The sequence below is a fragment of the Lepeophtheirus salmonis genome, chromosome 8, assembly GCF_016086655.4.
Source record: "Lepeophtheirus salmonis chromosome 8, UVic_Lsal_1.4, whole genome shotgun sequence".
Lineage (NCBI taxonomy): Eukaryota > Metazoa > Arthropoda > Copepoda > Siphonostomatoida > Caligidae > Lepeophtheirus > Lepeophtheirus salmonis.
Genome location: NC_052138.2, coordinates 5,528,197 through 6,104,912, shown reverse-complemented (window position 1 = coordinate 6,104,912; position 576,716 = coordinate 5,528,197). Strand labels below are relative to the sequence as shown.

Genomic DNA, 576,716 nt, shown 5'->3' with positions numbered 1-576,716 from the left:
ATTCTGTTTCTAATGAATGTTTGATAATGATAGTAATAAAATTCAATGCAATTTTTGGAAATAAATATAATTTGGCAAATATTTTCTTGGCAAAAACTGATAAAATCCCTTTTTTTTAATGAATGTTCTAAATGGTAATTTATTTAATATTACTATCATTCTTCATAGCAATAAATTATCATTTTAGATATATATTAAATATATACATAGTTCATATAATTGTTTTGGGTTAAAATTTATGAGCAGAAGTCTATGTTATTTTTATATTTTCCCTTTTTGGGAATGTACATATTTATCGTATGGTTATAACCAAATATACGAAAAACAGACTATCAAATACTTTTTCCGTCTTCGGGATCTGAATGCCTAGCAAAAAAAAACAACTCAATATAGCCCATAAAACAATTTTGTTGGAAAATGTACGTACATAAATTAATTACAAAAGAATATATATACCAATTGGAATCTAAAAATGTACACACTCTTACAATTAAAAATTAGAAGGTTATAAATTAAAAATTCCATCGTGACATATTGGGTTGCATGCAAAAGTTTTAAAACAAATTTTCTGACTTAATAGCTCAGCGTATACTTCGTCGATTTTTAAGTTTTTCCCTTCGACAAAGTGCCCAGTGTCTTCTTTTTTTGTTCACTTTTATCTCGTAATGAGCGAAAATGACAACCTGAAGATTTTGCAGGACAAGGTTATCCGCTAGATCAGGAAGATCTCCAGGAGGTCTGAATTTTTCTTTCAACAGGATGGATCCCACCCACACAACCAGAGTTGTCCATGGATGGTTGAGATACAATAACTGTTGGCCTCACCAGATTTGAGTCCCCTGTATTATCGTATCTACTAATTAGTAGAGTGTCCTAGCCCTGCAGAAAACGACATCTAAATATGGATACTTTAAATTACTCTGTCAATTGACACTGGGCTACTAATTCAAAGGTCCCATCAAGACATTATTCAACTCAAAAACTACATAGCTATAAATCCATTTGGATTATTGCATTCATACAAAGGTGCCTGCTAAAAGCCTCACAGGTCTGTGAGATCTTTGAAGTCTTCATCAGGACCACATTGGCTGACTTGTCAGAAGATTACGTCTGTAAGGTTTATGTGGCCATCAAAAAGAGAATTGAGGTCGTCTTTGAGGCTGAGTTAGGTCATATTGAATAAAAATGTAGATTTCAGTTATAATTCACCGCAAATAAACTAAATTTTTTTGTTCACACTGTCTTTATGAACTAGTTTCTAATAAAGTTTAATCTCATTCTCCCTCCAATCACAGCTGTTATCCATTCTTCCTTTGTCCTTATGATACTTACAAACGCTATCAGGAACAGTCTAGTTCATTTACTTCTTTTCAGGTCTTAGATAATGGAATATTTTTAAAACAATCGCTGGTTAGGTAATAAGGCATATTATGTTTCAACACAACACTTTTGACAACATTCTTATTACAGGTATGACATATAACATCTAGAATATGTTATTTCAAACTTATGTTTCCGTCATTTATTTAATATATTTTCCATTGAGATGCTTTAACCGCTCGTTAACAGTAAGGAATTCCTTTGAACATTATCTTTTTTTATATTACTAAATTTTTCGCTCGATTTCAGTTGTTAATTTTTATATGTGATATAGAAATACGAGTGTATAGTGATATAATAACTTTTTTTGAATATATATTAGTGGCTAATACATAATTATAAGAGGTAATAGAATGTCACATTTTTTATCGATAAAAAGGTTAAAGCATTTTTCTTTGTTAATCCCATTTTAATATTTAAAAGTATACTATTTTCCATAAAAATTAATGAAAAAATGATTTTTATTATTATAATATCTGCACAACTTTGATTTATTGATTATTTTACTTATTCATCTATCAGGTAACTATGTACTTGGTCCAAATTTGCAAATAATGCAGTATATGCAATTACTTGAAAATTGTATTATGAGTATTTAAAAAAAAAATGGTATTGGTCTGTTGTCCTCAATAGGTTAGCATTTAGATAAATTACTTATTAATTATTATATTTTTTTAACATAAGATTCTGTGTAGATAAAAGTTGTTAAAAGCTATACTTTTTTACTAACTCATATAAAATAATTAGTATCGTTAATTTGTTATATTTTGATACTTTCTTTAATATAAAAAATACTAACAAGGCAAAGATGTTATTTATAGCTATTCACAAGCACTTACAGGGGAATCTGTAAAAGGTTTTTTTGCAGTACGTGGAGAGAACGAGGAAGAATAACTCATAAATTTTGAGGGTTAACACATTGGCATATATTATAGATTTTGAATATTAAGAAACAAGTAACTTATGGTGGAAGTCTTTCTTTGTCTGTTCACTTTTGGTAATGATGGCGTTAACCTTGCCTCCTACTTCCTATAATAGTATCTTAAAATCCATCTCTATTAGCAATTGCCCCAAAATTCTCAAGCAGGCAAGATCTGCTCAATGTCACTTTTAAAAAGATGTAGTTCTAGAAGAGTTCGTTGGTAGTCTCGCTGGCTTCATAGCATAACAAGAAAATTATAATGTTTTGGTAATGGAATAATTTGGACTCAACCTTCAGCGTTCCCGAAAGTAAGCAATATCTGAATCACTTCTCAAAAGATGTATTATATTAATTTATCAGTAAAAATTGTCTTAAAAGTATATTCAATTTTGTGCAAGTTTTCTTCCCCATCTTGCCAAGAACACATCCTTTTTTCTGTAGTAAAATTGCACTAGCAGAAACATAAATTCCGTATTCTGTAAATTTGGTGTACGTTTTGTATTATGTTTACAATTCTTACATTGACTTTAAGATTCTCCCTGATTTTCGAGTTAAATATTTCTTAGTTCCTTTAACTGGGGTTTTAATATTAGATCATTTGCCCTGTAACGTAATAAGAAGACTTAGTATTTTTTTTGTCCAAAATGAGTAAAAAAGAACCCTACATTTTTGAAAAATGAGCACCCAAAATATGAAAATTGAGCAACTTTTATTGACACAAAAATATAGTTTTATAAGAATATTTTTTTAATAATTGGAGCAGTTTAATATTTTTCATAATTTATTCATAAATTTTGTTATATTATATATATTAATCAAGATTTTAGAAATATTTTTTCAGTTAATTTGGATAAAATTTTACATAGGTCCCTCTTTTGAACCTAGTCAGGCTAGGAGGGGGGGTTGATTTTTGTTTTGTTTTTTTGAGGAGGGGGGACAAATATTATGGTTTATTCAATAATTGTCCTCAAACTTCATCAAGGCAAGCTGTGCTTTTCTTTGTCGCCGTATTGAAGCCCTCATTCAGATTGGAGGGGAACATGTTGATTAAAAAGTGTAGAAAATTGTTATATTACCAACTTTTGATGCAAAAATTTGCTATAAAAATATGCAGAAATGAAAACGTCTTTTAAAATTTACTAATTTTTTGAGTCCCCACACCCAGTTTACAGTGATGTAAATCGTTTGAATTTCTTAGCTGGCGCACTTATTTGGAATTAATAATCTGACGAATTAGTTTTTTTTCCTTCTCAGTTGTCATTATAATTTAACTGCAGTGTACTGAACCTCCTTTCCTAAAGATATTCAATACCTGATTGAACATTCGTGGTGTTCATAAAAGACAGAGAGTAACCTTGAGGATTTGTTGCAGAGTTCTAATTGTAAGTTCTTTATACAGAAAGTACTTTTAGGCTGTATTTACTCCGATGCCAATCTTTAGTTCTACTTTAAGTCCAAAAATGACTTATATCTAAAGGGTGGGCAAAAGTATCCGCACAATATTTTTAAGTAAGTGTTTTAATATTAGTAGCAGGCATTTTAAGACAAAATTTATACCTTATGAAATTCAAATTGAACAATTACCTAATTTATCCCTTAGTTTTAAACAGGGCACAAAGGCTGTATAGGCCTTTATAACAACTTTCTTGTTGAAGTAGGGCATGTTCCTCTAGAAAGGCCACTCATCAGCTTTGATAACGACGTGGACTGACGGTCGAAGTAATGCATTACAGTCTTCCATCCACATGAACCTTGTATCTGGAGGATAAGAGGCTTCCAGCCATCGCATCTAACATTCTTAAGAAGTTTCTAGTACATTGAGGAGGTCTAGTTGATACCATTGTAAAAATGACATTTCCGGTAGTGGAGATCAAGCCAAACACCATTACCTTTGACGAAAACTTAGTCTTCATCCCAGGAGAAACATTAAATCTCTTGTTCCAACCAGCAGTCACTCTTAGGGTTGAAGGCAGCGTCCAAGGTAAAGTTATTACATATCACAGAAAAGTTTTTTGATATTAAAAAAAGATGACGTCTTCTCTTCTATCAAGCCAAGGGCGGCCTTGTTAACTCTGGCTACCTTTGTCCTATTTATAGACCTCCTCGGGCATTGAGTAGTTAATATGATTACAAGATTTTCGTTCATAGATCTCTTGAGCCAACCCAAAAAGTGGTTAGTTCTGAAAATGAACAGATTAAGTATAAAAAATGTGTATAGATTGTACTTTAAGGCGAAGTTAAAGCTTAGCAAGAGAAGGTCCGGATAGTTTTGATGTTAAATATACATCACGTTCTGGAAGGCCAATTTTCGAAAATGTGGATAAAATAATGCAATTCACCCAGTACAACCCTTATGTGGTTTGATATTTAACTTTTTACAAATTTCGATTTCGATTATTACGGAAAAGTTGTCAAATGGTGTGAAAATTACCAATGCAAAACTGCATTGTCCTACAAGGTTATCTTTAGGTGGTACATTTCGATCAATTTATTTGAAAAAAAAGCCAAAACTTTTTATTAGTAAATATAGATACTAAAAAGACGTTTCAAATATATTTTTGATCTACATTTTTTTAACTATAAAAAATTTTTACAAACTAAATTAAAATTTAGAACAAAAAAAAGGGGGAAAAAGTTATGACAATTTGATGATCTGTGTAAAGCAAGCATCTTTTTTTACAATTGCAGAAAAGAAAAATCCTTTTTTTTATCTTGTTTTCTTATTTTTCTCCATTGGGTAGTTTAAGAAAGAAACTATATTAATCTTTTTATATGTGTGAATAATTTCCATCATCATTAATGTTATACTATGGGTTAGTGTTGTATTGTAATCTTCATAGACGAAGTAATGTATCCTTTAAGCATTGTGATATCTAAAGATAATATCGTAGGAAGTTGAAATTTTGTATAGGTTATTATGCTACAAATTCCCAACTTTTCCAAACTAGCTGAAATTGGAAAATAGTTAACGAACAAACTTGCCCAATGTAAGCACTGTTTTGATTGGAAATTGAACATTAATGAAAAAAAGTCAATTATAAATATGATCTCTGTTTACAACAATTACTAGTGTTTCTTGTAAAATTCTATAAATTATCAATATAACTATAATTATCTTGGTATCCCAAACCAATGATTTTCAAATCCCCCTTTGGGTACTTGGAGGTATTTGAGATATTGAAAGAATATTTTACGAGTGGTAAATAACTACGGAGCTTCCGCAGGAGGATGGGCTGGAGGGGCTGTAGCATCCCCCTCCCCAATTAAGAAATTTTTGTGTTCAACTAGAAAATTTGATGTTTGAATTTTGTATATAAAAAATTTTATATATGAAATTTAATTTAATTTTCTGTGAATGCCTATAGATTTTTAAATTTATGTTAAAAATTTTAATAGTTATATTTTTTCTTAAAAAACTTAATTTTTTTCTTTAAAAACTTAATTTTTTTACTATTAATATAGAATTTTGAATTTTTTTGTCGACAAAACTGAATATTTTGGAGTTTTTTCCCAAAAACAAAGCCATCTCTAAAATATAATCTTGCAAAAGCCCCTTTCACCGAATCTAAAAAGCTGTGTGATGGTAAGGGGGTACTTGGGTTAAATAAATATTTTAGAAGCGGTACATCAATAAAAAAAAATGTTAAGGACCCCTGTCCCAAACGATACAAAAAAAATTCTTGACACTCCAATTGATATACAAATAATTTAATGACCATTAATTTATAATGGATGGAAATAATATCAATACATTGAAAACATCTTTATTTATCCAGGAAAACGACTTAATCTGTTTTAAAGATACATTTACCTATTATTCTCTTATTATTTCTCTATAACAACTTTTTTTGGCAAAAAAAAAAGAAGTTATTTTTAACAAGTTGTACATAAAATCTTTTTTGCAATTCTAATTCATGGATTATTCATCTGTTTTGACTTAATAATTTTAATCTGACGTTGAAATTGCATAGTTATTTATAAATTATGTCAACAAGTGATTGTTTAACAAAAAAAGAGGCATAAAATTAATTTTAATGGAAATTTGCATAAAAATCATTTGTGCCAACATAATTTAGTAAATATTTGCGTAAATAAGATTTGAGCCCTTTTGATTGTCATGTTTGACACATAAATTGACATAATTAATATTTTTTATGCGTGGATTTTCTTCTCAATGTCCCTTTTTTAAAAATAGTGAAGGAAATTTCGTTTATGAACTTCTAAGTAAAATATCCGTCTAATAAATGTTTAAATATTACAAATTTGTTTCGGGTAATTTTTTTAGAGCCGAATAGACACGGCTAATTGAACTTTGAAGTCTTAGGTGAAATGGATTATTTACTAGGATATTTTATATCTTGCTTGTAGTTTGAAATTATATATGCGGCCAGTCATCACAAAAGGAAGGTTGAATAATTTTTCTCAAAATTGGTTCCGGATTACAGTTGTATTTTTATACGAATTATTATAAATTTATATCAACAAAATATTGACATTGACCCTTTGGAAAACGCCAATCCCGATAAAAAAAAGATATTTATTGATGGATTTTTTTTTGAATTGGAGTTCAGATCCGGATAGCTAAGTCGCCATTTTACCTTTTCCTGTAACATAAATGTCTTAAAAATCTCGGTTTTCCAGAATGAAACCTGTTCCAATTACTTGATGCGGATAAATTGCACCAATTTAAACAATAACAATGTCCAAATCTATAGACATCAAGGAAAATTTTAGGAGACAGACTCCTTTGCTCAAGACAAGGCAACGCAAATGGGTTGTATAATGTGTTTTAGAGCACGACAATATCCCATAACAAACAGGAAAGTGAAAAAAGAAGTGATTCAAGAAGAATAACATGTAGGTCTTGGACTGGCCTTGCCATTCTCCGGATCTCACTTCCATAGAATATCTTTGTCAATGTGGAAATTATCGAGGGGTCTAAAGTTATTTCCTTCATTGAATGTTACAGTGAGATATGATTAAAGTTTCAACAGTCAAGTTCGCAAAAAACGTTATAAATCCAAAATCGACCATAAATTTGTTACAAACAGAGATAAATATCTTAAATTGAATTGTGAGAGGTCATGGTTACTGAGGAAGGCCACAAAAAACAGTAAAAATTCTAAATCTAATGTTTGTCCAACCAAAGTTAAATTTTCAGTAGTACTATAAATTTCGGTTCCACTTTTTGCTTACAAACTACAAAATGTCAATCCCTACTTAAACCTAATCAGTGCAGCTCTATCTGAACCATAACGAGAAAATAAAATACTCCAAGTGGTAATTGATACAATTAACATTGATCTTGAATATCTTACAAGGATGTATCTTTTTTTAATTATCATAACATGACCAATGAGTTGGGGTGATTCAAACCTATATGGAAAGTATTTATGTTAGCATCTAAAGGTAAAGTAACAAAGATTAATATTGGTTTTTTATATGGTCAAATTTTCATATTTCATGCTGTTCTAATATTGTGAGAGTTGTAACAAAATATAACCTCCTTGATAGTAAAAAAAACCAAACCAAAATGTACTTGTTAAACCTTACTCTTTGGATAATGTTTCGGAGGGGGAAGCGTAAAGGTCATAACGTTATAAATTATTAGCTGAAAGCAGTTATGAGACTTCGAGGAAGGACATTAAGTCCAACCCCACTCTTCCTCGAACAAGGACGTAGGCTTTCATTACTCTGATGTTAATTCAAAATTCTACTCCAAATCAAACAAGAACTTTCATTTAAATATCCCCAACTAATCCGTTCTGTTATTCTCCATTTTTTTATGAGCAATCGTAATAGTGATCACTTTATTATTAGATATGATCTTTTCAAGAGTTAATAAATAATGATAACAGCATCGAAAACCACAAAACACTCATCGGGCTACAACTACAAAAAAAATTGTTCGCGTATAAGGTCATACTTTTTACATCTCCACATATAACACACATATGTTGCTTATGAGTAGAGTTGCCATGTCTGTAATGATAAAACTACCTTTTAAAAGTTAGAAATGGAAAAACGTTGGTTCTTCGGTTTCTCCTTTTTGTTCATTAATTTATAGGTCATCATCATGTTAGGTTCTTCTCTGAAGTTAGCATTCTCGCCAATGCTTTGCTGTAATTTTTTTTTAAATCCATAAAATAAGTCTTCTGAGAAGTAATTTATTTCCCCCCTCCGACATCATACTATAGACAGCTAAAGTGTCTTAATTCAAGAGTACCATATACCTTGCTCCCACCTTCTCCCTGCACTCTTCTTTTCCTTACAAAAATATACACTCTACTATTGAAAAAAAAGAGTGTTTTTTTTTGTTTATATAAGTTTGTGTACACAACCATGACATCTTGAGAATGAATATATAATTTAATACACTTAATAAGTGTAAATTAAAATTCAAAATGTATTTGGGGCGCAAAAGAAATAAATTAAAGTGAAATACCTTTTAAATTTATTAATATTACACGTTCAAACTGCACCTACTATGACTCTACCTTACGGATAATATATGAAATACTTGAAGGATGCTCTACTAGTCAAAATATCTTGAAAAATTTTCTTCTTCCTTTTTCAAATACATATATTCATATATAAATTGATTTACATATTAAATTTTGAATACACACAGAATTGTGTATATGTTATGAAGGGTGTAAATTGTTAAATTTAAAACAATTTTTCATATATAAATAAGGGGGAATGTATAACCGTAAAGCATTTCAATAGATTTATTCTGTCGTATATAATATATACTAGGCTGTTCTGTTTGGGGGTTAATATTGTTTTTCTCTGCTCATAAATCTTTTCTATTGGAGGCAAACAAAAAACCTGACTTTTTTAAAGTTTGAAGCCTCGCAAATTAAATCTGGGGTGGTACAAGACTGTATTGTTCAATGATTTGCTGTATCCCTATTTTACCAAACATGGAAGATAGTAAAATTTAACCTTTTGGTGAAGTACAGGGTGTTCACGATAAATTGGAACTATCTTAAAATTCAACCTGCTTGATAAAAATGGAATTTGGAGTGTATTTGTTAATATGAAAAAGTTAGACATGATATTAAACAATACATTTATTCAACATGTCTTCCCTCAGCAGCCACCATCTTCTCCATCCTTCCTGTAAAGGATTTGCATGCCCTGATGACTTCCATGGAATCGACAGCATTCCACTCCTTCGTAATGGAGCCCTTCAGGGCTGCAATGCTCTTGTGGCTGACCTTGCACACCTCCCTCTCCAACTTCCCCTACCAGTAATAATCACACAGATTGAGGTCGGGTGAGTTGGAGGGCCAGGTGTTGCGATCCCAGAAAGTGATGTCGTGGGACTTGAAGAGGTTAGTGGTCCTCATGGCGATGTGTGCAGGCACTGAGTCTTGTTGGAATATGAACTCCCTCCCAGCGGCCGTATCCTTCATCCAGGGGATGACGAACTCCTCCATGACTTCGCAGTACCTTATTGCGTTTATTCTTTCCTTGGGATTGAAGAAGAAAGGAGGCATCCCCTCACCGGTACTGCAGATGACACCCACGGTCATCATGGAGGCCGGGAACTTTGTTGTGAAGACTGCAGGGACCTCTTCTCTCTCCTTGGCAAGCCACCTGTCATTCTGGACGTTGTAGCTTCTGTCAGCAGTCCAGTTCTTCTCGTTGGAGAAGAAGATGCTTTTTCAGGTCATTGAGGAGACACTTACCGTTGGTGAGCCTGGTGGTCTTCATGGGCGTGAGGATGTGTTGTTTGGCCATTCGGTATGACCTGTACCCAAGGTCCTCATTCACAGCCTTGGAGACCAGCTGCTTGCTCACTCCACGGTTCTTGGCCAACTTGGACAAGGAAGTCCCTGGCGAAGCCTTGATGGACTTCCGGAGGCCTTCAAATAAGTGGAAAGTGCGGATTTGGTCACTTCTCATGTTGTGGGCCTTGCGGCAGACCTTCCCCTCAACCTCCCAGGCATTGAAGACCTGGTATACCGTGGTCTTAGGGTAGTTTAGAAGCTTGTAGATAGCAGAGGGATTGTGTCCCGCGCAAGCCAATTTGAGGATGGCATCTCTCCTTGCTTGTTCCATGATGACTATTGTTTGTTGTCAAAACAATTGTGATGGAAGTTATAGTGTATTGTTCACGCAACCTTTTATATTACTATTATTGTATTTTTGAGTAAATTTTGTTTGGAACGAAAATGAAAAGTTCTAAAGGTTTCTAATTATTTTATTTCATTGATGCTGCTCATAAAATTTTGTGGATGAACAACTCTGTTTGTGACTCAAAATCGACAACCGATATAATACATCAAAATAAGGGATGGATGTATTTCGTTAAAAACCTTAAAAATCCGATAAGCATGAAGAGTAACATTATTATGATTCAAGATGTTATATGTAACGATATTTTCAGCATATGTTGTCCTTTTTGGCGAAGGAAATTTGACTTTTATATTCCCTAGCTTTAGGCATTAATGTTTGGCATACTTAACTCTAAGACCCACATAGCAAAAAAGTGTACTATGTAGGAACAAATGAGTAGCAAAGAGTTAAGAGGCATACTTATTGCGGTTAATCTAAGAAAGGGATTCTCAGCCTTTTTTTGGTGATGTACCGCTTGTAAATAATTTATTTAACCCACGTACCTCTTTACCATTTTTACGTTTTAATTAATATCACTAAATACACTTCAAGCACTTAGAACAGACCGACTCTTTATTTCATGTGCTAATACATATTTACACATACTTCCTATTTACACCTTGATACTTATATCATATTAAATCCCTCCCAAGTTCGATCTTACTCGAATTATTTTCGACCTTCAGACTTCGAGTTCATGTGTATCCACATTGTCTTGTTCACATTACATTTCTTCCCCTTTCTTCAGCCTCAAGAAACGTCTATTTTGCCATATAATTCTTCCTGTATTTAATCGAACTTGGTATTTTCGATTTTTTCCTTTCCAATAATCTGTCCATCATCCCACCATCCATTATTCTTCTAATTTTGCTCTATTGCCTCAATTCCTATTTTCAACTCCGGTAAATCCCTCTTATTATTAATATAACGGATTTTCTCATTCTCCCTTACCTCCTCCGATCTCTTCAAACAGTTTCTTTGTTTATTTTCATATCTTGGGCTATACCTCTTCCAATGAATAGGTAAACACGATCTTACTTGATGACCAAATAAAATCTCATTTGGTGATCTTTCATATGGTTAGGGAAATTTTGGATACTCCAGAATTCCATGTAAGAATTCATCAGAATGTAGTTACATTTTTCTCCTGTTTTGGCCAATAGATTCTTCATACATTTCACCAAACTCTCAGCATGTCCATTATTTTGCAGAAAGTGGGGTGAAAAAGATCCCATGTGACTTCCTACATCTTCAAGAATGTCTGAAATTCCCTAAAACTGAACTGAGGACTTTGATCTCTTCTTACTTTCACTGGAATCCCGGTTTCAGAAAATCTCTTCAAAACTCTTTTGAATTCATCTACATATGGATATCCTGAAAGACAATCTCCATATACAAAGTAATGGTTTCCTCCATACTCGAACAAATCTGCAGACGTGTTCTCAAATGGCATCATTGGTATCGAGCCCCTTATCATCGTTTCTTCTTGTGAACTAGGTAATCTTTCTATACATTTTCTACATGTTCTAATCATTTCTTCAATATCTGAGTTCATTCAAGGCCCATAAATCGTCTGCTTTAACTCTTCTATTCGTTTTCTCGATACCTTGATGTGAACTGTACAATTCCTGAAGAACTTCAACTTGCCCATCTTTTGGAATTACCAGCCTATTACCATATAATATTAATTTCAGTACTTAAATCATTTAGTATCTTGGAAAATTATTGTACTGAATCGTTTATACAATTATCTTCAAATGCATTGACTACATCTCTATATGTTTGATCTTTCATTCCCTCTTTTCTAATACCTTCTGTTAATGGACCAACGAATCTTTCTTCATCTTCTAAATGAGTAGCTCTAATGACAGCAACTCTAATAACTTGGCCTCTGTGATATTCAACATATCTATCCAACTCTTCATCTTCCTGGGGATGAGACACCAGTGATCTCAATAATACATCTGGTACTTCATGTTATTTCCCCTTCATACATTTCGTTTCAAATTGATACACTGATATTTTCAATTTATATCTAATTAGTTTAGCATTATCTAACTTATCTATGGTGTAATTATTAAGAATAGGAACAAGTGGTTTGTGATCCGTAGTTACACTAAATGTAGGTGAGCCTGCTGGATATATGACTGATTTATTCTCGTCGCCTCAGTTTCAAGCTTGGTTTCTATTCTTGGATTGAACACTGCTAATGTTGGTGGTGAAGCTAAAACTTCTTTAATTTCCTTCATTGATATAGAATGATTTTTGTTCCCCACATACTCTGCTTTTGAGAATACAAGCTCTCTGAGTGGACCTACAACTTCACTAATTCTTGGTGAGAAATGTCCCAATTGATTAACTAATCCCAAAAAACTTCTCAATTGCTTTCTGCAAAATCTTTAGAAACATTCAATTTACTTGGATCTACTCCAATACCTGCTTGAATAAAATATAAAAACAATATTTTAATTTAGGTTGTGCAATTTTACTCCCTTTCCATGATTGTTACCTCCGCAATCAGAGTATCTCATGTATTTTTGACTTTCTATCTCCTGAACATTTTGTTGCTTTATACTAGATATTAATACTAATAATTTTCTTGCCAATACCTCTACCTTCACTTTTCCCTTCTCTTCACAGCGGCAGATAAAAATTACTTCTGCAAGAAATAACTCGGGTGATTTAGATAATAAAAACTTCTTTGTATCTTCATTTATTACCCCCCCGTATAATTAAATTCGACATCCAAGCATCAAACGTCATCTCACGTAACCCAGAGTTTTTAGCTTGAACACATAATTATGTGTAGAATAACCCCAATTTTTCATCCTCTTTTTGTTTTTTGTTCCACTAATATTAATCGTTTTAATGCATATTTGTGTGTTTTCTGAGGTAATTTTCTTTAAGTGTTTCAAAATGGCTTTTTTCTTAACTTCTGTTTGGTTATTCATTCCCATCACCATTACATAATTGTCCCAGAGTGCTCTTCAATTTCAAAATTCTTTGAATTCTATATCTTCTGTGATCAGAGATGGTGGGTTTTTGTAAATTTTCACTTCTTTGACATTTGCTGATGACCTTCCTTTTATGACGTTCTCATCATTTTTATTTCCCTTATGATAAATAAAACTTTCAAACATTTTCTCCATGAAATATCGGTTTCATCTCGAGCTTCTATTTGTTCTTCCATCATCATTTTCATGATTGTCACTGTAGATTCTTGATTTGTTAATTCCACACTCTTTTCCAGCTTCTGAATCCACTCCATAAGTGCTTGATTTTCCATTTCTAATTTGCTCTTCGTCGGCATCCTTTTTAATATTTAATTTTCTCACGTAGGTTTTTTTGAAATTTCTACATTACTTAATTACTGGCGACTGCGCCACGTGTTGTTTAAATTAATATCAATAAATACAATTCAAACACTTACAGCAGAATGTTTCCGAATTTAATGTATTAATACATATTTATGCATACTTCCTATTTATACGCTGATACTCATATATCAACCATCACAATTTCATTTTTAACTTCAATGACAGGGGCGTCTACATGATTATATTTTAGAGAGTGACTTGATTTTTGGAATTTACAAACTTGTGGAAAAAAATTTACAATTCCATAGTTTTTCTCAAAAATTAAAATTTCCTAAAAAAATTTCAAAAATTCTTAGCCATTCTCATAAAATTAATTTTTTTTTTTGAAAAAAAATTCACATTTATTCTTTAAAAATTAAAATTTATGGAATAAAGATTTCAAAAATTATTTGCTCCTTGCAAAAATTTCAATTTTTGTGAAAAAATTTCTAAAATTCATAGCTATTTTCAAAAAATTATGTTTTTTAGTAAAAAAAATTAAAACCCACAGCAATTTACAAAAAAATTCAATGTTTTGGCCAAACATTACTAATATTAAATTTTTTAGAGAAAAAATCAATTATTAAAGTTTTTAGAAAGTAAATACAACAATTTAATTTTCTTGAAAATAATAAAAATTCCTTAATTGGAGGGATACATACTTTTCAGTCTACCCCCTGCAGACGCCCTAGACTTATGTAAAAATTGTAAAATATTATTTGGAAATCTCAGGTACCCCTTGGAGTATCTCCAAATACCCCAAGGGGTAAGCTAATAGATCCTCTATGATAAAGCTCACATATTTTTTTTACTGTAATGTATATATCCAGTTTGAATAACTGGATGGTAATATGTATATGAAGGGATAGTAATATTATTAGTACATCGAAATCTAATTGAAATTCTCCAATCTTCATGCCAAACTATACCAGCCCATCAAATTTCAGCATGAAAAGTTCTTCCAAAGCGGATTGATTTCAGGATACACACCAACATTCCAGAGTGGGATATGATTTAGATATCCCGAAAAAAATGCATATGTGAAGAGAGAGACAAAAACCTGAAAACGGGACAATCTAATGCTGCATACATCCATCCTATACATGTATGTTTATATAAATTTATATATATGAATACTAAACAATGATTCAAGTTTTTATTTCAAAAAATATATATTTACAGATATACAAACATTTACTTTCTATTTGGCTTCTTATTCTTACTTTTTATTGCATTGCCTAACCTAGATACATAGATGAATATATTTTAACTTTTACAATATCATACATACATGGGGTTAAGTATAAACATTAGAAACTAAATATACTTATATAACCGTAGATATACCTTAAATATCAATTGAAGAGACTTCAAATACATACTCCACTATGAGTCATATTTAAACTTACTCTTCAAAAAGATGCTCACATTTGAGTTTTGATAAGAAATTTTACAAGAGTGAGGTTGCTGTATAAGCCTGAAAATAAAAAAGTTAAGTTGCAAGAGATAGCTGAAGTTATCAAAAAGTAGTTTTTACACCATCATACTCAACATATGAGTATAAAAAAGTTTTTTTTCCAAATGGGTGCCGTGTTTGCTCACACAGAGCAAAAGCAACAACGAGCAGATGATTCAAGGAGCTGTTTGGAGATGTTCACGTGAAATATGAAAGAGTTTTTGCGTCGGTACATTACAATGGATGAAACGTGGATAGTAAATCTTTAAATAAATAAATGAACTTAAGTTTAACTTTTATTCCAATTATGGAATGAATGAATTATTTATTGATAAAAAAAGTAGCTTCTTTATATAAAAAAACAATAGTTTTGTCATCAAATTTATCATAAACCAATTAAGACTCCCGCATTTTATTTTAGTCTTAAAATATAATTTCACCAATAATATTAACTAAAAGCAGGCTCTAAAATTTGTTAAAAGGTTAAAAATATATATATACTAATTATGTCATAATAAAATGTAATTAATTGAGATAGGTGTAAAATGTGATAAAGTTGTGTCTTTCAACGAAAGAAAAGAAAAACTAATTTATTTTCTCTTCTTCTTCACCCTACCATATGTTGGTAAAAAGGAAAAGAAGGGAGTAATAATCTTCTTGTCCTCACAGACTCAGCACTTCACTCCAGAATGAAAACGGCACTCTGCTAAGTGGTGTGCAGACGGAGAAAGTCGTCCGAAGAATCAAACTTCATCTGCCTTTTGGGATTCGGATGGAACTTTATTCATTTACTACTTGGAACATGGAAAACCAATCATCAACGACAATTTTATCGGTTTGTTGGATCGTTTGAAGGGCGAATTACACAGAAAATACCTTATTTGAAGAAGAAAAGATGATCGTTCACCAAGACAATGCAACGAGTCACAAGTGAATAAAAACAACATCAAACTTGGTCGATTTGGATTTCAAATTACTACTGCACCCACCGTATTCTCCAGGTATGGCCCTCACAGACTACTGGCTCTTCACAGGACCCAAAAAGATAATCCCTGCAAAGAAATTTGATATTGCTATAAAAAAAAGACAGATGAATATTTTTCAATATTTTTGTTTATTTGAAAGCCTTAACATTCCGGTTAATGATGAAACACCATTTTATTCATTTGACCGCAGTGGCTGGCCTTACAGTAGCCCATTATGTCGAACCAATTTTTCAATATATTTTCGATTGTGTGAGCTTTAATAGTTGCAATGGCGACTCTAATTTCGTGTTTCAAATCGTCCATCGTCTCTGGATGGTTCGTGAAACATTTATCCTTTACGGTTCTCTATAAAAAATAGTCTAATGGAGTCAAATCGCAGCTACGAGATGGCCAGTTGACGTTGCCATTTCAGCTTATGAAGCGATTGTCGAAGACAGTGCGCAAAAGATCCACTGTAACGTTGGCTGTGTGGCACGTAGCGCCATCCTGTTGGAACCAAATGTCGTATATGTCTTCTTTTTCCATTTGGCGAAACAAAAAATCTTCCAACATAGTCCGATAGCGCTCACCATTGGCCGTAACGGCAGCTCCTTGTTTGTTTTCGAAGAAAAACGGGCCGATGATGCTGCCGGTCCACATTCCGCCCCAAAACCACCGCTCGTTGAGAATGCATTGGCTTTTCCAAAGTTGCATGCAGATTTTCTGATCCCCAAATTCGGCAGTTTTGTTTATTGACATATCCGGCGAGGTAGAAATGCGCCTCATCCGAAAAGATAATTTTTTGGTAAAAATGTTCATCTTTGATCAAGCGTCTTCGGCCCATTGGGCGAACCGAAAACGCATCGGATGGTCGAGTGGCTTCTTTCGTCAAAATTCGTTGCAGACACGTGTGAGAAATGTCTTAATTCCTGTGAACGGTGTCGAGTTGATGTCGATGGGGTTTCACTTACACTTTTGGCAACAGCAGCAATGTTTTCGATTGAGTACACTGGAGGAACACGGGAACTTGTTGTTTAATTCATTAACGAACCAGTCTTGCGCACACGCTTCACAAATTCATCCACAATCTGCCTGGAAGTTGCTTTATTTCCACCGAATTTCGTGCGTAATTTTCTTGCAGTTTCGTTTGAAGACTCTCCATTTTGGAAGTAAGTCTTCAGTATTTCCTAATTTTCTTCGAGCGTAAACTTAACCATTTCGTAAACCAGATACCTTTTACAAAATATTAGACACAATGAAAATATTAGTACAGTGGTCAAACGTCGAAAAGTGGTAGTCTAAAATGCAACCGCTAGATGTGCTACATCATTCAAGTTTGCCTAGAAAAATAAATTCTAATAACTTCTTGATTTTTTTTAGAGTGTGTAAAATATAATTCACACCCAGTACTATAGTACTCTCTGCTATAATGAAAAATTATACATTTGCTAAGATTTTTTTTTCTTTTCTCCCCTTCTCCTACACAATCCTTCCTACCCCCCAAAAAATGCAGATCATTTAGTTATTTTATATAAAAAAAAACAGAAGAGAACACTGAATAATGAAAAAAAGAATAAATGTCGCAGAGCAAGAATACCGTAAGAATGTTATAATGAGCCAATCCGAAGGACTCAATCTCAAATGAAAGTTTCTCCAGACTTCTTCCATTAACATTCTCAGGATTGGGGTAGTTTTTTTACATTGGTGTATTCATTACCTTGTAAGCAGTCGATATATTTAGACTCACTGATGCACTATTTGATTTTGTAATATTTTTAAAACAAATTGTAAAATCAATGAAAATACAAATAAATAAAAAAATAAAAATTGTTCGAGTTATATTTAACGAATATTGAGTACCTACATAATAATCACTTATCAATTAAAATGAAGTTACAAGTTGTACATATGATAACAAGTTATAAACTACATTTGCAACCATTCGAAATAATGATAAGAAACACCATTATCACAAAAACAACAAATTGAATTTTTGTATCTACTGAATGTACAAAAAAGTGTCATTAAAAAAAGAATTAAAAAGAAGTTTATAAAAAACCATTTCACTTATGAAGGCATAAATATGTCATGTAAACCATATTAGTACAATACATAAACCAATATATGGGAGAAAATCAGTCAAGAGATTGAGACAGTAGAAAATCGGTCTATTTATTCTGAAATAAAACAATTGGTATATTTATTTTGACCTTAAACCCCATTTACATTATGGAACGATTAAATTTGAAAAATGGTCTGAGATCGCAGTCTAAACGGAAAAATTGGTCAAGAAAATATCCCATAAGACTTACACTAAAAAAAAATCGGTCCGGGACAGAGTTTCAATAATAGTATTCACTATAAACTATTTTGCAGGACCGAGGGGTACTGTAAAATCTCAACACTTAGATTTTAAATTTAAACAAGATATTATTTATTTATTAACTATAGAATTTCAACAAAACTAATAAAATAACTAGATGTGCGTTTGAGCTCTCTTAATCATTAAAGTATTCTCCCTTAGCTGTTTTGATGGCTTCCAGGCGGCGAGAGAAAGGAATAACAACGTCTGCTGATGTAAAAGTTGTCATAGAGTCCTAGTGATGGCTGAAATTGGCATTTAGGGGCTCAGTGTTTGGATCTTCACCTAGACATGCACCCAAAATGTGTAGTCCAGGGTGTTTGCATCTGGCCTGTGGGAATGGGGATGGGGGGGGGAGTAAAGTGTTAAAAAATAGTCTTATAAAATGGTTCTGCAATGGAAGAGAAGGTTTTCTTTCATGGCTGGTGTCAAAAGTTTCCTCTCCACTCTCACAAGGCAATTTCCACCTACTCTTTAAATAGCTCTCTGGACAGTCTAATGTGAAACCCCGATATCTCTTGCTTGGGCCCTCATGGACTTGAAGGGATTGGCCTGAATTGTGTTTTGTTTCACTCTTCCAGGTCTAGTTTGGCCTTTTTCACACAACTATTCTTCCTCTTTAACATTTCGGACTGTTTGACGGCCTAAACGATGGTCCTGAAGACGACTAACAGATTGGAGTGTGCAAATGGAAATTCAGTGATCACCTTCAAGCTTCATTTTCTTAACTTATATATAAGATAGAGAGCTTAGGTTGGTTTTGTAACATAATGTTTATCCCTTAATATATCGAAAGATTAAAGTATTTCAATTTTTCCACTTTCACTAATAATTGTATTAGTAAGTAAATTATATTTCAATTGACCACCCAGTATGAGACTTGAATAAACTTTATTCAACTTCAACTATTGAGCTCTTTTCTTTTCTCAGAGATTCACAATATGACAAATGTTATTTGATAAACTACTCCAAACAAAAAAAAAAGGATTTGTTTTCTTGTCTCTATTGGTTCTTTGACGGTCTACTTGTGTATTCTTAAGAATAAATGCGAGGCAATGACATTTTTCTGTGTTAAGTAACACTTTGGATGAAATGACTTACATTAATATAGACACAAATATAAGCATATCGTATATTGGAAAGTGTGGAAATAGTTCGTTAAACATTATTTTTTTCATTTAGTTAATGAGTTACATTTCATTTACTCTTAATATAGTCAATTTTTCCAAAGGAAGTAATCTAAGCTATTGCTTTCGAAAATAGTAAGAATATATAATTATTTTTCTTTTTATAACTTTCACAGAAAGAAAGATTAGGGAAAGATTCATCGGCAGTAGTTCAATTTTAATTATCTAGTGCAGGGTAGGAATAAGTCTTTAACTGTATTTTTAAAAGGTCTAAAGAGTTTCATTCATAAAATTGATGACATTAATAGAGAGCATTTGTTTACATCTTCCAAACAGAATATTGCAAGCAAATATTTCTCGAATTGGACAAAAATGGAAAATAAAGTTGGAAATTGCAATAATGTTTGGTGTCAACTATGACAATTCGGGCATCGTCAAGCCGCTCGGGGATCAATGACCATACCATAACCCACGTTTAAAAGTACCTGGGAAATAGATCCAGTCTAAATGAATAGCTTTTTACAACTCAAACAAAGGAGGTGTTGATAATTTAGATAAACTACTAGCGTGCTACTCAAGTCAAAGAAAATCAGTCTGTTGGCTTATCTTTATATTTTACAATAGACTAGATATATACTAGGCTTATAACTCTTTCTCAATTTAGCGGGGAAAAAATCCAGATTGGAATAAGAAAAAAACTATACATGAGGTGCATATTTCTTAGGCAAAACAATTGCGACTCCTTACGTGAAGAGTATGCAAAATGCTAGAAGAAATGAGGCTTAGCAAAAATGTATGCAGAAAATGCTGTACGTCTCTCCATTTCCAAATCCAAGTCTTGCACAGTATCAACGTCAAAACTCTAAAGTAAATAACCTTTTATATTCTTAAAATCGACCAATAAATATGTTTATTTATATTTCAGGAGACTAAAAGGAAACGTTGCTGGGTTTGTGGACTTTTGAAAGATTTTAAAACACAACATACATGTGTAAGGTCTACTAAATTTATTTACGGATCTATAAATCAAATATGTGCAATAGTTGTGCAAATATAATCCATTAATATGTACCTGTAATATATATATATATATATATATATGTATAAGTAGGTAGTATTTTACATTATTAGAGTTATTTTATATATTTTTGTATTTATTTTTAATTAATGTTATTATTAGAAACTAACAAAGAAAATAAATCAATTTAATATTCGTAAAAAAAGATGTGTCTTTTTTTAATATTTTGCAGGATAAATATACTTATGGGTCAATTTGACAGAAAAAAAAAGTAAAGACAGTATGAGAGTTAAAAAGAATAAATATCGTTTTTTTATTTTCCTTGCCTTTCTTATTGCTGGAACTTATTTAATACTTAATCTTGAAGCTAACAATCATAGTGAAGATTTAGAGATACACTACATAATGGTTTATTTTTTATTTGGAAGAAAAATGATATATTTTAAGGATCATCTCTATTATATATGCCTGTTATAATTTAAAGCTGTTCTTTTCTATTTAAAAAAATCATTATTATTATTATTATTTTTAGTTATTATTTCATACTTGAGAGTTCATCATTTAAATACTATTGTTTAATCAATTAGTCCATAATTTTGTTATTCTCCCCCCCCCCTTTTCCTTTTATATACTTTTGTCTTGTCATAAACTATTGCTGTTCAGTTTATTTACTCGTTAATAATAATTTTGTCTTTATCTCCGTCGGAGAAAATATCAAAATTACCATAGTTTATTTTACATTGGCCATCTACAGTTTGTTGTGAAGCTATTTTGTTTTTTCATTCATTTGAACATTCCAAATCCCTTTTTATCACATTTTTATTCTGTGTATGCCTTACATTACATAGATGTCAAATTAACTTTATGTTGTCAAATAATTGGTAAACCAATCATTTTTTATATACAATTTATATTAAAAGCCAAAGATTACTTCTTTTTTTTTAATAAAAAAGAAGAAATTATAAAGTAACTTTGTTAAACAGGTTTCTTTGAGATCGACCAAACGTGCTGACCGATTGAAATTTGTAATTAATTATTAATAATACTATTTTAAAGAAGTTACCGCCAACTTGTTGAAAATATTGTTTGTTTTGTATTATGTGTTATCTTTCAATGTACTAATGTTCACTATTAATGAATCCTTCTTTCTTTACTCACTTGTTTTTTTATATTTGAGAAACCAAATATACATAATTAATGATGAATAGTAAGTTACGATTTACCCAATTTCTTATATAAGTATTTATTGATATTAAAATCATAGAGAAAATTATTTGCCAGTATGGAATAAGATAATATAAATATGAATTTATTGTATGTAATATGCAATAATGAAACAAGATAAATTAGGCTTTTCATAAAAAAAAAGATATTTATGAAATTGAATTGAAAGTATAGATGAAAACATAAGAAAACGGAGAAAAAATGGTCCCTTAATATATTTACGGCTTGAAGGAGATGCTCTCTTTCCTTGATATTTTTAATTATTATTTTAGCAAAGTCAGTCATAATTTTTATTCTGCTTTCTGTAATACCAAATTATAATGTATATAACTTTTGCTTTTATGTAGTCTTCATTTCCTGACCCTGATGCAACAGACTCTTGAATACAATCTGACCCTATTTTCAGTATGTTTAAAAAAATATGCAATTCCGGACCAATATTAATAATCTAGTTTAGTTTTTTGTCATGATGTCAGATTTTTTAATCGAATTTAATTTAAGGGCCATATTCCTCTTTTGATCCTCATCTAAAACATTTCCGGATAGATCAAACGGAACTAACTAAAGTATCAAATACCACAAGATATTTTGAAGCTTCTCCATACCGATCTCTGCTAAATCATTGTCAATTCTTCTGAATAATAACATGTCCTGGTAAAATTTAAAAGAATGACAGGAGAAACTATCCAGCTTTTTCCTTGTACCTTTATCATATTTGATTTCCTTAACATATAAAAATATCTTTTCGATGCTTATATGTTTTACTATCTATCGTGCTTGATGAGTTGATCCTTGTTTCTTCCATTGAATACATCAAAGAGGAGTAAAATTTTGGTTTACTCTGCCATTTTTAGATGATTGACTCCTGGAGATGTATCTGATTTTAAAATTTTATCAATCTTCTTTGACATTTCTTCATTATAGGTATAATCTTTTCATAGTGCAGCTTTTTGGATGTTATATATTCAAGTTACCCAATTTATTCTGAAAGTGTTTAAACCAGGGATTTTTTGGAGACTGAACTTTCCTAAATAACTTTTATCAAAGTATCCCTACAATTACTTTCAGTATATGATGTCAACATCCTAGAAACAATAAGTTTTTGCTTAATCTGTATTATATTGAACGCTTAGCGGGTCTTTTCTGAATTGCTAGAGGTGGTTTCAAAAACCAGGTAGTAATCCTATCTGTAATTTTGTGTGTCTTTAACTAGCACTCCCAACTCCGTCAGAATATACGGGTTGGATCCATGAAAATCTCTCAACATTTGTATATCCCTGTGTAGTGTAACATATGAAGGAGGAACTCCAATAAATAATAACATGTATGTTTTATTGATTTTATGTCTTGAGATCATCCTGTTTCGATGAGTAGTTGATGTAGATACAATGAAAATATATAAGTCAGCCCTGCCGAATTTTGAACGTGGCACAAACATCGGCTGTTCGTGTGTCATCAGGTAGTCCTAAATGATCAGTATTATTTCACATTCCATATTTTTTTAAAGAAAGTCATTCGGAGTGTAAATCACTTTCGCACAGTTTTTGATTAATCTTTTTTCATCATTAATTACAAAAAAGTTACAAAATTAGTTTTTTAATAACTTAATAAAATAAATTTTTGAATTAATTTTACGTTTTTAATAATAGAAGTACAAAAAAGTAGTAATATAGAAGGCATATAATTCTGATTTTCATATTAACACTAGATTTTTTATGTAAGAAATGGAGTTAAGTGTATATTCTATCGAAAATATATATATATATTTCCCAAAAATGGATCAATATGCGAGAAAATAATACAGATCGATAGGAGTATTCAAATTTTAAGTACTGCCGTTCGAGCACCTAGATGTTTCTTTTTAACTTCATTCTACTGGGCAATCTTAATACTCAGATAAAATAATATATGAAAAAATTATTTCAAAAGGGCTATACTTTAGTTTAATGTTTTCTTTTGCGTTCAACCGTGTGCTTTATCAATACTTTTTGTCCAAAAGTTACTCAAAATCGTCAAAAATTGCATTTCGGAAAAACATTAATACCTTAAAAAAATGATTTTGGAGGTTTCAACATCTTAAAACATAAGACAAAATCTGGGAACATATAAAAAATAAAAAAACAATATTTAAGAATAAATGTAATGCCACAGTCTACATTTAAAAAAAAAATCAAGAAGCAAAATAATAATAATAATATTTGACTTTTATTTCGTCAAATTACTTATTATATATTATTACGATTATTAATGATTACCCTAAGTATATACGATTAGAGAATGCTCTTGAAAAAAAGATTTTTATAAATGGATGGATATAAGAGATAAGATTTTCTTTATTTTCTTTCTCATGATGTAACACATTTTTTACATCCTCTTAACTTTTTTTTATACCTAATCATTCTCTTTCTTTTTTCCCTTATAACGTATCTTGTATAACCTCATTAGTATTGTGTGATCATTCAATTCAACTCATGATGTAAAACCTTTCTTGTAAAAATAAAGATCAAAAAGGCTAATTAATACTACTAAATTCATCTACATATTTTTGTAAAATTAAGAAGTAGAGATGTACCGAGATCAAAATTTCAGTTGGTTCAATTCTTTTCAGTTATGAAAAGAAGACACTTGTTTACACTTGATTTGTTGCGCTACTTTACATTAACGCATTAGTCTGTACCAATAAGCTGTAGTTGTTAGAAAAGTTCAGAAAAAATATCGAACGTAAAATTGCTTCATTCATTGAAAAAAGTAGTTAAAATTGTGTTCAGCAATTGGATTTCTCTAAATATGCTCGTGGGGGTCACGCTAGTGAAATAGATTTTCGCACATAAGTATATGTGTTTATAATTGGTATTGAAAAAATAAATTTGGCAAAATTTTTTACACTTTGTGTTTTATTTGAAAACTAAATATTTAAGCGCTTTTAAGAAAAAAAAACTCTTTATAAAGGAATTAAATCAATAAATAACAAAATGATATAATTTTTTCATTGTTTAACTTTTTTATAATAAGAGTTTGACAAGAAAAGAATAATCATACGTATCTTTAAAAGTAGTTGTAAATAATTGTAAATTTTAATAATTTAAAAAGTTAAATCCTTCTTAGCGAATTTGGAAGAATTTTGGAAAACATAGTTTTAACCGAGGATCCTTCAGATAGTAGTCCCTAGTCTTAACCGTAACTTAGTCTTTACCGTAATCCTCACTTTTTTATATTGGTTGACCATTTGAAATAATACATTTAGATTTTTTTTATTAGTCAACTATATAAACAAGCAAATACATGTTTTAGTTGATTTGACATTATTGAGACGATTCTGATACTTCAAAAAAGGTCAATTTTTGCCCTTTTCAATGCATTGGTTCACCTCTAATAAATAACAATTATAATTTTGTTGAACATTAGAATGATAAATGGTAACAAACCCCATTAAACGACGGTGGATGTCAAAAATGATACCCATTTATTTTTTAATATTTGTATCTTCAAAGATATTACGTTTTGCAAATGGGCAGAATTCTCTCTAATTCTTATTTTTGCCGTATTGTGTTATCTTTGACGACATGCATTGACTCTCCAAATAAGTTGGTTGTTTTATTCTTCTTAGAAGGTGGGGATTGAGTCAATTGATTGCATATTCTAACATTCCTAGAAATGTTAAATATTCCAATTAGTTGTCAATATATACATATAGCATTTTGCAAAACTAATAATGGTATTGAAAAGAATAAAATTCACCGACAAACTTGTCAAAAAATTCAGACTAGTAACTGGAAGGACTTGATTGAGGTGGTTGGACATATTATTCATCTTGTTGCTATTTGAAATCTTTCAGAATTGAATTACGATGTAGACACAAGATAATGTCTTATTTCTTCAAAAAATAATTTTTTCTTGCACATCCTTGTACAATAACAAATTGAATCATAATTGCTTGTTCAGCAAAGTCTATGTTTATATATAAAAGGAAGGTACACAATTTCCTTCTAAATTTATCCATTCATGTTTGATCTTGGGTTGAGCCTTTTCATACATAATTGTAGGAGAAAAAAATTAATTGAAATTAATGGATATCAAATATGTTTTTTGTTCTTAGTGGTTAATAAATGAATTCGGAGAATTCAAAAAATTTTGAGCAAATATAATTGAGAAGTGTCTCATAACATTTTATTAAATCCAAATGGGTATAAAAAATAATACTTTCGTTGTTGCTGTGTTAATTGTTTTCCATAATATTTTTTGTACCGGATGGTAACTAAATATGTACACAGTTTGAATACTTTACTCTCATTACCCTACAACAAAAAATCCTTTTTTTATAATGTGTAGCAAGCAGGTGTATAGAAGTAGTAGCGGATGGACGTGTTCCTTTTTAGAGGTATTTGTGGAAATACAGTCCTGCGTTGGAGTTTTGAAAAGCGTCCGCTTGCCTTTTAACATAGCTTATATATAGCGATGAAAATTGTCTATATAATGGGCATGTTAAAAAAATAGAAACAAAAAATCAACATGTATTTATATCCTGAAAATTGGGAGAATATTTTAGAACAGATCAACTAGAATCATCTGTGACAGGAAAGGAGGGGAAGAAGGATACAAACAATCACATTACCAAGAAGTTCTCCTATATCAATCCCAAATTCTCCTATGAATACAACAAGGACTTACAATTATAACTCCACAACCAATCCTCTGAGTTACTCTCTGTCTTGTATGAGCACACACGAACGTTCAAACAGGTTTTGAATAAAATTGAATCTATCAAGGAAAGGATGTTTACTACTCAGGAATTAAATAATAACGACAACTGATAAGGAAAGAAAATTCATTCTTTATATTTCCAATTAAAAAAAAGGGCTAGCTAAAAATTTCCCCAGATTTAGATAATTGGTCGTAGAGTATTAGAAATCGTTAAGTGATAGGATAATATAAGGTCAAAAGGTTAATTTTTGACCAATTGTCACATTTTTATAGGAAAAAAGTATTTAGTAAATTTAAATAGGCAAATATAAACCGATACCAGGCCTGTGAAATGAATAAATTACAGTTTATAGAAAATTAATTTATTCTAAGATCAAGCATATCACAGATCTCTTTTTAGTAATTTCTCAATTCTTCTAACCCCATTTATAGGGAGTGTGTTTGAGTGGTTTTTAGAATTACATACAAAGATATTCTAAAAACAGAGTTTGACAAAAAATTTTATTAAATTAAACTTATTGAAATTTTCTTTATTTATTTCATACCACACTATAAAAATGATAAATTTTCCCACAAAATAAAGCAAAATGAGCGATTTTTTAAGTGATCATCACAACTTTTAAATTAAGTTATAAATCATATGTATTGACCTTTCTATTAACCTAATTTTCTTTCTTTTCTTCTCTTATTCATCATACTAAGAAACAAAATTCATTTATTTAATGTTTTACATGAAAATTGAGTTAAAGTGTTCTTATTTGAAGTTATTCTTTGTACAAAATCAATTTCAATGTACTTCAAGTGAAGGAAAATCCATTTTAAGCGCAAAATTACAGTTATTTTGTATTATATATGTATGAAGGTAAAAATTTCCAGTCGAAAATCATCCTTATATAGGGAGGTATTCCTCCTTTCGCAAAGTATTAAACGAAAGGCACATACACTTTTTGTCTACTTTAGAAAATGCTTCATTACTCAAACAATGATCACTGCATGCTCGTGTGATTATTGATGGCATGCTTTGCATTTGATGAAAGTATGTTCCACCTTAACAACCCGATGAGGAAATCTCTCTTGGATTATTCTAAGTCTTCAGAGTGCTTTCCAAATAAGGAGAACCTCTCTTTTGACGTCGAAAACGACTCAAATTGGCTCGTATTCCTTACAAAATTCTTTTATTTGAGCTCGTATTACATATTTATGATCCCTCGACTCTCTCAATAACTAATATAAGTAAAGAAAGTTAATGTTCCATTAACTCATTACCGATGATAGGTCCATTAATTTACCCCTACATATAAGTATGGATTTTCAATCTACATGCAACATTTATTAATGTTGCATTTTTATTTATGTGTCGTTGAGAGGACTTACTTAATCAATATTAATAAAGCAAAAATGTTCTTTCCGTCTGTCCGAATGTGTGACAGCAAGTTACTGGGTGGACTGTATATATTGTTCCCTAATGTATATTACAAACATATCTGTATCTAAGAACTAATAATGTAGTCGTATTAATAAATTATTGCAACCATGGGTATATAGCATCCAATCTGTGTACTGGGTGCCCAATATACTCGTTTAGCGCTCTCTTATGTGAATCATATAAATATTTTTTATATAAAAAATGATAATGTAATTGTATTAATGAAATATTGGAGGCGTGGGGATTGCTGGGAAATACTACTAGTATATATATAAAAAACACAAGTATACATTATATACTGGAGTGCCAGATTACTCAAGAGTCTAGCTTTACTCGAGAGGGTTGTTCAATTTCAAAATAATGGATTCAACAAAAAAATGTTGATTATCCTGTAAAATATTAGATCTACATCTTAAATTTCAATCAATTTACTGGGCTTAAGATCATTTTTTTTAATTATTTCCCTACATTTTTATTTCATTTTGAAATTAAGGGGTTAAAAAATGAAGCTTTTGCTGGTAGGGTAAGTATAGTGATTTAATTTTATATACTGTTGTCTCAGAAAATATCTTACTCACAACGAAATTTGTGAGACAATTTGAGAGATATTTAATTTTCTATGGCAAGAGGGTGGAATTGTAGAATTGAGTAGAGAACAAGTTTGTAAACCTGACATTTCTTAATAGCATTTCTTTTTATAACTAGGGCACAAGAGGAGATGATGCTATAATAGCTGTGTATGAAGGAATTATTAAATAAAGAAAACAATGTTTGCCTATATTTAACTGGTCGGGTGTGCTTTTGATGTTCAAGCCTGATGACTCATGAAAGCTTTGAATAAATATATATCGTCTTGTTGATTATTCCTCTGTCATATTTACCGTAGACATAACCTGAGGATAAGATATTAATTTGTAATTTATCTTGAAGATCATAAATATATAGTTCAATGTAATTATCTTGCTAACATAACCGGATAGGATGACCATAATAATCCCCTATAACATTGTGATGGGGACTATTTTCTCTAGATATAAAATATTTTATAATATTAGGGAAATCAAGTTTTTTAAAGCATCCCACTTTCCTATGGCTTGGAATATTTTGTAATACACACCAATAATAGTTTGTTCCATTTATAATAGCAAGGATTTTGAAGTCTGTACTCCCTTCACAAAAATCTCAATAACAAAATTATATTTTCATATCCAAAATAAAAGCAAATTAATCCATAAGACAGAAAAAAATAATGGAGAACTCATATGTAGGGAATTTAAATTTAGAAAAGGATTGATGGCCTAATTATTTTTATTTGTTCAATTAATATTTAAAAAATATCAGTATTATTTGTGTGACATAATTAAACAATTGTCAAAAATCAAACAACTTATAATTAGTTCGTATTGCACACACATATATATATATATATTCATATTTTTGTAAAGATCCTGGATCTTAGAGAAACTAATATTCCAATATGCAACCAAGCAATATAGCTGTTTAGAAAAGGTAACTGAGTCAATAAAGTTGTAAATTGCAACGACATTCAAATATTTTAAAAGAAAACAACAGAAGCTAAGACGTCACTTATTTTTTTAACACATAATAAGAGTTCCCAATAACTGTTGATATGCAATGTCGGAATAGAATAGCTTTGCAGACAAAACTATCAAGAAAACAGTGCCGCATTTCCCTTTGGAGTCCATAATTAATTTGTCACTTTTTTTACAATCCCAAAGGAAACTCAGAAGTAATAAAAAAATCACAAATCAGGGGTAAGGCATTAAATGACTATGTTACATCATTATTTATACAGATTTCATTACGAATTCCACCGTATAAATTATATTGATATCAATGTTATGAAGAGCAGTGCTTTTGGCATTATATGCTTCAAGCACACTTATAAATGAGATAGTTTTCCTAGAGTAGGAGACGAAGCATAGTTGACATAAGTAGAAAATGACTCTAGAACTTCAATGGGGCAGTAGATGGAGTATGAGAATTCGTTATATCTCTATTCCTCACATGATCTTTCAATCGATTATTTTGTGGTTTGATGGAGCTCTAAAGTTCTTATATGTAGAAGTATACGATGATTCCATTGAATATCTGGAGGAATTTACATCTTCTTGAGCATAGAGGCAATAATTCACGAGATCAGAAGTCACGTGGTGTATCTGGGTAAGGAACAGCACTTGGCCAAGCTCCAGGTCTTGGCTGTTGTTGCATCCGATGGTCAGAAATGTGATCTCATCTTCCTGGAGGACCACAAGAGGCTTAACTCGGAGACGTACTGCCAATACTTGAAGTACAAAGTGGTCCCTTGGGAAAGGGCTACTTACGGGGATAGCTGGTGGTGGCAGCAGGACGGTGCCTGCTGCCACACTAGCAACTTTACTCAAGAGTTCCTTAAGATCGAGAATCCAGTCTTCTTTGATCGGAATTCTTGGCCACCTTACTCACTTGATTGTTCGCTGCTTGACTTCGCAGTGTTTGGGGGTTTAAAGGGGATGCTGTTGGGAGTCCAATACAAGTCCAAGGACCAGCTTAAGAATGCCTGAGCCAACTACGACCAGACCTTCATTGCCAAGTCATGCAGCAAGTTCCGGTCCAATGAAGGATTATTTCATTAAAAAACATGATATTCACTGAGGGAGGCACAAAGAGACCAAATCCCTTCAACATGAAGTTTAAGAGAGGATCAGAAGACGTATTGAATATGCAAGTAATTTTTTTTGATTTTATGGGTACAGAAAGGATAGATGCGGATATATTTATCTGAATGCTTCGATCGAAAGATCCATTCAAATTACTATAAACTAAATGTATTTCCAAAATTTTCACAGTTTTTTACTCTCCTCCATTATCAACTATTTCACTATGATTTACACTTATCAGTAGTCAGTAAAACTGATCTTGGGTCCACAGTTACGTCATTAAAAAAGTTGTTAAATAATGTCAACCGGACTCCATTGCATGTCTCATATCGACACTCCTTATATATTAACTGTTGATTTTTATAGTTTTTTCTTTTATTGTTTATTGACTCTAATAGTCCTTAATTTTACTACCTTAAAGTCATCAAGAAAAAGTTTAAAAGTTCATTAAAGTGAAGCCCACGATTTTACCTCGTACAATATAAATTACATATCTAACCTTCTCATAAAAATAATATTGTACATTTTATATATGCATAAGAAAAAGAAAAAAACCATGCCTACAAAAATATATTATATAGAATGGTGCAAATGACATGAAGGATGTTTTTTTTTACAGAAACATATTGTGTGTAGATATGCATTTCCAAATTATACAAGATTTATTTCACAGAAAATTATTTATTATAACTATAATATTTTAGAAAAGACTAGCTTTAAAAGGCACAAAAAAATTTTAAACATGCTAAAAATGGTACCGATTTGCATTAATGATCCTCAACTTTAAAGAGAGAGCTCCTTAGCACATATTCCATCTTACTGTACGTTTTACAATAGCCCCACACTAGTTATTACTATATTCCAAGATTTTCTATCTTCAAGAAATAAATACTAATGACAACAACTTTAGAAAATAAGGAATTCTGTTTTGTTTGTCACGCCACACGATTATACACGTCTGATTTAATATTTTATTATTCATTTTTAAACAAATTTAATTTTAATGTTTTTTCTTTACAAATCAAGAAACTGTCGATTTGTTCTACAAAAAAACAATTTGTAATAGTAAATTTTAAAATATGGTTCATAAATGCTTCATAAATTACATGAAATGAAGGATTAAAAAATAAGTAAATCCCATAAAATTTGTATAAACACTTTTTGCCGAATATTAGTTATCCATTTATTGACGTTACTTTCAAGATAATTTAGTAGGGTCAACGTCATACCCTTGGGCACAATAAACTTTTCACATATCTTGAAGGATAATTGTAAGGATTGCAAAAAAAAGTTGATACCGATTTGAGTTGAAGGAATGTAACTAAAATAACAGTTGGTACGCGTATCGGCTCTGTGGATATTGTTTATTATTTGGCATCGTCAAGAGTTATTAAGGGTCGGCAAACTAACAAAATTTGTTTTCAAAATATAAATTTCCTTGAAATTTCTTCCCAATACGAACGCTGTTCTGGCATTATTATGTCCCTCCATGCCGGGTTCAGCTACGAGGAGATTATTGAGCTTATGAAGCCACTCGAATAAACTGCTTACTGTTTCAATGAGTCTGATGGTTCGGGAACACCTGTAAGCAATCCTCAAGAACGTTTTATGGTAAAACTGATTATAAACTAATGGAATACAGTACTTAAATGATTGAACATGTGGTCTCTTAGCTCGCCAGATCTTAAATCTTTAGACTACTATGTGTTGGGCTTCATGAAAAAAGAGACCAATAAACGTACACATAACACTATTGACACATTGTGGGCTTCCATTCTCAAGATGGTGGACAAATGGACAAGGAGTTCCTCAAAAAGGTCTGTAACAAGTTCAGGACCAGGTTGGATGCTTTGGTTGAAGCTAGAGGGAATTGGTTTGTGTGATTCACTTCACTATGGACAACTAAAAACAGGCAAAGATTTGTGAACTGCTGAATTAATTATGGAAATTTAATTTTACTACATATTATACTTAATTTTTTCTGGATTTAAAAATTAATGAACAATATTTATGGACTTAGAGGGCGTTAGCACCAATGACAGCCTCTAATAGGGGCTGGAAGGCCGTGTAAACATGTGAGATGTAGCTACAGCTATTCATCTTCTGGACATTTTTCACAGAGTACGAGAGATGAGAAATGTTACTGTTAAATAGTCACTTTGTTGTGCATAGAGTAAAGGATTTCAATGTTTTTACATAGGATTTTTGAATTTGTAATCACAAAAATATGTTAATTACTTTTCATGAAACTTTCCTGGAAAATGTTGTTTTCCTTTATTTTTTTTAAAAAGTTACTTAATTAGCAACATGATTCAAACTACATGGAAATGCATTCTAAGAATAATTAATATAATAAACATAGTTCATAAAAAATTACTCATTAATTCACCCATATGAAAAAAGAGTTAGATAATTAAACTTTTTCCGGAAAATTGTCCGCCCACAATACTAAAAATATAACAAATGTCAATTATTTTTTATGTTGATTGACAAAACGTTGAACAATTATTATTTATAAATAACTATGGCTTGCCTTTACATTCTTATCTATCCCCAAATCTTTTATATAAAAGTACTTTTCTAAGGTTTTTTGTACACTTGAGATGAGAATGATTAAAATTCATTCTCATAGACTTTCTCCTAATACTATTTTTTTATAATTACATAATTACTTTATTTTCTATTCATTAATTTTATATCTATAAAAAAAGTCGATAAAATAACACTTGAACGTGATCAACGAATTTCCATTGGTGCACTTCAAGCCGTTGGACCGCCACAGCAAGTCCGAAACGTTAAAGAAGAAGAAGGACTCTGTCAGAAAGGCAAAACTGAACACAAAGAAGTTAAAGAAAACAACCAAGGCCAAAATTGAGTGGATAAATAATTGTGATCATTTTATAAATTCCAATAATTTTAATATTTATCCTTCAAGGTAGTTTGTCACGTCTATCATATGTTTTTTGTTTGTACTTTTTTGGAAAAGTAAATGGTTCAGGTAAAAAAATGGTTCCTTATTGTACAAAAATATTTAAGGAAAGTTTGATCAGTTTCAACAGCTCAACGGCCCAAAAGTTTTGAAGATTTATATTTTTAAAGGAAAAATTGAATATTTTCTTGAATACTGTATATATACTTCAGATTAAAGCTTCTTTTTTTTTTTTGTAAAAACAATCAATTGAGTAAATTTACAATAAAATATATTTTATAATTATTCAAAATAAAAATAAAAATTATTTATTCTCAAAATAACGTCAATTGAAGTTGATTGAAATTTAGTTCATGTCCCTTTTTTTATTTCTTAAGCATATTATAACCCAATTTTAGTACTGATAAATATTAAAATTTGTCATTACGTTAAAATCTTATTAAATCAAGGAAAAAAATTTAAATTATATATTATTAGTTAATATTTACCTTTTCATAACTTTTCATGGAATTTTACAATTTAATTCAAATTTAACACATAAAACAAGAAATAAAAATCTAAGTCATCCTCTTTGAAGTTTATATAAAGTTATTTTCAACCCCCATATTTATATTTTTTTATAATATCATGGATATAAATAATTTGTTATTGTAAGTTGTAAACAAATGCTAATGACTTTAGGTAAGTATTTTCTTATTGGTGTTGGGGTAGATCTTTCCATGGTCTTCCACGACTTGTAGAAGATATTAAAGTTGTGAATCGTCATTTTGTATTAACCCACTATATTCTGTGATTATCACAAATCTTTCAACAAGATCATTGCCACCGTTGAGCGAATCAGTTTTTTCGCGATGCCTCCATTTAGTCTTCTCTACCATTCCAAAGTGCTGAATCAACTTCTAAAAACCATCAAGCATTTCCAAAATTTCCTGAATTTTCTTTGCAACTTCTTTGTAACAAAGTATTTAATATTTTTATGTATAAAATTATAGCTTAAGTTGTTTTGTTCTCCCGTGCATAACTTCGAGGGAGCTAATCATTTTTTCTTTTTGTAGTTAAACTTACTCTATCATCGAAGAAAGTGAGTCGAACGAGTTTTTCCGACAAATGTTAAGCAAATTTGAAAGAGGCGGATTTGTGAATAAGTCTATTAATTGAAGAATATTCGATTCACAAAAAAAACTTGTCAGAGAGTTTTGGGATTGTTTGTCTCAATATTGTTTGAGCGGTGGTCAAAGATGGACACCAGCAAAGAACAAAATAAGACATGTTGTAGAGTTTTTTTTGAGCAAGGTGAAAACTCCAGCCAGCCTGAAGAAAATATTAATAGTGTTTATGGTCCCAACAAATGCAATTTCGGATTCATCGATTCCAATCCGGTAATGTTCATATCAAAGATGCTCCACACTTTGGCCAGCCAGTTGTCGACATTTTGGATAAAACAATGGAATTCGCAGAGTCCAAAAGTCATGTAATCACTGTTTTAATTCCAAGAAGATAAACATTAATGGGAAATTAAATCCATCAAAAATAATGGATTTCATATTACTATACCTTATATATAAATTTATAGTAGCAGGAGAAGACTTACTCTGACCGAGTATTCCTTTACTCTTTAACACACGTTAATATATTTATAAGGTGCACAAGTTATAATGCCGTCACTTTGGTGTGCTTTTTCGGGCCAACACAGGCACCTCGGTGGCTGATTTTTTCCCCCCAAGATAACTAATTCAAACCTGTACTGGTTGATTAAAAAAAATCGAATCCATTGATGAATTTGTTGTCACAAATATTTGGTTTGGGCACGGATCCCTCCTTGGAATATGCATCTGAGCGACGATATAAAAATTGATCCAACTCTGAGACTCAGTTAGACGTTCATTCGTATGTTTAGGAGAAATTTGAGGCACTATCCATGCGGGGCTGTGGTCAAAGGTTGATGTAACGAAGGCCTTAGGTACAACACTGATGCCTAACTGGACGTGGTTGAAACCAAGGTGAAGCCTTGGATCTACATGGTTGCCAAAGATATACCTTATATTTGGGAGCAAGACTCAGATCCCTTCTATTTCCAAGACTTCATCTAACCAGATTTTAGGCCTCCAAACTCGCTTACTCGGAATCTGATTGATTTTTTTGTGGGGTGCAATACCATAAAAAACCAAACAACATCCCAGCAATACCAAAAACTAACTTGTCAATCTTTGGAAGGAGGAAATCAAAGATTTACAAAGGCACCATTAGTCTAAGGCTACTTGCGCGCTCGGCTTCATATAGAGACTGCAATTGAGAATGGAGTTGATTTATTAAATTAAATCAATCAAAGTCACAGAATCTGGTTTAATTTTTTTAATCCGATAACTGGTAGGAAATAAAATTGAAATTAATAAAATCATTTTGTAGCACAGGTAGCATGTGCACTTTGTATTTACACGTAAACATTTGCAGTAACTCATAAATATATGTCTCGCTGCTATAGAAAAATGAAAGAAATAGAAAATTAACGTAGGTATCCTGATAATTTCAAGAATGATTGGGATTGAACAATTTAGCCTTCAAGACGTTTTATTATAACAGGTTAAACCGACACAAGAAGAAGGTAAAATAAACACAAGTCCCACTCCGTATATAGCAAAGACATATTGGATGGAATTACTCTGATGTCAATCTTGAATTTTATTCAGAGTCCAACAAGGACATACACTTATACTGTTGAGCATAACCACATTATTACTCTTAGTCTTTACCGAACACAATAAACTCAAATTACTTTATACTTAGATGTTTTGTCTTCAAAAATTAAATAATAATTACAAAAATAGGGAAAATAAAACAATCCTTTGTTTGTTTCAATTAGAAAACGCAGTTCCCCCTTTTTAGAACATGTTTTATACACCTCTAATTGTGGTTATACACGCAATTTATTTTTGGATTGTAATAAATAGACGGATATTGGAGGAGAAGGTGTTCTCACGAAGACATTTTTTAATCAACTAACGAGAGTTAATAAACATATAAACATGTATACGTGTACTGGCATACTAAATGTGGTAACTTGCTTTTATTCTCTACACAAATGAGATAAATAGGGATTTATTCTTGTGTATTTGGGCATGTTAAAAAAAATAACTGACAATCTCCTAAGTAAGCCTGATAATTCGAAGAATATTTTGGTGAAGAGCAGCCTTGTTGTCATGACGATTCAATATATGATGGGTCATTCCACTTCAAGTGTACACACCCTCACCGCATGACCATTACTGATTTATGTTGAGCTGGCTTTTCTATACGAAATAAGAAATTGTGTGAAATATTAGGGTTCTGTGACTCACCTTGGCCGTTCTAAGTCCACTCAAATTTGGGCCTAATGCCTTGTACATGTGTATATAAAATATATTACTTTTCCACCAAGAGGACTTTCAATTGTCTGCTGAGGGCATTTCTTTGCCACAAGTCACGGCAGGGGACCTTCAGATGGTGTAGGTGGCACTATTCCTAGAGAAGCTACGAAAGAGAGCCTCCAACGTTCTCATAAAAATCATATTACAAAGCCGAATGATTTATTCCAATATACAGGGGACAATATGAAAAATATGAAGATATATTTTTGCACAGAAGAAGGTTATGAAGAAGAATAAACTATATTAAAAGAAAGGTTTGATTTTGCAAAAACCATTTATGGTACACAATAATTTCAATCATTTATTCCCGAATTAGACCAATCACGGCCCAGGTGAGTCATAGAACCCTAATATTTCAGACACTCTCTTATTTTATATAGAAAAGCCCGCTCGCCAAAAATCATCAAAATCCGAGATGATCATTTTGTAAATTGCAAAAAAGTGTCTACACTTGACGTAGAATGACTCAAATAAGTCGTCCCAAGGGAGGAGGTGGGGATAGTATGAATTAACAAGGAGATTGCCAACAATGACTCTGATGTCGATCCTCAATTATACACGGATTTCAACAAGGACTTACAATTATAACTCACCAAAAAAAAAACCCCACTCCGTATTTATCAAGGATATAAACAGGAACTACTACAACGACAATCCTCCATTCTTCTCCGAGTTCACCGAGGACTTCAAAATATAACTCCACTAAAAATCCAGATAGTTTTTGGTGGTCTTTAACGCACTAGTGATTACGTAGATGTTATATCTTCAAGAATAATGATTTGAGCATTAGAAAATATAAGAGGCTGTTCAAATTTTGCGCTTTTCCACCACAACATTTTTGCAACTATAATCATCTTCAAAGTGAAAATCGATGTATTCTTTAGTGATCTTGTTTTTTTAGGAGTTCAAAAGATGAAGAGTAAATTTTGTTTTTCTAAGCTGTAGTCATAATTACTCGTGTTTAACTCTAACTTTATTTTCTACTACATTCAATAAAATTAAAAAACTGATTGAACATTTGTGTGTGCTCATAAAAGAGGGAGAGTTACCTTGAGTATTTGCTGCAAAGTTATAATTATTAGTCTTTATTGGTTTCAGAAAAGAATTGAGTAGTTTTCACATATATTATTGATCATTTCCTTCTCCAACACCCTTCTCCTCCTTTGTCATAGCAAATTGAAGCTTTTTGATGAAAAGTCATTACTACAAAGCTGCTCTCCTTCAAAACATTTTTCAATACTTCAGGGTTCTGACATTGATTGATGTTTCTTTTTTTAAAACATTCCAAAAATACTCCGGATTGACATCACTGTTCATCAACCCCAAAAAGCAGAAGTTTCTTTAAAAACTAATAGGTATTTATTCAAAGAAATGCTGGATTACATCTCGTACAAATTTGTTACCAAAACTGAAGTGGCTCAACTTACTCGCAATTCAACTAACTTAAAACATGGAATGATGCTTTCTTCAGCTTTCTTATTAACTATACATTTAGAATAATTTATTTAGTTAAATATACTTAGAGCAACAGTTTGAGCAACTAATAAATGTAAACAAATTTACATATAATTCATAAAATAATAAATAAAACTGCAATGTTTAGAAATATGAGAAAGTTTACTTTTAGAAAAAACAAAAACGTAAATGTGTTGCTCCTTTTTAAAACTCCTTTCCTTTATGAGCAACTCTTTTTTTTATGTCATGTATATGAAACATTAAATATAACTCTTTTTAGTTAAACAAACATCCATTTGCAGTTGGGCCTCTTTTCTTAAAAAAGTATGCCCTATTTTATTTGTTTGCAGGAGATGAATCAAGATTTATGCATCTGGTGGTTTGAAGGTACTTATGTTAGGGATCACTACTAATGTTGAAGATGGATTTATTTTTGTCCGTTCTATGTCAAATGGCTGAAAAGTTTAACTAAGAAAACACATTTTTTTCCGATCTAAATTTGCTTTTTTGAATTTTTATTTATTACTAAATATTATTACCTTTATGAAGCAGAGTCCCCGTGAATATTTCCAAACCATTGCTTACCTTGGACTGTATTTTTACACATTAAGAAGGGGTTTAAAATTAAGACAATAAATGTGTTTTTGTTTTATTGATTTAGAAATAACAAAAGTACCCTCACAGTTAGCACAATAACTCTCAAACGAAATAAACAATTGTCATGAAAATGTGCCTGCAGTATTTAAAAGGCTGGTACTAAACGAAAATTCAGAATGAAAATTTGCCTTCTTTTATTTAATCCTTCAATGATATTTAAATTTTTTTTGGGACAATACGTCTTGCAATACAATTTTAAGGTTCTAAGTAATAAATTTGCCTGATTTTTCCCTCCTTGGAAGGAACTATTAATTATATTTTTACAACTATTTACAGGAGTGGTCTGAAAAGTTTTGAGACATCAACGTGAAGATGGCTGCATTTGTAAATAACAGTTAGTCACATCTATGGAGCATTGGTTGATTTTACTCACGAAAGTTTTATACAATTTTGACAAGTAGCTGTTATGTAACAGTCTTTTGAGTGAGTTGATTTGATTGATTTTGTAAAAATTGACAAAATTGATTAGAGTATAGAGCTGTCATTGCTATTTAAAGGCATTACACCTATGCAAATCAAATCCGAGTTAGATTCTGTATATGTGGAATATTCACCAACAATTACCATTATCAAAATTTGGGCAACTGGGAGTTCGACCCTCAATTTTGACCATTTTTACAAAAACTCTCAGATTAACTCACTAAAACGACTGTTAAACAACTACTTGTCCAAAATGGCTGAAACTTTGGTGAGTAACTGTTAACAGATGCTAGATAGATGGGATTAGCATTTATTTATGAGTGCTGCCATCTTCATGTTGAAGTTGGAAACTTTTCAGTCCAAAAAGACATTTTTGGGACCAAAAATGTTCAAATAAAGGATTCCAAAATTCATGTGGCAAATTTGTAAGTAATTAATTGGTGATTTGGGTAAAAGTGGGAGGGAGACTTATGGCACTGCTGAACTATTACCCTTATTTACATCAGCTGCCCGTTATAATTTGGGAAAAGAGATTAAATTACTGCTTCAACTCACTGTTAGTGAGCACGCATAAATACCCACGAAATTTATAGTTGGTATTCCTGTAAATATACAACTCATTGCTAATACTTTTGAGTATTCTCCTAAGACCTTAAATCTAATTATATAGTATTATTTATTTATTTATGTAGATAATGGCATGTTTAGGATTTATTAGTATATTTATACTTTCTTCATCAAGGTTTAGTGAATTTAATTAACTGTTTTGTTTAAATAATACGATTTTTTTTTTCATTGGATTTAAAAGTTTTTTTTTAATATTAAGTCTGAGGCAAACATAAGTAGCTACAAAATTACAAAATATATTAGTAATTAATATATATAAGATCTACAACTCACAAAATGACAGGTTGATTGCAAGATACGTTGGAAATGTAGTTTTCGTCTTGAAAATATGGAATTCTACTAATGTTATGTTAAAACATATATTTTTATTTTAAAGAAATACGTTTTGTAAAGGGATCATTATGAGTTTACTAATTCGGACCTTAAAAAAAGAAGTTCGGCTTATAACGGTCTCAAATAAGATTACTTACAAAACATATTTGCAATTTGCATTTGGAAAATTTGCCTCAAAAAAAGCTCGCCATGCAGAGGAATCGCCTTTCTATATTTAACATAAATAATTTTTACTTCAAATGGAGGAAGGCAATTTATTTTATCAGTTGTATTTCTTAGAAATTTATATAAAAATGTTATTTTTATACTATTATTTAAAACATTAAAGAATTGGAATTTGCATCAGGAATTTTTAGTCTAATCGCATGTGTAGCAATTTTTTTTCAATAGTCCCATCACTACAATCCATCCTAATTTTCTAAAAAAAAAAGCATCTTATCTTGTTTTTTGTTGACGAGTAGAGTATGTCAGACATTTTCTACATTAATATCCATTGTTCTTGCGTGTATTCATTAAGCCCTTGGGACATGAGTACTTTTGCGTGATCTCTAACAATGTATCTTAATTTATTCTTTTGATGAAAATAATATGATAATAGAAAAGAGAGCGGCTTTTTGTATGTGACGTTTTTTATTGGCCAAATCTGTTATTCGTATCCTTGAAGAGACAATCTACAAATCTCAAGTAATTATTGAAAGACAAAAAGTAACAATGAGGATTAGTTGTAGAGTTATACGCGGAAAAGTCCGTGTTGAACTCAGAGTAGAATTGATGATCTACATCATAGTAATTCCGGTCTATTGATACGGAATGGTCTCTGTGTATATTCCTTACATCTCTTAGCTGCTTGCAGCTAGTTTAATGAAACATTATAACAGCATTGTCCTAATTTGGAATACATTCTTCAATTATCAGAGTGACACAGATAATTTTCGCTTATTTTTCTTATCAAAGCAAAAGATAATAACATTATTTTATGGGTTTTTATTTATTAATTTATTTTATGAAAATATATATCATCAGAAAATAGGAAATTACATATATAAAAAATATCAATAAGCATTATTTTTTATTATTAGTCTTCAAAGACAAGACTCCTTTAGATTACAAAAATACACTTCAACACGATAGAATAAATAATACTAAAAAAACAACACATTAATTAATAAGAAAATAAAAATTATAAGTGTTTCCGCCTATAAAATTAATATAGTCTAAAAAAAAAAGAAAAAAAAAGTCAGAGTTCTTAATAATTAGATTGCCCTATTCTGATTCATATTGAATACTTTGAAAATATGATTCAACATTTTAAAAACTTTACAAAGTTGTTTGGAAAATAATGAATAATATCTAAATCTAACTTGATCTATATTGAAAGAACCGCAATAGAAGTACCTCTTAAGGGCTTTGATGAGAAGGGCCCAACACAAATAATAGAAAGAAGGTTAAGGATACAAGGGCTCATTATGAAGTTAACACAGTTAGACTCATAAATAATTACGAGGGTTTCGTTCACTATCTCACGCCAAGTATAGTTGTGCTATAGAATTGCTGCATCCTGTATACTAATAAATAGAATACCGGTGTCGAAAATACTTGTGTCATTGAATCAGAACCAGAGTTGTCTTTCTATCATGTTTGTTACGGGCAAAAAATTATTACTTCTTTAGAATGGTTGAGTGTATGAGTCTTGAATCCTATAATGTGGTCTTGAGATCCTCTGGCTAGCTTATTGCAACATGCCAAAATACCCGGATCCTTTTAAAATTGAGCTTCTAAATACGAAAATCCAAGTGAGAGTTGGTGAAAGCAGAATTACATCAGGCCCAGAAGATGTCATGTCCTAGCAAATAAAAGTCCTACAAAATTCGGGGTACCGGTCGAAAAACTAGATTATACCAGACTTGTAAATTAACAAGTATTTATTTCAAGTCAGACTATGTAACTTGCTTATGACCGGTTCGCATTCCCTTCTTTTCGTTTTCTTTTTTACAAAGTACAGACTGTTCTTACGTCAGTATTTATGTGCAGTGGAAGGTGAGAGTAAATGGAATATGTGACATACTTTTTTGATTTACGGGGATTGAAAGAGAGAGAGAAGAAAAATAGGTACAATTAAGTGGTGTCAAAGCTTTTTGTAGAGTGCCCTCATATTTCAATACTGGCTGGTCTCCACTCCTATTTTTTTTTGTATTATTCTTTACGTTTACTATCTATATTAATAAAGCATTTAGATAGTTTTTTCGGTCGTTCTGAACATATAAAAACGAGTCACCGGGTGCAATGTAAATAGAGGTATATGATTTATTTCATAAAAATACTTTCCTAATATTAAATAATAATGAAGTCATATTTATGAAATTTTGTAGGTTTGTGAATATAGCATGGAACTTTTGTACAAGATGCACTGTATACTGTGCTCCCTGATGTGTATCGTATAAATATTTAATATTTCAAATTGGTGGCTTACTCAAAATTATGTGTCTCATAATTCTTGAGCATTTTGAATTTATTTCAATTTTGAATTAAATATAAACACTGGTATGTGTAAATGAATTTCGTTTGTTTTTATTGGTGAACGCTCCAAAAACTGAAGTACTTAGATAATCATCCCATTATATAACTAATATTATCTCTAAACCCTTATTATTACTCTTTCATTCTTGAGGAGAGAACAAATCTTGTAGGAAAGGATACGTGTGCGCGTCTAAAACTGAACACTCCTTTAATTTTTACCCCATGCACATATTCGTGATTTTATGTAGTTGAAACCGGTTTATACTTTGAGGCAAGGGTCTTGACTAGTTATAAACAAAACTCCAGCCAAATATAAATTGCAACAGTGAAACAACACCAGATAATATGGAGAGACGTAAAGTCGCCATTTTGGAACTTTCTACGTGGGGAAAAATTCCCACAGAAATTGCCAAGGTTCTGAACTACTGCCGCTCCACCATTTACAGTATGGTAGCCAAAGAGACTCCGGAGGCAACTGCAATATCTAAGTCAAGGCCTCGAAAGTTGGACAAAATGGTTGCTACCGTGAACAAGTCTGCCGAGGACAAGAGAGGCAAGGTCACTGTCAGCGGCCCCTTCAGGGAGTTCAATGTCAGCAGGAGGCCCATGGACAGGCTAGTTATGAAAGATCTCGCCCTTAAGGTCTACAAGTGAACCCCTCGTCAAGCCCTCAAGCCGTGAAATTTAAAGGAGTGTTCAGTTTTAGACGCACACACCTGTATAAGTAATGATTAGCTACTTGTGAACGTGCTTATTAAAAATGGAGAGTAATCCTAAGATTTTTTCGAGGGTTATTTTCTATATTATTTCAGCAAAATTTGTTAATTAGCCATCACCTAATTACTCCAAGTAATGCCAGGTAATACACCTATTATTTCAATATAAATAAATGTAAACTACTGCATTGTAAAAAGATCTGTTAATGAGGATTGTCCAATTAATAATAATTTATATACACAAAATGATTTATTCAAGGTAAGTTATTTTTGCAATGAACGAGTTTAGATTGGCAAACCCAATTTTGTTTGCCTTCATTATTATTTATGGCACCTCAATGGTGATTTGACAAGGGGTTCTTTCCTTAATTTTGATAATATTAATTATAATTATACGTACAAGTAACCATTTTAATGCCACAATTAATTCATTGGAACTTTGAGATTCAAGGGAATATTCTGACATAAACGTATAAACGTTTATGTATTTCTCTAAGAGAGACTGACAATTGAACTCGTCCAAGCGGATATTCCTTTATGCTATTTGACTTTATTTTTATATTTCCTCTATTTTTGGAGAAAGGTAGATTTTCAGATTATAATATCAAATATATACCATTTAACTTGGATTTTAGTTTAATATTGCTTAATTTTTCTGATGAAATAGAAGGCGGGGAAGATACGTGAGTCGTGAGTTTGGGCGCTTATATTTCAAAAGATAGCATTGAATTTGGACAATAAACGAAACCAGCTGATTAGTATGGAAATTTTGCAGCCTTTTGCCAGTATTTTGGATACATTTTATCTTATTTTAGGAGTGGAAACACCCCACCACGCCCATGATAATATCTGCGGGACATGAGAGCAAAATCATTCCAAACATTTTAAGAATAGCTCAATTTCTTGTCCATAAAGTTACACGTGGACAGATTGAGTTAAATTATGACTTTGAAGCAGTGACAGATATAAAAGAATATTCCAAAAGGATTGAGCTTAAGCGAGATAATGGATTCATTAACAACCTACAGAAGATGGCAGACTACTATCCAGGATAGTCCTGGCCAGGGAGATTAACGTTGTGCATGAAAGAACTTATCAACAGGATATAGCTCTTTTTTTCCAACCTTCCCAATGTTGTCTGCACCAAGACTTCCTGCAGTGTAAACGTCGTATCAAGGCTGTAATTAGTTATATGCCAGTTTATTTTAATATAATTATTTGGTATATATCCAGGTGCAATCTGCGAAAAAACATGTTTGTTAATAAATACATTTTGGCCAATGTAATTATGTTCTTAGTTCACTTATTTTCCACGACGGATTTGCCTTTACCAATGATATTTTCAACATTGTTAATAATATTATACTTGTCAAGACAGCTCAATTTGAAAGACAAATATAATAAATAACCAAAAAAACTTTAAATTGGAAGCGTAAAGTACCATTTTGATAACAAAATATTTTCTTTAAATGTAAAGAACTGGTAGCAGTTACGTCGTAATAGAAAAGTTGTATGAAAATCAAATCGCCAATAAAATATAACAATACTATATAAAAAAGGCACTCTACAAAAAGTGTTATTCCTCCTTTTTGTTAGAATTTGACAAGTTTTAGTGTAATATAAAGAAGAAAACTTGGAGATAAGAAAATCAATTTGTTGACGTTGAAAACTCTACTTTTTCAACTTAAGTGATTTAAGCCTTGCTTGTCCAAGAGTTGTAACTCTTTAACTTGTAAAACTTGTAAGAAAAGTAATGATAGTCACTATATATACAATGTGTAGTAGAGCTGTAATTTATAAAACAAATTGAGCGTTTTTTGTTGTTATTAAATTAAACAGTCTTTTTATTTTATTTAACAAAGTGTCTGTATTGTTATTTCATTTCAGGATAGAAGGTCTTAGTATAAAGTGTAATCCCGAGTGGTTTTGCTCGTTCGTAATCAAGAGTAACGCTTAGGATTTGTCAGGAAAATATAAGCATGGATAGTGATGAAAATGGTTTGTTATTTTCCTTGCCCAGTTTTTTTGAATTGGTAATCTGAAGAATGAAAATTATTTTCTTTAACTATTATTATTATTATTTAATTCTCAAGGAGTGAACTCCCTTTTTCACTACATTCAATACTATTCAAAACCTGATGGAACATTTGTGTGTGCTCATAAAAGATCCATTGTGGAGATATAATTGTAAGTCCTTTTGAACTCAAAATTGAGGATCGACATCAAAGTAATTCTTGCAAATGTCCTTGTTTATGGCCTTCTCCTCCTCCTTGCTTGCCACAGCGGATTATAGCTGATGCAATGAAAGGTCATGACAACTCAGTTGCTCTTCTACAAAACATTTTTCAATTTGTCAAGGCTACAATCTTTATTTTCGGTGTCTGTTTTTTAACATACCCAAAATGCTCTTGATTTATTTCCTTTATTTCATGAAACGTCATGGTAAATAATCTTCTTGACTTTCAAACATTCTTTGAATTGTCTGGATTACCATTTCATTTTCTATTTCTTTCTTTTTTTTTACTTTTTTTTGGCTTGTTGATTTGAGTCTAAAAAACACGTCCAAGCGGACACAAACAATACTTGCAAAATTATGTGAAGTAAACAAAAACTTGGCTCCTGGGCATAAAAAAACCAAGTATTACTCGGACCTCGTCAAAAATTGGGATTCTCCCGTGTTTTTCAAGCGCATAGATCTAATTATTAATAATGATCCATTCACTGATCCATGGGTCTTCAAAGTGTTCATGAGTATTCTCTTGAAGTAGATTGAGAACTCCACCCCTCTCAAAAGATTCAAATATCCACAACTAATATGCTATCTCTCTGCTTAGGAATCAGGGCTACCATATAACTTATATAATATCTTAAGTGTGTTTGTTTTACGAAAAATAAATGTTTTTTTTTCTAAAACATATTAAACCCAAGAAATTGAGATGGATTGGAGAAGTAGATAAATCTGTTTGGGGGATAAATATTCTTTTAATGTTCTTTAAAGTAATTCAAGTTAACTATTATATGAATATTGGTATAAAAAACGTAAAAAATTATCCGATACACCCGCTATTGTATAATAAAAATGACTTTTTTTCTACCTTTTAAAACTAAGAAAGAAATAACCGAAGAGATATTTTTTTTTATTACAAAAGTTCTTTTTTGTTGCGTCGTTTTTTTTTTTTTTTTACATGGCTATCAAATTAAGCTACATCTCCTCTACTTCAATTATAGGTCAGGCAGTAAACAAGTATCCTGTTTATACTTATACTAGAGATCAAATGTTTTTAATAAGAAAAGTTGTTATGGGTTAGAAAATAGTTTCTTCAGCAATTTATTATAATCGAATGGCAATAAAATTAATCTTGTCAAAATAATTTCATTGAAAGAAAAGGTTTTTTATGAGGATATATAGTTTTATTTAAAGAGCTTTTTTATATTCTTAGGTATTTAAAGCTAAAATGTTATTTTTTTAATGTTATTATTGCTATTATTTACAGTATAAATTTTTTTTTATGACAAATGAAATGTCACTCAGATACAAGAAGATTTCTGTTTTTTATTTTCTACTGTAGGAAAATATACAAAACTTTCCGAAGGATATCAAAGGGGTCAAATCAAATATTGACAGGAGCAAAAGTTGCTGGAAATCTGTAGAGCTTTATATTTCTTGTATAAAAAATAGACAAAACAATTTCAATACAAAATAAATTGTTCTCTAAGAGCCTTTTCCTGTTTTTTCTGATATTAAAAATGGAATTTGATTAAACGTCTAATGTCATTCTTAATTCTAAAATTTGGTTTATTAATAAATAACAAAATGTCAGTCTAAGGTCTTCATGGCCTTGTTTCTAGAGGTAGGAGGAGGGTTGGGCACAAATTAAATGTTCTTTGGGTACAATTTAAGTAAACATTTATTGACCGAGAATAACCCATAATTAAACCAGCTTTTCGTATCTAAACTTATGCAGATCATAAAAGATACCTCATATTTACTTGGATATTTAAGTTTAAAGATCCGAACTAATGCAAATCAGAGAAAATGTAGATCCATCCAATATTTACATGTCTTCAGAGACAATCCCAAATAGTGATTCGAACAGGTTTTTTTTTTTTAAAGCTCGCCCGTTTTTTGGAAGTTCGCCACCCAAAGATTGTATTTGCTGTCCGTTAAGCTGTTTTCATTATTATTTAATTTCTGAGGAGTGAACATCCTTTTCTACTACAAGCAAGCCATCATTGGTATATACGAAACCGGAATGAACCATTTCCATTGCTCATAGAAATATATCATTCAAAGTCATTTTTGTTGAAGTTTATTAAACCAAGTAATGTATGATATCATATTATTTGTCTTTATATGTGTTATATAAATATCAACATATTATCCAATAAAATCAAACATAAAAAAAAAAAATTTTTGTGTACAAGTTGTAACTTGTACACAAAAATTGCCACAAAAAAAATGAAATGACTAATTTTAAAAGAATGATTACATTGCAATAATTAAATATTCCATAGATGATCAATAAATTACTTATGTCATTTTTGGGAATTTTAATACAAATAACTAAATTTATTGTAGCGTTGGTAATTAAAATAACTAATGTTGTAATATATTAATGAATTTTAAAATGAATAAATTGTGACTTGTACAATTTTCTTTTACAAGTTGTAACTTGTGCAGACGTCGCAACTTGTACACAACATATATTTAAAAGGCTTTGTGATCAATTTGTGTATAAAATATGTCATAGAAAGCTTTTATACTTGGCAATCTGAACAGATATTCATATTTTCCAAAGCTTTTATCATTATTATTTAATTCTTGAAGGAAGAAGAAACAAGTTTAAAGTAACAACTATTGTGTGACTCATGCAACACGGAGAAACAGCTGCATGCAGCTGATCTAATGAACTGTCATGATAGTTAATCTACTCTCCTTCTAAATTAATTTCCCTTTCATTTGATAGAAAAATAATTGGATTAGATGAATATTTAGATTTCTCGGTTTGTACGTAAATTAATGAGGCAATGTTTGTCTTGTTTTGTAACTAATTTCTTGTATTTTAATATATCAAAATATTAATTATAGAATTAGTCAATGCTCAAATTTCAATAGACGAACCGGTATAAGTTTCCCAAAATGTCATCTGTTATATTCAAGAGACACCATTATCCTTCTAAACTACAAGGTTCATTCTAAGACTGCCTTCAAATAAATGAAATGACAACTTGTCTCCGTTAAAACATATTACGTCTAGAGTCATGACACATGTACACGCTACAGGGAGGGGATTTTAAATAAGGAAAATTTAAGGGAATGTAAATGACTATTTATTTACGAAAATTAATTGAAAAATTCTTCTGCTCTTACATGAAGGGATGCAATGTGAAAAATGTAATTCAAATCCACCACTTCTAGCTTAACCACACTCTCAAACCTGGCCATGAACCTACCACTTGCTTGATGACGTACTCCTTCTCCATATAGTCCACTTTCTCGAGAATGGAAGCCCGAAAGAAGTAGACAGTGATTTGCGCATGTGTATTGGACTCACTCTCCAAGACAACCCACACACAATAGTGCAGGGAGTTCAGATCCAGATAGCTAGGAGCCCACATTTCTTTTACCCGAAACATGAATGACTTCAAAAAGTTGATTTCGACAAACTGCAGCAACATAAAATCCTAGCATGACACTTGATGTGTTTAGATCAATTCAAGCTCTTTAGTATCAGTAGCTAATGAGTTATTTGAGTCCTTGGATTTGCCCCCAGCACGGAGGCACACAATAATGGTCTTACGACGTTCATATTCGGAGAATATCATAAGGATTTTGTATTTTTTCTTATATAGTTTTGTCAGCTAAATATTACGAACATATATTTATAAACATAGACCTTAGGCTTGACAAGGTAATGAGATTTTAAACTGTTCCGGATTTAAAATCCGAATTCTGTATATTTCCTTGTGTTAAGAACAGAAAGTACTTTTCCAACTTGTCTTGCAATCAACCTATCATTTTGAGAGTTGTAGATCCTGATAGCAATGAAGACCTTACTACCACTTTAGAACTGAATGTGGATAAGGGAGGATTTGAGGAAGGAAAGAAGACGCTTAAAGTGATCTAATATTTTGATTTTATGGTCGTGCTAAAGAAGTGAACACTTTTCTGATGGAAAGAGATGCACAAATAAATAGATAAAAATAAAACCATTATCACAAATTGATTGATTGTGCAATAACATGTTTATAATTAGTTTTACATCTCTTAAAGAGGCAGTATTAATTAAACAGTAATATTTTCATCTCGAAAAATTAATCAAGATATTGACATTGCAGAAATTATTAATTTCTGTTTTGGAGACGTTTTGAATTTTATTTTGACCAGGTACAAATTAAGGTGGACATTGGGATTTGAAAATACAATCAATACTATGTGTACATACTATGGTGTACCATACGTGTTACAGATTATTGAAATTGTATAATATTTGATTTTAATTAGTTTTAATTGTAAAAGAAACGAAAGTCTGTATATAATAATAAAATACCCACAGAGTCATATTTATTTTAACATTATTAAATTATGGGTATTGTGTATAAAGATTTCGCTATTCATGTTAGACGTAATGCAACAGCAGGTTAAAGCTTTGATATTACTATTTTGAATACTATTGGAGGAAAATATTTTGGCCTTCTACTTCACCTGATGTTTTTCACTTGTACTGTTTTTGCACATCATTCTGACTGGATATAGTTTTTATTATTAAATTATTTTGCAACCTCAAAATCCATGCTACGTTCATTCTTTTTGTACTCTGCAGCTCGTATTTTGATTATTTGTGGCATTTTATTGTCAAAATTGAGTCAAAAATCTTGAAAATAGCTTTTATCATGAGCCATAAAAACTGGCTATCTGTTTCAATATATCATACTTTTTTTAGGATAATTTAATTGACACAAAACTCGAGAGGTGGCTTGAAAAGTACTAAAATAATTTGTGTGTGGTCCTCGTCTATGAGAATAATGCCCTGGCGTCTTTTTATCCACCTCTTCAGGGTCTTATTATCCACAGAGAAGTCGTTTGCGATGCAAATCATCATTTTGGTGCGTCCTCCTTGATCTTATTCTTCAAGCTGGACAGGAACTCTAGATCACTCTTTAAATTGTTGTCTCCAATTTTTGCTTTCCTGGATAGATTTTCTCCATCATTCTGAAGCATCACAATGTCCACAATCCTCGCCACCTCAATTTCAGCATCTAGGAGATCTGAGACACTTTGCCTTTTGGCTTTTTGTCCCCTCATGATGACAAGATGGTGAATTTTATTATTGTTTCTTTGGACGCAAATGATGGAAGACTTTTAATGTTAAAAAATAATCACAAAACCTTCCTATATAAATGAGAAAATTAACATTAATTAACAAGTCATGTTTTATTGCCCAACACTGTGTTTTTGAATAAATCAAGAGTTATCAAATGATATATCTAATAATTACATCAGATGAGTGGTTTACAAACTAAAATCAAAACGTAAGGGTCTTCAATAAAGTTTTTTATCAAACTTTATCATGAAAAGTAGCCCAGAACTTAGAGCTGGATTGAATTATTGAGTTGTTTTAATTCTCCCAATAATATATAATAATTAGACATATGGAATTTTATTCAAATTGGATGGGGAAAAAATTAAATTTTCCATAGGATGACCAATAAGCAAATTTTAACTTCTTTATACAAATTATACAGGTGTCAAAAAGTGAGATAAATAACTTACAGTATTTAAGATTTAGATAATGCAATATCTAAATATTCCTTTGATGCTTGGTACACTTGAAATGATAATGTTTTGTACTGTATTCAGGTACTTCATAATTAATAGAAAATTAAAATCATTTTTTTGCCGAGTCGAGTCTCGAGTTTTAGCTTTTGAGTCCAATTCAAATTGTGAGTTTTTAATTGTGTTATCAAGTAGAGCTTCTATGGAAGTTGTATCGAGTCCAAATACAATTCCATGTAATACAGTGGAGTCGATAAATAAAATGCCAGACTTTGACTCCAGAATTTTTAATGTAAACGACTTTGACTGCGACACAGAATCTTTTAAAAATATGTTTTATAGACAATATATGCAATATTGAGTCATTTGAGTCTAGAGACTATAAATATAGATTAAATTGACCCTAACTCTAGTTAGTTAGTATTAATGTCAAGTAAATAATTGTGCCACGTATAAATAAATTGTTTAAAATATAAGATATTTAACAAGATGAATAAATTTATGAAATGAATTAAAAGATTGCAGATAAATTCATAAGTTTCTGATCATAATTTCTGCACTCCTAACCAAAGAACAGTAATACAAACAATATATTACTGTCAAGGTACACTTTATATTGACAACATTGACTATTCGCAAAACTAATTATTGAACTAGCATGGCTAGTGACTACACTCTAAGTAGTATAATAATGTAGACTTTTGAGATGTTCGGGAATTGTAATTGTATCGACAATGGCCATTACTCCTTCGACATGTTAGCCTCTTACATCTTCAACATAGGTCATTAAAACTTCAACACTTGCATCATGAGTGCAGCAAGCCTTTATCTCCATATTACCCTCGATCCCACATTCCAAAGCGGAACAATCTGGAAAAGAAGGCGGCCACATTGACCAATGCCAAAAAACGTCCAAATTCACCTCTCACCACTTTTGAGTTTTAGCAGTCTTGCAGGCTGATGCTGAATTTTGTTGCCCACAATAATCTCTCTGAGGATAGTTTGTTCCAGACAAGGCTTTAGAACCTCGTTCATTACCTACAAATATTCCTCTGCGTTGATTTTTTAGACCCTTTGGGAACCAGTACGAAGGCATTGCCTTGGCATCAGATGACGCCACACTCAACATCATGGCCCCGTCTGGGTGCTTTGTCCTATTGATAGGTGGAACCTATTTGGGATTTGTGGCAAAATAAAAGTTGTTTTGTGCATTTCTGGTCTGGATCACAGTCAAAACTTCCCATCAATGAAGATGTGCACAACATTATAATTTTTCTTTATCCATTGCAGAATAATTTTTCCTTTGGCCACTCTCATTGTTCATTATGGCTTTGGTAATGAGCTGTCAATGCCTTTCATTGAAGCTTTTGAGCTTTAGGCCCCTTCCTGCATTAATTATGGACTTTCCCAGGTCGGACATTGATATTTTAGGGTTCTCATGGATTCTGGGTTTGATCTCAGCCAGCTTAGGTTTTGTTTGCTTCCGATTGTGTCTACCACTACCTTTTTATCTATGAAGACCATTTCCAGATTTGACCATAGCATTGAATTTATAATTAAAAGTTATGGAGTACTTCTCCTTGTCCAGGACCGGCAAAATTGACAAATTGGCTCCTGGAAGGGCTGCGACTCTTTCCCTCTTTGCTTCCATATCTCTAAACTGAAGTTCGATATCAATAAAATTATAAAAAACAAAACCAAGGTATTTACCTGTTCGAAAAGTTGAAAGGATGACAAACCTCATAAAAATATTACTCTATAACTCGAAACTTGAGTGTTCTGACTATTTGAACTTGAATGGAGCTGGTGACCATGTCTATTGACCGAATTAGACAAAATAGGGGCAATGTTCAGCTAATTCTTGCTTTCTAGCATATTTAATGAATATTACTATTGTAAACATCATAAAGGAGACAGACTGACAATAGACCATGTTTGAAATTTATAAAATTAATGTATAAATGAGTTCATTTTCAAGTTTCATGAATCAATAGCTGATAATTGAAATGACTGTTGCTAATATTAAATAGGGTATTTTAAGGGAAATAATTTGTAACTGGTATAATTTGCTTATAAAAATTGCAACATGTACAAATTTGAAACTTATATGACACAAATAAATATTTTATGTTAAATATTATATAAGTTTTGTAAATCCTTAGCACTTTTTAGCGTGCAAGTGTTTTTGTTTTTGCAGCAACCTGAACAGTGATTCATATTTTATAAAGGTTTTATAATTATTCATTTATAACTTGAAAGAGAGCATCTATGTTTAAAAAGAGTGTGTGCTCATGAATCACGGAGAAGAGGAACCCTGAGGATTGGTTGTAGAGTTATAAGCATACGTGAAAATAACATTACCCATTGGCATGTTATTAAAAATGAAACAAAACGAACGTGATAACTGTGACTATTTAGAGAAAGGCTGTCATGAACTTTCATCAGATTAGCTCTGAGTATTTATGAGATGAAAGAAATCAACACAACCCCCGCTCCGCATCTTGTAATGATATAGGGAGGAACTACTTCGATATCGATCCTCAACTATACTCTAAGTCCGAGAAGGACTAATACTTATAACTCATAAGCGTATTTGTCTTTCATTAATGACGAAACAAACGAGTGGTTACACTTTATAGATATATATATATTTCTTCCTTCAAGCTTGGACAAAAATATGAGAACAGCTTTGGAAAATTAAAAAAACAAATGTATATTCAGGTAACAATTATAAAAAACCTCTTCCATTAAAAAAATTATTTCACATATAATTATATGTTCCTGTTGGAATGAGAGTAGAATTGAGGATCAAAAATAGAGTAATTAGTGGCTATGCTTATTTCCTTCATCTCACAACTGCTTGCAGTTAATAGGTATAATAAATGAAACTTAATGCCAGCTAACCTGCTCATCTCGCAAACATTCATTTTCTAATTGTCAGAGTTTCCACGTTAATTTTCTGTTTCTTTGTTTTTAATTTTTTTTTAAATGCTTAAGATATACAACAATACTCAAAAAGTCATTATTGTTCTTCAAAACAAACAAAGTATTTTTACTATTATATGAACATTCTCAAATGTTTTCAAACCACAAACCTTGTAACAAAGTTTGATCGATGAAAGGGGTGAAATATTTTTTTTTTTCTAACAGATCAATTAGGTTTGTGTACAGATATGTTTATATATATGTGGAAAATTTGAAAGTATATTGCTCACCTCACATAGCTTGTTTGAAAGGTTGTCAGGAGTATTGTCTATATTCTTCTATCCAAACAGAATGTACAAGTTGCGGATGCAAATTTGTCAAGTAGATTTGTTTAATCATTGCACATGAAGTGTTTTGATAAACTGATCATTTGTTTGCTGATGTAAACTAACGACTCTTAGCTCTTAATTCATTAAATAAAATTTGACCTAGGATGATAAATGAGTGGACAGTAAGGAATAATTCTACTATTTCTTGATTTACTTAGCACGGATGTCAGAAACAAGAAAAATGCAGAGATTCTTCAGTTGTTGCCAGAATCTTAAGCGTTATTTTTCCGGAGATCAAAGTCAACCACCCTTGACCCACCACCAGTATCTGAAGGCACACTAAGGAGCTCAAGGTTGACGAAAAGAACACCATTACTCCTGTCCACAATAACTTAGGTATGAAGTACTTCATCTGCGTCCCCTTTGACCTCCTCACCACAGCTCTGAAGGAGAAGAGACCCACCAGTTGTCAGAAGCTCCTCAACTACACCCAAAAATATGGTTTAATCGTGAAAAGCTTCAATGATCATAAGATAATCTTTCGTGACTACGTCTAAAAATCATTACAATAATGGCAGGCTTGTAGAGTGAATAAAGAAGGTAAGAGTAAGAAGAACAAAGCCACCCCTCATTCTAATGTAGAGTCCCTCAGCACCTGCATCAAAAGGAGTGGACAGCATATCCACAAGAGAGCACCTTCAAGCACCATATCGAAGTTGTGATAGAGGTTAAAGGGAGCCACATTGACTGACAGTATTCTTCCTACATAAATTTACATCTAAATTCTTTAATAAAATAAAAAGTTATAAGACCTAAATTTTAATCATTTTATTTAGGACTAATTGCCTCTGGACAAGGTATTTAATTTAATTTTTCCGATATTTAATTCAATTTGTTATTAATGAAATAAAGATAAAACCCTATTTTTATTTTGTAAGGGAATGAAGCAGTTATTGTTAGTAAGGAAGCTTATTAATTTACCGGGTGGGTAAAGAAATTAAAACACTTTGTGCAACAACTACAACGATATCTAGTTCTTGACTCAGGTCTCTTATGATAAAAAATAGTTACATATTATTACAAATGTCAAATTAATATTAAAAAAATACATTTTTAACCAATATAACCGCCATTGACCACAATGATTCCCCCAAATTTCTTCCTGAAAGTTTAGTTGTCAGATTTTAAATTTGTATATAAAATAAGGTATGCAAAATTTGTGTTTTTTTTTTCTTCATAAAACGACTTTTTTTAATTTTGAAAAAAAGAAAAGCCAAAAAACAATGCATTTTAGACTACAAATTCGAAACCATGAAAGTGTGTTTTCTATTTCTGGAACATTTTTATAATATTTTTTTTCAATATTTGCAAAAATGAAGCATTAATCAATAGTTTTTTTTAAGGATAATATTCTTCATAAATGTTTGGTTTTTTTTAAGTACGAAAATAATATTGTTAACTATATGTTTATATTTAGAATACCAATCAATGTTTTTACTATTTTTTGCAAAAATTAATGCATTACAGTTTTGTTTTTTTAGCAATTTTGGAAAAGAAATAAAAAATGGACTACTCATCTAGATAATTTTTTTCATTCATATATATTGGTATTTTATTTGAAATTAATATCACAATTTTTTTAAAATTCACAATAATACGTTTCATATAATATACATATAGTTGATAATATTGTAGAGAAAAACGCGTGCAAGGAGGAGGGGGAAAAAAAGACATCCGGTATCATTGTTTAAAATACTGATGTGATTATCATCTGCCTGCTTTATTATGATTTTTGAGGGTATAACGAATGTATTTATTAGCAAAATGTTTAATGAAGATATACTACGTATAATTGACTTCGACGTTTTTTATCCGTTATAGTAGATTTGAAAACGTCATACTCCATGAAATTGTAATTCATTATGAACCTTATTCTCAGAATAATAGCTAATGAAACGACAAAGTAGAGTATTTGAAATATATTTGAAGCTCAAAGTTGAAAAAGAAGGCTTTAATTAAATATAATCTACATACTAAAAAATAAACCATTAAACATTTAAGTTAAATATATAAAATTAAACAATTAAAATCATATAACTATTAATAATAATAAATTATAAATACAGAATATTGAAATAATAGATTGATTCAGATAATTTTTTCTTGTTTTAACATCGGAATTCAGTTAAATATGTCATAACTTTAGGTTGCAATACACAAGCGAGACGTGGAGCTTAATCAAAAGATAATCACCCCTCTTCTTCATGTGGAAGTTGCTATATACAATTGTGCACAGGATAGATATATCTCTACCGATGAGATCTAACTAAATATTAATAATAAAGTAAATGTCAAAATCATAAAATTAGACAATAAATATATTAATAAAAAAATGTTAGAAATAAATTAATCGTAAAGATTTAGAGCAAAAGCTAATTATGTAGTAATGTCCGACGATATTACTCCCTATTAAGAGCATCAAAAAAGATTTTTCCCCGTTATTTAGGTATGCTTATATAACAACATACTATTATCATGAAAGATATACACAATTGTTAATTATAATGCAACACCCAATGTAACTACCCTCGTTGTTGTGACCACAACTGTTTAAGTTGTTTTTGCCTTTTATGAGTTTTCTGAACACCACTTCTTGGAGCCCATCAACCATAGCTAAGCCTTAAGTGATAAAAAAGTAATATTTATTGACCAAGTAATATTGGAAAACCTAATTATCATACCCAAGTCTTAAAGTGAAGTAACTAGTCTCAGACAAACTAGTTGCAAACCATCCAAAGCTACTACCCCCATTGTTGTGACCATTTAAACAGTTGTTTTTGCCCTTTACTGAGTTGTGTATCATAATTCTTGATATGTTTAGCTAAAATAGAATCATATTTTATGGTTAGATTAAAAAAAAAATTGAATACTTACTGTTAGATAGTACAAAATTCAGAGTTCCATTTCGAAATTAGTAAATATTTATATTTTTTACTGATAACTTGATCGTCATTTGGTGTGGATGACTCAAAACATTTTTATATGTATTTCTATATATGACATCAGTACCAACATCCTCCATTAATTTAATGATGGTTCCTCGGTAAGGGATATGTTTACCCTTGTATTTCTCCATAATTTTTTTGAACGTAGATGATTAGCAATGGATAAGGTTATATTACATGCAATAAGCATCGTTGTGAGATCAAAGTTAAAGTCTGACTTGATGTAGTCATCGTCAAATTGATTTTATAGTTGAATATCCATACTCTTGTTATGAGATGAGGATAATGAGTGGCGTGTAATTCTAGACAGGGGACTAAAGGCACATTTATATCGACAAATCCGACAAACCATCTGTTTCTCATCCGGTAAGTATTTTCCAAATTCCTGGGCCTCCATTTTCATAAATCCAGACAGAAGGCGACGTCATTTTGGGGATTTTATTCAGTTCTCTATCGACTATCACCATCTCATATTATATTAATATTGAATAATAAAGGCGGAAATGATAACGTTCATGATTGATAGAAGAAGATGTATATTATTTAATCAATGATGCCATAAGTAATTCTTCTTTTCTCCTCGCACGCTTTTCTATTCTTACCAAAATTATCACCCTTAAATATACAGACGCCCTATTTATTGTCTGTAAGAATACCCTAATATAATCTATATTTTAAATTAATGTTAGGCATTATAGATCGAAAAAAATAACACTCAAAAAATTCTTAAATTCCTTTTTGTATCTAAAATCAATACATGGTGGGAAGTATAATTGTATAAAACTAGCTGTTGTATCTGGAATTACCAAAATTATTAGGCGTCTTCAAACAAATATTATTTCCCTAATAATTTAGAAGATAATTCCCCAAGAAGTCCACAGTGTTATTGTACATTTTTCACACGTATTTTCAAACTCAAAACTTTAATATTATCATCTGAAGAATGATAATATAAAAACCATCCTTGAAGTTGCCCACAACTACTAAAACAAACTCGTACCTAAAAAAATGCTTCGGATTTAAAACCAAATATAAATGAGATGTAATTATTTTTTCTTTTCTATTTTAACATGAAGTGATGAGTGTATTCACGTTCGTTGCTAAACCTCATATAAATTCTTATTTAGTATGTTTTTATTATCTGGTTCCTTTTTTAAAATGATACACTAGGTTATAACTACACTCGCTCTCTGTAAGTAATAAATCCATCTGTAGACAAATAAATTAAAAAGAAAGGCTGACAAATTTTACTTTATAATGATACCAGGTGGTCCATTGAAATCTGAACACTTACTAATTAAATAATTGAAAAAGGTTAAGGGATTGAAATAAATGCATAAGGAACCACCATCTACGTTGTCAGTAAGTCCGAAACGTTGGAAAGGAAGAAGGGATTTGCCAAAAAGGCAAAACTGGAGCTTGAGGTGTTAAATAAAATAGGGGAGGCCAATCCCCTCTAGTACATGAGGCCCATGTACTAAAGATCTCAGATTTCATGAAAGGTTGTCCAGAGCTATCAAAAAAGTATGTAGAAAGAGCATTTTGACGGTGGAGAGGCCAATTTTGACACAAATAATGAAAGAAACTCATCTTTTCCGTAATAATACACTTTTGAAAGAGTCTTTTGATCTTTTTGATCACTTTTGGACACCAATCATCCCTCATGCCAACCCTCGACTACGAGTGTCAAGGAGAAGGCATGCTGTCTCCTCAAAACCACTGTCAGCCAGCACTTGGGCGCCATGAAAGAAGACTACATCTGCAGTTGATGCCAGGCCTTCCACCGTATGGAATAGCTACGTTAATGATTAAGAGAGCTCAGACAAACATCTATTTATTGTTTAAATTTTGTAGAAAATCTATTGATAATTAATAAATTAAATCTTGTTGTTTTTTAATATTCAAAGTGTTCTTATATTTTAATGGAAAACTTGGTAGATCCTAATTGTTGAATTGTGATTGAATGGCTCTTGTTTTAAGAAACATATAATTGAATGTTTCTTAAATGTAATTTTTTAATTTTTTTTTCTTGTTATTGTTCAAATAATGAGAAAATTGCGTCAAGAACCATAAATTTCATATCATTTAAATTTATTTCCGTATTTGGTTCAACAAAAATGCATTTATTTTATTTTTTATGCCAAATATAGTATTGATAGAGTGTATTTAAAATAATTTTATCATACACTTTGATTTGAAAGTCCTTTGTGTAAATATTTGGCAAGTATGAAGAATCAAGAAATTATTAATGTTTACATAATTTACGTCATTAAACAGGGTATTATCACACTAACAAACAAACATCAATGTATTTGTGGTCAGCTATTTATGTTTTCAGTGCCTTGAAAGTTAACTGGTTGAATGAGTTCTTCTTTAGCTGTGAAAAATTCCCAACAACTATAGAATATTAATAAGATAGTTTGGAAAAATTGGCTAATTGCTACTGACATTTTATTCTCTTGGGAAGAAAGATTACAAAATACTATAAATTGTAGTCATGTAAGAATAATATTATGTTACAGTTGAAAGTTTATCGGCCCATGTCTTTATTCATTATGAATACTGTAGAGTAAGGACCCAAAACTTGCAGTAGCGTACACTGGGTTAATCTGGACTACCTTTTCCTGCATCTTGGTCAATAAGGGAAGCCAGTTTTAAATGTTATTTACATGTTATAATAATACAATATAAAAAAACCATTGGATGTGTTTCCCATTTTCTCCAAATACTCTATTGATACGAGGCCTAAAGGATTAGTAGGCCTCGACCACGTCTGTGGGGACTTCGTCTAAGACTTGATGACAGAGGCCTTCAAGGAGTGGATGCATTTGCGTGAATGGCTGAAACCTTCCTCTCTAAAGGAAGTATTCTATGGAATGAATATAAGGGAGTAAGAGGTCCAGGAGTGGGGATGCCACCTTCTTTTCTTTCAACAATTTTTTGGCTATTCGGGCCTTATGAGAGGGGGCTAAGTATTGTTGAAACAGAAAATAGACTCCCTTGGCCTTAGCTTTCACCCAAAGTATCAATTTGTCAGAAAGGAGTTTATAGAAGATTAGGGACAATACACTGCCATTTCTCCCAATGGTCCAAAGGATCATAATACACACGGGAAACTGTGTTTTAAAGAGATGGGGACATGAGTTATATTTGTGGTAAACCAGCTGTCATTGTGGATGTTGTAAGATCTGTCGACAACCTATTGTTTCTCATCCAAATAAAATATGACTCTGTTGTCATGAGACTTCAAATCGTTTAGCATTTTTCTTCCGTTGGCAGCCCAGGTTATATTCCTTTTGTTGGTACGGATATGTATTTTATAGAGGCAGTATGATTTCATCATCATGTCAGTGTTTATGTTCCTGAACATTGCTACACGGCTTACTTGGACCTTTGTGGCAACATCATTAATTGAAGTACTAGGAAATGGCTTCAATGAACGCTTCGGGCCTACGAGGAATATTAGAGTTCGTTTTTTATCCCTCCAGGAAATGTGGGCTTTTCTAATAAATGCCCTCTATTCTTTCAATCGGTTGGAAACGTCGTAGACCATGCTTTTTGGACATCTAAGCATCGATATACGTTTGGCTGTGTCCAAGAAAATTCAATGATGCTGTCAACAACATCAATAAGTATATTGCAGCCCTATACTGTCAAGAAGTTTTGTAGCAACAATACAGCTGACTTCTAGTTTGTCTTTATGTGACCCTCTTCCAGCCATGACCTTCACCTCATTGACCTTGGAGTATGTGGTGTCTTGGAGAAGAATGTCTGCCTCATCTCACATCCAATTTTAGATTTGCTCTGAGCTGTGATCATTACATTCTACTAAGCCATAGACAAGACCCTCATCGTCAAGTTCTTCAAAACTGTTCAACGGCATATTGAAGCAGTTATTACTTGTAAAAAAGACATATTAAATAAGAAATATAGCATTTAAACATATGATCAATTAGTTTTTAGTTGTTCTTTCTTGATTTAATAAAAATCAGGGGTTTCGTATTATATTCATGTTACACTCTGTATATTTAGAGTTACATAAAGTATTAAATTAAGTCTTTGTGTAACTTTAAGTACAAGAATATTTGCTCATAATTTCAAGACGAAGTGTTGAATTAAAAAAGGTAAACTAACTTTATATATAAAAATATATTGTTTGACATAGTTTGCAAATACTTTTTGCGTTAAGGTAATTTTTACTCTCATATTGTAGAAATTCCATCCGAGCCAAATTTATAAAAGGAATAAAGTAAACGCTTAGAGAATTGATAAATTGGATATTAACTTACGACTTTTTAAAAATTTAAATTGTTTCCCTTGAATATTGGAAACCGATGTTATGAGACTAAAATAACGTTTTTTGCAACTTTTTTAAATATACTTTTATATGATTTGAGTAAACTCTAGAAATACTTAATCATTAGAATATAATTAATCATAACTTATAACTATCCAGGTTTTGAAGACTCGGTAAAACCTTTAACAAGTACTAACTTGAAGGGCAATCTAGATCAAATGTACAGAGATTATGATACTACACCCCAGACTTATCTGAATTTTCAGTTTCATCATTTTACAAAAATACATTTCTTAAAATTGATTTTCATCTGATCACTGGGATCCCTTTGGTTACATTTTAAACTTAACCCTAAGTGTTTATCATTCAAACTTAACCAATTAAACGTACGTTTTAACAATTTGTAAAAAAAAATACAATGTAACCATTGATGTTATAAACAGTCCAAGTGTTAAAATAAGTTTGTAATGGTTTAATCATTAATCTTATCTTTTGCTGTTTTATTTTCTGGCGATGAACATTCTCAAGTTGAATTTGATTTTTTTATAGTTTGGGTGAAACATACTGCATGAGGACCAAAAACTTACATGACTTAATAACGAAAAATGTTACTTTTATGGAATCAATTTATAACAGATTTAAATACAATCTTTAGATAAATGTTTAATTCAATATGTCCTTCTTCATAAGAAAGCGTTGACACACCAGCCAACATATTTGCGGCTCTTGATGATAGAGGCCATGTAGATTTCTGTCATGAAGGCAGCTTGAAGGTAATCCAAATTTGGATGAGAGTTACGGTAAACTTTCTTCTCCATGATGTTATATACTGCAAAGTCCAGGACGTTAAGGTCAGGGATGGAGACAGGCCAGAATCAGCCATATTGTTGCCGCAAAGGTTTTGGTTCTGTTTGGCTGTATAGGAAAGTGCATTCTTTAATGCACTACTCGATGTTGTAGGCAGTCAGGATGGAGATGCACACTGTATCTGCCACCTTCTTAGCCCTGACACTGGTACGGAGGAATTCGTGGATGCTTTGCCTTTTTTGTAATTGCTATGACATTTTTTACACTTAGAAACGTGGTATAAATACAAAACATGCGTAATGAAACCTCATAATTAAATATATTGGGATTGCGACTAAATCCGACCTCAAGCTTATGGTGCACAGTATGTATCTAAAGATCAACTCCTTCGTTCTTGGTGAAACTTTACACACTTTAAATCTTCACAATCTCTACCCAAATGTTATTTTGTTTCACATATCCAACCTACCAAAAAAAACGCCTTAAGTATAATATTGATTGAATATGTATCAAACTGCAACTTTTTTTGCATCTCCAATAACTCTATCAGTTAGTATGAGTAAATATTAATATGATAATGCACCATCAAACAGGCTAAGTAGGTAATTACTAATTAGAAAAAAAAGTCCAATAATCTTTTTTCCCCTCGTTATTTTATATTTATTAAAAGTTTTTAAATTAATAAAGTTATTTTTAAGCCACAAAACATAATGGAAGAATTAAGGGTTAATATTTATAGATCTTAAGTTCTTGCAGAAACTATTTGATTAACCCCCCTGAAAAGGGGTCAGATCAGGTTTGTGTCGATAGTGGTAGATAAACAAGCCTTAAACTTCACCAATTTGTCCACAAAATCTGTACAAAAATACTTATTTTGTGAAACAAGCATAACTTATAATGATGTTATTGATTCTTACAATTTCCATACAGACATGGCTTTCTCAAAAATTCATTTATTTACCAAATACTTATTGATACAATGAATTAAGATGTTGATTTGAGTTACAGATTATGTAATGGATGAGACTTTTTGACATTCACAGGAAAAAGGATTATTTTTCACAAAGTTTTTTAGAAGACAAAGTGAAAAGAAGTCTTTCAAAACATTTTTGCAAAAAACAATAATAATTCTTTATTGCGAATATTGTTATTAATTTATTATTTTGCAAAGAATATTATGTAAACTTTTATTTCGGGCGATTTATTTTTTGCAATTCTCTCTGTTCCCTTTTTTATTTATTTGAAAGTTATTCAAAGTTAGCAAACATGAAAGGCAATAAATCAAGGGAAATGAAGGTCCACTCTGTAAAACTTTAGCAGAGTTGATGTTGTACAAGAGGATGAAGTTTGCAATATTATTATTTTTTTGCTACATATTGCTAATTTCAAAAGTAAAGTAATATTTTACACTGTTTTTCTTTTTACTCGATATATTTTTTTTTTTGGTTAAACATAAACTATATGTCACTATGTCAAATCGCAATAGTTATTTTGTACAACCTAGAGATAATAATTAGAGACTTAAGACTTGTGTTTTGACTTGTTTTCATAATCAAAAACTGTAATTTTGACTTTTACACGTAAACAGAGCCGTCATAGAGGTGCCAACCCTGCCCAACACGATGCTTTCTCAAACAACTTAAATATAAATATAAACCTTATTTAAGCTTTTGTTGTCCTACACTACGTGGTTCTTTGTAGCCATGATTCTAACCCCAAACCCCGACCCTCTCATGTAGACTTACGCAGTTCGGTTTGTACTTTTTAAATAAACGACTTGATTATAATATTTTCCACTTTCTTAGAAAATAAATTGAAGGAAAGTTTTGATCTTATTTTTAGATGACTTTATCTTTTTTTGAAAAGGACAAGCCCTCTATTGGCCTTTGCCAGTGGTATGTTTTTACAAAAAAAAAATATTTCTTAACTTTCATATAAAGTAAAAATTATTGAATTATTTTTAATTCTGTTTTTATTTTTTTTTCAAATTTTGTCTCATGTTCCCAATGACGCTATTAAAGCAATTTTGGAACATTATTTTGGCGGTAAAGTATAATACCTGTAATTTGAATGGTTGTTATGCAATCTGAGTTCAATCCCTCTCTTCTGATATAAAAAGAGGAACATCAAAGATATTTTATTTGTCAAGATGCATCATTTATGAAGAGCAGTAGTGAGTCTTCATTGTAATGGCAAATCATCCCTTCAAATTTATCAGGATTTGAGACCTTCAATCAGTCTCAGTTCTGTTAAATATTGCGTTAAAAAGATTTGAAAGACTGGAAACTTTGATGATACACAAAGAAGTGAACGCCCAAGTTCCGCTCAGCCCCGAATAACATTTGGAAAGTTAAATTAAAAATATCCAGAAACCACAACAGATCAATGGCAAAAATGGCTAAGGAAATCATCGTTTCAAGGACTTCGATGAATTGAATCTTATATAAGGACTTAGGAATAATTTTTCTGAAATTTTGTTCCATTCATAATCTCACGGAAGATGCACGGATAAAACGAATTCAAAGAAGTAAAACGGTATTAGAACTTTGCACGCGAAGAGGAGATATTGTCCTTTCGGATGAGAAGAAATGGTACCTTCATCAAAAATTCAACTGTCAAATGACCAAATCTTGCCCTCATCATCAAAAGATGTATCTTTAGACCAAAGAACAATTCCGAAACGGGTTAATCGTCGATCCCTTTTGGTTTAAGAAGGGATTTTATATAAAGGATATAAGCTCCCTATGGTTTTTATTCTGGAGGGCCTCTTTATGTAGACGGGTGACTACAATTAAAATGTTTTGGAGTCTGTAGTCCTTCTGAGGTATAAATGTAATTAATCTAAAACGATAAAGGGGACCTTTCAGCAAAATGGATCTCCAATACATACCAACTTTCAATGCCAAGAGTGACTTAAACAAAATATTTCTTTTTTGGGAAAAATCTATGTGGCCCCTTCCACTTCAGATCTTAACCCCCTTTACTACTTCATGAAGAGTTATCTCGAGTCGAAGGTAAAAACTCGTCAATATTTAAATTTGGAAGATCTCCGTGCCTCAATTCCGATGGAATGGGCGAATCTTCCCAAATCTATGGTGCGTACAGCATGTGAAGCATTTCAATCACGTCGAAGGGAGGTAGTCGAGAAAAGAAGCAGCTACGTTGAATAATTTATAAAAATATGGAATAACATTTTATAAATTTATTTAATTCTAATGTTTGTCTCTCCGATCATTCTATCAGTAAATATATAAAAATTAAAAATTATGGTAATTCCTGTTTATATGTTTAACTTGAAAAATAACTCAACTTACCAATAAAAAACTCTGTCACAGTCCTGTCCTTTCCTAGAATGGGAAGTTTCCCTTCTTGTATATAAATCTTGTTAGGGTACTTCTCGACAGTTACGGCTTGTTAAACAATCTGGACTAGAAAGTTAAGACTAAGGATTATACTAGACTTTATACCTTTTTCAAAAAAATTAACACTTACATTTTCTTTTCTAATTGGTAATTACTAGACATAATTACATTTCTGTATCAAAAGCAAAAATGTGATTCGGATACAGAATCATCAGAAATAATGACACGGAAAGACGGTACAGACTAAAGTAAATGGAAGTCCGTATAAAATCTACAAATATAACATTTTATCCATGTATGTGTGAGTCCTTTATGGGTTCCCATACTGTTGAACTTAGGCGACTGAAATTTTGCATAGGCTACACTTTTTAACCTGGCCAAGTTATAAGGCCTCTCAAAGAACAATTATACGAATAACAGTTTTTATAAATTTATTCAAAATTGGTGAAAATTAAAATTTCGTTTTTGTCAGGTGCAAATAAAAAAAATAAACTTCCAATGAAATATTGGATTTGAAAATTATGTCAAGTTTGTTAAAATTTGTCTGCATATTCGTTTGTATATATTTTGTCTGCATATTCGTTTGTATATAAATTAAACTCATATAAATGAGTGGCAAATGACGAAAAAAAAAAAAATTAGGTTTTGTATCTCTTTACAATGCCAATAAATGAATGCTATTTTCTACTTTTTTTTTGAAAAATATATTAAAAAAAAAAAAAAAAAAATCTTCTCTTTCAATTGAGCAATTTTTTCATAAAAATAAAAAAATGGACTTTTTATCCAAACAATTTTTTTGATACATATATGTTTTTATGTTATTATAAATATATAACACATTTAAAAAAAAAAATCATAATAAAACATAAATTATCATAGTTGCTTGCGCCAAAGGAGTAACAACATTAAGAAGAAATATTATTGACCATTGTTAATGCGATTTTGCACTCTCCCTTGTCCCAAGCAACGTTGGGAACACCTTTGTTAATTATAAAATAAAGAGAAGTCTATTACCTTTCAAAAAGACGGCTTTAAGTGTGAGTAACTCGCGTTGTATAAGTGCAAACAGTTTATGGTATATGTTGATAGAAATATAAGTTTTTGTACAAAAAACTTATGATATAGTTTTGTGATTGTTTGACTCAGTCTTGTTTGAGTGTTTGTTAAATATAAAAACCAGCAAGGAGAAAATACGCCATATTTCACAGTTTTTCTTTTAACAAGGCGAAAATGCAAGCCATGCGGCTAAAAATGTGAAAAATGCTTATAAATCTGATACTGTAATAACTAATTGCCGGATATTTTAATGTTGTCGACACTGTTCTGGGAATTTTGATGTCAAAAATGCATGACGCCCGGGAAGGCCAATTGTAGAAAATGTCTATAAATTTTTTTTTAATACACCCTATTATATACAAGGTAACCCATAAGTCTTAGGACAACTTCAACAGCCAGGAAAGTACAAAAATATTTATTTTATATATATATGAAGTTGATTTTGATTGATTATTTCAATGGATTTTTTAATTTTCTTATAGAATATTGAATAAATACGCAATGTAAGATTGCATGATCAAATGTTCCGAAAAAAAAATCAATTTAAATAATGGAAATATGTAATCAATATTTTAAAGGGAAGGAGATTAAATATAACTTATGTATGCTTCATATCCAATGTATTTGATAAGTATTTAATGAATAAATGGAAGTCATTTAGTCGTCTTATTAACAGAAATATGAACACATACTTATTCAATAGTTAATGAAGGCTGAGGAATTTAAATAAATTCATATTTCGATATGTTTAACAATAAACAATTAATTACAAAACAAAACAAACTTTATTTGTCTAGCTCACGTACAAGTCAAAGAAATGACATTGAATCACCCTAGCTCATGGACAACTCGATTGGAAGAAATGAATCTCTTGAACTCAAAGTACATAGGTTTGTCCCAAAGTGATTCATAGCGAAAGAAGCATAACTTATATATATATGGGCCTCACACAAGATTCCTAGATAATTGGAGTCATAGTAATACTATTATTTTTAATTACAATTTATCAGTGCATCTCTATGTAACCAATTAAAGGAACATTAAAAAAATGACACTTAACGTGATCGATAAATTTCAATTCGCACACTCCGAGCAGTTGGGTTTCTCCAGGATCACAGGAAGGCTTTGTAAAAAAGGCCAAAATGGACCTGGTTGAGTTAAAGAAAACAGACTAGGCTAATTACCTCAAGTCCATACGGGTCCATCCCTGAGATTTTGGGTTTTTTGTACCAGACTGTACAGATAAATATAAAAATGTGATTTTGAAAGAGCCTTGTGATGGTGGAGAGGCCACTTTTGACACCAGTAATGAAAGAAGCCCATCTCTTCCATTCCAAGAATATTTTCCATGAGTTTTGAACGAGTTTTTTACCCCCCTACATCTATGATGCCAACCCCCCTTAGTACACTTTTTAAAGTGTATGTCAAGAAGAAGAAAACATATAGTGTCTGTCATTTAAAGAACGAAGCCCTCAAAGCCAATGTCAGTCACCACTGGGCCGCGCTGACATAGGACACAGTGGGTGACAGGTCTTCAACTACCACCTAGAAGCCATCATTGCTGCTTAAGGTGGTTACATTAATGATTAGAAGAGCCCGAACTCACATCTATTTATAGTATTAATTTTGTTGAAATTCTATGGTTAATAAATAAATTGTCTTATTGAAGTTTAAAATTCAAAGTGTTGAGATTCAAATGGACCAATGCTTATTTATTAAGAACTGAAATTGATTGAATAGTCTAAATGTGTATATCTAAGACGATGACATACATACACGTCGAAATTGTACAACTTATGCATAATTACTGAGTATATAAAAATATTTACGTACTTGAATGTATTGATGACAAAGTGGATTTTATATAGCATGAATAATTCATCTACATACTGGGCGTTACAATACCTGGTCTACCTGTCACTTGCTTTATGAAATGCTTATATTACCTGTGGTATAAATGATTATCCCTAACTCAAAATGGATTAGGAATGAAAGGATAGATTGATAGCCTATTACTCATAGTAGTATCCATCTTCATTCATTTAATTAAACAAAACGCTGTCAATATTTACATATAATATAAAATACTATAAGACGGACTTTCATCTTTCATTTTCTCAATTAGTTCTTTTTGTCAAATTAGCTAATTCATTATATTAAATTATAATTTAATATTCAATTTGTTACCCCTCAAAAATTAAACGGAAAAAAGTATGATAAATTGTCAAAAACATAAATCATGCAAATTAATATATTTTAAATTAACAGAATGTTGTTATAATTAAAATAACTATTAGTATGCATTGTTTACTGCTAAAACCATTCAAGGCTTTGAAAATACCTTGGTTTGAGAACTCCCTACCAATAATTCTATTGCTTTTATAAAATTTAAATAATTGGAATAGATTTTTACTGCAGAAACTGATCGTTCAAAGTCGCTCACAGGATGGCCTATGAGTGTTACAAAATCGGTTTTTGGACAGTATAGATTTATTAATTTTTTTAATGAAAATTTGCTGAATGACATTTCGGTTAAGGACAATTTGCCAAAGGACTATTTGGAACATTAAATATAAATATATTTAATTTATTGATTTATTCAATTGTATATTTTCATTCAATTTAAAATGATAGTTATATACATAGGTATTAGACAAATACTATATAGATCATATGCATAAATTATTCAGTGTTCGTTTACAGAAAGATATTTTTTATTGATTGATTATCCTTATATAAACACAAAGTGTATCAAGTTCGAATGCAGTTCGAATATTTACCCATGTAGTACTTTAAAATAAAAATGCTCTTGGTTGATATTAAGTTTTTATGTCAATATATAAGTATTTTCTAATAAAAATTATCCACTATTTCGAAAATTAATTAAATGATTACGGAGTAATGATTTGCACTTCTTCCATAGGAGTTGCTGTTGTGCATGTTTATTAATTATATATTTGAAGCACTACAACTTTAAAGATTCTAAACATTCTAAACACATACTACTGTGTGGTGTTTATACAATGATAATTCAAATGAATTAAAAAAAAACACAATCGCATATATCAATTTATTAAAAATTATTTTTGGGAGGAATGTTCAAAATAGCCCTTTACCGAAATGTTTGCTTGGCAAATTGTACTTTGGCAATATGTACACTTGCTGAATTTTCATTCAACAAAAATGTTTTCAGCCAATTGTCCTAGAACCGCCTATTACAAGGCCTATCATTTCCGTTCGAAAACGTTTGGCCATAATTTCGACTTCATATCTGTGAAAATCTATTCACAAACCAACACTGGCTTGTTTATTTAGAAATAAATATTTGAGTATACATCGTCTACCCAAACTTTTGGATCCAAATACAACACCAAAATTAGGTGGATACTTGTTTCAAATTTTGGATTTGATCCATAGACCAGATTACTGCTACATTTTTATGTTTAGAATATTTTTGGATAATACACGTTAAATTAAACCTTACCGAGATCCACAATCACATGCACCAAGATTTTTCATTTTACCTTGCCTGGCAACTTATAAAAGGTTAAAATGTAAGCATAATTATAAAATGTATAATTCTACATAGTTTTTTGACCTACTTATACAATTTTTCAACTTGTTTACTTTTTATTAATAGAAGATCAAGTAAAGTAAAGTGTTTATTCTAACATCTTTTTTTTTTACAAAATATATTACAAATAACATTTTTCATTTTTCAATTAATGATAAGGGCACAGGAAACAAGATTAACCAAATAGTCCTAATGAACTGTATCATCAAATAACAGGGGATTTTTTTTCTCATTCGTTTGTAACGTTGGATTTTCGAGAAATGTGTGAAAAGGTATATTATGTTCCAATCACCTACAATGAATTGACCCCAAGAGCTCTCATTTTACAACTAACTTTATTCTAGAATAATACATATGTACATCATTTAAAATGTTTTATATTTACAGGAAGATAATACTCTTAGATAAATTAACTCGATACATATCTAATATTACACCATCTCCTTCCTTAATTTGAAACTCTTTCGAATTCTCTCAGCTCTTCTTACTCCAAGCTCACTTTCATTTTTATCTTCACTCCCACATTCCATTACCCCCTTTTTAATTATTAGGAAACGTCTATTTCTCCATAACCTTTGTCCTGAATCCAATTCTACTTGATATTTTCGATTATTTCCTTTACTCAAACAGATCTGCTTACGTATTTTCGAAAGGTCTTATCGGAATTGGATCTCTCATCACTGTCTCCCTCCAATAATTAGTAACTTTTCACTACATTTTTTACATGATTGTACTATTCTTTCAATATCTTTATTCATTCAAGGCGAATATACCGTCTACCTCGCTCCTCTCTTCGTTCTCTCGATTTCTTGATGTGCACAATGTAACCTCTGAAGAACATCCCGCCACTTATTTCTTGGAATTAACAGGCTATCCTTAAAAATAATAAGACCATCTTCTATACTCAATTCATGTAATATTTTCACGAATGATACAATTGGCAAAGTCAAGGGGCCCTTCCTCAAGGATAAAGAAGGTCAACATTAAGGCAACCATATCTTTGCTACAAAAAATTAGGTTGTTTTTTTGTTGTATGGAATTTTATGGGCTGCCATGGACTTTTGGAAGCAGTAGGCAGGTCGGATGGAGATAAAACAGTCTCTGCAGCTTTCTTGCAACTGACAACAGCCCACCTGGGTTTTTTTTTTCGCTCTGACATTTTTACATTTAGACACATGAGATAAAAATATAACTTTTTTATCTTTGCTTAGGTGTCCTGTGGCAATAACGTGAAATTAAAAAAAAAATATACTACTGTAGGTGTTTGTCACTGATTTTGTGGATCGAAGTAATATAATAGAAATCCGAGTTTTTGTTTGAAACAATATGCAATTATTAGCATCAACTTGAATACAGAGCTATTATCAATTTTAATAGCTTGATATAAATGGGGGAATGTTGCTTTGTACTGATTAGAAAGTAAATTTATTTTATGCTTCATTTTAATCTTTGTAGTATTTCAATTATTTAATCTGATTTTTACGAATTTTTAGATTGAATCTTTTGATTATTTTTACCATTTTTATTACTTTGAGTTAAGTCTTGAAAATCAAAAAAATTAATAATTGTACCTATACAAATTTAAAGTATGTTACTCTTTGCAAACATTTATGGTTATTTCAAACATTTGCTAATATTTTATAGGTGGTGATATAATTCTCATAAAATGGGATTTTAAGGATTAAAAACCACTATAGTTTAAAGATTTGGCTTGCATAGGAGTAACATCATACACTTTTCTTTCTAGCTACACATCGAAAATAGGGTCTGTTGCATCGGTCACCAGAACGTAGAGGCCATGAAGGCTTTTGTTGGCGAGTTGTAGCTGCGCCATGTACCCAAACTTAATTTCCAATTCATACAACTTTTGTATTAAAAGACCTGTGGCCATCTTTGAGCCAATGACGACCGAATAAAATAAATAAATGTACTAGAAAAAAATTTATAAATATTTTTGGAAAAATGTATAATAAAAGAATGATTGACAATTTTGTTTTTTCTTTTAAAATGCTTAAGTTTCGATTCGCTATATTAAAACTTTTACTCAACTTTACCTATGAATTGTTTAAAAAGTCCATATGGATTAGTATATTTCCTTCTTTTAGAATTACCCTGGTGCAAATCCACACACATTGAGGTCAAGAGAAAAAATCCTGTTGAGCGGGTTGTGTGTTATGTAAATGTTAAACTAATGAATTTCTTTAAACAGGATATTACCGGCTTTTTATTATTTTTTTTTCCTACTTAAAATATTTGCTTTAGGCTTATTTTAAGAATAATGAGGAAGTCTACAGTAGGATGGTGGAGTTTGGTACATATTGCAATTATATCTTAGTTTTTCAACATTATTATATATAAAAACCAAGGATCTCGTTTAACCGACACTTTTTTTTCGTGAATCTATGAATTTTTCATTCTCACTGAATATTTAGATGATAAATTTATTTTTTCCCGTAATATTTATGTTGTTGTTGTGGAGTTTTTGTCTGTTTGCTTTCCCTTGGATATCATCCAGAATATTGGTTTTCCAGAAAAAGAAAGTAACACCGTTCTGTTTCCTTAAGTCAACAGAGACATATTTAAAAACGCGAGAAGAAAGTGTTTGAATACTCAGCTCAAGTGTAAGTAAAAGCAATATATCTTAACTATTCAAGACAAGATGAAACCATTCTGTGAAACTCAACTTTCATCTTTGACCCAAATTAAAGTTGCTGTGCATTCCTTACAGTAGTTTGCCATATTTTTGCAATGCTCTTTTTTTTTAAATTCAGGTCTGAAGTTATCGTGTGCCATGCCTGGAATCTATTTCAGTAAAATAGTTTCTTTCCTCGTGACTTTATACATGTCACAGTCTACTCTTAGATAACTTGACAGTTTGCCATTCAGATCATTTTTGTTCAAGGTCTTGTTTATTGCGTTGTAAATAGCAACGACGACCAAAAAGAAGTATATCTTGTATAAATATTTCTTGAATGTTTTCTGAGCATCCACCATTTGCTAAAATTGGTAATAAATAGCTGATATCATTTCTTCTTTGAAGATCATTTATTAAATTAGAGTCGATCAAATTGTTAACAGAATTTAGCATTCTCTCAAAAAAGATGCTTCTTATTATGAATGTAATAAGAAGCGAAATTATCAGTCTACGAAATAAATTCTTCCATCTCCTTTCGCATTAGTGTATAGCACATACGAGATTCATATTCAGAAATGTGATGAGTTGTCTCTGGTGTTGCTTGCAGTGTTGAACAACCTTTCTTTTATTTGGAGTAATGTGTTGTAAACAGTTTATTGGTACTTTCAATAAGCAATTTCAACATATCGAAGACCTCTCTTTCTGATGTCCTTCATCGAGAATCCATCCATCCAGGTAGTGTTCAAACACTTCTATTGAATCCTGAAATCTTCTGTCTTAACATTCACATGGTATAGTTCTTTTCGAGTTATTGAAATTAGTTTGAAGGTATCCTTAAGTTGGACAACATCCCCAAGCATGTTGTCGAGGTGAGGCCTGATTATATTCATTGATTTGCTCCGATCAGTAAACATTATGTTTTTTTTCAGAGTATGAGAAAATAAGCAAGGATATGATAATTTAATAACGAAGTTTCGTCACATAAAAAGTTGTCTTTAAAAGCTTAACTAAGTACTTCATAATACTAAAGAATTACTCCAGGGAACCTCGTGACTCCAACTAGCGATATAAATCCATCACATATATAACCAATCCACTAGATTACCGACTGCACCATAAACTATTCCGAGGGTAATGAAATAGATTGAATGAAGAGACGATATGTAACTTTATTATATGAAAGACATGAATGTATGTGAGTTTTAAAATCCGTAACTTTAAAAAAAAAACTAAGCCTGGACTCCTTGAGATAATGATACAATCAAGAACGAAAGAAATATATGTATAAATTTATGCATAAGCATATAATTTATTCTTTCATTTTTAAATATAAAATATTTACTTTAGCTTAATTTAAAATGATATAAAATTACATTAGCATTTAATTTATTTTGACTCTGTTCTTTTATACTTTATGGGCGCATTGATGAAAAGGGATCCTTTTTAGTGTAATTATTATTATTATTATTTTTTTGATTGAATCAAAAAACTTGGTGGATCTCTGTAGAAAATTTCTAAATACGCGCACAAAAAAAATATAATGTATCCATTCATGGACTCAGACAAAAAAAAATGGTTCCTGTATCCACTGTGTCCACGTACTCATTATTTCTAAATGAGTCACTCCCATATCCAACGAAAAGGACATGTTCCCTCAGTGAATGAGAAAACGAAGAAGCAGATACTTATTCTACAGGTACTCAAGGATTCAAGGTAGTAAGGAGGGGCTGGAAAGGAATATTCTCGTGGTGTATGGTGTGAGGCTTGACGTCCAAGACTGTCATATAACGACATGGAGCTCGACTTAACACTGCAGAAAAATTGAGAGTTTGGTTTTGAGCGTCCTCTCAATTCTCAATGCGAACCGGGGTAGGGGAAACGGGATCCAATACGGTTTCAAGAAATTTATGGAGCAATCCATCCGTATTCTAGGATATTTGACGGATGATGGAGCCAGGTTTGAAGTGGAAAAATGGAGGGGCGGAAGTGTAGAGGGATGAAAAGATGGATAGGGGGAAAAATACGTTATGGAAATGTGTTAACTTAACATTTATTGTTGTTTGTTTTATAAATCCATACACCGAGAAAAATGATCAAAATCATTACGTTAGTCAATGATATTATGTTATTTTGTAATTTAATAAAAAAATTTTTTTTTTAATTTGGTATATTTATTTTATTTCAAAATACGTCATGACACAACCATAACAATATAAAAAAATTGAAATTGGTTAACAGGAGTATAAGAAACAAAACAAAAGCTCCAAAGTTACAGCATCCTAACATCTATTACATAATAGCTCGAATAATCTCAAAAGAAATGCATTTAACTACTGGAAAAAACATGAATATAATGTTTTGCAATATTTGCGCTACCATTTGTGTCAATTATCCTCTGTCTGTCAACTCTAATATTCTGCATACAAGGGCTTACCCTCGCTTGTACCTATAAAATTTTACTCGATCTTCAAGTGTTCCATTAATCTATTACTAGTCTTTCGTATGAATAATTAAAGTAAATAAGTGAGGGAGATAGATTTTGTGACCTCCTGTCACTTGAAGAAGGGAGCCCTGAACGATCCGCTTCATCCGTTTGTTTGGATGAAAAGAAAACAGGACCAATTATTCGTAAGGAAGATTGTACATCATCATCTCGAATGTTGAGGATCCGAGTTCTTACTCTATTAGAAGTGCAAGTCATTTATCAAAATAAAATAATTAGAAATGATACCATAGACCAAGAAGACTCTAAAAAGCTACGAAGAGATTAAATATTACATTTAATAAAGTGTTTGTAATTTTTTAAATTGAAATTTTCTTTTGAAGATTATAATTTGTCCTTGAAAATGGTCTTTTTCTAGATTTCGACGTTGCGATATAGCGATTCACAAACTAGGAATAGCTGCGTATGATAAATCACATTTATAGTCCGATATGAGTCCTGAGAAAATAAGCCCTTACATGACCAATGGATGTAAAAAAATCAAAAATCTAGAACTTCTTATATAATATGAAAAACGTACATCAGGGAAATCTTTTTCAATTAAAATCAGAGGCCTTTAAAACGCTAAAATTTTAAGGCTAATTAATACTTTTAAATGGAAAAACTACAAATGTGTAGGAAAAGTAAAGGAAAATGATTTAAATTAATACCCTGAAACTTTATGTGGAGGATGTGAAGAAAGAAGAGTATGTTCGAAACCAAAGTCTTGTGATACAGCCAGCTCTTAAGGGGATATAAAATGTTTTTTTGGGACTAGTTCATTCGCATTTCAAGTGTCGCACGATCCATACCAAATACATATGCCCCTTCCAGTAAAGGGCTAATATAGTTAAATTGAATTTCGATAAGACTAAAAGATCAATGTTACAATTGTTTTAGATGAAGGCACTTTCTGAGAAAATGTACTGGAGAAAACTTTAATATACGGAAATATCAGGAAAACTTGTTTAACTCACTAGTAACAAGGGAAAAGGTTATTTGAGCGGCAAAAACATATTCTCAAGAAGTACAAGTAGAGCTCAAAACGTAAAAATTGGGTGTAAAATTTAAGAGTGATACATACTCTAAAGGTGGGTCATTGACGGTATCGTTAGAAGATATCCAAAAATCTTTCGGTAAACATCATACACCAAGATCGAAGAGTGGTAAAGTATTCATGATTGAAGAGTTTAATTACTCAACACAAAGTAGTTGAGCGTTAGTCTTTGAGAAATTATCCTTGATTGAGACTACTGAAGAGTCAATGTCGAAGATAAAGTCCAGGAATAACCCAGTTTCAAGTTCAGTGATACCACTGGAAACGGGAAATACGTTTGGAGTTGAGGAAGCATGAAAAGCTAAAGTTCTGTATCTGTGGTATGTGTCCAACGTAGAATACTTATAAGATGGTCAAATTCTTAACATCCATTGCAGTAAAGGCTCTCATGAGCGTATGTCAAAAAATATAACTGTTACCTAGAAAGGAACATACAACATATAAAAGATTGTGGTCTCCTTGGTAAATTAAACAAATTAAATAAACCTTCAAAAGTAAATAATTATAGTCTCAAAGATAATGTCACAGAACAATTATAACAGCAATGTGTTGGTGAATATAAGACAGTGGATGCATCGGTAGATTGTTGTTCGAGCCCTCATTAATCAAATCGAGTGAGTCGAGCTGAGACGATACATTCCCTCCCAAGGGATAAAATTAGAGCTGTACATAAGTACATAATTTTTTTAAATCGTAAACTTGTTCGTCCAATAACATCCCTATTGAATTTTAATGTCAATTATATTTTCTATGGTCAAAGGGTCACAAATTAATTAGTAGAATATATTCCGTCGGTTTCCCAGATATAATAAGCCTAATAGATAATAATTTTTAAATAAGACTGATCCATACCGCTTTTTGTACGAGTGCTTCGAATCAAATTTTTCTTTTTGAGACATTTATACCAAATTTTCCTTTGTGATAAGTCCAGATCAAACTTTTTTAAAGAACCAAATAAGTTCGGACAATATAAATCATAACACTTTTACACTGTTCTAGGATTTCCAAACCCTAAACCAAAACTAACATAACCAAAATTTTCTTGAGTTTATATTGTGATCATGTCTTATACATTTTATAAGCTATTCTCTTGTTTAGATATTGTGTAAGATTTTGCACATAATAAAATTTGCGAAGATGAAGATTGTAAATGTGTGAATTAATGACATCAAGATCTTGGAATAGGGAAAAAAGTTTTAAATTAATAGTTTTTTTATTATAACTATGTAACTAAGAGCATGCATATATTTAAATAAAGTATGAACTTAACGTGTGCATGCAGGAATCTGGCTTACTTTAAGCTAATATTTTTGCGTAATATTAATGTAAAGTAGATAATTTGGTTTTTATAATACAATAAATTGAATAGAACTTTATAATAGCGTACTATTCTCGTACAGAACAGATATTTAATATATTTTGCCTATATAAGTTGTTTTTAATTAAATAATTATTCTTTAATTCCAAATTCAATGATTTTGTTATTTGATAAAGCAATTAAAAATGTAGGTTTTTATGGAATAAATCCTGTTCCGATTACTTAATATGAACCAACTAAAACAATTTACAGTTCTCGCAAGAAATTAGATCTGAAGGTACAAATTACAGCTCTCTATCATTATTATCTGTTGTTCTAAAGGGCATTTTTTAGGACCATTTTGCTTATATATTTAAATTTAAATTAAGACATTGAAACCGCAGTATCCCTATTCCATTGAAGAGGAGAGCATATCGATCCCAAACTAAAAATTATAGAATGTCAACAAAATAGAAAAATATATACTGGGGGAAACAACAAAATCTGATGCTGTAGATTTCCGGATTATTCGGCATATTTTAGGTTGGAGAAAGAGTAATTTCGTATTTCTGGCCTTTTATTTTACAAAGTATATCTTGTTTATTATTGTTCATATCGGATCATACAATACAGCATTGTAAAGGTGACAGTGTAGAATAAAAATACTTTTTCGACAGTATTGTGCTTGGACGGTCCAAGCGATCTGAAAAGGAAAAACGTATCGAAAGGAACCATGAAAATTTGAGATGTATACAGGGCCAGCACTCTTTCAGTTCGTGTTGCACAACAGTGGTTCAAGTGATTTTTTTTTCGATTATTCCCTTTACAGTATACAAGTCGACCATTTGAAAATGGCAATCTAACAAAAGCGGCCAGTCTTGATGAATAAGATACCACAACACAACTTCAAGACAACTTCAGGCTACACACACCTTTGATGTCTGGCCAGAAGCTCGGGAGGATAAGATTGGAAGTTTTTGTTCTCCATCTATACTCCTGACCTTGCACCAAGGGACTACCACTTTTTCCTATCCGTAGCCAACATGCTTGGTTATAACAATTTGGCCTATATAAAGACTTTTGAAAATTGGTTATCCGAGGTTTTTGGCAATAGAGACAAGGGCTTCTACGAGAAGGCAAAATTAAGTTGGAGTCTCCTAGGCAACATGTTATTGAACAGAGCAGGGTACATTTGGCTGAAATTAGATGACTATAACACTTTTTATGAATCATTTACATAACCTAAAAATACGAAATTACTTTTTCCTCAACCTGTTATGATGTGTAGACAGACAATTTTTTTTGTAGTGAAATATACATTAAAATTTTCACTTTGTATTCTAAACACCGCCATGGAGTCAACAACAGAATGTTTTAAACGGATTAAATTTGGTGGTGTTGATTTGCTTATATGATGCCTTTGGTGAACAACAGTCTGAAATCTGAATAAAACGGACAGAAGGATTGATAAATTGGGATGGAGATCGGTTATATGAAATCCATTCACCAATTCAAAAGAAAGATGCCTACATTATCGTCTCGCTACATCAACAGTCTTCGCCAACAAGTCCAAAAAGATGAACCAAAGAAGTTTTACTTTTTTTCTCTGCAAAAATCGAACAGAGTCCTCCTTCCATTTTTTCGAGGAAAAGAAAACAATAGATAAATATGGAATAGAGCTAAAATATAAGAAGATTGGTTGATAGCTATGCCACAAACGACTCGGCGGCCTCACCTAAAAGTGAACTTTCATTACAATAGTTATTTGTATATTATAATTCAGCCCGACTATGAACTCCATAATAAATAGATTTAAGGATTTCGTTTTGACAGACAGTTGAGGGTACTTCGACTGTCTATAATATTGACCAACAATTATTTATCAGAATTAGGTCGAGATCTTTCTTTTCAAGCGTGTTCACTACTCACATAGTAACTTGCTTATCAGACTTCTATCCAGGTAAACCAGTTTTTATTGCTTCTCCCTTATTTGTCGTTTCGCTTTGTCCTATTTTTAATTTATTATGATTATTATTACATTCCCTCCAGATACGTTAAACAAATCTAACTCAAATATTTTATAATTTTATAAAATACAAAACTTCCAATTATGAATCATAGCCATTAGTATATCTTTGTCAATGTACTGATTTACATACATTCACACATTTTTACGAAATATATATAAAATAAAAGAAAACGAAAATATAACGAGCACAAAGTTTTTTAATTATTCTCTTCTTCTTTTCTCTGGTCCAAGATTGTACGCAAAAACTTGTTTAGAGCACCTAAAGCCAAGCTCCTCGTGGCATCAACATTATGATATCTTTGCAATTTAAGAACAATCTTCGAGGTCATTCCCTCAAGATCACTAGCTTTCCCAAAACCATACAAGAGATCATGGTTCGATGGCTTCCTAATCAATTTAGATTTAACAGGCTGGCTAATGTCTTGTATTATATACTTAGGGAGCAGCTGTCCCTGAAATTATGCAATATTGGTTTTTTTTTTATTAAATTCCTTTCAGACCTTGTCGGTTGTCCTTGAAGATACCTTTGCGAAAAAGACTGTTTTAGAGTGAGTTTAGGATCCCAAACACACTTGATGAAGTCCTGACCTTATTCTGTTTCCCTCGCAACCTCTTTAAATTTGTCTGTGTGGTATTGCCAAGAGGCATTGTCCCTGATAGTCGATTTGGCAACTGTGAATGGGTCCCAGTCTTTGTTCCTTTTTGGATTGAATGAGTACTACTGGAGTTGATTCTTCAGCATCACCAATAGAGAATGAACCCCTCTTGGATTGATTAAATCGTCCACTGTGACTAACCACAATTTCCCCCCCCCTATTTCAGGTAATCAGCTCATTTCTTTCTATTGAGACCCCTAAGCCTATTTATAGCCAGTATGGTCTTCGTGGAAACGTTATTCATGTCTTTCATCGGTGACCACTGTGGACCATCTGGATTCGTTTTACCAACAGTTTCTAGTATCATCCTCTTCCACGAGAACCCTACTTGTGGCCCCACATTCTCCAAGATAACAAAAAGAGATTCCACTGTAATTTAAGTCAAGTATTCCCAAGCCTCCACAGATCTTGGGAGTGAACAAACGGCTCTACCAAACTGTTTTGAGGTAGCCCAAAAATACCATTTTCTTTCTTCGTCCAAGTATGAACAATGTCTCATCATAAGGGTGTCATCTTAGAATTGTTTTGTATATTGACAATGCTGAGACCTTAAAGATGATAGGGATCGATAGGAGAAGGGTTGCAGAGTTGAAAAGACCATGATGGAGACAAAAAGACTCATGATTGCCTTGAGGAGAACTGCTATGATCGACTTCATTATCATGGAATGCATGTATATGACTCTACCTTCCGGGTCCTATGTGCAGATTAGGATCCGAATCCGGGTTACTATTAAGGACAATGATATGAATGTGATATATTCTCGTCGATGTATCTAATGCTCATTTTTTGTTTTTGGATGTATATTTTTAAAAATGGGCATTTTATAGAAAAGTAATAGATCACAAGCGCCGGATTGTGTTGTATCCTCATTATACGCACACAGTTCAGGTTGCCAACATTTAGAAACACGTAATAGCTAAAAATTGTTTTTAATTTAGAACCCTAAGTATTTTGGTTCTTTTTTAAAAAACATCAAAATATTTTAAATAATAATGGAATAAAATTGTATATATTTTATTATTAGAGCATTTTTTTATAAAGTCTCTTTATGTTATGTATGGTTTTAACTTTATGTCTACAAGAGAGATAAAAAAGATGAAATTGTCAAAAAACATAAGTAATAAAATATTCAAACATTTATTTTGCAAAAAAAAAAAAAATTATATTAATGTCAGTACTTTTATCGAATATAATTTAAATGTAAATATTTAAGTAATTCTTCAGATAAGGGAAAGAAAGAGAAAGGCAGTATAATGGAGAAAAAAACACATTAAATTTCTTTTTGACAGCTAGTATTTACTATTTATCTAAATTATATCTTTACATTTTCTTTATTTTAATATAAAATTTAAAAAAAAGATGAATTATTATACTGACATAAATCAATATTTACAATTTTGTTGGAGAAAATCTTCTTTAACATGTCTCATAATAGTAATTAATTATTATTTTATTAAAATTAAACTCATTCCTTTTCTTAAAGGTCATTTGTTAATTATAGTTGTTGTTTTTTTACTTGAACCCTTTTTTATATATATTACAATAATTTTATAATATAAGACTTAAGGGTAAGTAGACGGGAAAGCCACCTAACCCTCAATCCAGAGAAACCCTAATTAAATTGGGTTATATATTTTCATCTACAATAATCACTTCCTGCTTTCCTGGAGAGGTATTTTATATCATTCTTTATCTTGCCCACCTTAAAAACCAAGCTCCTGGTACCTTCACAGGGTTAATAATCCTCTCTGTCTCAACTTCAGCATCTAGGAGATATGAGATATGCTGCCTTTTGGCTTTTTGCTCACTCATTACGACGAGACGACGAAATGTTTATTTTAGTTTGTTTATGTACAAAATATAGCTGATCCAGTATTTCAAAAAATAATAACGAACATTTTCTTTACTAATTGGAGAAGTACCATTAATTAACAGTCTACCTTTTGCTGACCAACCTCCTACAAAATATAAAGTTCCCCCTACAAAAACATGCCATTAAAGAGGTTTACGAAAAAAACATGGAGACAGTGACGAAGGAACTCAACAAATATACTTCTTTTAATATTACAAAATTAGAAAAACTTTGAGTCTGGGACAAAGTGGTCGTTCCCAAAATTGTCGATCCCTTGAAATACGCACCATTTTCTAAAAATACACGCAAGAAAATACACTGTTTCAAGAAATACCTTGTATGAGGAGATAAACTACAGTTTATCTTCAATGATCGCCTAATTACCTCACTTAATAACTGGGGACAGGATGAAGTCGACACAGAAGTATTTTGGAAAAATCTAAACTTTAATTGGCTAAAAAGACTCATGGAAAGCAAAGATGTGTAGGCAAACGGATCAAATACGCGTTCGAAAGATCAACTGGATATGAATTGTTAGACAGAATATTTTCTGTACAGAACAAGGTTTTTAAAACAATAAAGACCTAGTGTATTTACTGGTATGAAATGGTAGTTTCTTAGAAAAGTTCAGTCGTTGGTGCTCTCATTTTTCTTAGGTCCTGATTAACCACTCAATTTTAACCAACCCCTTAAAACTGTCGATCAGTACTATAAATAACATAAAATTACTTCAACAGCGAGCTGAAAAGATTTTCAGGAAATATTGCAAACTGCATTCTTTACACAGGGATCACTTCCATAACTCATACAACTAATTTCCTACAGCAAGGCCCTTCAATCCTTTTCTTTATAGTAATTTGTTTAGTGAAAGGAAAGAAAACAAAAAAAATCATGACCGATATAAAAATAAAATCACAACCAAGCTTGTTGGTGGCAAAACGCTAGAAGAAACTTAATATGGAAGAATAAGCAATCAATTCAAGAATAATACACTCCAACCCCCTTACAACATGGTCACAGAAGTGGTTTTGGTATAGGCTTGCAACTTCCACAATTTACACCAAGTCAAATAAAACGGAACGTGGATATTTTTATTTGTGAAGACATGGTAGAGTCTTTGTTCCACCTATTTCAATTCTGTGATCGATACCTTTATTGTTGATGGTGGATAATATAATTACCATTAGATTTAATATAACTCTGAAGGTGTCAGACAGGTTCATTGATTCTTAATTGTGAGGAAAGAAGGATTTTAAAGTCGATGTAAAAGTTGCAAAAGACACTGACGATAATTTATCGTTGCAAAACAAAAAGGACTCCTCTTCCTGCAGGTCTAAACAAAACAAGCTCAAGATATATTGAAACAATTGAATTTTAAACTGGACAAATTTTATATTTTAGTTTGAAAAGGGATTATTAACCTATTCTTTTAATAACTTGGGAATCTTAGATGCTCTTTTAAATAACTTGAGAAAACTCTGTTTTTTCTTTTATTTGTTTTTTATAATATAAATTATTGATCTTTAGTAAGAATTTTGTACATATGAAAAAAGATTAGTAATTAACAAAAAAAAAAAAAAAGAAGAAACTAATGGTAGCAAGTCAAGTTAAATTTTCCGGCACCGCTTCCCTGAGCATCACGAAGCCCTCCTAATATACCAAAAATCACCTCGGATCTCAGGTTGTACATGTGAACTGCTTGGCCAAAATATAGTTTAAACTATACCGCCGCCCTGTTTCTATGCACTAAGGAATCCTAATAATATTCTATAATACACCCATCCCCCGGTTTGTGCAGCCTTGTGTAAGCTAAATTTCTCCCCCGCCCTTTCCCTCAAAATGAAGGGAACCCTTCTGGTATCCCAAAAATATAATCCGGCCTGGGTTGTAAAGGTGAAGTACTTGGACTCAAGGAAGATAAATGGGGTGGCATGACCAACCCATTTATAAGCACCAAGAATCCCTTTCAATATACTAGAATATACTCTCTCACACAGGTTGTGTAGGATAACTGCTGGGCCTGACGCTTGTAAAATTTTTCTGCCGCCCTTACTGAGCATCACGGAACCCTCCCAATATCCCAAAATACCCCCCAGCTCTCAGGTTGTACAAGTGAAGTATTGACCCTCAATGGGGTTTAAACCTCACAGCTGCTGCATTTGTAAGAATCAAGAATATGCTATAATACATTGCTGCCTACGGGTTGTAGGCTGTTGGTCCCTTACGACTGTTAAATTCTTTCACCGCTGCTTCCTTGAAGATCGTAAAACACTTTTAGTATCCAAAATACACATTGGACCACAATTTTACAGGTAATGTACTAAAAATGTTATTTAAAGCCACCATGGCACCGAAAACCAAATAAAATAAAAAATATCAGAACCTTCTCTAGAACGTATAAAACCTACATTAAAAATTTCAGCAAAATCCATCCATTGGTTCGCCCATGATTGAAGACATACAAACGCAGACATTCACATTAAGTACATATGTAGATGACTAATAATTGTTTAACTATAATAATACATAGATTATCTGTGCTTATTAAGTAAAATATTTACAATAGGATAACATTTGGTCTTTTTTTATCTCTACACTCGGACTCAACACTGTATATTTTATTTGCCAAGTCTTGACATTGAAAAAAAAGACTCTAAGAAATTAAATAGAAAAATATAGGATCAGCTTTAAACAAAACCCTTATTTAAATTCACTAAACCTCGATCATAAAATGGCTACCTATTCAAAGAAATCTTAAAAACAGATGTAGCGAGATAAATATAGAGTTACATATATTCATATTTAATACTAGAATACAGAAAAGTATTGATTATGTGGATTTAAAGGAATAGGAAGAATTTTTATCGATCTTGGGGTGTAAAATATCCCAGTTCACTAAAAGAGAATGAAAAAAATATTTGCCTTTAATAAAGGATTGTGTAAATGTAATACTGTAGTTTTAAAATAAATTGAAATACCACAATTGTATTCAAGTCTTATAACAAAGAATATTTTTTTTAAGACAAAAAACCAAAAGACTGTTCTATTTTTTATTATTAATTTTTAGAGGAAAAAAAAAAAATTGAGCTAACCACTTCATTGAAAAATAAATGGTGTATATTATACATAAAATTGAAGAATACAATAAGGAAAACATAATTACTTGAAAGTGGGAGTACCCGGCTTTGCTGTGAATGCTTAAGTCTTCACAACTGACCGACAGAGAAACTTTAATATAGATTTTCGTAACCACGGGACATCTGTGTCCAAATCGTAAATTTTTTTAATGTTCCTTTTATTGCTCAGATGCACTTATTAAGTTTAAGTAAACAATATGGGGTTGATCTTATCTGGCGGTACATCATTCATATTTCAATTTTTTTTCTAGAGTGCAATTTAAACAAAAGGTATTCAGAGGTCATTAATTTAGCAAATTCTTCGTGAAATAATGTTTGGGACAAGGTTCATTACATATGTAAGCCCTCAGTTATGATACTTACATAAATACGAGGCATACATCCTTTGAAGACCTTGACTATATAGCCCATATCTAAAATGGTCCAGCCCGTCGTGACGGAAGCCTCTAAAGAATAAATACCCCTGCGAGGAGTAGCACATACCCTCTCCTCTAGAGACGCCTAGATAGAGCAGTCCAAGGGATTCGCCTCTGGAGAAGAAGTTGGACATATATTGATGTCCCAAAAGTTGTCTCTTAGGAAGGCTGGGGCCTTAGCAGTGCAATGACAAGGAGCTGCGTCTTAATAAAAACAAAGATATCTTAGAACTTTTCTCTGGCCAAAGGTAGAGCACTTTCTTATCCAAAATTCGATGTAAGCATCTATATAAAGGCGCTTTGCCCTCTCTACAAAAGTGGGGAGGAAGACTTTGCATGTGCTGGTCACAGCGCCAAGACGATGGAAGGGGTGAATAAGTCCCTGGCACGATAATTAGTGGTTAAGCTGCACCAGAGCTTTTGGATATGGCCATGGGGGAAATCACAAATGAGAAAAGCTCCATGCTTTCACTTTTTTGCTCCTCATTTTACTCATTGTTGCTTGTTTCAATTGAGACAAACTTTAGATAATAAATCTTGAGTCACAACACCATTTAGTCACCGAGTTTGAAGACAATCGATGAATAAATTTATAATTTATATTAACTTAAATTAAGTTTTCTGCTAGTTAAGATAAACCATGTATTGTGTTACATTACTTTATCTTACCAAAGAATTGTTTTCAAGTCCATATACATGTCCCTGCCTAGGAATGACCGAGACACAAACCAAGACACATTGAGTTCAGGATAATAATTTCTCCCGAGCGTGTTGTCCATCTAGCAGAGCTGTTCTTATATATTTATTAATTGTTTTTCAATATAATTTATCTACCTAGTCGCAGTTATGTAGAACTACAAGAAATTCAGGAATATGCAGAAACCTCTTTTGTGTTAACACAACACAAGTACAGAATGGAAAATTTTAGGACAATGAGGTAGGCAGAATAAAATGTATGGGGAACCCATCTCCTATAAGGCCCCAAGATTGAAGCATAACTCAAAAGAGAGCAGACGCTCTGATGCCACGTCAACACAACAATAAATTCATTGTCCCCTTAATTCAATATAGCTCATTGCTTTTATTTTTAAACCAAATGTGTTTCTCTTTTATTATTTGATAGCTGAGAGGTCAAACTATTTCATATTGTAAATGATTCTTTAAAGTCAGTTTCGATTATTTTGTAAGCTTTGACTATAACTTTTTTCCATTTAAAAAAAAAAAAGAAGCACAACTTCAAATTTCTATAACTTTTTTTATTTCTGAAGGAATGGATTTATTAATCAAAATATATATTAATATATAAATTGAGACATTTTAAAAAATTGTTTAGTTCAAATATATACATCAAAAGCTATTCATGTTTGTATTCTTTGGGATATTAGTATTCTTGTGGGTGGGAAAAGACTTTATTTATAAATGTATTAAATGGTATACCAGAGTTTTTTACTAAATAATATACTTTGTTTTGTTGACGATTTATAGATACATACATTTCAATGAAATAATTCTTCATGATGCTTAGGATTAATTTTTAATCCATTTATTTTATTTTTTACATACTTATTCCATTTTCAAATTTGCTTATTCAAAATGTAACCTCTTACCAATAGGGTGACTTATTAAAAATATTGTTTTCATAGGAGGATAAGGATGTTGTTGAAAGTGTTGTATGGAAAAGTAATAACAACTTTTACTTAACCACCAACAGTTTCAAATATATTCCACATTCAGATACAAGTGGATGAATAGAGATTAAAAGAAATAGCTGAACCTGATGTGATGGCGTATCTTATGTTAACAAGATTTAAGGAGGGATTGTTATCTTTGATGCAATAAATGCTGTCTATGGAGAGATAATTATATGAAAGAAAAGAGTGGTGTGTCAATTTAACTGGTCAATAGGGCTTCTGCTGTTCAAACCTGGCAACTTAATTGCTCAATATGACTCCAAAAAGCTCCAAGGTGGCTCAGGCACAGTTTTGAACTGTTTCTTTGTCGTATATCTGACACCAGATAATACCCCTTTTATACATACAAAAATGGCAAAACCGAGTGTGGAGAGGTCAAGGGCGTGAGGAGGCCAAAAGTTTTTGCTGATACAACACTGTGTTTCCCACCTTAAGAACTCCTTGATTTCATTTGTAGAATGACAGATTGTCCCGTTTTGTTGCGACCACAAATGGTTTTCATAGGTCTAAACAGACCGTCCCAAAATTAACAAAATGTCTGTTGGAGATTGACCCTGAACGTAATTGCACTAACCTGTATAATTATCTTATTTTAGTATTAAATAGATACACTCAATTCCCAATTTATACTAATTACCCTAAAGAATTATTGCCTTTAATGGTTTAATGTACTTTAACATACATTGAATAACTTTTTGAATATGATAGGCGGAGCCGTTAGATGCACTTGCAAGATGTTACATTGTTATCTTTTGGAAAAATAGTCACGTAGTTGTTAAAATAGTTAGCGCACTATTAATAAATGATCCTTTTTCAAACATGAAAACAGACACACAAAACTTTGATTTATTACTTTGGAGGTTCATTCATAACTAATGATTTTTAATGTACAACGATTCTGGATTCTACTTTGAAAGGGATTTAATTCGACACTTTTTGAGTTGCTACCCACTCATTTTTCTGTCATAGATAATTAACTATTTCTTATCCGTTTTGAAGCAATCATTATGAATTGAATCAATATATGACATCGAAAAAATAAATTAATCTTTTTTTGAAAAAGAGTTTTTACATTATGAGTTTTGTAGGTACAATAAGATATAATTTGGTATTCTTATAGTAAAAATATTAAGTATTCATTTATAATACAAATTTTAACATGGTTGCTTGTAAATACAAGCTATAATATTTTAATTTTGTAGTCTCATTTCTGACATTGGAGAAAAGAAACATCCCAGAAATCAAAAGGAAAAATAATGAAAGATTTCTAAGGAAAAAAAATTAAACTATCTAAACCTCAATTAAAAAGGTTAAATATACAAATAAATCCTACAAAAGGCATAATGAAGATTTCAATAGAATTTCATATAATTTAATTGAATGTTTCAGGTGCATACTGAATATTACTAAACATAAAATGTCAATCCAGAGGAATAAGAAGAATTTTAATAAATACCAGGGTATATAATATCCTAGTCCACTAAAAAAAGGGCTCAATATATATATCTACTCGTTATGGAAACCATTTTATCCCTGGATAATAGCTGATTATATTTCAAAAGTGGATGTATAAATACTTTTATATAGTTTTATTACTGAACATAAATACGTCAAGAAAATTAGTTATTTTTTATTTTTGTAAGAAAAAACCGTTTCATAAATTGCAAAATAATAGAAGTAATATTATTTTGCAATGCTCAAAGACAAAAATGAATATTACTTAGTAGTTTAATATTCATATGAACATTCTATATTTGTAAGTGGTATTAAAAAATTGTAAAGTATAATATTGAGCTTAATACTAATTCCCTATTTTTAATAAAATGTATGTACTTAAATATTGAATATAATAATTTGTTTACAGTTGAAAATAGAGTTGTGTCGGTCCATATTTAAGACCAAAGACTGCAGTACAGTCTAATGATCGGTTTGGATCTTTACACTGGAATATTCGAGTATATTTTGGGTACATGAACTTTCTGTTCCAGATCCACAAGCCAAATAAAAAGATAACTTATCTCAAATTTTATATGCTTAATAAAATGACAATTATACAAAGATTACCTTTTCAATTATTACATACAACTGTTCATGAAAAGGTCACTCTAAGCATTAATCAAGAAAAATTTGGTGTACGTCTTGTAAAGAAAAAATATTTTTTTAACTAGAGTTAAGTATTAAGCAATATTAAAACCTTTTTTAGAATTCTTCATTTCTTTTTTATTATCCATAATAGCTCGAGCACCAGAAATCGGTTTGGTCTCAGTTGTTTTCGGACAATGCATGTTAACATATAGCATACTAGAATAATTTGGAGGGGAATCCAAGACCCTTCCTACTTTTACATCAGTCAAATTCCACTTATTAGTCCTTAAAAAGAAAACTCGATCCTTATTGACGTCATAATTCCTTATGAATTAATATAATTCATTTGTATTTAAGGACCAGTCTTATACTGAGTTGGACCGAAGAAATAAGGACCTACACAACACTAATTCAACATACTCATATGCAAATAAGTAAAGATAGGTTGTATTTTTTTATGCTTGTTTTTTTCCTACTTAAATCATCCAATAATACTTCAACAAATACAAATGTTTAAAGGATAAATATTTAAAAACCATTACGAAAGAAAATAAGAAATACAACATAAATTTTCCATTCTAATTCTTAACCAGGATTTTGATTATCCTCAAAACTGTCCATCATTAATATTGATCTCTCGACCATCTTCTCCGTCCCTTGAGGTATTGCCTTATATTAGTCCTTGAAGCGTCAATAGAAGATAATACTTTTACCATAAAGGCATCCATTTTGAATTTTTCTGGGCGACTTGACGTGGTTGACACTAGCCAATCACTCTTGGTGATGCTGCAGTTCCATTTTTTCTTTACTATCTCCTCCAATCTGTTAATTAATTCCCACGCGGACAGGCATAGGAAGAAAAGATGTTCTCAATTTTTAATTTGCAAGGCACATAAAGTGCAGTTTTTATTCCCACTGATGATTTATTACTATAGAGTTAGATTATAGTAATTCCATATCCGAACCACTTTTATTGATATGTAGTAAAAGGGTTCCCCAATACTGTTTTGGATACCCATTTTAAACCCAAAGATACCTAGTCCATTGCAACTCCCCCTAACAATTGATGAACCACTGTCCAACCTCAGAGACTGTGCCATTTTGAATTACTCTCTTATTGTTTTTGAAGGGATTATCCGAAATAACAAAAAGAATGGAGTCTGTGGGTAGTTGAGCACTTTGCTTTCCTTTCATTTGTTCTGTCATACCTTCAATTTGAGAATAAACTTTTCCATAAGGGGACACCCACTTAACCAATGATATTCAGCAATTGTCATTAATCCCGTTTGAACAAAAAAGTTAACCTTCAATATGAGGTGGACATTAAAATTCAGGGGTTCGTCCCTAACATGTGTTGTAAGAGGAGAACTAGGACTCTTTGCCATGAGTCCAGCATAAGATTTCCTGAAATATCCCAAGCTTCTGGTCACTTTTAGCTGTTCTCCAGCATCCATTAAGACTCTTTCTTAACAATAATATGTTAAATTCAAGCCAATTTCCAAGTAAATCCCCCGATTTTATCTTCAGACTCTATATTTGCACATTAGAAATAAAAAATATTTCAAACAATGATTACTTTATATATATATATACAAACATTATTTAAAAAACATATAATTTCCTTAAAAGTAAAACAGTAATAAAGATATCTATTTTCTTTTTAAACGTGGAAAAATAAAGATATTCAGTAGCTTTCGAAAAATTTAAAACTTCATTTAATAAATCATTATGAAAAATATGAAAATATGAAATATGACATCTAATCTAGCAAACAAATAAAAAATTTAAAGAATCTTGGATATAAACACAACTGCAGTAATCAATATTGAATTTATGTGATGCGGGTGTCCCCCACCATTTTATTAATATGACTTCATTGTTATTTATATTGAATTAGATATATTTTAAATCAAACAAATAAATTTACATTATTTTTTTACTAGATGGTTTTTCACTTAAATTACTATTATTTTTTAAAGATCTTTTCATGACTATTACCAAACAGAACAAAGTTTTATTCAATTTAGACAAATTGTATCAACTCACTGAATAGTTAAATTATATATCATGGGCATATGATGAAATGTTCTAATTTCCTTAAAAGAACATCTTTTTCGATTGAATCAAGCAAAATGTGCTTTTATTATAAATATCCTGGAGTGACTTATATTTTTTTAATTTAAATTATACTATAAGTAGTTTTTCAACTAATTGTATTGGAATACAATCTGTCATATATTGCAACTGTCCCTATAGTCAAATAAATTTTCAAACGTCAAGAAACCCAAAATGGAGTTAGATATGCGAAAGCATTAATGAAGGAATACAAGACTAAATCTTTCAAGATATTGCTTAATAACTTTCAATATATTAAAGCAGATTAAGATATAGTTGGAAGCCTTTCAATTCCAAATTTTGACGTAAAAGTTGATCTTTTTTTTCCCCAAAAATAATAATATAGTCTCTATCATGCTAAAAAGGGTTTGACAGGCTTGGCAAAAAGTCTGTGTTTTGAATGATCCAAAAGAAAATGTATACGACAAAAAAATAAAATTTTTAGCCGGAAAGCAGAACGGTCGAATGTACATGGTAATAATAAAAATATTTTGTACTTCTTCAAAAATGTTCTAAAATATATTTTTTGGCGTGGGGTTAAAAGTGTTTATTTATTTAATTTGCTAATAAATATTGTAAAAAGTAAGAACGCATTTTTTTGCTTTGTATATTGACAATATGTTTATACTTATGTATTCGGAGAAAAACTTATTTTCTTAACTAATTTTTTGTTGATTGATAAACTAAAAAAAAAAATAATATGTATATTTTCTTAAACAGATAAACAAAAGGGGTATTACATTCATTTTTCCAAAGTTAGGAAGTATCTTTCTACGTTCATATTTTGCATTTTTTGAACAAAACAATGTAAAAGATCCAAATGCTATTAGAAATGTGAATATGATTAGTCCTGTCACTATCTTTATTAATTCGGTCTAGCCGAGTTTTGGACCCATCCTATCAGTTTTTGTACTTTCAACAATAGAACTAATTTAAAAAAAGTAAGAAATATAGTTGATTGACGTTATTAAGGACAAGACTAGACAAGTTTTAGAACTGATGTGAACAGGACCGAGACTAAACTGAATGAGACTTCAATCTATAGTCTAATTTAAAAAAATTACTTTTTTGAAGATTGATATGCTTCTATATTTTTTATCGATATTTTATAGATTTAAATATGTTCTAACCCCTGCCTCATCGCCCTTATTTAGCTTTTAATAATTTATTATTTCATTTATCAATTCGTGTGTGTTTTTATTCTCCGAAGGTACCGCAATGTTTTGAAAAGTTTTTGTAAATTAAAACCTGTAACATCTATTTACGTAGTATCTTTTGACTGTTACTCGGCAAAGTTTCAACAATTTTGGACCTGCTGTTGTTGTGTAACAGTCGTTTCAGTGAGTAAATGTAAGTTTTTTTTGTGAAAATTGACGAAATTGAATATCACTCTGTTGTCACAGTTTAGGGAGTATAAGTTTGAATATTCGTACCGATTAATTACTTCTGATGAAACTTGGATACACTATTATACGTCCTAAACAGAAATATAGTCAAAACAGTGGTTTGCAAAGACTTTTGTTATATAAAGAGGTAATCAACTTCTTGAATAATTATTTAGCATAAAAATGTGGAGTACTATTTGTACAGGCTATAGAGATGGTAGAATTGCTTTGAGAAGTGCAGAGCTAGAAAGAGATTATGTTGAAAAATTATAAAATCAGTAAAATAGGTTTTTATCTGTGTTAGGCCGGAAACTTTTTAGAGCACCCTAAAATATTATTTTATTTATATTTTAATGACACTTACAAGTTTAATTGAAACTAGAGTAAGTTTGCCTGAGACATTAAAAAATTAATTATAAATTTTTTTTTCTTTTTTAAATGGAGATTATAAGGTTTAAATGAGAAAAAATATTCAAGTTTAATTATTTTTCACTCATTTTTTATAATATTGTCCAAAAACTTTTATTATTATTCATCCAAAAGTGTTAGCTATTTTTATAGTACTTTTGTCCTATAAATTTATTCATTTCCTTCCTTAATTCTTATAACGCCCTTTAAAAAACAGTATGCAAAGATACATACCAACTTGCAGCAAAATAAATCTTGATTTTTTTTTTTTTTTTGTTTTATAGGAAATAGTCGTTTTGTAGTCATAACATTGGTTTGATAGAAAAATACTAGTTAAAAACCGCCATGGGCTAGAAGCCCAAAAAAATTGTTACCAGAATAATCTTTTGAGCTTAAGAGTCTACATGAAATATTTCGGAAAAATTGATATATTGGCTTGGCTGTGATTCACATGCACACACATAAACTAGCACATACAATAAGTATCGGGCCTCAATAGGTAAACAGCCTTTTTTTTTTGCCAAAATTCATTTTTATTCATCAATATAATCTGCTTTTAGAACGATAAAATCATTCTAACGTTTTTCTCGCTTTTCCATACCACGAGTGTACAACGATTTATCGAGACTTTCAAAATATGCTTCAGTTACGACAATCACTTCCTCATCTGAGTCAAATCTCTCTCCACGGAAAATCTTTTTGAGCTCTGCAAAAAGCCAGTAGTCTCTGGGAGCCAGATCTGGAGAATACAATGGGTGTGGTAACAATTCGAAACCAAATTCGACCAATTTTGCGGCTCTTTTTGTTTACTTGTAACACTGTGCATTGTCTTGGTGAAAGAGCACCTTTTTCTTCTTCAAATGAGGTCTTTTCTGGGTATTTTTGGTCTTCACACGTAGCAACAAACCCACATAATAGTCGTTGTTGCTTATGCTCTGGTGTTAGCAAACGCAGCACCCATTTGGACAACAGCTTTTTTGTACCCAAATATTCGTGTAGGATGGTGTAAACACTACCTTTTGATAACTTGAGAGTGTCAGCTATCTCTTGCAACTTCACTTTGCAATTGCCCATGATGATTTTGAGGTTTTTTTCAATGTTGTCCGGAATAATCACCTCATTTAGCCTACCAGGGCGTTCAGCATCATCGGTGTCCGGACGACCACGTTAGAAATTGGCAAATCATTGTTTGGTGGTATTTTTCGATGGGGCAGACTCCAAATATTATTTTCCAAGCCAAGTTTGGTCATAAACGGTGTTTTTTCCCATCAAAAAGCAATAATAAATCAACACACGAAATTTTTTTGAACCCATCGTTTTTAAGAATTACAAAATAGCGTCACTTAAACTACTGTAACTCAATAAATAATAGACCAAACGTCATGTAATTTTGATAGTAACCTTTTGAATGTTTGTAATTCCGAATTTTTTTTGTTAGTGGCACCCTCTGGTAATTAGGCCAGGGACTTATTGGCCGATGTGTTATAAGGGTAAAGGCGCTAGAAAAAAAAAGAAGGGTAAATCGGCAGATCTAGAGATCATACGTAAATCATATCAAGAGAGGTTATCTCAAGCCAGTTCTAACAAATAACCTGAGAATAACCTTATGTATTTTGTAATTATATATTATATCGATGGAGAAGGATTTGAAGACGATAATTTCTGGAGAGACGTAATCAGGAATTCTGGGGTCTTGGGCTTCACTGCATATATTATACTTTGTATTTTGGAGATAACAAACTCAATGTTCCACCTATCATATTAGCATGTGAACGTTACAATGAACCAATTTGAGGGACTCATGATTATTTAGATCTGTTCATCCCCCATCTGAAGAATCTGTTTACAAATTCGTAAAATAGATGAAACGAGGTTTTTCAATTCTTCTTGGAAAAATTAATAATTTCTCTCTTTAGGATCTCTCCTGGACTTATATTCTGTACGTCAACAATTTTTGACGTGTGTCAGTGAATGGATTTTTCAAAATGACATTTGCATATGCTATGCCATTTTCAATACAAAGTCTGTCAAAATTTCACCTACTGATAGATGATGGGTCTTTCTCTTCACAAAAAATAATAATACTAGAAGCTTACTTTAACTTTTTGTTTGGAATAACTTCCAAGGCACTGAAAGCTGGAATTGAGGGTCAATTTTTTTTTTTTTTTGAAATATACTCCAGAGAACATGCGCCATGTTCTATAAGATATAAAGATGTCATTGAATGTCTGATACATATGGACAAGCAAAAGTAATCTTTGCATTTCTGAGGAACACACTTCTACTCTACAGTCGAAGATTATTATTCCGTGTTTTTTTTAAATCTAGTAAAGGGATGAAATTCTAAAGGGTGGATCTCCAAACTGAGCTCATCTTCCTCCAATGATGACCCGATCTTTTCGAAGCTCTAACAATTTCAAATGAACCAATAGAGATCCGTTCAGCAAAATGGAATAAAACGTCATAAATAAAGAATAAAACCTACGATTGAATGCCAAAGAAGACATAATATTAAAAGAAATCTTATTTTCAAAATAATGTTAGAAAAATTATGTAAAATAGGAAAATCAGGTAAATGTAAAATCTTTCGAAAATATTAAAAAATATATATTGATAGATTGGAGTAAACAATTCGTTTTTGGCATTCAATTGGGTGTTTTATTAATATTTTTTGTCCAAAAATTATCCAAAATTATCAAAAATGGCATTTTTGAAAAAAACAACAACTTTAAGGACAATTAGGCAGGGTATCGTAAATATTTAGATCTCTAAAAATATGATGTTCGAGCTTCTTACATATTAAAGTAGGATAAAAAATGCAGAAAGATACCAAACTTCAAAAGTATATTTTTGAATAGGTCTAATGCATGATATTAAAAATTGGAGCCTTGTCAAAGAAATTATGTTAGTCATAGATTTTGTTTTTCAACTAGAATATGTATAATGATATTTTTCTGGTTTAATACTATCCCTCAATTTGCCAGTATCTATAAACAGGATTTTTTTTAGAGAAGAAACACAGTGAAGAGATTGGAAAAAAAAAACCGTGTCCACATTTATTTATTGTTTAAATTTAATGTACCAAATTGGTCACATGGAATTTCACTTATTTAGTATAAGTAAATAGTATAGTGTTAAAGTTACGCTGTCTGACCTACTTTTATTATATTTCCTTTTCTAGGAACGACAGAGTATCGAACCTACACATATTGAGTTCAAGAGAATAATTTATCTTGAGGTATGTCGTTCATATATTTTGTTAATTTTGAAATTAATTGTTGTGGTGTGAACATACAGGCTCATCCATTTAAAATACAACATTTTTGAATAATATAAAAATTGTTATATTTAACAAATAACATGAAATTTGGAAGATTTAATTTTTAAATATAATCAAGAGATGCCTAATTAATATTCTGAATCAATTTAGGTGCCTTTAGCCTTAATGACCATTTCCAGTCTGGTGTGGAACTTTACAGAGCGTTTCTTCACAAAACTCAACTCTAGCTTAGCTCAAGCAGGGATTATGATGGTCTTCAGTTGGACATCTGTTCTGTATTGTACTACCCAAAGCTTCCCCTTGAGGTACCCAAAAATACAAAAGTCCAAAGTTCTTTAGGTACTTCTTTTTACTTCTCCATTTGTCCATCTAGTTTCTGTTTCAAAATTTTCATGTTTAAAAGGAAAAGAGCAAACTACTTTTTAGAGCCATAAAGGGATTTACTATCTATATAAATAAAAATAAGTCTAGATATTAAGCACTCAATAAATATATAGTATTTTTTACCAGGTATCTACAAAGGGGTATACCTGATTTCCATTTTGTAAAAAATTCCATGTTGATGATGGAAATTTATGTTAAGAAAATCTTATTTATAATTTTTGAGCTTTCAAACAGATGTATTAACAATGTGGTAGCAAAAAGCCACACAAAATGAAGGAATATTTCATACCTTGGATGAATAATTACTTTCTATGAAAATTATATATTTATTTTTAACTAAATGACAATAAAATAATATAACTTATTGAATCAAAACAGTAATTATAATAGTCATTATATAGGATTCAAATAGGATTCAAAAATTAGAATCCTCTTCGAGGCCGTCTTGTCACAGTTCTAAAAGTCTCTCAATTTTGTACTTAGCGACATTTAAAAGACTGACAAACAGCTACAATTTGATATTGTTTTGATTTTTGTGCAATTCAAAATGTCTGAGCAACAAGCAAAACAGCAGAGGGTGTGCGATCTCCTCCACACACATTTCTATCTCCGACAAAAGGATCTTCACTGTGGATGCTGTTCTGAACAGGAGAAATGATCGCTTCTTGACTGAATAAAGAGCTCAAGTCAAGGGAACCTTCAGGGCCAAAAATCCTGCTCAGGTCATGGTCATTGGCGTCGGGGTGTCCGAAGGGAACAATATGCCTCCCTACTTCTCCAAGGCAAATAAGAAAGTCAACACAGACGTCTACTTCAAGGTCCTCAGGTACCATATCTTGTGATGGTTGAAGAGCACGTTCCCCAGGGGCAACTATGTGTTTACCCAGATAGTGTCTCGGAATGCACGTCTAAAAGCTGAATCCTTCCTGTAGGGAGAACATGCTGTTTTTTTCCGGCAGACTTATTGCCTTCGTCCTCACCCGACGTGAATCTCCTGGGCTTTGCTGTTTGGTGTGTGTCTTGGAGGACAAGCCCAAGAAGAATTCTCATCTGAATGTTGATGTCCTAAAGACTGTGATCATGGTGGAGTGGAACAACTTTTCCTCGGACTTCATCAAGGCTTTTTATGTTTGGTTTGTCCCCGTGTTGAAGCCATCATTAAGAATAAAGGAAGACATATTTTATAAACATTGTTGAATTACCGACTTTTGCTGCAAAAGTTTGCCAAAAAAATGGCACAAAATAGAAATACGCAGAAGTAAAAATGGCTTTCAAAATTTTCTCATTCTTGAGTCCTCACCATGTATATAAACATGCGGCAACATAACATCCTTTTTTATAATACAAGGCAATCAGGCTGTTTAATTATTAGTGGTTTTATTATGATTTTATTCTAAAAACGAGCTTCTAATAATAAAATATTCATTTTCTATCTTGTATTGAAGTATTGAGAGATGTGTATTTTCCATCAAAAAATAGATATTGCCAAAAATGGTCTGATAAAATATTTAAAGAAATACTTGCAATTTAGCTCCTGAATTATGTTTTTTTGTGTTTTTGGTGCGGTATATGAAAATCAGTTCACTGCCTCAATTTTCAAAATACAATAATGATTTTTTCAATTCATTCTCATAATTTGAAATTTGCAATATAATTTGAACTCAAATAACTCCACTGATAACTATGTTGGAGGTATACAATTTATTTAATTAAGTTTGATGTCATACAAGGCTTTTAAATTGATGCATGGTGAATTGGAACCGAATATCTGTAGAAACAAACATTTTAAAGGCTTTTGCAATATTTGCATTACTTGATTATAAATCGAGTACATTTTAAACTTTGAATCTTTTTTATCAATAAAATATTGCTCTAATATTTCTTAATGGAATTTTTTTTTTTAAAGGGACAAAAAAAAAAAATAATAGTAATAATAATGACCGTATATTAAAATACCAAATTTTGTTTTGTTTAGTTTATTGACTATTGGTAACGTCACTTATCTAATATGATTTTCAAAGTTGTGTAAAATAAAACCATAAATGTGTACTATCATAATGTATCAAAAATAAAACTTTTGTTGTTCATGATATAAGGAAGTTATGTTTATGTACTCTTTATTTTTTGGGGGAAATTGAAGAGACCTAGTTATATTTCAATTAAAATGTCATCTTATATGAAAAAGTCGGCAAAAAGAAAATATGGCTTATATATATTAGAAAATAATTATTTCTTTATATACAAAAATCAAAGAAAGATCTGGACAACAGCCTTGCCCATATATATCTAAAAATGATGTAATATTGTTATACGGAAATCAAGAATTAGAAGATAATATTTGAAAGCCCTGATATCTAGTGATGGATTAATTGTACAAACATGTTGTATATTTTAGGATATATCTATAAAGTGGGATTCATAAAAGGGACCATTCAAAAAAACCATGTTTCCTTTTATTATGTCCATGGCTTTGACTCAATACACTTTAAGTTTTATTCATGTGTACATATTTCTCCTGTATGATGATTAAACTGGTTCAAAATTATGTTTGTTTCTGATTTGTTATGCATATATAATCCAATCTTTATATAAATTACACTAAAGATTTTTTTTAAAGCTTTACCAACAACGAGTTTGTGAGAACAAAGTTAAGTTTATTTCCAATGAATTATAATTAAAATCGACAATTTATGGCCTCACTCATCCTGACTGACAACTTCTAACCACTTAATGAAGACCACACAAATCTCACAGATGTATTCTTTTGAGAAATCACACAATGCAGTCTTGATGGTGGATTCTAAAGATATTACAGACCAGAGCTTGTTGCCGGCGGCAGCTCCTTCCACCTGACGAAATTGAATAATCCAAAGGATTAAATCCGGATAACTGGGAGGCCACATGTTCTTAGACACGTTCCAAAGAAGACTGGCACTTGAAAACTTCTTCATCTATGTGCCGTCATTATGAAATTTTTCTTCCTCTTTGGTCTTGATTTTACTCCAAAGTAATTTTCCATGATCTTTCGGAGCGTCATCTTTTTCAAATAAATCTTCTTGGCCATACCACGAATCGTCCTTACTGGATTTTTAGCAAGGTGGTTTTTTTGAATTTTTTCAATGCCATACATGGCGGTCTTGCTAATTTTTAGGTCATTGGCATGTCAGTTGTGGTCTTCTGCTGTGCAATCATTTCTAACACAAGAATTCTTATGGTCTTTATTTTGTCATTTTCGAAGATACAGTCAATATTTATGGATAACAACAATTCTAAACGATTATTAGAATAACGCAACTTACTTTAATAAAAATTCCAATCAAAACGTGAGCCTTGAGCAATTCATTAATTGTAAACTTAAATATGATGCATGGGTATATTTGGACAGTACACTCTGTATACACGTTTGATTATATATGCAAATTACTGCAATTAATCAGTAATATGAATAAATTGTTAAAACTATATTCATATATTATAATATTTTTATAACATATTTTAGATAGTATTATATACAGTGTACCCCGTGCCTGTTTTTCATACAATCCGACATTTATAAATTCATATAGACATACAAACTTTGAGTGCACTATACAAAATACATGATGTATCACTTTTTATTAGAAATAATCACTTGACAGGAGAACCCTCTATCATTATTGAAAGATTAAATATTCATCTAAACTAATTATTAATTAAAACTTCCTTTTAAAATACTTTTTTGAATTATTTTCTGGTATAAACACAGTTTTTTTTATACTAAACAATATGAAATTTTGAAACGTATTAATGCACATACGCTGAACGTTGCTGAATATGGCCCATACATTTCATTTCTTCATTTTATACTAAAAATAATATTTATGATCAATCTCTGAACCATTCTGCAGTAATTTTTGTTCTAGCTTCGAAAATATCATATTTCCTTGGAAAACACTAAAAATATAAAAAGAAAAAAATGAAGATACAAGGGAATAAAAATAAAACTACAAATGTAAAACCAATGTAAAAAAATGAATACAGTTTTTTTAGAACTGTCAATTCATTATAATTATAAAAAAGGTGTAGTAAAAATAAATTTGTTATTTTTAATAACTTTCTTCTTAGCAATCAAAACAGTGCTTTTATGAACTTCCAATTAAACGATTTTCATGATTAAAAAAAAATGCATTTTGCCTTCTAGAGTATGGTGCATCTTTGACTTCAAAATATCCATAACGTAATCAACAAAACCAAAAAGGTACGTGATAGGCTGGTAAAGTATCAGGACCATATAAACTATTTACACTTTTGGACGTATAGCTTGCATTTTTTCTTAGTTCGAAGAAAAACTTAAGAATGTGGCGAATATTCTCAGAGCTAGTGTCCATCTTTGAATTTTGAGGCAAACAATTACAAAACTGTCTCAAAATCTTTTTTAAATTCAAATCCTACCTTTCTAAAACCATCTAGTTTAAACCAATTGCAATTATACAGTGCGATACACATTAATAAAGCCATCAATTAAAAAAATTATTATATATTTTAACGACACCTATTATATGAAGTAGGGTTTCTCACTTGTTGGAAATTTCTCTTTCCAGAGTCCGGTGAATCGGATTACAAGATCCAATGAAAAATTGGAATCCCCTTTGGAAATAATGTATACTTTGGAATTTTTTTATATAAATTATTTTTTAAACCCCAAAAAGCAAAGGAATGACTTTTAAGCAAAACAGTAAAATAAATTTATAAAAACTTGATAAAACTCTAACCAAGGCATTATTACGATACAAAAAATTTGTACATTATCAAATTTAACGATTAAGAACCATATTGAAAAGTATTGGAAATAAAAAGTAGATTCAAAGGAATTGAATCATTTTTATATATTTGGTAGTGTAAAATATACTGAAGGGTAAAAGTAAATTGAATTAATGTACATTTATAAACTGCATGGCTCCTTTTTCATATAATTCAGATGTTCTTTTCCAATGTATACTGACAAAAATTGATAGTGTTAAAGACAAAGAGGTTGAATTGTTGTTTATGACTTATAAATAATAATTTTTATCATTTCTTTTGTGTCACAATAATCATATACTCGTATATATATAAAAAAATTGAAATGAATAAAGTTTATTCATTTATGGTCAATGACCTCTTTAAAGACAGTGAAACCTATTTGTGAGTATTCCATATGTTGTGAGTTCTGTGGATAGTCCATGTATAATAAAATGTCATTTAAAGGTTTAAAAAATCAGACTTTTTAAAGGCTTTTGTATGAAAAGAAAAATGTCTTTCTTTTACATTTATTTTTTAACCTAAAAATTTAATTTGAAGTTGATATATCATGGGTATTTTATTCACGAAAGATTATTGATTCTAGCATGTCTAATTCAGCAGAAATATGAAGTTAATTGTAATTAATTTTATGTAGCAAAATGAGTTTAATTTTTTGTCATTGTGATGCACATACTAAATTAATGAAGGGGAAGTAACTGTTTTCTAATCATTGCCAATAGAAATAATCCACAAATGAACAAATTTATTCCGTTTCATTACAAATTTTAGCATTACTTGACGCCTTCCTGATAACAAATGTATTATTCGTTTTTTGAATTTAAACTTTCGATCAATTTTATACTTTTTATAAAATCAAGTAAACTTTCGAGTAGTATAGGATTGTTTTAAGAAATATTATAAAAACAGCATTTATGTCAATCCTGTTTTTGCTCACGAATTTAATTCAGCACATATTTTCATCGAGTCAAGTTCAAGTCCTTGGAAAGTAAAAAAATACTTTCAATAGTACCTTATATCAAGTGAAAAATTGACTTACGAGTCAATATCCCCACCATTGGAATTGGATGTGGAATTTAAAAAAATATTTTTTATTTTCTCATTAACAAGGTTTAATTAAAAAATATTTGTGATCATATAAAAAAATAATTAAAAATTATGATTTAAAGTTAACATCCTCAATTACAACCTCATTATTCATTGCAAAAATTAATTTAAAATGCTAATAAAAAAATAAAACGATTAAAACTACAGCAATACAATAAAATAAACAAACAAAATATAATTAAACATACTTTTGTACATATCATCTTCATTAATGTTCTTTTTATATTAATAAGTTATAAATTGTATAGCCTTTTTATGTAGCAAAAACATCTATGGGAAGTATTTTATCAAATCAGATGCATAATTCTATTATGCCGAATTAGAAGTTGGGGTCTTTAATGAAAGTGCAGTGTACCTTGTAGCAGCAACAATTTGTGTGGATCTTATATCAATTAGACAATTAACCTGATATTCTGTAGTATTCAGATCTATAAAGGATTTATTGTTACTAAGAGTCGCATTTCTTACCTTTTTTTCTTGTGAGATCTTGGTCCTTAGAGAGAATACACCAAATAAAATGATTCTCCAATTACTTCTTCATGATGCAATTTATCATCTAATGGCTTCTGACATTTTTCTCCATACTGGCCAGAGAATGGAATTCAAGAAGTCCTAAAATTGAGCAATCCTATAGAAGAAATTAAACTATTGATTAATATTATTCTTACGTAATTTCAAAAATTCAAAGGCTCCTTCTTGAGTACTTTCTAGAAATAAAAACATACTTGTCGAACAAATAAGCTGTCAACTAAAGTCCATCTGATTCCGTATAACAAATTTCATTTTTATTGAAAGAACCGAACAATTAATAAAAGCCTTGATACTATCATCATGCATTCGTCCACAGTCTTTGCAAAGACTTTAAAACTGAAAAAGCTTTGTTGTTCTCAAGAACTGTTCCACTAAATTCCTGCCAACAATTACCATGAAAAAGTGTCTAATTTTCCTTTCTCAAGATTTATCAAGCTTGATATTAGATTTTTTTGTTTGCTGACTTGTGTTATTCATGTGTTCATAATAAACCTACTCTATGATATACTTATAGAATCATACAGGATCTAGTTTTCTATGGATTTATCAGAGGTTTTACACTTACAGGAAATTACAAAGAAGTAATTCAATCTAACAAACGTAGTAGTTTTTATAAAATTTTGGTAAAAATTGAGGATCAATTTGATCTTCACTCGTCATAATATGCCATGATTAACCCATTACTTCCATCGTACCCTTTAATTTGAATTTAAGTATCAATACTTTGATTTGTTGTTCCACCATTTTAACAACCATTGTCTGAGTCTTCTTTCTTTGATTTTTTTGTGTTATAAAATGTCCTAAAAACAACTTCATATGAAAAAAATTACATATTTGAGATCTACACGTTAATTAAGGGGAAAATGAGGCTTTATAACACAATTTGATAGTTTGTACATTTCAATTTTCTATATAAATTGGTGTATTTAATTATTATAATTTATAAAAATATCACATTGTAAATAAAGGAAGGTCCTTCAATTTTGTCTTTGCTTTCACATCTTCTGAATGTAAACCCATACCTGGGTGTGTTTCTAGCAAAATTTTCCAAAGAAAATGAAAAAACTACAATTTCACTTTCACAAGCTGAAAAGTTTCTTTCCCCATTTCACCACAAGAATGAGTTACATAAATTAAATATTTCTAATGATACGTTTTTATTTCTTATTAAATTTTGTCATACTTTTTATTTGTGGATAAAATAAAATATCTTATTGATTTCCAAATGTTCTGACATTAAGTCAAATGAATTAATAACTAAGCGTGTATTGATTAAATAATAAATCATACGGAATTGACTTAGACATAGTAGGGTGGCCCTTAAGAATAAATATTTAAGTTGGACTTAGATCACAATTCCCTTTTGTTTCATTCATAATATAGTTTCAACAGGGAAGACATTCATTAAAAATTAATGGTGGCCATCTCTTTTTTTTTTTTAATTTTGTTTTTATTAAATTCAAAAAAACATCAGAAATTAAATCAATATTTATAAGTGTCGAGAATCATGAAAAAAAAATTCTTTGATCCAATACGTTTACTTGTTTACGCCAGTGGGACTCAGAATTAATTATGAAGCCCACTTATGTTTGACTACGATTTAATCCCCCTTATTTCAAGATTTCATTACGCAACCAGACTACAGCTGATACGTAAATAAAGAAGTTTTTTCGTATTCTATGTCTCAATGCGGTATTAGCAACAAACAAACCAACATATGTGAGGTGTCCTTGGCGCTGGTATAAGTGCCAAGAAGGCTGCAAATACCGTGGATATCTCCATCCGGACTGCCTACAACATCAAGAAGTTAATTACACCTACATACAGGGAAGAATAACTGATACTTGTGCAAAAACCATATGCCTGACTTCTTGCCTGCCTTTATATGGCTTTCTCCAGCCTTACCTCATGGAATTTGTAGTTTAAGGTGTTTTGGAGAAGAATTTCTGCCTCACCTCCAAACTTTAGACTTTCTCTGGGATACTTTCATAACAGTTGGGTATGACATAAACACGTAGGTAATCGTCAAAAGCTCCTAATATATTTGCCGCCCTATCCTGGCTGTTATTGCTCGTAAAGAAGGACATATCGAATAAAAAATATAGTTAAATATTTTATTTAGACATATCACAATTCGATTCTTAGTTGTCTTTTCTGGACTCTGTCAAAATCACGGTTTTGTTAATAAAAACTGCACCGTTGTATTTTTTGTAGTAAAAATATTCAATCCTTTTTTAACATCAATTATGCTAGTCAATATCAGTAATATTAATCAGTACTTTGTCTACAGAACGAACATTTATTTGTAGCATACTTACCTTCTTTTCTTGTAAAAAATAGTCCATTATTTTTCCAATAGATGGCTTAAGTATTGTCTTTCTCTTGTAGTATAAGTAAGGTCGGTTAACCCTAGATAGTATTAGAAAGATAGGACTTTGTACTAAAACACTTCTTCGAAACTCAGTATATGGACACTGGGAGAAAAAACCATACTTTACAGTTTTTCTTTAATACAGCATAAAATGAAAGCCAATTCGAACAAAATTTGAAAAATATTTATATGTAGTCCTGATACAGTAATAGCCAATCATGCATTATTTTGGATTCTTCCATTCCGTTCAAGATATTTTGATATCAACAACACATGAGGATCTGGAAATCAAATGTCGAAAATGTGGACAAAATATTAGAAATTCTTAGATTTCAACCGTCATGTAGGCACTGTTTTGATTCAAAAGAGATGATCATTACTGGTTTTTTTAAAAACAATGCATATATTTTAATACATCCATAATTAATTTATTTTACGCTTTCTCAGTGTTTAAAAATGAAAACGCCAGCATATGTTGATAAATTTACAATTTTAGTAAAAAGTTTAAAAACTAAGGCCCATCTCTGAAAGTCATTAGAATAAATATTCAGTATTATAACCGAATGAGAGGGGGAAAAATCGAAAAAAAATAACATTTTCAAGAACCAGCCTAATGTGTACATACATATTTGCCTGGACAACATAGAAGGTTTATTGAAATGTTATTTTACAAGTAAATATATAAAAATGTAAGTAATATGTATCGCCTTGTAAAATATTTCGATTTGATTATTATTGATCAGACATGTCTATAAACAAATTAAATTACTTTTGTTCCAACTTCAAGTATTTTTATATATATTAAATAAAAAGAAACAATGGTTTGTGTCACTCCAAATGTTTTTTTTCCAATTGAAGGATTTGTCATTCATTTTGTTATTTTTTCATTTATAAAATGACACTGATTTTAATTTTTTTGTACAGAATTTGATTTTCTCACTGTTGAATTTTTTTTATATGGACATGTTGAGCTTCTTTGTATACAAGAAGGTGAAAGAAAAATTTCAAGAGGTGAATCTACGGGTCATGAGATTTAAAAGGATATGACAAGAATTTTAATTTTTAGATACTAATATCCCACATTTTGAGTCATTTGTGATTACATAATTTTTTATGATATTTAAAATATTAGAAAGAGTAATAGTTGATCCTATAAATTTATTAAAAGCATTTCATTATAGAACTTTAAGCTATATGAGTCTTCAAACTATGTAATTTTTAAAAATTTGATAAAATAACTTTCTACCTATAATATGCTTTTCATTAATGGATATTATAATTTTTTATTGTTTTGAACATTTATCAAGTATAAGGAATAATTGTTAGACATTTTGCTCTGTTTGTATGAAAAATACAAAAGTTACGGGAGCTTTTTTTTTTTTTTAGTATTTATATTAAAGTACACTTTATTAATAGACAAATTAGCAAGTACATGTACATACAAATATTTTTTATGTTATTGAATATAGAGTTGTTCACAAAAAGAAATAATGGAAAGGAAACAAAGAATAAGATATGTAATAATGTTAGCAGCACAATTAGTGACCAAATTCATATGATTTTTAGACGAGGGAGACAGTGCTGATGAAAAGGACATTGACAATATATTAGATGACTCTGATACTTAATTTATAGCTGATGAAGAGTTTACCACGGAAAAAAATACCCCATTGACTCATGAAGCCAAATTTCACATTGTTATTAAGATAATTCGAAATCTTCACCTTGAAGATAATCTCAAAAATAATAAGAGTGACAAAGCATATTACCACTGATAGTCTATCGGAACGAAAGGCTCACAAAATGATGTAAATCTCTACACAAGAGCACGAGGGATTCGATCTCATCAATCAAATAACTGATATAAACCATTTGGATTGCAAGTTATCAACACGATCTAAGAATCTTTTTTGATTTTCTAGATTTAGCATATATAAATAGTAAATTAAATACGTTCATAATTCCAAAAATAATGATTAAATATTATGAACGGCGTCAATGGCCAATCCAACCGTCTAGATTGTTTCTTTTGCATTTTAAAGACGATTTGATTTGTTAATGTAAGTATATATATTTGGCCTACATTTTTTAAAGTCGAATGGATGTATTTTTTAAAAGCTTGAAAGGAGATTTGAAGGAATAATGGTGATTAAATCATGTCTTTTTTTTTACATTTTCATGTAACTAGGATAAGATACGGGATCATGTAATCTCATTTCGTTAATGAAATTTGTTGTATCTTCTTCGTTTCACTTACTAAAAATACATCTTTTAGATTATGTAGATTTTATTACATCACTGGGTTTATTCGCCGTATGACATTATTTACATTTTCTAAATATATCTACAATCCCTTATATGAAACAATATCATCTTTAGATTGGAGAGAACGGTAGACGAATCACAAAATAACATATTTCGTATAATTACAGGAAATTTTCCGCGGATGGCAATTTTCTTCCCGGCAGTATTCCTTTGAAAGCAATTTTCCAACAGGCAATTTTCCTTGAATCCCTATTACTATTTAAAACTGAAATGGACCAAATCAAATATTAAACTGGTGTGGAAAGTCTCAAAATAAATCTGAATTCTAAATTATATTTTAAAATCGTCGAAAATGTTGTGAGTCCACCGAAATACAATTTAATTGAATTCAATGAGTAATCTTGAGATATAGAAACCATGTTTTTGTATGAAATTTTGAATGGGATCTGAGACATCCTTTCATCATGTACAGTTAACTAATTTAACTCCAAACTTGTAATATATGTACAGTTTTTACATTTATAATCCCTTTTTCTTCTCAAAAAGTTAATTTCCTGTAGTGCCTATAATTGAAACTTTCCCGAACAAAAGTAAAACTAAAAATATAAATATTTACGCATAAACTACTTTAAATATCAATTATATGAATATATTGATAAAATATTAGCTTTTTATTTGAGCGAGAAGTTCTTATATTGAAATCAATCTCCACCACTCCATCTTCTCCCTGATACTCCCCACTGTTAATTTTCAAAGAATCTATCATTTTAGAAAACTCTAATTTAGGTACATTGCCATTAATTATTTTTGCACTCAAAAAAACTAATATACTTATAAATACAACCAATTAACTTCACTGACAATGATGTATAGAAATCAAAATGACATTATAATGTTTAGTTGCATCCTGAACATATGTTTTTTATACTAAAAATTATTTTTTTATTCTTGAATTATATAATTAAATAGAAAACAGTTAGTTTAAAGTAACCACTAATCTGCGAAAATGTACCACTGATGGTTGTAAGTAAATGCCTTGGTATAACTTGATATATAATAGATGATCGACATCGGAATTATTCCTGTATACATCATCTATGTTTACGTAATGAGGTTTGTTTTCTAATTTAAATGGTGAAAAAAAATCGTTAGGCTTGTTTAGACATAGTTTGGGACACAAGGAATAGAAAAAAGAATTTAGAATCAAGTTAATAATTATTAAGTTTTTTTTTTTACTTTCATATATAAAAATAGTTTTTCCATAAAAATAATTCAAATGGTGATTTTATTAATACATTTAAAATAGAATATATGCACAAGATACTCGTTCATAAAAGCTTAATAAAGTACCATTGGACTTATAAACAACGTGGATCATAATGTGATGGATCGATAAGATATATTTGAACATGTTTAAACGTGCTTTTTGAGCAAAATTTACGGACAATAGCTTTTGAACATGTGTGAGACCCATCACCTCCTATTTCACTTGTCTAATATCTTTTTACCATCAATCACCTGTCATCACCGAAGGAAGTCATCTTTCTTTCCTTTAAAACTTTACAGACGATAGGTAAATCAATATATCACTACATATAAGTTTGAGAGTTTTTACATAAAAATAGATGATTTGTATAATGTAAGGAACACTCCATTTTGAAATATATCCATTTAGTTGCTTATGTGTTGACGGGCCACATATCCCTTCTATTGAAAATAATTAATCAGTATTGTTATTTGATTCAGGTTAACATTGAAACACCTCTTAATTATAAGGGACAAATTCATAAAAGCTGATTTTGTTAAATAGAAATAATCAATCATAAGATATAAAAATTTGTCATTGTATTAATTTGACAACAAATTTTGACAACTTTAAAAGTACAATTTGGGACACACGAAAAGGGCTAATAGTAATAATTTGTTAATATAACGCATCAAAGATACAAATATAATCCACACTTAATTTTGAGATAAGGGGATTTTATGTTGAAGGGCCACATAGGTACATAGTTAGAAGGTATTAGATTAATATAATATGATTCTACCTAAGAGTTCGAACTTCAATTACCTGTGTCTCCCAGCTTCTAAAAAAATAATTACTCAAAGCCCATTGTAATATGTATTTAGCTATAATAGGGGTATACGGTATTTAATGAATACTTTACGGAGAAATCCAATAACAGGCTTCCTTCACTCTTTTTATTTTTTAATCAAATACTAGATACCATGAAAAGTTTTGTTAATAAATTGATGTTTAAAAAACTTTTTATTATGAATTTATATATTTGCTTCATTATTATAGTTTATTCACTAAACACACATTTAATGTGTATTTTTGCAACAAGCGCCTTTTGGCCCTTCTGGAAACTAAATTAATTTAAAAATTCATATTAACTTTACAGTAAACATTTGTATTCCCACTCTAAGAGTAAGTCTATTCACAAAAAACAAACAAAAAACAATGTCCTATGTTGTTTGATAATATAGTTAGATCGTTTTTTTTTAAATAATGATAGAACCCTCTAATCTATTTTATTTTGTTTGTAAATCTCTACTTAAATGCCTCTATGTTTTTGGGGAAAGTTAATTAATTAATTGTAAGGGACTTTGTTCCAAATACGACATGGGAAGAAAGGCCTGGAAAAAGTAGTCTATGTTAGAGCCAGTGTTGTTAAGACTTACATTCCAAAAAAACACTGAATCAAAAAATAGAGCAGATCTACTAATTAGGAATTTAGAGACAAACTAAACTCTACAACCAGTCTGCTACCCAATGGCCTTCTGGAACACTTCTTCACGGAGGAGTGCTACTATCTCATTTCTTTTCTCGTATTATGTATTCATGTTCTACAACATTGCTCATCGAAAAATTATAAAAAAATAACTATTAACCTCTCAAAATTTACATAATAGAGATGAGTAAATAACAATGGTTGCCCTGGTATTACCATATTCTTTTTCGTTTTTTATTTATACATACCACAAAGGCTTAGGATTAAGTTGAGACAATTCGTCGCTACAACTTGAACAGGATTGTGTGCTTATAAAAAGACAGAGTGTCGAAATGAGTGTTTGTTGGATTTAGAGTAAAATGGAGGATTGCCAACTAAGTCCTTGCTCTATACGAAGTGGTATTTGTGTATAATTCCTCGCAGCTCATGAATGAAACGTCACGAGAGCTCAACTGGTCTTCTACAAAACATTTTATAAATTGTCAACTATGTTCATTTTCATTTTCCTTTTTCAAACAAACCGATAGGTCATATATTCTACAGCTCTACTCAAAAGTACTACAATTAAAGTTTATGTACAATACAAAAGACTCTACCAAAAATAAAATAGATATTTCTGTATTATTCCTACTTTTTAATACAAAAACCACAAACACATGGTTCCACGTAATTACAACTTATTGATGGCTTATTGACATGGGAATTTTTGTGGGCATATGTCATGCAATCTACATATTTTGTTTTATAACCATACATGAAATGTGCTTTTTTTTTTGCTGTTTAATACAAGGTTGTGTATTCATTTATATGTTTTCCTAATTATTTATTTTTGGCTATCAATGAATCGACATGTATGTCTTATATTACAATAAAGTACAATGAAAATGTCATTATTAAATTTTCCCTTAACTAAAAGATTAATATCTTGTAATCAATATCAACTATGAGCTATCTTATATAAGTATATCCTATATGGTATTATAATAATTTATGTGTTTATGTTATGTAAGGGTCCGCTTAGAAAACAATTATAAAAACGCATTTATTTCAAAATAGAGACTTATACATAGAGTAAAAGTTTTTCATAATTTTTAGTAGGGATATTTTCCATTATGATCAGAACAGATTCCTGGGATCTGGAGGGTACGTTTATTTTTTGCAAATAAGCTGATTTTTTTCATTAGTCGATTCTCCGTGTCTCAAAGTTTTTTCTAAGGTGTAGATTGTCAAATCGAAAAAGCACAAAAAAATGAATTATTCACAAAACTAATTATTGTACAAACGAAAAAAGGGGGAAAATATATGCAATACGATTTAAAAAAGGGAAGGAAGGTTAGAATAAGATTAGCAAGTTATTATTAGTATGTATCTTCATTATGGGCGAAGAAGGAACATCTTATGAAATAGTTATATTGATTGCAAGAATTGCGGTGAATTTCCATTTTCACTTTTAAGAAAAAGTTCCCATTTAAAGTAGTCATGAAAATGACAATGAATAAATCACTAGGTATCAGATTTGAAAAATTTCTTTATTTTTAAAAGAATCAATATAAATGTTCTCAAATGATCAATCATATTTTGTGCTTTCAATTGTCAAAAGGGGGTGCAGGTTTGATTATATTTACAGAAAACAACAAAAAATATTGTAAACAAGGAAGTTTCACAATAGAAACTTACCTATTACATAATTATAGTCTACAGTAAATCGTTTTGGTTCAGAATTGATACATAAACAAAGTAAATATAAATCAAATATATGAGCTTAATATTTTTGTGTTTTTCCAATAAAATTAATCCTTAATGCTTAACTATTATTTAACATCCCTGGGGTATTTGACAATTTATAATTATCCGAGTGATTGCATAATCCATATTTATTAAGCAAAATTTATCTGTTTGATGGACTAGGAGAAACACTTCTTTTTTTAAATACGAAACGTGTGTAGACACAGCTTTACACGTCATATAAATAAATAAGTCATGGTAGATATACGTTAAATCAGGTTTATCAAAAAAATTGCATGTATCTAAAGCACAGTGAGTGATAAAAAAATTGTTATATCCATTTAGAGTTATACATCTCAGTCATATTTCCGTGCGTGTTTCATCAATTTCTTATAAGTTATTTTTGTTATAGTATTCTTTAGAAGAGAACATGTAAAGATTGAGTAACTACGTGAGAGTGTACTCAAGCCGATTCGTTCGGGAGCTATCTTTTTTATTAACAATGCATAAACTATAAGAATGTTTTTATACAAAATACTATCCAGGACGTTCGAGGTTTCTGCCAAATATTTTTATGACGAAGAGGGAATATGCTTCTTCTGTCAATGTTTAAAGGGAACAACCGATTCCATTTTGTGGGAGTGTCAAAACTCATCTAAAACTGTACTAGATCATGTCATTCCCCGTAATTTCATTGCTACTTTGAAGAGGGATATTAAGTGAGGTATTACAGTTTCAATCCAAAGCGTAACTTAAAGTAGGTGAGAGTAAGTGACCTGGAGGATGGAGTGAAAGGACCCACGCAAACTTTCTTGTTGTTTAAGTAGATTGGAACCATGAGAAGAGAAAAAGGTATAATGAAATTGATGAGATGTAGTAGGAGTAATGATAAACAATCGCATGAAAGAGTAATGATGGGATTTAATTGTAATTCCCAAGCTATGAACAATAATTACGGATAAGGATAAATGATGACTACATTTCTAATCCATTAACACTATTAATCCTTGATATCCGTGTCCCATCTATGACTAGTCCTCTCTAGTTCCGAAAGACCAGGCATCCCTACATACACAAAAACTATTAACTTGTTTTGACCGCATGAAATCATTAAATATTAAAGCGGGAATGAAATGTCCTGGGATGAGTTTTACATGAAATGAATTTACTTGGAATGAAAATATATAAAATGAATTAACTGTGAATGAAATTACCGGTAACGATATAAAACTTATGGGGACGTTATTAAAAAGGTTAGTAACTTATTACATCAAAAACTGGGTAAAGAAGATTTCCTCTCTTCATCGAATAATGCAAAAGTTGATGCGATTATGATAAAAATGTAATATATTGTCTATAAATTATGTCCTATAAAAAGAAACAAACTGCATGGAATATTACATACTGTTAATCTTTACGTAAATTGCTTATTGGAAATTTAGATTTATTTTTTTAGCCAATTATTGTTATTTCTATATATTTATTTTAAATATTCCTGATTGTGCTGTTTTGATAATAATCTTTTTTAATTTTTGTTTGTCTAAATGTTTTAACAAAATATTTTTTTTGTATCCATTATTAGCAGAATGTGAATGTTTAAATGCATGGCAATACAAAAAAAGCACAAGTAAATCTATTGTTTAAAAACAAAAGTTTGCCAGTTCTTAGACGCCTAATGACTTTAAACAATAAATTAGCACAGTTACCTATCAATATAAGATATAGAATATCAATGAAAAATTGTATTAAATTAAAATACAAATATTGCTTCTAAGAAAATTTACCTTTAGCACAATTCAGTTTTTGTTTAATACACAGGGGTACACTCTTTTAGTAGAAATGAATTTAAGCCAAAAAAGAAATTTATTTTTTAGTGCTGAATCAAAAATAGTTTTTCTTTCCAATTATCTGAATTCTTGAATATCTGAAACTATAGTAATTCGAGACTATTATAGTTCAGAGTCATATTTTATCCTTAAAAAAATCTCCAAATTAAGAGTTGGAGGATTAAAACTTGTGTAAATGATTAAAATGTGTTTTATTGATTCTATACGTTGTTCTGAATTTGATATATTTCCATTTTTGAGACTGAAAAATGAGGCTCTTCCTTTTAACCTTATGATTCATTCAAAATACATACATATTGATGAGGAATATCATAACTTTATGTGATCACATTTTTAAATATTGAAATTCTTTATTCATCGTGAATAGATCGCTTTATTGTTTCGATACTTGTATCTCATTTTCAAGGAAGAAGTCCACTTTACTACCTTATGAGGTTGAGTTGGTTTCCTTACACTAATTATCCTTCAATCTCATGAGATGGATGATCAAGTTAGAGTTATCTTCCTTCAATTACCATGATCTTCCTTTAACAGGCCATGACATCATAAAGTTACCATTGAAATCGAACATACATGATGATAAGACACGACCCATAAACAAAAATTAGGATCGCTTAAAAAATAAAAATTAGAACAAAAATCCTTGAATTTAATTAGTGTCCTTTTTTTATGGATTTACTTTGGAAAATATATATTACTCAATATTTTATTAGATAATTTTTTTCGAATATGTAATTATCTTGGCAATATATGATTTATAATCCATTTTTTTAAAATCAAAAATGAATAAATTCAATTAATATCAAATGAACTGATTTTCCAATTGTTTCTATTACCTTCAAAAATTCATTTGTGCATATATAAAATGCACAATAAAATAATAAAAAATTGATATAGACAATTTCTATTTAGATATTCAATATCCATAAGAAAAATGCATGCAAACTAAATTGGAATATATGCACATTAGAGTGTACCGTAATGATAAAAGCGTGGAGTTTTTATTGAATCATATCTTTATTTCCTATTTTTTTGTATTTAAAAAAGAAATTATTTTTACTCGTCCTTTTAGACTTAAAAATTTGTAAAATATCGAGAGAAAAAAATTTGTTTCATATTGTACGTTTAAAATTATTGAGTTAAATCGATATGAATGATTTTTATAACCTTCCATTATAGAGCTAGGATATTATATACCCCAAGATGGTGTCATCTGATTTTCAAACAACTAACCTTATTATCCTTCTAATACAGAGTGGTCCAGATAAATACGAAAAAACCTTTAACGGGTTATAACGAACGAACTAGATGGTAGAACCATAAAAATTTATTGTTTAAAGGCTACATTTTATGAAATTACTTTGAGGTCCACCTGTCTTGATATCCTCGGCCACACAGCACTGTAAGCTTTGGCAGTCCCAGGCGAATTCGTACAGATCCAGTTCAAAAAAAGTATAGAACGTCTTGGTCACAAAATGTCCTCAACTTTGGAGTCCTTATTTTTTGCCTAAATACAGGTATCGCCATGTGATATTTATCTCTGAGGAAGGGTCGATCATGACTGAGTATAATTCCTCTGTAGATTCCCTAAAGAAAGAGGGTTCTCTGTGAGTGGTTGATCAATGTAGGGAGTCTAATAATCTGTTGAGTAAACTGAGGGAAAGAAGAAGTTAAAAAGATTTGCAATGCTATGATCATCGGTTATTCGATTACCGTCATCCAATTCAAATTCGTTAAAAGCCTTATTAAGCGGCCCCAATTTGAGTTTAGAAAAGTATATAACAAAGGTATAGGAAGATTTGAGCTCTTGTATACAATGATAGCTGTCGATGAAGAAGTGAGTCGTTGTGTATATTTAACAAGTCAGTAGTACTTTTACTATTCAAGCCTGGCGACTCTTGAAAACTAGAACAAATGTATATTTTTCTTATTAATAATTCATCCGTCATATTGATTCAGTTTCTAGATATTTGTAAAGAAGTGTCTAGCAAAAAATTGAGAAGCGACAGTGTTATTCTCCTTATTAGGTCTACCCTCGGTTAAGAAAGTCCAATGTATAAGAAAAAACACAAAATTGGGTGTTTCAGATGAGGCATTGACGGATATCAACATTGTTTCTACAAATATTACAAATTATTCTAGTTTTTTTTTTTTTTTTTAAGGTTTAGAGAGATTGATGTTAATATAAATATATTTTTCATGGCTTAAGTCAACTAACACATTTAAAAAAAAAAAAAGTAATTCAAGAAATCACAAGGTAAAAAAGAGAGACAACTTTTAATCAAAGAAGTTAATTAAATTACCGAATTTTTTTTTTTAAATTGCTAAATATACGAATAAATTATAAACAGGATAATAATCAAGATAAACAAAAAATTGTATATATCCTAATTCACGAACCTACTGAAGAATTTTGGTGATAAAATGTAGATTAAAAGGAGTAAGAAGCATTTTTATAAAATCTTGGAGTGCATAATATCACAGTTCACTAACAAAGGGTTAAGAGAAAAAAAAAAAGTTTGTATGATTCACTTTTTTGGCTAATTACCAGATGATCTCAGGCCTTTTTATTTGTTTATTTTCCATGAACGGTTGAGTATTACAATAAAGGTAACAACATTATATATATCCTTAATCACACAGCTTATTTTAGCTAAGCTACTGAAACTTGATGACAGCAAAAGCTGTTCCCTTCAACCAATCTTCAAATTGGTTACCATATTTCTTTACATACCACATAGGTTTCGGACTCTTTGCATACGTATCGTATAAGGGTCTTATTGAAATCCATCACATTTTATTGTAAGCTGCAGGCCCCTTATTGATAGTAATTAATGACTAAGAAAAATATATATGGGAAGACAATTAATGATGAATTCGTTAATGATTCACACCATAAGGCTAATGAATAATTTGCTTTGTCATCCATACAGACAATATGGTGGCAATCTATTAATTAGTCATCCCAAAAAATATGAATATTCCCCTCTAATGAAACTACAGAATAATATATTTGGATTATATTTATTGGAGTTAAAAAAAGAAATATACTTAGTAGTAAAAGCCACTATATAAAAGTAATAGTCCTATGTTTGAGCTTCGGTACAAACCAATTGATCCATTTTTTATTCTCAGATATATTTTCTTGCCACATACTTAGTGGAGATATTAAGTGTCGACGAACAGACAAAAACATTTACAAACTTCACTTTTATAAAACAAACTTGCTTGGTTAATACCTATACGAAGGAAACCGAAAACTGCATAAAATATTACTGAGATTCTGTTGCGTCTTGACGAGGGAGAGACACAAGCTTATTTATAATAGGAGAGATCCAGGATGACCAAGACACATGAGGAGAAGAATTCACGTGGAGGAATAATGTAACACTGTTTATAAGATCATGTGTATTCTAGCTATACTCTAATATATTTACAAAAGACGATACTATTTATAACACGTAAAAACACAGTACTTATAATACATAGACGAATTTACAAGAAGATAAAAACATGTAAGGAGATATTAAATACATAACATCACCCCCCAAGCACCAAATCCATGGCGGTGCTTAAACAGGTTCCTCTCCATGAACAGCAGCCTATAGATCCGCTCCATCCATGTCCAGGCGAGGACAAAACATTCTTCCTTGTACTGCAAAATTTTATCTCCATAGACGTGCCGTGCTCTCAGCACGCGCACCGGAGAAAGGAGGACAATACTCCTCATAAAGGTTTTAAGGACCCGAGCACCTTGCTCGTCCCTGGGAGAAATAACATTCACCCTTGTTGAAGTTTTAAGGACCCGAGCACCCTGCTCGTCCCTGGGAGAAATAACATTCACCCTTGTTGAGGTTTTAAGGACACGAGCACCCTGCTCGTCCCTGGGAGACATCTTGCTCGATGTACCCTCATCCAACTCGGGATGATCCAGAAGAGAGACCGTTCCACATCCATTAGCCAATGATGTGAACGGGAGAGTAGGAACAGTAGAGAACCAAAATTGTGTAGGACTAAACCCATTTTTAATTATGTGGTCCCTGATCCGGACACACACTTCACTTCTTGAAAGTGACCAAGGTTGTCTTCCTTCCTCCACGAGGCCCAAACATAGGCACAGTCCATATTGCTCCACCTTCCGCAGACGAACGAGCGTTCTCCCCATCGACGAAAAAGGGCTACTCAACTCCAACAGGGCTAGCTTCGCCGACGATCCCACAGCAGGGAGGTCACGTGATCCTGATCCCATCCTCGTCGCCAATGTTGCGTGAATACATAACAGATTCCGAGCGAGAATATTGATTTTTGCAACCTGAATATGATTTCTTATATTCTAAAGTTTTATTTAGTTTTTGAAGAGAAAAAATCTAAGTATTAAGTAATAACAACTGTGTCTACAAAGACGAAGAGTAAGAAAGAGGTCTTGATCGCTAGCCCCCTAAAAGTCATACTAGACGAAGAGTAACTATAGAAGGTATGCTCGATAATAATAAGAATTATTTCTTTTCAGACTTAGAGGATAATTGAAGATCGACATCGAAGTATTTCCAACTTTTATGTTCTTACTATATATATACCTAGTGGGATTTGAGTATACTTCCTTTCTCTGAAATATGTTTGAGATACAACAGAGACTCCAATTCATTTACGGGTAGAGTGTGATGCCCTGGAGAGTATAAGAAAAGAAACATGGAAGACTCAGCTTAATAAATAGAAAATTACTTTACATAGTAGCCGTTAAAAAGACTGGCTATTTTAATGACGTTTTTTAAAATCGGTGTTGTTATTTTTATAGACTGTTTTATAGGGCCTTGTTTTGGTTTTATGCATTTTTGTTGTAAAAAATGGGATTTTCGTTGATGAAAATATATCTTAGTCTTAGGGGTAAATGTTTCAGAGATTACCGCATTTAATTGGGGTTTCCGTGGCTTTAGGGGGAACTGGTTATCCCGTCTACGTACCTTTAAGGCGTGCAATTGTAAAAAATCTGATCACAGTTATTTTGATAAAACATCATGAAAGCTTAGCTGCTCTTCTTAACAACATTCTTCATATTTTCAGTATTTTTTTGTTTCTTATATTTTTACTTTCTTCTTTTTTTTTATTTTCTATGAGGATGTAGGCTACTTTTGCTTCTTTCTGAAGAATATACCTTGTTAATTTAGTTAATTCGGTGAATTCATGAAAGCTGCGCAGTGAGGTATAGAGTAATATTCAAGTTTGGTTATTGCCCATAGTGGACAAAAACAATTTCACTGCGACCATTACTTTGTAAAAATATTCATTATGTAGTTTTTGTTTTACCGCTTGTTTTTTTTTAAATGATTAGAACAATAATTTAATTAAATTCACGAAGAAAATATTTAATTTAAATTTATATTTATCTACACCAGAAAAACAAACTAAACTAAACGACAAATGAGAGAAAGGGAAAATAAAAACAGGTGGAACCTACTAGTTTTCTGACTAGCAAATTAATATGTGAGTGAACATAGCTGCGAAAGAAGATCTTGAGCCAGTTTTAATAAATAATTATGTATAAACATTATGGTCTAAGTCGGTAGGATAGAAGCGTTTGCCGTATTATATATATATATATATTAGGCTGTACCGTAACAACGAAAGTTGGGAGTTGGTGGAGAAAGATTCGTGGCATACTTATTCTGAAAATGGTCTTCTGCTATATTTACTATCAAGCTGTAACCAAGAATATTAAAAATTCGGCATATCAAAATTATTTTGACTATTGTCAATGTGATGTATGGCTCCCTCCTCGGCCCATCAATAACGGGGTAATCCTTTTCTAGTTTTTTATATTATGAACAAAAAATTGTATTTTAACTGGTGCCTAATTAATTGGTGTAAATCCAGGTACTACTACTTGTACTTAAAATCCTCGTACCGACAAAAATTACTTTACAACTGTTTTTTTATCTCTCATATTATTTAACTTTTTCAATAAAATAAATCCTTTTTAACACAAAAAAATATATTTAAAAGCATATTTGCAAATATGCACTCCTCTTTTATAATTTTATGCAAGCATTAATCTTTTTTTTAGTAATAAAAAAAAATAATAACTTCACAAATAAACGATTTAAATAAATAATATTTATTTTAACTGTAGAAAAAGTTCACTTTTTGTTTGAATGTTCCAACGGTCATTTCACTTGAGGGTGTCATTACACTAAGCAGTCCAATCTAGTTCCCAAGCAAGAATTTAATAACAATACAAACCCCTGATTAAACGTGTCCCTTGCAATCCCCAGCAGCTGTCACACATATTATTATATAAATTTATTGAGGAACCTGGTTTTAAAGATCAATTTATAAATGACCCTCACTTGATGAATTAATCTATATTTATGAATGTATGAAAAAAAAAACATATTTAATATAAGAAATTATAATATATTCATGTTGAGAAAAACTAACGGTAAGATTGTTCCCTTTTGGCGTACCGGTTCAAGCGGTTTCAGTTCTGGAACTGCTTGAAATAGAACCGACAACACCACAATATATTCTTGAGCTTATTTTTGTATCTTGCATTTTTTAGTCTATTTATAACATTTTCATATTGTATCAAAAATTTCGAGAATACTTTGTTACGTACTGTTCCTCTATCCTATTCCATTGTTTCCATACAATTTTTGAAAATGAATAATCATAATTTTAGTTCATTTAATATCCAACAACTAGAGCACACCAAATTCTAATTTGAATTTGTACCACTTAGAATAATATTAATAGCAAAACTACCCACTTTACTCATGTATGAAAATATGTAAATCAGAGGCTACAATACAACCCAAAACAAGGCATACATAGGTCAGGCATTAAATACATTATTTTGTCATTCAGGTTTATTTTTAGGTGTTTCTACAGATTATTCTTATAGTTGAAGAAAGTTAAATGAATTATTATCAATATCTACAAATTTTTATTTGCTGAAATTTGTGTTTTTTTAGTTAATGAAAGGTTGAGTGAATACAAAAATAATTTTTAATCTCTTTGAACAAAGAACATTTCTATTGTAACCAAAAAAAATGACAAACTTTTAAATCCAGAAGTGAAACATATTTGTCAACAGATAGTTATAAAACGATTTCATCTTTAAGATAAATGTTCCACCATAACTACAAAATTCCTCTTCGATCAGGTTAGTTGAACTAAGTTTAAAAATAAATAAAAAATATCGTTCATCTTGTCATATTAACTTCACAATTACATAACAATGCTAGAAAGACAATGGCTAAACAAGAAGCCTTGAGCAATATTAACGTCGATAACGTTTTGGTATCGATACCAGATGAAGAGTAAGAAGGGGAATTCTCTATGTCTTGCATCCTTGACTTTTCATAGAATATGACTTCTTCTAATGTATTTCGAAACAAAATCCAACATTGTCAAGGAGATGTATTCTTTCCACTGCAAACATTACAAGTATGGGTACAGCTCTTCCAGGGCCAATTTGATAAGGAATATTGAAAGAAAACACACTTGATTTGAGTTGGCATTTTCTAAAATAATAGAAAAAGCCTTAAGATTACTAAAGTGTAAAGAGAGATAAAGTAAAGTAAACGACTATGTTTGATTATCTGTTATTGACCAGATGATCCTATATTTCATTCTTTCCTCCGGTCAATCATTCAGAATAATCAAACATTTGGGATTTGTTGATAAGGTCAAGAATTTTCAACCAGGATATGAGGTTATTTCAAGGAAGTCTTTGATGCCCAAACTTAAGAAAATATACGCTGACATGCAGAAGACTGTCATAAAAGACTTATTTAAGTTATCTATATCTGCCTCACTTGCGTTGTATGCTCAAAAACTCGGCGTAGCTAATTAATTGTGACTTGCCACAATCTAACAGACATCCTCAAAAGACAGGCCTTTGCTATTGCATACAATAGGATGAAGGTGATAATTATGTATTAATATTATAAAAATAACAAAAAGATAAATATTAGAACAACATCCATTTTAGGGCTTATATGCATATCATAATTTTGCCGAGTGTTGAACAAGAGTTATGGAATATTTAAAAATATAATTTATGACTTAAGCTATCGTAATTGATAGCGTATTTCTCCAAAAGCTCAGCATTAAACACTACCCACATGGAAACTCAAGTTAGAGAACTGTCAGTGATATCACATAATGAAGATTTTTTCGCAGATTTGGAAGAACAGCGACAATTTGTTAACCCAGAAAACGAAGTTAAGCTTGAAAATATAGAATCCAAACATGTACAATATATTTTAATTACCAACTCAACAGCGTCTAAAGACGATTATACACATCCTAAGAAAACAATATCATTCATCAAGGCCCATCATGAGCAAACAACTGCTTCCTATAAAAAGTGCAATTATCCCAGTCCTCAGAACCAATCCTTATCCCAAAGTTACATATCTAATTTAACAGCTCCCTTAAGCATTATTTGTGTTATGCACACACTAAAAACTTTATAGCTACTAAATCTACATAAATACTATGTTTACTACAGGGAAAACATTTTATAGACTTCATACGATGTAGAACAAATACTCTTGCAGCGTTAAAGTTTCAGACTTTTATCATACTAAATTTAAAATAGGTATTTTGGTCTCTTGTGCTAGAATTCGTTAACGATGCAGTGGTTTAGGTTCAGGGAAATTTCAATAGAACATCCTATTGCAATGAACGATGTTAAGGTTGAAGCTATTTCTGAGAGTCAACCCATAACATCAGATTAAACTATATCTTTGTAAAAGTATATCAAAGTAATGCAACCTGTTGTACAAGCCCAAAAAAACAAGTTTATCGGGTATTTTGCCTGCCATCTTGAACCTTTATGAAAAACTAAGATCCGCTAATGATAAGGTACCTACGGGCGAGTCTCTTGCTGATTCCCCTAAAAAAAGGTCTCGACAATTGGTATGCCCATCTTCTTGAGTATAGGGATTTAATCATCTCCGTTGTCTGTTTTCTAATGTTTAAAAGGGACTGGATTAAAGACGATGAAAAAATATGTCGCCAACAAGTACCTCCTCGATGAATAGAGAACTCAAGATTTGCCAAACACAGACTCTCATAGTGCCATTATAAATAGGTTTTTTATTAAAGTGGCCATGGATGGTTAATTCTTCTGGGAATGGGTTAGTTAGGTATATTAGCGAGGATTCATTTGTGGTAAAATCTGTTAAATCAAACAGGAAGGTAAAAAAGTGTTTATTATATTTAACTCAGCAATTCCAAGCTCTGCCCCATGCGAAAGAAAATTCAGCACCGGAAAAGATTTATTTTGCAAGAATTTTTATAAAATGCAGGATGACAATTTTGAAATGCAACTTTTATTTTTATTTTTAAATAATATATTCATATTTTATTTTTATTGCAATTTTTAATATAATTTTTTCCAAACTTTATCTTTGGAGTTTTGGATATATATAATATTTCTTTTTGTACCTATAAATTTGTAATTTTCATAATATATATTCAGCTTCATTATTTCCCCAAAGGCAAAACTTTAATTATTCAGTTGTTTCTTCCAAGGATAATGTCCTTTACTATTTTTTATCCTATTATAAAAAAATACAGATAAGTGGAAACTATACATTAGGAATATCATCAATCATTACTATCGTCATTATGTATTTTTCGCTTTTCCCACTGGACTAAAGGTGCATTAGATGTCGTAAATATAGAGAATCTTCTCAATATTTGGGATGTGCGTAAATACACTTCTTGATAGATGTATCTCCAATCTGTCTACATATATACTAGTATATCTATATTTAGAGTAATATAATTGTCTTTCTTTGAAAAATCGATTCGTTAGTTCTTTCGTTCGTCGGAGAATGTATTTTATAATAATCAGTATAAGTGGATTATAATTAATTATAAAATTAATGATCTTGTCATGATTATTGTATTCTATCATTTGGTTCTTCTTAAATTCTTCGAACAAAATATTCAAGATGTATGGATAATAGAAATATTCCCCAAGAAAAAGTTCCTACTGTCCATAAATTTGAAAAAATTTCTCGACCAGGAACAAATTCTAAAATCATATACAAATTTGAATTATCCTTGAAATGAAACTCCAGACTGACAAGAAATGGAAATTAAATTTCTTGCAAAATACGATTCTCATTTAATGTATGTTGAACTTGTTTTGATTTGACAACTTTTTGTTTGTCCAATATTTTCATAGTCTAATAATTCTGCATTGTTTGGTTTTGAGCCATTATCACTCGTCCAAAGAAGCCAATACTGATAATTTTTATCTGATTGAACACTTTTAAAGAGATTGTATTTTTTTTTGTTTGTTTAAATTCCAATTTTTAATTTAGCTAAATAAATTATGACTTTTAAGATGTATTCCTCATTTTTAAACTTTACTTATATAGAGATTATATGAATAAAATATACATTAAATAAAATCTATTAGCTTTAATAATAAGTCAATTTTCTGATATTTCTTTCTTTTATGTGTACAATTGCAGCATTTTCCAATGATTTCTTTTCATTTCACGAGGGTGATACAGCAGTACGTTAGTTCCTAATAACTAAAGACTTCTTGTGGATATGGAAAAGTGGTATTATATACCAGACGGTGTAAATATAACAGGGAAGTGATGTGCTATATTATGGCTTCCGAAACATTACTTTGCCAAGTCCCCCTCCACTCATACCTTTTTAGCTGAGGCCCACTTTATACAAGCCATGTGTAATGAGTAAACCATCCTCAATTATCAATTTTCCTCTCACGTCCCCCATTTTGAAAACTATTATCTTGAGTAACCTTAGTTTTTGGGCCCTCTTATGGAACTTGGAGCACTACGTACTCCATCTATAATGTAACTGCTGCTCTGTTTGTATCTAATATCATTTCTTGGAGACGAATTTTCTAGCTATGTCTCTTGTTTTAAGTCCCTGTTACCAAAAACCGAGGTTGTATAAAAAGAACTGGGACTGAAGACGGAAACTGAGAGCCTTAAAGATGAACTGAGACCTACACTGGTGAAATGAAAGAACTGATACCGGTACCAATAGAACTGCTGAACCATAGCCATACATAAACATATTTAGTAGTCCTTTTGCATGCAGCATCTAGTACAAGGTGTACTGTATAAAATGATCATTGGGGTATTTAACATAATCTAACAAATATAATTGTTGTCATATTTTTAAAATATTGCAGACGTTTTCAAGTAGCATCGAGTGTGTTTACAGGGTGCGATGTATATAGTGCTCCTTGATGTATATCATAAACATATGTTGGATCTAAAAAATAATGATGTGTTCCTAATATCGAATTTGCCAGTTTTCTGAATGTCGCATCAAAGTATTTACTGGGAGCATATATTAAATATAAAATACTGAGTGAGACATGAGTAATGTGGTTAAGCAACGAATGTGTGAATGTAAAACACAGGAAGAGAGAGTTTAAGTACTCCTTGACTAATCAAATTATCTTTTTTTTTTTTTACTAAAGCTCTCATAAGTAATTTTTTCATTCTTGAGGAAAGAACATACGTCAATGGTTTGATATAATTATTGGTATATAGGTGAGCTTATGAAAAAGGGGGAGTATTTTTAGCTTTCGTTAGAGAGTTATCTTCTATTTCATTCATGTACAATTTGTCTATTAGCTGAGGCTGAATTTCTACAGAGAATACCTTGACAGCTATAATTTTATATACTTAGTTTTGTATCAGTCCTTATTTATTCTATCCAGTCTAGTCAGCTCTCAGTGAAGCCAAATTGTTGTGATCACGCTTGTTGGACTCCCTCTCCAAGACAAGTGAATACGAAAAAGGTCTTCAAACATAAAAAAGTTGAGCCAAGGGGCATTTGTCGACATAAAACTGCTTCAGTCAACAGTGGGCACTCATTCATAATATAATTCCAGAATACGTCAAGCATTAGAATCAAAATTTGTTCCTAGTGTTTGTCTACATGAAAGCTCGATCGACATATTTTCCACAATAGATGATTAGTTGTGGCGGCAAAAAGGGTGAATCTATTTATTTTGTTAATCACTTTTGTAGTGTATGTACATGTTGGATAAGATAACTTATTCCTCATGAGATGATCAAGATAAAGGGATTAGACCTTATGTCAATGACTAATCACTTTGATGCACTGCTAAGGAAATGTACAGACATGCTTCCGTTTAATATCATTCAATAATAAAGTACATTAATACCTTTAATTGTCGTTGTTCTGATTTCAAATTTTGTATACACATTGTCTTGCTGATTGGACATTCGGGTCTATATGTAGAAGTCGGCGTAGCAACCTACTCATTGCAAGCACTTTACAATGTTACAAAGGGAGTTTCATACTATCAACACAATTGCTCTGACAAAGTATTATTGTCTTTGGGTTAATATTAATATTACAACAATAAATCAAATCTAAAAATATAAACAATATACCAAGAATTATAAAACGTTCCATTTTAAGATCATCATCCTATATAAATAAAAACATTAAACCACTATTGAATTTGAATCTTTATATAAATACAGAATAACTCGTTTTCATTTGTATTTCATCTAATAATGAACTAAAATTACACGACAATAATATTTTACAAATAATTGACTGAGGTAAAAAAATTTTATAATTTATTGAATATATATTTTTAGGGACTAGCTATTAAAACGATCACAAAAACTTATAAATATAATTGTATATTCCTGATGTCTTCCCTCCTTGTTGTTGCAATCTCAATAATTGGGTTATTACTCTATTTTCTTCGAAATACTTTTTAAAATAATCCAGATAGATTGATAAAAAATATAAACATTCATCATTATTTAAGTTACAATACAACAATTTAAATTATTTATGTCCTTTTTGGAAGTCATTTTGCGACCCTTCTGTTGTGTCCTTCGACTTCTAAAGGGGTCGATTCTCTCACTTTAGGAACTACTGATCTATGCTACAAAAGTCTTTAGTTCTTGATTTTTATTTTATTTCTCCAAAATTACTATATTTTATTCAACAGCTTTTTTATATCTTTTATAATGCTAATTGATATTTGAATTTTATACCTAAGAGTTTTACACAGTCTTTGAAATATTTTATCATATATTTTGAATATGTATCGTACATATAGTTAGATACCCAACTATCAATCTACTATTACAAATGCTGAAGGATGTAAGTATGTTAATGTACTAGAAGTGAAAACATTTTGCACCTCCTTGCATGCTATACTTCATTTTATATAAATTATTTCATATAAATTTAGACAGATTTAGAGAGATTAATTCAATATATGTACATTAAGGTGTTCCATAAAATTTAAAAGAGGTTTTTCAAAAATGCATAGTTCCCATTTTTTTTTTCTATTTGATCTCAGCTACTCAAATTTAAAAAAAAATCTTTAAGACAACGATAACATGTACCGACAAGAGTTTAAAGTCCATTGGATGACTGATTGTAGGGTGAACCGAAAAATTTGCATTAAAAAAAAGATTACACCAAAGTTACTCATTATAAATGTATTTTAACTCGTTTCAATATTAGAAAATAGATGTATGTCCGTTGTGTAAAACGTTGGTTTGTGTAACTTGAAGTATCTCCAAGTAATTTAGTAAAACGGTTTTCAAATTCCCCCGGTCCACCCTATCTTTTAAAAAGTGATATTGTTGAGTTTATTTTTCAGAATTGATAAATAATAGGACTTTATTTCATATATCAGGATTATTTTTACATAATAACGCAATAAAATAATGTTATTGAATATATTTTCTTTTCAGTGTTAAATTTGACATTCTTGTGTACATGAACGCAACGTAGTAGAAATTCCTTTTGTTCCTCCTCCGCTGTAATTAGACCATGTAAGTCTTTCCTAAACTTTTGAAGTATATTTCAGCTTCATCCGAAAATGAAAGGGCAGCATCTTCATGAGTCAAATACCATAAATAATGACTAAGTTTCTTTCAGACTGCTTTTGATATTGTTTTGTCTATTTTTTCATAAGCTTTCAATAAAATATAAAAAAAACAAGCATTTATCATTAAATGGTACTTTAAAGGTTAAAATACATTCAATCAAAGGCTTAACGTATATTGTTACAATAAATTTAATTAAATCATTTAACGTTGTTTGATGGTCTTTATTTATCTTAAACTGCGAACTTAATAGGGATATTTTCAGAAAGTATATTGCTCTTACCATCCAACGAGCTAATATTACTTTTTTTTATCATTGTCTCCACCTAAAAATATAATATTTAATTCTATGAGCTCAATATAATCAACTCTCACCAATTATCTTTATAGTTCACTGCAATCATATTCTAATAAATCTTCCATTTCCAAAACTGATAGGTTACTTTGTTCTGATGACTGTAAGGAGTCCATTTTGAGGGAATATATATTCTCCCCATAATTATTTAATTTTTAAAAGAGTTGAATATTTGGATTTCTTCTTACATTTTGTTTTTTCTATTCAAAAATACTCTTTAAAATATATTCAACAAACAAATAAATACACTCTTCTTTCTAATTTTTACTCCAGCAGAATGGCAGTACTATTAATACAACAGAAGAGAACATGCTCATTTTCTTTGAGTTCCCAGTTTCAGATTGTTTTCCATAATTTAAAAAAATTGACAAACTTTCATCTGTCATTGTCCAATTATTTAAAGCAGTCAGTAATTTCCCATCCCAAAGTAAAGCTACAACATCTGGTACTTTGTCTTTAAATCAATTTTTATGGTGTTCGTCCAATCTTTTCTTTGATTACCCTTTGGTTAAAAGGCTTACCAATTGTAAACTAATATATACTCAACCCCAATTAATCAATAGTTGCTACAAGAATAAAGACTGTAACTTTTATACTTAATTGACACCTATTTAATGCAGCAACTAACTTTGAAGTATTCAAATCTTTCTTAATCATTTTTTAAGTTTTTATTTCATGTGAAATTAGTTTGAACTTATTTAGATGTAAATAATAAAAAAAAAAACAGATTATATATTATGTTGAGCTTCTAGTATGTAATTGCCATTGAAGTTAAAATCAAACAGGGCCACAACATTTCTCTAATCTATACAGGTTAATATAAATACAAGGCAATACCATAACGTGTTTACGACTGATGTTTGACTTTCACCACGCTTTTAATAATCACGTCATAGTGTATAAGTTGTTGCGTGTTTTGTTTACATTTTTGATTGTGTTAAAAAAGAAACAATCTACATTCTTGATTTTACAATTTGACAAGGTCTTCATTTTATTAAAATAAAAGATGACCTAGGCAACACCACTTCACCATTTTTATTTCTCTTAATTTGCTTCATTGTTCCAATCACATTTATCAAGCTTTGGAAAATATCCTTTTGTATATCCAAATTTACTCCATAGGCACATCCAAAGTCCTTTTAACAAAATCGTACTCATTCCATTTTCCAAACCTCTTCCCACTAATAATGAGTTTACATTGAGATTTAGAAAAATCTATTTTCTTGTTCTTCTTTCATCGCTTCATTAAAATTAGATTTGGATTTTAATAATATACTTTCCGATTGAAGGATTTTCACTTTTCGTGTAAATCTGCATTATGTTTCCATATTGATCGAGTTCTAGAATCAGTTGATTTTTTCTGGTATTAGAAGCCCTACTAATTTGTATAATCCAGGATACACATGTTTGATTAGATGCGTAACCGTTGGTTTGAGATGATTTGTCTAATGTCTCCCATTTTATTTTATTAGAACCTTCTTCAAAATGGTCCACTATCTTAATTCATTTTGTTTTTCTTTGAGCTTGCTCATATCTTTTTCCAGGTATGATACCTCTGGAAGGGACAGCATCTTCTTTTAATTTTCTTTTTACAAGTAGTCCTAGCAATTCCCCTTTTAAATCCTTTTCATAAGAATTTTCCTCAAAATGATTCTCACAAATTCTATGATATTTTCCTAAAGGGTCCTTTTGATGACAAGCACTTTCCCCTTTCTTCCTCCTTGAGGGATCCTTTGGAAAATTATGATAAATTATGTTGTTAGGAAAATAACAAATGGAAACTACACGTATACATTATACTTTTTCAGAATGGTGAATAGGTATTATCATTTTAATAATAATAATCAATTAGTAATAATATATATATTGTGAAATGTAAATAAGATATAATACCATACTCCAGGGATACCAAACATATCTCTCTTAGGCCACAAGGTAGTTCCAGTTCTTAATTTTGCATTTTTGTGAATTGGTAATCGATACCCTTTCTATTCTCTATGACGTAAAAATATCCCTCTCTTGCACAGCAGTCGGTACGATACATCAATTCTAGCAAGCCCGATTACATGATGGTCTAACCTTGTATTTCTATTAACCTTAATCATCACTTTTTATAAAATAGGGTGGAGTTGAGAAAGTTGCATCATGTTTCACTGAACTACTTGAAGATACTTCAAATTAGACAGAACAAAGTTTTACAGAAATTTACTTTTTGTGTAATCTTTATTTGAATGTAAATTTCTCGGTCCACCCTACAACCAAGTAATCCAATGGAATTTAAGCACTCGTGGGCACCTATTGTCGTTGTCTTCGAGAATTTTTTTGTTTCATATTTGAGTAGCTGAGATCCAATAGAAAAAAAATTGGTCGAGGGTATGCATTTCAAATTTTTGAGTAAAAAAAATTATGTTATATGTCTTGGGACACCCTAATGTACATATACTCTGTATGGCATCAAAACGTAGACTCGAGAGATGGATTTAGAAATAAATCAACATATTAAATTTTCAAAAAATAATGTTAACAAAACATGTAGATAGTTTTTTTGGAAATTCTTCTGGATTATGGCCATCTCTATAATCAATAACGGTCTTTACACGTCACCTGACGGCTATGCAGGAGTTGATGATAAACTCCACTGACAGGTTTTCCCATACAGCCACCATGGACGACTTCAGTGATTCCACATTTGAGTGTTAGGTCCTGATGGTTTTTTTCTCTAAAGTGACCCATATAAAAAAATCCAATGGGTTCAAATCTGTTCACGAAGGGGGCCATATCTCTTTGAACCAGAATCGATCCATGTTATCTGTGCAGAATTTTTGGCACTTGGCGGACGTGTGAATAGGGGCAACATCCTGAGTCCTCACGTAGTTACCCTCCGAGTAGTTGGTCTTCAGCCATGGCAAGATGGTGTACCTAACCACCCCTAGAGTAAGCCTCCTGGCCGATTTTCTGTCCAGCCTTATAAAAGAACGGTGTTATCTTTTTTTCAGAAGGTGGCGTGGGGACTTGTGAAAGAAACTAATCCCAAGTTGTGCTTTATAGCCGTTCTGATGGTCGTAGGGAGCCACAAAGAAGTTGTTGGTGATGAGATTCATCAACTTACTGGGATACTTGTTTATATTTTTCTCCAAACTTAACAAGAACTTCATATCCTTATTTAAATTATACCCTCTACTCCCTGACATTCTGAAGAGGTCTTCTTCATTTTTTTATTTTTTTCCCCTCTTGGTCAACTTAAAAACCATGTTCCTCGAACATTTAACTATGTTTCGTAATCTTCATCACATCAACATCAGCATGTAGGGTATCTGAGATAGGCTAGCTTTTTGCTTATTGCTCGCTCATGATGATTAAATAGCTGAATGATTAGTTTTGTTTGTTTATGTAAAACAAACTGTGTAAACTTAATATTAGAAAAATAATCTCTTCATAATGAACTGTGGATGTCTATGTGTCAAGATTGGCCTTTCCTCAAACTTCTTTTACTTCCCCAAAGACATCGGAATTTTTTTTTGCAATTTCGATCCTGGCTGTATTGCTCTCAAAACCTTCACTCACCAACAACTTTGGGGAAGAACCCATATTACAGGTACCTACAAATTTTGTGGATGGTGTGGCAGTGGACATCAGGATGCTTGACGATGTCTAATGTACCATGGCCAGGGTGGATAAAAGTGACGATTCCAAGCTCTACCTGCTAATCTTTGTCCAGAAGTTAGATATATTTCACTTACAAGATCTTGTTTGATGGATAACATCAACAGATTTTCATTTATGTGAGCAACTTTATCATTTTAACTCTCTATGTACATTTTTCAATAATCTTGTGAAAGAGGTGGAGCAAGACTTATTCACTACCTGGGATTTTTTGAATTTCGAAGTATTTAAGGAGCCGATACTCTTTCAATTCGTGCTGCACAATAGTGGTTCAAGGTATAATTGTTTCTGCTCCATCCTCCAGTGAAAACCTTGATTGTTTAATCCGTGCGATCGAATGGAAGCGGTCAGTATTAGTGAATACATCATCATGACAACCCCAGGTGGCTAACATCTTTGATGAAGTGACAGAAGCTCCGGGAGCCTTGATGGGAAGTTGATATGCACCCATGCTACAGTCAAGAATGTAAAAACGATGATGAAATAAAAAAAAAAATCTTTCAACTATTTTTGACGAAATAAAGACAACATCTCACATAATAACAGGAAAAACTGTTCATAACATATGAAAATTACAGCTGGCACCTATTATACCAAATTTATTTTATAAACTAAGAATATGAGCTGTTCATTCTTCAAACTTTATAACTATGTAGCTCATAGTTCATTCATAAAGTTGTCTTGGGATATATATTACATAAAAGGGAAATTATATTATTGATCTTTGTTTCTATATTTTTGTCCTTTAATTTTTTTCCATGTTAATTTTCTTCTCTTTTAATGTTAAAATTCATTATATTATTTAATATAATATGATTCTCAAGGAAGCATTTCATACTCTGACGGCTTCACTATTGGATTTTAATTTTGAGTAAGAAACCCAACATTAAATCCAATATTTGGAAATATGCTATCGATATTCAATTAACACAAAATAGCTTTTAATATCAGTGAATGACGTGAGAATGGCATTGTAATATGTCATTTGCATTTTGAAAAAATGTAATCGTAATAGAATACACAGTAAATGAAGTTTGTGTAAAAAGTTTTAGTTATCATTTTTCTGTTTTTTTGTTTGTTTTTTGACAGAATTTATTTTCTCTATTAGATTTTTTTTTAGTTTTGTTAGAAATTAATAGCTACGAGTAATTGCAAAGATGTAAGATTAATCTCAACTGCCAAGTATATAAACCCATACTAAAGGTTTTCAATTTGATGCTAAACCATTAATTTATCAATTCAAAAAAAAAAAAAAAATACGTATGGTCGTGTCTTAAAACTTAAGAACGCATCCAAATCAAAGACAAAACAAAGTCATGAAACAATCATTTTTTAAATTGCATCATGAATCATCATATATAGCAGAAAGTGAAGTTGTTATCAAGTATACAATCCTTACAAGATTTTTTTTCGATATTTTTATATGTTCTTCCATTTAAGTTATACATATTAAGATGAGCCTGTTAATATTTCAAACTATCCTGTTTATTATAAAATGGCAATTAGTAATTTTATAACAATATCAAAAATAATCAATTTAGAAAACCCAGATTTTTAATATTCTATTTTTGATTAAAATCTCATGCTAAAAAGAAATATATTTGCTAATAGTACTTCAAAATGTTTTATGAACAAACATCAATTCTTACAGGGATATATGAAATGATAATAATCTTTTGGAATTTAATTTAACCATTGTTAAATGCATGATTAGAAATTGAAAGTTACGACAAAGTGTTTGCATTGATGTGTATTATCTTTTTTAAAAACTTGAGTTGGTCATAATTTTTCCTAAATTCAAGCTATTAACTCAATATTTTGAAAAAGAAAGGTTAAAACCTTAAACAATATAAGCTTTAGCTTGCATCATCAATCATTCCTTTGTACAGACTGGTATATATTGTATTTTCTCTTTTTCAGTTGAAAAACTATCTCTTTTGAAGATAGTGTTAAAGTATAAAATAAGATGGATTAAGTAAATATTAAATGTTCTGATGTATAAAACTACTTTCGGTTGAATCACACACTGCAGTTTTTGCTAAGTAATATTTTAAACTAGCAAGAACGATAAAGTAACCCTTCCTCACTTTGCAATCAAACCCAACCGTTAATACATTCCTGGGAGGATTCAACACACCAATACATATTTGCCGTAAAAAAGGAATTCTATTTTGATCAATATTTCAATTAAACATGTTTACAGCATATTTAATGAATAAGCAGTGTAATGTTGCCTAAAATTGGTTTCCAATTTAAAAAAAAGATAAGGTCAATTATTTGCCTAATTATAATAAGTAATTTATATTTTAGAGTGAGGAAGATTAATTACAGTTTAAATATATTTCAAATCCAATGTATTTGATTAGTATTATCACGGTTTCTTTTAGGAAAATTAAAATTATCCACTTATACAACGTTATTTGAAGTTGCATAAATTTTTGAAATGATCAACCGCTGGGTAACTCGTACAGTATTTAAAGTGACGCAACATGTTAAATTATATTTATTGAAACTTTGTGTATGACTTAATGTATTATTTGAAAAGTCTTTGATGTTATAGTCTCTATTTTTGCATTTTTTTCTCCAATTATAAAAGAAATGAGTCAATCTGACGCCTTGCTAGACATATGTTAAATCTGTTGGCTGATATACTTTCCGAAGTATTAGCAATCTCATCCGATCAGAGTAATAAATTAAGTGGAATGAAGATTTCACAGTTTTTTTGTAGAAAAAAAACATTCAAAGTTATTTTTATTCGACTTTTTGGTGTATATCGAGGATGTTGCCAACCTGTACTGAAACCATTCTGTGAACACAAAGTAAAGGGCCTATTATGAATTATTTTTTAATTGATTTCTTTGTTTTCCATCTATAGATATTTCCAACGCCATGCTACCAACAACCTTGGTGATGTTTTTGTTTTTTTATTTCGACTTAACCAATTTCAATAAAAAGAGGGATGGGTTTTTTTTTCAGGAATTTAGTAGCACTAGTCTAGGAAGTGGCCTTTTCATGAAAAATCCAATCATTAAGGCTTTTCTTTGAATCTTCTCAGCTCGCCCGTAGATGTTAAGTTACTTTAGAAAAATTTTGAACGACATTTCTAACGAGGGTTATACATGAGTGGTTCATTAGTATATAAGGAAATGAAAATACCAACGATCGAACTTTCCCAAGACACAACCAATAATTATACAAATGATGTATTTCTCTAAAAACTTTAGTCGGTTCAAAAAATATTCTGTCTGAGAAACCCATGCGTATTTGAGTCAATTGGTTTAAAAGTCTTCACTTTCCATGAACCCAACCCAGTATCCAGCTATTGAATGAGGTAAAAATTTGATTTTTCGAAATGCAAATATTGTTGTTTATCTCCCAAGACAAAATAATTTTAAGTATTCACTCTATTTTCTTGAATGTGGTTTTGGAAAACAGGAGATATACTATTTTGAGAACAACCAGTTTTTCTAAGATTCGGATTTTTTTCTAATTTTCAGGAAAGTGTATCTGTTAACCTCATTTGTCACTTTATCCATAAGTTTCCCATCACTCTCATTGATGGCATGTTCATAAGTTAGTGAACTTGGATATTACACATCCCGTAATTAATACAATCCTTCCTGTTTCTTTGAATCTAAAACTTATCCACAATATTATTCAATTGTTTCCCGAAATATTAAATCCGATTATATGTAGTTATTTATTTAGTTTTATAATGCCTTGTTCAGCATTTAATTACGTATTTAGTTATATTTAATGGAGGTTTATTAAGTTTAGCTTACTATTTCAACTAAAAGTAATTGATTTGTTTTTACTTTAAATTTCTTCTAGTCTTCGTTTTTAAGAAAAATGAGAAATAAGGAGTACAATCTATTCTTTAAATATATTCAACACATCCTGATCCAAACTGATGAGTACTAATTTGATTCTTCAAAATATGCAACAATTTAATAATTTTCATAGAATTTTTTATAAAAATAAAGATTTAATTTTTGCAATAAAAGAATAACAGATCCAACACCATTTTTTAAGATACTTTTCAAATAAGAATGTATTTTTTCTTCATTTCATATATTTATACAAGTATTTTTAGCATTTTAGTTGCCATTCATGACCCTAAAATGGATGGTATATTTAGAAAAATTAGAAAAAACAAAATTTTAATAACGTATGTAATTATCATGAAAATAATTATTTATTTTTTTTGGTTTCTTTTTTACCTAGTTCACTAATAATGTTCAAAAATCGAGGCTTAGTCAACCATAACTAATTACTCATTTGTAGATTGCCAAGTAAAATATTGTCCAAGTCGCCACAATGAGCACACAATACGCGAAGAGGATTGAGATAGCAGCGATCTTCCGATCAGAATGGTCCCAGAAGGCCATTGGGGAGCAGACTGGGGCCTCGAAGAAGACAATTTACAATATCTTCCATGCATGGAGATAAAATAAATCGCCTTCTTCGAGGAAAAATCTCCATCTTTGTCTTTTTTGCTGTGTGTTCATAGTGGCGACTAAGACAATGTTTTTCTTAGCATTTTGACAGTTAATTATGATTCAACAACATTTTTTAAAGGAAAATTATAAAACATGACTCTTAACCTTTTTAAAATAGCATAATAGCCCTGAATAAATACTAACGGTTTGCCCTGTATAACCTGTGTGGTAAGTTATGTGGTTTAAGCTGGTTACAACATGTCCATAGTCTTTCTTACAGTAAATAATCCTAGAAAAAAAGTTATAAATAATATATTGTTACTTTATATCCTTCAAATTTTCAATATGAATAAACTACTTCAAGTATATTGAACTTTATAATTTCGTAGGAAGCAGAATAAATAAATTGACATTATGAGATTCTCCTAAAAAAAACTACTTTCGGAAATTTAAAAAATTCAATATGTTGTATCATTCCATAAATTTAGATGAAGAAAAAAAAGAAAGCCCTTAGTAACTGGATCCTTCGACGCTATACATTTTCATTTTTTATTAAGTTGTTTAAAAGATTCTTAAAAACTAAATTTTTTTCTTGTTAAAAAATAATTTTATTGTTGAAAAACATTTTATATCAATAAATCTAAAAATGGATAAAGATAAGGGCTGCCGGTGAAAAAATAAAAAAACAAGACTGTAAATAAATTAACATTGTGATATCTTTTTTTTATATATACTGGTAGTTGCATAGATACGCAGACTATTTGTGGCAAATAATTAAATGTGTAATAAAATTTGTATGACGTATTTTTTTTTGAGAATTATATAATATAGAATTTATTCTGGTATAAAATTTAATATAATTACTGAATATATCCGCCATCAGCTGCTATGACACCCTCCAAGCACCTGCAGAAGGCATTGCACACATTTATGATGAAATGGTCTTCAATGAGTCCAAATTCGGGTGGCGGGTAGCACAGGTCTTCTTCTCCATTTGCCACCACACATTGTGGTCAAGGGGATTCAAATCAGGTGATTGAGGTGGCCAAATGTTTTTGTTCCAAAATGGCATGTCGGCATCGACCAAATTCTGAGTCATTCCAGAGGTATAGGCAGGTCTTTTAGATCTTTTTCATCGTTGACAAGCTTTTGGACCTTTAACACAGTAGTCCTGGATAGTCCACTGTCCTTGATTATCTCCTTGACAGACCTACCGGCGTGGAGGAGAGTGGCAACTATATGACGTTTGGCCTCGTAATTCATCGTAAACGACTTTGTTTGATGCGAGTAAGAAGACAAAAACAAAGTCAAAAGATTTACCGAGTTACTTGAGCTGGATTGTTTTTTTTCCGGTCACTGAACCTCGAGATATAAGTGTTTAAAAATTAGTCCGCGTATTTATGCAACTACCGGTATATATATTAGACATTTCTGTAGATATTTGCTGTTGTTCAGATGCAAATAAATGGTAAAGCCTTTATTGTTCATCTAGATAGTTTTTTTTATGTTTCCGTGGAAGTAAATAGAAATAGACAGCTTATGGAATAACAAATGGTACTGAAATCCTTGGGTTTTAGGATACTTTAGAATATACATAGCAATCTGTGCTTTGCAATTTAGCCCAATTTTATAAAAATTCAGGTACTTTAAGCAGTCATATTTAAATTTTCAAGAATTATTCCATCAGGTAAGCTATTTATCAAATGTGATTACGCCTTTTCTCTAAGATAAATATCATTTAAAATTTTATTCTAGCTTCAGATTATTCGGATCAATTTCTGACAGTTAGCCCAACTGCAGTTTTTGATCTTTATTAAAGACTCAAAAAAAAATTTCTACTCAGATTATATCATCATATACAAGACATGTATCCTCAAACTTTTTACAAAACTTTAATATTAAGCTTGTTTACTCTTTACAACATATTCTGTCGTAATTGAAATATAACTTTGGTTCTTCCATTGGTTAAAGTTTTGAAAATTCCACTTTCACCGTAATTAGTTGATTTATTTATTTTTAAAAGGGTATTAAACGTTAACGTAGTAAAAAGGACAAAACTGTATACACTATTATATACGCTTGAATAAAAAATATATATATGCAACCTCGTTCAAGTAATTTTTGAACATCTTTAACTACACCCTAAATAATAAGGAAATCATTTACTCGTTTATTTCAATTTTAAAGTGAGAGTTTAAGTTACTTGCAAAATTTTTTAATTTACAACAAATATTTAGGATGTAAGAGACTCGAAGGAACACCATCATTGAGTTTGCTTTTGTGATACACAGCCTACTGTATATCCAAAACATGCTCATATATCCTACAAGTGTCGGAGTGATAAAAGCCAGACTCCCATATTCCTTGTAGCACTGAAGCGTTCATTTAAGTTATCTCCAGGGGCTCCGACTAACGATTTTACCAAAAAGTGTCAAGTAAGCCATGCAACAGTCTTGAGGGCCATAAATACTGACATGAGGATGAAGTCATACCTCCTCTACATAAGACATTTCCTAATAGACAACATGAAGACCAGTCGGGCTGCCCCGGAAGAAAATTGCCAAACAATTTGAAGTTACATGGTAACTGAATTCAGATGAGAAATAATAGACTCTCGACAGTTCACATAGCATTCAGAATGACAGATGGTTAGGCACTGAGAGAGCTAATGAGCCCACGTCTTTAAAACCAAATTTCCCGACCTGCATCGTAACCCTTGCTAATAAATATATGGAAAAAATCCAAAATGATATACATTTTCTATGCTAAACCCCAAGATGATATGTAAAACACGAGATGTAGACGGGAAAACACTGGTAGCCCATGTAGAGAGTAGTTATCACATACAAGAGACGTTGGAAGTTTGAAGATGCGAGGAGAAGGGATAAGGAAATAAAGTATAAATTTGTCATGAAAAAAAGACACGATCCTCCAATATAAGGAGTAGAGGTTATGTTTATTGCCTTCCTATCCACTTCTTGTAGCTAATCTAATAAAATAATATGATGCTTAAGCTGATATCCTCTCAAACATTCATCAAATTGTCAGGATTACCATGATCATTTTTTTTTTCTTGTTTAGAGGAATAAAATTCAAAATAAAATATATTTGCCAATACCAAATTCCCAAATTTTGCTGTAAGGGTACAGTCTTATATAAATACTTGTATCTATGTGTATATATATATGATCTATAGAACCACAAAAAGAACTATTAATAACAATTTCAGAAATTTTATATATATCTATTTTTGCCTTAAGTCATTTTTGATTAGAAATGTACGTCATTAGTTTTATTTTTTGTTTACCTCAATCTTTTTCTTTCTCCAAAAGAAGAAAAAAGCGCGTGTGTGTGTGTGAATTAATGAGCATCATTCAAGCAACATACCTGACTCTCTGTTTTGCTAAGTATTGTATACACATGTATAGCGGTAAACATAGCTTTTTGTGCTGCTATTCAAAAAGAGAAATTAAAAAAATGTTATTTTTCCAGTAACAACAAAGAAATTATGCCTGAAGATATTTCATTGTTGTATGTATACGATATACAACATCTACAACTTTGTTTAAATAAATGATCCTTACAAAGGTTCCAATGTAACCTATGTAACTTTTTGTTTGAAGTTCTACATGTTTTTTTATGTTTCAATATCTCTCTTTGAATTATGACGTCATCAAAGATAAAAAGGAGGGGGGGGGGAAGGTGCTCAAAAAGTAAACTATTTAAAAAGCCGTTTTCACTTCTTCATACCTTTATTTGTGCCATTTTTATGTCCGACTTTTGAATCAAAAATGTAGTAATTCAACAATATTTGAAACTTTTCAAAACATTTTCAACTAACAATACAAAACTAAATTGTTTATGCAAAAGTTCAAATTTTAAAACGATAGAATAATTGAAATGTAGATAGCTATCTTAATGACATAAATAATATTTAAAGAAAAGAAAAAGAATTGAATACAAATTATAAGAGTTTTTTGAAAATAAAAAGCAGAATTTAAAAAGTAACTCCCACTTGTCTAAGGTCATATTTTCCACAAGGTATAGGACAGTTTCTATAAACTCTCAGCTGATACTACAACCATTTCATTCTTATTCCCTTCAACAGAGAGCCCCAGAGTCTCTTTTTTTTTTTTATTTCAAAACATTAGCGTTTATTATTATGTCGCAAAAATAACAATTGCAACATTGTTTGCCGTCGGAATGTCCCCAAAAAAGTGATTGCTATCAAATATTGCTCAAACGCAAATATCAACTCTGTCAAAAAGCGTTTGGATAAGATTGAGGATCTCAGAGAAGACCCTAAAAGTGGTCGTCCAATTAAAAGTGAAGCTGTATTAACAGCCTTTAAAGAACAGCCAGACATCTAAATGACAAAATTGCATATGGATGTCAATATGTTATGGTATATCATGTTAAGGCCCATCAAAGAGGCTTGTAGCGTCTCTTTATGAGACCAAAAATTACCTTTCCTTACAGCAAAATGATGAAAAGGTAACAATCAGCTCAATTCCTGTTTTTTAGTTAACTTTTAGTCTCCTTAATAACCCCTTGATTACAGTAACTAGTGGTAAGTAGAGTCTTATGCATGGAAAATCCAACACTCAAACGCTGTGTTTCATTTTTCAAAATTTTTGAAAAAAAAATACGGCCTTAAGTACTCTGTCAATAAGCAGTGGGTTACCATGCCCAAGACCTACATCAAAAGCAACAACATCAAATTGCAACACTGATTGGAAGCCACATTAATACTGTTAAAATTGTTTTGGATATTAAAAGTATACAAAATGATACATCATTTTGTAGGTCCTTCATATTAGTCTCAAAACTTTCGTATGACTCAGTATGCAGTGATCAGATATTTTTTATCAAAGATAAAGACTTGTACTCTAGACTTTCAATTGGACTAGATCACAGAATAAAGATTTGCAGCTCGACTTGGACTGAAACGTCATTTGAAATAATTCTCAAAATATAAAACACTATCTCAAGCAGAGGTTATGAAACAATATGCCAGAGTACACTGGTGTGGGGAAGAGACAGGGGAACTTGATAATAAGATATTTTTCGCCAATGGGACTAGGTAAAACCTAAAGGAGATAAGATACCAGCTACGTCAAAACCAAGGTCTTTTTAAAGGCAGTTGAAAATATGTATATTACTTGATATAACCCTGCAGGGCGAGGACTCAAACATTTAAAGCTATTTTTACTCATAGATATTTTTATTTTGTACAATTGCTATGGCAAACTTTTGAAGCAAAAGTCGGTAACACTTGTTATTCATTATGTCTCCCTCCATTCTGAATGAGAACTTTAATATGGGGATGAACAGAAGCACAGCTGGCCTTGATGAAGTCCCAGGACAATTTCTTCCACTCCTCCTTGGTCAAGGCCTTAAAGTCAACAACATTTGGGTAAGAAGTCTTATTTGCCTTGCCCTCCAAGACACACAAACAGCAAAATCCAGGGGGTTCATGCGGTTAAGGACGAAGGCAAGAAGTCTTCCGACCAGAAGATAGCCATGTTTTCCTTGCAAAAATGATTCACCTTCTAAGACGTGTGTGCCAGTGTGCTGCTTAGGTTGAACACATAGTTGTCCATGGTAAGACTTGGTATCAGAGGACCTTGAAGCTGAAGTCCATGTCGACTTTCTTGTTGGTCTTGAAGAAGAAGGGAGGCATCTTGACGGCATCAGACGCTAGGACCATGACTTCATTTTGATAATTGGTTCTGAAGGGTACCTCGACCTGAGCTCTCAAATTCAGCTACGAAACTATCCTATCTCCTATTCAGAACAGTGTCAACTGTGAAGATCATCTTGTTGGAAATCGACTTGCAATTGGAGGAGATCTCACGACCTATGCCGTTTCGCTTCTTGCTCAAACATTTTTGATCTCACAAAAACTAAACAAATATCAAAATGTAGCTGTTTGTCAGCTCTTTCGAATGTCATCAATACAAATTTGTCAGAATTTTGGAATTGAAGCTAGACAGCCTCGAAGATGAATCTATTTTTTGAGTCCTGGTCATAAATGCTATTGAAGTATTCATAAATAGTCTAATTTATACTTTAGTTTTGCTTAAATTTAGAATAATGACAAAAAATTTATACGTATTTAATAAGACCTGACAGTTTTAATTAACTAATTTATTAGTCAACTAAAATACATTAAAGGGCTTTACATTAGTTTTTTTAGCGGTTCAACAATGTGAAAAGTTGTGATGTAGGCATACTCGAATGTTATAAGCAGGAAGTGGCGGTTAAATTTGAAAAATAAACACGAATTTAATTATCATACGATAATACAACTGTGTCAGATGTCAAAACAAACTAAGTTTGAAGTAATCCAGACAATCAGTTCGTTCGGACAGAATATACGAAGGTAGTTTGAAAATTCAATTCAAAGGCCCAGATATGGCAGTATTAAATTTATTTTAGTTTGGAATTCATTTGAATTGAGGAATCAGTAGGAAAGATTATAGAACTGCTTTTGGGATTCACAAAGAATGATCCTCATCTACCATCTGGAAAATGACAATTTTATTTAACACTATTAAAGGTGCATATTGTAGTTGGACCGTTTGAAAACTGAGATGCAAGAAAAACACACACAATAAAACAAAGAAATAGTCATTTTCCATCACAACAATGCACCAGCTAACAGATAAAGCAATTTTGGTCGCAAAATTATTGGAAATAGGGTTTCAACTCGAGAGTCTAATCAACAATTAGTCGAGTGGACTGCGCACAACAAGCGAAATCTTGTGGTGGAAAGACGCAACTGTGGACTAACAAGTCATTGACAAACTCAAGAACCATTAACAGTGATTATTACAAAGCGTTGTAAAAGTGTTTAAAGAATGAAATCACGAAAAAAAACCAGGTAATTGAAGAACAAATGATAAAGTTATGAAGAGGTAATCGCCGAAACTAAGACCTATTTAGAAACAAAAAAGAAATTGTACTATCTTTTAATTTTTTTAAATTTATATCAGCGACTATAAATTTTGGATTGTCATCTTTGTACCCATATAAGTTGAGCGATACAGGTTTATGAAAAAAGTGTTTAAATTAAATTACTCACTTAAACTCAATGTGTGTTGGTTTGATTCACGCTCACTCACAGAGAAGGAATTATACATTAGGTATAGAGATCTTGAAAATATTACCTCCCAGTATGCTAAAAAATAGTGACCCCACATTTTTGTGTTGATTAGTGTTGGTTTTTATATGAAAGTTTAGATCTTTCCGAGACCACTTTCATTTTTTAGGGACTGAACCAATTCAATCCTTATAAAAAGCCCAAAAAAACACATTTTCAATATACAATTCAGTCTGATCGGCTCCTAAGAAAAAATCCTACGGGATGGGCCTAACAAAAAAATTGATCTGTATTGGTCTCTTATAAAATTAAGTTAATACCAATTCGATAGATGAATTGTTGATTACGTCATGTGTGATTAAATACTGGAAATATCGGGAAAAAAATTCTTATGAAGTTAAAAGTATTGCATAAATAATAATTGTAAAACATAATAATCAGAATATGGGAAAATCTCCTTTCACAGACTTAGACAAAAAAAAGGATCTACACTTTTTAAAAAAAGGTGAAATTTTGGTCTACCCTGTGCAATTGCTGTCTGAATCTAAATATTGGTTTAAATTGCTATGGAAAAAAAAAATATATATGCTGCTATCAGGGGAAAAAAATTGGTCTTGGACCAAGGCTCAACACAAGTGGTAGCCCTGACAATTTGTAGAATGTTAGAAAGAGAAAAGAAGCTCACCTGTAACGACGTTTAATAAAGTTAGCTATGAGTAGCCATAAAAGGAAGGGAATACTCTCTTCTCCATATCTAGTAACGATATTCTGAGGAGGAATAACTCCAATGTTGATCATTAATTATACTAGAGTCATTGAATAAGGACCTACACTTGTAACTCTAAAAACCCTTATTTTTACTTTCTGTAATATATGAGATCACGCACGTATTCAGATTTTCTCTCTTCTAGAAAAAAATATTAACTAAAAGAGGTTTGGAAACTAAACTGTCACCATGTTACTTTCCCGTTTCTTTATTTTTAGCATATGGGTAGGTCATATTTTCAACAACTCTAATAATATACAATCATGCACAAAAGTTTCGGAACACCCAGGATATTTTCTTATTTATGGAAAAAAATGAATGTATTTCAGATATGTAACAAAATTGGATAAGTTTAGTCAAACACAAGAAAAATAGTCATGACTTTTACTTAGCACTCTGTTCGAAATAAAGTCGACTCAATTTCGACAAAATATTTACCTGAATTTTGCACTCAGAATAGTCTTCATCGTGTAACCTCACTGTTTTAGTCCTTTGAAAATCAGAAAAGATTGCTTTTTGTCCTATTTTTGAAGAATTTTATATACAGTTAATATGCGAGCGGAACCTTCTCCTGCAAACTTCATTAAACAACATCTTCATCAAAACCCTTGCTAGACCCAGTAAAACATGACACGTACCATACTTGTATTTTATGCATTCATACACGTCAAGAAAACAATCGATATGGAATCAAGTGGAAAAGTATCCGAGAGGTTTATAATTTATTGCAAATTACTGTATATTGATTCAGAGACAATTCATATGTCAAATAGAGAAAAAGAAACACTTTAATGTTTACTTGTATCCAAATGACCAATTTAAGAAAAAATTATAAATAAATAGTACGATTAAAATCAAATGCAATGATTGTATATTATTTTATAAAAAATAAAAAATGATATACAAAATTTAAAAAATGTGATTACAAGGTAGCAGTAATGAATATGTTAAATATTATCAGGTTGACAAGATTGACGTATGTTATATTGAGATTGTACTTCATTATTGGTGCCTTTATTCTTTCATTCTAATATTAATCTCTAATTCAAACAGACTAGTTGGAATAAATACTTATACTTTAGATAAAAATGTGTAATTACAAAAAGTGTGATCCAAATTAAGTACTCTAAAAGATCAAGTAATTACTTAAAGGACGTCCAGTATTTATAAAACTATTTTTTGAAACAATGATCCTTTATTTATTTAACTATTTAAACGAAAAAGTCCCTCCGAGTCATGAAACCTATTTGTCGGCTGCTTCGAAAATGTACAAGGCACAGAAATATGGTTTAAATCAGTTGACAATAATTCACTAACTTTTTGCATACTTCATACAACTAATATTTGCTAACTTCTACATCTGATTAGGCTAACCCGATTGGGTAGTAAGGAAGATTATACACACAGTTTTTCCTAAGTCTAAAGGCCAAATTATGAAGTCTATACCCATCACAAATAACTCAGTTCAAGGAAGAATATTAAATGGCTGAAACATAAAAGATAAATTGTGCAGGTTTTTTTGCTTCAGTATAATTTAGCTTGCAGTTAAGTGAGTCCATTTTACAGGCACATTCCCACAATTCTACACTTTTTTGACAGTTTGGTATTGATAATGATTAACAGTTTTAACTTTTATTCCTACGAATACAAGTTACAAGGCTATCAACAGGAAACTTTCTGCAACTCTGTTATTATTTTTGGGTTTGCGATTATCTAAAAAAACATCAAGGATCAAGGATGGCATTGCTTATTGTTAGATATATCCCTAAAACTCAGTGAAATTAATTTGAAGTAGTATTTTTTTACCGATCCAACACTATTTAAAAGTTGACGGAAGTCAATGAAAATTATACAATTGCTCATAAGTTTAAGTCTAAAAAAACCAATGATCAATTTGTTACCAGCAGCGCGTCAAGTATAACTTAAATTTGTAATAGAACTTTATAAATTTTTGAAGAAGTATATTTTTGTTGACTTTTGTAATTATTTCGATCGAAAAATATTTAAAAACATTTACTTACCCTTCAATAATTTAGTATGTGCATTGGGTGATACAATTGCTCCAAAATTATCAAAATTATTAGACCCTTATTTTGGTACTGCAGCATGGTAAGTAGAACACGATTAAATACTTTTAGTAAATTTTCTATACATTTGTCTATTGCACAATTGCAATTTCTAAACGCGTATGAAGCAAAACCTTTTTGTTATTTGTGGTTTTAAAAACATATGTGAAAGTAAAATATTTATATGGTTAAATAAAAATTAACTTTGTAAAATATTTTTTTATAAATAAAGAAAACTTTATTAAACTTCACTTGAGACAAGAAGAAAAAAAACCAAAATAGTCTTTTCTTTTTTGTTATTTTCTATTTTATTTATTATTATCTTCATAAAATAAAATAAATTTATAATTCTAATTAAATTAGTTACTACTTTACAAATATAAATAAACCATTCGTCAATTTTTAAATACCAACTGCTATTTTCTTGCTATCTGTTTCTATGATTTGAAAAGGAATATTAGTCGTTCTCGACGAACTGAAGCATATTGTGTAGGTTTTCTTCGTTTCTAGCTTGGTGCAATCTTGACCCCTCTTTCTGCACCATCGTTAATCACAGAAAAACTATCAATTTTCACTTTACTTATATAAAAGTCAGGATCTTGTTCCCATTTTTCAATTGTTTTCTGCAAGGAGCTTATGCCCAGCTTCATGATGTAAAAAAGACTAAGAATCTTCACTAGCACGCTGTCCTAAATCCAGGTCATCTACAGTATCTTTTAAAATCTTTGGGAACATCGGTTTCCCATATCTTCAGCCATATATCTTACTGACGAGTCTTTCTTATAAAGTCAGCAAATTTGATACCATCATTGTTTAGATGCAATTTCCAATTTGATCACAAAATATTGCTGATGGTACGAGTTCTTCTATTTGTAACTGATCAAGTAATCAACATGTATGAGATCATAAAAAGATACTGCCCAAGAAAGTAGAACTGTAAACTCCCAGGACACGTAATCAAAAACTAAAACGCATACAATGCGATTTAGTTTTTATTGCTGTCCAGTTGCAAACATAGTCCCATTAATTAGTTCTTTAACTATCTTTTTGCAGAACAGATTGATTTGTATGGCATAAAAAAGCTTAGACATCCACCTTGCATATCTGATGAACAGTCTGAATTTTTTATCATTTCCCTTACTTAGGTATAGAATCACCAGAATTACCAGTTCCTTATATTTCTCTCACAAAAGTTTATGTGGGCAAAGTTTTGAGAAGCTAAAGGATATATACTATCTTCTTTTCTAGTCTATAGTCCAGAGATGGATAACTGACGTCCTTGAAATCATTAAATGTCTGTTGTTCAAATGCAGTTTTGAATTTGATATAATAAAAAAAAATCATTTTGAACATAGAAAATTTAATATTCATTTAGTAACTGAATATATTATGGAATATATACAGATGTAATTATTTCTAAAAAATATCTCATTCTTTTAAAAATACTTGCCTAAAACCAAATAACCACCTATCAAATATTATAATTCCTGGTACATACTCGAAGCAAATAAATAAATACCAACGTATGACGCAGTAGAATTTTACTAATGTACGATCTGTGTATTGAGGAGAACAGGAAACCTCTAAATGTGGGTATTTTCTGTGTTTGTTGGAATATCAATACAATACTTACATTATAAATTTATACTTCTGTATATTGAAAGGATAATAAATGCTTAATTCTTGTGCATGAATACTTTGAAAGTTGATTATTGTTCTCCAATTGGTTTCATCATCTAGATTGGAAAGATTCAGGTATGGAAAAATTTGGATGAAAATCAGAGATTATGTATTCCATCACAAAATAAAAGGGGAAGTGAATGATAAGGTGTTGTTTGGCTACATTTACAGTATTTCGATATAAGTGTAATTAAAGAGATAGGTTTTCCACATTTTGTAAAATGTTCGCTGGGTCTTACTTCTATCTTTTTTACTAATGTGAAATGGTGGAACTTGTGTGAATGTCAGTGGAAAAAATAATGGATTAATTAGGGCTGAATCTTTATAAAGAAGACTTACTTCTTGCTATGTCTCTTAAGACTCGATCTCATTTTGAAGCAGACTCCATTCTTACAAGGATTTAGTGTATAATTTACTAGAACCTAACATTTGGTACAACTCTGAGGATATCTAGTCTGGATGATTTTATAAAATCCCTGTTGTTTATATGCTTTATTTATTTTTTACACTGGGATTAACACACTTGATAAACGAAAGAAAAAAAAGTTTTTCTTTCCAAGTAATTTTTCTGTCTGTTGTAATGTTTTAGGATTAGCTCAGAGCCTTCTTTGTAGTTCTTAAGATGATGGACAAACAACAAATCCACTGGAAAAGTGAAATCAATCTCAAGGAAGACAAATTTACAAAATTGCCAAGGGGTCAAATATCTCCTCCACTGGACATATACATGATTGATGTTATCTAGTGGTACACACTTAATTATTTTTAAATCTAGAATAACATTGGTGCAAAATCACAGAGGAGGACAACACTATATCTTATGTCAGAACAGAGCAAAGAATATTCTGAATTCTCTCAATGCTAGCAAAAAATTCGAGCAAAGTTTTGCTCTTTTCTGTAGAATTTTTTTTTCCTGTTGATCCCATTGTGAATAAGCAGAACAGTTGCAAAATCAAAACCAAACATCCAGATAGTACCTCAGCTTCAGTTCATATATTTTTTCAGAACAAAAAATCTCGTGGCCAGCAGGGGCAAAGTCTACCCTCCCAATTTTATTGAGAGGAAGGAGCAGCTGAATGCAGATGCTTATATCGAAGTTTTTAGATAAGAAAGTGCTACCTTGCACTAGAAAAAAGTTTGCTCATAAATTTGTTTTCACTCAGGACAAAGCTTCATGTCATCATGCAGAGTAAGATCCCGGTTTTCCTGAAAGACAACTTTATCGAATTTTGGTACCCTCCTCTCCCGATGCAAACATCTTGGACTACTCTATCTAGGTATGTCTAGAGGACAGGGTATATGCTACTTCTCCCAGGAGTGTACAGTCTCTAAAGGCTTCTGTCAAGATGGAGTGGATCAAGCTCGTGTCTAAATACATAGTCTTAGTGGGCCAGAAATTTAGGCCTCTTATTGGTACAATTAATGGAGGGCTCATATATATTTTTTACCCTTTACATGGTTCAAACTAACCATGGAATTATAATCCTTGGCGGAAGAGTAGGAGAGAGTTCCTCAGAAATGCAGGGATTAACACTGTATCAGACGGGAACCAAGGTTGAATAATTTATATATATTCTATACAGAACATCTTCTCAGGACGATATTTCAAGAGTAAATATCCAAGTCCTCCAATCTCGGCTTTGATTGTCTTGGAGGTCAATCTAAACAGTATTGATTAAGCAAGCTTTTAGTATTTGTACTGGTAGTGAAGAGAAAGACGCATAATCTATTCCAAGGCAAAAGGTTGACAAACTTCGTCTTAGAAATGGTATGAAACAATAGAGATCGAACTTCATTTTAAAGAATTTATTATGTGATACGTGTCAAAAATGGTTGAGGCACAGAATACAAGTCACAAAATACAAGTCACAGATAGATCTTAAAGAGAAAAATTATCAATTTGGCCATAAAGAATTGGACACCTCGTTTCATCTATTCTAGTAATGTGCCAAAATTATTTACCAAGTATTTGCTTATGAAATGAGACTTCTTTATAAAATTTAACTTTCAATGTATACGCCTTCACTAGCTACACATTTTACCCATCTTTCAAGCGATTTATAGGTGCCTTTCAAAAAAAAATTGTTTGTCTTTGACTGCAAACCAGACATCGATCCATTTTTTGGCTTCAGAGTAAGAATCGAAGCGTAAATCATTGAATGAGTGGTCCATCGATAAGTGATAATCGGAAGGTGACAGGTATTGTAAGTAAGCCGCATGAGCAAAAGGTTCCCAGTTATACGATTCAACAAGCTGGCGGGTGGCTATAGTGCGATGCAGTGTTGCGACGCATCAAGAAAAATCTGATTGTGTTGCCTTGCTTCATACTTTGGGAGTTTTTAGCGCATAGAATGGTTCAAATCCGCCAAATATTGTTGGAAGTGATCACCATCAACGGTTTGATCGGGTTGTAGAAGTAACACAAAGCATTGCCTTCTTTACAAAGCGATCTTCATTTCTCATGTCAAAATCACCACTTTGGAGTTTTTCAAGTCACCTGAAGTACAAAAACCAAGGACTGACTCCCTTCTGGGATTCATGAATACGTCTTTCCAAGCCTTCTCCATCGATATAGTATACAAATTGCTTACCTAAGATTATTTGTTCGAACTTCCACTAAATCCTCTTTCCTCGATCTGATGTACTTCATTGATATTATAGTATATGGGAAACAAAGTAAGCAAGTATTCTACTCGGAAAGAGTGACAGCACTCCCACTAGAAAAACTGCCTGATGATAGAGATGAGGCTGTGTGCTTGAAGAAGGGCAAAGAAGGAACGGAAATAACTATAAATGAAAACATACCAGTGATGGAAAAGAATAATGAAGAATATCAAAAGAGGTATTCAAAGTAGAAGTACCATTCGTGCGGATCCTATTTGGGGGAAAATTTATTTTGATTGGAAAAATTCTGCAAATTAAAGCTTTATAGGATTTCATACATTAATTAAAACACTATACAAATATATTTGAGCAACTATCACTTAGTGAAGATGACCTTAACAGAGTCAATGCCTTGAAAATTAGAGTGGTGTATTTAGTATTCATATTTTTTTAAACCAATAACCATCCTCACCAGACTTTCGGAGATAGTGGCTAGAATAGAGATAGACGATGGAGTCATCCTTAATATTAAAGGAAGTGAAAATCTAAGGAAAGCCAAAAAGACAATTAAAGTTAATGATAAAAATGGTTTAGAGGTTGATTTACCTGGACATAGAGAGTTTATGATATGGCGAAATAATTTGGTGATATAGAGAACGTTCCAAACAATATGTACCCTGAAAGGGATGATGATTTTGTATGTTCAAGAGTATTGAGTAGAATTATGTACAGTAAACTGAGTATAAAGTTGAAGCCCAAAATAATATTCCCAACCATTCTACCTGTTAGAGAAACAAAAGTTTCATTAATATATGACATGCAGCTAGTACAATACTTTTGGTGTCTTAAGCTAGGCATACCCAATCAAAGTAACAAGTAAAACTACTTATACAGGTTTTGAAAAATATTTATAGGACATAATTAGGTCTACTGCTAAGCACTTGGAGAGTGGAAGATAGACTCATGACAGAGAGAGAGAGACAGACACGCCAAGAATAACCAGAGGAATAGGGTTGCAATTTAGATGATCACCTAAATATGGAAAATCGTATTTTGTGTCAAAAAGCAAATACAAAATCTTATTTTGTGTCAGAAAACAAATGCAAAAAAGATGATCAACTAGCAGCGACAATCGACGAATCTAAAAGTTTAAAGACAAATTCAATCAAAATGAACCTCCATTGAGAGAGAATTGGAAACACGTATTGAGGAGAAGACCGGTAGAAAATAAAAAAAGAAAGCCCAATAAAAAAAAAGAAGTAAAATGACTTTGGAGAGCCTAAAAGAGGAATCTCAGAAAGGAACACAGGAGATCAATCACCCACACTTATAAAAAGGAAGCTCCTTAAAAAGAATAATTGAATTTAATAAGTTTAAAATCAATATCAACTATGAACATTTTATCCCTAAATGTGAATTCTATAGCTAGTTATTAGAGAAGAAGAAACATTTTGAAACATGTAGAATCTAGCGTTGACACGGACATAGTGGCACTAGTTGACACTAGGCTCAAGGAAAAAATTAACTTGTTTTTTGTTAGTAACAAAAATAATACAATTTACTCCTACGCTACCCTGAGAGAAAATGTCTTTTTTTTGCGATTTGAAGAGTGAGAGAAACCTGATATGAACAGTGGCTCTTTACAGTCCAATTGAGGGCAACACTTTATTTTTCTAAGAGATTGCCAATAAATATCTGTATGACTTTCCTGAGTGGATGTGTATTATTATGATGGGTGATTTCAACGTTGTGAACGACTATTTTAAGGACACAAACAATTATAAAAATGAATATAATCTTGGCGCCGTAAAGAAAATAAGAGAACTGATTGCAACTTCAGGAATTATGGATGTTACTGATTACTTGAACAGAGTACCACAACATACTTTTGAAGTAAAACGGAATGATAAAGTGATATAATCAGCCAGACTAGACCGATTTCTTGTCTCACAGGATTTGAGATGCAACGTTAGAATATACTCAACACTTTTAAAAATTTACTCAGACCAAAACCAAGTTTCATTAACCTTGAATATTAACAGGATCAATAATTTCAGGGCACAAACATGGAAACTAAATGTAAGTCTGCTGGAAAATAAAGATATGGAAAACAGAGTTTCTTTCATAATAACAGATATATGCTCCAAATTGGAATCAGGATCAATTTCAACCCCTTCACAGACTCTGAAATGAGCGCTGGAGTGTACCAGAAGAGAGTTGATCAAATTGCATGTTAAGAAAAAGCCCCAAAGCTGTCAAATACTTTCAAGCTGTTATTAGAAGAAAGAAACAATGGGAATGAAATTTAGTTGTATATTTATACAAAGAATACAAAAATCCCCTGGCTCTGACGGATTTCCAATGGAATTTTAACAAGAAGTATTGCTCAATATTGTTCAAATTGTTAGAGCAGATCTAAATGGAAGTTTTTTTCAAAAGGGAGTTTTGATGATAACTTTACTATGGAGAGTTTAATTTTGATCTCAAGGAAGGGAAAGAATCATGACATATTGAAAATTTAAGACTACTCACATTGTTGAACACTGTTTTCCATATATACAGTGGAATATTAACAAAAATGATAAAATAAATATTACCTGCTATTATATATAATTCACAAAAAGGTTTTATAGCAGTTTTGTAGGATTGTTTGGGACTTGCATCGCCCAAACTTTTTCCCCAGATTAGAAATGTCTGAGAACAGGGAGGGAAAGGTATAAGGATTACCTGGTTGATAATTACTTGTTCGAGGAAGTATGGAGATTTGGGACTGCTTCCGATCAAATACTTTTGGGAGTCATTGCTTTTTTCGTGGTTGAGGATGCTTTTTTAGAGCATTTCATCCTCCCACTTATGAATTGGCAATAACCTGTGCCGAAAATTTAAAAGAAGCTAGAGCAGTTTGTAAGATCTTCAATAGTGAAATTAATCAATGTCAAAAAATGGAAAGACAAAGAATTATAAAAAACATTGAGTCTTATAGGCGTAAATAAGTGCCAGCCACACCTTTTTTAACTATATAATAGTGATACAAATCATACAGTTCCACTCTGACAAGTTGACAAACCAATCAAAATAAAATATATTCAATAGTTGAATCGCAAGAGAGTCTTGGAGAAAGAAGAAGCATCAACCCACAAAATCCTTAACAGTCTATGAAATTGAAAATTTAAACACTAATACGCTTAGGACGAGAAGTAATGACAGAAATAGCCAAAAAGATAAACTTTGTTTTTACTACTGCAACGCCTGTTTAGTGACATTGGTTGATTTGTTTGTCAGAATGTGAAGGCAAAAAAGATGTAAAAACAAGATATCTCTCATGGTTTTCTATACGTATGGAGTTATTTATAGCAAATAAACTTTTCTTTTATTTACATGGGTCTCCATCAAGATGAAATTAATGTTTTTATTAGGAAAGTTTTCATCATTTTGTACAAACTTAGAAGTACTCCAATTTCAATACCATATAATTTTATTCGACATAAAGAAACAACTTTTACAACAACAAAGTCAAACACAAACGATGATTAAGTCAAGGATGATTTAATGTGCATACTTAATATTTTTAGTGTGGCCTTTATTTTTGTGTAGGTTGATACTGTATTGTGCTGTAGGTTTTTTTAAATTCAAATTGTTCTTATGATGACATGCTTGCAAGTAAAATAGATTGTAAATAATTTTGTACATGTGAAAAAAGAAAAAAAACTATTTAAGTAATAAACAGCCTATAAAAATGAGCAGAGTTCAGGACATATATAAAAATCTTTAAAACAATGATTTTTGAGCTTCTCACATCTCAAAAATACCAAAACCCATCAAAATTCAAAAAAATATATTTTGGAATAGTTATATCATGTATACTGTTTAATAGGTTTTTGTTTAGGACTGAAGACTAAGGTCCCGTCCAGATCAGTGAAAATGTAGTCCAGTAAAAATACATTTACTTTTTAAGTCCTGTTCTTTATGACGTCACTCAACTTTATTTCACTTTAAAAAAAAAACCAGTTCTCCTACTGAAAGTTCCATGGACTGATAGGAAAGGTCTTCAAACCGAATTTGACCGAATAAATTATGGACTGAGATAACACTAATCCTACATACATCCACATTTTAAATAGCCTTAGCACCTTTTGCATTGTTTAGCTCAAAAGATTAAAATATATGAACGTAGAAAGATACTTTCTACTATTGACAAATGGTTATAAAAGTTCATTTTGTTTGTATTTTGAGCAAAATATATATATATATATGTATATTTAGTTTATCAGTCAACAAAAAAAAAAAAGTTGGGAAAAGTTATTTTACTCCGATAACATAAGTATATACATATTGTAAATATACAAAGCAAAAAAAAAAAGTGTACCAATTTTTACCCATATTTACCATCAAATTAAATTAATAAAATCTTTTAACCAAACAAAAAAGTGTTAAGAAGTACAGAATATGTTTATCATGAGTATAGTCAAAAGACAGAATTGGCTAATTTTAAAGCCAATCAAACACTTTTTAGTGTGGCACAGACCATATTAGTTTTGAAAAAATGACCAATTTGTCCTTTTAAGGGACCTGATTTTATCGTAATCTGCTATAAAATATTGAAAGTTCTTAATCAGTAAATTGAAAGATCTAGTTTTCTATTTTTGCATTTCTAACTACAACATGTGTTTTTTAACATTTGAAAACCTCCTTGACTAAGGGGACAGTTGCAAAATATGATTGATCGTATTCAAATGGTAATTATTTGTAAAACCATATATAGCATAATTTTAATTCAAAAACAAAGTGTTACTCCTAGGGATTTTTAATAACAACAACTCTTGCTTCTTTCAATCGAAAAGGATGTTCTATTGATAGAATCTGAGCATTTACAATGTGAACAGGATATATAATTGAAATGATAAATTTGACTAAATTGAATAAAAATTTCATTTTTACCTAGTTAAGTAACTGTGTTATACAGATGATGTTTACTAACGCAGAGTTAACTGGCAGGGTATTAAAACTTCAGAACTTTATAAAAGTAGGTTCTCAAAGATCCATTTTCTTACCATTTTTCACCAAGTGTGTTACATAAATTCAATATTGATTACTGCACAAGTTTTTTTAAATTTTATTTGATAGATTAAATGTCAAACTTTATTTCATTTTTTTCATAATAATTTAAGAAATGGAGTTGTGAATATTTTGTAAGCTAGTGAATATCTTCATTTTTCCACATTTGAAAAGAAACAAAAACAGAAGTTGTATACCTTTATTGCTGTTTTACTTTATAAAAAAATTATATGTTAATCAAATAATATTTGTAAATATAAATAAAGACATCTATGTTTGAAATATTTTTTATTTCTAATATTCGTATACCAGGTGTTATGATCAAATTGGTAGATTTACTTGAAAATTGGCTTGAATTGTACATATGAATGTTGAGAAAGAGTAAATTAGATGCATCCGTCTCCACTATTAATCCGATTTTGGGATACGGGCCCAGAAAGAGGAGCAGGCGTTGACTAAGTAATTCCTTGGTAGGTTTGTCATTGTCTCCTTGATGGAAGCAATCTGAAAGTCTTTGATGGCATAATATATTTTATTTCTTTTAGATTCAACGTATCCCCAGAAAAAATTATACATGAGATTAAGATTGCCATACACAAATGTATTTGTTACCCATATGGGCATAATAATGTTAATTCAGACACTTTAGCGACCTGTCTGAGATCATGAGTCTCCAGAAGAGTCATACGAATATTTATTACAGTTGGGATAGGACCCCAGTCTCATTTGAGACCTCCCGATTTGGAATTTCCTTGATGTTGTGACAAAAAAATCGTCAGGACGAGGTAAATTCAATTTTCTTTATATCTAGAGAAGCTTTTCCCGGGCTGCTCAAAACTTCCTCAAGTTTGTTAATACAACAAATTTTCGACTCACAAAAAAAAGATACACCATCAGGCAGCTGTATCATAACAAAATTACTCACGCACGTAAGTACCGATTTGATCTTAATGTCCTGTATTTTTTAGCTATTCATATTTAACTCTTTGGACTTGGCATTCTAGTATCCCAAAGCGTGTGAAGGGATTTTTTTTCCCAAATGTATCAACTAATATGTATTAGTTTTCTTCAAGCTATTATAATTTGCTGTGCTGTGGATATTTATATAATAAATTCAGTTGAATTAAAAAAAAGGGGACATAAAATAAAATCAATATATAATGTTTTTTTAAATAATTGTTGTCCTCGAAAACTTTAAACTTGTGTATATTGTGCTAGAGAAGAAGAATAAAAAATATCTGTGATCTGGTACAAGAAAAATTGCCCTGGGTGGAAATTTGCACGAGGAAGAAAGCGGACCAAGGGGAAATTGCCTTGGAGGTAAATGATCCATTCAGAAAATTGCATGAGGCGGAACACATAAAAATTTATCTCAATGGGGCTTTTGAACAAGATTACAATTGAGATACAAGAATATTACGGTTAGTTTAATTCATTCTACTTGTTTTTTTTAAGAATCCAATTTATAATGGTTAAATTTGTCTCCTTTATGAATTTTTGAATGAAAATAAAGAAGATATTGGTTTAGTCAAAAGGATAAAAGATAAAAATTAATTTAAACTGTCCTCCTATATTTTTGAAGCTATTCAAAAATGCAAAGAAATAATGAAATAAGATGCTTAATATTGTAGATTAAGCCAGTTAAATGATGAAAGTAAAGGAAGAAAATGTATTTGTCTGACAAAACTTTGTTGATTTCTGGCATTTTCAAAGGTTTCATGGGTTTAGATATAAATAGCTTCGTATGTTCAAAGCTAACAAAAAATTATGCGTTTTGGTGAGAATATTCCACGTTGGTCCATTTTCTTCCAAGAATTGTTCTCGAGTAATTTTTACAAAGACTTATTAAAATTATAAAATTCCAAAAAATATGTAATTTATGTTAAAAATTGTCATTTTTGCAGATACATGGTTTTGACAAACATTGACAAAATTATATAATAATTTTCAAAATAAATTAACTGATTATATGTTGAACAAGGATTAAATATTATGTGTACCTATTTTAAGACGGATAGATGGGCTTTATGGCTAAGAAGTCAGGTTCAAAGATAAAGTGGGGAGCCCTTTTCCATTTAGAGTCTTAATGGGTGCTGGAGCTTGGGATAATTCAGGAAATCTCATGTTGGACTCATGGCAAAGAGCCCTAGTTCTACTCTTACAACACATGTTAGGGACGAACCCCTGAATTTTAATGTCCACCTCATATTGAAGGTTAACTTTTTTGTTCAAACGGGATTAATGATGATTGTTGAATAATATTGGGTAAGTGGGTGTCCCCTTATGGAAAAGTTTATTCTCAAATTGAAGGTATGACAGAACAAATGAAAGGAAAGCAAAGTGCTCAACTACCCACAGACTCCATTCTTTTTGTTATTTCGGGTAATGGCGTCCAAAACAATAAGAGATGCATTCAAAATGGTACAATCTAAGAGGTTGGACAGTGGTTTATCAATTGTTAGGGGGAGTTGCAATGGACTGGGTATCTTAGGATTTAAAATGGGAACCCAAAACAGTATTGCGAAGCCTTTTACTACAAATCAATAAAAGTGGTTCGGATATGGAATGGCTATATTTTAACTCTATACTAATAAATCATCAGTGGGGATAAAAACTGCACTTTATGTGCCTTAACCATTGAAAATTCAGAACACCTCTTCTTCCTATGTCCGTCCGTGTGGCGATTAATTTAAAGAGTCGAGGAGATATTACAGAAAAAATGTAATTACATAATCGTGATGGTGAATGGCTAATCATAATCGTGTCAAGCCACCCAGAAAAACTCAAAATAGATGCCTTTATAGTACAAGTATCGCCTACTATTGCCACTTCAAGGTTTAATAAAAGGCAATATCTCAAGGGACGGAGAAGATGGTCAAGAGATCAATATTAATGATGGACAGTTTTGAGGATAATGAAATCCTGGTTAAGAATTAGAATGGAAAATTTATGTTGTATTTCTTATTTTTTTTTGTAATGGTTTTTAAATATTTATCCTTTAAACATAAGTATTTGTTGAAGTATTATTGGATGATTTAAGTAGGAAATAAACAAGCATAAAAAAATACAGTAAAGATACCTATCTTTACTTATTTGCATATGAGTATGTTGAATTAGTGTTGTGTAGGTCTTTATTTCTTCGTTCCAATTCATTCTAAGACCGGTCTTTCAATACAAATGAATTATATTAATTCATAAAGAAGAAACGTCTTATGACGTCAATAAGGATCAAGTTTTTTTTTTTCAGGACTAATAAGTGGAATTTGACTGATCTAAAAGTAGGAAGGGTCTTGGATTCGCCTCCAAATTATTATAGTATGCCATATGTTAACATGCATTGTCCGAAAACAACTGAGACCAAACAGATTTCAGGTACTCGACCTATTATGGATAATAAAAAAGAAATGAAGAATTCTAAAAAAGGCTTTTAATATTGTTTAATACTTAACTCTAGTTAAAAAAAATATTTTTTCTTTACAAGACGTACACCAAATTTTTCTTGATTAATGCTTAGAGTGACCTTTTCATGAACAGTTGTATGTAATAATTGAAAAGATAACCTTTGTATATTTGCCATTTTATTAAGCTTATAAAATTCGAGATAAGTAATCTTTTTACTTGGCTTTTGGATCTGGATCAGAAAGTTCATGTACCCAAAATATACTCGAATATTCCAGCGTAAAGATCCAAACCGATCATTAGACTGTACTGTAGTCTTTGGTCTTAAATATGGACCGACACAACTCTATTTTCAACTGTAAACAAATTATTATATTCAATATTTAAGTACATACATTTTATTAAAAATAGGGAATTAGTATTAAGCTCAATATTATATTTACAATTTTTTAATACCACTTACAAATATAGAATGTTCATATGAATATTAAACTACTAAGTAATATTCATTTTTGTCTTTGAGCATTAAAAAATAATATTACTTCTATTATTTTGCAATTTATGAAACGGTTTTTTCTTACAAAAATAAAAAATAACTAATTTTCTTGACGTATTTATGTTCAGTAATAAAACTATATAAAAGTATTTATATATCCACTTTTGAAATATAATCAGCTATTATCCAGGGATAAAATGTTTTCCATAACGAGTAGATATATATATTGAGCCCTTTTTTAGTGGACTAGGATATTATATACCCTGGTATTTATTAAAATTCTTCTTATTCCTCTGGATTGACATTTAATGTTTAGTAATATTCAGTATGCACCTGAAACATTCAATTAAATTATATGAAATTCTATTTAAATCTTCATTATGCCTTTTGTAGGATTTATTTGTATATTTAACCTTTTTTAATTGAGGTTTAGATAGTTTAATTTTTTTTCCTTAGAAATCTTTCATTATTTTTCCTTTTGATTTCTGGGATGTTTCTTTTCTCCAATGTCAGAAATGAGACTACAAAATTAAAATATTATAGCTTGTATTTACAAGCAACCATGTTAAAATTTGTATTATAAATGAATACTTAATATTTTTACTATAAGAATACCAAATTATATCTTATTGTACCTACAAAACTCATAATGTAAAAACTCTTTTTCAAAAAAAGATTAATTTATTTTTCGATGTCATATATTGATTCAATTCATAATGATTGCTTCAAAACGGATAAGAAATAGTTAATTATCTATGACAGAAAAATGAGTGGGTAGCAACTCAAAAAGTGTCGAATTAAATCCCTTTCAAAGTGGAATCCAGAATCGTTGTACATTAAAAATCATTAGTTATGAATGAACCTCCAAAGTAATAAATCAAAGTTTTGTGTGTCTGTTTTCATGTTTGAAATGGATCATTTTTTAATAGTGCGCTAACTATTTTAACAACCACGTGACTATTTTTCCAAAAAATAACAATGTAACATCTTGCAAGTGCCTCTAAAGCTCCGCTTATCATATTCAAAAAGTTATTCAATGTATTTTAAAGTACATTAAACCATTAAAGGCAATAATTCTTTAGGGTAATTAGTATGAATTGGGAATTGAGTGTATCTATTTAATACTAAAATAGGATAATTATACAGGTCAGCGCAATTACGTTCAGGGTCAAACTCCAACAGACATTTTGTTAATTTTGGGACGGTCTGTTTAGACCTATGAAAACCATTTGTGGTCGCAACAAAACGGGGCAATCTGTCATTCTGCAAAGGAAATCAAGGAGTTCTTACGGTAGGAAACACACTGTTGTATCAGCAAAAACTTTTGCCCTCCTCACACCCTTGACCTCTCCACACTCGGCATTGCCATTTTTGTATGTATAAAAGGGATATTATTTGGTGTCCGATATACGACAAAGAAACAGTTCAAAACTGGGCCTGAGCCACCTTGGAGCTACCCGTGGAAGTCATATTGAGTAATTAAGATGCCAGGTTTGAACAACAGAATTGACACACCACTCTTTTATTTCATATAATTATCTCTCCATAGACAGCATTTATTGCATTAAAGATAACAATCCCTCCTTTAATCTTGTTAACATAAGAAACGCCATCACATCAGGTTCAGCTATTTCTTTTAATTTCTATTCATCCACTTGTATCTGAATGTGGAATATATTTGAAACGGTTAGTGGTTAGGTAAAAGTTGTTATTACTTTTCCATACAACACTTCCAACAACATTCTTATTACATGGAGGATACAACTATAAAGTTTCGGCTATCGTCATCTGGGTCAGAATATTTTACATTCAGATGTTTTTAAATTTTGTAAATAGTAAGATATTTCCTATGAAAACGATATTTTTAATAAGTCACTAGTCTAACCCTATTGGTAAGAGGTTACATTTTGAATAAGCAAATTTGAAAATGGAATAAGTATGTAAAAAATAAAATAAATGGATTAAAAATTAATCCTAGGCATCATGAAGAATTATTTCATTCAACTGCATGTATCTATAAATCATCAACAAAACAAAGTATATTATCTAGTAGAAAACTCTGGTATACCATTTATTACATTTACAAAAAAAGTCTTTTCCCACTCACAAGAATACTAATATCGCAAAGAATACAAACATGAATAGCTTTTGATATATATATTTGAACTAAACAATTTTTTAAAATGTCTCAATTTATATATATTTTGATTAATAAATCCATTCCTTCAAAAATAAAAAAAGTTAAAGAAATTTGAAGTTGTGCTGTTTTCTTTTGTTTTTTTTTTTTAAATGGAAAAAAGTTATATTCAAAGCTTACAAAATAATCGAAACTGACTTTAAAGAATCATTTACAATATGAAATAGCTTGACGTCTCAGCTATCAAATAATAAAAGAGAAATACATTTGGTTTAAAAATAAAAGCAATGAGCTATATTGAATTAAGGGGACAATGAATTTATTGTTGTGTTGACGTGGCATCAGAGCGTCTGCTCTCTTTTGAGTTATGCTTGAATCTTGGGGCCTTATAGGAGATGGTTTCCCCATACATTTTATTCTGCCTACCTCATTGTCCTAAAATTGTCCATTCTGTACTTGTGTTGTGTTAACACAAAAGAGGGTTCTGTATATTCCTGAATTTCTTGTAGTTCTACATAACTGTGACTAGGTAGATAAATTATATTGAAAAACAATTAATAAATATATAAGAACAGCTCTGCTAGATGGACAACACGCTCGGGAGAAATTATTATCCTGAACTCAATGTGTCTTGGTTTGTGTCTCGGTCATTCCTAGGCAGGGACATTTATATGTTCTTGAAAACAATTCTTTGGTAAGATAGAGTAATGTAATACAATACATGGTTTATCTTAACTAGCAGAAAACTTAATTTAAGTTAATATAAATTATAAATTTATTCATCGATTGTCTTCAAACTCGGTGACTAAATGGTGTTGTGACTCAAGATTTATTATCTAAAGTTTCGTCTCAATTGAAACAAGCAACAATGAGTAAAATGAGGAGCAAAAAAGTGAAAGCATGGAGCTTTTCTCATTTGTGATTTCCCCCATGGCCATATCCAAGAAGCTCTGGTGCAGCTTAACCACTAATTATCGTGCCAGGGACTTATTCACCCCTTCCATCGTCTTGGCGCTGTGACCAGCACATGCAAAGTCTTCCTCCCCACTTTTGTAGAGAGGGCAAAGCGCCTTTATATAGATGCTTACATCGAATTTTGGATAAGAAAGTGCTCTACCTTTGGCCAGAGAAAAGTTCTAAGATATCTTTGTTTTTATTAAGACGGAGCTCCTTGTCATTGCACTGCTAAGGCCCCAGCCTTCCTAAGAGACAACTTTTGGGACATCAATATATGTCCAACTTCTTCTCCAGAGGCGAACCCCTTGGACTACTCTATCTAGGCGTCTCTAGAGGAGAGGGTATGTGCTACTCCTCGCAGGGGTATCTATTCTTTAGAGGCTTCCGTCACGACGGGGTGGACCATTTTAGAAATGGGCTACATAGTCAAAGTCTTCAAAAGATGTATGCCTAGTAATTATGTAAGTATCATAACTTAGGGCTTACATTTGAAATGAATCTTGTCCCAAACATTATTTCACGAAGAATTTGCTAAATTAATGACCTCTGAATACCTTTTGTTTAAACTGCACTCTAGAAAAAAAATTGAAATATGAATGATGTACCGCCAGATAAGATCAACCCCATATTGTTTACTTAGACTTAATAAGTGCATCTGAGCAATAAAAGGAACATTAAAAAAAATTTACGATTTGGACACTGATGTCCCTTGGTTACGAAAATCTATATTAAAGTTTCTCTGCCGGTCAGTTGTGAACACCTAAGTCATTCACAGCAAAGCCGAATACTCCCACTTTCAAGTAATTATGTTTTCCTTATTGTATTCTTCAATTTTATGTATAATATACACCATTTATTTTTCAATGAAGTGGTTAGCTAAAATTTTTTTTTTTCCTCTAAAAATTAATAATAAAAAATAGAACAGTCTTTTGGTTTTTTGTCTTAAAAAAATATTCTTTGTTATAAGACTTGAATACAATTGTGGTATTTCAATTTATTTTAAAACTACAGTATTACATTTAAAAATGACACTTTAGGGTTACAATCCTTTATTAAAGGCAAATTTTTTTCATTCTCTTTAGTGAACTGGGATATTTTACACCCCAAGATCGATAAAAATTCTTCTTATTCCTTTAAATCCACATAATCAATACTTTCCTGTATTCTAGTGTTAAATATGAATACATGTGTCTCTATATTTATCTTGCTACATCTGTTTTTAAGATTTCTTTGAATAGGTAGCCATTTTATGATCGAGGTTTAGGGAATTTAATTAAGAGTTTTGTTTAAAGGTGATCCTATGTTTTTCTATTTAATTTCTTAGACTCTTCTTTTTTCAATGTCAAGACTTGGCAAATAAAATATACAGTGTTGAGTCCGAGTGTACAGATAAAAAAAGAAGAGATGTTATCCTATTGTAAATATTTTACTTTATAAGCACACATAAAAAATAAAAGTATTATGATAGTTAAACAATTATTAGTCATCTATGTATTAAATGTGAATGTCTGTGTTTGTATGTCTTCAATCATGGGCGAACCAATGGATGGATTATGCTGAAATTTTTAATGTAGGTTTTAAACGTTCTAGAAAAGGTTCTGATATTTTTATTTTATTTGGTTTTCGGAGCCATGGCGGCTTTCAATAACATTTTTAGTACATTACCTGTAAAATTGTGGTCCAGGGTGTATTTTGGATACTAAAAGTGTTTTATGATCTTCAAGGAAGCAGCGGTGAAAGAATTTAACAGTCGTAAGGGACCAACAGCCTACAACCCGTAGGCAGCAATGTATTATAGCATATTCTTGATTCTTACAAATGCAGCAGCTGTGAGGTTAAAACCCCATTGAGGGGTCAATACTTCACCTGTACAACCTGAGAGCTGGGGGTATTTTGGGATATTGGGAGGGTTCCGTGATGCTCAGTAAGGGCGGCAGAAAAATTTTACAAGCCTCAGGCCCAGCAGTTCTCCTACACAACCTGTGTGAGAGAGTATATTCTAGTATATTGAAAGGGATTCTTGGTGCTTATAAAGGGGGTGGCGATGCCACCCCCTTTATCTTCCTTGAGTCCAAGTACTTCACCTTTACAACCTGAAGGCCGGGTTATATTTTTGGGATACCAGAAGGGTTCCATTCATTCTGAGGGAAAGGGCGGTGGAGAAATTTAGCTTACACAGGGCTGCACAAACCGGGGGATGGGTGTATTATAGAATATTATTAGGATTCCTTAGTGCATAGAAACAGGGCGGCATTATAGTTTAAACTATATTTTGGCCAAGCAGTTCACATGTACAACTTGAGATCCGTGGTGATTTTTGGTATATTAGGGGGGCTTCGTGATGGTCAGGGAAGCGGCGCCAGAAAATATAACTTGACTTGGTACCATCAGTTTCTTTTTTGTTTTTTACTAATCTTCTTTCATATGTACAAAATTCTTACTAAAGAGCAATAATTTAGATTATAAAAACAAATAATTAAAAAACAGAGTTTTCTCAAGTTATTTAAAAGAGCATCTAAGATTCCCAAGTTATTAAAAGGATTAAAAGGAATCTACATTAATTTATTTGATTTAAAATATATCTAATTCAATATAAATAACAATGAAGTCATATTAATAAAATGGCCGGGGACACCTGTATTACATAAATTCAATATTGATTACTGTAGTTGTGTTTATATCCAAGATTCTTTAAATTTTTAATTTGTTTGATAGATTAGATGTCATATTTTCATATTTTTCATAATGATTTATTAAATGGAGTTTTAAATATTTCGTAAGCTACTGAATATCTTATATAATATATAAAATATACATCTTTATTACTGTTTACTTTTAAGGAAATTATATATTTTTCAAATAATGTTTGTATATATATATATATATAAAGTCATCATTGTTTGAAATATTTTTTATTTCGAATGTGCAAATATAGAGTCTGAAGATAAAATCGGGGGATTTACTTGGAAATTGGCTTGAATTTCACATATTATTGATGAGAAAGAGTCTTAATGGATGCTGGAGAACAGCTGAAAGTGACTAGAAGCTTGGGATATTTCAGAAAATCTTATGGTGGACTCATGGCAAAGAGCCCTATTTCTCCTCTTACAACACATGTTAGGGACGAACCCCTGAATTTTAATGTCCACCTCATATTGGAGGTTAACTTTTTTGTTCAAGCGGGATTAATGACAATTGTTGAATATCATTGGTTAAGTGGGTGTCCCCTTATCGAAAATTTTATCCTCAATTTGAAGGTATGACAGAACAAATGAAAGGAAAGCAAAGTGCTCAACTACCCACAGACTCCATTCTTTTTGTTATTTCGGGTAATGGCGTCCAAAACAATAAGAGATGCATTCAAAATGGTACAATCTAAGAGGTTGGACAGTGGTTTATCAATTGTTAGGGGGAGTTGCAATGGACTGGGTATCTTAGGGTTTAAAATGGGAACCCAAAGCAGTATTGGGGAACCTTTTACTACAAATCCATATAAGTGGTTCGGATATTGAATGGCTATATTCTAACTCTACACTAATAAATTATCAGTGGGAATAACAACTGCATTTTATGTGCCTTAATCATTGGAAATTCAGAACACCTCTTCTTCCTATGTCCGTCCGTGTGTCAATTAATTTAGAGAGTCGAGGAGATATTACAGAAAACATGGAATTACATAATCGCAATGGTGAATGGCTAATCATAATCGTGTCAAGCCACCCAGAAAAACTCAAAATAGATGCATTTATGGTAAAAGTATCGCCTACTATTGACGCTTCAAGGATTAATGAAAGGCAATATCTCAAGGAATGGAAAAGAAGGTCAAGAAATTAATATGAATGATGGACAGTTCTGAGGATAATCAAATCTTGGTTAAGAAGAAGAGGGTAAAATTAATGTTCTATTTCTTATTTTCTTTCGTAATGGTTTTTAAATATTTATCCTATAAACATTTTTATTTGTTGAAGTATTATTGAATGATTTAAGTAGGAAAAAAACAAGCATATAGAAATAAAACCTTATCTTTACTTATTTGCATTGAGTATGTTCAATTAGTGTTGTGTACGTCCTTATTTCTTCGGTCCTATTCAGTCTATGACCGGTCTTTAAATACAAATAAATTACAGTATGTCCAAAAATTGATGGTGGTATTAAAAATATCCATTTTATAGTTTTTAAGAAATTTACTTTTGGTCGGAATAAAATGAAATTTGGCTGATACAATTGTTTGGCAATATTAAATTATCAGTATAAAAAGGCTCAGAAAACGACACAGGATATTAGTTGAAATTCAATATCCGAAATGGTGAGAGAGCACTCTTTGGAGACCAGGGCCAAGGCTGTTGGCATGAAAAAGGGTGGATCAAGCCAGAGATACTTTGCTCAAAGGTTAGAGATTCACCTCGAGACCATTGAGAATTGGCTTAAGAAAAGGAAGAATGGACAACCCCTTGCAGATCAGAAGAATCGAGGAATGGAGACAAAAATTGGCTAAGTTCCCAAACCTGTGATTTCAAAATCTTTGACCAAATATAGGCAATTCACAAGGAAACTTGCAGCAAGATTGACTTCAAGGGGCTATTTATTATCCAAGTCATCTGTCCACAACTATCCGAGACATTTTTTGAATGCTTTGCCATACAATCCTCGTCTGCACCCCGAACTTTCAGAAAACCAAAGGAAGGCCCAGCTTCAAGTATGTCGTGAGTGGAAACACTGGACTGTAGATGACTAGAATTGTATCCTCGTTAGTGATAAAAGTCCATCTAAGCTATTTCATACCCCAAATCCCCAAACAGATTGGGTTTGGGAAAGAGATAATGGGGATCTTGAACCTACTCCAATAGTGAAATTTCCTCTGAAAATTCAGGTTTTGGCCGTTATAAACCACCGGGGAGTGTCAGATCTTCATCTGATTCCACGAAACCAACTGTGACAGCCGAGTACTACGTAACGGAGGTCTTCATCAAGTCCCTGATGTCATCTTTGTCTCGTACTGAAGAAACTGGACATCCTTTAAAGAGAAAAATGTTGTCTGAAACATAAAGAGCCATTTTCCAGCAGGATGGTGCCCCTGTTCGCCAATCCAAAGGCACAAAAGTGGTTTTCAGACAACTTTGATTACTGCCAACACTCCTAATTTGTCTCTCATTGAAAATTTGTGAGCCTTGGTCCTGAGGGAACTCAATGAAAATGCGCCAGCAACTTCAAAGGATGAATTGAAAAAAAAACTGGCAAAAGCTTGGGATTTTTTTTTCCAGACACTTCGAATAATCTGTATGAAGGGATGCCAAAGCGCATAAAAAATGTATTAAGCTTTAAGATCGTCATATTGGGAAGTAAAGAAAGTTTTTCGCAAAAAATATCCCTTGTTTAGGTTATTTCATGATTATTATTTTTTTTAAACCACCATCAATTTTTGGAAATACCGTATATTAACCCAAAACGAAGAAACATCTTATTGGCATCACTAAGGATCGAATTTTCCTTAAAAACTATAAGTGGAACTGGACTAAACCGAATGGAACTGGACTAAAGTAAAATAGAAAGGGTCTTGGATTCGCCTCCAAATTACTCGGATATACCATATCTTAACAGACATCATCTGAAAACACCTGAGACCAAAACCAAACCGATTTTTGGTACTGGAGCTATTATAGATAATGAAAAAGTATAAGGAATTTTTTATATCTAAAAAATACTTTTGTATTGCTTGATACTTAACTTTAGTTAAAAAAAGATGATATTTTCTATATAAAACGTACTACCTATTTATCTTGATTAATGCTTTGAGTAACATTTTCATAAACAGTTGTATGCGTACATGTTCCACAATGTAATAACTATCTCAAAAACACAAAAATATATATTATTTTTGCTTCTCTAATGTCGATGTTTCTTTCATAGATATGAAATTGTGACCAACAAACAACTTTTTTTAAATACTAATTCTATTATTGATTTTGTGTCTTTCTCTGTTTTTTTTAGAGGAAAGGCTCTGAGATACTCTTAAGCTAAAGACGTATCCAATGTTATTGTAACAATAATTCTAATAATAACCAGGGATTAAATTCTAATATTAGTAGCAGTAAGTTCTGTATGGTTTTTACATCAGTAATTATTGAAAAATTAACTTTGATGTAATTGCCATTCTATTAAGCTTATAAAATTTGTGACAAGTAATCCTTTTATTTGGCTTTCGGATCTGAATCAGAAAGGTCAAGTACACAAAATTAACTCAAATATTTTGGCGTAAGGTCCAAACCTATCTTTACACTGTACTTTAATCCTTGTTCTTAAATATGGGGACCAACACAACACTATTTTCAAATGTAAACAAATTATTATATTCAATATAGGTATATACAATTTACTCAAAATAGAGAATTAGTATTAAGCTCAATATTATATTGTCAATTTTTAATACCACTTACAAATAAAAAATGTTCATATGAATATTAAACTACTGGGGGATATTTTTTTTTGTAAATTAGCATACCAAAATAATATTATTTATATTTCTAAGCCATATATAAAATGTTTGTTTTTTACTCAAAAAATAATAACAACTCATTTTCTTAACGTATTTATGATAAGTAATAAAACTATATTAAAGTATTTATATATCCACTTTTGAAATATAAACAGGTATCATCCAGGGATAAAAGGGTTTCCATAACGAGTAGAGTTATATTTTTTACCCTTCGTTCGTAGAATGGGATATTATACACCCAAATATTTATAAACATTCATCCTATTCATTTGAATCTACATTTTATGATCAATAATTTCCAGTATGCACCTGAAACATTCAATCAAATTATATATATATATATATCTTCATAATGCCTTGTTTAGTGTTTATTTGTATAGTTTGAGCAAAAAATAGCTACAGAAAAAATGTCAAGGAAAAAATGGCAGGAGAATAAAAAGGAAAAGTGTGTAAGTGGAAATAATGGCAAGATTCCTTTAAACTGATATAATACCTATCACCAATATGACATATATTATGATAAAAGAAAATAAACAAACTCGACAGCGACTCCAATGGAAAAGGTGCTAATCACATAATTTTCCGTTATTAATTACAATATCATTTGAAATGATGGATTATTAATATTCGACCTGACTCTTGGATTGACAGACAATCATATGCAAAATACTATGCATGAGCAGTGATTTCCCCTTTGTTATGATCCATTTTGTGTCAGAAGAAGAAGTGTTTGGCTTTGGTGGGACAAACTACTTAGAGGATTCGGGCAGGTAGTTAAAGGTCGAGTCGTTGGAGAGTGCAAGGAACACTTTAAAGCTCAGTACAGTTGGAGCAATCTGAAATTGTAATAGAAGGATGGTCTTCGTCTCTTCATAAACCTTCTTTTTTTGTTTTTTTTAATGTCCAAAGAGAACGAAACAGGCTATATTACATGATTACCTAACGGACTTCAATTACCGAAGTTGTTCATATAAGACTGTGAATTCATACTTCCACTGTATCAAGCCAAGTTATGAGAACCATAAAAAGTGACTTATAGGCACTTTCCACGAATTTTTAACTGTATTTTTCTAGTATGGTACAATGGCATTTGAATATGTACCTACGATTGTAATAAGTAATAATGATATTTATTGATATTTATCAAAGAATATGAATATTATGACTCTATATATTTATTCATTTCAATTTAGAATGAGAATTCGGCTCCAACTTCATTAACATGAAAAACAAAGGTTAATGTAAATTACTTTGTCATTGTTTAATTATATAAATTAATTTATTGATTGAAAATATGTAAATACATATTTAATGACGATAGAAAACGGGTGTAAAAAAATGTATTCCAAACTCATGTAATTATTTAATTTGGTTAATTTAGGTAGGTATGGTTGGGGCAAACTCTATGGAAATGTTTCAGCCCCTTAAAGATTTCAGTTCCTTAAATTTCTCTTAACTGTATTGTATTTTGAAAGTTTGGTATTTACGAAGCTATTTTTATCTATTTAGCTCTAGGTTTACCTTTCAATTACAGAGAAATACAATTTTTTTTATTCATTTTGATCATGGTGATTATTAGTCAATTTCTAGTGATCTTAAATAAACTAATAATTTTTCCCAGGCCTTGAAAATGTTCGTTTTATTAATAAAATATAAATAATCAAATGAGTGATTTCGATCGTTATTATCGGCTTTTAGTTTAGATGTGCTTTTCAAATTGAATAACATAAAAGACAGAAATACTTCCATGTTCTCTAAGAATTAGAACAAAGGAAGATATCCCAGATACTTTACCCTCAACAAAAGATGCTCAAATTCCAATATCTACGGGAATTATGGAAGATTGAAACTTTAGCTCAAGAAGCAAACCAAACCAACATAAGCCTCAAAAGAGTATGGTTGACTCCTTCCTTGTGTGGGTAATTTTATCAGTCCAAGCCAAAGCTTATTTTTGTCTTTAATGTCTATGGGAACCATAAAAAAAATCACGTTCAAAATACTAATAGCAACTAAAAATTACAATATTTTATTTTCTCAGAAGTAAAATAGCTATGTATGTTGTGATCAAATCATAATTGCAATAATTAGCTATTTATTAAAGAATAATTGATTCTTTTCATGATGGTAGTGCTTTAAAACTTCCATTATTGGGTCATAATAAATAAAAAGTGAAGGTACAGAATGAAATAAAAATGAGTGGGTAATCATTATTTCGGGTTATTTCCCACAGTATCCGTAGCAATTAGATAAAAGATAGTATTTGACACAATCTTGAAAACATACACGAAAATGTTCAGATACGTTGATTTTGTAGTTACATACGCCAAGGAAATTTCCATACTTTTGCTATATATTCATATCAAAATTTTGATATAAACTGTTTTTTTCTATAGGTGCTGCAGGATTGAATAAGTTTTATTGTACAACATTATGGAAGAATTATAACTAAGGTACTAATAAATTTGGTTTAATCTTTGAACAACATAAAACTAATTACCAGTTAAATAATGACAAAACCTCTTTCTATACACTAATTTTCCCTCTAAAGAAAACTGATATCAGATTAATGAAAACAATTCCTCCTTTACCCTTGTTATATTTAGAAACCTCATCATCAACTATTAGGTACACATACTTATTTTCAATTCTATTCACCCTTTTGCCTTTCGATATCAAATATAAATGAAACTGTTGTTAGTTAATTAATGATGGTTGTTATCTTTCAACAAATCAGTTTCAACAACATTCCAATGACATGGACAATTCAACTCTCAAGTTTTGGTTCTGGTCATCTGGATCAGAATATTTTAACTCAGATGGTTTTAAATTTCATAGATAGTAAAATATAATATTATAAGTCAGAAGGCTAATCCGTTTTGTAAGAGGGTAAATATTTAACGAGCGAATTTGAAAAAACTTCACGAGACATTTCCTTTTTTCTGGAAGCCATAATTTTATATAAAACACCACCCTTGATTTGAGCTGACTCTTGAGTAACGCGGCTCCCAAGGAACTAATTTAGAACTTTATATATATATAATACTAAGAAAATTACTCCCAACGACAGATAAACATAAATTAATTAATTATTGTTGCATGTTGATGGAAAAAATCATATTTTTATAAAGTTCTATAAAAATATATAACTATCGGTGGTAATTGCTTAATAAGAAAATAAATATCTTCCTTAATACCACTTTTAAACTAACAAAATATCAAATTATATTTTTTTATAAATATTATTTTCTAGATCTCTAGGATCATCGTAACATTATATTAATCAATTGTAAAATCTGAATAAGAAACTGATATCCTTGTAAATGTCATGAAAACTTTTGTACCATAATGATAAGCTCAAATTCGTTAGCTTTTCACATTATTCGCGAGCTTGAGGCAATGAAAATCCAAAGGAAATTTGTCCTTTCAATTTCCCTTTCTCCTATTCGATTCTTATGTATTATTACCTATTAGTGATATTTAATACCTTTTCTACATTATGAAATATTTCAGTGTCAAGATACAGGAAACGAACATGTGAATTCAGTACCTTATTGTATAAAAAACTGATTGTATTAAATGAAAATTGCTGAAACGACAAGCTTTGTTAATACAATAAGTTTTTTTTTGTTTTTTAATAATATGTTGCCTCATATTTGAGACCGTGCCAAACATTTCTAATCATTGTATTGTACTGGTTGACTGTTAGACTGGAATGAATTGTTGTAAGATCGTTCGACCTACAGATGGAAAATGGACTGACAAGACATTTTTTTAGTTAAGTATAAATATGACAAGATGTAACCTGTTAGCAGTTTTATTAATAATGTCGAAGTCGACATTGGGATTTTTTTTTTTTTTTTTGATTTGTCCCACCACTAGTAAAAACAACAATTTATTTGATAAATCGTAGTAAGTAATTTGATTCCTACCCTCAATTTGTGAACTGGGATAATATATACCCCGATATTTATAAAAATGCTTCTTATTCCTTTAAATCTACATTTCATTGTCAATACATTTCAGTAGTCTCCTGAAGCATTAAATCTAATTACATAAAATAATTTATTTATCTCGATAAGGTAATGTTCCACATTTATTTTTATAATTAGGTGTTTTTATAGATTTATATTATTAAATTTATTGAACCTTATATAAATTTGTTCCTTTTTTTACCATTTTATTACTTGGATGCTTTACTGTGATGACTGAGGCATACAATGGTAGCTACAAGATTATAATAATTTAAATATTATTTTATATACTGAGCGGTCCATTGAAATCCGACCACATACTAATTCAATAATTAATGATGGTTGAGTGATTGAAATTAATTCATATATCTATATATGAAAGCATAAAAAATTATTTACCAGAAAAAACAAACTCTTTTTACTTACGTACAAGTCAAGAAAGTTGATCTTGAATGTGATCAAAGGATTTCCATTAAATCACTCCAAGCAGTTGTGTGTCTCCTGAACCACCGTCAACGCCGTCAATAAGGTCTGAAATGTTGGAGAGGAAGATGGTTAAGAAAATATGCCAGACCAATCCCCTCAAGTCCATGAGGACCATGCAAGAGAACTTGGGGTTTCACATCAGACTGTCCAGAATGTTATCAGAAAAGTTTTAGGAAAGAGAGTGAGGGTGAAAAGGCCACTTATGACACCAGCAATGAAAGAAACCCATCCCCTCCATCATAAGACTCTTTTGAATGAGTATTTTGAGTTCTTTAGAAGTCTTTTTCGACACTTTTGACCCTATTACAGCCCTAATACCAATTCTCATTCTCCCGAGTACACCTTTTTTGTACATGTCAAGGAGAAGGCCCCAAGTGTCCGTAATCTCAACGCTGAGCTCCTTAAAGCTATTGTCAGCCAGTACTGGAATTCCATAAAAGAGGACGACATCCTCAGCAGTTGCCAGGGCTTCCACTGCCACCTGGAATCCACCGTTGCGCCTATATTAATGATTTAAAGAGCTCAGGCACACATCTATTTATAGTATGTATTTTGTTGCAATTTTAATATCAATAAATAAATCATATCTTCTCTAAGTTCAAAATTCAAAGTGTTTATATTTTAATGTGCCACTCTATTATATACGTAACCTCATCAAAAACTGATTTGATTTTAAAAAATCACTTAGAGAATGAGATATTTTATAAAAAATTTTATCAAAAAAGGTAATATTTAATGTTTTTACAATTATACATAATAGCAAAATATATCATGTTGAGCCCCTTAAACTCATGTTTGTTTGTTTTTTAAATAAGGACTACTTTTTTTTTGTTTTATATTTATGTAAGTATTTAAAACATTTCAATGGATACTTACGCATACAAAAATGAATGAAATAGTAAAAAAATGAAATAATATTCAAATGGCAAAATTGATATAATTGTTCAATTGTTTATCATATAATTAAAAGACGTTTTATTTTCTTGTTTTTCTTTTTAGTCACTTCAATAACTGCGTTATTAAAAAGATATTCACTATCAGAGAGTTATTAATAGAATGCTTAAAAAAATTTATAGTTCATATATGAATATTATTTATGGGCTTTACCCATTATTTTTACCCCTTTGTAGGCTTACTTTTACTTTGGACAAACTAAAAAATCAATAACTAACATATAAATTAATTTATCCTTCGCAAAATTCTTATGTTTATTTTAATATGTGTGTATATTTTACATACTACATACCATCTAGTCTTGAAAAATACAGTTTATAGTAGGAACACCACCATATTTTTCACTATTTTTTCATTTGCGTATGGGTTTTTCATTTGCAAGACAAATCAAATCATTTTTTGTTTTCCCCACTACATGAATATACAAAATATATGGAAAAAAGTTCCTGTATATATCCTTAATCAGTTATATACTTATACTAGTGCAAACATGGTATCTTAAACAAAGCCAATTAAAATATTTTATTTATATTTAGTTTGATTATGTTACAATTCTAAACTAAAACAATCTGCCTTAAACTTATAAATATATAATAGGTAAATTTATATTGTAAATCCTCCTTGTTTACAAATTTTTTTGTTTGTCTATCCATTTAATGTTATAATAGTCGAACCTGCACCCCTTTACAGACTCTTGAAAATCCAACATATAAATGAATAAGGGGGAAAATAGGGAATATATAATGTAATTTTTTCAAATGGTTAAGCTTGTGATTTATATATTGCCTTTGTCATTGCTAATTTGCCATGTTCCTTCTTCAACCATAATGAAGATGCATACTAAGACTAACTCGCTGAATGTCCTTTAGTTTTCTGTTTTTACTAACAGATGTTTATCAGGTACGGCATGTATTGCAGCTAAGAGATTACCTTTAGGATGATGTTGCTCCTCCATGCTTTGGTTTTGTCAAACTTATTGTGGAAAGTGTCGTTTTTCATCCTTTTTCAGCCTATAAATGGAAATTGATTGAGTTCAAAACAAGATACAGAATCAATCAAACCCCTTTTTAATCATAAAAACACCTTTATATAAGTCTTATGAATCCTAATTTTAATTTGGTGATTGTTTTAAGGGTACAAAATTAATAGAACAAAAACTGTCCTGAATAACTATAAACCCAGATATTTCAGAATTCAGATGACTGACAGAAAAACTGAGATCAGTTTTGAAGTCTGCCCTAAAATCTAATTTCCTTTTTTGGCTTATATTCATATACAAAAAATGAATGTTCCCCTTTGTTATTTAAAATAATAACTTTTTCCTGTCTCAATATATTATATTCATATTAAATCTAATTTGATATTTACGGTTGCAAAATGTAGGGAGTAGGGAAAAAAAAGTTTTTATATAATTGTTTGTTTATCAATATATGTAATTAAAAATGTTTTGTTTTGTGGTTTCTTTTTCTTAGTTCATTGACCGGGTTATCATATGAATGGTCAATAACGGAAAAAATTGAATATGGAACATCCAAATAAACTCCAAATAATATGGTATTTGAATCTATTTGCAAAATGACTAATGCACGAACACATCGCCAGACAAAATAATCAATATATTTAATGATAATTCATACTACAATAATTAATAATTATAAAACTTATTTTACGACCATTTTAAAAGAGAAAAAGTTAAATAATTTGTCACAAATTGAAATAATTATTAATTCCCTTAATTCATAAAGAAGATTCTTTAAAGTTTTGCAAATTTGTGGAAAATAAAAAGAAAAATGAAAAAATGTTGATCCATTATTTGGCCATAGGGAGGAATTTTTTTGAAAAAAAAATCGAAAATAAGAAGGGTCGAAATGAAAGATAAATGAATGGGTAGAAACTCAAAAAGTGTCAAATTAAATCTCTTTTCAATGTAAAATCCAGGATTGTTGTATATTAAAATAAATTTCTTTTGAATGAGCATCTAAAATAATAAAGAAAAGTTTGTTTGTCTTTTTATTTTGAAGTTAGAAATCAGTACTTTTTTAACATGCCGGATGAATTATAACTAAAACACAATTAAATTTGTTTTTAACTTTTCATGAGTCGCTAGGATTGAATAGCAGAAGCACTATTGACTAGTGCAGTAGGGACTACACCAATTTCTTTCAATAATTCTCCTTCCATACACAACTGTTATTTCATCAAAGAGAACAAATGCTCCTTTGCCCTTGCTATATTTACAAACATCATCAGTACTTCCTTCATCTCTGTTCTCCCCTTTGTCTTTGCATATGTAATATATTGAAACTGTTGGTGGTTAAGTTATGTATAGTGGTTATTATCGTTCCCCTCATCACTTTCAAAAACATTCTTATTACATGTAGAATCAAATTCTCAAGTTTCAGTTCTCGTCATATGGGGCATAATATTTTAAATTATATGGTTTTAAATTTCGTAAATAATAAGAAGTTTATTTATAAGTCATAAGGCTATCCTTTCTGGTGAGATGTTAAATATTTAACCAAGGAATGTCAAAATTGAATAAAAATGAAAAAAAATATATAAAAATGATTAAAAATTGATAATGATCAAATTAAAGAATCACCAACTCATTTCTCCTTCAAGTTTAATATTATGGCAATAGACTTCACAAGATATTTGTTTTTTCCTAGAAGCCATAATTTTGTAATTGAACAAGACACTTGATTTGAGCTAGACTATTGAGTGATGCAGCCCCTAGTAACTAATTTAGAACTTCATATATATATATATAATACTAAGAAATTACTTATAACGACAGATAAACATAAATTAATTAATTAATATTGCATGTTGTTGGAAAAAATCATATTTTTATATTATGGTAAATTTATAAGCCTATCGCTGGGAACTGCTTTGTAGAAAAATTAACCTATTCTATAATAACCCTTTCAAACTTACAAAAAATCAGAATATATTTTTTGATAAATATAATTTTTTGTAGGTGTATAGGATCCGACTAACATTGTACTAATTTATTAAGAATTCTGAATAGGAAACCAATATCCTACTGGGTGTGAAGAAAGTTTTTTACCCATAAAAATTAAGTTTAATTATTATGATTTATTATTTTTGTAATTATTATATATTTTTATACTTTTATTCCACATCCTATTTGACAAAATGATTATGAATGATACTATTTCATACAATTTGTCATATAAAATAATATTTTTTACTATTTTATCCAATAAATAATTAAACAACTATACAAGTGATATTTTCAGAAGCAATTTCTATCATTTTGTAGGCACCAAGATACATCAATTACAAAAATAAAAATATTTTATTATCTTATTTTGGATCATGCACACATTTTGATCTAGTTTATTGTGTAATTATTGTAACGCCACCATTAATTTAAAAATAATTATTATTTGACTTATTTTCCATCACCAATATTTAATTCAACTGAATGTATTTATACATCATCAGCACAACAATGTATATTATCTAGTAGGAAACTATAATATACCATTTGATACATTGACAAAAAACTCCACACTTAGAGGAATACTAATATCCCAAATAATTCAAAAAAAGAATAACTTTTGATGTATATATTGGAACTAATATTTCTTTTTAAATATGTTTCAATATATACATATATATTTTGATTAACAAATCCATTCATTCAAAAATACAAAAAGTTTTAAAAATTCAAAGTTGTGTTTTTTTAATTGTGGAAAGAGCTTACAAAATATTCAAAAGGAATTTCGATTAGTTATTTTACAATATGAAATAATTATCTATCAGCTATCAAATAATAAAATAAACACATTTTGTTTAAAAATAAGAGCAATAAGCCATATTGAATTTAGGGGATACTGGATTTATGGAAGTGTGGACGTGGGATCTTTGTGTCTGCTGTCTTTTGTGTGATGCTGAAATCTTGTGGATTTATTAGTATCTTTTTTTCTCTATAGAGTATATACTGTCCACATCAATGTCTTTCTATTTTGGGCTTAAAAGATCAGAGGTAACTGTGAACTGGGAATAAAATTATTATATAAAATACAAATTTATATATATATTTGAACAGTGTATTTGGAAAAAATAATTATCTTGAATTGAATGTGTGTAGGTTCATGTCTCTATCGTTCCTAGAGAAGGAAATATAATTAATGTATATGGACTTCAAGGACAATTCTTAGGTCAAACAGAGTAAATTTAATACTATACTGGATGGATGCTTACCTTGAACTTCTGGATAAAAAAGGGATACCTTGAGCTGGGAATAAATCGGGGACAATTTGTTTTCACTCAAGACGGAGCTCTTTGTAATCGCCCCGACCTATGCCTTCCTGAAAAACTAATTACCGGTCTTTTGGGACCTCATCTTCAGATGCCAACCCACATAATTACTCTATCTAGGCGTGTCTGGACGAATGAGTGTCCAAGCTCTAGAGGCTTCCATCTAGTAGGAGTTGACTAAGCTTGAGTTTGACCACATAACAAAGGTATGTAAGGGATTTAAGCCTTGTTTTGAGGCACTTGTTAGTGATGAGGTCTTACATTTTGAAAAAAGTTGTGCCAAGTACTACTCAAATAATTGTTAAATAAACGTCCTCACATAACCTCTCGTTTAAATTTTACTCTTGAAAAATTAAAAATTATTAAATATGTTCGACTAAAGTTGATCATTTTAGTATTTGTTACATAGACTTAATCAGTGCATTTTACCAAATAAATGTAGAAGTGTGTACTGGCTGAAAAGGATAAAGTAAAGTTTTTATCTGCCTATCTATTGTCATCAGCTACTAACTCTCAGCAATGCCGGATACTACCTCTAGTATGTATTACTTTCAAGAAAATGTAATTCATTTGTATGTATAATATGGATCATGTCCCTTTTCATTCCTATGGCTAGCAACCAAAATCATTTTATTATCTTTTTCCCCTTAAGGTAATAATGAAAAATATAATGGTCTTGTATTTTTTATATAATAACACTATTATTTATTATTGACATATATAAAAAATTTGGTATTTAAAAAAAACAAAAAACACCACATCATCATAGTAAAATTTGACACATCCCTAGTGGTAAAATACTGTATTTAATGTTGGCTTTTATTTAACCCTCCATGAGTGAAAAACTAGGATGTTGTACACCCTGATATTTATAGAAATGCTTATTTTTCTTTTAAATATACATTTTATCGGCAATACATTGCAGTATGCTTCAGAGTTATTAGATAAGTTTGTATTAGGGGTGTACTGATACATCAGAATAGGCAGTGGAATCGGGAAGAATCCACCATGTTTGAATTATCGAAATATACTATCAAATAGTCCTTTTACTCCGTCGACGATTGTCTTGCAATCCCCAACGAGTTGTGATATTAGGAATGCAATTCTGTCAATAAAAAAATGTCAAGTTCTTATTCAGATTGTTTTAGAGCAAATGCAAAAACTAAGTTGATCTCCGGGAAAAAATACCCACCCAATACAAATAGCTTGAATACATTCATAGACTTTTGCAAAATATGGTTCCACTTTCGACTGTCCATCTCCTCACTATTTTTAAATAAGTAACTCCCAAATTCAACGAAAAGGACTTGCTCCTTCCGTGGATTAGAAACCGAGATATGCAGATATTTGTTATACAAACGTCTGCTTATCTGGATAAACTTATATCTGAATTAAATTTGATTGTCTTAAAAACCAATTTTAGCACCAGTGATAGTGTAAGATGGAGAAGAGACCAATCAACATCACGAATTGATTTAGCTCTTACGTCAAAATTCATCTATAAAAATATAAAGTATGTGTTTTATCAATCTGACCCATTATCCAATCACAAAATGATAGTGGTAAGTTTTGTACTCGAAACTTCTTCAATGCCCTGGAAACTACTCCCTTTGTGGTTGATAAATGATGAAAACTGCATAAATAAAATAGAAATTAACATCGCAAATGGGATTAATTCTTCATTTTCTTTAAAGTTACAATAGCTAAACACACAATATATACTACTGCTCGAAGCTGGATATATGAAAAAGGAATAGGGATGGGTGATTTTCGCATTAATGAGGAACGTACCTGGAAGATGGGTTCGCTTTTTCTGAGAAGTATAACTTCTGAGTTTTATAACTCCTAGATTGTGGAAATCGCCGAGTTTGAAGCGAATAAAAGAATAGAGAAATAGAAAAAATATAAAATGAAAATAATCCCCTTCGAAGGATTAAAAACCTTACAAACATAAATAATTACTCAGCCTAAGTAATAAAGAGAATAGAGTAGGGTGTGACGGATGGATTAGGGAATTAAATCTATCTTGTAATTGGATGCATAGGATTATTTTTTCGACTTCCCGAATGGCTGATGGAAGAAAATTCACAGCTCAATTTCAGATAGCCACAGGTATGGGTTTTTCTGCACTGCATGTAAAGATTAGGGTACATTATTCAACACTATTAGACACGCTTTTTCATGTCATCAGAAAATAAAGAAAGTACTCTTAAAGCTAGATCGATAGGGAATGCTTTAATAAATGTTAAGAGCTACCTATCAAACAAATAAAGCCATAAGAGAACCTGTGGTTGCAGGGATATTCGTGCTATGTCAACTTTGGTGACAAGATATAGTGTGTTCGAATTGAAGATCCCTAGGACGATTGTGGGTGCTTGGGGCTGGGCCTCGGATAGCATTAGACAAAATCATTCACAAAGCGCATCAAGATTTTTTCGGACTTTGCAGAAAAAACTAAAACTTTTAGAAAGAGCAAAACAAAAAGGAGCCAGTTGTTAGTTGAAAAGCAAATTGGCTCTTAAAATTATTTGTTTTTATTTTATTGATTTGAGATCCTAATGTAATTAGACTAAATAAATGATTATTTTATATTTTAAAGTCCTAATCTAGTGAAAAGAATTTAAGCTATAACGTTTAATCATGTTTTTGTAAATTCATCTTCACAAGAGAATTTTAGATAATTTAATTTTTATAAAATTTTTGCTGTTAAATGAAGTTTGAAAAATTAAAACACTGTTTAGGGTATATACGTATATTGAGCTATTTTTAATTGAGGTTTAATTAATTAAATAAAACATTTGAATAAAAGTCGTAGCATTGTTTTTTCCTTTTAAATTCTAGCATTTTTCTTTTCTTCAATGTGAGGACTCTGAGGAACAAAAATTTAATTGAAATGATGTGGTCAACTCTAAATATTTTTAATAAAATATATTTTATTTTTACGGTTTCTGTTTTTTTTCCCTCTTCACTAACCATGTTCTAAAAATGAATGTTATAATGAGAGTGGAAAAAAAAATGTATAATTGTATAAAAACTATTGATAGAATCAAACTTTTCCTTCATAAAATTCCTTCAACTTTTCACTTCCCCAATTGTTTTCTTTTTAGAGAGCGCTTTCATGTCTTTAAATAAGATAATTACTGGTTTTGTCTTTCCCAAAGCACATTTCCGTCTTTTGTGCCTCCCTTTATGTATGAATTGTTTGTTTGAAGTGCCTTCAATGCAATGAGCCTAAGCCCCAATGTCTTTTGTTTTTCTCATCTTCTAAGTTTTCTTTTTATTATGTTGTGTAAGTTGTCCAATAATATATGCACTATGTTTAAATTATGTTACTGTTGGTTAAGGGATGAATAAATGTGTATAGTGGGTTGGTGAACAAACTAGGATATTGCCGTGGCGGGTCATCTAAACAAATTAAGTGTCTTAATCGACAAACAAAGGGTTTCTAACTTAATAACCTATCCTCTAGTGATGACAAACCTTGTGGATTGTTTGCGCCTTGTGAACAATTTTTAAACCCCCCCATAGCATAGGTTTTGGTATAGTTTGTTCATTAATTTTATTCCGCGCTTGATGAGAGTGAGAAAAAAAAAGTACAATTTTATAAAAACTACTGACAGAAAAATTAATTGGAATCGGTTTCTTACCTCAAGCCCTTCTATATTAAATCAGCTTCTTTCAAGTCCTTGTAGATGGTGAAATTTAGTATCAAAAAAATAATTAAAACAGTCATGCAAAAACATTAACTAATAGTTGAATCACTATTATCACAATCTTGATGTTTTTTATTTTTATAAAATGTATTATTTTTTTAAAGAATGTAAATGTGTGTATAACATATTCAAATGAAAGTTATGAACACAAAATCTAAATCTCCAATTGGATTATCCAATTGCACGGATATATTAAATCACTTTGAACACTTTGCATAGATAAGGAAATCTGAATGCTCAATAATCAAAAACTATAATCAATACCGGATCCTGCAAAATTATTTACCGATTTTTGCTCAGAACATATCCCGGACAATAATGACATTTGAATGACTTGAGAAACAATTTATTCATACATTTTTAGAATAATAAAATAGTTTGTGCTCAAATTTAATCAATGTAGCCACCATTTGACTCAATGACACTGGTCAGGCGACGTCTGAAGCTGCCACAGACTTGCTGGATGTAATCGGCGTCCATAGAGGCCCAGGCCTTGTTGACAGCAGCCTTTAAGGCATTTAGGTTTTTGTGTTGTTTTTTGCAGGCCTTGGTCTCCACGTGCGCCTAGATAGGGAAGTTTAGTGGGTTCAGATCTGGGCTCTGAGGGGCCAGAAGTCATGGCCAAAAGTTCATGTTGTCCTTGAGCCCCTCCTGAGCTTTCCTGGAAGTGTGGGTGGGTGCTCCATCTTGGTGAAAAACCCAAGGAGAAATGCCAACTATGGATTTGATCCACGGAAGGACCTTGGACGCTAGAATCTTCACATAATCCTCCGCTGTTAATCTGAGGCAGTGGGGAGCCATACCGGCTTCATGGCCTTCCTGTTGGATCTCCAAACATTTCCAAAGCTCACAACACAGTCATTTTGCCTGTTGAAAACAGGATCGACCGTAAAAGTTTTCTCATCTGAAAAAATGATGATGCGTCCAGATGAGCTCTTGATATCCTTCAAGATTTTCTTGGCACGCTCAAGTCTGACTTCTCGCTGACGTTCAGTTAGCAGAGGGCGTTCAGTACGCCTCAGGGACTTTCCTCTAGCCCTTTTCAATGCCCTTGAAACAGTTGATGTCGACGATCCCATCTTTCTGGCCATGTCGGCAATGGACCTGTTGGGAGTCCTCTTGAACACTGGCTTTACTTGCCTTGTCGAGACAGTGGGCTTCCTGCCAGCCCCAGGGGAATGCTTGAGATCACCCCCAGCCTCCAAGCGCTTGGAAACGTTGTAAATTGTCTTCAACGAGGCTTCTTTGTTTCCTGATTGGACATGGTCTCACGTGTGGAAGTTGTTACGCTCTTACGCTCTCCCTATTTTTTTTTTTTTAAATGCTTTGGATTTTTTGAATCTACATATAATCGTCCACACTTTTCAGAATTCTTCTAAAGCATTAAATCTAATGATAGTAAATACTTTATTTATCTCGATAAGGCGTTGTTACAGATGTATCTTATAATTAGCTATTTTTATATAGGATAAGTTAGTTAAATTAATTGAGCCTTCTATAAATTTGTTCCTTTTTTCCATTTTATTTCTTGGATTAATCTTTTTATAACTTTGAGGACTGAAACATATAATGATAGCTACAGGATTATAATAATGTAAATATTATTTTATGCACTGGGTTATCCATTGTAATCCGAACACATACTAATTCAATAATTAATGATGGTTGAGTGATTGAAATTAATTCATATTTCAATATATGAGAGCATAAACAATTATTTACCAGAAAAAACAAACTCTTTTTACTTACATACAAGTCGAGAAAATTGATCTTGAATGTGATCAAAGGATTCCCATTAGAGCACTCCAAGCAGTTGTGTGTCTCCAGGACGTCATCGATAAAGTCTGAAATGTTGGAGAGGAAAAAGGTTAAGAAAAGATCCCAGGCCAATCCCCTCAAGTACATGAGACCCATGCAAAAGAACTTCGGGTTTCACATCAGACTGTCCAGAATGATATTCGAAAAGTGATAGGAAAGATAGTGCGGGTGGAAAGGCCACTTATCACACCAGCAATGAAAGAAACCCATCTCCTCCGTCGTAAGACTCTTTTGAATGAGTCTTTTGAGCTCTTTCTTAACACTTTTTACCCCACTACAGACCTAATACTACCTCTCTCGACTACAGCTTTTAGGTGCATGTCAAGGAAAATGCATCCAGTGTCTGTAATCTCAATACTAAAGTCCTCAATGCTTCTGTCAGCCATAACAAAGGACGATATTCTCTGCAGGTGCCAGGCCTTCCACTGCCGTTTGGGAAGCCATCATTGTCACCAAGGGTGTCTACATTAATGACTTGGAGGGCTAAGATACATATCTATTAATAATATTTATTTTGTTGAAAATTTATTGATCGTAAATAAATAATATCTTAGTTCAAAATTCAAAGTCTTCAGATTTTAATGGCCCACTCTGTAATATACACAATCTGCCACATAAAGTTATTAATATTTTCTAGAAATTTTTATCAAAAAGGTAAAATTTAATGTTGAATCCAATAATCATAACAAAATATATCACGTTGGCCTTTTCATTTATTTTTGAGCTCAACGCTTTAAAAACCCCGGGAAGCTTATTCCTTTAAATGATTTAAAATTCATTGAAGTATGTATATCTTATTTTATAATTTGATTGATGTGATTTTTTTTCTCCCTTTATTCATTTCAAGAACCGATTGTTTCTTAAAAATGTACATGCCGTTAAATACAGTGTCAATCGATGTCAGTAGTTATGTACGAGATCCCGTGAGAAGTAATGTCAAGTCATCTGCATATACCAGGTATGCGCCTATGAAATGATACTTTTTTTTTAAAATTTGAACGTATATTGTGAAAAAATGGTTACAAATTTAATTTACAAAGTATGCACCTTCGCTAGCCACACATATCCCCCATATATTAGGCAATTTATGGATGCCTTTCAAAAAAAAAAATATTTATCTTTGGCTGCAAGCCAGCCATCGATCCATTTTTTGGCTTCAGCGTGAGAATCGAAGCGTAAATAATGGATTACGTGGCCCATCCATGCAAACAAATGATAATCAGTGAGTTCGGTGAATAAGCTGCATAAACTAGAAGTTCCCAGCTGTACGATTCAACAAGCTGGCCGGTGGCTATAGAGGGATGCGGTGATGCATTGTCATCAAGGAAAATTACCTTGTGTTGCCTGGCTTCATATTTTGGGAGTTTTTCCGTATAGCATGGTTCAAATAAGCCAATTGTTGTTCGCAGCGATCACCATTAACGGTTGGGTCATCATTTTTATTGAGAAATGCTTGAAATTCGGCGTCCTCAAACTTTTGCACTGGCTGTCCGCGTGCTCTTTTTTATTTCTCTCATCACGTTTCAAACCACCTGAAGCACTGTGTTCTGATTAGAGTATGCCCACCATAAACTTCCCCAAGTATTTGATGGTCTTGAGAAGTGTTTTTCTTCAATTGTTTAGAGAAAATCAATGATGTCCGCACATCGTTGATTGTAGGCACAAAATTAGACATTTTTACCAGCAAAAAAAGTGTGTTGTTGAATGAAACTAGACAAACAATGAAGTAAATATTGCTGACACCTGTCGAAATAAGCATTAAGATTTTTGGACCGGTTTATCATTTCTAGCAAGTGACACCTAGGGACCAAAGGCCAAAAGTCTCATTTCATAGGTCTTAAATAGTTGCTGTATTTTCAGATGTCCTAATTCTGTTTCCATAACTTTCTTGAACTTTGAAGATGTCAGGGCCATTTATGCCACTAAAAAGAGTGTCGGCCTAAGAGGACTTCCCAGCAGGCAGCCTCCTTCCACTTTGAAAGCTTCCTCCCTTTCCCAGGATCCAAATAGCAAGTCGTGTTTCTTAAAACTGAATATAGTATTACAACAAGTCTTACCGGAAATGCGTATTTGAAGAGTTGAGTAAATATGTATTCGACAAAAATTGAGTCTAAGACTCTGTGGAAATCAATAAGGAGAGTTGTCTATAAAAACAATTTTTGGGAAAGAATATCTCTTAGTTTGTTTTTATACAGTCACAGTTTGAGCTTGAACACAGAAAGATCCATCAAATATTAGTATTCCACCATCAAGAACTCTCAAGGAGCGTTCCACTTCAAGTATAAAAATCCACATGATCCGAATTATCAATAAAATTGATTTGATGTATAATTCAAAGAAAAGTAATCGCAAAAGATATTTTGGTAATGCCTTGTTCTTTTTCTTGATCGATAAAGCCTATTAAAGTATTCCCTGTAAGTGATTCTTCTACAGATGGATTAAAGCCCAAATACTATAGGATCCGCTAACTTTTTGTAATTTTGCCAGCATCAATATTTGCAAAAATCCAAACATTACTGAAAATCGAATAAATGAATATATCTTATTATTACAATATCTCTTAGGATAAATAATTTTGTCAAAAATAAAATTGAGGCGTTGAATTAATCCACCATATGAATATGCATTTTTGATTTTACTGAAATAGAAGGTTTATTTAATATCATTGAAATGATGAATTGTTATTAAGACCCTCCAAATTAACAGCTCGACAAATCTGCGTTAGGAATGATTAATACAATCTTTTTTGAATAAATTAAATGAAGCAACTCCCCCAATCGTGTGTACATCCAAAACATTGATTCGAGAAATAAGTAAAAACGTTTTGGACCACTCAATGGGGGATGAGAGCCAAATTTGTTTGTTGAGTCCTTGCGTATTAATGACATCCAAATCAGGAACGGATACTGTGAGTACGTTGTTGGAATATGTTAGGTCGTACTGTCCACTCTGTGACTCCAAAATGTCTTGGAAGTTATCTGTAAATGACTCAAGAGTTTCATCACTATGTTTATCATAAATATAATCTGGAAAGTTAGAACTATAGCATATACAAGTAGAATATTCTTGAAAGATTCATTTTCTAATTTGATTGTTACTTTCGTTATTCTTGATCACGTCAATCACATATTATTTTGTAATTTGTAAATAATTAAGGAGAGGTTAATGTTCATGTTTATTTTTGAATAGTTATATATCGACAAACATATCTTCCGGCCAATAAGGTAAATATTTAACATTTTGCCTATTATTTTTTAACATGTCTTATGTCGAAAAAAATAAATATAATTTTCAGAGGCGTCCACAGGGGGTGGAGAATAAAGGGACTGTAGTTTCCACGTAATATTTTTTTTGCCGTCATTATTATATGAAATTATGCAAGGGCTTCCACAGGATAAAAAAAAAAAATTTTTTGAGGGGAGTCAACTTTTCAGAACAAAAATATTCAGGAGGATATCACATATCATTAGTTTTGGATACATCTAAAAATACTAAAAAGACTCAAGTCAGATCTTAATAAAATTTGTCAGTTCCTGATTGGTCTTTTATGGAAATGATGAAATAACGTAATTACTATTTACTACGTCATTTGAGTCCATGAAGTGTTATTATAGTTCAATGCCTCCTTCAAGGTAAAAACATACCTGGCATTAAAAATAGAAAATGTATGACTAGGACGACGTATTATTATACAAATGGTTATCATTCATGATTTGCTTGCTTATTATATTCTTCAGGCCTAGCTGTAAGTGAAGAAAATAAAAAAAATATAGGACCGTAGGACTGAAAGATGAAGTATTGGATCTCTGGAACTTGAAAGATAAAAAAAGATCGATAGAGAGAAAGAAAAAAAAGAAGAAACTAAAGGGAGGGAGACTGATTACGAAATCAGTTCTAAGACTGTTCAAGCACTACTTATCAGCTATTAGAATATGAATTTTCAGGCAAACAACACCCATAGTTAGATATAAAAGAAAATATTATCTTCAATTAAAAAATGTTTATATCATTTGTGTATGTGCATAGTCTTTTCCTATAGTAAAGGGTTTCAATAGGAATTTAACTTTTAACTTAAGAAATAGAACCTCCTTGTTCTAATGGCTGGCCTATGAATAATGATATATAACTAATTTGACTGACTTTGATCCAATAAATTTCCATTATAAGATTTTCTTTCGATTTTTCAGTCTTTTTTTCAAAAATGGAATGACAAAATATACTCCATTTAGCTATTAGTAGGATATGTTCGGAGCTGAACCAAATTTAATATGTTTAAAAAATCGACTATTAAATCAAAATAATATTATATTTTGATGATTTATAAGAATATTAACAAAATTCATTGGGTGATCATGTCAATCATTGTAGACAAACCAAAAAGCTGAGGAAAATTACAGAGTCTATTTTCATGTTTTGTGTGAAATATCATCATAAACGTCTAAAAATAAAAGAGGTTATAGAATACGTTTTGTATGATCAAATGAGTCAACATTTTACCTGACTATTATTTAGTGAAGCACGCCCAAAGGGAAGAATGGTATTCATTGATTAGTAGACAATAATGAGAGTGTAAATTTTTATGTAGAGAGCGATTGCAGTAAGGCAATGTTAGAAATAATAAAAAATAAATAAGGTTATAGAATACTTTAAGTACGTTAGAATGGTAAACATTTTACAATCTATTATTTAGATAAGCACTCCTAAAATAAATAAAAAATGTATATAGGAATCAATTATTTTATGAGATATACATAAAAAAATATGTGAAAAGTATGGAGCGTAGTAAGTTTATGCACTTCTACGAATTGTGATTATCCCTTTTATGGAACAATCACCGAGATTAATAGCTATCGGTCTTGGAGAGTTGTGAGTACAACCAACACTTAGCTGTGATTCCTATTTTGAACTTACAACATGGATGGATGCCAGAAGAGTGAAGTTGCATGAGGTTGCTTGTGCTGTGGGCATCTCGAGTTGTAACCCTATTTCCATTAATTTTACTACCACAACTGCTGAGGTGGGAACTGGTGCATTGTCGTGATGGAAGATGACTTTTTTGTGGGACAATCAAAGGGATTTTTCTCGATGAGTATTATTCCTTGCGAATCTAAAAGACAGTCTTTCAGGCCAATTCCTCAATTCAAACGAATGCCACACTGAAATAAATAGGACGATCTGACTGAGAGTTGGTGTGTGTTCTTTCAAGAGATGCTAATAATTAAACATAACCTCGATACGGGCAACTATCGGCATTTATCAGACTTTGCAAAGACTTTTCAAACGACCCTCTGATATAAGTAATTATTTTGCGGTGTTGATAATTTTAGGAGCTAAGCCTCTTTTAAAATTATGAAAACTAGTAACGACTCTGTTTAAGAGTTAAATTGAATTATTGAGCTAAGTAGATATAAATTGAAATATTAGTTGAGGGGAACCTTGTGACGCAGAAAAACGGAACAATACTATTTTTTCTAATTTATTCTGTGTAAAGAACAGTACGTGAACATTTCAAAAGTTGGTCAAATTAAATTGTGGTTCAACTACACCCATAAACACACTTATTCTTTATTACTACACATCGCCAATAATTATTACTTTTTTCAACATCTCCCAACATTAAAATTGATATTTAAGCTAAATTTGTATGACGTGTTGTGTGAAATTGGTCCTTAATACCACTTATGGTTTTGAACTGTATCTAAAATATGAAATATTGACTCGATATCAATTCTACAAGCTGAGTTATTGCTAAAAAAGTATATTACCTATCAATTTTGTCTTCTCGCTCGCTCTTCTGTCATTGTAGGGGCCGCTGATTTATTGAAAATAAATTGAAATATTATAAAATATGCTATTAACTACCATAAAAATATTTTTAATTTTTTATACCCTTGAGGAAATTGTTGGTTCTGTGTTTTTTTGTTTTTATGTTATTGTAAATTTACTGTGGTGAAAGTGAAAATTATGATTAATTTATACACAATCATTTCGTTTGTAACCATTTTGCATAAATTATTTATAATGCAGAGGTGGGATGGAGGGAGTATAATTAAGGAATTTTTCTTTTATCTTGAAAATTAAATTTTTGAAATTTTTGAGAAAAGACATGAATTTTTAAAATTTTTAAAAAAAGGCATGAAATTTTTAAAACTTTGAGAAAAGACATGAATTTTAGAATTTTTTTGAGAAAAGACATGAATTTTTGAAATTTTATGAGAAAACACATGATTTTTTGAAATTTTTTTCGAAAAAATTTAACATTTAAAAATTTTTTCAGAGGAAAATAGTATTTGAAATTTATCAAAAATAAATTAATGTTTAAATTAATTAATCAAAAATAAAATATAAAACACAAACCCTCCTTCCAAAAAAAAAAAAAAATACAGAGTGCAACAAGGGAATTTTCTACGCCATAAAATTAATTATTTTTCCCTTATTAAGGTTTCATGTAACATGAGTCAAAATGAGGCATGATGTGGAGGAAATGGTTTGGAAAAGAGATGAAACATTTCTCAATTCCCTGGAGGATAAGATCCAACATCATCAATGCGCGACTTGGCTGACAAGTTCAACACTGGAGAAGATCACCATCAGGAGGGAAATTCATGATGATTTGTCGGGACTCCAAAAAATTTACACCGACAGGATGAAGGCCTTAAAGCTTGAGAGATACAAAAAAAGTCCTTAATCACTTGAAGAGGGATCTGCCAACTGTGAAGATCTTCTTATCTGAGAAGATCTTCATAGTCAACCAGGTTTTGAACCACAGAAACGACGAAATTATAACAGCATCACCTGAGGAAGTCCAGGTCACATTCAAGACAAAACAACCGGCCAAAACAATGTGCTTGGTAGTTGTGGCCCCGGATGGTAAGAATATGGATTCCTCCTTCTGCAAGTATAATGAGACAATCGAGGCGGATGCATACTGTAAGGTCCTGAGGTGGAAAATCTTACACTAGCTGAAGGCTAACTATCCTGAAAACAACTATGTGTGGACCCAAAACAGTTACCCAAGGCATACAGATTTGAAGGCACATAATTTTTGCAAAGATCACATTTCTAGGACAAGACCTTCTGGCCTTCTTCCTCTCCAGATCTCAATCCCCTCGACTTCAGTGTGTAGAACGTCTAAGAGAGTTAGGTTATGAAGACATCACATGGTAATGTGCAGGAGCTCAGGCCAGTATCAAGAAGCAATGTGCCAACATGTTGTCCGATCATACTATGGCAACCTACGCCAAGTTCCGCCCTTGTATGGAGGCTATGGTAGAGGCGGTATTGAATAATTCATTCCAAGATTGATTGCTAAAAGTGTTTTTCATTATACTTTTCGAATAAAAAGTTATTAAGGTTTTGGTTTTGCTTCTTGATCGCAGAAAATGTATCTGGTGCACTCTGTCATCTTAGAGAGGCCCCTATAATATCTTTCTTGTATTTTTAAGACTGCTTGTTTATCCATACTTATAGCAATGTCATTAAGCAATCAAAACAAAGTAAAATCCTATTTGTTTATACTTTATTCAATGTTTGTATCTGTACAATGTAAATACATGATAAAATGGAATGCGGTGAACTTCCAATTGAAGAGATAGCCCCCTATTAAGCGTTAAAAAAACGGGGGGAAAACTGTTTGGAGGAGTCTATGTAGTGAATATTTATACACGCAGATATAGGCATCGCGATTATTCTACCACATAAATATCAAAGGCTTGCGTCTACATTTTCTATGAGTGTGTGATTATTTTCAAAAAATATCAGCAAGAGTATTTTTGTTATCATTACTGTTTTGATATTCAATAAGTCATCATCCTTATTCTTTAATATTAAATCATGCCAAAAGCTTTGTTTGCCTATTGGGATACTCGTGGAGTAAGTATACTACACTTTTAACAATTATTTTTTAAGCTAGGGTGGATATTACAAACTTATCATTTATCCTTATTCACTATTTTCTAGTTGGCCCAACCCATTCGTTTATTACTGGAACACACTGGAGAAGACTATGAAGAAAAGAAATATTCCCTTGGACCCGCTCCACATTTTGACAATTCTTCCTGGTTAACAGTCAAACAAAGTATTGGTCTTGACTTTCCTAATTTGCCGTACTACATTAATGGTTAGTTTCCTTTGATTTTTTTAATGTTCATTCCTTACAAATTCATTTCAACTTATTCGGACATATTTTAGGTGACGTTAAATTGACACAATCTAATGCCATTATACGCCATATTGCGCGGAAAAATGATTTATGCGGAAAAACGGAAAACGAGAAAGTGAAAGTTGATCTCTTGGCAGAGCAAGCGATGGATTTCCGCAATGGCTTTGCTCGTCTTTGTTACAATCCCAATTTTGTAAATGGATTCCATCTCTCGTGTTTTACTTTAAATAATAACATTTACCATATGTATCCCTTAGGAAAGTTTGAAGGATGAATATCTAAAGTCAATTCAAGACAAACTAAAGGAGTTCTCAAACTTTATTGGAAAGAGTTCGTGGTTTACGGGGGAATCTATTACTTTTGCGGACTTTATCATATACGAATTGCTTGATCAACATCGACTCCTATCATCTAAACTTCTTGACCCATTTCAAAACTTGAGAGACTTTTTGGACCGCTTTGAGAAATTGCCCAAGATAGCTAAGTATATGAAGTCTGAGCGCTTCATCCACCGTCCCATCAATAATAAGATGGCTGCATTCAAATGATGGAAAGAAGGAATGAGATCCTCTTCTTATATATATTTATATATATATTTACTTTTTTAATAAACAAATAATGACAAGAAAATTAATTAGAAATGAAAAGTGTTATGTTCATTACATTTACTGGGGAGGATTTTGTTCTTCTTAACGGGGAACTATTTGTTTGATGTTACTATTTTGAATAATAATGATAATGAATTGATGTTGGACCTTGCAGTATAAATCAATCAGCCTCTTTTTAGGGCTCCAATAATGAGATAAAATGAACACCTCAAGAGAGGCTCTTATTTAGAACTCTTTCCTTGAAAAAGAAGATATCCGTGTTGCAACAATGAATAGATTCATTCACGATGAGTAGAGAATTTGAATATTTAAATAATAACTAGTATTTATTTTGTTGATTTTGTACGAGGCGGGGTAATATATTGACGTTGTGACATTAATTATTATGTTTATTATGGCTATTACGTCATTATCTTTACATTGAAATGGTAAATATTATTTATTAAAATAATGTTGCATATTTGGTACTCACATAAAAAATAGAAATATTCAAAAAATACAAAATAGAACCTTAATTCTTGGATTCTTATTCACATAGTGATCACTCATATTTGAAATATTCTACAAGTAGCTATGAACCAGTCGTGGAGAAATATCGTACCATTATTAAAGCCGACTGAAAAGATTTGACTATTTAATATCTGGAATATAAAATATCTGCCAAACTCCCTGACCAGCATCCTTGAGATATCTTCCTTAGCTTGGACTGGGCTATTCAGGAAGTGCTGGATTTGATTCCTCCTTTCAAGCCGGCCAGGAGGTCAATATTGGCGCCTTGTTGGAATAAAAGACTCGAGTCTCTTAAAATCGATGTACACAGGGTAAAGGGGGTCAATGCCTTCGGGATGCTCTGGCAAATAATACCAAGGTATATACAAATCATTAACAAAGTCGAGATGTCTAAGCTAGTGTGAATATTGTAGCTGATATGGTAGTATTGGTTGATGACTCAAGGGGGGTTTGATTGGTAAAGTCTAAAACAACTGCCACTTCAGGATTTCTCTGTGATGTTAATGTAACGATGGCCGATGCCTCTTGAACAAACGTCCAAATACCTTTAATCTCGTCACCTCACTGGGGGTGAACTGGATTCTGATCCTGACCTTGTTCGGGATGCATTTTAAATGACATTGCTAAAGGATAATGATGATTTGGATGATGTTATCAGGTTGGAAAAGCTAAAATCTTCTCTGTATTTCTTTCAATTATTTAGGACGGTGGTCCTGATGGAATTTTCCATTTTGTACTAAAAAATATGCCAATGAAAATGCTGGAATATCTTGCTTTCTCTTTGTATGCTCTGTACGATTGATTGAGATTCCACTGTTTATCAAAAGATGAGAACAATCGTGCACAAACTAGGAAAAAAATTGTTAGCTGATCCAAAGTCTTTTCGACAATAACTTTTTCAAGGTTTATTCTCAAAACCTTCAACAGGTTTTTTTTCCCATTGAATCTTCAACAACAACTGCCTCTATATCTGTACCTCTACAGTTAATCGATCTACGGACTTATCTCTTGCCCATGTGACTGACCTCCTTAAAGAGACTCATAAATAGCCTCGTTTACGGCAAGGAATATACTCTTGCTGTGAGTTTTGACTGTATTGCACGCCTTGATAATATTTCCTTTGGGGTTGCTTTAGCAGAACTCCTAGCTCAGGGTTTGGATCTTTCTATCTACATTTGATAAGACAATATCCTGAAAAAGAGAATTGTGATCACTACTCTTGGAGGAACTACGAAGAAAGTGCACCCAACCAGGGGTAGTTCATAGGGGAGAGTGCTGTCCCCTATTATGTGAAGTTTCAGGATATCTAGGTAAAGGGTTTTCGGCTATGCTGATGATGTACCCCTCATCATTGTTTGACTTGATCTTCAAAGTATGGCTCATACTATTATCAAGCTCTCTTACTATAAATCAATGGGGTATATGAAGGGTAAAACTTTTAACCCCTCCAAAACAATGGTCAAAGTCTTAATACATAAAAGGAAACATTTACTTTAACCTAAGTCATGCCTTTTTATGAAAGGCCAACAAATATAATACTGTCAAGATATACAAGATAGAACCTCTTGTTTAAATTTTACCCTTGAAAAATTAAAAATAATCAAAGGTGTGTGAATAGATAGGATTTACTTCACTTCGACTTAATCAGTGCATTTGAAAAATTAAAGGAAGATGAAAAAAAAAATATATAAATTGGCCCATTGTGTCTCCAGGGTTCGAAGGGATAAGTTAAGTTTATCTGTCTATGTGTTGTCAACCCCTAATAACTCTCAGTAATGTTCCAGCAAGTAAGTAATACTTTGAAGTAAATGCAATTATAGTTTTCTATTCTATTTGCTTCAATTATATGTATAATAAACTACATGTTATTTTTCATTGATGTGGTTAGGAACAAAAATCATTTTATAATCTTTTTTCTCTCTGAGAAATAATGAAAAATAAAACGTTCTTATAGGTTTTTTCTACTAACATTATTCTTTATTATATGATATATATATATATAAAATTTGGTATTTAAAAAACAAAAAAAATACTACATCATTATAGTAAAATTTGACACATCTGGAGTAATTTTTATTTTACCCTCATAGAAATTCTTATTTTTCTTTTGAATCTACATTCAGTATGCTCCAGAGTTAATAGATATGTTGGTATTAAGGGTGTACTTATACATCGGTAAGGACCAGAATCTGCAAGAATCAACCACTTTTGAAGTATCGGAATTGGCTCAATAATAACGATTTCAACGATACTTGTAATTACTTAATTATACGCATTATATGCCTTTTGTAATTTCTGATTTCATTCATATTTCAAAAAATAAAGCAAAAAAAGGAAGTAGGGACCAAAGTATAGAATAGTTAAGTTTAAGACTAAAAAAATTATTTTAACATTTAATAAGTGCAATAACAAAAAGTTGCATAGAAAAACTGAGGTTTGTCCATTAAAAATTAAAGGATATTAAGTAGTGGTGGGAATATATATGAGCCAAGCAGGAATAAATTTTCTCCTGGTTACAAAGAAAAACGAAATTTTTAAATAGTTTTGCTCTTCAATTATTTAAATTAATTAGAATCTTAATTACATTTATGTATTTTCTCGTCAAGACCTCATTAATAAAAAGTAAAATATTAAAAAAAGGATATTATTTTGTTATGTAATTCCTTAATTCATAATATTAATGAGGTATTAGAATTTTCATCAGAACTAACTGAAATTTAGGTATTCTGCATGCTTAGTTAATATACAATTCACTTTTTATCTTGATAATGCCTTTTTTTTTGGCCACTTTTAATTGAGGTTTAGTGAATTTTATGAAACGTTTTGAAACTAGGTCAATTCATTGTTTTTTCTTTGAAATTCCATCCTTTTTTTTTCTTCAATGTGAGTACTGAGGGAAAAAAAAGTAATTCAAATGACGTAATTATTATAATCGTTTAACTCTTTATCATTTAATTAAATACGTTTTTTTTTGTGGTTTCTTTTTTTAGACAGCTCACTCACCGCGTTTTAAAAGTTAATGTTATAATGAGAGTGGAAAAACAAATGTATAATTGTATAAAAACTATTAATAGAACAACTAATTGGAATAGGGAATCGCAGAATCAAATACTCGTTCAGGAATTGGAATTTACATCGGTATAAATGGTGAACTTCCAACTTTTCTACTTCTATGCTTATCTATCAGTGGTATTAAATATTAATTCCCTTTTTACAAGTTGAAAAAAAAATAATATAAAATATTTCTTTCAAGATACAGGAAACAAAAATGTGAATTTATGACTCTAATCTTTTAAGCTTATGAAATATCCTAATAATATAATTTATGTTTAAAAAATGCACAATAACTATGGAGAAACCAATTGAACACCAACTGAACTTAAAAAAACGTATTCTTAGTATTTTTGGTTGTTGCGGCAATTTTCATTTCAAGATATTAAGTTTTGGTAAATACAATGAATGGTGACTCATATCTGAAATCGTACCGAACGTTGCAAAACGTGTAAGATTAATGTACAGTACTGTTGTATCTGTTAGACTGGGAAGGAAGTCCTGTAAGATCATTTGAACTACATGTCGACAATTGAAGTTATGACGTTATAACTAGACATTGTTTTGTTTATTCAAAAATACGATTTGATGTAAACTGTTAGCAGTGGTATAAATAATGTCAGAATCGGTCAGGGGAATTTTTTGGAGAAGTCCCATCACTAGTAAAAACTACAATTTATTACATAAATTATGGTTAGCACTTTGAGTTCAACCCTCCATTAGTGAAATGGGAGATTATATATGTACTCCAAGATTTATAAAAATGCTTCTTCTTTATTCGAATATAAATTCATCGTCAATACTTTTCAGTATGCACTAGATCTATGCAATATAATTATATCAAATACTTTACATATCTCAATAATGCCTTGGTACAGATTTATAAATAAAATTAGCTATTTTTCATCGTGTTTTAGCCAATTGAATCTCCTATAAATTTTTTCCTTTGTTTTTCCTTTTAATTTCTTGGATTGTTCATTTTTTTTAATGTGACGATTAAGGCAAAAAACAGTAGCTACGTCATTATAATAATGTAGCAATTATTTTATATACCAGGTGGTATATTGAAATCTGAACAATTACTAAATTAATAATTAATGAAGTTTGAGTGATTGAAAATATTTCATAATTCGATAAATTACAGTATAAACAATGAATTAAAGAACAAACTTGAGCTCTTTAGCTGACTTACATAACTAGAACATGACATTTGAATGTGATCAAACAATTTACATTTGCGTACTAAAAGAAAATGGGTATTTCTAAAACCACTGTCAATGCCACCAGCAAGTCTAAAACGACAGAGAGAAAGAAGTGCTCCGTCAAAAAGGCCAAACTTGATCAAAAATAGTTAAAGAGAATAGGTCTTTTTTAACACTTTTGATCCCCCTTAAAGCCCTAATGCTAGCCACATTGAATATAACCTTTGGGTGTATGTCGAGGGGAAGGCCTGTAGAGTCTGGCATCCGAACAATGAGGCCAGCAAAGTCATTGTCAGCAAGTACTGGGACGCCATGCAAGAAGACAACATCCTCAACAGGTACTAGGCCTTTCACCACAGCCTACAATCTATCTATTCCACTAAGAGAGGCTACATTAATGATTAAGAGCGATCAGACACACATGTATCCATAGTATAAATTTTGTTAAAATTTTATTGTTAATAAATAACACAATGCAATAATATTTTTACACGCAGACTGAAACCCCCATTTATTATTGTTATTTAAGCCGTAAAACACGAATATGGCCATTAAAACTTTCAATTCATGAAGGTGTGGCCTTTAAAACTTCTAAAAAAAATAAAGTTCTTAAGGTATAACTAAGATTCAGTGCTATATTTCGACATGAAAAAACGATATATACAGGGAGCAGGGATCAAATTGTCCCCAAAAATGTTTCTACAAAAAACAACACAAAATATACATTTCTTAACTTTTTTGATTGAAAATCAAAACTATGACGAGCATATAGGTATAGAGTAGCCATTCATTCGATGTAATCACCGTTGGCATCAATAACAGCCTCAATACGGCCTCTGAACTGGCTGCAGGCTCTTCTGACCATCTCATTGTCCATGTTGCCGTATACCTCCTTGATGAAGTCCATCAGGCTGGCATTGGTGCTATGGGGATGTCTGTTGGTATGTCTCTCGACATAGCCCCAGCCAAAATAGTCCAAAGGATTAAGGTCGGGAGAGTTAGGAGGCCACAAATCCTTGGTTACGACGTCATAAAAGTTCTCGGTTAACCACTGCATGGAGATTTTGGACACATGGCAGGGTGCTGAGTCCTGTTGCCACATCCAGGGTCTGTCTCCGGCCACCCCTTGGATCCAGGGCAGAACCACCTTCTCCATAACATCCCGGTAGACCTCTGTATTGACAAAGTCGGTGTCCCTGACCTTCCTGTTGGCGCTCTCCTCCTTGGGTGCCCTATTTATGGTAGCATCAACATCCCAGGTGTCCTCTAGCTTCTTACGGATACGCTGAACAGTCCGTAAATTCACTCCTAAGGTTGAAGCAATCGTTGAATTGGAGATTTCACCTCCATTATTAACCAATGCCATGACTACGGCGGACCTCGAAAGCTCCTCGTTCCACTTATAGCTCTTTATCTCCTCATATGATGACGGCATGATGCTAACTGAACTACGTATCGTCAGCTGACAAAAATAGTTTTCCTATTTGGTAACCGGTTTTTTATTCGATAATGTCGTCTTCAAATTATCAAGGTTTAAAGTAGGCGACACTTTGATCCCCGCTCCCTGTATACGAAAATCAAAGTAAATAATAAATTTATAAAAACATTTCAGTATAATAGTATTTTGAAAATTTTAATTGATATTTGACACGTGCAAAAATGGATAAAATTGCAAGAATATGATATAAGATTTATATGACATAATTTTTTCATTGTTCATCATGCTAATAAAGACGTTTTATTTTCCTTGTTTCTTTCCTTGTCACTTCAATAACTGCGTTATTAATAGAATGTCCACTAACAGAGGCTTAATTATAGGATATTCACTAACGGAGGGTTAATTATTGGATGCTTCAAATTTTGCTAGTTCATATACGAATATTATTTATGTGCTTTTGATGCCATGGATTTTGTAAATGAGGAATTAAACATTTTCTACATTACATTCTTTATCAAATTTTTATTTTTCAATAATCTTTCGAATTCCATATAAAATACTTATGGTGCTTGATGTACTGATAACGAATTTGTAATTAGTTTTTTCATAAAAATCTGATTTTGAGACTTTTTAAGATTATTTTTACCCTTTTATAGGGTTACGTTTACTTTGGACAATCTAAAAAATTAATAACTTTCATGTAAATTAATTTATTCTTTGTACAAATTGTATGCTTATTAAGATATGTAATTATAATTTATATAGCTTATAGAACCGTATCCTTTTTATGAAATTTTATATCACAAAATCAATTAAATCACAAGCAAAACTGTCGCATCTGCTACTCGGAAACCCCAATATTTATTAATAAAAAGCCTCTCCATCCTCATCATGTAACTGTTTGGTACGGTTTATGGTTTAGCAGGATCGATAGCCCTTACTTTTTAGAAAATGAGGCTTTAGCAACAGTCATGGTGAATAGATGGCACTATTGAGAGATGATTAATGATTTTTATCGCCGGAATTGGATGGTATTGATCCGAACAACATTTACTTTCAACAAGGTGGTGCTACGTGCCACTCAAGCAATGAAACTATTGTTCTTTCATGGCAAAAATTTCAGGACCCTATTACCTCTGGAAGAGGTGATCACAATATGGCACCGAGATCTTGTGATTCAACACCTTGAGTCTTCTTCCTTTGGAGCCACGTGAAAGATAGGATCTAGGCCAACAGCCAAGTGTCACTTTAAGACCTCAAATATAGAATTCGTGGAGTCATTGAGGGCATACAACAGTTACTTAGCGATTTTCTTTTACAATGAAATTAACCTCCAATCTCAAACAATGCAATTTTCTTTGAATATCAAAATCACACCTCTTCTTGGAAGACCCTTACATATAAACTAGTAAGAGGAGCTATGATCATTATTATTTCATTCTTTATGAAGAAAAATATCATAATTGATAATCATTGATCATGTAGAAATAAGTAACCTGTAATTATTTATTGATTATTTTACTAAGTTTTAGAAACGTGTAAAGTTGTATCGTGAAGAAGTTTGAAATAAATTATTATTTATTCATATTAAATCCAGGATCACTGATAATAGTGTTAAAAATGTATTAAGTAACGAAGAGGATTCGAGTTTTTTTGCATGACTTCTTTGTAATTATGGAACTACACCACGCAACAGCATTTTGGCCCTCAGGCTGAAAACCATATTATAATTGTTATTTTAAACCGTAAAACATGAATATGTCCATTAAAATTTTGAACGGATATCGGTTAGGTCTTTAAAGCTTTAAAAAAAATCAAGTTAATAGAAAATAACTATGATTCAGTGCCATATTTCGACATGAAAGAACTAAATAGATGAAAATAAAAGTACATGTAAATTGATACAAACATTTGGGCATTTGAAAAAGGAATTATTCAATACTTTATCTTGATTACTATTTATAAAAAAAAGAGTATAACCACCCAAAAATCAAGTAAAATCAAGGACCTTTCCTTGAAGGTAATCTGTTTTTTATTTTTATCTTTTTCCTGTGCTGTATATCTGAGGTAAAGATATAGAATAGATCTTATAATTCAATTTTAAAGAAGGTTGATTTTGATTATTTTTTGGCCATTTAAGCTTTTAATATTTATTTATAAATTTAAATAAATACATTGGTTAGACTGTGTGAATATAAATTACAATAATATTCTGGAAAAAAAGGCATCCCTAATAAGCTAAGTTAATCAAATATTTTGAATAATTGAAAAAAAAGTTAATTTAATCCCCTTATATCTAAATTACAATTAACTATTGTTGTCAAAATCATAATAAACGATTCATTTTCTTTTTTTGGAATATTATTGTAATAAAAATTTATCAAATTGATCAAAAATCAATCAAAATGGAATTTGGTATTTTATACAAGTCGCATAATTCATTCTTATTCTGAACTTTTTCTAATTTTAATACTGAAATAACCAAGATCCTAATTTTCTACAATATTCAACTCCATATCGTGAAACATCCAAATTTTGTTAAATTTATGGAAATTTACGCTAGAAAATTATTCTGTCTTGCTTTACCATCACCAAGTCAATAGATTATCAAAGTAAAGAAGTGGTATTCAAGATAAAGAAAGAACTTGATTTTTCTTTTATTGGACGATACTACAGACACACGCTATCCATGACTTCAGTGTTAGTTGGTCCTTCGATGGTTAATTTTTGGGTTGTCCTTATCTCATAAATTTGGAAAATGTTACACTCGGGAGTGGTGACAATCTCTCTTTCAATGATTTAATGGTGTTTTGTTGAATAAACTTTATTTTTGACACAAACATGTGGATCATTCTTCATTCTTGTACTGAATTGAAGTGACTGGGGTAATATTCGATTTTTTTTTTCAGATCAAAAATCTAATTTTCTAAAAAAAAATATTCATATCAGAGATGATAGTGTTTGTAATTTAGAAGGAAGCGGGACAAAGGGTTTCTATTTTGTTCAGACTATAAGTGAGACAAGTGATAAGTTACATAATTAGAAAATGTTGTTGAAGGTTTTTGCTGCTTTCATGCAATACCCTTCACCGTTGTTAAAGAAAACTGTCCCTCTCTCGTCTCTGAAATTAAAAGCAACAACGTTGCTTATATTTATCACAGCAACACTTGCTATCATTTTAACGAAATTTGGATTATTCTCGAAATGGAGTGAAATATTGCAGGAGACAAACATCTTATATAAGTAGTAAAATTGGAAATGTCAGAATTTGAATTATTTATGCAACTTGTGTACCGTTCCAAATTCCTCTTGTGAACTCGGCTTATAATGTGTTTTTCTACTTAAAATTTATTCAATGCTTTGATTCCATGATTACAAAAACCTAGAAGAAATGTCTGAACTCAATACATTTTTACATAAATTATAAGCAATCCCAAAATATATTGTCAATTTATTTACCCTTTACAAAAAATTCAATAAATATTAATGATTTTAAAATTTAAATTAATTATTTTTTCATTAATACACTTATACAGTAACTAAAAGCAATTGATACTGTTTTCCATAAATTCATGATTCTGTAACTAAATAAATATGGATTTCCAGATGGATTTAAAAAATATATATATCAGGCACACTGAAGAACTATTCTGTGAAAATCGACATATCGGGCACTGAAAAAACGTTTTACATCCATCGATGAGCACGACAAGGAGATCCTCTTTCTCCAACCTTATTAATAAATACCATAAACGACATTTATGAGAAAATTCATAGTGACTCTAGAATTAAGGGAATAAAATTAGTTAATATGTCAATGAAATGTCTTTTATACGCAGATGACCTGACGCTTTGCTGTAACAGAACTAGAGAGGAAGTGCTACACTCAATTGAAACTTCTATTGAAACAATACAAGGGTTTGGAAAAATATTAGGGTGATCTATAAATATTAGAAAAACACAAATACTTACCGACTGTGAGGACCACCTGAAGCTACACAGACAGAATATTGTATTCGCCAAGTTAATATCACTTCTTGGAATTATAGTATCTACTAAGGTGAGAATCGCTGCAATTATAAACGAAGGCCATATTAAAGAAAAATTTGCAAAGAAGTGTCCAATTTTACAAAAGATCCCACCTCATTCGCTTCGAAAAAATTAAAGATTGGGACATAAATATCCTCAAGTTTTTTACATTATTATATTAGCAGCATATTGTTGTGCAAAAAATTTATTGAATTAGAGAAGAGCTTGTATGAGGAGAGTCTCGTGCATATTTTTAAAGAAACCGCATCAAAATCCCAATCAAAAGTTAGGGACTCGGCTTGACAAACCTAGAAGTCATGTGGAAGACGTTGAATCTATCATGGCCCAAAAGTTTAAGAAAATAGGAAAGTTGCAGGGCTGAGAGAATTAAATATGTTTTCCACTTTACTACAGAATACAATTTTCATGAGAGTATCTTTGCAGACCCACTGGAAGCCTTCAGAGCTGTTAAAAGATGTGAACAGTACTGGAGAGAGATTTGTTCATCGTGGAAATCCATTATGTACTACCTGATGCCACTTTTGGGGCCCAATGAGCCCATCAACTTTAACACTAGTCTGAGAAGTCGTGATGAGTATTTAAAAAAACCATGGTATAACGTCTGTCGGTCAGCAGCACTCAAATGACATTGTTTTGAGGAATTTGATACTTATTCTATGGGCCAAAACACTGCTCCGGCTCCAAAAAGTGGATAAAAAGCGCTGGGATCCTCCAACTCCGGCATAAAAAAAACTGTTTCTATTACATTAATAAGAGAGGCCTTTTGCAACGGCCTTTCTGTGAAACACTCTTATTTTCATATTTTTTTTATATCATTACTTTTTATTATGGATTTCTATTGGGAAACACATATTCAATGATTATAAATAATATGACTGGTTTTTATTATCTTTATTTCGTTTATTTCTTTATAAATTATTGAAGTACATATGTTGTTGTTTTGAGATAAAAAGAAATCTGGTCCTTAGTATTTATGGTTCATTCACAATAAAGTAATTTAAAAAAAAAAAAAATGCAGTAAACAATTTTATTCGTGTTTATATCAAACTCTTGTGAATATAAATTTAAATAACTCTTCTTTTGCCTATCTTCAAAGGATGACCATTATAGGACAAAACACTAATGATTCACGCTGGGTCGTTTTCATCTTATTTAAACAAACTGTAAGCTGTTCATCCTTGATAACCACAAAAGTTAATACTGAATAGTTAATACCTCAGTGAAACCATTCATACCTTTACACCATTGATAGACACGCTGTCGGATTGAACATGTCCCTGTGCGTATGAAAGAATTTAAGTAATACTGTGGTTCAGTTATATTGTTGTATTTGTTTATACTCTTTCTACTTAGATTTAAATCAACGATATACATCAGAGTAATTTTTGCCTATTTTCTTCATATATACAGAGATGAATTTGTGTTTACTTCCTTCTCAACTCCCTCAGGGCTGATCACAGATAATTAAAAACGTCATGACAGCTAAAATTCTCTCTTCCAAACCATTCTTCAAATTATCAAGGTTTCCACGTTAATTTTTGCTTGCTTTTTCTTTTTAACATACCTAGGGGACATATAGTATTGATCACAGGTAATCACTAATAATAAAATATATTTTAATTTAATCTCCTCCCCAAAAAAAAAAAAAAAAAGGAGAGAGTTTGTAAGTGAGCTCTGATCCCTCCCTTTAAGAATTCCGGTTGATCGTAGAGATACAATGTAAACAAAAGAAAAACTAATCAAAAAACCAACAATCTAGGTAAAGTGTACATAAAATATTTGATAATTGTTTTTTTCCCCTTAACCATCCTTTCTTCTATATATACCTCCGTCCATCCATTTTTCCGTTCCAAGCAAGGGTTTATCATCTTTGAAATATCCTAGAAAGATGAGCAATTGCTTTATATATTTTTCGAAACCATCCGTGATCCCCTTTCCCTTACATCAGAGTGCGTAGAGGATTGAGAGGAAGTTCACAACCATATTCTCTTTTTTTCTACAGTTTAAATGCCGGATCGATAACTTTATGAGTCAGTCAAGTACGTCCAGCTTCACCCCGTACGACCCAGAAATATTAATTTCCATGGCCACCGTAATACCTTAAATCCTTGAGCCCTTGTATAACATGTGACTACTGGTTTCAGTTTTTTATCCTTAGATGGAGCAGGTGACCTTCATTGGATCTGGGAGTGACTTATTTAAAAATAATGAGGAGGTGGAAAGTCCATACCCTAATCATTTTTTGACAGATTCTTTGAATAGATTCATCATCCAGTTTTTTGATTCACTTCGCAACTATCGTGTGATATCTTAAAGTTTTTGTCTATAGTATAATTGTATTCCTAATATCACGATTCGTAAGAGATTCCAAAACAATGGTCGACAGAATAAATGGACCATATGGATATGAATGTTTTGTTTTAGTCTTTGATAATGTTAATGATATTTGGACGAGTTTTTCTCTTGTACCTTTTGTTTTTGGGGCTACAAAAAAATTTCAATTAATTTTCACGTTATGATCCGAAGACAAAGAAAAAAATCAAAATTTGAACAACAATAGACTTATTTTGTTTAAAATGTAATGCTGTAATATAATATGAGATGATTCAATCTATTGAAAAACTAATGTTAAAAGAAAAAAAAAAAGGCATCTCTTTTTATGGTTTGCTTGTAGATTTATAATAGTGCTTTGGATTTTCATTATTTCTTTATAAAAAATGGTCTTATTTAAAACTAAATGGTTTTAATTCCAAAAGGGTCTGATTTACTTATTTTTTCTTTTTATACTACATAATATATTTTTGCAGAACTTTAATGTTTTCAAGACTTAACATTGTTTATTATATCGGGAAATTAAATAGCAGTGATGAACTTTAAGCAAGCACAGGTCTGACTTGCAACTGGGCAGCTACTATCCAGAGAAAAAGAACATGTAAGATACAGTATTGCCAGGCTAACTAATTTCCGGGTATATCAAGCTGATTTTTGACTTGTATAGCCGGAAAATATATCATTTAGATGATAACTCAAAAGCTTAGCTGATCTAAATAATTAATAAGCTAATTTTTGGTCCATTTTTTCAAATGTTAGGGAGAAGTATAGTTTCTATATTGGAAGTTGGTTACTTTCAAATTAAAAGTTTTCAATTAGTTAGCTTACAATAAAACCAGGATCAATAAACCTCTAAGCTGCATACTAAAACGTGGATTAGCAAAAACAATTGCTTAATAAATGTCTTAAGATTTTTTTGGGTGGATCTAAATTATTCATCACAAGTATCCCAGATTTGAATTTATTTGTGTTAGTTGTGAAAGTATTATTAAAGAAATGAGTTATTCATCATACACTGCTGATAAAAAATATTACCTTAACATAATGTCTTAAAACTGTGTATCATATGACATTCTGAATAAATTACTTGATCTTATGGTATTAAATGTTCAATACAACCAATCATAAGGAGAAAGACCTTCCAAAAAAATATCAAAAATCAAGGTATATTTAGATCAACATTTCTCCAAAAATTAACGTAAAAAAATCCAACCTTCACTATAAAAGAAACTGATCTTACGGGTTTAAAGGTAATTTTTATTTTGAAAGACAGAATCACGGCATTTTTAATATTGTTATGCGATATTATATTTCTTGGAGTAGCTTCAATTGACCCGCTAAAACTTTGAAAAATTAAGAAACCCCACAAAAATTATACCCCTTTTCTATAAATTAGTAACTTCACTAAACATCCACAATAATCATTACTTTCTCAATATCTCCCGAAAATTAAAATTGATATTGAAGCTAAATTTGTATGAACTATTCTATAAAATTGGTACTTAACGTTGCAAATGGTTTTGAGCATTATACAAAAAAGGAATTCATGACTCGATATCACTTTGATAAACTGAGTAGTTGTTGAAAAAGTATTCTTCGTCCAAACTAATTCCCTGTCATCCAAGGGGCCGCTTATTTTATTGAAAATGAATTGAAACATTATATAATATGCTATTAACTTCTTATAGGTTGTTATATTTTTAATGATATATGTGATTTTAACTATTAAATTTACTGTGTTCAAAGTGAAAATGATTATAACTTTATACATAATCATTTCCTTTCTAATGATTTTGCTTGTTATTTATACTATCTTACTTATATTATAAAGACTGCTTGTTTGCCCATACCTATATCCAATGTCATCAAACAATCAAATGCAATATGTAATAAAATATAATATAATAAAGAAGAAACTTTTTATTTCTGACTATTTATATTATAATTATTTATGTTGAACGTATTACAAAACGAAATAACTTATTTTCATTAGATGGAGTCCATGATATACGGTCTACACGGTCAATTATAGAAGCTGGACTCTTTTCTCACTCAAAGACAAGTAGAAGATGATTTTAGAATCTTAAAGATAGTGTGCCTCTTTATTCTCTATAGTTTGGACTATAAAACCTATGATATTCTGCTGTTACATATAAATAGTTATTGTATCCAGTATGAAATCATCCTATACATATATTAAAAAACGAAAGAATTTCATTAAGAAAAAAATGATCATTTAATTCAAAGAATTGGGAGTCCTGGGTTCCCCTCCTCCAAGTTTGTCAATAAAATCTACGCAGAAGACTGTCTGATTTCACTCAAACCCATATTCTGTGTTAACTGCTCTTTATCCTTGTCATCATCCATTCTATCATTCAATCCAATGCCACATATAGACCATCCATATGTATTACTACTACTAATTTGTATAGAATATCACTCCTTGACGATTTCAATATCGCGTTACTTCGTCACTCCCAGCATGAAAGAACAAGTTGTTGTGATAAAGTGAAACAGAATTACATATAGTCAGCGATCAGAGATAATTAATTGTACAAACTCTTTCCGTTTCATTCCACATTTAACATATAGTTAGCGTTTTAACTGATAAGAAGACATGAATAAATTCAAAGACCGATTATGTATGGTTGCTTTTAGCAAACAATCTTTGGGATTAAATGTAGTACACAACTTTAATAGTATGTTATTTGATGTAATTATTTAATTAAACTCAAGTATCTTCAAATTAATACCTTATTGAAATAGAATCGACAACGAATTTAAGATTCTCTATTTTTTGTTGGAACATTATCTTCTTCATTTTCAATGGTATTTATAATTTTTATACAGTATAAATGTATATAGTAATCATCATTTTCCCTTTGAACACAATAAATTTAATACTTAAAATCACATATATCATTAGAAATATAATTACCTATAAGAATTTATTAGCATATTATATGTTTCAATTCATTTTCAATAAAATAAGTGGCCCCTCGGATCACGGGGAACTAGTTGAGACGAAAAATACTTTTTGATCAACTACTCAGTTTGTCAAAATGATATCGAGTCATGAATTCCTTTTTGTATAATGCTCAAAACCATTTGCAACGTTAAGTACCAATTTTATACAATCGTTCATACAAATTTAGCATGAATATCAATTTTAATTTTCGGGAGATATTGAGAAAGTAATGATTATTGTGGATGTTTAGTAAAGTTACTAATTTGTAGAAGAGGGGTATAATTTTTGTGGGGTTTCTTAATTTTTCAAAGTTTTAGCGGGTCAATTGAAGCTACTCCAAGAAATATAATATCGGATAACAATATTAAAAATGCCGTGATTCTGTCTTTCAAAATAAAAATTACCTTTAAACCCATAAGATAAGTTTCTTTTACAGCGAGGGGTGAATTTTTTAATGTAAATTTTTGGAGAAATGTTTATTTAAATATTCCTTAATTTTTCATATTTTTTTGGAAGGTATTTCTCCTTATGATTGATTGTATTGAACATTTAATACCATAAGATCAAGTAATTTATTAAGAATGTCATATGTTACACAATTTTAAAACATAATGTTAAGGTCATATTTTTTATCAGCAGTGTATGATGTATAATTCATTTCTTTAATTATACATTCAAAACTAACATAAATAAATTCAAATCTGGGATACTTGTGATAAATAATTTAGATCCACCCAAAAAATCTTAAGACATTTATTAAACGATTGTTGTCGCTTTACAACTATTCTACTCTTAAAAAAAAAACGTAGTTGTTCATAAAAGAAAGAAAAAAATGAATCATTGTTTCATATATGAAATCATCCTTTTTTTAGTATGCAGCTTAAGTATTGAAAACATTAAAAATTCTTCAAAATAAATGGTATATTATAAAAAGAAAAAATAAGTAAATTAGACCTTTTTGGAATTAAAACCTTTTAGTTTTAAATAAGACCAATTTTATAAAGAATTAATGAAAATCCAAAGCACTATTATAAATCTAAAAGCAAAACCATAAAAAAAGACGACTTTTTTTTTACTTTAACATTAGTTTTTCAATAGATTGAATCATCTCACATTATATTACAGCATTACATTTTAAAGAAAATAAGTCTATTGTTGTGCAAATTTTGATTTTTTTCTTTGTTTTGGGATCCTAATGTGAAAATTAATTGAAATTGACAAAACTCTTCCAGATATTATTTTCTTAAAAAAACAACTAATGAACAACAAATGACTCTTATTGGAGTTACGTATCTCAATTTTTTAATGTGAATTTGAACTGGAACTGTTAAATTTTATTTAGATATATCAATTTGTTTAAAATCAATATAATTTTTTTAAGATTTTTTGTGACCTTTGAGCCTGACTTTTTATTGTTAGAATATATAACCTGCTCATAAATTTAATAGAATTGATTTGTGAACATATCCATCATAATCCTGCTTTGTGATTTTTTTTTTGACCTCTCAATATTTGATTGCCCTTATTAGAATATAAAAAACTGTCCAACAATGTTTCACCAAAAACCCTGCTTTCAAATATAAGCAAATGATGTTTTGTTTGACCTGTACTTTTCAAAATTGAATGGGACAATACTGTTAATATATGTTTATAACCTTCCTACAATGTTTTATCAAAATTGATTTATAAATTTGATCCTTTGAGACCTCCGTACTCGATGCACAATCATTCATGATTGAACCGGCCAATCGCAATACTTTCCAAAAAGCGTTGATAATATACACTCACAACATTAAAACGCCTTATTGTATGATCCGTTGTCCCCAATAATGAACAAGATGTATTTTTTTTTTTTTTAAAGAGGGCGAAAAAAATTATTTTTATCGTAACCTTATCAAATTTTCTAATAAAAGGTCCATTTATCGTCGGTTTATGTACTTACAAGACGTTTTCCCGATTCATATAAAGATAAAAATCATCTTAAAAAAATGAATCTGGAAACATGTACCAGGCTCTGCAAAGCAATTTTAATGATAATTTGAACTAGAGTAAATATCCCAGCGTTGTCCAGGACATTAAAAAGTTAATTGAGCTCTTTTTCTTAAATTTTGTTTCAATTAATACTGTAGGTATGTTATGATTAATAATCGTTTGTCTTATTCTTTCTTCTTTTTTCATCTTGTATAGACCTTATAATCTCCATTTTTTTAAAGTGTACAAAACTACACATCAAAATGAAGCGAAAATAATTCTTAAAATTTTGTTTTTCTGTTTAATATGATGTAGTCACTTGTTTTTAGAAAAGTTTTTTAATATTTTTGTTTCTTGCTAATGAAATAAATATATATTATAAAACTCTTTAACTTTCATTTTCAAAAGAAAGAAAAACAACTAGATAAACACATTTAATAATTTTTGAATATATATATATTTATAATAATTATTAATAGAAATTGTGTTTATTATTTGAGCTTCCGTCTTTATTATTTTCATGGTAGCTATACCAAACACTTATTTATTTTTTAAAGTAATTGGTGATGTAAGTGACGAAGAGGAACAAAAAGTTCATTCAGATTTAATTGTAATTGAAAAATGTATTGGAGGAAAATGGGATGTGAATATGATGACAGACAATTGCTGGAGCATAAAAAAAGATTGTATTGAATTAAAACATACAAAAATATGTAATAAAATCAAAATTTTACAATAAACTATTGGTTAAAAATATATAAGCATAGTTGTACTCTTTTCAAAATTAAATGTTTCTGTTAGTGTATCTAAGATATTTTTGTTTTCATAAGATTATCATCAAAATATTGTTGCTTAGAGGATTTAAAAAGTGATGAATCTTATATCTATTAATAAGTATTAATGTACATAGATTAAATTAGTCAACGACAAGTCATACGTCCTCTTCCATCCACTATAATTATAATTGAATGAAATAAAAGACTGGATTTGACATGTGTTAAGATAATAAAATAAGGTATTAACAGTGCATAAATAACTTACAAAAAACATTTGAGTAAATGAAGAAATAAATTATAATTTTTTTAAGTGTTTTCCAATTGATTAGATCGATCTTCATTATAAATACAGAGGTAATCTCAGATTTTTCAGCAACTAAGTCATCCAAATAAAAATGGAGATCAGTTTTTGATTCTTTGCTCCAAAATAAATTCTGTTCTTGGCTTCATTTTAATTGTAGAAATTTTGTTTTCCCCTGTGATATTCATTTTTGAATTTAAGGAATGAAATGTACAACAGGAGCCACAAAATGTACTATTTTTGCTATTAATTTATAATATAACCACAACCTCATGAAATATTAATGGGTATTAATTTGGTTTCCAAACTTCTCATAAAGAAATGTAATGAAATTGAAAAAATGCAGTTTTTGTCAGAAGTGGCGATCTTCGGTCCAGGTATGGAACACTCAAAACTTAGGGCATCTGAATACTCCCGAAAATGTTAGAAAATAATTTGAAGTAATCTATGAAAATATCACTGGAATTTTTTTTGACTATATCAAGTCTTATAAAAATAATTTAAGTCTCCTTGCATCTTTGCTTTACCTTTTGAATTTTACAAAATTTTATATAGTGCATATACTAAAAGCAGTATATTGGGAAGCTTTTAGTAAGGGTTATATCCCAAACTTTATAGGCAAGGGCATCGTCACTCTTATTTCGAAAAAAGGGAAGGATCCCCCCTAAAATAGGTCACACAGGCCTATTACATTGTTAAATACGTCATACTAAATACTGCTTCGAATATTGAACAATATAATTGTAAAATTCCTCTCTTCTATTATCAGTGTGGATCAGAAAGGTCTTATCAAGGACTGTTTGTCAGAAGACATCCCTTGATCAATTTAGGATGCGATCAACCAAATCTAAAGCAGTGGGAAAAATAAAGGCTCATCTATATTCAGACGACTTAACCATCATTCTCACAGGTACCCAAACCAAAAAATCGAAAGGAGTAAATTGACGCCCTACTAGAAGTAATGGATAATTTCAAAAACAACTCCGGTCTTGAAATAAATAAAGAAAAAACAAAAGTCGTTACATCGTTCACATCTTATATTTTAAAGAAAATTTTCCTTGTTTTGAAGTTGTAAATGTAGCAAAATTATTGGGGATCTCGATCACTGATAAAATTACGTTCTTGTTTGAACAGAATAAATAATCTTTATAACAACATTTGTAAACTTATCCAAATTATTAGCGAACTTTATTGATAATAGAAACATAAACTTAAAGCATTTAATGTTTCATACTTCCTAGGGGTATCCAGTTATTGAGATAATTGCCATACTCTATATAAACCTGTGAAAATATCGATGGAATCAAAAAGCAATTAATTTGGGATCATACAAAACTTCAAATAACATATCTGTAATCAGACAAAATTCTACTATTGATAACAAGGGGGGGGGGTACCCCTGTAGAGGTGATGTGGAAGTCGTTGAACCTGATGTGGTTGAAACGATTGCAATTGAGTCAAGACTTATCGGTACCCCAAATAAGAAGCTGGTTATACAAACGAAACACTCATTTTATGATAGAATATGTATGGGTCCAGGTGAAGTCATGAAATTTTGAAAAAACTAAGTAGTCATTTGGCTGCTATGAGTAGATCCTGGAACAAATATTTTTTACCACATTTTGACTATTTTATTATTTCTAAAAAAAAAAAAAAATTAAATTTGTATCATAAATCCAAATTTAATGTTTTTATTATAAGAATAAAAAGTTATATTTTTCAAAACACCAAACTCAATTTAGTAATATTATTTAAGAGAAGGTGTTATTTTTTCTACAAATCTTATATTTATACGTGTATTTTTGGCATATTAATTCATATTTACGCAAGGAAAATGGATAAAAATGTTATTATAATACTAAAATTAATTGAAATAATTTTTAATATGGTCCAACTTTTTATTATGTAATTAAATTTATTATATTTTTAGGGCTTTGTTTTAGTCTACATACTTTTGGTGGATAAATATTAACAGACTGAAAAATATATTTACAGTTCAACATCTATTAGTCTTGATCTACATACAATATTATATATAATACTAGCTAAGGATTACCCGGCGTTGCTCGGGCTAAGGAGGGAGAGAGAAAGGACATTGAAAATGGGCAAATTAATTAAGAAAATTAAATAAATGTTCAGAAAATACTTCTATATACTAATAATTATAATATAAATGTTGCGTGGTTGTCGAAAAAGATCTTGATAACTCTAATTATGTTTCTGTTGGATTTTTCAGACTATATCAATCCGTTTAAGTAAGGTAATTTACGTCTCATCATAGCAACTATCTCCCCCCCCCCTTCCTTCCCCCCAAAAAAAAAAAAGAAATCTCTTATTATTGGCTCTAGTAACCTTTGTATTATTATTATGAATATAAAAATTTATTATGTGGTATAAACTTCAAATAACATACAATCATCTAAAAAATTGTCTACATTTTCTACTTACTTCAAAAAATCCAAAAAAATTCGAAAAATTAAATATTAAAAATTTTTTGCACTAATTTTGCAACAAAAATAGTTGATAGCATTTATTGGAATTTAAAAAAAATGTCTTTTAAACTTCAAAAACCTACCAATATTTTTTCGGTACTTACAAAAACAAAAAAGTTATGAAGAATAATGTTGTCGAAAAAATACCCCTTGATACTGATTCATTTTTGCAAATATTGAAAAAATTATTTAGCAAAATGTTCTGGAAAGTGAAAATATTTCATGAAAAAATTTAATTTTCAAATTATATGTCCAAAATGTATTGTTTTGTTGCATTTCTTTTAAAAATATTGAAAATTGGCGTTTGATGAAAAAATGGGGGAAAAAAGAAAGATAAAATTATAAAATTGTACAGAAAATCACAGATATTTCAGTTAAACATCAATTTTTATTTGTCAAATTTATATGCAAACCAATCTCCAGACAATTTCTACAAACTTTATTTGATTTACTAATCCCATATTTCATTGGAAGTTCTTTTTTTTGCACCTGAAATAAACTAAATTGCAATTTTCACCGATTTCTTTTTTTGCCCATAACTTTTTTGATTTTGAATGAATGTAAAAAACGTAGTTATTCGTATAGTTGTTGTTTGAAACTCCAATCTCTTTTTGAATAATAACTCAAACCCCAATCTAGTCTCCATGAACTGCAAAAAACGGTTTTTGTGTTTTGGGCATAGGATAAGTCCCCCTCATATGAAAAAAAAAAACGACACCCCCGTTTTAGCACGTCCGAGCTAAAAGTGGGATCCATACAAAATCTCAACCCCTAGGTCCAAAGGTGTTGGAACCTATATAGGACATCTACACACACACACACAATCTCTCTTTTATATATATAGATATGTAGAGTTGTATAAAATATCGTAATTTGAATATGGTAACCCTGTTACTTTGAATAATGTTAGATAACAAAACAGCTTTGCTGACATGATGTTATATTACAAATCTTACTCCTTATCCATAGAGTGGGGACATACACTTTGCTGTAGCATATAGAAAGGTAATCCGCACTGGTGTCAGTGCTGAGATGACTGCAGATAGCGTTGACATCTCCATCCTGACGACTTCTGATAACATTAAGAAGTCAATTAGATCCTCTTACAGCCAGGAAGAACCTTACTCTTCTGCAGCAATAATATAAGTGACTTTTAATCTGCATCCATGTAGCCCTCCTTCATCTCTGACAGTAACTCCCTGGAGTTTGAAGCTTAGATTGTTTGGAAAAAAATGACTACTTTACCTCTCATCTTCCATATTTGAAAACAGTTGGTGTTGCCATTACAGAAGGGTAGTACTACGCGTATGGACACATCGTCAATAGCTGCCATTTATTTCACCCTGTGTTGAGGCTGTTGTTGCGTATGAATAATGGCTCACGACATTTAAAAAGTCAATGCAAAGTTCGATAGATGTCACTAGTGGCACGGTTCGAAGTTATGTTTAGTATCCTATCCAAAAAGAGTCCATAGTTTGCTTTGATAATAACTTAATCTACCCTGTTCTACTATATCTTTTTTTTAAGAGTAACCATTTGATTACTTAGTACTAAGGTATTATGTTCTTAATAATTAAATAGAACTCTTTTTATTTGAATAAAATATGAACTAGAAAGCATTGAAAACTTCTTGTTACTCAACTTTACAATAATATTTTTAAATTTTCTAATGTTGTTGTCATTATTTTTAAATTATTAAGAAGGGAACATTTAAGTGTAAAGTAATATTTTTTGCATGTACTCATGAAAAACTGATTGTGACAACGATGGTTTGCTCAGGAGTAATAAGTGAAATTCCTTGTTGGACTTAGAGTAGAATCTAGGATCGATATTTGAGTAATGACGGCCTATATATCCACACTCAAGGATGGAAATATTAATATTCATATTAATTTGAATAAATCTTAACTCCAAAGCATTAGGATATATAGATCAGCATCCGTCCATCCATCATTTCCTTTCCAACAAATTCATATTTTGCCATTCGGAGGATATTTAATCCAAACGAATTCTGATCCTCTCTTTTACTTTATTGATCTCCTCCCTGTGTGCCACACTCGGTTGATCTCAGTTTCTTTAATGGAAGGATGGTTCATTTAGAAGAGGCCCCTTCATATCAATGTCAAAGATAGTGACTTCAGAACTTGTCAATCATCGTTTCTGATCCCAAAATACATCAATTCTTCCAGGTCTTCTAATGTGTGGAACAAATTAATATTTTTCTAAAGTAATTTATCTGTTGAGGGTATTTGGGTTTTCTGAACGATTAAGAAAGATAGTGGATACAATATACCAAAATATTTTATCACTTAATGGACCCAACGAGCTAATTTCGTGAAAATATGGGACTTGAGATATTTTTAAAAGATTTTTTTATTCCCTTTGATAGAAAGAACCTATCAGGTGGGCTAAGTATGGTTAGAGTTACTCAAGATGAAACTGGAGGAAAATACTTGAATAAAATGAACTGTAAAGGCATATTTAAGTTCTTCCCAATCACAAAAGGACATGGCTATCTTTTGGTATTGATACAAAATGGAATTAATAGTGAAATATAAAAATAAAAACTATGAACAATGAAGCGCCAAGAACCTGTGGATGGGAATGCAAGACTTGATGAAATGACGAATTCATCAATTAGAAGATGACTAGATTTTATAAGCGATATTTTTAATAAAAATATTTTTCATGGTATTAGTAAGAATTTTTATAGAATTACTGATTGCAGAAAACGATACAAAACATTTCTAAAGGTTAATTGACAGAAACACAGAACGACTACAATTAAAACCCAAGCCAAAAGATGTGATGAGGACCCTCCAGAATGCAGGGTTTGATTTTTCCTTATACTGATTAAAATATCCAATTATTACGAGCAATTTCTTTTTTGGTAGTACTGAGGCAATGTCTATAGAAAAAAGGATTTGCTTCTTTTGTGAGAAGAATATAGAAACATCCCCTTGAGTGTAAAAGAATGAGTAATATATTGGGCCGCTTAACCCAGTATTTTTTTAAAAAAATCATTTTGATTATAAGATAATATATAAAAAGAACCGAAATTTTTCCAAACTCTCAAGGTTATTGTGTTCATTTTCGATTATGTTATTTTTAAATACTGGCAGGTCATAGTTTATAAAAATATTATATTGGATAGAAGCATTGGGAATTAAAAACACGTGTCCGTTGCCAACTATAAAAAACTCGAAAATAATTAATAATGAATCACTTCTTAATTACTAAATTGATTATCATTGATTTATATCTACAAATAAATAAATAAATCGTTTTTTTAGAAGAAAATAATTAAAAATAAAACAAAATCATATGATTGTTTTAGTATTTTTTGGACAATACATATTATGAATTTAGAACATTAAATATATTATGTATAATATTAATGCATTTGAAGCTCATAGAGACGGATAACAACCATTCAGATTTGTTGCAAAGTTATGATTGTATGTTATTGTTGTACGTATTGTGAAATTGAGGATTGACATAGGAACCATTTTTGTCTATATCCTTGTTTATTTCCACCTCATCCTACCCCCTTTCTACAGCTCATTGTAGCTCATCTAATAAAACGTCATGACAGATAAGAGGCGTTCCTTCAAAACATTTTTCAAATTGAAAGGGTACCTAGATTTGAATTTTCGTTTATATTTATTTAAGATACCTAAAATTCTCTTGATTAGAATCATTAATAATAAATGTAAGGTTTTCTTTGACTTAGACTAGCATTGAGGATTTACATCTGATAAACTTCACTCCATATGTCCTTACTATATAAAAAGTAGGATCTGGGATAATTTCCTTTCTCTCATAGTTCCTATTAAAAACTACAGCATTCAAAAAAGCTACATTACAAGATATAAACATCAAACTATTTATAAAAGACATTAAAATGTATCATAAATAATGTGATATCAAAAATTTGTATTTAAAAATAATGAAAATTAAATCATCCAGACATGGAAAGCAATGGAAAAAATATGATGTTAATTTACGAATCAGTAATATTTTTTAAAACTTTTGAATACTTTATTTTATTTCTTTGACTTTTATATGTTGAAAATCATAAGTAGTAAATAGACGATGTCTGTTTTTTCAAAAGTTTACTAAAATATCGAGCTCTCTTTCAAAGACTTTTTTTAAATATATTGGTATCTTAATCTAATTGTAACTGGCAGGGTAAATTATGTATTAAGGTTTTCTTGGTTTCTGCTGGCTTTCATGGTTTTCTCAGCTGTGCAACATGATAGTTGTACTACTGGGGTTACTTTAGCCAGGGATACAGTAAGTGGGCCACAGTTTCAATGATGCATTGGTAGAGGCAGCAAGTTTTGCTGCTTCCTTCAGTGCACCACACTTATAAAATATATATGATGTTTGATTTCGATAACATAGCCTTCTTTATTTTGATGCAGTAAATTGATTTTGAGGGATATTGTTAGCACTGATTGTATTTTTGGAGAGACTTAGTCTAGTGAACCGAGAATGGCTATTTTAGGATGTTCTTAGTATATTTACTGTAAAATAAATTTAAGACATCATTTAGGAAATAAGGTTTCCTGCCTCCAGTTTTTTTACTCATTCAATCCCGTTATTTGGTACGCTTTATAGAACTACAACACAAGTCATATTACAAACAACTCCAAAACAAGGCCAACTGCTTTGTCACATACATCTCATATACCAGCTATATAAAATATATTGACGCGACTAAGTAAAGATATCTTGGCATCAAAATTTAAGAATACTATTGCAAGGTTCACTAAACATAAATTAACAAAAGACTCTTTATAGGATTACAAGAATGGTTTAAGACCACTGTGAAGTGTGTGAACTTCTGGAGGACTCCTTCATAGAGTTTTTCTATTTGATTAGTCCTCACTCTCTTTACTACGGACGAACCGGTGAACAAAAATGCCAGGTTTTATAAAAAGAAAGTCATATTTGACAACCTACTTATGTTCGGAAAATACATGAAGATTCCGTGAAGATGTGCTTCAAGAGGGTTCTCCAAGTTAATAGAATTATTAAGAATATAAAAAGATTTGATCCTTCTTTTTTTTTTTTGTCTTCCACCTACGTTTAATATTGCTTTGAAAACAGTGCCGTAAAATCCAGATTTTAATTTTATCAATGGAAGCATTATAAAAAAAAACCCGAGGAATCTTTTTCAAGAGGAGGATCCAACGTTTCTGATCCATTGAGAATGAACATGTTGTCGAGAGCTAGGGAAGCTCTTCCAAAACCCCTTCACAAGTTAAAAGGAGAAATTATTCCGCTACAGGATGGTGAATTCTTCATTATTCACCAGTAAATCTTTGAAAGACAAAAAGTTGAAAAATTGCCCTCTCTCTCTGTAGCTTGGAAGAGAAAACCTCTATCTGATAATTTTACGAATGTACGAAGGTAAGGTAGGTGGTAATCATGACTGTGGAGCTCTTGGAGGCTTCGTTTCAAACGTTGTTCGCCAAAACTGATTGGTTGGTGATGCCATGCCCTTCTTTGAAAAATCGAACTCATCACTTCAAAAGTCCTATTTATTCTCAATTTGGCATATTCAAGTAAGTTCATGATGCCTGCAAGCCTCGATAAGTTAGTCAAAAAATAAGATTATCTATAGAAGAACTTTGGAGTAAAGGGAACCCTTGTTTTATCTACAAAAAATCAAGCTATAATTATATAGTTTTGTTTTTTTAAAGAAATAGTATTCAGTTGTGTGTTTTTAGTTATATTTCTTCTCGTATGTTTGAAAGTGTTTCATTTTTGAAGTTATGAAATAAATTATTGTTGATTGAAAAAAAAAAAAAACTTTAAAATTTATCACGCCTTTATCTTAATATTTTCAAACTACCTTCATCATATACATATATATATATATATATATAACCCCAGCATTGAATCCCCCTTTCTTACCATCTCTTCATCCCCTCTACTCGTCCTCTCCTTCTCATATGGAATATTTCCCCCCTTCGTTTTCTCCTTTCAACCTTCTCTCTCATTTTTATCCAACGACGGATATATTTTTTTTGTTTTCCCTCTTTTCAAGCGGAAATATTTTTTATATACTTAGTTCCTTAAGAAAAGGCTCCGTTTTGGTGTTTGTCTCTAAATATAAATAATATATGCGATTATTAATCGGATATTCATGTGATTGACTCCTTTGCAGTTTTTTTTCGTTTTTTCTTTTTTTTCTTTCATTTTTTGCATCTTTTGTATGTCATATTTTATATTGACATAATATGTGCCTATGAAAATACAGAAGTCAATTTTCCATAACACATGTTGACTCCTCATTTGTGACTATACCTTCACTACAGCATGGATGGAGACCAAGAAAGCTTCCCAATCTTCATGGAATAGACTACAAGGGATTTGATGGGCAACGAGTAAATTCTAAATGGTCAATTTTACTCCAGAATCAGTCATGAGTTGGAGAATAACCTTGTAAAGGTTATATGTAACTGTTTTACGTATACAAACCAACAGCCAGAATGCAAAGGAATTTAGTTTTTAGTTACTTTGTGCTCCTGCAGTTTGTCAACTCCTACTACACAGGAGGAGGTGTTGGAAGTCATCATCGGAGCAAAAAGAAGGACATTTATCTTGCAGGATTCTTTCCAATGACGCAAGGGACGGCAGAAGGTGCCATTGGGATTGGTGTTAAGCCTGCTGTTGAATTAGCTATTCAGCATATTAACGAATCTCCAGATGTATTAAGGGGATATCGACTCCACATGTACTATAATGATACCAAGGTAGGGCACAGCTTTTAATTTTAATTTTACATAGATAGTAATTGTGGCCAGTCAACAAAAAAACAATCTTGAGTTTATATCAAAAATTATTTATAAATTTTTACTCAATTATCGTCTTTAAATTTAAATTTCTAAGAGAAGTTGAAATATACAAAAATATTAGTTACAGTTTAAAGCATTTATTCGACTTAATTTGGCCTCGTTAAGTCCCTTCAAATATAATCTATAATTTTATTAAATTAAAACAAATAACTTTTGCAAACTGTATGAGTAATTTATGTTATCTTTAAGGAGTTAATTTATTAATATATTGACACCAAGACAGGAAAATAATATATCATCAACACAAAGACATGCTAGAATGACTTTTCTTAATGTTTTAGTCTCGGTTACATTCGTATATTCACATTTTGATTATTTAATATAGTTCATTTGCATCAACAAGTATTTATAATTATTTCTATAGAGACTCTTCTTATTGAATTTAAAAAAGAAAAAATGCATTATCGAAATTATAGGATAATAAATTGATATATTATTTTATTTGAAAGGATTAATATTTGGCCGAACTAACCTTTTCCTAAGTTAAATGTCAGACTGTGGGTAATGTCCAGCCTATCAAAATTATTTAATAACAGTAATCAAATATAAAAGCTTAAAAAATCACAATTTTTTTTTTATTTGCTTGAAGTTACACATTAGATGTTTGTATAATTAGCCTATTTTAATAGCCAGACAGACTTGCACTACCGAGTAATATAGGAAAGGGTGAATCAATCGATTCTAATTGTTTCTACCGTTGCTAGGTAATAGCCTTCTCTTTAAAACTCTTTTAATTTGCAACGCTAAGCAAACATCGAATCGATAGAAACTTTGAAATAGGTACTTTTGATGACCAAATAGATTTGATCAAAAACTTGATCAAAGTGTTGTATACTTTAGGCAGATTAATTTATTTTTAAATAATGCTCATGTTGCTGGACTACAAAATTGAGTTGATTCACCTATAATTTAATGATGAATTGAAGAACATGTCCAAGCTTTTAACTCACCTTCTGTTCAAGAATTCTGGATTGGATTGCTTCCTAATTTTGAGCTTCTACAACAAGAGGGTCTTGGGTATTGTGAAATGCTTGATTCAGCATGGCTGCACGAGTCTGTTTAATGAATTAAATACAATTAAAATTAAAGTCGATGTTTTATTAGTGTGTCACACGTGCTGACATCTTCAACTCATTTTGGCTAATATCCAAAAACCATTGACAACCCTTCCCAAACTATAGTTAACATTCATGTCTATCTCAACTTATATCCAAAATTTGAATACAAGGTATATAATTGAACTGCCTATAAAATATTGGATTGTATGTATATATTGATAAAGTATGTAATTTCAATTATAAATAATTATATTTCCAATCCCACGTGTGATCTACATCTTCATAAATACATATTATTTTTCTAATAATGACTAAATATGTTTTATTTGAACTGACAGATTAATTATTATTGCTTCATCATTCAAATCTGACTATTTTTTTTTTTAATTGAATATTCAAGTAGTAGTCTTTCTAAATGTAATCTATCAGATCTGTGGATATTAAACTTAATGTTTGGGATAATTTAAGGTGTAATAAACATAAATCCATTATTTTTAATGGATTTATTCTTTTTCTATTAATTTATATTGCCTTAGCAATGAAAACAGTACTCACATGACGGTCGGACTCAGAAATTTATACTATTTTATTCACATTTTCGAGAATTGGCTTTTCGGAGCGTCGTATATCTTTGATATCAAAATTATCGGAATAGAATCCACGAACCCAAAATTATGCAGGATTGGTTGAATAGTATCAGGACAATAAACACTATTCATATTTTTAGCCGGCTGGCTCGGGTTTTCCTTGGTTTAAAAAAACAAACAAACAACAAAAAACCCCTGTAAAATATGGTGTACTTATTCTGGGTTCCATCTTTGACGACCGCTAAAAAAACTGGCTCGAGCAATCACAAAACTGCCCCCAAAGTTTTTTTAAGTACAAAATCTTTTTTAACTCCATCCAATGTAAGCCTATTGCAATTACACAGCGTGAGATACACATTACTAAAGCCATTTATTTGAAAAATTAAGAATTTGGTATACAACACATATGAATCTAACTTATTTATTTGAAAAAATGAGCAACTATCTTTTCTAAAAAAAGTATAAGATGAATAATAAAAAAGTTACAAATGACATTTACATAAGAAAGTTAACAAAATACTATTTTTCCTAAAATAGGTCATTTGAAGTCGATTATCGTTTGATAAAACTTGAAAATATACGATATTCAATTTGTTTTCGGAAAATTAAATATCTTTATTATTTACTGGAAATACATTACTCGTTTTGGATTTAAACATGAGATGCCCTTTTCCTTCAACATAGTTGTATATACCAGCACCTGAAAATAATTAATTTTATATGAAATTAATGTCTTTCTTATGGCATTTATATATTTTATAGTCATGCTTCAGATAAATGTTATTATTCTGATAATCTTTATGTAACAAGTCAAAATAATTCAAACTATATAATCAGTAATTATTTAACTCCTCACTATTTAAACAATTGGTCAGATAGCAAATATTTAACTCTTCATTACTTACTCATTAAATCCTAATGTGAGTGCTCTTCTGGATTGTATACCACCTGACATAAAGATGGATATAAATTATGTAACTTTAATTGCCCTCAGTGACTGTAACATAAAATACTTCATGATTGCAGAAAATGCATACTTTTGATCCGTTATATTTATCCTAGCAAATTAATAATCAAGGATTGTAATTGCTATGACAACTTCTTTTGAATAACCAACAGGATTTTTTAATATGGATTTTCTTTTAAACTAATCATCCGATTTTAATCAAAACTAATGCTTAATGAAAGCTAAATCAAGAAAACAATATTACTATCGTTCTCCTCCTGATGCGTAAATAGCTGACTCGGGATGACCAACAAAACTGTGGTAGATTTTGATGACAGTCTCCTCAAGCACGATCCTTGACATCAGCTTGGATTTTGTGTTGCAGTAGGATCTGTTGGTTTATCGCTAAACTAAGCCCCACATAAAGAAATCCATGGGGTCAAGTTACAAGTAGCTTTGAAAACCAGGTCAACGTTCCTTTTATAGTTTGGCCTCTTAACTGCAATATCTCAATCCACAGCTTAACATGATCCTGAAGAACATTGATGTACTCATTGGCATTGAACTTGAGACCAATGAGGGAAAAAATATGGCCATATATTTTTTCACCTCACGCCGTTCTTGCAGTCTGACCACATCTTGTGAACAGCACGTGTTGCTGTTGATTCATAATCCCCTCAAAATGTTTCCAGTTCCATTTACTGACTCTCCTAACAAAAGTCCTGAACTAGTTGAAGAAATTTGTAATCTCAACATTCTCTTGTCCGTTGTGGAGTGCAACGGAACTTCCCACGATTGTGGAATTAATATTTTGTTGATCGATGCCACTTTTTAAATTGACTTAAAACACTTCTGGCTATCCGCAAAAACTGTAAACAACGTCCTTCATGCGTATGCGCTCCAAGTTAGTTGTTAAACAACGGTCTATAGCTGCAAAGAGAATAATTTTGTTGATAATAACATGTATAATGTTAATAAATTTACAAACGATTTCCTTAGGAGCACCACTTTAGAAATTTGTCTTTATTATCAAAAAAAGATTACCTGCAAGAATTATCGCATTAATATGTGTTTAAGGATAAAAATTAATGCATTTCAGCATCGAAAACACAGGAGTTAAACTGTTTCACGATTGTTTTAAGCCTTTCAGTTTCAATAATCTTTGTATAGTTCTGTCTAGGAAATTGTTTTATACTAGAATAAAAATTGTGTTTTATGGAATAAAATTTCATATTCTATAAATAGAATGATGATTACAAAACGTGAAAATAAAATAATTTTATTTTTGTAGTAATTATGGACCTTAACGTCATAATGTTACTTGAGAGCACAATTTCGTAATTTTATTCGTTTCTTGGGGAATATTTCTTATAGATAAAATATTGCAAAAAGCAAAGTAATTGTTTTTATTTCTCCTATTATTAATTAATGAGAGAAAGAGTTAAGACGTGAAACTTTTGCCCTTAATTTTATATGACATTTTTATATTTGGTAATACAAAGAAAATGTCTATCTTCAGAACACAAACTTAATGCTTATTTGATTTTGAACTGCATTTACATCAGTTTCCCGCCACATAGACAATGGGACCGGTTTGATACGACGGCAATCATTTATTTCATGCATAGGGGGTTGTACTAAATTAGTGAAACATTCGTTTCAATGTACAAATATAAACAAATAAATGATTTGCACATAATTTTGTTTTAATGCACAAAATATAATATTAATCAAAATAAATATATTGAAACAATAGATCTTGAAAGTAATTGTGCATTTTTACCCAAAATAACTTTATCTTCTTTCCTCACCTGATTGAAGTCCCCTGGACTTAGCAATGTTGATGTAAGTAGATTTGTAGAAAGACTTGCGTTGTCTAAAGGTTAATGTTAATGGCTGAACTGAGGCTACTGGGATGATATCTCGGAGGAAATGCTGTGTGTCAGCCTTTGTAGTGCTGTTAAACAATTTGGGGCAGTGGGTCAGGCACATGGAGCCATTTATAATAAAATTTTGCAATGTTTCGCTATTGAAAATATTTGAAATCTTATTATTTTGACAGCCTCAATATAAAATGTAATTTACTAATTTAGAACAATTCTGTTTAGTTTCATTACGGTCGTTAAATGCGTTCTATTGCTTTTTACTCACAACAAATTCGATTTTTTTAAAAATTTCCTCTCCACTTTCCTTCTATATCTTAAGTTGCCTCAGTTAGCGTCTTTTAAGTTGCTTCCTTTCAGACATTCTTTAATTTTGAATACTTATAACTCATTCAATAATTAAGATAATAACCCCATCCAACTCTTCAATTAAATAAAAATAATTGCGTTTTTGTAAAAAAACAAAACACATTTATGATTTTAAGCGAGGATTGAGACGGTATAAGAAATTTACTGAATTTTGGAAAAATTACTCCACGGTTGTAAATTAAGAAAGTATATCACAGCTCATGATTTGATGAGTTCATCATTTTAATACTGATGTAGCTATACCAATACTATTAGATGGTAATTCTAGCAAAGTGTTGAAGGACAATTCTTATAAAATTACAAGAAAAGGAAAGTTGTCGTTTACCAACTTTCCTGATTGTCAATTAGCCTCAATCTTCTTCTATAGCATACAATATAAGACACTCCATCTTTATTTTACAAAATAAAAGCAGCTAAATATTATAAAAATCACCTTGTTACATTATAAAAGTACAAATATACAACAGGATGTAAACATTGTCACCATGACAATTTAAAGGATGTTTGAGAGGTGAGCAACTTAGCTGTCATAACGTGGCATAAAATTATCTGCAAGCAGCACAAGTTTCACTCTCTACCAATGGAGGATATGTGTAAGAATTACTCCGTTTTCGAGTACACACTGGTAGTTACACTTCGATATATTTTGATAATTATTATAAAACATGTCATGTTTGTATGTAAGAATAAAAAAAACCTTAAGGGAGCATGGAAATTGAGACAATTTGATTACTTTTAGAAGGAAAGTAGGTTGGCTGTGATTCGGTTAATTACATCAGCTGCAATTTGCTGTAGGAAGAAAAAAAATCCAACTACTAGAAAGGATATATATAGACATTGATTACTCGGTTGTCGATACAATATTTTCACCGATAACTTCAGAGCAAACCTTCATTCTTACTATCCGTTTTTCATGAGCACACACATACTCTAGATATTATTTTATAGGTTGGAGTTCACTTCTCAAGAGTTTAATAATAATTAATGCAGCTTTGGAAAATAAAATGCCTGTTCTGACTTCAAACTTAAAAAAGACGCTCCAGCCTGTACAGGCATGTATTATACTCAGGAGAGATATATGCTTTCTCCCGAAAAATGAATGTTTATCAATAACTGCTTTCGAAATAGATAAACACTGTTTATGTTGTTAACAAAAAAATTGGACTATAAAATGTGCTTAGAATTAACAATCTTAAATATACAAAAAGGAGACGTGGCCAATTTGACAAATAGTCCCTCTCCCTTTAACATAATTATAGTCGTATAAAATATGACATGCAGGCGTGCCTAACAAAGAGCAATCAAAATTTAACTTGATCATCTGGACAATTCTAAGCATTTTAAAGTGGAGAGCAGCTTAGCTGTCATGACGTTTTATTAGATCAGCTGCAAGCAACTGTGAGACGAAGAAAATAAACACAAATTTCACTCCCTATATAACAAGGACAAATACGTAGGAATTACTCCATTTTGATCCTGAATTCTACTCCGAGTCAAAAAAGGAATCACACATACACATACCCTTTGCAACAAATTCTTATTGTTACTCTAAGTTTTATATACATACCCGTAATAACATTATTCTTAGATACTCTCTTCTCATATATGAAAGAATAATCATAAGAGCTTTCGAAAAAAACACTTTTAAAGTTGTTGTAAGCAACCAAAATAGTGGGTTAAAAAAAGCTTAGGTTTTACAACTGTAAATATTTAATAAGTAGACAAATGCAGTCTGTCAACTATCCTCATCGATCCTCTTCTTAGGTTTATATATCCTTAGATTTAAAAAGACCTTTGAATAAATAATTGTTCCTTCCATCAAAAATTTACATATTTATTGGTATTCTTCAAGAGAATAAGGAACTTTATTCTTTTTTTAACTTCCATCGTCTTTCAATAATAATAATAATAAGGACAAAAACAAAATGAATATTGAAGAAAACGTCAGAATTTTTAATCTTCCCCTTACACACAGAGAGAAAGAGACTGGATGAAAAAGCTAGAGAATATTAAATATGGAATGAATATTTAATTTTAAATAATATGCAAAATCCTCTAAATAGTAATTTTATAAACGGACAAAATTCGAAACGAATTTTTTCTTTTTCTGTTTACACTAAATATATTTAGGTAACTTATTTATTCATATGTATTAAGAACGATATATGAATTGAGAAGTTAGACCGTCAACACAAAGCAAGCAGGAATGATTTTGCACAAAAGACTGACGAGTTATCGTCGATTTACCTATATTAATAAATTATTATAATGAATATTGAAGACGAATATTAAATGATTTACATTTGTTAACGTTTAACTTTTTATTGATTAGAGCTACCCAGGAAAAAATATAATTAATATTACTGTTCAGTACGGGGTTGTACCGTGGTTTGGTTTGTTTTTACCTATTAGATATGTGATATCCAATCCTTCTAAATAGTTTTTATGTTATATCATTGTGTATAAATAGGTTGAAACAAGTTCAGACATGAATGAATAAATCTAGAAAGTTAACGTGTACCTTCCTTGTATAAATATAAGCATAGATTTTACTTAACAAGTCATTCTGATGGACTAATTGTAGGGGCGTTTCCAAGGGATGGGAGGCCCCTCCCCCCCCAAAAAAATATAAATTAAGGCTTTTTACAAGAATTCTTTTTGGTTATTGGGGCAAATTATGTAGTAGACAAAAAATTTAATTTTTGAATTTTTTTCGAAAAAATTTAATTTATAGTACTAGGTATAGATTTTTGAAATTTAAAAAAAAAATAATATTTAAAATATTTTATTTGACGATATGGATTTATTAGTAGATCAGTTTTTTGTTTTTTTTATAATTTTGCAAAAATTTTAAAAGTGGTTTCAATTACCCAATTTGAACAAACTACAAGAATTTGAGATTCTTTTATTACTATGTATTTTATAGCATCAGTTTTATCTCTTTAGCATCCTTATTTGTGAAGTTATATTCTTTAAATCATTTGGAAAATTTCAATTTAAAAGAATGTTTTTTTGTATATTCAAAATATATTATTTACAATTTTTTTAAAAGGTATCATGTGAATCAAATTTTGGAACGTTTATTTTCAACCCGTAAATGCATGGCCGCGAGTGACTATATTTCTAAAAAAACTATGGAAAAGTGTATACAGGGTGTGAAAGCTATTTGTGCTGTGATAAGTTGTTTTTTTTAATCTCAATTTTTTCTCCAGCCAGTCATCAGATCAAAAAGGTAAAATCTTATTCGGAAAGTTTTATTGATATGGATTAATTTTATTTAATAAAGTCACCTCCAACCTCAATAATAGTAAAAAAAGTGGAGGCCACAAAGTGCAGCAGGATTTCACCACTTAGTCCCAAGTCAAATCGTAAAACTTGTTCTTGTTCCGAAAGTTAAGTTCACCTTAGGTGTTTCAAGGGGTTGGGTTGGTTCGTTGTTCGATTGCACCTAACACAAAAAAAAACCCTCAGATTAAGATACAGCAAGTGTGGAGGCCATAAGTGCAAGCAGGCCATCGCCACATGGTCCCTTGGCAAATACAGGAATTATTTCTTGATCCAACTTATTAGTTCGTCCTTGATGTTGCAGGGGGTTCGGTCGGTTCGTTGTTGGAATGTGCCCTAAACAAAAAAATATATCAGATTAAGATTCATCATATTTCAATGCCAAACATCCGGCAAGATTAAGTTGTCAAAATTGTCTTGGAGCCATTTGATACTTTTATTTTGCTATTAAACCAATTTAGAGAGCTCAAATACCACCTTACCACCTTGCAAATGAACGTCTCATTGAGTTCCAGATATCGAGTAATTGTTAGGTTTTCAATCTTGGTTCAGATTCTAAGGAGAGCTCCATTCCTTTTCCAAATATTTAGAACAACGAACTCGTCAAATGATTCAATTTTTATCACACTGGTGCAGGTTAGAGCAAGCTATTTAACATACAAATCCATATTATCCCCACAAATACTTATTATAGGGTACAACCAAGTAATATAAAAAAGGAAGGTGTCATGTCTCACCCTGTACCCTTAAAACAATATTATTTAATATACTTTTATTAAGTTTATACCTACATATCTGTGTCAGGATCTTCTGCCAAAAAAACTAATAGTACAAATAAAATATAAAAGTGTGAGAAAAACAGTACAATAATATTATATTAAATATTATTTTTCGTGCCTACATTGTTATTGTCTGATGACAACAGAGAGATTCTCAAATTCAGAACCCATCCATTTGCTATCTATTCTTCTATTTCAAAGAAAAAGACACAGTAAACTATAACCCCCCTCCCATCCTTTTACTCAAAACAGATGTTTGTTAAGAAGATTGAATCCTTATACTTAAGCAATATATCAGCTATATGTTTGTAAAAAAGAAGCAACTTAAAACGAAACAAAAAATATGTTCTACTAGTTGTATTTTCTTTAGATTTATTGTTACATATATATATATATAAAATTGTTTTTATAGACACCCACGTTCTATGTGAGAAAAATACAATTTAAAGACAACTTTATTGCAAGTTATAAATCTTTAAAAAAAAAAAAAAAAAAAAAAAAAACTTGATTCATTTTTTGTTACCTGGCTCATCTTGTATTTATATATAAATATATATATATATATTTTTTTTTTTTTTTTGGGGGGGTTTATTTGATTTTTCTTTTGACAAAAAAATCCAATAATAAAAAATGTTCGAAAAAAATATTAAAAATCAATAGTTATTCTAAGAAAATCAATGTTTTTTATTGAATTTTCAAATTTTTTTGAACTCTACTAAGGGAATTTTATGATTTTTAGTTTAATTTAAGCCAAGTAATTCTCTAGAGACAACAATACTCCTAGGCTCAATACATCTTTTTAATTTTTTTTTTTCAATCAGTAGTTATTATAACTCCATTCTTGAGGAGAGAAAATCTAAGTTACTATATATGATTCTGCTCATGAAAAACAGAGAGTGTCACTATTGATTTCTTGTGGAATGATCTTCTAAATAATGCACTTCCGCTTGTATTGAATATATACACTGATATAAAACACGAAAGAAAATCACCCTTCCTACAGTTTGAGGATGCGGTGTACACTACTGCCACACTGTGTCTGTGTGAATGTGCAGGCTGTCCAAGTTTTACTACACACTAGTGCAAAAGTTATAAGGAGCAAAAAATGTATGTCAATGTAAATTTGTTAAAATAAAGCAGAATCCTATGACTAACCAAAAAAAAATAACTTGCATTAACTGAGATTCATCGTTCGGGATTCAACCATTAGGTATGAGCCTATGAAATGAGAATTTCGAATATGGGTTCCTAGGTGTCGCCTGTTGGACGCTATAAACCGGTCCAAAAGTCTAAATGCTTATGTGGACATGTGTCAACAATATATAATTCATCGATTGTATAGTTTCATTCAACAGCACACTTTTTTCGCTATTAAAAATGTCTAATTTTGTGCCTACAAACTACGATGTGCGGACATCATTGAGTTTCTGTTACCAATTGAAGTAAAACGCTTCTCAAGCCCATCAAATGCTTGTGGAACCTTACAGTGGACATGTTCTAAGCAGAGCACAGTGTTTCAGGTGGTTTGAAATATGACGTGAGAAATAAAGAGCGCTCAGCGGGAAACCGAAAAAGTTTAAAGACACGGTATTGTAAGTATTGCTTGATGAAGATGATGGCCAAACCGTTAATGGTGATCGCTACCAACAACAATTGGCCAATTTGAGCCATGCTATACGTCAAAAACGTCCAAAATATGAAGCCAGGCAACACAAAGTAATTTTGCTTGATGACAACGTACCACTGCATCAATCTATAGCCCCCACTACCTTGTTGAATCGTACGACTGGGAACCTCTTGCTCATATGGCTTACTCATCAGACCTGGTGCCTTTCGATTACCACTTGTTTGTATCGATGGGGCACACACTTAATGATTTACGCTTGGACTCTCACGTTGAAGCCAAAAAAGGGATCGATGGCTTGTTTGCAGCCAAACACGAACAATTTTTTTGTGGAAAAATATCCATAAATTGCCTGAAAGATGTGAAAAATGTACGGCTGGTGAAGGCAAATACGTTTGAAAATTAAATTTGTAACCATTTTTTTAGAATAAACGTTCAAGTTAATAAAAAAAAAAAAAGGTATCATTTCTTAGGCGCTTACCTGCTATACCTTATTAACCTGTCCGCTAGAAGAATCTATCTGTCCGAGACAGTCGGACTCGAGTTAATGTACAGCGTTGTACGCGATCTTTTTACATCTCTAGAATAAAATCCTTTTTTTAAGGCTTACATTGAAGAAATTAATTATCTCAAAAAAAAAATATATATAATAGATTTGCAAATGTTATTGTTAGTAGGATAATCTTGTAGCATATGTTAATGCTTATATTCACCATAGATACTGCGGGTATGCAATATGTATTTGATTCGCATATACCTTTATTTTATATGTTATACATATACGTATGTTGAAGTTAAAATAAGGGCTCAATTTGTATTTAATTAAGTATACATGAAAATCCTTATATGGTATATTTTCATCCCTGTATGGATTGCACACATACTGACTTCATTTTCATGAAAGCAGAAGGGGGAAATGAGAGTAGGATATACTTTTAGTAATAGATAAGTAAATTGTAAGTATATAAGTGTAACGCCCCAACTTTGTTTACAAAAAGCGTAGGTACTACATTTGAGACATGAAATTGTGGAATAGAAATGGACATGGGACGTATTTAATAGATACTAGAATTGAGGTTCGGTCCAATGTGTATACAAACATAAAGATGTTCCCTTTTTGGAAAGATGGAGTTGCCTTGATTAAGTATAAGTAAACATTATAGTCCTAGGCATATTCTTTAAAGTCCATATAAATAAACTATATTTCCTTCTCTAGGAGCGACCGGGCGCAAATATATGCACATTGACTTCCAGATAATAATTTATCTTGTGTGCGTTGTCCATTCATCTATGAGCTCAATGAGACTAGGGAGTAGAAATCGAAATTCAAAAGTTACTCAGGTCTCAAATACAACAATACGAATTAATACATTTTGTAAATTTATTTAAAGTAAAAAAATAACTCCTTGAAAATTGCAGTTTCGTTTTTTTTTTTTGAAGTACAAAAAAATGGATTTTTAATGGAATATTGGATTCCTAGATAACCTATATTTTGTAGAAATTTGTCTTGAGATTCGTTTCCATATAAATTCGACAAAAAAAAAAAAATGATGTTGAACTAAATTTGTCATTTTCTGAATATTTTTCCTTTTTTTTTCTCTTGTTTTCATCAAAACCTTCAATTTTAGAAACGATACATTTTGGAAGTAAAATTATTCACATATTTTCAATTTACAGATAATTTTATTTCATATTTTATTAAATGTTTGCAAAAATAAAGCAGTAATAGAGGCCTATTTTTTGACGATATTATTCTCTATAACTTTCTTTGGTTTTGCAAGTACAATTTTTTGGTAGGTTTATTTGCCTTTTATGAATGCCAATAAATGTTATTTTCTATTTTTTGCAAATTAAGGGTAAAAAAGTTCTTTGCAATTTTCTTTGCAAATTATGATATAAAAAGATTTATTTCAGTCACTAAATTGAAATTATGAATAAAAAATGGTCATTGGACATTGTATAGGTTTAATGGATATTCGCTCTTTTCCTGGCTCGGTCCATAGTTATTTTTTATATACAATGGACCAATATTTATATGAAAAATGCCATTTCTGACAGTAGACTAGAATTTAATCATTTAAAAATTGTGGACACATTATTTATTTCTAAAATTATTGACCATTTTCTCCCATATCCATCTTATTTATCAGTTGTACATAATGATTCATAAACACATTTAACTTCAAATTGTATACACCGAGTTTTGGTAATGTAATAGTAGGTGATATTTATCATATTTAAATTTCTCTATAATATGATATGTCTTAAAAGATTGTAGAGGGACAGTTATTTTTATACAAAAAGATTTAAAATGTAATTTAGAATACATTATTTTTGATTTTTTAGATTACAAATTATTTAAACCATTAGCAATTGGCGGTTTCAAAAAAGGTACTAAAAATGTTGGTTTATTTCAAAAAGTGGCCATATGGGTACAAGTGACGCTGAACGTTCTGAACGCCCTGCTGAGGTCATCTCGAGTTGGAATCCTATTTCTATTAATTTTTCGACCAAAACTGCTCAGGTATGAGCTGGTTCATTGTTGTGATGTACAATGACTTTTTGAGGCCTATTGGGGATCGTTTCTCTTGCAGCTCTGTTTTCAAACGGTCCAATAACGATGAATAAAATACACATGTAATATTTTTACCCTTTCCCAGATATTCTATGAGGAGTATTCCTTGTGAGTCCAAAAGACAGACGCCATAACCCTTCCATCCAAGTTATTGATTAAAAAAAATGCTAAACAGAAAGAAATAAACCGATTTGGCTAATGGTTAGGGTGTGTTCCTTCAAGAGATGCTACTAACTAAACATAACCTCGATACCACGATTAATGCCATCTGTCGGACTTTCTACGGACTTTTCAAAGAAACCTCGAATATAGTAAAAAACGACAGATACAATCATTTGCTGCGATACTACATAAAAAAGATGCTTTAAGTATATATATATATGCTTGTATATATCCACTCTTTTCAAATGGTTATATATAATTTCTTTTTTTTTATATTGTGTACTTAATTTGGTGCTCAACTCAAATACAATGAGCAGAGTATTTCGTTTCGTTTTTGTTTACTTCCCCTATTTTTGCTGTTGTTGTGTATGTTACAGTATTGTTACTTCGATGCAACATGAAAATATACTTCCTTCTAATGGATTACCCCATTGTCTTAATTGCTTTTAGTATTAAAAAAATGGAGCAACTCATGCATCTCAAAAACTTTAAACAAAGGTTACATTTTGTATGTTATAATGTCGAAAATTTATTGTTAGACTATCCGTAGTGCCCAGCAATGCTCGTATAGAGTAGGCATCGACAAACAGACATGCAATGCTTTAACCTTCGCTTAGTTTCCCCGGGATATTGCACACACAGGGATTTATAAAAGGTTATAGGTCTTTCTTTTTTGTTAAAATTGATATTCCTTTAGAATTTTTGTATTAAAATATGACATGTGTATCACTATAACACGCATTAAATGTTTTGTGTTCTGTTGTAAAAATGATGAAATCATGCCCCTATATTTGAATAAATACACCAATAAAAATTCATTATGTAATGAATTCGAACCCGAGACAAAGTAAGTAATACAATTTAGTATAGTAAGAAAACCAAAAATAAATACAACGTCAAAGATTCGAATAAAAGAAATGATATCTTTGTTAGTAATTATCGTTTGACATGATGGATAATTCATACTAAAAAAGACTCATAGCCTAACAAACAAGCATAATATTAGGCAACCCCATAACTCCATTATTATTTAAACTGAAAATATATATTTAATGAATTTTATGATTTCAAATATTACATATTTAAAATAAAAAAATTAAGGGGAACATCCGTTTTAACGAAAAATAGATAATAACGACGTATCAACGCCGTTCCTTTCCTGAAAATTTAATCTTCTTTATGTCTGGAGCAGCTGTCGCTATGATGCCCAACACTTTAGGAAAGTTTTTTATAAAGCAATATTTCTATTGGCAATAAAAGAGATACCATCAGGTAGCTGCATCATATTAAAGTTGCAGGGGTACGCAAGTGCCGATTTGATTTTAACACAAAAGGAATATAAAAGACGGAAAGTAACACAAAAGATTTGTTCTTGAGTTATAAACTAATGGTAAGTTCTTGTTGGACTTAAAATAATATTAATGATCAACATTGGAGTAATTCTTTGCTATGACCATGTTTTCTTCTTTCCCTCCTTCCGCCCATAGTCACAGCTACGTGTAGAATATCTAATGACTATGTATTTTATACAACTTTATACATTACTAGATACATGAATGATATTTTAAGAAAGTATGTCCAAACGTTTACAAAATAAATTGTCAAAAGCCATTTTATTTGTTAAATAAGTTTGTAGATTGAATATTTCTTGTTTTTTTGTTTGACTTTCTTTTCCTCTGTTTGTAAAAACGTATTTTATTTCTTTATTTCATACTATTTTATTCATTTATGAAAGTACTATAACCTCTAAATAAATATACATTTTTTATTTATTATATGTAAACTGATATTCTTCTTACTTTCCAAGGTCTACACTAAATTTAAATATCAGATATTTGCATTTTGAACTTTGGTTTTGCCTGCTTCACGAGCCATGTAGCTTGATCGATGTTCATGTGTATCAAAAATACGACAAATTAGTAAAAGAAATTTACAAGTATGACTACTAGATTCTTCAAAATTTTATTGCCTTTCATTTGGTACCCCTTTCAATGTTGTAGCAATAACTTCTGGGAAGAATAGGTAAAATTATTGTATAATATCCTAAATATTTAGTTACATTGTATTTTTTAAAATGGGAATAACATTAAGTTTTCTCTAAAAAATTTAATTTGAAGAGTTTTACCGGGTGATCATTGAAATTCGATCGCTTACTAATTTAATAACTACTGAAGGCTGAGAGATTGAAATTAATTCATATTTGGATATATTAATGCATTATCAATTACTTACTAAACAAAACAAATTTGAGCTCTGAAGCTTAGGTACAAGCCTAGAAAATGAAACTTGCATTTCTATTCACGTAATTCAAGTAGTTGGGTGTCTCCAGGACCTTCGTCTACACCGTCAGTAAGTCCGAAACGTTAAAGAGGATGAAGGGTTCTGTCAAGAAGATCAATTTGGAACTGGAGGAGTTAAAGAAAACAGCCGAGATAGTTCCCCTCAAGGCCATGAGGGGCCAAGCAAAAAATATCGGGATTTCACAACAGGCTGTCCAGAGAGCTATAAAAAATGTAGTTGAAATAGCCCACTTTTGACACAAAAAATGAAAAAACCCATCTGCTCCGTTGCAAAAATCTTTTGAATGAAGCTTTTGTATTCTTTTATACTCTTTTTTTACACTTTTGGACCCCCTATAGCCCTTATGCCAACCCCTTCGATTACACCTTTTTGGGTACATATCAAGGCGAAGGCCTGCAGTGTCTGTCATCCAAACACCAAGGCCCTCAAAGCCATTGCCAGCCAGCACTGGGATACCATAACAGAGGACGACATGTTCAGTGGCTATCAAGTCTTCCACCACTTCCTGGAAGCCATCATTGCCGTTAAGGGCGGCTATATTAATAATGAAGAAAGCTTAGATACGTATCTATTTGTAGTATTAACTTTGGCAAAATTCTATTGTTAATTAATAAACTATATCTTGTTGAAGCTTAAAATTAAAAGTGCTCAGATTTTAATGTACTATTTGGTAGTGCTCATGTGGCGTCAGCATGGGTGATTCAGCCATTTGAGAGAAGGTATTTTTTAACAATCATGATAAGTCCCAGTTCCGAAACAGGCTAGGGGTGGCCCATTCCCAACAGAGGCCCTTATTTCTGCAAGTTTCAAGTCTCTGCCTTCCTTATTTAAATATACCCTCATTTTTTGTTTAGATTCAGGCATTTCGTAAATCCCTAGCAAATACACGTACTTTTATTTTCATAATTGATAAGAACGTTGATTATATTTGTGTTTTGATTTGATATCCGTGAAAGGATAGTGAGTCACACAAAAAGCAGCCTTCAAAAAATGTATAATTCTATCTGTTTTACATCAAGAGTGTCATATGACAGGCTATATATATAATCAACAAAATATTTTCCATCAACTAGATTCCTTACAACAGATTTTTTACAGACTTGTGTAGGCAAGACTTTGTTAGTCAAAATTTGGCTCTTATTAGTAGCATTAATTTGTAGATAATAATAGTATTTCATTTCTCTTATGCCCTATCGTTAACAACAAACATGTTGCAAAAAAATATAATTCAACTACCTTTCAAATCATCCTTTTATCATCCTTCTTTCACTCTTGATAAGGAATGTCTCTGTATAATCTTTAACCCCAAAATGCTGTACTGATGAATAACGAAGAGTAACACAGCTGATTATTAGGGAGATATAGGCTTAAGTCCTTGTTGGACTCAGAGTATCATTTAAGATCAAAAATGTTAGGGTGGAGAAGATAATTTTTTTAATTTGCCAATTTTAACAAAGAAAAGTATAGTTTATTTTAAGTAGTGATGGAACAATTCCAAAAAAAAATCCAGATGCCGATTCCAATGCCATTTTAGTAAAATTACCGATGCCAATTCAAATTCTTTAATATTTTAAATTATAGTTAATAAATACAGTTGTGCTGTTAGGGTTGTTCACCCAGAGGGCCTTGGTCTTTGGATTAAAAAAATGAAATTTAAAATATCAAGTTTTTGAAAAAAGTAAAATTTCATTGTTTTTTTTTTTTTTTAAAGTTAGAACTATTTACAAAAAAAAAAAAAAATTGCATAACTATTCTCAAAAAATTTAATTTTTTGAAGGAAACATTCCAAAATCCACAACTGTTGACAAAAAAAATGCAGAAAAGTTTCCAAAATCCACAGCTGTTTAAAAAAAAAATAATGGAAGAAATTTGAAAAGATAAATTTCTAATATAAAATTTATTCAAGTATTACATTTTTCTCCAAAAAATTGAAAAAATACATTGTTTTTGACAGAAAGTTAAGTTTTTTGGGGAAAAAAATTGAAAAATTTAATTAAATTTTAGATATAAATTTTCTTGCTAAAAACATACATTATTTTATTTGCAAAGACCTATTTTTTTCATAACCTAGAAAAGTAATTAAAATCTAAATACCGGTTATACATAAAAATCGGAATCAACATTAAACATTCTTTTCTCAATGCAGATCCCGATTCGAGAAAAACACTCAATTTTCCAATCCCAATTCATCGTCCCATCACTAATTTTGAGGGTAGGTTTATTTTACTTGTGATGATGCTGAGCACAACCTCAAGAATACCATTCCTATCACTATGCATAGGCTCTGAAAGTATTATATGGGCGTTTTTCTCCACTAAGTAGAAAGGATGACTTCCCCGCATCCACGAGAGGATCAACTGTGCCATATGCCCTGCAAGTCTTATACCACAACTTCAATCAAAGATTATGGATCCTAAAATTAGTCTATAAGTACGGCAATGATCCAAAACATAAAGCAAAAGCACGCAAATAGTGGCCTAAGAAGATGTACATAAGCTCATTATGTAGCCTTCTCATCTTCCGGCCCTTGTTATAATAGAAAATTATTATTAGTGGACGACAAACATACAAAATTGTCAATGATTCAAATATTTTTCCTCCAATGTATAAGTTTGTTAGATAGCTAGAAATACACAATGGATAAAGAAGCTTTGATTAATGAATAATAATTTATTAAAAAGGCTGCAAATAATACCAGCCTAATAATAGAAATGCTATAATCCATCTCTAATTTCAAGGATTTATCAAGTAAATAGAGAAACAAAGAATAACCTCTTGTTATATACTTCATTGTTTGTTATTTATACAATATAATTTATGTTCTTTTTTTATGTGGGGTTTCTTCTTTCCTAAAGTACACACACAGAGATAAAAGTATGCCCAAGTCTTAAAACAAGGGAAAATGAAGAAAAAAAGCAAAGATCTAACCCAAGAAAGCAAAGGGTCTGAATTGTCATAAGGATAACTACATACTAAAATAAAAATAACGTGTAGATACAACAACACTTATCATAGACCGAATACAAATAATCCATATATAGAAGTATAAAAATAGCTCAAAGAAAGAGCACATTGTCAACTATGAGATAGAATATTTACAAGTAATTTTAACAGCCACAAACAAAGAGTCAGTTAGTCATTATTTGACCACTTTTAGTACAATTAATTTTGTTATGCTCGGCTAGGAATTAGTTGTGAGTAGTTTTTGCCATCTTTATTTAGGACTGAAGACTGCCGTTCCTTCTATTTCAGTCTCGGTCCGGTCCAGTTCATTCCTTCAAATAAGTCCTAAAACTGATATAGATCGATGCTTGATGACGTATCTCAACTTTTGCTCTCTTTTTTAGTCATTTATACTACTGACAGTCCGAAGGACCGATCTCAAGGACTGATAGAACCGCTCCTAAAACTGGAGCAAATAAATAACGACTGACACAACACTAATTGTGTGCGTTGTTTACATACCAAGATGTTTTTTATTACCTAAACAGATACATTTCAAAAATAATACTCAAATTGGCAAATAATACCTCAACTAAAAAAAATATATTCATAGGATTTAAAATCTGAACTCTTACTAATTCAAACATTAATGAAGATTGAGGGATTGAAATAAATTTCATATTTCGATATATTAAAGCATAAACAATTAGTTACAAAGCAAGATACACTTGAGTTCTCTAACGTACGTATGTAGAAGTCGAGAAAATGACACTTGAACGTGATGCATCACACTTTCTGATTCTGCAATTCCATTTTTTCTGTAGTAACTCCTCCACTCAGTTTATTAATTGCCGAACGGACGGACATAGGAAGTGTTGTAATTTTCAATTGCCATGGCAAAAAATGTGCAGCTGATATATAAATAGAGTGAGGATTTAGAGAGTCGATATCGGAACAACTTTTGTTCATAAGAAGTAAAAGGGCAATACTGTTCCATAATACTGTTTTCGGATCCCCATTGAAACCTCATATCCCCAGTCTACTGCAGTGCTCCCTAACATTTTACACTTGTCAATGCGTCCCTAATTGTTTTTGAGGTTATTAATCCAAAGAAAAAAAAATGGGGTCCTTGGATAGATGAATGCCTTGTTATCCTTCCATGGATTCTGTCCCACCTTGAAGTGGATATTAAAGTTCTTAATGGTGCGACCCTCACACCACAAATGACATTATCCATTGTTGTAGATCCCGTCTCGACAAAAAATTCAAGCTGCAATTTGTGGCCTGGATTGAAATTCAGAGACTCGTCCCTCCTTAGAAAATATTGGCACCATCTTTCTTTTATTATTATTAATAAGTAATTTGTATACTTATTTGTTTATTACAAAGATTTAGTTCATTTGTACCATCAAGTGGAAATTAATTGTTTATTTCTCATGCGCCTTCTTGTGGATAATAATAACATTTTTGTTTCTTCATACCCTATAGTGAAAGCCGGATGAATATTCATCTAAATAGAAGAGTCATTCACAACACAAAATAAAGATGTTAAAGGAAATCGATATGGGCAAGCTTTTTTAGGAGTTTTAAGTTATATCTGAACTGATTCTGATCATAACGTACACTCTATTTATGATTGGAGCAACAATTACATTAAAAGTTTCAGGGGGTGGTTATTTCAAACGGAAAAACCTTACACTTCGTTACCTTTATAGTATTCAGCAACTTTTTCTTCGAGAAAAACTAACAGGAAGAAAGCCCATTTAATCTGGTGATGATTCGCCAATTATTCACAAATATGAAACTATTGTGAACAGATTCAAAGGAGCTAATTATAATTTAATCAATCAATGTTCAGAACATGGATTAGGAGAAAATAATCAAAAACTTCGAGAGTTGATAACAAAATATACTCTATACTTTTGTAGAAGGGAAGTAACACCTTACTCACAAACACAAAATGTACACTTTATTTGGCTGTAAGCTTTTCCTCTAATCAGTGTTATTAACATTGTTATTTCTCATTTTCTTGATTAGCGTATAAGTCTTATTTCATGTTGATGTACAAAATATTAACTAAAAAACAAAAAAATATGTAAAACCATATTTCCCTGATTATATGGAAAATTTATACATATGTGTGTATAATATAATATAATTCACGAATGGATTAATCGATTATGGATATTGGAGAATTCATACTACTCACTCAACAAAGAGAATTAACAGTCGGAGGAGGGAAAATACAGAGTCATGTAGGTCAAATGTTCTCTTATATATAGCATTGCTAACAAACATAGTTGCTTCTAGATTTTTTCATCAATTGTGAAAAAAATATGTTTTTGTCAAAAGCATTCTTAGCAAAAAAGGATTACCGTTGTTCAATAAACTGAAAAACTGACAGAAACAGTTTTATCATGACTTTGGTTTATTTATAATAAATGACAAATAACTGAATAACCATAATGCTATCTCTTGGACTTTGCACGGACTTTTCAAACGACTCTATAAAACGATAATAAATAATCGCTCCAGGAAAAAAATACATTTATGAAAACAGAGAGAGAAATTTTCATCTACGAATTTCCGTTTTTCTTTAAAAGCAGCTAACACAACTTTTCAAAAACTTCAAACATAAAAAAAATCCTGGGGGCGCCCCTGAACAGGGATGCCAGATTGCCCTTTTTAAGAGTTTGGCTTAAAATAAATGTGTATCTGATGATTTTATTTTATAAAGCTATTTTTCGTAAAATTTAATTTATTAGGTTCTGTGGCCATTAAGATATTTCAAATGTCAATGTGGCTCAGTACAGGAAAAGGTTGGATATCCCTGGGCAAGAATCAGTGAAGTAATTAACCAATTAAAATAACAAATACACAAAACGTATGTTACAAATGAAACTCATTCAGAGCAGTTTATGTTATTTTATTTTTGGAATGTCATTTCTTTGAAATGTGACCTTGCAACCATGTTTTGAATTTTGGAATATATATTTTGATCCAATTCTGAACAAAAGAGCCTTGTTGTTAAAACTGAAAAAAAAAAAAAATCTTAGTTTGGACCATGTCAAACATGAAGTAATGGATACTTAAACTAATACAAAGGGAAGGTGTGTGAGAGGAGATATGATATGGGGTATTCGTAAATTTATACTTCAATGATATGTCCATAAATGTAAATCCGGTGTGCTTTTTAGCTGGCCCGTAAATTTGTAATTGGTAGATTAAAGAACAAATTTTATTTTCCTTAGCAGTTGTCATTATTATTTAATTCCTGGATAGTGAATATCCTTTCTTAAATAGATTCAATTATATTCAAAACCTGTTTGAACGTTCGTGTGTACTCATAACAGAGGATGTCATTGCTAATATACTTTTTTCCCTTTCTCTCTTGTCACAACTGATTGAAGCTGATCTAATGAAAGGTCATGATCATTACTCTTTCTCTCCTCAAAAAACTTTTTCAAACTGTTAGCGTTACCATGTTGATTTTCGCTTTTTTTTTACATGACCATTCCACACTGGACTTTCACCTTTGGATATGTCTATCATTGTATAAAATAAGAGTAAATTGTAGTCAATCTATGAATTTATTCAACATTAATAATAGTATTATACAATACAAATAGACAAGTGAAAGTTTTATGCAGGGAGAAGAACATTATTAATAGTCCTTATAAAATGAGTAATCATTTTAATCACCATTACTCAATTTTGAATCCTTTTTTTCTATTTTTTTTTATTTAAAGTTATTTTTAAATATTTTTGAATATTATCACTTACTTCAGAAATTAGCTGTTTGGGGTTGAACTTAAAATTTGACCGAAATGATAAATAATCAAAATGATGCTTTTAATTCTATTTAACGTCAATAACATCCAGGAAGTAAAGGTTATCTGCTTTTCGTTTTTAAGTATTATAATTAGTGAAAATATTATTTTGGATTTTTTTTGTTGAGGATAAAATTTTCCTGAAGATAGACCTTCTGTTTTCAATTTTTAATAATATTTAATATTAAAACGTACACACTAAGAAAAGTAGGCATAATAGTAACTTTTTTGACTTCGATACTTTTTAACTACTTAAACATTTTAAAACAAAATAATTATTCACAATATGAATAGATTTTTTACAAAGCACTTATAAATACACCTTGGACCAATGATAGTAGTCAACAAAAATCTTAGGTTTTTACTGAATACCTAGATATTTACATGTAAATAATTGTAATAAGTGTAAATCGTAATGAATGAATCAATTTAGCCAAATAATATTTAAAGGGGACGAAATTAAACAAAATAAAGCATATATTTTAATCAATGAAGCACATAAATCAATACAAATTCATGTATGTGCATTACACCATTATTTACAATTGATAAATAAAAAAACAACTTTAGTGTTTAAGTCATAGTAATTTGCTTTACAATTATCAATACACTTAATCAATTCTTTAGTGTCAATGAATATTGGAAAAATCGTTTTTTTATATACAATTTTGTCACATCGTAAGCTTTCAGTGTAATAAGTAATTTATTTATTGAATATGATGGAGAGATGATAAATCCTCAAGAGAATGATATTTAAAAATGATGACAAGTGATTTAGTAATTCAGAAAAAGACTCCCGACTCACTAATTTTCAATAAATGTTAAACTGGAAACTTATTTTCCAATAAAAGTCTACTAAAGTTGTAAGATCACGAATGCTTTATTAACTTACATATCCCTTAATAATTTACATATATGCATATATGTAGGTAATAATTGAGTTGAGTATGTTTTGCAGATGAGCTGATTAAATTATCTAGAAAAAAGTACGACATTAAATGTAATAGTCCAGGACAATAACAATAACAGAAGATCCTAAAAGAGTAATAATTGAATTGAAGCCAGAATAAAATGCCTATAACTACAAAAATAGTAGAACAATAATACAGCCTTATAAATGGATTCAGTGTCATAGATCTGAGTTGTTTGTTTGTTATGCACATCAATAACACTTAAGGTCTCAAATCAATGAAAGACTTTTCCAATAATATTAGGAGACAAAATTGAGTAGACATTGGAAGGAGTTTCAATGGAAGAGCTGCAGATGAAGGATGGGATGCCACTTTGTTCCTCACTGCATGTTAGTTCTTACAGAAGTATACAATGATTCCATACAAGATCTATATATTTCAACCAATGTTTGACGAAATCACCCATTGGGTAATTGGTATAAGGACATCTGCACAATGAATGATGGATCCATTAAATGAGATGACATCCACCGACTAAGGCACAAGAAACTTTTCTAAAGAGATAAGATCCCTGAACATTATGGATATCCCAATGGCATAAAAAGATAAGAATTCAATGGAATTATGAGTAAAATCAGATTAATATATTGGGATATTTTGCAAAAAGTTAAATCCAAAACAACCTTATTGTACTGGAAGTAATTAATTTGACGTATAGGTATAACCCTATTCTGACTACAATTTATGACACGAATTGTTTTCATAAAAAGTGCTAAATCATTTTATGTATTGTATGTAAGTAGTTTGAAGGTAAGAAGCTTTATGGCACTTCTTTTTCCCTTTTGCTTCAACGTGATTGCCTTTTTTGTAGTCATTAAAAAATATGGGTGAGCGTTTTCTTTTTGTTGCATGTCTGCCACGCTGTCTTTTTGCATATATAATACACTCCAAAAGCTATCTAGCACAAAAAAAATGTTAATTCCCCCCTCTCTCTCCTCCATTGTCACATCTGTTTGTAGATGCTCTAATGAAACGTCATGACAGCTAAGCTACTTTCCTCCAAAACATTCTTCCAATTGTCAGGGTTACCATATTGATTACTAATTTCTTACTTATTATCATTCCCAAAATACACACAAAAAAAATCATTCCTATATTTTATGCATCATTGTCCATTTCAGCATTTCCTGGATCAACTGAGGTATGCGTGTGCAATGTGCATCTACATAGTTCTTGAACAATCCATTCTACTGATAACTATCTCTTTAACGATAAATGCTTAACACAGCATTTATTTATTTAAACAATGAGCATAACTACTGGTTATAAAGACTATATTTTTTTCTTCTCTTCTAATGAATAATCCATGTGGATCTTTACGGATTTCGATTTTTTTTTTTTTTTTTCAAATGGCCAAATACTTTTTGTTCATCACTTTCTCCAACTTTATTTAAAATAACGTGATTTTTCTTTTTCTTTTTGTTAGAGTCTTTTCCAACTTGATAAAGACACGTCGGAACTGTGTGATATTTTTATATTCAAAAACTTTAATACATAATTTTAAATTGAATTAAAACTGTGGAATCGTGCTTTTTTAAAGGAAAAGAGGAAGTTCAATAAATATTAAAATTATAATCAAATTTATAATTTCATCAAAAGTTCTAAGTTATAAGCTAGAAAAAAGTTTTTATTACTATAATACCATTTTTGTCTCTTTAATTTCTTTTTTTCCTAGATGAAAAATAAAGATAAAATTAATCTGAATAAATGTCTTTATTTTATTGGGGAAAAAAATTATAATATTTTAATTAGTTAAGTGATTTTAGTAGACTAGGGAATGTACTACCTATGATACTAATGAAGAGAAATAGTATTTGTAAGGAAAAGCAAAAACTTTGCACAAAATAATTATAATTATTTATTAAGACTCTGTTACTTCCCTACAAATTAGAACTCAGATACTTCCCTCGGATAAAAATATGAATAATACAATTTAAAATTTTTAGACTGTTGAGGATGTATCAAGGTTATAAATTACACAGGGGAACACTCATTTTGTGCAAATAAATTCAAGCCAAAAAATGAGTTTATTTTTGAGTGCAGAATCCAAAAGGGATCTCAGTTTTTTTCTCCATCATCAAAATTCTGAGATATCTGGGATTATAGTAATTCTGGACAAGATTTACTCAGTGACATTTTTTACTTTTAAAACAACAATTTTAAAAGATTAAAATAAATCTGATGTAAATGTCTTTATGATTATATAATTTTTTTATTTGGTAATTTGTTCTAAAATCGATATATTTCCATTTTTAGGCTGAAAAATGAGTAAAAACAATTCTCATTTGTAGATCCTAATAACTTATTCATAATAGATAGTGATAATGAATATCATAGTTTATATTATAGAAAAATATTCAATGTATAATTTAGAAAAGATCTATTTAAAAAAAAATGCATATCTAGGAACTTTTGAACCATTCTCTCTATTTGTTAAAATGTAGGAGGGACTACAGAGTTTTTAACGATAAAGTCATCTGCGTGTTCACTGCTTAGAGCATCTTTTACATGCCCATACAGCCAAGAAAAACCAAATCTTTCGCATTAACAATATACCTAACTTTTCCTTTGTCTCCATGTACCTTTAGCCCTGACCTCAAACCTCTGGACGTTGCAGTATTGAAGTGTCTTAAAGAAAATTATAGCTGCACACCTAATCCTTATGCGTATTTTCTCCAAGCTAGCATCATGGCAGCGTGGTATAACATGGGTGCGGTTTTCATTGTGAAGTGTTGACAATATGTAGGCCGACGTATCAAGGCTGTTATTGCTTATAAAAGAGAATCTGTTGAACAAAAGTATAGCTAAATATAGTTTTTAAACAAATAGGTTTTGATTTGTCTATTTTTGATTCTATAAAAATTATATATCTTTTATGCCGTCATGCGACTGCAAGTTTCTAATCCTCACTCTCTGAACAGAATAACACATGCCTCACAGGTCTCTAAATTTTCCTTATTGTTTTGTGGAGTGGATAAAAACCGCATATAAAATGTTATTTGAAACCTCAAAAAATAATTCCAGAATTTGTTAACATCTCAAACACTATGGAAATACCATTTTAAGAAAGTATAATAAAGAAATATAAAATAAATTATATATTTACATAAAATGTAGAATAAAAAAGGATATCTCAGTCTCGGGGGTGGATAAACCCCCCAGGGAAATAACATTGTCTTTGTATGTATATGCACGTGCGACTACGGATGTGTGTAGAATAGGGAGTATACCCGAGGGTGTTTATAATCTGCTAATACTACTTTAACATTTTTTTTGTAACAGTCTATGGTTGACACAAACAATAATAGATGGTATTCAGCAAAATATTGAGAGAGCAAAAATGAAATAAATACTGTTTATTGCCAAAAAGTCTAAATGGACCTCATACAATTGTGTTCAAGGCAGTCAAAAAGTTCCATACAATACTGCTATATCTTAAGAAAAGTGTCTCAAATAGCAATAAAGGAATTCAACAATAAGAAAGTACCTACACAAGGCTTAAGAATTGTTTTGTTTTTGCAATTCTGCTTTGGCTCAACTTTGCCATACAGTCTGGAGTGGCCAATGCATTTTCAAATTGTATTTATAAGAATTAACACTTTTTCACTCGGATCGAAAGCTAAGACTTGCAAATCGACTAGGAGTAGAAAAACCCCTTCCAATTACTTCACTGGATATAAAAATAACTCCTCATTTAGTATCTTTCATATTCTGAGGACTTGAACTGGACTCGAAGAAAATATACAGGAGTTTGGAAATATCAGCAAATGCGTTATAAATGTCGTAACCCATTTTCACATCTTCTTATATCCAATATGAACATGCCCCCCTTGAGTGACTTAAAATGTTAAATTTTATGTTCTATAGTTTATGAACATTAGTTTAAACAAATATCAAAACATATTATTTATTTGTATACCCAAATACAACTGAACTTTGACTTAAATTAATATTTATGATACTGATAAATTTTTTTGTATAATTTTTTACCTTATTTAAATAAATTTGTGTGAATGTATAATATTTTAGAAAGAATTATGTGATAAATTTTCATAGTATAGAAAAAAAGAAAAAATATGAAAAAAAACTTTCCCCCTCTAAGATAAACAATGCTTGCTTTCACCTCTTTTAACATCTCTCTTTCCATTCTTTCATTCTTCAAATTGCCACTTTTTAAGGGGTAATTCTCATATTTAATAGCAAAAATAATTTATTAGAGGATTACATCTTTTTAAAACATTTTAGAGCTCTTAAAATATTCAAACCCTAACAAGCTTTTACATTTGCACAGATATGAACGCCTTCTTCTCATAAGTAGAATGTCCATTTGCACTAGGAAATTTTGATTTTATCTTGGTACAATAAAGAAAATCTTGTAGTTATCCTTGACCAACATTCTGGAAGGAAACATGCGGAGTGACCATTATGAATACGCCGATCTAATCCTCATGGAAGGAATAAAAAGCATTCAACAACATCCTTAAGGTGTATTAAGGTCATTGTGGGCAGACGGTCCATTAGTTGGAAATTCAGAGGGGAAAATAGGTCTTTCTGATAAGATCAGAAAGGTGCTGGGTCTTACCGTCACAAATGATGTTATTACTTAGGATACAATTATGTACCTGATTATGCGTATACTACACAATTCCTACCAAAGAGTCTTCTAGCTAACTCGAAAACCACTTCCTCTAAAAATAGCCCTTAATATTAACAACAAAACCACCAAGGAGAGAGTGGGGGAAAAATACCTTCCAGACAACATCTGCAACATAATTTAATCATCAAAAATGGATAAAATGTACTAGAAACCAAATGTGAGGTTTGGTCCATATCTCAATCCTACCTGAGATACTGATTATAATAAAAAAATCAACTGATTTGGCAGACCATTTTTTTTATTATCATGTTTAAAAAAAAAAAAAACCTGATAAAAAAGAGACGGTTATTTTAATTTCTAATTTAATTTTCAAATTAATTTTTTTAAATCTTGCTACACATATCCACAACATTCTCACTGTTTGTTTGTTTTTGACAGATCAAAAGGTTCGAATTCAATTAATGAACTCTATAATTTCCTACTATTGAGGAAAAATGCAAAGGATAAATGAATTTAGTGGAAAAAAAAAAAAAAAAAAAACTTTTGAAGGATTGTTTCTTCTTTCAAATTTGGCATTTTGTATAAATTAACTACTTTAGAAGAATAAACAATATATCAAAAGTTTTCTTCAGACTTTTAAACTTAATTGCTTTTTTCTTTTCATTTATATCAATATTAGAAAATCTGGGAGCGTAAAATACTTTTTTATTTATTCAAAACAAAATAACAATAAAAAATGACTAATATTGTCAACATATGTTATAGACAAGTGTACAAACAATATCAAACAAAATCATTTGAGAATAATTTCAAAATTGAATTTGGAATTAATAAATATCTGTTTATTTTTTTGTCAGAGTATAATGTACACATTAACGTTTGGCATTTTTAGGAAATCCTTGTAAATATCGGGATCCTGTTAAAAATGATAAAAACCATGAAATTTAAGTATGTAATATCTTTTGAGTTATGTAATTTTTTTTAGAGAGTGGATATGTTTATTTTAATAGTATTGAAAAATATTATTTTTCCTCGGACAAATGCCATTTCGAAAGGGAATTTTTATATTGCTGTGATCACAACATTGTGTTAAAATAGTATACCTATTTAGAGTTCAGAATCTGTCCTATTTGCTGGATGTAAACTCTAAATGTACCTAAGGACAACATACACAACCCTAGGTCAAGATCTAATAGAAATAAACCTACTTCTGAAACACGTTTTTGGACTGAAATCTATGGTCAACCTGAAAAACACTGAAAATATTTTTTTAATATCCTTCTTATTCTTAAATTGTAATTTGTTACAGGCTCTGAAAAAAAAAATATACCATGTCAATAGTACAGAGTTTGGCTTTGAAATAAATAGAGGATTGGCTCATGGATTTGGGAGAATAATATTGAAATTAATCAGAAATACATATGATCTAAACCAAAACAAGCCGCCATCTTTTTCAAATCGTTCGTCCTAAATATGTGGGATACGATAATCCATCTTTTACATGTAACCCCTGATCACTAAGATACTTTGGGTCTGTATTTGGGAAGTTGAGAGCTCTGTTTTTAAACATAAAAAGACAAAAAAAAACTTATTTCTATGACGATTTCATAATTCCAGTTGACTTTTTGTCATCGATATTTTGTGTGTATTGAATACCCTTAATATTTTTGGGATCGGACAAATTTGGTCTAGGAGTCATTTATGGATTGATCATCTCAGATAGTTTCCAATGGCTGATCCTTTTTGGATCCTTGTACTAGATTATTCATCGAGAATAAATTTATTTGCAAAGGCTCGAAAGAACACAGCAAAAACTTGAAAAAAAAAGATACCCGTAATAATACCTGTTGTTTGAATAAGTGCGTCTTTTTATATTTTTGGTGGATGGGTTATATGGTGGGGAACCTTCCATCTTTTTATTTCTTCTATCAGTCCTATTTGTTGGGCCATGAAGAAGTCTTCAATTTATTTTATTATAACAGAATAATTTAAAAAAAATTGAAACACCAAAAATGACTTCACGAAGGATTTAATCCCTGTTTTTAAGGCCAACATGTGGGACTGGACTGAACAGGACCTGACTGATCCAAATTGCAGTCATTGGTACTAACTATGGACTGACACAACACTTGAGATGACTAATTACCAAAATCAATTGCAGGCTAAGGGTTCAAGGTAGTGACTGACAATATGTACACACATATTAAATATAATTAGACTTAGTTACCTAAAATTGGATTTGTTTATCTTGCCTAGAACAAACAAATCAATGAAATCTAATACTTTTATAGTATAACTCGTTCAATCACTTTTAAAAAGCACTTATGGGTGTGGAGGTTTGTGTTTGTAGTAGGAGCACGAACATTTTCTTCATCATGAAGTAACAAACTTAATCAACAAAAAATATAACAAACTTTAGAAAGCTTTTTTCATATTTCTGTATGTATACAGTCTATGTTGACTTCTTGAAAACGAACAAATTGGCTAAACATTGTTTAGAAAAAAAATAATTATAACATTGAGTCCTTATCACAGACTTCTTTATTGAAATATCTTTCTATTTTTTCAAATCATTTCCTTTCCCTACCACTATGGTGTCGAATCTAGCCTAATAGGCACTGCAGCACTTCCTTATGAAGGTATTAGAGATAGCCTTTAATTGTTGTTCAACAGAGGCCTTGATGTCCTCCAAATTTCGGTGAGGGGTAGCAGGGGCTCTTTTTTGGAGTACATTTGAATGGAATAGTCCAGGGAAAACAGTCTGTAAACAGATGCAAACAGTTGCCCATCAATGCTTCAACCTAGTCAACCATTTATGGGCTCTCTTGACTAACTAAGCCTTTGTTGCTGTTGAAAGCAGTTGCCGAAGTCGTCGACATAAGAGCCCTTTCACAAATCCTTCTCATGGTCCAATCCATGACATTGAGAGCCTTGGCATGCTTCATAATCAACTTGGCTAGTTTTCTGTTGATTGCGGTGTCTACTCCCTTTATGATCCGTTTACAAACGTCAGGGGACTTCTTAAGGCTCTGACTTTAAGATTCCATGAATTTAATCTTGTAAGCTCGATACCAGGATCACCCTACGCCCTTCAGATATCTTATTCCTTTTTTCTCGCAGATGACAACTGTTAATTTGAACTGGAGTAGTCCCTACTTTTTATAACGCAACTTAGTACTTTAAAATATTCACTCTAAAGTAATCCAGATTGAATTATAATCAAGTTCATGATTTTACCTTGCAGACTGAAGTAGTGTCCATCTTTCTAAAGAATATTTTCTTTCTTTTTTAATTTAAAAATTTAAGAAGTAATCTAATTTTTTTTAAATACTATATATTTTGTTGTTAGCAGTCGATTTTTCTTAATCTTTTTGCCTAATTAGAGTTTTAAACGCTGCTTTTTAAAATTCAATGTAGCTCTTGCTAAGTTATGAACTTAAATTCTAACAAATCTCGAATAATAATTCCCTTAATTTGGTTAGCTAACAACTGATAAAGGGCCTTTCTCAAATTTAATTTTGTATGAAAGCATTAAGAGAAATATTCTTTAATAATTTAAGGAGTTTAAGATGTACTCAATAATTTGGGGTTTCTTGTTGGATGAAACAAAACATAAACAAAAGTTCACTTCCATTTGATATGATAGTTGATGAACAAAATAAAAAACTTTATCCTTTGTTATGTTTGATAAAACAGGGAAAATGAAAATAATCGACCACATTATATTTAAGTCCGTAAATTATTAAAAACAAGGTCTAAAATATTTTAAACTCATAAACCAAATAATAAAAAATTATTAAAAATGTACAATTTCTTACTCAAAACATTATATTTTAAGATACTAAACCTTGTTTATCCTATATAGAAATAATATATATTTATAACTGTTCAAATAAAATTAGTTGATCTATTTATGAATCAAATAAGATTAATTATACTTATACAAAAGTTAAAAAGATTACTGAACCTCTTCATTAAATAACCAAGCACTGGTATCAGTAGTATTTAGATAGAAAATAAATAATAAGTTGGGACAAAAGTAATGTCATACTCTTTGCTGTCTTTCAATACTTTATAATAAGTGTTACAATAATCCAATTTAAGCCAAATATTGCCTGTTCTGTACGATAACTTGTTTGCAACGAGAATCCAACTACATAATGCCCTTCTCGTAAAAACGTTTGTCCCAATTTGCAAAAACTCGGACAAAATAATTTCCCAAGTCTCAATAGAGGCAAAAGTTGTACGCTCAAGTGCGTTGGTCATAGAAAGGAACAGGTAATAAATAGTCACTTGATTCCAGGTCCAGACTTAATGTTGAAATATTGTATGATTGGATATGAAAAATAATGAACGGATACTTTGTTAAAAAAGGGTGTAAAAAATTAAAAGGGTAATGACTTTTTCCCTAGCATAGTAATGATATTTTGACATATTTCTTATTAAATTATTGGATTCAATCTTGTAAAATTATTAAAAGATGCTCAGATAGATTTATTTTGAATTACATTAACAAAATTTTATGAAAAAATATCATAATTACTATTATTTTTGATAATTATAGAATTAATATGAATTTTCCTCAAAGTTATGAACTGTTTTTGTCTATCCCTTTTTGTAAATTTGATTTTCTTTTAAATAAATATATTTACGGCGTTACCTCACAAAAACATAAACTTGATTTTCTTGTCCTCGCTTTATGTTTCTGATTCTTTTCCCCTAATAAGTATGCTGAGTTCTGTTAGTAGAATTCATATTAAATCTTGTTAAGTAGTGCACATCAACTATCAACAATTATTTCATGATAATTCCTATGTTTGGAAGAATGACCTAACTAACATCTGATTTAGGCCCCTTTTCCAATTTATTTTTCTATGATAGGTGATACAAAAAAGGTAACGACATTTTTTTCAAAATTAAATGCAAACCCCTATTTTTTGTAAATAAATTTGCTTTGCTAAATAAGAATAATGTTTTATTTTTTTAAATAGGACATTTTCGTATATATAACTTATTCACATATTTTATTTGTTGACTTTTCTTAGTAATGTTGCTTTATTTATCAATCATAATAGACTTTGAAGCAAATGCTCCCAGTGAATCCCCCCCACACACACAACACACCACCTTAATCGGCCCTGATCATGTTGCCAAATTTTATTAATGGCCAACTCAAATTCAATTTTAAACTGTTGCAACGGTTAAAGTAGTGAGCAAAAACCTAAAGTGTTGTAATTGTGTAAATTGAATAATTTGCTTATACAAGTTACAAATTCTACGCAATATGTCTATATCCATATTAAAAAAGCCACGTTTTTCTGTATGTGGAGACCATATTTTGAAGTGTGCACTTTCTATCATAGAACTGGGGGACTACTTGATCTGAAAAATAATAATGCAGCAACAAGTGTCTGTGAAAAAAGCTTAGCACGTCATATTAAAAAAGGTAAGCTTTCATTAGATTAGTTGCGAGCATTCAGGTGAGGAATGAAATAATAACAAGTCCTTCTCCATATCGAGTAAGGACATAAGCAAGAATTACTTTGTTTTTGATCCTTTGTTCTGCTCTGAGTCTAACGGAGACTTACTCTTATAACTCTTAGCTGTCAGTAATGAGGTTTGATGAACAGACACACTTTGCTCAAATAATACATACTTTCTTTATTATTATAAAATATACCTCCCTAACAAATCCATAAAATTACTCTGCATGATTATGAGAATACACAATCCTATTTAAACTTTATTTAGATTTTCTCTCATGAAGAATTATGGAGGGGTCCATTAAAATATGAATACTGACGATCTTAAACTTAAGATATAATATATTAATTGACAGTAGATTTTCAACAAAATGAGTAATATATGTTTGTCTGAGCTCTCTGAATCATTATTAATGTAGTTGGCCTAAGTTGGAATGATGGTCTCCAGGATCCGTTGGAACGCCTGGCATCCGCTGAGGATGTACTCCTATATTATGGTGTTTCAGTGCTGGCTGACTGTGGCTTTGAGGACCTCGGTGTATGTAGGAGGAATACTTCAGGCCTTGGCATGCACTCGAAAGATTTAGTAGAGGGAGTTGGTATGGTGGCTGTAAGGGGGCTAAAAGTGCCAAAAAAGATATCAAGGGAATCCAAAAGACTCATTCAAAAGAGTCTTGTTACAAAGAAAATGGGGTTCTTTCATTGCCAGAGTCCAAATTTGCCTCTTTACCCTCACAAAGCCCTTCCACCCATTTTTATTTAAAAAAGTTCCTTGTAATGTCTGAAGTGAAACTATGAGATCGTTGCATGGACCGTCATGGACTTGAGAGATTGGGGTGTGCTATTTTTTATTTTTCAACGACCTTTTTGACAGATCCCTTCTATTTATCCAACGTTTGGAACTTGTTTACGGCCTAGACGGTGGTATTAGAGACCCCAAACTCCATGGAGTTCGAGAATGGAAATTCGTCGATCATGTTCAAGTGTATTTTTCTCGATTTGTACATAAGCTAAACAGTTTAGGTTTCTTTGGTTTTGTAACTAATTCTTTATGCTTTAATATATCGATATTATAAATAATTTAAATCAATCAATCTTGATTAATTATTGAATTATTTAGATTTCAGATTTCAATAGACTACCCGGTAAAGAATAATGATAACAGCTTTAGAAACTAAATAATCACTGTTGAAGTTGTAAAATACAAAAACCATGCATCGGATGTACTAATTTATTATTAAAAGAGAAACAGTTATTTTAATGATTGGTTGGTAGATTTATATGTGTAAGTCTTTGGTGGTCTCAGAGTATCATTGAGAATTAGCATTAGAGTAATTCCTGCCTATATTTTTGTTGTATACAGAATCGCCTTTCTTTTTATTTCTTCGAACAATATTGGGTACTCCTGTCAGTATATATTAAGAGTTATTTTCTTGACTTAATTTCTTATTAAATTTAAAATTATTTATGTAGGAATAACAATAAAACTGATCTGTTCATAACAACAACGACAATGCTATTATTTTCAATTATTTTTCGTGTTTTAGAGAAAGCCTAAGAATGTTTTTTCATTGGCTCATAAATAACAAACCAACCAACTATCACATCTATCACCTTAGATGTATATATAAAAGAATTTTCATCTCTAAGGATACACTATGTATTCATACCTTTTACATTAATATGTAGATATTATGTTTCAAACGCGGTGGGGTTCTTTTCATATTTTCCATTAATTTTCTTAGATACGCTGGATCGAAAACTATTTATATGTTACCCGTTAAAACAAAAATGAGATAAAATACCTTGACACAATTGTAATCTTACACAAATTATCCTCAAACTACATCAATAAATTATTCGTATAAACAATTTGGGTGCGTTGCAAACTCCAATTAAGTAGCAAAAATTCATTTTCACAATAAAATAAGAAGAAATCATTTTAAAAGAGCCATATCGGGATAAATATTAAACATTTAAACAAATAAAGGTTCTTAACTCTAGTTATAATTCTTGTATATTTTAACTCATCCCACAAATTTGAATAATATTTATGTCATTGACCAAAATACGTCTATGATTCATGGGGCTCTGTATCTATATAAAAAAATAGTGTATAGTGAAATTTTATGATGCTGTATCACATACAGGTGCGACCTCTTTTAACGTATAATACGATATGTTTTTAGTAAATGTTCTCCTAAACTAATAATCGGACTTTAATAGAAACTGATGCCACATAAAAAACTGAATCAAAACATTTTTTTTATTATTCAATGTAATCGCATTCGGCGTGAATAGCGCCCTATTTTCGACCTGGAAATGGAGTAGTTCTTAACGAAAATATCTTTTGGCATATTCCAGAATTCGTTCCGGACGCTGAACATCAGCTTAGATTTTGTCCTGCGGGAGACTCTATTTGTATGTCGCTCAACTTCCTTCCACACAATCAAGTCCATGGGGTTGAGGTCGGGTAACCTTGAATTCCAAATACTTGGTCCTACAATTTAAAAAAAAAAAAAATATGAAAAAACATGTGAACGGTTTCTTTCAAGTTTGGCATGGAAGAGATTCTTGTTGCCAGATAAATAGCTCCCTAGCTGCAACTTCCTCATTCCGGGGCTTTACACGATCTTCCAGGACCATTATGTACTCATAGATCTTCTGACCATGTGGAAAGAAACCACGTTGTTTTTTATCCTTTTCTGGAGTTTTGATCTTATTTTATGTTGCATCATCTATTTTAAGGCACATCCTCTTCCCCCACCAATAATTTAAAAGTGCTTGTGCTTTTATTTTACTCCTTTTTAAGCATTTCATGGATTATATCGAATATTTAATTAAATACAGATATACATTTTTTTCCACGAAAAGAAATGTGGAGTACTTATATTCTCTATTAATAAAGTAGAGTTGGTATGTTTCTATGTTCTTGAGTCTAATCACACGAGCATCGTCATGTAATCTTGCGTCTTGGTAATGAAATACACCACTTGCAGCATTAAATGAGTTCCTGCAAGCTCTGGGAAGATGTGTCTATCCTGTCAACGTACACTTCAGGCGTATACTACTACTACTAATAATAAAATGAGCTATCATATAAAGAACCTAAAGAAAAAATACTTCAAGTTTGATAAAACTAAACTTTTATCATACTTTTTTTTTTCATTCATTATATTTGTGTAAAACAAGTTCTACATTTTCATATTTTATTTGTATTTGAAGAAAGGAGGAAAATAAACGTTCAAGTAATACTAAAGATAATCCTGAGTTGACCTCATTCTTAAATAAACCTTTTTACAAATAAATTCATACATATAAGTTCTGACATTTTTAAACCCTATTTACGGGTTGGAAGTTAATATTGTTATTTGTTCAAAAGATTTCATCAAAGAAAATCAATGACGGAATCACAAAAGAGAAATTTGAAATATCAAAATTTCGGCATACCCATTGATTAGAGAAGCATTATTTAGTTATGAAATAATGCTTAAATGGGACGTAGGAAAATAAGAGTTCAAGTCCATAAGGTAGTATATTCGTAGAATTGCAAATTTTTAGCATTTGCTCAAGTGTGAAATTATTTATAGTTGGTAATTTGAACCAAATTTATTTCATTTTCCAAAACTGTGTTCATTAATATTTCATTTTTGAAGAGACAACATCTCAGTTCAAATGAAATAACTACCCTTATAATTTACGTTGTTAATCGTAATCATTTTTGATATGTACAAAAAGTTAGATGGAAATTAACACCCTGACAATTTGAAGAATGTTTCATAAATGAAAAGCCATGTTTTCATAAGATTAGTTGCGAGCATTTATGAGATTAAAGAAAAAAAAACAAGTCCCTCTCCATATCAAGCATAGATATTGGCAGGAGTTACTCAATTTTTGACCCTTGATTCTTCATTGAGTCCAACGTGACTTACTTTTATAACTCATAGCGGCATTACCTGGCTTTGTCAAAAACATGCAAAACTATTCTCATGAAAGACGGTGATTAATATTGAGGATTTCTGGGTTTATTTATAAGTGTAAGTCCATAAAGGCCTTGTTGCAGAATTGAGGATTGACATTGTTGTATTTCCTGCCTATGGTCTTGCTTTATACAGAAGTGACATTTTTTTAGACCATCAGAATATGGTCATACATACATTTACAATCTACAATCGAAGTCAGTTTCGAACGATTAAATTATTATTAAAACTGTAAAATAAATATGGAAATAAGATCATAAATAATATGAATTATTAGAAAATAAAATAACCTAGTTTTGATTCAACATTTCGTCACTATTACTTAGTCCTTATGAGAGAATAGATCAAAAGAAAAAGGCAGATTAGATGATCTAGTTTTTTAATCCGACGCTTGGTATATAAATCTAGAACTCTTGTTTTCACACACCACTAATGATAGATTATTTTATTCACTTACTTTAATTTTATCTTCTTGTCTCTCCTAGACCAAATTTGTCCACAAAAACTCATTTACAACAGTAAGAGCAAAACTTCTCATGGGATAAACATTGTTCAATTTGGTTCTAAAGGTCAAACATTGTAACTTAATAATAACTTTTGAGGGCACTCGCTCAAGGTCGCTAACTCCCCAAAATCTATAATTATCAGTGATCTTTGTTCCTTAATCATATTTTTCGGTTGGGCATAATTTATTCATAAGTCTAACCGTATACATTTAAAAATTAGCACTTTACTTGTGAAACAAATTATCCTTTAATCGAAGTTAGTGTAATATAAAAAAATCAATGTATTTTTGCAAACTGGAAGAAAACGATAATTGTGTGGTAATGATTTAAAAAATGCACTTTACCTAAAGCAAAAGCAAAAACACATAACCCATAATGAATTCACCTACTTACCACTATCATAAAGGTTGATACTATCGTTCTATAGAATGTTTTTATATTACTCACATAAATATTTTTTAATTTATGTATCAACTGTGTCAACAGCACGATTTATTTTGCATGAACATTGATTATATTTAATAACAAAATCCTTTTTCATTAGCATTTCAAAATATAAATTAAGTAGAACAGAAAAAAATGGTTTCAAATATAAAGTGACTCAAAGTAATGTAAAATGAATATTCATATAAATTTTTAATGTTTCTATAATTAAAAGACTAAAATTGACCTTTAATTCTGCTAAATCTCATGTCAATGTGTCACATCAAAGGCATTTGACTTCCAAATCACGAGGGGTCAAGGCATGACTGATATTGAACGACACTGAAATGTTTTGTTATTTGTTAAAGTTATTATATACAGTGTGTGGGGGCAAAACAGCGACTGTTAATAAGTGTTATTTTTTTATTAATATTGAAAGGTAATTAGTTTTTGAGGCTCTGCTTCAACTATCTCTTTTGCATTGACAAACTTTAATAAACATTTCGTCTTATCGTCATCATGAGTGAACAAAAAGCAAAAAAAAAGAAGGAAATATCAGATCTTCTTTATGCTAGAGTTCATGTGGCGAGGATTATTTTCAAGTACTCCAGGAAAAGTTAAGTCAATCACTCAAACCAATCACCTCAAGCATCAACCACAGTCTTCAACCTGGCACAGGCCTTGATGAGGAACTCCTAGTAAATGTTGACCACTGTCTAGAGTATGGAAGCCTTCAAGAAGTCTACAGTATTCCATGAAGGTGTATTGGACTATCTCTACAAGACACTCCACACATAGTTGTTCAAGGGATTCAGATCTAGCGAGTTAGGAGGCCACATTTCCTTTGCAGAAAATGCAGAATACATTTCAAGAAGTTTGAAACGCGTTGTCTGCTCCATTTCGATTATGAGCCTTCCTAGCAAGTGTTTTCGACACATCAAACTCCTTGATGGCCTAGGCAACATCGTAAACAGTTGATTTCGGCAACTTCGTCAAATCAATCTTCTTCCTGGATGTGCACCTGGCACGTGGACACACTTAATGGCCGCGTGGCGTTTGTATTCGGAGGACATCTCTAGGATTTTGTATTTTTCTTATAGAACTTTGCGGCCCAAATCTAATGATATTTTGAGATCTAAACTTGTTCCTGATTAAAAACCCTCAGCCTGTATATAACATTTTGAATTCATTTTCTCTACGTCGCCTTTAGCAGATTGTATATCTTTATTTTTCTTCATCTTGACGTGTAAATAAATATTTTCTTTCTTTGATCATAAATATCACTTTGTTAAAAAAAAATGGAAAGAAATATAACAGGATTTTATTTATTATGTATACGTTATTTGATATATTTTCTTATACATAGATTCCAATAGATCTTAGATTTTTCTATAATTCGGCCGAGGAGTTATGTAAATATTTATTGACTGAACTTTGATATTTATAGGCAGATATTATTATAGATAAATTATATTTGTCGTGTATATTGTTGAAATTTAGGTAGAGTAACCTCCCGCGTACAAAAAGTTTGCACCGCCCTTTTCACACCAAGACAAGTTCAGGTTATCAACCACAGACAAAATTGTGCGCTTAAAATTCATTTGGATTTACAACCGTAACTCTCCTTTTCATATTTAATGTCAGAGTAATTCCTGCCATTGACCTTCCGTAAAACGAAGCAGGTATTTTATTTATTTAACAGCTGATTCTAGTGAATTTGATAAAAACATTATGACAGCCATTCTGCTCTCCCTTAAACATTGAATTGTCAAAGTTAAAATTTGAAATTCAGTTTCTCTTTTTTATAAAGAAAAATGCATTCGATTTTCGATTCGAAATTTAGAATTGAGGTTCGACACCGGAGTAAATCTAGCATATGTCATTGTTCATATCCTTCTCTAACTCTTAAATTATAAGAAATGACTCTACCTGATCTAATAAAACGTCACAACAGATAAATTTGGCCTTTTCTAAAACATTCTTCCAGTTGTCAGGTTCCCCAAGTTAATTTCTGGTTTCTTATTTTTTAACCACCACAAATACACTAGATTTTCATTAATGGTTATAAGTGTAAATCCTTGTAGGACTCAGAGTAAACTTAAAGATACAAAACGAAGTTATTCTTGCTTATGGCCTTGTTTATTCCCGTCTCCTAGCCCCCCCCCCCTTTCCCCTCGTTACAGCAACTTGTAGCTGATATAATGAAAGGTCATGACAGCTCTCCTCTCCAATATATGAATCAAATTGATCAATGTTGATTTTTTGATTTTCTTTTTTAACATGGCCAAGAAACACATGGTTTTATCATTGGCTATAAATAGTGTGTTGTGCATGTCCTTATTTATGAGTGAAGACTACTATCCCGTCCATTTTGGTCTTGGTACGGTCCAGATTAGTACTGCATATCAGTTCTAAAACTTAAGTCTGGCCCTTGATGACATCACTCAACTATATTTCTGCTTTTCTTAATACGTTTTAATACTGACAGTCCGAAGGACTGGACCCAAGTACTGATAGGACTGGATTTGACCGAATAAATAGCGACTGACACGAGACTAGTTATGAGTGAAATCTTTCTTAGACTCAGAGTATAATTAAGGAAACAAAACAGAGTTATTCTTCCCTGTTTTTTATTTGTTTTTATACTATATAATGAGTAGGATTTGTTTTTTCTTCCTTCCACTCTGGCATGCTTGCAGCTGATCTAATAAAACATTATCACAGCAAAGCATTCTTCAAATTGTAAGCATTAATATATTACGTTTCTATTTCTTTATTTACATACCAAAAATGCTTAAGATTTACAATATAAAAGTATGTATTTCACTATATCTTTTTATTTTCCCTCAATGTACGTTTTTTTAAAGAATAAGTAAATGATTAAATATATATTTGTATGATTTTTTTTGTAGTCGGCTTTTATTTGTGTACATACATATATATATTTTACAGTGTATGTATTGTGTTGTTCTATTTATATTTATTTAGGTTTTGACGTAAATTAATAGCTTGAAAATTTCATTCATCTGGGTATAAACAGGGTAGAACATAAAGTGAAAGCCGGCATTTTTTTGTGAAAAAGTAACCTTTCTCATACCTAAATCATTGAATAATGCTATAAACCAAATAGCATCTACAACAAAAGTGATAAATTTTATACCAAAAGTGTTTTTATAACTTAGAAATGTGTCTGAGATCCAAACGAGCTTTATTTACTTCAACTTTTACGAATCAGAAGAATTATAATGAAGATTCAAAGGATTTTCCGGATCTTAAAAAAAAGCTAATAATATTACTTAATACTAAATCCTGGTTATTTAACAAAAATATATTTTCTACCGAGTGGTACATACAATTCTTTACACTGACTTTGAAACTTCAACAAGATATACATAATTTATTAATTACCGATAGAATGTCAACAAATTAAACCTATAAAGTAAATGTATGAATGAGCTCTCTTCATTATTAATGTACCTGCCTTAAGCGGTAATCATGGCTTCTAGGCAGTGCCAGAAAGTCTGGTACTCGTTGCATATGTAGTCTCAACATGCATCAAAAAGGGGTAGTCGAGGGGGTCGGCATCAGAGCTTTAGGGGGACAAATGTGTCAAAGAAAGTTCAAAGGAACTCAAAAGACTCATTCAAAACTTATTCAAAAGGGTGTCGCAAAGAAGGAGATGGGTTTTCCGCCATTGCTGTTGTCACAACTGGCCTTTCCACCATCACTAAGCTTTTTCCTTTCACTTTTTGATAGCTGTCATGGTAGTATGATGTGAAACCCTGAGATCTCTCGCATAGCCCCTCATGGACTTGAGTGGATTTTCCTGAGCTGTTTTCTTTAATTCGTTTAGGTCCAGTTTGACCTTTTTCACAGAGCCCTTCTACCTCCCCAACGTTCCGGACTTGCTTACGGTGTAGACGGTGGTCTTGGAGACGCCCAAGAGCTCGGAGTGTGCAAATCGAAATTCCTTGATCCCATTCAAGTGCCATTTTCTCGACTTGTATGTAAGCTAGAGAGCTTAAGTTTATTTTGTTTTATAATTATGTGGTTATGCTTTAATATATCCAAATACAAATTAATTTGAATGACTCAACCTTCGGTCATTATTGAATTAGTTAGTGTTCAGATTTAACAGATACCTGGTACAAATATTGAACATACACTTTAGTTATGTTGATGAGTGGTTGAAGCGACATCTATACTAAAAGTTACATCGTGTGATTATTGATTAGTTGGATACTGTGAACAGTTATTAGTTATAATCAAACAATAATTCCATAATTGTAAGCATTGGCTATCTAAATCCGTACTTTTTTCTATTCTTTTAGGTGTCTAAGGTCGTTTTAGTTTAGCGTTTGTTTATTCGGTCCAGTTCAGTCCAGTCTTAGGACTGTTCCTATTGGTCTTTGGAATTTTCCCTTAGGACTGTCAGTACTAGAACTATTTAACCAATAGCAGACCATTTTTTTAGAAAAGTTAGAAACAGTTTTTGGGCTAAAGTTTATATATATATATGACTCTAATATGATAATTATATTTATTAAAAAATCTCAAAAGATATTTCGGACCGCGATAGGACCCCGTTAACTAATTAACCTATCGCCAGTAACAGTATTATTTAGATGTAATATAAAATATCTATTATTTCTTAGTAAATAATTATATTCAATCTTTAAAAACATATTCAGATATGCTTTTATTTTGTATTTTCATTAACACATTTTCTAGAAAAAAAATTCTAAATTCTAAATATAGTTTCTATTATTTGATATAATTATTGAAAAAATATAGTTGCTGGCCAATATTGGAGCTGAAACACTGAAATTTTGCTTTCCAAATATACATCTTTGGAATGTCTTAACCAATGGGTAGACCCAATAAGGAAGAGATCATTGTCGCTCTTAAGCTTTTGTTAGATCTTTCTCAAAAAAATAAAGAAAAAACTGAATCAACATAACAGAAATTTTTTTGACGAGATAGATTTCCACATTTTGGATTTCACGAATAGCCACCACACTTGAACAGTAGAAGTACTATTGACTTGTTAAATATAGAACACGACTCATTCCTTAATCAAATTCTCCCTCCATCGACTGCTGTTATTGCATACAAGAGATTATCTCTTCCTATACACTTTTCATATTTATAAATGCTATAAGGAATCGTTAGATTCATATATTTTTTCCAACTGTAACCTGCTCTCTTGCCATAACAAATGGAGTATCTTTGAAACTGTCCCTTAAATTTGGTTAACACAAAGATATTTCTATTGAGCATAATATATTCTGATTAATCACAATGATTACACTACTGGCGAGAGCTTAATTTTTTAGCCACTTAACTTTAAGATGAAATAAAACTGTACAAAAAGATCGTAAATGATTAAAAGTTAATTCTGAGCGATATCAAGGATCACAAAAACAATTTTGATTAAATTTTATTATGTCGACCTTATCCCTCACGAGATATGTGCTTTTTCCTTAAAGCCATAGTTTTGAATTGAACAAAAACACTCTTGATTAGAGGTGGACTCTTGAGTAAATAATTTATCCTCTTCTTTTTATAATATTAAATAAAGACTTCAGATGACAGATAAACAAAAATTAACTAATAAATGTTTCATGTAGATTAATAAATTCATACTGATATGTATACCTATCGCCTGAAATTGGCCAAGCAAACAAGAAATAAAATTAAGTTAGGTCATGAAGTACCAAACTATATAATATGGTAAGTTATTATTGAGGGTACTAGGAAAACTGCCCTGTGGAAAATTAGTAGTGGAAGATTGCCCAGGAGAATATTGCCATGCAGGAAAATTGACTTGTAGAAAATCGCATGTATTTTGTTCAATCTTGATGATGAATAATAACACATTATAAATTCACTCAATATTATTTACAATAAACCCTCAAATACACCCCGCTACCGGTGGGCTTGAAACTATTTCTTGATATTAGAGGGATTCCTTGGATGTAATTGATGTTTTGGCGGTGGTTTTTAATAATCCAGTGATACCCTCAAGTATAGTGTACAACCCGAGCGCTTGCAACTAATTTATGGTATTAGAAGGGTTCCTTGAATGTATTGGATGAATTAGCGCTGGTTTTTAACAATTCCAAACTACCCGCCCAGGACACTTGCCAATATGAGGGCGTAGAGTATTCAACCGTACTTTAAGAGGCCATATTCCCCTTACCCTTCTCCTCCTATATTGTAATCATATTACTCATACTTGAAAGTACTCTCTTGGGGGATGGAACATACTAATAGGTTTAGACACTTGTCATAAATAATTTGTAATGTGGTATTATTCATCATGAAGTTTGAACAAAAGACGGGCAATTTTCTTTCTGGTCAATCTTCCACTGGTAAATTTCTCTTGGGCAGTTTTCCACGCACGGTTAATGAGGTATAATCTTGTTCCAGATTTAAAATCCTCACCCTGTATACCAATGTATAATAGGAAAAAAAATATATACATAGATAAAGGGATTTCTGTCACGGCTTGATTCTTCTTTTTTTTATGCCATCAATTCGTGTGTTGCCTTTGTATGTATATTATTTCAGATTCATTCATTCCTTACCAATAGATTTTTTTGTAGATCAAAGAAAAGTAGAGTATATACCTAAGATATTGACTTTGGATGAAGGGAATTTTTCTTTCTTCTTCCCTTTTTTTCCATTTGAATGAGCACACTATCCAAGTTATGAAAAAGAAAAGAAAAAGTTTATCCATTACACATATGAAAAAGACGAAAAAAAGGACAATAAATTCTATTTGCTTTCGAGTTTTTTTATTCTCTTTTTGTTCTTAGCAGTCGACCTCATAAAGACAAAAAAATAATTGAAAAATAATTTATATTTTTTTTTTACAATTAACTTTGTTCATTAATTTTAACAATTTATTTTCTTATTTGACTTCTCCGTCTTTTTAATTTCCTCTCGACTTATTCTTTTTTTTTGTTGGACTTCATTAATAAATCTATATAAATATATGAAAACTATTTCCCTATTATTGATGAAAGAATAAAAATCAAATGAAATATGCCAAGAAACGAGATTTAATACTCTTATAATTATTTATGTACATATATTACTTGGTCCAATCAAATAAAATCACATTATAGATTTATCACCAGTAGATGGCGCTTGCCGAACTCTTTTGCTTAGATTATTAATCAATAAGTATGCTAATATCATTCTTTATTGGACATTGACGAGTATATACAGGGGTGGACCAAACTATCAGGAATTTAAATAAAAGTATTTGGCTTTTTAATAAGAAATTTATTACAATTGAAATTTTAATTGGAAAATTATCCGTTTTATCATACAATATGATCACCCTTAGTATTGATCACCAGCTGTAATTGGGCCACAAAGGCTAAGCAGGCCTATGTTGCATCTTTGTTGTGGAAGCAGAACATGCTCTTCTTCACAAAGAGAATCAGGGATCTCACTCAGCTATGGGATGTCCGCTTGCCATCTTTATCAGCTCTGACCACAACTAGAAATAACACATGTTAAGGTCAGGGCTGATGGAAGGCCACTTATTAGCTTTGATAACGTCGTGAAACTGACTGTCGAGGTAATACATGAAAGCTTTGGCAACATGAAAAGGGGCCTACTCTTGAATCCATATGGACCTTGTATCTGGTGGGCATGTGATTTCTAGTTGAAAAGTTGTCGTTCGATATGAAAATGGGCTATAATACGAAATTGCATTGTTCTATTAAGTCATCTTTAGATTGCATGTCTATATCAATTTATGAATATCGATACTAAGAACACATTTTCAGTTATTTAGTATAAAATAGTTCTGATAGAGATTTTTATAACCTATGAAAAGTATAAAAAATGTGTTTTTTTCTAAAATTGTATCATTGGGGAAAAAAGAGTCCATTCAAAGAATCCTACCAGAGTAATGGTTTATAAGCTATGAACAGCGAAGGTTCCATACTGTAACAACATTACATCGAGGCTGAACTTAAGATTAACACAATTGAGTACCTGAAGATCGAAACGTTTGCCTTAAATTTTGGTACTTCTTCAGGACTCAGCCCGGGCAATGCTTACATGGCAACTCAGTAATTCCTATTGGAGCTGGCCCTGTTTTTCGTGAAAGTTGAAATCTGGCCTTACAATAGTCCATATTTGATCATTCTCGATTACTATATCTTGGGATCAACACCAATAAAAAAAACACACTTATAACACTGTGACCTCCCTTTAGGCTAGAATCACCAAAAAATGAAGATTGATCCCAGCTAATCATATAACCAAGGTTGCAACACGTTTCAAGCTAAAGATCATTAATGTTTTTGAGCCTGGAAGTCACATCGAATGAATCAAAACACAATATTACTTTAAACAACTTCACAAATTTTCGTTAGGTTTCATCAATAAATGACCATACTGTAAACATTATAATTTGTCAAGAAAAAATTCCCAATGTATCTACGAACCCTGTAGAGCTGTCAATATTAATCTCTGTCTGGATGATAAGAAAGGAGGACAAAAAAGAATATTGTAACCCGATAATTAGAAGTATGTTTGGAAGGAGAACAGTTAAGCTGCCATGACTTGCAATACATAAACTGCAACCCGCTATGAGAGAAAAGCAATAATCACAAATCCCACACCATATATAGTAGAATTACTCCGTTGAAGATCCTTAATTCTACTCTGATTCAAACAGGGACTTAACCTAATAACTCCTTCCGAGCAGATCCTCACTATTACCTTCTACCGTCTTTACTTTAAACTGAGATGTTTTTCCTTCAAGAATTAAATAAAAACAATAACAGCTTTACAAAATAAGAAATCATGTTCAGTTTTTAAGTAAAGAATAAGTTTATCACACAGTCAACCTCATATTTCATACATTTATAATACAAGTCCAAACAGATAAATAATTTGTGTTTTCCTCAGTGTGTGTCCCGCATAGACTTCCGTTAAACACTCCCAAACAATCACTCAGTGTTACTTTGTTGAAAACACGTACTCAATATTACTTTATAAATATTTTGATGTTCTGGCTTCAAAAGTTGAAAAATAATGAAAGCAAATTTGGAAACTAAAAAAGCCTGTTCAGATTGCCAAGTAAATAAAAAATCTTCTCCTAAAATAATTTTTTTTACACCTTTTCGTATAGAATGCCCAGGGAAGAATAAAACGTTTCTGGTGCGTGTAGCTATACGGAAAAGGAAATAAACCCACATCGTACTCTGTATCTAGCAAGAATATTGGTCGGAATGACTCACAGCTAATCTAATAAAACGTCAATGCAGATTGTTTGTACATATCTACACTCAACAGATAACATTTTCTACCACTTTAACTATTCGTGTCTACAAAAAAAAAAAAAAAAAAACTGCTTAATCTAAGCCGGTTAAGAATTTTGATATATTTAATAGGGATCTTGTTATTAGAACAGGGGAAATAAATTTTCCTAATTAACTCCTTCTCTAAATGTATAAAACTTGCTTATAAAAGTTACCACTTCTACAAAATGATTGTACGAGTTAATTTTAAGTGACGGCTTTATTTCTAATTATTCCACTCTACAATCTGTTTTTAAAAAATAATTTTTTTAGGAAAATCATAACATGGAAAGGCAAATCGAAGTGAGATAAATAATTAACGTTTTCCTCAGTAAACATTTACGTGTGAACGGTGTGTAAGATATTTTCATGGATCCATGACTTGTTTTTAGAATCCCTCATATACTCTGAACAGGATTGGTGATGTATGTGTCAAGCTTTGAGCATTGTTAGCTTCCTTTTTTCACTTGATTGTGAGCCTTTAGGACTTTGTCCTTTAGAGCGTGGTGAAAAGAAGGACTGATGTTGTACCAAAAGTTTGCAAGGATCTGCTTGTAGTATATATAGAGGATGATTCGAACTATATACGATGTTTACTGAATGAGCGAGTGTGTTTAATTAAAGTAAAAATATTTGTCAAGCTGTTATTATTATCTTGTATTATTGAGGAGAGAAAATCCATGGATTGAGTAACTTTGTATGAGTGTGCTTTTGAAAAACGGAAAGTAACCTTAAGGATTTTTGTAAAAGTTACCTTCAATATTATTAAGCAAAGTTTTTTTCGTTCGTCGACGTCTAAAAACTCAAGGCAATCCGGATTTCTACAACCACTTTTAATTTGTTTCCCTTGGAGAGTTCATCTCACGTAACTCGTACTCCAAAGCAAGAATGAACCAATTTTTATGGGACGTTAATTTATAAACTCCCTGAATAAATCTACTGTGTAAGTGAATCTCAAGTTTTGTTAAATACAATAACATGCATCTTTACCCATTTTTAAACAATTGCATTTTGATGCATTTCATACAATGAATTACAGATTAAGGATATAACTATTGTGTTAAAAGATGTTAGATTGATAAATGTGTATATATGTACTTAAGAAGTGAGATTAAATAATTTATTCTTATATCTTATATCAAGTTACCTATTCGCTCAAAATTATATACTACCTTTAGTTTTTGTATTTGTGACAGCTTTCATATCAAGTATATCACTTTTTTTAAAATCAAAATTATGTTCAATCTATGTATAGTAATAGTACAAAAAAGGGATAGTCAAATTGTACGATATTCAGCTTATCTGGGCCCTGTACTGAGACAGTTTTAAGAGTTGAGAGCTCACTCATAGAATAACAGTTTTGGCCAGCACTATTTTCAGATGATTTTGTAAAATAAATGTCCTCACAAAAACTCTTGTTTAAATTTAACTTTTGGAAAATTGAAAAAAATACAATTTGTATAACTAAATAAAATTAATCGTGATACTCAATATGTAAATTATTTGAAAAAAAGTATCAACTATAAAATTGCCATGATGGATCTGATGAGAAGAGAGAATCAACAGCTGACACAAAAAAAGGAGGTGTTTTTTTTTAGTAAAGTAAGGGCTGACATATTCAAAAACTATTGAAACTATCTAGAGTAAAGAATCAAATAACGACATCTTGATAAAATAAAAATTTTATTTTTGAACAACTGACAGTAGGAACATTGCACGAGTTGTATTTGAACTCAATTTTAGGAAAAATTACGGACTTCTACAATGTAAACCTTCAATTGTGAACAAACTTGCACAATCTTAACTTTATCAAGTTACTCAAAACGTACAAGTAATACGAAAATGAAACTTAATTTATTTTTTCTACTTTATATAATCAAAAAAGACCACTATGACCTCAAACCTAGACCTGAAGGTCTTATATGTAATCTTCCGACATATCAGCTTAAAACTTCTCCATGTCATCCAAAAGGCAATCCATATTATCCTGGGAAGGGGCGCAGGCCTTCTTTTCCATAGTACTCTTGATGCTATAGGCAAGAGGTTTTAGGTTTTTTTTTTTTAAATAAATAAACCGAAATTAAATATGGTAATAAAAATGAAACCAAATCAACAATAACAATAAAAACTTCTAAAAAAAAAGACTATCCATAAGTCAACAGTTTTGGATCTTTTTAACTATTTCAACATTTTAAATGGTAGAGGGTTTTTTGTGCATTTACATGTACATATATAGATTGTAAAAAATTTCGAAGGGAAATAGTTTATTTTGTCGTGGTAGAGACCAATGTAAAGAAAGGCAAAATGACTTGTTATTCTATTTTTTATCTCCATATCTTTTCGTGACTTAAAGTTCTGACAAGAAATGATCGTATGATCCGATGTACCCAATAAAAAATAAAATATGTTTATTTAAAAAGAAGGGAAAATAGAAAATGTCTTTTCTCCAAACTAATATGTTTGGAGAATTCTGACGTAGTTGAGTCCAATTAACTACAAATTTTTAATCTAAAGAAAAAAAATATCGTAATCGATACGATTATCCCCTACACATTAAGTTGTCTTGTTATATAGACATGAACTCAATAAGGAAATTATCTGAGAGTTTTGTTATCCATATAACAAACACCCCATGCATGATCGATAGATTTTTCACATCTGTGCGTGTGTATTTAAGAGACTCTCATGTCAAGAAAAGCAGACATAAGAAAAAGTAAAAAATAGGATCTTTTCTTCTCAAACTCCCATAAATTACATTTTTATTTTGGTTGCTCCTTTTATTCTCTCTTATTCCCAATCCTTCAAAGACTTTTAAAAAATATATATACTTAAAAAAAAGAAAATGAAGAAGCATGCACGCCCTAAATAATGATAAATATAATAATTCTTGAAAAAGGTCTGAAGACAGTGAGATTTACTTTGTTTATATATTCAAAGCTACTAGTGTTTTTTTCGGTTCTTTAAATCAAACACAGGTCTGAGAACATTACGATTTTTGATGGACCGAACTAATTTAGTACTTTATAGAAGTTAGGTCTAGATTGGTCCAAAAGTAAAATTCGATCCAGAACGTTCGAAACGAAAAAAATGGGCTTGACCTATTTTACATATTAATTGTTGATGAAGTCATGTAAACACAGAATAATGACGTCATACAAAGTTTCTAAATGGATAGTTTAGAGTAATTTCCATCCTGTCGTCCATCCTGGAATACAGAACGCCGAATCTGATCAACTCTTGCAAGGGATGATCATTTTAAAAGTATTGTTCTTTGATTCCATGTATCTACCATCGGTTTTAACTCTTGGACAACACCAAATTCCACGTAATTGGGTATCTCATGATATAAATGAACAAAAAAGTTAGCCCATAAAGTGATTGCAAAAAATTAAATAGTAAAAATGGGAAGAAGTAATTTAGTATTTTTCACTATATTTAAATGCTTGATATGAAGTGTTGATCCAAGTAAAGCCAAGTATATTAGTCTTGAATAAATTATTCAAGAATTTACTAGAGAAAAAAAGTCGATGATGGACCATGTATAAACAGTAATATCTTCTGGACAGCGAGTCAGAATTCTTAAATCTATATTACAAATAAATAAATAAACTAATATCATACTCTATTAGACATCAATCAGTAAATAGAGTTGAAAATTTTAAGGCATGTCTGTAAGATAAAAATTAGCCATAAGAGAAAAAAAAATAAACACGAATCCAACTGTTTATTTTTTAAGGACATATAGGCTGGAATTACACTCATTCTACTCTAAGTCCAAGATGAATTTATATTTAAAACTCCTGTGCAAAACCCACATTGTCAGTTAATTTAGATACTATATTTTAGTACAAATTAAAAAATCTTGGTACAGTTTATAAAAAAAGAACTAAATAAAACTAAAATAAAAGTTATATATAGAATGTCTTTTTTAACATCGAAAAAAAGCTAATAAAACGTGAAATATTGACTTATTTGGATATTCAAAATAAAATAAGGAAGTTGCATATAAATATTTTTATTCATTAAGTAAAAAAACATAAAATTAAAAAAAAAAATCTGTTTAATTACTACTTGATTTATTTTGGGTTAAAAAATAAGTTATTAAAATGGAATTATAAAAAATCCATTTCAGTATGTGACGCGGGTTAGATTTTTTTCAAAAGTACAAACTTGATTTGTACCTGGTTGTATTTATTCTCTTTAACAGTGACACTGTACGTGTCAATGGTAAGAAGGGAATTTGGACCAAAATCCATTGCAAAGATTTGTACCGGCGCTGGACCTAACTGTTTGCTCTTTATTGATAAAAGAATAAGGATAACAGTTTAGAAAATAAGAGATAAAATACTCAAGAATGTATTTGATTATTTTTCTTTTTTTTTTACAAGTTTATGGTTATTGGTAAAATGACAAAACAGTATACAAGAAAATATTTGATAAAAATCCTTTCAGCAAAAATTGACCATCATAAAGTAAGAACTATATCAAAAGCGAAAAACATAAACATATAGTTTTTTCATGGAGTATGTTTTCTAGAAGATGGTCAAAATATTAAATTTTTTATTTATGATCATAAAGCATGGATTTAGATTAATAAATGTCAAAAAGCTTGATTGAAGCATTGTGAAATTATTATCTAACTTATCCTTGGGGAAGAGTATCAGTAAAAGACTTAAATGGATGAACGTCCTTTGATATTTTCTTTTACTTGTTGTCTTATTTAGAAGAAGGAGAAAAAAGTACACACGTTATAAAGTGAATGGGTTTTCAATTATGGTCAAAAATGGTTCCATTTAAGAAAGAAGGGAAAAAGATATTATCAGGATAAGAAAAAAAAAGAACGGTCTCTATTAATGTTAGGTTTTCTTATCTTTACTTATAAGCAATGCTTTGATCTAAAAGAAAACATGAAAAAAAAGACAATAGATTGAAAAAAAAAAAGATAAACAAAAATTTTTGAAGCTCGTAAACACTAATGGTGTTTATGCAAATTGTATCCTTGTGACATTTATATTCTTCAACGAATTATCGTCAATTTCAATAAAAATTAGAGTCAATAAAGCCTTGATCAATATGATTCCAGCATCCACTGAAAATAGGACCATTAAACAGAACTATCTGGGTTTTAATTCTCTTTAGCCAGAAAATTTGAATTTAAATTATATAATTGACACAATTATTCAATGAAATATTGAAAAAGTAAAAATTAAACTTGGGTATTCTCTTTTCATTGATTATTGTTCAAGATTTTATAAGCTGACGTTTCACATATGTAGTGTACTAGTTGCTTGTGTCTAGTTATTCTATAATACAGTTTAATATGTCTGATTTGTCGACAGGAATGTAAGCTCCAACATTTACCTTAATATTGAGTGTGAATTATATTTGTGTTTTATGACGAATTATCCTCAATTTTTATAAGCACACTACTCTTATTAACCCTTTACGAAACACCACAAATTGCACTGAAAATAGTCTAAATTTCTCACAATTAAATTATGACAATTAGATCATTTTGTTTAAAAGATCGTATCCGGGTAGTGATCGGTATCTTAAATTATGTGAAGGTTCTTAAATATCAAAATAATATTGGGTGTTATAACTCATTCAAAAAATTTGGATAATAAGTTTATAAATGAATGAAATAGTTGGTTGTATATGTGATGCTCGTATATAGGGTCAGAAAAAAACTGTCAAAGGACAGACCGCCGAATGCACACAATGTAGAACGTACAAAACTTTAAAAGTACAAAACGTAGAACAAACAACTCTTAAGAGGATATTTCGAAACAAAAAAAATGCAAGCAAAGAATATGCAAAACAAAAAATATGTGAATGAAGTTGCAATCAATTAATATATAATTACGTTTTGAAAAGAGTTCTTACTTGCTTTATTATATACTAGGCGTCAAAAAAGTATTTGACCACCTATATGACGAGGATTTAAGGGGTTTTGTAAAGTTTCAACCAAATTTTACTTTTATATCAGCTCAAACTGGATTATTTTGCACAAGAAAAAATGGTATGACATTGATACAAGTATATGTTTATCATTGATACAAATGAAAGCAAAGAGGTTAGAGATTGCCACATTGGTCCACACCCGCCAGATAAACTTTTACATGGTTAATAGGCTAAAGGTTAATTTTCATACAGTGTACTATGTCAGAAAGCTTGTGGAGGATGAAGAAAGCCTCAGGAATTGGCCTAGAATTAGTAGACCAACTAATAAAAAAACATGAATTTCCGGCCCGTATATGTTTGGTCTTCCAGTCCCCTGATCTGAATCCTTTGTATTTTCAGTTCAAAGCCTTTAGAGTCCTCCTCGGAAACATCACATACCTTAAAGCCTCTGTGGAGTTCCAGTGGAGGGGGATTTTCATTGCGAAAGTATGTACTATCTTCCGACCTCCGTTGGTGGCTGTAACTGAAGATGGTGGAAATCAATTGTATCCACGATAATTTTTATAATGTCTTAATAAAAATAATTTTGAATATTTTTCTATACAATATCATTCTGACCTGTTGCGCATGTTTATTTGTAGCAGAATCAAAGTGGTTTTTTTAACACCCGATATTTATATATAATTTTAGGATGTTTTTTAGTCTGTTAATAAACACTGTTACAGTTATCATGTTTATTGTATTGTGACTTCAAACTATCTTGGAAATTATTTAGACTCAAAATGTCGGACAAATACTTTTGCATATTGGGTATGCAAATCTATTCGATAAAGAAAATCGCATATATTGGAATTGTAATAAAAATGAACATGTAGGGACAGAGTCATTGCAAATAATAATTCAATCATCATAACATAAAAAAATTCCATTTTTTTCTCAAAACGGCCTAATAGGATCTACTTCTGTTGAAATTTAGTTTACTACGAAAATACTTTTTTTACTCACGAAAAACACTTTTTAGGTATCAAAGGATGTTGCTCAGACATAAAGTCGAAAGATAAAATGTATATAGACAAAAAGTTGAGCGTACAAATGTAGAACGGACAGAACATCAAAGTACAAAGCTGTGAACAGACAATTTTAATTAGAATATTTTGCAAGAAAAGAAAATACATAACAAAGAAATTTAAGGCCAATAAGAAATTGCAAGCATTTAATGTACAGAATGATCAAGCTATCTATGCTGCCAGTTTGACACACTCTCATGGTCAAACCCAAGACATAGGCATCCAATTTTTATATTAGATAGTGTGTTAATACCTGCATCAGTTGGAAAAAATACAATCAATTGACTAATTTTTTGTTCCAAATATAAAGAAAAGGCACGGAGCCCATCTTGGAATCTGCGTTGGGAGTAACAACATAAAAATTGCTCGAAGTCTGGGACTATGTGAAAGGTTCGTTAGCAAGATTATGAGGGCACATGAAGCCTCTCACTTTGAGGCAACAGCCATGCGGGCTGAGTCTTAAATGTCCCGTAAACAATATTGACGACTTCATCTTGCAGGAACTTTTGCCCTTCAAACTCAATGGATCTTAATCAGATGTTGTTGTTTTTTTGTGAGGCACCGATCAAACGACAAACCAACTAAACCTTCTGCAACACCAAAGACAAACTTATCAGTCAGGTAGAGATGGATTTCCAGAATTAGCCAAGGGACCAAGTGGTATTGGTCTGCTCGTGGTTTTGGCAGATGAGGCTGGAGGTGATTTTATTAAATAAAAATCCATCATGCTTACATAATCTGTTTTTTTTTAAATGTTAAAACTGATTGACGAAAAAATTGTGTCTGAAAAATGTTCATTATTGTGCCAAATATAGCTAATACACTTTGTTTATTTACATTGTTAAAAGTTCGCTGAACTATTTCTTTAGATGTTATTGCAATTTTCTTTCTTAAGTAGTAATGATAACCATTCATCAAAAAAATATTTTTTTCGGCCTTCTAGAGTCTTAATAATATCCATCATAGTTTGAAGTAAAAATACGATAAATATGAAAACTATTGTTACCTCTACCTACGAAGTTGAAGGGGGTGGGGAGGAACAGAGGCTTTGTTTTCTCTCCTGCTTGTTTCTAAGTTACCAAAATTACAGCCAAAGTTACGGATCACTTTTGAGCAAACTTATGAGGAAGATTATAAAAGTCAAATAAAGTCAATAAATTTATTGTGGGATAGGTCAAAAAAGACAACGTAAAAAAATGCATAATCAAAAAGAATTTTGGAAAAAATAAGATACATGACTCAAATTGGTTTTAAAAAGATTTTTTGCATTTTCCATTCCATTTATAAATGTAACATAATCTATTAACTAAATAAAAATATTCTAATAATTGACTACCATTATTATATAATTAAGCGACTATGAGAATTGTCAAAAACGTAAATATACATTAACTGGTATATTTTTATAATCCACTAAAATCTTTTTGTCGTTGATTTTTTTTTGTTCCAAAGTATCATCATAAAAATTGTTTGTTGTAGCTTTTGTCTGTTTGACGTTATGTCGTTTTAGGTTTTGTTCTAGCAACTTTATGTATATTAATGGTAAAAAATATATTCTTCTTTAATATTGGTTTTATATGGACGCACCACATTATAGCTCGATGTCAATGAACAAGTTGACAGTATTATTTATATCAATTTATTGAAAGGGGGAAAAAATGAGGGAATGAAAAGTGGATTCATTCAATCATTAAAACTATAGAAATGAGTAATTATTATATATTATATACATTGACAATTCCAAAAGACAATTTGTCAATGTTCCTTTTTTCCACATCTCCTAGGAGAAGAAGAATGTGAAAGCCCAATAGGAAATGAGTGTATAAAAAAAACCAAAGAATTGAGATTGAACAGAAAAGGAATGTCGTTCATATTTAGTGTTCCTTTTGGAAAAAATCAATTATATTTTATTGCTTTCCAAAGACTTATTCTAACCCAAGACCAAGGATAAGCACGTCATTATATCTTGAAACTTTTTTTCCCAACAAAAAACCAAAAAAATCAATTATTAGTTTGTCAATTTATACAACTATAGAACTACTAATAGAGTAAAGGAGGTAATTATTCACAGCTGAACAACAGCTGTATAATATTCAACTAATTCAACCATGATTAACAGAAAAAAGAACAAATATAGGCAGATGAAAACAAAATTAATTGAAATATTTAATTTTTGTTATACGACACTGTGTCATTCATAAGTTTTAAGCCAATTAACAAAAACGCAACGATTTTTTTGCAATATGTTGCTTTTTATATAACGTAACTTTGTTGTTTTTCTTACTGACTTCGACTGAAAAATAATAAAGAGGGATGATTTATGAAGCAGGCCTCATACTTTAAAATTGCTCAAGGGAAAGTATAAATTATTTTATTCCTTAATTTTTTCTTTTTTGAATATATCACCAAAGGGAAAAGGAGTTTTAACAAATTTGCTATTTATTATAATAAATAATAGTATTATAATAAATGTATAATTTAAGATACAATGGTCAATTATTGTCCGAGATGGGAACTTGAACTCGATGCTTGACTTAGATTGCATTGTTTAAAAATGATAAATATATTTTTACATTAATGATATATGAAAAAATAACGCAGAATAAACAATTTAGTGGATTAACACAACTCCATATTATGAAGATCTTCTCTAGCTAAGGTAATTAAGTCCGTCAGTCGGACCTCGAATGAGTATCTTCTAATAAGTGAAATATATTAGATAACATAATAAATCCTTTTTATATCTGTTAATAAATAAGTAGTAGCTCTAGTGAACAAAAAAAGTTTCTATGCATTCAGACATTTTTCAGTTATTGATCACATGGGGCCTCGTTTCGCCACTTTATGTAATCCAAAGGGCAAAATGATGATTATGTAATCAATTTTTTTAAATTTAGTTGACTATGGGAATACTTTTTTAATCCGAATGGCAAAATGATGACTATACGATCAATTTTTTTCAAATTACGTTGACTATGGGAATACTTTTTTAACCACTAGGGAGCTGACAGTTGTGTAAGTCTCTGTAGACCTAACTACTCAATCACCAAGAGTTTGAAATGTAATTTTTTCATCAAAGGGAATAATATTTCATATTTTACAAGGTAAAATGATAAGTCCAGTCATTTCTTGTACCTCAAAAGTAGCATCTTGCAAGAAAAGACTAGGAAACAGTTTGAACGAGTCCAAGTCTGAAAAAACCCAAATACATTAGGGCAAGGACAGTACGCAATATCAGTTCAAACCGTGGTGTGGAACTGACGGCTTATGATAAGATACGGTACATATTCAGTTTGAATTTTTAAATTGGTGGAGAGCCTTCAAATTGCACATAAAATAATCAGAATGGATCGTTTCAAAAGAATTATAATAAATTGGCAATTTTTTTTTCAGAAAGAGGCTATATTACTATTACCAATGGAGTTGATTTTAAGTGTATTTAAATGACCTATTATTAACAAAAGGTATATTTAAGGCCCGTCAACACAGAAGTAAGCACGAAGAATTTTTCTCAAAATGAAGGGTGTATTGCGTACAATTCTATTCTTTGACAAATTATCTTCAATTTCTATCAACAAATTATTCTGATTAGTTATTTTGGTTCAGGGAAAATTGCTCTTAAAATCACTAAAATTGATAGTTAAAATAAAAGAATAAGAAATTAATTAATGTTATTTGAAAGTAGTCATATCGTGGACAATAAAAGTCTCTTAAATTATGTAAAGATTACAAACTACAGCATAAGCTCGCGGGTATCTTAACTCATCACATTAATTTGAGTAATAAGTTTATAACTCACTTCAATATAAAACATCGGGGAAAAGTCCTGGCCTTAACAAAGAAAACAATTTTTTTTGTACACAATTGGCTTTTTTAAACCTGGAGCAGAGTCCCTCCAACACTTTTTAAGCATTTGCTTAGCTTGAACAATATTTTTGCCCCATAAAAAAAAGTGTAAAATTAAAGGACAAAATTTTTTTGATCCATTGTTTTGGAAATAACAAAAATACTTCTCCATGGCCTTCAGGCAACGTGTAACGATTGTGATTGATAATGAGGGTGGTCATATTGATTTAAAAAAGGTTTGCAAAAACCTTGTTTACATATTTTGTTAACATTATTTTTATGCCTATTCTTGGAAATATAAAATTGTTAATGTATTTCTACATCCCTTTCTTGAGTCCACGTTTTTCTTCCCTACCCTATACATGCTAAGCCCAGGACTTTTTAGCCCATGTGTTATCTATGAAGTATTGGGCAATATGTATATAATTAGATTTTGTTCAAGATTGTCTTAATGTTGACGCACCACATATTAAGAATACACAAATATACCCCTTTTCTTACTTACGATAACTTGTACCTTTACGGGTATACTTTTTACTATGATGTTTATATGAACAAAACAATTTACAGACTTTCTCAGAGCCATAAATAATAATTATTATTAACCTCACATCTCTCTGGATCAACGTGAAAACAGACAAAATTTAATTTTGGATATCTTTATTTAAAATAAAATATCTTCCTTTATGTTTTAGCTTATCTTGTCATAATATATTTATTTTTGAAGGGATAATAGCCTTGATGAAGCAAAACGTGACCTCCTTTACATTCTCTCAATCAAAAAATATATATTTTCAGAGTCGAATAAAAGAAAAAAAAGAGTATAATATTATAAAATATTGATGTTGTTCTAATCTAAAGATTTATGATTTATCTTTTCTGACTCACTCACAAGGACAAGAAAGTTATTTGTCAAATCTTGTACATATATTTCCTTGGAATATATAGAGGGAAACATGTTGAATACTAATAAAAATCCCTTCACACATGATGGAAAAACATATCAAATAGACTCTTTCTACCCCTTCAAGCAGTGGTTCCCAACCTGTGGGCCATGCCTCAACAGGGGTCGTATCGTGTCTTCAAAAAAGTTGTTTTATGATTCGAAATTTCTTCTTTTTATTCTCGTATTAATATCAATATTTTATACTTATAATAGTCAATTAAACTAAAATTTAAAATACTGATTATGAGGTGAGGGATATGTAATAGGAAAGCAAAATAGATTGATTAATTTATTAATGTATGGATTTACTTTTATAGTTGAAGAAGGAACTGATAAACCATCATGTATCATTTGAATAGAAATTATGTCAGTCAAATCAATGAAGTCCAAACAAATGAAACACCATTATTTTGACGCTAAACATCCATTATTTGAAGAAGAAATCTGAGTTTGTCAAAAAAAAAAAATACTGCCTTGATTTATGGTGCAAATATCAACTGCAAAATTTTATACACATTAAAACTTTTAAAATAAGTGTGCAAAGTAAAATGGAGGACTAACATCAATTCGGTTTACTTTACTCTAAATATTTAGAATACTAGGGAGTGATATTAAAGTAGGGACTATTCTGGTTGATGTATAATAAATATAAACTTTCAAAAATCAATAATTGTTAGCATAGAAGCGAAAAGGCTAAGTCTGACCGATTTGCTCCACCCCCAAGTGAGTGTGCAGGAGATCTTTTCAAGTCGTAGAGTGCTACTTGTTCTTGGAATTACAGAGGACTTTGACTTTAGGACCACCAAAAGTGCGACAAAGTAAATTAGTCAGCATGTCAAGGACAGTAATTGCACTGTGAAGAGGTATGAAAAGGACTTGGGGAAGGCATCTTATGTACAAAAACATTGACAAATACAAACAACAGCAACCAAGGTCAACTGGCCCAAGAAAGGACATAAATTGTTGACTTGGTGAAAGTATAATGGGTCAACAGTTCGCATCTGTTCACAGACTATTCCTCCCTCCACTTGTCTATTCTGGGCGTAGTCAAGAGCAGACCCTGAGCTATCCATCACAAAAATTGGGGCTACTTCAAATGGGTGGCCTTCATCAAGAAGTGATGCTCGCCTTTAGCCCATGTTAGGCAATGGTAGCATTCAATATATATAATTTTGAAAGATACATCAATAAAGAAGGTTGTGAATAAGCATTAATATTTTACTAGTTTTCATTCTAAAAGTTTACCTTATTTTTTGCCATCAAAAAGTCCTCGATATTACCTCGCAAACTGTATACATTGTATTTTCGCATAACTTCCATCTAAATTGTAGGACACAAACCACTACCTTTTCCGAACGTTGAAGGTATCTAAATGAAGCCCTGGAACCAGAATTCTTATTGATTCATTCTGAGAAGGCTTTGTTAAATTCATTTGGTAAAGTTGTCCATATAGAAATTGAATTACAAAGGATATCAAGTTAAGGAAGATCTATTTTAAGGCAGAAAAAATAAGTGTAAAGTATTAGGATCTAATTTAAATATATGAGGACAAAACTTCTTGGGGCGAAAATTCCTGGGCCAAATCTTCTGGTCACTCTTTTTAATTTCCCTTGAATATCTTAGATTAGATTTTTCTAGTTCTAAATTAGAGTCTAATTAGATTCTTAAATTTTTTTTTTCTAATTATGTTGGTACACATGTCCAAAAATATAAATTAATAAAAATAAGATGAAAAATACAACAAATGAAATAGAAAGTTTAATGGTGTTTCCATTTTCTCAAAGGGACGTAGTTTAGTTTTCTTTAAAAATCTCCTTTCCCGGAACATACTTCATGGATCTTCTGAGGAGTGTAATATCGTTTAAATTCCGTCATTTTATGTTTTTTATTTTATTCACAATGAGGTATGTGGATAAAATGTATTTCCTAACTTCCTATCTTATATTTTGCCTCTTCTTCGAACGTACAAGTATCAGCTTTTTTAAAATTCAGAGCAGATTCTTCAGTTTTGCCATCTCCAGTGGAACAAATAGGACCATCAATATTTTTTGTTCTAATTCCAATATATCCAAAATCATCGATAATAGCACCCTAACTTGTAGAATTTTGCTGTACTCAGAAAAAAAACATATCTCACCGCCATCCCCAGTGTAAAGAATGTTTGCATTTTTGGTTTTTTTTTATAAATAAAGAGGTAACACTTCCTTTGGTGTGCTCCACAATTTTTTATTATAAAAAAGTATTAAAAAATAACTAAATTTAGTGGAATATTCATAAAAGTATTTAAAATATTGTTAAATCTTTAAAATTGAGGAGACTTCACAAACTATTTTCTCTATCTGCTCGGACTGATCCAATGGACCTTATTAAGTGTGAATAATTTTTGATTTGTACAAACTCAAACATTAATTGATGCTATTATTTCATTTTTATATATTAAAACTTATCCTAGGACACATTGTAAAAAACTTTTTTGACGAAAAACAATTTACACAATACCATTTTGACGAATGGAAACATTACCAAATGAAAATATGGCAGAACAGACACATTGTTGAACGACCAATTTGCCGAATGAACACTTTGGCAACAACACTACCTATTTATTTATGATTCCTAATAATGTTGGACCAATTATAATTAATAAAAGGTTCAATTATTTACCATGAACTGTAACCACTATGTGTTCATTAGTTAAATATTGTCTCCGACTCTATTCAAGATGAGATTGTCATTGAACGAGAAACATATACCACATAAGAAGTGCAAGAACTAAACAAAATTATACACCTAAGAAATCCATATATCGACAGATATACCGAAAAAGACAAAGTATATTTTTGTGTTCGTGAAGTAAAAAAGTGATTTATTAGGGGAGTGTCATGACTTTTGCTTCAACGGCTCTAATAGTAAATACAGTTAAAGCATCCTCATAACGAAATGCATCAATAAATCATTAATTTATAAACAGTGAATGGTTGCATTTCTGACTAATAATTACATTTTATTTTTCTTCTCAGTAAGGTCTTTGTTCCATGTAATATAATAAAATGCAAATCATTAAATAGAAAAAATATTGGAAATTTGTCTAAAAATTAACTTTAAAATCTAAAATTATTTTCTTTATTGTATGAACTCTTTATCCATGTTACAAACACTTATATAAAACAACTATTTGTACATACTAATATAATATTTTTTAAGCTTTTAGTACCTCACTAAAAAACTCAAAAACAACTCAAATAAATAAAAAGAGAAAAGAAAATGACAACTTAATGCGTCGTTTCGTTCTTATACTTTTTATATTGGTGTATAAATATTAGCCTAAGAGTACTTTAATACCGAAGTGATATTAATGGATTTTTTTTTTTACTTCGGAGGTATAACTCCACTATGATTTTTTTCAAGGTCAAGCAGTGTATCTAACAGCAACTGATGTCTATATAGTCATCCGATTACTTCCGTCAATCACCCTATCTTTTGTGAGCTGTTGAGCTATAAATGCTTTACAGTTACAAAAGGCTGCACTAATTGATTTTTCCTTATCTGAACTCTTGGTTTCTGTTAGACGGAATATCAAATAGAACAAACAGTTCCAAATACTGGATGATCCATTGAAATCTGAACATTTACTAATTCAACAATTAATTAAGGTTAATTTTTGGTCTCCCTACAGCCCTGATGCTAACAGTATCCGTCATCCAAACACCAAGTCCCATCCTAAGCAGGGGTCAGGCCTTCTGCCTGCACCTGAAAACCATCATTGCTAAGGGCGACTACATTAATAATTAAGAGAGTTCAGACACACATCTATTTATATTACTAATGCTCTAGAAATTTTACTGTTAATTAATTAATTTTACCTTCTTGAAGTTTAAATTCAAAGTGTTCAATTTTAATAGACCACGCAGCATGTTAGCTCAAAATCTATAATATCTTAGGAATTAAGTAATGTAAAATCTTTTATAATTTTTAGAACTGTGTAGCAAGAAAAAGATGATTGAAATCGTTTTATATACGTTCACAGTGTTTGCAATATAGAGAAAAAGGAATAACAAAGGTCGATATCTGAAACTGGGAAATATACTTCTGACCATCATTGATGCCTTTCAAATAACGCATAATTTTATATTCAACTGTTTTTGGGGTTGAATAATATCCATCATCATTAATGTATTTAAAATAAGTATCAAAACTTGAAAAAGTAGAAAAACAAACTGGTCTAAAGCATAATCGTCCTTTCTCATTTTTAAGGAAAATCTAAGTTCACAATATAGTCCTTAATGACAAGATATGCATCATTATATTTCGAAACTTGAGATATAAATATTATCTTTCAAAGTTTATGAAACATGAAGGACAACCATAATTCCTTAGTATTACAGTATAAATCATCCTTCAATATGTTTGTTTGTTTTTTGGCAATGTGTCTACGCACGATTAAAACTACCTATTTATATATATTTATTTTGCAATGATCAAATCAAGTTACTCTTTAATATGTGTTATATAATGTTTAACAATTAAAAGAGGTGGATTATACAAATTAAAGTAATTAAATCCTCCCTTCAGACGAACATGAACGAATCAAAGAAATCTCGTTAGTTGCAAAAACATATATGTGTTGTCTCCCTCTTAAGGATGAATTCTTATAATTCATGTTAAGAAAGTTAATCAAGATAATGGGTTTCTCATTCATAAGTGTCACATTTTGTATAAATGTATAAATAGATTGTAGCATTAAACTGTTCATAGAGGGTCACCACTTTTATCATGCGTGTACATGTCTAAGTGTATTTAAAGGTATATACACTTAGACGTGTACTAAAACAAACTCGCTAATCATCTCCTTCTTTAATTTGCCTAACTCCCTTTTTTAATTCGTATTCAAAATACATACTCCCTTTTTCAGTTCGTACAATAATTCGTTATTTTTCATTTTTTAAGGCAGTTTCAAATCGACAACCCATACATTAAAGAAAATTTTGAGACATAGGGAATTGACTTTGAAAATTAAAATTTTTTCCAAAAAACAAACTTAGATGTCAGAGCCAAGAAATCTGGTCTGATAAGAAAAAAACATTACTTAACCTACATAATTCGAAATTCTAAACAACTTTTATCTTGTGTCTAAAGTCTGAATCTTTCTTCGTTTTTTTAAATAAATACCCGTTACGTTTTTATCAGGAGACATACATTATAATGTTAGATTATAATAGACTGCAGTTAATTTTTATTTTGTATGTCTACTTAAATCATAAAATAAGCTTAAGATATATATTTAAAATTGACAAAGTTTCCAAAAAAAAGTTACCTAACTTTTAAATCCAACGCTGGATCTATGATTTATGATAAAAAGTGAAAAGGAGTTTTGTATAGTAATTTCCTTACATATGTAAAACATGTTGTCAAATTTATTTTTCTAAAGAGTTTGGCATTTTTTTAATTCTTTATCAAAACTTGCCAAAATCATTCAAATTTTTTTTATGAATCAAAACTGAAGTGACAATAAATTTAATTATTCTGCTGAGACTTCATTTTTGGAATTTTTGCTCTTCATAATAGTCAATAACCAAATTTCAAAAGGAAAACTCTCCTGGTTAAAAAATATACAATAAACAGTAGTGTTCCATAATAAAGCATAACAGCTCCATTCAAAATTAATGTTCAAGAAATGACTGGGGCAAGTATTTATGTCTCATGAAGAACTAAGAATTATTTGCAGAAATATAGGAAACTTGATCTACTTATAAATTTGAGCTTGTGTGCTAAGAAACATACAAATCTGAGAAGAGCAGGTTACATACCTTTTATGATTAGATATGAAACGATCCAATAATGATAAATAAGTATTCTGTTTAGTCCCTGTCCTTTAGGCAAATAAAAAAATCTTACTAAACACCACGTGAAAGTACTCACGTTTTGTATTGAAAGAAAGTAAAGAAAGATTAATCATCCGGATATTTTTTAGAACAAAATAGAAAACAAAGTTTTATAGTTAATATAAGTAATTTTATTTGATAGCAAAGCATACTTGGATACACTTAACATAATTTTTTTAAGAACTACATTATTTTGTCTCAATTTTATTTTCGAACTCTCATCCCAAGGCTCTTTTACCTGGTCTACTTACTAAAAAATAATTTTATGCTTCTCATATAATTTCAAAAACTGGAAGAGGGGAGAAAACACCATACATAAAAATATACTTTTAAGCCTTTGAACAAAATATCTACATATATTATCTACCGGGTGGTCCATTGAAATATGAACTCTTACTAATTCAATAAATAATAGAGACCGAGTAATTTAAATTAATTTTTCTTTTAATATATTAAAGCATTGACAATTAAATACAAAACAAATGAATCTGAGCCCTGTAGCTTAGATACAAATCGAGAAAATAACACTTGAATGTGATTGACGAATTTCCATTTACACACTCTAAGCAGTTGGGTGTCTAAATACTATATTTTACGCCGTCAGCAAGTTCAAACGTTGGGCAGGAAGAATGGATCTGTATAAAAAGTAAAAAGGCCAAACTGGCCCGGAGGAGATAAAGAAAACATCCCAGGTCAATCAACTCAAGTCTTTGTGGCCACATGCATTATGTTGAGGAGAAGACCTGCAGTGTCCGTCATCCAAGAACCGAGGCACACATTACAACTATCAGCCAGCACTGGGACACCATGACTAATTAAAACATACACAGAGGGTGCCAGGCCTTCCACCACCGCCATCATTGCCACAACTGCATTAATAATTAAGAGAGCTCAGGCACACATCTATTAATAATACTAAATTTGTTGAAATTCCATTGTTAATTAATAAATCATATCTTTTTGAATTTACAAATTCTAAATGTTCAGATTTTAATGAACCACTTCGTAATATACATTATCCTTCACCTCAGATTTTAAATCCCCACCCAGTATAAGAAGAAGGTTTTTTTCTCATTTGGGGAAAAAAGGAAAACCAAATTACGTTGATAGACTTCCATCATTCCATATATTTATAATTTTATGAATCAGGCTAAAACCGGTCCTGTGGATGGACAAGGTAATTATCTTAATTGATTCATTTGTAGATTAACCCTATCTTTTTAATAAATCCTATAATTATAATCTTTTAATCGGATTCTATCTTGTTTTTGTTTTTTTCGTTATTTCTCAGTCTTTCTTCCTCGAGTAACATTTTTTGTGTATCAGATTAATTTATAATGAGTCCCTCTTCCAATCCATTAATATAGTATAGGAGCATATTTTTGAATTATAATGAAAATAAACACCCACTTCTCTCTCTTTCTCTGTTCCAAGATATCAACAAATATTTATAATTTTTAACACTAGGCAGCAGCAAATTGCCACTTGATTGAGTGAAGTATGTGCATTTGAAACATGCCAAATTTAATTACTGTAATGATAAGTGGATTAAGTAATTAGTTATTGTCAATTCCACAAATTTCTTAAAACTGTTTGTTTTTTTTCAACAAATTACCTGATTTGAATAAATTACACAAATTTAGAATGTTTTCATTTCAACAGATCTAATTACACAAATTTTACTTTCGTAGAATATTTATTTGTGGTATTATTGGCGTTCAAAAATTGTATTGTAAATTTGAAACATTTATAGATATCTTTCCATTGGCGTCCTTCATCTAAATCTTCAATGCAGCCCTCCATCGGTACTCCAGAAGAAAGGTGATGATAGGCATGTTAATTACAAAGAATATCACAAAGCCAAGACTTATCAATGGCACTGGATGCTTTGTTGTTGTAATGATGTCAGCCTTCCTCGTATTTTCCAAACGTAGTGAAGCGGTCATTTTGGTAATTAAAGACTGGATTTACAAGGCATCAACTTCAAGTTGCGACCATGGGAATGTTCCTGCTATTTTTGAGGGGTGATCCATGTCTTCTCTTTTATCACGAGGATCTTCCTGCACTCCTCCTTGACAGTCTGGTGAGGATGGAGGCCAAATTGGACAGACACATAAATTTGCCGATTATCTTTACTCCACTATTGAGTATTTTTGGCTTTAGTTTCCTCTTAAGGCTATGGTTGTCGTCTATTATTTTTTAATCTTGGTAATCATATCCTTGGAGCAAGGAACAATAGGGAGATCTCGTCATAACTCATTTTTGCATCAAAAAGAGCTGACGCACGAATTCTTTTCGCTTCCATCTCAGTTACTTTTTGGGCTGATAATGAAATTTATTTTACAAGAATTCTTTGATTTTGTTGCTTTACCAGTTGTTGTTATTGTAAAAAAAAAAAAAATAGGTTAATTAGTTTAAGTTAATTAAACATTTTTACAGTTTCAGTCACAATTTGCTGGGACAGACTTTAGTGTTAACCATTAGATTGGTATTTTTTTGCAATATTCCTGGAATAAATAAACATGAAAGTAATTTATATATCTTCATATGTAATATGACAATTTTTTTTAAATTTAACTAATATGATATTATGTGGATACAATCCAATTTAAAAAAATGAAGTACCACACACGTTTCCATGAAACGTCTTGTAGTAATTTAACAGATAAACCCTTCCATTCCCTTTTTCATTAAAATAAAGAAGATTTTATAAATTCTTAGATAAAAATAATATCCTTAGGATAGTTGCATAAAGTACAGTCACCGACACTTTTTCAAAATTACCTCATATATGGTTCACATAAAATCTCATATTTTATATGATTTCATAGATAAGAATAGAGAAAGGCCTTTAAGCAACAATATTATAATGTTACGTGAGTATATTATCAAAAAATTCAAAGCTGCAAGATGTGAAGAGATGCCATAGTCTAGTAAACAAGTATCATTATTTAACAGTGGTGCCTGAACCATTGGAGTCATTGCCCCACCTCTTTTTGCAGATTTTTTATGGTAATCACAATTGAACGGGAAAAAATTATATTTAACGGTTTTTTTTTAAATTTCAACTTTTAAAAGTTTTGTGTCTCTTAAAAAAAAAATTCGAATTTGGCATTCATACAAAAACATTTTGTCAAATCAGTCAAAAAGTTGGGCCCCCACTATCTCTTTATAAGTTAAATCATAAAAAAATCTTGAATAAAGAAAGAAGAAAATCCCAATTTAATGTTTTGCTAGATATATGTATACAAAGTGGCCCAGATAAATTGTGAGAATTTTAAAGGCTTATATCGGAAGAACTGGATAGGTTAGAAAAATATTTTTTAAACTAATTGCAAGCTACATTTCTCAACTATTACTCAACTATTTTGAAGCATATCCTCCTCTCTCGATAACCTCGGCACCACAGCGCTGGAAGCTTTGGAAGGCCCAGATCCAGGCTATACCATTTTACAGGTCATTGATTGATGTCCAGGCTCTTTACAGGCTAAAAAAACCGGCCTCCAAAAGTGAGGACATTTTTTGGGGAAGAGATCCTACACTTTTTTGATATTGTGGGTCGGTGCACATGTCTTGTTGAAAATTGTAATTTCTTACTTTGGCTTCAGGGAATGTTAATTAAAAGTGAAAAATCAAAACCAGTAGCATGAAAAATCTGGATCTGCACAAGGTTGGCAGTGCTTACCAAAGCTTCCAATGCTCAGTTGCCAATGTAGTCAAAAGAATCAGATCTCATTATAAATAATTCAATAACATTAAATTTAGTTTTTAAATAATAACAAAAATATGGTCCTACACCATCTAGTTCCTTCGTTATAACCTTTTAAAGATTTCCCCAATTTATTTGAACCACCCTATAAATTGAACTTAATGTTTTAAAGACCTTTTTGAGTCAGTTGTAGGCATTGTATTCAAATTTGTGGGAAGAGTTAAAATAAACAAAAATTTTAAAAATAGTTTACAACTTTTATTTAATTTAGATGAATTATAATGGCCCTGATATGGCCCCGTCAAGTTAAATCTATAAATTTATCATGCTTTTATTGTGAAGATTAATTTTTCCCTCTCTAATAGTCCAACTTGCAAAGCAGCGAAAGGGTGAATAACAATATTTTTGTTGATATAAATTGAAGATAATTCGTCAAAGAATACAATTGTAATTTGTATCAATTTTGAGAAAAAAAAAACATATTAAATTGACAGATTTTTACTTTTTTTATTAATAGTTATTAATTCTGACACTTTAAGCATTGAATTCTACTATCAAATGCATTCAAAACATTCTAAGTAAGGGACCAAAATATTTAATGAAAGTGTTTTTTTATTTATTAATATAATAATAAAATATTCAGAAAGGCATTTTCATTTCTCTTTTGGCATCTTTGTTATGTATACATATAAGGCTTATTAAATTTTTGGTGGAGTTTATGTCAAATATAAAATGACAAAAATAAATGAAAGTTTTTTTGTTTTTTTTAACAATAAGAGCTACAATCTATGCTCTTATGTACATTATAACATAAAGGAATAAACGTAGCCTTGTTTCTCTTTTACCAATCTTACCTATACATTTAGGGTAGATCAAGGACAGTTTTGTTTGTCAAATGTTAAACACGGTAAACCACATTTGCTTAATATTTCTTTAAAGGTTACAACAGTCCGTAACTTTTTCATAAATTGCATAATTTTAGACATGTGTGGATTTATCGGAAATATGTCGGAGTAACGGATATAAATTTCCAATATCTGCATCGTATCGGTAAAGGAGAAAATTATTAGAAATTTTAATATTTGTATTGATATTTTATATGATTCAGTTCGAGAAAAGCAAGGAACAGAAAAAAAAATTATATACAGGGTACGAACTTCAAATATTCGCCTGACGGAAGCTCTCATAACTGAAAAACAGTATTAGATATCAGCCTTGACAATATACGAAAATCTTTAGCCCATTGAATTGAATGAAAAGGAAAATAGGCGCCCCGTCATCATGCCAATGGTGCACACCAGTGGCAATGCAAGCAGTCATTAGATTGCTAATATGCTTGGAATCAACTTAAAAACTTGCAGATCCGGAGGAAGAGGCTGGAGGAGTAGAAGGATCCAAGAATCATCATTCATGAGGCATCCAAAGCTTTTGACTACAGGAAAAAGTCCATGGACCCCCCTTCATTGCCAAGTTTGAGCAGATGATCAAAGCTGATCCTGGCATGTTAATGTGGGTAACTACGAAGGAGAAGGTTGTGGAATGTCTGAAGGAGCATACCCAATACTTTGTTTGCAAGGACACCTGGCCTACTAACTCATCAGACTTGAACTCCCTGAACTATTTGTTCAGGGGCATGTTGAACGCAAGGACAAACTGACTCCTCCCACTACAAATGCCTACCTGAAGCCTCCATCAAGTAGCAGGTGGGCACCATGGAGAAGGACCTGCTAAAGAGGGTTTGCAGCATATTCAGGAGCAGTGTAGAAAAATGTATTGAGGCAGAGGGCTCCTACAATGAATAAATGGATTTTTTACATGAAAATGTATCAATTTGTTTTTTATTTCAATATTCAATATATTAAAAATTGAAGAATTGATGTTTATTTGTTTTATAAAATGAGTATTGTGAATATTTGAAGTCTGCACCCAGGACTATCCATTTTTTGTAGGAAGAGTACACAAATTAATCTGGCTTAGATGAAGGAATATATATGCATATATTATTATTTATGTGATCTTAAAAAATGTGCGACACACTGCCTCTCTGGTAATTAAATTAGGTAAACGATCCATAATAAAATTGATTGATTTCCAAGGCTAGTCAACTTTGTCTTTCAGTAAAATTGAATTTATTTTATTAAATGATAGATAACGATAGATTTATCAAACGTAACACCCTCCCCACCTTAAAGAAATTTAATTGTCTCTTTATAACCCTTAACCCATTAAGGACGAGAATTAATTCCTTAAAAAAACTACTATACGTTGGGTGGAATAAATTTATATTAGTTGTTTTTGGATATTTGTAGATAAAGTTTTTGTAAAAATTATCAATTACCCGGTTTTTTTAAGGGCAGGATTTTCTGCCACTCGTGCATAAAATCTTCTTATTGTACTTTTATAATATAAAATATTTTTTAATAACAAACCAAATGCAACATAATACAAAATTTATTCTCTCTCTGAATAACTAACAAATATACATATTGAAATATTCTCTATATTTTTTTGTAGCTTTACTTATTTTGTGTGGCAAGGTTCCATACATTTTGGATGTAAAGGTACATTGCACATTTTACAAATATATATTGTTCTGGAGGATCACTGACGACATCTCCAATTCGGTTTATTTTCTTTAGACATCCAATGCTGTCTCCATTGTAGCGAACAGTCAATGTAGCAGGCCCACACGGCTATACTCTTGAACCTGGCTTTTTCTATGAAACTCCAAACTTTTTTAGAATACCAATTGTTATCATTCTTTGAAATTCCAAAAACTATATATTCTTTTCTCCTTGGTATATTCTCCATACAAAAACAGTTTGAGCATTTATACTCAATGCAAAAATTGGCCACCGCCATTTTTTGGATAGAATTTTCACTCTATAAGACGACTCGTTTTGGTCGAAAAGATCTACACCACCCATGAATTTATTGTAAATACTTATTGAGTTTGGCATTTCGATATTTATGTGCTTTCTTTTGACCTTATCCCATCTCATGGCTTTTTGCAGTGGATGTTTATGATATTTATTTGAGGCTACCATGACAGGCCTGTTGTCTTTCCATTTAACAAGTGAAATATTTTCTCTGAAAACTTACTCCATATAGCCTCGTTCCTTTTTCATCATGTTGACTATTGACATCAACTGAGCTTTCTTTTGTCTATCTTCTCTTAGAGTGCCTGTAGCACCAATTCCAATTTTTGTTAATTCTTTGAGCATAGAAATATTGGTAAATAGGTTAACAAAGACTACATGTTGCCCAGGCTGTAATTCCAAGTATTTGATCATTTCCATTACAGTATGGAACCATATACGAGGTTCCTACCAACAATTTTTGTACGGATACACAATATGGTTCATCGTGTAATATAGATCCGTCAGATGTGCAAGCATCCCATACTTTAAATCCAAAACAAACGTATTGGCTTCCCCTGAATGAACTGCTTATCTCCATGCTTTCCATAATAAGTTTTCATAATTTCATCGATACTATAATATCCGGGTACTTTTTTTTCTTTCTTACATTAGGACGGACCTTATAAAATCTATCTTTACTTAGTTTCATATTATCTTCAAAATGCAAGACGCGCATAATTTGCTCAAAAGTGTGGCACTTCATCGATTGAGCGATTAGATTATTCACACAATCGTCTGATGTTTCCCAGTACATGCGTCTAAATGGAAGTTTGTTATATCCTGAGAGCAGTGTTATAGCAAAAAAAAAAATTGTATTGTCAGGTGAAATACATTCAGCTGAGAAACCCTTTTGAGCTGCATATTACCAGCCTCAATTACAGTTTTATACACGACCAAAAGCACGAGCAGGCCTTCGCCACTTGGTCTCTTGGAAAATCCTGGAATTCCTTCTTTATCCAAATTGTCGGATATTTTTACACCGACCCAATTATTTAAGCCTTTTTGAATAATGAAGTTTTGCGGATAGCTACTTGTAATTTTTGATTGGATTTACCCACACAGAGAAGGAGTTCATATATACATCTCTAATTATGACAAAGCAACTATTATGAACACAAACATCACTCATTTCTTTGAATGAACATCTGCTTCTTTCATTCATTAGTACGACCACTTTTATTTGAGGCTCTCTGGCTCTATTATCCCCTTATCATATTATACTGATGATGGATGACGGGGAATGAAGCTAGGTAGTTACATTCATACATATGAAGGAACATCCTTGGGACCTGCAAGGATCTTTATTTATATTTACTTGCAGACATAACCATAACTAACCATACATTATGTATTATAGTGAAATGACAGTTGGGGGAAATTAATTAATGGATGAGGAACTATTTTGATATAATATAAAGTTACATATCAATTATGTAGCTTGTCATTACGTATACCCATTACTTCTGTAGGCTTTGTAGCTCTGTTTCGATTCATTCCCTTATATGTAATGAGCCTTTAAAGAAAATTGGTTCAAATCTATTATACATAGTCTTGAATCAATCCTTGAATTGATTTTCTAATCAGTCTTTTTTACAGTTGTAAAGCAACATCATTGTAGACAATATGATCATGTGCAATTTCGTTGATATTTATATTTTATTCAGGCCATCAAACTATGGAATTATGAGTATCCAGTACTATTTGTAATATTATATAAAGCACCCTGACCAACAGTTACTGCATGTGAAATGCTCCCCTTCGCTGAACATCAAGGAACTCTTCAAATATCCTAAAATAAAGATCGGCCTACGGGTAGCAAAAGTGTAGTGCTACGATTCAATAAGGTTATCCACCAGAGTTTACACCTAAGGAATGTGTGTTAGTCGGAAGTTCTGGGACACATTCTGTATGAGTATGCGTAATTGACGAAAATATGAAGCTCATGCTCCATGGAACTAACTTCAATCAATTGGGTTGAATGGAAAATTCAGAATATAATAATGTTAGACTTCAATCACTCGATGATTTCCTCATTATTCTCCAATGTAATCTTCCCTCTATAGAATGTTGTCTCCGTCAATGTGGAATGTGGGGTGACGAAATTAAAATTAAAAATATATTGACTTAGATTTTGGAGGAAAATATGAGTGATGAAATAACTTACAGAAGATGGACACATACAGATAGGTCACAACTGTAAACATTAGTTCAATCCAGTCAAGATTTCGTCAAACATTTTACAAAAGGTCTTCAAAAATATAAACCCTATGCTTTTATAACCAAAATGCAATCCTCCAACTTTAAAAGAGCGAAGAAAGAGTTAGAAGATGAAGAAATGCTAGCGATTTGTGACTTTTCTAGGAATTCTTCCTTCGTTGTTCAGGACGAGGTGCAAATTTTTCATTGGAACAATTCCATGGTAACACTTCACCCTTTCGTTGGATATTTCAAGCAAAACACCAGCTTAGAACATGTTACCTTTGTAGTAATATCAAAGTATAACACTCACGGTACTGTGAGCGTTCATTTATATATCAAAAAATTTATCCAATTTGTTAAATAATCCTTGCCATACATTAATTACATAAGGATTTAAAAAAATAAATAAATGAGTGTAAGTTCTAAATTAATTATCTTTTCTAATATTGTAACAAAGTTTATTTTCACAACATTTGGAATATGCAAAACTTATATTCTTAATGTTTTCTTCACAAAATTTATAAAATTCGATAGGAGTTAAAATTGGTTCCGAGTTTTTTCCTTCTGAACAACCCTGTAAACTTACTTTCCTCATTAACCGTTTAATTGTACCTCCTAAACCAGCACATGGTCCTTTTCCATTACTTGTTACAAAAAAAATCCATACTTCTGAGATTCCAAAATCTTCTTCCTGGTAGCAAAGGTTTAAGAAGTTCTTACAATTCTTATATTGTCCTACACATCCTTCCAAAAAGTATTTTATGTCGTAAAATGTTTCCCTTTTTTGATTGATTTGGTGTGGAAGGATCCTAGTGTAAGACTCATTGAAAAGAATCTTGCTAACATGAATGTACGCCCATTTATGTCAATAGGTGGTCATAATTTTCTGATATTTTGAATTAAAAATCAATCGTTGTTATAGAACAAAAATGATTTTTGTTTATTTTGCAACTAGTAAAAATCTAAGATTCCGGGGTTTTTGATAATTGGGAATAATTTTAAAATTAAAAAAAAAAAAAAAAAAAAAGTATGTTTTTGTATCTACAAATAACCCCTCTAAAATTAGGAACGTAATTTTTCAAAAACTCTTCGATAAGGTTCTAGTTTTTGCAACACAAGTAGCTTATAAATAGAAATTAACCTTTATATTATGCTAAAGTATCCATTGATCATAAATTTTTAACAGTATACATGAAGTTCTTTAAAGTTTGTTGATATAACAATGTTTCCGCCGGCTAAAAAAGATACTCCATCAGACAGCTGTATCATAATAAAATTGCCGGCGAACGCAATTGCCGATATGATACAGCTGTCTGATGGAGTATATTTTTGCCGGCGGAAACATTGTTATATCAACAAACTTTAAAGAACTTCATGTATACTGTTAAAAATTTATGATCAATGGATACTTTAGCATAAATAGGATAGGAATTTTTCCAACAAACACCAGTCTGCTATAGAGATTGAATAGGTGGTAATCACTTGGTTGGGAGGTTCTTATACCTGGTACCAAGTGATTACCACCTATTCATCTCTATAGCGAATGATTTTGTTGGTGAAAAATTTGCCCCGAAAGAAGCTTGGGAAAATCGACGGACTCTATTAAGAAATTATAAAAGCATAAACAGTGGATATTTTACATAAATCAGATAAATCTTACTATGTAGAATAAAACATTGAAATTAAAGAAAAAATAATGGATTTCTTTTTATTAGTATATATTTGGCTTCTCTCAGTTTTGGATTTTTGTTTAAGATTGTTTTTATGTTGAGGCACCAAATTTAGAATAAACAATGTAAAAAGAAAAAAAAACTGTGGAAATAAAATTAGAATACATTATTGTTAATAACAACAACTGGGTTTACAAACACTCTTAGAAAGTAATGGAAGGTTAAGTCATACTCGCATATGTTACAAAAAAAAAAAATTACTCTCCATTATAAAGATCTCTTAATATCTAATCCTTGACTATTCTCAAGAAAAAAAATGATGAGACTCTATGTTACTTTTAAGTCACGTTAAATTTGAATTATGTCACATTTACTCAAATAATGTAATATAATATTAAATGACATTATTTTTATTTACTGACTGTAGAATAATTTAATGTAAGGCTTTTCTGATCCCTTGTGTTCTTTAACAAACACCCACAAGCCTACAAAGTGAGAGAACAAAACTTGTTAAAACATTTACTTACAATTTTAGGATAAGGGGTTATTACACAACTAAGCAACAGCTTAAAGAAAAAAAAAAGAATTATAATCCTTAAGTCTCTAATTGTATAAGTGTTGGGGCAATACAAAAATGGCAAAGGGTGAGCGATATTCCCCACGCCAGTGTCAGTTCCGAGAAGGCTGAAAAGGTCCTTAACATCCGCAATGCCTATAACATCAAGAAGTTGAATACAATCCCATACAGCCAAGAAGAACCAAAAATTATGCAGCAACAATATGGCTGACATGTGCCCCCATATACCCCTCCACCAAGTCTGATCTCAACCCTCTCGACTTTGCAATTTAGAGCATCTTGGAAGTAGAATATATTATGCACATCTTATCCTAATTTGGATTACCTTTAAAGTCCCATCATGATACCATGGTATGTCGTAGACACGGCCTTCATCATCATGAGCTTCCAATCTGTTCACCGACGTATCAAGCCTGTTATTGCTTCTGAAAGAAGGGCATATGGAATAAAAATGTAGCTAGTTGTAATGTTTCAACATATCAAAAATTAGGTCCTGATTGCATAAAAGTTATATTTTTTGAAAAATAATTATACTATTGCATGTTTTGGGTATTCACTCTGAATGATAAAAATATTTACAATCTCCCTAATGCTTTTCTTTACCAAAGCATACATATATATTTTCTTATTATACGTTATGGGTTAATAAATTTTTGTCAATAAAGTCAGACGTAAATAATGTTTGAAACATATACAGCCCACATAGAAACAACGTGGGGAAAAAAGGTCAAACACATTAAGTTTAATATATGAAATTGATTGGGCATTGCCATAAATATTTACATTTAATGCATAAAATGTCGACCCTTAGCAACCAGAATGTGTTCCAGACGGGATTGGAAACCAAAAAATCTGGTGATAACGTCCTGGTAGCCTTCTAAGCATTAAAATTTTGAATGTAGATACTAAACACCATCCACTGTAGATTGCCCTGAAACCCATAGTCTAAGGGAACAATGTCTGGGGAGGAGGGACTACAACTCCAAAGGCAAAAATGCTACCGCACTGTAAGTTCTCACTTAGTTATCGGTTAATAATACAAAATAACCTTCATCCTGATCTTAAGGCAAAACAAAAGTGTGATCCCAATTAATGTGGCATCATGTAAAAAACCGCATTGAATGCAACAAAAAAAAAATGCGATTGATACAGGGCTTATACTCTTTCGGTTTGTGTTACACAACAGTGGTTGAACCTATTATTTATTTGCTCTATACATCCCCTTTTCTGTCAACAACTTGACTGTTTAAGCTGGGGATAGAACAAAAACGGCCAGCATTGGTGAATAGGGGCCAACAAGACATCATCAGACTGCAAACATGTTTGATGACGCGGCAAAATGAATTTTATTTTCCTTATTATTTAATTCCTGATACGTAAAAATTTTTTTTAAATAAATTATATTAAATTCAAAAGATTATTGAAAGTTATTGTGTGGTCATAAAAGACAGAGCGTACTCCTGAGGATTGGTTGCAGAGCTAAAATTGTAAGTCCTTGTTGGACTCCGAGTAAAATTGGAGATTGAAATTGCAGTAATTCTAGCAAGTGTCCATGGTTATGTCTTTTTCTCCTTCTCGACTAGTCACAACTGATTGTAGCTGATCTAATGGAACGTCACGAACATTATTCTTTCTGTTCTACAAAACATTCTTTAAATTTCAGGGTTGCCATGTTGATTTTTTTTAACATGCCCATTCCACACTGGATTTTCATCATTACATATGTGCATGACTGTAGGAACTGTTGAACTTTTTGAATAATGTTTGAGAGAAACCCCACTTACTATCATCAAGTTTTATTTTACTCGTTGCTAGCTACAGCTAAGAGAAAAAGAAAATGAACACAAATAATACTCCTCATTGTTCGTCCAGTGATGCATGAAACATCAGAAACCATTAACCAACATAATAGTCTTAACAATCTGAATAAAGTTTTGGGATGAGAGAAACTTAGGTGTGATGATGTAGAATTTAATTAGCTGCAAGTAGTCATGGAAGGAAGGAAATAAGCACAAATATTAATCTTTATCTTGTTAAAGCGATGATTACTACAATAACATACTTAATTTTACTATGAAGTCCGACAAAAACTCACACTTATGATCAGAGGAGGAAAAGAGTCTAATTGATTTTCCAATCTTTGCTCCAATGTCCAAGTCCTTAAACATTTTTATCAAGATCAGTTTGAGTCTTCAAATGTATTTCTAACATATTTCAAGCCTTTAATCATAATCATAGGTCCATAAAGTTAAGCTTTTCTGTAGTTTAAAAACAATTACCTCCCGTGTTAATGACGGATTTTAATTTATAGTTATTGAGTCCAGGTCTTCAAATTAGGAACTCAAGGTCGAGTCGTACGTACCGGAGTACGAGTCCCCACCTCATCAGGAAATTATGGAATTAAATCAACTTATTATTGTAGTATTATATAAATTACTTATATTATACCTGTCGTCGATAAAAAACTTTCTTCTACATTTGTAAAACCACTTATAAAAAGTATTTAAAAGTTTTTGAGAATTTTTGACTAAGTTGGCATGAATGAAATGAACAAAGGAATTATTCCATACATTTTCTTTCACTCTAAATTAACATAAAGTTTGTGCAATTCTCAGAGTTAAGACAGGCCTATTTAACTTATGTATGTTTATACCTTTTATTTCAAAGTTATAAGTTTGAAAAAAAAAGAACATACACTTCATGGAATGATGTTTAATTATTTAAAAATAAATTGTTATTTTATTTACAAGATATGATACCCTTTAATATCAGTTGCAATAAGTCAACAAACTACAACAATGCTGGCAAAAAGGCAAGGTATTGCAGATCACTCTATCAACGAGATGACATACATTGTCAACTTCTTTGTAGGTATAGGAGGCTCATTAACAGCGGTGAAAGCCTCTCCTGGAAGACTGGAAGTGGAGGTGAAAACAAGATTATCAATGAAGACATCTTGATCGGTGTGACTCAGAGTGGGTGTAAAGGAGTATCAAGATATGGTGAAAGAGGTTGTGAAGCCGTTTTTGTTTGCCAAATACTCCAAACAGTATGACTGCTAGCAACAAGACTGAGTACCTGACCATAAGGCACTAACAACTCAATCTTGGTCCAAGGAAAACTTCACCGGTTCCTGGCCTCTAAATTTTAAGTCCCCCTCATCATTAGACTGTTCACCATTGGACTATGGAATATGGTACATTGTAGAGATGCTTACATATTCCTCGATATGAATGTTGATTCCATAGGAGCTTGTATTGAGAAGGAGTGGGCTGGCATGTCTAAAGACTACATCATCAAGGTGCGCAATCCATTTAGGTCTAGAATTGAGGCCATGATGCCCGCAGAGAGAACCCAATAAGTCAGAGCAATGCCAGTTACCCTCATAGTAAATAAATAGAGCAAAGTGTGCCTGTCTCTCTTGGTCTCAATTGAGTGTGTGCTTAAAATGTTAGTGCGCGACTCTAGATGTAAAAAATAACAATGTAGAAATGTGCACGTATAAAAAGAATTTCATAAATCTCAAGGTGTTTCACTAGTTCACTAGTTTCACTAATGGAGGGATAAGATTTATCTTGGAAGAGGATAACACTTTAACTTTTTAGCTATACAAAAGCTAAAATAACTCACAAGAAAGAATAAATAATTGATTTTTTGATTTCTCAAATGAGAAAACCTTTTTCTTAAGAGAAAAAAAAATCATTAAAATAACCCATATATGACTTTTGATGGGGTAAAAAAAATAATTAATTGGTATTTCTTTATACATCTATAATAATTTTATATACGTCAGCAAAAAAAAAAAAAAACTCTTACGCTTCATTTCTAATACTTAAGGTAGGTTTCCACATTTATCATACGTGTACACGTTTGCTAGTATTGAAAGTGAAGCAACTTTTTTATTGTTAAAAAAATGACTAATTACACATTTTGTGTATTTATAAAGCATTGCGTTTTAGTGAAAAGAAAAAAACTGTTGAAACCAAGGATTGGCTTAATTAGCGGTTGTCATACTCTGCAGCAGCAAAATCAACCATCAAAAACAGTTTCCTAAATTTGAACAATACTAAATGAGTGCCTGTAAGAGGCAGTTACCTGACGAACATATCAAAAAAGTCAACAAAATAATTTTGAATGATCAGAAAGTGAAATTGATATACATAGCTGAGACTCTACAGATATCAAAAAACGTGTTGGGATATCGTGGATGAATATTTAGAAATGCATAAGCTGTGTGCAATGTGCGTACCGTAGAAGCTCACAACCGATCAAATAACCACAACGTTTTCAAAATACGAAGTATTTTTATAACAAAATTCAACTGTAATAAATTGATAATTGATAAACACCTTAAATCCTTGTGGGACGCTAAGAATAATTTAGGATCGGCATAGGATTCATTCAAGTCGAACTCCTTGCTAGATATTGTTCTGAATAAAAACCCTCATAGCATAGCTACTTGCTGTGCACATAATATAGCAACATGACAGCTAAGCTGCTTTCCAATCTTCAAACTGTCTTGGAACCCAATTATTTTGGGATTCCTTTTTTTCTTATATACCGTTAGTTGTTAAAATTAGCAACTCTAACATTTATTTCTTATTGTTCTGACACACCCATAGCCATCAATGATGTTTTTATTTACAATTACGATATTAGTTTTTATAGTTTTTAATCTAGTTTACGAGAATTACCGTTTATAGGTTTTGTCTAACTTTTGAGTTAGATAAATATAAATAACACTATCCTACAAAATCGCAGTTTTTTATGCACAAGAACAGCATATGCTCCACTTAGAACAATTCGATCTCCTGATTCCAAACATAATCTTATTTTTTCTCTCATATCCTTATGGCCTTCAGAAAAAGGCCATACATTTTTTGTTATTTTTGGCTATTTTTAAGGTTCAACCTCTTTTAAACCCTCGGGTTTGAAGATACAGATAAACTATATTAATATATTTTAAAGCCGAATGTTAAAAAATTATAAAACCATTTTTAAAATGTATGCATCATATTTTTAGCTAGAATTATCTTTGTTTAAAGTGGAAAATAGGTTCTTTTTATTCAGAGGCTCATAGCTTCAAGATGAACAAATTTAAAATGTTTAAAACTATCTCATTGGATAGCTGAAAGTATAAACTTTGATTTGTAAAAAATAATCTCTCCAATAACGCTCTATATCGTTATCAATTAGAGATAAGGGCAACGACAATATTTTAAGGAAAAAACTAATTTTTGAATTGACCTCATAAGTGCATAGGTATTCGTATGCCCAGCTAGAAAAGATAAAAAAAAAGACAAAGAAGAAGAAATGAGATAGAAACAAAGAGAGTTAAATAGAAAAAGAGAAAAAGAAAATATATATAATAAAATTTGTTATAACATTAAGCCTCATGTCTCAAACTGTATAAATAAATTATTTCAAGCTTCATGGACACAAGATGACTCGTGTGCATACTCATAGTGATTGAGGGATTTCAAAAAATGGACATTCAAGAGAGTGCTCGTAACAATACTCTTTGTTCCTATCTCTTATCTTTTTCTCTCTCTTTGTTTATATCTCTTCTAGCTGGGCATACGAATTTATAAATGTATTTAAATTTTGAAAATATATTTAAAATTTAAAACTTTTCTCTAAGAAATTTTAAAAGTCCATGGCTGGTCTCAGGATTAAAAAAAACCCACATGTATTCACAAAAATTAAATTTTTACTCTTAATTTAGCATAAATTTTTTTCATCCTGATCAATAAAAATTCCCATAATCAGCAAAAATTACTATTTTTTATTTACCTCTCCAACCCAAACCCCTGTATTGGTATGTTGTTTATTTCATTTAACACAAGGAAGTGGTAGTTCTAATACCTCCAAAAAAAATTCTACATTTCTACCCCCTTCCTTGAGCACTAGCCTACACTAATCTTGATATTACATACAACTAAAAACCGTTCACTACAATGTATGGTATCCCATCTTTCCTCCATAATGAGATAGATACGTTCAAATATAAAAATATATGTTTATTCACAGATACATACATTTTCAATGGGTTCTTCATTTATAAATATTCATTCATGCGTATATCTCAAGCAATATTCCAAACACTTTATATTATCTATTCGCGTATATTTCTGCTATTCTATATATGTCTATGAATGTACAAGAATAAGAATAAACACATACTTCTTATTTGGATAATTTATTAAATTTTTTATATGCATCATTAATTTTACTCGCTATTTTTTTACTATTGCTTTAAGAGGAGTAAGTTGGATAAAAGGAAAAAGGCAGAGCAGACCTGTTAAAAGTAATTTCTAGCATCTGTTTATAAAATAGCTTCTTAAAAGAAAATAAGACCCACTCTGTATCGTTTAATATTCCTTTATATTATGAGTGATGTATAAAATTTGACCTGCCGGCGTGTAAAAATAAGAGAAACAGAAAATGAGGTAATCCTGCCAATTTAAAGAATATATGGTAGGCGTGCCACTTAGCTGTTATTAGTGTTTTATATGTCCTTATTTATTCGGTCCAGTGCAGTCTTAGGACCAGTCCTTTCGGTCCATAGGACTGTCTAACATTAATTCCTATTGGTCCTTGGGATCGATACATATGACTGTCACTCCTATGAATTTTTCATAACAATATGGATAGTTTATTAAATTAAATAAGATGTATACAATGATTTTAATACATATTCCACATATCTTTGCAAAAAATATTGTGTTGTTCATTATATATCAATAAAATACGAACATATTATAGTGTTAATTATTGAAAAAATTGATTCTATTATATAAAGGAACAATTTAAAAAAAGAAGGACAAAACATCTCATTGACCTCACGAAGGATCAATTTTTCCTTCTTTAAGGACCGAAAAAGGGTCTTGGATGGGACTGTGGTCTGCGGTCCTAAATAAAGACTGACACAACACTGGCTGTCATGTTCCTTTATTAGACTAGCAACAGAGCAGTTTTGAAAGGTAGAAATAGGACGGATCTTGGATCCGGGTAAAATATAAGTAAATGGGAAGTGATCTGAACTCTGAGGCACAAACTGGCTTGTGTACCCGAGCTTTTAGGGATCATAAATAAGGTCCAAAGTATTTTTCGGATAAAAACAGCTATTAGTAGTACATAATCAAAGCTATTAAAAAAAGATGTGATGTATATCTCATGTTGCAAATCTATTGATCTTGAATAGGGCTTAAAGCCAAATATAGATAAACAGTTGATGGAGTAATTATTTCACACGGCGTCACCTCATGCACAAATCCAAACAAATGACAATTTGTTTGGTTTTCAACTGTCGAAGTTTATTTTGCTTATTTTCTAATCAGTGCTGTTAGCATCGTAGAATATGAATTATTTCTTAGCAAGCTGTGAACCATTATCAACTAGTATTGAATTATAATTTCATTGATGGAGGAATTGGGTAACTATCAACTAATTTTCTACCTTATTTGTGTCTTTTCGAAGGAGAAGTTGCAAGATACACAATATGTCCCCAATGTTATATTAACAAGAATGGTAATAATCACTAACAATAAAGATCTTATAGTAATAACGTTGTGGTATTCTTTGTTTTGGCATCAGCAATCATTAAAAATGTAAGCTTAATCCTGATTCGGTTTTCTTTCGGTCTGAACATTAGGGAAATTGCTAATAAAATACGAGCCATATTTTTTTTTTGATCTGGATCTGAAAGTTGGAGTATCCAAAATTTACTTGAATATTTACGTCTAAAGATTCGAACTGACCCGGATTCGAGAAATTGTCTAATCTATATCTTGCAAGGACATTGGCAAGGATGACTCTGATGTCGATCATCAATTTTACTCTGAGTCCAACAAAGACTTAAAATAATAAACAGTGACAACAATAATTAAATCTGCTGGTATTCTATTAAAAAAAAAAGAAGAAAAAAAAATGAGAGTGAATATGCAAACAGTTTGAAGAATGTTTAGAAGAATAGCAATTTACCTGACATTTTAAATTATTTTATACTCACGGACCAGCTATGAAATGAAGGATATGAATACAAACCCTAATATGTATCATTCAAAGACATAGGGAGAAATTACTTGTATGTCAATCTTCAATTCTACTGTGCGTCCAAAAAGGGCTTATGCTAATAACCAATATCAAAATAATAAGATCCTGACAATTTATAGGACATTAGGGAAGAAAGCATTTTTTAACTCATGACGTTTCATTAAATCAGCTCCGATAAGCTAGAAGATGAAGAAAAAAAACACAATGTCCACTCCGTAAATAGCAAGGACATGGTTGATCCACGATTCTACTCTGAGTCCAACCAGGATCTGTTTGCATTGTCAACTAAAAGAGACGCTCTCGATTTCCATGAGGAGTGTTCATTGAGAAGTACAGAATAAAATTATTTTTTTGCAAAACAAGAGCTTAGTCAATATTCAAATCGATCACACGCTTGTAGAATTTATCTACTATAACATAATATTATAGTTTTACTTGGATGTACCTGCATTATTGATTTTATTTCCAATTATTTTATTAATACGTATCAAGACAAACAACTCGCTAATTTTCTTCCTAATTCCGTTTTTTAATTCGTAGTCAATGGATACTTTCTACCTTTTCCCCCGTTAAAACAGTAATTCTTTTATTATTATTATTATTTTGATTCACATAATTCTGAATTTTGTACCTAAGGCTATGTTTCATTCTGCTCAGACCAGATTCCTGGGCTCTGGAGGCAAGTTTGTTTTTTGGCTAATAATTTTTTTTTTATAAAACAAGATCGATTCCCTGTGTCTCAAAGTTTATTTTAAGGTATAGGTTATATTTTCGAAGGTGCACCAAAAAATTAAGAGCCCAAAAAACGAAAAAGGGAGAACGTACATATATTAAATACAAATTAAAATACTGAATTAGAAAGAGGATTAGCGAGGTTGTCTTAGTCTGCATTGATAAAATAATTCGAAATTATATATATATAATGCAAGTACATCTTAGTATTAAATGATATTATAGTGCTTTCTTGTAGACTGTAATTATAAATTGACATTTTATACATGGATTTGTTTCCCCTCCTTGTAAATTTTCTAACTATTAAAATTTGTCGTATTGATGCTAATTCGTTTTTACTAATTAGCAAAAAATCTTAGTGAAAGATTTATATAGCAAAAGAGATTGAATAATATGTATTTTAATTATTATTTATTATGGAGAGATGACATGAAATAAAATACAATCTTTTTTTTTGTTATTATTTAACCTTTAAAGAGACACTTTTAAAACTTCATGTTATAAAGGGTTTCATTTGATTATAAATGAAATTTTATTTTTTTTATAAGTTATTATAACTTAAGTAATATAATATAATTTATTTTCTAAAATAATGTAGTTGAAAATTACACACTGATAAAAAAGAATAATATAAAAAAAACATATGATAATTCCTCCAAATAGCTGACAAACTGAGTGTACTAAGCCCCCCCCCACCCCTCATCCAAATATTTACTCAATCAATCAAAAAATACTTGCATAAGCACATATAAGAATTGATATTCCTGCTCTATTTAATCTTGGAGCACTCACCCACAAAGTTCCAAAGCATGTCCAGGGCTAGTAGACAGACTATTTTAACGTTAAGAATTCGAATACTGACATTATTCGCATCACGACGAGCTTCAAGAAGATAGTGCACGGGCAATCACAGTAAATGTAGGACAGTACTTTTAGGAGAGCAAAATTCCATTCTGGCCGAGAAAAAAAGTAGCCAACATACTCCCCAGATACATACCCACTTGTCTTTTCATTCTAGCTTCATGTTTAGAGCAGGCCTGCTGCAAAAGGTACTAAATTTTGAGGCTCTCAAGGGTTCTGCTGAAGAGAGTTTGAACTCTATGAGCACCAATGACCTGATTATCACTTGTCAGAGCTTCAGGGAGATCATGAAAGACATCATCAGAGTCTATTGAACCTACATTGAATATCAGAAATGGCAACACATGACCCAACATCGATTCAATGTTATGTTAATGTAGCTCCCTTAATTCTCAAAATAAAACTTAGTAAAATTCCTGAGTCAAAATTTGTTCTTTTAAATTACACACCCGGTATTTCTTAATATCATCGATATATCATAAAAGATTGAGAGCAATCAATATGTCCTTTCAATAAAACAACAATAAAAAAAAACATTAAAAAGTTTTTGTGCCGTATAAAGTGTGTCAAAGGCAGGTTTCATGATTTTTTTGTCATTCTATAACTTTTTTTTTTTGATTGTTGCAATTTTTAGGAATTTTTTTTAGGTTTTAGAATGGGTGTTTATATTTAAAAGCTGCAATGCTTATTTATGCTGGCGAAAGAACACCCTTCCCTTTACTTTATATTAAAAAAAAACTAGCATTATCTGGAGCTATTAAGCGTTGACAAACATACAAATTTTGCTTTAATAATATAGAAGCCAAGTCCTTCACAAATCCTTAGTGTTAATCTCCATTTTTTATGAGCACACTCACACATAGCCACTCACTCAATACTAATTCATTTCCTCCTCAAAAATAAAAAAAGTAACAAGAACACCTTTAGTTTTTTTTTAATTAGCCAGGGAGTGTTTAAGCTCGTTGCTAGACCTCATATAAAGTCACATACAAGTACTTCCTTCTTTTGGTTTAAAAAAAATATAAGTTGAACGAAACGCCTATAGAAAATTTCATTTATACCTATACAGTACTCTCTCTGTTTCATAATATTATATTGATATATAAATCAGGGAACACTATATACTCTGGACCCGGTGACGTGTCATCAAAAAGTTATAAATTATTTTTAACTCGCTAGATGACTCTTAAATTAAATCAATGTTACTTTTTATAAAAATTTTAATAATAATTAGCAATTTTTTTTCAAAAAGCAGATGTTTCATTTAATTCAGTCAAATTGTATCAACTCACTCAATACTCTATTTTTTTTATATCAAGGTCGCATAATAAAAGGCCCAAATTTCATAAATGGAATATCCTTATAGATTGAAGAAAGTAAGAGTTAATGTATTTATAAATATTATAGAGTGAAACATTGCTTTACTAAGAAAAATGATTACATTTTTTGTATGTAGAGAGTTAAAATAGAGTTCTCATAGAAAAAAATTATAAAATTCAACGAATACAACAAAATATTTTAAAATTTGACAAAAAAGTTTCCTTTTTTTATATATTGACTGGTCATATTTTAAGCAACTCTGGTAGTTGACCATCTTACTCAAGTAGAACAAGGTATTTCATACTCACAAGTCATTTGTAGTTATATAGAGTTGTTCTAAATTAGTAAAATATTCAGTTTAATACATTCTTACATTCTCAAACTTGGAAAGGTTTGTGATGAAATTCGTGTGTATTTTGGACATACTAAAAAAAAAAGCAAAAAAAAAACTGAAAATCAGCATCCAAACGAATTTAAAAATGTTTTGAAGAAAAGTAGCTCAGCTGTCATGACGTTTAATTCCATGGGATACAATGAACTAGTTTAATAGAGGGGGCCTATTGAAATAATCAAGGTCATTGGCAAGAATTATTTCCATGTCGATTCTACTTGAGTCCAAGAAGGACGTACAACTATGACTCCGCAACAAATCCCCAAGGTTATTCTTCGTCTTTTTTAATATCACACAAATGTTCAATCAGGTTTTGAATATGATTAAATGGAGTATTAAAATAGATCCACTTTTTAGAAATTTAATAATAATAACAAGAACTAACTGGGGGGGGGGGAAAATTATTCTTCAGATTACATATTCTAAAAAAGTAGGCCAGCTAAGAAAAACACACGATTTACATCACTTGATATCCCTCCAGTACCTCTCTAAGGACTAAGAATGTATATCACAGCCAAAAATAAGCCTCAATCATAGTGTGGTGTATAGTTGCATCAAATGAGAAGAAATCCCCCTTTTCCATATTTCAGATGCTGTAAAAACTAAATAGGCCACATATCTGGACTTTTTAAAAGAAAGGTATTTTCTTCCAAGGGTCCAATAAGATTTTCAAAATATCTCTATTTGCTTCACACAAGCCTGTTCTTACTTCCAAAACTCTCCAAGAATGGTGGCCTCTAATTTAAAACAATTTTACCTGAAATAATTTAGGGTTCCTTCTGTTTGAAGGACAAATATGGACCACTGACAATTTTAGATACTTGGAGTGATATCCCGGAGGACATTGTGCGTTCCAGCTGTGAAAGTGCTGTCAGAGGTTTTGGACTATAGTTAATCCAAATGGTGGATATTTCCTATGAAATTTTAATAGGTTCTAATATTAAAAATTGGCAAAATTATACCTTTTATTGAATAAATATATAATTTAAAATGTTGTTTTTTCCCCTAAATTATGTATTTTACTATTTTAGAACAACCTTGTATGGCTTATGTTAGGAAAAACCTTTAGAAATGCAAATATAATAATGCACATTAGTTTCTAATTAGTAGAGAAGTGAAAATGCGTGAATATGTAAGCATGCAAAGATACAGTTGTACGAGCAAATCCCTCTCAACAGATTAGTGATGAGCATAGGCGGTAAAGTACTTTTTAAAAAAATACAAATAAAAAGTTAAATGACTATATTTGTATTTACATTTCTATGAAGCCATCTCCCCACAGTTTTAAACTGTTTCCCCTGATTATGAATTTTTTTATTTATTTACTTACTTACAAACTTAATTTTAAAAATAAAAGGAAAATATTAACAGAAAACTTATTGTTATTTAAACTATTTAAAGTTTGGACATGCTAAGGTATTTTGGAGAAAACTAATGTTAAGTCACTTGCATTAAATAAGAAATTTCTAACTGACAAAAACAACTGAAGAAAAAATAGTATTGTGACGTTCTATAAGTGATCCCTGTTTGCTCTACTTTGTTTGTATTTATAAATTGTTTTTTAAGAACAGCTGTACTTCCTTTTTCTCTTAAAATAATCACTCACTTTTTTCGACTCTTTTAATAAAATCTACAAATATCTCAACAACTTGAGGATTTGAAGAATTTTCATATTTCTAACCTTGTATACGTATCTGCCATTTTATTATTTACATTAGTGCCTTTTTTTTCTAAATACAATGGTTCTTAAGTACTGTATTATTTTTATTATTGAATCTATGAACCTTGAATTTATTTTCGTGTTGAATGTCAGACAATTTATATATTTTTCTCTATTTCTTCCCTTCTCTTTAAAATAGTGTAATCCCGGAGTTGGCCTCAAATCCTTTTTTGACATGGTTCATATGGAGCCCAGAAAGTTGATCATTTTTGGAGGTGCATGCAGTCCTGTCACAGATCAAATAGCTCAAGCTGCCAGACATTGGAATTTAGTTCAAGTAAGTACATTGATATCTGTTAAACTACGTCAAAATTGTAAAATGCTTAAGTATGTATATGCACCATTTTATATTTGTCTATTAATTTATCTCTGATGTTTAATAATTAGATGTCAAATCAGCATAAAACCTGGACTTAAAAGTCACAGGCTGAGAAAAGAAATTAGGTTATTTTCGTTCAAATTGGATTATCTTAGGAGCTGTCCACACGGAAACGTTTTTATTATAAAAACGCAAAGTATTTTTCCGTTTTGGGCGTGTATCCACACAAAGCCGGCGTTTTATCATATTGAAAACAATATTCTTTGAAAACGGGTTTTAAAGTGGAAAAATCGTAACACGCTGTTATTTTTTGGAATAGTGACGTCAGAAATGGTCAATGACGACATTGTCATACCAACAATCTTATTATAGTTACTAATTAGATAAGAGTGCAGTACTGGATGATTTGTACTCCAACGTAAATCGGAGTAGTTGCTCCACATCGTCATCCGTCAACAAAATAGTCCTAGGATTTTTATATGTCTAGGATATTTTCTTCTTCTGAGTATGATATTTCAATAATACTGAAAATAGATGCATCAAGATTCTTAACTGGCTCGGATTAAGCAAATTTTTTCCCTGTGTTGTTGCAAATTTATTTGAATCCGCATAAAAGAAATGCTCTATCGTTTTGAAAACCTTGCCGTGTGGACAGTCCCTTAAATTACTATTATTATTTTTAAATCCCTATATGCAGCTGAGTGCCCATAAACCTTTTTAAGTCACTGCTTAGTTTGAACGGTATTTCTTCCCATTCAAGAAAAATTGTAAAATTAAAATACGAAATTGATTTTAAAGCATTGTTTTGGAAATACAAAAGTAGCGTCAAACTTAGCAAAAACTAAATTTTGACTGCTGTTTTTTCAAGGTAAGTACTTACTGAAAATGAGGTTCATTAAAAAAATATCAGCGCCTTTGTTGTAGGCCTAGGACTTTTCAGCCTATGTGTTATATTAGAATTAAATAGTTATATTTGGACTTTTTGATAAATATAAATTATCTAATAATGTTCATAATAACTGTTGAAGTCGATTATTATTCTGCCCTATATTGAGATTTTAACATATTTACAGTTGAGCAAATAGTGTGAAAATGCTTTCCATAAATGTATATCACATGTAGGATATTTTACGGATATCAAAAGACCGTATCTATGGTCTCATATATGCTGAAGGCAGTCAATACACAGCATATTCTGATGCTGTGTTAACTGCCTATCCCTACTATTGTAATTAGTGTTCAGTTGAATTTCTAATACAACCTACGTACTTATTTTTGTTACTTCAAGTAAAGCCCCAAGTTTATGATGAGGGATCTCTGACTATGGATATTTAAAAAATAAGATAATTTGTGTACAACTTAAATAGCTAACTAGTAATCAAGATCTGCTGTAGTAGCAACAATACCCCCAAATGAGTGGTAATGTTCTTTACCTTGGTATTTTTTTTAATATTCTTTTCACATGCATACCTACGGTAAACAACAATAAATTTTAACAAACTAAGTACATATTTTTTTTTTACATAATTGTGATTAAATCGACCTTTATATATAGACTAAAAATCATTTTACCACTTAAATGCTTTATGTTGCAAAATGTGTCAAATTGCAACTTTTTTTCGATGGGAAACTAACCTGTTGGTAAGTGTGAGTAGATATTAGTAAGATTTTGTTACAGAAAATACGCATAGTAGGTAATTTTTAATAAATAATTTTCAGAAATTAGTTAAAAAAATTAAAAGTTTTCATTTGTAAAATAGTTTTTTAGCCAAAATAAATAAATAATTAATGCATTGAAGGGTTGAAGATGAAATAAAAAGGCTAAAGTCCTATACTTTAAACATTTTTTACGAATTAGTCTTACAAGAAAAGCCCTAACGTTTTATACTATTATAGTAACTAACTAAAATATTAAAGTCAAAAGGCATATTACCAAATGTGGAAATAGCTGAATTAGTATTTAGATCATTATCTATACTACAACTATGTAAATATTGAATTTTATCATTTCATGTTTTCCAATAGTTAACCTACGCGGATACGCATCCCATGTTCACGGAGAAAGTTTTTCCACATTTCTTTCGCGTTGTTCCGAGTGAGAACGAGTTTAATCCTCCCCGTCTCTCAATTCTACGCTACTATAACTGGACCAGAGTTGGAACACTCTATCAAAACGAAGCCAAATTTGCCTTGGTATAATTTTCCATTAATTATTTTCCATTCTCTTTGTTAATCTGCTATGTTTCTAGGCACATAATAACTTAGTCTCAGAACTAGAAAAAAATAATTTCACCATCGTCGAATCCCAAAGTTTCAATGACGAAATCACAAATCAGTTGGATATTTTACTTAAAAAGGATATACGAATCATTCTTGGAAACTTTGACGAAGTATGGGCAAGGTACGTACCCAAATTTTTCTTTCAAATTTGAGAAAGTAAATTTTTTTAGAGAGCTTGAGTATCATATTTTTAGTGCTTTTACTTTCATGAATATTTTAATTGTATTGTAGAAATATATTAATCAAGTATAAGAGCTGATTTTTTACCCAATGTGAAGCAAAATATATATGCAGTTTACAAAAAAGAAAATTTTATGATCCATTGTCCTCCACCATAGCCTTTAAATTGGGTTTTAGAATGTTTTGCAACAAGAGTTTTCACCCCTTATAAAAAGAAAAGTACATTTTGTATTTAAAAAAACAGCAAAAACTCATTGATTGTGGGGAAATTCTTCAAAATTTGAACTCCCCCAATCACAATAAATAGATACATTGTTTTCACACAAACTTTCCCTTTTCTACATTGACGCAAAACTCAAGAAATCAAACTCGAAAAAACTCTAATCCAATACTAATGTTTGAACATACTTATAAACCTTAATAAATATAATACTTAAAAATATATGAACTACTTTCAAAATGTAAAAATATTTAAATAAATATTTTTAGTTGTTTTTACTTTTTTTTGTATTTAAAGTACTATAATGAAGTATATTTCTCATTATGAAGGTTTAACATAGATAAAGGATAAATATATTTGTATATATTTATATTCTAAGATTATTATCGTATGCTCCATGTAGGATTAACTCCATAAATATGAAAGTTGGATTCGGTTTGGAAATCTTTGACCGATCTAAAAGCGTTATAATTTTTGTTGCTGCAAGTAAAGTTAGTTTTGGATTGATCACGCACAAAAAAAATCAATCTTGATATGAATTCTTAATGACGTCATTTGGCTTTTCAAATCAGCAACATTTTTACAATGACGTCATAGGATAATTTTTGTGATATACCGGGTATTGAATAAAACGTACAACATACCTTTAATTGTATTTATGAGAGGTGTAGATGTATTTAGTATTCCAGTGGGACACATTTATAAAATGCAGATGTTGTTATCTTTTAAAAGAGTTATTGCAAACAAATATTAGGTGTAGATAGCAAGTAATGCTTTTCATTCCTTGACAGTCAAAACTGTGCTTACATAACGGTGGGACTCGACATTTTTTATTGTTTTATCAACATTTTCCACAATCGGCCATCCAGAGCATGATGTATCTTTGATATCCAATTCACTGAAACAAGATCAACGAAACCAAAACTGCACCAGATTGGTTGCTACTTTATCAGGACCATAAACACTATTCACATTTTTAGCCACCTGGTATGAATTTCGTAGAAAATCGTAGAAACCCCGCAAAGCTCTTTGTTGATATCTATCTTTGTTTTGATCTCTAACAATACTGTGTCAATAATCACAAATCTGTCACAAGTGATATTTTTAGTACGAAATTCTATCTTTCTAACGCCATCTATTGTAAGCCAATCGCATACATTTCAATTTTAATTGTTCAACTTTTCATTTAACTAATTGTATTTCAAGAAAGTCCGTATTGTGAAATTTTTATTTTTGAGTTTTACAAGAAATAATTTTTCTTAATAAAACTGTTGGGTAGAGATAAAATCTCCCCGAAATCGTACTTCGAGATCCAGGATGTCAGAGGAGGAATAACAAGAGTGATCATTTATAAATTGTAATGCTCCCACGTTCTAAATTTCCACGTTCTAAGTATTCAAACATGTATTGAGTGGTCAGTCAAGGGACACTGAAAACCCAAAAAAAGGACCGATTCGTGTAGATAATCTCTTAATACAGATTTTTATTTTCAACAGTTTTTTTTTTAAATTTTAAAACTGACAATGGCTATTAGTGGGGTTATATGCTACAAGTTGGTTAACCAGGACTAATTGTATATTTAAGATGTAGTTATATTTAATCTATTATTTTAAATGATATCTTCCCTAATAATGTTTATATTCTGGGCAATCAAAATATTGCTTAAATGATGGTTGGATTCGACGATTTACATTATTATATCCACGTTTTCGACAAATCGCCTTCATGAGCACCGTACGTCTTTCACATCAAAACTACCTGAGCATAATTTATAAAAAAAAATACCTATTCACATTTTCAGCTGCCTGAGCTGTGCTTTCACCTTGCTCGTTGAAAACTGTAAATATAGTGTTCTCCATCTTTGTTAGTACCCCATCTTTGACAACCGCTCATACGAATCTCAGTCCAACTATTACAAAACTGTCTTGAAGATTTTGTAGTACAAGATTTTATCTTTCTAACACTTTCTATTGTAATCCAATTGCATGTATACAACGCAAGATATACATTACCAAAGCCATACATTTGAAACTTAGGGCTTTATATTTAATAAACATTTTATATCTCACTTTTGTACAAAGATATAAAGAAAAAGATTGGAGATTACAACTTTTATTCACACCGGCTATGATACCTCATACGTCGTTCAGCTGTTTTGGATCATCCACTACACCATCCACCTTATTTACAATCTCCTGAAGATAGGTGCGGCCTCAATGATAGTCCTAATGAAGCTAACCAGCGAAACTATCAAACACTCTTTTGAGGTAAACCACCCCATGTCCAATTCATAGCAGAAGTCGCACAGACGGAGTCAGCTGACCGATCGGTAAGGTCAAAGGTAATTAAGAATGCTTTGGTAAAGTCAAAGAGATTTAAAAAGAGGTAATTCTTTACTCAAATGCATCAACAATTCCAATATTTTTTTGCAATTTCGGATCACCCAGAGCCCCGAACTCCACTTTGGTATTATTTAATATAATTTCATCGAAATTACTAAAAACATAACATAAATATTTAATAGTTTCACATAAATTTATTTGCAATTTTAAAAAGCTTACATGTTTGAGATAGGATTAGTCTTTTATTAATATTTTTTATCTTATTTCATTTAGTTTTTTTTTAACATAATATAAATTAATTTTAATGACATTTCAATCATCTTTTTACTGTTGTTTGTAAATTATTTGTTTGCTTTATTGCTATAAGCAAATGCACTTTTTTTCGAAAAAAGTAATTTTAAATTAAAATCTTTATTTATATACGAGTACGATACAACTTTTTTAAATAAATAATGTGGGAAAAAGTTTAAATGTTATAAGTTGTGCATATATATCTCTGTTATAATATTATGGTTATCTGAAGTACTTTTGTTCATAATTTCAAGGACTTATTTTGAACACTTGAAGATTAACGAACACGGAAGGACACTTATAAATTAACTATTGATCATGAAGTAGATCCGTTTAGAACCTTTTACCCTAATAAGATAACAAGGCTTACAAGAATGCATTGATTGGAAACACAAATGTTGATCAACAGCATAAAAGAATATTGACGAAAAAACAGTCAGATAAAGAAAATATCATAAAGTCCCGTAACGACAGCTGACATTCTTGTCTCCAGAACCACCGTCAGTAAGTCCAATACGTTTTGGAAAAAGAAGGACTCTGCCAAAAAAAGCCAAATAGAACCCGGAGGAGTTAAATAAAACATCCCAGAATAATAACCTTAATTCCATAAGGGCCCATGCAGGGGATCTTAGAGGGGAACCCCGACAGTTCAAGGAGCTAGCAAAAAGTGGGGAGAAAGAGCCTTGTGAGGGTGGAGATGCAACTTTTGAGAATATCAATGAAATAAAGTCATCTCCTCAGTTACGATACTCTTTTCAATGAATCTTTTGAGTTCTTTGGAACTCTTTTTTTTGTTACACTTATGGCACCCCAACAACTCTGATGTCGTCCCCTTTGACTACGTCTTTAAGTATCCGCGTCAAGGGGAAGTCCTGTAGTGTACGTCATTGAAACACAAAGGCCCACTTTCATCAAGTATTCGGACGCCATAAATGAGGACTTCATCTGCATTAGGTACTCGGTCTGTTGCCACCTGGAAGCCATATTTGCCGCTAAATGCAGGAACATTAATGAGTCAGAGAGCTTTTGTTGAAATTCTATTGTTAATTAATAAATGATATAGTGTTGAAGTTTAAAATTAAGCGTGTTCAGATTTGAATGAACCATTCTCTAAGTAGGAGTATGTTACATCATAATTATAGTTATTTGAGGCAGAAGCAAAGAAGATAATGCAGTCTGAGTAGAGAGAGGGAGAGATAAAAAGAAGTGATACTAGATGAAATTGAATTAATTAAAAAATTTATTACATATTACCATTAATATTAATATTTTCTCTCCTCCCATAAAATGCAGGTATATTTGTTTTAATTAATATATTTCCTCCCTTATTTCATTGTCTTTCACTCCAGCATTTATGTTTTTATAGGATGATAGATATTTGTGCATTAATGATAGTGAAAATACAAAGAATCATCTTCTTTGTTTTGTTTAATTAACTCTTTGTAAGGCAGAAGGATCCTTTCATCTGTGTATTTTAAAACTTATTTTCTTCTTCTTTATAATTGCACTCCTTTGTATAAGAGAGGCATTCCAACTCAAGATTTATCTTGTGTTGTGGTACACATTATATTTTTTTCAACTTTTCAAGAGTAAAATTAAAAGGAGGTTTTTTGAAAGTAACTTATTTTACAAAATCATCTCAAAAACTTGGCACAACTTGTTTCCTTTATGTGAGTTCTTGGCTCATTGACACAAGACGAGGTCTAAATACCTTGGAGACTTTGACTATGTAACCAGACTAGAGCTTGACCCAGTCCTTCTTCATGGAAGCCTGAAAAGACTGGACACTTTTGAAAGGAGTAGCACACACCCTTTCCTTCAGACGCACCTCGATAGATTAGTAAATGGGGCTGGCGTATTTTAGAGGAAGGTCTCAAAAGTAGGAAAAGTTGTTTCTCTGAAAGGCCTAGGTCTTAACAGGCCTATCACATGGAGTTCCATCTTTAGTGAAAGCAAAGTTGATTCTGAACTTTTCTAAGGTATCAATTACTTATCCAATAGTTAGATGTAAGTATCTGAATTGAGCCGTCCCTTCCTTTCCACCAAATGAGAGGTCAGACTTCACTTGTGCTAGCGGCTTGATTTTTGTTCTGATGACATGTCTCACTGATTGTCTGGATCTTCAGATGGGATATAGAGCTGGTCTGCCTATTCACAGTGTCATCAACAGTGAAAATTTATGGTCAGAAAAGAAATAAAAAATTTCTCAAATTTTTGTTGGCCTTCAGAAAATTTAGAATTTTCTTTGCTCATTCCAACCGTCTCAGCTTCCTCAGTTCAAAGATAAGATGTATCATTGTCCTCCTCTGTGATTTTGCAACAATATCATTCCAGATTGAAACTAATAAAAAGTGTACCACTAGATGAGATCCACCCTGTATTTAATACGTTCCAGAGCAATGAGTTCTTACTTGTGATCACCAATGCATCATTTAGGACTCTTAGCAGTTACTAAGGCTATCAATAAATATATTGACTAAAAAAATATATAAAATGTTTTTATAAATATGCAGCTGCTTCAAATTTTTGCCCAACAACTTCTCGGGGATATTAATGGACTAAAATCCTAGTCCAGGGGAAAAGTTGAAAGTCAATGATTGCAACTGTTTCTGAATAAGGAAATACATTCGCTAACTTAAGAGAATAATAGTAGCTGGAGAAGGACATTGATTATTTCTTATTTCTTGTACAATTAACACTTAAATGATATTGTAAGTAGATGGATAGTCTCATTATCTAAAGTCGGAAGTTGTGAGTTCTCATATAGAGTATCAGACGAGGGGTGGGCAAAGGGGCACAGAGTTGATTTCGATTTTCCAACAGTTGTGGACAATTGGCTAATTACCATAAAATTAAGTAAATGCAAGTATTTTTCCTTTCTCTTTTTTGCGTTTAAACTTCGAGAAATGAAATAAAAAAACAATATGTTGCTTTAAACTTAAAGGTGTTCAAATATAGAAACTTAAAAAAAAATTGTTGATCCACATGCCACCTGTGATCTATAGTTTGCCACTTCTGAACTGGAATTTTCCAATTAATGGTTAATGTTAGGAAATTATCAAATGTCATCTTTACTGTTCAAATGTTTTATTTTTACATCCAATCCAGAGCGTCCGGTGACTTTTTATAAATTCATGATGTTTCCAGTTTTTGTTGTTAAGTTGATATTTATCCGACTTAATATAGAACTCATATTAAAAATAAAGAGAACCAAAATTCAGACACTTTCTCCATATTGAATTTATCCGTGTTAAGCTTTGAGAGCTTGTTTGGAATGTTTTTATTTCCCCAGTATACTTGATATAACAACAAAATCCGTCACTTTCATGATTACTAATTGTGCAATATTATTTTGTTGTAAAATAAGCATATAAAGATTTCATTTAGTAGCCAACACACCGCCATGGAGTCAGTGACAGAAGATTTCAAGCCTATTATATTTAAAAAGCAGAACACAGGTGCGCTGTTGTGATGATTTTGGTGAACAGTGTTCTAAATATTAGCAATGGTGAAGTCTCAAAGATAACATGGATAGACAAAAGAAGGCTTTTGTAGTGGAGAAAAACTCCAAAAATAATTATGATTGGCTCCAGGAGCACTACAACGGCTGGGTATCCAAGGATATTCGACCTCCTAGCTCAACCGATCTGAATCTGATGGACTACGTTGTCTAAAACTACCTCGTGTGAAAGATCAATAGAGTCCCTCACATCTCCAAAAATGTCTGATCGACTCCATTGTCCTGGAATACAAGATTTTAGATTGGGCACTAGTTTCCAAGCCCTGAACAAGATTCAGTAGCCAATTCGCCACCATTTTTGATGCTAACGGAGGATACATTGATTGAGATATATTTTCAGTTTTTATGTTCTGTTCTTCAGTTTTGGTTTTTAAATAAATCTTTGATGATGATCATTTTATGTTAATTTAAAGTAGATGAATCAATAGTGCTGGATTTTGCAGCAATTAATTGTCAGAGTGGAGGAGATAGAAAATAAAGAATGGAACTGCAGAATCACAAAGGGTGATTGGTTAGTGTCAACAGCCTCAAGTAATCCCGAAAAATTCAAAATAGAAGGCTTGATATCAAGAATACAGTTATTCATGTACACAGCAAGGATAATAATAAAAAGGCTATGTCTCAAGAGATGGAAAATCATTAGTAGGAAAAAAACTAGGGAAATAACCTTGTTTTGATTTAAACGACTATATAGAGGAATAGTTTTTGTAACAAAAGGAAGACACAATTTTCAAAATATATTTGTTCCTACAGTTGACTTTAATAAGAGCAAAAAGTTGCAGAAGACTACATGGATCGAATAAATGCAAATTGAGGATATATTATACCAGCAAAGACGTTGATAACACTAATTACAGTAAAGAGCTTATAATTTGCTTTCCAGAAGTATGATAATTTTAATAGAGTTGGGAAAAACTAAGTGATGATAGTTATTACTAATTTCAATGTTTCACACTATAGTATACTGTACTAAATTTCGTTATGTAAATTAAATATCTTTGTCAGAATAAAAAAAACCTTCCAAAATGACAATTTAAAGTAGTTAGATTCGTTTTTTATATCATGTATAGTCTTGATTTGGAATCAAATGACTAACATATGCTCTTGTCTATGAATAACGATTTTGCAAGAACAAATTAAACTTAAAAGAAGAATTTGAAAATCGACTATTCAAGTTTTTGGATAGAATTTTTCGTAAAATGATAAAAAAGAATTTTTTTTAAACAATTTACCAAACAAAGCGGTGTACATACATACTTGGCATAAATCTGATAATTATATCGATATTATATATTGGTGGGGATCAATGGAACCATCCGTCTAAAAATAGTTCTATTGAAGAAAAGGGAATCTTATTATCATTTTGAAGCTTTCATTAATGAGTATTTTTCCAAAAGTGGTACTCATTAAGCTGATTAATGAGTAGGATCTAATAGAAAATAAGTTGGCTTATAAAAGAAAATTTAAAAACATGATAATCTAACATTATTTTTTATTTATTATATCCATTATCATGTATTTGACTAAATTATAAAAAAATTTAATAAACGTATTAGAAAACAGACTTTAAATGGAACAGGTAAAATGAAATTAAGGAAATCGTCCAGAAACAGACAACAAATTAAATTGTATCTGCCAAACTTATTTATAAATATAACAATAAAAAACACTAAAACAATAAAAGTTTGAAAAATATCAGGCTTAAAAACTCAAAATTCCCAGATTTTAAACTTCTTTGAGTAGCTGGATACTTTTATAAACATGATTGTTGAATCATTGGTGAAGGAAAGTATCTCTGGATCAAGAGGTGTAAGCGATTTATATATTCATAATCAAATCGAATATAAAAATAATCGTTGCAATATTGCTTAAAGAATAGAAGCCATTTCTAGTAGGTAACTTTTTATATATTTCCTTGTGATATGGAAGCAACGACTTGTATAATTATTCTTTAATATTTATTAAACAAATTTAATTGGACTTCTTCAATTTTCCTATTTTTGTTCTCTCCTTTGAAAATTGGTGGTGAAATTCGATTTTGTCTTTTCTAACAGTAATTGAGGTTTGTTTATACTTCTATTTCGGTATGCTAAAAAAAAAAAGAAACCGAAAATGAATGTTGTCCTCTCACAATTAAATGAATGTTTAGGAAAAGAGAAGCTTAGCTGTCATGATGTTCCATTGAATTAGAGAAATAGAAAATAAACAAAAATATACTCCGTATTAAGCATGACTTACAGCAATTTCAATCCTCAATTCTACTTTGAGCCCAAGAAGAACTTACATTTATAACTCCAGAATAAATCGTCAGAGTTACTCTTTGTCCTTTATATACTAGGGATTATTTTATATTTATAGAATTCTCCCTTTAAGAATAAAAACATAATGATATAAGCTTTGAAAAATAAAAAACACAATTTTAGAATGCACCTAGTAGGTGAATAAAAACTTCCCAAAAACAAGTACATATACCTAGAAAATTTATTTATTTAATTCAATAAATATTTACGAAAAATAAATTATCTTATTTTTTTCCAAGGTTTTTATTCATTACATGTATACATACATGTATATATAAGTAAATATACAAATAAATCAATTAAACAAAAAAGAAATTTGCATTGATATACAGTATAAGCAATTATTATAGCTTACAATTAATTTCTTTGTTCAGACCTCCAATATAAACAGCTTATCAGCGATATGACCTAATAGGAAAAAAGAACATATCAAAACTCCCATATGATTATGACAAAAATCCAGCGGATAAAATATTATGAGGCTAAAAGTTAGTATATAGTTGAGACAACAACTAAAATCGAACACATGCAGTACATATAATTTTAACTATATAGAAACAAAAACAAAACAGGAGCACTAACGAAATTGTTTCAATGAAAATACAGGGTACCTCGATGCATCATATACAATGATCTTCCTCAATTCTCTGCCACAAATGATCAATCCCTCAGCTAGTCTATGGGCTTTGAGAGCTTTAAGTTTTGAAAGCCCCCTCCTCAATGGAGCAACAGTTACGACTGAAGGGAAACCCAAACAACACTGTGGCCTTTAAGCTGCCGTTCTCAGTAATTTTTATATATATCCTTATCAGTTCCCTCGAATATTTCGAAAGCAGGGTACTCTCTTATTGTTTCTTTCAACTTTTTCCCAAAAATTCGACTCTTGGCAGCAATAAAAGCCTAAATACGTGACCTACATTTTTCACATACGTATTTAACTGCGCCCTTGAGCATTCTGTTTCAATTTTTTGCCACAACAGCCTTCAGGGGATCTACATTCAGGCCTTGGACTCTACGGCGCTCCACATAAAGTAATCCAAGGGATTCAGGTTTGACTATTTAGATGTTCATATCTCAGTTTGATGATCATTTGTTGCATCTCTCAATCCTTTTCTCGTGTTGTTGGACTGTCAGTCCTTGAACTTTTCTACGTGCTCTTGATTTGAAGCATAGGTCATGCCTCACAATGTGGATCATAGCATTTGTGTCAATGTTTAACTCCATGTAGTTCTGAGAAAGGAACAGCGTCAATTTTGGTCTTTACGTTGGCTTCTGATACGTCTGAACAACGTGGTCTCCCATATTGAAGACGATCAAACAAGTATTTTTTGACATTGTAATTGTTCTTGAATTTTTACACCAGGCTTGTGCAGGCAGGGACACGTTCGCCAATGTACTTGATGTTGTCACTTTTACATTCATGCAACATATTTTTCTCCATGAGAAATGTGCAATTTTAAACGTCGTCAATTACTTTATTACTCCTTGGAAAAAGAGGCAAAGACTTTTGAAACATACTCTACAAAAAGTATCACCCTCTTCCATAATAATATTTTTTCCATAAATATTTATGTGAGATATTTTTTTTACTCGCTTTCAAATAAATTGTGTTCTATTTTTTTGCAAAGAAAGATAAATTGAAGGTTCAGCAGAGTTATAACTGAATTATTTGTGATTAAATACAATTACTGGCTAATAAAAGTATAAATAGGATCTTATATATATCCGATTGTTTTATAAATAAAACAAAGCCCAAAAAAACGAAAATATGTTGGGAGAAGTGGTTTTTTTTTAGATCATTATGAATGATTTTGAGACATTATAACAAATTGAGTCACTTTGATTGTTTTTTCATTGAAGATAAACCATTACTGATGTAATGAGGCAAAAGATTGAACAAATTGAATTTGATGTAAACATGCATATATTGAGAGTCTTTCAACGTAGCCAAAAGTGGGTTAGCACATAAAGATAATGGTCTCATTAAACCATTGAAACTAGGGATATATATTATTTCTCAATTGCACTATTATATGTAGTTACCACAGGGTTAAAGAGGTAAATGTGTACAATTTTAAAGCTGATTTAAAACTTAATCAAGAGTGTGTAAAGCAATCATTTACAATTTTGAAAATGCCGAATTAAAATAGGTGTTTGAAAACATTACACATGGGCGGAGAAGTTCCGGACTTCACACTAACAAGGTGCACAACCTATATGTGGAGCCACATTGGCGCTTTCCCTTTGGCACACGTGGTTTGTTAAGCAGCAGGCATTTCTTTGTTAGATAGCTTGTTCAAACTTGCACCAATTAAAAAATAGACTCAATGGATGAACTCGTTGTTCCAAATATATGGAAAAGGTACAGAGTCCTTATTGAAATCAACGGCAAGAGCCATTATATTACTTTTGCTCGAACTCTGGGACTCAATAAGACGTTCGTTTGCAAGTGTAATAGGGGATTTGAGGCCTCTATATGTCATCCAGACGAAGTTTCCAGATAGCATCATGTATTTTGAGGTGATTAGCTCCAAAGCCACGTCCTTTCTCCTCATATGTTCCCCCTAGCTTCAGAGTAAGACCATGCCTACTTGGACATGCTAGATACCAAGATGAAGCCTTGGATCGACACGGAAGCATATGGGACGCCAAACATGTGGCAGCAGGACTCGTCTCCCTATCACACCTCCACATTGCTCCAAAACAATTTTAACGACTTCATCTTGCTAGACTTTTGCCCTTCAACTCACAGGATCTAAATTCCATATATTTTTTTTGTGTGGGGCGTGATCGAACAACATGCCATCAAAACACCACGTAACACTCAAGTCGAACTTAATAGTCGGATCAAGAATGAAGTCCAGGTTTTGCTAAGGGACCTTGTGATGAAGGCTGCTCCTGCTTTTGGGCTCGTATAAAGACTTTAATGAAAGCTGAAAATGATTTTATTTTAATGAAATAAATTAGAATCCATTAAGCTTTCAGAATCTGGTTTTATTTATTTAATCGGACAATACCGTTTGAAAAACAAATCATTTTATTGGCCGAGAAAGCTTACACACCATGGAAATGACGCATTTTTTAGTTCACTTCATTTTCAGTTAGCACCAACCTTCAAAAGACAGCTGTTAAAATTAAAAAAACCTGTTCTTTAGTTTCTAAGTTATTGTTCTAAGTGTGATGCTACTATGTTTATTTACAAAACAATGGATCAAAAGCAATTTCGTTTTTTTATTAATTAACTTATCAATAAATTGTCAATATTAGTAGTATTTATATGTAAAAACATATATATATATATATGATTTGAAAACATATTTCTTTTTAATTATTGGATTGTATTTCGAAAAATTGGATTCACCTATTCAAAATATGTTTATTTTGTATTGACTTGAATAAACTTTTAAGGAATAAATATTACATTTAATGAATTAGTTGCTGAATATTGATGAGAGTTATAGAAACACTGAGGATGAGCCCAATATTGCATCAAGAACATTCAAATTTCGGTTTTCCCTTACATGTTGTACCTTTGTAAAATCTGTATTTAGGGGTAGATCTAAAAGGGGGAAGGCCATGGTTGCTTCTTAAGGTTTTTGCTTGTTGCTTCTCTCAAAAAATAAATGTAAACCGGGGCAACATGGGCGATAAATTATATATAATATATATATATATATAAACTATTTATCTTTTAAAAATAGGACACTACACTTTTATTGATCTAATTATCCTTCCGTAGACTTATGTTGTTGCATCCAAGAGATCAGCTCTTTTGATATCGTTATTACATTTAGAAATGCTATCAGGAAATTTCTGGTTCATATAAATCTTTTCAAATCTATTATACTCGCTTGCCTAGAAAAATGGAATATATTTGAAACTGTCTCTCAAATAAGATATTTCCTATGAAAACAATATAAATCACTATGCTTAACCTACTGGGGTGACATTAATTTTTTTAACCACTTGATTTTAAGGTGAAAAAATAAAAACTCTGTAAAACTGATTGGGAATGATTAAAAATTAATTATGATTAACATATAGGATCACAAAAACATTTTAAATTGAAATTGGAAATGTAAGCCTTATATTTTACCAAGATATTTTCAATTTCCTGGAAGCCATAATTTTAATTTTAATAACACTCTCAATCGAGCTAGATTCTTCAAAAATACGGTGCCTTAATAATTAATTTATACTTTTCGTTTTTTTATAATGTAAAGCAAACTCCAGACGACCCATTAACAAAAAATGATTTATAAATGTTGCATATCAATTCATACTTACATGAATTGACAAAATAATAAATTTATACTCTGGTATGGGTTAAAATGGGAAATTATTTGATACCAAAAAATATAAATATAATTTACAAAATATCTTATATGGTAATTGTAGAGGATTAGTTGATTGGCGATTTTGTAAAATCTTAAATATATTGAGTTTTTACAAAATAAATCAAGTTCCAATTAACTGATTTAGACAATCTGTTTTAATTTAAAACTCTTGCATGTCATCAAATCTGATATCACTAATTTCAGTTCACTAGCTTTATTGTTAAATAACTTTTAATTTAGACGCTTTAGAGGGATAGCTATTTAATACAGTAAGATGTAACTTTAAATTAGAGAGTTATCTTTTTTTTTTGTAATTATGGGTTATTAGTCGGGAAACTAATTAGTTATGGACGATTCCGAAACATTCTTAAAAATGTTTATTTTTTTCAGAATAAATATGATTTGATCAAATTCCAATAATCGAAGTTATTGCGTCACACTGAATCTGATGACACAAGTTTTTATCTGGGGCACTTACCAGATTTGGAGAAATCAAGGAGTTATTTGCATTTCAAATTTTGAAAAAAAATTAGTTAAAATGCTTTTGTATATTCAAATTGAAGCAATGGACTGACTGTCATAAATCGCTCCAATTAAAACTTGCAAGCTAAATTCCTACTACATTACTTCTATAAACTATTATGCCAATCAATTTTTTGGGAATATTTATTTTTGGCAGTAAGTGCACTCCAGCCTATAATGGACTGTATTAGCAAGAAAACTTTAAAATATCACCTCTAGAAGAAAACCACCCATACCCAACTACTAATTCTACAGGCTAATTGCCATTCTATTAAAAATAGGGAAATAATTTTCCTGCACACTGTATTTATGAAGTAAAGAAATAAATTGACACATTTTCCCTTTCTTGATTTTGTTCAACATTGTTGATATGTTGACGTTCCACTTGTAAATATATACAGGGTTTGTTAATATCTAATTGTACACATTTTATTATTTTCAATTTTACAAGAGTATAATTAAGACGAGAGGTTTTGTGAGGACAAATATTTTACAAAATCCTCTAAACATAGTGTTCCACACAATTTTTTATCTAATATGTGAGCCCTCCTCTCTAACAATAGTCTCAATATAAGCCCTAAATTCCTGGCAGACCTTGGCTATGTAGGCAAACTTGAGTTTGGTCAACTCTTCCTTGATGGAATCATCTAAAGTCGAGAGGAGTAGTACACAACCTTTCCTCCAGACACTCCTGGATAAAGTAGTCTAAGGGGCTTGTGTCTGGAGAGGAGGATGGTCATATGTTGAGGTACCAAATTTCCAGAAAGTTCATGGTAATATACTAAAAGATATTTCCCAGTACATGGACATGAAACATAGTTAATTTTTTTTACGAAACATAAGAACTTTTATATATATATTCAATTAAGTACACTCTATTAGATCATTCATGGATTTACATAACATATAAAAAATGATTAATAATAGACAACTGGTGTTACATATGATGTAATCAAATCCTAGTAGATCTTTACAATTTCATTAGTTCAAAATCTTTTTTTGTTGTACTATGCACCATATAGGTAAAGAAGGGATAGTTGCATTTGCTTTTTCTTCTTTATTGTTCAACTTTTATTTTATAGGTCGTTGTGGTATAAACTTATCGCTTTAAAGTAAGCATTCACGTCTATCTTTGGTGCAATTTTTTAAAATGCGTATTAAAATAAATATACATGAATTTAAATACAATTATAATACATATCCTTCAATAAAGCTGTTTTAAATGTGGAAGATTATCTTCTTTCAAGCAAAAGTTCATCTTCTCCCCAAAAATCATAAACAGACAGCCGATATTTACAAGGATCTTAATTCAAGAGTATCATATGTCTCTCTTCTGCCTACTCTTCGCCCTCTTACAGAAACCCCAACTCTACTAATCTGTAAATTATTAACTGTTTGGGTGTGTGTCAAATTGCCATAAAAGTATCAGAAATGTATCTCATTTAAAAGGTCATATCGGGGACAATATAACTTCATTATATCACAGTAAGGATCTAAACTATAGCTGGAATTCTTAGATATCTTACACTAAGGAACAAATTCAAATATAAATCATATACTGAGTAATCCATTAAAATCTGACCTCTTTGAATTTTAAATTTCAACATGTTATAAATTGATAATTAAAAATAGAATTTCAAAAAAATTTGATTATGAATAGATGTTTGACTGAGCTCTCTTAATCATTAATGAAGCCCCCTTAGAGGAAAGGATGGCTGACAGGCGACGGTGGAATACCTGGCATCCACTATAGATGTAATACTATGTCATGGCATCCCAGTGCTGGCTGACAGCTGTATTTGGACCTCCGTGTTTGGATGACAAATACTGCAGGCATTCCCTACGACATGCACTCAAAAGGTGTAGTCGAGGAGGTATTGGTCAGGGCTCTAGGGAGCCCAAAAGTGTCTAAAAAGATTTCTAAAGAACTCAAAAAACGCATTCAAAGGAGTTTTGCAAAGAGGGAGAAGGGTATTTTTCATTTCTGGTGACAAAAGGGGCCTCTCCAAACTCACAATGCTCTTTCCATCCACTTTTTTCATAGCTCTCTGGACAGTCTATTGTAAAACCCTGAGATCTCTTGCATGGGCCCTCAAGGACTTGACGGGATTATCCTTGGCGGTTTTCTTTTACTTACTCCTCTCCAACGTTTCAGACTTGCTGGCGGCGTAGATGGTGGTCCTAGAGACAACCAACCGCTTGGAGTGTGCGAATGAAAATTCGTCGATGATGTTTACGTACAATTTTCTTTCATTATACATAAGTTAGAGAGTATACATTTGTTTTGTTTTGTAACTAATTGTTTATACTTTAATATATCGAAATATGAATTAATTTCAATCACTCAACATTCATTAATTACTTTATTAATAATTGTTCAGATTTTAATAGACTACCTGGTAATTGACTCAGATATATTTTCAAATATTGAGCTGTATGTATATATGAAAAAAAGATAAATGGGATATAGCGTAATTCTTGATTATTGCTCAAGATTGTTTTTATGTTGATATACCATATGTTAATGTAAGCACATCTTTACATCCATGGAATCAAAATACTTAATTATGGATAAATAATTATGTCATCTTTCTTTGGTAGAGATAAAAGTCCTTTTTTTCTCAAGACGTACAATGGATTTTAGTATTATCATTAATAAATAAAAAATACTGAGTAAGTTATTAAATGCATCACTGGTCACTTATTTATTTTGCCTTTATCTGATTAATCTTCTTACGGCTTATAACTAATAAATAATCATATAAAAATAAAAATACAGGCCTTTATGATAGACTGAAATAATCTTATGAGTAGGGTTGTAAATTCTTATATTTTTTTTAGCATGGGAGCTTTTTCCAACTTGGCTACTGAAGATTGTCAATTTATTTTCTTAAGTTATTATTCTTAGTCTATAATCCGTGAGGAGAGAACGTTTACAAAGTGGGGACCCCATAATTTGCAGTAGTATAAAGTAATCATCTTATGTCTGTTATTCTTAACCATGAGGTTACATTACGCAACCAAACGGCAGCTGAAACATAAATAAAGAAGTTAGGTTTTTATCCATGCCCTTTAATTGTAAAAATCTTGGAGGAACCAAAAAAAATTCAGCACATCTGCAATCCTCGGATAAAGGAAACTGTCATTTTTCAGTAATTTTTTTAATTATTTTTGAAAGTTATAAAAATATTGACGTATTTGTAAAGGAATTACTAGAGTCCACGTTTAAATCCCCAATCCTGTTCATATATAAATTACTGAGAAGAAAATGATTGATTTTAGTTTCAGAAAAAGCTATAAAAATAATTGAACTTTCTTATAAATAAAAAGTAATTAAAAACTGAATATTATTTTCTATTAAAAACAACTTTGCATTGAATAACTATACCTACAATTTGCTTATTAAAAAAACTATTTAATAAAGTAATAACTATACAAAAGTTCAATTGAAAAATAAAAAGGGACTAGCATTTGATTTGATAAGTTAACTTATTTTTTATTAGAAAAATAAATTGTAGAAAAATACGTAAGAAAAGCTTTTAAATCTTCTTCCTATGTCCTGTACATGGTCAAAATAGCCCTAAGTATTATTGTACTTCTGTGTAGTAGTTTCATTTAAATTTCAAAGCCTCTGAATACTTTTTTTTCGGATATTAAACTATTTTATAAACAATTCCCGGGCAGATCCGGGCAGATCCTAAAAGAAATTGTTTTTATTTGCCACGAAAAATTGAAGACCTCGTTTTATCTACTCTACAAATGTGTAAGAAATATATTAATCCTTAGGATGGTGGGGTTAGATATCTGAATAAACTTTTATAATAGACTAAGCCACTAGGATTGACTTATTGTACCGTTCTCATGGTATAAAGATGGTTGGAAGATTGAGGGGCTTAATTCTAAAGAACAAAGTACGCAATGACGCACACAAAGAAAGAACACATCTCTTTTTTCCATGATTATGTCTCGTACGTAATTATAAACTTAATTCCCTCTCCATCTAAATGAAATAATAATACATAATATGGAATCTTTACCAACAATTATTTGTCAGAAATGGATCATGATCCTTTTTTCTTGATCTGATTTGTCCGGCTTTTATTTTTTTGTTTTCCCCTTTGTGTCTTTATTTCAACTAAAGTAGCAATTGTTGTTTCGTTAATGTTTACTCAAAACAAGTTCATACTTATGTTTTTTTAAGTTAAATTTTTCTGTTGATTAACCAAATATATTATTTCGATTAAATATGGGGTTTTCTTCACTGTACAGAACAAAAGCATTATATATGTCAGATATTTTTATTTATATTAGAAAAGCAAAGTTCATCTGTATAGTGTACAATTTTTTTTTTGAAGCGTCGTGGAAAAAGTGCTCTATCACAGTGATATTAAATTATTCGTGTGTATTTTTTTATATTCTTGCCAACCGAAATTATATCTCTCTAAGTTAAGAAATCTATTTTTATAAACTAATGCATAAAGAAAAAGTAACTTAGGAATGCATTTTTTGAACGAAAATATTCAATGAATGAAAACAAATACAGCTTCCATTATAATTATAAATAGCCTTGCATGACCTTGTTAATGAGTTCTTATTGATAATTAAAAAGATCTAAAATTGATTGTTCATTATTTGCTCGAGATTGCATTGTATACTTTAAGTGGAGTTTCTCAACTAGTTGCATCTAAATTGTTCATTAGTATCTTTAGAAATTTGCAATTACATATGGCCCATTCCACATGAAATTACACAGATATTTTACCCTCAACAACACAGAATTGAAAAAGTTACAAATAATTTAATATATGTAGCCTCTTATTTTTGCATTTTTTTCAATTTATCAGCTTCCTCAGCTCTTATATGATGCACTAAACTGTTCATTTGGGTTCAAAAAGAACAACAATCTGAACATAATATTATAAACTACTTAACATTTAAGATAGAAAATTTTATCAAAATTAGTTTCTTCTGTTTTTTTCTCTCAATAAAATACAGCCCTGATACCAACCAACTTGACTGCAACTTTTGGTTGCATGTTCAGGTGAATGCCTACAGTTTCCATCAGCCAAATACCGAGCTTTTCAATGCTACTGTCAGCCAGCACTGAGACGCCATGACAGACGACTACATCTGCAGCGAGTGACAGGCTTTCCTTCCCCATATGACTATAGGAAAGCCATCATTACTGCTAAAGGCGGCTACGTTAATGATAATAAGAGCTCTATTTATAATAAAATTTTTGTTGAAAGTCTAGTGTTCATTGATAAATTATATCTTAATTTTTATTTAATGCAGCACTCGGTATATCCGATCCAACCCGAATTTTTCTTTAAGAATGATAAAGTACTAAAATTTCTTTCAAAACTGTCCGGACTAAACTTTTTAAAGTACAGAATTAGTTCAGTGCACAAAAGATCATTCTAAAGCTCTAGTTACATGCATATCTTTAAAAAAAATACTAGATAAAAACGCTCATTTTTATTTTTTAACATCGAAGTAAAGATATATTCCATTAAAATAAAATGAGTTGGTGAATGATGTAACGAGTATATTCTTCTGATGTTAGGAATCCTATACTTTTATTAGGAAACTTAAGTTCATACAATGTTAATGAATTCATTTTCTTTGAAGTGTAAGACAGAAGGCTTTTCTTAGCTAATTCTTTATGTCTCATGTCCTTTCAGGGCATTAATTTAGATCTAAAATATTTTCAGGCCTTTTCCTAATAATAATAATAAAAGTTTTCATTAAAACAATGAGATACATAAACAATTTTCATATATTTAAATGCCTCAGGTTTTTTTTTTTTTTTACTTTTGTGTTTCCTTTGAAAATAATTGCTTTCAGACAACCTTTCCCCCCAATTCTCTTTTCTGTCAAAAGAAGAACAATTTCCTTTTTCCCATTCTTAATCCTGCTTTAAAAAAATAAACAGCTATTTCTTTTCCACAAGAACGATAATAAAACTGAAATGATCGCAGAAAAAAAATGAATGATACTTTTTTGTAAAAAGTTGTTTATTTATAAAAACATTCTAAAAAAAATTAAAATTTGAAACATAGTTTGGAAAGTCATTTTTTTTCCTAAATTTGAGGATATACAGGGTGCAGTTTTACAATTAAGTATTTTTGAGACCTGGACATAAACCTTTTTATTTCTTACATTAGTAAAAATATTTACAAATCCGTGTATATAAAAACGTAGGGGCCCTCCATGAAACTAATCATTCAATCCATCCACCCTCAGCCTTAGCCATGGCCTCCAGCCTGGCGCAGAACCTGCTACACATCTTAATCAGGTGATCTTTGTTCATGTTGTTCACAGCCTCAATAATGCAGGCTCTCATAGAAGCCAAATTGTTGTGAGCACGCTTGCTGGACTCCATCTCCAAGACGCCCCACACGAAATAGTCCAAAAGATTGCAGTCCGAGGAGCTAGGGGCCATATTCCCTTGTACCATAACATCTCCAAATTGTTCGTAAGCTAATTTTGTACGCAAATCGATCTGCCTTCTTCCTTGCTGGTGTTCCCATGCCTCCAGACTCCCTGAACTCCTTTGCAACTTTATACACAGTGTTAGAGGACAACTTGAGAAAGTCGATGATCTCTTTGGGTGCACAGCCTGCACAGAGGGTGACAATGATCGCTGCATGACGGGTGTACTCCGAAGACATTATCAACGCATTGTAAACGGAACTTATACAAAATTGTCTGTTAAATCTAATAAACTAGTTTTGAAAACTGTACAACTAAGGGTTTCCTAGAAAAATCGGTTTAAAAAAAATCTTAAATGTAAAACTGCACACTGTACATTATTTTTCCAAGTAATTGATTTATTTTGTGAGGGTGACTAACCTCATTCGCTCCATCGTAAAGAAAGGATTACCAAATTTATTATTATTAGAACTAAATATTTATTAGATATTAATGATGATTTAAAAAGTATTCCTTATCTCTTGAGGCATAACGATGAAAATGATAAATACCGGGTTGTCCATTGAAATCTGAACACTTATTAATTCAATAATTAATGAAGGTTGAGTGATTGAAATTATTTCATATTTATATATAACCATAAACATTTAATTACAAAAAAAAAAAAAAAAAGACCTCAGCTCTCTTGATTACGTACAATTCGAGAAAATGACACTTGAACGTGATCGACGAATTTCCAGTCGTAAATACCACCGTCCTTTCTGTCAGCAAGTCTGAAACGTTGGAGAAGAAGAAGGACTCAATTAAAAAGACCAAATTGGATCCGGAAGATTTAGAGAAAACAGCCTAGACTAATTCCTTCATGTTCATTATGGACAATGCAAGAGATATTGGGGGTTCACAAAAGAATGTCAAGATAATTATACAAAAATGGAGGGGGAAAAGCCTTGTGATAGTGTGAAGGCCACTTTTGACAAAAGTAATGAATGACTTACATCTCATCTACTGCAAGACTCTTTTAAAAGAGTCTTTTGAGTTCTGTAGACCTTTTTTTTTAATATAATTTTGGCCCCATATAAGCTTGATGGCTACCCTCTCGACTACACATTTTGAATGTTTTTCGAAGGAAATGCCTGCAGTGTGCGTCACCCAAAAAACTAAGGCCCTCAATGCCATTGGCAGGCAGGACTGGGATGCCATAGCACAGGACTACATATGCAGTGGGTGCTTTCTCTGCCTGGAAGCCATCATTATCTTAGCGGTAATGATGGACAGTTACATTAATGATTAAGCAAGCTCAATATATTATATTAATTTTGTTGAAATTTTACTTTTATTTAATACATTGTATCTTGTTGATGTTTTCAATCCAAAGTGTTCCCATTTTATTGGACTATTCATTTTCTAGAATAATTTTGTTATCGATTAAGAACAACACTTGTGCGTTTATTTTATATTAATTAACGATTATGTTTAGAAATGAAATGTCTGACAGTAATTGGTAATAAATGGAAAAAATGTTTACACAGTCCACAAAATATATTAGGTTGAGTTATAAATCAATTGTATGTACAAAAAAAACTTGAACTTTTGTATAAAAAAGATTAAATAACTTTTTGTATCTATTAGAGTTCATACGCTGTATAAGGTAAAGTCTCATCTCACAAGATATATGTAGTTTTTAAATCCGTTCATAACTGTTGTATCCTGAGTCAACATGTTTTCCAACAATGGAGCTCCATTCATGCTTTTAAATTCGTTGTAGCCGGGGACTGAGGTACTGAGAACACCAATTTTTGTCAAGCGTCACTTGACAGGTGAATTTGAGAATAAAAAAGTAGCTGCTCTTAGTGTGGAGGTAAATCCCTTGGTTTTCCAATCGAATGAAGGACTCATTCAATTTAATATTGTTACCACAAGGGCCAGGAAAAGTTTGGAAGACTTCGTGAAGGATATTACGTTCAAGGACAATAGGGAATCATTATTTTCGTGTCACCACCAAAATTTTCCCAACTAGAAAGGATATTTAGTCTATGTATTTGAAAATATTCATATCGTTCTTATCCGCAAGAACATTAGTATCAAGAACCAAAAAGTCAACCCCAAGGCTATTATTGTATTCCACAGAAGAAAGAACCCACAATATTTACAACTACTCTTATAAAAAGAATTATAACTTTAAAAAACCATTTCTATGGCGTGGATTATAAATTAATTGGTGAATCTGTAATTCGTGGCATGCCTGCTTTTCATTCTTCAGAAGTGCAGATGGATCCTGTATTTCAACAGAAAATGTATCTAAAGAAAGACAGGAAACTTCTTTACCCGAGAAAGACGAAGATCTCTGCATTATTTGAAATATTTACGATGAAGAGTGTTACTTTCTTTTATTTTTTCTTCTCCATATCCAGTCATTCTATCAAATTTGAACAAGACATCGTTATTAATTTTATTTGTTTTTAAAATAAATAAAGGTTACAAGAAAATGTTATGTACATCTCATTATAAATGAAACAGTTTTAAAGAATTTAGGGTATAGTTCACTAATAAAGGATTAAAAAGAATATGGCTCTGAAAATTTCCTTCAGACGTAATGCTTACACGTTTTGTAAAATACAATTATTTGGGATATATGGGGTTTGAAAATATTGCACAACAAAGTAAGAATTATAGCAATATCTATCCAGTGTTTAAGTATTCACATGATGTACAGCATTAAGAGCCTATATTTTATTTTACTTTTCAGACGGTTTTTCTGTGATGCATACCACAAGGGTGTCTATGGCCGTAAGTACCAATGGCTCATAGTGGGAATGTACTCTGAACAATGGTGGACGCGAGGAGCAAATTCAACGTCCTGCACGGCGGAGGAGATATTGATTGCATTGAAAGGGACCATGGTCATGGAGATACAGCCTCTTTCTTCCGTAGACGACATTACTATATCCAAACTGGTAAGATCCTTATCATATTATTTGCAGTCTCCCTTGTAATATTTAAAATCATATTTTTTACAAAATATTCCCACTTAATTTTAGAATCCGACATGACTCATTTTTGTTTTCAAATATTAGCCTGTTCTGAAATGATTAAGACAGGTTTGTTTCAAGAGAAAGGAGAAGAGTTAGTTACAAAATTCCGCCAGTATCGATATACTCATGAATTATATGGGATAAAAAGATTCCATACTTATTCAGAGATTAAATAGCCAATCCCTACATACCACATGTTTCTCCATTTGTCGCTGAACATGGAGACTGACAATGTGCCTTCGTTATTTTTGAAACTAGGCAAAACAGAGTCTGAGATTCACAACAACCTCACTATCATTTACCCACATGGTTACCCTAGTCGTACAAACATATTTCGGTTGGCTGGTGAGATCTGGGATGACACTTTAAAGCTATAGAAAGGTGTCTCATCAGGATGTCCCCGGGAGACAAGTACACCCAACAATTTTGTCCAAGTCAAGGACCTGGTTAAGAACAAGAACCCTATGTTCAGCAAGTGATGAAGTTAGTGAGCGAAAATAGCTCTCTAGGTAGTTGTGGGAGTTCCAGAACCATTGCCACGACATTATATGACATGATTGAGTACCTTTTTGAAAACTTTTGAATGTCCTTCCTTGTTTTACTGAAGCAGTCTCAATCATTTCCGAACAACATATTATTTATGATTCCTTTATTAGCGATTTAATTAGATCTATATCTTTTGGTTTAGTGAGATTTCTTAATAAGTTGGTTGTAAGACAAAAAAATATATCTAATGTTATAGCTTAAAATTACATCTATGGAAATTATGTTTTGTTGTTTGTAATTAGAAATGAGTATTTCTAATTAAACAAATATTTTGTTGTTAGGCTCAGTTGAATGGAAAAAAAGCATTTATGATTTATTTCATAGCAGAATTAGAGGAAGTACTAGTTGATACTTTTATTGTACAAAGAAAACATTCACTCTGAGACGAAGCTTCCATATGCTTTCATATAATGGAGAAAGTATGGAAACATTTGAGTTTGTATACTAATTTGAGCAAAAGTAAAATCTTGGTTATAAATGATGTAACTAGTGGGCCAAAAAGTCAACGACAGAAGAAGCTTAACTGATATCCACCTTAGATATTCTGACCATTTTTATCCATTTCATTTCTTTCTCAGTTCTTATCTTCAAAAGACTAAAGTTAGTTTATTACATTCTGCCATTTACACGTATAATTTTGGAGCATACCACTATACCCTTTATTAATTAAAAACTTTGTAGACTACAGGATGTCCTCACATAACGCTGTTTCAAACACTGCGGATTTCAAATAACGCAGTATTTGGAATTTTTCTGATTTCCCGAATACGATATTTGGGATATTTTTATGTCATGATAATAAATTAAAAACAAGAATTTTCGTAGTTGTTGATGAGTTTCATCATATTATGCCTATAAATTCATTTAACAAAAGAATTGGGGATAGGAGAAAATGTCCTTAAGTATATAATTTGACAACTAGCTCTACTCAATTTTTTTTTGGTTAATTTATTATAAAAACTTGGCTTTATATATGTTGGTGAATAAATATTGTTTAGGGTCTAATTATTTATTTTCCAAGACGCTCCAAGCCCAAAAGTACAGGGTTTCAAGGTCAGTAGTGAAGGGAGGGGGGTACATGGTTATAAGCCAGAAGTAAGCCATATTGTTGCAACATAAGCTGTGTTTCAACTTGGCTGTATGTTTATTTAATGTAATTTTTAACGTTGTATGTAGCCCAAATAGAGATCCCTGCAGATTTCTCGGCGATGACCCTAGTTGACTTTTTTTTGTTGCCCCGAAATTTTTATGTTTGGAGACATATGATAAAAAAACTGGTTTACTTTTATTTATGCTCTCGTTTGGCGCTTAATGAAACCTCGTAGTTAAAAATATTGTGGATAAATCGTAATTAAATACTACTTTGTCGTAGTCAAGGTGATTCAAGTTTGGTTATGACAAAGAACAATGTTGCTTTTGACCAAAATCCCCCTAATTTTATTTTAAGTGGGATTGAGTTACCTTTGATGTGTTGTATGGATCACCAACAATTGTTCATGTTCAAATATCAACCCGATAGGAGCTGATGAGAACAGGAAAAACATTGTGCGCCAAATACTTTTTAATGTTATACATTTTCAATTTACATAGACTTGAGAAATGGCTTTTCTATCGCCATTATTGCTGATTGAAAATACTTTGAACTTTTCATATATTTATCATATAGATTTCCTAGCTCCTGTAGTTGACAATTTTCCATAGCAAATAATTTGGATGAAAAAGAATCAATAAATAATCAAATGCAAAAATAAAAGAAGTCGACTTGAACTATTCAACACTATTACAATATTTAAACTTGTACTTTTTTTTTAATTTTGTAAAATCAATGAAAATGGTAGAAATAGTTGTACGAACTAGAGGTTTTCCTAAAAATATCTTTCTTTGCTTAGAAAGTTAATCTGATGACTAACAAATTTGCTAAAAAATCTCGGACTTCACACATAGATGGTGCTATTTTTGAATAAATTCACCTCATTTTCAATGTATACCAACCTTTAAAAGACAATCATTTCAAAAATTTATGATAATTTGTTTTTTAGTTTGTGAGTTATTGTGCAATGTTTGACATTACTTTTGTTATTTCCAAATCAATGGATCAAAAACAATTTCTTGTTTTAATTTTATGCTACTTCTTCGTAGGAATAAATACTGTTCCAGCTATAGAATGGATGTTGTAGAGAATAATAATAAATTATTAAAAGCCAAATTGGAAGGAAAAAACTTTTCAGACCATGTGCTAGTTTAGGGTCTCAACAAGATAAACAAGTTATTATTATAAAAGTTACAATATTATTTTTGATAGAAAAGTTTATGAAAGATTTATTATTTTTTTACAATTTTCAATTAAAAAATAAGTACTCGTGATTTTTGACGTGGTTGCGTGTAATTCAAAAAATAATAACGTGTATATTATATTCGCAGGCATTTGAAATAGTTAAAAGAAACATAATCATTATCGCAAAAACAACAAATTTTAATAAATTTTCTTACTGACTTGACGTTACAGGAATATACAAAAAATATTTTACAATGATGAAGTGGTTATCAAATTGAATTAAATATAGGTTAATAAAATTTGTATAGAAAGGGTTAATACTAACTTTGGTGGATTTTGTCAAAGAGTGATAAGAAAAGCAAATAATAACAGCTTTTGAGTCAACTAAACGTCTTAGAATATTAATAAAATGAAGGAATGTAATTGTGGCTTCAACAAGTGTCCAAGCAATATTGAGACATACTGCAGGTTTGGTATGTAAGTTCGTTTACAAAAAGTGCATTCACGACATCATGGACAAATAATGCAAATAATTATTTGTGTTTTTTTTGCAAAAATAAATAAATAACTAGCAAACTTTCCATAGTTTTTCTTTAAATTTGTTTTTAAAAAATCAAAACTTTTTTGTGAGTAAACAAATTTACATTATAATTTTAATTTAATTTTATAATATTTGTTTCTAATTTTTTATCAAAACATTTAATTTTGAGAATATTGTTTTTGAAGATGTCTTAATTAGGGATTCAAACGAATATGAATCTAACCTTTACCTACACACTCTGCACGAACTGTTAATAGGAAGGATTTCAAATGAAAGGATAATCATTGTCAATGTTTGAAACACGAGGGTGGTCTGAAAAGTTTTGAACCAAACAAAGATATAAGACATTTTTTCTAAATTTTTCTTTTTCAACATAGTCTCCTCGTAATTCTACACCCTTTTCCCAGCAATACTCCAATCTTTTCAACTCTTCCAAATAGTAATCAGTATTTCTTTCTGCAAAATAATTGTTCACAAGCCACTTGTTGCTATTAACTCAATTACTCTGAGTTGGAAAACAAACTGTTAAATTTTTATTTTGAATCTAATTCAATGGTTAAATTGTCAAAAACAAATATATTATGACAGCACAATAATTCATTTTGTCTCACACTCACGTCAACTCACACAAACACTGTTATATAGCAACTAGACGCCTGAAATGGCTCAAACTTTGGCGAATAACTGTCCACATAATTGGCTAACTTTTATTTAAGAGTGCTGCCATCTTCACGTTGAGGTCGGAAACTTATCAGACCACCCTCATATATCATATGTGTCATATTAAAATACTTAACTATTGCCCAATCATAAAACTTTATTTTTACAATGATCAATTTATAGATTAGGTATAAATCAAATAGCACAGCCCCAATAGTTTCTTCCTGAACTTTGCAATTTTTGAGCAACTCAAGGGGAAGTTTCCAGGAGTTTCATAATCAACAAAGGACCAACTAAAAGCTGCAAATATCACTACTTGAGCCAATCTAGAGTCGAGCTTCTTTTTTAAACCTGCTGTGATAGGATTTGCACCTGGCTGACACTGGTCATCGAGGCAAAAGGCGGCTATAGAAAATAGTAATGCAAATAAAGTGTCCCTTGATTGTATTATTAAACTTTGCAAACTTGATGATATCTTATACAATACAAGATTTTTTGCAAATTTTCAAAAAGAATTATATTTCGATGGAGGAGCCTTTTTATAAAAATGTGTTTTTTTTAAAGGAATCATATTAATAATTAAATTAAAACTCATGAAAGCCTACGAAATGAAATCAATAAATATTTAATTCTTTTTTTTTTAACTATTTCTTTGTCTGATGCAAAAATTATTTCTTAGATTCTTTCTTCTGCTTTTTCTTTTCTAAGCTGATGCTTTAAATGTACAGTGTATGTAGAGTGTGCATAAGCAAAAATACGTTATGCTATAAAACTCAAATAAATTCCAAACAAGCTAACATAGGTCAATGAGGCATACATTGTTTGAAAGAGCAATCTTGACACCTTTCTTTTTAAATAAACCAATTTTTGTAAATAAAGTGACTTTTGTGAGGTCGTCGAAAATTTGCTCCAAGCAAAATTCCCTGTTTGTGAGGTGGTCAAGATTATGCAGGTGAACAGATCAACTGTTTTGAGGATACGGAAGCCATGTGAGTCTGTTGAAAGCTATCAATGGAAGCCTGGGAGTAGGGCCGCAACATAAAGTGATTAAAGGAATTCAAGAGTACCTAGGAAATAGCACTGAATCAAATCCTCAAATTCATATGACCAAGCCTGCAAAAAACAAAACACACAACGTGTATGTAGAGTCAATCAAGAATGTCATGGGCCTCAAGAGCTACGTTTGCCGATTACACCTGCTTATAACATTAAGGTTAAAGAAACCCCCATCATTGGAAATTGTAGCCTGATTCATCACCAGTTCTGAACAGACCTGACTATGAGATTTGGAGCCTCATTGAGACCAATGCCCATACTTTCCCGGTTTATTGTGTCTGCTATCATGCATTTTTGCTGATCCACACTGTACCTATGCACATTTTGAGGTGAACATATAATTTATAAATGGAGAGAAATATAAAACTTTATTATTTGTGTCGTAATAAACATAATGCCATCCATTTCCTCTTGATTTATAACATTCCTAGTTCATATTATCGATAAAATTTAGTTTTTACGTGTACCCATATATGTATCGATAGAGCTGCATAAAATATGACATCCCAGAATGTGAAAATAGCATTGAATGATGTAGCTCAACGGACAACAGATACATTATGATCATGAACTCAATGTGTGTGGGTTTGCGTCTAGGACGTTACTAAAAAAGAAAATAGATTTAATGTATGTATATGAACTTCAAAGACAATTTGTTGGTCAGATGCAGTAATTCTTATACAATAATGTTTATTTATACTTAATCACGGCAACTCCATCTGACCAATAAAAGGAACATTAAACTATAAATATATATAGATAGCAGATAACCCTATAAATGAAATTAATACATATTTTGATATATTAAAGTATAAATAATTAGTCACAAAACAAAAGGTCTTATGTACAAGGCTAGAAAATGACACTTGAACGTGATTAACGAATTTCCTTTCGCTTACTTTAAAGCAGTTAGGTGTCTCCAAGACCGCTGTTTACGAGGTTCGCAAGTGTAAGGGCTCTGTCAATAAGGCCAAACTGGAGCAGGAGGAGTTAAAGAAAACAGCTCAGACCAATCCCCTCAAGAGCATAAGGGCCCATGTAAGATATCTTGGTGGTTCACACCAGAATGTCCAGAGAGTTATAAAAAAAAGTAAGTGCAAAGAGTCTTTTGAAGGTGGAGACGACATTTTTGACACGAACAATGAAAGAAATCCATGTCCTTCGTTCCAAAATTCTTTTGAATTATCCTTTGGAACTCTTTTTTGACAATTTTATCCCTCCCAGAGCCCTGAAGACAATGCCCTCGACTACATTTTTGGGTACAGAGAGAGGAGAAGACCTGCAGTATCCTTCATCCAAACACCGAGTCCAAAAAACCACAGTCAGCTAGGACAGGGACGCCATGAAGAAAACTATATTTGCAGTGGGTGCCAGGCCTTCCACCACCGCCTGGAAGCCATAACTGCTGCTATTTGCTTGTACATTAATTATTAATAGAACTCAGACACACATATAATTATGGTATTAATTTTGTCAAAATTCGAGTGTTAATCAATAAATTAAATCTTGTTGAAATTTAAAACCCAAAGTGTTTTGATTTCAACGTACTACTCGATAACCACAATCCTAATAAAGATTCTCGAATTGCAGATTATGTTGTTAGGGAAAACAAAATGTCAATTTTTGTCGCACACTTAAACAATACTGAGTCAAACAATTAAAAAACTGTCTAAAAAGTTTTCTTATTATGAAGTATAGGGACTTTTAAAACAGAAAATGCACATTACTAAAGCTGTCTATTAGAAAACTAATGGATTTTTTTTATTTCACCTATTATTATTGCAACCTCATACTAAAATTAACCATAAAACTATCCAACAAAATCACACTTTTTTATGCACATGAACAATATATTATGCTCAATTTAATAGTGTTTGATCCCTTGATTCCAAATATGGCCTTATTTTTTCTCTCAGAGCCTCGTGGCCTACAAAAAAGGCCATATATTTTATTATTATTTTTTAGGTTCAACGCCCTCGGTGTTTAATTATATTAATATATTTTGAAGCAGAATGTTCAAAAATTCAAAAACCGTTTTTAAAATGTCTGCATGATATACTTGAGTTATCTTTGTTTAAAGTGGAAAATTGGTCATTTTTATTCAAAGGCTCATAGCTTCAAGACGAATAAATTCAAAATGTTTAAAAGTATCTCATTGGATAGCAGAAAATATCAACTTTTATTTTTTTTAAAAGAGCTTCCCCAAAAACAATATATTTTGTTGTTAATTTGAGATAAAGTCGCTACAATATTCCAAGGATAAAACTCATTTTTGAAATGATCTCATTTCAAAAGTCCATAAATATTAGCATGCCCCAGCTAGAAGAGATAGAAACAAAGAGACAGAAGAAGAAACGATATAGAAACAAAGAGAGAGAAGAAGAAACAAGAAGAAGAAAAGATATAGAAACAACAATAGGGAAAAAGAAAAAGGAAAAAAGAAAAGATTTATAATAGAATTTGTTATAACATTAAGTCTCATGTCTCAAAATGTATACATAAATTATTTCAGGCTCCATGGACAAAAGATGACTCGTGGCATAGCCGTAATGAGTGAGAGGGATTCCAAAAAACGGACTTTCAAAGGAGTCCTCAGAGCAAATACTTTTTCTTTCTCTCTCTTTCTTTGTTTGTACTATTTCATTTCAAAAATAGGGATCACTCTAATGGACAGAGTATGTATTCGGTCTTATTATATATTACTATCAAAAAGGCTTTTAAGCAAAATCATAAAATCCATTAAAATTGCTACTTACAAAACTATAATTACATGGAGTAATATACATGCTGTGGACATTTGTATCTCATGATAAAACTCTAATGGAAAGTAGATTTATGTTCTTGCACGCTCAAGCTAATAGATAGTATGTTTTACATACTAATTTATACTTAACCAGTCAACACAAAAGCAAGCTTTAATAAATTTTCTACAAAATTAAGTATAAATTACATTTGTTTATGCTATGTGCTATAGAACTAATATCAGCTGCACTGTCAAATAACACCAGACAAGATCATTTCTGCCGGCACGCAGGAATACACATTTATTATTGTTATTTAAGCATTTACAATTAATAAAATGCATACGACCATAGAAAAATCTAGTAAAATGAGAAACCTTAGACCGAAGAAATATCTTTTTTTCTCTTCGAGTACTTTATGTGTTAGCTAAAGTAAAGTTTATACCTTACATTTCAGTTTTAAAAACAAATTCCTATAGAAAAGGTTGTTGATATTGATTTTCTGTCAATTTAGTTTTTTATATTTATTAAGAAATTTTAATAAATTAAGGTGGTTAAGTTGCGTTGAATATAATTCCAAATGATATTCTATGGAATTTTTTTAATTTTCTATGAGGTTTTAACAAATAATATATATAAAAAAACTAACAATTTAGATGTAAGGATATTAAAACTAGTTTAACAGTCCAACCTTTAATGACTTTTTTAATGGTCCTTTTCGTCGTCATACAGATTAAACTACAATAATAAATGTGGCTTTCAATCTGCGGCCTATCTAACACCTTCATTTTGTTGCATAATGTAATACATGCTGATCAAAATATTATCAGTAATAGTTCTATAGAAAAAATATAAACCATTTGTATTACACAGGATAATAATTATACTTTTTGAGAAAAATTGATTAAGCACTAACCATATTTTATAAAATTAAAGTGGAAATTTCCAAAAGTGCTTTCTAATTTGAGGTTGACAAGTACATAAGAAATATATGGAAACAGAAAAGTACTACATATTGATTAACATAAAGTTTGCCGAATATACATTTTTCTGAAGGAAAATATGCTGAATGACAATTGGGACATCTGAAGAAAGGATATTTAATATAATTTGAAATTATAGTAACAATAAATAGGTTTATGTTTATATGCTATATACGTATGTCATAACATGCAAAAGATTACTCGACGTTGCTTGGGCAAAGGAGGGAAAAGGAAATCATATTGACAATAATCAATATTATTTCTTCTTCATCGTTAATTAGACCCTTCGGCGCAAATGACAATTGTAATTCAACATTAAATTCAGTGTAGAATGGACATTTAATAAAAATAAACTGAAAATCAGCATGTTAACCCTGACAATTTGGAGAATATTTTGGAAGACAGATAGAATAAAGACCATTACGTTTAATTAGATCCGCTAGAATCAGTAGTGATAAGGGAGGAAGGAGAAAAGGATATAAACAAGGGAATTTGCCAGAATTACTCCGATGTTGATCCCCAATTCTAGTCTGAGTCCAACAAGGACTAACAATTAAAAATCCAGAAAGAAGCTCTAGGGTTATGCTCCGTCTTTTATGAGCACACACAAATATTCAATCAGGGTTTTAATATAATTGAATATATTTAAAAAAAGATGTTCACGATCCAAAAATTAAATAATAATGACAAAGGCTAAGGAAAGGAAAATTCATTTTTCAAATTTCCAATTAAAAAAAAAAAAACAATAACGGGCCCGATAGAAAATACATCAGATTTTCATTATTACAGATTATAATATATGTATTACTAGCAAAGGATAACCCAGCGTCGCTCAGGCCAAGGAGGCAACAGGAAATCACATTGACAATGGTCCATATTCTTCCTTCTTAATGTTTAGACCATAGATATAAAATACATAGAGTGATGATGTGAAGAATTAGTTGACGTCGTAAAAAAAAAAAAAATAGTTGACAAAAACATTCAAATTGTAATATTTAGACATGTTGAAAAAATAAAGGGCTCTTATAATATCTTTATTTTTTTAAAGTTTTAAATTTAGAGATGTCAATAGGTTAATAAAGTATTTTTCTCTAAATTTAAAAGATTTAAAAAAAATAAAGGCATTATAAGAACCCTTTATTTTTATTTCAATTTTTAAATTTAAATATAATTTTATTAAGCCTTTCCAAATATTTATATAGGATTTGGAAGATTATTTTGACTCTAATACAATTTAAAAATCAATATTTTTTTTATTCTTAAATTGAATACGATTTGTGAGAATGCTCCAAACTTTGGTGCCTTGAATCCTCTCACTTTCACGTTTTCCCAAATGATAAATAATTTATAAACTTATATTAAAATATGAAATTAATACAGTAGACCTGTTCATGCTTACTATTATTATAAGAGTCTAACCTAAATTAATTATCTGTAATAAAGATAATTCAAGAGGTATTAAAGATCTTCTGGATCTATGATACAGATATACAGATTCCTGAATGATCAAAATAATAAAATTGTCCTAATATTAAAATACTTTAGCGAAAAACCTATATTTTCCTGGATGGGGCATTCTTCACTTTCTTTTTAAATTTCATAAACAGCTTCTTAAATCGTTTTTAGCTCTTTGTGACAACCTGAATTATGGATAAGATAAGTGTTCCAATTTTTGGAGTGTTTTGTAAAAGTTGCTGCTCTAGAAGTACAGCTATGGACCACAAAAGTCAGCATATTCCACCTGGGACTATACACATATTCAAATTAAAGATTAAAAACTCCCATAATTCAAGGGGGTTCTTTAAAAAGGAAATATCTCTCGGTTTTTTTTACTTTTCTTGATTATAAAAGAGTTCATTTGAATGGTAAATTGCAGATACAAAAGAAAATTTGGTTTACCAAATTTTAGTTTAGTTAGGATTTTGATTTGTGAACAAGAAGTTTAAAAAAAAAAAATTAATAAAACTCAATAATTGAAATAAGAAGATATTTTTTTTCCTTTTTATAAATAACTTAGATCTTTTATGTAGAGAGAGATTGAAGTGAATAATGAAAAATACAGGTTATCCCTTTTTTCTTATATCCTGTTCTTTGTATTTTATTATTCATGGGGGTTTAGGGATTTATTTTTACTTTCTGTTTCTTTGCTGACCATTTTCTTTTTTGAACATTTCTTATATTCTATCTCTTTTGGTCATTAGAAGGATCAAACTTTTCGATCAAATAATTATAGGTCTTTCACAACATACGTTTTTATTCCAATGTACATATATACTCAACTATCCATAAAAAAAATATATCATGCTGCTATCTAAAGTTGTATAAAATATATTCCAGAGCGCGTGCGATATGTTCCATAGTTGGAATCTGAACCTGATTTTGAATTATAATTTAAATCTTGAGAAATAAATATTTGGTATAAAACATAGCCACTGTTGTATGTGCTCTTGAAAGACAGACATCAAGAATAAGTGTAAGTCCTTGCTTGACAAAGAGTAGAAATGAAGATCAACAGCGGAGTAATTCCAACCTCTATGTCCTTGATATAGAAAGTGTGGGGCTAGTGTTTATTTATTTTCTGACACAGAAACTTGGAGCTCACCTAATAAAACGTCATGACAGCTAAGCTGTGAATCATGTTATGTAAACAGGAAATTTCAGAGATGTTACTCAATCTAACTCTGAGCTCTGATTTCTTTTTCATAATGAAATCAATCAAAATCGTCCTACAAATCATTGCATTTTGATTGTAGTTCGTGAACCACTCATATGATAGATTCGTATAATAAATACATCATTTGATAGGTATTAAATTTAAATATGTGAGTTCATATTTTAAGATACCCTCTACTTCCGTTGATATGGAGTTATAAGTCTTATTTATTGTTTTTTTCTTGTTTTTTACTACCTCCGACAATAAAGTTGAATGGAAGTTAAAGTCTTGCCTCTGTTTGTTACTTAGTTGTTTTATTAGTCACCAGGATTACAACAAAAGTTATATATCAATTTAACAGCAAACTTAAAAAGTGTATATTCAACCATAACTTTGGAGCAAATTGAAATACATTACTCAATTTGATTTTAGGCGGAGTTTTTGCCCTCTACCAGGTGACCATTTTAGTTTTAGATTTTTTTTTGTTGATGTACCAATTTTGTGTTTCTATTGAATTCATTTTTACTCATTTTGTATTCCTGCCTAAATATAACTTTTTCAATTTATATTTGAAATTTACACTCACCAGATAATAAATGATTTTTACACAAAAAAAAGACAGATTAAAAATTTAGAAAAAGTTCTTTCATATTGCCTAGTAATAATTAAGTATACTTATTAGTTATACAAAAACAAAAGCTTTAAGTTCATCATTTTTTAGATTGTACTCCCACTACGGGCGGCTTAAATTGTGTAAAGGTCCTTAAACGACTATATTTTAAAATAAATAGTTACTTTACAAGAGACCTTCCGTGTTTGTTTATATTCAAGTGTTCAACATAATTCTTTGAAATTATGTTCAGATGAACTTCAATTTATCAAAATATTATCAGAGGAAAAAATATTTACAAATTATAACATCTTGACTTTTTTTCTTCCACTTCATTAATTTTTAAAAGTTGCATTTTATAAAAGTATACATTGCAATTTAAATTTGTTGTTTATAGGAGAAAAAAAAAGTATATTTGTTTATAGCATTAACATTCGCAAACAATTCATAATTGTAAAAAGATGAAAAAAATGTCCTTCAAATTAATTTATATAAATGAAATGATATTAAAAAATAGCTAAAAAAAATGTAATTTAAAAAATGCAAACTTAATCATTATCTGTTAGACTATCCTGTACCTAGACTAGACTGTTATATATTTCATGTTTCAAAAAATTATATCAACCGATTGAAATAGAATCAATAGCACAAGTAAACAACTTTAATGTTTTGCCCTTGAGATAGTGTGCCCCTAATTGCTTTTGAGGCCGAAAAACATGAAAATTATTTTTATACCTCTTTTTTTTTGATTTTGTGATCTACAAACTAGGGCTTACCAAAAACTTTCAAGTTACGAAATTGATAATGGATTGGTATATTTTTATGCTATGCATAAATTTATTGCATACATGCCAAATTTCAGATGAATAGAAAAACATTTTTAACTGCTGTCAAAGGATTGTTTTCAGCTGTGTATTTCCTACACAGTGCCATATATTTTTAGTAGGAAATAAACATAATAAATGTAGAAAAGAGATTTTTTTGTTATTTTCATAAGATAGCTTTAATAATATGTATCTAAATCATTATAAGCGTAATTGGCTTAGGCTAGACTTTGTTACAAAAGTCAAGATTTCATACTCAAAAAACTTCTTACATAGTTTTTAATTGTTTGAGTTAGTATTGTTTTAGTGTGTCTCAAAGATGGCCAGAACCAAAAAGAGAAAGTACGAAATAGTTGGATAGAAATTTAAATTTAAATTATGAAACAGCAAATCAAAGTTTCGTCGAATCAGTTCCTGTAATTTTGATGTCAAAGATTGGAAAGCCAATTGTTGAAACTGTGAATAAAATCATAGAAAGTGTCGAGTCTGACTGTCATTTAAGCACTGTTTTGATTGTCAAGGAGATAAAAATTTATGGAATAAAAATATAAAATTAACTTGTAAATTAGATTAAAAATAAAGGATTTATTTTTACTAAACATTATATTTGTGATCTACAAAGTAGGGCGGGCTTTAAACTTTCAAGTAAGTCAATTTTAAATTGAAATGGATATTTTAGTAAACTTTACATACTTCCTGAAGTATTTCCACTCCCCCACATTTGATTACAACTGGTACAGACGGCAAGAGTTGTCTTTAAACATTTGTATACCCCTAAGAATATAACAAGAAGAAAAAAGTAATATGAACATTAGGCAATTTTGAATTAAAATTCTTTGTTAAGATGGTTTTAAATACATTTTATAACGTACTAGAGTCTTTTTACATACTTCTCCAAGTATATCGAAGTTAAGACAATGTCACTCAAAGGAATATTCAAAGTGTCTAAGGGATGTACAAATATGTAAATGAATGAGTTTACTTAGCCAACAATCAAATAATTGGAAAATCGAAATACGTTTAGGATTCGTAACCCTAACTATATTCATTATGAAATTATTTCAAGACTTAATCGTAGATCTTACATAAGATAAACAAGGACATACATAATAATGATTCTTTATAGTCATTTGAAAGTCCTAAATCCTTCATGGGAGATATTACTTTCTTTCATTCCAGAGGATGGGTAATATAAGGTTACGTGAAAAGTTAAGAGCATATTTTGCTAAATGTTTTTAATAAGCTATATTTCAAAATTAATACATTGTTTGAAAAAAAGCTCAAAGTTTCCTTAAAAGTTTAGTGTACATTTAAAAAAAATCGTTTACTGTTTGGTGAAGTCAGTTGTGTGATACAGCGTTACAAAAAGTGGATGTAAAAAAGGGAAAATTCGATACATTCTTCAGTACCAACGACCACGATGAACAAGCACAGCATACGGCACCAAAAAAATTGGTTTTTTTTGGACCCAATACATAAAAGCTGCGGTTCCAACGACTCCATTTCTGTAACATGGATTTTTAAAATGTCTATAATGTATAATGGAAATAGTCAAGTCAGACGGGTTGTGAGCACTTATTTCATTGTGCACTGTGAATTCATTGTATAGAAAGATTAAAACTTGTATATTTATAATATTAGGTTGTAGCTTTGTATAGAATGTTTTTAAATCAGCATCAATAGAATCGTCTATCAGGAGAAACGTCGTAAGTTGATTACTCAACATCTCAGAACTGAAGTTTACCCAGAAGACCGTTTGGAACTATCTTAATAGGATACTCCTAGCTATGTTAATTTCATATTCAAAATAAAGTGAAAAAACACTCAGAACTTTTTACTTCAACCATTCATTATCTTACCCATGAATAAAAATTAAATGGTATTAAAAAGAAAAAACGAAAATGAACATGATCATACTGCCAATTTGAAAAATGTTTATAGGAGAGCAGCTTATCTGTAATGAAGTTTTATTATATGAGCTGTAATCAGTTGTAAATGAAATGAAATAAACACAAATCCAACTCCGTACCAAGATAGGACATATTGAAGATATTATTTGTTTTTTATCCTTAATTCTGATCTAAGTTACGCATGGACTTACACTTATAACTAGCAATGAAGATTGTGTGTATTTTAAGCATGTTTAAAAAAAAAGAACCATAAAACAGCATGGAATTTGAGGAATGGTTTGGAGGAGCTCAGCTACAATCAGCTGTGACAAGGGAGGGAAGGAAATAAACAATGATATGGGCAAGAATCACTCCATTGTCGATCTCCAATTCTACTCCAAGTATAGCAATGATTTACAATAATAGGAATAAATCATCAAGGTTACTCCATGTCTTTTATGAGCAAACACGAATGTGTAATCCGGTTTGAAGTATAGTTTTATAGTATACCAAAAAAATATAGAAGATTATTTATGAAAATATATTTATATATGAATTTTTTGAAGGAAATTTTATGACTAAATTTAACAAAAGGACTTTAAAAAAAAAACCTTTAATGAAATATCAAAGTCCTTCTGATAATATTTTTTTTTTTTTATAATTAAGATTTGGCAAAATTACTGTTTGAATAAAAGGTTTAGGTTTATAAAATAATTAACTCTGGTTTTCAAATCTAAGAAACATATTAATGAAGAAAGTAATAAAAATATTTTTGAAGGATAATTTACTTATATAAAAAAAATTACAAAATAAACTTAATGATATCTGCTTGCGGTTGGAATATATCAAAAGAAGAAGAGAAATTTTTAGAAAAAAAAGCATTGATTTTTAATACTTTAAGGGTGTTGGGAGACCTCTCAAACTTTTTCAAAATTTGTCAGTCATCGTTTTTTATCCAAACGTATATTTCAAGTATATTAAAGCTAAAAAATTCAAACATAAAGTTAGAGATGGACCAGTCTATTTATGTAGTAAAAAAAAAAGTCACGACTAAAAAAATATTTATAACTTCTAAGGAACATAAAATTCATTCTTCAGATTACCAATTACCAAAAAAAGGGTCAATTAAAGAATGGATACGATTTACATCATTACTTATAGTACCCCAACAAATCATCAGTGATATTCTTGGTCATTCAAGAGGGCACACGCCCATTATTAATCCTTAATCGTACTAAAATCTTCTTTCACAAGAATGAAGTAATAATAATAGCATATTGAGAAAATAGCTGACACCAACAAAACTCACATGCCACAAAATGCTAAAAATTTACAACCCTACATGACATAGTATATAAATAATTGTATTCTCAAAATAAACAATGTAATTTTAAATCCTTCAGTAAGTTTTATAAGCTGTCATTATAGGATTTTATATTGATATTTAATTCTCACATGTGTATGTAGTGTACAATTTTCATATATAAAGTTCCTTTTAAAAGCTAGTCAACCATGTTTTGTAACGACAAAATTTATTATGACGTATAAATTTTTTCATTATTAATTTCAGAAATATAAAAAAGCTTTTTTATTTTCTAATTTTTTATTACATATAATAATAATCATTATAAATCATTTCAAACCTTTACCTAACGAAATTTCTTTAACCAATTCATCACTATAATACTCTCTCTGCGGTCTCTCTGACATACACTATTTAAATGCTTAAATGTTAAACTACATTTATACAAGTATTTTTCGACATAACATCATAACCAACAGCAGTTAGTTTTAACATTTTACAAATATATTTATAAAAAATTTATACATTTGAAGTTTTCATAGTAAAAAAAATTAAATTATTTATTAGTGCATAAGTTTTGTACCGCCTATTTAATTGTATTTTTGAGAGATGTAGAGTACCTCAATCATAAAGTTGAGCACATTTATGAAAAGCTGTTGCTGTTACCTTCAATTGAGATATTGCAAATAAACATATCTTCCTTCTGGACAAACAGAAAACCGAAAGAGAAAGCTGTTTTAGGCGAGTTAAAGAGGTTTAAAGAAAGGCAATTTTGACAAATCCAAAAATCCATCCAGATTCCGTATTATACCCCTTGAACTATAGCATCTGATGGCAAGTGATGTGCAATTTATGCCGAGTTAGCCACAGCAACACTGTCGAACAAAAAAATAAGGAGGGGAATAAGATGAGACACATTTACATCTAACTTATGTGGGTGGCCTTCCCGGCTAGCTTGGAGGCTGTCATCATATCTCAGACAGACAAACAAACAAATATATAGTAGAGCCACGAGATTCAATGGACAACTCGTTGTGAAAAAATTATACGCTTGAACTTGTTTCGCGTCTTGGTATTTCCTAAAAAGAAAATATATTTATATACATGGACTTCAAACACAATTCCTAGATAAGATGTAGAAAATAAAAAACCAAAAATGACAGACAAACTTTGCTCACTAATATGCATATATACCAGGTGGTGTATTTAAATCTGAACACTTACATATGCAATAATTAATGAAAGTTTGGGAATTGAATTCGGAATGAAGAAATAACAGTTTGTTTTATATCAAATTTCACATTTATCAATGTTTAGAACAGAAATTCCCAAACAAGGCTGTTCAGTGCATCGTCTAGGGCCCAGTGAAATTATCGAGGTTGTTAATAAATTTCTTTAGAAAATAGGTCAAAGCTTTTCAAATCTTTTAAAAGATAGTTTATTCTTCAAAATTTAGCATTATATAAAAATTAACTACTTAAGCAATCTTTAAAAGTTTTTAAATAATTTATTTTCAAAGGTTATATTTTCTCCCGATATTTTACAGGAGTATTTAATAGCAGATCAAACAAAATACGTTCAACGTTTTAGTTGTCAAAAACTAACTAACTGTGCAAAATGTCTGATACTGTCAACATACGTTGTCGAAATTTTTACTAGGGTGATTTGTCTATCAACCTTTTTCAAATTTTTATTATGGCAAATTCAGAAAAATTGGAATTTGGTAAAGAAATGACATATGCAAAGTTTCAATTTTCTGCAATGTCATCCTTAAATAGCACGTTTAGTTCAAAGTTGAAACGAAGTCAAAAGTGTTTTACTTCGTGAACAAAGATTAAACTACAGCATTTATCATTATTTTACAAAAATTTAGTTATGATAGACATTATTCTTGCTTATAAAACATTGAATTTTGCATTGTTAATTTTAATACCATATGTCAAGGAAAGATTTAATTTTTATTAGGTTATTTTCTCTTTTTGCTTTATAAGGTAGCTTTAGAAAAAAAACTTTTTTTATATTTTTTATAGGTTAGAATAATGTTTATTATAAATAATCAATGTAAAATAATAATTAACATGAATTTTAATCTTTATTGGTGAAAAACAAAAAAAACTTTTATTTCCTTCCAAACCTTGAAAAAGATTTGCTAGCTAAAGATGACATCGTAAAAAAGGAAATTATAGATATGTCATTTCATACCATATGACAAATTTTCTGCACTACACGTAATCAAAATACCTAAAAAGTTAAAAGATCAAACGGACAACGTTTTCCATCATGATATAGTACAACACAGTATTTCATCAACACATTTTAACCAATTACGGGCCTTGTATTCCAATTTCTGGGATGATTCTAGATTTACAGTAATTTGAACTCTAGTATAAAATATTTTTTTGATTTTAGATATTTCTATTAGCCGCAATATGATCCCTTTTATATATAATTTATCAAAGTTTAATTTTAGTATCGTTAATATCAACTTATCTCCCATTAAGTGCAATTTGCGCCTTTATAAAGGATTTTTTAGAATAATTGGCTAATAGAAATTGAATTTTTATTAATAGAAGAATATAAATATAATCCAAACAGGGTGCTTATGTTCTTTGGTGTATCAGTGTTTTATCACACCCATTCCACACATAAATAAGCATATTTTAAAAGGTGTGTATTTTTCCAAAAAACATAATGAAATTTATAATTAAAGTGAATAACAATAATGAAAAAACCCATTCCTAGTGCCCATAAAAAACATTTATATTCCCGCTTAAATGCATATAAATGAATCAAAATGTACATAGATTAGACTATTATAAATGTTTTTATTTTCCGCAAACTTTTGTGATATTAATAAAATCTAACTCTATTGTTCATCTCTCTCTTTCTTTTATTTCATAGACACCCAGTGAATATGAACATCAGTATATCAATCTAACCCGTCATTATTCTCGTTATCATGGTTATGCATATGATGGCATATGGGCCACGGCACTTGCTATTCAAGACGCTGGACATCGAGCTCGTCACCATAATCGGAGCCTCGCTACCTTTAATTACAAGTATGTTTTTAGCAAAGTTATTATACACAGTGACGTAGCGTGCACATTTAATTTGAGAGCATTTCTTGGAGTTTGAGAAAAATATTTATCTTTATGATGTCATCATCTTTCTGCGTTACGTATTTACGTATTTTCTCTCCCTTAGTAGAATACTCATCTAATTCCTAGATACATAAAGAAAATGGCAATTGCGGGGCGTCCCTTTCAACCAACCAGTGGAATAGGTAAAATGACGTCAGAAAACAAGTCTTTAGTTGTAAAAAAATAATTTGGATAGTAAATAAACTAAAACTTATATAGACAACTTTGAAAAAGTTGTCTATAAAAATGAGTTATTATGGGTATTTGTCATTTTTATTAGGTATGTTAAAAAATAAAATATCAATACAGACTGTCAAATCTGATTATAATAATTTTTTTACTTTATAAATTATTACACTTAGAAGAAATATAAAGTAAAAAATACGAACAAAGACATATTTTTCTATACTTTTTTGATATCAACTTCATAGGAATGAATAAGAATAAAGAATGGATACATATCAATCAATTTCGCTTAAAAATTAGCTTAAAATACTTGATGATCTGTCAAAAACAGTACCTAATCAAATATTAATTGCCTTGAAATGGAAGATTCAAAATTAGTTATTATCATATATGTGGTTTTTTTATATACTTTGGATATACGAAAAATCTGGTTATGGAACAATGTAGCTCAATGCTAAGGAAAAATTAGTTTCTTGTTCTCAATGTGCGTAGATTTGTGCACAGGTTGTTTCTATTTGTATATGGACGTCAAAGTATATTCCTAGGTCCGATGGAGTAATTGTAATATTATATTGTTTACTTATTCTTAATCAGTGCCACTCCATCGGACTAATTATAAGAACATTCAAAAACAAAAACTATACATTGTGTATTTGGACTTCAAAGAAGAGCCCTACGTCAGATGATGCAAATGTAATAATACAATGTTTACTCATACTCAATCAGTGCAACTCCATCTGACCAATTAAGGAACATGAGAAAAAATCAGATTATAATCAACTGTTTATTTTAAAAAAAGACAGTTTCCTTTATCTGAATTTGACTGTATTTATAATATCCTCCAGTGTAGGATAATTATTTTTATAAGTTTCAGTTATATCATATACCGATATGTTAAAATATTAACATGGTCACACTGACAATTGGAGGAATGTTTTGGAGGAGAGCAGCTTAGATGTCATGACACTTGATTAAATCAGCTACGAAAAGTTATAAAATGAGAGAAATAATACCAAATCTTACTCCGTACCTAGCAATGATATAGGCAGGAACTACATTGATATCGATCTTCAATTCTACTCCGTGTCCTCTAAAGAGAACTGATACATCTACAAAAATCCTTCGTTGTTATTGTTAATATTTCACCCTCTCGCGATTACTTTATACTTTTTCAGAATAAAAGCTCTATAGGCGCCTTTTTAAGTCTATTCAAAAGGTCGAGCTTATTACACGTCACAGGAAAGCTTTCGTCCTTCAGGTTTTTTTTTTTGGATCTTTAACCATAAGGCAAATAACAGTAAGTACTTTTGGGGACTCCAATAAATTACGAAAAATATCACCCATTTATTTGTTCTTGAGGATTTTCCATTTTTAAATATTTGAGGAATTAATATATGGCTGGGATTCAGGATTTAGCATTCTTTTCAAATTTGTTAAAGAAATCACCCGAATACTGTATACCGAATTGAAATCAATTTTTCTCCAACGAGGATCAGATGGGATTGAAGGGTAAGATGCATTATCAAAACTTGCAAGTTAAAGACGCCGCACATTTTTTAAAAGTTATTTTGAACTTTTGTGGGAAGGACATGAACTTAAATTTAGCCTTCCATCTATTATCATTGACTTTATGACCCCCTTACACAAATGAATTGACAATACTAAAAATTATAGTAATGGATTATGGACAAGATTATCTGGGTGATTTTCTTTGGATATATTTCTCCAGAGTAGGATATTAAATATTAATTGTTATGTAGTTCTTATTAAATAAATAAATAAAATGTATAAAGATGTACTTATAATCTTTATTGTTAATATTTCACCCACTCATGATTACTTTATCCTTATTCTTCTCTCTTTCAGATGTATTTATAATAACTCATTTTTATTTGTAACTATCTAAAGGTATCTATCCAATTATTTAGTTTGTTTATAACTTTTCTTTAAACTAGGACTTCCTTTGTCACGCCATTTTGCTTTTTTCTGTAATGGTAAGTTCAAAGGAACATTTCTCTACTGCCTTGTTTCTATGTATCTTGGTTAGTTCAATTATAAGGATGAATTCATAGATGAAACATAGACTACAGAGTAGTTAGTAAAACTCTCTATGCTCCAATCAGACTAAAAAGTATGCTTGTAGCAAACTAAATTCAGACAAACAATAATTTCCTAACCATCGCTTCGTCACTTGATTTATATCTTTTAAAAATACAGCTGAATAAATGTGCTGGTGAAAAAATATAATAATTTCAGTTGGCAAACTGCAAAACTAAATCATTGCAGTCATTTCGCTTCTTTATATATTTGAACTACGGAAAGCCTACATCTTTTATAATACCGACTTTATCTTGGGAGTATTTTTCATCTTCTTAATGGTTGTAAGCTGGCCAATGATATAGAAATAGAAAATAATAACATTCAAATAGAATGAGCAGGTTGCCAAATGACATACTTCTTATTTGTTCACTCACACCTTTATAAAGTATTTTTTTACAGATTTAATTATATTTTAATCCAAATTGATAGGGATCAAGATTGGGAAAGACTATTGATTGATGCCCTTGATCGGACGTCTTTTGAAGGGGTTACGGTAAGACATTTGTTAATTAGAATGCAAGAATTTTTCATAGTTTTTTCTTGTTAGGGACCCGTTCGGTTTAAGGAAAACAGTCGTAGGGGAAATGTTCTCATCAAGCAAATTGTTGGTAAGTAATAGTGAAATATCATTATCATTATATGTAATAAAGATTCCAACTGTAGTTCCTTGAAGTACGTAGGGTTATAACTATGGATAGAACAATATGTATTTAGCCTTATGGCACACATCAGTTTTCCATTATATCTGATGGCAAATAAGATATCATGTTCCCAAAAAATGTATAGCGGGCCAACCGTATTTTCTATGAAAAATGTTGTAGAACATATAATTAGCTATCGATTGCTTAGAAAGACAATGTCTTAGCTGTCAAGAGGCACGAGAAGAAGATTGAGAGAGCCACGATTGTCTGCATGGAATTGTCGCAAAAGGCCATCGGAGAGCAGACTAAGGCCTCAAGGAAGAGGATTCACAATGTCTCCTATACATGTAAACATGATGTCGACGGCCTTCTGGGACAATTCCATGCATAGTTGCTATATAAATTCAAAATTAAAGGCAACAACAATTAATAAAAAATATTCCAACTTACCAAAGACAAATTTGTTATCAAGTTATGTGAAAAAAGTTCCAACTAAATACGTAAATCGTTCAAAAATTCACTAAAATGAAGAATCATATATGGATGCTAGTATTCTTTTTCAAGTGCTTATATAATAGCAAAAACTAAAGACTAGACATTGTATTACACATTCAAAAGCTTTGCCGCAATTTTTTTTTGTTTTTTTTTCATTTAATTGGTTAGATGGAGTTGCACTGTAAATAATCTTATAAGTATTTAATTTCTGAACTTTTCCTTTTTGTAAAATATTTATTAGTTTTTCTAATTGAGACAACTTTATTTTTGGTAATTTTATATATTTATAAAAATTTAAAAATAATTAAGTTTGTTTAATCCAATTTTTGATTAACTTCGTGTGACATGGTTTCTAAATTATTTCTAAGCGTTTTAATTTATTTTTATTATATATGAGTTAATGGCATTGTTTTTTTTTGTTTTTGCAAATGTAGAAAAATAATACACCTTTCCGTTTCCTTTTATTTTACATACTGGCAGGTAATATTTTATACAACTCTGATACACCCATTGTCACAGCTACTTGCGAATAATATAATAAATGTTATGAAATCTTAGTTTCTTTCCTTCAAAATATTAATCAAATTTTCAGGGATCCCCTGTTGATTTTCAATTTTTTTTTTAACGTCCAAAATGCTCCAGATTGGCAACACTGACCTTTATGTACAATCAAATCGTGTTTCATATAAATGTATGTAAGGTGAAAAAAAAAAATTGAAAACACTGTTCTGACCTTATTTTATACTTGGTTTTATTTAAAGTTTTACAAAAATTAACATTATAACATCAATTTGACATTAAGTCTATAAAATTGTCGTTAGCTTGTACCACGGGTGCACAACGTCTCCAAAAACGTTCCACTGGATAAAGTTCGGAATGCCTTTCCTATCCCAGCTCTAAGGAATCTTATGGTGTTGTAGTGTCACAAAACTTACGTGAATCATCGTCAGTGGGTCCTCAATATCCTGCTTAACGCGTTTTCTGAATGATTTGACGAATCAAGTAGTTTCCCTAACCGCTTTAGCCAACAACGTGTTGTCTATTTTACTATATAAATTTCACAAAATAGACAAAGTTACACAACATTTTGTTTTTTTTGTGATTAGAAGAAGACTGGGCTATATTTTGTAAGAAAGAATAATGAACATTGACGTGGTACGGTCAAATTAGTACCAGACTTACTCTCCATTAGTGTGAGATTGTATTAAAATACAGAGTAGGGAAATGGTATAAGGCCTGAGAAAATTGCGAACGTTTAAAAGAATATTTGCTTTTTGTATATTTTAACAAAGGGAAAATGGTGGAAATTATTTATGAAAATCTCAATTACTCAGAATAAGAAGAATAAAAAAATTAAACGAGCAGCCAAGTCTTATCTAGTAAAAATAAAAATAAATCTGATTTTTTTTTCAACAACTTATTTAATGTTAATGGTACTTTAGATAAAGCATGAAGAAAGCGGGCGGAAAATACAACCATTAAGATCTCTTCCATACATACATATGTATAAGAGTGTACATAATATACCATGATTTTATATACCTCCCTACCTATAAAACAATGAGTAGGTATAAATTGGTATTTAATAATTCCACATCTTTTTACAGAGTGCAGAAGTAAAAACAAAACTTTTTTGTTCAAAAACTCAAAAAAATCTCAACTGATTTGTAAACATATTATTTAAAAAATTTAAGGGCAATATGGCTTCCATTAGAAGAAACAAAACCTCAATATAGTGCCTGAAGCTGGTACAGGCTTTGATATTATTTTCCTCAGGATTTTTGGCCTAGACCTTTGAGATGGTGCACTTCAAGTCATTCACATTTTGGTGCAAAGTTGCATTTCTGATACCTTCATGACACTCCACCAAAAGGAATCAAGGGGTTAGAAGTCGGGAGATGACAGATGCCACATGTTTTTGTGCCAGAAGTCAGTAAATTTTAGGTGAGTTGAACTCCATTTTCTGGATCTTTGGACGTTTATTACCCAATGCTCTTCTCATGCTGGAAATTGTGGCCTTGAAGTTGACAATGATGTTATTTTGGCTTATGCGTGTCGAGCAAGTTGGATACACGACGAATTTTTGTCTGCTGTTTACGTATTTGGCAGCCAATTAAAACAACAACTGCATCAAAACGAAGCTTATTGATGACGCAATCATACGATTTCTACCAAACATCCCACATTTTACGCAACAAATGTATAGAAATGCAATTAGTTCATGTAGCTATTATTTTAGATGATACACATGAAGCCTCATTAACAACTAATGGATTAAATTTTGAATTGCGTAATGGTTATAATTTTTAAACAGTTTATCATCTAAATCGATACATTTTATTTTTTATTCAATTGACTATGCGTGTTATAAAAAGTTAATCACTAACAAAGAGTGAAATATCTTATTTTGGGCAAAATGTCTCAAATCATTCTCCGGCGGAATATACGTTTGAGAAATTGTCCTTTAGTAAAATGTACATTGGACAAAATCTCTGTTCGGTGAAATGACCTTCGGCTTAAATGTTTTTTGGCCAATAGTCCTAAAACCTTTCTAGCTATGTAATAGTTTGTGTGACTGTTGACTGAAGATTTTAAAGAGCTGCAATATTTGTTATATAATTAAGTTAGTACTTGGATTTAGAAATGACTACTTAGTGCTGTGACACGCTTAAATTAGGTGGATATTTTTTACAGGAAACTAACTTGCGGATAAAGTCCTCCAAGTCCTCTTTTGGCAACTCCCTTATGGTCTCATCAGGAGCTTCCAGCTACCTTAAAAATCCTCCTGGTTGACGTTAAAGGATTGGCTTTAATCAGAGCTAGGGCCACCTCAATTGGGCTAGTGACCCTGTTGTTAATAGCCTCCATGATATTCTTAGACTTATCACCTACCAAGATCCCCTACGCAATTTTTGTGCAAAGAGCCACCCTATTTTTATTATTTTGATAGTACTTTTAAAGTAGAAAGATTGGAAATGAATTCAATCAACTTCACTAAAAATGTCAAGGCAGTATCTTTACTCAAAACTCTCATTAGAGTCTGTAAAGTCACATCCGTAGAATTTACAATCACACTGTAGGTTTAACTGTAGTTCTGACAGAAATAAAAATCTATGAGTACTCTAATTCTGTTAATGGGACTCTTGTTCCATGGCTCTTTCTATATTTAGAAAGCATATATGTATAACTATAAAGGTCTCTCACACTGGAGGTGTGAGATACAAAAGGTAGAAAATAAAGAATAACAAATCATCAAAATGAATAGAAAAAAACTAATAATAAATGATGGATATCAAACATAAAATATCTTGAATTAACATATAAATTAACTCATTCTACCGTGTTGAAATAAGTATTAAAAAGTTTTATTTGATTATACTTATGATTATTGCTATGAAGGGTGTAGGATCAGTCGGCATGAATCCTTTAACTCAAATGTACTTTATTAGAGAATAACTTTTGATTAAATTATAAATGTAGGATAGAAAAAGTTAGGGTTCCTTCCTTTAAGAAGGATCAGATTGGTAACAGAAAAATGTATTAAATAATAACGAAAAGGGATGTATTTAAATGCAAAATTGAGATAAGAAAAAAACATGTTCTAATAAATATTTCATTCGACAGACGTTTATATATATATATTTAAACGATACAATGCACTAAATATATATCCCCCCTCCCATGTTCTAAAGCTTTCTGAATGTCACCGTTAAATGGTTTTTAAGGCATAGTATTACATATTTGGATATATTTAATCATATACAAAATACATACAGCAACATAACTTCCTTTATTATAATGCTTGGCAATCAGGCTGTAGATGTAGTAAAAGAAAAGTTTTGCTTCATTCTAGAGGGACGATTCAAAAGTTTTGTTTAGAAATACAGTCAGTTGCTATTTTGTAATGATGTAAAGAAAAAAATCTGTGTTCGGGGAAGCTAGTTGTGTGTTACGGGTTCCAAAATGGAAGTAAAAAAAAAAATCGAAAATTTGATACATTTTTCATTATCACTACAACCAAATTGAAAAAACAGAGTTGGCGGCCAAAAGATATGTGCTGTTTATGGACCTAATACAGTATCGAAGGAAACAGCAAAGCAGTTGTGATCACTTATTCCATTGTAAAAGAAATGAAGATTAGCCAAAATGCCGTTTGGAACAATCAAACCCAGACATTCTAACGATATTAATTTTATTGTCAATATCAAGCCAAAAAATGGTCAGAACTTATTACTTGACCTATTATAGAAAAAAAATATATTTTCAATTTATGTTCTGAGTTTTTATTCGTGCAATTAATGAAAATTAGTTAATTGCTTCAATATCTGATGTACAAAAAAACGGTTTTTTCAATCGATGTTTATTATTTACAAATTCTTTGAACGCAAAGAAATATCGAAATAATAATACAAATTAGTGTATATTGGTACCATGATATCTTATGATATGAAGGACACTAAAATAGTGCAATTTGTTCGAATCGGTTTATTTGAACCGGATTTTTGCTGGAAAATAACTTTTTTTAAGATCTTTGCAAAATTGCCAAAAACTCATGAACTCAGAACTATGAAAAAAAATAAGTTATCAACTAATTTTGATATATTTGTTTATAATAAAACGATCCATGTAATACCTTTAAATGAAAATTAATATAAAGAAGAAAAAATTTGAATGTAACTAAAAAGAAAGGAGACTATGTTGTCGCACCCTGTACTACGTGTGTCTAAATCTATTGTAGTGTTGCCATGGTACCAATATTTTATAACCTGTTGAGACACCAATTTACAGAGTGTCACATATTTATTTTAAAGTTTAAAATAAATACTTATTTATGAACATTTCTAAAAGTCGATGATAACACTGAAATTCTTAGGACCTCAGCTTTCAAATGATATATGTTACTGTAAAAAAGTCAATGTAAATACAACATAGACAACGGATAGTTGATGTTAACGTAGGACAATGGTCAAATTGACAGATTGACAACATAAATGTAAGTGTAAATGTCTGGACCATGCAGCTGATCATCAAACGTATTTGAGTTGAGAAGGAGTATAACGAGGTTCACAGCCATTCGAAAGTGGCTGGTAAACCTCATACAAAATTATAGAGGCCTTCAAAGGAAGATCCTACTATATCACTGAGAAGAATGGAAGTTGCGAGGTCAAAAATTTAACAACGACCCACGGAGCTTGGCTTATGGTCGTATGTTCGGATCTCACAGTATATGTCGAAAAAAAAAACTTTTTTACAGAATATTGCTACACGATGCAAGCCAATTGTAAAGTTTTTTTAAAACCTCTGGTCAAAAATATCTTTACAAATAACCAAGTTCAGAACGATTGGAGAGACAGATATATGACATTATCCACAAGGGATAACACATCTGATTCAAGTAATTGTCTTTTGCCAGTATTACTTCGGTTGGAAAGAGGATTCATAGTTTTCAGGAAACTGTACATCTCATTTTCCGATGTTCGAAATGTTTTCAATTAACCCTGGCACAGTTAATGAGTATCATAGGATGAACCTATAAATACTAAAACAATAAGAAAGAGAAAGCTGACTAGGTTAATTACCCTAAAAAATGCAAGGGAAAACAATAGAAAAATTAAAACTGCTTGTTAATTATACCCTGGTGGTTTGTTCTTTCTGATTTATTGATAATTTAGTGTTTTTGGGGATTTGCAAGGATCTCATCCTATAAAGCATTCCGATATATGTATATTCATCTATATCATTCATATGGCCTCATACATTTTCATTTGCATATCTTAACCTCACATTTCCTACTTCAATATTTATGTACTAAGTACAGGGAGCGGGGATTAAATTGTCGCCAAAATATTTTTCTATAAAAAACAACACAAAATATACATTTTTTACCTTTTTCATTAAAAACAAAACTATGACGAGCATATGTGTAAAAAGTAGCCATTCATTTGATATAATCACCGTTGGCATCCATAACGGCCTCAATACGGCCTCTGAACCGGCCACAGGCTCTTCTGACCATCTCATTGTCCATGTTGCCGAATACCTCCTTGATGGAGTCCATCAGGCGGGCCTTGGTGATATGGGGATGTCTGGGGCTATGTCGAGAGACATAGCCCCAGACAAAATATTCCAAAGGATTAAGGTCGGGAGAGTTAGGAGCCCACAAATTCTTGGTTACGACGTCATAACGGTTCTCGGTTAACCACTGCAAGGAGATTTTGGACACATGGCAGGGTGCTGAGTCCTGTTGCCACACCCAGGGTCTGTCTCTGGCCACCCCTTGGATCCAGGGCAGAACCATTTTTGTCATAACATCCAGGTAGACCTCTGTATTGACCTTTAGACCCACTTCAAGCATGTGGGGAGGCATAACATGACCTTCACTGATGACCACCCCGAACACCATGACCATTGCAGGGAACTTGGTCTTCATTACCTTCCTCACATGGCTGGTGCAGGTGGTTATCCACCTCTTGTTCTGCTTGTTGACCTTCTGATCTTGACATAAATTCTTTTCATCAGAGAAAAAACACAGCATCCCGAGCTGCTTTGGGTGCTTGAGCTTGTTGAGCAACTTTGTTGACTTCATCAGCCTGTTGTCCTTTGCCTTCTGGGTCAAGATCTGGCCACCTGCATCTTGTAGCTCCTGCACCTTATCCCTCGCCATGGCCTTCATGTACCTGGTAGGGTCATCCTCAAGCATCTTCTTCACCTTGCCGACAAAGTCGGTATCCCTGACCTTCCTGTCGAAGCCCTCCTCCTTGGGTGCCCTCTTTATGGTGGCATCAACATCCCAGGTGTCCTCTAGCGTCTTACGGATACGCTGAACAGTCCGTAAATTCACTCCTAAGGTTGAAGCAATCGTTGAATTGGAGATTTCACCTCCATTATTAACCAATAACGGCGTACCCCGAAAGCTCCTCGTTCCACTTATAGCTCTTTATCTCCTCATATGATGACGGCATGATGCTAACTGAACTACGTATCGTCAGCTGGCGAGAATAGCTTTTCTATTTGGTAACTGGTGTTTTATTTGATAATGTTGTCTTCAAGTTATCAAGGTTTAAAGTAGGCGATAATTTGATCCCTACTCCCTGTACAAGGTTCTCAATCTCACTCGATGGATATCATTGACTGGAATAGAGGGGTTATTCATTGTACAGATGCCTCTTAACTTCAAGGTCTTTGGCAGCGATTTTTACGACGTAAATTATAGTCCAGATACTCAAGAATACATTAGTTTCTCTGGATCTTTTCTATATTGATGCTTTAATCTAAATTCTTCTGTAAGAAAAAAACAGTGACATAAAGAGATAGAGTATGCAAAGAAAAGTCCCCTTGAGAAAGTTAACATCATCAATCAGCATTGAAACTCTTAATTCAATTCTTACGAAAGTCAACTACGCTTTGTTTCCTACTCTAAAAAAAATTATTTGATTAATTTTAGTCCTTCTATGTCCTAGATGTAAAAAAACAAATTAATCATATATCTCTATCCCACTGATATACATTCAATTTAAAAAACTTAGTTTGTGGAGTATAGTTTGTAGTCTGTACGAATACCGGGTAGTCCATTGAAATCCGCACATTTACGTAATTGAATCGTAACGTTGGAGAGAAAAAAGGGCTATGTCAAATGGGCCAAACTGGACCCGGAGGAATAAAAAAAAAGCCTTGGACCATCCCCTCAAATCTATGAGGGCCCATACACGCAGACTCTTCAGAAAACTATCAAAAATGTGAGTGAAAAAGCCTTGAGAGGGTGAAGATGCCACTTTTAACACCAGGAATGAAAAAAACCAATCCCCTCCGTTACAAAACTATTTTTTTTTTACATCCCTGATGTCAACCACCTCAACATGAAAAGTCCTGCAGTGTCCGTCATCCAAAAACCAATGCCCTCAAATTCGCTGTCAGCCGCCACTGGGACGCCATGAAAGAGGTCTACATTTACAGCGGGTACTCGACCTTCCACCTCCACATGGAACCATCATTGCCGCTAGAGAGCACACATCTGTTTATAATGTTAATCTTGTTGAAACTCTATTGTTAATTGATAAAGTATATCTTTTCGAAGTTTAAAATTAAAAGTGTTGAGATTTAAATAGACCACTCGGTAATAATGGGTTCTGGACTATACTCTATAAGCCTCAATCCTGACTCCATTATGACTATTGAATATAGTTTTATTCCAAAACATATGAGACGATCTGTGTCCATCAAGAATAATATGAAACTCTTTTTCGTTATATACTAATTTCTTCTCCTGCTATTAAATGAATATAATATAGTTTGTGGAATTGTTACGAAATTATATGAGAGAGAAAATATCAGCTACTTCTAACTCCATTTTAATTCCATTGAAAAATATGAATACCAATGCAATTACAAAAATTAGTGAATTGGGAATCCCTTACTTAACTCTTAATTTGTTGTCACTAATATGGATTATTATATATTTTTTAATGCATTAAAATTTTGATGTATAATATTGATGCATTTTACGTTTAGTTTGATCAATTTGCTAGATTATTTCAACTTTGTTACAAATTTCTGAGTTTGCTTCTGCGTGATTCAAAGAAGAAAGATGCATTAGCCTCCCTATTCTTAGTTATTAAGATAATATTGTATTTGTGTATAATAAAATTAATCGATACTGAAATAAGTACCATTTAAATCGCTAGATTTGTACAATTAACTTTCTTTTAAATCGATTAAAGAAAATAAAAGTAGAGTTATTGTAAAAAAATGCAAATTTATTAGTTGATTCATAGAACTAAATTTTCTAACGATGTTATAGGATATTTTTCGTACATATAATATATTTTTATTTTAATATATGCAAGTGTGTCTGTCCCAATATTTTTTTGCTTTTTTTTTTTTGTTTGAGAGGACTTATTTTTAACAACGAGGGGGGAGGGGCATAAATTATCCCAATAACACTTGAGATGGAGAAGAAAATACTTCTTGTGTTAACGTATTTTTATCGGGGAACGAGCTATGACCAGATGTCCCACATTTTCCCATGCTCGAAGGGTCCCATTACAAAGATTAAAAAGCCTTTGGACGACAACAAGCGACTAGAGAAGCGAAAAAAGGCCAAATAACTAAAAGTGGTGTGAAAAATACTCAGCGAGTTTCTGGGCTTGTTCAATGTGGCCTCTTCCTCACAAGACTACAACCCTCTGGAAGATGGGATCTGGGCACAATCAAGAGGAAGGCCTGTGCCACCTCCTATGTGTATGGCGTCAAAACTACAGTGGAGAATGAGTGGGCCGACAATTCGGAAGAATAATTGAAGAAGATCTGCATGGCCAACATGTCTAAGATCTAGGTCATGGTGGAGGCCAAGAGTGGCTACTTTGAAATTCCAATTGTATATATAGTGTATCTCATTGTCATACATTTTTTTTTTTTTTTTTTTTGAGAATCATGACAAAGTTGATTCTTAGAATAGTTTTTTTCACAATTCTGAGGGGAAAACTGTATGCAGTAAGAAAATTAATTGATTTTTTTCTTTTCTTTTTTCGTGATTGTTTTAATGTTGACACACCACATATATTAATAAAACAGTTTTACAAAATACAACATTGAAATATAATTATATGAGGCTAAACATCAGGTTTATATTCTAACTGGATAATCTTTATTTTTAAAAATAATTTAATAATGAAAGTATTTCAACATATTATATACAGCTGAATTTTGTGTTTATTTTGTTGTAGAAATTCTTTTCTGATTAAGTTTTTATATAAAAGATATATTGTCCTGTTTGAATTAAATAGTTAATTTCATTTTGAATTCTAAAAGTCATTCAACAAATAAAATAAGTAAAAATTGTCGTCCGAAAAAGATAAAATTTGATAACAACTCCTTGTTCTGAAATGATAGTTTTTTAAAGCAAAAAATTGATCTATTAATATACATATTCACTGACTACTCTAACATTAAATATAATTAGCATTAAAAAACTAAGTCCCATGAAGAAAGCTACAAATATCACTTTTAAAGTACTTCATAACAATAGAAGAGAAAAACAAAGTTATAATCTAGATGAGTCATGAGCGTCGTTATCAAAAAAAAAATATTCATGGTGACATTTCATGTTTAACTAATTTGAATACTGAGGGGGTTTAAGACCCTATCAGTATTAATGTGTTTTCTGTTATTTTTTAAATCAATTAAGACTTTTGAGCATTTTTTGGTGGTGAAATTTTAAAATTAAAATTAAAAAAATCGAATCTTCCTAATGATTATAAAAATGACTGATTATTACAGATATAAAAATCTAAAATTAGATTTTTAATTTTCCCAATACACTTTGATTTAGTACTTTTTGTTAAGGCAATACGTTTTTCAATACAACTGGAGGCTGTAAGGAGGGAATTTTTTCTTCTTAATCAATTGATTAAATATTTTCAATTGCTTCCAATTATTGTTTTGAGCCATGAAATTATCAAACTGCTCAAATTAAAGATTTCAAAAGTCTACAAAAAACTCACTCTTCAGTTTGCCAACTCCAAAAAAACACACAAGCTAAAAAATACACGTGATTTACATCACTAATTATTAACAACACATCCTTGTTCAGATTTTGGGTTGAGAAATTAAAGGAGAACCTTCTCTATTAGAACATTATTAGAATGGAGAGACTATTGCAATTATAATTTTTTTTAAATAATAATATATTTTTCTTAAATTACACCAGAGGGAATACTTCTCTCAGGGATAGAGAGAAACGTCACCAAGGACAGCGTTACCTCGCTAACATATAGGACTGTACATCGTTGTCAGTTGTAAATTTTTCTGAGCAACAATGGTTAAATAATAAATATAGAGGTGGGAAGAATAGGGCCACTAACAACTGATTTTTTTTTTTTTTTTTATAAATAAAAGGTTGCGAGATACAATTAAGGTAATGACGTGGGGAACATGCTATCAAGGAATACACATAATTTGAAAATAAACAACAGAAGTACCAGCCAGTCATTCTTTTCTAGTCTTTCAACGGTTATTATTCTGTACGTTTTGCCAATCCCTTCTAATAACTAAAAATGACATTTTGTCGAAAGTGTTAATTCTTTAAAAAATGACAATGGCGTCACATGTTGTATATCTGAATTATTGCATATCCTTGGTGTCTTGTATAAAAATAATAGAACAACATATATTTTTATAAATAACCATAATAAATATTTTATTAAAATCCATTTGTAATGTAGAAGGTTTTCCTCGTATGGCACTAATTCATTATCTCCCTCCCCATCATATAACGGATGTTTACAGGGGTATTAAATTTATAGAACAATAAATCTCCCTCCTAACTTTTTCCCGCGCTTTTTAAAAACCTGTTATAAGTCCCTCATTAGCAGAGCTGTATAAAATATGCCCTAGACAGTAGGATCAGCTTTTCTAGTTGGTAAATGAACCGGCTCTTATATTTTCCAAAGTTCTGATCATCCTTATTTAATTTTTAATAAGGCAATGTTTGAGTATAAAGTAATCACTAGTAAAAATAAAAGTTTGTTTGGGAGTTATGAGTAAGGCCTCTACTAGTATTAGTATAACTCTGAGGGATTACTTAAAACTAATCACTAAAATTTATTTTGGATTTGACGAGTATGGCGTAGGACTTAACAAACTGCTCATATAAGCAATCGATTTTTTTTAATTCTTTTAAAATCGATTGCATTCCACAGGCTAGCAGCAAATGTAGAGGGTTGAGCTGATTACTATTTTGTGGGTACATGATAGCACTTTATAAATTCTCTTCATTTTATTTATGACAAATATCTAACCATATTTGTCATAAATATTTGTTTGTTCTATACTCCAAGGGAGTACCTTCAAGTTTGTGTAGTATTATTGCAATATAGAAGGAGGAAGGGGGACTAAATAGCTTAGGGGCACTTAAAATATGGTTGAATACTCTCAGCCCTTCAGTATTAGATGGTGTCCTTTTTTTTCCCTGGTCTGTGAATTTTTGAAAATTTTTTCAGAAAATTTAATTTTATTAAATGGATTATTAATAACTAGTTTCAAGGGAAAATCCCTGTTGGATTCAGAGAGTAATTGAGGATCGACATTGAAGTATCTCCAGCCTAATTATCCTTGCTATATAAAGAGTAAGACATTTGCGTATTTTTATTTTATTTTCATTGATAGCTCCTTTCATTTGATCTAATGAAGCGGTATGACTGCTAAACTGCTATTTGTTAAATATTCTTCCATTTATTAGGCGTAATGTTTGATTTTTATGGTTATTTTACTTAACAAAAAATTTATTCCATAGTTAAAGGTTAATACAAACGTTTTTATTTCAATCATGGAGCTGTCAGGAAAAGAATGGGGTCAACAATAAATTGGTTTCTAAAAAAAGATATTTCTGTACATTACAGAAACCATATGTTGTGTAAATGTATATGACTACATTCTTTGTTATAGCTTCAAAAACGTAGAGTTAATGGCTATAAATTTAAGAATGAATTCTTATTTATTATCACTAATTAGTGGTTATTTCTCCTACTTCAAAAAAGTATATAATAATTGTTAATAATTCATTGATGCTGTGGCTTTCTCTTTTTTCATATTGAAATAAGGTTTACCCTTGTTCTAATTGGATTAAATGATTTAACTTTTAATTAAATTAGAGTAGTATAAAATACAATTTAGAACGAGAGCAATACTTTTTGTAGATGCATCTTGAACATGATTTTTATTAATTAGTTATTGAGAAGGCAATATATATGTATAAAGTAATCATTAATGACGAATGAATGTTCGAAAAATAAAACACAAAATCAATAATAGTTACCATGACAATTTCAAGAATGTTTTGAAGGTGAAATTGTTCAAAAGTTATCATGGATTACAATTTTGCAACAAAATAAAGATCTTGGAGCGTCCGCAAGGCTGAATTCAAATTTATTATTTTTATTTAAGCTTGAGAACACGAAAATGACTATTACAACTTCCAACATGAGCAGGTTTGACCTTCAAAGCCTTTTTTAATCAAGTTTTTAGGGTATAACTACGATTCACTGCCATATTTTGACATGAAATAACTAGAAGGATGAAAATCAAAGCAAATAAAAAGTTGATACAAAGATATCAGCATTTTAAAAATGTTATTTATTACTTTATCTTGATTACAATTAATAAAAGAGGATGGTGGAGGAAGCAGTCTGGAGAAGTTTTTATGTGAGAATGAGTCCCTGGGATTGGCTCATTGTAACATCCTCACTATATAAAGATAGGTGGAACATCATCTCCAAAATATAATTGATTTAATAGGCAATAACAAAAGCACCAAGAGTTCCCTTTGTGGAACCATGATTACGTCTCTAAGGTTACAATAATCATCAATTCCTTCTCCATCGATGGGATATTATGGGTCAGAACCAGGTCAAGATCCTCCCTTCATGATGTGATCTATTTATCAGATATCTGGATTTGCCCGTTTTTGTTTTTTATCTTGGTGTTGTTGACCTAATATTAATTAAACAGGCAGTAGTCCTTTCTTTTAAATCAGAGCATAATAATATTTTTTCCATTGTTTTAGAAATGTATTCTTTAAAATGCAACAATATATTAAACCTTTAAAAAATAAAGGACCGTGGGATTGAAGGGGTGGTGTTGTGAACTATCACTAAGTCCCTTCCCATCTATAAATCTCCATTATTATTATAAGACGTTTTATATATATATAGTGTAGATTGTATTCAACTATAAATATCCTGGCAGGCGAGTTACTGTCTGGTAATAGGACAATGTAAATATATCGTTACACATAATCTAAGTCTCCTTTACACCTTTCCCCCTCGCCACAACAGTTTTATATATGCAAATATTTGTCACGAGGAATAGTTAATTTTGACGAGGTGGCTAAATTACTTACGATACAAAATATTAAAATGTTAAGTACATTACTTTTTGGATTATAAGTAATTAAATCCGAAAAGGACTGGTTTTACCAATTAGTTTTAATGCTCTTTGACGAAAAGAAATTTTATTTTAACGACCTGCATAATGGTTTATTTAAAATGATTACTTTTGATGAATAAACAACTATGCATTTTTACATATTTTTCCCCTTCATGATTAAGTCTTACTATCAACAGATCCTTAGAATGGTCAGACCAGTTTGTTGATAGCTCAGATTGGTAGATAAATTATAACATATAAATATATTTTAAAAGCATACATTTTTCCTTCTTGCTATTTTCAATTGAAGGTAATTTTACAGAGTGTCATTTTACGATAGCAATCTTCCGGGTACGCTCCAAGACGGCAAAACTTTATTCCTCGGTAAGAAAATACAAAAACACCTCAAAAAATAAATGTGTAAAAAGTACAAATTATTGGCGGGCTTAATATAGAAAATAATAAAATCTTATTTTTGAAGAAATGTATTGATATTGTGCGAGGAAGATATGCATCAATGACGTAGTTTTTTTTTGTTTTGTTTTAAATAATGACAGCGTATACCTTTTACATCTTTGAGTCCAACACTTTGTGTATGATTTTTTTTATCGGTTATAAATTGAGCAATGATATTATCAAAGATGTAAATCATGTAAAAAAGAAGAAAACATAAATAAGAAAATAACCTAGACAATTTAAATAAGGTTCAGGGGAAGAGCAGCTTAGCTGTCATGAAATTATATTAGATTAGCTGTTATATGATGTTATGTGAGGATGGAAATATTTAAGCAAAAATCCCCATCTATATGTATCAAGGAAATTAGACACTCGGATGCTGATCCTTAATTCTACTTAAAGTCCAAGAATTACTTATAACTATTTCGAACAATGACATTTTTTGGATATATTTTTTCCATGTTTCTTAAATTGGTCAGACGGAGCTGCACTGACTAAGCATAAGTAATTATTTTAGTATTAAAATTATTCCATCTGACCTAGAATCTCCTTTTAAGTTAATTTACATTAAGTATATTTCCTACTCTAGGAACGACTGGGGCGCAAGCCTATACATTTTGAGGTCAAGAAAATAATTTCACGCGAGCGTGTTGCCCATTGAGCTACATTATTCCGTCATTGAGCACCGTTGTTCCATCATTGAGCCCCGTCGTTCTATAATTGAGCTACGTCATTGCATTTAATTTTTTTAAATATTCCAGTTGTAACTCTTGACGCTTCTCCCAGTGATATTCCCATCTCTGTAATCCATCCTAATAGTATTTGGCGTTTTCTCTGCAAAATATTTGTTCAGAAGGGTGATTGTCTCATCAATTGCAAAAAAATAAAAATATTTGCAGTATACTGTTTGGACTATATTTTTATTTCGGGCTTACAATGCTATATCTAAGTTTCATATACAGCAATTTATCAGCGTCAAAACTCGCATTTATTCCGCCTAAACTACAACAATCGAAACATATTTGATTATGACCATTTTCACATAAATACTCACATCAACTCAATCAATAAATTGTTACATAACACGTCCAAAATGACTGTAACTTTGATGAGTAACTGTTAACATGGTCAATTATGATCGTTTGAGTTACTCCAATTATGTTCTCTTCGCCTTGCAAAGTTACTTCCTTATTATTAAAAGGTTGCGAGTATTGAATTTCAACGAACCGCTGGTACGGTCTCCAATTTCGAGATTAAAAGAAGAAGTACCTATGACGTGCGGGCAAACTTATACAATACCAATTTTATGTATTACACAGGGAAACAATAAGGAAAGGGAGTGAATTTTGTAAAAATCTGAATTCTGAAATATTTGGGATTAGGGTAATTGGGGACTGTTATCGGTCAGAGTAATTTTTTACACATAAAACAATCACCAAATTTAAAATAGGAATAACACATTAAAAACTGTTTTTTTATTGATTTTTTATCTTGTTCTGAACTCGATATATTTCTATTTCTAAAATTTTTTCCATGCATTTTTTTCCAATTTTTTTTTTAAGTGATCCTATTTTTTCTGAGGGTGTACTAGAAAATAGTTAACAATATCATCATATTTTCCCGGATTTTAATGCAAATAATAACGTCAAGCCCCGTGAAAGGAAGATAGAGGCAATCGAAGGAAGGTTCTTTTAACTTGATCATCCATCTCATGAGAAGTTCGGATTCGGATTCCGAATATCACAAGCGACAAAAGGAGAAGAATTCATTTGAGGGAAAATACTAGATCTCATAAGGGAGTAGAGTGAACTCCTTCCTTGTAAATGAGACAACAGGATCAAAATAACTAAACGATACATTCAATATGAGTAGATAATTTTAATACAATCCTGTTGTCTCATTTCCCAGGAAGGAGTTCAATCTACTCCCTTAGGAGCTCTGATAGTTTTCCTCGGATACATTCTGGTTGTACCATATATATTGAGCCTGACCCATTATAACTGGGGATTTTCATCAAATTCATAAAAACACATCTAAATTTGAAAATAAAATCACCTGGTGCTGCAATGACGTCTTGGCAGTACTCCCGGAGCTTCTTGAGTTGGTCGAACAACTTGTCTTCGCTCACCCTCTTCATCGCCCGCTGCACGGCAGTAGTGGCTTCCTCATGCCCCCAAACTCGTAATTCCGTAGCAGATGCATCAACTTCCGGAACAGGAACCGGTCACACAGGTTCAGATCTGGGCTGTAGGGGGTCTGTACGACCGGTTGTACGTCCCTTCAGGTTAGAAACTCCCTTGTTTCAGCGGCAGCGTGAGGACGGTCGTTGTCCCACATCAGGAGACAATCCTTCATGTGAATCCTGTGCTGGAGGAAGTTGTTGACGCGTTTCCCGGTCGTCTTCAGGTACTCTATCATGGTCTTCCGGTCAGCTGGTTTCCCGGGTGATAGTGCCTGGATAGAGACTCGTTTCGGTTTACAGGTAAACACCATCAGGATCATCGTCTTCCTCGTCACCAGCTTCACACGGGGGTTGAGAACCGCGTCCCCATGGGCTCCACCCAAACATGCATCCGCACCGCCGAGTCCCAGTTGAAACAAGACTCGTCCTAGACTAACAGATGAGATCCCAGAAAGGCCTGTCCGTGGTCTCAGAACAGCTTCAAGAGGTCCTCAGAACACTCTACTCTTTGTACTCATTTGGGGGATCTGCTCGATCAGAAGCTTCAGTTGGGGGACGTTCTACTCTGTCTTTGTCTCCCGGGGACATCCAGGGTGTTTCCTCTTCTTCAGACCAAAACTCCTACTATTTAAGTCCTTCCTCCATCTCTTGATAGTGGAGAGTCCAGGGCAGGTGCCAAGGAAGGTACAGACGAGGTCTGTGTGGATCTCGTTCACTGTCTTGCCGAGCTTGTATCGGATCAAGAAGTAGGAGAGAAAATCAGGTGTCTCCATTTGCAGCGGCGAGAGTGGTGATAGATAGAAATGGTGCGATTGTCAACTATTTATAACACTTGTGTGACATTACCCAACCTCTCCCAGTACAAAATATGTTATAAGAACGATGCCGTTGGAAATTTTGATCTATCTTTTTTACTTTTCGAGATTATGAACCTAGCTCATTATTTATGGTACACCCTATTTCAAAATTGGTTCACAATCCTTGGGAGATGCATATTATTATAATATTTTATTTTTTTAAATTATACATTGAATGATTTTTTATAATATAAGTTATGATATTCCTCATCATAATATATTATAAATAAGTTATAAAGGTCTAAATAAGAGTGTCGTTCTTCATCATTTATCATCCTAAAAATGGAAATGTTTCGATTTCAGACCAAGATACAGAATCAATAAAAACACTTTTATATAAGTTTTATTAATTTTACTTGTAATATGGTGATTGTTTTAAGGGTAAAAAAGATCTTTGAGCGATTTCAGTCTGGAATTAATATAATCCAAAATACTTTATAATTTAAATGACTGAGATCAGTTTTTGACTCTGCACTCATAGATAATTTTCTCTTTTAGTTTAATTCATTTGTACGAAAATTAGTATTCTCTTGTGTTATATGAAGATACATATTTTTTCAATAAATTAAATAAATTTCAGTATGATACTAATTAGTGGTAGCTCTCTAAAATAAGCAGAAGGTTGCCATATGATATATTTTTATAATTGTACTCGAAACACTATTTTTCATTTTTTTTACAGTTTTAAGGGTAGTAATTATTATTATATATCTATATAAATAGGAAATATAATCTCAAAACTCCAATCAAACAAAACCTGTTTTACATCATTTTGGATTAATCCTTCGATAGCTCATACGTACTTATGAAAGGATGAATTTGTAATGGATTTACATATATATCTGTTAGGATGAGGTTGATATCCAAAAAACTTTGGATATCTTATACAAAAATTACTTTTCAAGCAAGCAAAATAGAAACCACTCCTTCCATAGATAATACAGAATGAAGCCTGGGTCATATTTTTCACTTTTACATTAAGCTTAAAGGATGCAAATAGAAAAAGCATACAGGGTCATTTTTTTTTTTTTTTTTTTTTTTCCATAACTAATTGTTTTTGCTTTAATATATCGAAATAAGAATTAATTCATTCAACCTTCATTAATTATTGAATCACTAAGTGTTCAGATTTCAATGGACCTCCCTATATATGAGCGGAGTAACCCTTATTTTTTGTGTAATTTAGAAAACCATATGTTATCGTTTGGTGTACTCATACAATCCGAGCATCCCGACAATAACTTTAGTTTTGGTTATATACGGATGAATTAGTAAGAAAGAGATTATTAATTATTGGAGTGAGAAGTGCTCAACTTTCAATGCCACTACCTGGTATGTCCGAGCAGCATTTTGATAGTCAAAAATAACTGTTTCATCCTTACGCACATACATATAAAGGATCATAAGGTTACGTAATGCGGCTAATAAGTTTGTAAAAATCGATATGTACCTTCTAAGAGAAGCATGTATATTGTAAGATATCTATCAATATACCTACATTTGAATATTTATGTATATTGATTAATAAAAAATTTTATCAAATAAAAAAAATGGAAAGTCATAAAAAATATATATAATATTTATCTTTGGGTCCCCCATCCACAAATATAAAAAAGCTATAAACTTTTATTTCCAATGGTAAATTTGGTATTTTCTTTTAGTTTTTTATCAAACAAAGTTTTTTGTTTCTTCCAAATCCCTTGCCTGAAATCTTTATTTACAAACGTAGATACAACCAAAGAGACAATTGTTTTTTTTCGTAAAGTGTCTTGTGACATTATTTCAAAGAGTTTGAAATACAAAAGATTTCTTGATGAATCGGTGCCATTGTTTCTTATTTACATTTGTTTCAGTAGTCTCAGATGAGCAAGGAAAGAGACAAAAGAATTAAAATATCTGAACTCCTTCGTGGAGGTGGATCCAATTAGGAAGAGGTGGAATGACAGGTTTTTTTGAATTAATCACTAATTAGGACGTGATAAGGATTCTTACAATCACCCAAAAACAGAGGACAAAGTTTATCCCATTGGTGAATGCATTATTAGTCAGTAGCGTAGAGTCTGTCCCCTGTTTAGAGCCTGTTTATGAATGACATTGCCGGTTCAAAAAAGGCAACAAGTCCAAAGCTCAATAACAGTATCTTTGGCTTCATATACAATACCCTGGATTGTATTATTGTTATTTTTTTACGACAAGAATCTACTGAGTTTGTAGCGAGATGAAACATTTCTCCAGTCCTTGGAGCCCAAGATCAAGGAAGATTTAATAGCATCAATACACCCCTTGGCTGACAATTTCAGTGTAGAGGAGATCACCATCAGGAGTGCACTTCATGATGACTTTGGCCTTAAGAGCTTTGTCATGACTCCTAGACATATCCTCACCAACAGGATGAATGCACCTTCAGGACAAAAAAACCGGTGAAACAATGTGCGTTAGAGTTGTGTTCTCTGATGGTCAGAGAATATATCTCTTCTTCTTTAAGTCCTTTGAGAAAATCAGGATTGAGGCCTACCATTCGGTCCTGAGTTGGAAAATCTTTCCCTGGCTGTAGGCTAACTATCCTGAAAACAACTATATCTGGACCCAAGACAGTGTTCCAGCCATACGGCATTGAAGACACAACACTTTTGCAAAGGAATACTTTTCTGACTGATGGGACAAAACCTTCAGGTCCCTTCCAGTTCTGATCTCAATCCCCTCGGCTTCAGTGTGTGGAGCCTCTTAGAGTGGATGGTTGGGAAGACATTATTTTTTCTTCTAATAAAAAGTTTTGTTTTTGTTTTTTGACAGAGGAAAATTTCTTTGTCGTACTCTGTAAACTGTACACTAACTTAAGGACAGCATAGATGAAAATCTACATGTTTACAGACCATCTTTGATTTATTAATGTAGAAGAGAGTAACATACAAAAACTCAATTTATTGACTATTTTTTTATTTGGGCTAATACAGAAATCATACTGGAAAATTATTTTGTTATGCATCAGTCGAAACAATCATTCTTAGTGTCTTTGTGAAATGGAAAATATTTTTTATGTCTTGGAAGAGAGATACTATGCCACATGATTTATAGAGAAAAGAGTAGTCAAGATGTATAATATAAGGAAGTCACTTGTGCATATCGACTACAAGCTTATCACTTTTTTTTTTTTTTTCTTAAAATGGAATTTATCTCTCAGATAAGTTTTTTAATGTTATAATAAGTAGTGCCACTCCAGAGGCGTGTTTTTGTAGAATAATAATAAAGTAGTACTCTTCAACTCCTTCTGAAAAAATGGAATAATTCAAGTTTCGTAAAATCTATATATTGATTTTTTTTTTATTCAATTATTCTAAAATATTCTCCTTTTTTTCTCAAGATATTCTTTATAAAAATTTTTATAAAGAAAAGATTGATTGTTTTTTCAATAATAATAAATGATACAATATTGAAGTGTCTTTTGTATCAAGTAAAACATTTGTTGTTATTTTGCACATAATACTTTTAATCCTTTTTTTAAATCCTAACACGAATACTTCCCTTTGATTATTAAGGCACATAAATAACCAAATGAATATAAGAGCAAATATGAAATGTTATTCGTTATTGATATTTTTTTTCAATTGATACTACATAGTTGATCTTATTTAGTGGTTGACATTATATTATTTTCAATTTTTTAAAGTAAAATTTAAACTATAGGTTTTGTAATGACATATATTTATCAAAATAGTGCTTAGCAGTACTTTTATTGAATATGTGAGTCCTCAGCTATACTAATTGCCTCATAGGAGACCTAAATCCCTTGTAGACTTTGACTATGTTGTCAGACTCTAGCTTGGCCTATTCTCTCTTAATGGAAGCCTCTAGAGACTAAAAACTCTTGTGATGAAAAGCACAAACCGTCTTCTCTAGACGCAATTAGATGGAGTTGTGCAAGGGGTTCGTGTCTGGAGAAAAGGCGGGTCAAATGTTGCAGTCCTAAAAGTCCGGACAGTTGTCTCTTAACAAAGCCTCAATATCAGCGGTGCAATGTTACGGAAATCAAAGTTGTCCCCGATAGATAGCACTTTCTTATCCAAAATTTTGATGAAAGGATCTATATTGAGCCGTTCCTTCCTTTTTGCAAAAATTGGAAGGCAGAATTCACCTAAACAGGTTACAACGCACAAGATTATGGGGGCTGTTAATAAGTCCTTGTACCATAAATAGTGGATACTGCAGCCAAACTTTTTGAATATGACCCTGGGTACTGGTTACGTAAGTGAAGCTTCAAAATTTCACTCCTATACTCCTCAATTATACTCGACCTCATTTGTTTTGTTTTTAATTTAGCTGAAACTTTACATAAGGAATCTTGAGTAACAAAACCTATCTTTCACTGAGTTTGAAAAAAGTTAATGTATAAATTTCCCATATTAAGTAAGTGTACTACTAGATAAGATCAACCCTATATAGGCATAAAATTGAAAAAAATTTAATTATTTATTTCATAGCTGTGAATTCATCATCAAAAATAGCAGTAGTATAAAATAATATAACATTTTGAATCAATTTCAAGGATAGATTATTTTTACCTTGTTATCAAACGTATGTTTTATACAAAATAAAATATATTTTACTCATCCTTGCCTAGCTAATACGAATGCATAAAAAACATATTTTGAAAACCTCTATAATTAGTTCTAGAATTTGTTAATAAATCAAAAAATTATGAAGTACCACGCCTCCAAAATTGACAATAAAATGTATATGATGAAGGGCGTTTGCAGGTTACTAAAAGAATACTATTTAAAAAAAGCTTAAAAATCCAACGTTGCTCACAAAAAAATAAAATATGTTTCAAAAACATTTAAAAATATAAATTTTTTGATAATTTTTTTTAAATTCATTAGAAATCCTAAAAAAATTTCAAAAATCTACAGTTGCTCACACAAAATTCAAACTTCAAATATTTAATTTTTTCAAAAAAAAAAAAAATTCAAAACCCATAGCTGTTAACAAAAATTAATTTTTTTGGAAATAATTCCCAAAAGTAAAGAAAAAAGCTCAAATATTAAACTTTTTTTAATTAATTTGAAAAACTAAATTAAATTTCAATTTTTTTGAAAAAAAAATCAAAGATTACATTTTTTGGTAAAAGGTAAAATATTTTTTTGGGTTGGGGAAGGGGGGGTTATAACCCCTTCAGCCCACCCCTGTGAACGGCCCATATGATGAATTAATTCTTACATAGAATGTGGAACATAATTATGGTCGCATTTTTCGTTTTTAACATTTATGTGACCTTGAACTTTGACTTTGACCTTTCAAACGGTAATGGCTCCTTACTATGGTATTCCATGTATTGCGTACACATTTTCACGACATCATCATCACCTATATTGATATTTTTTTTATTTTTTTTTTTGATGCGTTTATACCGACAAAAGAACACTATGTTATAAATTCCATACTTATGCGAACAAAAGGGCCCGTCTGGAAGTCTTTCAAAAAATCTTTGAACTCCAGTTAGTCCTTTATAATGTTTATTTTGAATATACAAGAGTAATGTTATATTTTTTCAAAAAAAGAAATTAATTTACTTTTATGGTAAATATGGACTTCTCCAATTGTAAGCTTACAAAATATTATTCCTTTGAAATTACACTATAATTTTTTGCATCCTCTTAGTGCATGAATAAGTTCAGCTCGAACAAAAATTTTACAAAATCAAACTTGAGGCCTCTTTAAATATTTGCAATAATGTTTTCATGGTATTTTTAGAAAAAATGTTATTTTTTAATAACCTTTAAATTGAAGTAACTTCTAAGTTTTTTTAAGCAAACATTTATTTAATCAGTTGACTCTGAGCAAAACCTATGTCCAGCTGAATTTTGAGGATCCTTCAAAAATGTACAAACTTTGAGGGTCTCCCAAACGGATTTTTATATTCGCATCAGTCTAAAATATCACTCATATTATTACTTTTTCTTTTGAATAAACACCCTGACCAAAAACTAACAAAATTGTTATTGATTTTGTCGTTGGAGTGCGTTCACTTCATATGAAATGCCCATACACAAAATTTAAGGAATATATTATATTCTCTGAGGTTGATAAACAAGGACAGGGAAGTAACGAAGAGTTGAATGACATGATGTTTTGACTCATCACATTAATTAGTATTAAAAATTTAAAATAAGGGATTTTATGGTAATAAAATAGACTTACACTCATTAAAAATATTAGGTCATTAAATAATGTTATTGTTTTTTTGTTGATGGTTGTTTTTCTATTAAAGAGAAAGAAAATTATGAAAAAAGGCAAAAAGAGAAAGCCTTCAACTCCCACACATTTCTTGAAGGTTGAAAAAAAAGTACTATTCCCCCCCCCCCTCCCCTTTTTTTCAATTTCATATAAAATAATCCAAATCCAATGGAAATGACCTTCACTTATTTACAGAATCACCGAACGGAGATGTAATGGAACATTGCATTGGCGAATACTCGGGCGTAACTCGAACTCTATATTTAGAGAGATGTGGGAAAGTAAGTTGGAGCCCAGGAGATCGTCCTCCCAAGGATCGGACCTTTCGACGAATCGTTCAAACGCGTGTGGACTTTACAATCTACATCATACTCGTCATTACAGCATCTTTGGGCATCATTCTCGCCATTTGCTTTCTTGCCATTAATATCAAATATAGGCATAATAAGTAAGTTATTTTTTTATTTTATATATTATGAGTAGAGATGTGAAAAAGAGGCATTCCGGTTGAGCCTTTGGTAATCCTCAGAGATATCAAATTGGATTGAATTTTAAATAAACGAGGAAATTGAGTAGTTTTTCTCATTTTGTGGTTTATTTAATAAATTTGAGAGTTGTTCTTAAAGTATGGTACATGTACTACTACTAAAGGCTTTTGGTTGGTGATTTGTTGTTAAAAAGTTTGATAAAAAAAATGTATTTTGTTATAAAAAGTTTATTCAAAATGTTGCTTCACGTTTAAATAAAAATTATCTTATTATAAAAGAGAATATCTACACTAGTACTTGTAGATTAGGTTTCTTTCTACCCCTACATTGATATATATCAATTTCTAAACTATTTTAGTAAGAAGTCGTTCAACATAAAAATTTTATTTTTGACATTATTGTATAGTAAAAGATATGATTTAGATGTTACGTTAATTTATAAATAACATCGAACAAATAATAACTTAAAAGATAAATACAGATTTTTGTCAAATGCACGTCAAAGAATGACTGTAGGCTATTCCCCCCCCAAGAGTGCATGTTTCAAGTTTTCACCTAGAATATTCTCCACAATTTCAAATAAAATTGATTGATGTCTCATTTCTTTTATTAATGATGCATTTTCCCTACTTAAATTGTAATTTGCAGCCCATTCTGTGGGTAAATAAGAATAATTTATTGATACAAATTGATGATATTTCCTAACAGACTACAAATGTAATCCTAACTCATTTTTGAGAAAAATCTTTCATGCTTATTTTTTATGTTGACTGCCATAGATTTAGAAGAGTGTAAAAATATGTGTTTTAAGTATAAAATTAAAGAGCTAATCCATTCCTTTCATGTAAATATAAGTATATTAAGATTTATAAAGAAAACGTTTGATCAATCAATCACTCAACAGCCTTGTTCTATTTTCTGCATAGTTATAAAAACTAGTTTGTAAATCATTCAGCCAATGAGGCTGTCTTCAAAGAGACGCTACATTTAAAATAAGATGTATGCTTCTCGTCAACACAAAATAAAGTTTAATTGATATGATCATCATAGTAAAAAATAATTTGAGAGTCAAATCATAACTGAAATCGAGATTAAGAAAGAACGGTTTCTTTTTATCAAAATAGTATAAACATTCGTTGTTTCTCGCTACAAATATTGTGTACCGGGTCCAATATTTAAACTGCTACCAGTATTATATACTTCAAATACACTCTCCAACATTAATAAATAAAAAGCTTTGTAAAGTTTGGTCCCCTGATTCTATTGCGGCCTTATTTTTTCTTTATTAGCCTTTTGGCTTACTGTCCATTTTTTGAAGAAAAAATATCAAGTTCAAGGTCCCAAGATAGTGTTTCCTTCAATTAAGATGCAGCTTATCAAGTCAGAGAAAACTAAATGACTTAGAAGTTGTTAGATGATATTCCTGAATCCTCTAAGTGTATCTTTCAACTCTCTAGTATTAGTGAGTAGGAGAAGTTAACCACAAATTTTGTTACCGTAGTGAATGAAGGATTAGAAAATAATGTCGTTCAAGGGAATTCTCAGAGCAGATCCCCACAAAATAAAATCTCAGGGATACTTTCCAACATATGCACACTAATCCATTGATGAACACCGATCCCAAATTCGGAATCCTTCCTCAAGATTGATTTAATTCGGCTAATGGAGAGAAAATAAGTATATACTTGAAACAGAGGACCAAACTCTACTAAGTTTGTCATATTCCTTTCTTGTACAATTTTTGCAGTAGAACAATGATGTTAGACAAAAAAATCATAAAGAGAAATTCACATGCAGTTACAGTGGCGTCAACTGGTTTTTTTAAAATTACCATTTATTTTGGTACAACTTTAACAAAGTAACAAAATAAAAACATTAATAACCTAAAGAGCGGTCAATAATCCTTAATAAATACGTGGCGATGAAAAATAATCATATAAAAACAACCATATAAAAAACTCGAAGCTTCATATTTTTTTTAAAACAAAGAGTAACAATCTAATGTAGTCTGTAACAATGTTTTCCAACGAAACATTTGTGGTGTCATAAATTCGTGTAAGTGAATAAAGGTAATATGGTACTTTCGTACTAACGGCATGATGTAGGATCTTTTTTGGGGATGTCAAAGCGAAAAAGTTGTTCCTCATAATTTTTCTTCCAAAAGATGATACCACCTCCTTTGAAACAATGTTAAAAGCTGCTCTGAGAGCTTTGCAGTCATATAAAATGTGAGATGCTGTCTCCTCATCTACTTTACAGAAAAAATACAAGTCATTTGGTTTCATAATAGAAGACACTTTAAGTATATTATAAGTAAACCACTTTTCAGCTGGAGACAAAATAGGGTGTGTAAAGCCTCGACAAATTTGCTTTCCACCCACATACCACAGACCTCTTCTTTTCCCAACAATATCAATTAATTTGACTTCATATCGTTTCCATAATGATCTCAGATCTGATACTCTCCAAAAGGAAAGAGCATTTCTGAAGGTTCATTCTTTTTTCAATTGTAATTTATTGGGGCTCATGTTCATGTAAAAAATGATTTTTTAGTACTGCATCTTAGCCAAAAGTCCATCAAAAGTGGGGTCAACAGGTTGTTTTGGTTGTTAATTTCTGGTTTGAAATTCTCTCAGAAATTTGATACAGCTATAAAAGACAATTTTCTATCTTGCTTTGTTGCATGAAGTTCAATTCTCTTGCTGAATGGGTATGTCATTGGCAGGACAGATTCTTTAAGATTTAAAGGTGCTACAAGCGCTTGTTCTACGTAATTTTGCCTCAAACATTTTCGCTGCAGGTAATTTGGACACCTAAATTTTTCGACCGCAACTAATCGATCCGATTAATTATAAAGCTTTCAGAAGAAAAGAATCAAATATTAATTTGATTTAATTATCATTTATTAACCATTGATTAATGAATTTTATTGTCAGCAATATTTTTATTGGATTTTGAATTATATACACTCAGTCGATCCATCATTTTTTGGGATCTAAAATATTATCCAAAAATGGAAGAATTCCATAAAATACCCCATGATATTGAATAAAATGACAACTACGACAAATATTTTAGCTTTACAATTGTAAAAAATTCATAGGAGTTGACCAACAGGGATTTCTTCATCAGAAGAGAAAATTTCAGTCACAGATTTTAATATATCATAGAACAGTTTTAGATATGTGTGTATAACAAACAACACTATTTTAAAGAAATACAAATATATACAAGGGGGGTCTGAAAAGTTTCCAACCTCAACCTGAAGATGGCATCAATTATATATAAAGTCCATTCATCTCCTTCTAGCATCTATTGCTATTTATTCACCAAATTTTCAGCTATTTTAGATATCCAGTTGTTGTGTAACAGTGGTTTGAGTGTTTTTGTGATAATGGAAAAAGTCGATTAGAGTTTTAATTAAATATTTGTTTTGAAAATGTAACCTTAAAATAGATTTAAATAATAGTAAATATATAAAGGTTTGTTACTTTAAAATTTGAAGTGTCTAAGTCGATTAAACTCGGAGTGATTGAGCCAAGAACAAAAAGTGTCTCGCAAACATATATTTGCAAAGAAAAACGGCGATTTCTACTTGGACGGGTAACAAGGATGGAAGCACGGATGGGAAAATTGTATAGAGTTACAAGGAGACTATGTTGCAAAATAAAATAAAAATTGTGAAAAAATGTCTTGCTTCTTTGCTAGGTCCACTCTCGTATATATAAAAATCTGTTTAGTCCATATTGACGTTTTGACTTTTTTTAAATGCTTAATAAGTTTATTTATAAAAGATTGATTTAATAACTATTGTAATAGAATTAATTATTAACGTCATTAAATATAATTAGTATCCATTATTCACATTTAGATGGATGCATCAATTCCTCATTTGTTTTTATGTGTTGTGTTCATATAATGAAAAGTTGTAACTTTATTAAGTAGATTGTTCAATTTGCAATTTCTTTGTGTTAAAATACATTATTTAATTTGTAACCTAAGTGAGTTTAGTTATAGAAAACTAGTGGGAGAATCCGGCATTCCTCAGAATTATTAGGGGTGAATTTATTTTTGTTTTCATAGTAATATAGATATGTAACACAATGGCCTGAAAAGTACTAGATTTCACACATAGATGGTACTATTTCATAAAAAATCTACCTGATTTTCAATTAGTACTAATTTTCAATACTGCTGTCAAAAATTTTATGCCAGTCTGTTCGATAGTTTATGAGTTATTGTGAAAGGAAAGGAAATTAACCTGAACATTTCTAAACATTACGATTCTCAATTATAATTATACAAAAAACCAATGGTTACTCTACATTATTTATGGAAACCCCCAAATGTTCAATCAAGTTTTGAATATTATTGAATCTAGTAAAGTTAAACAATAATGACAACAGCTGAGAAGAGAAAAAAAATTTTTCAAATTTTTAATTTAAAAAAAAAAAGGAATATCAAAAAAAAACAGACGATTTACATGACTAATGATCACATCTCTTCCCATTCTTCTTTGAATAGTTTAAGTTGAGGTTAAATCATATTTGCAGAAAAATTAGAGTTGAGACTCAGACCGAGACCGAATTTTTCCCCATTTGCGGTCTTAAGTTATTTTTTTCATGGACAATATGGACCTATATTTAAAACATAGACAGAAATTCAGGTCTAGTACTTATTTTTTTAATTCTCCGTTTTACGAAAAAGGTTTCACATAATTATTTTACGACATATTTTCTTTTTAAACAAAGAATACATCTTCTCTATTTAAAATTATATAGAACCGAATCAAGACCAACTTAAGCTTTATTTTTACTAAGAGTTCGAACCAAAGTAGTTGCATTAATAGCAGTAAAGTTGGACGAAATAAGGGAGCAAAGGAGTGGAGGTTCCATGTATATGGGTACAGTGGTGGTAAACTGGAATACTTTGGGCTTGATAAAATAAGAAACAGAAAATCAACATGGACACCCTGACAATTTGAAGAATGTTCTGTTAAAGCTTAGTCATCCTGACGTTTCATTAGATCAGCTACAAGCTGCATTGGCAATGGAGAAGAAATAAAGAACACACACGAATGTTCGCTCTGGTTTTGAAAATAATTGAATCTAGTTTGAAAGTAAGTTTTTGGATCAGGAGTTCCATAATAATGATAAGTACTTAAGAAAAGAAAATTCATTCTTCAGATTACCAATTCCAAAAAATACAAACGATTGTCATCACTAGTTATATCCCAACTTGTACACGCCATATATATCATACTTACTATCACACAAAAATCTAAATGGTTTTTTAATGGTTATATTTTATTTTTGAAGAGGAAAGAGGGGAGTAATTACTTTAAAGAATTATAAATCCCTTAATGTAATTACTTATTTATTTATTTGGCAATGCTTTTAGGCATGATATTTTTATAATGAGATCCCTACCCCATTAAAGGAAGAGGGAAGAGAAGGGATGTATGATTAAGATGGTAGTGCATTTGCAATTAAAAGATTATTCATCGGGTTTCCTTTTAATAGTAGAGTAATGGTTTTAGAAAAAAGATATTTTGAATTTATTGGTCACATCGGAGCATTCGATAAAGTATTGTAAAGGGGTAAGTGTATACCACAAACGCTTTATGGGCAGTATTGCGCATGGGCGGTTCAGTCACGAATTATCACGCGTCAAATATGGAGGTTTCACATGAAGAAATAAGCCATATTTACATTTTTACTACCTAAATGGGAAAAACGCTTTGAAAGAAACCAAGAAAATTAGCAATGTGTACAGGCCAATACACCTATGATTCGTGTTGCACAACAACAGTGGTTCTAGTAATTTAATTCTGATATAGTGGATCTTCATAATTACATTTGTATCATTGACCAGGAGCTAAACATTGATTATAAAACCGATTTGAATCATTAGCCGAAGGATAGATAGAAAAAGAATTGGTGAATAAGAGAGAAATCGTGTTTCATCAAGACAACACCAGGCCGGTCGCATATCAGTGACGTCTAGAAGCTCCGGGATCTCGGATGGGACATTCTTATGTATCCATCCTAAACTCCTGACCTGGAAACAAGTGGATGTAACTTCTTCTTGTCTATGGCCAATGCTCTTAGTGGTACAAATTTGGCCTCAATAGAGACCTATTAAAATTTGTTGTCCAAGATTTTGTCAATAGGCACCAATGCTTCTCAGAGAATAGTATTATGAAATTGGATTTGAGTTAGCAAAAAACTATCGCACAAAACAAGACATATATGGCTGAAATTGTATGACAATAACCCTTCTTATAATTTTCAAAGAGGATGTGTACAAAAAAAAAAAAAATGACAACGAGACCTCTTAAATTTCATTTCTATACGACTCAAAGACTATGCAAACTCCTTTATGTACAAAGTAGTATTTATTTGTATACCCATGGTAGTCTGAACTAACATTTTAAAGAAGTACTATACTAAATTGTTATTTGAGTCTTTCAACTAGAAAACTTTACTTTATAAAAACAGCCAAGAATGAAAATAGTCTTATATAACGTCTTTCAATTTCTGAGTAAATACATTAATTGATAGCTAGGGGTTTGATTTAGTTGGCTACAGTTATACTACATTTATCCATAATTCTAGTTATCATGTAATTAGATATAATCTAATAGTTGTTTATGCATGTGCTGTCTAATAACATCTACAGGTTAGAAATAATTTTTTAGCTTCACTTCCTTAGATTGTTGCTTATTCTATAGCTGGGACTGTTAATATGATCTAGATAAATATCATATTGCTACAACTGAAGATGACCATTGTCTTAGTTTAAAAGATTTTTGGCCATCATGTGTTGAGATTCCGAAACATGAGGAACCTTGCATTACTCCTAAAATAAATTCAGTCAATTATTATGATACGTTTGCTGACGCTGCAATTTGGAAAAAAACTTATTGCCAACAGATTGGAAATAATTAAGAATACATATAAAAAAACTTAACTGAATTTAGACAATATAAATCAGCCCCAAAAGTATTCCAAAAATATTGAGAATGCACCATGATTAGAGTTATTTAGCAAGGGAGAATGAAAAATAATGATTTTGTGGTAAAATAAACACGATGTCTTGACCATGTATTAAACAGGATCATTGCGGCCAATCAGTTTGGAAAAGGAGTAAAAAGAAGGCAGGACGTGGAGAAAATGGTTTGAAGCAAGATGCAACATTTCTCCGGCCCCTGGAGGGCAAGATTAAGGAAGAAATAACAGCATTAATAAGTTGCTTGGCTGACAAGTTCAACACGGACTAGATCACCTTCAGGAGGGCATTTAATGATAAAATAGGCCTTAAGAGCTTTGTCATGACTCCAAAACATATCTTCACCGACAGGATGAAGGCCTTAAGATTCAAAAAAGTCCTTAGTTACTTGAAGAGTCATCCGTCAACAACTGTATCAAACAAGAAGACCTTCACAGTCAATCATGTTTTGAACTGCAGAAACGATATATTTATAGCAGCAGCATCATAGGAAGTCCAAGATACCTCTGGGACAAAAAATCCGGCCCAAAAAATGGGCTTGGAAGTCGTGGCTTCTAATCGTAAGAAAATATATCCTTTCTCCTTTAAGTCCTATGAGAAAATCGGGCGTAGACCTACTACAAGGTCCTTACTTGGAAAATCTTGCCATTGCTGAAGGCTAACTGTCCTGAAAACAACTATATGTGGACCACAGACGGTGTCCACAGCCATATGACCTTGAAGACACAGAACTTTTGAAAGAAGGTATTTTCTGACTTCTTGTGTAAGACCTTCTGGCCCTCTTCCAGTCCTGATCTCAATTATCTCGGCTTCAGTGTGTGCATTGTCTTAGATTGAAAGGTTGGGAAGTCATCATACATAAAATATGCAGGAGTTCAAATTCAGCATCAAAATAATCGGCAAACAAAAAAATATTTTTCATTATACTTTTCTAATAAAAAGTTAGTAAGGTTTTGGTTTTGCTTATTAATTCCAAAAAGTACCTGTTGCACTCTATACAACTATTTTATTAAAAATTTAGAAAGTTTTAATTTATAACACAAGTCTAGTTTCTAAGTTTCTAAATACTTTTACCTCGAGAGACAAAAAAAACCACCAATTGTAACGCATGTTCTTTTATTTTTTTATTTAGCAATCTATAAGGAGCAGCATTGAATATAATATCAGCCTTAATTCCTTACAAAATATAAAAAATATATAATTAAAAGCAATAAATTTTAAATGACTATAGCGATATTATCATTATAATTACTTTTTTTAAATTTGGTTTTATTATAACTGTCCAGATAATGTATATAAAAAAAAGTAAAATAAAAATAATAAAATACATCAAGAGAGTTAGTGATAAAATTAATCATAAATAAACATAATAGTTCAAAATTAACCCCCTATATTAAAGCCCAACCCTTCATTATTGATACTTAATGTATTTTATTTACTATATAAAAATATACTTAAGTCTAACACTGCAAAATATGGGTAAATAATATTTGAAAATGATAAAATTTAAAAGAGACATACATACAACAACTACACCTTTAAATTTGGTGTCCTCATCAACAGGTATTGACTTACTACACAGGTAATAGTTGAGTAGAACTTAAATGACCAATGGCCATTGTGGGAAAAACTTAACAATGTCTGTAGTGAATTGATTCTCTATCACCGTAACGGAAAATCCTTCAGAAAAAAGGTTGTGTATCTTTTTGCAGAAGCAACCAAAATTTTCCTCAGAGTAAAAGCTTATTGGAAGCCCAGAAGTGAGGCAGCTAGCTAAATATTTTTAGTGTTAATTAAAGAAAAACAGACCTCCCTTGTTTCTTGTGTAGTCTTTTCCTTCCTTTTGGGCATTCCAAAGAGACTTTAGGCAACTAATTGTCTTGAAGGATTAGATATAATGATAATGTTTATCTACTTGACTTTTGCCTTGATACAGACTGTGTGGGTTCTTCCACTGAGCTTGTCTGTTTCAAAGGTCCACGTAAATTTAGTTTTATTTTTAATGCTGGCCGCAATGTTTACATGAACTCCAAAGATCTTGGCTATGTCAACAAATCTGTCTACAACACAAATCTGGGCATATACTTTTGAACGTAGTTAGGGCATCCTTGTTGACAGAATGACCGGCACTTCTTAATGACTTATACATAATCCCAAGACAGATTAAAGAAATACAAGGTTATGTTTACAACTGATGTTTGACTTCCACTAGGCTTTTAATATTGGTGTCATAGTAGATGAGTGGTTGCGTATTTTGTCAAAATCTGTTTTTTCTTGCCCTGCAATCAGTACGATACGTTAAATTGAAAATTCTAGCAATAATGACGTCATAGAAAATGAGTGGTTGCATTTTTTTTTAATCTGCTTGTTTTGCCCAGCAGTCCGTACAATACCTCGGATTGTAAATTCTATCAAGCCCGATCACTTGATGTTTAACCTGTATGTCTATGAACCTTTTAAAATACGTAACATTAAGCAATACAAGACTTTTTTTTTTTTTTTTTTTTTTTTTTAATTTCATGATGTTAGAATGAATCAGTACGAAGCAAGAAGCTTTTGAATTAACTCATAAGCAATCATTACGCATACAGTATATTATAATTACGAGGTTGATCTGAAAAGTTTCTTACATAAACTTGAAAATAGTCGCACACATAAATAAAAGCTAGTCACATCTATTTAACATCATTTGGTTGTTATTTACAAAAGTGTCAGCCATTTTGGACGTGAAGTTGTTATGAATACTCGTTTCTTTATATATGTGGATAAAGGAAAGAGATTCAAATAGAAATGGAATGTACTTTTGTAAAGATTAATAGAGATTTACAAAGTTGTAAAATACAACATAAAAAGCCATCATATACGGTCAAACTGTACAATACATTATGGAACGTACAAACGAGTATAATATGTAGTAAACCTTTCTCTTTGGTCATTAATTTTTGCTCTAGATTATTATCCATTTACAATGTAAAAGATAAAATACTTTTTAATTATAATTCATTTATTGTTTAAAGGCATGAGAGGCTTATACTGGGTAAAAAACAAGGCTTATTATTTTCCAAACGGCAATTAAATCAATTGTATAAATCCGAAAAGATGAAATATTAAATTATTATTTCATTACTTTCATTAAAAGTTTTCTAAATTCTTCATAAAAAATTAATGATCTCATTTCTTTTATTTATACTTGACCAATTAACTCTATTGTATGAACAAGTACTGAAAAAAAGTTTATTTTAAGGTCATGTTCTTCATGACCAATCTGAATATGGTCATACCAGCCTTATGAAAATATTTCAAATTGAGATAAGTTTTTGAAGTGGTAACCGGAGTGTTCCCATAAAATCTTAACAATTTGAATAGTTAAACTTCAACAAGATATAATTTATTGATTAACCCTTTCAGACTCACAAGAAATTGAAAAAATAATCTAAGATAATTGTAGTTAATTCTTGATCTCTGTGATGATATGAGAACTAATGAGAATTTTTTGGTAACTTCAATACGTTTGCCAGAATTTGATGGGACACTGGTTTGTCCCTCTGATTGTAAACAGTATTTTTTTATTATGTATAAAAAAATGCTAAAGCTATACCTTGGAGTTAAATTCTAAACATTTATTAATTATTTTGATACAATTTTTTTTTTTAATTCGAACAAATAATAATTTTAACATGGAAATTTAATTAAAATTAATATAATAACTGCTTTACATGTAAAAAATAACGAAGCAGTTTCTATCACTGACGAAGCATAGAGCAAGATTACAAGCCATACAAATGACCAAAGTTTGATTTTATATATTTTTACTTGCACAGTGAGCACATTTTTTCTTTTTGTTCAAACTCTGGAAAATGTCTAATATGATTGTCCATTATAACAAATACGTTTTTTTCTTTTCGTTGGTCTAGACGATTGGATTGCCCTCTTATGCCCTTCATAATATTTAATCAGAATATTATGTATGATTACTACTTTGAATTCAAAAAGCAATCATTTATATGGATGTTGTTTAATATTATAAGCAATATAGCTATTTATGCATACTATATCTAGAAGATCGAAGAAAATTATTAGATAAAATCGTGATGATGACTGAATCTCAGTGGTATGAAGTAGTTCTTTGATCCATGAGATCGACTCCCCTATGCCTTTTTTGTAGAGCTTTACAATTGTAGGACGCAAAGTTTGTGAACCTTTTGGTCAGAGAGATTATCAGTAGTCTTAATTTATATGTTTTCTTGCTCTAATCATCTTTGAGATTATCATCAAAGGGAAAATTTCGAAGTATCATAATAACAACGTGAATGTTGGCTTCGGGAGTCCATGAAGCATATTATGCATTTGTTTCTGTAGTAACTTCTTCATTAGCTAACATAACATGTGGACTATAATAAATTGTCAATGTCCTCTTCATCAGCACTATCTGCTTTGTCTAAAACGCTATACATTTGGTCACTAATAGGGATGTGAAAATGGTTAAAATATCTTGTTCTTTGTTTTCTTTGATTTATGAACAACTCTACATTCAATGATAAAGTATTATAAAAAATATTTGTATATACATGTATTACTTACTAATATGTCTACCAATAAAGAGTACTTTAATATAAATACTCAAAAAGTACAAAAGCTGCATGTTTCATCCTGAACAAATTTAAAATCTAATAAAGAGAGAAAAAAATATTCCTTTCAAACCCAATTACAGATTATACTAGACAAATATTAAACAAGCAATAAAAAGTTTAAATTATCCATACATAAAAATCGTATGATGGGTTGAATATTTTTTTATCGAATTCCAAAAAATGACATATTTTGAAGATTTATATAGGACGAATATAAAGTCCTATAAGAAAATGTTTTTGATAAATTTTAGACATCTACTATTATTCTTTCTAATCATTTCAAAATTTCTTAAATATTATGAAAAATAATACAATGACGAATGAGTCAAAATATGGGACACCAGTGGCCTGTCGATTCGAAAGGGTTAACCATAGAATTTCAACAAAAATATGTGCCTGAAGTTTCTTAATCATTAATGTAGCCAACTTTAGCGGCAATGATGACTTCCATGTTACAGAAGAAGGCCTGACACCCGCTGCAGATGTAGTCCTTTGGCATGGTATTCTAGTAAGGGATGACAGTGGATTTAAAGGCCTAGGTGTCTGTATGAAGAACACAGGGCACTGAGGGTTTTCCCCTCATCATGCATCCAAAAAGCTTTGAACTCTTTATTGTCGGGAGTAAAGCGACAATAAAGAGTTCAAAAGTAAAGTTTTTTAAGGAGATTATGGGTGTCTTTCATTGCTTTTGTTAGAAGTGGTCTCTCCACCTTCACAAGGTTCTTTCCACTTACTTTTTCTAGCTCTCTGGACAGTCTGGTGTGCAATCCTAATAGATCTTGCATGGGTCCTCATGGACTTGAGGGGGTTGGCCTGGGCTGTCTTATTTAACTCTCATGGATTATATTTGCCTTTTTTATGACAGAGCCCTTCTTCCTCTGTAACGTTCTGGACTTGCTGACGGCGTAGTGGGTGGCCCTTGAAATGGATAGAAAATTCAATTTTTTGGAAATAATTTTTTTTTTTTTTTTTTTTTTTTTTAAACGAAACTTTATTTGAAACATTCAATTTTCTATTAAAATGCAAAAATTCCTTAATTTCGGAGGGGATAGGGGAGCCTCAATAAATAAGAATCGGAAAAGGAGAGTGTATATCAAGCACCCAGTGTATAAATGATAATATTATCCCCATGAGTACCTTTCATCTTTTGCCCTATTTCTCATAATTTGTCTTCTTATATTTTACGACTTCAAATCATTAATCCTTATTTCACTGCCGTGCATCCTTTCTCAACTTTTTGCATAAATATGTACCTTTTTATAATGAGCAAATTAGATGCAAAGTACTACTACCCTATGCCAAGTCGGGTTTTTTATCCTACAAAATTGTGTAATATATGTTATAAATATGTAAATATACCGGGTGTGAACATACATTTTTCCATCTGACATATAGATTAATGATAGTTTTTATATTTACTTTCCTTTAAACATTTTTTTTCATAAACCATTATATTTTAACATATAATAAAAATATCATAAGACTCATCTGTTTACAGGGTTAATCTTGTCTAGTGGTACACATATTATTATTTTTTAATCTGGAATGGCATTGGTAAAAAATCTCTGATAAGAGCAAGCTGAGACGATTGGAAAGAGCAAAGGATATTCTAAATTTTGTCCAGGCCAACATAAATTTGTGAAAAGTTTTGCTCCTGTTTGATTAAAATATTTTCACTATTGATGCCACAACGAATAAGCAGAACAGCCCCTACATCACAACTGAACATCTAAATAATGTGGAAGCTTCAGTGAGACATGTCTCCAAAACAAAAATCCATTGGTCAGCAGAGGAGATATCTGTGGAGATGGAGGATAAAAATCAATATGGCTATGTCCTTTATGCGTGCACACACCGTTGAGTCTACGAGGCTGAAACTTTGCATATGTGCCTCTTTCGAACCTGGTAAGGCTACGACTGGAGTGCCAATTTTGAGGTGGTCATATAAGGGGCCTTATGTTTTACTCAAGAGACAAATATCGTTTTTTGCAGCTCAAGGAGAGTAAATAGAGGGTTGAGTTATAAATCACAAAGTGATTGGCGTCTAAAAAAATATACAAGTAATAATAATGATTAAAATTATTTAAAATAAAAAGGGCTATGGAAAAAAGGAAATAGAAATTGGTGACATTTGCAATTTTTTTTTCTTCAGGTGCAAAAAAAAAAAAAAAACTCCCAAAGAAATATTGAATTTTTAAATAAATATTGTTTTGTAGAAATATGTCTGGAAATTCGTTTGGATATTAATTTGACACATAAAGAATGACTACATAATTTTTTGGGAATATATATTTTTGGACTATAATATGCACGTTCCTCACTACAGCAACGCATGATAGGGACTGTTCAATAAACAACATCGATCAACGACGTATTATAAATCAAGATTAAAACGTACTGATCATAAGATGAGCCCAGAATGTTTTTTGATTATGTTGGACCAATTGATTGGAGTCCAAGCTCACTGGACCTCAGCCCAATGGATGTCTTTGTGTAGGTTGCAGTTGAGTGGCAGCTGTGTAACAGATCCTCCTGCAACACAAAATTGGAGTATATGTCCGGGATCTGGGAGAAATTACAGAATCTCCCACAGAAGACTATCATAAAGACTTGCTCCCATTTCTGAGGTCGAGTCGAGGGCATTATTGAGCCTTAAGGTCATTATACTAAAAAGTAATATTTTTTTTTTAATTCAACTTTCATTTTGCTTTCCTTTTTATAAAATATTTAAAACAAAACATAAAATCGTTTGGGTGGTTCAATAGAGGTATGTTCACTTTGTATATTAAATAGATATGGGAACTCGTAAGAGTATTTCAATTTAATGCTAGAATCTGTCTTTACATATACCTATACATAATGTGACCCGTATGAATAAGAAACCCTTTATCTTGATTAACTTTTTTTATGCTCTTCACATGACTTATAAGAATTCATCATTTATAGGGAGACGGCACATAAATGTATAGACAACTAACGAAGTTTATTTTATGCTCGTTTCAAGGGAGATATTAATTACTTTACTTTGTATCCATTCTGAATGTATATAAAAGGATATATTGACTATAGTTAAAATCACAACTTTTTCATTATTTTGAGAAAAACACAAAAAGTATTTCAACTTTGTGTTTTGTTGACTTGAGTTAATTATATTCAATATATGTATAAGAAAAGAAAACAAAAATAAATAAGACGCTACTATGTTTCTCATTTCCCAGGGAATTATCTTTGAGGGGCATCCTGAGAAACATATTTTTAAGGTACAGTATCCCGGACAATATGTTTGATAATTTTGCCTCATTAAATATTTCTGTTAACCATTTTGCCTTTCGATATTGTGCCATTAAGTCATTTCGCCTGAAGGCTTATACGTCGTTAATATTTTTTTTTTGTTAAAATCAAATATGCAATATTTATAATATAAAATGCATTAAGTGTTTGTTGTATTTTGGAATATTGATGGAGTTATGCTCTTGTCTCATGTTATGTTTGTTCGTCAATCCATTATTCCATCAGATTTAAGAATAATTACTAACAGAGAAGTGATTCACAATTCTTCTATTTCAATCGTTAATCTCATCTATGTATATAATAAGGAGAAATATCCTGGAATCAAAATGGCTTTCAGGCAAAATTAGCTAGGGCTAGGTCATTTGCTTCCTCTACGTACATAATTGGACCTTCCATCTACTTTGATCATCCGAGAAACTGCTAATTGCCCAAATATCTCAAAGAAGTTGAGATCCCTATTGGGACACGACACTACTGTGCGTTTTATAGAAATTATGTCACTTTCCAATAATAATTTCTATATAACAAATAAGTGCACCTACAGCTTTATTTTTGTATATTTTCTTTACACACAACTCAAGAACAATGCTTCTCAATACATTCGCCTTGGCGGTGATAATGGCGGAACTAAACAACAGACTTTGCGAATATTCTCCACGCTCATACCTTTTCAGTGGTCTTTGATGGAAGCATTCATGGTGGCAATGCTCCGATGGCAAATGCTACATACCTTTACTTTACGTGCGAAAAGAACGTAAAGATTAGCAAATTAAAGTCTTAGCTGTAAGGGAGCCACATACACTTTAGTCAGAAGATACGTTAATGTTTCCTTTCTCCCCACTGCCTGTTTTGCGTCTGAGAGCTTCTTCTTCACTGTCATACCTAGCAAGCTGCTGCCTGACGAGGTAGACTGTGTCCTTGGACACTTTGAGCTGGTCCAAAAACTTATTGGAAGTTATTCCCACCTGGAGAATTGCCGAGATTTTAATCTGATTGTATCTTTATGAGCTTATTTTTACTGAGAGAGTACCGTACGATGACGATAAACTAACATAAAATCAGCAGTGCCTGCCACAGTTGATAAATTTGAAATTGGTTCACATAACCTAGAGTTATAAGAGCCAACACTATTGTCATAATTCCCATGTTACCCCCCGTATTTCCACTCAATGCATACTTCAATATATAATTATTATAGGCTTAATAAACGTGAGTTAATTACTGACAAAAAAAAATAGTTGTAAGAAATGGAAAGGATAAAGAATACTAATTTATTCCCTTTTATACTCTTTCACTGTCTCTTGAAAGAAGAATGAAAAGTGTCGGTAAGAAAGAGATAAGACAACTGCAGGCTTTAATAAGTTTTTTTTTTTTTTTTTTTAAATAGAAGTAAAATATTTAAATCTTATTTTCTGTGAATTTATTTTCAAAGATATTTAATCCCTACATAATCTCTTGAACAGCTCCTTGACAATCCTTTCTGCTAATTTTTTTTTTTTATTACATGATGTTTCTAAATAGTTGTATAAAATATGACCTAGAAAGCGTGCTAGACTTTTTGTAGATTCAACCTGTACAGTGTTTTTATATTATTTTCCATATTTATCAACATTTTTCTTGAAGAGTTATCATCAAGGTAGAAAGTAGTCACTAGTGTGTATACTTCTGAATGATTCCATGGGAATTATAAGTGTCAGCACATAACAGACTCACAGTAGAATGGAGTATCGAAAACGCATTATTTAATACTTATGTCTTTGCATTCTTCAGAGTAGAACTTTTGTTTATGTCCTTCATCTAACTGCTTATTTAAGGAAAGGATAGAATATCTGAGCTACTCTTCGCCCAAGCATTTTTCGAATAGTCCTCATAATAATGTTAATTTTTGACTTCTTTTATTTTTACATACAGGCAGGTTATGCATTATACCACTCTAAGCATAAATGTTAATAATATTATCTCGCGGTATGTACGTAGTAGTAGCCCCAATACCCCAATAGTAGCTTGCTGAGCCACAGTCGTCCTTGATGGCCCTGGCCACCGCCCTCCAACTGATTGACCTCCTCCGAGCATAAGTAGCTATTGAAACACCCAGCCAGGAAGGAGCCAGTTCGTTTCTTGGTTTTTGGGTAAACCACATAAAGATACTCGTCTTCAATACCTTGCAGACATCATTGATGGTGCTTTTTGCATATTTTGTGACTTTTATGATTACCTTTGCATCGTTGTCGGCCTCAAACAATTTTGTAATGACTATACATTTGTCCTCTGCTCCTTCATGGTAAACTGAAGTGATTAAGTATAAAAACAAAAATTGTCGTCTAGGGACAGTACTTTCTTGTTAAGTATGAGCTTAGCAAGATAAACGCACTGGATTAAAAAAAAATGGAAAACAATTCGAATTATGTTTGGATACTTCTGTTTGTATGGTCAATGTAAGAGGATATTAAATTTTGTGAGGTCAAGTTAAAAATTAAAGGTCAAAGGTACACAAAACGTATTATCACAATAGCTTTTGGTAAAAGTTTCTTTACTCTACCGTGACCTCATTCTACTTGAAATTTGCAAGACAGCCAAAATGTTACCTAGGATAAATAATCCAGCTTGTTTAATACTTGAGAAGCCACAGCTATTTGTCAAAATTTGCACACTAATTGTGTTGTTTCTCGATACACGCTAAATTAAATATACAACATATTAATGTTATGTACAACCTTTTTTTCCATGCTTAATGACCCTGTTATTGATTTCTTTCTATATGGGTATGTATTCTTATTTGAAAAAATGAGAATTTTGTGCTAAATTAATAATAATATATGTTTAAAAAAACAATAACAATGCATTTCTAATGAAGGCTTTATTAATTGCTTTTTGCATCTAACCAACTGTTTCTATATTACAAAGGTAAATTTTTGTTTTTGTTGAAAGTATGTAATTGTATTTATTCGATAGGGCATTTATTTGATTATTATAAATTAACGCGTCCATTAACCAAATGATAAACCTTTCTATTTGTTTCAATACCTTGTGCAAGTTAAGATCATGGACTTGACTTTCAATCAATTCAGATTACATTAGGTTGAATTGTGTAAAATATTTGATTTCATCATTGAATGAAAGGAGTAGTATTCCGGGTAATAAATTTTCAAAAAAAACTTTTAAAAGTCAACCTTTGTCAGCATGAGTCCATGTGTCCAAGAGATCTTTAAGAAGTGGCCAGGGGCTTGGGATATTTATGGAATCTGATGTGGGACTCTGGAGAAAGAGCCCTAGCTCCCATGATAGAGCACATGGGGATGGTTGATCCTATGAATTTTAACCCCTACCTCAAATCAAAGCTTTTTTGAGACGGGATCGATAACAATTAGAGAGTATCATTTGTGATATAAAGGTTGTCCTTTAAGAATTTTATATTCGATTTCAAGCTGAGAAGAAACAAATAGAAAGTTATCAAAGCATTCATCTACCCACCGACTCCATTTTTTTTTACTTGCAACAATGACCTCAAAAACAATAAAAGACGCATTGAAAATGGCAAATCTCAGAGGTTAGGCATTGGTGCATCAATTGTTAGGGGGTGCTTTAGTAGACTGGGTATCTTAGGCTTGTAAAGGGGTATCTGAAAAAAGTCTTTAGGAACCCTTTTAATTCTTATGAACAAAAGTGGTTCTGATATTGAATCTACACTCTATGCTAATAAATCAGCGTTGGGGAATAAATACTACACTTTCTGTGCGCCTTGGTAATTGAAAATTCAAAATACCTCTTCTTTTTATGCCTGCCCCTGTAGCAATTAATTAACAGAGTGGAGGAAATAGTACATAAAAATGGAACTACAGAATCATAGAGGTGATTGGCTAGTGTCAACCGTGTCAAGCCACCTAGAAAAATTCAAAATAGAGGCCTTCATAGGAAATATAAAGTCAATCATGTACGTGACAAGGACTAATTAAACAGCAATACTTTAAAAAATGGAGAAGATGGTCCAGAGATCAATGATGGATAGCTTTGAAGTAGAGTGTTAAAATTTGTATATTGATTTTTTTCTTTTTTTATTTCGTTATTGCTGTTTTATTTTTTTTAAATAGTGATCCTATGAACACTTTTATCAGTTCAACTTTTTTTGGAAGAGTTAAGTACTTATTTTGTAACGTGTATTTTACGCCCAAGGGAGTGTCGAGGGGATCATGGAAGTCGTGGGTTGCTCCCGGAGTCATTTTAATACATTAATTGAAATGTCTTTGAGAAGAATGTCTATCGTACCTCTGGTCTATTTTGGGATTCGCTCCGAGCTGGACTTATGACAGCGTGGTACGCCATAGGACATGGCCTTCATTGTCATCCATTTGTTCTTCACCGTTTTGAGGCTGTTATTGATTGTGAAGGGGACATAGTAAAAAAAAAAAAAAGTATATTTAGTATTTAAATAATTCACAAATTGTTTTTAAGTTTTTTTTATCTTGATTATATAAAAATCTCGTGGTAGTAATTTAGTATGGCTAGAGCGTGTTTTAGGTCCCCATTCTGTACAGTGTATAGTTGACAAAATGTAAAATTATTTTTTCATCTGGTATTTTAGATTATGAATTTGTAATGTTAAAAAAGTACTTAATTTGATGCAAATATTATCATTTGTAACGTACTGCTAAGGGGTAATAAAGTTTGAAATTGCTAAAATCTCCATTTTAGTGTTAGAGAGGCTATAGAAATAATGTTGGACTTGGGCTTAGATGCCTTTAATCGATCTGAGAACGTTATGATTTTTAAAGAACCGAACTAATATGATCTGTTAAGCCAATGCAGTATGGATCCTTCATAAAGAAAAATTCGGTCCTGATCAGTCTCATTTATAATTCGGTGTAGAGTTGTTGATAATGTCAGTTGAGTTTAAAAATTGTGAATATGGACCTAGAGTGGGCGTGAGTAAATCGTACACCACCAATTAGAGAATAATAGAGCCATTATTACACTCAATCCATGTTGGGTTGTTTAAAAAGAAATTACTGTTTGCTATAAAACTTAGCAGCTGGTCATAACAACTTAAGCTCGGTGAAAGGAAAACCTAACTTATTTCTTCCCTCCAAACTTGTGGCCCCCTCATCACTAGACTATAGGGCTTCGTGGCAGCATGCAATGTCCCCCACCGCACTCTTGATTTTGATTTTTTCTGTTGAAAAGCATTGGACTAATATGTTCAATGACAACGTCATCAAGGTGAGCAATGCCTTCAGACCAGGGTATCTGCAATAGGATGATCTTTTGCGAAATAATGCTCAATATGATAAGGTAGATTAATAATTCAAAATAATCCAAATATGGCGTTGTTGATTAAGTTGATTTAAATCTTAATATCAATAACAGTTCGATATGCTTACTGTACAATAATGTCATTTCAAGTAAAATGTTTTATATCAATAATATTTGTAATAACTCATAAATCAGGTGGACAGGGGAGAAAATTGGTCCAAATATTCAGACTGCAAAAATTGGGTCGACAAATTAAGATCAAAAAAGTCAGTCCACGATTTGAAAACAACTACATTATTGTCTAAGATGTTAGATCGCGGTATGGACCGACTTTTTTGTACCAAAGAGTCTATAAAAAGCACTTAAGATCGAAAAGAAAACAAAGATTGGTTTTGCAGCGAATATCAAAAAACGACTAAGCGCTTCAGAGAAGTTTTTGTATTTGAATTTTAAAAGGAAGTAACTGAGAGCTAGGTGAGATTTTAAAACGTACCCTCTCATTAAGTTATTATCCTCGTTTGTTTATGTAAAGAACAATTTTGGAAATAGTATATTTTTTGATACAGACATAGTGTTGTAGTACCCTTGTATTTGCCTATACGGCCTTTTTCTCAGACTGGCCTTTTTTATTTTCATGTAAACATTTTTATGCACAATTTATACAGTATTGAAAAGGGTATTGTGAAGTCAATAAATCTCTGTTTTCTCCCTAAATGCGTAGATACTCGTAAATTAAAAATTGATAATATATATATTTTTTTTTTCACTTCTGTTCAATGCAAAATAAGTTGCCTCATTTATCATTAAAAACTACTTTTTCATATATGAATGAATCAGTTATTTCAAATTTGATTCCATTTATTCCAAAGCCTGTTAATTTGATTCAAATTTTGTTCCAAAAGCAACGTGTTCCAGTGTTGATGCTCTATTGTTTAAAATTAGGAAGTCATATTTCTATCATTAATTAATCAATTTAATAATATTTTTTAGGGTCAAAAATAGTTGTGTTCCAAGAATTAAAACACATTGTTTATTTGCTAAATTACCATGGTTACTAATTACTTTGTTAGGATAAATTATTATTTAGAGTGGGCATGTTGGGTATTTTGTAGACTGACTGAATATTTTCTAAGTATTAACCATATGTAATGCGTAACATAATTTGCAGAATTGGTCAATGTCAATTCATACACTCTTTTCGAATCATTACAATTCGTCAAAGATGTCGAATAAGTATTAATTGATAACGGAATAGTGATTTGTACTTCTTCTATTTTTAAATCGATGTCGTGTTTGTTTATTATTTAATTTATTAAAAGTGCTACAATAGTCAATATTAAAACTACATTCAAACCATATGCTACTGTCCTGTGTTGATATAATGATCATTAATTAATAAATATAATTGATAAACAAATGTTTTTCTACAAAATAACACTAATTAATTTACAAATATGACATTTATAGCATATAAAAAATAATCATCTATCATACTATTATTTTAAACTGAATGTTATCGCATATATCGATATATATTTTCAAATTTTTGTCTAAAAAAAAGTTAATCATTTGCCTTTTTAGTTCTAAAAGGTTTGAAGATCGGTTGTTTATGATTTTTTTTTTTTTTAATTAGGCTATCTAAGGATAGGACACTATTTATTTATTTCTCCTCCTCCTCCTTGTCACAGATGCATGTATCTGATCTGTTGAAACATAACGACAAACATTTCCTTCAAAACATTTTTCAAATTGCTAGGGTTACCAAATTGATTTATGGTTTCTTTTTGTTATATCCTATCTATTATTATGTCACGTGAGAGTCATTTTTTAAAAGTAGAATATAGATGAGATGTAGACTGGAATTATTTGGAATTTGGAGTAAAGGTGAAATTTAAAAAGTCATCATTTCACATATAGTAATATTTTTTTTACTTTTATGTCTATTTTACTTTATAAATGAAGGTTTTATTAAACCTTCTTTTTGTTAAAGTTGATATACCAATGGATTGCCCGGCATTGTTCGGTCCAAAGAGGGATCGAGAAATTACATTGACAACGGTCAATTTTTTTAAATGTTTAAACCTCTTCGGCGAGCATTATAATATATGTATCATTATGAATTTAAAAATAAACAAATTGTGTTATAAACTCCAAAAATCATACCAAAATATATGCAGGAAAAAAATTGTCTAAATGAGAAATCCATCTTTTATGACACATATACAACACCCTATACAAATTAGCAATAAAAAGAACGACAATTCACGTTGAGAATTAAAATATACATAAAAATAACTTTTTCAATTAAAAATGTTTCTCAAGCTTTTGATTGGAGACTTTAATCATATTATTTGATGGGGAATATATATTTTTATTTTTTCAGACAAATTAAAATGTCCTCGCCGAATCTCAACAATCTCATCATAATTGGTTGTATCCTCACCTATAGCTCGGTGATCCTCCTTGGATTAGACTCTTATCTAACAAGTGTAGAGGCATTTCCCTATATTTGCACAGCTCGTGCTTGGATTCTTATGTCAGGATTCACACTTAGTTTTGGATCCATGTTTAGTAAAACCTGGAGAGTCCACTCCATCTTTACTAACGTTGAGCTCAACAAAAAGGTAAGACATAATGAGTTATATATATATATATACAGGGTTGATCTGATCTAGTGGTACACAGTATATTTTTTTCAATAGTAAAATTTAAACTAAATGTTTTCTGAGGACGTTTATTTTACAAACTCATCCAAAAATAGTGTTCGGCACAGCATTTGTACAATATGTGAGCCCTAACCTCAAATAGTTGTATATACGAGGCCTACATCCCTTGCAAACCTTGACTATGCCGTCATACTCGAGCTTGATCGACTCTTTCTTCATAGAGCTTCTAGAGATTGGATACTCCTGTGATGAGTAGTACACACCCTCTCCTCCAGACGCTCCTAGATTGAGTAGTCCGAGGGGTTCGTGCCTGGAGAGGAGGGAGGACACATTTTGAGGTTCCAGAAGGTCAGAAAGTTGTCTCTCAGGAAGGCCTGGTTCTAAGGGGTTCTGGAGGGAAAACGAGGTGGTCCCCGAACTTTTCTCTGGCCCAAGGTAATACTTTCTTATCCAGAAGTTCAATGTAAACATCTGTATGTAGCAGTTTTTCTCTTTATTCACATTGGCATCAACAGTGAAACATTTTTCATCCTAAAAGAGCAAAACCTTGCTTGAATGTTTGTCCTTAAGAAAAATAAGAATCTTATTTGCTCTTTTGAACCGTCTTGGCTTCTTGCTCTGGTTATAGATAATATGAATCGCGTTCCTCCTCCGTGATTTTGTACCAATGCCATTCCGGTTGGAAAAGTAATAATGTGTATCACTACATTACATCAACCCTATATTTCATGTTTGCTTCCTTTTTTTCAAAATTAAAAAAATATACTAAAATAAATAATTACACAATTCATTTTTTCATTTTTTTTTCATATATGTGCTCAAGTTAATTATGCGATCCTCAGATCCAGATAAAATATAATTTAAAGGTTCAAAAATATTTCCAATATATTAAAAAAAAAAACCATTCTGCTGACGATTCCGTTTCAATTTTCGAATCTGAAATTATTTATATTACTACTAAAGGTCGTTTGATTATTTATAGGCTTATCATATTTTTACTTATCTATAACCGTCATTGGTTAGAGTGTCATAAGCCCAGTCTAGACCTATTCAAAAATATATTTTTTTGAATTTTAATATTAGAAAAGTAATGTTTTAAGATGTGACCTGTTCAAAAATTATTTTGTTATGAATATATATATATTATATACCCTGCCTTATCAGCCTTAAATATTTTCCGAAATGCCATTTTTGAGTAGTTTGAGACTCCTTTTTTTTATAACTCTCGAGTACATTAATAATAGACAAATAAGAAGGGAACTACTAGGTCAGGGAGAAACCTCACTGGAAAAATAATAAGCAAACTGTGGTACAAATTAGGTCTCCCGAGGTATTACATCGATTCAAACTTTTTACACTTTTTAAAAAGCCTTTTGCTTTCTTTAAGCAAAAATGTATGTGCTCTAGAATCACTAACTCATTAGTGTATACTAATAATTCAAATCATCACGATAAGAGTATATATTGCACATTATGCTGCGATAAACTAAAAACGTCAGTACACATTCTCTACGAATGTCATAAGACTTATCCTTTTGTAGGTTAAATGTTAACACAAACTAAAAGACAATCTACAAGGCAGGACCTCAGAAAAAAAAATGGGTATTGGCCACAGATCCAAATCTTCCTGGGCCTCTTAAGGAGGAAGCCAACATCAGCAAAATGCAAATGATAATTTACTCATGCTGAAGCAACAGGAAATCCATTCCAATACATTTGGAAAGTGTGATCCCTAACTATCTCGATATTTTGTTAAATATATCTGGCGATTGTCGTTAATAAGGACTTTTAAATATTTAAACTAAAAAAAAGTGATCTGTAATGTATTTTTGTCTTGTTTTCCGATATTATTTATTATCCATGTCAGATATGTTTAGGGATCGTATTTTATTTAGGACCCCACGTCACATTCTGACAGAGTTCATGCAGACTAGGAGGCTTGAGAGGTAAAGGCAACGAAATGTGCAATCCACATCGCCATATTTGAACCTGCTGGACTTTTGCTATGTGGGGACCTTTGGATAGGGAAACCAACAAAACTCCACCCCCAAATGTGGACTTACTAAAGGCCACCCTAGTAACTACGTATCACAATTTTTTTGAGAAGTTTGTCATTACCTCCTGGAAGGCATTCCAGCACCATGTAAAGGCTGTGATTGATGCTGAAGGTGGCCATATTGATTGACTAAGATTGTAGAGGTCGTGTCTACAATTTTTTTTTGGTTTGAAAATAAAAATATATTGGGGTAATAATAAAGTAACCTCTCGAGTCCACGTTTTGCTAACCAACCCCGTATTTCTTTATTATCTCGAGAAACTATTACACTACGCCTCGAATCAGCCTCAAATGATTCAGTTGTTCCTTCTATGATAATTTTTCAACAGACAAAGTAAAATAAAAACATTTTTACTTTCTAAACACTTTCCATTTTGTTCATTATTTCTCTTTAAACCGTCCTTCGATCAATAGTACATAAAATGTATTCATTATTTTTTTCGGCAATGTGACCACGCCCAAATAATTAATAAGGCCATTAATATTTTGCTCTAAACAACATTTGTTTTTATTATGCAAATATACGCTCACTACAGTTTACCCAATATTTACATCCCTAATCATAATGACACTGTTCTATTTAAAATCTTTTCTTCAATTTTTATGGACTATTTATAGTTGTTTTTGCGTTTATTTAACATGCCGGCATAGGCAAAGGATCTTTTTTATTATTATTATTTTCCTTTGTGTTTTTCTTTTTATATATACGAGTACATATACCGTTTCTGTTTTTTATACTATCAATTAATTTTCCCTCTCTTTTGATACTTCCATCTCACATGATCCTTATTCTTTACAAGTATTTCTACAGATAGTATATATTATGTATATGCGTACAAAAGAAAATACAAGGAATCCCTTCTCTATTGTTTTAATTACGAGTAGGATTGTTTGTTTAGTAGCTTTTTTATATACACCTTCGATGCCCTACATTCTTTGTTGTAGTATCAACAACATCATGTAGTGAGCAGTCCTTCTTTTTCATATCACAAAGGTACCGGTCCTTAAGACTATCAGTACTAGAACTGAATAAAAGATGCAGAATAATGTTAAATGCCCATCATAGACCGAAATATATCAATCTTAGGATTTATATGATGGACTGATCTGGACTGGATTGAGATTGAACTGGAAGGGACTGCAATAAGGCCAACCTTCATGGTCTCCTCGACACTCACTTGGGCGTGGAGGAACTCAGACACCCTCTGCCTTTTCGCCTCCATGCTGACAACTTGTTGACCTAGTGCAAAAAGGTACCAATAGGGGAAAAAATAAAAATGAGTTAAATGAATTTTTGGGGCCAACCATCAGTGTAGTGTCGGTCCTTATTTATAGTCCAGTTCTGCCCTAGGGCTGCTCTTTTCCTTCTTTAAGATTGTCGGTCCTTCAGACCGGAAGTCCTAGGTACAGGTCCTTAACTGTCGATCCCTGGAAACTTTCATTAAAAAGTCGATGATTTATTAACACAAATAAGAAATATGATATATCTATTAATATCATTGCACACAGCTGGGAAAAAATATTATATATGTTCAATATAATCCAAATACAAACATATATTATTTTTACATAGTAATAGAAGTTATTTTATTATATAACGGGAAAAAAAGGAAAAACACCTTTAACGACACCAAGAGGGATCGATTTTTCCTTCTTTAAGACTGTACTGTATTGTACCGGACTGGACTGGATGTTATCGGACTGAGCTGGATTGTACCGGATTGGACAGAATCGCAGTTTTTGGTCCTAATTAAGGACGGGTACAACACTAATAACTATAGATGTAGATTCTGATTCAGCAATTTTTTTTTGCCAAAAGTCCATATACTAACTTCAATGTACTATGAATTTATTAAGTGCAAAAAACATGTTATCTGATTTTCAAAATCAATTCTGAATGTATTTTTCTTGTCTCCTTTTTTTAATAACACAGCCTAGTATTTTTAAATATTCCCCCTAAAGTAATTAAAATGGATTTAAACTCAAGTCCACGATTTTACCTCGCACTTTGTAGTCTAAAAAGCTGTGAGACTAACAGTGTTGGGCAAGTTACTTTCAAAATGTAACATTTTTAATATTACGAGTTACTTGCATTTGAAGGTAATACGTTTCTTTACAATATAACCTTCTTTGTAGAGTAATCATTAATAAGTTACTTATTACCAGGCTTCCCACCAGCACATAAAGTGCACCTTATTGTGAGGTTCTTGTCTATTTATCGGATAAATTGAAAATAGTGCAAGTATAACCACATAGAACTGTAATAATATTACCATAATATATTCAGTAGCGTGTTGTATTACTCTGTTACTGCCTAATGTAATATATTACTGTAAGGCGTTACGCCCAACACTGGGGACTAATAACCCATATGGTTCTGGTGCATATATCAATATATTAAATACATTTTTTGTCAAAATACCTTTCTTTCTCCTTTTGTTTCTAATTTTTTTTTTTTTTGTTAGCGTTAAATTTGAAAAGTTTCTTATTTTAATACTTCTAAATGTTTATAAGGAATTTTTTTGAGCTCTCTAAAAATGTATAAATATATGGATGTACATGGAATTTGTAACTCTAATCCTAATTTAAGTAGGGGAAAAATGCTTCATACTAAATCAAATATGTATATACATAGATATTAGTTTTGAGGCTTGGTCCAAACCCGATTTTTTTTTTTTTAGTTTGATCATTAGTGATTTTTTTCTTAGCCGATTGTCACAATTTTGAAACACACATGACGCCCTCAACAATACATATGTATAAGCGGTGTAAATCGAATTTTCAAAGAACCGATCGAAAGGGTGACTCCTTTGAAATGGGAAAGGTATTTTTGTTGTATATCAGCTGATTTTGTATGCATTCATACGTATAAAGCGAAAGTTTCCAGTCTCTTAGACAATTAATTGCGAAATGGCAGACAAAATTCTAACAAAAGAGGCACAGTCAAATTCTTGTCAAATCAGTGTTTCTCAATTTGCAAGACCCGGAGGACGCTACTGGAGCAGAAATGAAAGGCTGTGAGAGTTATCAAGTCTTATAGGGAGATTAGTGCATATAAGAACAATCCCAAATGCAACAAACCAACGACATTTCGTATATCTAAGCTCATTGAGTGCATCAGGTAGCAAATCCTAAAAAACAACAAAAAACTGCAGCATGTGTCTGATTGCCATGAACTATATGGTTGACCAGGAAACCAAGTGGGGACTGATCAAAATTGGGCTCAACATTTATGCTTTAAAGTTTCAGAAGTCACAGGTGCTCTATGAGCCCAGAAGGAAGAAGAGGCTGGAACGGAGCACCTAGTTTTGAAAAAGTTGCGCTATGCCCACGACCTTAAGGGATCTGGACATTCCCAGTACTCAGTACAGTACTCAGAACGATTGGTTTGTGGATGTCATCCTCGAAGATGTCCCTATCAACTTCAGGAAAACCTTTAAACATCAGTAACTTGACCAAGACATGGTTGGTTTTGGATGGGTCTCAGTTTTTAGCAAAAATACCCCTTTGATAATAATCCCCGCCGGATTTAATGCATAAATTGAGTTTCAAACTTGAAAGTTAGTCCCCTTGAAGACTGAACTTCTTTTTAAGACTAAATTAGTTTAGTGTAATAATAATCATAACGATCTCAGACCAGTTTAGGATTTTCAGACCGAACCACAACACTAACTTATATAAACTTTTTTCCCCTCTTTTGTAAATATATTTTTTCAAGGAGAAATGAAGCATATTTATTTAGAAAGTAGAAAATAAAATGGAAATAAGGATTTTTTTGTTTTGTTATTTCTTCATTGTTTTAAAATGTTGATTTTTTCCTGTACAAAAAAAAAAGCCATACTACTGTGCAAAATTTTAGTTGTAAAATAAATAACTAATGTTATTTACTTCATATATATATGTATATTTTTGCAGTTGTTCTTTTTGCATGTAGGCTTTCATATATTCGATGTACATATGTGCATGTATTGATTATTTTTTTAAAGCATGTACATAATTCATAGAAATGTGTTATGCAATTTTTAAGATATTTACTTAAACAGAAATATTAAATACATAATGTGAAAAGAGAGTGTTGCAACACTTTTTACGAACATAAAAAAGTTTTGTCACATAATGCACATTAAAATTGTATAAAATAAAAGCAATTAATTATTGAGGAAAAAATAGTTAACTGTCTCGAGGTACAGGGGCATCTGCAACATTTGATTATTATTACAATCTTGACCAAATCCTGAATAAATGCACCGAGACAAATTGTTGGTTTCATTTAATAGCATAGATGGTAATAGTATATTGGTGATCAATATGACCTCTATGGGCCTCAATTTTCCAACGGAGTAGCCATTTTATGCTATAAGAAAAATATGTATCTTGCATAAACGTTCCTAGAGTTGGTAATGTGCTTCAACATTAGCAGACCTTTAGAATAAATAAGGTGTTTGAAATATCTGATCTAACTTTCCATTTTCCTCGATTTTTTACTTTTTTAAGGAATAGATGCTTAACCAAAAAATTTCAGTAATTCAAAACTATATTAGGCCTTGCTTTGTGGTCTGAAACTGTTAGTATTAATGACATTTGATCCTCTTACATGTCAATTTTTTTATTTATCTGAATTAAAAAGGATTGGAACAATTTTACTACAAAAATACCCATCTTGACAACTGAGTAAAAAAGATAACAAGCATAAGTTTATTTTATAAATTACATAATCTTTTGTATGAGCAGGGGAAAACTCAGCCGTGATACAATCATACGATATCTGTGTTAGGTTAGTATTACATTATTTTGCTATGATATTCTAAGAATTACAATTGATAAAATAAATCACCTTCCTTTATTTAATGTAAACAGTATTTACATTAAATAAAGAAATGGAATTCCTCTTTTGCAAAGACAAACTTTTCTAAATCCCTTTCCAAAACTTGTTGAATTTAAATTTAATATGTCTTTTTTTTAAATGCCATCTATTATTATTTAAACTTACTTGAAAATATTTTTCCCGGATGTTTCTATCCATCCCAATATCTTCTATATCTAGTTCATTCGAAATTAAGAATACTTACGTCTTTTAACAATTTTTAATATTTATCGTGGTATGTGATTATATGAAAATGAAGTGTAAAATAAAGAACCCATTGAATCTGTAGTCATGTTTTATACAACTCTAAGTATCGAAATTAGGTGAGGGCTTGACTTTTTCCAACTAAGTTAACCTTTTTTTTTCAGTAAATGCACTATCAACTTGAGAAAATCGAAAAACTTACTTTGGCAACATTTAAGATACTCAATGTCATTTTTGGCATTGTACAGACTAATAATATTTTTTTGTAAAAAGGTAAGGTACCATCCAAAATATGAGTCAAAAATTGTACTTTTCATATCTTTTAGAATTGATTTATTAGTGATAAATATTATGCAACTTTTGTTTATAATTTAAAGATCTAAGATGTGATCAGTTTCCCAGTTCTATCAAACATAGCACAAGATAATGTTCCTTCCTTTTTTTTGAACAACTGTCATACTTCAACTATGGTTAAATTTTGTTATATTATGTTTGATAAAACAAGGAAAATCCAAATCATGCAGCACATCTTGAAGCCCTTACTTTGAGATAAAAAGTATCAGAACCATATACACTATTTACACTTTCGGTGGCATGGCTTGCATTTTTGCCTTGTTTGAAGGGAAAACTGTTCATTATGACGTATTGGTTCTTTGTTGTAGTCCATATTTGACGTCTCCTCAAACAAATCTGAGTCCAACAATCAGAAAACTGTCTAATTTATTTTAGTTCGAAAGCTTATCTTTTTAACACCATCTAGCGTAAATCACCCTTATTTAAAGCAGCAAGATATATATTACTAAAGCCATCTAGTGGAGTTAAAAGGATTTCTATTTACTACAACGATTATTAAAAGTACATCTCATACCCTCATATTTGAAGCAGTACACAAGAGCTCTAAAAATGGCAATTATGATTCACAAATAGTTTATTTTTTTGTTTGTTTTCAAAATAAAATGGTCTGAGAGTCTTTACACTTTTCCAAAGTCAGTTTTTTTTATTATGTCCAGCAGAAAAAGTCTTTATCCCAAAATGGCAGAGTCTAACTTAATTATACAGGATTGATAGTGGTACATATTTTTTTTTTTTTTTTTTCAATTTAGCAAGAGTAAAATTTAAACGAGAGGTTTTGGTAAGAACAATTATGTATCAAAATCATCTTGAATTTGCAGCACAACGGCCTAAATCCATCATAGTCTTTTACTTTGTAGTAAGGCTCAAGCTCCTTGTTGATGACAGCCTCTAAAGACTGTACACTCCTGTGAGAAGTATCACGAACCCTCTCCTCCAGACTCGACTAGAAAGAGTAGTCCAAGGGGTTCACGTCTGAAGAGGAGGGTGGCTGTGTTTTGAAGTCTCAAAAGTCCGGAAAGTTGTCTCTCAGGAAGGACTGGCTCTTAGGAGTGCGAATATACGGACTTCTGTCTTGAGTGAAAACAAAATTGTCCCCAAACTTATCTCCTACCCCAGGTAGTACTTTCGTATCTTTGAGTTCGATGTAAGCATTTTCCTTCCTCTCCACAAAACACAAGACCAGGGTTCCGGTTAAATTTTTTGTTCTAAAGACATGTCTGACTGAAGCTGACACATTGTCTTAATGTTATGTTTTGATTTAGCAGCTGCTGGCATATTCACAATGACATCAACGGTGAAAAATTGTTCATCAGAAAATAATAAAACTTTGTCCGAATTTTAATTGGCCTTGAGGAAATTTAGAATCTTCTTTGCTCTTTCCATCCTCCTCAGTCTGCAAAGTTCAGAGATAATATATCTTGTTGCTCTCCTCCGTAACTTTGTTCTAATGTTATTCCAGAACGAAACTATAAAGTGTGTTCCACCATATAAGATCAACCCTGTTTTAATTTTATAGCATCACGTCTTTGACCAACTTCCCACTGCTTACTAATCCGGTCTCTTTCATTATTGTTATTCAATTATATTATTAAAGATACATCAAAGCAGAACCAAAAAGCTTTTAGACACAAAAATAGCACACTTTCGTTTGCTTGTATAAGATGTATAAGGATGTTGAATATATAAATATAAGTGAAATTGACACTGAAGGAAGCTGATTTAATTCAATAGAAATGACATTTCTATCTATCTTCATAACAAACAATAAATATAGAAACCTATTTATGTGAGCCCATGAACACATAAGTACATCACGATATTTTTCTTTCAAAATTGAGTGTGGATTACAATTGTTCTGTAATCGATTGTCCATCTTCCCATTATTTCTAATTAGGTACCTTGAAGATCCATCGAAGAAGACATAGTCTTTTTGTTGATTATAAAATAACATTTTTTGTATAAAGTTAGACACATTTTCTAATATTGTTCAAGGTATTAGGGAGGCTGTGCAGAGAAATATAATTGGGGATCATCACAATTATTGAATAGTGAATTGAATTTGAATTGACTATATAGGGGACAATTTAAGTAGAGCAAGTATCTTTATCAGTTTCATTGGTATTTAAGAGTGTAAAATGGATAAAAACTTTTAAGAAATAATATCAAATTAACATATACGTAACTAAATAGGTATATTTATTGTTCAAGAGTGTTTTATGTAATTAAATACGGGTTTTTTTTTTTTAAATTTTGTGTTACACAGTTCATTAACCTCATGATACAAAGGATATTTATGTGCTTTCAGAGATTATTATTTAAATAAATGAAAATAAGTGTACAATGGAGTTTTATTTTTAGTCATATCAACCTCGAGAAATATCTGCATCAAAAAATGCTTTGCTAGAAACAAATGAATTTTTAAAAATCAAACTTTTATACTTAAATTAACTTTTAATAAATAAAAAATACAAGCCTGTATTTGTAATAAAAGTTAAATTTGCAAAGAATATGTTCATTATTTATAGACTAATGATTTTTTTTCCCCATATACTCAAAACATGGCTTATATCTAAAGAAAATATAAAGAATTTGTTATATATTATATTTTGAATGGCATTCTAAAGTAATTTTAAATCAATATTGCTGCTTAACTAAATCTTAACATTATAAATTGTAAATAAATATTATTTAAGTGTTTACTAATATTTATTTATTTTTCAGCCAATGAAGGATTCTCAACTTTACTTGGTCGTAGGAACTCTTATATTTATTGATGTAATCATCATGACGACTTGGCAAATTGTGGATCCATTTTATCGAGACACAAAGGAGCTACGTCCTTATGTAAGTATAAAGTTATAACAGTTCATTAACAGCGACAAGAGCCTCTTCAGGAAAGCAGGGGTGGAGGACACAACAAGATTAGCCATAAAGACTTATTGAGTGGACTGGCTTAGGGTGGGGCCAAGGAGTACCAGTCAGGGGATAAAGGAATTTGTGAAGCCCTGGATGGATGCCAACTACCCCAATTGAATTACTTTGAGCAACAGGACTCAGCACCTGACCATAGGTACATAATAACTTAGGTTTAGTGTAAGGAAAACTTCACCAACTTCTGGTCTCTAAACTTGTGCCCCCTCATCATCAGACTTCTCGCCACTGTATTCTGGGATATAGGTTTCGTGAAGAGCAAGGGCTGAAACTCCGACACACAATGTTGACACCTTGAAGGCATCTGTTGTGAAGGAGTGGGCTGATATGTCCAACAACTATGTCATAAAAGTGCACCAGGCATTCAGCCCCAAACAGGAGCCCTGCAAATGTGGACATAGTGTGAAGGTATATAGGGGAAGGAGTTAAATTTTTGCAGCCAAGACTAGGTCTCTTTGGACTTCTGGTCCGCGCCGAGTCCTGCTTCAATACCCAAGGTCTTTCAACAGCCACCTGATTGCACCAGAGAATCACTGCACTCTTCAGAAAGTCAAGCTACACTTCGGTGTTGATTCTCAAGCAGATTTGGAAGATTTGTGGTGGTAGGATATAACCCTCAATTGAGACAATACCAAACACCTTATCTGTGAATGGTTTCCATAACCCTGGGCAGTGTTGAGCTGTACCTTTAAGTGTTGCATTTTGAGGCAATGGTTTATTGTCCAGCAGTACATATCCGATCTCACTCGTCATGGTAGAAGACTCCAATCGCTTTTGGGAGTCAAACACAACTGGCCAACTAGTAGATAGTCTGCTAGAAATAGGGAAACTAGTTTTCATCAAACAAAAAAGGGAATAAGGTCTTCTTTCCTAGGGCGACCATTTTATTGTTCCAGCCTGTAATTTAATATAAAAAAATACTCCTGCTGCCGTGTAGATGTTCTTCTTGTTAAAGTAGATTGAAATCTTACTATGAAAAATGTTGCAATTTGCTGACGCACACTGTACATATATAATTTATATTTATTTGAAAATGTACACTTTTTAGTTTTGCATAAAAATATATATATTTAAACTATTATATAATACAAAATTAACTTTGAAACTGAAACAAATATTATTACATTTTGTGGACTTTTCTGTGTTTCTTTATTCTTTCTCTTTCTTTCTAGTTTTTATCTTTAACACATATGTATGTACATAGAAAGTTTTCTTATTTTCATATATTAGTGTGAGGCTGGGAGCAACATTTTGACAAATTCAGACGAAATGGCAGTCAACCATTCTATGGTATTTTGTTAAGACCGGATCAATACGAATCTAATTACAATTTCAATTAAATAAACTAGCAGAAATACCTGGAATCCCTCTGAGTTTTTAGGTGTTGTAAAACAAACAGACAAGGTTAACTTGAGAAATTTAGATAAATGTTTAAAAAATAGGAGAGAATGGAAACCTGCTTTCATTTCCTTCTGCCCTGACTTCTACTCCCCGAAGTTTGCCGTTTTAGATGTATTAGCGTCGAATATTTGGGACTCCTCTCATCCAAATTTGGATTCACTCTGAGCTGTCATTATGGCGGCATGGTGGACACAACGTTCATCATCAATAGCTGCCAATCTTCTTTCTGTTATTGCTTGTGAAGGAGAACATATTGAATGAAAAATACCGCTAAATGTAGTACTTGAACAATTTACAATTAGTTTTGAGTTCTTTTTTCTTGATAACAAACAAAACATTTGTTTCGTTAAAAAGTTATGCTATTCTAAGTTTTTCACTGTGCCTACTCTATTGTTGTAAAAACACAATATTGGGCAAGAATTTTTGTAATTCCAACCCAAACAGCCTACTTTATTTTCCAAATCTGTTGTCATTACTATTTAATTACAAACAAGAAAATATAAGTTTAAAATAGCTGCAAGATTATATATTTATTTTTAGGGGGGCTTGGTATTTGGAATTTTAATGAAAAAAAAAAATTGCAATTCTTTGAAAAAATATTAAAAGTTAAATTTCTCAGATAAAAAATGGGAAAACAAAATAATTTAGAAAAAAATTGAAAAATTAATTTTGTCGTAAAAAATTTCAAAAATTCATAGCTATTCACAGACAATCAAGATTTTTGGAAAAAAAATTCAAAAATCCAAAGTAGTTCAGAAGAAAAAAATCTTAAGAAAAAATAATTCTGAAATTAAATTTCGAATATACAACTTTTTTCCAAAAAATATCAATTTTAAATGTCTGGTAAAGAAATTTGATTATGAAATATATTCGGAAAAAAATTTCTGAAAGTGAATTTCAAATTTCAAATTTTTTGGGAAACAATTTCAATAACTAAATTTGTCGAGAAAAATTCAAAAATCGATAGTTATTCTCAAAAAATTTCAAAAATCCAGATTTTTTTGAAAAAAAATTCAAATTTTTCGTACAAAAATTTCCAAAATTAAATTTTACATATAAAACTTTTTGCAAAAGAATTCAAATACTAAATTTTCTAGTAAGAATGAAATATGGAGTCCTACAGCCTCTCGCCATAGAGACTCCTCTGTTTCTACATTTAACACTGACAGATACTGAGTGGGCTGTTGTTTAAGTACTTCAACTCAAAGCTGTTGGTAATTAATTGGATGAAACATCTTCACAGCTTCGCAGTCATAAAAGGCAATCATGCGATATTTTGGTTCTGCGTATTCCCTTCTGGAAATGTTAGTCCTTCGGAAAGCCATTCGTCTATAATGTTGATAAAATAATGGAAATCATCGAGTCCAACTGTCAAATAAGCAATGTTTTGATTGACAAGGACATAAACATTAATGGACATAAAAGTCCATTAAATGTAATTGATTTATTTTTACTACACCTTATATATTTTATTGAAGTTGCACGTAATTGTTCGATAGTTCCGTATTCAATAACCATAGAAAGGTTATGTTTATTCGACTAAAGTTTGGGATATCAGCACCACACTAATATATTAGATTTACTTACGGAATATGAATAATAAAAAAATAAGTAAAGAATGGTCAAACATTCTGTTTTCATAAACATCTCTAGGATATTCAATACCCCCAAAAAAAAAAAGGTACATTATGCTAATGTTGCTATGTAAATATTTGAGCAACAAATAAAACAAAAATAACTTTCATGTTGCAAATGAATTATTCACTGTAATTTGTATTTACAGTAACACTTGGCTACAAAAAATACTTGAAGATAGAGTATTCAATTATAGGTACTGCTTGTATGTACACATAATAAATAGTATTCGTTAAATGAAACTGTAGCCCCATACAATTTGTAGAATGTACATTTATAAAAAAGTACAGGTTGAGGACTCAAAAATTAGAAAATTTTAAAAGCCGTATTCACTTCTACATATTTTCATTTTTTGTGCAATTTTTATAGCAAAATATGAAGTAAAAGATAGTTATTCAACAATCTTCTACATTGTTTATTCTTTATGTTCCCCTCCATTCTGAATTATGGCTTCAATACGGGGACGAACAGAAGCACAGCTGACATGATCACTCCTCCGTGATCACGTCCTTCAAGGCATCGACATTTGGATGAGAAGTCTTGTTTGTTTTGTCCTCCAAGAGTCATCCAACAGCGAAGTCTAGGGGATTCACGTTGGGTGAGGACAAAGGCAAGAAGTTTGTCAGCCAGAAGGCCTTGATGAATTGCTGCACCTTCATGGAGCAACAACCCTGGGTAAACACATAAGTGTCCTTACTTAATTTGCTCTTCAACCATGGCAAGACATGGTACCTGAGGACCTTGTAATGTAATGTCCATGTTGACTTTCTCGTTGGCCTTGAATAAGTAAGGAGGCATCTTGGTACTATTGGACAACACAATCCCGAAGTCCATGACCTGAGCAGGATGTTTGCTCCAAGAGGTTCCCTGTATTGGAGCTGTTGATTCTGTCAAGATCTTCTTGTCAGAGAACGACATGTGCGCGGAGAAGATCACACTTCCTCTGCCGTTTTGCTTGTTGCATGGACATCTTTGATCGCACAAAAACAAAACAAACATCAAATTGTAGCTTTGTGTCAGTTCTTTTGATTGAACCAGGGAAAAAAATTCCCCACTTTTAGAACTGAGTCTATAGGGCCTCGAAGAGGATTCTAATTTTTGAGTCCTCTTACTTGTACTGCCGATATGTATAAAAAATAGTAATCTTAAAAAGGCATTGTAGCCCAAACAATTTGGAGAATCGATATTTATAAAAACGTTTTGTATGTATGTATATCTTTCTGTGGAGTGTACAATTGTTTTTGAAGCGTCAAGCGTGCTGTCATTTAAAAAGAAGCAGTTTATTTATAGCGATGAAAATCCGTTATATTTTTTAGCTCGGTTGTTTTTTTCTTTTGATTTTTGGAGTTGACAAACTGCAATGTAAATTTTCAGCTAAGCTGTTGACATTCTTATTAACTCCCTGAGGAATTAGCTTCCTTTTCTACTGCATTAAATTATATACTAAACCGGATTAAACATTAATGTGTGCTTATAAAAGATGGCGAATACCTTGAAGATTTGTTGCAGAGTTACAATTGTAAGCCCCTGTTGGACTCAAAGTGGAATTGAGGATCGAAATTAGAGTGATTCTTGTTTATTTCTTTCTCCCCTTCGTACCAGCTGCTTGTAGTACTAAATTTCGAGTTGAACTAAACGCCTACAAGGTTTCATTTATTCTTACATACTAGCAGTTTATATTTATGAGACTTTTCACATATATTTAGTGGATGGTACCTACGTTGAAGGGCTAAACAGAGGGGAATAGAAACAAAGAATGAATGTAGAAGAAAAGAGACAGAAAGAGGGGTGTAGAAAGAGAGAAGAGAAGAGGGGAGACACAGTGAGAAGGAAATACATAAAGAAAAAGAGACATAGTATATATGTACAGGGTTCACAAGTAATCTATGCTGCCATTTATTGGTGCGTTCTCTTGGACAAACACGGGAAGTGAGGCAGCTGATTTTTTTTTAACGCTTGTTCAACCCTGAAACAGAAGGGAAAAGTCAATACACGAATTGGTTGTTCCAAATATTTAAAAAAGGCACAGAGTCTTCCTTGGAATCTGTGCCCGGAGCAACAACAATTGCTCGAACTCTAGGACTCAGTGAGACGTTCGTTCGCAAGGCAAACTTGGTAAACTCTAAAGAAGAATTTAGGCAACAGCAATATGGGCTGAATTTAAAAAGGTTCTTTAATGTTTCCAAGGCAATTTTTATTTCATCTCGGCAGATTTCTGCCTACAAACTTGCCGTATCAGAATCTGATGGACTTTTTTTGTGAAGCGCGATTAAATGACAAAACAACCAAACCCCTGCAACAATACATACGAACTTAACAGTCGACTCAAGAAGGAATTCTAGGATTTACCAATGGACCAAGTGTAAAAGGCCTGCTTGTACTTTCGGCCGCCTAAAGAGACTAAAATTGAGGCTGGATGTTATTTTATTTGATTAAAATAAATTTAAATTTACCAAGTTTTTTACATTTTGTTTTATGTGATAAATGGTTTGAGAAAAAATTGCATTTTAAAAATAATCATTTTTTGATGTCAGAGATAGCTTCTGGACCCTGTAAATAAAACAATCACTTGTGTACATACTTATAATAATTAGATGTTAAGTTGTAAGTGTAAATCCAAATTAAAAGTTAAAAACGAATGAAACCCGTTCTTCTCGGGACTTCATAGAGAGTTTAGTATACAATAATAACAAGATATACACATGAGACTTTTAGTTTAGATGGAGTTCTTAAAATATATTTTTAAAAAACTTAATTAGAAAATACACATGTAATTATCATAAAAAGCTAATAAAAAAGAAGAACTATTATACCTAAAAGGACACTTAAAAAGTATGTATTACAAGCACTTGATTTTAATATGGGGCCCGACAACACAAAAACAAACTAGAAGGATTTTACTGAAAATTAAGTATGGATTACAATTCTATTCTTTTACAAATTATCTATTATTTATATTAACAAAATATTCATATTAACACATTAAATGTATCGCAAACTGCATTCTAAAATGAGCCTAATTGATAGTCAAAATCAAAAAAATAAAGGATTTTATTCAAAAGGGCCCTTCTGAGGGCCAATATAAGTTTTTTTAAAACAAATAAAAGTTGTAAGGTATAATTAAATTGCTTGGGTATCTCAACTGATCCCAGTATTTTTAGTAATAATCCTATAATTGAATGATGTTTGTATATAACTATTGGACTTTTTGGTGATCGTAAATGAATTCTTGGATATGTTAATTCATTTCAGTATTTTAAACACAAAGTCTATAATTGACTCAAATTTGTCTCTTAAATAATAAAATAAAGGAGGGATTAGGATTTGAGATTATTTTTAGTCATTCCACGTCAAGTGTACACACTTTTTTGCAATTTACAGCATACATCATTTCCAATTTTAGGATTTTTGATAGGTTGGTTTTTCTATACGAAATAAGAGTGTGTGTATAATATTAAGTTTCCATGACTCACCAGTGCCGTTATAGGTCTATTCAAAGTTGGGCACAGTGTGTTGGACCAGTGTTGCTCACAAGGGTATAGTTCAGCTTCTGTGGCTCAATTTAAAAAAAAAAGTTAAGATATAAGATGCACAAGAATATAAACTTTAAGGTATATTCAATCATAATCTTATTTTAATCAAATATATAAGTCTGAGGCTCTGCTGTGACCTTTAAAATGCCACCCTTTCCATGCACAACCCCCAATTTAGTTTATATTTTGGTCTAACATGGCTCAGTATATGTTTTTAAACATATTTCAAAAAATGGCATCACTTCCAACGCTCGTTCCATCCGTCTCAGCTTGCTCTGTTCATTTTTACAGATCGTTTTTAGACTTTTATTATGTATATCTAATAATCGTATATTTTATCAGTTTGTTTAATTTGATTCTAAATATCTAATTAGAGAAAATAAATATTATAATTCAGAATAATTTATTGATACAAATTTTGTTGAATTGAATGATTAAAGTATTTAAATTACATTTGAATCAATTTAAGAGTTTAAGAAACATACACTCCTTTTGACCAGTTGATCAGGTCAATGATGTTATAAGCCCAACTGTTTATAGCAGGCTTTAAACTGATGCTGAGAGATAGGCTACTCGGATTATCGTTTGGTCCACTCTCTCCCCTGATCGCCAAGATTTGTTCTACCCATATGATGTTCTCCCTCTGGTCATTTAAGAAACCCCGAGCATGAAGGATAATTTCACTGTGAGCATACTAATCAGAGACTTGAGACAATTAACATTGAAATATGACGTACCTCGGCACTTCTGTCCAACGGTACTTCAGCTTGATATTAACAATATGGATAATACATACGAATTATAAACTACACTATGAATCTCAGATTTCTTAGATTTTCCCCCATCAGTGCATGTTTTGATACCCAGAGTCTTGAAAGTATGTTAGCAGTTGACTATTTTATCCAAACCCCTTGCTTTAACCATTTAGATATAAACTTTGCAATTTGTGTAGCGTCTGATTATTCTTTGTTTGTTGTCTCTGGTATAAAATGGAACAAGTTATTAATCCCAGGCTCACTATCAACACTATGGGGATCTTGCTTGATCCTACCAATAAATGACTGTTCCTTACTCATTTCTTCCACTATCCAATTAGTCAAGTCGATTCTTCCATCAAAGAAAATACAAGAGACTTGCTCCTTCTCTCCACACCTCTTCTCACACTCGTATCTAATCTCTTTCATCGACTTATCCTGCGTTATTATAATCTTATTTTTGTCAATGATTAACGTTAACGTTTAACGTTATATTAAATTAATTTATGACTCTATTATTACATGTGTTAGCTAATAAAAATTCTATGTCAACTATGTTTAAATTCATTTTGGCTATGGATTTATACAATATTTAAAAGTTAACTTAAACTACCAATGGGGCTCAATTATAATTTTCATATCTACACCAAGTATAGCAACATCAAATTGTAACCTTACTTAACTTAATGTTAAGTTCTGATTAAAATTTCTTCATATTTTAACTTTTCGCATGAAGGACAATAAATATACATTCCCTTAATATCTAAAAACTACATATAGAAAGCCAGTACTGTAGAATATAGAAAAAAAACGCATTTATTTCATTTTCAATCTGAAATTGATAGATTACATTACATTTTTGAAATCTACGTAAAAAATATTGCAAAAAACACTACTGGCTTTTGATTTTCAACAAAAAGGACAGTATGACCCAGCTGACATGTATGTACTTGTTTTTTTTAATATGATTATTGCATAGCTATTTCTTAGATCGAGTATCTACGCAGTTCTCAGATACACTTAAAAAAGACTGTACGGAGTAGACACACATACAAACAGATGAACATTGCGTTATTAATATAGATACAATAAAGGAAAATTAAATTACAAGTATATAAATTATGAAATCAAGCTTGATTATGTGCAAAATATTCTTACTTGCTAATGTGCTGACAAGTTCTAATATATTTTATTAATTTTTGTACTTATTCAATTAACCTTTTTTTTTTTTTTACAGACATCCAATGGAGATGATGACATGGTCATCATACCTCGAAACGAATATTGTCGCTCTAATAACATGACGATATTCGTTTGCTCAATCTACGCTTATAAAGGTCTACTCATGGTAAGACAGTAATCCTTATAAATTTTTATCAGTAGACAACATGTTACCATATTGACAAATATAAATATGTGGAGCTGTAGTTTATGTGTTCAATTTCCTTTTATGAATTACATTTATTCAAGCTCTTTGATCCTTTCCCCTAAGAAAGAAATAATGTCCTTATTATATGAAATATTAGTAAATACTCACATGAAATATGTCCTGCCGGTATGTAAAGTAAAATAAACCAAAAAGAAACGTGGTAACCCTGACAATTTGAAGAATTTTTGGGAGAGATCAGCTGAGATGTCTTGACGTTTCATTAAATTACTTGCCTTCAGCTGTGAGATGAAGGAAATAAACACAAATGTCACACTGTATCCAGCAAGGAAATAAAGAGTAGTTACTCCGTTTGGATCCTCAATCTTACTCTGAGTCCCAAAAGGACTTATACCAATAACTCCCACTACACTTTTTTTCAATATAAGTCCTATATATAGACTCGGAGTAAAATTGAGGATGGAGAATGATGTATTGATTGTCTATGTCCTTGTTTCATATCCTTAACAAAATGGATTTATTTTGGAGTTACTAATGTGTGCCCCTGCTGAACTCGGATTAGAATTAAGGATCGACATCGAAATAATTGATTAATAACTCTTCATCAGCTAGTTAGAGTTGATACCCGTCTTTCTTTTGCACGTGCATTAAGAGAGGTGTAAAAAATATGTCCTAGAAAGTGGGAGCTGTTTTTGTTTAGTCGGCAATCTGATCAGGCTTATAAGGGAGAACCGTATAAAAGTTTCGTTAGAGTAGCTACAATCAGCTGTGACAAGAAAGGAGGGGGAGACGGAAATATGCAAAAACATTGGCACGAATGATTCCGGTGTCGATCATCAATTCTACTCCGTGTCCAACAAAGACTTACACATATAGCTCCCGAAAAACCCCTCATTGTTACTCTCCATAACTTATGAGTAACTTTTTGAATACAAAAATATTTTTAAACACTTTGAAAAAAAAAAAAAAATCCGGGCATACAACGTTGGGCCTACATGTTGTTTTTCTTTAAAATGAAAAATAAGGAATATATTCTTATCTACCACTTGAGAACAAACTTTAATGAAATTTATGAAATTCAACAACATCGTTATCAAAGTCAAAATTATGTAATTCAGCAACATGACTTTAAAACAGAAACTTCTGAATCATTTTACATATACAGAATGTTGTTAAAAAAAATCATTTTCAAATGGCTATAAAGGCAAAAAAAAAAAAAAGAAGTCCTTTAAAGATTGAAACTCAACAAACATAACTTTTTCACTAAAATACAACAGAAGATCGAATTAACAGGTGACCCTAGAAATACGAGACCCTAGTACACACGATAAAATAAACATTTTGAGAAAGTTGATCTATATGTGACCTAAAAAGAATATGATGTAAGCTTAAAATGTTATATAACTACTGCTTTAAATATAAAAAGTCTTTAATGATCATGTCATGGGCGAGTTCATTCTTATTACTTTAAAAATAAATTAAAAAATAAGGATTCATGAATGAAAAAAAAAATTGGGTCGGGGGAGAGGAATTCCCAGAAATAAAAAATTATTTTTTCTTGAGTGCTTAAAAGATGTTTTCGCATCCAAAAAGTAGGGCTAAAATTGAATTTGATTTTAATGTCACCTTCTATTATGAGCACAGTCACGAGGTATTACTAGGGATGTAAAAATTGCTCGAAATTTCGTAATCATACATTTAAAAAAAGTATATTTTGGTAATCTGGAAGATATATTTATCCCCAATCTGGAAAAAAGCGTATTATTTCCTATAGTAATCTCTGTAAGCAAATATGTCCTACATCAAAGTAGCAAAAAAATAATATTCTTGTTGATTTACACAGACGAATATTTAGACAATTTACACTAGTTATTACTTAATGAGAGCTCGCTAACACAAAAATACAATTTGTAATGATCCCTTGTCGTATTACAGTCAACTCCAGATCAAAGAAACTGTTATATTTTAGTTCATAAGTTGAATTTATCCGGATTTTTTCATACAAAATTTATTAAAAAACCACAGTTTTTTAATAATCTGTATATATGTATATAATAGTTTTTTTGTTTGATGTCTTTTTTGGGTGCCAACACGGTTGAGCCTAAGAGGATGAAACTTTACTTTGTTGCCTCTTTTAAACTTGGTCATATACGAGGAACAGAGAAAATGTGTTATCATTGATAGTAGTTTTACTTAGGATCTTTAAGTTAATCCAACTCTGAGCTGTGAGGTGTTAGAGATGAGTTAATTGGCATTTTGATAGATATTTGATTTACAAATTACGGTTGTCAAAAAAAAAAAAAAAAAAACTACATGAAAAGGCATTTTTCTAAAAATTTTCACAAAATCCAAAAAATTATGGTGAAAAAAAGAAAATCAGTGAAAATTGCAGTTTTTTTGTTTTTTGTAGGTGCAAAAAATGTATTCCCAATGGAATATTGGTTGATAAATTAAATAAAATTTGTAGAATTTTGTATTAAGATTCGTTTTTATATAAATTTTTAAATTTTATTCATCCATTTTCAGTTTTTAAGAAAAAATACCACAAAAAGAGGGATTGTGGACACTAAATTTAATACTTTAATACGGCTTATATATATTATGTTTTTAATTGTCAGAACCTTCTATTACGTAGTTTTTACAATACTTGCAAAAATTAAAGAGTCATGAAGTTTTATTTTTTCGACATTATTCTTCATAACTTTTTATTTTTGCATGTACAAAAAATCTTAGTAGGTTTGTGCTCTATTTTACAATGCCAATAAACGTCAAAACTAATTTTTTATCAAATTAGTGCAACACAGTTCTTTTGTAATTTTCTTTGCGATTTTTGATTTGGCAATTTCAAAAAAATTAATCAGAGCTGGATTTTTTATGTAGACATATTTTTTCAAGGTTATATAATGGTATGTTATTTAAAGTTTAAACCCCAATTTAAAAAATACAATTCTTATACCGTGTGGTACATTAAAGTCTGAACACTTTGAAATTTAAAGTTCAACATGATATCATTTATTAATTAAGAATAGAATTTCAACAAAATTAACACTATTATAGTTTTTGTGTCTGAACTCTCTCAATGATTAATGTAGCGTCTTTAGCACGAATGAAAGCTCCTAGGCGGCGGAAGGCCTACCACCCTTTGGGGATGTACTCCTCTGTCATAGCATGTGTCAAAAGGGGCCTCTCCGCCCTCAAAAGGATCCTTCTATACTCTTTTTTTGATAGTTCTTTGGGTAGTCTGGGGGGAAACTCCGAGATCCCTTGCACGGGCCTCATGGACTGGAGAAGATTGGCCTGGGATATGTTATTTAACTCCCCCGCGACCAGTTTAGCCTTTTTGACAAAGCTCTTCTTCCACACAAATATTTTCAACTTGCTGATTGCGTAGACGGTGGTCCTGGAGATACCCTATTGCTAGGAGTGCAGGAATGGAAATTTGTTCATCAAGTTTCATGTGTCATTTTTTTAGAATTGTACGTAAGAAACAGAGTTGATGTTTTTTGTTAACTAATTGCTAATGCGTTAATATATCGGTAATTTATGAATTACTTTTAGTCACTCAACCTTAATTAATTATTAAATTAGTAAGTATTCAGATTGCAATGGGCCATCCGGTAATATACATGTTCTTATTATAATGCTCACTCGAACGGGTCTAAAATATTAAGAAGAAATAACATTGATCATTGTTAATAGGATTTCCCACTCCCTACTTGACCCGAGCAACGTCGGGTAACCCTATGCTAGTATCCCAAATAGATAAAATAATTTATGTTTGTGTGTCTACCCACAAGTGCATTCTAGCATCGGTCAGCCCTGTATTCGAACGTATGTTCTCTTGGGATTTTAATGAGTTGAGAAAAATGGACAGTGATCGGGAGACTGTGGTTACGGATATGACTCCCTCTGGATTTAGGGCCATGTTAAGATGGATTGATCTAGATGAGATAGCATTGGTTCTAAATGACGTGTGTTCGCTTCTCTGTTCTGCTGAAAAATATGATTTATCCGATCTCAAGGAAGAGTGAAACGTAATTTGATTTGTTTCATTAAAAAAAATGATTCCCCCTGTCCCAAAGTTTTTTAAGGTATTGGTTGTCGATTCAAAAATGCACAAAAACAACAACAAAAAAACGAATTATTGTACGAACAGAAAAAGGATGAACGTATATTAAATACGAATTACAAAAGGGAGTTAGGAAGAGGATGAACGAGTTAATCGTAGTATGTATCTTTAATCTTCATTATGGTTGAAGAAGGAACAAGGCAAGATTGCAATGGCAATGACAATAAATAAATCCCAGGGTCAAACATTTGAAACAATTACTTTATATTTACCAAAATCAGTACTTTAACATTGTCAATTATGTGTGCCATTTTCAAGAGTGACAAAAACGGGGTGCAGGATTGATTATATTTACATTAAATGGACAAAAACAACAAAAGATGTTGTATACGAGGAGGTTTTACAATAGAAATTTAATTACTATATATTTGTAGCTTATAGTAAATCGTTTTAGCTTAAAATTTCAACATAAATAAGCTATTTTTCACAAGCTATCTTTAAGATAGCATGTTTGTGCTAGTACCTATATAATCTAATGCAATCTCATTTTTACTCTTTAACTATAATATTTAGTTCATATATTCAGTTATTCTTGGTTTTTTTGTTTTATATTTACTATTTTTCGGGGGATCACTCATGTATTGTTTTCTACTCCCCAAAATTGATTTAAGTCTGTTTAAATTAGATTATAACGAGAGAAACAGCATTAACATCCCCTTGAAACATTTTAAAGAAAAAATGCCACTTTTTTTTGTTGCAATAATATATTTTCTTGTAGTTATTTGCAATTTTTAGTTAAAGTTTGGTGAATTGGATTAATTTGTTCCCTTTTAAGTCATTCTTGTACTTTTTCTATTTCCCGTTTTTCAATTTAAGGTATCAGCTGATATCCCATATATAAAACTCTACTTCAATTTTAGTACCAGAAGTTCGTGAAAAGTAATTAACTTTTCATATAAGTTTTTTATCAAAAATTGAATTATGATATTTCAATTGTAATAATCACAAGTTATATATTGTTCATACCCAAATCTAATGTTATTAAAATTAATTTACGTAATTTTAAGTCTATGTCAACTCTATATCAAAAAAAAAAAAAATTCGCCTATTATTTAAATTAAGGTTGAACCTAATTTCATTAACTACGTACAAAAAATATGTTCACTAACGGAGAGTTAAAAAGCAATGTGAAATGAATTTAAAAAGAAACATAGAGAACAAAACTGTTGGTGCCAGCTCTCAATTTCTAACTATAAAACTGGAGAAATCCTCATGAGAATTCTTCATAAATTTCTATGAAGTTGATACCAAAAAAAGGAGGAAGGAAACTTGGCATTATGCGGATATTTTTATTTCCTGTTTCTTCTTTGAGAAGTATTTTATGTACTACAAAATTGGTATCGGAGAGAACGTTGAATGTATGTGTATTTTTATTATATATGATTTTTTTATATCTGGACTTGACTGTATATATATATATATATATATTTGGCCATCTTATTATTTCGATGAAAAATGTTTGCCTATCATTTACAAATGTATAGCTACGCCTTAAATAAAATATTAGAAAGTAATATAATTATACAGTATCGAATAAAATACCATCTTTGATTTTAATATTATGAAATATTTATGTTGTATATATATTTTACAATTTCAATATATAACTAATATGACGATCATAACCCAGGCCCTGAAAAGTACAAGGCATTCCCGTTAAAAAATAGCCTTTTAAAAAATTATTATAATATTATTTTTGTATTCCTCTTATGGAGCAGGCTACTAATTACACATTTCAAGACATTGCTAAGCCTGAACTGTTCCCATCAAGAACCAGTGTATATAAAATTAAAATAGGGCATTGTTTAGAAAATAACAAAATATATTAAAAATGTGCCATCTATGTGTTAAACCAGGACTTTTAGCCCATTTTTTGAACCATATACAACCCAATTTTAACAGAACATAAACCCTATATCTCTGTAAGATTATACGGAAAATTGTGAATAAATTTGGTGTATTTGAATGTCAAATGGAGCCACTAATAAAAATGGCTTATAATTTTAGCATCTATTATAAATAAATGTTTCTGAGATAAAAAGTTGGCAAAATCGATTATCTTTAATAAAATAATGGTACCCAGGCATATCAGGGACAACGTTCCAATAAGCATACATAAATACATTCAGGGGTTTAAGATAATAATTTCATCAAGAAACAGGCGAAGTAATACTGAGGGACTTTTTTCATTTTAGGACTAAATAACTGATACTTACAGGGTCAATACGCAAAACTTTGAATCTCGTTTTCTCGTCATTATGAGGAAGTTTTGCGATTTTTTTAATATTCCGTCGTTGGTATTTCGTGCATTGGGGAAAAAAAATATTAATCATTTCACTCATCTTCATCGTGAGTGAGTAAGAAGCAAAAAGTAAGCGGGTGTTTGATCTCATTGGTGCTGAAATTAGTGTGGAAAAGATTATGAACAATGTAAACTCCTCTAGGAGCCTTGTTTACCTTCATCTATATGGTTTTCTTCCCGTCCTGACCTTAACCCCGTAGACTGTAGCCTTTAGGAGAAGAAAGTCTGCGATCCCTCTCATCCAAATTTAGATTCGCTCCAAACTGCCATCGTGACAACGTGGTGCGCCATAATTTTCAAGAGCTGCTAATCTTTTCACCGGTGTGTATAAACTTTTATCGCTAGTGGAGGAGGAAATATGGAATATTTTTTAATGTTCCTTGAAATGGATAGATAGAGCTGCACTGATTAAGTATAGTATGACTTTTACTCCATCTAACCTAGGAATATTTTGGTGAAATCCATATACATAAAGTATATTTTTTCCCTCTGAATCACCTGGGCGCGAACGTACACACACTGAGTTTACTGGAATAACTTCTCCCGAGCGCCTTGTCCATGAGCCTCGGTCATTATAGAGAAATTATAGCTAAATATAGTTTTAATATACCCCAAATCGATTTTGAGTTGTTGTGTTTAGTCATGCTACTGCAAGTTTCGGGCACCTACTCTTTATATACAATTCATTAAATCAAACATTGAATACATACATATGAAATAAATGTTTTTGAAGTATTTTTGGCTCATTAGCACAAAAGCAACTACAATGATTTTTCTTAAATTTTGTGTGGATTATATATGTATTTAAGGACAAATTATTCTCAATTCCTATTACAAATTATTTTTTTTACCTCTTGATTGTGTCGCAATTACAATCTTTAAGTATTTAAAATTGATCGTCACAATAAAATAATGACGGATTTTATATGAGAGGCCAAAATAAGTTCTCAAATTAAATACCGATTCTAGAGCATAGAATTCTTTGGATGTCAACACATCTCAGTAGTTTGAATTCAAAGCCTACATTATTGGGATAAATATGTCTTTGATATGTTGGACTGTATGTAGGGATATATAGGGATTTTTGTAACCTTTGATTTGTGTTTTAAGATTGTATTAATGTTGATGCACTACATTTATGGTTTGCAAATGATGCACTATAATCATCAGTAGTAAAAAAGGACGACTCCGAAGTACTCCATTTTTTTGCAAATGATTTAACTTTACTACAATAACAATATTATAGGTTCAAAGTCCCCTTTTTATCCCATTCATATCATAAACAGGATAGGATCCCTAATTAACAACCAATTCGATTTTAATTTAAAAAAAAAAGGATTTCTCCGAAACTAATAATCTGATTTGAATAAAAACCAAATGAAAGGTCAAATAAAATATTTGTTATTATTTGATCTAATTGCATTTGGCGTCAATAACGGTCTTGACTCGACCTCAGAACCTCTGCTTTTGATTTGTGTTGCAAGATGATCTGTTAGGGGTTGCTCAACTGCACCCCACAGAAAGAAGCCCATGGAGTTGGTGCCAAGTGGGTTTGGAGGCCAAACACGGGGTCAAACAAAGTTAAGAAAATAATTCGATGAATTATGTTCCTTGTAGTGTGGCATGGAACAGAGTAGATATCACCTCAAGATTCTACCAGTTCCATTCTGACTTTCCAAAAAAAGGACCTGTCCAGGTTTAAGAAGTTAGCAAGCTAAAACATTGTCTTGTCCAGCGACAACCACAACAAGGGCATTCTGCCTTCTCCACTATTGTGGAATAAATACATTGTTGATCGATGTAATTTTTTTTAAATTGATGCTATACTCTACTGACTATCCCCAAAAACAACAAACAACGCTCTACCTATCCATGTGCAGCTCTCACCGTGATCTGTACAAAACCAAAACCCCATACTCCATAGTCTGTTGTAATCAGTAATCATGAGGGGCTTAACAAGTTTGGAGATCAGGAATCGATGAAGTTTCCCTTGTACAAAGCTTGAGTTGTTATAGCCTTACGCATCAGGATCTGAGTGTTGCTGCCAAAAGTAACTCCCTTTAAGAAAAGTTACCATACAATCAGGTCTTATCAGCCTTTTTATCAGCTCCTGGCGCTCCTTGCTCCCCACTCTTAGCCACACCGATGAATAAGTTTTCATTTTTAATCTTGGTATGTCCTGGAGAGGATATCACCGCTAATAATGACCCTCCTGACCTACATACAGCTTCAATGTGTGCTTTACAGCGTGATGGGCGCTAATAAAATATGTTTTATCTTGCTTTTTGCCTCCATTGTCATTTTTTATTGACTTATTGCAATTTATAATACAGCGATTGAAAGCAAATAGCGTTCGACACTTTTATATTTATAACTCAATATCAATTGTAATGCCATTATGGAGCTGTAATTGGCGCAGTACGATTAGCATACGGACATGGTACAATTACGAAATTCAATAAAGTGGGGGATCGTGGGCTCCTAAAAAACCATACCGCACACTATCAAAGATAAATATAAAGAAAATAAGAAAGTCTTTATTTCCGGGGATCCCGCTGGAGCACAATTTCACGAAACATGAGAAAACTAATCGTATAGGTATATAATATATAGTTATAAGAAAAGAGATAAATTGTATCAATGTATAATTTACACCCTCATCAAAACTTATAAGAATAAAGTGTACGGAAGAGTGAAAACACAGCATTTTAATCCAAAAAGAAAATATTTACATATAAATTGCATCATGTACACGTTCTTACCTTTTAACAACCCATGAAATGTTGAGTAGAACTGTTCTTTTACATACGTGGCTTATTAACACAAATGCAAGGTTGAATGATTTTTCTTCAAATTGAGTGCGAATTACATTTGGATTCGTCAACGAATTATTGTTAATTTCCATTAACAAATAGTTCTCATATCCTTTGGATATGCCTCCAATTGCCCTCTTAAAGTGGGCAAAATTGATCCTCAGAATACAATGTTTACATATTTTATTTGAAACGACCATATTGGGGCGAATATAAGTTCCTTAAATCAACTTAGGTTTCTAAGGTATACTTTAAACTCATGGGTATATTATCTCATCACGGGAATTTATATAGTAATTAGCCACAAGGAGATCTCTGAGGCCACCAGCATGTCCGTCAGCACCATTGGCAGGATCAAGAGGAGGTTGGACAAGGGGGAAGGCCTGAAAGACAAGCTTCGAAGTAGGAGACCTGTCTTAAGGACCACCAAGGCCACTAAGAAGAAGATCAGGGCCCAGATCAACATAAACCCTCTTCTTAGTATCAGAGCAATTGCCAAGAAGAACAACATGGGTAAGACTACTGCTGCCAACATTGTCAAGGACATTGGGGGCAAGTCTTTGGTCCGCATCACCCGTCCCATGTTGTCCATGGCCAATATGGAGGCCAGATACATCCGATTCAAGCAGATTTTGAACAACATGAAAATCAATGGGGACAGAATTCTCATTTTTCCTGATGAGAAAACTTTTACAGTGGATCCAGTCTTCAACCGCAAAAATGATCGCTACATTAGTCTTAATGGTTATGTGGGATCTGAGAAATATGTGTCCATAACCAAGCACCCAGCCAGAATCATGATTGTTGGAGTTGTTGGCTCAGATGGTAAAGCCATGCCTCCAGTCTTCTTCTGAGAGGGCTACAGGCTCACCTCGGAGGACTACATCAAGGTGCTCAAGACCAAGGTGGTTCCATGGTTCAGGAAGGAGTATCCTGGCAAGAGGGTGTGTTTCCAGCAGGATGGGGCACCCGCACACACAGCCAAGAACACCCAGAAGTGGTTGAAGGAGAATGTGGAATTCTTGCCTAAGGACTTCTGGCCCCCCTCCTCCCCTGACCTGAACCCCTTGGATTTCAGTATCTGGGCGCACATTGAGAGGTAGGCTTGCAAAGAACGCCACAGCAGTACCAAAGCTCTCAAGGCCAGTATCACCAAGGCCTGGGCCAAGATGGACCCCACCTACATCAAGAACACCTGCTCCTCCTTCCGTCCCCGTGTTGTGGCTGTTATGGAAGCTAAATGCCAAATTGTTAAAAACATATTATAGATTATAACCCAGCAATGAGTTTTTATAAAAAACATTTCTCTGGATCTCTACTTTTAGTCCTTGTAGATCTTAATGAAGTTGGAAGTTAGAAATCAGTCAGGACTTTCCGGACACCCGGTATATAGCAACTAATTATCAGAAATTACACACTTAAAGTAGCTAAAATTAATCGTCACAATTTAAGAACAACGGATTTTATTTAAAAGAGGTCATATCGGAGCCGATGAAAGTATCTTAAATTTAATAAAGGTTTAAAACTATAATTAATATTCTTTGATATCTTAATTTATCCCAAAAATTTGAATAAAAGCCCTAAATTGGCTCAAATATGTCTATAAAATACTATACTTTATGTATAAGTTAAGTAAATAAGCATAAATTGGAGTTGTCTACTTTTCTTTATTTTAAGATTGTTTTTATGTTGATAAACCATACCCTTATATACGAAAATATTATGTATAGAGCATTGTGACTGACATCTCGGTCTGCATCATAAATAAAACCGTATGTGTGTAACTCAAGAGTTGTATAATTGTTGAAACTCGTAAATCAATTTTCAATTAATCTAGAAGAAGCATCATTGAATCGTTTTCAAAATCAAGTCAAAACTTGAGAACAAAGACAGAATCAATGAATGAATCAATTCAATAATAGTGAAATTAGATTTATTTTGGATCGACTGGGGATAAAAAAATTTAGAAAATTAGAGATACACATCCGTTGCTGAATACAGACTTAATTTAGTCAGCCAAAACAGGAGCATTGTTAAAGTTTCATGGTTATAATTTGCAAAATTCTTATAAAATAAATATCATGTAAACGCTTAATAGATGATAAGAAGTAACCAGAAATGTATAAAAAATGACCAACCCGAATGTAAAAGTAAAATAAACATTGTAATTTATACAATTTGAAGAATCTTTGGGAAAAGTGTAGTTTAGTTTCAAAACGTTGTATTAGATCAGCTGGAAATAGGCGTGAGAGAAAGGAAATAAACACAAATCCTACTCCAAATATTCGCAAGAATTACTAAGATGTCAATTTTAGTAATTGCTCTCCGAGTCTAATAAGAACAATTATGTACTTACAACTAATGATTCAAATCGGTAGAATTTCTTAGCTTCCCGTTTTGTTTTCTTTAAGTTGGTAGACTGAAGAGTGTTTTTTTTTTTTTTTTAAAGCCAATAAAGACTTAAGCATTCTTAAATGTCAGCTCCATTTTGACTTTCAAATACCCAGGAACAATTCATCATTTGTAACAGTGATATGTATCTTAATTAGTGTTACAAATCCGCTATGAAATGGATAGAATTGTACAGTTAATTTTGTTTTGATTGATTAGGGACGAGAAAAGTGAAATGATTCGGGAAAACCATTGATTTTTGAAAATTTAATGATGATGTATTGCTTGCTCTATTGAAATATTACCATATAACGATGTAATAGTATATTTGTAATAAAAGTATTATATGTGAGAAAACTAGGCAATATACATATGTAGTAGACGTCATGCCTGATTTTTCCCCCGGCTTTAAAGAAGAAAGATAATATATTTTTGCCACTATCCCTAGAACCGCGCCCAGAACTTATTATTTTCCTTTTGCAAGTCAGTGACTATTACGCCGATGGTACTCTTGATCAAAGATCACAATTTTCTTATCTGAAGTTTTTTTGCACCTCTTAAAGTCTTCTGGCCTTGAAAGATTCAGTTAAAGAGTAGTGGGGAATCCTTGTGTATGAAAAAAAAATCCCATATCATCCTTCACATCCCTCCTGATGGTTCCGTCAGCCACAGAGAACTCATTGGAGAGGTGATTCATGGATGTCGTTGGGTCTTTATGATCTTCTTCTTTAGACTGTCCTGAAACTCAGAATCCCTCTTTAAATTGAATTATACACTTCCTTCTTTTCTTAAGATGTTTAATGAAGGATTTCCAGTGGAATTTCCGTAGGGATAAAGCCCCTAGAAGCTCCGGGAAAGCAGGATCCCGGAATTAAGGTAGATAACCCCTAATATACAATATCTATATAGCAATACATAGACATTAATGCAGGTTTTGTAATTCTACACAGAATGTTATTATAAAATTTATATTTCTTGTTTTTTGTTTCTCTTGGTTTTAGAAAGCCATAGTTTCTTTTTGATATAAAATATTATTTTCTTCTCTTCCTCTTGTTTGCTTGCTTTTGTGGTGATAGAATACTATACAACCATACCCACATATCTATAGTCTATAACAACAATGGTACTTAGATATATAATCCACCTACCTAGCAAATCAATTTGATACTTCTTGCAACAAAAGTGAAGAGGCACAAACCTTCCTATGCTGAAGACATTACACCTCTTCAATTATAAATCTTTCATGAAGCATAGTTGAACTAATATTCATCTCATTTTTTATGCTATAAACTAATTTCAGCGTAATTAGAAAAGTTATATTTACTTATTATATAATTAAAGAATATTTTAGTAATATCAACTGATAGAGCAATAACACTAAAAATTCTTGGTTACCAAAGTTCTTCATCAGATCAAGGACAACTGAGATGGTTCCCTAAAGAAAACGTCTGTCTACGGTTCCAGACGCAGGAATGCGTTACGAAACGATTGTCCCTTGCGCCAAAGGGGGTCATCACCAATATTTTAAAGGAAAAGGACATGTAAAAAGAGCCTAGAGAAGAAGCATGTAAGACACGACTCCAAAAACTCAAAAATGATAAAATGACCACTTGGTAAATTTTTAGCTTCTCTAATATAACCTCACCAGACTGCAACCCTATGGGCATATGAAAAAATAGTGGGCTTACATGTCGGCGGAGTATGTGAAGAAAACCTGAAAGATGTTCAGACCTAGGATTGATCGCTAAAAAATATCAATGTACAGGCGGGCGTTCTAAATGTAGCAGCAATCACTATTTACGACTTCATAGTATAATATATAAGTAGAAGATTCATTTTTAACAACGAGCGTGTGTAGTTTATGCTTCATCACATCCTATTTTTTTTTTTTTTTTGTTTCCTCCCAAACTGTTATTATTTCATTCTCGAGGCGAGAACATTAAGTATTGAGTAACTAAACGTGAACTAGAATGAAGATTTGTTGGGAAGTTATTTTCTATGTATGCATTGCTTGTCTGTTCGTTGATGTCTAATCACTTAAATGTCAATGCATAAACATTGAACGTACCCTCAGAATATTTTTATAATAATTTCATATCCAAAAATGGGAGATTTGGAAAATTTATATTACAGACCAGATTTTATTTACGTATATTGTTATGTTTTGGTACAAAAAGGCCAAATCAGGATATAAATAGACATTTACCATGTCAACGCACACTTTATTTTTATTCTAGGGGGGTTAAATACTGTAAAAGACATGGCATAAACAGTACAAATAAAGAATAATTCATACATAAAGCTATGTTTATTACGAGCTCTTTTTGGCAGAAAAGAGAAAGTATTTTTAAAGAAAAGTGCATTACTAATAAAGGAATATATATTATTATGGCAATGTCTGTCTGGATGTTGTCGTTAAACTTATATTTGAGATATGATTACCTGATTTATGAAATAACAATGTACGAACGACTGTGTATGGCAAGTCATATTTTTTCAAAAAAAAAAATCCAAGGGAGTTGTTGTATATCCCTTGCAAATCGTGAACAAACTTTCCACAGCTCAACATTATCAGGATTATCAAAAAGGACATGTTGTAAGACTTTATAAATATATATTTATTAATGTTCAATGTTCTTTTAATTGGTTAGTTAGAGTTGATCTGATTCAGTATAAATAAAGATTATTTATATTATTATACAAATATAATAGTAATCAAGTAGTAGTCAATGTTGGGGTTAGCGTTCTCCCTTATGGGGATGGGAAGGTTGTTAAAGTAATTTATAACATCCAAGACCTTAAAAGCCGCTAGAATTGCTTGTGGCTTTAAGGTAGAACTACCTTGCTAAGCCCTCTTCCTCAGGAAGAAACGACAGGAAATGCAGAGCAAAGAATAGTCCAAGTAGCTACTGACAACGAATTCGTTCAACTTTAGCTTTTGCTCCTCTGAGAGATGCCTCAAGCTAGCTTTTCTCCAACAAACCACACATACCTTGCCACAATATGCCTTGTCTCTTCTTGTAGGCAACTTGTTGCTAAGTACTTATGCACATTGATTTAAAAAAAATAATTTATCGGGAGCGTGTTAGATATTTATATTACTTAATAAAACCAATTAAATATCAAAGTGGCCATCCTTGGGCACAACTATTGCCTCAATCCTTGTCCCGAACGCCTAGCGATCTTATTCACGTAATTCTCCTACATGTCAGTCCATTCCTTCTACACAACACCAGCCATCCTCTTGACAGCGACGAAGATCTCGTAGCCATAAGTGTTAAAGTAAGGCGAGGACGGAGGCTGCATTGTACAGGGATAGAAATTATCAAGTTGTTGTAACAACATTTTTGGTCTTGTTAGCTCAAGACTTCCTCCTTCCTTTTGTTGTCCTTTAGCTTTTTAATATGTGTAATGAGACCTTTACAGAGGGAATGATGTGGCACAACTATTTACTGCGTCAAGAAACACTGACACCCGATTTCTTTCGGCCTGCATCTCAGTTCTCCTTGGGTGTCATGAAGAAATGTGTTCATCAATTATTGTTTGTTTTTAATATTTTACACATTGATACTACGGAAAAAAATCGGTAAATTATTTAGTAAGCTAATTATACCTTTCCAAAGTTTCATTTACGTTTTGAGGGATACACCGTATACGTAAGATGCTACAAAGTTAATAGAAATATTGGTTAAACAGAAGTGCTTTAGTTTCCTCGTTTTCAATTTTTTTCAATTTTATTTAAAATACTGTTTAAATTAGTGCTATTGCAAATCTACATTGATAATTAAAGTTTTTTTGCAGGTGAAACTCTTATTCTTCAGTGCAAGTTTAATATTTTGGAATTGAGTGACTACTTGAGTTATGAAATAACAACTTTGCAACGAGGGTGTATACCTTTTGTTAATCACGCCCCATTTAAAAGGAAAAGAACTGGGGAGTAGATACATTCATTCTGTCAAAAAGTACTGGGAGTTTGTTTTTTTAAATTTCCCGCACTGAAGGGATCTAAAAACATTTTTTACATAGTTCGGCAGCACTGTATTTCATTATTATGCCAAGTTTGAGCTGATCAGTAGACCAGTTTGCTTGCAACAGCTGAAAAAGTCAGTCTGCTCCACTATTGCTTAACATTTTTACAACGAACGAAATTACTGAAGAAAAAAAATCGTCATTCCAGCATACGGGAGTTATCACATTGCCTTAGCATATCTCACGAGTCATTTCGTACTATTGTAACTGAAAATTTGGACATGAGGTGCATCGTTGCACGACTTGTTCCAAAAGAACTGACTTTTCTGCAAAAAAAGTACCGTCAGCAAATTTCTTCGGATATGCTTGATCATGCAAATTCTGACCCAACGTACAAAGAAACCACATCATAACTAGTAATGAGACGTGAGTATACGAGTATGACATAAAACAAGCCAACAATCTCATGAATGGAGGAAGAAAACATTTATTGTAAAAATCGTGGAGTACTTGATAAGTAAACTGACTTATACAGCTGTAGGTAGTAAATTGGGCTAATGATCCCCCTCAAACTTGGAATCATAATGAAAAATAGTGCTTCGACAAACAAAACAAAAGTTTTCAAATCTCTTATGTATATGTGAGCAAATTAAGTTAAGAATTCCCGGTACTTTTTTAACAGAATATTTTTATAAATAAGTAAATTTTGTTTGTCTGTATGTTGTCAACTGTTAACTCTGAGCAATGTTGGGTACTCCCACGAGTACTCTATATATGGAACACGCATTATTTTATTCACTTCATTTTTTTAACCATCTAAAGGCTATTTTAAGGAAAATAATAGTTATGACTTGAATTAAAGGCTGGTATTTATTCGTTAGTACACTTTTTGGTATTTTATGTCCTTCAGTCCTTGAAATATGTCCTTAATACTTTTGTTCTTTTGTATTTCTATTGATATATATCATAAATCTATTAAGAGGATAAAAAATAACCCTTTTTTCATAATAATGCAATATACTATTGATATATTTTATTTTTATAGAGTTATATAATTTATTCTATTAATAAGAATAAGGACCAACAATTAAGACATAACTCTAGCACAATCCTCAGTCTTCAATAATGCCACTGTCCTGGTTTGCTGTTCTTGCTTATCAATAAGGACTTACACAACTCTAGTTATCCCCATATCAAAACTTTTGCATGGGGTCCAATACAAAAGTCCGAATTGGAATTTCGATGCTTTATCGATTAATAATATGATACAATCCGTGACAGGAAGTTACGTCCTGTGCAGTTTCGCCCTTGGAAGTTCTGCTCTGGGAATTTTCGTCTCTATAATTGTTATTTCTTATTATAATGAATTCGAACTGTTTGATTTGTTCTATTTGAAAAAGTATTCAAATTGAATTAAATGCACTCATTTTACAGTACTGAATGCAAAAATGCATTATAAATGACTTTAATTGGGGGAGAAAAATTTTAAATCTTAAATTATATGTGTGGAAGATACATTTTGCTATAAGATATGTATGAGGGCGAAAACTTCTGCAGGGCGAAACTTCCCAGGGCGGAACTGCCCGTGGTGTAACATCCTAGAACCGACACAATCATGTAATTATTACATCTTCTTAGAGGAATTATTGTAAAACTGTTGCTAGGACATAAGTAGGAATAACTCTTATATCGATCCTCAATTCTATTCTAAGTGACACATATATCTAGTAATGCTTTTTTGAGCATGTTAAAAATAACAAATATCAACATGGTAACCCTGACAGTTTGTATAATATTTAGAAGGAGAAAACTTAGCTTTCATTTCTTATGTTTAATTAGATCAGCTACAATCAGCTGGGATTAGGGTGAGTAAGAAAAGGAAATAAGCAATCGCAAAGGGCTATAATTACTCCAATGGTGCTCTTCAATTCTACTGTAAATCCAACAAGGATTTGCAATTATAACTAGGTCTCCGTCCTGCTAGTAGCAGAAACCCCCCTTTAAAGTGCTATTACTGGATCGAGAGAAGCATTTGGAACTGTAACATGTCCAGAAAGTCACGTTGATCGACCTTCACACCTTCGGGAATGAAGATCAAGGGATTTTTCATCCTGCAGGTAACACCCTCCCAGAACATCACCGAGTCCAGCTTTTGGGGCCTGAACACATTGTGCTCGGTTCTATGGAATGTTCTGAATACTCCAACCAAGCACCCCGTCGTTTTGGTTGTTGAAAGCCAACTCTACAATGAAGATCTTCCCGTTAGTCCAAATGATTTAAACGTGCGTACAAGAATTTAGGAATATCAGAAACACCTTCACCCGAGTCAGACTCTTAAACATTGTGGCCTTGCTGATAAACTCTCTCTTTTGTAGACGATACATCTTCATGTTCAGGTCCTCTTTGACCCCCCTACTTAAGGTTTCTCTAGACATATCAGCCTCATGAGTCATCTTTCTCTAGGAGTACTTCTTTTTTGCGTTTGATCAGCGACCTTGTTGCATCGATCAACATTGGTGTCCTCATGGACCTTGGGCGACCACTCCTGGGTCTGTCATCGACACTCCCAGTCTCCTTGTGCCACTTGAATGTGTAGTGAACCAATAATTTTGACACATAAAGGTATTTTAGAGCCTTTGTAATGACACTACAGCTCTTCCTTTCCAAGTGAAGCGAAATGATGACTCGCTTTGGGTTGATGAATGCATCTTAAAAGTCTTAAGAACACTTTTTGCATAAAAATTTACATGAAACAAATGGAATTAAAAATATGCGTTTGTTTATGTGACGACCAGAATAAACTTTTTTCGATATATTTTTTGACATTGAATGGTTTAACTTTAAGACACATTTTGAAATGCTGAAATACAATTTTAGAAAAGAAATGAAAAACATTTTTGAAACACATATTATCAGGTATTATAATAAGATTTACACACTAAGATTCATAATTATAATTATTGATAAAAATCAGACTAAATATATACATAAAAAAACATAAATACAGAATGATGTTAAAAATACCAACAAAATCATTTTATTCGGAAAAATTTATACAAGCTTAATTAGTTTATATTCCCTATCTCCTAGAATCTGATAATATTTCTCTATCATGAAGATTTTATACATCATTAATGTTAAGCGTAACCCACTTTCCATCATGTTATTCTTAACCCTAACCAAATGATTTATGAAGTGTGTCCCATTTATATTTCTACCCTAGTAAATCCCTAAATACCCTCGATTTTCCTACGTTATTTCCAAAATGCAATTTTGTGAAAAAGTATTGAAGTCCATATGTTTTTCATTTCCTTCTTATTCTTTTACAACTATAGAACAATAATTTTTAGGCACGCCCATTATCTTATCCTCAGTCGGAAAGACGATGGGTTCTGTTGCTTCCCATGTATCAACAACCATCATTGTGATAGTGTTGTATCTCATTGTGTCTTTGATGTTTTTGTTCACCTGATTCTATCTAGGTTTAAGTATTAAATATCTCAGATAGGTTGCTTGTTGGTGTTGAAGCTTTTACATAAAGAACTCTCTCATTTCTTTAGAAACAATATTCATAATGAAATTCTTTACGTCTTGTCCTGAAGCTACTAGACCACCATACTCTTTGAATTTTTGAACAAGATATGAACGAAATCGTTGGATATTTTCTTCTTCTTGATGTTCTTTCTTCCCTTTTGTCTTTCTATCATCAAATAGATTCATAATTGTCATGGCACATTTTTCAATTACTTTTGATGTATTGGAGGTAAATATGAGGTCATCTATAATTTAATCTTACCAAGTTCAAAGCTTTATTACAATTTTGGAAGATATTTGTATTGTACACACTAATTTGAGTTTTCAAAAGAATTAAGAAATGACATTGTAATGTTGCATGTCAAAATGGCGATAGTCCTAATGGAATCTTTCTGCATGCACGGTCAACATGATTGTTTAGTTATACCTTCTCTAAGAGCTCTTTGAAATATGGAAACACGTCATGTACAACTTTAAAGTCATAACCAAGTCGAGTAAATCGTTGTTTTTTTTGTCAAAGCTGAACGAAATATGAACTCTTTTCTCTTCTAAAATGTCCTCAAAGTCATCATACAATGATACTCTTTTCAAATTTTGGAATTTGAATATACTAATGCCACTTTTATAATAAGAATTTGGCGAAATAATGGACAAAGTATAACGATAGTTTTTGCTAGATTATTAATTAAAATCAAATTTAAGTATTTGAAAATCTGTCTTAAAGCATTTCACCTATAAAAATCAACTATATAAAGTTTTTTTTAGATTACGTATATACTTAATATATATGCAACGTAGAGATAATACTGTCTTACGAGTAGAAAAAGGAACACCGGTGCATAAAATGGGCTTGCTCACCTTGAATATTAGGTCAATGCAAGTTTTCTTGTCGTAATATGTCTATTTAAAAAAATAGTAGTACAAAAACCCAGACTAAATTAAATTAAAATTATGTCTTATACCCCCCACTTTTAATTACAAAATGGAAAATGAAAACACTGTTTAGGTATCAACTACATCTAGTATTTGGCTCTGCCAATGTCATACTTTTTACATCATTACAAAGACCTCAATCCAGGATTGTTAATTCCACAAAAACATTATTTAAAAAAATATTTCGCCGAATTACACAACTTTTTGAGGCATGAAAAACTCTAGAAACTATTTGTAAACCTTTTGTTAGTTACTTTTAAAGAATTCATCATCATTTCCAGATATGTATGTATGGATTGTTTTTATTTTTTATCATGGCTTTCTTCCTCCTTCAGAGCTTTCTATCATATCATCATCATTAAACAGACATCTTTTACATCTTCTTCAAAATATAAATAACACAATTTTGTATTTTATTTAATTTAGTATGCAGACTGTTTTTCCTATATAAAATTACATATATAAATATGTCTTTATAAGCCTACTTATTATGCAAATAGCACTACTTAAAACTGTTGCCCAAAAAATAAAAAAGTGTTTTTAGAACTAAAAAAATGTATTCATATATATTATATAGATTTTCATAGGTGGGCACAAGGGTTTCATAAATGGAAAGTAACAGGGTTCTCGAGATTTTACACCTACGGAAATCCGGCATTTAGTTATGATATACTATTATCTTCAATTAGTAATATATGTATCTATATTAATATTGGTTTTTTGGCTGTTTAATTGTATAGAAGGACTCATTTTTTTTTCAAGGAGCTCGCGTAGCTATAGCTCAGTGCCTCATTTTGAAAAGGGGAAGTACAATCGTTAATGAAAACCTATGGGAAGGATTCAGTGGCTTCAAAAGGCAGCCATGGAGAAGGATTGGGCTGACATGTGGGATGAATACGTGAAGAAGACCTGTAAGGCCTCTTTAATCTAGGATCAAGGGCATGGAGGAGGCCAAGTGTTGCTAATATGGAATTGAATTTTGACTTTTTGTTTTTTTATTGATTCTAAGTTAGGCATTGATATGACCGAAACAACAAATAAGAAAGAGTAAATGATAAAATTCATCTAAAATAAGCAACTGCCTAATAATAATATGATGCAAATAGAATAACAATGGCTCTTCTTACCGAGCTACCTAACAAAAAATTGTCGTTTGGTCCATAGGCATCCCTGTTATGACCATTTTTTGCATCAATGTCCCACAGGATCGAACATAAGGGCGGTTATTATGGTTTTTGAAATGTTTAAAGGCGGTTAGCTTAGTTGGTTATTGTAATGGAGATATGGTGACATTACCATTGAAGCTGAAGAAACAGTGGATTGTTGTGGTATCATATTTCGCGGATATAATGTTAGAATGCGCCTTTCCGTTGCTTGAAAAATTGAAACACAAGTGTATAAAAGAGGGCACACCCATTTTGATATATATGGATACTAATGCACATAGCACACTATGGGGTACTGAAACTACAAATAAGAGAACCTTTCGTTGCATATGTTCAATTCAAGTACTGCACTCATCTATCGAAGAGATTAAATTGAACATTTGCAACGAGGGAAAGAGTTTACATTTGTAGGAAGAAAAGGTTCTTCGATTGTAATATCTTTGTCAACGACTATATGTTTCTCAATGTCTCTTAGTAGGGTGTTTCTGAAAAACAATCAATGTCTCACAAAAAATATTTAATGTTTAAACTTGAAATTGAAACAGAGCCCATGTTATGCAGGAATCTTAGGTCAATCAAATGGCAAGAGTATCATAACAGGTTGCGTCCACTGAAAAAGGTTGCTATAACTGGATTGGAAAACAAAATACATGCAAAGGTAATAAAACTTCTAGCTACCGAAATAACGAGTTTACTCGTCAAAGGTATAAATGAATTGGCACTACTGCGTCCAAAAAATATAAACGAGTTACACCATGGTGGACAGAATGACTCACAAGATTTAGAAAGAAAATTAAGAGAGCTGAGCGCAGAGTAAGAAACCCCCAAAAGATAGAGTTGACTATTATAAATGTAAAACAGAATATAGGAGGGTTATCAAACTGGAGAGACGAAGGCATTGTAGGGAGAGGTGCACGGAGTTGGATTCTTTCATAGCAATAAAGTGACAAAATGGTCATAATTGACCAAGTAAGGGGATGTAAAGCAATAAAGATGGGGGAATTTCGGCAAGGGATGGCTTAAATGATTTAGTGTGAGGGCATGTTGGTGACTCAATTACACATGGGTCAGACGAAACATATGAAGAAGGATGTCGGAATGTATTGCTTGAAAACGTTAACGCAAAATGGGCGAATGACATGACTATTTCTCTGATTCATGTGGTAGAAGCCTATAGACCAATCACACTAACTAATACAATCTTTAAAGGAATTGAGAGAGTAATTTATTAACATATTGAGCCCCTGAAGTTGAATGTTTCTATGATAAATCAATTCAGATTTCGAAAAGGAAAGTACACAGAATCTGCGATAGGAAAAGTGGAAGATAAGGCTGAAAGTGCGGTACTTCGTTAAAAAAAAAACCCATAATAGTGTTGTTTTGACATAGAAGGAGATTTTGATAATCTTCCATTTTAAGATATAGAAGAAGGTTTTTTTAACTTTGGCATTGATAATTGTACAAGCAAATGGTACAAGTACTTTTTAAGAAATAGAAGGGTTGAATGTTCTCAACAAGGATGTAAAGTCTAATTTACTCCAACAAAAGGATGTCTACAAGGAGGAATTTCATCCCAATTTGTGTGGAACTGTGCTATTCAGCATATAATTCTACCCAAACCTGGACCAATATTGACAGTTGGGTTTGCAGATGATATGGGCGTGATAAAAGCTGGAATAGATAAGTCAACTATGGGTCCTATCATACAAAAACTGGTGAATGAAATGAACAGATCTGTCGAAGAAATTGGTCTCAAGTTTAGTGAACATAAAACGAAAGTAATGTTATGTACTTGGTCTCACAAAGTGAATATGTACCAATATTGCATATGAACAGAACAATTATAGAATGGGGAATCCAGTACAAGTATCTTGCTTTAGTTATCGATAAAAGATTTAAATGGAAATTGCATTTGGATTACATCGAATTGTCATCAAAAATTGATGACAAAGTTGGATATGACTGGTGTATAACTTATGAAGATACCTGTATTATGGAAGTCTGTGGCAACTTAAAATAGTACAATACTGTTTTTCAAGCCGAACTGGAGGGTATTTTAAAGGCAATACGTGCTCTCAATAGTATTTTTTAATGTTCCTTTAATTGGTTTGATAGAGTTAAGTTGATTAAGTATAAGTAAACATTTTAGTATGACAATCACTCCATCTAACCTAGGAATATTTTGGTGAAATCCAAATACATAAAGTATATTTCTTTCTCTATGAATCACCTGGACGCGAACGTACACACCTCAAAGAATAGTATGGAAAAGTTTGTTCAAATGCCTATCAAAATTTCCCCGGGCATTTCGGCTGCTGTTAGTTCTATAGCTAAAAGTGAAGGCTTCTTCACAGGTTAACAAGTTAGGGTGATAGAAGAAATAAAGTGCTTGAAAAGGAATGTGACAATTACATGGATAAAGGTCACTAGGATTTTACAGGAATTGAATATGCAAATGTGCTTGCCAAGAATAGTGGAACTATTCCAGAAGAATCGGAAGTGGAAGCTCCCAAAAGTACAGGTTTGTCCGAGATAAATAATTACATAAGGAAAACATGGAAATGGGAATGGATAGAAGACACAACGTGCTGACAAACAAAATTCTTTTTAGAGGTGCCTACTTCGGAATGGAAGCTTTTTAAAAACAGGAGAGCATCTATAAACATTATACTTGGCTTCATTACAGGGCATAATCCTTTAAAGAAGCATCTAAATGGTGGAAGATGCATCATGCAGATTGTGTGGAGATACAACTGAGACTCCAATTCATTTATGGGTAGAGTGTGATGCCTTGTAGAGTATAAGGAGGGAAATATGGAAGACTCGGCCTTTTAAAAAAAAATTACACCATATTAAAGCCATTAAGATTTTTTTTTTTTTATTTTAATGACGTTTTTTAAATCAGTGTTGTTATTTTTGTAGAAAGTTTTAGGGCCCTGTTTTGGTCTTATAAATTTTTGTTGTAAAAGATATGATTTTAGTAGATGAAAATATATCCAAGTCTTAGGGGTATATGTTACACAGGTTGCTGCATTTAATTGGGGTTTCCGTGGAAAGGGGAGGTGGTTATCCCGTCTACATACCCTTAAGGCGCGTAATTGTAAAAAGAAATTTATAAATAATATGATTTTTATTTTAAAAAACACCTATATCTTATGATGTGTCCTCGGTTTGCTTGTGTGTTAGTTTATAAGCAGAATTATGCAAAAAGTTACAGCTTGAATTTGGTAAATTTTTGTATGAAGATTATATTTTCTTTTATTGTTCACTTAATTAGTCAGACGGAGTTGCACTGATTAATTATAAGTCAACATTATACTACTACAATTACTCCACATGACGGAGGAATTATGTTTAAAGTCCATTTACATAAAAGCATATTTCCTAATGTAGAAACGACCGAGTATTGCACCAACGCACAATAAGTTGAATAAAATAATTTCTCTCTAGTGCATTATCCATTATTGAGCTACGTAGTTCCATCATTTTATATGTTAAAAAATTGAAATACATTACTCAAACTATAATAAACACTTGCTAAAGCACAAAAACTCCAACTAAAATTTAATTGAGTTATGTATCTCAATTAGATCAAAAATTACGAAAATAAAAAACAAACTGATGCATAAACATAACCTCCATTTAACTTCGTTGGCAGATGTAATTAAATTATAATAGGTCACAAAAAAAATTGAAATACATTGTATAAATTGCTATAACTTGTAATTTATGAGGAAAATGATGTTAGAGAGAGGTTGACACTCTACTGAGAGCCCATACTAGTGTATTGTGTCTTCTGCAAATATACATAGTGCGTTAACAAATCGCAAACAGATCTTTAAAGCCAAATTTTGATTAATAAAAGTTTTAAAGAACAAACATTCTAAAGTACTGAGTTTCAGCTTTGAAATAATATTTATTTTATCATATTATACAACAACAACTGTTTGAAATGGAAACATCGACAACCATTATCTTGATTTTGTGAGATAATACCTTACGAAAAGACACTTATTTATGATGTGAATAAGAAGATTCAAAGATAGGGAAAATCTGGAGTGGAAGCCGGGAGAGGAAGGCGGAACAAAGTGAGGACTGATGAGTTTTTGGAACAATTGGGAAAAACTATTGAGGACAGTCTAAAATACAAAAACTATCGGAGAGTTGAGTGTCTTGGAGGCTACAGTATGTAGAGCAGCGGGGGACCTTGCTTTGACCTCATAGAAAGTCAGCTACTTACTCATTCACTCAAAATCAGCAGACTTCGATGTGTGGAAAACGAGTTAGTAATTGACAATCCAACTCTGACCCCAATCATCCCCTAACTGTGCTCTCTACTAGATTATAGAATATTAACCTATGTGGAAGCAAAGCCTGTGCTAACCCCTACTCTCAACGACTTTAAAGCTGATATTGAAGAGCAGTGGGCTGCTATGCCATATGATTATATTGTGAGGGTCTGCAACCCTTGCATCACCAGTTTTTTTCTACCATTCGCGGATGCATGCTGTAGAATGAAATACTTCAATCTCACTTTATCATTATTATTTCCACGGTATACCGTTCAACGACAACTTCCAGGGAAATGAGAGGTATTATAATAACGTAGAAGATAAGCAAATTTTATACTTTCTTTTTTTTCTTTTATGCATCAAAAAAGAAAAAATGTATGTAGTTAGTTCATTAAGTTCATCTGAGGAGTTGGAGGTGAGAGGGAGATAACTAAAGTTATTGATGCATTTTTGAAGCATGAATTTTAAGTAGTTTCATAAATAAAATAATTTTATATAGGATTAAAATTGAATATTTTACATACCAGTCAAACAACTTTTATGATTTTGATTACAGAAACTTTTTAATAACTTGTAGAGATTAGACTTTTCCATTTAGAGTTTTATAAAATATGTCCTGTCAGTATGTAAAAATAAAAGAAACCAAAAAGGAACGTGGTAATCCTGACAATTTGAATAATTTTTTGGAGAGATTAGCTTGGATGTCTTGACGTTTCATTAAATTACCTGCAATCAGCTGTGAGATAAAGGAAATAAACACAAATGTCACACAGTATACAGCAAAGAGATACAGAGTAATGACTGTGTTTGGATCCCCAATCCTACTCTGAGTCCAAAAATGACTTTCATTAAATAACTCCCCCAACAAAAAATTTAATGAAAGTCTTGGTTGGACTCGAAGTAGAATTGAGGATCGAGATGGAGTAATTATTGTCTTTCTCCTTGCTTGATACGCTTAACATTGTGGATTTATTTCAGAGTTAAAAGTGTAATGCCCTGCTGAACTCGGAGTAAAATTAAGGATGGACATCGAAATAATTCATGAATAACTCCACATTATTAGCATTAATGTTACTCCCCTTCGTTCTTTAGCGCATGCATTCACATGGGCGTATAAAATGTGGCTTTGAAAGTGGGAGCTTCATTTTTTATGGCATCTGATCAGACTTTTATATTTTCGAAAGCTGATATCATCATTATTAAATTCTTGAAAAGGAAACGTAAAAGTATAAAGTAATAACTAGTGATTTTATAGTGCAAGTCCTTGTTGCACTAGGAGTAGAATTGAGGATCGACATCGGAGTATATGTCCTAGTTATATACGAATTGGGATTTGTGTATATATTTTCTCTCTCTCACGCTTCCTCACAGCAAGTTCAAAGAATCCTCATGATATTTGAGGTGCTCTCCTAATAAAAAAAAATCCTTCCAATTGACAAGATTACTATGTTCATCTTCAGTTGTTGCTTTGTTTTTAGAAATTAACATGTCAATTTAATGAATGTTTGAAAAAGAGCGGCTTAGCTGTGATAACGTTTTATTTAGATAGGCCACAAACAGATTTAGTTAGAAGGGACACAAAAATATCTAATTATAAAAGTCCAGTGTAGAATGGACACGTAAAAAAAAGAAACCGAAAATCAAGATGGTAACCCTGACAATTTGAGGAATGTTCTTGAAGAGAGAAAGAACCATGCTCATGACGTTTCATTAGATCAGCTACAATCACCTGTGACAAGGAAGGAAGGAGAAAATGATCTAAACAAGGACATTTGCTAAAATTACTCATATGTCGATCACCAATTCTATTCTGAGTCCAACAAGGACTTACAATTATATCTCTGCTACAAATCTTTTATGAGTAGACACGGATGTTCAATCAGGTTATGATTATAATTGAATCTATTTAGGAAAGGATGTCCAGTACTCAGGATTTAAATATTAATGACAACTGCAAAGGAAAAAAAAATTCATTCTTCAGACTACCAATTCCCAAAAAAAAAACCCAGGCCAGCTACAAAATACACCTGTGTTTCATCACTGTACATAGCCCACTCTCTATCAATATAGCAAGGGCATTCCTTCTCTCAGTCCTAAAAGGACTTGCACCTATAATTCCTACAACAAACCAATTAGAATCCAATCCAAGAGATGATTTGAGGGCCCTCCAGAACGTAGGGTTTGATTTTTCCTTAAAATATCGAACTACTACGAGCACTCTCCCTTTTGGTAGTATTTAGGCATGGTCTATCAAAGAAAGGATTTGCTTCTTCTGTAAGAACAATATAGAGACGTCCAACTATTTTTTATTTAAATGAAAACAATGAATAACATATGGGACCATTAAACCCGGGAAATGGTTTCAAAATTCAAATTGATTTTGTAGACCAAAAGATTTATGTTTCATTTATTTATGGGTCAGAAACAATAAAAATAAAATAAATTTTATTGAAACCAAAATAGAGCATATTTTATATAAATTAAGAAGTACGAGAACGCATATATTTAATATGATTGAAGTTTGTGTTGAATAGGCGTTGTATAATGTTGAAAAATGGTTGTTGTGCTGTTGTACAAAAAAAAATATTTACAGAGCTTATTTAAAAAAATACAGAAAATATTTAAAAAAAGTGTGTCATAATTAAAATTCACATCCAGTAGCTAAATTGTTTTGTACAAAAAACCTATATTTAATAAAATAATATTTTTCTAATATCTGCTACTCAAAGTTAATTAATGCAAAATACAGCACAAACTAAAAGTATCCTAATTAGAAAGTTAAAGGAGTGAGTGAAAGCAAAAATCAATCATTTAAAAATAATTTAGGATTAGCTATACTATTACCGGGTGTAAACTAAAATATAAACAGTTTGCATGTTATTCTTGAATGCTATAGAAGTACATAACATTTGTATCAACATTATTATTTTGAACAAAATTATCTCCATTACGGTCTGTTGTATTTTTAAATACGTTACCATTCGCTATTACTCTGGCAATGATCCTCTTATGGAAAGAGACGCAGGTATGAGGAATTAAGTTCGTATCAATTTTTATCGAGACCTAGTCAACATGGATTCCATACTTTTATGACTTTCTCTACATGCTTAACATACGGCCAGAAAGAAATATCAAACGGGTTTGCATTTGTGCTATAAGGTCGCCATATTGACTTCTTCCAGTAATTGATATTGTTGGCCTAGTATCTTTGACGCAATGGAAGGAATCATGTTAAGAAAAGAGGCGCAGGACTTACAGATGGAGTCCTGATTTTATTAAATCCAGGCCTAGTTAGGAGCTGTCTTTACTGACAGCATACTTCTACGACTTTCTTTACGTATCTTCATTTTAACATGTAGCCAGAATGAATAATCTAGTAAATTATCATCTTGGTTATTGATTGACTTTTACGAGTTATTGATATCGTTAACCAAGTTGACCAAAATGATTATAAATTTTGGCTTAATTTTGCTTTTTCATCCATGAAAGTTACCATCATAATTTTTTTAAGAAAGCACAAATTGTATAAAAAATGAAGTTTTCTCGTTTTTCTCTTTAAAATTCTAAAATATTTTGATGCTGTCTCTATTTCAAATAATCTTTGTAACATGTTAGATCAAAATCAAAAATGTTCACGAACAGCTGAAACGTTTGTAGTGTTCAATTTTATTTTCCACCCGGTAGGTCTAAGAAAATCCTTTAAACCACATTCTAAGGCTTTTTCCTTGTTTTTTAAAATATTGTTTCTCGATATTCTGAAAGTTGAAGTGTATCATCATCTATTCTAATTCATTTGACAACAGATGAACAATATTGAAAACATATTGTTGGTTTCATTTTGGTTAATACACTTTCAAATGCAAGTTTGTTATTATATTTATGTAACATTTTTAGATTTTTATTAAGATAAATATGTTTCTTTGGGTTTTTATTTAAACAATGCATTATATATTATATATAATAGCAAATAAGTAAATAACAACATTGTTTATACATTTAATCTAGAAATAATTATTAATAGAACCAACCATTAAACATGAACTAGGTGATACCGATGTAGTTCGACTTTGACTTGTCAAATGTAAACACGGTTCACGTTATTGAGTTAGCAATTGCTTTTCCACAAATTGCATTTAAATGCAACTCTATAAAATGTTACAGCTGTCACTGCACGACACGACATTGGCAACAGTTTAGAAATATCAAATGATTTTTTATCCAATGCCCAAGTATTTATAATATTTATATTAGAGCTTTCTTATCAGTAATATAGATTGGAGAAATTCACTCTCGAAAGACCTGTATTGGATAAAAGTAATGTTTAATAAAAAGTTTACAGAGTGGGGACCTAAAACTTGCAGTAACATTTAATTACAATTTTATCCCCATTATTTTTATTTCAAAGGTTTTATTGGAAAATCAAAGGACAGCGTAAACAAAAATAAATAAGTTTTGTTTTTATCCTATATTTCTAAGTATAAAGATGTCGGAATAGCAACAAAGAAAGCAACGCAGGTGCGATCTCCTCCTCGCTGGTGTCAGAGCCGAAAAGGCTACAAAGATTGTTGACATCTCCATCGCTAGACTGCCTACAACATCAAGAAGTCCATTAGAGTCCCATACAAGAAGGAAGAACCGAAAGTTCGATGTCAGCCTGATATCTCTTCCCTGGACATTACAAACCTTTTACTTTTAATTTTACGTATAGCTTTAGAATAGTTTAATAAGGGAACCTACAAGGGGATAAACAGTATCGTTGAATATCATCCCACAGTCATTACATGGCCTCGAGTATAAAATACAATTGGGATAAATCTGCAATCGGGCTGTATTTATTTTCCGTCATTAATTCATATTAACGTTGATTAGATTCTGGTTTTTCAGTTTTCTGGGCAACACATTTGTTTTCTATGTACAGCGAGTGTCCATTGTTTAACAACTAACTTTAAGTGCTTGTGATAACTGCGCATATGGAGGTAAGAAGTTGTTGGTTGTTTTGGCGACTAGATAAAGATATTTGGCGTCAGATTAAAAATGGAATTGATAAACAAAGTATTTATTGCATAATTGTAGAAATTCAGAGTATCCTTTTAGCAATCCGCTCCTCTAGAGAGAATTTTGGAATTGCAAACTTTTTCAGACTGGACAAGTCCTTTGTGTAGAGAGTCAGAAAGAAACTAGTAGAGTCTGGAGGTTATTTTGAATCATCAGCAATGTGTGCTGATCACAAGATGAGGTTAGACTACCAGAGCTTTTTTTTAAACTTTTTAATAGTTGGAAGTTTTCGGAGCGACACACCAACAGATGTTTCTGCAAAACAAATTCCAAAAATATGTCCAGGCTCAAGAAGAAGAGATCCGAGACAGATTATAGTACATCGTTCTTACTTCAAATTTCAATAATAATAGTATGTTCTTCCAAAATAGATTTATTTCCGACAGAAAAACTTCTTAGTCACATTTTCCCCTACAAAAAAAATAATGTAAATGGATTTTTTAATAAATTAATTACCTTCAATAAAGGAATGATATTTTTCTTCTGTATATAATGCTTATAAACTAAGAACAGGGGTCCACAATAAAAGTTATAAATTTCTTCATTATAAGTTATTGTATCACGGATAATTGATAAAAAACTTATGTTGAAAAGGAATAAGATACATATATTTTGTTGCTTAAGCCAAACTTCTTACGAAGAGAAATTAATTCTAGATCGGTCCAAACAAAAAAATCTTTATGGATGAGTCTCGTTTAAATTATATAGATTAATTGCTGATAACGTTTGATGTGTTTCAAAATTGTAAAATAGACCTACAATAATGTCATATGAAGTTACTGGGTGATCCATTGAAATCTCAACACTTACCAATTCAATCATTAATGAAGGTTGAGTGATTAAAATTAATTCATATTTTGATATATAAAGCATAAAAAATTAATTAAATACGACACACCTGGCCTCTCTAGCTTACTTACGAGTCGAGGAAATGACTGTTGTAACCGAATTTAGGCTTTATTCAACTTATCTACAATCTATAATGATTTCATAATAATAACAATATGTATAAAGAAACATAATTAATCAAAATATGTACAAACTCTTTTTCATAACATAGTCCACAGATGTTTATGGTTCTTTAAGGGAACAAAACGGAACAATTACAATATTTATCACATTCACACCCCCTCCCCCTTAATATCTTACTTAAACTGGATATCTTCGATCTCTTTTGTATCTTCGCAACACCTGTACATACGTTTACTCAGATTGCGTACTAAGGGGTTGCCCTTCTATTTTTTCTATTTTTTTTTATTTCCTTCCTGAGATCCTGCAATACATTTGTATTTGTATTTCATTAATTCGTTCTTGTAATTTTTCTGCAGAACCATGAGAAAGATTTATTGTGCTCTGTTCGTGTAGAGCCAACTCTTTTAATTGGACTGTTTTTGTATCCCCTTCAGAAAGACATACAACAACATAATCTGGGGTTGATGAGAACCAAAGGTTCGTACTTGCTTAGGCGCACATATCATATACGGAACTGTTGAGCCGTTTGCTGTCTTTTGATAAGAAAACATTCTTCCATATGGTGTAGCATTGATTGTAGTGTTTAATAAATAATGTTTTGAATGGAGAGCATCTGGTAATACTAAATACTGACAACTTTTACTAAATTCTCTCGTCTTCAACATAAGGGAAACGCTTTTCCAAAAGATAACCTTCTCTCTTTCAACTTGACGGTTTCCTTGGGAATGATAAGACGTTGTTCTACTCATTGTGATTCCTTTTTCTAGGAAAAATTGTTTTTACTCTTTGGATATGAACGATATTTTTTGGTCACTGTAAATGTAGGGCGGTTCTCTAGCTTGCGTACAAGTTGAGAAAATGCCACTAGAACGTGATCGACGAATTTCCATACACCCATCCCAATTAGTCTCCAGGACCACCGTTTACGCCGTTAGCAAGTCCAAAACGTTTGAGAGGAAGAAGGAATTTGTCAAAAAGCCCAAAATGGACCAGGAGGAGTTAAATAAAACAGCCCAGGCTAATTTTCTCAAGTCCATGAGGGTCCATGCAAGAGATCTCAGGGTTTCATAGCAGACTGTACAGAGAGATATATTTAAGTGGGTGGAAAGAGGCTTGCAAGGGTGGAGAGGCTAACTTTGATACTGTTGCAAGACTCTTTTGAATGAGTTTTTGAGCTCTTTTGAACTCTTTTTTGACAGTTTTGCCCCCCCCCCCCTTACATCCCTGATGTCAACTTCTTGACTATACTTTTTGAGTACATGTTGAAGGTAAGGCCTGCAATGTCCGAAATCCAAACAGAAACTACATCCTCAGCGGGTGTCAGGCCTTCCTCCACTGCCTGAAAACCATCATTGGGACTAAGGGTGGCCTCATTAATGATAAAGAGAGCTTAGACACATGTCTATTTATAATATTAATTTTGTTGAAATTATGTTGTTCATTAATAAATTATATCTTGTTGAACTTTATAATTCAAAGTATTCAGATTTGATATGTGTTTCATAAATCATAGTTGTACGACTTATAAATCAGACGGAGGAGGTAAATTTGGTCGACAGTCTAAACCACACAAACATCGGTCTACGGTTTGAAGTCAAGGTCAAGACCAAGGAAATATCGGTCACAATCTGTATAGAAAGCATAACCGAAAAAAAATCGATCTCGGAGTGAGTCTTAACACTACTTATTTATAAGGATCCGGCCAATATTGATTTTGTATGACTAATATGGAATGGAAGGCCAAAACATGTAAATTACCCACAGATTTTTTTTCATAAAAAAATGCTTTCCAAAAACAAAGTGTAAATATTTGCATATTATAGTTTTCAACTTTTAACAAATGTCCCTGTCAAAATAAACAAGTAATGTAATTTAAAAAAATTCTTATTTGTGGAAAAAAAATGCTTCAAAAATTTAATATATCATAGCATCATCGTCACTCCTACAAACAAGAAACACTTTAAATCACAAAACCTTCTCATTTTGACAAGAGATAAACTGTTGAGGTTTGAAAATAATAATATACAAAGTTTCGTGTAATAAATTGTTTATATGTATACAGTTTACACCCATGATAAATATGTAGGGCTGGGTAATCGGGTGAGTGCGAGGAGATGGTGGGAGTGAAATATGTATATGGTAATATTTTTTAATTTTTTTAATCAGCTGCCTAGTATGTTCTGATTTTGGAGGAAAGAATGTAAAGTGTTTTTTCTCTAAAAATGACATTTTTCGAATTTCAAAAAATACTAGATTTTATTACATATTGCAATAACAATATTATTTAATTAGATTGCACAAAGGTAGGCATCAAACTATAAATTCAATATATGAGTGAGATGATACCACAACAATGATTTAGCAAATAAAAAACCAAAAAGAACAGAAGGAATAACAGTTTTTTCTTTTCCAATCTCAAAACTGTCATTTATCCATACTTTTTGCTCAGCATTAAGGCATGTTTCACTACCCTTCTGTCTTCTTTTTTTATATTCATCGTGGGATAACACAAACCTATACAACGTATTCTGTTATCATCTGTCAATTTCCTATGTTTATTTTCTCTTAATCAGTGTTTTAGAACATAGATTGATTGAATTAGTATTAGTTATTTTACTGGAAGAATTGGTAAACTATCAACTCATTGTCGGTCTTTATTATGTTTATTTTAGGAGGAAAGGTTGTGCAATACAATTAAGCTATCAACGATATAGATAAATTAGAAGAATGCATAAAAAAAGTGTGTCAAAAATTGTCAAATTTTATGAGTTTTAAGTAATTCTGCTATTTGAAGATTTTGATTTTTTCTCGGCTAGTACACATTTTAAGAAATCTGTCAGTCACAAATGTAAAAGATTAAAACGCTGTATTTTTACCTCCTCTAACAAAGTTTTATGCATTTCTTTGTTCGTTTTATTATTAGACACACGGGTTACAGATCGATTGGGGTCTAACTTGGTATCAAGATTATATATGGTTACAGTAAGACGATATTTAATTTTGAGAGGTAAGATGATATGAAAAAATTGCATAATCGATTATAACTTTTGAACAAATGGAGAAAGTGACCTAATTTTATTATAGGTAGAGGCTTTTCACTCTGTCGAGTCCCCTCGCTAGAATACCGATGTATTACATCGAACTATACCCAGGTTTTTAGTTTCTTAACAATTAATTTATTTTTCTCCAAATTTATAACATTTAAAAAGTAAATACAAAACATTACATTGATTGCTAGAGTGAAAAAGATACATTTGGAATTAAAGGGATTAATAAACTGTCAAACAGGACTGCCCTGGCCATATCTAAATTTTCAAGGATTAAAATTGTGGATACGCAAACTATGTCAAATACTTTTTTTTGTGAACAGTGATAAAGTCCTTATAAAATATTATAAATTTTATATTTAAAAAGTTTTATAAAATAGATAAGAATATTTTTTTTAAATTATCAATCTTTTTTTACAAAAAAGAGAAAGAAATTAGATCTAATGTTCATTGGTTGTTAGACAAATATCCCCTGTAGTTGGATCCTTCTTGAGTTCTTAGATATTATTGGACCAAGCTTTTATTGATTACCTGCTCAATAAAATTGAAAACAAATCAATATCTCGGGGCTTCTACAAAAAAATATTCTTTCGTAAATGAAAGCTGTATTATTGTTGCTTTGGGCTAAAAACAATTGAAAAACAAAGGTGTTTTTCTTTTTGTGTTATTTTTTAAACCCAATGATTGTTTTTAATCAATAAATTGGATTTTTTCAAGATTGGATATCAAACTATAAATGGGCACTCGGTAGAGTTCAAACCTCACCTATGGTAATTTTGTCTCAATTGAATTTTTTCCTGCATTTTTATTAAAAACTACATAAGGACACTAATTTGAGCTATATATCTCAAGTTGTTCCAAAATAATGGTCCATTATGTATTTCTAACGTTTTATGCTACGTTGACCTCTCAAAAATTAATGGTCACTTACTGTGACCAAATATTATCTTCCTACTAAGTTAAATCAAATTCGATTACTAACTTTGGCCGTAATTCTGGTGTAAACAGAAAAAAGAAACTAACAAACAAACAGAGATTATCTAATCCACGAACAATATTTGCCAATCAAAGAAATGGCTTTAATATTGACAGAGGATGTCGACAAAGTTACCCAATTTATCATAGTTTGTTTATTATAGCACTTGATCCAATGGTCGGATAAATAAACTCCTCCAATCATATTGAAGGAATTTACTAATGGGGTTTTGAGTAATCCACAATATATGAAACTTATGACCCGAAAAGGGTTATAGTAGAAGAATATTCCATGCCATAAACAGTAAAAGACACCCTGGAACATTTGTTCGGCTAATGTATGTGTACTGAAGAGATAAGGAGTCGAGTGTCAGATGTATTGTATGGGAGCTAAATTAAAAGTAAATCATTTTATTTTTATCTATATTCGCCCCCCCCCCCCATAAAGTGAATATTAATTTTATCATAATAAATATAGCGTCCATGCCTTATAAATTTAGAAGCTCGATTTTGTTGTTAAAATTTGTGATATGTATTAAATTTAGGATTTAATAACCTTTATTCAAGTTTGCTATTAGATGTAACTGATAATTTCAGTAGAACAGGACTAGGGATATCATTGAGAAAAAAAAATCAATTGTTTTTATATTATTAATGGTTGGAATATTTTGACATATTTGTTTATTAAATATTTGAATTTATATATCTTTTAAATAAAAATGGTCTATGACACGTTAAGTTTTACTCAAGTTTGAACTTATGATTTTAAAAAAACTAACATTTTTTTAATAGTGTCCTTTAACTTAAAAGTTTAGGAACATATAATCTTGTTTTTATAGATAAAAATTTTTAATTATATATTCTTTTTTATATAAAAATAATAATAATTTTGTGTTTAAATTTGGCTTTAAACGAAAAAATATCAATAATAACATTATTGACAAACTTTGATCGATTACTGATTATGACTTTTACACAGCCATAATCGACTAACAAATGCATTGGTCAGGTCTCAATATATATTTATAAATACTGAAAAGAAATTAGTTACTTTTGAGTAAGATTAAAGGCTAAATTTAACATGGTTATAATTATCTAATTTAGGTCAAATTTGCACCGTTTTTTGAATAAATTTATTACATTTTTAATAGATTAAAGTCCCTACTGGGAAAAAACTGGGACAATCAATTTTCAAAAGATTCTATTAGGTATGATTATTTACCTACAAAATCATTCGATATATACAAGAGTAAATGATTATCACTTGGTGCAAGATCCAGACTATAAAGTGGACGCATAAGAACCTCCCAAACAAGTTCTCATAGATTTTTGACGAGTCACTTAAATGTATGTGTGAGGATCGTTCAGACAGCTATCCACATTTACCTTCCTAGTATCCAGAGCTAACCAATTCTGGAAGATTAATTCTTACATACAATAACATTTATAACTATAGAGGTGATAATTAAAATGAACAAAGAATTTGAAAGTGTCAAATTTTCCAACCTATTATTTTGACGCTGGATGACGAAAAGTCAAAAGAAATCTTACTAAAAAAAAGAGGAGAGCAGCAAAAGGTGCGTAGCTAGCTTTCAACATTAAGGGGAGGGGCTTAGCCCCAAAAGTTATCAAAAGCGTTAATTATATTACTCATATGAATAGTTTTATTTTAAATATATACTAACATAGGGTGCATGCGTTTCAGGACCGAACAGAGGGGAATAAAAATAAAGAATGAAGGTTGAATAAAATAAACAGATAGAAGGAAAAGGAGATTGAAGTATTTTAAAAAACATGCTCGTAATGAACTAGGAGCCCCATAAAAATATCATATGACATGTCAGGCTAATCAGTTCAACGATTTTTGATTCCATGTGTAATAACAATGAAAATATACTATTAAATGTATAAGATATATGTTTTTTTTTTTTGAAGAAGGCCTTAAATTTTATAGACTGTTTTGATGAAACACTCTAATATATACATATATTTATCAATGTGTAGTTTTGGTCTGAAAATCCTAAACCAGTCTGAGAGCGTTTTGATTTTTAATCAAAAGAGTTATATATCTCCTTTTCTTCTAAAATGATTGTCAATTATACATTTTTTAAATTTTATGTTACCTTGACCTTTGATCTTGACCTCTCAACCTTTAATGGCTTCTTACTGTGACTATATATAATCCTTGTATCACATTTGACCCTAACTTTTACTCTAGTTCCGGTGGCTAAGAATCAAAATAAAAAAAATTGTTGGCGGAGGTAAAAACAGAAAAAGCCCCTCCACTTTCTATGACATATTCTAGACATCTCTCATTATAATATACTGGGTAACAGTATATCTATTCTGCCTCATTGGCATGCTCTCTTAGGCAAATGTAAATACATTTGCAGCTGATTTATTTTCCTTAGAATTTGCACCGGGAACGACAACATAACAACCTCTCGAACCAAAGTGAAGCCTAGGATCGATATTGTTGCCGATGCAACTATTGCTTACATGTGGAAGCAACTCCTTACTCAACCTAAAAAAAAAGTCCCAAGATAATTTTGACAAATTCATCGGACTTTGGGCAACCAAACTAGCGGGATTTGAATTGGATTTTTTGTGTGTGTGAGTGGGAACGACCAACTAAATGAACCCCATTTAAACCACAGACGAACTTATCAGTAGATCAATAAGAAATTTCATGATTTGTCAAGGGTTCAAGTGCAAAGGCCTGTGCGCGCTTTCAGCCTCGTATAGAGACTTTAATTGAGGCTGGAGATGATTTTATTGAATAAATTAATCAGAATCTATAAAACTTTCATAATCTGGTTTTATTTATTTAATTTGACAATTGGTTTGAGAGAAAATTGCATTGGGGAAAAAATCCTTTTCGCAGCACTACGCACCCTGTTTATCGATAATAATATACACGCCCGATTTATGTATACAGACTAAAATTCATTAATCATTAGATGTTAAATAAATTGGTCTTTATTATTTAGTAATAAGGATATGAATATGCACATATTTTTAAGCGTGCAAAGGTTCAATTGTTCACCAGTCTCAAATTTGAGAAAAATCATTCTAGTTTGCTTTTTTATCGACATGGCACAAATGCACTTCTTCAATGTTGTCTATAAATTATGCAATATGCACTTAGAAGGATATGAATAAGAGATTAATCTTTTTTACCTTCAAAAGTAAGTAAATTGAATAGGATCTCATCCATTAACGAAGGCGCTCAAACATCTTATAAATACACTATGCGTCAATTCATTTTGGGCCTCAATGTATGTGACCCGTCGACACAAATGGAAAATAGAATGATTTATCCCAAAATTGGGTATGGTGTACGAGTACATTTGTATTCTTTAACAAAGTATCGTCAAGTTTTAACAACACACTATTGTTATTTACCCGTTGTGTGATTTGCAATTTTCACTTTTAAAGTAGCCGAATTGTCACATTGAAAAGAAATTTTTGCATAAAACTTTTTATTATTAAAATGTATAGCAATGATGTAATGACGACATTTGATTTCAGGGCGACTCAAGAAGACGCAGATTTCATCTTTGAGCTCCATATTTATATACATGTAATGTACTGTTTAAATAAAAGCCTCAGATGGCTTAAACTAAAAAAAAAAAAGTAGTTAAAACGAGAGAGACAGAGTCTAACTTCCTTTTTGTTTTTATAATTTATGTTGCCTTATGATTCACTCTGTTTTTTGACAGCTATTCAAAAATGATGAATGAAAATTAATATAAAGATGAAGAATATATATTTATAATAAATACTCGCACTGATATTTGAAACTCTTGATTTTGACACTATTCCAAAACCATTTATAAAAACAATAAGAGAAACTATTGAAGAAAGCAAAATATAAATAAGTAAATATTATGTGTTATTTGAATAAGGTAACTAATAGTCTCGTGATTCTATCCCAGACCAGAGTTTATTTCAGTTCTGACATACAAGCCCCTCCCTCTAAAATGCAACACTTATTTAAATGGTGTGCCATTGTTATTTATTATTTAAATGTTTAACCCGGAAAACTTATTTTAAAAAATTGTCGAAAAAGAGACTCAAAGCAAAAATAAACAGTTTTACCGTTTTACTGTGTACCGGGTGACTGTGAGAGATACATCAAAAGGTTCCACAAGGTCCACCTCAAGACCAAAGAGGCCAAAAAAATTGATTGAAGCAGTTAAAAGCACCATTGAAGGCAAAAGAGGCAACTTGACTGTCAATAGCCTTTCTTGTGAATTTGGCGGCAGGCAGACCTCCATCCGCCGCATGATTTAAATCTTAATGCCTACAAAGGAGCTCGTGGTCGGGGTTTTGATAAGCACTTGGCGTTGAAGATAAGGATAAATTATGGAAATATACTACAAAGTCTAATTTAAAAAAAAAAATTACAACCATTTTCAAATTGTCCTTATAACTAAAGTTATCTTTATTCAAAGTTGCAAATATTTCTTTTATTCCGACGCTCTTAGCTTCAAGATGAACTTTTATTCAGTAAGTTTAGAAGTATCTTATTTGATAGCTGAAAGTCTGAACTTGAATTTAAAAAGAAAAGAATCTCCAAAAATGCTCAACATTTCAAGGATAAAACTCATTTTTGAATTGATCTCATAAGAAAAGTTTATATATTTACGTTCCATGGCTAGGCAGAGACGAAGAGAGAGAAAAAAAGAGGCGGTCCAGAACATTCAGTGTAATTTGTGCAAAAATGAACTTAAAAAGTGTTAAATGAAATCCCTCTTGAGAGTAAGATCCCAAATTCTGGATGAATATTCATCAATCGAGAAAAGTACATGTGTGGAATCCCTGGTATCAAAATACTTGCTGAACTGCTCCTTATCATTTGAGGACTCCCTTGAATGTCCGTCTCTTGTAATCCCTCCATAAACACAAAATGACTCTTGCAAGACCTGTAGTGAGTGAAGGATTCCAAGAGACGTACATTTAAGAGAGTTTTCGGAGCAAATCCTCACAAATCCTAATGGACAGGGAAAATCAAACAATTTCAAAAAAAGGTGTCAAATTTCTTTAACATTTGACTTTGAAATATATTTTCATAAATTATCCCTATTTTCAACACCTTAAACATTTGCTAATAATATCAACAAAAAAAAATTGCAATTTTCGAAAGCTATGAGGCTAACAGAGGAGAAATAAGGGTATATTTTGAATCATGAGATTAAATTCCACTAAGTTGAGCATATGCTTTCCAAGTGTTTTAAAACAAAAGAAATTTTCTTGGGTAGTGTAATTATTGCTATAATTATGAATTGATGAGATGATTATTTGCTGAGCAATTAGAAAGTTAAAAATAAAAGAAAATCCATACAAAGCTTCTTCCTTCTTTCCTATTCTTTTTTTCCAACTATAAATTGGTGTTTCTTTCCTTCATTTTTTAAATATGTATGGAAATACTTTATCAATCATCACCAGAAGATTTTTTCTTCTTGCTTTTCTTTACCATACTTTTTCATTTCTTAGAGCAAACAACAATTGATTATGATAAATGTTGGAGTTTTGGCTGCTGTTATAAAAGTTATAACTAGACAAATGATAAGTTAACACATCCTTAGGTATTTCTTACAACTACTGAATAATAATAAGGTCTGGGAATACTGGGTAAATAGCAGTGAGGATAAACAAGTTTGTAAAAATTGTAAAAAAATCTTTCTGAGCAGACATCTTACGAAGGGGTTATCAATTGCTTATCTGCAGGCTAGCACATAGATGAAAATATTATTGTAAAAAAGAAACCGAAATTAACATGGTCGTCCTGACTTTTTAAAGATTCTATGGAATCAAAGTAACTTAGCTGTCATGACGTTTCATCACAGGGACTTACACTTATAACTCTGCGACAAATCCTCAAAGTTACTCTTAGTCTTATCACGGAATAGTGATTGCTTTATACTTATTGTTCTCTCTACAAGAGTGCAAGAAGGATAATGAAATCTTTGGAAAATGAAAAACCATATATTCAGTTTAGAACTACAAAAAGGGCTTTAAAATATTACTCACAAGGTTGGAGCGGCCTTTCTAGTTGGTATCTGAACAGGTTTTTCTATTTACCAAAGCTGCTGTAATTATAATTAAGTACAAATCATACAAAACGACTCAATTTTTTTCTTCAGAATATTATTGTCATTTATATTAAAACAACTTGCCCGCTTATTATTTTTAAATATCTCAATAAATATTAAAAACTAAATTAACCAAAAATCAATCAAAATTGACCTTTTTTAAAAGCGATTTTATTTAAATTTAAAAAAGTCTATTCTATAACTTCACCTAGGATATAAAGAACTTGAAGAAAAAATAAAAAAATATTATCTTCTAAGTAAGATACTTCATTTTACTCTATTTTTTGGTGGTTACATACATTTTTAATTAATTGTAATCAAGATACTCTAAAAACTTGAATTAAAAAAAAAGACTTTAAAGGCCAGACCAATATTTGTTGAGAATTTTAATTGCCATGTTTGTGTTCTACGGCTCAAACAGCAATACTAAATGTGGATTTCAGCCTGCAGGTGGTCCAAGTCCTTCATTTTGTTGCCAAGTTTTATCATTTAATTGTAGAAATGGAAGGACGTAGCTCAATGGACAACGTAATTGGGAGAAAATCTGCTATAGAGCTCAATGTGTGTAGGTTCGCACGCCAGTCGTTCGTAGAGAAGGAAATACATTTCATATATAGGGACTACAAAGAAGATTTCTTGGTCGGATGGAGTAAATATAATAATTTAATGTTTACTTATACTTAATCAGTACAACTCCATCTGACCAATTCAATAAAAAAACAGGGAAACATCTCAGTATAATGTAATTACTTTTCCTTGTACTCTTGAAAGACAATAACAATGAGGGCTTGCGTGGGAGTTATAAACTTAAGTCTTTGCTGGATATACTAGAAGATCTGCAACGGAATAATTCCTGCCTACATCATTCATTGCTAGATAAGGAGTGAGAGTTTGTGTTTATTTCCTTTAACTTACTGCTGCTCGCAGAAAATTCAATGAATATCATGACAACTAAGTTGCTCTTTTCAATTTGTCGTAGTGATCACGCTCACATTTGGTTTCATTTTTTTACTTACTGAAAATAATCTCTGTCCGCAGATTTGTCCTTGCTCTAAGTTATCATATTTTTACGAAAATCCCTTTTGTTTTTACGCTCACTAGAATTTAAACGAATTTGTATTCTGATATTATACTTCTTTGTAATTTTTTCTTTTCACATATACCTAACATGTTTTAATTAACATTTCAAGTAAGCTTATAAATATGAAGAGAATATACATATTTATAATTTTTTTGTTAAATGCACATCAAAATATTCTTAGGATTATACAAACATTAAAGCTACATTTAAAAAAATGACTTATTATCATCATATTTAAGCCAAGTATGCCCTGTTCTGTTCCATAACTTGTTTCCAAAGATAATCCAACTTCATAATGCACACTTATCGTAAAAGCCCTTGTCCCAATTGGCAAAAACTCGGACAACCAATTTTCAAAGTCCTCTTTGATTCCAAATTTGTAGGTCCAAGCGTGTTGGAACGAGTGGCATTCACTTGGTGTCAGGTCCAAACTGTAGGGTGGATGCATAAAAACTTCCCATACGAGCTCCAGGAGCTTCTGGCTCGTTATCAAATATATCTATGTACAACCTGGTGTTGTCTTGATGATGTTTTGTTGTTTCTTCTAATTGATAGTCAGGTTCAAATGATCGAGTAGTTCACAATAGAGGGTGGAATTGTTTTGAAAATTTATTTTTTAAACTTTTTACTCTAGAAAAAAATATTATGAAACAGAGCAAAGTACAAAACTACATGTACAACTCCTGTAAAACTAGTGCTGCGTGTGACTCGAACAATTATCGAATTGAGTCAATAACTTGTTCATTTCTTTTTTAATTTTGGCCACACCACAGAAAATAATTGAGATGCTCACCCCAAATTTTCGAAATGACTCAACGATTGATATAGTTCGACAAAATATGAATAAAAAGGTCTTCCTTAAAAATTTAAGGACTCTCAATTTTAGAGGAATACACAGTCCGACGAAATATTTTAACAGTTCATGATTTAAACTCAGAAGAATTGCTCAACGATGATAGAGTAATAAGACCACTTGTTAATTCTTCAAAATATTATTTTTAGCCATGTCTGTCACTCGTTAATATGGTCCCCTGGACTTCGATACAGCTGTGAATTGACTCTGGGGGCTGCATAATAAGTGTTGGGCCTCCCTATGAGTTGAAAAAGAAGAATAGTGTCTTCTCTATGGGAGATAAAAGATAATGTAAGATTTACAACGTTTTTACAAATCTACATAGATTGTATTAAATATATTAGTCACTTTAAGGACTGTGTAAAACCCTACTATAACATATGCCAAGCGTTTGTGGACATCTACCTAAAAGGAAAGAGATACGTTAAAGGCTGTGTTCTTTCTGAAATTTCAACGAAGATGAATAGAACTTTGGCGGTAACATGGGCCCTGCACTTTTTAATTCTCAATTGTAAACCCCTCTTCGCCAGGTGACTAACTATTATGAGTTGAGAGGTATAATTTTAGAAGCCCCCACTATGTCTCTGTCGCAATTAAAATTCCTAAATTACAATGTGGTTCATGGAATTATATAGGATTATAAATCCAGTACCTCCTATCGACATCCCTTAATTATATAAATATTTTAAAAAGCGTTGTAAGAAATATTGAAAAATATTGATCGAAAATGTGATTTATTTTTTTGTTTAAGATTGATTTTTAGAATACATATATGTTGAAATTCAACCCTGGAGCAATAAATATAACTGAAATATTTATTTATAAACTTGCTACGTAGTTGAACAGATTTATTAATATATTTAAGTTCTGTATAATATAAAATGGTGGGCCCCATTTTCCATACACTGAATAACCCGATTTATTTTATGTAGAGATGAACTGACTACATAATTTCAGTCAATTCAATTAGATCTTTATGAAAGATTCTAACTCTTATTATGTTTAAAGAAATGACATAAACGAATAACAAAATGATAGATTTTTTATAATCTTTTATCTTTTTATTAATTAGAGCTAGGCAAAAAAAGAAACAAATACTCTGAAATGTTGTAATGTTATTGATCAATAGTTAATAACTATTATTTCCATCTATATGGTTCATTCACGGTATAATATGGTTTTGTATCGTAAAAAATATCCTGAAAATGTGATTTTTTAAAGACTTTTATGACCAAACGTGGATCTGTTAGCGATTTATAGGTCTTTTTCACGGTTTACGAATTACAACAATAATAATGAACGGGATTTCATACAAAAAGACATATCATGACCATAGTTTTGTTATATAAGTCTATGATTTTTGTATGTACTTATCAAATCTTGAAAGAAAAATAAATTGAACCAGTGCCCCTGTAGGTAAAAGTCCCTATACTTAAATATAAGTTTCCCATATTCTCAGTTCCTCTTATTGATTTACCATTTGAAATAATAAAATTATTTGTACATACATATATATTTTTTTTGCTTAATAATGTATTTAAATAAGTAGGCACAGGTATCGGGGGAATCGGCATTATTGATCCGATTCCGATAACCGATACTTCAAAAAAAGGCAGATGGGTAAGTCCCTAATACTATGACATGATAAGCTAACCAAAACATAAAGAAATAAATTCTCTTTTTAAATAAATATATCAAAAGTACGTCTGTTTCTACAACTTCACAAAAAAAAAAAAAAAAAAAAAAACTCTGTTTGTTTTTCACGTTGATCCAGAGAGATGTGAGTTAAATAATTATTATTATTTATCTTTTTGTTCCTATTAGCATCAAAAGAAAGTGTATTCCTATAGGTACGAGTACTGTACGAATTATCTACGTTTAGCATCAATCACAGCCTCTACACAAGATGGGAAGGCCTAGCACACTCTTATAACATACTCATCAGACATGGTCATCCACCCCCACTCAATTAAGGCCTTCAATTCAATAGTATTTCTGTGAGCACAGAGATTGGCCTCTATAGAAACCCTAAATACCATAGATCTTCTGAGGAAGGAGACTAAAATATTCAGGGGCAAGAATTACTAAACTTTCCCTGGATATATTCCTGCTGCCACACATAATTGCCCTCCGGATGGTTGGCCTCAAGCCAGGGCTATACGGTGTTCTTCATTAAATCCATTTTTTTGCTCATTTTGAAGAAGAACTTTCTTTTTCAATCAGAGGCTATGACGCCCCTAATCATGACAGAGGCGGCATACTTGGTGACATTGAAAGTGAGGACGTCCTCAAAGCTACCATCACCCTCAAACGCCTTCCTGATCCTAAAAATAGTGGACATGTTCACTTCTACAATCTTGAGCACCTTAATAAGAGGAATTCCTGAGTGGAGTAAATCAAACAGTCTTTGTTTATTCGACGACATCACAAAAATGACATTATTTACAAAGAGCTATATGACGTAAAAAAGAATTTTTAATTTAATTTATTAATGGTTGTTCATTATGTAGATGGAAATGGAGGATAATTCGTCGAAGAATACAAATGACATCCTCACTCAATTTTGAGAAAAATCATTTTAGCTTGCTTTTGTATTGACAGGCCACATACATTAAATTTTATTAAAGGACAACTACACAATAGAAACTTATGTTTGTGGGGTGCGTCAATCTTGAAGAAAAAATAAGAAAAGGAGAGAATGTCAATTTTTTTTTGTTACCGTGTACTGCAAAAGTTTTTTCAGAGCAAAGTGAACGAACTACAATATGATGTATGGTTTTTTAATATATTTAATATTCAAAACAACCTTATAAATAAAATTTATTAATGGTTGTTCATCTTGAATATGATCACTTCAAGCAGCAATAACGGTTTCTAGGGAGCGGCGGAATTCGATATTGGTGCTTTTGATAGATGCCTTAAGATTAAAGTGTCGAATTCTGCAGGCATGGGACTCTACTTATCACTAGATACTATAATCCTAGGAATTTAGTAATGGTCATGAAGAACGGTACTGATCCTTCTATATTTCCCCAAATCTTATATTAGGAGTATTACTTTTCGTTCCCAAAAGCTTTGTTGATGCGCTGTGACACAGTGGACCTTCAGACATTGACGTCAGTTTGACAAGTTTTGAATACTACTTCAGTTTTTCCACTTTTGGGGCTTCTCCAAAATCTTCATTGTTACCTAGGGACTCCTGGAAACGTTAGACGGCTGTATTTGAGCCATATCTGGCTGCAATAACTGATTTTGGGAACATTCTGGCGGTAAACAAGGTTGCAATCTTTCATCTTTGTGTTCTTGCAACATGATAATAAACTCTACTGTTTTGAATTTAACATAAGCAAAAAGAGAAGTCTCTAGGCTCTCTATGGGATTGACAAAAAATTTGCTGAATTATTAAGTTTTAATAATGATCTCAAATCTTTTGTACGATCTGATACACACAGACATACTTTTGGCAACTATAGGCTTCTTATTCAAAAATCTTGGATGATTGTGTATCCAAATAGACTATGGTGTATAACCTTTAATTGATGTATGATACTTATATTTATCAGCACCACTATAGTCTCTGTCAAATAAAAAAAGTCATTCTTTAATTATGACGAGGAATTAAGGCTACTTCAAGTGCACCCCAAAGGGTTTAAAAATAATCATATGTTCAAAGAACTTGAGTATAATTCGTTAAAAAATACAAATGACCTCCACATTCAATTTCGAGAAAAATCACTCTAGCTTACTTATGTGTTGAGGGGCCACATATATTAAATTGTACTATAGGGTACTACACAAGAGCAACTTTTACAATACGTCTCTGTTGTGTCACCATAAAAAAAATCTTTAAAAAAATTTAAAACAGGAGAAAATATCAATTTATTTAATTACTTAAATGGTATCTCTTTTATATAATCTTTATTTGACGTAAGTGATTTATACTAAGGCCGATATGACCCCTTTAAAAAAAAAGAACGTTATTTTTTAACTGTGAAGATAAATTTGGCTACTTTAAGTGCACGCCCAAAGGGTTAATAAGAATAATTGTATAAGAAAAATTTATAATAAATTTTTGTCTAGGAATACAACTTGGAGAAAAATTATTATAGGTTGATATTGTGTTGACGAACCACATATTTACCGTATCTACCGCAAGTCATCCATGAACGAATCAAGGAAAAAGTTTTTCCACTTATTTTAATTATATTCAAAGTAGATACTTTGAAACAATTATATGGATAGGAAAAAATAAACTTAAAATAAATTCACTCTACTTTCTTTTTTGTACAAATGAAGTCAATACGAATGAATAAACCTAGATACGGACCATTAGTTATATATATAAAGATACATTTATGTAAATTCTGAATAACTTTTTGGGGGCTTTTTCCTTCTGATAAACTCCTAAATTTACAAATGGAATGTACAATCGAATAAATATGTATCTACATCAATTGGATTTAGTAACATTCATGTTATAGTCAGTTGCTTAGAGTCCTAAATATTCCTTAGAGAGCTTGATTCTTACAAATTCACGTTTTGTGGGTGAGGATTGGTACATTGACTTCATATAAAGTTTAAAGTGTTTCATATGTGTTGCTGTCCGTCTACATAAAAATAACCTTGAACCAAACTAAAGAAAAGGAGTAACGTCATGCATGCCCCTCCGTCTAAAATATAACACTTTTTTAAATGGCGTGCCTATTTGGATATTTAACCATAATAACCTATTATAAACAATTGTCTATAGAAACTATATACAAAAATAAGCTAATTCTACGGAGAAATGAGTGCACCATAATCAAAAAATTGGGCAACTCAAGTCTTAGCTGGTCTCAAACGGTTAGTAATATAATCACCAGATTCTTCGATGATTTTGATGGCAATACATCGACAGTTGAGCAAGGCGACCATCTTCTGAGCTGTTTCTGAGTATCTTGGCCTTACCTCGCAATGCGTCATTATCTCCACACTGATATAATGAATGCCCAAAGATGCATGCATGAGAAGGGGTTTCTTTCTTCTCTAAAATCAACAGGTGGTTACTTTCGTTTCTTTTCTGATGAAAACCCCTTCACCTAAAAGGCTACAGCCCTTGAGAATGTTCCTTTTGTTATTGAATAAAATCAATAATGAAGTCAAACTTTGTTTGGCTTTATCTTTACGATACTTGAAAACTTTTTTGTGGTAACATAGAACAATAACAGCTGAATAATTTTAAGTGCAATGTATCATAACTCTAAGAAAACCATTTAAAAAAGTTTGTTTTACTTAAACATAGACCTGACGATACAACATATTTGACAAGAAACAAGATGAAAGACCCCATTAACTCATTTCAGGAGAAAATTTCTTTGTTTTTGTTATTGAATGTTATAGTTGTATGTGGGTACACAAAAGAAAGTGTGTGTAAACTACAATCCTTTCTGTCATAATTAGATCCTCCTTGATTCAAAAGAAAAACCACAGCCTTGACTTTCCAAAAAAATAAAAATAATATTACTTTTTCCTAATTAGTCATACTTCCCTATATCTACAACTTCATATATTGTATGGCCTATGGAACTATTAAAATATTCCGTGCAGATACTCGTACATATGGTGTGCAAATCATATGTCCCTCAAATTGTGTGTTTTTTTGTTTTTTTTTCAAACGTAATTTTCTCTCCAACCAGTTTTCAGATTACAAAAATAAAGCCAGATTCTGAAACTTATATGGATTATAATCTATTCAATTCAATAAAATCCCCTCCAGCCTCAATTAGAGCCTCTAGCCTAGACCGAAAGCGCGAGCAAGTCTCTCACACTTGGTCCCTTTCCCAATCCTGGAATTCCTACTTGATCCAACTGATAAGTTCGTCTTGGGTGTTGCAGGGACTTCGGTTGGTTTGTCATTCAATCGCACCCCACAAGCAAAAATCCATTTGCTTAAGGTCCGTGAGTTTGGAGATCAACAGTCAAACCAGATAAAGTTATCAAAATGGTCTTGAGACTCAGCCAGCATTAAATTAAAGAAGATTGAGTGATTGAAATTTGTGTGCCGTGTCCAACACCCTCGAAAAGCCGGTTTGGGTAGTGATAGGTCTGCTGGAAGTGGTATCTACCACAAGAAGAGTGATGAGGCATTCATCAACAGCCTAAAGGCCAAGTTAGATACCGACCCAGCGGCCAGGGTGAAGATGCAAACCAAAGATCTCAACGTTGACTCCAAGATCATCAGAGTGGCCATCCCTGAAGGTTTGTCCTTCAATTCCAATGTCAAAGGACCAGGCGCTTTCTCAGCATAAAGTATAGATAAAAGAGACGCGAAATTATCTAAAAGATCTGCCCATTTCCCCAGAACTCAACCTCCTCGACGATTTCATGAGGGGCTATAATATAATATGGTCTCCCTCAAAGAGGAGTGGGCATTTCCCTGACTCCTCATTTTTGACTCCCCACTCTAAACATCACTATAATTTATGTTACTTTTTAGGAGGAAATTTTCAGAGGAGGTTTGAGCCCTACAAAGTGCCCATTCTAGTTTTTTATCTACATATTGTTACTCGTTAAGCCTCTTCTCCTTCTCTTTACTCTTTACTCAATACTTCAATTAAATTTATTGCTACATTTTTAAATGGTTTAATTTATTTATTTTCCTGGTATTACAACATAAGTAAGTAGGCATCTTAAAATTTATAGATCATTTAATAAATTGGTTAATAAAGAAACACATTTCCTTTGTAGTTAAAGTAAATACTTATATAACCAGTAGGAGTTTAAGTAGACACTATGTTTACATATATATATATACAACGATAGGTAGTGATGTATAAAATATATCCTATCTATACGTAAAAATAAAAGAAAGCGAAATTGAACGTTACCACCTAGGCAATTTGAAGAATGTTTTAGTGGAGAGGAGCTTCGTTGTCATCCCTCGAAAAAGGACTTACAATTATACCGGATGGTCCAACTTTTACAATTGGTTCCCCCAAGTCCTGGGCTTCCAACTCTCCCGATTGCAATCCGTTATACTACTTTTTCAAGGGGAAGTTGGAGCTCAAAGCACCACAACAGCTCTTGACAGCCTGAAGGTGACCATGAAAAGGAGTGGGCTAGGATCTCGGCTGCAAATGTGGAGAATGTCTCCAAGAGCTTCAGGGCCGGCATTGAGAAAGTGATTGCCACTGAGGATAGTCATATTGAATAAAATAAAACATACAGATTATAGGGTCAAAGTATAAAATATTAACTTATTTCAACGAATTTGCGCAAATGAGTTCTTTAGTAAGGTATGTACACCCAAAAATATGTAAAGTTGTTGTGGATCAAGTTAGAGAATTAGCCTCACCCTATATCATCATAAAAAGATTTTCCTTTTATAAATATATTCATTCATGTTTTAAGAAAGCGTGTCTATTGATACAGATTCATATTATATAAATTTCATTTATATACATTGCAAAAAAAGATATTCTTTTACAAACATTTTGCATACATATATTTAAGGTATTTGATTTATTCGACATATTAATCTCTTTAATCATAAAAATTCGCATATTTTGAATATTGATTGATTAATTAAAATTACCGATATTCACAGTACATATAGGCAGGACAGAGCGATATTGCACAGGAGCCTGCTCCAAAAAAAATCTGGGATATATAAAACAAAATTTTGAAAGGCCATAGGTCAAGTTCAAACATAAAAACTGAGATACATAACCAAAAATAGGGTTATTAATTAGTCATTTTTAGGGGAAAGGATTTTAAGGGGAAGTTTGAGATCCACCAAGTGCCCTTTATATTTTCCGGGAGTACGTAACCAAAAAATTGTTTCGAAGATTCTCACCCCAAGCAAATTTTTGGGCAAATAAAAAAAAGTTATAGGAGGTCAAGTTTGAACATGAGAAATCAAGATACGTAAATAAAAATAGTATAATTTTTTTGTTAATTTGTAATGGAATAGATTTTAAATGGAGAGGTTGGAGCTCTACCAAGTGCCTACTATTGTTTAATAACGAGAGACTGATTTTTTCCGAGACTTTGTAATTAAAAAAATTGTTTCTCAGGATTAAGTTAGAAGAAAATTTCCAGGGAAATGAACAAATAAAATAGAGAGGTCAAGGCCACATTAAACAAATTAGTATAATTTGTTTCTATTTTTTTTTAAATGATTTTAGGCAGAGATTTGAGATCTACTGACTTACCAATATTGTTTAATAACGGGATATAAATACTACCAAGAATTTTGTAATTCAAAAAATTGTTTCTAAATTGGTTGTCTGTTGCAAAATCAAATTTATCAAATAATACTTTTCGAACACCCAGTATAACTCAAATTAATGTAAGTTGTTGTTAATTTTGATAGGAAACTATTTGTAGGGATAGGTTGGTATCCTAACGTGAGTCCATGTTTGTTTATGAAAGGAGCACCAATATTGGCCGGTTTCCCGGGATTCTGCTACACTCAAATTCCTCAGAAAATGAAACACCCTATTAAATATTATATGTACTATAATCAAGCAAGAAAATAATAGATTTTGAATGTAATTATCGTATACATTAATATTTTACTCAATTTATTTCATATATATATATTGACATTTTTGTACAACAAATCACAAATTGTTTTCCAATCACCTCATTATGTATGTGCTACATTGTTCACACTTTCCTCTCCTTTCCTGGCCTCTGTTACATACATAAATACAATATACATATTGAGAATAATAAGGAGCTTTTATATCAGTATTACAAAGATATGATGTATGGTCAGGAAGCTCAAAGGTACATTCACCCCATCATCATAACAAATCAATTATTACAACCATCATTAGCAGTGATGCGTAATTTATTGTTCATATAAAAAGCCACGGAAAATGAACGTGTTAAGTCTGACATTTTGAAGAATGTTTGGGAAGAGAGCTGCTTTGCTGTCATGACGTGTATATATCAGCTGCAATCAGTCGTGAGAGGAAGGAAATATTCACAAATTCCACTGTTTAGATAGCAAGAACATATACAGGATGAGGACTCAAAAATTAGAGTACTTTTCGAGGCTGTCTATCCTCAGTTCTAAAAGTTTGAAAATTTTGTATTTGACACATTTCGAAAGAAAGGACAATATTTCTACAATTTGATATTTTTGTTTTGTTTTCATGCCATCAAAAATGTCCCATCTACAAGCAAAACGGCAGACGGTGCGATCTTCTCTGCGCACAAGTCGATAAGTGAACAGTCTTCTGAACTGGAGAAATGATCACTTCTACGCTGAATCAAGGGATCAGGTCAAGGGAACTTTCAGGGTCAAATATTCAGATCATGGTAGGCCCTTACGCGTCGTGGCGTCCAATGGCAGCAAGATGCCTAATTACATCTACATGGCCAACGAGAAAGTCAACACGGAGGTCTACTACAAGGTACTCAGGTACCATGTCTTGCCATAGTTGAAGAGCACGTTCTACAGGGACAACTATGTGTTTTCTGAAGATGTCATCCCGGCATACACGTCCACATGGATGCCTTCTAGCCTTCGTCCTCACCCGGAAATCTTATGTATTTTAGGCATATTAAAAATAAATGGAATTGCAAATAAATATGGACACCCTAAGAAATTGAAAATGTTTTGATGGAGAGTTGTTTGATGTTTCATTAGATCCACTCTAAGAAGTCGTGACATAAATGAAATAAACACAGATTCCACTTTGTATAGAAAAAGGACAAATAAGCTTTAGTTACTCCCATGTAGATCTTCAAATCTACTCCGAGTCCAACAGGGGCTTACGCTTATACCAATTAATGGAAATATTGTGTATTTTGTACATGTTTTAAAACAAACAAAAATCAACATGGACACTCTAACAATTTGAAGAATGTTTTGGGGTAGAGTACCGTAGGTATCACGACGTTTCATTAGATCAGCTACAATCAGATGTTTCAAGCAAGGGAAAAATAAGGAATTTTACAATCTGAAGAATGTTTTGGAGGAGAGCAGCTACATTCAGCTGTGACCATGGATAGAATGAAATCCTCAAGGACATTAACAAGAATTACTCCGATGTCGATCCGCAATTCTCCTCCTAGTCCGATAAGGACTTACACTTATAACTAGTGATGAAAACCGAAAATTGTCATGGTAACCCTGACAAGGAGATAGATAAGAATTTTAAAAAAAAATTACAAACTTTCATTATTATAGTTGAAAATAATATGACTTGCTCTTAATAAAAGCAACGAGCTAAGGAAAAATCGACAAATCCCATCACTTAGGAGAGTGGTCTGTAAAGTTTACGACCTTTATGTGAAGATGGCAGCACTTGTAGTTAAAAGTTAGTTACATCTATCTAGCCTCTGTTGATAATTAATCACTAAAGTTTCAACCATATATACGCGTAGTTGTTATTTACGAGTCGTTTAAAGTGAATTAATGTAAGTGTTTTTATGAAAATGGAGAAAATCGAGTATCGAGCTGGCATGAAATATTTGTTTTTAAAAGGGTAACCTTTAAATAGATTGAAACAAGGGCAGATATATATATACTTATTGTGATAAAATTTGACACGTCTAAGTCAATCCAACTCGGAGTGATTGAACCCCCCCAAAAAAAGTGTCACTGGGACACTTTTTTTTTCAGAGAAAAACTCCGAGTACTTTTTGGACAGTTTACATCGATGGGAGGATAGATTGGTGAAGTTTCTAGAGTTAGGAGGAGACTTATATCTTTGTTCGGTCGGAAACTTTTCAGACCACTAACATTTTGAAAAAAATAACTTTAGGAACAAGTCTAATGTTTACACAACATATACATTAATAATACATAATGATATTGATAAATGATGAGAGAATCTTCTTCAGCAGATCTTTGATACATTAACGAATGAATTATTGTAATCATAAAAATATTATTATTTGAATAAATATTTGTATGTTTGTAGATGTAGCTAGAAAGATAGTTGATAAATCTAATCAAAAATGCAATTAAAAGATACATCGAATAATTGACGAAAAGAAGGGCTATTTATACACGATAAGCCAAAAATACTTTATTCTGAGTGTTGCGTATAAATTAGAAGACTTCTTCTAAGTCTAATAACTGGAGGTTGTTTGAACAAATTGCATCAGAAACTACTGAGTTTTTGATTCTACATCGCAAGTCACTCTAAGGGTAAAATGAGATTAGAAAGTGACTGTCGAATCCAGATCTCCGCACTTCTTCGGGCGAGAATAACCCCAACAGAGATTTCTGATCTGCTCAATGTATCAAGGAATATAGTCTACCTCGTCAAAAAACTGTTTGACATCAGTAAGAATGAGCAGGAGCTTAGATACATCCCTGGCACTGGGCTTCGAAAAAAAAATTATGATCCAAGTCAATGTTGCCCATCTAAAGCCCTGACTTGAGCTTGCAAGTCTGAACATTATAACTCTATGTAAAATTAAGGGCCTGCAGCATCCGCTATCCTGACATCACCGCCTTGAAAGTCTCTGTAAATTAGCTCTCGGAGGACATGAGCTAGGAGACTATCTGCAACAAGTGTGAAGTCTTTAAATCACACCAAGGGTAACTCCACTGAGAAGTAACTGTTTTCAAGGAGTGTGTAAAGAGAGTTAGTATATTTATAAATTTTTATTAGCTATATTTCTTTGCCTATATCTTTTATCTTTTTTTTTGGTAAATAAATAGATAGATTTGTACTCCTATTTAAAAAATAAATTACAAGCTATCATTCCTCTAAGAGTATTATTTTTTGGTTGCTCTACATACAGTCTAACCTTGTATAAAAGTCACCGTAATCGTGCCAGAGCACTAAGCCATATCCAGTTCCCACGTACAACTTTCTCAACATAAATAAACTCTATAAAGCGGTTCCCTGCAATTCCTGCCCGGCAATGAAACAAATTATTACATAGGTTCGTAGAGATACCTGCGTTTAATAAAAATTTTGGACGGATTCATACAAATATATAAAGTGGGAAAGAATAAGAAATTGATCCCTTGCCGATTTCATAAGTTTGCCAACTGGGATTGGGATCCATAGATTGGCTACCTTTATTGTGCTTCATCTTGAGCTACTGGATTGTTCCATTGGTCCAATCATTTTCGTTTTGGAAGAACCCTTACCCAACGCAATTACAGTTTCTTGTTCCTACCATCCTTCTTTCGATAGAGTGTTGTTTTCTTTTGCTCTTAGCAGAGAAACTCCTCCAAAACTGAATGATTCCACCCCCATGATTTATTGTGGAAAAGGTGTTTTTGGGGATATGCTCGGCATTTTTCTTCATCGAAACACTTTGTTTTTTGTTCAGTTAATACACTTTCCAGGAAATGATAACCCCTAATAACTATAATGTGTATTAATATCAAATAAATAAATTTCGGGATCCCAGGAAATATTGGAATACTGTGATGTTTAAGTATTTCTCTTTATGTTTGAGAAAGAATGAATATATTTTGGACTAGTTTCACTCAATCCTAACCCGTTGAGAAACCATGATAATTTTTAGGTGTCCCTTAAAAAACTCTGTTCTACATCGTTCTCATTTAAAATTAGATCTAGATGGATTCAATAGACGAACTGTTGATGATGTCATATAAGAACATGGGAACAATGATCCCCATTATTATGAAAGTATCAAAGATACGAAAATATTCTTACAAGTACCAAGGTAAAAAAGAAAAGGATTTTTTTGCAAGGGCAAAACCAATTTTATATGTTCAAATACGAATTTTATACGTCAAGAAACAATTTTTGTATGTCAAAAACCAATTTATATAATTTTTAAATGAACTGAGACCTCAAAGGCTTGAGACTTTACGCAACTGATTTTTGTATCCCATCCAGCTTAAAATTACTCTAAAATTAGGAAATGTGCTTTTTATTGTCACATCTAATTTATTTGATTATTTTTTACAGTTATTTGGAGCTTTCCTTGCCTGGGAGACCCGCTCTGTTCAAATCCCTGCACTAAACGACTCCAAATATGTAGGGATGTCAGTCTACAACGTTGCCATTATGTGTGTTCTTGGTGTTGCCGTTAGCTTCGTACTCACAGAGGAACAAACCGCTTCCTTCATCATCATTGCCATATTCATCATTTTTTGTACGACAGGGACCCTTTGCCTCGTTTTTGTACCTAAGGTAAGAACACATGATTATAAAATGCCTTAATTCCTTTTATTCTAAAGTTTACAAATATTTTTTTTTTTTTTTTTATGTATCTTAGAATTAAGGATAAATAAATAAAGTTTTTTTAATTCTCTTGAGAATATAGCAGTATAAAATAAAGATGTTTAAATATTTGCCTAATCTAGACACAGAAGAAATTTAATTTCATTTTTCCGACAGTTTCTTATTTATTCTTCATTCCTTTTGACCTTTTTACTCCATTTCTTAGAAATTAAAAAAAAAGGAGGGAGGAAAAGATACAAAGTGAATGGAAACGATCTCATTATGAGTTTTTTTTTTTTAATCCTTTTAAGAGCAACAACTTTCATTTCTTTTTACAATACATACAGTGAAGGGAAAAAGTATTGGACCCTCTTCTGATGTTGTACAGGGTTGGGCAGTCAAACGTGGACTCGATACGTTGCTTTAGAAACCCTCAAAACAAATTTCAAACATTACAAAAAAAATAATTTGCACAAAACTTGTAAACAAGGTCTTTGCAAACATGGTCATTACATATGGCCATGTTCAGCATCAATCACAGACTTTACACGTCGTGGGAAGACCTAACAGGAGTTGATGACAAACTTCTAAAACAATTTGGCCTACGAAGTCACCTTGGTGGCCTTCAGTGTGTCCACATTTGTGTCTGGAGTTTTACTAGATTTCCTCTCCAAAGTGCTACACATAGTTATGGGCCACATCTATTTGCCACTTTACTTCTCGAATCTCTTGTCTTTCATGACCTCTGTAAGAAGGAGGCTTGGGGTACTGGTTTATGAGGGCAATCTTAAATCGTTCTTCACAGCCATCCTGATGGTCGTAGTAGCCATGGAGAAGTTGTTGGTTTGGCGATTTATCAATTTCACTTCTTACTTTTCTGGAATGGTAGTCTTCATTATTCTTCATCTTGCCCACCTAAAAAATTCGCCTGCTGGAGCATTTCACAATTTCTTCACTACCTCAATTTCAGCATTCAGGAGATCTGAGATGTGCTGCCTTTTGGGTTTGATCACTCATGATGTCGAATTGACGAAATGTTTATGTTCGTTTGTCTAAGGTACAAATTTATTTTTGGAAAAATATTGGATTTCTTTTTATTACATTTTCAACAAGGGATAAGATTTTTAAAAACATATGATTGAGCATTTCCATATCATTTTCCGGAATTTTGGATTGACTATAATATTTATCCTGATATGATTAAGCTCATCTGAGGGGGATATTTTGTGTGTACTAGGGTAATACTTGTACACGAACAGATCCTTCTGCAACACAAAATTTGAGATCTGCGAGGAATTCCGAAATATGGATAAGGAGGCTGTCATCAAGACCTTCGTCCGTTTCTGAAGTCGAGTCGGTACCACAATTAACAGCAATGGCGACCAAATTGAATAAAAATATTTTTTTTATTCCGCTTTTATATGGCATTGGTTTATATTAAAATTGGGTATTTTATAATTAATTTTATCAAAATGAATATCAAAAACTGAGCTTGAAAGTATATAAATTCTAGAAAATATAGAAAGTATAGACTTAGAATAATTTCCATCGCACCATTATTTACATACACATATATATTATATTAAACGCTATTATCATTTAGAGAGATGTATTACAAGACGCCGATACTCTATGTTGCTTTGCTTACTGACTAATATACATAAATAAACAACGCCATGCCCCATGGGAAGAATGATTTTAAAAATAGAGTAGTTTAGATGCCCTGACGTGTATTTCAATTTACAGTGATTTACTGAAGTTTAAGATCACCTCTGATATTTCACCTACATCAATAATAATCCTTTTCTTGACATGTATGAACGCGTATTATACAAATATAGTAATTCTTCATGTTCCACTAGGTCTAGTGAGTGTATTTATCGACCTGTTGCCTCGTGAAGCTTGCATATAATTTGCGATAGATATTTTTTTAAACGTGGGCAAAAAAGGTACCTTTTCTTATATTCAAAAGGCTAAAATAGTGACGTTACACGAAGAAAACTAGTGCTGTAGCAAGACAGCTGTTCACACTGTCTTCATTCATTTAGGAAAATTTGTGATTTATACGGGCAAAATAGAACAGGGTGACAAAGAAAAACGTCCTTGAGAGATGACACCATGTTGAATATCCCCCCACTAGTTACGGGCAAAAAAATCAGGATAACTTGAATCGAAAGGGTTGGGAAGTATGTGTGAGCACTATTTCATGTCTTTTGAGCAAAGAATTCAATGTAAAAAGAAAACTCTGAAATACTTTCTTTTCCTGCTATAAATAAAAAAATAACTTAGGAGTTCTTATACTTTTACTAATGACTATATTTAGAAACTTCAGCATTGAGAGGAAAAAAATGAACACAAATCCCTCTCCGTATAGGACTTAGAATTATAAAGCCTGCTTAATACTATACATCATTAATGGACACACACACTCGTGGCAAACCCTTTATACTCAATAATTGACTCTTCAAGGATTAAGGAATAAGGATAAAATCTATGGGGAATTTTTTTTTGAAATTGCCAACTGGAAAAAGTCATCTTCCCGTTTCAGGTCATATTTTCTAGAACTCTATGTATAATTTATAAATAAATTCAAACAATATGAGATACATTTGGATATGGTCTGATGCTACATTGGTTTTTCTCATTGCAAGGCAACCCAGCTATGACTAATTAAGTCAAAAGTCTTACAATTCTATGCAGTCTCCCCTATTCTAAATAAATGAAGGTAAAGCCTTGGGAATTAAGAATCTATTTGACTATATAAGCTTACATAGCACTTTAATATACCTACACAGGTATTATAATATTAAATCTAAATAATAATTTAATCCTGGCTTATGATATACATTATAATTAATGTGGTTATATTTAATCTTATGGAGATTAAATAATATTAAACTGTGAGATATTAGAGTGGTTAATAAAATATGTAAGTAAGGATGGGTTTTTGAACTTTGGAATGGGGTATTTAACCGAGTACTCAGCATCAATCACAGCCTTTACACGTTGCTGGAAAGCCTCGCAGGAATTGATGTTAAACTCATAAAAAAAGTTGTCCAACACAGACACTATGGTGTCCTTCAGTTAATTCGCATTTTGGTGTCTAGTTTTGTTGGTTTCAATGTGTCAATCAAAGCAAAGTCCAGTGGGCTTAAATCTAACGAGTAAAGGGGTGACATTAATTTTCATCCATAACTCTTGAGCCTCCTTGGCTTCATGATGTTAGCCAAAATGGGGAGTGGGCTTCGAATAGAATGCAGACAATGCCAAGTTTCGCGATGGTACTAGGAGCCAAGAAGAAGTCGGTGGCAAAGAGATTCTTCGATTTGGTGGGTTCCTCCTTGATCTTCTTCTAAGGAGGATAGGAACTCTGGATCTCTTTTTAAATTGTACCCTCCACTTCCTGCTTGCCCGGAGAGGTCTTTTCTATCATTCTTCATCTTGGCCACCTTCAAAACTAGGCTCCTGGGCACTTCACTATGTCCATAATTGCCAGCACCTATACTTCAGCATCTAAACGATCTGAGATGTATTGCCTTTTTGCTTTGTACTCCCTTATGATGAGGAGATTACGAAATATTTATTTTATGCACAAAAAATGGCTGAACCAGAATATCAAAAAATAAAACCTTCTTATTTTAGTTTGAAAATTGATTTGTTTTTCTGTTTATATTTTATTATCACTCTTGATGGTCACTTCAATGTTCTTTTACTACAGAATATATAGAAGTACTTGCCAATAAACAGTAAACAGACTTGTTAAAGACACACAATGTACACACATTTCGAGATTAACATCAAATCTAACTTGAATGTTTGCTCAAAGTTGGAAATAGTCAAAATATACATACTTAATATCAACATACATATTTGGCCAAATAATACAAGTTTCTATATAAAATAAATTATAAACATGTACAAGAGTTGCAAAAAAATATAACCTAAACGAGTACAAAACTATTGAAGTTGCAAACTGAAAGTTGTTTTAAATTTTTCAAAGATGGCATCATTATTCATTAATTCTTGAGAACCAAACGTATAGAGCATATATGTAGTTATGAATTACTGAGAGTAACACTAAGGAATTATTGGAGTGTTATAAATAGTTATGGAACGATTCAAAATAAAAAAATAATCCCAATACTCATTCCAGTAAAAATTACAGATGCTGATTCTTTAATATTTTAAATAATAGTTTAAAAATACAATTTTTCTATCAGGGCCGTCCACAGGATTATATATATATATATTAGATTTTGGATTGTTTGTGAAAAAAAATTCAAAATTTAAAATATTTTGGAAAAAAATTTTATAAATTAAATTTCAAATATTAATTTTTTTTTTAAATCTACAAATATGAACAAAAAAATTAAAAAACCAGTCGCTATTTTCAAAACTGTTGACAAAAAATAAAAAATTTTGTAAAAATATTTCGCATACTAAATTTTTTTTAAATTTTTTTCAAAAATCCCCAGCTGTTCTATCAAAAAATGATATCGAATATAAAATGTTTTGATAAAAAAAATCCAATATTAAATTTTACGGAGAAAAACTTGAAAAACACAGTCATTCACGAATTTTTCAATTTTTTGGAAAAAAATTGAAAAATTTAAGTAAATTATTCCTACCTTATTTAGGATTATGCAAATAACGAGAATGATCAAAAGATTTAAAAAAAAGATGAATAAATGAAAGATTTATTAGGAAATGATCATCCTTAAGGTTGTAAATTCTAATTATATTTGAGTGTGTGATTTTTTTGTTGTTGGCCACCTGAATATAGTTTAATTTTTTAAGTTTGTATCCCCATTCTTTCATTCATGAGGAGGGAACATTTAAGTTAAAATAATAACTAGTGAGTATGATTATGAAAGACGAATACACTTAAAATTTGTTGGAGAGTTATTATTTTAAATTCTTATTGAACTCTTAGTAGAATTGAGGTTCAACATTTGAGTAATTCTTGCATATGTCCGAGTTGGATACATAAAGGGATTTGTGTTCACGGCTGCTTCCAGCTAAACTTAAAAAACGTCCTCACAGCTATGTAGGTGTTCCACTCTTAAACATTATTTAAATTGTCAGGATTATCACGTTCATTTTCGGTTTCTTTTTTTTTACATACCGGTAGATCATAATTTATGCAACTCTCACAATTTGTAATAAGAAGGAAAAAATTTCCCTCTTTAAGGTTGAAACCTCAACAGAGCATCATATTTACAAAGTTTTTATCCCTCATTCTTAAGTACAGAACATTTAGTATAAAATACGTGTATCCATGAATGAAGTTGAGTAACACAAAGGATATGTTGCATAGTTATAACTTTAAATTCTTGTCGGACTCGGGGTAGGAAAGAAAATCGACGTGTGAGTGATTCCTGTCAATGTTCTAGTTAAATACGGAGAGGAATTCCTACTGATTACCTTCATTTCACAGCTGCCTGCATCTAATCTATGGAAAAATCGCCACTCCTAAGCTTTTTTTTTCTTATACATTATTCAGAATGTAATGGTTACACCATTTATTTTTGGTTTCTTATTTTTTTTTATTCACAGGTCATATTTTTTACAATTCCATGTATTAACAATGTGTATAAATAGATATATTAAATTTAAAAAATCGACTTAAATGAGTGTGTAACTTATTGTAATTGTAAACTGTTTTTTATTATTACTATTCGAAACTGTCTTGCAAATACAGGAAGTCCATTCAAAACGCAATTTCAAACACAGAGCTTTTTTCAAAACATGGTTTTGGAATTATTCTGACTCGCCGTATAGTCTGATATATTCCCTCATATCCCTTCTTTTATATAATAAAAAATTATAACAACTTTATTTTGAGGTAAACAATAATTTTTGTATTTGTTGATGAGGGCGTCCATATTGAGTGTATAATTTTGCATAGGAGGGTGGAGTGTCCTATAAGTATTTGTTTTGATATCTAGACTTTCAACTTTTGATTATTACTTAGTAAACAAACTTGCAATTAAAAATGTTGCTGAATTTATACTAAAGTTCCAATTATCTAAATTTTATAGATTTGAAATGACCGGATTAAAAATCAAGTAAATACAAGATTAAATTCTATTAAATAATTTTCCCCATTCTACGGATTTTAGTACTAAAAAAAACCGCGTCCAACACTGTTTTCATATCAGTCAAATTATTATTCTTCCGAAAAATTCGCAATAAGTGGGAAACCCCCGAAAATATATATGCAATTTATTTTTTTCAGATGGGTCATAACTTGAAATATTTAAAACTCGGTGAGCCTATCATTGATGACATGCCTGAGTGGGACAGAGATCCCTATAACCGATTATTTATTTTGTTTTCAGTGAATGTATTTTAAATACTAATAAAACATGCTTTAATGATAGTAAATTATGAATCGATACGCCAATGAAACCACTCTGCTCACATAGATTACAAAAATATTTATGTGGGTACTAAAAAAACTATTATTTGAACGATAATATCAACTTTTTGATTGTGGTGGGGAGGTGAACAAAATAGTATGGTTCTTTGCTTAAAGCTAAAAGGCATTTTCCAATTCAATACAAACCCTGTATTGTGGTTTCGTCGATTCCTTTCTAGTAATTTTGATATTTTATTTTATTCATTTCGACCAGCGGTGATAAACAAAGCCTATAAAGGTCGACTTATTTTATAAAATATATAAATTATCGTTTTTAATAAAAGTGATGCATTTATAATACAAATATTAAAATATAAAAGACAAAAACATAAATAAAATAAAAAAACGTGACATTGCAAAAGAAAAAACAGAAACAAATAAGTGTCACACAAAAAATAATTAAATAAAAATCTCTTGAAGTCAGCCTCACTTCCCTGGCGAAAGCAAAAGGGTATTTTGTTCCAGAGAATAATTTATTTTCTAATAAAAATTATGCTTAAAAATGTCACTCATTGGTTTTGGTAGGTAGATAGTGTATTGCATGGAGAGTCTCGTTCGTTTTGTGCAACAGATAGCATTTATTGTGTGTCCAGGTTTGGGGAGGTAGGTTAATCTTTTTGCTTAAAATTCGGTGTAGTGTAATAATATCTTTCATTGCACATCTATGAGACAAAGCGATGAAATCAAGTCTTTTGATTTTGCATTCGTAGTTCTCGTTATCTTCCAATGAAGGTAAAAACGAGACAAGCCTAGCATGCACCTTTTCTAAGGAATCAATCAAGTAGTTTCTTGAAGGATTCCAGATCCCAGATCTATAGGGAGGACATAAAGTTTATATAGTTTCACCATAAAAAACGGGTCACGAGTTTTGAAGCTTCTTTTAATAATTCCTAGGTTACGATTGGCCTTCTTTATAATGTATTGTATATGCCTCTTAAATTTCAAATCTCGAGGGATGTAGATTCCTAAGTCCAAGTAATAATCTACCACCTTCAGACTTGGGTGGATGAACTCTTTTTTGGAGAAAGTTTACACTCCAGTTAATAAATTTGGTATAGACATTGTCGACAGAGTTTAAATCAAATTTGTATCATTAGCTTATAAGAATGTGTCTTCTGAAAAATTATCTATTAAGTCGTTAATGTAAATGTCAAAGAGCGTGGGTCCAAGTACACTAACTTGTGGAAATGATGAAGTAACTTCACTAGGCTCAGAAACTGTGTAATTGACCACTACACTCTGTATCCTACCCGTCAGCCAGGAACTAAGCCATTGTAACAACCGACCCTTTAAACCAATGTTAGACAATTTAAAGAGAAGTTCCCCATGAGGGACTTTGTCGAATGCCTTGCTGAAATCAAAGTCAACAACACAGTCAAGGTTATAGTTACGACAACTGACGATAACATCCCAGATGCAAAACACTCTGGAAGGCTAATTTTCGAAAGTGTGAGTAAAATAATGGAAATTGTTGAGTCCGGCGGTCGTATAAGCACTGTTTAGATTGTCAAGGATATAAACACTAACGGTAAAAAAAAAATCTATGATGAATTTCTTTTTACAATAACTAATATTTGTCATTCAATTCAATTTATGAAGAAAAAGAATGTAACACATGTGTTGAATAACTTTTTGAATAATAAACTTTGTTTGAAAGAATCATTGTTTATATGTCCATTTTTTTGTTAATCATGACTTTTTTTTTTAAATTTTGTTAAAGCAAACATTACTCCAATTCGCTGCAATCAAGATTATCAAATTGATTAAAAATATATGTATATAAAAGTATTTATATTAAATACTGAGAAATACAAATATTATCAACATGATTAAATTAATGATATACAGGGTAACGATTTGAATTTTTCCTCTTAAGGTTTCAATATTTTGTGCTATTTGTACGGATCTCACTTAAGTTATGGAACAACTGAAGCTTTAGGCTTTTTATCAAGGTACAGTTTGTTTAATTCCACCAAAAGTTGAAGATGTAAAAACGCCATTAAAAACTAATTTCCATTAATTATTTACTCCACATCCCTCTATCCATTTGGAAAAATTGGGGTTGTGAGCCTCACGACAATAAGCACTCAGTAAATTGAAAAAAAAAAAAAAAACCTTAAATCAAATTCAATTATTTATCTCAAATATATTATCTTATGGATTTTTAATGTTTTGTGTTACTTTAAGATTCAAAATTTATATTTTCTTTTTCCGTTACCATTTATAATCTTTGTGCCAAGTTTAATCAATATCGATCGGTAACTTTTGCCGTAATCCCTGTGAGTAACAAACAAACAGCTAGATAAATGTGTCGTCACCGGAGGTTCAAATATTGCATGATTACTCTTCATTAATATATGAATAAATAGTATACCAAATAAATCCCGACAAAGTTCGAGTTCATGTAGATTAATAAAGAGTGCGTTAGAGTCGAGTTAACAGCCATATAACAGAGTTTGAGAGTCATAATAACCATTTGGTTCCAATTTTGCGGCGAAAATATGCAGGACAACAATGGAAAGGACTATAAAAAAAAGACTATTACAGAATTATCTTGTGCAGGAAACGGCCCCAGGGCTATCATCACCTCCTCTACGTACCCCAGGATAAACGGCTACTATGCTCTTTACCACCTGAACAAGTTGGGCAACGTCACCATGAGTCTCCAAAAGCCCTGAAGCGACAAGAAGAGGATAACGACATTCCTGACAGGCCTAAAGAGGTCAATTGAAGGGAATTCGGCGAAGCACATGTCGAATTTGGCAAAAGACCGATTTGTTAGCACTATGACGGTGAATAAGGCCATCAAAGACTTGGATCTCACCAACTGTGCCAAGTCCTACCCCTCCATGAAGGAAATGACTTTGCATAAGATCAAAAACTGCATCTTGCTCACATCAGAAACGCACGTGCCAGCTTCAGGTACAAGATTGAGTGTGTGGGGGCAGTTGACGACGCCAGAATAGAATAAAATGGTATTTATCTTCTTATATTGTTAAATGAAGGCTAGAAGCATTGAATAGTTTACTAAACATTATTGATCTAAATGTAGTAAAACATTGTCCGGATTTTTCCGTTAGACCCTGTACACCTTATTAATAAATTTATACAAAAACTAAGGTATCTTTTCAAATTTCGCGGGCAACATAAATTTAGTATTCTATTTGTGTTAGCACACTCGTCAATAACATATATTTACTATTTTAGCTATACAATATGTTTACTTTGTTCGTGAGAGGCATAAAGGTTAGTAGTATTTTGCCTGTTTGGCGATATTACGCAATTGCAAAACATGGATCAAAGGTTTTACATCAAGTTTTGTGTAAAAAATGAAAATAGTGGGTCTAAAATACTGGAAATAATAACAATGGCATACGGTAAAACTGTTCTGAGTTTTTAAAAAAAGTACAAACTCTTCTAAGATAACCACGACGATGCAAAATACGAGCCTCGTTTTTTGACTTTTTGATCACTATCTTTTTAATTTTTTTTTTCGACTACCGTGGTGCAAGGCATTTGGAGTTTTTACCATATGGTCGTATGATCAATGAAGAGTGTTATTTTGAAGTTATGCACCGCTTGCGACAAGCAATACCAACAAAACGGCCGGAATTGTTGAAAAACAACTGATCCCTTTTGCATCACGATAATGCCCCTGCTCATTCAACTTTGTTGTGAGAGATTTTTTGCCCAAAAAAACAAAACACCACAATCATGTATCAGCCACTATATCCCTCGAATTTGGCACCATGTCCCTTTTTCTTGTTCACAAAACTGAAGAGATCTATGAAAGGACGGATATTTGTAATGATTGTGGAGATAAATACTACATCGGTAAAACAGCTCAAAGCTATACCGAAAAGTGCTTATGAGAAATGCTTCAAAGATTGGGAAAAGTTTTGGCACAAGTTTATTGTATCTGAGGGGGATTAATTTGAAGGGGACAGCATAAATATTGTATCCTAAAAGTGCAGAGTCACCTTACTTTGAATTACACCTTGTACTCAAGAATGAATGGAAAAATGCACTACCAAATGAGTTCAAGTGGAGGAAGACCCATGTTAAGCCTTTAATTAAATGTGAGAAGATATCCTTTTGCAATAATATATATATATGAGGGCCAAATTTCCCAAGGAGAAACAGTCTAGAACCATAATTTTTGCCTTTCTTAAGCTATTTATCATTTTCAAATATTTTAAAACACTTTTATCATTAAAAAAGTAAACGATGACATGCTTTGAACGAAATGATCATCATCATTTCTGGATATGAAAAAATAAATTGAAAATATTGAACAGTTTTTTATATTTGTATTAGACAGTCCCGTTTTTAAGTTAATATTTTTTTTTCCACTAGAAAAGGACTTTTTCAACTGAATACATTAAAAAAACTGACTCTGTTAAAGTTTGAAGCCTCTCAGCCATTTTCTCCGTGGCACAGCTCAGTTGAACAAAAAATGGTACTTTTTTGTTGCAATGTGAAGTAAAGATAAATAATATAGGCAATTGTGACCGGAAATACGGGATTATACTGCTAAAATTATCTTTGAATAACACATTCAGGAGAAATCTTTCTCTTGAACTCAATGTCCGTAGGTTTGATTCATGCTCATTCCTGAAAAAGGAAGTGTACATTACATATATGGACTTCAAAGACAGTTCATAGGTCAGGTGGAGTAATTATCAAAGTATACTTTTTACCTATCCTTAATCAGTACAACTCCATTTGACCGATTAAAGGATCATTTAAAAAAATATATAATTTAGCAAAATTCGGACTCAATAAGCAATTATGATTTAATATATTACCCCCTTCGAAAGCTTAATTTATGGTAGAGATATAATGTTTTATATCTTTTGTTATCAAATTATGCCAAACTACCAATGTTAGCAGTGTTTAATGGATTGTAATATATCTGACAACAAAGACTAAATTTATTTTAGATAAAACACGGAAGCCCCAAATCATTAAGTATTTATTATACCCTTTAAATCTAAATATCAAATGTCTATGTGTGTGTTTGTTTGTTTGTGAGTCTTGGAATCACAGCCAAACTAATGAATAGTTTTTCTGAAATTTTTGGCCTTGGTAGCCTTAAAATAGCATTTTTATAAAAACTTTTTTTTTGACTGACAAAGTGTTATTTCATATAAAAGAGAAAATAAAAATTGTAGAATTTAAAAATAATTTTTGCTGTCTGTTGTAATTTATCTTTCCACACTTTTTCTTAAAGGAGATTATAAGATTTAGAGAATAATAGAGAAAAAATAGGACAAAGGGTTTTTACAATAATATGAAAGATGTGCAAACAATAGTTCCTATTGAATATTTTTTTCTTCTCTAAACCACATCCTCTCCTTTAAAAAAAGCAAAAGATATCCAAATTAATTTCAATTTTTCAATATCCCAGGCAACACCAGGCAAACTTGCTCTATCTCCTTACAAAAAAGGGTGCAAAGATACTTTCCAGCACACATATGCAGAATTTGTATTTCTTTTATTTTTACGGTCATTAATTTTTGGTGTTATATAAAGCAGAAGAATTCTTCATTAATTTTAATTTTTAATGAACTGTGCAACACCGAACAAACCTACTCTAGTTATTATAAATAACAAGAATCACAATTTTTTTTTAACTAATAAACCAAAATAAAGTCAAACCACCCGCATATAACGGTCAGGCAGGAAAACTGAAAAAGCAACCGCTTAGTGGAAGTATCCTATTTTGTAACAATTCTAAATTGTAAAATTGGATATGCCAGCTTGGTTCAGGTGATCTCTTAAACCAAGTTTCCTACGTTTGATAGATGATTTGACTGCTGAGTGTGGTGGCACACTCCAAAAGGGTGGCCGTTAGACCAGGTTTGATTGTCTTAAAGTATGTATAAATTACATTTTTTGACTCTTAGCATTATAGTTGGAAAAGTACAAAAGGCTTTAAAATCCTATTTAATAAAATACCTGTACCACGTCAAAAATGACCTGAAACGCATTAAACTCTCGATTACTTAACATCTGGATAGACACTATGCACACAACCTCCTTAATAGAACCTTGTATATAAAATACTATATAATTACTTCATTAAATAACAATTGTACAAGGGAAGAATAGATTTTTGCGAAAAAGTGATGAATCATGAACGCAGAGACGGGGATTTATTTCAACGTCCATTTAAGACCCTAATTTGTGATTGAAGTAATTTATCATGGAGCAGTGGAAAAGTAATAAAATATTTTGTGGGTAGTTCTCATTTTTTGAACGTGAAACGTGAATTAGTGCTACAAATGCAATGATCAAATATGATTTAATTGGGTCAGAGAAAGAGATTTTTTATATGGAATTTATTTTTAATCCTTTCCGATCTAACTTCTCATCTTGTATCTCATTTATTGGAAAGTATCGAAGAAAGAGCTATTATTAAATCTAATAGAAAAAAGACATTTTTGAGGGATTATCTATGATATATGTAGTAGCTATTATATTGTCAGATCCTACGATGATCATTCGCTGTCACTTGTATTCGAGAACTGCGTCTCTTAATGAATTTTTTTAACCTCCTACAAACAAAGTTGAACGCAGATTATGTTTTCTGTCCCTGTTTGGTCACCAGGATTAGGGCAAAAGTTCGATTTTGATTTACCTTGATACACAAATTTTATATAGTCACAGTAAGAGGGAATTAAATTGCAAGAGGTGAAAATCAAAGTTCAAGGTCAAAGTTCAAGGTCAAATTTCAAGGTCAAAAATCAAGGTCAAAGTAACTCAAAAACTAAAAATTACATAAATGACCATAACTTTGGAACAAATTAAATAAATTACTTCATTTGATTTTAGAAGTAGTTTTTAATTGTTAGGAGGCTCACAATCCTGATTTGCTTTTTGCAGAATGGACAAAGTGATGAATTTATTCCTGTTTTATCAGTTGATATAATTTATTAAAATTCAAAATTTAGTTACTAATGATAAATTAAGTTATATCCACGATCACAACATAGAGTATGTTGCAACAAGAGTTGCAATTATTTATTCTCCTTTATCATTTTAAATATTTACGCTTCACGACAAGCATGCTTATTATAAAGGGCTGGTTCCTCCAAAGGATACTGAATTTAATTTATTTTCACCATAATTGTGACCTTTCATATACATTTCATTACGAACGAAACGAAGTACAAATCGATTTGGATGAAACTTGGTATACAGATTAATTATTTTCAAATTAACAGGTCATTCAATTTTGAGAGGATAAGGTCATATTAAACTTAAAATATGCATAATTGACAATAACTTTAGAACCAATTGAGATAGATAACTCAATTTTAGGTTACCGAGTGCCTATTCTAGTTTGTTTGTTTGTTAGTCACAAGGATTACGGCAAAAGTTACAGATCTATTTTGATCAAACTTTGTAGGAACATTATATATGGTCACGGTAAAAGGATAATAAACTTTGAGAGGTCAAGGTAAAAAAAAAAGCTTAATCCACCATAACTTTGAATCAAATTGGGATTGAAATATTCTGCTTCATCTAAAGATAAATTTAACGCAACGATAAAACAAATAATTAGTAGAATCAAAGTAGTAATTGTTATAATAGAAAGGCTGTGTCATTTTAAAAGGGAATAGTTTATCAAGATGTAGAGGAATCCATGCTTAAACTTTGACAACCAGTCTGTTTGTGGGTGGTTTTCAATGGGGAGCGAGGGAGTAACACATGGGCAGAAAAATCCGGTTTAACAAAGAAAAGACGTTATTTACGTTCAAAATCGGTTTTTTTTTAAATTATTATAATAATTATATACCAAAAGTAGCCTTTCACTCATCACAATAACTCAAAACTAACGAATAGATTGTCATGAAATTTTGACAGCTATCTTTTCAAGGCTTGTACACACTAAAAATGAGATAAATTTAATAAAAAAGTGCCTCTACGTGTCAAGCCTCGGACTTTTCAGGATATGTGATATTAAGCCCAAAATAGGGACAGTTTAATGTTTATATAAGGAGCAGTCTAATTTCTAAATTTGGTATATGTACACATGATTGAAAACAGACTTGATAAGAATCAGAAGATTTTCAATTTCGTTTTCAAAATAGGGAATAAATATATATATGAAAAGAAAAGCAGAGAAATTATCCAGGCGTACACTAAATACATTTTGTTTATTCCTCATCAGTTGATAATTTTGTACATACATCCTTAGACAGGATATTTAACCATGTACCATCACATGAAAAATCCATAATCCAACAATTATGTTTGTTTAAAGTATAGAACATTTTGATTTTTGTACATCTATGTAAAATGATAGACTTTTAGTGAACACCCATTAAGTACTGGAGGTGGCCGCTTTACGTTGGGAAAAGCACTGCAGATTTTGCCTAACACAGTGTTTGGAGTTATTCTGTATTGTGAGCAAGGAATTACGGAACTAGTTTGAATTTCAAACCAACTTTTCAACTTTTTCACATTCTCTCATGTATTTAGATCCCTATTGGAATTGACCAATAAAAGGACTTAAACCTTTAGCATCAATCAAAAAGTATATATATATATAGTAACGGTAGTACATTTGAGCATCGCTCAAAGATCTGAGGCGTCAATGAGCCAACAAACGTTACTTTATTGATATAAAAGATAATTACCCCATAAACCCTCAGTGTTTTTCTTTTCATTTTTTATGAGCACGCTCACAAATAGATCCTCAATATATAAATGTTCTCATTTCAGGAATAAAAGAATAATAATAAGGACTGGATAATTATTTTTTAATATAATTTTATGAACCAAGGAGTAGTATACTCTCTAGAGCGCTCACTGGCTATACTTTACCTACACAGCCTCGTTGGTATGTATCATGGAATAAAATCAAATTAATAATTTTACACATGTTCCGGGTGGAAACTTGAAACTTAGAAACATGGAAAGTAAAAAGAAATAGCCTGTCATTGTTTAACTATACATTTAACAAAAATCGTTATGAATTTTTTCTGGTATAGCAAACATAAAAAAAAAATTATTCTGTTTGGCCGCCATTGGCCTCATAGATGGTCACAAGCCTCTTGCAAAATTAGTTGCAAATATTCTAGCATTGTTCAAAGTTCAGTTTGCGTCAATGAACAGGCAGACTCTGCTTCATCAATACCGGGCCGTGCAAAATTATTTACCGATGATGTAAATATACTTTTTAAGAGGTTTTGTGGCAATCAATCTGATTGTTTCGTATTATTACTGTTAAAATAAACAAAAATCCTTCCTGTGAGAGCATAACAACTTCCACACGTGAGACCATGTCCAATTAGGAAACAAAGAGGATCGAAATTGCAGTCCTCCTCCGAGCGGGAGTGCCTCATAACAACATTAAGGAACAGGTTGAAGTCTCGCTGAAGACAATTTACAACGTTTCCAAGCACTTGGAGGCTGGGGGGTGATCTCAAGCATTCCCCTGGGGCTGGCAGGAAGCCCACTGTCTCAACAAGGCAAGTAAAGGCAGTATTCCAGAGGACTCCCAACAGGTCCATTGCCGACATGGCCAGAAAGATGGGAACGTCGAGATCAACTGTTTCGGGGGCATTGAAAAGGGCTGGAGGAAAGTCCCTGAGGCGTACTGAACGCCCTCTGCTAACTCAACGTCAGCGAGAAGTCAGACTTGAGCGTGCAAGAAAATCTTGAATGATATCAAGAGCTCATCTGGACGCATCATCATTTTTTCAGATGATAAAACTTTTACGGTCGATCCTGTTTTCAACAGGCAAAATGACCGTGTTGTGAGCTTTGGAAATGTCCAAGATAAGCACCGCTATGTGGCAACAACAAAGCACCCTGCTTCGGTGATGAAATACATCAATTATTAATATAAACTTATTTTTTCTTTTCAATATGACTCCCTGAGCTTTAAATACACTCGCTCTTTGCTACATTGTAATTTTTTAAATGATGTAGTTTCACACAAAATTGAGGTGTCGGCAAACATTCAAACAAACTATGTTTAATTAATATAGATGACATTTGCTATATTGTATATCTGACCCGAATATGCATTAATAACATGACCTTGCATCGTTATATATTCTTATTTAATTAGTGTAGACGATAAATTAACTATGATTAAATTTACAAGGAAAATATATTTTTCATTAATTGTCCTACTTTTATCGTCCTTAATTTATCCAAAACAAAATCAACACTACAAATGTTTTACATTTTATCCGCTTTTAAGTACTTATAGTCAAGGTTGTGCCATTATCGGATTAGCGTTTTTAGCAGTTCAAGCCGTTCCAGTTCTTGAACAGTTAGAGCCAGAACCGACAAAGTTGAACAGATACCACATATTGCTTATGAGTCTGGGTTCTTGAGCTTTTGTTCTTGTAAAGAATATATAACGAAAATAGAATATATATTAAACATACAAAATAAATTGGCTTTAATCAATACATCAATTTTCAAAGGTTTTTTTTCTGCAATTGCAGAATTTTCAAATGATTTTTTTTATTCACCAGGGTTATATACTTGTATCTGAGTTGTAATCTTATGGATCTGGAAAAGTGGTTTTAAGAACCAGAAAGTGTAAATAAAAGAATGAACGGGTGGGGTAGATTGTGGATCCAGGTCCGCTACAAAGCTTTTCGGGGTCCTATATTATTTCTTAAGCCAGGGTTTCCCAAACTTGACTCTGCCAAGTCCCCCCTACACAAATACATTTTTAGCTGAGGCCATCTTTATATGAAGGATGTGTACTATATATGTGCAGACTGGAAGCAATCCTCAATTCTCTATCTTTCTGAGAGCCCCCCTTCCCCTTATGCCTCCCCCACTTTGAAAACCATTTAGCTGCAGCTATGTTTGTACCCAATATGATTTAATCGGCTCGAATTTTCTAGCGATGCTCCTTGTTTTAAGTGCCTATTACCAAACTGAGCCTGTATAAAAAAGAAAATAGATCGAAGGTTCAAGAGCCTTCGCCGATACTGAGACTAGGAATGATATTACTGCTGAACATGAACTGGGCACGAACTTTACTTATATTCTTTAAATATTTTTGATGTTTGGGAAATATATTATATATTTAAATATATTCACTCTATGGTTCTAACAATGACATCACTTTCAGTTTATAATATATCTAATGTCAGCTATTGGAAGTAATATTTATTCGGTTTTGTTTTTCAATACCTAATAAAATAGAATCATTATTTTTAACGACATAGTTAAAAGGTTTTCTTATCAAGGTTTTTTATCAATAAGTAATGGGCACCCATGAAGGCTCAGTACATTATCAACGTCTGCAAGGCTTTTCATGCCGGTTTGGATGATTTCTTTGCTCTTTTCCTCTAGCATCATTATAGCTAACTTGACAAAATTTATAATTACGAATTAATAATGATAACTCATAAACCAATTTTTCACTACTTTAACCGTGCCCAACGATAGTTTCAGCGGTCCCTTACTACAGATTTTATGGGTCACATTTCAATCTAATTTGCGGAAAAACTACTAAAAGGTAGATTTTATAAATATAGTCAAATAGTTGCAAGTATTCAGAGTCAGGATCCAAAACTTGCAATAGGAATTAATTACGATTTTACCGCTATTACTTTTAATTACAATGTTTATTACGCAATCAAGCAACAGCTTAAATATAAATAAACATAAAAATTTTCGAGCAACAGCAAAAGACACAAGGCGTATTTGATCGTTTCCGCGCTAGAGTCAGTGCCAAGAAAGATGCAGAGACCATTGGCATCTCCATCCAAACTGCCTATAACAGCATACAACATCAATAAGTCAATTACAGCCTCATACAGCCAAGAAGGAGCAAAAATTCTGCAGGAACAATATATCTTACTTCTGACCTGGGTCTATGTGGCTTTCTTCTAGTCCTTCTCAGACTTTGAACTTTGCACTTTTATACGTCTTGAAGAAGAATGTTTGCTGCGTCCTTAGCCTAATTTGTATTCACTCCGAGCTTATCACCATGACAGCGGGATACGACATGGACACAGACTTCATCGACCAGAGCTGTCAATCTGTTTGCCGGTGTGTCGTGTCTGTTATTATTTGTGACGGGGACATAGATAAATATAGTAGATAAACAAATCAGAAGTTGGTTTCGACTTGTCTTTCTCTAGATTGCATAAAAATCACGTTTTTCGTAGTTAAGTCATAAAAAGTTTTTCACAAGTTTCCCTATATAATATATAATGCATTCCATATAATTTGTTTTGTAGCAATTAAAAATATTCAAAATATGGTATTCATTACCATCTTCTACTTATATAGTTAGGATCACCAAAGTTATGAGAGTTGTAGAGTTGGAATGCTTATAGATATATTTGTATATCTTTTTCCTGAAAAATATCAGGTTAATAAGAATAATTATGATCCACCAATTCAGACATTTTGTAAATTTCCTAATGGATCCTTTCGGCATAATTGTTCAGAGAGAAAATCAAATTGGATAGTAAATAACTTATGTGAATGGATGCAAATGATAATTACATAAATATTTTTAATTTATTATAGTTTTTCTTCCATTCTTCGAATTCAATGTTACTTAGGGTTACAGTTACCAGTTACAATATATTATTTTTTTTTTACATACAATATGTAATTTAAAATCATGGACTTTTTGATATCAAACAAATAACGTAATTTTTTTCCAGTAGGAAAAGGTGTACAGCAATGATACTTTATCATAGATTTCTTTATTGATAAATATTTCTAATTTACAAAATGATTTATTAAGCGTGTTATCATGGCATCTAGCCTGGGCCTAAAGGCCTGCAGCACTTCTTCAATAAAGGCATCGGACATGACCGCCCACTACTGATCGACAGAGGCTTTGAGGTCATCCACACTCCATTGAGAAATAGCACAGGCTCTCTACTCGACTATGGGATAGTCTTGTCTGAGAAAATGCGAACTGTATTGACGTGGTTGTTTTTGGTTGCAGAAGAAAGCAGTTCCTGATGTTGCCTTATATAAGAGCCTTTCCCACATACTTCATCACATTCAAATCATTGACATTGAGAGGCTTGGAAAGCTGCCTCATAGGATGATCGTAGTCTCCACGTCCTCGATGATCCCGATTTTCCGGATTCTCCACTTCCAGTGTACCTCTCAAGGCTCTACTATAAGCAATCTTGCTTTTAATCTGGCGAACAAGGCTCTCTGAGCACCCTACGACCTTCGTGATCTCCTCGAAACTCCCTTGGGCGCGGAGCAAATCTGACACCCTTTTCCTTTTCGCCTCCATACTGGAAATTATTACTTTTGGAAAGTTTTTTTATTGATATTGACTGGAATTGTATCTACTTTTCAAAATGTAACCGTAGTAACAACAAAAAAGACAAGGTGTGTGCTATCTCCTCCACGGTGGTGGAAGTGCCAAGAAGGCTGCAGAAGCCTGTCTCCATGTGGCCCTCTTCCACCCCTCACAACTTCCTGAACATTTATTTTATTTTAATGTTCCTTTAATTGTTAAGATTGAGTAACAGTGATTAATTATAAACTACATACTTAATATATCTAGCCATCATTCATCTCCAGGGCTTGCTGTCTAATCCTCCCTGCACAGCGCTATACAAAGACTACCAACTAACAAGCTTGGGATTATAGTAAAATAATTAGAATAATAATGTTACAGAGAAAATTGATGTGTGGTAAAATTGAGTTGAACATTATTATAGAGATAATTTTGGGTTTTGCAGAACAAAAAGTCAAAAGATATGTGGTCGAAATGTGTGCCTAAGCATATAAGTGAAATCACCCCTAGAACTGAGTGAAGACTGGATCTAAAACATAAATAGAATGGACACTCGATAGAGCGCAAATTTCGACCCATGGTCATTTTTTGTAAATTAGATTTGTTGCTGTATAGAACATGTTTATTAAACCTACATAAGAACACCAATTTGAGCCAAAAACATAGCCTCTATTCAACTTCGTTGGTGGGAGTAATAATGTAGTAACGCGCTTACAGCTATAAAGACAGCTGCTTAATTTTAGAAGTTACATTCAAGTACAATTTGTGGAAAGCTGATAAATTATTCAAATAGATGGAATAAATAACAGAGAGAGTTCATGTTCCGTCACATTTTGCCGTATCCAAGTCAAACCACCAATAAAATGTAATGGAGCCAAAAAAAAGTGATCCAGTTTCAAAGGAAAGCTTACGCTGTTAGTGAACGAACGTCCAGAGTGGGACTCATGTATTCCCAGTTAGGTGTTTGCACACCTAAAGATACATATGAACTAACATATAGCCCTTGGTACATCCTATTTATTGTAACTATAAAGGAACCAATAGGAATTCAATTTATCCTTCTGAGCTGATTCCCAATTGTATTCTTATATAACTATAAACTCTCCCTGTTATATAATAAACAAAAGTGAAAATCCAGTCTGGAATAGGGATGTTAAAAAAAAACTGAAAATCCACATGGTCGCCCTAACAATTTGAAGAATATTTTGGAGGAGAGAAAGAATAATGTTCATGACGTTTCATTAATCAGCTACAATCAGCTGTAACAAGAGAAGAAGAAAAAAAAGGAAACAAACAATCACATTGTCTAGAATTACACCGATTTCGATACTCAATTCTACTCTGAGTCCAACAAGGACTTACAATTATAACTCCCAAAACAAATCCTGACTTTAGGAAAAGATGTTCACTACTCAGGAGTTATATAATAATGACAACTGCTAAGGAAAATAAAATTCGTTCTACCAATTGCAAATTAATGGTACAACTAAAAACACAGCGGATATATATGTATGATAATAAATAATCTACAATGTGTACCTTGGAATCGTGAACAAATTTTTCCAAGCTCAACTTTATCAATATTCTCAAAAAATTCCATTAGTAAGACATTGAGACGTTATATCTTTATTTTACTTTGTTTAAAGAATTTAAATAAAGACCTACAAAGCCTTGATCCTAGGCCTTGTAGGCCTTCGTCACCTAGTAGTACTCCAATATATCAGCCAACTCCCTCTTAACGGAATCTTTTAGGACATCAACATGCCTTCCTTTTGATGGCACTCCAGATGAATTAGTCAGAAGTTTTGCTGTTTGGTATGGATGGAGGCCACATTGACCAGCTAAAGAATTTAGCAGATTGACTTTCCACCACTTTTGTGTGTCCTTTTTTTCTTTTGCCTTGGGACTTCAAGGCTACTTCTCAAGGCTCTTTATGTCGTCTTTCAGCTTTTTAATCTGGGTAATGAGACCCTTAAAGCAGGGGACAATTGGGGATATCTCGTCATAACTCATTCTTACGTCAAGAAAGATGCACTGACACACTATTTTTTACTGGCCTTCATCTCAGTTGTCCTTGATCTGATTAAAAAATATGTTTTACTAGAGGTTTTTTTTTATATTTCGGGGAAATTGGCAAATTATTAAATAAGTTAATGCAAACTTCCAAGAGGCAAAAATATTTGCGACAAAATTACGACTCACAACTTTTGTATGTGTTTTAGAAATTCCAAGACGATTGATCCAGGCTGTTTATTACAACCCCATTGTGGGTTAAGGGTAGTATGGTTGAAGGTTGTATTAATATAATCACGAATGTAAAAAACAAGAGAGTTAACTTCTATCTAAATGAGCTATTCTTAGGGGGGGGATTCTAATAGCGCTTATATAAGAAGTATTGTCCTGAAATTTACGAATAAACGGGTTCCTTCTCGTTTCGTTTCAGGTTAACTAAAAGCTTTCATAATCATGTACAGTGTACATAAGCAAAAATGCAACCGTAGCAGACAACATTAAGAAAATCATCAAGAGCTCAAACGTGATTCAGGTTAGCAGCTTGAAGTTTATTTAATGTCATTCTGATGACAAAGTCTGATGACCATCCACTCCCGCCCAATGGACAGCCTTCAAATAAACAACCCAACCCTTGGCCTCAATAGTGAAAATCCCATTGCCAATTGGGTTCGGATTTGGATTTTTTTGGCCTTGGTCAACCTAGTGGCTTTTACTGTTACTGTGATAACCTTGCATTTTCCGAAGCAGTAGCTCTTACGGTCCATATCATTAACAATGTTCCTGTGTGCCCCTTCAATAACTTTGTATTTTATATATATATATATATATTTTTTTTTTTATAATTTATAAAACTCTCCTCACATTGATTACAACTGACATCCATATTTTATCATATCAGTTCATATTTTCTACAACTATGTCGATAGTTCATCTATCTAATTAGTGATGCATAACTTAACTTGAGTTATAACTTTCAATTTACCTGTTCATTAGGTAATAAGTTGTTGTATTTTTTTTAAATAATCTTTCTCTTTCTCCCCCCGTTTCTTCCTTCTTTTTTCTTTCCTCTCTTGCAGCTGAGTGACTGCTTTCTCTTTAGAACTTTTTCATTATAACATCAAAAGATATTTTTCTCCTTTTTTTCTTGTTCTTATTTTTTGCATCAATATATACTGGGTGTACATGCTGCTTTGGGACGCCCTCTAGGGAAAACATGATCACTAAGCAGCTGATTTTTCGTTGTTGGATAGCTTGTTCAAATCTGCACCTGTTTGGATAAAATAAATCAATTTACAAATTCTTTGTTCCAAATATTTGGAATAGGCAAGGAGCCCTTCTATGGAATACACGCCGGGAGTGACAACATGGCCATTGATGGAACTTTGAGACGTTCTCTGCAAGATTAGAAGGGAATTTGAAGAGGCCTTAAATCCTCCCTGCCACACATCGAAAAAAAAGTTCATCTCGCTGGACTTTTTCCCTTCAAACTCACCGGACCTAAATATGATTAATTTTTTTGGTATCGAACAAAAAACCAACTGAAACTCCTGCAACCCCAGAGACAAACTTATCAGTCATATCAAGATGGAGTTCCAGGATTTGACAAGGGATTAAGTAGGGAAGGTTGTCTCGTGTTTTTGGCCTACTAAAGATACTGTAATTGGGCCAAGAGATGATTTTATTTAAAAAATATAAATCAGAATCTATCAACCTTTCAGAATCTGGTTTTATTTTTTTGATTTGATAAGTGGTTGGAGAGAAAATTGCGTTTGAAAAAAAAAACAACACATTTTTGCTGGGAGCTTGCACACCCTCTATATGTATTTATTTAGTATTTCCATTCTCAGAAGTGCAAAAAAAGTAATTATGTATACAGACATAGAATGTCTATTGTGTAAGAATCAAACAATGAAGATATCTTAAATGATCTAACAAAATAGTTATAAAGTATGTAACTGATTAGGGTTGTATTAAATATGGCTATTAGAGGATGAGGAAATACATAACCACAACCCCCAGATCTATATCTGTCAATGTCTAATGTAGATGCTGTCACTGTCAAGTGGATCCTTAATTCCAATTTGAATAGAACAAGGACTTAAACTTATAACTCCCTTATGAATCATCAGCTTCACTCTTCGTCATTCATGACCACATATTTACACTCGTAGTTACAAGTTATGTTGACGATTTTATTTCAATTATAGAGTTTTTATTTATTAATATGAGAAGTACAGTATACTTTTCTTATTAGGGTTTGCTAAATAGCTACGTCCTTGATTTTCAAATGTGTTAGATTTGTGACCCATTACACGACTAATTCTGTCTCGCACTGTTAAAGTATACGAAGTATTAAAATTATAAACTCTTGTTTTCTTTGTCAGTAGGCAAAACTTACCAAATTGCCGAGGAAGTCTAATACTTATTTTCTCCACTGTAGTTGTAATCATGAGGCGTCAAAGAACAGACATACTTTGATTTTATAGTACTAATTTTCTTTACTTATAAAGAAGATAACTCCTCAAGAAATTTAAAGAGTTTTTCTCCATTTTTCATAATCATATTCACACATCCTTACTCAATACTCACTCTCCTCATGAATTAAATAATATCGATAACAGCTTGAAAAAAAGTAAAACAGTTGTATTTTTCGTCCTCTAAACACTTTTTTTGTTGTTAATGCCTCTTAGTTTTAAAATATTAGACCATGCTTTTCATTGTCGGTTTGACAAACTGTTAGAATCGGTAAGGGATCAAATATTTATTTTTTCCAGTGTTTATGTACCATATATAACGTGCATAGTTTTCTTCCGATTTATTTCATTTTACAAAATAATTTTAGTATACAATAGTGTATACAAAATAGTATGTCTTTAAATTTTATATTTCAGACTTTGTTTTGTGGCTTTGTTGTACAAAAATATCATATAATTCAAACTTTTTATTGTTTCCTTTCGCTTTCATCATTAATTTTCTCAACTTTGAAGGTCTTGAGTGATCACTAAATGTTATAGACTGTAATTTTGTACCATGGGTACATACACTAATATAAAAAAATCAATAAATTACAAGTAATGTAAAATGTAATGTCCACTTCATTTTGAGTGGCACTTAAATATAGACAAACAAACATTGGAAAGAGAGTAAGACACTGCTGATTGATGGTATATCTACTTATATTGTACATGGTATACTAATAAAATATAGGCGTTCCGGTCTATTTCGACATGTAAGATGAGAAAATTGTGCAATTCTATATTTATGGCGAAATATGCGTATAAACATTTCACTTACTAGTCAAAACCCCACCATGGAGTCAACAACAATAAATTTCGAGCCTATTACATTTTCAGTGGGAGAATCCAGGTGCACTGTTGTGATGATTTTAGCTATTTGGATCTAAATATAAGTGAGTTGAGGTCTCAAAGATTACAGGGATCGACAGGAGTAGGGTACCAGAGTTAAAAGAATGTCCTGGTGAGTCGATCATTATTAAAGACCGAAACTGCGGTACAGTCCCATCCGATGCAATCCTACTTGTAGGTTCTAAAAGAAGGTAAAATTGATCCCTTGTAACGTCATTAAGGGGTTGTTGCTTTTTTAATTTATTTAATTATTCTGTTATGTAATCGAACAAATTATATATATATTGCATTATATTGAAAATATGGGTATATTTTGTTAAATATGTAAAATGCTCTTGATACATGTCCAATATGCATTAATAAACCATACACATTTAGGAAAATTTCCAAGGACCGACAGGTAAGTATCGGTCCCAAGGACTGACAGTAAAGTACTAGGCCCTAGGACTAACAGTCCATAAGACTACCCCTAAAGCTAGACTGGATCAAATAAATAAGGGCCTACACAACACAACGATTTACTTTATATCCAAACCACCCCCAGGGACTCAAAAATAAAAGACTTCAAGTTTTTTACATTTTCAGAGGCCGAATGGAATTAGGATGTTGGTATGATTTTGGTGAACAAGAATCTGAATATTATTAATGCTGAGGATTACAATGTGACAGGGATTAGAAAGAGAAGGGTGGTAGAGTTGAGAAAGATCCCAAAAAGACTCAGGATTAGCTCCAGAAGCATTGCTAATACTGTGTGTCCAAGGATATTTGGCCTCTTAGCTACCTCAACCTGAATCTGATGGATATTTTGGGCTGGATATGCTATAAGTCAAAAGTAAACAGAGTTCCTAACACCAACAAGTAGCACCAACTCGACTTCATCTTTATAAAATGCAAGAATTTAGTTCCGTCCTAGTTTCAAGGCCTGTGCTCAGTTCAAGGGCCGAATTAAAGCCATTATTGAGGCCAACAGAGTCTACATTGAGTGAAATTTATATATCCTCAATAATGGTATCTCCTGGTCAGTTTTGTAGTTCGAATAAATGATAAAATGACCATTTTATGTTAATTTAAAGTAGATATATCAAAACCAACAAATTTCATTGTTATGCTCTGTACAGGTTTGAGCATTAAAATAACGTACTTTTTGATAACGAACAAATAGGGTAAACTTTTGCAAGAATAAAAATAAGTAATATATTGAGGCTTTATCACAGACTTCTTTATTGAAATATCTTTCCATTTTTCAAAAAAGATTTTCTTTGGTTGATACCCTGACCTCTACCCTGGGGCTAAAGGCACTGCTGCACCTACTGATGAAGGTATCCGACATAGCCTCCCATCCCTGCTCGAAGGAGGCCTTGAGGCCATCCAAAATGTAATGATGGTATCACAGGCTCTCTTCTCAACTATGCCTTAAAAGACATAGTCGAGGGGGAACAGTCTGGGGAGGAGGGTTGTTCAACCCGACCAATTATGATGTAACAGTGTCAACAATTTCTGGCCTCTCTTGACCCAGGTGGCCTTAGTTGATTTTGCCAGACAGTTTCCGATGTCGGTGTTTATAAGAAGCATTGCCCAAATCCTTTATATACCTCCTCACAGTCTAATTACTAACATTGACAAGCTTGACATGCAGCCTCATCGGCTTGGCCGTACATCTGGTGCTTGCAGTGGCCACATCTTCCATGATCCTGATATACCGGTGTCTATCGCTGCCACAGGACCTCTCAAGTCTCTGACTTGAAGACACCATACTTTTAATCTTGCAAAGAATACTCTGAGAGCACTCTACGATTTTCAAGATCTCCTAGGCACTCATTTGGGCGTGGAGAAAGTCCAACAATCTTTGCTTTTCGCCTCCTTGCAGACAACTGTTGATTTTTGAAAGCTTATTCATTTATTGTTTTTTAACCAGAACCGTTTTTACTCTTAATAACACAATCAAGTATTTTTAAATATTCACCAATAGAAATGTAGATTGATTTAAAGTCAAGCCCACGATTTTACCTCGCACACTGTATACATTGATATAAACACATCCGTGCAAACCCCAATTTATGTTAAAATTAATATATATCTATTAAAAACTTAATTGCAAAAATATATTTCTTTAATTAATATAATTCACAAAAAACTAAATAGTTATTTTTTCTTACTCTACAATTGAGTATAACTCTAAGAAAGCCTATGTTTGTTTGTTAGGACGATGAGTCCTTAAACTTTTTTGGAATTTTGATAATGCCTTGTGCCAAAAGGCCAAACATCGTTTGTTATGCAGCTCATTTTTCGTAACTATGGAGTTATTGAAAATTGATTGCTAGGAATGACTCACAACTTAACAAAAGCTAAGTTTTATACAACCAATCAACGTTCATATCACTGATCAGAGAAAAAGAAACAGAAAAATTGACAGCTCTCCAGAAAATGTAGAGTAATATTTTGTGTGTTATTGATAGAGATGTATAAAATAATACCTACACGGGTGCGTTTTATTTTCCAATCATGTTTTCATTAATATTTCACTTAGAGAAGAGAACATCTTGATATAAAGTGCGTTTGCTTATGAAAGCCAGAGAGTAATACTCAAAATTGATTGGGAGCTACATTTACAAGTATATATTGGACTCAGAGTAGAATTGAGGATAGACAACAGAGTAATTCCTATAATGCATCTATTTTACTTTGTAATGTTTGTATGTCTGTTTGTCGACGCCTAATAGCGCTAAGCAATTTTGGCTCATATAACTCTAGAAAACCTGTAAGCGAAGACTCAAGCACGCCCGCTACAAATTGTGGAGAAGGAAGTGCTTACATAAATTCAAAGACCATTTGTCATATTTTTATGGGGGAAAAAAGTATTTATTAGACTTAAATAGTCAAACATATACCTACAGGGTAACCCATAAGTCTTAGTACAACTTAAACAGCTCAGAAAGTACACCAATATTTCTTTTTCAAAACATCTTTGTCCACCATTGCAATCAACGTGAAATTTCTTTCAGAATGATTGCGAGTTCATTCCATATGGCAAGCATTTTGGCAACTATATCTCTTAGACGCTTTGGAGCTGCTTGACATTATTTGCAGATGGTCTCCTCCAACATGTTGTCCCATGCATACACTATTGCAGGCTTCAATTTGTCGACGCAACGGTAGGATGTTGCACTAATCTCCCTCTCCAAAATGAACTAATTGGAGAAGTCCATTACTTAGCAGTATGTGAAGGTGCTATGTCCTGCTGGAAGCAGTAAGACGCTTCCCAGTGCTGATCCTGGATACAAGGAAGAGCTCGGCACTGTAACTTATCCAGATAGACCCGTTGATTCATCTTCATACCTTCATATATTATACTATATTTAGCATATTGCTATACATTCGACTATTTGAATCTAATAAATAAAACATGACCAATGATTGACATATGACCTTCTTTACTTATGTTATGCCATTGCAGTAATTTCTCAGTTCTTCTACCCAATTTGTAGGGAGGAGGAACTTGAGCCTTCGCTTACTAGTTTCTAGTATTAAAAGTCTGGTTATTTCCGTTAGTTGACTAATAAATAATGAATGTTTACTGTTTTCAAACTTTGATCGATATGTGCTAACTCAAATAACCCATGCAACTTTTCCATACCAGCACTACTCAAAATTCTAAAGAAAAGTGAGAAAAGAAACCCGCCCTAATATTATAACAACATTCAATCTTTTATTATTTTTAATATATATATATACATTTGCAAACATCTAACTACAAGTGTTTAATCAAATTAATTATCGATGCATTAAGTAAATGCATCTTATTCTATTCCATCAATGTTGATTTCATATGGTTACATTTGTTAAAGAACTATTGCTCATTGTTTTGTTTCTAGTGACGTAGGAGAAAGGGTGTTTATTTATGTTCATTATTTATTTGCGAATTAGAAAAGGATAAATGGCACATTAATGGGTTTTAATCATCGAGAAATAAATACATGGAAATCGTCGTTACCTTTATTTTATTATACGACCTTTCCTTCAAAAAAAAAAAATATAAAAGGCCAGAAATCAGATGGTGGTTAGCCATATATGTCAACCATCCCATCTGCTATTTTTTCTTAATTTCTCCCAGATTATCATTGTCATATTATTAATCACCAATTTATAAAAATAATTACATATACAGAGTTGGGTAGAAAAACATGGACTCTCGAGCTTCCTGACCTTCATGACCTATATCAAATGATGGCGTGTGGTCCTAGTGTATGCAAACGATCCCTAGTTGTACTACAAGCCCTTTTGTCTTATCAGCCACTTTGATTTGGTGGGATCCTCCTTGATATTTTACTATACACAATTGACAAATAATTTGCAATAAAACGAAAGAACTACATGAATACTACTTGGTACCAGTGATCAACATTGATACTTGAAGTGAATAAAAAGTAATCTTCACTGAAAATCGCTATAATATGGCTAGATTTGTACACTTATAGTTATTTTTAATCGATTAGAGACGAGAAAAGTAGGACAATTCGAGATAAATGTATTATTCATGTTATTGTAATAGTTAATTTTTATTTACTATATGGAAATCAGGTTGCATACCGATGTAATAACATATTTTTAACTTTTTTTACTTTAAGATCAGATATACATATAATAAAACCAGATAAATTAGTTAGTTGTTTGAGGGTGTCTACTAGTGTGTGCCTCAAGGTAGTCCCAGACAAAATAATCCATCAGATTAAGATCGGGGCTGATGGGTCCTTGGTCATTTTGTCGTAGTAGTTTTTCTCAAGCCAGACAAAAGACTGGTTGGACACATGGTAGGGTATAGAGAATTGCTGCCACACCCAGGGACGGCACAAATGGTGGTATATATGTGAGAGTTACTGATTTTTCCTTGATTATTAAAAAGACACATAATTACGGCACATCTCCGTTCCTCCTCTATGAATTGAATCTCCGATACCTTCGAGTTTTGTTATTACATTGTAACGAATGGAATGCATTTTGTCTATTTACAAGGCAGGATTTTTTTTAAATGAAATTACTACGACATTTAGTACCAGAGTGCCCCAAAGAGAGCGTGGATTTCATCCTCGAGCCTTATATGTATAAATGCAAAGATTTTGAGAGTAGCATCACTAATGTTTTCGTATATTTTTACTATCGTAACCGTATTTATACTTTTAAAATAATTAATTTTTCAGGAAAAAAATATATGTATGTAATTTAATAGTATTGCAAAAAAAAACATTTAATTTATTTCAAAAATTATGGTTTCTTTCTGAAATTTATAGATAGGTAAGGCTTTATTTTTGCAATGCTAAATGAATCTAAATAACTAAATATACACTTTTTCATGATTAAAAAGGAAAAAGATAGCTGTCTATTTGCACAGGTTATGTTAAAAAGTTGGGTTTTATTTGGAGGAGGAAAAAAAGTATAAGTTTACTGAAGCATCAATATTCTTTAGTTTTTCCATCTAAGATTGATTTAAAAGTTAAGTGCAAACCTTTGTCAATTTTTTTTTTTTTTTTTTTTTTTTTTGAATTCATTTCAGCGAGATTAAACTCGGAGAGTGTCATTTTTAGAGACATTCATTTGAGCAAAGATTTACTATGGTGACCATCTTCTTTTCAGCAAGGTCCATTTCAGCAAACATTTTCATATAAAATATATTTCCAGCGTGGGAACTCAAAACTTGGAGCAACATGACTAAATTATCAAAAAGACATATCAAAACCTATTTGTGATACGTTTAAATATTATCCTTATCTATATTTTTTATTCAATACGTCCTCCTTCACAGGAATAAGAGCCTCGACAGCACGGCTAAAAGATAGGCAGCTCTTGCCAATGAAGCCCGTGTTCATGGCGTACCACGCTATCATGATGGAAGCTCGGAGTGAATCCACATTCAGGGGCTGGAGTAGGGCCACTTGGAGCAGACCAGAAGTTACCCATATTGGTGCTACAGAATTTTTAGTTTTTCTCGGCTTGATTGGAATGTAATGGACTTCTTGATTATGTAAGCAGACCGAATAGAGATGCAAATAGTCTCTATAGCCTTCTTGGTACTGACAACAAAGCAAAGGAGATTGCACACACGTTCCCTTTTTTGGTATTGCTTCGACATTTTTATAAAGCTGTCATGTGGTTGCTTAATGAAACCTCTCAATCAAACATAAAGGGAATAAAAGTGTATTTAAATACTAGAGCAAATTTTAGGTCCCCCTCTGTATATTGCAAGATGAATGAAGTCATTTTTAGACCATTTAAAAAATAATGACCCATGAATCAAAGGTCTACGTTCATACCATTCACAACAAGAATGATGGGGGAATATTCATCCTTTTTTCAACATCTTACTCCATGGAAACCCATAAAGTAAATTGTTTGAATACCATTAGCATTCAATGAGCTTTTTAACCTTCATAGAAGCTTACAGAGCTAAGACAAAACCATAATTATCTATTCTTCTCCCATTTGATTTTAAGGACCGCCTTGATGAGGAATGACGTTTAATACTATCGTCAATAATTATCTTGTAATGTCAATTATATAAAAATGTCGCGGGGATATAAAATCGCTGAAAAGAAGCTCGCCCAAATCAATCCACTCTCAAATGAATGCCACTGACAAATGAGCAGACACGTAAAAAACTATAAAGAACCAACGTCCATGAATATTCTAAAAAAATAAATGGGCATTTTTTTTTTTTTTTTTTCTCTTACGAGTATTTTTACCTATTTAAGGTTATTTCACTTTTAATGTAAATGTTTTACATTAAAAGAGAGAATTATATGAAAAAAATTATGGTGCTAAGGTCTTAAAGAATTAAAATCACTTTATTTATTAATAATTATTGTTTGAGAATATGAATTAAATAGCTGAATAATAATTCCCTTATAAAGTGTGTTAATTGCTTAACACAATAGGTTAATCGCATGAAAAGGTAATAGAAGATCACTACAACCATTGCAATAAAAAATGTACACTTTTCGTTGAACTTAATATGAATTAAACAAACTTGAAAATGTTTACATTCAAATAAATAAGAGAGGGGTCATGAACACAATTTCAATTGACGTTATTTTGGACATATAAATATTATTTTTTTTGAAATAATAATAGCTATATTTTATTATAAATTTATTGAGCTCAATTTATTAATTTAACAAAAAGCTTTAATTTGAAACAATTGCACAGTATGAAAGGAAATACTTAGTTTTTTCTTTAAAAATGAAAATTTTTAAAACACTCAGGCCGTTGAGATACCTATAAATATTTTACAAAATATTTTTTTGTACAGTCCGTTAAGTTGTTTGTGAAATTTTTTGTATAGTCTAACACTTGGACAAAAAACATGTTTGTTTGTTTCTTGATACAAAATTTGCTTTATTTATCTAAGAGCAACACAATCATTCCAGTGCCGCTATAACATTTCAATAGTACTTTTATAAAACGCTTTTCTTTTTCCTTAAAATAGTTCTTAGTTTCAGCGATAAACTCTTCATTGGAGCGAAATTTCTTACTAGCAAGGTACATCAACAGTCAGTAGTCGCTGGGAACCAAATCTGGAGAGTAAAGTGGATGCAAATAAATTCGAATTTCAATTCATATATCTTTGTCATTGTTTTAATTGACTTGTGACAAGTAGGTTATCCTGATGAAATATCACATACTTTTTCCTCAAATGTGACCGTTTTCTGTTATTTTATACGTCAAACGCTCTAACAAGGCTGTATAATATTCACTGTTTATAGTATTTCTCTTTTCAAGGTAGTTTATGAATATTATGACATTTGTTCTCACAAATAGCAAGGACATGTCCTTTCTAGCTGATTGTTGTACTTTTGGGGCGCATTGGACAAGGTTCACTCAGATTATGATCATTTTCATTCCGGAGTTATGTAATGGATCCATTCTTCATCAATTGTCACATACTGACACAAGAATTTCGGTTTACTGCGATTAAACATGACCAATTACAACTCAGACTCTACAGTACGCTTCTTTTTTTTTCATACATAATTTATTTGGTTTATACACTATATGTAACATACATATATAAATAAACCGGAGCAATTGCTTAAAAAGTACAAAATAAACTTTATAGTTTATACTTAATACTCCGGGGTAGAATTTCAACTAATATTCTAAAAATCAATCTTAAAAAAAACAGTAAACGTGTAACTCAATAATCATGATAAATATTTGTTATAATTTCTTAACAACCTTTTTAAAATACTTCTATGATTCCGTGAAGTTGATGGAAGGTACCGGATTTATTCTCCTGCAAAATTGCGGTCTGAAGCTTCCAAGATGATTCCTCTCAACTCATCCTCCCAAATAGGCTGATAGTTAGCTAGTCGACTGGCTATGAGGGCTTTACAATTAAAAATTGCAAAGTCCAGAGCTCTTGTTACCTCAGAAGTTCCACCCTTGTTCTTTTAAATTCCAAAAAGAACGAGACCTTTAATATATTTTTTTCCCCATTCGGCAGCCCTTTTAGATTTATGGATACAAAATATTAAAGGATATAGATGGCAGAAAAGTCCACAGACGCATGAATGGTGTTTTATATTTAATTTTCCAAAGTTCTTGCAGGGCCTAGTATATTATATTACAATCTGTGGAGATTTGTAACTGCATGGTAAACTTTTTATCATCATTTATTCTCCCCAGAGAAGACACTATTTTTCTTTTTCAAATGATGGGGAGGCCCAAACGCTTACTATGCAGCTCCCAGAGTCTATTTACAGCTGCATCAAAGTTTAGGGGGTCATCTTTTATCATATTACCATATGAACGAGTTTATGGCTAAAAATAATATTTTGAAGAATTAATAAGTGGAAATCTTATTATATCATCGTTGAGCAATTCTTCTTAATTTAAATTATGAACAGTTAAAATATCCTGTGTGTTCTTCTAAAATTTAGGGGCCCTTTAAATTTCTAAAAAAGAACTTTTTATCTATATTTTGTCGAATTATATCGTTGGTTGAGTCATTTCTAAATGCAGAGGTGAGCATCCAAATTATTCTATGAGCTTTTTTTGTTTTTTGTCATAATTTAGACTAACACGGTACGTACTTTGAACAAAATTTTCTCATAGACAAATGTTTATGCAATATAATGGCAATACCTTCTTTTGATATTTTTAAGAAGTCATTTAACTGTTGCAACTTTACTTTACCATCATTCAAAACAATTTTTTTGATGTTATCCGTTGTTACCGCATCATTTGGACGTCCACTCCTTTCTGCATCATTATTGTCTCTACAACCACGCTTGAAGTCAGAAGAACAACATTTCATTGTTGTTTTGATGGAGTAATGCCCCCATATATAACTTTTTAAGACATTGCTTAACTTGAACGGTAATTTTTCACATCAAGATGCAGTGTAAAAACACTAAACACGAAATTTTGTTTGATCTATTGCTTTGGAAATAAGAGATGTAAGAAGATCAGAGATTTTGTTGCTAAATTCCACCTAAGGCGATTGCTGTCGGTCCGATACCTTCAACAAATAACTGGGTAAATTGGAAGTGTGAGACGAGCGTTTGAGTACCCCACTCTTTCAGAGAAACCACATCTAGTACAATAACTCACAAAAACTTAAGAACTGATTGTACTGAAATTTTGACAGCTGTCTTTTGCATGTACGTACTAACTGGAAATGAAGTAAATTAAAAAAAATATAAGTGAAGCCTGGGACTTTTTAGTCTAGATGCTAGGTCAAGGTATACTCTATTCATGAAACATGCACCTTTTTATCCATTTCTTTTTCAGTACAACTACGTGCATTTTTTATTTTTTTAAATTAATAAAATAGTTATGAAATAAAAGAGATAATTTGAATTAAAACAATCGTGTAATCAATTATTATGAATTTAAAAAACTCTTTTCTAATTAATTGTTATTCTTATGACATAAAAAAAAGTTGACTGTAAATTTCTTTCATAGATCCATTACAAAATTGTTGCCTTCTTCCTTTTATAAGTATTCTTGCTCTAATTTAGACCAATTCCATATGTCCATTATCTGAATGCTCTTGATACGTCTACATGTATGAACACACATATATTTAAAATGAATTGAAAGCATATCTACAAAATAGAAATAAAAGCTATTTTAAACCGTAAAAAATTCTACTCCTTCCAGAGTAATTTTTCCCTCCATCAATCTATGAAATAACATTCTGTCATTTTCACTCAACCCATTCATTTCCCCATTTATTTTAATAGATAATTGATCTACGACGAGATCCACATGGACAAATGGACCGAAGAGGAAAACCCACAATCAAAACCATAGGGAATACTCCTAGAGGTCGAACACCTCTTCAAACCATGGAGGATAAAGTTCGCATAGCAAATAAAGTGAACAGCAAATATACTGAACTTCTCAAAACCAAAGATCAGGACCTTGAAGATGCAATCTCTGAGTTGGGACGTGATGAGGCTGATAAAATCATCGATAATCGACTTAAACCTCATAATGACGCGCGGAAAGATGGTAAGTATTTAAAGGTTAAACTACTATATATTTAATAACGATGTTTTTGACTCTAATTTTTGAGTAATTTATCATAAATCATTTCTAGCACTTTGCGGGTGAGACTATATGCTATCTACATTTAAAACTTTAGGATTTTATCTAGTTTGGTTCTTCAAACCCATTATAAGCGATAGGATAATAAATTTATCACTACATATAAGTTTGAAATTTCCTGTCTACATGCAACATTTATTAATTAATTTATGTTTATCTATCGTCCTGAGTACCATACTTAATATTATAAATATAAGAAAAGTATCAATTATTTACTTAGATCCCACATTGCTCAAGAGTTTAGCTTTAATCGACAGTTTTATTCAATTCAAAAGTATGATATTCTGGAGAAAGCAAATATTTTATTAATTATATGGTCTAATTATATTTAAATAATTATTATTTTTGTAATTGTTGATGTTGCTCAAAATTATTTTTTAACCATTTCCATTCACTTTTTACATTTCAAATTCATTTTGAAACTGGGTGGTTAAAAAATTAACATTTTGCAAGTAGGGTAAGCTTAGTGACTTATAGGTATATATTGTTCACATAAGAAATATCTTACTATTAACGAAATTGAGAAACAGCTTCAAAGTTATTTCTTTTTCTAAGACAAGATAGTAAAATAAACTTGAAAACAAGTATGTGAACCGGACATTTCTTGATAGATTTTTTTAAATAGAACAAGGGCATTGGAGAAACAAATACAATAAAAACTGTCTATAAACGAAGAATTGGCATTGCCTATATATTTAACTGGTCAGTAGGGCTTCCCCTGTTGAAGCCTGGGGATTCATGAAAGTTAGAAAAAATGTATATCTACCTTGCTTATAATTTTCCGTCATATTGACTCGGTCTAGGTCTATTTTTGAGAGGAGCAGATAACAAAAGCTAGAGAGGCGACAATGCCTTCTAAGTCTACCTCTCAGATAAGATGTTGCAAATTTCAAATAATATAAAACAAAATTAGAATGTTTCATATGTAATATTAGGTCAAATCCACATTGCTTCCACAATTATCAATAATAATAGCAATTATAAATACTAATAATTACGATATTTTTTTATTTAAATTTTGTTCATGTAAATACATAATTAACCTATCTGAATATATTTATATAATTTTTCAAGATTGAATATAACAATTCACTGACCATTGTGTTTCAAAGTCATATATATCTCATTCCATCTACATGAATGCTACGGATACTGGCGATAAGTTAATTAATTAATCATCTCTTATTAGGGTCCAAAGGACCTTTAGAGATTTTTTGTAAATATAATTAGAGTCATAAATATATAAACTGTATCCCTGAATTATTTTAAACTGTCCTCAATAATTATTACCTGTAATGGGTTAGCTGATACTTGGGATTAAACTAAGTATAAGGGTCGAAATTGACCCGTGTAATATAATCAAGAATATTTTATTAATATGAACATAATACAATAACCCACAAAACTACATAATTGCCAGATAAAACGTGTTTTTCAGTTCATAAACCAATAATAAAAAATAAAAAATCATGGAATTACATTTGTGTAAAAAACCTTGTGAGAGGATCTATTTATTAATTCACAGCATGGCTTTTGAACAAAGTAGTGAGGTACTTTAGGAGATGAAGATCATACGCAATAGTTTATACAGATGTGGTGCGTCAACATAGAAATAATACTGAACAACAAACATGAAAGGATTAAATTCCAAATGTGTTTTTCTCGATATATCCCAACAGCCTAACATTTCAATAGGATATTTGGGACAATTATAGGCTTTCTTTTCAAATTTGTGGGTTGATTTAGGAAACCCAGGGATTTTAGTGTTAGATTAGAATCTTTATTTGATTTAGGAGACCTATATTGTCCCTAATATGGCCCTTTTCAAATAACTGTCAGTTTATCAATATTTTGTATAATTGTTTCTTACATTGGTCAGATATAGTTACACTGATTAAGTTTGAGTAAACATCATTGTATTAATTTTACTCCATCTGACATAAGAATTGTCTTAGAAGTCCATATACATTGACTACATTTCCTTCTGTAGAAAAGACCCAACCGCGAACCAACACACATTGAGATCAAGAGAATAGTTTCTCCCGTGCCAGTTGTCCATTGAGCTACCTCGTTCCATAACCATTTTTTATTGGGACAGTCAGTTGTGGCTACTTTAATGGTAATTTGTGGCAGACACAAAGGTTAATACAAATTGACCATAATTTGTTGAAGAGTACAAATGTTCTCCACAAAATTAATTTTAAGAAAAAAATCATTTTACCTATCTTTTGAGCTGATGGACCACAACTGATGATTTGACATCTTAATACAAAATTTATGAGTTTGAATTGGTTAAAAGATATTGAATGATCCGTATGTGTACTTAAACAAAATACGAATATAAGGTTTTTTAACCCTTAAGCTTTCATTTTTTTCTATATGGTGAATTGAACCAATTTTATTTGGTATGCATTAAATGAAAAGCTTAATAACTTAAAAGGAAATTATTGCTCTAATTTATGGCCTATATATTATTTTAATAGGCAAAATGAAAAGTGTTGGATGCTTAAGGTATATACAATATAGGCAAGCATGAAATATGCATATTGGAATATGCTTAGAAATATATTTTAACATACGTTATTTATATTAGATAATTAATTATCGAAATTGGGGTTCATTGATAGCCGCAGAGCAAATTGAAAACAATTTACAAGGAAGGAAAGTCGTCTATTTGATCAATTGGAAGCTTATTCCTTTGAGTAATCAAATGTTTATACAAAAAAAAAATAATGGGAATTATTCAAAAAAGCAATTTGGGAGTGTTAAAATATCAGAATATTTTTACTTATTTACCATTAAGGTCATTCTTCTACAATGGTCCAATAATAACTTCATCACTATATTAACATATCATCAAACTGATAAAATTATTAAGTAAAAGGAGTAGGGGTTAGAAGTAAGTTGACACACTTCAATTGTCTATCTACTTTCTACGAGTTGTCAACGTGCTTATTATTGTTTTTGTTTTTTGTAACTTTTGTTTATTTATTTCAGCCCATGTGTCTTTCGCCGTAGAAGTCATGGATCTCAGCTCTTTCTCCTCTCATGCACAGGATAGGTCCAGCTCTGCCAACACAAATACATGCTCAACTACATCTGCTAATCAAAGGTAGGATTTCAACCCCCTTATAACTTATTCAAATATGAAGTGTTATGATATGGAAAAAAAAAATACAGATCTTATCGTTATATTTTATTTATCTTTATTAATATCATACGTGTAGATATTTAAGAAACATAGAATATGAATTGATGGGGAGAATTGCGTTATATTAACATGAATAAGCATTTGAGCTTAAAATAAGATCCCCTAGCCAAGCCTACATATATAAAAATTCAAACACTTCAATCAGACGAGCACCAAATTTTATAAAGCAATCACAAATTAAAAATATAGTAATTAATCCATTGGTCTCCCTCGATGAAAGTGTTCAAACCTCCAAACAATTTTAATTAAACTAGTCATGTATCTAGCTGAGGCTGACAATTTGTATTTGACAATGACAAAAGCATTATCCCAGGAATCACCTCACATATTTAGCTGCAGAGGATTCTGCAAGGTTGCTTTATAAATACACTCTCCATTTTTTTTTTTTTTAATAAGAGCTTTTGTGCTCAAATAAGTGAAATGTATTCTGCAATTTTTCAAGCTTAAACAAATTAACATTTTCCTCCTCTGCATTAAGAAAAAACTCAACAAAAGCATGCAAAATATTACTTTAAAACTTTCCACAAATCCATACAGGCAATGATGCCGCTAGTCCCTTTGGGGGGGGGCTTGAGCCCCAATTATAGTTTCAACCGTTATTATTTGCTAATCTATATTATGCAAAATTTTACAATAAAAAATGTACAATGTCTTCATGCATGGAAGATATTGTAAATTGTCTTCTTCAAGGTCCCAGTCTGCTCCCTGATGGCCTTCTGGGACAATTCCGCGGTGAGGAATAGGACTAGTATATATGTTTTTGGTCGTATCACACATAGAATTGAAAACGGTAGAACAAATCAAATTGAAATTAAGTAATTAAAGGTATAAAATAATCAAGCATGTTCCTTTAATATATTTTGACCCTCCAAGGCCATTAGACAATGTTTTTGACCGAAATTAAATCCTATTTTCCTTCTCTTCTCTCTCTCTCCTCTTCTCTGTCCCTTCCTTGTTCTCTTATACCTCTGTATCTTTCTACATCCCTCTCTCTGTCTCTTTTATTCTACCTTCATTCTTTGTTTCTATTCCCTATATTCAGCCCTTCATCGCAGGCACACTCTGATAGTTACTAAATAATAAAACTATTTATATCAGTAGTAATTTAGTAATTAGTAATTTTTGGGACTAAGCCCTCCGCCCCCATAAGAATAAATCCAGCAACTCCTTTGTTTATAGGGATAGAAGAAAACGTTACATTTTGTCGAAATCTGGAATTAAGCTGTAAGTTTTCTTGCTTTGACAACTTCACACAAGGAATTCCCGATCGTGTTAGCCCAAGACACCGGGAGTTCTAATTTTCCTACAAAATTTTGACATATCTTGTTAGATACATCAGCATATTAACAAGAAATTCTTATCTTTAAATGCTAGTGCCCTGTATGTAAATTATGTTTTGTAGATTTTGTTCAGTAAAAACGATATATTCCACTATTTAATTGGGGTTTTGTGGTGGATTAAGGTCATAAAGAGTCATTATTTTATGATAGCCATTTACTACTTATATTTCCAAATTCTTACAATTTTCTATACTCCATCACGGATCTTGGGTCTTAATTGTTCTTTATTTTTCTGAACTGTTCAACACACATTATTGATTTATCTTCTTTAAAATGAACTTTAAAACTTACTACTTGTACAAAAATTGAATTGCTTATGAGTTTATAACTAACTATTGAATTTATAATTTACATATTAGAGAATTAGAAAAGTTTATAAATGCTTCATATTCTAAAAATTGATTAGTATTCACCCACTTATAGATTACATAGTTAGTTATAAACTCATAAGCGATTCAATTTTTCTCTGGAACATTTTTCTAATCTATATTCAGCGCAGACTAACCCGCTCTTTTTTTTTATTTCTTAATAAATATTAAAATCTAAATTTACAAAAAATCAATTAAAATAACCTTTTTCAAAAGTTAAAGTAAAAGGTATATTCTATAACTTCAGCGATAATATAAAACACTTGTAGAAAATTATTTAAAGATATTAGATTCGTAGATTCGAATAGTAATTAATGGTTATCAAGATAAAATAATAAATAATTCATTTTTCAAATACTGAAGTGTCTGAATCAATTTTTATTAACTTCAATTTTCATCTATTTAGTTTTTTCATGACCTAACCATACTTTTGGCCTAAAAATATGATTATTAAAAAAAAGGCTTTAAAGGCCTGAGGACACAAAATGTTGTTGCATGGTTATAATAAAGAGAGAAGGTTTTTGTATAAACTAAAACTTTGTATACGTTGGTATCCCTCGATATTTAGAACAAATGGATTCTCACGTTTATAATGTATTATAAATAATAAAAGTTATTAATTTATAGAGGGTGCAAAAACACAATATCATTATTTATAATGAGTGGAAAATAAGCTGTAGAAATAGAAATGGGGTGGGCGGTGTTTCGTTCTAAAGGGAGATTCTAAAAAAAATTCGAAATACAGTAAGTCCCTATCATGTGTTGGAGTATTGAGGAGTGTGCATTTTCTGTCAAAAAAATATATTTCAAAGGTACTAGGACGTCCCTCGAAGTATATTTTGAGGGAACCCTGGCTTAAAAAAACAAATTGAAAAAAAAACGCAAAAAAATATATATATAAACCTATAGATATTTGCAAAAATGAAATTTTAAATATTAAAATTTTTGGAAAAAAATTTCAAAAATTAATTGTTAAACCAGGAAAATTAATTTTTTTGGTTAAAAATTTGAAAAGTTGAATTGTTTGGAAAAAATTTTAAAAATCCACAGCTACTCACAAAAAAAATCAAATATTATTTTTTTTGCTATAAAATTTCAAAAACTCACAGTGATGCAGAAAAAATTAAATTTTTTTGGAAAAAATTTTCTAATATTAAACTTTGTGGGAAAATGTTTTAAACACTTTGTCGTGGCAGTGCTCCCGGAGCAACTTGAGTTGGTCGAACAGCTCGTCTTCGATCACCCTATTCTTCGCCCGTAGCACGATAGTAGTGGCTTCCTCATGCCCCCAACTCGTCATTCCAGAGCAAATGGTTCAACTTCCGGAACAGGAACCGGTCACAGTGGTTCAGATCTGGGCTTTAGGAGATCTGTTTGAACTCCCTCGTTTCAGCGGCAGCGTGAGGACTGGCGTTGTCCCACATCAGGAGACAATCCGTCAGGTGATTCCATTGCGGTTTGAGGTTGTTGAAGCGTTTCCCGGTCGTCTTCAGGTACTCTATCATGGTCTCCCAGTCAGATGTGGTCCCGGGAGATAGTGCCTGGGTGGAGACTCGCTTCGGTTTGCAGGTGAACCCCATCAGGATACTCATCTTCCTCGACCTCAGCTTCACACGGGGGCTGAGAACCAGGCCCCCCGTGGGCTCCACTCAGACCTACCTCTGCGCTTCCGAGTCCCAGTAGAATCAGGATTTGTCCTGGACTAACAGATTTGACTACAGATAGGCCTCCCCGTGGTCTCGGAATAGCTTCAAGAGGTCCTGACAGCACTTCACTCGTTGCCTCTTGTTGGTTTCTAAGAGCTTGTGAGGGACGAGGCAACTGAGGACGTTAATGAGCCCAAAATCCTCTTTTATGTTCCTGGTGACGTTTGTGTGTGGTAGGGAAACCTCAGCAGCAACCTCATTAGTGCTCATTTGGGGTTCTGCTCGATCAGACGCTTCACTCGTTGCCTCTTGTTGGTTTCTAAGAGCTTGTGAGGGACGAGGCAACTGAGGACGTTAATGAGCTCAAAATACTCCTTTATGTTCCTGGTGACGTTTGTGTGTGGTAGGGAAACCTCAGCAGCAACCTCATTAGTGCTCATTTGGGGGTTCTGCTCGATCAGACGCTTCACTTGGGGGACGTGCTCCTCTGTCCTTGTCTCCCAGGGATGTCCAGGGTATGTTCTCTTCTCCAGGGCAAAACTCCCACTATCGAAGTTCTTCCTTTATCTTATGATAGTGAAGAGGCTAGGGCAGGTGTCAGGAAAGGTACAGACTAGGTCTGTGTGGATCTCGTTGACTATCTTACCAAGCTTGTACCGGATCAAGTAGTAGGAGAGAAAATCAGGTGTCTCCATTTGCAGTGGCGAGAGTGGTGATAGGTAGAAATGGTGCGATTATCAGTTATTTATACCACTTATGTGACATCACCCAACCTCTCTCAGTACAAAAATATATGGAAATGCCCTTGGAAATTTTGAGGTAGCTTGTTTGCGAAGATAACACAACTAGCTCATTATATATGGTACACCGTAATTATTAATTACTTTTACTTTAGCCACTACACCCACTCCATGTATACGCCATAATTATGCTATTAAGTTGCTGTCATGAGATTTGATGTCATGTCTGGGATTCTAGATTAATGCAATTAGTTCAAATCATCTAACAGAAACTGGATTTAATTTGGAAAGCCGAAAAATTTTAATACCTTTGCAAAATCGTTCATAACTGATTACTTAATCAACTAATCATACACTATTATAAAGTTAAATATGTCGTAAGTGACATTGTGTATCTTTTTGTATCAATTAATTATCACTCTAATGCCTCTGAATGAAAAGTAATTTAAAGAGAACAAAAAAGAATCCTCGAATATGAGGAACATCATTCATTTCATATGATTTTCAAAACTGTCAAGAACCACATTTTAAATGTGAACTATTATTATGAAGCATAAATAAAACTCTTTTGATTTATATAACTTGTAATGTTTCCTTTAGGAAAAAAGAAAATACGTTATTGAACCATGTCGAAAATGTCCAATTTTATGATAATTTATTCATTTATAAATAATCTATCTTTTACCGTGTTGCTGCTTTTATTGTAACACGCAACCTTTCACCAATGATGTAACCTTTATCATTAATATTGCATTATTAGGTTTAATATTTGTTAGACTCTTTCAAAATAGAAGGAATGAAGGTCTATTTAAAAATAAATACAATCTTTTCCAGAATAAGCACTTCCTTTAACTACTACTAGCTTTTAAAAAACGCCATTAAACTTTAAAGCGACACTGGTGAGGTTATGGGGAACCAAAAAGGTTAATAAAAAACATTTATTTTTAAACATCCGTCAATAGAATTGAAAAGTATGATATATCAAAAAATACCTGTTACTATTTTTGTGAAAAAGTGACCTTATATCAAAATCAGAAAAAATGTGGACACTCTGTATAAGTTTCCCCGTACCTCCTATTTCCACTTTCTATCTCAAAATTGGAGATAATAACAAGGGAAAGTTGAAGTTCAACCATCGCAACCTTTTAATAATAAGGAAACAACTTATTTTGAAGAATATCATTAGAGTAAAGGAAGATGGATTTTGATTTTTTGAGATATTCGCACAGTCAACACTTTGGAGGATCATAAAAGAAGACGTAAAATTTCATTATGGAGCGAAGGTTATAAGATTTTTCATGTATCTTGGCCTCATTCGTCAGTATACAGATGGACCCGAGTCCCTCTTCATAAGAGACAAACTCACACAGAAAAATAATCATAAAAACGGTCCTTGTTTTTTCATACAAAATAGAAAAATAGGATTTAAATTATCTAATAAACTTTCAGCCTACATATAAAAAAATATTGAAAATTAATTTAATAAATCAAATAATTGCTTTTGGCTGCATACATTTATTATTTCTAAGGTATGTATATATGTAAGTCATTTGTCTACATAGATGTACATAGGGATTAGGCACATATCTACTTCAAAAGTATGCATGACTTCATATTGTAAATTATACATAAGATTTAAAAGAATTAATATCAAGAAGATAGTCTTAAAACTATTCATATAAATATTAACAATGCATACTAATGGTGGTGTTCGGTCTTAAAGTCCTAGACCAGTCCGATACAGTTATGATTTTTAGTGAACCTTTGGTTATTTAAAGAAGTCCGCTTTGGTTCAGTATCAAAGACAATTTCAGTATATCATTTGAAAACTATAATAAGATCGACCTTTAAATGTATAGGGAACATTTTGAAATCCTATAACCTACTCATTTGAAAATTCCCATAGCAAAATTATCATGGAAACTTTCCACCCCTTTGCAATTCAGTTATAATTGTACGTTTCGACGAATTAAGGATGGACATTGGAGTAATTTCATCAATTATAGAATGTGCAATCTATCTGTGCCTAGGAAATGATATTTTTTCTCCAACAGGTGGTCATATTAAAATAAAATAAAACCAGATTCTGAAAGATTGTTTGATTCTGATTTATTTTATACACTATAAAATCACCCCCAGCCTCATTTACCATATCTTTACGAGGCCAAAAGCGTGTGAAGGCCCCTTGGCAAATCCCGGAACTCTTTCTTGATGCGACTGATAAGTTCGTCGTTAGTGTTTTGGTGTGTTCGGTTGGTTTGTTGTTCGATTGCACCCTACACAAAAAAAGTCCATCAGATTCAGTTCCAGAAAGCTTGGAGGTCAAACGCACGGCAAGAAGAAGTCGTTAAAATTGTTTTGGAGCCATTTAAGACTTTTTTTCGAGGTGCGGCTGGGAACTGTTGCCTCTAACCCACCTCAAATTTCCTCCTAATCTTACTATGTTATCACTCCCAGTGTGGATTTCAAGAAGGACTCCCTGCGTTTTCTATATATGTTGGACAACCCATTCGTGAATTAATTCCATTTTTTCCCAACTGGTAAAAGCTTGAACAAGCTATCTAACCCCCAAAAAAAAATCAGTTGCTTAAGTGCCCGCGTCTGCCTAATAGATCACGCTAAAGTGGTGTCATAGATAGGAATGTTCTTGCTATTTAAGGATTGGGATTTATGTCAGCTGATCTAATGAAACGTCATGACTGCTATTTCTGTTTACTAATTTTTTTACATACTGGCATATTATTTTCAACTATACTCATATCTTCTCTTGTTAGAGAAATAGAAACAAAATGACACTAACTACCTATGAACTAAACTCTAGAGTATATGTTTTTGTATACGAAAAAGTACTTAGATATCATAGATCTATCTATAAAAGAAAAAAAAAGCAAAGTCTTACTTGTTATATCTTTTTCTTTACTTGTTATCTTTTTTTTTTTTTTTTTTTGATTTATGGTCTTTTTTCTTTATTGACTTGTTGCTTTTTTCCTTCATGGATTTTTTTAAAGCTCGTACACATACAAACCAACCCACTATAATAAAAGTAAAACAATTATACTTTAGATACTATTAATAGAAAGCATTATCATTTCTATTTAAAGGGTAATTTTGCTAAACTAATGGTGTTTCATTGCTATACGAGTAAAAGTTGGTAAGAAGGCAGATAACGTTTATTTTTAATCAAGAAGTAAAAAAATATCCAATGGTTGTTATGAGGGTGATATAAGGATACAGTCGAGATAATAAGTTTTTGTTCTATTGTCCATTTTGTTAGTATGCTTACTGAAAAGGTTTTCTACGGGAATTAGGTGCTTCTTTTAGAGCTACGCCTTTGTTCATATGCCCCGATGTTTGGGCTATTTTCGTGCTGGAAGACACATTACTTGACCCATTTACAGTGCCCCTTCCTTAAGGGAAGAAAATTGTTGCCAAAGATTGCCCATAGACTCGCTAGGCAACTCCATAACCTTAACTTGCTTCTTCCTGAGCTAATCCTTTGTTTTTTGGCGGTTTGTTGTTGATATGGTTTGAGCTGCCAGTCTGTTCGCCAGCGTAGCAAGGCTGTTGTTGGTTATGAAGGAGAACATATTGTCTTAAAATATAGCTAGATATTGTATTTAAATATATCAGAAGTAGCTGTCTTCTTTTTAAAATTCCATAAAATTAACGTTTTTTGTAGCTTAGTCATACACTTGCAATATTTTTGACTTTTACTAAAGAGGCAAGTTAACATTAAGTTCAAAATAGAGATTTTTGCTTCGATTATTTACATTTACAAATACTCTATAAGAAAAACAACAAACATCCTCTTAAGAAAAGGATTGCATTCAAAAGATTCATTGATGCCCTCTCGTCATTTGAAATGAATTTCACATCAGAGAGCAATTATTGACACTCACTAGAGACGATGGCAGTTACACTAATTTGTACCCAAGGGCACAAACGTTCGAAGAATACATGGAAGGATCTTTATTATGGCGTCAAAGGCTTTTTTTTTCTCGGAGCCGATGTACATTCTTGAACTTGATGATGACATACTTCAATGCTATAAGTTCTCTTAGACCAGACTGACAAGACCATTAATAAAACTTTTTGAATACAACAAAGGTAAAGGAAGGACCCAAGACTCGCACTAAATTTAGACAAGTCCGAGACTAAAGAAGCAAGATCTCCCAAGGCCGGGCTGTGCTGTGCTCCCAGCGTACTACTCTATGCTGCTTTGGCGGCATTTTCTTTTCAGCTGACACTCTATAGTTATATAAATCCTGTGAACTTTTTAGGAGTCTGTTTTTTTAGAATTGGTAATCTGAAATCTGAATTTTCTTTTAGCAGTAGTCATTATTATTTATTCCTGAGTAGTGGATATCCTTTCGTTAAAAGATTCAATTATATTCAAAACCTGAATCATGTGTGTTCATAAACGACGCAGTGTTGATCTATGGATTTGGTGCGGAAGTATAATTGTAAGTCCTTGTTGGACTCAGATTAGAATTGGTAGTAGGCATCGGAGTAATTTTTCCAATGTCCTTGTTCATTCCCTTCTCTCCCTCCCCCTTTGTCACGGCTGATTATTGCTGATCACCTTCAAAACATTCTTCAAATTCTCAGGATTACCATATTGATTTTCTGTTGATTTTTTTAAACATGCCCATTATACACACGATATTCATCACTAGCACTCTAAGAAGAAGAAAGAAAATAATAAGGAAAAAAAGGAAACGAAAAAAAGAGGAAAGAAGAAGGAGATGAGAGACAGACAAATTGAGAGAGAGAGAGAGAAAACAAGATTTAGCTATGAGAAAAAGTTAAAATTCAGTGTGAATAGGGTTTTAAAAAGTAACGAAAATCAATATGGTAACCCTACCAATTTGAAAAATGTTTTGAAGGAGAGAAAGAGTAATTCTCATGACATTTCGTTATATCAGCTACAATCAGCTCTTAGAACAGCAGAAGGAAAAAATGATATAAACAAGGATATTTGCAAGAATTACTCCGATGTCGATCCCCAAATCTACTCTGAGTCCAACAAGACCTAACAATTACATATATCCCAGCAACAAACCCTCAGGGTTACACTCAGTCTGTTATGAGTCCACAAGAACGTTCTAACAGGTTTTGAATATAATTGAATCTATTAAGGAAAGGATGTTCATTACTCAGGAATTAAATAATAATGACAACTGCCAAGGAAAATAATCCACTGCCCTGCTTGCAACTGTTTCCCCCCTATAGCTTCATTTTTAAAAAAGGACTTAAACTTCTTTTTTTTTAAGATATAGCAATAATAATCTTTCCATTTGAACACAATATATTTTCATATAAAACCAAGGTAATGTAGATATGTAAATCTTCTGAATATTTCTTACTTTTTATAAAAACACAAATATAAACTAAGTTATATACTCCATATATGGATATGGTCACATTATATTTGTTTTTGATTTATGAGCGGCATACATATTTATTTTGAAGGCAGCCGAAAAAGTGAGGGAGATAAGTGTTGCATGAGAACCACCGGAATAAAACACACGTTGGGTAGATTAAGGGGGGTTGCAACACTTTTTGTTATTCTACTCAATGACTATAAGTTGGTTCGACATGAACTAGCTAAATGTTAAAACAACAACAACTACCGGATGGATACTTGAAAGATACACAGTTTAAAAGTAATAACTGTTCCGTATCTATATTAATGAAGCAAAATTTGTTTCTATGTATGTCATCTCTAAAGTAATTCTTAACACAAGAAACAACAACGTAATCAAGGTCAAACATGTAGCAGCATGACTGAATTAAGAAAAACGTGTTTTATATACAATCAAGAAGGACAACTTAAAGCCCATTTGTGATATGTTTAAATATTATATTTTATAGTGATTATGTCCTCTTTCACAAACAATAATAACTTTGGAACACCACCGAACAGATATGCAGTTCGGTGGACGAGGAACGCTGTGTCAATGGAATATTACACTGTATTGATGGCAGCTCGGAGTAATTCCAACTTTGGATGAAAGATGCAGCAGAAATTCTTTCTCGAGACACTCCAACCTGTTAAGTCCAGTGAGTAGAGATCAGGACTGGAGGAGAGACAGATCGAACCAGACTGTAAGTCAGCAAATTGTCATTTCAGAAATATTTCTTCATAGATGTATGACAAAAGGCCCTCTTTAATTGAATTAGTGATGTTGTAGGCTGTGTCTTTGACGTACCAACGCTGTCATTATTAGAGATGTTGCTTTTGTTCTCCTTCATTACACCCAAATTCTATGGGGTTAAGGTCTGGTCTGGAAGAGGTCTACATGGAGACAGGCCAGAAGTCGGCAAATTGTTGCCTGTAGAAGTTTTGGTTCTTCATCGCTGAATGAAAGTGGGCACTCCTTCTGGAACTTGTTGATGTTTAAGTAGTCCGAAGGGATATGACAACCGTCCCAGTGGTCTTCTTGGCACTTAAATCGGCACGGAGGAGATTGCACAAGCTGAACTTTTTGTTGTTGTTGCTCCAACATTTCTACGCTTAGAGACATGGAATACTAACAAAACTACATAATTTTAGTCTGAGCTGTCGTTTAGTTGGCAATCAAACTTCTTTATTAAAAATAACAAGGATGAAATTGCTACTGCAATATCTAGAGATATATAAGAACGGTGTGTAAGAATGAATGAAATATCACAGGCTTTTGATCAACTCATACACCTCTATAGTATAATTTATATATTGAGGACACATTTTTAAAACGAGCGTGTGTAGGTTAAGTTCATATTATTTATTTTTTTAAAGGGCAAATACATTATATGAAATAATGAATTTTACTCTAGTTCAAGTTTATCAAAAACTAGAGCTTTAGAGACTAAAGTACTCAATGGCTCATCTCGTCATATTAAAAAAAATATCCAGCTATTACTATTATATTTTTATTTTTGAGAAGAGGACAAGCAAGTATATTCTACAGTGTTTTTCTTAGTGAGCGAAATAGAGACTAAAGTACTCATTATTTTTATGAAACTTTTATAATTATTATTTCATTCTTGAGGAGAGAACAAATATAATTGGAAAAGATATAAGTATTGAGTCGGTATGTGTGTGTGCTCATGAAAAATGGAATATAACACCAAGGGTAGGTTTGTAATTTATATTCTATTATATATTATTAAAAGCAATGTTTGCATGTTTGTCGACCTCTAATAACTCCGGCCAATCAGGCGCCACAACATTGCTAGAACTCTTGGACTCAGTCAGGTGTTTGTTAACAAGGCTAAGAGGGTATTTGAAACCTCTAAAAGACACGGTTCCCTGCCAAACTTCGAAAAAAGTATCAAAATTCATCCAAGACAATCTAGACAACTTGATCTTGGCGACATTTTATCCACCAAACATGCTGGATCTGAATCTCATAGATGTTTTTATGTGGAGTGCGATTGACCGAACCAACCGAATCCCTGCAACACCAAAACGAACTTATTTGTCGGGTATAGAAGGATTTCCAGGATTTTCTATGGGACCATGTGGCCTCCTCGCACTTTCGGACTCGAATAGAAGCTGTAATGATTTTTTTGAATGAAATAAATCAAAATTTATCAAGTTTTTAGAATTTGGTTTTATTTTTTTTAGTCTGATAACTGGTTGTAAAGAAAATTGTATTTGAAAAAAATATCAATTTTGCGGGACAAATAATTTTTGCGCACTGTATAAGTGTCCATATTGACTATTTTTTTTTTTTTTTTATCCTCCACATATCGAGACCTTCCATTTATTTGTATTATCCTCCAATGTGCTAATTTTCCAAATATGTCAAAAAACAATGAGGTCCCTTTCCTCTCATTTCAATTTTTTATTCATATAGAGAAATTATTTTCATAAAGTTAAAAGGTTGCAATCGTTGAATTTCATCATTCCAACGTCGCTGTCTCTAAAACCGATATAAAAAAAGTGCGTGCAAAACTTATGTAGTGTACTCATGGACTGGACCGAATAAATAACTAAATTACAAAAGAACCGGCCTGAGATTGGACAAGGCTGGACTTGGGGTACATTGTATAAGTTTATCCTCAGGGCTGGAAGGGACACCCAAAAAAGTAATTTTTGTTTATTACCAAAAAAGTTAATAAACGATTGTTGTTTTTCCAAAATTTAAATTTAAGTGAATTGCTGCAGATTTTTTCCCAAAAAATTCAATATTTTCAATTTAATAAAAATGAAATATTTTTATTTAAAAAAAATTAATAAGTGAAATTTTACTTATTTTATTAGTTTTTTAACAATAAGTTAAATGTTACAATTTTTTTCTAAAAATTGTAACAAATATTTAATTTTTGAATTTTTGAATTTTTTTTTCCAAAAAATTTAATTTTTCAAAAAAATTCCGATAAATTTTATTTTTTGGAAATTATTACATTTCTAACTTTTTTTTTTTTTTTGTATGATTTTATATTTGAAATTTTTTTCCAAAAAATTGAATTTCTTTTAAATAGCTATGGATTTTATACTTTATTTTTTCAAAATAAATCAAACATTGCATTAACCTTCCTTGGTTTTTCGTGTGGGCAAACTTATACAAAATGTACTCCTGGACTGGAACAATTCAATAAGGACCGAACCAACACTAACTGATAAGCCTATGATCTTGAAACTGTACAAAGTCTCCCCTAGACATTAGATTTAAAAGTGGCTACGTCATAATGACTCGTATTTTACTCATTCACATCTGTCTTTTATTTTTTCTATGATTTACATAAAATATTTTCTCAAATGTTTCTTTTATATTTATTTTTAATCCAATGTTGAAAAACTTATATGTACATACATAGAAGTTATTTGATTAATGCTACTTCCAACCCAGATAGTATTTGTTGATTGTGTTTAAATAAAATGTTAAACAAATTTTTTTAAAGATAAATTATTATAAATATATCAATATTTACTAAAATATATAAGGTTTTTACATATAAGTGTTAGTTTTTGGAAAGAAAATACTAGACCAGTTTGAGCTTTACTCACAACCAACCTTGATTTACAAAATAAAAAATTGGAAAACAAACATATGTGGCTCGTCAACACAGAAGCAAGCCATAATGTATTTTCTAAAAATGGAGGATGGATTACCTTTGCATTCTGAAACGAATTATTGTTCATTTCTATAAACAAAAACAATTTATGAACCCCTTGGTGTGTAGCACAAACTGCGCAACTTAAAGTAGGCAATAAAAGAAGAAGAAATTGATGGATTATTTTTGAAAGCGCCAATATTGGGGCCAATAGAGGTCGTTTAAATGGAATAAAGGTTATAAAATATCGCTAGAATTCTTAGCTATCTTAAATTATCTTCACAAATTTGAAATGAATTCCTCAAATAGACTTAAATAAGTTATCAATTTTCGAGGACGAATTATTGGCCATTTTTTTAGCAGTTTATTCTTTGTAACCCTTTGGGTTATTGGCCAATTACACTCTTAAAGTTGCCAAAATTGTGTGTCACAATATAAGAATGAGAAATTGATGGATTATATATATAAGGGGGGATGTAGTTAGGCAAACTAAATCTAATCTATCAAGATCCTCCATAGTCACAACTCTTGTACACCATGTATACAGGGTGCACAAGGTATCTGTACAGCGAAAAAGGTTTTTATTTTTAGATGCAAATTTCTCTCCAATAGGTTATCAGATTAAAAAATTAAAAGCAAATTCTGAAAACTTGATGGATTTTGATTTAATTTCTCCAATAAAATCCCCTCCATTCTCAATTACAGTCTCTATCCAAGGCCTTTCCCACTTGGCCCCTCGCCCAAACCTGGAATTCCTTCTTGATCCGACTGATAAGTATTATAGTATATATAATATACACCATATAAACTATATTATATATAGTATTGCAGTGGGCTCTGTGGCTTTATGGTTCGATTGCACCCCAAAATAAAAATTACATTAGACTCCGATCCGGGGAGTTCGGAGGTCAAAAGACTGGCGAGATGAAGCGGTCAAATCGATTAGGAGCCAATGATTTATTTTCAGGTATGGTAGAGAGCAGAGTACATTTGACACAAAGAAGGCCTCCAATTGGCAACCATATTGATACAGGGCAAAACTTGGTCTTTAGTACGTACAGGTAGGCATCAGTGTTGACCCTAAAGCCCTATGGGAACAAATGAGGAGGCATGACGTGACTTTTGGAGCTAATCAACCCAAACACCATTACAAGTGCTTGGAACTTTATCTTTATGACGATGGGCACATCCTTGGGGAAGAAGGCCAACCACCTGTTGTTATGTTCGTAGGCCTTCTGGTCTTAATAAAAGTCCTGGCGCAGATTCCAAGGAGGCTACTTGCCTTTCCTAAATATTTGGGACAAGAAATTCGTACATGGATTCTATTTCTTCCGAACTGGTAAAGGCTTGAGCACTCCTTGGAATCTTGTATAAAGGAAGCAAAATAAATTGGTATTTTTTTTTCTGGATTTGTGTTTAAGATTGTTTATATGCTGAAGGCTCACATATGAGTAATTTAGTGGATAGCACTGAGAAAGGGGTACAATAAATAGGGCTTTCCTTTTGATAAAAGGCCATTTTTTAAATTAACTTCGCATCATTTTTCATATTGAAGACTATGGTAGTTTATATACATATAATTTTATATGAAAGATATGACAAATTGTCATTTCATGGTTAAAATAAAATATCCAAATATAAAACGAATAAATAAATTGAGTGTGCATGTTTTGCTTTTCTTCTCACTCCATCCTCCAATTGGAAAGAAGTGGTAAAAAGATGAGACAAGTGTCCTTGGAATAAATTTATTTTCCCTTCTATACATACGGGTTAAGGATTTTAAATTGGGAGGAAATATAGACCTCAATATTTAGGCAAGTCTGATGTATATGTTTATGAAAGTGTACTTATTAGATTCAACTGACAAAACTGTTTCGGAAAAAGTATTAAAATCTTTAGATGTCCTCCAAAAACGAACGGCAAGCGGTCATTATTGTGAAGCTCCGAGGCAGATAAACAACCAAGGGCGCAAGTAACTCCATACATAATGAAGCTAAATATCTTAAATTGACGTTGAGAGATCTGGTGTCAGGCTCGAATTTTAAATTGCTGTAATTTGTCTAAATTATTCAATTAGAAGCAGATTTTTGGGGACAACCCAACATTTTTATGACTCTTATGTTTTGAGCTAAAGAAAATGTGTCTTACTAGCAACACAGATCTGAACCCCTTGGTTTACATTGTGTGGGGGTGTCTTGGAGATAGATACACATAAGTCCATTGACTCCTGATGTGCTTCCATCATCGAGGCAGTGTCCGACATGGACAAAGAGTACTTCATTAATGTACTCCTGTGTCATGTCAAGGAGTACTAGAGAAAAAGAGTGTACACTTAAATAGCGAGGATAAATACTCAGGCCTATATTTAAAAAAAAGGATAGATATAACAAATAAAGAAGCGTTGTAGTTCACTTAACACTACTCGTATTTTATTAATCATATTAATCAATTATTATTAAAAAGATATTTTTAAATTCAAACAGTTTCCTTATTTTGGGTTTTTGAGAGACAGGCTAGCCCACCTATTTTTTTACGCCAGTATAAAGTAAATTAAAGGACTGATATCAAATATATAAAAAATATTTTTATTATAACTTGAAGCCAACAAAGAATTCAGAGTATTTTAGTACATACTTAGTTAATATATATATATATTATTTAAAGTATTTAATTATTTTATTTTTCTACAATTCTTATCATTTTTTACCCTTTTCCTTCCTTTCCTTATTTCACTATTAATTTCCGATACAATATTTTTGACTAAACAATTGCAAATTGAATAAGCAATTTTATAAAATATATCCTTGAAGATATGGCCATCATTACATACTTTCGTAATAATTATTTCCATAGTTCAGTTCCCTCCAATTTTATTTTTAAAGCTTTACTGAAAACTTTCGGCAACGAATTTGAGCCCATGAATTTATGTTTGGTGCTTTCATTGTCAAATATTCCTAAATGGACTAGACTTACTTGGCAGCAAATGTTGAAGACAAGGTCTGAGAGAGTAACAGGGCTACCTCTAATAATTTGGTTTAAAATTTTTTCCCTTATCTCCTTCAATTGTTGATTCATGAAAGAGAGAGTCAGCAAGTTTTAGATTGCACCTCTCTATTCATCTTGGGTTTAAAACCTTTTGATTCAACTTGTAGGCATATTTAAGACATTTTCCATGTTCAAGAGTATACATGTCTTGAATGTGTTTCATCCTGGGTTTTATCACATTGTCATCAAAGTCTGGACATTGAAATTCCTTCTTTTTTTTAAAGTTAGAATAATAACTTTTGAATAAATCTACGTTATCAGAAAGTAAATAAACTTGACTTCCTTCCTTATTGGGATTTGGTTCGACATAATTCATGAAGGAAAACAATTCTATTGGAACTGTCTCCGTCCGCTGATATAGCAGTTAGATCAAAATCGATTCCAGTTAATGCCGGCACTTCTTCTGAATATTTGGAACATATTGTCTTAGAGTCGATCTTGAAAATGGGGATCAAAGCAACCATATCTGAATAGGAACCAGTAATACTTCTTATCATTTAGCACAGGGGTTTTTGTCACTTCATTGTTCTCGATTCCAAATTATTTGCCACCAACATATTCATTTATTTTCTCACAATATACTTCATCTAGCATCAGACATACCATCTTCTCTCTTTCTGTCAAGAAACAAGCAATTCTTGGTTTAAGATACTTTTTGGAATATTCAGTTAATCCAAAGTGTCTACTAAGTTGAGAGATAAAATTATTTTTAAATGTGATGAAGAGGGAAACATAATATATTGTTATTAGTTAACAGTTTATAGAGAGCAGGTGAAGTTATATGCCATGATGTAGATACAGCAACAAGGAAAGGAGAACATCTTTTGGCTCTTCTATTTTTCAAGCAAAGTTGAATCTGTCCTGATACAAAATCCATCTTTATTTCTAACTACATCACTTTCCATTTCTTCCTTTGCTTCATTCAACAATTGAACTCCTCGGTGTATTTCTTTCATTGGATGTTCCTTGCCTGCTGAATTTTTCAGAAACACAAGGATGTTTATTACCTCTGAAAAGAGCGAAATTTTATCTTTAGAGATGTGATAAAATTTGAAGGCGGCAATTATATAACCATTGACCCAAATTGAAAATTTAATGCAGTCCTTCATCTCTAAAAAATCCTTTATTTGGGGAGAACCAACTTCATTCTTGATGTGCAAATTTTTCAGCAGGCATGTTCCAATATACACTACTAAATATATTTGAGCGAGTTGATCATGTCTTTGTCTAAGAACAATTAGAATTTATTCTTCATTGCCTCATAGACTCTTTTGTATCTTTCTTGACTTGAAGAAGATAATGGCCTGCTCTGAGTAATCTTTTGTGATAAATAAGCTGGAAGATTTTGAAATTTGGATGGTACGACGTCCTTTTTCAAACAATGGCGGGTCAAACATTTAGACTTTCTCTTTATATATTTGTTTGTATCATTGTTATGGCTCTTTAAGACACTTGAGAGCAAATGGCGACCACAGACCACTAAATTCTTAGATAGCTCCTAGTTATCACGATGTATTGCTCGCACCCATTTTTTGTAGATATCAGGAAGTTTCGGAAATGCATGAAAGCTGACGTTGTTAATCTCATGACCATTTTACCCAGCCTTGCATCTTACTTCTACACATTTATTAACCATCTTTTAAAAATTAAGCAATTAATTATGGTAATTACAAAGATTGACATAAAAAAAAAATTAAATAAAACTTCTTGGACTTCACTGTTATCAATATATTTTAAGAACCCTTCCTTAACGACGATAATGGATTGAAACTATTCCTTGATCTTTTGAATTTCAAGCGTTAATTTATATTTTTATTTTACGACACACTTCCCCATGCACTGAATAGACAATATATATATCTTCTATAATAAAATGAAAAGAAAAGAACTATGGACAGTAGTGTTAGTAGGAACGGAGTTCGTAGAAATAAAAAGGAAAAAGAGGAACTGTACTGGAAGCTGTTTTTAAAGCTGAAGGTGAAAAGTTTGAGTGGCATGCCCAAGGGTGCAAGAAACTACATATATTATAATACTAGAGAGCTTAAATTGATGTAAACAGATCTGGCGTCATGCTAGAATATTAAATAAGTGCAGTCTGTCCAAATTTGATAGTTGGAATGGGATTTATTCCGGAAAAAACACCGTTCTTAGACTTTTATGTTTTGGGCAAAGGAAACGTGGCATCCTAGCTTGGCAGATCAGAACCACTTGGACCATTATGGGGGAACCTCTTGGAGAGAGAGTCCAATAAACGTTCATTGACACTCTTGACTAAGTGCGGTCTCCCATTCTTAAGGTACATTATTCTTAAATTTTTTGGATTGAAAATCCCCACCGTGTATATATATCGAGTGTAACAAAGATTCATTTACACTGTCTCTCCAACTTTGTGTATTTTTTGACGAATTATCCTTAATTTTTATCAATAAATTATTATTATTAAGCTTTTAGGTACGTCACAGATTACTCTTATAAAGTAGCCAAAATTGATCGATCAAATAAAAGAATGATAAATTGGAATATTTTATTTGCAAGGGGCAACAGGGGGGGGGGGCAAAATAAGTCTCCCAAATCAAATAAAGATTCTAAACTATACCTAAGATTATTAAATATCTCAATTCATTTGAATAATAAGCCGAGGATTAAATATGTGTTAAATAAAGTCGTCAATATTACTCGTCCCAATAAAGGAATGAAAAATGACTAAATGTTCATTGAAATACCATACCAGGGTTAATATAAGTCTCTTAAATCAAATAAAGGTTCTAAACTATTAGGGATGTATTTTTATAAGAAGTAAAAATAAATTAAGATTTTGTCCTATTCTTGTACTTGTTCAAGATTGTCTTTATGTTGACGCATCACATATATTATGTACAAGTGGCTATTCAATAGTGTCCAAATAATCTAATTTAATATATTTGGCATGTCAAGACATAATCAAGCTATAATGACTTTTCTCAATATTGAGGGTGAATTACACATGTATAATGCAACGACGAATATTTTTTTTCAATTTCTATTCAAAAATTATCGTTACTAACCCTTCGTGTGCGCCGCAAATTGCACTTGATGTAGTCATAATTGATTTGTAGTGCATTAAATATATTAAATAATAAACAAATACGACAGAAATTCTAATGGAAGAAGTTTTAATCACATCTCTGTTATCATTTAATATTCATTTGACATGATGGATTATTCAAATTGGAAAAATACTCCTGGATTGACAAAAAAACATAAAATCATTATAATATAAGGATATTAATGAATACAATTAATAAAAGAAATATTTTTCTTCAAAAGAAAAAACTCATTAATTTATCTGATATGACAGATATAAAATATGAACAATACCTATTTATCACTCAATCATTTGAAATTGAATTAAAATATACAACCGTTGATATCAATACCGAGTGGTCCATTCAAATCTGAACACTGAATTTTCAACTTCAACAAAATATATTTTATTAATTAAGAATAGAATATCAAAAAATAAATACTATAAAATGATGTGTGTCTGAGCTCCCTTAATGATTAATCAAACCAATTTTAGCGGCAACGATGGCTTCTAGGCGGCGGCAGAAGGCCTGGCACCCACTGTGCATGTAGTTCTCAGTCATAGCGTCCCAGTGCTGGCTGATAATGGCTTTGAGGGCCTCGGTGTTTGCATGAAAGACACTGAACGTCTTCCCTTCGACATGAAAACAAAGGGAATAGTCGAGTGGGTTGGCATCAAGACTTTAAGGGTGCTAAAAGTGTCAAGAAAGAACTCAAAAGAGTCTTGGAACGGAGGAGAAGGGGGCTTTTGTTTTGTTTGTTTTTCCTTGCTAGAGTTAAAAGTTGCCTCTCCACCCCCATAAGGCTATTTCTGCCAACTTTTTTTGATAGCTCTCTCGAGAGTTTATTGTGAACCCCCGAGATCGCTTGCATGGACTCTCATGGACTTGATGGGATTGTCCTGGGCTATTTTTATAACTCATCCAGCACCAATTTCACCTTTTTGACAGAGCATTTTTTTACCTCTCCAACGTTCTGTACTTGCTGACGGTGTAGACAGTGGTCCTAGAGAGAACCAACTGCTTGGACTACGCGAATGGAAATTTGTCGATCAATTCAAATGTATTTTTCTCGACTTTTATGTAAGCTGAGGAGCTCAGTTTTCTTTTGTATTTCAACTAATTATTTATGCTTTAATATATCGAAATATGAACTCATTTCAATTGTCCAACCTCCAATTATTATTAAATTAGTCATTGTTCAGATTTACATAGACATACAGGTATATTAAATATAATTTTTTTGGCCAAATGCTCCAAATTGTCTCTTTTAAAAAGCATAGTAGTAACATAAGTAAAATGTTTGGGCTTAGAATGACTTAATTTCTCTGCACCATTAATTTCTTCAAAGATGAGTTTGGATTTTGGAGAGTCTTAGTAAGAGGAGCTAGGGATTGTGATGGATGGGAACAAGCATTTGTTTTGTTCTGTCTGTATGAAATACCCTAAACCTTATTGTATCTTAGAGTGTTTTGTTTTGTTACTATGCATAAATAAATATTTTAAAAAATGTCTTCTTTTTTTAATTTTCCTTTACTGCCTTCCAAAAACAGAAACAAAAGGTAAGATAATAAAAAAAATTTATTATTTATAGATCTTAATAGTGTATAAAATCCAATCAAAACTTGTCCTTATGATCGGGCTTCTTCGTTCCGAAATGCTATTATCCTTAACTTTGAGTTGAGTGTTGTGTAGGGCACAAAATATTAAATTTAGTGCAGTTCAATACAAGAATCAAGGGGTTTTCAGAATTATATAAATATATATGTATATTTATTTTTTTTCTTTGGAGGGGGGCGACTTGGTTTTCGTAAAATAAAAATTGAAATTTAATTTTTTTGGGAAAAAAAATTCAAATATTGTTTTATTTTTTTTAAATACAGAGCTATTCACAAAAAAAAAAAAATATTTCAAAAATCCCCAGCTGTACACAAAAAATTTTGTACATTATTTTTTTTGATTTTTTATAAAATACAAAGCCATGGACAAGCAAATTTTTTTGGAAATAAATTTCAAAAATCCATAACTATTCTCAAACAATTTCAAATATTAGTTTTTTTTATGGGGAAGGGTGGGCTGAAGCCCTCCAGCCCACCCATGTGGACCTACCTGAGAACTCATAATCTTTTAGGTGACATAATGGTTAAAGATGCCAAAAAGAGCCATTCACGGTGGGCATAAAATCTACGCTTGAATTGGTGCTATTAAATATATGTTAAATATTGTTGAGAATCGGTCCAAACCCGAATCTTGTTTTTTGTTCGGTCTTAATTAATTTTTCTTCAGTGATTTGGACTAATATTTTACCACAGATCACAATCTCAGACCCTTGACCAAAAAAATTTCAAAGGACAAAATTAGTTTGGTGTACTGAGACTGGTCTAGTATTTTCGGATCGAAATCCAACACGTAAGGTAACCCTGAGAGTCAACATTTATTTATCAACTAGTGGTAAGTTACCAATATTGTCGACTCTACAGGGTCTGCAAGCTAACTGTGCCGCGATAAAGATTTGATTTTTTTTTTTTTCAAATTGTATTTTCTCTCTTATTAGTTTTCAGACTAAAGAAATAAAACTATATTCTGAATTCTGAATCAAATCCTGGAATTCCTTTTGATCTGACTGATAAGTTCCTCTTCAGTGTTCCTGGGGATCGATTGGTTTGTCGTTCGATGGCACCTCACACAAAACAATCCATGGGATTGAGATCTGGTGAGTTTGAAGGACAAAGTCCAGCGAGATGAAGTCGTCAAAATTGGCTTGGAGCCATTTAAGACTCTTTTTTTTCGAAGTGTAGCAGAAGGTAGATTCCTGCTGCCTCATGTAAGCTTGCCAATTGGTAACCAAATTGATCCAGAACAAAAATTTGGTCTTTGCCACGTCCAAACAAGCATCAGTGTTGATGCTGAGGCCTTGGGTAAACGCATGAGGAGACATGACGTGCCCTTCGGAGCTAACCTCCCCAAAGACCGTGGAATGGGGTGGGAATTTTCTCTGAAATACAACAGGGATATCCTTGGTAAAGAAGGCCTACTACTTGTTGTTGGTGTTGACCTTCTGTACCTCAAAAAAATTCTCGTCCAACAAATATCAGGCATGTCTAGACGTAGTGGGTGCTTTAGGTGGTTGATGAGCTTTTTCGAATACTTTAAGCGCACTTCCTTGGCCCTTTGGTCAGGATCTGGCCCTTCCTCATCTTTTATGTGTTGTAACAAAAGTTTTCATGAATTCAAAGCCGTATCAGCAACTCTGACCGGCCCAATTCCCAAGCTATTGCTCTGATGGACTTCTCTGGGTCCCCATTAACGATTTTTTGGATTCTGGCCACGAACTCCAGCGTCTAGACTCAGTCACTTTGATCTTTGAACTCAGCCCTCTCATGTTTGCTTTAGAGGCCTCAACTTCTCTCCTAACCTGGAGAACATACATCTCCCTCACTCCCAGAGTTTGAGCAATTGTTATGTTGTAGCTCACGGCGCAGATTTCAAAGAGAGCCCTTTCCAAATATTCAGGATAACGAATTTAGTAAATTGTTTCAATTCCTGCTTAAGTACCCGCGTTTAACCTAGAATGTGCACCAATTTAAGGAAAAACAAAAAGGATTGCAACCATACAAGGGATTTTCTATTAATACTGTTTTTCAAGTTTAAATAAATTTAGATAATAAATTATTCTTGTAGAAAGGTAATTTAATGGAAGTGAATTAAATTACAAAAATACTACAATACTTAAAAGAGAACTTACCTCATAAAAAATAAATGTAGAAAATTTATGTTTAATTACATATGGAAATTAACTTTCTTTGTTGTTAATAAGCCCAAAGGAATATATTGTAGTTAAATTATTTACTGAATTGGGTCCTTCCGGCATTTATTTAAATTCCTTTACCTGAATAGATCTTTGTTTCAAAGCAAGCACTCCTAATTATTGCTGAATATCAAATTGAAGTCCAGTATTGCTACAATAGATGAACAATCTTAGATATAGTTTATTATGGCGGTAGTACCCGACATTGTCTGTAATTTTAAGGTGTTGACGAATAGACAAAATTTGTTTTATTAATATAGAGGATTATTTCCCTACAAATCCTGAGTATTACCCTCTGTTTTTCATGAGAATGCACAAACGTACCTAATAAATACTTAGATGTTTTCTTCTCAAGGATAACAGAATAATGATAACAGCTCGATAAAAATAATAATTCCAATAAAATACATTTTTATAATAAATAGTAGAGCTATAGTTTAATATAGTTCAATTTTCTTCACACACTCCTTGAAGACAATTATTTCTTAATGGATTACCTTTGATAGCGATGATGGCCTTCAAGAAGCGTCTAAAGGCTACAGACCCGTTTCAGACAATCTCTTCGTTCATTCTTTCCCTGTGCTCATTGACATAGGTTTATATTTTAAAAAATTTGGAAAAAAATGGTATAGAGCTTTAAATCCACGTGCAGTCAGAACTTAAAGTATGTAGTATTAAAGTTAGGGCTTGACCGACTTCAAAACTAAGTTCAGAAGTCCTTTGCATTGATGAAGATGTTATATTTTCATACAAGGTGTGAGCATAGGTCTCTCCCTCAACAACAAGAACTTGCATCCCGCCTCCTTGGCGTTTTATGAAACAGTAGACTTAGAAACGCCCATGTATTTTGCATGGATTGCCATTATCCTCCGTGGATTGGCTATGATGGCCTCCTTCATGGCTCTCTGTTCAACTTTTTCCTGATCTTCATAGCCAGTTTTGTGTCTAAAAGCTAATCCTTCATTCTAAATGCCGAAATCCACTGCTTCCGAGGTAGAAAGTGTTCCCCTTCAAAAATATATGTGGGAGTTAGTCTCGCCGGAAGATGTGAAGGGAGCTTTATTTGAACGTCTCTTTCTGAGCGAATTATTTCTGTGAGAGTGACGTGCGATGTGGAAAACAAATATAAACTCAGCTGTTCATAAAAGTTAAGTTATAAGAGATAATAGGAGAGTTCTAATTTCTAAGCTCTTGGGTCTACGTGCATCAGAACGTAACGTCAAGAAGGTTCAAGATAGGAATGAAAGTGATCACATCGGCTTGACCAGAAGTCATTTCGACTTAATCGTGACACCCCAACGCCAGTTTCTTGTCTGAGAGCTTCCTCTTAATTCTCATTGCTGACAAGCTGCTGCTTGACGAGGTGGACTGTGATCATGTTCACCTTGAGTTCTTCAAAAAGCTCTGTGGAAGATATTTCCTCCCAGAGAACTGCTGAGATCATAATCCAAACGTCTCTTTCTGATCTCATTTTTAATGGGAGAATGAAGTTCATACAACCTCACAAATTGAGATTTTAAGAGGAGTGCTCTTATTGCCTTACAACATTGGGTATCTTTGAGTGCAGCTTGTAAGAAACAAAGATTTTTTTATAGAGATGACAGTTTTGAAATTGGTTGACTCATAATCCCGAATTATATGAGTTAAAAATATCATGTAAGTCCTTCTTTAAGGGAGTGGATCCACCCTTGTGTATTTTTTCCCTTCGCTCTATATGAATGCACAAAAAACAGATGTGACTTTTATTTTAGCAATACAGCCAAATGATCTGTAAACTTTTATTATGGGTAGTTTTGCTATTTATAACTCTCTCAATCAGACATTCCTCTAGTTATTAATGTTTCTGTATGATTTTTTTAAGACTATATATTTCCATACTTCCTCCTAATAAATGGAAGAAGGAAAACAATTGAACAGTTTATGGAGTTCTTTCTTTTTTATATATACTGCTTGCTCTGTTGTATTTAATTTGTGTCTATTCAAAAAGAATTGGATATATGTCGTTCTTCCGCACAAAAGCAAGCTATAATGATTTTTACCAAAAATGAGTTCAGATTACCTTTCTATTCCTAGACAAATTATCCTCTATTTCAATCAACAAATTAATCTTATTAACCCTTTGAGTACGTTGCAAAACCTCCCCCTCAAAACAAATTGAGGTATGGTCAAGTATAATTTTTTTACTTTTTGTGTTATTTTGACATTGACCTCTTCAATGGCCAACTTTTATTATGACCGTATATAATCTACATAACAATTTTGATCAAAATCGATCTTTAATTTTTGCTTTAATCCTCGTGACTAACAAACAAACTAAAAAACAGGGACAAAAACATAACCTTCAACTCCGTTGGCGGACGAAACTGAAAGAGCACAAACCTTCTCCTATCATTTCTTCTCTATGTTAAACCTAAAAATTGTATCCATACTTTAATATGTGGTATATATTCTGTTCCACAATGGGTTGATTTCATTATTATATCTTAATTTGTTCAAATTTATAGATTTTGCGGGGTTTTTTTTCACCTTTTATGTGACCTTAAGCGTTCATTATATTATATGAAGCATATATATTTATTCATTTTTAAGTGAGTTTAAATAAAAAGAAACTACATTAGAAATAATAAAATAGTATACCATGTACATTGAACGTCAATACATTTAAAATTTTGAGGTTGCGTTGATTTTATAAAATTGTTCCGGCAGATTAAAATTACTATTAATTTTAATTTAATTTTGTCGTGAGTGTTATTAAAAGGAAGAAAAACATTAATGACAATTCATTTTCCTTTACCCTTTCTCGTCAATACTCCGTCGAATAAAAGATTTGAAGCCTAAAGGAAGGCCTCCGCCTTAACATCGAAGAGCCTACACTATGTTCAAAACATCTGTAATTAAAAAGTCAATTTTAAAATGCACTACATTTTGAGTTGAGGTAGCATCATCCAGTCATCTATGGTCACATCCACCCCGTATTCATCTTTAATTTTTCCTCTAGTATGGTACAAACTCCTAGAATATAAAACATATTTATTAAAGCTACATAAGTTCACCAATGTGAGATTTGTACCTCAATATGTTCCAAAGTTATTGTCGATTATGCATTTTTAGAGTTTTGTGCTACCTTGACCTTCATCTTGAGAAACCTTATTTGTGAAAATTTAATGAAATCTTACTGTGCCCATATTCAATCTTCGTATTAAGTTATATCAAAATCGATCCATAACTTTTTCTATAATCCTGATGACTAACAAAACAAACAAACAGAGGCACAAACGTAACCTCTGTTCAACTTCTTCGACAGGAGGTAATTCAAAGTTGAAATATTTTAATTGCAAGGCTATATTGTGGCTAATATAAGTCACATGAACCAAGTCAAGGTTTTAAACTAAAGCAAAAATTCTTTGCTTTCTTAACTCATCCCACAAATTTGAAGACTTGGAAATATTATGAAATATTGGACTGTATTTATATATGAACAAATTAAAATTGGGATTTTCTCATTTTTTTGATTTTTGTGCAAGATTGTTTTTGTCTTGGTGCACAACATATATGTAAATATGTAGGATAATTTATGTGTGGAGTTAACAAGAACACAATCTAGCACAAATATTTTATATAAATATTCTCGAGAAAGAATGATTTTTTTTTCAAAATTAAATATTAATTGGCGAATTATCCACATTTTCTATAAACAAACCATTCGTATTGACGCCTTTGGTGAGTTGCAAACCCCACTTAAATTTTCTAAGTTGATCGTCCCAATAAAATAATGAGGAAATTTATCTGAAATTAATTTTCAATATATATTAAACTTTTTATTGAATTATTTAAATAAAAGTTGCTTTTATGATACAGTTTGTCTTTTTGTTTTTTGACAGGGGGAGCAATTTAAAAGTTATAAAAGGATATTGGAATAAAAATAATGGTTATTTATATGTTGGATGGTAAATTACGGGGTGTACGATCAAAAAAGAAGGGTTGGAAGAAGTGGGTTTAAGGGATATGAGATTGAATGGAAATAATAAAAGTTTTTATTAATAAGGTTTCCTTGTATGGTTTTGTTTTTGTTTGAAGAAAATTGATTTAAAAGTGGTGCTGCAAGAAGACAAACAAATAGAGGTCTTCTTAACACTCGAATTCCTTAAAAGAACATGGCAGAGCTCGTCAGAGTTAGAATTTAAAACGTAGAGTGAATTGCTGCCAACATAAGAGCTGAAAAGGACACCAAAACAGGTGGGAAAGTAGAAGAACATTTGTGTGGGAATTTATTGATCAGCTCCAACTCAAAAATTTTAATCAGACAACCTCCTGGGATATGATCGTGTCACAGTAAACAATTCGAATACCTATGAAGGACTATAAGTTTGACATTTGAATGAAGCACCTGCTTATTACAGAAACGCAGAGGGTGAAAAGAATGGCCAGACTAAAAAATTTGAGATCTTGAAGTGGCAAATCCGTTTGTCTTTTTTTGGTGGCCGTCCTTGAGAATAAGGTCAATGCTACTCCCCACCCCAACCTCGATTCACTTGAAATATCCATAATGAGGGAGTTGAACTCATATCGGACCAAAAAAATTGTCAAGGGTTGATTGTATCTAGTAATACACTTAATGGTAATTTTAATAAATTGGAAATGTATCTGGTGAAATTGTATTCAAACTCGGTGAAAGATAGGTCCTGTGACACAAGAATTCCTTATGTAATGTTTTGACTCAATTAAAAACAAAAAGTAACGAGTAAAAAAGCCACAAAGGAGTGAAATTTTGAAACTTCTTGTACACAGCATATGTCCTATAGTCATATCCAAGGAGCTCGGAGGCAGCTGTACCAGTGTTTCTCGTGTCAGGAACTTATTCACCACCACCATGGTCTTGGCAAATGTGGGCAGCACAGGTGAAATCTCCCTCCCATTTTTGTCGTTAGGAAGAAGTGACTTAATACAGATGCTTACATCGAATTTTTGGATAAAAAAAGTACTACCTTGGACCAGAGAAAAGTTCAGGGACAACTTTGTTTTCACTCAGACGAAGCTCTGTGCCATCACAGTGCCAAGATCCAAGCCTTCCTGATAGACAACTTACCAGACTTTTGACCTCAACTTGTAGCATCTCTTCTACTTCTCATAGGATTGTCCAGTCTCTAGAGGCTTCCATCAAGAAAACGTGGACCAAGCTCGAGTCTGATACAATAGTCAAGGCCTTTAAGAGATTTAGGCCTCGTAGTGGGATAACTAATAGAGCTGAGGGCTTACATATTGAATAAAAGCTGTGCTGAGTACTATTTTCAGATGATTTTGTACAATAAATGTCCTCACAAAACCTCTTGTTTAAATTTTACTCTTAAAAAACAGAAAATAATAGAATGTGTACCACTAGATCAGATCAAACTTCAAGTTTCTGACACAGTGTTGAAGTTATGAATTATTCAGGGGTGCTTTTTTATGGATGTTTGACACTTTATTACTATATACAGAATTTTGTAATTGAAATAAATTAGTTTATATAAAAGTTAAAACGAATGAATAGTTCATTGGTTGATTTGCAATTTTTTGTCATGCACCTGCTATATTAAAAGAGGAACACGATTACATATCCACTATATTCATAAAGCAAGGTTTGTCTGTTGTCTACACCAAGCAGTGCCAGAAACTCCTGCTAGCTATGAAATAATTAAATACTAGAATTTCCAGAAAACACGATCCTTCAAAAAAAAGCCTCCAAAGAAGTTTTGCAAAAGTTATATGGGTACTAGCTTTGGTCTTTGTCCTAAAAATCCTATACCGGTCTGAGACTGTTATGATATTTAGTGAACCGAACTCAATTGGTATTTTGTTGAATTACGGTTTAGATCAATCCCAAAGAACAATTCATTCTAGAATGGTCCCAAAGAAAAATTTAGTCTAAATCGGTCTCATTACAAATTTGCTCAACCCCGATTCTATAGATGCATTATAAGTAACTTCTGGTGTACTTCAAAATGGTGAACATCGACCTATAATAATGTCATAGGAAGTTAAATGTGTCATATAAATTATATTTGCACAACTAATAAATTAGGCGGATAGGAGAGGATAAACCAGTCCATAGTTTGAGATAGGAAAAATTGTCCAGCATTTGAAAAATTAAATTTCGATATGGAACGACGTAGCTCAATGGACAACGCACTCAGGAGAAATTATTCTCTTGAACTCAATCTGCATAGGTTTGCATACTGGTCTCCATCAGACCAATTAAAGGAAAATTATGAAAAAATCCATCAGCAGTCTGATATTGGAGTCTAGACCAGCAAGTTATTTTTTATCAAATTACTTAATAGCAAATTAAGAAAAGAAAGTTGGTTTTGGACTGAGTTTTAATACTAATAGGGAGTGTTGTATTGTTCCTTATTTATTCGGTCTAGTCTTAAGATCGGTCCTAAGGACTGTTGATCATAGGGACCAACCCTGAGGCACACCATCGTTCCTGAGGATTGTTAGTCCTTGATACCGATCCATAAGAGTCAGTCCTTGTAATTTTTGATAAAATAAAAATATCAATGGTTTATTATGCCAAATGAGATATACCTATAAGATTTATATTAAGATGATTGTACATATCTTGCAAAAATATTTTTTTTTTCATTATACTACAATATAACACGAACAAATTATATTGTTACGTATTTATATAATTTATTCTATTATGTAAAAGAATATTTAAAAAAAGGAAAATTACGTCACAGGGGATCGATTTTTCCTTCTTTAAAGACGGACAAGTGGTACCAGACTGGGTCGCGTTCCTTGCTCCTAAATAAGGACCAAAACAACACTACTAATAGCTACTAGGCTTGTCCTTATAGATTTCCTCAAATTTTTTATTTATAGTGTTACAAACCAATTTGTTAGAGCAATAGCATAAAGAATTAGAGCCAAATCACATATTGAAGTACTTACACGTCATAGTCTTTTGACAAATCTTTATGTCAAATGAGGATATAATTGTTTATCGTTTAGTTAACTGTTTTATGATCCCATAAAATATTTTCATGAAGATCCTTAATGTATGTATTACATGTATACATTACTTATATGTGTGTTTAAAAAACAATGGGACCCATTAATATAGTAATGTTTCTTTTAATAAATATGTAAATTAAGACGTTAATAAATAAATCTTTGTACAAAGATCATCTTTAAAACCTCAAATTCAAATTAAAGCTTCACATAAACATTTACCAGTAATATAAATTTAAACTATAATTTCTAATCATCTGTCTATTTTCTTTCTCCCTTATCAAGCCTCATACCGTTGATTGTTTGAATTCAAAATAGCTCTTGTTAAGCTCTAGTAACAAATTCCAACAATTGAAATGGATCATTTTAATAAAAATGGTGTCTACTTTTCCTTTATTTGCGTTTTTTTCTTTTAAATAAGATTTCGTTCCATTTTTCAAATGATCATTGAAAGATGAATTTTTTTTTAATACGAATTTTAATAAAGAATTATAAAAGACGTTCTCAGCTTTTTAATGGCCTTTTTGGATTAAATGTATCCCTATTTCATTTAGGAACGGTTTTAAAATTTTAGAAAGCAATATTAATTAATATTTTTTAAATATCGACATTCAAGTCATTCTTGGATATATCATTGCTAGAAATGGAGAAGCGTTGTTTATATTTCTTATATATCATAGCTACTCCCAGCTAATCTAATAAAACAGCATAACATCTAAGCGGCTCTTCTCCTAAACGCTGTTCAATTTATAAGGGTGATCATGTTTGATATGGAGTTATAATTGTAACTCCTTATTTGACTCAGAATAGAATTGAGGATCAACCTCAGAGTAATTCAGGCCTATGTGTCCAGATACTTCAAAAAAAGATACCGAAAATGAATATAATTACCCGAAGAATTTGAAGAGTGATAGGAAGGATAGCAACATAGCTGTCTTGACGTTTCAGAAGATAATTTACAAGGTGATGCGACGGAGAGTAATCCCGATTGTAAGTCCTCGTTGAACTCAGAGTAGAGTTGAGGATCAACATCGTAGTAACTCTTGCCAATGTCCTTGTTTATTTCCTTCTCCCCCTCATGTAGCTGATCTAATGAAACGTCATGAGAGTTAAGGTTCTCTCCTCTATGTCATTCTTAACATTGTCAGGGATTGTCATTGATTTTTGCTTCCTTTTTTATTTGAACATGCTCAAAATACGCACGATTTTCATCACTAGTTATAATATCCCTATTAATTTTCTTCTTCCTTACGTCACAGCTCCTTGTAGCTAATCTAATTAAACTCAGGGATTCAGCAAACCTGAACCCCTTCTAAATTATCAGTGATTTTTGGTTGTTGTTTTTTTTAACATACTCAAAATGCTACCGACTAACTAATGTTAATAACCCCAATATACGATGTTTCTTTTGATTTATGACGTCAAGGAAAGTCCCTTATTATAGTATTTAGACCAGATAAGCATAAAAATATGTCTTAAAACCTATATTAATAGATAAAAACACGCGTCAACAACATGAGTGATGAAATACTTAATGTTATAATTAATTCAATATTAAACTTTTTAATTAAATTGATTTAATTTACATTTTTACTTATACTTTGACACAAATTTTAATTGAAGGATGAAGGGGGAAAAAATTAAAGAAGTTTCTAATTTCTTGATGTACATATGCTTAGTATATGTATATTTATTTTTTTTAAGATAAAAAAATTCTTAGCTATAAATGTATGAACATATACTTCAATGTAAATATGTACAACTTTTATTTCTTCCACATCTTCAAGTGAATGTTGGAATTAAATATTTATGTACCAACTCAATTTCATTTGTTCGCTCGTTCTATACATTACAGGGCGGTTTGTTCTTTAACTTTTTTCTGAATTTCGATTATAGTTAGTGAATTGGTATGAAAAATACTTATGCAAAATGTTATTGTCCTACAATTTAAAGATTAGGTCGCACATCTGGATCAAATTATGAAAACAGACAAAACCCATTTACTTAGATATAAAGGAAACATTTTTTAGTTATTTTGCATTAAATAATTTTGATAGACATTTGTTTAAACTATAAAAAGTATTTATAAAGTTATTTCTTATCATTGTCCTATGGAACAAAAACAGAGAAAAAAGTTATAAAAATTTGAGGATCCACGGTTAGCGTTCATCATTTATTTATGAGAAGGAAAAGATCAAAAGATCTCTTTTTGTTCTATAGCATAGTTTTAGAGTAAAACATTATTAATATTGTCTATAGGTTAGAATAATGTCTATCATAATTAATACAAGTAAATTAATGTTAATGCGCTATTTTAATCTTTATTGACCAACTAAATAATTTTCTCTTCTTTCAAACTTTGAATGAGACATGCTGCCTAAAGATGACATCTTAGAGCAAATAAATTTTCTATAGATTATTTTCTTATAATATCACAAAAATTTTCGAAATAGCTGAAATCGAATTCGAAGAAAATAGACAAACAAACTGCTCCAGTATACACTATTAATCCGATAGATAAAATGTTTATTAAACTTTAATTTAATGTCATATTTCAGGTGTGTTTAAAAGTATATTTCAACCCTTTCTTAATTTATATTTCCAGCCGTGTTCAAGACTCTACCGCCAACATGAATGGCTCAAGTAATAATAACTCAGCCAATCTCCCGAATCAACCACCCCTGTTACCCCCAATGCAACCCATAACGACCATTTCAACAGCTTCACGCTCTGCACCCACTGCCACACCTCCTGTCATCCCGGCATGTTCATTATCATCAACGCAACCTCTTCCCTCAACGTCAAGCGTCCGTCCTTCAGGAGTTAAATTCTCGAACAATAATGGAGTTCTTAACCCAAATATATCATCAGGATCCTCAATTCCCTCTTCCGCTCCCACCGTTCCCCCTCCTCTCAATGGAGGAACATCCGGTGATGGAGGAAGAGGGCTACATTCACGTAAATTGAATTGTGGTGATCTCTATTTAGATTTAAGTGGAACTCCTCCACCTTCCTACGAGACCATTGTTCGACACAATCAGAGCCTAGTGGCACAAAAAAGGCGATCTTCTTCGCGCAATGCTTTTGGACCTCTTAGCTCAAGCCATCCCTCAAAGTCTTCTCTCACATCACGAAACTCCTTCGATAATTGTCTTCTTGATAACATTCGTGGGGACGAGATATTGGACCTAAGACGGGGTAGTGTGCAATCCTCCAGACGAATATTCCTCCGGGAAAAGAAGACAGTAAGTGCTGCTAGTCAGGAGAGTATTGACTCTGAGTGCTGCTCCGAGGACTGGAGTCGGGGGAAAAGCTATTACCGACCTAGAAGGGAGGATACTCCAAGAACAGTGGACGTCTCACAAAACTGCCAAACCTTTGAGGACCAAGCGACTCAGACAGAGGATGAAGAAGAAGATGACTATATATTCACTCCCCGACGACCAACAGCTGCTTCAGAGGAAGACTTTACTTCATCCAATGAAGCACGAGACAAACGGGACACGCAGTCGTTTAATATTTGTAGCAAATGTCTGAGCAGTTACCCCTTGGATAAGACTCACTCCCTCAGAACAAGATGCAAAAAGAGTGATCATGGACTAAGTAAAAATAATAATACTAGCCACAGTAATCAGAAAGAGGAGTCCGAGTTTTTGGACGCTGCCAGTGCGGAGTCAAGTGAAATTCTTCCTATATTTCAAAAATTAATTGAGGATAAAAGAAGCTCAGGGAGTCAGCTCTTTGAGTCGTTAGAGACAGAGGAGAGAAGAAAAGAGTTTTCTTCGGCTAGGTCCTGTCCGGACATTGCCGTTAAATGTGATATTGTTGAATATTTATGAGTGGAGACATTTCCAGTTTATAGTAATCATCATTATGTGACCATTGATTGGCTCAATTTCATGTCTTTTTCAATCTTGGAAACTGTTTACCACACTTCCTTTCTATCCCTCAATCCACATCATCATTAACTTTGTGAGTTGCCAAAAAAATAGTTGATTTTTTTTGTCAATCCACTCTTATAATTATATTATAATTAATTAATTTATCGTTATGACTATATATAAATTAATTTGTAACACATGTAAATTAGTATTATTTAATTGTTAAACACATGATGTCTAAGATTACCTCTTTTATATCCCTTTAGCAAGCTAAATGCAATAGTGGTGTGTCTACTGGAGAAGAATTATCCAACCCGTTCGACTCGACTCACTCAACCTCCACAAATTAAAATAAATATAGTCCTCAATTCTTTGCGTTTCAAATCCCATTCACTTTTATTTTTGGATTCTTTAATATAAATATTAGACTTCCTATCTAGGTAAAGCTATAAATTAAGACTGGCAAACAACGGTCATTTGCTAAAGGAGATTTCCTTGACTTGTGGAAAACTTTTTTCCGCAAGATGTTGCAATTGTAAACTCACAAGTAACGTTACTTGATATTTTTTTTCTTGTAACGATTGTCCTTTGTAGTTTAACTAAAAAGGTCAATATAAGGAGGTTTTGTAGTTAGTTTGAGATATAAAGGGACAGCCGCTATTATCACATCTTATGTCAGCTACTGCAGGGCGAATTTAAGGTATACATATGTGGCAAGTCAACACAAAAGCAAGCTAGACTAATTTTTCTCAAAATTTAATGTGGATTACAATTGTATTCCTCGACGAATCATCTTCCATTTCTGATTACAAATTATTCTTATTAACCCTTTGGATATACCACAAATGGCACTCTTAAACTAGCCAAAATGTATAATAACAATAAAAAAAGAAGAAATTGATAGATTTTATTTGAAAATGAGCATATTTGGGGAAATATAAGTCCCCTAAATCAAATATAAGTTACAATTGTATCTTGAATTCTTTTTTATCTTAAAGCATCAAATAAATTTGAATAATAATCTTAAAATTGACTCAAATTGAAATATTGGGTGATTATGTATATGAAGAAAAAACAATATTTGGGATCTTTCTCCTTTTCTTGATTAATGTTCCATATTGTTTTTACGGTGACGCAGCATATATATATAAATGTATAACAAATATTTCCTCTCTGCAATGGTTGACATAAAATCATGGAATAACAGTCCCTTTAAGCATATTATATATATTAGTGATGAGCTGCAACCTGAATTCTGCGGCTCTAGTATATTCGAGTTAATTAAAAAACCACTCGAGGAATTACAAGCTATACTCGTTACTCGCTTAAATACTTGCTACCCTCTGGAATATTCGTGACTTGCTTGAATACTCCTTACTTGTTTGAATACCCATTACTCTCATGGCTATGAAACTTACAATCTTTTGCCTGACAGATAATTTTAGGGTTATAAAGACAAGAAATCATTGATTGAGGGGTACTATAGCCCCTCCGGTCCACCCCCTACGGACGCCCCTGACATTATCAAACACTTTTAGTACGCTAACAAATTCGTTAGTCAAAAAATTATATTTTATATACAGGATTATTAAAAATTTATGATTTAAAAATTGTTTTTCCCTTGTAATAATAAAATTACCATTCAAATAAGTTTGGAGGATTTACATGCTTTCATATTCTCAAATAAGACATAATTTTTGACGAGTTACGAGTAAATACTCGCATTTTAGATACACGGCCCGAGTTTACAAGCTCTGCTCGTGACATAATCACTAATATATATATCTATGATTATAGAGTAACTGAAGGAACCCCTTACACCTTTGGCGGGCAAAAAAATTTATTCGTAGCGGTCTAAATTTGACCAAAAAATAGGGACGTGGTATAGTTTTGCTTTTCTTTATCTTTTTGTATTCTTTTTAAATTGGCAGTGGGCTGCATGTGTGGCTGCTTTATATTTTCTTGTTTTAGTCTTGATTTATTTACTCATGTCGACACAGCACTAAAATAGACCCATAGTTTTGAATCAATATGCATTTGTTTAATTTTGACTGCGTTTTAGAATGAGAGAAAAAGATTCTTACCTCTTCCAATTGTATTTTTACAAACAAAAATATCCCGAAATAACTTCCAGACAATTAGTTATTAAATATTATTATCAAATATTTCAAAGAACCTTCTCATGTGTTTTTTTTTTTCTTTCTTTCTATTTTTTCAATTTATTTAATTTGTAAATTTTTCTCACAAAAAAAATTGAATTTTTTGATTTTTCAAATTTCCGTTTTTATCATCACATGACTAATTGTAAACTTTGTACCATAATTATAGTAATTAATCTATGTATGTACTCATATTTGCTTAGTATGTAAGTACAATGACAGAAAAAACAAGTTGGAGCATTACAGGTTATATAGTTTTTTAAAAAACAAACAAAAAAAAACAATAATTTTTTTTCATTTTTTTTCTTTCCAAGAGTGGCCCCTACAACTTGTTGCAGCTTTGAACGATTTTTTTCTTGGTATTTTAGTTAAAGCCTGTGGTTCTTAGACTTTTTAGCAGTGTTTTTCTTATTATTTTAAACTTTGATCAAAATCCCAGTTTACAACCATGGACCAAATTTTATCTCGTCGACCAAAACAAAACGTTGTAGCTCAGTAAATAATGCACTAGGGAAAAAATTATTTTGCGAGACGCCCCTGTAGTGGCATTCTAAATTAACAATATTTACACTGTTCCCCGATCACTGATCTAGACCGAAACTCAAAACTAATATAAATTCTCGTATAGTTCAATTAAAACTATTTGTTAAAAAAAATCGGTTAGTTTATGCTTTTGTTTTGTTTTTTTGCAAAGAAATTGTTATAATCTTTTTATAAGCAAATATATATATTTCTTCTATTTTTACATAAATGGCAATTTATATGAGACCACCAAATCTCCCCACCCCCATTACGTTTTAGAGCTACCTGGTTTATGGAGGTCATAACATCCTAGATGAATAGGAACACAATCTCCTTCATTCAAACATTTATTATGGACAGCCAAAACACTCAAACTATTTAAAGTTTCGAAAAAGTTAAGGAAAAAAATTGTAGAAGGCTGCAACTTGTTGTAAATTAATTATCCACCTTTAAACATTTCTTATTAAAATCCCCTACTTATTATGTATAAGGGCTCGACCGATACAAATTTTATATGACCGATAATTTTTCTCTTCAAATAAACTTTTAGTATCAGAATTATAATCAAATAAAACCTCAACTTCATAATTTGATTAATCCCCGTAGCAATGCAGATCAATTATGGATCCTGTTTTATAGCGACTCTGGAAACACACTAAATGACGCCTCTGAAAATCCGAGTGCAGAGATAAAAAATGAACTTATTCATATATAAAAATTTAACTCGTTCATAATTGAAGGAAATATGTGAAAAAGGTGAAAATCCGAGGGAGCATAACAACCTCACCTTAAAAGATATCATAAACATTATAAACACTTTCAGGTAGAACAACGTTGCTGACAGAGAGTCATAAGAACACTAACATCTTTGGAGTAATTTTGTTGCAAACATTTTTAAGGTCGGTAATTTTGCACTATGACATATTAGCTCCAATTTTTTGATTCTATAGTATAGGCTAGAACGCAACTTTTAGTCATTTTTTTTTCTTTACATCAATGGAGGTTCTTACATTTATTCACTTGGGGCGTCCGTAGGGGTTGGCTGGAGGATTGTAGCCCCCCAAAAAAAAAAAAAAAAATTTTTTTGCTTATTACTAGAAAATTTTAAATTTAATTTTTTATTTGAAAATATTTATGGTTTTAAATTTGATTTAATTTTTCAAATTTTTTTCCAAAAAAAATTATTTTCTGTCAAAATTTACTGATGTATGAACTTTTTCCCTCAAAATTATTTTTAAGAGATTAACAATGGATTATTAAAATTTTTTATAAAAATTAATATTTGAATTGTACTTTTTTAAAAATAAAATCAAAAAAATTAAATTACCGCCAATAACTATTGATTTTTGAAATTGTACTCTAAAAAATTTTATTTTTTTGGGAAATGCTAATAATTTTCGCAAAAAAATTATTTTCTAAGAATTGCTATTGATTTTTGAAAATTTTATTGTAGAAAAATATTATTTTTTATTTTATTTTTGTATTTAAAAAAAAAATCAAAAACCAAGAACCCCCCTAAAAAAAAACCTTCTATATATATAATTCTGCAGACGAAATTAAGTATCATGACTACAAATATGGTCCTTATAAACAATATTCCGTGTTTATACTGAGCTCATACAACAGTAAATACTAAAATAAAGATGGAAAAAAAATTCCACGAGGCAAAATTACTCTGGCGGCAAAAATGTTCACGGCCAAATTACGGTTCCCATGTTTATTTTTTTATTCGTTTAATTTACACACGCCGGGATTTTCATCTATTTCACATCCCTACTACTTATTGAATACGTTCAAAACATAAATTACTTTTTTTTTGTATATCTATAAAATTGGATATGTTTCCTATAGAGAAAGACAACTTTCGTCTGATGTAAATACGGGCCTCACCAAACCTTCGGTCGAACCCTCACATTAAGTTTATTTATATATTCAATCATTTTCTTCTTTTAACTTTTATTTTTTTGTCAAATATATATATGATGTGTACTATGAGGCATGATTGTTTTTTTAAACTAATATTAGTTTGTTAACATAACCATCGAGAGTGGCTACGTCTTGCAGCAAAATAAGACAACCCCCAAAATATATAACAATATTATCTAATATATTTATTATTTGGTAATTCATATTCAAAACTGTATTTGAGGCCCAAACAAACTTTAATTATGTTTTGCCACCTAACTACATAATCTAACTCCATCTTGCGGATATTTTTTTTTAGTTTGCTCATGCCTCATTTATGTACCTACATTTATTAACTATTATTGATATATTTCCATGTTATACAACTATTTGCTAGGACTCATGGACTCCTTCGTTGATATTTTTATATATTAGAGTGGTCTAAAATGTGTAGGGAACTTAGTCCAAGCGCTGTAGCTCAGTGGACAACGCGTTTGGTAGAAATTATTCTCTTCTACTCAGTCTATGAAATTTCGAGGAACTGTGGCTCCTAGAGATCAAATACAATTACTAGATCAGATGGAGTAATTGTAATATTATAACTTTTATTCATACTTAATTGGTGCAACTCCATCTGACCAATAAGAGGAAGGTTTGAAAGAAAAAATTGTTTTTTGTTTGAGTCATATTGGTTTATGTTTAGAGCAATGATTTTCCATCTTTTCATCACTGCAGGGGGGGGGGGAGACAAATAGGATTGACCGAATATTTAGCTGTAGGCTTTTGTTTAACTTTTTTTTCTTCGAAAATATTTTTTTTGATAACCTCAAAGATCCTTAGACTATTATTAGACTTAGACACCCCCGAGCCCCAGTTAGAGATCACTGGTTTAGTGGTTGCACATCCTCCTTGAAGTTGTAAATTTCATAGTCTTGGGGGGAAAACGTTCTTCAAAGATAGTTTGGAGCTGATGTTATTTGTCGATTTTTTTGTAAGAAATAATCCTCTGATGGTAAAACTATATACAAACCTTTGAAAAATGATATATTCATCAAAAATAGTTATTCTATAGCAGTGCCTCTATTTGAATTGTTATTGACTTTTTTCAAGTAAAAGGGGGATTTTTTCCACCTCAAAATAATGAAATTTAGAAACTCTAAGAGCGATGCACATCCTTTCAATCAATATTTCAGTATGGGTATCACTACGAAAATATGCATCGGTTTTTGGTACTTTTAGATACTTTTTCCACAGTTTTAAATTTAAAACTTTTTCATGGACAATTTACATTTTTTTAAAGGGGCCAAAACATGATTTTTGCATATGGGTCTAGGGAAAGTCTAGCTCCCAAATTTGAATACATTTTTAATCTTGCTTTTTTTTTGTTGTTGTTGTTGTCAGTGGGGCCCAAAAGTTATATTTACATTTTACTTGTAAATTTGTATTTTTAAAAAATAATGATGCAGTTTAAAAACTTCAAGAACAATACGGAATTTTTAAAGGCATGCAATCTTTTTATCAATGGTGAGCCCTTATGAGATATTTCATTTTTTATTTTTTTTTGGAAAGCAGCAAAATTTAGTCTAGGATTTCTTTCAAACAATTTTTTAGAAAAGACATTTCTTAATGACCTCATGGAGCCCGGGTTAATATAACTGCTCTAAACATTGATGATAGAGGTTCAAATATTATATTTATTCAGTTCACCCAGGGGAATATTTTGGAACTATGTCTCTTCGACATATCGAAAAACGTTAATTTACGAGCTACTCTAATATATATTTAAATATACTAATGTACAATATATTATATAAGAATAACTCTCTGTGATATTATGTATAAATTCAAAAATTTATTTGATTGTTTGATTTTGTTTTCCCGAGAGAAAATAGCATGTAACAATGACAAATTAGATTCTTTTTTTAAATAAAGGTTTTATCGTCTAGTGTATGTTCTTCTATTCAGGTCTTTTCAAATATCAGTCAAGTTTAGAAATCAGTTCAGATTGATGGTTTTAATTGTACTACGTGTCGTTTTTAGTGTAAAAAAGATCATTTAACCCGACTCTGAAGTTTTTGAACAAGTTCTAATATGAAGTAGAAAAATGCATGAAAACAAAACTATTTACACATGACTTGTTCTTAAGTCTTTATGATTGGTTTTAAATAAGATATTTATTATTTACTTTCAGAGAGTGCCTGCGTGGCAGGCTGAATAGAGGAGAATAGAAACAAGGAATGAAGGTAGAAGAAAATTAATAGAGGAAATAGACAAAGAGAAGGGAAAGCAAGACTTTTTTTTCTTTCATCTTAGGTTAAAAACAGCCTCTTAATGTGCTCAGAGGCCCAAAAAAAATATAGCAATGAACATAGTTATTTTATACGTCTACTCACTAAATTTCAGACGGATCTGGTCTGACCATTTTGGATTCCAAGAAGGAAACAAAAAGAAAATATTTATAAATATTTTCCTTTTTTGCTAGGCAGTCTACAGTGCAGATGATTGGTGAGTTATCGATGACTATTGATGGATATACCTTGGGAAATAGAAAAAGAGCCGGGACTTACTTCTATTTCGCAAGGTATAATTATTATCCAGTGCTTGGGATTCCAATCCTACTCACTATTAAGATTTATCATGACGCCATTTCTTATACATAAAGACCATGTACCACTCATTTCCGTCTTCCATCTATCACTAGTCATCACTCATCTCCAGTGCCGACTGTACAGCCCTCCCTCGACAGCCATAAAGAAAAACTACTTTGTAGTATAGAAACATAAACCGTATGACGTCACTAAATGTTCCTCTTCAAAGTAGGAATGAAATTTATGGGGATGAATTTCAGAGGGAATTAGTTGACTGGGAATGAAATTACTAGGAATGAAAAAACAGGGAATGAAGACTAGCGAGTGGTACATTAAAATCTGAACACTTTGAATTTTAAAGTACAACAAGATATATATTTTTTTAACTAAAAGTAGAATTTCAACAAAATTAATACAATACAGTATGTCCAAAAATACATGGTGGGTTTTTTTTTAAATATCATGAAATAACCTAAACAAGTGAATTTTTGTCGAAAAAATTTATTTACTTCCCAATATGACGACCATTAACCTTAATACATTTTTTTATGCGTTTTGGCATCCCTTCATATCGATTATTCAAAGTACCTGGAGAAATTTTTTCCCAAGCTTTCGTCAGTTTTTTTTATTTAATTCATCCTCTGAAGTTGCTGGCGCATTTTCATTGAGTTGTCTCTGGACTAAGGCTCCCAAATTTTCAATGGGAGACAAATCAGGGCTGTTGGCAGGTCATGTGTCTTTGCCCCAGAAAGAATCCAAGTTGTCTGAACACCACTTTAGTGCCTTTTTGGAGTGGTGAACAGGGGCATATAATACTGCTGGAAAATGGGACTTGATGAGTTAGACAAAATTTTCCTCTTCAAAGGAAGTCCAGTTTCTTCAGTACAAGACAAAGCTGAAATCAGAGACTTGTTGGTGATCTCCATTACGTAGTACTCGGCCATCACAGTTTGGTTTCGTGGAATCAGGTGAAGATTTGACACTGCATGGTGGCTGATAACGTCTCAAACCTGAATTTTCAGAGGAAATTTCACAGTTGGAATGGAACTTAATCATTAATGTAGTAGTCTTTAGTGGCAATTATGGATTTCAGGCGGCAGTGGAAGGCCAATAGTCCAAAGGATTAAGGTCGGGAGAGTTACGAGTCCACAAATCAAGTCAAGATCTGGCCCACTTGCATCTTGTAGCTCCTGCAACTTAAATCCTCAGATACACAGTCCCTTATTGTTTTCTCATGGCAGCCCAGATCCCTCGCCATGGCCTTCATGGACCTGGTAGGGTCATCCTCAACCATCTTCTTCACCTTGTCAACAAAGTCGGTGTCCCTGACCTTCTTGTCGGCGCCCTCCTCCTTGGGTGCCCTCTTTATGGTGGCATCAACATCCCAGGTGTCCTCTAGTCTCTTACAGATACGCTGAACAGTCCGTAAATTCACTCCTAAGGTTGAAGCAATCGTTGAATTGGAGATTTCACATCCATTATTAACCAATGCCATGACTACGGCGGACCTCGAAAGCTCCCCGTTCCACTTATAACTCTTTATCTCCTCATATGATGACGGCATGATGCTAACTGAACTACGTATCGTCAGCTGACAAGAATATCTTTCCTATTTGGTAACCGGTTTTTATTTGATAATGTCGTCTTCAAGTTATCAAGGTTTAAAGTAGGCGACAATTTGATCCCCGCTCCCTGTAGTCCTCTTCTATAGCTTCCCAGTGCTGGATGAAAGTGGCATTGAGAGAAAGTTAACGCAATATTAACGAAAATGCAGCAAGTCGTATATTCGAAACGATCATCAAACGACACCACCCTACAAGATATATTACCAATCGTGGAGATGTCAATCAAACTAAAAAATAAATAATGCCGTCATTTAATCATTTTAATAGTGTTTATTGATTTTATAGGACTTTATATAAATCCTTATTTTATATTATTTTCACATGTTAAGTAGGTTTAACCTAACCTTTGTTTTGTTTATATAGAAGCATATGACACGAATATTATGTTTTATGGAGAATTATAATTGAACGCCTAAAGGTATGAATAAAAACTCGGGTAGGAGTCCTCAGCTCTAATAACTGCCTCAATACGAAGCCTAAATCCCTTGCAGACCTTGACAATGTAGTTGGACTCGAGCTTGGTCCAGTCCTTCTTGATGGAAGCCTCTAGAGATTAGACACTCCCGTGAGGTTTAGCACAAACTCTCTCCTCCAAACCCACATAGATAGAGTAGTTCGAGGGGTTCGAGTATGGAGAGGAGGGCAGCCACATGTTGAGGTCCCAAAAGTCTGAATAGTTGTATCTCAGGAAGGTCTGGGCCTTAGCGGCGCAATGACACAGAGCTCCGTCTCTCCTTCCTCTCCACAAAAATGGGAAAACAGAATTTACATGTGCTGGCCATTGGATCTATTTGTTCTAAAGACATGTCACACTGAAGGTGAAATATTCTTTGGATGGTCAGTTGTGATATAGCAGCTGTTCTACTTATTCAAAGAGGCGTCAATAGCGAAAAAAATTTCATCAGAAAAGACCAAAATTTAAATGGCCTTGAGAAAATTTAGAATCTTCTTTGCTCTTAACATCCGCCTCAGTCTGCATAGTTCAGAGATAAGATGTCTTGTTGTCCGCCTCTGTAATTTTGAACCAATATAATTCCATATATAAAATAATAAAATGTGTACCACTAGATAAGGTCGACCCTGTATTACTTGGCCTCAAAAAAATTCCATAAGAGATTGTTTCTCTAACAGTTTTCAAATTATATGCGGAATTTGTCTTTGATACTGATCCAAAGCGGAATTCTTTAAAGAACTAAGGTACACTAAAAATCATAACTGTATCAGACCGGTCTAGGTCTTTAAGACCAAACACCAACATTAGTATGCATTGTAAATATATATATATTAATATTTTCGAGACAATTTTCTTGATATTAATTCTTTTAAATCTTATGTATAATTTACAATATGAAGTCATGCATACTTTTGAAGTAGATATGTGCCTAATGCCTATATACATCTATGTACACAGATAACTTACATACATACCTTAGATATAATAAATGTATGCAGCCAAATGCATTTATTTGATTTATTAAATTTATTTTCAATATTTTCATATATGTACGCTAAAAGTTTATAAGATAATTTAATTCCTATTTTTCTATTTTTGTATAAAAAAGCCCGGACGGTTTCTAGGATTTTTGGTGTGTGAGTAGTTATTGTTTTTTTTGTGAGTTTGTATCTGATCGAGAGGGACCCGGAGTTGATTCGTGGACTGAGAGATGAAGCCAAAAAACAAGAACAGGCTCACAACCTCCTCCACATAATGATACCTTTCATCTCTTTTATGAGCCTCTAAAGTTCTAATTTTTCGAACATGGGAAGGAATTTTCAGAGTCATTACCTCAATTAAGTGCTAAAATATGAAAATAAGCAGATCCTCTTGCAATACATTACCCAACACTAAGCAGGACGATTGTGCAATAAAAGCATCTACTTCATTCACTTTGTGTCGGTCAATCAGGTCTCAAGCCACCAAAATCTCTTCATATTGGGCCGACATAGTTACTGAGAATTTCGAATTAAATTAAAAAGATTGGATTTTTTTATAAGTTAATAATCTATTTTGGGTTCCATCTCCTCTTATTTCAATAATATTCTTCTAACAAAGTTATTTCCGTACTATTAAAAGGTTGTGATGGTTGAATAGCGACTTTCCTGGGTTGTTGTCTCTAATTTTGAGATAAAAAGTGAAAAGAGCGGCAATCTTATGCAGTGCGCCCCCATTTTTTCTGATTCTGACATGAGGTCACAGTTTCACAAAAGATAAAAGATATTTTTTGATAAATCATTTGGTTCAATTCGAATGACGGATTTTTTATAAATAAATATTTCTCTATAACCCTTTTTTGTTCTTTTTTTCCTCGCAAGTGTGGTTTTGTAATTTAATGACGCTTATTAAACTTGTTTTAGTTTTAAGAAGCACTTTTTCTGGAAAAAAGTGTATTTATATTTTAAAAGGGCCTTCATTTCTTCTTCTTTGAAATATTTTAAGCTAATAATGTCATATTTATTATATAGGTTACATCAATGAAACAGAAGACAGCGTTGTAGGGGATAAATTATTTCAAAAGGAATACATTATGTTTCCTTTATTCCACGTTTTATAAATCAAAAATTTTAATTTTTGCATCATAATTACAGCATACATTTTATTATTCCAAAAAATAATATCATTAAAACTAATGAATACAAAAATTAATTAGAATTTTCTCCTTTACTTGATTTTTGCTTAAGATTGTTTTTATGTCGACACATCACAAAAATAGTATAATATTAACAAAAATATTGATTTTGGTGCACGTTCAATTTGCCGAAAGCATTATTACCGAAAGCCATTTTTCTGAACAGACACATTGCCAAAAAAATAATAGGGTGGGGAAAAAGTAATTTCGTATTTCCTGCCATTTTATTAACTGCGTATATCTTCTTCATTATTGGTCACATCGGATCATACGATAAAATTTTGTAAAGGTCTAAGTGTATACTAGAAACACTTTTCCTACGGTATTGCGCTTGGACGGTTCAGTCCTGAATTATTGTGCGTCGAGAATGGAGGCGTCAAAGAAAGAAATTCGCCATATTTTACATTTTGACTGCCTGAAAGGAAAATAATGTAGAAAGCAACCAAAATATTTGCTCTTTATACGGAAAAGACATTTTTTCTGTTCGTATTGCACAACAGTAGTTCAAGCAATTTCGTTCTGGTGTAGTGGAGATGAATGATGACTGCGAATTGGCAGAACTGTCTTCGACAATGTCTATAAAATCTTTAGAAAATATCGAGATACAACCTCATGTCAGCAGTTTTAGCATCGCCCAGGAGCTGAACACTGATCATAAGCCCGTTTGAAACCATGTTCATATGGCTAGATACAAAAAAAAACTCAAATAGGATAAGAATCGTGTTTCATCAAGACCACACCAGGTCATTCATATCTTTGATGACGCGCAAGAAGCTCCAGGAGCTCGGATGGGAAGTTTTTACGCATCCACCGTACAGTCCGGACCTGGCACCAAGTGAATAACACATGTTCATGCATATGGCCAAGATGTTTGGGGCTAAAAACGTGGCCTGAATAGAGGCATGTAAAATTTGGTTGTCCAATTTTTTTTGACAATAGGGACAATGTCTTCAACGAAAAGGGCATTATGAAGTTGTATTACCTTTGGAAACAAGTTATTGAACAAAATGGAGCATATTTGGCTTAAATTGGATCATTATAACACTTCTTACACAACTTTGAAATATAACAACAACAAAATACGAAATTATTTTTTCCCCAATCTAATATATACATTTACTGTTGATTTATGCTACAATACAATGTAATTATGATTCCTAATAACATTACTCCAATTTTACCAGATAAAATGTTTAATCACGAATAATATGATTAAGAATTGATTGATTAATAATTAATTCATTTAATTATGAAAATGCTTGAAGCGTTGTTTGTTCAAACTGATACATATTAGGACTGCCTTACCAAAAATCAACTAATCAATAATTAAAGTAATCATAATAATCATAAAAAAAATATGAATATTTGAAAAAAGAATTCAAAAATCCAAAACTATCTACAAGAAATTAATTTTTTGAAAAAAAAATTCAAAAACGCAATTTCAAATATTAATTTTTGTAAAAAAAATTTCGAAAATTAAATTTAAAAGACTATAGCTTTTAGAAAAAAATATCCCAAATAGAATTTCAAATATTAAATTTTGTAGGAAAAAATTTCAAATATTACATTTTTCTGAAAAAAAAATCCAAAATTGAATTTCAAATTTTATATTTTTTCCAAAAAATAACTTCAAATATCCAAACTATCTACAAGAAGTTAATCTTTTAAATTCAAAAATGCTATTTCAAATATTAATTTTTTGAAATAAATTTAGAAAATTAAATTTCAAATATTACATTTCACGGGGAAAAAAATCCAAAATGGAATTTCAAATATTAAATTTTTTCGAAAAAAAATAAAAAATGATTTATTTTCGGGATCCTACAGCCCTCCAGCCCACGCCCTGCGGACGTTCTGTCCTATGTTCTTGTTCTCATTCCTGATCGACAATTCTCTTTACGCAGGTCGTCTCTGACTTTATGATTATCAAGATGTGTTTATCATTGGAGTAGTCTTGTAGGTAATTGCGTACTTTTGCAGCATGAATCATCATCAAATATATTACTCATACTTTTCGGCAAAGTGTCCTAGAACCTTTGGATAACCACCCATTGGAGCTCTTGTGTTAAGATTTAAAGGAAGTAATGAATTGTTGAGATGAGAAAAGATTTATTTGTTTGACAATAAGTACATAAAACATGAAAAGGCTTAGTGTTTCTATTGTTATTCTTATCCTTTCGTATTCCTTTAGCATTGTTTTATCATAAGAGACTAATAAATCAAATTTACAATTAGGCGTATAACGAGACCAACAGACATATAATGTTATTCATAAATCTTCACAACGTATCTATTTCATTTCTCTTAACTGTTTTCTCTCCTTCTAGGTTCAGAATAGACGGAAAAATACGTAGAAAACATTCTGTTATTTTTCCCAATCCCTATAGATCGTATGAAGTTTTATTCCCATAGGCTTTGGAACAGGGGCGGAGCTAGGAGACAATGGCTGATATTTAGGTTCATACCGGAGACCAAAATTTAATAGTTTTCAAATAATGGACAAATTTACTCAGTAACAATTTTTTGTTCTCAATCAATGAGCCAATTAACTCCGATATCCTGAATTATGAGTTCAACACGTTCTTTTGTTTTTTTAAATTGATTTTTCTCCTCAACTAATCATCCGATTTTTATAAAAACAAAGGCCAAAGGAAAGCTGAATTAAAAAATATTTATTATTAATCAATTTAATCGCCTTTGGCGTTCAAAACGTCCTCTACTCAAACTCGGAAACGGTAGCAAATGACAGCCTCTTTTTGCAGATTCCGGAATTTTACATCAATTACATCATTTATGATGTTAAGAGCCAGCTCCTCTCTGATCATATTAGAAAAATGTTTACCTTGGGTTTCTAACGAGAGGCCCATTCGGCCCCACTGACCTCCAATACACCTTGAGGATGTCGTTGGATGGCTATTTTTTCTTAAAAAACACTAAAATGCTGCTTGTCACAACAAATATACGGGTATTATTATGTTAATATCTGAAGATTTTTTTTTTTTTGATGAATTTGGGCTTAAAACCTTTATTGTTACTCAAATAAATGCTATTTTATAAAAATCTACTTATGAACATAATTAGCAATAATCCATAAAAATATTGCATTTCTTTTTGTATAAAATATTACATGATATAATCAAAGTCATAATCAGATAGCCTGCTTCAATTACAGTCTGTAACCAAAGCAGAAAGCGCAATCAGGCCTTAATCATTTGCTCCCTTGGCAAAACCTGGAATTATTCCTTTATCAAAATGATCAGTTTGTTTTTTGTGTTGCAGGGGGTACGTTTGGTTAGTAGTTCGATCGAGCCCTACACAAAAAAAAATCCATCGAATTCATATCTAGCGAGTTTAGAGGGCAAAAGTCCTGCAAAATGAAGTCGTCAAAGTTGTGTTGGACACATTTGATACACTTTTTTCGAGGTGCACTAGGGAGCCAAGTCATGCTGCCACATGTAAGACCTTCCATTGGCAAACATGTCAATTCAGGTTTTACCTTGGTCTTGAGCATGTCAAGGTAAGCATCAGTGTTGACCTTAAGACCTTGGGAAACACATGAAGAGGCATGAAGTGGCCTTCTAAGCTAACCAGCCCAAACACCATGACGTGGGTAGGAATCAAAATCACCTTCAGATACCTCAAATTACATCTTCATCTTACGAACAAATGTATCATTTAGTCCCAAGGATCGAGTGATCCTTCTGTTGTCGCTCCTCATGCAGATTTCAAGGAGGGATTCGTAACTTTTCCAAATATTTGGGACAACAAATTCGTCAAATGATTCCATTTTTTTTCCAATTGGTGTAGGTTTTAAAAAGCTATCTAACAAAAAAAACTGCCTACGTACCTACGTTTGCCCAAGAAAGTGCGCAAAAGTGGTGACATGGATTGCTTGTACACTCTCTATGTTCTTTGGGGTACATCTCAACTCATCTTACTAAAAAGGAGATATTGATGTTCTTGAGAATAGTAATATTAAGCAAGAAAGAGAACAAAAGAAGGGGTTATAATAACTGAGTTATGCCCAAAACTCCACTTTAAGTTTTATTTGCTTTTTAAAACTTATAAAGTTTGTGAAAGTGTAGCATATACATATAACATATACATACACATTATATGTCCATTAAGTTCGTATACTGAACATAAAACTCCATATAATGTTGATAACGTACTTATTAGTGTTGGGTTTCGGTCTCACAATCCTAGACCGGTCTGAGACCATAACATTCTGTATTCAGCTTATATATTATATAGAATATACATTTATAAATAAACGGGAGGAATTACTTAACAAGTAGATAAATAAAAATTGTACTGGGTGTTCTATTTAAATCTGAACACTTACTAATTCAATAATTAATTAAGTTTGAGTGATTGATATTATTTCATATTTCGAGATATTAAAGCACAAGCAATTAGGTAAAATACGAGAGAAAGTCGAGAAAATGACACTTCAACGTAATCGACGAATTTCCACGGAAGCTTTGAGCTCGGTGAATATAACACCAAATTGAAAAGTCCAAAAGATTCAGATCAGGAAACTGGAGAGGCCAACAGTTTTTGGGCCAGAAATTCATGTATTCTTTCATACAGGCATGCTCCGTATTTGCTGTATGCACGGAAGTACTCGTGGATCTACGGCAAGACTTGGCTCATCAAGATCTTTAATTAGCCAACTACAGATAGCCTGTTGGAAACTAAATTGGCGAAATTCTGTAATGTCAAGTAAATAGGAATCTGTAAGTTGTATATTATGCTATACTGACTTTCGTTTCTTTTACAAAGAAAATCAATCAAAATCAAATATTATACATCTTTAATAACCTCTACCATGTGCGGTACAACATGATAGGTACACATAGTATTGATTATATTTAAAAATTCCAATGTCGATCTTAATTTGTACGTGGTCAAAATAAAATTAAAAACGTCTCCAAAACAGAAATTAATCATTTCTGCAATGTCATTCATTATCTTGATTAATTTTTCGTGATGAAGATATCACAGTTATAATTAATACTGCCTCTTTAAGAGATGTAAAATTAATTTTAATCATGTTATTGCACAATCAATCAATTTGTGATAATGGTTTTATTTTTATCTATATATTTGTGCATCTCTTTCCATCAGAAAAGTGTGCACTTCTTTAGCACGAACATAAAACCAAAATGATAGATCACTTTAAACGTCTTCTTTCCTTCCTCAAATCCTCCCTTATCCACATTCAGTTCTAAAGTGGTAGTAAGGTCTTCATTGCTATCAGGATCTACAACTCTCAAAATGATAGGTTGATTGCAAGACAAGTTGGAAAAGTACTTTCTGTTCTTAAAACAAGGAAATATACAGAATTCGGAATTTAAATCCGGAACAGTTTAAAATCTCATTACCTTGTCAAGCCTAAGGTCTATGTTTATAAATATGTGTTCGTAATATTTAGCTGACAAAACTATATAAGAAAAAATACAAAATCCTTATGATATTCTCCGAATATGAACGTTGTGAGACCATTATTGTGTGCCTCCGTGCTGGGGGCAAATCCAAGGACTCAAATAACTCATTAGCTACTGATACTAAAGAGCTTGAATTGATCTAAGCACATCAAGACATCGGATTTTATGTTGCTGCCGTTTGTCGAAATCAACTTTTTTGAAGTCATTTGTGTTTCGGGTAAAAGAAATGTGGCCTCCTAGCTATCTTGATCTGAACTCCTTGGACTATAGTGTGTGGGGTGTCTTGGATAGTGAGTCCAATACACATGTTGACTCCTTTCGGGCTTCCATTCTTGAGACAATGAACTAAATGGACAAGGAGTACATCATCAAGCCAGTGGCAGGTTCTTTTAAATATAGCAGATGACATTTTGGCTCACTTATACCGGTTCGTCTATTGAAATCTGAGCATTTACTAATTCTATATTTAATATTTCAATATATTAAAACATAAACAATTAGTTAAAACAAAACACACATCAACTCTCTAGTTTACATACAAACCGAAAAAATGCCAGTTGAACGTGATCAACGAATTTCCATTTGTGCACTCCAAGCAGTTGGGCATCTCCAGGACCACCGTCTTCGTCGTCTGCAAGTCCGAAACGTAGGAGAGACCAAATTGCATCAAAAAGAGTTACAGGAAACTGTCTAGTCCAATCCTGTCAAGTCCATAAGGGTCCATGCAAAAGATCTTCACAACGGAGAACTATTAAAAAAGTGGATGAAAAAAGCCTTGTGGGGGTTTGATAGACCACTTTTGGCAACAGCAATGAAAAAAAAACTATCTCCTTTTTTGCCAAGACTCTATTGAATGAGTTTTTTGAGTTTAATAAAAATAAAAATCAATAAAAGATCAAACCGGGGGGAAAATTGATCTTGGACCAAGTCCCAACATTAGTATTTACATAGAAGCTAAAAATTTTATCCCTAAACTTAGCTCAAAAATCTATATTAATATTTTGAGAAGATGTGCACAAACGTACACAAAATATATTAAACTCTCGCCTTTTATTTTTTGGAACCACATATAAATTTAAAAGTTGAGCATTAAATTATATTTTGTGTGTATTGAGTCGAGTCGATAAATATGAAGAGACAAATTTATGTAGCTAAAGATGATTAGAAAATAAAAAACAGGAGTAAAAAAAGTTTCACACTCGTTTTATATCCTATTATTTACAACAACATGCATACATGCTGAAATTTTAGGTACCAGGTAGTGTCAGATGAATCCAAGGACTGATTTTCTAAGAAGTCGACTCCTCCTTCATAAAAATCTTTACCTTTCCAAAGGACACATAAATCGAAAGAAGTTGTGGATCACTCCCATCAAACGTGCTAATTGGAATCCGAACAAAGAATCAAGAGTTTGTGGTTGTAATATAATCAACCATGTTTTACAATTTGAGAGATATAAAGATTCAATCAATGTACTGTTTTAAAAGGATGCCATTGGCCTTTATATTCTAATTTTTCGTACTTAAATTATTCGTTTTAGGCTCATTTTGAAAATAATGTTTCTGGAGAAGTCTCCAGAAGGACGGTGGAGTTTGGTACATAATGCAATTATATCTTAGTATTTGACTATTGTTATATAAAGAAAAACCAAATCTATTTGAATTGATCTCTTTTGTGACTAAGGACAGTGCTCATGTATAACGGAGAGTAACGCTGATAATTTGTTGGGGAGGTTATAAGTCATTATGAAGATCTGGTATATTTTTTAGCTCGCCAATTATTTTTGGAATTGGCAAACTGAAGAGAGAATTTTCTTTTCCTGAGCAGTTCTCATTATTATTTTATTCCTAACGAGTAAACTTCCTTTTCTACTTCATTCGATTATATTCAAAGCCGGATATAAACGTTGGATGGTGCTCATAAAAGATGGAGAATAACCTTGAGGATTTGTTGCGGATTTATAATTGTGTGTCCTTTTTGGGCTCAGAGTAGAATTAGGGATCGACATCGGAGTTATTCTTGGCAATGTCCTTGTTTATTTCCTTCTCCTTCTCATCCCTTTTCACAGCTGATTATAGCTGATCTAATGAAACGTCATGACAGGTAAGTTGATCCCCTCCGACCCATTCTTTTAATTAACCGGTTACCATTTTTATTTTTAGGTTTTATTTTTAACATATCCAAAATGCTCCCGATTAGAGTCACTGGTTATAAGAGTAAGTGCCTATTGAGCTCAAGGAAGAATTGAACATCGACAACAATTTAATTCCTTTCTATTTACGCTATGGGATTAGGGTTTATTTCGTTCTCTCGTTACTTCTTCTCTCGACATGACATCTATGCTGCTCTCTTACAATGTATTTTTCAAATAATCAGGATTACTATATTAATTGGCTGTTATTTTTTTTTACTTGCCCAAAATTTCATCACTATTTAAAACCCTAGCTATGACGTATACTACTTACTTTTCATGAATTATTCCAGGGATTTAATGAATGCTCTATGAACACTAAAGAGATAATACTTCATTACAAAACCGTGATAAATGTTTCCTTAGAGAACAAAATAAACTTGCTCCCCCTGCCAACGAAGTTGAACCCTCAATTTGTTTATTTCTTAGTTAGTTTGTATATTTGTTTGTTGTTTACAAGGATCACTCCAAGAGTTACTGATCGATTTTGATTAAATTTAGTAAGAATCTTATATATTGGGTGGTACATTGAAATATAAACACTATCTAATTCAATAATTGATGAAGGTTGAGTAATCAAACGGGTTACTCATCAAATGTGAGGATATATTTTCTATAACATAAATTTCATATATATTTTAATGGTTGCTTAGATTATTCGGATCGATTTCTGACTGTTTGATCTATAACAAATAAACTCAACAATTTTTTGAACTCATATGATATCATTATATAGAAAACATGTAGCCTAAAATGCTTTGACGGAAATTATATATTAATCTTTTTTACCCATTGCAACACATACTGCAGAAATAGTAAAACAGGTTTATTTATAGAATCTCTGAACGTTTTGAAAATTTCACTAGCACCGTAATGGGCTAAAAGATGCATTTTTCAAACGTGAATGTAATATATAGCACAAGACTGTAGTAACCATGTTTAGAGATGGTAGGTGACACCCCTGATCGGAAGAGGGACGAGAGGGATTGAGGCAGTTAATAAAGGAATATCTATAGTAACTAAGTGTGTTTACTTTAATTTAATATACTAAGTCTCGTAAAGGCCCGAATACCACGATGGTGATCGATATATAATGCATAAAAAGACGAGGTAAGTTTATTTTATAAACAAAGTCATCAAAGACTATAATGGCAAATAAAAATTAAAGTTTTAAAAAATCAATTATGATAGTTGATACTCTCACTCCTGTTCATGAGTCATGACTAGAGATGGGTATCGAGCGATTGCGTGTAAAAGGCGTGAGTGAGACATATGGTACCCTTGATTAAAGTTATGGTTATGAAGGATAGAATATCATGTGATTCTAATATAAAAATGTGACTCTTCTATACTTCAAATTACACTAGAACAGTTAATATAAAAAGAAGTCGAAATTTTCAAATTCAGGAATATTTGATTTACTTTGTGAAACTCATCAAAAAAACCTTTCATATTTCTATATTATAGATCCAGTAACATTGAGATCTCTTCAATTTCTTCCCTTAAATTTACTAACATGATATGTTATACAAAGAGTAATCAAAAACTAATGGCTAACACTTAGAATTAAAATCCGTCTTCCTCCTATCATACTTCAAATACACTAAAAAGACTAAAAATTAAAGTGTTTATCCGAAAAAACGGATGCTAGACAAACACCTTGCACACCATTTGAAGCTAAGGCCTCCTTTGAGATCATTCAGGCAGTTGTTCTTCATTTTTCGTAAATCCAGATACTACTTAACTTACAACTGCGAAAATCAGGGCCTGTATTTGTGATGAGACGAAAATAGGGAATCTCTTCAAATATAATCTCCAAGAGATAGGACCAAAGTCAGATAGAGGAAATCGAAAAAAG

At 31.5% G+C, this 576,716-nt stretch overlaps 2 protein-coding genes, 1 long non-coding RNA gene and 1 pseudogene across 3 annotated transcripts; 3 read left to right on the top strand and 1 right to left on the bottom strand.

The window, feature by feature from the left end:
- Positions 1–57,072: 57,072 nt before the first annotated feature.
- Positions 57,073–58,438, bottom strand: LOC139906225 (uncharacterized). Its single transcript, XR_011781588.1, has 3 exons — positions 57,748–58,438; positions 57,555–57,694; positions 57,073–57,492 (listed from the first exon to the last, which is right to left on the bottom strand). It is a non-coding gene; the product is annotated as an uncharacterized lncRNA (long non-coding RNA).
- A 133,562-nt stretch (positions 58,439–192,000) lies between these two features.
- Positions 192,001–194,439, top strand: LOC121123135 (glutathione S-transferase). Its single transcript, XM_040718249.2, has 4 exons — positions 192,001–193,403; positions 193,491–193,650; positions 193,722–193,885; positions 193,950–194,439. Exons 1-4 carry the CDS (start codon positions 193,365–193,367, stop codon positions 194,238–194,240), a joined length of 654 nt encoding a protein of 217 aa, XP_040574183.1. The 5' UTR covers positions 192,001–193,364; the 3' UTR covers positions 194,241–194,439.
- Positions 194,440–221,462: 27,023 nt separating this feature from the next.
- GABA-B-R2 (gamma-aminobutyric acid type B receptor subunit 2) lies at positions 221,463–556,688 on the top strand. The gene is made up of 16 exons (XM_071890371.1): positions 221,463–222,157; positions 311,830–311,967; positions 314,035–314,202; positions 314,259–314,410; positions 337,183–337,390; positions 356,451–356,611; positions 359,408–359,471; positions 359,526–359,586; positions 383,956–384,208; positions 406,812–407,052; positions 417,294–417,416; positions 426,065–426,175; positions 482,724–482,948; positions 518,283–518,553; positions 521,647–521,761; positions 554,516–556,688. Exons 1-16 carry the CDS (start codon positions 221,894–221,896, stop codon positions 555,747–555,749), a joined length of 3,789 nt encoding a protein of 1,262 aa, XP_071746472.1. The 5' UTR covers positions 221,463–221,893; the 3' UTR covers positions 555,750–556,688.
- LOC121122906 (GTP-binding nuclear protein Ran-like) lies at positions 335,367–336,793 on the top strand (annotated as a pseudogene).
- Positions 556,689–576,716: the final 20,028 nt, after the last annotated feature.

What these genes read in the sequence shown, in the direction of transcription:
- LOC121123135 (XM_040718249.2), top strand. Translation starts at nt 193,365, where the DNA reads ATGCCAAAAGCTTTGTTTGCCTATTGGGATACTCGTGGA. An exon ending in TTTGCCGTACTACATTAATG is followed by an intron (nt 193,651 to 193,721) that starts GTTAGTTTCCTT and finishes GACATATTTTAG; the next exon opens with GTGACGTTAAATTGACACAA. An exon ending in TTTGTTACAATCCCAATTTT is followed by an intron (nt 193,886 to 193,949) that starts GTAAATGGATTC and finishes TGTATCCCTTAG; the next exon opens with GAAAGTTTGAAGGATGAATA.
- GABA-B-R2 (XM_071890371.1), top strand. Translation starts at nt 221,894, where the DNA reads ATGCAAAGGAATTTAGTTTTTAGTTACTTTGTGCTCCTGCAGTTTGTC. An exon ending in TCTCATCAAGCAAATTGTTG is followed by an intron (nt 359,587 to 383,955) that starts GTAAGTAATAGT and finishes ACTTATTTACAG; the next exon opens with AATCACCGAACGGAGATGTA. An exon ending in CAAAGGAGCTACGTCCTTAT is followed by an intron (nt 417,417 to 426,064) that starts GTAAGTATAAAG and finishes TTTTTTTTACAG; the next exon opens with ACATCCAATGGAGATGATGA.